This window comes from Miniopterus schreibersii, assembly GCF_964146895.1.
Source record: "Miniopterus schreibersii genome assembly, chromosome: 7".
Taxonomy (NCBI): domain Eukaryota; kingdom Metazoa; phylum Chordata; class Mammalia; order Chiroptera; family Miniopteridae; genus Miniopterus; species Miniopterus schreibersii.
This window is the reverse complement of record NC_138108.1, coordinates 40,114,110-40,620,541: the sequence shown is the minus strand read 5'-3', so window position 1 is coordinate 40,620,541 and position 506,432 is coordinate 40,114,110. Positions and strand designations below refer to the sequence as shown.

Sequence of the window (506,432 nt, the reverse complement as noted above, 5' to 3'; positions counted from 1 at the left end):
CCCTCCAGGTGATTCTGAGAACCACTATGCTATCTATGCAAAAGGAATTCTGGTGTTGAATATTTTAGTATGTGTGAAAACTGTCAGTATTATCATTATCATCATTATTATTATTATTTTAATTGATTCCGGAGAGAGAGAGGTCAATGTGAGAGAGAAGCATTGATCGGTTACCTCCTGCACCCTCCCTGACCTGGCTCAAACCAGAAACCTGGGTATGTGCCCTGACCGGAAATCGAACCCGCAACCGTTGGGTGCACAAGATGACACTCCAACCAACTGAGCCACAGTAGCCAGGGCAAAAACGCTCATTTTTTTAAAAAGGGTTTTTTGGTGTGTGTTTTTTAAACACAGCTATTTGTGATCTATGTGATAGTCTGAAGGAGTATACATTTTATGTCAATGGTTCATCGTAGCATAAATAGCCCTAAGAAGTGGGTTACATGGCATGTGAACTGTCTCTCAATAAAGCTATTTAAAAGAGAAAATAAGACAGTGTTTTTCTGTGATTCTCCTTGAAGGTGCCGTCTAAGGCTTGGTTTTATTTTGTTTTTTTCTCTAAGGCAGAGAGGCTTCTTTCCCTTTCATTCTCTCCTTCAACAAGCATCTACTGAACCCAGTGCTGTGCCAGGTACTCTGCTGAGGGACAGGGCGTTATAGATGGATAAAATGCAATTGCTTCCCTCAACAGTGCCATAGCATAATGGGGGAAAAGACAAAGGGATCACAGTGTAGTACTCAAAGCATAAACTGGAGGTGAGTGAATGCAATGTGGCGCCAAAACTGATTATTACTGGAGGGCTTATTGGAATTGGGGACACTGTGCTGAATTTTAACGACTGAGGTTAAATGAGATGGGAGCAAGTCTCAGAGAAATCAAAAACACAACTCACACGATCACCAGTAAATAGCTGCAAACACTAAGGCAGAGCAAGGGGTTCATGGTGGCAGGGACCTGCCTGCGAGACTTCTCACCACTGCTGTCTCCATCAATACTTCTGTGAATGTACACAAAGAAAGTGTGGTGAAGTCGCTACAACTAGAAAAACAACCCTAAGAAGAGCCAGGTTATGAAATTTGAAAGTCTAGAGCAAGCAAATAAAAGAAAGAATTTTGCCTAAAACCATTGCTCACATTTATGTATAACTAGACTGCTAAAGGCAATGCTCAGAGGCTCTTTTGAATAGAATTGTAAGCTAAATATAACTACCCAGTCATTTGTGGATAAACTGAAATGAGCTATCTTGGGAAAGTATAGAAATGTCACTATTCTTTATCCACAAATTCCACCTTGGACGTGGGGCTTTGAAGCAGATATTTCATGCTGCTTGAAAAATTTTTAATGTTAGTGTTCTAATCCACATTATTATTCTAAAAGTCAGAATCTCAGGAATGTTGTGCCTTTCAAATGTAACTGTCTCCTGTAGCACTTTGTATCTATGCGACAAATTAACTTTAAAGAAAGTGTAATGTAATGAATAGATTTTTTCAAGTTGTTTGACAGAGATTTCATAAGTAACAAGAACAGAAGATTTCATAAGTAACAAGAACAGAAGATTTTTCCATAGAAATAGAATAGAAATTTATTATCAAAATAAACAGTGAACATATCTTCCTATTATTTGAATAATACATGCTAAAAGAAGAAATTAAGTTCAATAAAAGTCTATTAATCGAGACAATGATAAAACAAAAATTTGGCTACCTCTACATTAACATTGTATATAAAATAAGAATTTGCTGGTACTTAATATAAGTAAGGTTTCTAGAGTAATACTCTTTAAAATCACAAATTATATTTTTCTCTATGTTACCCTTGGGGCTTTCCTATTATAAAATATTGGTGAGTGTCATGATATACTAAAAAGAATGCAGGCATTGAAACCAGATAATCTAGACTTGAGTTCTGGCATTACCACCTACTAGCTATGTAATTTGGATCAATTTATTTGTCTTGGCCTCAGTTTCCCGATCCTACCACCATTTCTTCACAAAGGTTTTGTGAGGATTAGCAAAAATGATGTACGCAGCAGCAAGCAGGCACCTGGCACAGGATGCGACCATCCTACGGATGTTACTAGCTCTCTCCCCTTACAGTCTCCCAAACAACCAAACCTTAGTAGCTTAACATGATACTTGAGTATTTCTAGCATTTCTCTGGGCTATCTGGGTAGTTTTTCTTCAAGTGGTATCAGTTAGGCACTGAGATTGCTAGAAGATCCCAAATAGCCCCACTCCTTTGGCCGGCACTGGGTGCTAGTCAGCCGGGGTTGCTGGTTAGGCCACCTCGGTTCTTCTTCACTTTGCCTTTCCATGAGGCTCAGGCATCTCGCAGGTGGTGGCTGGGTTCAAAGAGGGAGCATTTCAGGAGCAATAGGAAGTGGAAGCTGCCAGTTCTCTTAGGGTCTAGGTCCGGAAGACCTAGAGGGTCACTTTGTCCACATTCTATCCATCACAGCCAGTCTGGAGCCCAGGAAAGGGAAAAGCTCCATGCCTTAATGTGAATAGTGGCACTTGTATACAAGGAGAAGGATTGGAGGGACGATCTTCGGAGACTAGCTACTAGATCCGCCGTCTGGCCACAATTCACATCCTTCCCACATGCAAAATATACCCACTCCTCCAAACCCCTAAAAGTCTCATACTTTTATGGCATCAGGTTAAAGTCTAGGATCTTGTCAGCTACATAGTGTCCAAGAGCAGCAGGAGCACTTCCGTTATGGTCTCCCAGGTGCAGCAGCTTGGTTGCAAAGTCCTGTGAACGAAAAAGACTATCTGCCCCACATGCATCCAACACAGTGGTGAAAAGGGACGGGATTAGCACAATAAACACTCCAAAAAGAGTAGGGGTCCACTGGGTGGTGGTAATGCGAGGCACATAGTAATCATCAGAACATGTAATTTCAAATTAGGCCAAGCACACATGATCATTTTTCTACAACACTGAGATCAGAGAATGTCCCTTGATAAAGGCCTAGTTCTACTTGGTGAGCGTACTTCTCTCAGATTCCCTAGGCCCTTGGCTCCACCCTCTGAGTCATTTGTTTTTCATAAGAAATGGGCTATGTTTACAACTGAGTAGCTTTCTAGGTTACTTATTGCCCAGGGGATGTTGGGTGTCCTGAGGCCTCTGTCATTTTTAAACTCTCTCTGTCCTTTCAGGCCACGCTTTTATAAATTCTAAAAAAAAACACCAAAAACGAAACAAACTTCGTGGGCTTCCAGTATATCAAATTATAATCTGCATTAGGTAAAAACCACACCCACAAATCTGAGACAGACCCCCCTCCCTTGGATTTGCAGTCAGGTGCTGTGGGATAACGCCCTTAAATTCTCAGAAGCCCTTTAGCTTAGCAAAAAAAAAAAAAAAAAATTCAAGAGGTGTGCACTTAAAATTCTTAGAAGCCCTATCATGGAGCTGGCAGTACCTTGGATTTGATCTTTGCCAGCAAAGTCCTGGCTTGGACTCTTTACTCACATTTCATCATAAGCAGCTAAAAGAAACCAGTTGCCACTTGCAACATTCTGCTTGCAGATCTCCTTAGCCATATTCACAAGTGCATTAAATATGTTTTCTATCTTGCCTATTACCACAGTCAACAGGGTTGCCAAATTTTCCACCACTACACAGCAAAGGTTGCCTTTTCTCCAGCAGTCAATAACAGTTTTATCCCAGTCCGTCCACCTTCCTTTACAGATTCTCAAGGCCCTTCTAGCCTCTGCCCTCCAGCTGGTCCCAAAGCCAATGCCACATGTTTTTAGGTTTTTGTTTCAATGCACCACACTTTCAGATTCCAATTTCTTTCTTTGTTATCTAAAAAACATTCTAAAGCTTAGTGACTTAAAATGATTGCAGTCATAGCAGTTGGGCCTGGAACATGAAAATGTTTACTCACATGTCTGGCCCAGTGTTCCTCCTTGTAACCTTTCTTCATATGACATCTCATCTTCCAGGGTCACTCCATGTGGCCTCTCTGGACTACCAGCATGGTATCCTGGACTTCTTACTTGATGGCTCAAGTTGCAAGAGGTGATGAGCCAGCCTTCTAAGGCCTGGACTTGGAATTCCCAGAAGGCTGCTTCTGTTGAGTTCTTTCTAGCAAAGCAAGCCACAAGACCAGCTCAGATTGAAGGAGAGGGGAAATAAACTCCACATTATGGACTGAATGTTTGTGTTGAAATCTAATCCCTAATGTCATGATATTAGGGGGCAGGGCCTTTGGGAGATAACTAGGTCATGAGTATGGAGCCCTTATGAATTGATTTAGGGCCCTTGTAGGAAGAAGACAGAGAGCTAGCTACTCTCTCTTTTTGCCATGTGAGGATACAAGAAGTAGGCTATCTATAGTCCAGAGGGCTGTCACCAGAACCCGAACATGCTGGCACCTTAATTTTGGACTTCCAGTCTCTAGAACTGTGAGAATGAATTTCTCTTGTTTAAGCCACCTAGTTTATGTAGTTTTGTTACAGCAGCTCAAGCTGACTGAGACACTCCACCTCTAAATATGAAGAATAAAATGGGCATTCATGGAGGGGAGGAATTGTTTGTTCCTCTGCGTAGGGTGAAAGGGCCAATTTTAACCCTCAATTTTACCACAACTGTTAAGTCTAGAGCTCCCTTATTTGTAGTAAATTGGAGGAAGTCTGGGTACTGACTCCTCTCTTCTTAAGTGTCGGTGCACTTAAGTGTGGGGTCAGATATCTGCCTAGACTGAGTACTGTTGGTCTCAACCACAAACTCTGTTCCATCCATTAGGCTACATCTTTGCTAATTTGAGTTGGAAATAATTTAGATGAATGGGATGTGGCGTTGTTGAGAGCTTCATGAATAGCATTTTGTAGATGTATTTTTATTCTGCAGACAATGTTGAAGGCATTCAGATTGGGACTGGGTGGGTGATAAAATGGACTCTGCCATGTTTCAGAAAAATGAGGCAGCATCAAAGAAAAGGACAGTCTGGGTATGTGCGCAGGTGGGAAGGGCAGCTAGGTTGCCTGCCCAGCCCACATGCTTAGATAATAATCTACCTCAAACATTACGAACAGTCATGTAAAAGTGTTATGCCTGCAGAGAACAATTAACTAATTTCTGAGTTGTTCTCATGTTAGCTTTCAATTTTAATGTCTCTGTTTATGTTCCAAATGACGATTTGTTGAAATCACCCTGTAAACACATTCATACGTTTCTTGATGGCATCGGCTGGGCTGGCTCTAGGTGCAGCTTTATTTACGACCTGGCTGCACATTCTGCTTCCTGCTGGGACGTGTGGGGAAATAGCCTCTCAACTTAAGGGCAAGTGAAGGTTCAGTCTCTGCTTCACTCCCTGGTATGACTCCCATTTTCTTAACTGGATCCCACTGACTCCGGGCTGGACATGGCAGGAACTTATTTCATGACAGAGTCAGGGCGTCTTTGCAGCCCGCTCTCCCTTCGTATTGATTTTCTATTTCATTAACCTCATTGTATATTTCTTCTGCTGAAAACCATCAATAGGCAAGCTATAAATAAAACCAAGAAAAAAATAAAACGAGGGCATGTGTGTGTGTGTGTGTGTGTGTGTGTGTGTGTGTGTGTTTGTGTGTTTAAAACATTTTTTAAAAAATATTTTTATTGATTTCAGAGAGAGGAAGGGAGAGGGGGAGAGAGAGAGAGAAACATTAATGATGAGAGAGTCATTGATTGGCTGCCTCCTGCACGCCCCCTGCTGGGGATGGAGCCCTGACTGGTAATCTAACCACGATCTCCTGGATCCTAGGTGGGTGCTCAACCACTGAGCCACACCGGCCGGGCTGTGTGTGTGTGTGTGTGTGTGTGTGTGTGTGTGTGTTTTAAGCAATACATACATATTATAGAAGTTTTATGAAATGTAGACAGGTATAAAAGGAAGAAGAAAACCCTTCTTCTAAGCCAAATTGACGACATCTCCTTTAACCCAATCACCTACTTTGCTTACACTGCAAAATATCTCAACCAATTACCATTTGACTAGTTCTCCTAAAGCAGTATAAGAGAATTTGTCAAGTAGTATAATACTTATTACTGGTCATTTCCAATCCTGGCTGTTTGGACCCAGGTTTACCATTAAGGGTTTGGCCTGTTTAGTGAAACTTATCAAACAATGGGCATAAATAAGAAATGTATAATGTATGTAGAAATCTTAAATTCATTTAAAGAAGAAATATGACCAACTGATTAAATGATAAGTTTGACCTCATTTTTTAAAAAATCTTAAATCAGATAACTTTATAGCTTAGGGTGATAGACAAATATAACAAGGCAAAAAATATCAGCTTTGGGGGCATTAAATTGAACTAAATTCTTTATTTCTATGTAGCATGCCCAATGGTCATATAAGCCTTACTTTAATCTCAAGTAGCTTTATTTACTTTATTTTTATTGAAATATAATTCAAGTTCCATAAAATTCACCTTTTAAGATGTTTTTTGCAACTCTCACCACTATCTAATTCTAGAATATTTCCGTTACCCCAAAGAGAAAACTTATACCCATTAGCAGTCATTCCCCATGCTCAGCCTCCCAGCCCTTAGAAACCACTAATATTCCTTCTGTCTCTACAGATTTGCCCATTCTGGACATTTCAAATAAACAGGATCATATAATATGTGGCTTTTTGTGTCTGGCTTCTTTCACTTAGCATAATGTTTTCAAGGTCCATCCGTGCTGTAGCAGGTATCAGTACTTTGTTTCTTTTCACTGAAATGATATTCAGTTATATGAATAGTACCACATTTTATTTATGCACTCATCAGTTAATAGTCAATTGGGTTATTTTCACTTCTTAGCTGTTATGAGGAATGCTATGAACATTTGTGTAGAGCTTTATTCACTTTAAACTAAAGATGCCTGTAGAATATCCTAAATAAACAAGGTGAATGTTTTCTCTCTTTTTAGTTCTTATTTTAATATTAGAAACAGTTTTTTGGAAAAGAAAACTGTCTACTAGAAAACTGATTTCTGGAGGGAGAAATTAGGGCAATAATGAACAGTTAGATAAAGTGTAGTGTGAACTTAGAAATTACAGGTCCACTTTGCTAATCAAACTCATAACCCCAGGAGGATGACAAGAACATAAAAGAGAATTCAAGCTGTTTCTCAAGGATAGGGGGGGATTTATAGAACAAAACTTACATAAAAGTTCTCTGGTTTCAAGATTTACAGGAAGTATAACCAAATAAAATGCCTTATTATGAAGATTTAGACAAAGAATTCTTTCTAGCTAGTTATTTAACGTTGCAGAGTGCTTACCTCTCCTGTCCTGGTTCTTGTTTTGAGGGTGTTTTTGTTTTTACATATAATTAATGGTCCCCAGATGTACTTGCTTTTTAGAGCTCTATCTTTTTACTTTCATCTTCCTGAGGGAACAGAGGTTTCCAATATTTCCCCAAGCCCGAAGTTGAAAAAAGACCAAGTAATAGAGCCATGTTGACATCATTTTAAGGAAATTTCCCCTTTTGGTCTAGTATCAAACCCTCCTGTGTAATCTCAGCACATTATCTGCACATATGAACACTGACTTTAGGACCTGGTCATTACTGACACTGCTCCTCCTCTGAAATCTTTCATCAGAAACCTCACTGTGTGCCCATTTTCTATGTTCTTGCATCTCTCGGGCCCTGGCATTAAACCTGCTCTTCAGCCTTATTCCTACCTGCAGGGTCTCAGTTTGTCAGACTTCCAGCGCCTCCTGGTTCCTCTCCTTCCCCCTGCCTGGGTCCCAAAATGCCAGCCACTCTCTCACCAGCCTCCTGAATCCCCTCCGCCCGGAGCCTGGGCCTCACCGACCCTGTCACGCCGTGGGCTGTCCCAGAGGAAGTCAACCGAGCTCGTTCTGTTCCATGTTCTTCCCTGGCCTCTCCGCACTCCTGCGAGAGCCTCGCCTCACTGGGGCTTCAACGTGGCTCAGGAATCGGTCTGTTTCTTTCCCGTTCACACCGGCTGCTCTAAGCCTTTACCGTTCTCCTCAAGTCCCAGGTTTTATTCACCGTTCTGTCGGCAGAGGCAAACACAAACACAAAAACAGGTATCTTAAGTGAGTTTTAAGCACAGTGGTAAAGGACATGAGGAATTTTTACATAGGAAACAGGTCGTTGTAGAGAGCTGCTTTTTTAAAAAAACACCCCAGAATAAAGAGTAGTCCTTTAAAGCGTGCAATACTTCACAGCCTTTGCCAGACCAGCTGGAGTTCTTACAAGACTGCAAAAGGCATTGTCCTTTAAAGGTAGCACTTTCTGCAGTCACGATGGACACAGAATCTGGCTGCATGCTCTCCGAGGTCAGGGGACTAGAGAAAAAGGAGCAGTGACATGTGTCTGTAGCCTCACTCATGAGAGCCGGGAAGAGCATCTTGGGCAGGCAGGCAGACAACGGAGAGATGACAGGAAGGTCCCCTCTATCTTGATGAAGGAATCGGAGAACCGTGCGCTTGCCACCCAGTTTGAGATGGGCGTCATCTCCCCAAGGCTTTGCTTCAAGCACTTTTTGGGGTGATCGTATGGGTATCCAGCTTTCTTATGTCTCAGTTCTAACATTTTTAAGGAAATAAGAATTTGGTACACACTTCAGCTGCAGAATTTAAGGGCAGAAATGGTATTCTGTAGGTAGAAAATAACACCTCGAAAAATCTGGTCTGAAAAAAACAAACCAAAAAGACAGTCCAGGGAATTGTGGAGTAAGAGTTGCCATGGATAATAATGGATGAGAGACTCCACTCTCATTTTCATTGCTTCAAAAAGTTCTGCAGCAATAAAGGAAGACAGTCCCATTTCTTGGCCAATAGCTTCCTTACTTATTAAGTCACTGTCCTCAACTTCTGGCAAAAATCACAGTCTAGATCTAATCTGGTTCAGTTTGCACTAGCCCTATTTTCTCGTCTATTTCCAACTGTACTTTCTCCATCTCCCACCCTATATAAACTGCAATGTCAGATAACTATAGAAGAGGACAGTGACTTGAACAATAGGGGATGTCATGGGCAAGACATGGGACAGCCTCCCTATTGCTCCGGGACTTTCTTAGAGCAATGGAAATGAGATTGCAGGACAGCACTCCTTCCTTTGAGGTTGTGAGTATCCAATTTCTCCCTTTCCCATCCTCTCAGACTCACCCGCCATCAAGATCCCTCATCTCAGGTGCTGTGAATTTCCACTTAACCCCTAATTACCAGGGGCCTAAGAGCTAATTTTTAGGTGTGAGAAAAGGGAGGCTATCTGGGCAGAGGAGCCAAACTGGTACGACCAACCAGTCCCCCAGGTGATCGGACGTCCTGCACATTTTCTATCCTGTTGGTCATTTCATGTTGTGCCTGTGGAAAAGACCCTGGACTTCAAACCTGGGGTTAAAGTTCAGGTTTGCTGTGCTCCACTCTTCCCGTGCATCCCCCTAGCTGCTACCTGCAGGAGGTTCCTGGTGGTGAGGAAGAGCAGTCTCACATCTGTGCTGCTCACCTCCTTATTCTGACCTTCAAATGAGGTGATAAATGTGAAAGCTCTCTGTGAACTCTCAACCATTACACAAATATTAATAGTCATTTTTGTTGTGATTGTTCTAACATTTTGGATGCAGTTTCTTCATTCATTCATTTATTTATTGATTCAACAACTTTGGAGGTACAGAGGTAAATAAATAAGTAAATACATAATAATAGGCACCATTTTTTTGCTTTTACTTTGTCCAAAAAAAAACCCTGTTTAAATACTTTACACAATTTAACTCCTTGTCACAAGAATTCTGTGAGGTAGGTATTGTCATCCCTATTTGCAAATGAGGAACTTGCAGCTCTTATATAGCCCAGGTCTTATAGCTTTTAGATAGCAGAGCTGGTTCTCAGTCCAGACCTTTTAAAAAATATTTCTTTTTACTCTAGTAAAATACACATAGCATAAAATTTATCATTTTTACCATTTCTAAATGTATATTTCTGTGGCATTTATTACATTCCCATTGGTGGGCAACCATCACCACCATTCATGTCTGGGACTCTTTCATCTTCCCAGACTGAAATCTGTGCCCATTTAGCACTAATTCCCCCTTCTCCCTTCCTCCCTGTCCCAGAAACCACTATTCTACTTTCTGTCTCTATAAATTTGACTATTCTAGATACCTCATGTAAGTAGAATCCTATAATACTTGTCCTTTTATATCTGCCTTATTTCAATTAACATGTTTTCAAAATTCATCCACGTTGTAGCATGTAGCAGAATTTCATGCTTCTAAAAGACTGAATAATATGTCATTGTATGTATACCATATTTTGTTTATCCATTCCTTGCTTGATGGACATTCAGCCAGCTCTTTTGAGCGACAAACCTCTTACCCACTAAGCCAAGCCTAATTGTTATTCTAATAGTTATTATGCTGTCAAAATATATGAAAAGCCAAACTGTTGCCCTTAGAATTTTACTCTGGATGATTCATTTAATTTCCCTAGCATTAAATGTAATAGGATTTCCTCCCTAATATAATAGTACTAATTCAGATTATCAAGAAAAATATACATATATCTGGATGAATTGTGTCATTCTAAAATTAGAATTTATTTTGGAGAATTACTTTTCTCATTTCAAAGTTAAAAATCTATTCTTTTAACTTTTAGCAGAAATGGCAATTTTGATTTGGAAGACATCTGACGGCATCATCTGAAAAATTGCACATTGGCTTTTCAGAAATAAGTCTTAATGCTTTTTAAACAGCTGAATTGAGATATAATGACATACAATAAACTACACATATTTAAAATATATAACTTGACAAGTTTCTATCGGTATATACCCATTCATTGTTTTATGTGCGTATATCTAAACATTCCAGCACCAATTGGTTGGAAAAATGATCCTTTTCCCACTGAATTGCCTTTATACGTCTGTCCAAAAATCAGCTGTCATATATATGTGGGCCTGTTTCTGCTCTCTCTATTCTGTTTCGTTGGTCTGTGTGTCTATCTTTGTGCCAGTACTCCTCACTGTCTTGATTACGGCAGCCTTATAAAGTCTTGAAATTGGATAGAGTAAGTCCTCCAACTTTATTCCTTTTTTTGGTTGTTTTAGCTCTTCTAGGTTTTTTGCTTTTCCATATGAACTTTAGAATCAGTTTGTCGATTTCTATAAAACAGCCTGCTGAGTTTTTTATTGAGATTGCCTTGAATCTATAGATCAATTTGAGTAGAACTGAGATCTTCAACCCCATGAACAGAATTTAGCTGTCCTTTTATTTAGGTCTTCTTTAATTTCTCTTAGCACTGTCATATAGCTTCTTGGTCTTGCATGCCTTTAGCCAGAAAAGTATTTTATATTTTTGATGCTATTGTAAATATCTTTTAATAAAGAAATTGGATCTTTAAATTGTATTAATTCATTTTAAACTATAGAATATGTGAGTATACTAGAGTATGGCTGTCTGTTTTGAGTGTCAAAATGTTTTAATGTCAGGCATCTGTAAAAGTTGCCATGCTTCCGGTTCTGTTTCTCATTGACAAGGAATAGAAAAAGTCTTGGTGGGAAGGCTGCATCCCAACAGTAAGGATTTCACTCCTTATTAATAGTAACTCCTTCCCAATTACATACAAAGAAAACATGCTTTTCTCTCTCTAACTTTCTAACTAAGAAAGTCATGAAAAATACATATTCCAGTTGGAAATTTGAAGCCAAGTTCTGTTTTTCTGGTGAATGAAAACATTTCCAGCTTTCCGCTACAATCCTGGAAGGTGCTTAACAAATATTTGTTTTGAAGGAATGAATAGTTAACATATGGGGCACAGAGGCTCTCTGGGAAGATGCCTTCTGCAGTTGAAGGAGTCAGGATCTTTCATCTAACCCTGCCTGAGTTTTATAATTTTACTCACTTTATTTGTTCTCACTACTTTGTATTTATTTCAAAAAACTTCTAAAATGAGACACACTTGAGGATGCTTAAATGTGGCTAGGAAGGAGCCAGTAGAGGTGGGTTGGTAAAACAGGGAAATGCAGTAATAGTTTGAGTTCTCTGGGAACTCAGAAGAGGACAGGATGCGGGGTGCAGATGGAGGGGTTGGTCTTACACAGGAGGCGTGTGAATGTCTCTTTCGCTGAAGTTGGAGGAATGGAGGTTATAGACGCAGTGTAGGCTGTAGGTGTGTCGCCAAGACATCGAGGGAGTGCTGGTCTAACTGTGTCTGCTTCCTCTGAGGGCCAGGGCAGAGTGGTAGGAAGGGGAACGGGAGGTTTGGTAGCAAGGGCCAGGTAAAGAAAGATAGAATCCTATTCTAGATCACCTTCTAGTAATGATATCTTTAGACTACAAAATTATTGTTTTCTTCCTCCCACCCCCACTCCCCAACAACTCCACTCCAAACTTTTGCCAGACTTTCCTAGCACTGTGAAGGACCCAGTGGTGAGTGAAACAAAACGCTTACCTTTTAAGAAAAAAAATCTCCACATGTATTAAGCATTGTGATTATTTTGATGATTTATAGTTAAGTTGTGAGGTCATAAAAATTAAGAGGTTATTGAGAATCATTTTTGTTGCTATGATTTTAAGCATAAATCAATATAATAATTTCATTAGTAGTTTAAAATTTTAATATTACTTTCTATCATAATCTTTAACACTTTGAAACACAAAGATGAGAAATGGTTTTGTTATCTAGACTCTGTTGTTGGCCATAAAATTATTTTTATTTCATCTATTCTAAGATACATACTTTTTCACATTTTAATATCCCAGAAATTAAAAACTATTTTACAATTGATAGCATCTTCTGATTATAATTAGAAGCATGTTTTTAAAAAAAAAAAAAAAAAATCAAGTAAAGGTGCTCCTTATGACTGACGGCATCATAAATGGCCTTTCTTTCTCTCCACCTCCCTAACTCCTTGCTAAGATGGACAAGAAAAAGAATTTTCTTGATGCATTCACTCTCTTTGAGGGAAAGATGGTTAAGAATGTTACTTATCCTAAAAGTATTTACATTGTAAAATATATAGTTGAAATAAGAGAATGAATCTATTCTATGAGAATAAAGGATATTTCTATGGGCAAAGACTTTTGGGAACCTGCTGATCTACCGTGTTGGCAACTATCTGCATCTCTGAGATGGCTCTGTCTTCACCTCCCAAAACTTAGATAAACTTGTGAACAAAATGAGATCTAGGCTTTTGCCTGTAGAATTATCCTAACTAAAACTCCAAGATTCCCTGGGGAGTGCAGGTTTTGTGCCCGCTGTGTCCACCAAAGAGAAGATAATTGTTTATATGGTCCTGTTTGAGAAGTTGTTAGTCCCCAAAATATCTTCTCATCAGGATAGACCCTTCTTTTTTCAGACACTCCAATACAGGAATTTGGAAGAGGTTCAGCTCAGGAACTCTTTTTTTTTTTTTTTTAAATATATCTTTATTGATTTCAGAGAGAGAGAGAGAGAGAAACATCAATGATGATACAGTCGCCATTGATTGGCTGCCTCCTCTATGCCCCTGACCGGGGATTGAGCCCCAACTCAGCATATTTTTAAATGACTACAGTACAAATATTGTCTCCTTTGGCAGTGCAGAGAGCAAAGCTTTGTAAAAGGGCCCCTTAGTTTAAGTTCCCCAGAAATATCTGTAACTTTCCATCCATCTTTTGGGGGGAGACTGACAAAGAACCCAACCCCACAAAGGCTGTTTTGTGCCAGATATACTTGCTTTTCTAATTGTGGGTAGGAATTGAACCTCCCCATTCCCCTCTTTCCCTTGCAAACAGGCTTTGGCTCAGCTAATGGTTTAAAAAACTTAACAACCTGCAATCATAAATGTTGTAGAGCTACAGGAAGAGAGAAAAAGCTTGAAGTGAGTGTTATTTTCTCTGTGTGGTACCACATAGCAATGGAAATGCCAAGTGGAATTGCCTCAACTACATTGCTACACAGTCCCTGGATCCATCCACCTGGGGGTCAGTACTCCATCAAACTAACGGGGATATGATAATTTGCCTTTTAATAACAAATCCTTCATTTTACAAAAATTAGGCTTGCATAGTAACACACTTAAAATATTTATTTTAAAATTCGAGCCTGCCAGGCGTGGCTCAGTGGTTGAGCATCGACCTAGGATCCAGGAGATCGCAGTTCGGTTCCCAGTCAGGGCACATTCCCCGGGTTGCAGGCTCGATCCCCAGTCAGGGGTGTGCAACAGGCAGCCAATCAATGACTCTCTCGTCATTGATGTTTCTATCTCTCTCTCCCTCTCCCTTCCTCTCTCTGAAATCAATAAAGACATATTTTAAAAAAACAACAAAAAACTTGATTTGCAAGGATGCATGAGAGATACGTCTGCAGGACTCTAGGAGCCTGTCAAAGTTCTACAGCTTCCAAAAGCACCTAGTTTACAACCAGCAAGTAGTTTAAGCACTAGAAGCATTGGGTTGATTCCAGGGCTGCCTTAGCTGACAATCTGAAGGGAAATTTAATGCAATACAAGACGGGATCAAATTCTGATCTTTCTTTGAATGCCTGTTGTTTGTTTTATCAAAGATGTTCGATATGGACATAGTGCAGACTATTGAGACTCAATAAAATCTTTTCTTCACTTTCTTTTACCTCATCTGCAGACTGTTAACATTTTCTTTTATTTCAACGCTAATGTTTTTCTTTTACATTGGAGATTTTAGCACTGATGTTGTAATTGCTTATCACACAGCTGGCCCTGTTATGATGTTCTTGTGAATGTCCCTTCATTTTCCTGACGGTCCTGTGATCCAATCTACAATCCATTTAAAAACAAAACATTCATGTACCATTTTATGCCCTGGTTCTTTTGGAGTTCCATTTCAACTTCATTAATATTGAGGCTGCCTGTCTCCTGGCTTATTTCAGAAGATTCTTTGACATTAATCTTCAGAATTCACTGTGATTTGTTGCTGTTTTGTGCATCAGACCCACTACAGCTTATCTCCTACTAATTTTGTTTTTCTTTATTTTTACATGTCTGCTATGACTGTTCTCCTAGTTGTACTGCTAGTGTGTGTCAGGCCCTTTATGGAATCTGGTTTCGCCTCTGCCTTTCACTGTGATTTTCCATCATTAGGGGCCTCTTGAATAAAAATGTAGCCCTTGTTCCTGACAGAGTCCATGTTCCTTTTCTTTTCTTTCTGTGTGATTTTCCATCATTATGGTTCTTAAATTTCTTGAACAATGATATATACTATGAAGAAGCAGTAATGGCTTCGTCAATGTTTCCTAAAGTATATCTGCGGCTTTTAGAGCACACACTGCCACAGCGGAATCCTTACGATGTATGTAAAAGAATTTTTTTAATGGATTTTGTGGTCTGTCAGTGACAATGCTGTGATGCATTAATTCACACTCTTGCTTAAAGCATATGCTTGTTGGAACGTCGGTTCCATGGCAGCCAGGTTGGAGAAAAGCCTTAGGTCTGAATGTCTTTGAGGAAAATACTTGCATTGCTGTATCTACTTTTATTTCTCTAACATTTTCAAAGGCAGCCAATATTTCCTGGACAAGGAATACTAAGTCAGAAATTGCACTAATTTCAAAAATGAGGTAGATGAAGCCACACTTTACTCATCTGAGATAGTCTGTCTGCTAGAATGAGTAATTTCATTGACCATTTCTGAATAAAATAGCTGCATGTTCTAGTTACAAATAGTTGAGGGAGCGTTATGGGTGATAGAGGAACAGGACTGAAACTTAACAGCTACAATTGACTAAAGCCAACTTAATAGATACCATGAAATAAGAGGGTAAAACTAAACATATTGGCTGTCCAATCATTGCTACAAAAATGTGGAGAAACGGTAATGCTAAAATAAGATAAAATATCGTGTTCGCTATGCCTGCTTCGTGTTCAGGATGCCAGTTAGAGTCACATATCAGTCTCCATGGGGGATGCTGAAAACCCGAGGATTTTCAAGTCCTTATATGAAATGTCATAGTATTTGCATGTAACCTACACACATGCTCCCATATACTTTAAATAATCTCTGGATTAGTTATAATACCCAATGCAATGTAAATGCTATGTAAATAGTTGTTAGACTGTATTGTTTAGGGAATAATGATGTGAGAAAAATCTGTACATGTTTAGTACAGATGCCACCACTATAGGCCCAACTACCTTGTACACATCAGCAATAACGTATATATACATTTTTTCAATCCATGGTTGGTTGAATCCACAAATGTGTAACCCGTGGATATAGAGGGTTGACTGTACCAACTGAGAAATTCCAAGTCAGCTCAGGCAGTTTGCTCTTTAAAAATGCCCTGTAAGAAACTACCAAAACCTCTAGTCAGCTGGTTTTTCAAAAGAGAGCTTTACAAATCTATGATCCTCAAATAATTTCAAAGTAAAACAAAAGAGATTTAGTGATCTCCCTTGGATAAAAACCAGTGTAACTTGAACATGAACCTAGAAATCAGAAATTCTGTTTTCAGTTTATTGTTAATACTATATTTCATTAGAATTATATCAGTTCCTTTATCAATACTTTCTAAATTTTTAAATAACAGCAAAAGTTTCTAGAAAATGAAATAGCTATCCACATTCAAAAGAACGAGATTGGAACCCATCTCACATGATATTAAAAAATTAATGAAAAATGGATCCTAAGATCTAAATGCAAAAGCTAAAATTATGAAACTCTTAGAAGAAAACATAGGGGTAAATCATGACCTTTGATTAAGCAGTGGTTTATTAGATATAACACATAAAGCACAAGTAACCAAAGAAAAAAATAGATAAATTAGACATCACCAAAATTAAAAATGGTCATGCTTCAAAGGACACTATCAAGAAAATAAAAAGACAGCCTATAGAAAAGGAGAAAGTATTTGCAAGTCATATATGTAATAAGGGTCTAGTATCCAGGATACATAAAGAACTTGGATAGCTCAATAATAAAAAGACAACCTAATTTTTTAAATGGGCAAAGGATTTGAATAGACCTTTCTCCAAAGAAGATATACAAATGACCAATAAGCACATGAGCAATGCTCACTCAACATCACTAGTCATTAGGGAAATGCAAATTCAAATCACAATGAGTTACAACTTCACACCCAAGAAGATGGTTATAATGAAAAAGATGGATAATAACAAGTGTTAACAAGGATGTAGAGGATTGGAACTCTCATGCATTGATGATGAGAATGTAAAATAGTGCAGCCACTTTGGAAAACAACCTGGCAATTCCTCAAATAGTTAAACCTAGTTTCCATATCACCCAGCAATTCCACTCCTAGGTATACACTTAAGAGAACTGAAAAGATTATTTTCACACAAAAACTTGTACACAAATGCTCATAACAGCATTATTTGTAATAGCCAGAAAGTAGAAACAACTCAAATGTTCATCAACTGATGAATGTATAAACAAAATGTGGGATATCCATGCAATGGACTATTACTCAGCCATAAAAAGAAGTGAAGTACTGATTCATGCCAAAACATTCATGAACCTTGAAAACATTATGCTACTTAAAAGAAGGGAGGCACAGAAGGCCACATATTATATGGTTTCATTTATATAATATCCAGAATAGGAAAATCCGCCAAGACAGAAAGTAGGTTAGTGGTTGCCAGGGGCTGGGGACACAGGAATGGGAAGTTACTGCTAATGGGTACAGGGTTTCTTTTTTGGAGGGATAAAAATGTTTCCTAATTACACAGTGGTGATGATCACACACAATCGTGTGAATATAATAACGTCCACTGAATTGTACGCTTTAGAAAAATGAACTTTATAATTTTTTCTTTGATTTTCGTTTTTGAATTTGTTATAAATTTTCTTTTTAAGAGGAATAACAATAAGAAGGAAAAGGAGAAGAAGTGTCTTTATCAAGCAGAGTATTATGAGAACTGAAATGCTTTATTAATATCAATAACATGGATTTTTAACTTAAGCGTTGAATAGAGGTGATTGTTTATACCTGGAAAAAAGTAACAAAATTGGACACTGAGTGGAAATCAATATTTGAAAGCTACATTTAAATTGCCCCATGATGACAAGACTGGAAATAATTCAATTTTCAAACATTCTATGTTAAACATTACACTTTTGACATTTCATCAGGATATTTTGATATGTAGACCTTAATCTCTTTTCCAACAGGATCCATAACTTGGTTCACCTTGGAACTCACTTTTCAAGTAATATATATGCAATAAATGTTTTTGGAGTTCTAAGTGTTGACATAGTTATTAGCTCATGCACATAATATTGAGCTCCAACCATCACTGAAAGCAAGAAATTCTGGGAAAAGAAATTTTCACTTCTTAGAGTATACATATCCTAGAATATAATGATGCTGCAATAGCATTTGATGTTGAAATATATCTCAGTTAAATAAAAAGAAAATCACTAAATTCTAATAAGATATGAACAAAGATGTTCCTGAAATAATCATACTCATAACTCATTTTTTGAGAATTATTGGATCCAAATTATGTCATAAATCAGGCATAAGGAATCAAAAAGTGGTAAATGCTCCCAGCTCATGATGCTCCTTTGAAGTCCCCAGGAATGCTCTCAATTCAATGTTACATTCCTCTCTTCCTGCTCCCAATAGACAAGGCCATCAAATTAGCAGTTCAATTCCTGGTGAGCAGCTGAATTCTAGGGTTACCATCTGGATTCGTGGCTCTTGGCACAAGGTACAGATTCCTGGTGGAAGTATATCCAGTGATCCCAGCGGTTTGCTTCCCATCATGACAATCTCCTTACTGTGTCCCACCGCTGAATACGAGAGCCTGAAAGTGAGTTCCATGTTGCACTGTCAACCTTTCCACCCTTTTTGTTTCCATTATGGCTAATGGATCGTCTTCCAGCCAACACAGACTTGTTCCTTGAGGGGGCAACGTATGCCGAGAGTCTGAACACTACAGCCATTTACACGACACTGGTCTTTTCGTCTGTCACAACATAGGCTGCAGGAAGCCATCAACAAATAGCTATTCTGTGCAACATTTTTAAAGGGGACAGGATAGTTGGGTTCAACTTCCAAGTATTTAGCCAAACTAATTTGTAGTATTCACCATCATCAAATGGATCTTCTGGAATCACGTGTCTCCTGGATACAATCTTTGTGACAGCAGAAATAGGGAATGTGCGGGGAGCAATATATTTTTATTATTCTTTAAAAGAAAAGGCCTGCTGGGATAATAAGGGCTGTGGAACAGCTGTTTTCTCCCCAGTTTTACACATGAAAGAATCCTATATGTAAAACACCTGTAGAGCATGGGTTATCTAATATGTTAGTCCACTGGCCAGTATATTGCTTACCCCATCATAAGCCCAAGCAAACATTTATAATAAATGAAAGTCTACCATTTGCAGACTGAACACCTCTGGACACATTTGATAGCCCTGAAAATCTTGCCTCTTTGTTCTTTGATGCTGCTCATGGAGAATGAATTCATTCTCTCCAACCAATAGAATGAAGTCAGGTTGGGAACATGTTCAGGTTAGTGTATCCTGTTCTTCACAGAAATGTCCAGGATACAAGAAATATTTTTTTTTAACCGCTTAAGAATATAGGTGGTTTTACCTGGACCAGGGAAGACTAACTCTCCCTGCAAGGGACTTAACCCAGAAGCAAAGCACCTACTGAAAAAGCACGGAGAGAAAGATAAGCCAGCCTTCCCCAAGGAGGCCCCAGGTCATTTTACTCTTTCCGCTGCGTGAGTGAGAAGTACCAAAAAGGAGTAAAATACCTGTTTTATTTTATTTTATTTTTTTAAAATATCTGTTTTAAATAAAGATCCATGTCAGCTCATTGTATGAAAGTAAAGAGAAAAAAAAATGCATCTTTAGTCACAGTGACCCTGCCCACAGGTAATTGGGGCCTAATGAGTTTCTTGAAATCTGATAAGAGTATCAACCCCCCCCTTTCTGGGCTCTTGGTCCCAGATTGGCTTTGGCTGGCACAGCCCCCACTTGCATGCCTTGCTCCTGCTCAGTCTGAGTTAGTTGGTGAGCTAGACACTTAGCAGTCGGTCTTGCCTAAGCAAAAGGGGCAGCCACCAACGCCGGGACTGCCAGAATTCTGGGTCCCCGAGGGACGTGGGCCCAACGCCAAACCAGTGCCATCAGCCACTTTGCCTCTTGAGTTCTGCCTTTTCCTAATCCCTAGAGACAGAAGGCAAGTTTCCTCTCTGGTTTCAAAATTCCTTGGAGGAATTTTAGCTAGTTACCTCTTTCACATTGATGAAGATGAGGCTTTGCCCTTGGCCCTTTATCTCAATCCCTTTGGGGATTTCTTTTTAAAGATAACATTGGTTAATAACATTATGTAGGTTTCACCCGCACAACATAATTCGATATTGTACACACTACAGTATGCTCACTACCGAAAGTCTAGTTCCTTCCTTCACCATATATTTGACCCCCTTTACTCCTTTTGCCCTCCTGTCACCCCCTCTGGCACCCATCAGTTTGTGGCCTGTTTCTGAGTTTGTTTGTTCATTTGTTTCTCTTTTGTCTTATATCCCACAGATGAATAAAACCATATAGTTTTTGTTCTTTTACTTATTTCACTTAGCATAATACTCTCAAGATTCATCCATGCTTGTCCTAAATGGCAGTATTTCATGTATTTTTTATGGCTGAGTAGTATTCCATGATTTTATATATATGGAATACTACATGGAGATATATACATATATATCTCTAATCATCTGTCTATGGACACTTAAGCTGTTTCCATACCCTGGCTATTGTAAATAATGCTGCATTGAACATGGGGGTGCATATATCTTTTTTAGTGTTTTCATTTTCTTGGGATAAATATCCAGAAATGGAATTGCTAGATGATATGATATTTCTTAATTTTTTGAGGAATCTTCATATTGTTTTTCATAGTGGCTGCACCAATTTATATTCCCACAGCAGTGCATGATAGTTCCTTTTGGGACTTTTAAAGTCCTTTTGCTGCTGAATTGTGGAGGCTTTTAAGGAACATTTGCTTTTTTAGCAATTCCATTCATCTTACTGCTCATAGCATGTGTTCCATCTTATGTCAGCATTCCACCAGGGACAAGCAGAATTTCCATCTCTTCAAGTTCAAAAGTTATGCCTCTATGCTGGATCTTCCACTCAGTTGCTGGTTTTTGTCATTTGGAAACCTCAATGTGGCTGGCAAAGATGAAAGGCAAGTTCTAAACACAATGATCTCACCTTTATCTACTCTATTAGGTCTGCGCATTACCCAGAATCTCTTGAATGACTCATCTCATTTAATAATAATGACAATTTTCTCTCTAAAGGCAGCGGAGCGTGGCAAGAGGGTAACTTTATCACATATACTGATGAAGAAAATTTGGCAATATCAGGAAGACCATCATATCATAATGGAAACTGGAAAATAGGGTGGCATTAAGCAACGGACAAAACCTAAGGTCTTTGAAATTGTGCTGGAGCTCAATCTCTTTCCAAAAAAATATAGTCAGACATCATATCAAAATTCTTGAATCACAAATGAAGACTTAACAAAATCTATAAGGTAGCAGAGCTCTCCAAAAACAGCACCCTGCCCTGGACATGTGCGTGACATCAGGATAACCAGCTAGCTCCTCTACATATGAGGAGCCAAAGTGGAGGTGTGGGATGATTACAGCCAGAAGAATTGCTGGGAGGACATGTACTGACATCCAGCTTTAAACAATGTGGCATCTCAATGGAATGTTGAAGAAAATCAATAACAGCTCTTAGCAAGAAAAGATTTTGAGTAGAGGAGGAATTTTAAAGGACAGAGTTACAAACAGTAATAAGGACTATGAATGGTGGTGGCTGCCATACATTTTGAAAGAACATGTGAGCCATATGTGGTAAGAAATGCTTTGGAGCACTGCTGTTAGAGAGAATAGTCACTAGCTTTGGCATAACTAGTTAGTGATTGGTCCTGTTCAGGAGACTTCCCCACCCCCCTCTTTCCACCCCAAAAACACAACAGCACTGAGCAGCAATGGTTTGTGTTTCACTAGGAGTTTCATGATTCTTAAGTTGGAAGCAAAGTGATAAAATTTGCAAGGATATTATATAAACCATTGGGTTGGTCTAATTTGAAGGACCAGAGCACAACAGTCTTTTGAATTATTTCTTCATTAGCTGTATCTCATTTAATAGTTGTGGAAGATTATATTGTTATTTTTAATTATTCACTTTCACTTCCTAGAGGAAAATTATGTATCCTACACATTTCCATGTGACTTGGGGTCCCTTCCTATAGAAGTGCACACCTCCCCATTACATTAACATTAGGTTTAATCGTGTGATTTGCCTTAGCCAATGAAATGTGAGGGATGGCCCACATGTACCATCTCTACAGAAGCTTGAGAGCCATTACCTGGTTCAGCCATTACACTCTTCCCTGAGTCACAATAATCAGTGTCTTAAACAGGTGTTGCTCCTTCAGCCTGGATATTGAAATGAACACACATTGAGCAGAGCCACAGTTAACATGTCCCACAAGTGAGAAATAAAGCTTGGTTGTTGTAAGCCATTGAGATTGTGCATGGTTCTTATTGCAACATAAACAAGCAAAAGCTCTTTCATAAAATAACCACACAAATTAGCACTGTAGTTATCCACTAATAGTGTTTATCAACTATGCAATATACGTGCTCCAGATGAAGTGTTGGAGTCCAAATATCTTAGATAAAAGCATGTCTCACAAAGAAATGTAATTGATACTCATCTTAATTTTCTACTTACAACTTTTTCACTTATTTGGAAGGTTGATAACAGGTTGTAAAGTATAATATATCCAGCTTCTCAAGTTCATTAAAAAGATTTTCATTTTACTCAGTCAAATTAAGACTCTTATCAGTTGTATTTTATCTCGGGAACCTAATTCTTACCATTTCTAGGCTTGATGGTTTTAAAAAATATATGTCTTTATTGATTTCAGAGAAAGGAAGTGAGAGGGAGAGAGAGAGAAACATCAATGATGAGAGAGTCATTGGTCAGCTGCCTCCTGCACACCCGGTACTGGGGGTTGAGCCTGCAACCCAGGCATGCACCCTGACCGGGAATCAAACCAAGGTCTCCTGGATCATTGGTCAATGCTCAACCACTGAGCCACTCCAGCCAGGCTAGGCTTAATTGACATATTTAAGGGTTAAACACTGCAGCCTCAATTTTTGAAGAAATTATTTCAAGTTCTGTACCTACACAGGGTCAAAATGATTGGTCACATCAATGAAAATATTAGGCAAATAAGTTGTTTGATGCAATGTTGGCATAAAGTGAGTCCCAATGACTGGTAGATGAGGCACATTCCTTATTTATGGCTTTGGTCTTGTATTTAGAAATACCTTCGCCTCCCTGTGATTATAAAGGCATTTACCATTTTTTTCTGGGTTCTCATATTGGGGGACAATTAAAAGGACTTCGGGAAGCACACCCAGGCCTTTTCTAGAAGGTGGCTATCTGCCAGTCAGCTTCACTTGGGGCAGCAGCACCACTCAGCCGGATTGGGCTCTGCCATCTGAGCGCTGCAGTAGCCATGACCTTCTGGCTTGAGGAAGAAGGCCAGCTGGCCAGTCTGTTCCCTGCCACGTACCCTAAAAGGGAACCTTCCTGAATGCCTGTTCCCCAATCCCAAACTACCTGAAGTCACACCTACCCACAAAGCCTGCTGTAGTGGCGTCTTGGGGACCCCTTGGGGGGGATGTTCAAAAGGAGAATCAGTGGCTTACATCATTTCTTATAAAACCCATACTGAGCGCTTGCACGAATCAGTCTCTACCTTCATTCCTTTTCTTTTCTTTAGGAAAGAAAGTACTGGCTTATACTTACCAAATTGGAGAGCTTGACACAGCCTCTGCGCCAGACAGGTTTTCTAATACCTTACTTCTACTGAGCGTAACATAATATTCAGTGGCAGACAGAGCTCCTGGACAACCCCCCTTAGCCTGCCCTCCAAGCAAACCAGCCTGCGTGCCCCTGTGGGCACACATTTCACTTCTACATATGTTTATTATGTAGAAGTTACATTATTTTTGTTATTGTTGTTCAAACCATCAATTAGCTTTTAAAAAATTGAAATAGTAAGAAAAAATCTTGCACATTTACCTACATAGTTGCCCTTTTCAACGCTTCTTATTCCTGTCGGTAGGTCCACATTTCCAACTGAGAATATTTTCTTCTGCTTAAAAGATTTCCTTTAACATTTTTTTAATGTGGATATGCTGATGGTGAACTCTCTCAGCTTTTTAATGTCAGCAAAGGTCTTTATTTTGCCTTCATTTAAAAGAGACTTTTAGTATAATATATTTATGATAGCTTTTTTATTTTCAGTACTTTAAAGATGTTGCTTCACTGTTGTTTTTTTGCTTGCATTAAATCTGACAAGGGATGTTACTCCGTCATTATCTTTGACGCAACCAAGTTCTCCTTTTCTCCAAACTCAAGAGGTAAAATACTTTGAAGGCTAGATGTTTGGTTTGTTGGGGTGCTCTGAGGGGAAACCTCACTAAGGTGTCCCTTGAAAAGTCTCATCCTTATTGCAGCAGACAGATTACAAAAATGGCCCCAATTCTTCTCTTCCCAGCATCCCTGCCTCTTAGGACTTGACTTTGCAATTTCTCCCATCTAGGGGTGGGATCTGTTCCCCTACCTTTGTATCTCTACTGGCCCTGTTACTTGCTTACCCAGTAGAATGCTGGTGACTTTGAGGATGACTCTGTCTGCCTGTCTGCTGTACTGAAACTCTGCCACCCTGTGTCGTTCTAAGCTAGTTATTTAATTTCTCTGTTTCCTCCTATGTCATATGAAGCTATTGGATGATTTCTCAGATCTCTTCTATCCTATGTCAGTTTTGCATACAAATGTTTCTCTTAAGAAATTTTGTTCTCACTCATTAAACACTTGTTTCATGTCCATTACTTGCCAGGCATTTTACAAGTCACTGAAGATACAGCAGTGACTATTGAGACACGATCTTTGCCCTCACATTAATAATAATAACAGAAATGATGGCAAGCATATTATTAGCAATAACTGATGCCATACTGCATTATAGGTTCTGAAACACTGTCACAGGCATTTTTACGTTTGACCTTCACTGCAATGCTGTTAACTGATTAGGACAAATTGTTATCTGCATTTTACATATGAAGAAACTGAAACTCAAAAATACTAAGTGACTTGGCCAAGACTACAAGGAACTCATGTTGTCACTTAGGATTTAGAAATTTTGATCCTAATGATTAAAAAAATATATTATAAAATGTTTCAAACATACCAAAAAATAATAGTATGGTAAATCCCATATACCCATAACCCAAAATTTAAAATTATCAAAATTTTGACCCTATTAGATAGGATGTGCTTTTTGCCTACAATGTCTCATCCTCCTTTTTCCTTATTTATAGAATTTTTAGCTAGAAACATGGCCACGAAGAATAAAGACTGTTATGTCCTAGGCTTTCTTGCATCTGGGTGTGACCATATGAGTAAATTCTACTATTTGAGATGTCAAATGTTGAGTTTAGCTCCTGGGAAGTGTTCTTAAGGGGTGAGGATATGTTTTCTTTGCCTTTTCTTCAATCTGCTGACTAGTATGTAGAATCAGTAGCTAGAACTTAAGCATCTTGGCCCATGATGTTGTGTACTAAAGAAAGCAGGTGAGACATCACAAGAGAAAAAGTCAGATCCACGATGATTATGGACCCACCATATCAGTTTAGGATTAAGCTTCTATTTTCTAAACTTTAAGTCAATGTTATTTATCTCGGTTTCTGGTTGTTTTGATACATGTAGCCAAATGAATCTTAACTTATACACATTTCTCTATACTTCTTCCACCATCCCTCAATTATGGTGGAGCTAGGCACACAGAAAAATGGGTTAGCTAATGCCTCCTCATTTAACATAACTATTAACTGAGATGTATTCCATTAACTTAATTTTTTTTAAACAGTGCTTTAATTCCTTTTTTAGAAATTTGTTTTATTTTATTGATGAGAGAGAGAGATTTGTTGTTTCACTTATTTATGTATTCATTGGTTGATTCTTGTATGTGCCCTGACCAGGATTGAACCCACAACTTTGTGTATCAGGATGACGCTCTATCCAACTGAGCTAGTCAGCTAGGGCAACTTAATGTTTTAAAAATGACAAATTGTAAATTTTCAAAACTCCTTTCCCTTAGGTCTGTCCCTATTGTTTAATCAATATCTTTTCTGCTTTCTTAATTGATAAGCTCCCCAAATGTACCAATTCTTTGGTTCTTAAAAGAGGCATTTTGTTCATAAAGTTTGCAAAAAAGATTTGGAGAATGGTGGGAAAAGCCTGAACTTTTGAATGTGTAACAAGCTTTGGATACTGAAATCAAGAGAGCCCGTGACCTGTCTCAGATCTCAGAAAATGCATCACTGATTTCAGAGCCAGTCTGGTGAGCCACAGTGAGCTGTCACTGTTGATGTAGCCCTTATCAGGAGATCACAGTATATATACAGAAGTTCAAATATTGTCAACAGTTCTACATTTAAAAGATTTCTTATGTAATTTAACAACTGGTAAATCAACCCCTGATGACATAGTGAAATAAGACCAAGATACTAAAGCATTTAAACATGGGTTTTTAATTTGTTAACCAAACATTAGGACATTTTCTCAGTCTCTTTTCATATTAAAAAAAAGAAAATAAAAGAGAAAGTAAAAAAGAAAAAGACTAATGTTTCTTTCAAAGATGCAGGCTGATTTCTAATATTCCAAACTTTTGTATTGTGTAAGCAAATAGAAGCTAATAAAACAGAAAGCACAACTGAGAGACTGAGAATCATTTATTCTTTTATCAGTAATTCTCTATTAAAGCAGTCTACCAAATTTTATTTTTAAAAGATGTGAGTGATCAAGTTACTAGACCAATGCCCTCACTGTAGCATTTTGAGCCAAAATGGAAACTACTATAGGTATTGACATTCTGGACTTGCTGCTGTTCATCTGCTGGTGAGAAGTTTAAGAATTGTAATGCACTTGCTAAATTGTGCACATGAGAGCAAAATGCTAATCAAAACACTGCAAATTTTACACTTCCAAGGAACTAGTGGAAAATAATTTCAAATAATAAAAGCACAGGGGATATGTAAAATCCTGCTTTAAATCCCAGTCTTTGAGGAAAAACTAATTTTTAACTGCAACAGACAGTAAAAATTAGCTCTCAGATGTCAGCTTTCTGCATTCGGTTAGGAAGCTCCCTTCACATGTATACGTGTATATTATTGCAGACAGTATTTTCCAAAGGGAGCTGAAGTAGTATCTCATATACTAAGTGCTCTGTTTACAATGTGACCTTAACACTCCTCTCATGGAGAGGTAGCCTTTATCTTCTTTCCCCTCCAGTATGGGCAAACATTTATGACTGCTCCAACCTAGAAGGAAAAATGATGCTATGTGAATTTTGAGGCCAAATCACAAAAATGCCATGTGTTTCATCTTGCTCTTTTCTGATACTCACTCTAGGAATTCACTTGCATGCTGTGAGGAAGTCCATACTAGCCCTTGCAGAGTGACCACTTGGAAAGACCACATAAAGATGCCCTACCTGCCCGGCTGGGCGTGGTTCAGTGGTTGAGCGTCGACCTAGGATCCAGGCGATCGGGGTTCGATTCCGGGTCAGGGCACATGCCCAGGTTGCGGGCTGCAGCCGACCAATGACTCTTTCATCATTGATGTTTCTATCTCTCTCTCGCCCCGTCCTTTCCTCTCTCTGAAATCAATAAAGATATATTTAAAAAAAAAAAAATGCCCTACCTGATGGCCAGTATCAACTGCCAAGGCTCATCCAGATGATTCCAGCCCCCAATCATTGAGTCACCTCCAGTCCCTGAGTCTTTCCAGCTGAGGTTTCAGTTATGGTGGATCAGAGAGAAGTCATCCTTACTCACAGTACTCTATCTGAATTCCTGATGGGCTGGGTAGGGGAGAAATGAGGAGATGTTGGTCAAAAGTTACAAACTTCCAGCACTGACTGAGTGGCTCAGCTGATTGGAGTGTCATCCTATACACTAAAATGCTGTAGGTTTGATTCTGGTCAGGGCACATATCTAGGTTGCAGGTTTGATCCCTGGTCAGGGCGTGTACAGGAGGCAACTGATCAATGTTTCTCTCTCACATTGATGTTTGTCTCTCTGCCTTCTTCTCTCTAAACCAATAAAAACATATCCTCAGGTGAGGATTTTAAAAAAAGGTACAAACTTCCAGTCATAAGATGAATAAGTTCTGGGGATCTAATAAGGTACAGCATAGTGACTATAAACAGTACTGTATTGTATACTTGAAGGTTGCTAAAAGAGTACATTTTAAATGTTTTTACCACCACAACAAAAATGGTAATTATAGGAGGGGATGGATGTGTTAACTAAACTTATTGTGGTAATTGTTTCACTATATATATATATATATATATATATATATATATATATATACCAAATCAACATATATATCTTACATTTACACAATGTTACATGTCAAATATCTCACAAAAGCTAGGAAAAAAAGAAGCAGTAGATACCTTTAAAGGTTCAAGGAGTTAAGACAAAGCCCTAACTGATATTGTTAGTCTTGTTCTCCTTATCCCCTTTTTTTTCCTTTTGACAATGCGTATATATTGTTAAAATTTTTTTGTTGCTCAAAGTTAGTTTACCATACAGTAATAACATTTTCTGCAAATAGAATTGACATTCTCTCTTTTTCTAGTTCTCACCCTAGCTCAAAGTCTAATTTCTCCAGCCAAAATATTTTACCTAGGAATGAGTTCCAGTTAAGATGGCGGTGCAGGTATATGCAGTACTTGAATCCTCCCACAACCACATCAAAATTACAATTAAATTACAGAATAACCATCATTCAGAACCACCTGAAATTTAGCTGAACAGAAGTCCTATAACTAAGTATATAAAGAAGCAGCCACATCCAGACTGGTAGGAGGGGCAGAGATGAGGAACAGGTTGGTCCCACACCCATATGTAGCAGTAAAAAATCAGGTGGGATAGCTGGGCTGTGGAGGTCTCCCATGAGGATCGAGAGGTCCCAGCCCAGGGCAGGACACAGGTGGTGGCTGACCTTGGCCTGTACCTCCCAGGAGGTCCCAGAGCCAGCACAGCCAGTGGACAGCTTTAAAACACCACCCAACCACCTCCACAAGTGACACACTGAAGGGGCAGCTCAGCAGACACCAGAGCCCTGCAGAAGTAAGTCCTGCTCCTTGAGGTCTGCCCCTCCATAACTGATCCTCCATGGTGGGAGCAGCCAGTTCTCTCAGTCTATTAGCCTGGGTGCAAATTCCTCCCATTGAGGTCCCAACAGCAATCAAGGCTCAACTACAACAGGAGGATGCACATAGCCCATGTGGGAGGGGCACACCTGCAGTGCACAGTTTGCAGGTTATCAGGGAGGCTGTGTCACTGGATCCTTCAGGACACCTACTACATAAGGCCACTCTATCCAGCTCTGACACATAGCAGCTCTGCCTAATAGGTAGAAACAAATATAGAGAGGCAGCCAAAATGATGAGACAAAGAAATAAGTCCCAAATGGAGGAACAGAACAAAACTCAAAAAAGAACTAGACAAAATAGAGACAAGCAATCTACAAAATGCAGAGTTCAAAATACTGGTTGTAAGGATGCTCAATGAACTTAGGGGAAGGGTAGATGAACTTAGTGAGAACTTTAACAAAGAGACAGGAAACATGAAAACAGATATAAAAAACATGAAGAACAAGTTAGAAATGAATAATACATTAACTGAAATGAAGAGTACATTAAAGGGAATCAACAGTGGAGTAGATGAAGCAGAGGGTCAAATCAGAAATTTGGAAAATAAGAAAGCAGAATACACTCAATCAGAACAGCAAAAAGAAGAAAGAATCCAAGAAAATGAGGATAGTTTATCGAGCCTCTGAAACAACTTCAATCACACCAACATTAGCATCATAGGGGTGTGGAAGGAGAAGAGAGAGAGCAAGGAATTGAAAACTTCTGTGAAAAAATAATGACAAACTTTTCCTAACCTGGTGAAAGAAATAGACATACAAGTCTAGGAAGTCCAGAGAGTCCCAAGCAAGATGAACCCAAAGAGGCTTACACCAAGACACATCATTTAAAATACCAAAGGCTAAGGACAAAAAGAAAATTTTAAAAACAACAAGGGAAACGCAGTTAGCTATCCACAAGGGAGCTCCCATAAGACTGACAAGAAATATTCAAAGTGATGAAAAGCAAGGACCTACAACCAAGATTAGTCTACCCATCAAAGCTATTATTTAGAATTGAAGGACAACTGAAGAGCTTCCCAGACAAGAAAAAGTTAAGAGTTCATCACCACCAAACCAATATTACAAGAAACGGTAAAGGGTCTTCTTTAAAGAAGAAGAAGAAAAAGAGGTCAAAAATATGAATAATAAGATGACAGTAGATACATATCTATCAACAATTACTTTAAATGAAAATGAATTAAGTGACCAAATCAAAAGACGTGTGCCGGCTGAACAGATAACAAACAAGACCCTTACATATGCTGCCTTTGAGATACTTCAGGTCAAAAGACACACACAGACTGAAAGCAAAGGGATGGAAAAAAATATTTCATGAAAATGGAAACAAACAAACAAAAGCTGGGGTAGCAATTTTTATACCAGACAAAATAGACTTTAAAACAAAGGCTGTATAACATGAGACAAAGAAGGACCCAGCAATTCCACTTCTGAGTATTTATCTGAAAAAACGCTAAATTGAAAAGACATATGCATCCATATGTTCATTGCAACATTATTTACAATAGCCAAGATATGCAAACAACCTAAGTGTCCATCAACAGATGAATGAATAAAGAAGCAGCGCATATATACAATGGACCATGACTCAGCCATAAGAGAATGAAATCTTGTCATCTGCAACAACTTGGATGGACATAGAGGGTATTGTGCTGAGTGAAATAAGCCAGACAGAGGAAGACAAATGCCATATGATTTCACTTTTATGTGGAATCTAAAAAACAAAATAAACAAACAAGCAGAACAGAAACACACTTATAGATACAGAGAACATTTTGATGGTTCCCAGAGGGGAGGAATGGTGGGAGGATGGGTGAAAAACATGAAGGGATTAAGAAGTACAAAGTGTTAGGTACAGAATAGTCATGGGGATGTAAAGCACAGCCTAGGAGATATAGTCAACAATATTGTATAACTATGTATGGTGTCAGATGGGTGCTAGATTTATCAGGGTGATCACTTAGTAAGTTATGTCATGTCTAATCATTGGGCTGTGCACCTAAACCTAATATAATATTGTATGTCAACTGTAATTGGAAAATAAAAAATTATTTGAAGTCAAGAAATTTTTAATCTAGGTAGGACAATCTAAAATAAAATTGAAGGACTGGGACCTTCCTTTTGTTGAGCCAATATATTGCAAAGGAGGACTTCCTGTACCAGAATTCCTGTTTGTTTTTTGTTTGTCTGTCTGTTTGTTTGTTTGGTCTTCTGCAGAATAACAAAATAATCCCCCAGGAGACTCATAAAAGGAGGCGTCTTACCAATAGAAGCAGAACCGCCCAGTACTTCCTTTACTACCTTTTGATTTACCTACACCATAGCCCCAGATCTTGAAACCAACCCTCCTTCTATTCAAGAGAAAGGATTTGGATATTTGTAATTTTGTAAAATCAGGTTTTGGGTTTTGGGGTGTGTGTGTGTGTGTGTGTGTGTGTGTGTGTGTGTGTGTGTGTGTGTGTGTGTTTAGAACTAGGTGCATAAAAAGCATGATTGTGAAATAAATTTTATTTAGAAGCAAGTGAATATTCTCACAAATGTTCAGAGTCTAGTTGCTCAAAAAAACCATAATGCACTTTTTCCCTTGCTGGTTCTTCTCCACTTCACTTCCTTGAAATACTAACAAGTGATTTATCAAATGTATAAAACTCAGCTCCGTGTACATCACCCCCTTATTCCCTTATCTCACTAACTAGCATCATTGCCATCCTTGGCAACTGCACATCTATCAGGTGTTCCCAGAAAGATTCCATTGTAGACTACTGGCTCTTCTACTCATTTTTTTCCTCTTGCTGTCCTTAGGGCCTGAGCTAATGGTCTTTGCCTCCCCCCCCCTTGTTTTTCAATAAATGAAGCCTGTAGGCTTGTTTTAGTGTATCTTCTTACCTATAAGCTCCACTGGCAGGTTAAGGCCCTTGCACGGTATCCAGTGATAGACACTGAATCCCAACCTTACTAGTATTTGCTCCTTGGAGGTGAAAAAATAAATGTTTTATAAAGCTCAAATTGGCCTTATCAAACAAAACATCTGCTAGATCAGTGAATGACTGGTGACAGCAGGAGACAGCAGTGCTGGCCTCTCCAATAGAAGTCACTGCAGTTAATGGAAGCTATTATGGGAAAATTCTGGCAAGAAGTTTTCGTTTTCTTTTTTTTTTCCCCCTTCTTCCAGACAGCTAAAAAAAATTTTAAAGAAAAAATGTATTCAGTTGCTAAGGTAACTGTGGTTTCAAAACTACCATAACAAAAGCCAGATATCACATATCAAACTACTAAATTGTTCATTTGACTGGTATTTTAAAATAACTACGTAAAAGAGATGTTTTCGCTTTATCTAGTGATAGAGGACAGAGGGAGGGGGGGAAAGAGTAGGAAAATCAAGGAAGACGAGAGAAAATGAAACTGGTAGATTCGTTTAAGAAATGTTTTTGCTTTGCTAAATATTTGTTGGAAATAAAAACCCCTTCACCAGTTATAGATACATTTGCATGCAAAAATTTAGTCAGATTCAAAACATAAGGAGGATCCTGGGTTATCCTGTTTTCAATTTCTCTTCCCACATTTCAAACCCTGCCTGCATCTTAAGTGAATGGCTTTCTGCAGGCACTTGGTAAAGGAACTAGTTACTGAGGGGAGTCATGCATGTTCTGAGATCTTTTATGAGTGATTGTGTTTTTCCTGTGTCTTGCTTTTCATCACTTGACTTAAAGGGAGTATAACAAAGCCATTAAGCACTTGGATTCTGTAGTCAGACACAGCTAGGGCTGTAGTCAGACAGAGCCAGGGCCGAATTCCTTTTCTATCTCTTACTAAATTCCTTTAACATCTCTGCGCCTGCTTCTTCATTACCAAAAGGATATTAGCACAAATGACTTGGTTAATTTAATAAATAAACTGCAAGGAAAGAAAAAGAGGGACAGGGGCCTATAGATTAAAAGAGACTTGAGAGACTAAATATGTGAATATTGCTTAGAGCTGATGGGGGGGAGCAATTGTCAAAAATCATTTATGAGATAAGTGGGGAGAGATGTTTGGTGATACTAAGAAGTTATTTCAAATGAGTTTAGGTATGATTATAACATGCTATTGTGGTTTGGGTTTTTTAAAAGAGTTATTGTCTTTTGACATTTTGATACTTACTGGAATATTCACAAGGAAAATGCTACAATGTCCAAGATCTGCTTCAAAACGAGGGAGGAGGAAATGGGTGGGGTAGAGATTAAACAAGTTTGGCTATGCGTTGCATTGACCGTTAGTGATGATGGGTGATGAATGTAGAGGAGTTCATTATAGTAGTCTCCATTTTTAAATATATAATTGAGATTTCCCATAACAAAAGTTTAAAAAGAGAGATGGCAGTAATAGTCACCTGATAAGGTAATTGGGTGGATTAAATGAGATGTTGTGTGTAAAGCACTTGGCCTGCCATATACTAAGTGCTCAGTAAATTTTAGCTATTCCTGTTAGAGAAAACACCTCTTCTTTACCGTGGGTAGGTCAGTGAAAACCAGACCATGAAACCTGTTGCTGACTGGAGCAGATAACCTTACCCCTCCCCAAAGAGGCAGCTGTCATGACATTTATCTTATCCAACCTAATTTTGTACTCGGCCCTGTGCTTTACACTTACACACTAAAATTCTGTCTTGTAATAGCTGATTTTTGTCTTTTCCATGTAAGTTTTAGGCAGGGATGCTATTTCAGTGGTAAACGAAAGGCAAGAACTTTTTAATAGTTCATCTATTAAGTTTTGAGCACATTACTATGAATTTCCTTATATAGTTTTATTTAATCTTTATAACAACCCTTCAAAGTTGAAGTTATTAGCTTCATATTAGAGAGGAAGAAACTTAGAAGTTTCCTGGCCCACCCAATATCACACATTAACCGGTGAACCCTAACTCACTCTCAGCTCCTGAACCCCCAAAGGGTTTGAGCCCACCCAGGAGCCCTGGCCTTCAGCCCCCTTGCCTTTCTTTCCCTTGTCCTAGCTTAAAAAAAAACACAACCCAGAGAAAGTTAAGTTGACATCCTCAATCAAATGTCTGAAACCACATTTATCTGTCCTTTGGACTGACTGGCAGGATAGTTTGCAGCAGGGTGGTAAAGATCTGTATTATAGCTGATAAGGAGAGTCACAGGCTTGGGTGGTAGCAGAGGAGAGACTCAGGAAGGAGTAATAGAAAGAAAAAGGTTTTCGGGGTTGCATTGACATTTGTGTTTAATTTTCCTCTTGTTCAAAATGCTATTCAACTTTTAAGTGGAGAAAGCAGAGATACCTTATACCAGAACTGTTCAATTCCAAAAATTAAAAACAGCCAGCTGCCATTCAATACTGCGGGACCTAATGCAAGCACCAGCTGTAGTTTCGTTCGGTGGTTGCACCGACACCCTAAACTTGCAAATGATGAGTTGACTTTAGAATCCAGTTTATTTAAATTGGGACAATTCCACGCAAGGCGGGTATCTGATTACAACTGGAGTTATTGGTTGTTTATAACGAACATTCTCGGGAGTGGAGCAGAGAAAGGGAAACTCCTAGACACCAAGTGCCCAAGGAGAAAGTGTTAGTGCCTCGCGCTGGAGGGTCAGCTCCTTGGGCCTCACTTCAGGGCGTGTCGGGAGGGACCGAGTTATTTTAGCAGCCTCCGGGAAGAATCCCAACAGACCCGGCCCCTGCCGAGGCCCAGAGGCCCTTACTGCGAGGTCACAGCAGCCGCCCAGCTGTTGGAAGGAGCCGACACCCCCCTTGCCAGAGCGGACTGCCCCCTCCCCTGGCCTGCCCACCCCTGCAGCGAATCCCCATCCTCTCCCTCCGGTTGGGCTAAGGTTCTCTTTTAGAAATAGCGGCTTCAGAAGAAGCGCAAATAGCCCGTTCTCTGGGCGCCCAAGCCGTGGCTTTCTCCGGAGTTCCCGCGGGACCAGGAAACCCGCAACTCCCAGCAGCCAGGAAAAAAAGAGGGAGCCCGCGTGCGCCAGCCTGGGCGCCCGCAGCGCAGCAGCCCGCCCCCCGGCCCGCCCTCGGCCTTCTTCCCGCTCCAGGGCCTGCCCAGTCGGGAGCCGCAGCCTTTCCAGAGGCAGATTTGGAGGGGAGGCGCCCGGCGCGGTACCGAACCGCTTGGGGGGCAGGGAGTCCCCAGTCCAGCCTCGGGCTCCCTTGCCAGGCGCTCGGTGTCGCAGCCGCCAAGTCCTTTTCTTCCCGGAGGGAACCGGCCCTCGGTCCCTTGGAGGGTGGAGATTCCTCTCGTTCCCTCCTCCTGCTCCCCCGGGTCCGAGAAGAGATGTGGGATTAGGGTGGAGTGAATATCCCGCGTGCTCTGTAATTACGCACACGCTGAAATCTTCACCGTTGACTTAAGTTACTTGGCACTGCGAGGGCTGGGACCCTTCGTATTGATTAAACGCAGCCTCTATTTACCTAAACAATAAATGCAGAGATTAGCAACGTTCACTTGATCACCATAATGGGATTGACAATTAAGGGGCAATGCATCCCAGATGTAGCCCAGCCTGCGGAAGGTGGGCCGGCAGCAGGCTTCTCCGAGACTGGCGGCCGGGGCTGCGCCCGCGGAGGTGCCGAGAGGGGCGCCGAGCCCGAGGCGGTGCCTGGGAGCCGCAGGGGCGGAGGGAGGGCAGCCGGCCACCGGGCCCGCGAGGCGCGCAGCTGCCTGGGGGGGGGGCGCACATCCCGCTCCCAGGGTGGCATCTGCAGCGCCGAGTCCGCCTCCCCGCGGCGCTGTCACCTGCCTTAAGGCCTCTTGCGTGCTGCTGCCTGGCCGGGAAGGAGGACGGACCCTTGGCGCGAACACGAGTGGGTGTGTCCGTGTCATCGGCGTGCGTTCTGCGGGCGGCCGCGGGAGGGGAGAGGCGCACGTGTCTAAGGCGCGCCGAGCCGCCCGCTGCCCTTGTGTACACCCAGCTCTCCAAACTTCTAGAAGCGAGTCAGGGTGGTGGCGTCAGTCTGGCCTCGAGGTGAGGGCGAGCGTGACCAGAGGCTAGCCCGAGCAGGGCTGGGCTCCAGAGTGGCCGCCATCCAGAAAGCGAGGCAGTGTCGACCCAGGACAGGCCTGCTCCCAGGGATGTCACAGGGGCGCCTGGGGTCCTTGGAGTAAATTTTACAACCGATTTTCTCTCTCAGTCTCTCACTGAACTGCAGGGCCCTGCGATGAAGTCCTAGGAAGGAAGGGACTGAAAGGAACTAACTCAGAAAAAAACTTAGGAGAATAAGATATGGGGTAAAAAAAAAAAAATAAATGGATCAATGAGAGCAGCTGCTGATGGTAGGAGAGGTGTGTGTGAAATCACGATCCACCTGAGTTTCCAAACCCTGGGGCCCCAGTGCCTTCTGGCTGGAAAGACGCAGGCAGCAACTCTCCCAGTGCACGTGGCTCTGGGCTTTCCCGCTCGTCCCTGTGCCTCGGCACCGACGCGGAATGCTTTCCGCTCCACTGTAGACACAAACAAAAGGACTTGTCCCAGGCGCCCAGAGCAAGCCAGGGCGAAGCTCTTTCCCGCCAAAGCACCGAGGCCGGGAACAAGCTGCGCCTGCCCAGGCTCTGGGCGCGGGAGCCCGGGAGGCTTGCGTGGTAAGAGGGTCTAGAGGCCCGGAGGGGGGGGGGGAGAAGGCTGGGAAAGGAGCCGGCGGAGGAAGGGGAAGAACCCGCAGGGGCGGAGTCGGACGCGTGGTGCCTTGACGACCCCCGCCCCCTCGGTTCCCCGGGTCCTCAGGCCCGCAGCCCGTCCCCTCTCGGAGCCGACGGCAGACTGGGGGAGCGGGAGGTAAGACAAAGGGCGTTCTCCCTCGCTGGGAAGTGTGAAGTGCGTCTGTCCTGTCCTTGCAGGCTCTGGAAAAACTGGCAGGAATTTCCCTGTCGTGAGAGGACCGACGGGTGTCTGCCGCGGAGACAACTACAAACAGACTTCGCGCGGGGAAGGAGGGCGGGAGGAGGCGGTGGCGGGGCCGGCTTTGATCGCTCGCTTCAGCTCTGTTGTAATTTCGTCTTCGCCAGATAGATTAGCTGAAATAGCCCCAGCGAGGAGTTCCGTGCGGCGGAGTCCCCTCCCTCTCCGCCCACCGCCGACCCTCCCCTCGGGTCTCGTGCGCGCGGGGCGCTGGGCCGCGGCTCCTCCCCGAGGCGCGCCGGAAATGTAAAGGGCTAATGGCTCTGCGTTCCTTCCATAATTAGGAGGCCACACAGCTCTCCAACACTCCGTTAAACAAATGTGGAAGTCATCCTCCCCCTCTCCCGCGACGGACCCGGGGAAGGAAGACAGCTGGGACCCCAGCGAGAGGTGTCCTCCCCTAGGGGAGGGGCGTCGCTGCGACCTCGCCCCACCCCCACCCCACCCCTCCCCTCCCCTCCCCTCCCCTCCCCTCCCCTCCCCTCCCCTCCCCTCCCCTCCCCTCCCCTCCCCTCCCCTCCCCCGCGGCTCCTCGGGCCTCGGTCTTCGCAAGCTCTTCCTTTGCAAAAAGAGAAAGGGGCAAAGAATGTGCATCTCGCCACCCACCGGACGAGCCAGGCGAGCCTGTGTCCTTGCTTGAAAAGTTTCCTAAATAAATCGCTCTGGTGGCTCTAAGCAGCGACGAGCAGGGGCTGGGCCCAGGTCTCCTCCGAAGCAGTGCGATGGAGGTAAAGGATAGCGAGGCGCCCTCCCTCCACTCTTCTTTTTCTCCCCGCTGTAAATCAGTCATATAAATCATTCGCATTGTTTAAGGTACATTGATCAATCTAATGGCTTGTAATAGGCTCCTAATTGCCACTTGCAGAGTTCTGCAGGCTCCTGTTTGAACGGGGAAGGTTCTCGATTCCAGCAAAGTCCACCTTAATCTTGAGACTGGATGATTACAGACCCAGGAGAGACCACCATGGCCAGGTCGCTGTGGTCTCAATGCCTCAGGAGAGGGAGGAAAGGGGGCTTACTGGGGATATTTGCTATTCTTTTTCTCTTTTTTTCTTTTTAAATCTCACTTCCAAATCAGTAATTCATTAATGAGCAAAGCCCAGACTGTGATTTATTTGTTATTGTAGACTGAGGCTGATTTCATTTATGTCAGAGAAGAGATCTTTCCTATTTGTACCCCCTGTGTCTGTATGTACGGGAAAACCTCCCTTAGCCACAAACCAGTATGCTCCCAGGAATACTTTCTCTATTTATTTACTGATTTCTAACACGGCAACATCAGGAGTTGTGATAGGAAATAATATGGGGGGGGGGGGGCATGTTAAAAGGAAGGAATTAAAAAACAAACTTTCTCCAATATGGAGTCCTGGAGATAGGCTTAAGCTTATGTGTAACATCTTGCAGTTACTGTGCCTCCTCCAAGCCTGGATGGAGCAGGAAGAGTTGGAAGTCTCCTCAGTGGCTGCCTGTGAAAGGGTAAAACTGAGGGAACTGGTACCCTGGCTGGGAGAAGCTGGCTAGTGACTGAATCCTCTGGCCTTTGGCTGCGGAGTTGTGTGTGTGTGTGTGTGTGTGTGTGTGTGTGTGTGTTTCTTTTTAAATATATTGGCTCAGGGTCTATGTGAAAAGAGTGCTTTAATGTCTCCAAAGATGGTTCCACTAGAGTTGGCTTAGACAACAAATGTGCCTCATCTGGGTTGAAATGCTCTAAAAAAGAAGAAAGCCAACACTGAATGTCACATTTGCTTAGGTCTAAGACCCTTGTGTGGTAGTTGATGAGGGAGGGAGGGAGGTAAAACCCCAAGCTGAATAGGCCCCCCATAGTTTCCAAGTAATGCAGTAAACAAATCTATGATGCTTGTTGAATAATCTTCCAATAATTGCAGTCATTAAAATCATCACACAATCTACAGTCACCTTCCTTCCTTTGACACACCAGAGTCTTCCCTTTAATTGTCAATGCATTTTTGGCTCAGATAAACAGATCAAGGCAGGCTTAAAATATATGGCCTAGATACATCTAACCGAAGAAAATTAGTTCTGTAGCAAATGTCTGGAGTGTACTTAATAGACTAGGGGTTTTCCATTTCTCCAGGAGACCTTACAGACAAGATGGAGTTGCATCTTCTGCCACCTCTAAATAGCTGTAGTACTTCTGAGATGGAGAGAAGATGAAAGTTCCATTGGCCTATTGAGCCTTTCTGGCTCTTTTATTTGCAAGGGTTGGGCTGGAATGAGGGTGTTCTAGAAGAAATATTAAATGAAAGCTCCATGGAAGTTGTGGGAGTTCCTCAATTTTCAATTAATTTTCTCCATCTATTTGATCTCAAGGCTGGTGCTTTTTAAAATCGAGTATGTGTTAACTATAAAAGATTCCCTTCTAATCAAAAGCTGCATTTCATTTGCACCCACAACGGGCAAACTCCAACTGTGGGAAGGACTCGCAGGTACTCAACAGGCACTCTGGTCTGGACCTCTTCCTGCGCCCCCCTTCATGGCAGGTGACTATGGTACACAGGGCAGCTTCCCTTCCTCTTCTTCCTCTCCTTCAGCTCAAGTTATTACTGTATCCCCCCGACTCCCACACCGTGCTAACCTGATAATCGTTGCTCTAGCGTAGGTCATGCGAATGAAAAGCATAATTAATGGCACAAATGATTCAAAAAGGGAGCCCTGTGAGTTAGCAAATAAATAAATACAGACAAGCAGGAGAACAGGTCAGATATAAGCTTTCTACAGGTTCCTCTCCCTTGCCTCTCCCCTCTTTCTGCCCCCGAGCATCCTGGCACTGATGGCCGGCTTGGGCACCTGATAGGAGAGCCCAGGCGAGAACCTTCGGTTCCTCCTTCCCCGACGCCCCCCCTCCGGCTCACGCGCTCAAGTCGCCCCAACTCTACCTCACCCCGCCCCCATGCTGTATATCCGCCGCCAGCTCTGCTACTGGCCAAAGCCTCGGGGAGACTGGGCGGCCACCTAATAGTTCAAGTTTTTCAGGAGATAACTGGTCCTCCCCGACCGCACCCCGCCTCCTATGCATCCGCGAGGAGCCCCCCCCCCCCCCCCCCCCGTGGCGTAGGAGCTCCAGTCTTTGGGATCAGCGCTAAGCACGGAGCTGTTTCCCCGGCGTTGCCTCCTAGACGCAGCAACTTGAGCAGTTGCTCTAGACCAAAGCTCTCGGTAGAGAAAAGATGGGGGAAACAATATTTGTTCAAAGGAAGTGAACTCTTCCCTTTAATTACCCTATTCTTCTTTATTAGGATTCCCATTGAAATTTTTTGTTTTTGCAAAAAAAAAAAATTATGTTGATTTAACCATAGTGTATTTATGATGTAAATATATTCCAAGATGAAAACGTCACGGATCAATCGTAAAGGACCCGGATACATAATTTTTTAAAATCAGTTTCAGTGTATATGAGGTTCTCACCCCACTTTCGCTGCTCAGTCAGATTTGTTTATGCAGAATCGACATTTAATAGTGCTAATTGCACTCCAGTTAAATTGCCCTGATTGCAGAAAGGGAAGCAATTTTCGTGCTCTCTGTCTGGGTTTGGAAGAAATTGTTTTATATTCACCTCTTTATAAAGAAGTGGAGATAAGGCACCGGGGCCTTTGCACAAATTGCACTTAGGGGCTGACTGGCAGCATTCAGGCGCTATAATAGAGCATTATTTGGCCGTTTTGAATAATGTAAAGCGTTTGCTGAAAGCTATTCTCCTGAAAATTGCTTTAACTTTTAAAAAGGGTGATGATTCACTCCAAACCAGGCCTTTGTTACATTGTCATTATTTCCCCAAATGTTTTAACAGTCAGCTCAACACTTTAGCATAACACATTGATCTTTGTTTAAATACTAGATTTTTAGAGGATGGAAAAAATCTGTCACACACACACACAAAAACTGGACTTCTTCAGGAGGATTTCCGCGGGGGCCCACCTTAGATGCGCAGTGGCTGGGGTGTTTGCCCGCATGGGTTTGGAAGATTTCCCTAACTTCTGAGGTCCCGACGCCTGTAACTAAAGGAACATCCCAGGGCCCACGGAGGGCGCCTGACAGCTGGAGCTGCAGTGAAAACCGCGGGAGGGGAGGGGGAGGGGCGGCGAGGGGGAGGGGCGGCGAGCGGGGCGCCCAGAGCCCGAGGTGCCAGCGTGGACGGCTTTAAACGGTTGATTAGAGGATGTCTCCAGCGCTAAGTGGCTTTTCGGATTGTCTTGTTTCTTACTTCGTCAGGTTTCCGTACCGAGAGGGTGTATTGGCGGGGGGGAGAGGGGGAAGGAGGACACCTCGGCGCTTTTCCTCCCGGGACGGCGCTGGGTGAGTGGGAACGCCTCGCCGCCGCTTAACAACCCCTCTATTAGAAAATCCACGCGGAGGCTCTGCAGGGAGCCGGGCACCGTCTCCCCTTCCAGGGCAGAAGTCACCTGTTGGGAACGGCTCCCGGGTCCTCCTGCCGGGCTTTCTGGCTCTTCCAGGCTGCCCGGACTCCCCCTCAACCCTCCCCCCCCCCCCCGAGTGTCCTCCCCGCCCGAGGCTTTTCACACCTGCCCCCGCCCCCCCGCGGATTTACACCCCAATCCCTCAGCGCACAGCGCTTCGCTACAGCCACGCGAGTCTCCTCGCCCTCGGGACTCTCCTTTCTCTTTTTCCGTCATCCTTTCCTCGGTTCTTTCTCCACCTTAAACCAAAGGGGAGGAGAATGCATTCTGAGCGAAGGGATTCTAAAGAAAAGCGAAGAAAACAGCCCCCACCGCCCTCCCCACCCACGGAGCGCACCGGGGCGCACGCAGGCTCCATCTTGGGCCGAGGGAAGAGCCAGGCGGCTGCGTTTCGGGCCGGGAGACGCTGCGGAGAGGGGAGGACGCGCAGCCCCGCGTCCCGCTCGCCGGCTGCTCCTCAGCAGCTCGCCTCTCGCACCCAACCCCTTGAGGCTGGCGGTTTGAAGGGTCTTTTCAATGGTAGGATGTGGGTTTGGAGGCGAATGCGGCGCCTTAAAACCAGTACCCAGGTCTGTCCGAGGGCGCTGGTATTTTGGTTCAAAGGCAGCTGCTGGTGGCCCCGAACAAGGGGAAGAAAGGAAGACCCTGGAAGGAGACAGGCTCAGCGGCGGCCGGGGGACCCCATGGGGACGCGCGGTTTGAGGACACCTCTTCTTACATGGACGAGATCCGGAGAGGACTTCAGGGTGCTCCCAAGCCTGCGAAATGCCGAGGCGCCCACGTCCGGCCTCGTCCCCCGCATTCGCGGGTGGAGGTCCCTGAGAGGGGCTCCTTAAAAGCACGTCCACCAAAGCAAGGCGCTGGAGCGGGGCGTGGGGTGGCACCCCCTCTCCGCAGGGCGCCCCTTCCCCGCAGAGGAGCATCTAGGCCCAGGACGTGGGCAGTGGGAGTGGGTTGGAGCTGGGACGAGAAAACTCGACTCTAGGCTGAAACGTGACACGCGCATCTTCACCGCATTAAACAAACAGCCGAGCAAACTGAGGCTTCGGCGGGGGCGGCGGTGGGGGGCGGACGCGGCTCGCGCCGGCCTCTTTCCAAAGTTGTTAAAACGTGAAAATCAGCAGCTCGGTGCAGCGTGTTGTATGAGCTGAGGCCTCCCACCCGCGCGCAGCCCCCAGCGAAGCCCGGCGGGTCATCAGGCACGTCCCACTGTTCAGTCCCATTTGACAACTGGGTTAGCCTGGTATCTAGGCGCTTGGCGAAGCGCTACAAAGGGTGCCCTCAATTACCACCAGAAGCTTCTGGTGTGAGTGGCACTTGCATTACTCCCCGGGTCAAAGGCCAGAGCGACAATTAGGAAGTCACTTAGACCGCTGGGGGAAAAGGCGGGATGCCGCAGGCTCCGGGCCTCCCAAGCCTGCGGGTGTAGACTTGGACCGAGAGTCCTCCTCTCCCCTCGGAGGAACTGTCCCCTCGCGTCCTCTCCTCAGTGGGACTCAGTAAAACTGAATCCAGTGGGAATGCGGAACTGGGCAGGAGACAAACGACAATGTTAAAGTCGCGAGCGATAGTGAGCGATGGATCCCGGCTGAAGTTGTGCTCCGAGGGCGAAGCCGGGACACACAGCGAGCGCTGACATTTGCGTCTCCGCTCGGGCCTCGCTGGTGCGGCCTCCGCCTCGGCGCCTCCTCCCCTCCCGCTTCCTTTCCCACAGCGGGGAGTGGAGTCTGACTGCCAGTTCTAACTCGCATCGTCTCGGGGTGCTTCGGGGGGCTTGTGGCTCGGCCTCAACGGTCCTTAAACCCGGCTTGTTGCGCGCGTGTAAATTTTTAATTGCCCTGTAATCTCTTCAGTCCCCAGCCCGCGACCCCCCTCCCCGCCAGCCGCCTTGACTGGCACGCGCCGGGAGCCCGGGCTCGGGCCGGTCTGCGCGTCTGATTGGCTGCGGGGCAGCTCCCGTCTGCTCTGCCTGCGCCCTCATTGGGCGAGAGGCGCAGCCAGCGGCACTTCAAAGCGGGTGCTCCTCGCACTTAGGCTGAGTTTAGCCGGCGGGATCCCGGAGTCCGCTCGGCGCGAGCACGGGGACGCGGGAGCTGCGCGGGACCCGAGCAGTTCTGCCCAGCAGCCGCCAGGCTCAGCCCCGCTCCCGGCCCCGCCGCGCAGCCCAGGGACCTGCTATGGCCACGTCTATACTCGGGGTAAGTCGGCAGTGCGGCAACGCATTCGCTTGTTTAAACTGGAGTAATTTTTCGTTATGGCTTCTCCGGATCTGCGGCTCCGGAGAAACTGTTGCTGCCGGACTGTAGCTTCAACTTCTTTCAGCACTTTCCACATCTTAGGGACCGATTCTTTCCGAGTTATTGGCACCTAGGGGGTGCCTTGGTAAGAGAGTAATTTGTTAAGCAAGTCCTTTTAAATTTGGCTTTTAAGAAAACCTAGAGGTTTCTTTTCTTCCCTCGGTGATTTATACCCCCCCCCCCCCGCGCTTCGGGATTGTTGCAATTATGCGACAGTGGTGTTTCCAGAAAACAGCCTTGATAGGTTTGCAGTTCCTGTAGTCACGTTAACAAACATTTACACGTCTGCGGCTCTCCAGTTCGCTTGGGACTCAAATCCATCGCTGGGTTACTTCTCCATGAATTTTTGTTTTCATAATCGGGTTTTGGGGTGAATAAACATTGAACACAACATTTTCCACTAAAAAAGAAAAGCCAAGTAGCAGCTGCCCTCGGTGCAGTGCCCGAGCTCCCCGCCCCCGGGCCTCCGTGTCGGCCCTTCGCCCTCGCCCGGAGTTTGCTGCGGTTGTGTTTACCTCCCTGCTTCACCCCCGAGGGCGGTCGGGGGGCGTCCGTGAAGGAACGGGCTTGCGGCGAGCCGGAGGCGAGCAACCAGAGTCTGATTCTGGGCCGGGGTTGCAGCGACTAAGGCGGGGAGAACCGAGACATCTTTCATTTGTAGCCCCAACGAAAAACAACTTTCCAGCTCCGGGCCCGTCGCCCCCTGTGGTCGCCGGTGCCCCGCGCGGGCCGCGGCGCGTCCTCGGTGAGCGCGAGGGGAGCAGGCACGAGCCGGGGAGCCACGACCCCCCGGGACCGCCGCGGGGCGATTAGGCTGCTCACGGGTGCACTTTGTGTCTCCCTCCCACTTCTTCCTGCCCTCCTCCTCCTTGCTCCCTCCCCTCAACCCCCGCTTTAGGAAGAGCCTCGCTTCGGAACGACCCCCTTGGCCATGCTGGCGGCGACCTGCAACAAGATCGGCAACACGAGCCCGCTGACGACGCTGCCGGAGTCGAGTGCCTTCGCCAAAGGCGGCTTCCACCCCTGGAAGCGCTCCGGGTCCAGCTGCAACCTCGGGTCCAGCCTCTCGGGCTTCGCCGTGGCCACCGGCGGCCGCGGCTCGGGCGGCCTGGCGGGCGGCTCGGGCGCCGCCAACAGCGCCTTCTGCCTGGCCTCCACGTCCCCCACGTCGTCCGCCTTCAGCAGCGACTACGGCGGCCTCTTTTCCAACTCGGCGGCGGCGGCGGCGGCGGCGGCCGGGGTGTCCCCGCAGGAGGCAGGAGGCCAGTCGGCCTTCATCTCCAAGGTGCACACCACGGCGGCCGACGGCCTGTACCCGCGCGTGGGCATGGCTCACCCCTACGAGTCGTGGTACAAGTCGGGCTTCCACTCGACACTGGCGGCGGGCGAGGTGACCAACGGCGCGGCGTCGTCGTGGTGGGACGTGCACAGCAGCCCGGGCTCGTGGCTGGAGGTGCAGAACCCCGCTGGGGGGCTCCAGAGCTCGCTGCACTCGGGCGCCCCCCAGGCCTCGCTGCACTCGCAGCTCGGCACCTACAACCCCGACTTCAGCTCGCTCACGCACTCGGCCTTCAGCTCCACCGGCCTCGGCTCCTCGGCCGCCGCCGCCTCGCACTTGCTCTCCACCAGCCAGCACCTGCTGGCGCAGGACGGCTTCAAGCCGGTGCTTCCTTCCTACTCGGACTCCAGCGCCGCCGTGGCAGCCGCCGCCGCCAGCGCCATGATCTCGGGGGCCGCGGCTGCAGCCGCCGGGGGGAGCTCGGCGCGCTCCGCCCGCCGCTACTCGGGCCGCGCCACCTGCGACTGCCCCAACTGCCAGGAGGCCGAGCGGCTGGGCCCGGCGGGGGCGAGCCTGCGGCGCAAGGGCCTGCACAGCTGCCACATCCCGGGCTGCGGCAAGGTGTACGGCAAGACGTCGCACCTGAAGGCGCACCTGCGCTGGCACACGGGCGAGCGGCCCTTCGTGTGCAACTGGCTCTTCTGCGGCAAGCGCTTCACGCGCTCGGACGAGCTGCAGCGGCACCTGCGGACTCACACGGGCGAGAAGCGCTTCGCCTGTCCCGTGTGCAACAAGCGCTTCATGCGCAGCGACCACCTGAGCAAACACATTAAGACGCACAACGGGGGCGGCGGGGGCAAAAAGGGCAGCGACAGTGACACGGACGCCAGCAACCTGGAGACGCCCCGCTCGGAGTCCCCCGACCTCATCCTGCACGACTCCGGCGTCAGTGCCGCCCGGGCAGCGGCGGCGGCCGCAGCGGTGGCAGCGGCCTCGGCGGGAGGCAAGGAAGCCGCGTCTGGCCCCGGCGACTCTTAGAGGTCTGGCGAGAGGCGCCAGCGAGCGAGCAGAGACGCCGGGAGCAAGTGAGAGGTTCAGAGGGCGAGCGAGCGAGGGACGGACGGCAGGGGCTCGGCTGACGCTCGGGGCCAGCGCGAGGTGGAGCCCGCCGGGTCCCCGGCCGCTCTTCGCCGGCCGCGCCGGGAGCGCCCCTTTGCTGTCCGAGCCCACCTGGGAATTGAACGCGTGGTCCAGGAACAAAAGCGAACCATCCTCTGATACCAACATCACTTAAAAACTGCACACACGTACATACACACACACACCGGAGACCTACGACCAAAAGCGCGCACACTCGCGCACACACACACCACGCGCAAAAACTTCTCGAGCGAAGAGCAATACACAGAAACGCCCTCTCCTCCACCGCCCACCCCCTCCGCCGCCCTTCTCTTTCCTTTCTCCAAAAACAAGCCACCACCCTGCAAAGGACTGTCAGAACATTTGAAAACAAACGGGACCTATAAAAAAAAAAAAAGACCCTTTGTGTGGATTATATTATATATAAAATGCTCCAAGTCCTGCTTGATATCTACTTACAATGAGACTTTTTTCCCTAAAAAAGGAAGCATCATAAAAGGCTTAAGGTGAGAAATTAAACTGGAAGTCTAGTGACAGCTCTGTATTTCATAACATCTGTATAAATAGGGGTCAAAAGATTGTGTTCTCTCTTATTTTCTTGTAAATGTTCATTCGAATAGAGGGTTTTTGTTTTTGTTTTTGTTTTTTTGGTGAATTCCTGAAATTCAGGGAGTTTTTTCTTTAATTTTCTGATGCACTTTGTGAAAGTCAGTATATATGTAAAAGATATTTAAAATGTTGAGTTATCATTTCACTCACAAACACGTAAGTTAAGGTCATTTAAAGAAATTAAATGCGTTTATCTGTATGAAGAAAATCTTGACATCATATTTTCATTTTGGTATTAAAGGACTCTGAACAATACACTTCATTTTTAAAACCCTGTTCCTCAATAACCTTTATGTGGGTTGACTTTTTCGGTTGGGAAAAAAAAATTCCCTTAATGTTAGTTTTAGGTAATGTAAGGTTCATGTAAGTTATAAAAGCCATAAACATATGTTTTTGAGGAGTCAAAATTATTTATTTGTATATTAACAGCGTAAATTAAATTGGGTTATAAGAATGTGTAGTTGTATTACTTAATGGGAGAGTTCTCAAAAGGTGACATTTTAAAACTCTGGAGCACCAAAAAAAAGCAAAAGTCTTTGGCAGTTTTAACTGGGAAGGTGCTTACACCTCCCGGAGGGGGTCAGAAAAAACTCCAATGGATTTTGTTTGTTTTTTAAAAGCAATTTATAAACAATCTGAAAGGGGAAAGCTTTTTAAAAGAAGTCTTCTTTCCCAAGGCTCTCTACGTTGGGAGGCGACTCAAGGGAATAAATCGCTGGAGTCAATACTCCGGAAAAGACATTTCATGCCTAAATGAAAATCTTGTTAAATGTTATTAATTTTGACTTAGAGCACACAGCAGCCCCCTGTGCCTTGTATTCCCTTATTAGGGATTCATGTCTTATCAAATATCTAATTAATCTCCTAGACATCATTTGTTCTGGCCAACTTTATCTCAGCTGGTCCACGGGGAAAACTCCAAATATTCTCCGTGACAAAGCTCCCTTGAAGATCTTTTTAATTGTCTAAATTAACTGCACCAAATTTGCATGTCAAACGGTAAAGGGCAACCTGAGATAAAATGTAAACGTTTTAAAAGCCCCCAAACTAAGCACTTGATTCGATAACTAGTCTTTTTAATGTTATGGAAGACAACTGCTCCTTTCCTTTTCAAAGACGGCTGATCTATGCAAATAGTGAATTGGAAATGCCTAGGTCCCCGCGCCGTCAAATGGCCCTCGCAGGTTATTTGAATATCAGTGGCGCTGCCTCTGAAAAGGTTCAAGGATGCTCTCTGACTTCTTTGTGATTACTCAGTGCGGCGTCTTATTCTGAAGAAAAAAACCTCAGGAATAATTAAAGGCTGGGATCAGGCCTGGGAACACATTTGGGACAGGAATCTCATTTAGACAGTCTCTTTCAAAATAAGGCACAGTTAAATTGACCAGAAGGCAATTATTGAAATGAAAATTATTTTCACTCTCTTTGTCTTCTGACCACCAACTTAACAGCCCCAGTTTAAAAGAGAGGGAGAAGAGAGGGAGAGACGAAAAGAAAATTAGTAAATGAGATAATTTCACAATTCGAAAAAAATGTTAATTTAGAAAATAAAAATGCGTATTTACAGAATAAAATATTTCTAAAAGGCTCCCCACACAATAGGCAATACAAGCAAAGTCAGCCTCAGTGGAAAAGAAAATTTGATTCCTGTCCATCTTGGGAACTTGAATGAGGTTTTTGATTTTTAGGAAAGAAAAAATAAATTATTGTTATTAACAAGCAACAAAATGTTTTCTCGGAAACTGCTCTGAAAAGCCAAGTAACAAAGTAGCGATAAAACAGATCAAAGGTCCTCAGAGGGGCGTTTGCAGCGCGAGGTTCGGTGGCTTCCTCCCGCTGCGCCTTGCGGTCCCCGCAGCCTCGGGTGCCCTGCTCTTCTTCCTCGAGGTTTTTTCTTTGCTTTGGCTATTTTCTCTCCCAGATCAAACAGTTCGTAACTGGGACCTCCCATCCCACCCCCCACTCCCCGCGCGCCTTTTGGTTGAGGTCTGGTCTTCTGGAGGGACTGGCAGGGGTGCGTTTGCTCGGGGGGGGTTTGGGCCGAAGCTCTGGACGCCCAGAGGGTGCCCGGCACGTTTGGGGTGCGGGCCAGCGGCGCAGAGGTGAGGGTGCGGCGGGTTTTCCCGAGGGGCGAGGGCGCCCGGGCGCCTGTCCTCGGCAGCTTTGTTTCTCGTGGATAATAACGGCAGATCAAAGGGCCTGGCGGCGCAGGTCCCGCCGGCCGCGCCTCGCTCCGCAGCCCAGTGATCAAGGCCTCTGCGCGCTGCCTGCCCCGCGGGTCAGAGGACGTCCATCACCGCGGCTCCGGGGACCTCGGGCGGCGGCGGGGCCCGCGCGTCCGGCCGGGAGACCCGCGCGCAGGGGACCTCAACCTGGTGGGAGTGGAGTTCTTGCCTCCCGGCCGAACCCAACAAGTGAAAACAGACCCCAGCCCTCCTACCGAAGCCCCCCAGCGCTGGGGGCCCCGTGGGGGCGTTGGGGAACTTTCACCTGGGCGGGTGGACACCCGCAGAGGCCGAGCGACTTGTTGAGAGCGTGAGTGGGAGGAGAGGGCCCACGAGAGACGACTTAGGTCTCCACCTGAGGAGGGGCAAGTCTTCCCAGGGCCACCTCGGGCTCCAGCGGCCTGGGCGCTCGGGCTCCGCGCCGGGAGGAGCGGGAGGCCGCGGCCGAGGGTCGGGGCTCCGACGGGGCTGCTCCTGGAGGCGGTGTGGGGCGGGGGCGCAGCCCGGACCCTGGGTCCCACTCAGGCCCGGGGGAGGGGATGTGCGATTTCGTTTCAGCGGGTTTCTCCCAGCCTTTCCAGCTCTGCAGCTCCCTGCGCAGTAGAGGAATGAAGACCAAGTTTTCCCCCGCCCTGCGCCTACCCTAGGCCCAGTCTATACCCTCCCCCGGCGGGTTATTTTTCTTTTCTTTTCTTTTCTGGCCTTACTTTTCCTCCTTTGGAATGAATTGGGTCCCACCTGATGAGGAAAGGGAAAAAAAAGAAAAGAAAGATTTTCTTTCCTCAAGGAGGAAAAGCAACATTATTTTGATGAGATTAGATTGTGCACCTGAACGGCCTGTCTGGACATTCCGTCAAATCGTTACAAGTCGCGTAAAATTGAATTTCTTTTTATTCAGATGGAAACTTTATTTATTTTAACTCTAATCTTATTTACATCTATTATCTGTATTCACCACGGCTCTCTCCCACTACAAAAATGCAGATGAAGTAAATCTCACATAAATCCCGCCCATTTGTGTAATTGGTACACTAAGTGTTTATTTTAAGTGAGAATAATTTAGCTACAAATTTTCTTAAGGAATAACATTCTTAACACATTAAAAAAACTGAAAACTCTGATTTGCTTTTATGTTTGACAGTCGTTCTTGATTCCCCGCAGAGGAGCGCGGCGAGTGCGGCTCGCGGGCGCCATCTAGGGGCCCGGGCGCTGCAGGCCGCGCGGCCCGCCTCGCCCGCCGCCGCCGGTGCCCGGAGGCCCGCGTTCGCCGCCAGCCGCAACCCAGCAAAGCAAGAAAAGAAAAGCGAGTTTTCGTGCTGGGGGATGAGGTGGGATGAGAGTGGGGAAAGGGGAGAGCCCCGCTACTGGGGGGCACGGCTTAGCAATGTCCAGTTCACAGCTCCAAGAGAAGGAGGTATTTTCTGAAACGTGCTAACTGAAAATCCAAACAAAGTAAACAAAATAACGCCCTGCTTGGCCCTAGTCTTGGAATTGTTGCGTTTAATATTCCTCTCGAGGCAACTTCAGGGTCTTCCGACTCCGAGGTGAGCGCGCTGGGTGCTGTCGGCGGCGACCTGGACCCCGGGCTGGGCACCAGGGTGGGCGCAGCCCTTCGCGCTCTTCGCCCAATGACCCCAGACCCGAGGGCTCCGGGTCCGCAGGGCCCGGGGGCAGTATCCGGGCCGACCGGACCCAAGTTGATTAAACCGGGCAACCAGACCGTCCGACACCCCAGGTTCCCCTTTGGAGGGGAGCGAGGGACCTGCACCTGGGGCGGGCCGGCCGGAGCAGCCCTGCCCGGGGGCGTCCTCCCGGCGGCTGTTCCACCTGAGTCGAGTGCGGGGGGCTGCTGGGCAGACCCGGGCCCCGAGGGGCGCGCGGGGCGCGTAGAGCGCGTAAAGCCAGAAGCCCCCGAAACCCCTCGCCCCAGCCCCTCGGGAAGGGTCCTCACTTCCTGCCGGTGCACACTGACCCCCTTTGTCCCACCTTTTCTCTTTGAAACTCAAATCTAAAATCGGGTCACCGTTGGGGGCGTCGACCAATTTTCTCTCCTTTGGGAGCATCGCCCTCCCCCAGCCACCCCTTCCCCCGCTCTTCCTGGCCCCCCACCCCACCCCCACCTTCAGACTTCACGCTGCGGCTTTCTCTTCCCCTTTCCGGTCCCCCACCACCCCGCGCGTTTATTGCATTTTGCTCGGAAAAGCTGCACCTCCAGGTCCCGCGCCCGAGGCCGCGGAGGCGCCGTGGACCGCAGCAGCCGGAGCGCCCGGCTCGGGTCTCACGCCCGGGACTCAGCCACCTTTACAGCGGACGCCTCGGCTGGATTTGTAGTTGCTGTTTTAATACAAACCCCGCCGCACTGCCTGTTTCCAAGATGTGCTAATTACTACTTGGATAGCAGGGCGCAAAGTCCTTGTCCATTTCCCGGCACAAAGTAGGTTGCTAGAAAATTTGAAATTGCCTTTCAGCCTAAAGCTGCCTTACCTGAATGTCATAATTACAGTAATTATGTACATCCAAATTACATGCTAATTAAATTAGAATCAAATCGTTCTAAATCGAAATCAAATGAGGTAGTGAAGAATTAATCAATGACAACATAAATAGAGAGCTTCCTTCAGAGATATTTATTGTAACGATCCAAGGAGGAATTTGATCTGAAAAAGTCACCTGTTTATTTACTTTCAAATTAGTAATCAGTTATTATCCCTTCTCCATAATTTTAACCGTTCAGTGTTATTTACCCCCCACCCTTTCCAGACGCAAGAGTTTATAGAAATATGAACGAGGTACACGCATACAGACTGCCTACCCGCTGTATTACGGATATAAATGTATCCAGTGTGTTTGCAACTCCTGTTAAGGGTCAGGCTTCAGGATGTCCGTGGGGACACATTCTTCCAGCGCCTGTTCTCAGGGATCCGGGAAATTAAAGGACCTAAGTTTTTAGATTTTCCAACACCCTCGCACTCTCGTTCTTTGGAAATTCATACCAGGGATTTTGCATTGTTTTGCAAACGTCTCTTTCGGGGTAATTCATATCTAAAAGAAGTGCGAAGTGATAGGGTGCCTCCCCCAGTCCCTTTTCTGCTTGCAGATTGCTGGAGAGAGTTGACATTTTCCTTTTTGCTCCAGGAGCGTGATTAGCAGCGGCGTCCTGAGGCTCCCTCTTCACCTGTGGAGCCCGAGCGACGAGAGAAATTCGCTCGCTTTCCCGACGACCGAAGGCGAGTCCGCCCTCCGACCCGCGCAGGGGCAACGCGCCGAGGCCCAACGAGCTCAGGCGGGAACTGGGGGCCGGGGCGTGCGGCCGCCGCGGTGCCCCGCTGCCCTGGGCGCAGCTGCGGTGGCCCGCAGCCTGGCGGGGTGGCCGGGGAATTTCTTCTGGGGAGGCCACCGGCGTGGGGCGTGGGGGAACCGTTGCTGAGAGCTAAACCGACCCTTTCCCTTTACACTTTGCGGGTGGGGAGTCAAGCGGCCGCCTTGCGCATGAGGCGCATCCTCCTGGGGGATGCGCCCCCTAATTCTCAGCCTTCCCATTTGGATTTGGGTTCCTAAGATTCCCAGCAGCTGCTCTGGAAGTCAAGTGCTGTAGTACGCAGGGCTAGCGTCGCCTCTGGGGATGGGATCACTCTAGCACCTACACCAGCCCCTTTCTGGCTTCCTTTGGGTTTAGGGAGAGGTCCTTGGGAGCCCCGATTCCGCCAGCGACGGAGCCCCCGCACCTCTGCTTCTGCCCACCCCCTCGGGACGGCCCTCGAGTCGAAGACACTGGCTCACCGGCCGTAGGGGCCGGAGCGTGCGCGCCTTCCCATTACAGTGCCCGCAGCTCCCGCGTTTCACCCCGCAGCTGGCTTCATTATTACTGGTACACTCTGAGGGTGGTGGTAAGTGTGGCGTGAAGGGAGAGAGGGGGAAGGGGATGAGGATCTGTTTCCTCTCCGTCAGCAGGACCCGGGCTCAGGGACCTCATCTGGAGAGCTCTCAGCTGTCATCGGATTTCCCAAACCTTAGAGTTCCCGGTCGTTTTTGTTCCTCACAACTCTTTAAAGGATTTCTCCTTTTTGATCCAATAAACAGTCCCAAGGCCTGCAGCTATTGCATGCCTTTCTCTCTTTTCAAGAAGTGGTAACTACCAAAGTTTCCTTTTCAGAAAACCTAAATAAGGTTTCTAAATATCCTTCAGCTACTCAAGTTAAAATGTAGCTTTCTTCCTGATCTTTAAGCGCAGGGTATGGAGGAAGCCGCTTCCACCAGCTTCTTGGCCCAGTCAGTGGTCATTAGGTAAGGTGAGTGAAATGGCTCAGGTGGATTTTGGAAATCTTTGAGCTTCAATGCTAAAGTATATTAAATGCTTGGTGATTAAAACTGGAAAACGCTGTGCTCCCAGCAGAGTCTACTGATCTGATTCACTATCAGCTAGGGGTCTCAGGGAAGAACAGCAAGATAGGTCTCTCCAAGCCTGTCAGAGAAAAAGCTTTTTACAGATTAAAACTGTATGATACAAAACAGGATCTCCATTTCACATCGCAAGGTAAGCAGACCTGCTGCTTTGCTGCAGCAAACACTTACTTTGGCACATTTATTAAATGAAATTATGACTAACCACATAACATTCAGATAAGCAAACAAGTCCTAATCCTGTAACCTGATCCATCTTGGCCATTTGTAAATCAACAGCACCTCCTACAGGAATTAATTTGCTAGTATTAAATTATGTTAAATATTAGGCCAGGGTAAAGGGGAGTGCCCCCAAAATGTCTAAGTCTGCCAGTGTTTCCAGGGCCCAGGACAAATAAACGTCACTAGGCACACCCAGATTTCTTTAAAAGAATTTCCCTATTGAGGCTAAGAATGACAAACATCATACTTTTCCTGTGGTTTTTCTAAAAAATGTCACCGTTGAGGACTTTTGTTCTTGAATATTTATTATACTTGAAGGATTCCTTTTTGGCTTTTAGTATTAGGCTCCCTACACATACAACTAGACATCCCTTTTATTATGAAGTTTCTACCCGGTTTCTACCTTGTATTTCAAAAGCAAAAGTAGAATTGAGATGTCCAACATTTTTATTTTAAAAATCACTTTCAGTTCCTTTAACCCATATCATTACAGTATGCAGAATAAGGTGAGCCTCTTTAAAGATCTTATCATGATATGTGAAAATGCCTTCCTTCAGTTTTTCAGTTTGAAAGGTTGATATGCTAACCCCTTGGGGCTGTCTAGCACCCTTGGGTGACCAAGGCTAAAAGCCAAACAGCAAATCAGTATCTTCCATAAATACATGGGAATTTTCTTACCCTTGGATGGGTAAGTTGATAGCACTGTAGATTTTTAAAAAATTCCTATGGCCACATAAAATTAAAAGAGGACCAACCACACTTTTGTGAAAGTCAAATCAAAAAAGTGTAAAAAATAATGTATTTCTTCAATTCATTTTAAATTACATGATGCATTTCAACATTTCTCTTCATGAACACTGAATTTGTTCAGAAAGCCTTTAAGGAAGTAGATACTGCATAGGTTTTGACATTATAAAAATTATAAAGTCTAAAAAGGCATGAGAAAATAATTAGTGCAACACTAATGAACTCAAGATGTAAATCAGCAGTCTTTATCATTTTCAAATGCATGCTTTCTTTTTTTAAATGAAGGAAAGAGATCTTTTAGGAGCACTGTAAGTTATTAAAGAATACTGTAGATGGAGTTCAAGTTTTCCCCACCAACTCCAAAAAATCTAAAAAATCAAAGGGTTGCTTACACCTTTAGTTAGTTGCTTCTAAATCAGAGGACATTTGTGTGTTCTTATACAAGACAAAGAACATGTGTATCAGACTACATGGAGTGGTTTTATCTATCTCTTCTTTTAAACTTATTTACTTCTTATAGAATTTACAAAATTATGACGGCTAACCCTCAAAACCGTCTACTCAGTATTTGCATTATATTACACAACAGATTTTTTTAAAAATGTGGAACCCTGATAAAAATACTTGTGCCAATGATGTTTATATATTTTTTAAAACTGCATGTTACTTGTAATTTGTACTAGATTTTTCCTATAGTTTCCCTTTACCAGATCCTTTGAAACACAGTAAATTTTGCAGCTAAGTTTAAATACGCCTTATATACCAGTACTCATAAAACATATCTGAATAGTTTACATTGGTCCATTTGTGACATTACATAAATACTTAACCTTTAGAAGTCAGTTCTTTAATAGCTGTATGCCAGCAGTAGAAAGACCATCTGTGCTAGGTAGAATAATGGTCCCTTAAAGATAAACACATCCTAATCCCTCAAAACTGTGAATATGTTAAGTTACATGGCAAAGGGGAATTAAAGGTTGCAAATTAGGTGATTTTAAAACAGGATGATTCTCCTGGTTGGCTCATTATAATCACAACGGTCCTTAAAAGTAGAACAGGGGCCCAGCTGGCATGGTTCAGCAGTTGAGCATCAACCTAGGATCCAGGAGATTGCGGTTGATTCCTGGTCAGGGCACATGCCCAGGTTGTGGGTTCGATCCCCAGCAGGGGGCAGGTAGGAGGCAGCTGATCAATATTACTCTCTCATCATAGATGTTTTTCTCTCTTTCCCTTTACTTTCCTCTCTCTCTGAAATCAGTAAAAACATATTTAAAAAAAAAAATGAGAAGAGGGGCCCTGGTCTGTGCAGCTCTGTGGTTAGAGCATGAGCCCGCAAACGGAAGGGTTGTGGGTTCAATTCCCTGTCAAGGGCACGCACCTGGGTTGCAGGTTTGATCTTAGGCTCCCGTTGGGGCACGTGCAGGAGGGAACCAATCGATGTGTCTATCTCACATGGATGTCTCTCTCTCTCTCTCCCCCTCCCTGCCACTGTTTCTAAAAATCAAAGGGAAAGAATATCCTCCGGTGAGGATTAAGGGAAAAAAAAGTAGAAGAGGGATGCAGAATGTCAAAGTGTCAAGTGATTGATTAGACATGGGGCTTGCCTTGCCTGTTACCTCTGAAGGTGGAAGAAGGGGCCAGGAGCTGAGGAATGCAGGCAGCCTCTGGAAGCTGGAATAGGTGAGCAAACAGGTTTTTCCATTAGGGCCTCCAGAAAGAACCAACCCTGCTGACACCTTTATGTTACCCCAGTGAGACCCATTTCAGACTTCTGATCTTCAGAACTGTAGAATATTTTTGCTGTGGTTTTAACTTTGAGGTAATTTGCTATGGCAGCGTAGAAAATTAATGTATCATCCAAATATAAATAGCTTACTCTGGGTAACAAAGCACCTGAAGGGAGTTTAAAAGTTTTAAAGAAATACTGATCAACCCATTATTTAATTCATACTAGCAAATTTCAATAATGTTTACACTTTGCTTCTAGATTTAAATTAAAAAATTAAATTATACCCATTCAATTGTACTGTATTTTTTTAATGATGTTTCAGAACAAAGAAAATGTCACGGAGTTACATGAGTTTTTTCATCTGGTATAGAGGGCGCAAGAAACACTTATCAACAGAAAATATTTTTACAGCTCCAACATAGATTTCTTACAAATATTTGTAAAGTTCATTCTTATGAGATTCATGTAGTTTTGTACTTGATATGACAGTTTAGAGAGATGGAAAATTAAAATACAGCTTTTTTATTAGAAAGACAATAGTACATATTAGCCCTTGCTAAAAGGATTTGATAAGCAAGTGAGGATATTTTTATTCCCAGCTAATTGTCACATGCAGTCTCTATTCTCTCTCCTCCTTCATTCTCTGCGTCACTCTAGTATTCCTATCTCCTGAGTTCTCTCTGTGTAGTTTTCTTCCTCTGTATATATCTGTGCCATGGCTTCTGGTGTCACTTCTTTTATTCCGTTCTTCACTGGGACTTCGCTGTGGCAGTTTTCTTATTTCCCTTTGCTTATAACTACTGTGACTTCTGCTCCGGCTTCTCCTGCTCCTGTCCCCTCTGCTCCGGCTTCTCCTGCTCCTGTCCTCTCTGCTCCGGCTTCTCCTGCTCCTGTCCCCTCTGCTCCGGCTCCTCCTGCTCCTGTCCTCTCTGCTCCGGCTCCTCCTGCTCCTGTCCTCTCTGCTCCGGCTCCTCCTGCTCCTCTCCTCTCTGCTCCGGCTCCTGCTGCTCCTCTCATTTCTTTCAGATCCTCTCTTCTCTGGGCTGTGGTTATGGCTTCTGGACTTGCTGTCAAAATCACAATGGCTCCATTTGCTAGTCCCTCTAGAACTCTCTTGTTTTAAAAATCCAGGCTCTTCCTTGGCTTTTTCCTTGTTACAATGATTGCTAGAAAGTTCTTCATAAAGTTTTCTCTTCTTAGACTTGTCCTTTTCTTCTATATCACTGTTCTTATTCCTTGAACATTTGTTTTTCTTTCTTTTCTTCTTTTGTATTTTTTTTTCTTTGTTGTCACTCTCACTGCTGCTTTCTGAAGTCTCACTAGAGGAGGAAGAGGAGGAGGAGGAGGAGGAGGAGGAAGAGGAGGAAGATTTATTTTTATGTTTTTTGTGTTTACTTCTGCTCTTCTGAAGCTTTTTCTTTTTTCTACCTTTTTTCTTTTTCTTTTTTTCCTTCTCAAGTCGATCCAATTTCCTGTTATTGGGAAAAACAGTAACAGACTAAAAATAGTCCTTTTATTGACAAAATTTTGAGTAGACAATATATTTTCTTAGAACCTATTGAAGGTGGTATTCAAATATAAACACATACTTTATTAAATGATAAATCATTTTCTTCCTCTTAAATTATCCAAGTCACATACACATTAAGTTTAAATAAAAAATTAAATGCATTAAGCCAATTCTTTCACTGTACTTTGCTCAATAGTAACGACTATTAAAAAAAAATTCTTACTGAATCAGAATTTGAAATGATATAGCACTTTAATGGTCATCCTGACCTAAAGAAGGTTTATAACACTTAAATATATAACTATAATCAGATGAAAAATTAATTTTTTATGTATGTACTATTTTAAACTCTGGAAATATTAATCAATATTACATTATCAAAATTAAAGTGCATAGTCTCCAGAAATTGTGAATAAGAATACACTTTACATATTTTATACTGTTTTTTGGTTATATAAAATAAAATGATCACATACTGGTTTTCAACAATTGTTTAGATTTATAATAATTAGAATTAAGGCATTCTGAATTTCTAGAGAGCACTTTGCATTCTCAGAGTAACCTGTTTATATGTTTGAGCTACTATGAAATACAAAATGCCTTTCATGGGGTCTGTCCAGCCATTCTCAAAACTCCACATACCGAAACGTCATGAGCTCCCTCTATTGGACTCAGCAGACATTTCTTGGCTTCTTTAATCCAGAGGTAGTATGTTTAACAAGATTCATATTTACCTTAAACTTAAGCATTTTTCAGCATCTCTCATGAAATTTTCCGAAGTATAAAAAGAGCAATACATGGCCCAAAATATTTCCTAAGAATAAACTGTAAGGATATATACAAATCAATTATAACAAGTAAAACCTACAAATAAATCTATTTCCAAATTAAATGTTCTGAAAAGTGCCATGTTTTTTTGTGTGGTATAATCTGAGTATAATCTTAGATTCACTTTCATATTACTGAGAGCAAGATAAAACTGGATTACTAGAGCTGAAGAATAAACATGATACATGGTTTAAGTTTCAGTACCTTCATAAGTTCTTAGGATCAGAGTTGACTATGATACTAAGATGAAACACACACAAAAATGTAATTAAACCCATTAAAAATATTCTTTTTCATTACCTGAGAAGTTTCTGTTTTTGTTTGGTTGTTAGTGACTTTAAAAATTCGACTTCTGGGTCTTCTTCACCCTCACTTGCAACATATTCCTGAGTCAACAAAGACCATTAAATTGCTAAATTGTAAGACAAGTTAGTTATCAGGAAAGAAAACATTTACAAATAAGACATTTTGTACTGGAGACATACTGTAGATGAGTGTGACATTCTGGATTGGAAAGGGGGGGTAAATTAAGGAGTATCATTACACACTAAGAGATTAAGATGACAGCTTTGCCAGCATTAAGAAACTTTAATCAGAAACAGTATGATAGAGAAACATAGATAAAACGTTTCTATCTCTTGAGTTTGAGTGTAAATACCTGAGGGTTTAAATGTTTTATTTTAAATTTAATGAACTATTAAACAAGAAGATCATTAACTTTTGGAAAAGAGGAAAACATCCACAATTTTACCTTTATAATTTCAACAGTACATCACCAAATATAAGATTAGCAAATACATACCAAATATATCAAACAGTACAAATATATGATTGTATAGGTCATACGAACAATTCCTAGTAATGTTTGAAAAGTAATGTGCCTCTTTTCAGAGCAGCACAAGTTTATGCCAGTGGGATTCTGGGTTTTAGTCTCAGCTTTAGTCTCAAAATAGCCGCATGACCTTAGGGAAATCACTTAACTTCTTTGGGCTCCAATTTCCTCATTAAATAAAATAAATGGTCTGCATTAGGATATCTACAACCCTTTAAACTCAACCATTTTCTGGATCTATGTACAGTTAAATAAATTAATGTTTAAAATATTTTCTATAATTTTCAAAGGTTTTCTTTTATACATTTCTCTCCATTGGTTCTATTTATGTCACTTCAGGGGTAAGTTAGGAGGAAGAAACTTATATATTTCATCCACATAAACCCAGAGGAGCAGTTTCATTTATTAAAATATAGGTTTAAAAACAATTTCTCATTTAAGTTAAAATAATAAAGCAAAAATCAAAATACATTTAGGCATTTTCTTCGCTCTATCTTGCTTTCCTATGGATATATGCATATTGGAAAACATTAAGTAGCAATTCACAAGCAATCACATTTAGATTTATAGACATTTTCAGCTTACTGATAAAAAGATCATTACCTGTGATGGATCATTTGCGGTCAAGTTTCTCCCCAGTACATTTCGTTTCAGTGCAAACCCACTGTTTCTCATCTCCGCTATTAGCTCCGAGGGGTGCATCGATGGCCCTGTTCACAAAAATCACAGTTTGAATGTATCATTTATATCCCTCTACCTTTTTCGGACTCCACAGTAGGAATGCAGTTGAAGCTTTGTTAAGTAAAATCACAGCTAAATCAACTCAATAATCTTCTGCTGAGCAAATAATCAGATATGATTTTCTAAAACAGCAGTCTGGAGATTCAGAATAGAAAATAATTGCATTTTTCTTTACATGCTAGGGGATTCTCTTCTTATGTAACTTTGTCATATTGAAAAAGATACACTTAGATGTTATCTGTTTGGCAGTTTTTAGTATAAAATCAAAGCAAAATGATAAAACTAACTATTAAACTTTTAATAGTTATTATCTCAGTAAGAATTCAATTTAAAAGACATTTTTAAAGATACATGAGCAATTTATTATTCTAGTTTCCAATTAATAATTCCTCACCCTTATTTATCAACTATGAATACTGAGTACACTGCCATGTGGTTGCTAATTATCAACAAAACACACACATGCACGCACGCGCTACAGGTATGGTTTCTGTAAGTACTTCAGTTAATTTTGTGCATGCGTGTTATACACACCTCCAGAGTTTCAAATTTCTAGGTATTAGAGTGATGTTGGTGACAAGCAATTTTAGGCTGGCTATAGGTTTGTATGTGTTATATTTTTCACAAGCTGCTATTCTCACTTTGCAAAATACCAAACTGAAAAGTGAGCTGCGTTTTGGTTACATAATATGTACTAAAAATAAATAATATGGAATAAAGATAGATATAATTCAAAAACAAAAACTGTTAAACTTCTGAGCCCTTCCCTCAAACATTAGGTTTACATAAGGCAGGAGAGACTCTTTCCTCTTTCTTTCTTTCCTCTTTCTTTCATTCTGTTTTCCCTGCAGGTAGCAAATAATAACAGTTCATGAGAGCTACTAAAGTTTCTGGCCTAAATCATCTACACTGGCTTAAATGAACTACACTGGGCAATGTATCTGGAGTACAAGGAAGAATAAGACAATTCCTGCCAACAAGAAAGTCATAAGGAAGGTGGGGGATAAATATTCAGAAACTGATTCTCTAGTCTACGTACTTCTTCTTTCTTTTTATTGCTTTATTGAATGTTCACCTATATGTTACCACAGAAAACAAAAGGCAATAAAATTCAAATCTGCCCACTTGTCAGTAGCATCTTTGGTAAAAGTTTGGTCAAAGAGTACAGGTGTAGGTTAGTATCTTTTACTGGACTCTATGTTCTTTTACTACTCTATTCATACTACCAAGAACAGCTGAAAGCTGGCTCCAGGTATTAGGCAGATAATAGTGGAAAAAATGCTTATTACTGGAGGATGGGAAGTTATTAGTAATGTGATGCTTTAATTTACTGGGGAAAAAAGCCTTAGTTGAAAACAAAACAAAACAAAACATCATAAAGTAGCATCTGATTTCATTAATATTAATATTTTATTTTAAAACAATATAGAATTTTTTATTTTTTATTTTATACAAGATATAATTCCTATGGATTACTTTAATAACCTTTAAATTAATTATTCAATTTGATAATAAAACCTTAAATAAAAGTTGAATTTTAAATATTAATACTGGTTGCCACCAAATGGCATAAAAGTGCTAATATAATTAATAGCTTTAAATTAATCAGATAATGTTCACTTTGGTAGCTTCTCAAATTTCACATGTAAAAACACAATTTTATAATGCAGAAAATGTCTTTTCTGAAGTGTCAAAACTACATTTCATTGTCAACAACTGTTTTAGATGTCAAATGAATTCAGAAAGCAAACATGCTTAGAATTAGGATAGAAGCCACTCCAGTAAAGGGCCAAAGAACATGACCATTATGACTAGAGGTTACTAATTTCATCAAAAGATGGGTGATTTTAACAAGATGTTTTAGAAAACATGCTTTTTTACTTTTTTTGTTTACTTTTTTGTCTTTTTCAATCTTTTTTCTTTTTATATTTTCATTACTTCAAGAAAGTGATCTTTCCCCAGTCTGACAGAGCGTATACAGATTATGAGAAACATTCCTCTTCTGGCATTTATATTTTTCCAAAATCTCAACTGAACTCAGTGTAGTACACACGCTTAGCATACACTTCCATACTGTAAGACTCTAAATGCAGTGCTTAGTGAAATACCTGATAAATAGTAGTCAATAAATAGTAACTGTTATTTTTGCCAGTAGCTAGAAAACTTTTATGATTATCTTATGATATATTCGTAATTTAAAAATACTTTTAGTAGTAACATTTTTCAAAATCCTGTCTTATTCACATATATATTTTTGTTGTCAAATTTTCTGGGTTTGGTTTGAAAGATGGGACAAGTCAGATTTAATTAAGCTATATTAAGTAAGATGTCTTTATACTTTCATGTTACTGTGACAGAGGCTAGGTAAATTGATAGAAATGACTGTGAGAACTCAAAATTTAGTTGATATAATATGTTATACAGATATATTGAAAAAAGATTTTACAAATATGTTTAAATGCAAAATCACTACTCTTTTAAAAAAAGATTTTATTGATTTTTAGAGAGAGAGAGAAGGGAAACGGAGAGAGAGAAACATCGAATGGCTGCCTCGTGCACACACTCTCCCAGGGATCGAGCCCCAAACCTGGGCATATGTCTTGACCAGGAACTGAACCAGCAAGCTTTCAGTACATGGGACGATGCCCAACCAACTGAGCCACACCGGCCAGGGCCAAAATCACTACTTTACATAGTACCTCAATACTTTAAATTACAGAGTAGGGGCTCAGGAATGTTTGGTTTTAAATTTGCTATGGAAGAATTATTCTAGGTAATCCAATGTTTCAACCTACAAAACCAAGTCCACTGAAGAAACTGTTTTCAACGTTCATTAATTTTGCAAACTTTCTTTGCTGTGATACGGGTAAGCAACCAAGTACTGATTGTGACTGTGGCATTCAGTTCTGATTAGACCCAGACTATTTTCTACTAGAAAAATACCATGAAGTCAGTGTCTCAGGAGAAAAAAATTCTCCAAAAGGTGAATTATGTTGTACAAAATTATGTTTGTAAAGGGTTTAATCTATTTGTTGAGAGCATTCACTTTTCTAGAACTAGGCAAAAACAATGGAAAGTAAAAAAATGTTCTGTAGTAAAATAGGTATTTTATCAGAGAATAATATGGGAAGTTCTGGCCATTAAGCCATACCACTGACTTCACAATTAGAAGACAGCAGTCCTAGGTTACTGGCACAGGAAAAAGACTAATGCTAAAAGCAAAGACACTTTATGTCTCACTGCTAGCACTAGGACAGATGTATCTGCCATTCAAATTTCATCATTCCCTTCAAATAAAGAATTACCTCCTACAATTTTATGGTATTCAGTGAGAGAGGAGAAGGCACTAGTTATGGTTAGGTAAGACTGTATTAGAAATGCCTTTCCTTCCTTTACCCAAATTTAAAACATTAATTTAATTTACAGGATGTTGTTTGCTGAAAATGGCTATTCCTAAAATAAATATAGTTTTGTTTGCTATTATAGTGGTGACCAATTGTTTTCTTTCATTGTGTGTGTGTGTGTGTGTGTGTGTGTGTGTGTAATAACTTTCTATTATGGAAAATTTCCAACCTGGAGAGAGTAATGTAATGAACCTTACGTACTCATCGAATAGCTTCAACAATTATCACTATTTTGCTGTTCCTGTTTTATCTATTAACTCCAACTTTTTGTTTCTTTTTTGATAGAGTATTTTAAATAAGTCTCAGATATATAAATCACTAACAAGTAAGGACTATTTCTTAAAAATAAAACCCCAACACTTTCATTACACTTCCGATAAAGTTTTAAAATATCATCCAATATCCAGTCAACATTCAGATTTCCCTCATCTCAAAAGTATCATTTTATAATTGTTTGTTCAGATTAGAACCCAAACAAGGTCCACATATTGTATTTTTTTCATGTATCTCTTAAGTCTCTCTTTTTTTATTGATGTATAACTGACACATACCTTGTCTCTTTTAATATTAAAAAAATTTAGCGACCTCTCCCCCGTTACTACTATTCATTTACTGAAGAAGCTCACTCAGTTATTTGTCCTGTAGAATTTCCCACATTCTGAAGTGACATCATTTAATATTTTCTTCTAGCCCTTGTATTTCCTGTAAATTTGTGGTTAGATCTAGAGGCTTATTATTAAATCATTTTGGTACTTTACACCACATATTCTGGGGGAATATATGGAAAGCCATCTGATGTTTGAATTCAGGAAATGATACCTAAAAACACACACATTTCTGGCTAATGAACCAGACTAAGGAAAAAAGGCCAAGACTTCAACCTGATGTGTTCCTGCTTTCACCATGTATTTACTATAGTCATAGCAACAGTGGTATAACCTTAAAAATAGGTGTGTTTTAAAAGTAACCCATCAACATTATCACAAATAAAATATATTATGATTCTTATTTCTATGAAAGTACAGCCTTCTTCCCTAAAGTTAAACTGACTATATCTAGTGAAAAAGCCACTCTTGTCTCTAAATGTAAAAAGGACACTTAGAGACACTAGTTTTAGTACATGATCAAGCAAGAGATCTGTGCCTAGAGGCAATTAGCAAGAATTATCTTACACTTATACTGGATTCCTAATATTACCTAACCTTTTTGCTTTAAAGAAAGCTTATAGGAAGTTATCTTTAAAAAGACTGAAAAGGGGGGCACAGTAGGAACATGCAGCACAAGTCCCAGGGAAAAAGTGAACAAAGCTATTAATAAAGTGTGTGGGTGATTTTTATTTATATAGATGAGAATGTTTTATGTATGATTTTCTAAAGGTTATGCAAGAACCAACTGTACTGAATTGTAATAAAACTGCTCCATACTGGGAATTTTCCTGACACACTGCCAGTTCATTTTAGTGGAGGCTGGAAACAATAGGGTTTCTTATTGCCCTCATCCCAAGTTCATACTGAAGACAGCTAATTTGATCTCTATTAAAATACAGAATATAAAGAAAAAAACATTTCATTTAGTCTATATGTCTGGAAAATACACAAAAGTAAGGAAAGATAAAACTTCCCTTATTGTATGCTAATAGAAAAAACTGTTTCTTGCTTTACAGAATCAATGCAGTTAAAGATACATGATTTATATTTGATTATGTCCTCAAATTTACAATTTCAACTTCATTTATATGCAAATATTTTAGTGATGATACATCCAGCTATAAGAAAGTGAATTCATAGTCCTAGAGGACTAAGAAAAATCATTTGTTATATGACAGAAGGACACTAGACTTTGGGTGGTGAGCACACAATGCAATATACAGATGATGTATTACAGAATTGTACATGTGAAACTTATATAATATTAAATGATGTCACCCCAATGAATTTAATCAAAAATCATTTGTGCTGTGCCTGGCTGGTGTGGCTCAGTGGTTGATCGTAGACACATGAACCAGGAGGTCAGGACCTGTGCCCAGGTTTCGAGCTCGATCCCCAGTAGGGGGCATGCAGGAGGCAGCTGATCAATGACTCACTCATTGATGTTTCTATCTCTCCCTCTCTCTTCCTCTCTCTAAAATCAATAAAAACATATTAAAAAAAATCATTTGTGTTGTGATGAACATGAAGTATTAGATGTTTAGCACTATGTTTTAGATAAGTTATGAGAATGAGTGCTCTGGAAAAGTTATGCATCTACAAACCTCGAAAACATTATATCGAGTCACAGAAGCCAGATTCAAAAGAATAGATACTGTATGCTTTCATTTATATGAAGTTCATTAACAGGTAAAACTAATACATGGGATTAGAAAGTAGAATAGTGGTTGTGGGTACAGGGGGCCAACTGGGAAGGGACAAAGGATATTTTCTTTCCTTTTTTATTTTACTTTAATTAATTTTAAAAATGTTTTTTATTGATTTTTTTTAGAGACAGCGGAAGGGAGAGGGAGGGAGGGAAGGAGGGAAGGAGGAACACTGATGTGAGAGAGAAACATCGATCAGTTGCCTCCTGTACGTATCCCAACTGGGGACTGAACCCACAACCTGGGCATTCCCTGACCAAGAATCCAACTGGCAGCCTTTCAGTGCATGGGAGGATGCTCAACCAACTGAGCGACACCGAACAGGGCCAGAGGGTATGTTCTAGGGTGACTGCAATGCTCTACACTCCATATCTTGTCAGAGACATTGGTTACATTGGGTGCATACATTTGTCAAACTCAAACTCTACATTTAAGACCAGTGTGTTTTACTTTTTTAAAAAAAAGTTACACATGATATTTTAAACCAATCAACAATTACTATGTTACTATAGAGTCGCACTACATTTCTATATTATATCTCTACCTATGGAGAGAGCCCTGCATAGGGAATTTTAACTTATTTATCCCTAGTGTATAACACAGAAAGTGATTTTAAAAATCAGTATGCATTACTGAGGGCTTACTATTGTATCTCACTAGGTACTTGATAGTTAATAGAGAACTTGGTTTCTGCCTTTAAGCTTATAATCTTTTGGGGAAAATTAGTTTATATGAAAGAACAGTTAAAATATAAACTGTAAATTTGTGTTATAAGATATATTCAGAAAAGATGATAAACAGTGATGTTTAGAATAGTTATTAGCAAAGCCTTTCTATTTAGTCACTCACTAAGCTATTATTTACTAAGCATGTAGACTGTGCAAGTCATTGGGGATGCAAAAAAAAAAAAGATACAGTCTCTATCTCAGGAAAGCTTATACTTGCCAGGAAAGAACTAGAAACTGAGTTTGATTTTCAAACTCTCATAGGATTTAGGAAAAGGTAAAAAGTAGGGCACTCTAAGTGCATGTTAACTTCATTAGTTTGATTTGAGTAGAATTAATATTTACCCGGTAGACTACATTTCATTCATTCTCCTTTTTCTAGGTAATCACTAGCTAATTTCCTTTACTTGAAGTTTGCAGACCTTGAGTAGATGGAATGATGCTAATAGGAAGTCATATAAAAGAGAGTTGTGACGTGATCTGAGAATCATAATATCCCTTTGAGATTGTGGGAGGTGTAGCCTATACTAGTCCCACACATGCCTTCAACACAGAGCAGTCATTTACTGATAGAACAGGATTGCAATTAATTCCATTGCTAATGTGAATGGAATTTCAAGGCATAGCCACTCTAACAACAAATTTAATCACTGAATTATAATAGTGCTTATAAATAGTTCAAAATGACTTAACCATTGGTAATCACTTCAAATAAAATAGTCAAAATATAAAGTACTAATCAAGAGCATCATTTTGACCTTTGAAGCGCTGTGACTTAATAAGTTTTCTGAATAATCTCTTTAATAGGTCAAAATCTTTTCTGTTAATTAGCTTCCTCAAGCATTAAAAAAAAAAAAAAAAAAATTTGGTTCCTGACTGATAACTACATGCTATAAAGGACAGAAACGGTGCCCAACTTCACTTTGTTGCTGTGAAGTCAATCCTTTATTTATTAGTTTTAATATCTGCTTGTTTTAGGAGCTTAGCTTTAATGAGATTCTGGTAACACAAATACTTTTTCTGCAGTAGAATTACATTGGAGGACTTAAAAAAAACTGTCATCAGATGCAGGGCTTTCTAGTAGTTCTGCTGGTAGGATTCAACTTCTTCAAGGAGTTGCATAAGGGAAATTCATAACAGATTCAGGGGGATGTGCCAGAGGGCAACTGAGTTTATCATCTTTCTTTCTACAGAAAATGCCTCCAGCATGCTCCAATGTGTCTTGCTAGCAAAGCTTATGATGAGACAAATATTTTGTTAAATTTCCCAAACATGTTCTTAAGTAACAAAAATGCCTTCAACATGAAAGGCTGCTGAAAAGACAGAGGAGCAGCATGTGGGAGCTCTGTTGCAGAATACTATCAGTTCTATAGCTTAGTGTAAAATTCTTCTACAAAAATTAAGTCAAGAGTTAGGAAAAATTACACAAAGAAAAGAACACTGATATGCTCACAAATCTTTGCAACAAGTATAAAATAATACTTTCCTCAATTTAAGCTATTTATTAATTTTCATATTGTTTAAACACACTAAAAGTTATGGTATCAACAAGACTGGATAGAGACACTTGAAACATTAAGTACCTATCATCACTTTAGCCATTTGTGGTATTGCTGAATCTCACAATGAGGCATTATAAAGAAAAAAGACATATTGCCCTGGCCAGGTGGCTCAGTTAGTTGGAGCTTTGTCCTATGCACCAAAAGGTGGTGGGGTCTATTCCCAGTCAGGACATATACTCAGGTTGTGGGTTTGATCCCTGGTCAGGGCGCATATGGGGGGGGGGGGGAAGGCAACTGATCAATGTTTCTCTTTCACACTGATGTCTCTCTCTCTCCCTTCCTCTCTCTCTAAAAAATCAATAAAAATAAAATCCTCAGGTAAGGATGAAAGAAAGAAAAAAAGAGAGAGAGAGAGAGAGAGAGAGAAAGAATATTGTACATGTCAAGAATATTCAGTGACATTATTTAGAATTTGAAATTTACTTTCCAAAAAAATGTGAAAATTTTCCTATTACCATATTGAGACATTTCCAAATATTTAAAAAATTATAGCTAAATTTTAAAAAAATAGCAAAGTAATTTTAAATATATAGAAAATTAGGCCTGAAAAACCAAAAGTCAAATAATTAGTACAAAGTGAAACTAATGTTAACAAATTTGAACTCAATGTTTATTCACTTTTATGCTGCTTTTATAATTTCTGGGTTTTGGTCCAATACAGAGAGTAGTTGAAAGTCCTTCCATCCTCATGATAAGAAAAAAGCTAAAAATACTGAAAAATCAACAAATCTTAGATCTATCACAGAATTGAGGTCACAGAATTACCACTTCCAAAATGGGAGACAGGCGACAGAGAATCAGTTTACCAGAACCAGAAACCACCAATGGAGACAGCTAAAGGATAACTGACTATTGGTGGAGATTGAGCAAGAATTAGCTTGAGAGATAAAAACTCCTGGGGTCCAAACTTTGTAAGTTTTACTTCCAGGAGCCCCATCTGGTTCTCACTATGAACATCAAAGAATAATCCCTTTGTACTTCTCTTTCAACAGTGGGAAGGGAAAAGTAACCATTTTGAAATATGCCCACAGCATTCTGTTTCCTGAACAAATGCTTACCCTTAGGGGAAGCTATTTTACTAGAGCCTAACCTACATGGGAAAAAAAGCTGAGAAATGGGGGTGAAAAGCTGAGGAGCACTTATGACAGTTACAACTCAGGGGAATAGGCTCACTAAAAGAGTGAGAACTAGCCCTGGCTGGAATGGCTCAGTAGGTTGGAGTGTTGTTCCATACACTGAAATGTGGTAGGTTCTATTCCTGGTCAGGGCACATACACAGGTTGAGGGTGTGATCCCTGGTCAGGGTGTGTACAGGAAGCAGCCAATCGATGTTTCTCTCTCTCTCTGTTTCTCTCAAAATCAATAAAAGCATATCCTTGGGTAAGGATTGGAAAAAAAAAAAGAGACCTAGGCACAGGATTATAGAATGCTTCTCCTCCCTTCATATCTTACAACCACATCAATAGCACTTCTGTATAACAAGGGATTACAACTGAATAAAGGTTCAGAATCTATTAAAGAAGGAGTCTCTAGGGAAACCCAAAAGATTATAGGAAAGACAAAAACAAAGACACTTGAGGAAATTTTAGCCTCTGACATCTATAGCTACAACAAACAGTAAACCTAACCTAACTCCTAGCCAGGTAAACATACAATCTCACACTAAAGGTAGATATATCTCAGTTCTGTCTACCTGATACATCATATCTGGCTTTCAACAAAATTTTGCAAGTATACTAAAAGGCAAAACCACAGTCTGGAGAGACAAAGCAATCATCAGAATCAAATAGCATGACAGAGATTCTGAATTATCATATCGGGAATTTAAAATAACTAAGGTTACATAGATACTAAAATCCTCACTAAAATACTACCAAACCGGATCCAGCAATACATTAAAAAGATCATACATCATGACCAAGTGGGATTTATTCCAGGGATGCAAGGCTGGTACAACATCCACAAATCAATAAATGTGATACATCACATAAACAAAATGAAGGACAAAAATCATATGATCATACCAATAGACACAGAAAAAGCATTTGACAAAATCCAGAACCCATTTCTGATAAAAACTCTCAGCAAAGTGGGAATAAAGGGATCATACCTCAACATAATAAAGGCCATATACGACAGACCTACAGCCAACATCATACTCAATGGGCAAAAACTAAAACCATTTCCATTAAAAACTGGAACAAGACAGGGAAGTCCACTTTCACCACTCTTATTCAACATAGTAGTGGAAGTCCTCGCCATAGCCATCAGACAGGAAGAAAACATAAAAGGTATCCAAATTGGAAAGGAGGAAGTAAAACTGTCATTATTTGCAGATGACATGATACTGTACATAAAAAACCCTAAAGACTCCATCAAAGTACTACTAGATTTGATAAACGAATTTGGCAAGGTAGCTGGATACAAAATCAACATCTGGAAATCAATGGCATTCTTATACACCAACAATGAACTTTCAGAGAGAGAAACTAAAAAAGCAGTACCATTTACCATTGCAACTAAAAAAATAAGATACCTAGGAATAAACTTAACCAAGGATGTAAAAGACCTGTACTCAGAAAACTACGTGACACTGAAAAAAGAAATAGAGGAAGATTTAAACAAGTGGGAGAAGATAACATGCTCATGGATTGGAAGAATTAATATCATTAAAATGTCTATACTACCCAAAGCAATTTATAAATTTAATGCAATTCCTATGAAAATACCAATAACATATTTCACAGACCTAGAACAAACATTTTGAAAATTTATATGGAACCAAAAAAGACCCCGAATAGCTGCAGGTATCTTGAGAAAAAAGAACAGAGTGGGAGGGATCACATTACCAGACTTCAACCTATATTACAAAGCCACTGTAATCAAAACAGCCTGGTATTGGTACAACAACAGGCATATAGATCAATGGAACAGAACAGAGACCCCAGAAATAGACCCATACCATTATGGTCAGTTAATATTTGACAAAGGAGGCAAGAGTATCCAATGGAGTAAGGACAGTCCTTTCAGTAAGTGGTGCTGGGAAAATTGGACAGATACATGCAAAAGAATGAAACTCGACCACCAACTTTCACCATACACAAAAATAAACTCAAAATGGAGAAAAGACTTAAATGTAAGTCACGAAACCATAAAAATCCTGGAAGAAAACATAGATAGTAAAGTCACAGACATTCCACATAGTGGACTTTTCACTGATACATCTCCTAGGGCAAGAGAAACAAAAGAAAAAATAAACATGGGACTACATCAAACTAAAAAGCTTCTGCACAGCAAAAGAAAACAGCCTCAAAATACAAAAGAACCCCACGGTCTGGGAAAACATATTTGCCAAGGATGAATCTGATAAAGGGCTAATTTCCAAAGTGTACAAAGAACTCATAGCATTCAGCAAGAGGAAGATAAACAACCCAATTAAGAAATGGGCAAACGACTTAAATAGACACTTCTCCAAAGAGGACACACGGATGGCCAAGAGACACATGAGAAAATGCTCGACGTCGCTAATCATCAGAGAGATGCAAATTAAAACCAAAATGAGGTATCACTTCACACCTGTCAGAATGGCTGCCATCAACAAATCAACAAACGACATGTGATGGCGAGGGTGTGGGGAAAGGGGAACCCTAGTACACTGCTGGTGGGAATGCAGACTGGTGCAGCCACTATGGAAAATAGTAATGGAGGTTCCTCAAAAAATTAAAAATGGAGCTGCCGTTTGACCCAGTGATTCCACTCCTAGGAATGTATCCTAAGAATCCTGAAACATTCATCAGAAAGGATATATGTACCCCGATGTTCATAGCAGCACAGTTTATAATAGCTAAGATCTGGAAACAGCCCAAGTGCCCATCAGTAGATGAATGGATAAAAAAGCTGTGGGACATTTACATCATGGAATACTATGCAGCTGTAAAGAAGAAGAATCTCATACCCTTTGGGACAGTATGGATGGACCTGGAGAATATTATGCTAAGTGAAATAAGCCAGGCAGTGAAAGACAAATATCACATGATCTCGCTTATACATGGAATCTAAAGAACTTAATAAACTGATGAACAGAATAGATTCAATGACATGGAAGCATAGATGAGACTGATGAATGTCAGAGGGATGGAGGAGGGAGGGTGGATGGAGGGGGAGAGAGTAACCAAAGAATTTATATGCATGTATACACAACCCAAGGACACGGACAATGGTGGGGAGAGGGACTGGGGAGGGGGAAGGAACGGGGTAGAACGGGTCACTGGGGAGAAAAAGGGGCATCTGTAATATTTTAAACAAAAATAAAATTTAAAAACAAACAAACAACAAAATCTTAAGACACAAATGACTACTCATTGTCACTTGCAGTATAAGTAGATCAAAAAAATAAAATAAAATAACTAAGGTTAATATGCTAAGGGTTTTAATGAAAAAAAGTGGACAACATGCAACAACAGATAGATAATGTAAGCAGAGAGACGAGAACTCTAAGAAAGAATCTAAAGGGAATGCTAGAAATAAAAAACACTAATAGAAATGAAGAATGCCTTTGATGAGCTCATCAGTAGACTGGACATGGCTGAAAAAAGAATCAGTGAGCTTTAAGATATGTGAATAGAAAATTTCCCAAACTGAAAAGCAAAGGGAAAGAAAATGGGGGGGGGGGGAGGGGTAAGGAAACCAGAATATCCAAGAACTGTGGGACAATTATAAAAGGTATAACATATGTATACCAGGAATACCAGAAGGAGGAGAAAAGAACACAAGAAATATTTGAAATAATAATGGCTGAGATTTCTCAAAACTAATGATAAACACCACAGATCCAGGAAGCTCAGAGAACACCAAGCAGGGAAATAGAAAGAAAATCTACACCTAGGGACAGCATATTCCAACTGCAGAAAATCAAAGATGAAGAGAAAATCTTAAAAAATGCCAGAGGGGGGGAATCCATTACCTAGAGAAGAACAAGGATAAGATTACATCAGACTTCTCTTAAACCATGCAAGCAAGAGGAAAGTGAAATATTTAAACTGTTGAAAGAAACCCCCACCCCACCAACACAGAATTTTATATCCAGTGAAATTATCCTTCAAAAGTGAAGGAGAAATAAAAACTTCCTCAGACAAACAAAAATTGAGGAATCTGTCACCAGTAAACCTGTCTTATAAGAAATATTGACAGAAGTTCTTCAGTGAAAAGGGAAACGATGTAGATCAGAAACTCAGATCTAACCATGCTAACAGAAATAAAACAAAACTGGAGTATCTATAATAATTTCAGACAAAGCAGATTTCAGACCAAGGAAGTTTTATCAAGGGTAAAGAGAGCCAATTACGTAATGAAAAGGGATTCATTCTCCAAGAAGATATAACCATCTCATATGTATATGCATACAAAAACAGTGGATCTAAATATGTGAAGCAAAAAGTAATAGAAATGTTTTCAGAAACAGACAAATACACTATTATAGCTGAGACTTCAATGCCCCTCTAACAGAAATGGACAGATCCAGCAGGCAGAAAATCAACAGGATATAGTTAACTAAATGGCACCATTCATCAGCTGGATCTAGTTGACATTTATAGGATACTTCATCCAGCAACAGCATAATACATTCTTCTTAAGCTCATATTCACCAAGATAGACCACATTCTGGGCCATATAAAACACACTTTAACAAATGTAAAAGAACAGAAATCACACAATGAATGGTCACAGACCAAAAATGGAATTAAATTAGAAATAAGAGATAGATATCCAGAAAAATCCTAAAATATTTGGAGATTAAACAACATGCTTCTAAATAATATGGATTGAAGAAGTCTTAAAAGAAATTTTAAAATATTTTAAATTAAGTGAAAATGAAAATACAACTGCTGTGTAATAAAAAATTTGGCTGGCCTGTGCCCCCAGTTCCTGAACCTCTAAATCCTCAAAATTTCCTAAGTGACAGGAGTATCTTTGTAATTCATGGTGGGATCTAATAGTTTATGTTAATGAGGTAACTCATGATGAGCCCCAGATAGGGTATACTATGGAGATTACTAAGAATGGGACTGGCCATACCAGAAAGACCAGCCATGTGATTAGAGGGTTGGGCCTTGAGCCACATGACATCAGCCTGACCTCTGGCAAAGGGACAGAGACTAGGGATTGAGTTCAACCACATGAGTAATGATTTCATCATTTCTGCCTATATAATTAAACCCTAATAAAAGGGACAGCCTGAATGAGATTCCCTGGTTAACAATAAATACTCTGTGCATATTGTTGTTGCACATCAATGTGCAAGAAGGGTGACACATCCAGACTCCATGGGGAGAAAGAGAATGCTGGAAAGTGCGTATTTTGGTGGTGTGGTGGGGGGAGCAATACAATTTTAATTGTGTTAAAATATAAAATTTAAAGGCAAAGAAAGAGATAGTAAAACCACTTTCTTTACTACATATTGTATGATTCCATTTATATAAAATGTCCTGAATGGGTAATCTAAAAAAGAAAAAGCAGGAAGCAGAGTTGTGGTTGCCTAGGGTTGGGGGAGACTGGGAGCTGAATAGTGAAGGCTGAGGAGTGTGGAATTCCCTTTTGGGGTAATGAAAATGTTCTAAAACTGACTGTGGTGATGAATGTACAATTCTATGAATATACAAATTCAAAGCCATTGAATTCAAAGCCACTGAATCGTACACTTTAAGTGGGTGAACTGTATGGTATAAATTTTAGTCAATAAAGCTATTTATTTATTTAAAATGTGTTTTTACTGATTCCAGAGAAAGGAAGGGAGAGGGAGAGAGAAAGAAACATTAATCAGCTGCCTCCTGTATGCCCCCTGCTGGAGATCGAGCTCAAAACCCAGGCATGTGCCCCAAACAGGGAATAGAACTGGCAACTTCCTGGTGCATGGGATGACACTCAACCTACCGAGCCAAACTGGCCGGGCTCAATACACCTATTTAAAAGAAACACTTGCTCAAGAAAATAAAAAGACAGGTCACAGACTGGGGGAAAATATTTGCATAAGACATATCTGATTGCTAACCAAAATACACAAATAACTCTTAGACCTCAACAATACGAAAACAAACAATCCAACTTAAAAAATGGTCCAATGGCCTTAACAGTTTCTTATAAAACTAAACATACTCTTAACACACTACCCAGCAATCTCACTAACTGGTATTAACCCAAAGGAGCTGAAAACTTACATCTACACGATAACTGCATATGGGTGTTTATAGCAGCTTTATTCATAACTGCCAAAACTTGAAAGTAACCAAGATGCTCTTCAGTAGATGAATAATTCAATAAGCAGTGGTACATCCAGACAATGAAATTCATCACTGAGAAGAAATGAGCTATCAAGCCATGAAAAGACATGGAGGAAATTTAAATGTGTATTGCTAAGTGAAAGAAGCCAATATGAAAAGGCTACATACTCCATGATTCCAACTATATGACCTTTAGGAAAAGGCAAAACTGTGGAGACAGTAAAAAGATCAATTGTTTCAGGAGCTAGAGGTGAGGGAGGGATAAACAGGCAGAGCATAGAGGATTTTTAGGGCAGTGAAACCTATATGGTACTATAATGGTGGGTACATGTCATCATACATTTGTCCAAAGCCATAACACCAAGAGTGAGTCCTTAGGTAGACTATATGGACTTTGGGTGATAATAATTTGTCAGTGTAGGTTCATCAATTGTAACAAGATGTCACTCTTGTCAGAGATGATGATAATGAGGGCAGCTATGCATTTGTGGGGGCAGGTGTATATGGGAAATCTCTGTATTTTTTTCTCAATATTGCTGTGAACCTAAAACTGCTCTAAAAAAAAAAGTCTACTAAGAAAAAACACAAATAAGACTAAAACAAACAAACAAAAAGATTAAGTAGAGGCACACACATATATGTAACTATGAAATCTACGAAGAAAGCCAAAAACACAAACAACCCCTCTCCCCAAAGAAACCCAGTTGCTTTGTTGAAAACCCCACTGCAGGTTAATAAATGTTCCATTTCAATATACATTAAAAACATGAGTGACAAATGCTAACAGTCTATGATAAGAATAAGAGTCATAGAGTATAGATAAAAGCCAGGTGGGCAGGCCATTTAATTATATTGTAATATAAAAATGTTTAATATAAATTCAGTCACCACTGAAGCTTGCAAGTTTTACATATAATTTGGATGTATCTAGAATGGATGAAAACTTAAAAAGTTAAGATGATCTTATCAGTAGAAAAGATACTGTAAACCAGCTTAGCCAAAAGAAGCATTTTGATTGCCTAATTTAACTTTGTAAAGGAGAAGTAAATCTTATAGCTGGTCTCTGTAAACCTCACAGCTGGAACATTCTAACAGCACCTTGCAGTTTCCAGTGATCAAAGTAAGTTACTTTATATACTAAACTAAGAATTTCATAATAGAAATAATGCAACACCAGGGGGTATGGTTATCATGAAATAATTACACTCCTGGGAGATTACAGGCACAAGGCTATATACCCCAGGGGTGTGATTATCCCATGATAACCACATCCACTGAAATTGCCTTATTGCAAAAATAATCTCTATTCACTGGTGAGACATTTTTCAATAGGTGATTTTTTTAAATGAAAAGAGTTTTTAGCTTGAATCAGCAAGTGGATTAGGAAATTGGGCAGTTTGTTTTCCATTGCATTCAAATTCAGAATACAACATCATTATTATTTGCTTTCCTATTTGATATAGTAGAGATTTTGTTTTTGAGAATCCTTTAAGAGTTTCTATTAGTGCTAGTTAAGTGGTCCAGCTAAATTCAGGTCAAAATTTAAAGGCATTAATGGAGCAATACAATTTTAAATAATTTATTTCTATGTATAATTTTTAATTCTTCTAAAAGAATATTCATTTAAAATGATAAATATACAACCACTATTAATATTTTGGGCTATCTCCTTCCAGGCATTTTTCTAAACGTATCTGTCTATATGTTTACCTAAAGATATAAAACCGCTGTGGCTCAGCAATTGAGCATCTATCTATGATCCAGGAGATCACGGTTTGACTCCTGGTCAGGGCACATGCCCGAATTGCGGGCTCCAGCCCCAGCACGGGGTGTGCAGGAGGAGGCAGCCGATCAATAACTCTCTCATCACTGATGTTTCTACCTCTCCTTCTCCCTTCCACTCTCTGAAATCAATAAAATATATTTTTTTAAAAAGATATAAAAAGAAATATGAGTGGAATCCGTATAACTACTTTGTTTTATAAGCTGTTTTCCTTTGACCAAATGTTATAAACAACATCCATATTATTAAGCAGTCTTCGAATCATTTTTAATGGCTGCATAGTATAGTATTCCATTGGTAATAGCCCAGAATTACTCACTTAATATCTTTTCATTAAGTATTTATTTAGGTTCTCTCTCTTACTATATTTTGCAATAAAATCTTTGAAGATATCCACGATTATTCTTTTAGAATAAATTCATGACTGTGTAATATTAGTAAAACATAATTTAAATAAATAAACAAACAAAGGTACTATTTCCCAAATATTCAATTGTTCTTATATACAGCTGAAGCTGATGGCTCTCCACCTTGATGGTACATCAGAAATATGTGGTACATCATCTTATGTGGTATCATAGATGATAAAAGTTACTGACTTATTTTTATCATAATTTTATCAAAGAGTTCAGTGCTTTGAGATATTCTTAGATAAGGTATTTACCAGTACTTGTTTGCACACTTTCACCCTCCAGAGAGGATAAGCAGGTTGCTTAAAGTTACATGGCTACTAAGCGGCAGAGCAGGGGTTTCCAAATCAGGCATTTACTAGCTCCATCGCTCCACAGCCTGTGCTCTTAGCAACTAAGTACACTGCCTCTCTGAATTTATGGCTTCCTCTGGGTGGAAGGTTGCTTCTTCTGCCTAAGATGCCGAATGCTTTTCTGCCAGATCCTGCACAGCTGCATCTATCCTGTCATTTAGAGGTTGCAGTTTAACATCACTTCCTCAGAGGGGCCCTTCCTGACCACTTAATCAAAAGTTACTCCCCATTCAGTTCTTATCACAGTATCCAATTTAATTTTATCATAGAACTTATAAATACCTAGTATTTTCTTATTTATCAGTTTATTTTATGTCATTTCCAATACAGTGAAAGCAAGGACCTTTTCTGTCTTGATATTGCATTCCTACAGCCTAGAAAAATGCCTGGCACACAGTAAGTGCTCCATAAATAATTGCTGAATAGGTGAGTTTATTTTATCCTTACTGATGAACGTTTAGGGTTGTTTCTAATATTTCACCTCTATAAAACTTTGGGCATCTACCTTATCATTTTCTTATTATAAATTCCTGGAAGTTGAATTTCTAGATAAAAGGATTTGCATGGTTTCAAGGCTTTTGATACATATCATCAAGTGACTTCTGAACGGCTGCTCCAATTTATCAAGTGGATTAAAACATTAATTTTACCACACTTGCTCCAACACTGGGTGTACAGTTCTTTTAAATCTACCAAATTTGATGGGCAAAAAGATAATATATTTTTTATATATATCAACATTCTTTCACCACTGAGCAGTTTTCCCTTACTTAAAATGTGGCTTTTATCTTTTTTAGAGCAATAAGGACTTTTAAAAACTCAATTATAATATTTTATCTGTGTACTTCCTCTACCCATCTGACATCCATAACGCCATTAAAGAAACAGTGTCAAACCTGATACTGGATCTAATTTCTAAACTCCTAATACGAGAACTGGCATCTTGAATCCTAAAGCCTGCATTTGGCTTACTGGAAGGAAGCAGGATCTCTAGCTATACAATAGAGGCTGAAGGTCATAAGCTGACTGAGGGAGAACCCTGGGCTCAGAGGTGGCAGTGGAAGCCACAGGGAGTATAAGGAGGTGTATCAGAGGCCTAGATGAGCTGAGGATGGGGCTTCATGCCCAGAGCATTTGCTTCAATAGAGCAGCTCTGTCTTTGTATGTTCTATATACTTGGTTTCACCTAAGGTATCTTTTTAAGGAAAAAAAAAAGAAAAAAAAGGTTTTAGAGCTACTTAAAAAATACTGAAAATCTCTTGAGTTATACTATCAAATCCTTATTTTAAAATGGAGTGTTGAAAAGTGAAATGACTTGTGTAACGTTATAGGGTTAAGCAGGTTATTTCTATTATAATTTATTGGGGGTTATGGTTGGATTAGTGTGGCTGTCTTAATAATAATCTAACAAGGCACTGATAAATTTAAGACTTCTCAGTTGTAATATTTTTTTATAAAAAGAACCCAAATAACACAAAAAGAATTAGACCAATCTTTCGTAAGTATGCAATAATATGCAGGAAGGTAAATAATTTTCAAGTAAAAACCAATTTTAACATAGTTAACATATTTTTAAACTCAGTTTTGATTTTATCTCTAAACTAAAAACAGGTGATTGCTGAGGCTTCTCGACCACTGTACTTTTACAATTCAGGAGGACATAAATATGAGAAATAACTATTTCTTCCTGCTATTTTGAGGTTACTAACCTAATAAACTATGTTTAATATGTCTTTCATAGGGGCCGTTGGCTAGAAACGTTAAATTTAATTCTTATATACTGCCTTTCAAAACATAGGATCAGAGTTTTCCACTGACCATCATATTTTAGGAATGTGCCTTAGTCCAAAAAACTCAACCCAACCAAAACAAAACAAAGCAATACCCAGAGAGATTAAAGAAAACTATTATTTTACTTTTCCTTATTTGTCCTCAATATACATTCTAAAACAAACACATAAATCATGTCTAGTGCCTACCTGAGCCATCAGTGGGAACTGAGCTTGCATTGATTCCAGAAAGACCAAACAAAGGACATTCTCGATCTGTGTTGACATGACCCCATTTGTGACATTTAATGCACCTCACATTTCGAACCTGAGAAATAGTGAACATTATTGTTGCTGTTAAAATAGTAAGAATCTAACCAATGTTCAACTCCCTATTCCTCGGTAGAGTTTAAGTTAAATTATTCTAATTTTTAAAAGATCTTGCAAGGAAGAGACTTCATAACTGTATTTTGTAATTTAATACAAATATTAAAATCTTTTACTACAAATTTTGCCTAAAAGCTAAGGTAAATTCTATTTCTTTTTGATTGATATTTTGTGGCAATGAAACAATGTCATCCAAAAAGAAATGGTAAAATTCCAAAAAATAATTGTGTCATGGCTTATTCTTAAATTCTCTAATTTAAAAAAGTTAATCTTTTAAAGTTTCAATTTCCTGCACCAGGGGTTGGCAAACTTTTTGTAAAGAGCCAGATAGTAAATATTTTAGGCTTTATGGGCCAGAGGTCTCTGTTGTAACTATTCAACTCTGCCATTGTAGCAGGAAAGCAGCCACAGACAATACGTAAATGAGTAAGCATGGCAACGTTCCAAAAAATGTTATTTATAACAAGGACTTGGCCCTTTGACGATAGCTTGTCCCAGTTTAAAACAAGTAGTTTTGCATCTTTTCTGGACCTTGAGCTAGTTCTCCAAATTCCTTGAAAACTGCAGAGACCGTTATCTTTATAACCCTCAATACACAACTTTAATTTCTATCTTTCATTAGTCTATTAAATTTAATGTTTTCCCCCCTAGTCCTTCTATTATCTGATACAGACAGACACCAAAGAGCCCCCTTTCAGCTTAAATACCTTTTGGGCAACGATATAAAGATTTATTAAGTAAAAATCATTACTACAGAGTAAAACATGTGTTACTTGCCTGAATACCAAAGGGCTGATCTCGGATGTTCATGTCATCTTTGGCATATCTATTGAGGAGAGAAAAATGTATAAACACAATATTAAGAGTAATTTAATAAACAGTTATTTTGAAAAATAGTTTTATAGTTCTAAGTATATTACAAAATGCATAACTGTAATAAATATATAGAACTATAAAATCTATTCAGTATTTCCAAACACCATTTAGTTATTAAGTGTCCAGTCTAATGATCTGCAATTTAAAAAGTAAAAAAATAAAAAATACAGATTAGGCAAATTAATTGCATAAGACAAATCACTGAAAATACCTTTTCATATTAGATGCCTTCTTTAGTGAAAGAAAAGACAACACAAAATGGGATATCAGATAAGTTTAATGATAGATGCTTTATCTTAAAGGAAAACCAGTTCTTACTTTTCTCGTGGGGCTCCTTTCTGCCATTCAAATTTGTATTCAGTCTCTCCTTCTGTTTCTTCTTTCTAAAAACATTCATTAAAAAGTTTTTCAATTTCTTCATAAAATTACAACCTGTTGCAAGTAAATTCAAACATAGAAAATAGTACTTTACCTCTTTATTTTCTTGATTGCATATCAAAATATGGGGGGAAAAAGGTAGATCAAGTTAAAAACTTCATAAGTCTATCATATACTATACTATGATATCATGATATTTAATTGTAATATGTAAGAATTTATCAGTTTGACATTTTTCTTCTTTCAGAAGATAAAATTCAAATCACTGAAGGATTAAATGTGATATTAAATAAGAGATCATATTTAATAAGCATGTAATTCCTAATAGTTAAAACTTTTATACTTTTCAATGACAGTGAATATTATGCTTTGTATTTACAAGTACATTTAGTAAGAAGGACTAAAAATATATACATAAATTATAAAAGAATAAATGCACTTCTGCTGATGTTGAGATTTTTTTCTCTCCAAAGGACAAGTCATGAAATATAACTAGGTTAGACAAATATTTTTAGTATTTATTCTACTGATTCCAGCATTTTCAAAAATTATTTTTACAGCATAATAGCAATTTTAAAAGATAAAGAGGAACTTACAAAAAAGCCTGTCATAACAGTTCTCAAACTTTAGTTGCAAACAAATCAAAAACTTAAAAAAGAAATGAGGTGAGTACCCTTTTTAGCTCCTGGTGGGGCCTCATACATGAAATTAAGGCCATTCTTTACCCGTTCATCTCCCATAAGCAATCTAAATAAAATAAGACATAAGGTTAACAATTTTATGTAGGAGAAAAACATTACAGAATAACTATCTCCCAACCTCTAAAAACCCTAAGGGAATTAAGATATTTTTTTAGAGATAAAGTTTCAAAACTTTACTCCACTCATTAGATGAAATCTGAAATATCTATGAGTCCACACTGACAGAAATAAATGACTAAATAAATACCAAAATGAGAGAAAGAGAAAATTTTTCTTTCCAGAGGAATTCAAATTTAAAAATGTAGCAGGAGAGAATAGAAACGAAATAGAAAATCATCGTTAGAAAACCACAGTAATAATTGATGCAGGCAAGATCCACCAATGAGCGCTAAAACTAAGGGAAAAAGTTCTAGGAGAAACAGGATATTTGCATAGCTTCAAATATTTATTAATTACCAAGGGAAAAAAGTCTTCTTTAAAGATAAAGAGTAAACACACTATGATCTGCGGCAAACTTACTTTTCTACCTACACTATCTCTTAATGAGTCTAGCTCAATTTTTGACTGTTTCCTAGATACCCTCTCTACTTTCCCACCGTACTGATCTTTAATCAGCTTTTACTACATGTAAATCAGGGTTTCTCAGAGGTGGTGCTATAGACATTTTGGATTACATAACTCTTTGTTGTGTGGGGCTGTTGTAAGCTGCATTGTAAGCTGTTTTTTAGCATCCCTAGTCTCCACCTACTAGATGCTGGTAGCACTCAACCCGAGTTGTGACAATTAAAAATGTGTTCAAACACTGCCACAGGTCCCCTGGGGGCAATAATGGCTCTCAGTTGAGAACCACTCATCTAAATCCTTATCATTCTTTATAGTTCAGCTTAAATGTCACCACTTTCCTGAAGTCTTACCTTGTTATTCCAAATGGCATTACTGTGTCCTATATTAGCATGCTATAGTTTTTAAAGCATTGTGTTTTTAAAATCTCAGTTGTGATATACAGCCTTGAAAACTACATCTCTACATCCATCTGTCTATCTCCATCCTTTTACAGGATTTTTTTGAGGGTAGAAACTATGTTATCACATGTTTATAGGCACCTAAACCATTTGTTGTCTTGCATGAAGTAGGTACTTAATAAAAGTTAACCAGATTAAATAAAAATAGTGAGAATGGTACTTAACTGAACTAAAAGCTTTATTTCTTTAATTTTGCTCTCAATATACTATATTTTAAAGAGAGTATTTAGTAGTAATAGTTTAGCATTACTTTGCTTAAGCTCTGTATTTTGATAAAAAACAGGACTGAGTAGAAGTGAGAGCATGGTCCATGTAACTAAAGCACCACTATTCGCCTGCTTGATTAACCAAGAGAAATCAGCTTTAGAGTCAGACTTGCTAATACATATATAAAATGACAATAGCTAAAGGGTAGGTACTTTACTAGAACAAACCAAGGAAGAACTCTAGCTAGGATCCTGCCATTAACAGAAAAATGACAAGCAGGTCAAGTAGAGACACTTTACCTCTTGAAGCTGTCCTGTGACTCTTTTCATTTCAGTGTATTTTAAAGAAATATTTTTGTGAGGTCTCAGTAGTTTGAGTGTAGACTTTTGTTCTTCTAACCTTTGTCTAAGTTGGGACTTGATCATAGGCTGTATATAGAGTCACATCAATATATTTTATATGAATTATGGGTAAGTGGCCATCTACAAATGTAACAGTAAAGATAGTTCTCAGGGAATAGAATCATATCACTAAGACATTCAATTTAAAAAGGCAAATTTAATATAAGATTCAGTAAGGGATCATTCTTATGCAATTGACTGTTCTAAAATCACCAGCATAGCCCTGGCTGGGTGGCTCAGTTGGTTGGAGCGTTGCCCCTTACACCAAAAGGCTGTCGGTTCGATTCCTGGTCAGGGCACATACCTAGGTTGTGGGTTCAATCTCCAGTTGGGGCGTGTATGGGAAATTGAATGATGTTTCTCTCTCACATCAACATTTCTCTCCCCCCCATCCTCCCTTCCTCTCTCTTTAAAAATCAATAAAAACGTATCCTCAGGCAAGCATTTAAGAAAATAATAAAATAAAATAAAAATTAAATAAATAAATAAGATAAAATCACCAGCATAGTGGAATTTCTTACCTATTATCATATGATTCTTGTTCTTTAAGATATTGTTGCATTAATTCTTCTTGTTTCTTCTTATCATATGATATTTTTTGTTCTGCCATCCATACCTAAATAAAGTAAAAAATTTAAGTTAAATAGGAAGTTTGCTTTTTTTAATAATAAAATATGAAATGCTATATTGTACATAGCATTTCAATACAATATAGTAAACTATATCGTATATAGTTTACAACATAATCTGTTTTGGTCATAGTGACACCATCACAAAATAACAGCTGCAAGGTCTGATCTGTGCCTTTGTACAAGTCCTTAAGTCCAACCATTCAAAAGAGCTACTCTTTCAAGCAAAAATGTCAAACTTGAGAATCACTCTGAGCACTTGTGATTCAATAGCTTTTTGTACTTGGTCCCCGTGTTATTTCAGAGAGAACAACCATCTCTCTACATGTAATATGTCTAGGCTAGAAAACACACAGGGTACAACTAGTAGGGTTAAACAATGCCCATGGGTGCCAATGGGGGTCACCGACACACCAAGAGAGGAGAAATGGACGACAAGGAAGAGGAAAAAAAAGGAAATGAAACGAAAAGTAGTTGTAGAAAAAAGGGGAGAGACAAGAGAGGAAACAAAGAGATAAGAGAGAGGCGCATCAGATATCTTAAAGGCACCAACACTACAAGCTGAATGTGTCCCTATGTGAAATCCTCAAAACCACAAAAGCAGTGAAGGTAAAAAACCCTCACAACTTATGCAAGGGAATTTTTTTAAAATATGTCTTTATTGATTTCAGAGAGAGGAAAGGAGAGGGAAAGAGACAGAAACATCAATGATGAGAGAGTCATTGATTGGCTGCCCCCTGCATGCCCCTGACTGGGGATCAAGCCCATAACCGGGTATGTGCCCTGACCAGGAATCCAACCTTGATCTCCCAGATCCTAGGTTGATGCTCAACTGCTGAGCCACGCCCGGTTGGGCTATGCAAGGGTATTTAATCATGTTACTTCCAAGTCCAAAAGGTACCAATGCTCTCCTACCACCTTTAGAATAAAGGACAAAGTGTCTGACAACCATTCAACAAAAACAACAAGTCAAAACTTTTTCTCCAAACATGCTAAGTTTTAAGAAAGTAAATTCGAGAACAAAAACTTACATTGATAAAACTATAATTATCAACTGGGTGAAGGAAGATGAGTGTGGGGAGGAGGATGTGGGACAAGATTGCCATTATTCAATTTCAGAAGCAAGAAAAAAGGTAGTTATTAGTATTTTAGTGGTGCTGAGATAGGAAGGTTCTATGGGGACACAGCTTGAGATGTGAACTAGAAAGATTAACATAGAGATAAAAGCAAAAATTGAAATGAAAAGAGAACCCTTCAAGGACAGAATATACCAGAAATTTTTGGTGTAAGTTCCTGAAAGTTTCTTCCACTGACTTCAAACTTACCAATGTAATGTTACAGTAGAAGAAAAACCTACACTTGGAATAGGCAGTAAAAAGGCACATGTTTGGAATTTTCACTGTAGCTCAAAACACAAACAGTTACAACAGAGAAATGCCTGGCAGAATAACATATTAATAACAGCCTAACGAGTAACATATTACTTCTAACATAATAACTACCATTTATTTGCTTTAGATTTCACAGTTATTTTACTTGTCTTAATTGCTCAAGAGCTTAAATACATACTGAGTATTCATTATGGACTGGAATAAAAAGTAATAAAGCATATTCCTACAGAACCTGCAAACAGAAAATCATACTAACTTTTCTGTAATTTTAAGCTCTGCATAATAAAAAAGAAAATATGTGAATTATATGAATAAAGTTTGATATTTGGATAACAGAAATATGTACAAGATAACGAAATAGAACAAGATAGTGAAAACTTTAGGGAGCAGGAAGGAAGGCTGGCACATTATAATGGAATGCTTTACAGCAACTTTTGGTTTTAAAAAGTTATTTATTTTTTAAAATTAAGAAACTATATTCACAGGTAGACAATGTTATCCATTTCTTGTATATCTATGTCCTTCCAAAGATGTTCTAATGCACAAATACATAAAAGAATACACAGGGTGGGGCAAAGTAGGTTTACAGTTGTGAGTATGCAAAACAAAGAGTTTATTCTTGCATTATTAATTGTATTATTTTCCATACAAAGAACTGTAAAACTACTTTTGCCTCATCCTGTGTATATAAAACAAACATACATACATAGTCTTTTTTTAAATCCTCACCTGAAGATATGTTTATTGGTTTAAGAAACAGGTGAAGAGAGAGAGAAAGAGAGGGAGAAACATCAATGTGAGAGAGAAACATTGATTGGTTGTTTCCCAAATACACGCCAACCAGGGATTGAACCCACAACCTAGGCATGTACCCTGACTGGGAATTGAACCCACAACCTTTCAGTGTACAGGACAATGCTCAACCAACTGAGAACACCAGCTAGGGCCACACATATTCTTTTCATAAATGGTAACATATACTGTGTACACACACATTCATATACATACAGAGAATATGTATAAAATAAAATTCTCTATCACGGAGATCATTCCAAGATCAGTAAACAAAGAGCCTTCTTGTATTTTGGCAGGGGGGCAGAGAGCTGATTATCATTCTATTGTGGGGCTATAACATCATTTATTTAACCAATCTCTTGCTGTACTAATGGGCATTTAAGAAATTTCCAATCTTTTGCTATTAAAAACTGTGTTCCAATAAACAACCCTGTGCACAAGTAACTTCATACATGTTAAACAGGATCAAAATTTTACCAAGGAAAAAACAGGGTAAGATATTACTGACAGAGACAACAACTCAGACAAAGGCCCAAAGATGTAAAACTGGAATTAAGTAGTCTGATATTACTGTAATATAAAATCTGAGGTGGGAGAATGGCAATAGGGGGTGAAGAAGGAAAAATAAACTGGAGGCAGATTACTTGTACTTAATTATGTAGCATTTTAATAAGGAGTGGGGCGAGATCAGACTTTTGCTTTAAAAAGAGAAACAACAAAAAAAAAAAAAAAGAGAAACAACCCAAACATTTATTGATTGATGAGTGGACAAATAAAATGTGCTATATCCACACAATCAAATATTCAGGAATAAAAAGGAATGCAATACTAATACATTCTACAACATGGATAAACTTTGAAAACATGCTAAATGAAAAAAGCCAGTATTTCGCAAAAGACCACATATTTCATATTTACATGAGATGTCCAGAATAGGCAAGTCCACAGAAACAGAAAGCAGATTAGTGGTTGCCTACAGCTGGAAAGGAGGCAAGGTTAAGGAGAAATGGAGAGAAACTGCTAACAGATATGAGTTTTGTGGGGGAGGGTGACAGAAATATTTAAAAATTGTTTGTGGTAATGATTGCATAAATTCATAATTAAGGACCCCTGAACTGTGCGCATTGAATGGGTGACTTTATGGTATGTAAATTATATCTCAGTAAAAGCTGCAAAATAAAATAGTTATTCTGACAACTAGGAAGAGAACAGATTTGAAAGGGGTCAAGACTGGAGGCAGAAAAACCAGTTAGGAAACATAAAAGTCCAGGTGAGAGATAATGAGGGTCTAAGCTAAGATACAGGCAGTAGTGACAAAGAGGAGAGAGATTAGAAAGATATTTGGTAGGTAAGACCAATAAATTTTACTTGCTGACTAGATAAAGGGGTGTTGGGAAAGGGATGAATCTTGAATCTCTGGCATTGGTGACTGCGTGAAGGGTTGTGTTACTACCTTTATTTCCTACTCGTATGATATAGGAAGTATAAAAAGAAGAGCAAATTTTGGATGAAAGATAAATTCTATTTCAGATATGTCGAGTTTGAGATGCCTATAGGATCTCAAGATGAAATTGTGAAGTATATAGTTGTTTTGAGGTGCCTTGAGCTAGGGGGAGAGACCTGGGCTGTTGATTTGAGGGTCATGAGTGAAGCGAGGGTAGTTAAAACTATGAAACTGGATGTGATTGCTTGGATGTGATTGCTTGGGAAAGCATACGGAGTAAGCAAGGCATAGGCCAAGAATGAAACTCTAGGTAACACATGTATTTTGGGAGCAGGCTAAGAATAAGTTTGTGTGTAGGGGCAATTAACATTTTACTGAGCTCCCTCTCTGTGGTGGGCACAGTGCTCCGTGGTACTTTGTTTCAAAGCCTTTATCTAAAGTTTAGAATTATTCTAAACCATCTTATTTAATCCTCATAACAATTTCACAAGTCAAGGCAATTGACATGATCATTCTGAATTTATAGATTAGGAGACTGGGATGAGGGAAGTATTTTGTGCAAGGTGTCAGGGCTAAAAGTGACTGTGCTGTAATACCTAGAATCTAGGTCTGATTCCAATGCTCAGCCTCTTCCTACTTCACTTCTGCTTTCCACTGCTGGATTACCGAGCACGGTTTTTCCTTACTGCACCTAGTAGACACGGTCAAGCCAAAACGGAACGAGGTCCTCAGAGAGATGCTACATTATCGGGTAGGATAAAAAGAGGACGCAAGGGGGTGGCTTTATTTCTGTTTTAAGATCTACCTTAAATAAATAGGAAGGTTTCTTTGTAGAGAATAGCGGCACTCCGAAGCCGTGATCTCTGGGATTCGATCTTACGGATTTACATCCTCGCTGACAGAACAGACCTGGGCCGCCTAAACGTCGCGGGTCATCTTTGTCAGAGTTCCCCAGAGGGGAAGAACGGGCGAGAACACCAGGGCTTTAGGCCTGGAGAATAGGCGACTGTCCCAAGGATTTCAGAGACACCACCACTCTCATTTCCAGCACCCTGCGGGAACCCAGTGCACGGGCCAGCACCCTCCCCGGCTCTCCTTACTCACTTTTTTGATATTGGATTTGGAGGCGGGATGAAAGTCCTTCTTGCACATGAAATTGGCGAAGGATTTCCCCATCTTGGAGGATGAGTTGGAGAACGCAGCCGCTAGATCTGAGAGCAACCTCGTAAACAAACTCTGCCGCCTAACCGGAAGTGCGCCTCCTGTGGCGGTGGGGACTTCCGGGGTCAAAGGTGACAGCTTCCGGCCTCTGCAGAACCACAGTTCGCCCCTTTCCCTGTTCAGTTTGGGTTGCGCGGAGGCCGGGTGAGGGGCGTGCACCGGGGAGGGCCGTGCGCAGTCGAGGTAGGAAGTAGGCAGACGGCGGGGGCTGCGGGTCGGTGCTGCGCCCGCTGCAGTTTCAACGCCCCCAGTGGGGTGGGAGTGCGGCTGGGCAGCGGCTCTTACGCTAGAGGTGTTTGAAGTTCAAATCCTTTACCCTGTGAACTCGGACTCGAGTTACCTAAACTTTTCTGCACCGATTTTCTCATCTGTGTTATGAAAGTAATAATTCTCTCAACATGTAGCACGCTCGTGAGGATGTTTCTGAAAGCAGTTGCTGACTAAAGCATATAAAATAGAACGTTAACTCTACAGGAGCGAGGACTGTCTTTGTTACCAGTTGTGCGGTGCCTAGTGCAGAAAGATGTTCAATAGACATTTGTTGAATGATAAAATACACACTGGGTGTTGGTAAAGGCTCTCAGGGCCTTTCCTCCGAAATGGGCTAGGTGCTTTCCTAACTAGGCTGCATGCTTCCTTAGCTTCCCGTACAACCCATTGGAGAGCTCATCTCCTAGTGCAGCTTGATGGCCCTGGGACTACAGGGTTTTGAGGGGACATGACTGTTATAGGGGATCCACCAGCCAACTTCTTTTGCGGTTGTGGGTGTGATGCCTTTTGTGAGAAATTTACTCGTCTGCCAAATGATGATAACAGCTTTTATTTAAGTGTCTTCTGCGTTATATGCACTGTGCAAAACACTTTACACAATGTCTTACTAAATTCTCATAACAGCTCTATGAGATATTTACCAATGAGTCAGGAGGCTAGAGATTAAATAAGCTGCTTTGGAACACAAATAGAAGGAGATCCAAGAAATAAAGGTTGAAATACATACCAAAAAGAACAGAAGCAATTGTGACCACTCTCTTTCCATCACTGAGGAAAAGAGAAAAACTCAGGAGTTTCAGGTTGAAGTTGTTTCATATTTGAATAATTTAATTTTCTTTTTAATGAAACATTAGACTTAAATTTTGTTTTAAAAATGTTTTCATAAAGCCATTTTAAGGTTTGGGTATTATACAATAAAGGAAAGAAGGAAAATATAAAACAATGTGTTCATTTTGGAAGCAAAGTAAAAACTATGAGACGCTTAAGTGTTCTACTAAAATTTAGGATTTAAGATTTTTCTGAATTACAAATGAAGACATAATCTTGATTTTAAATTCCGCAATGGGGGTTTACAAGTTATGGGCGTGAACTTCATCCCGGAAATATAAACAATTTGAAATTTTGTGGACATCTTTTTGTATTTGTCTGATTCAGTGGGTATGTTTCAAAATATCAGCCTTATCAATATAATCTGTGTGTATCCTTCTCCAGCTCAAAGGAGACCCCTTCCTCCTTTCTTTGAAGAAATAGTCTGTACACAATACTGAGACTTTTCAATAAGTTCCCGTGATGAGAATACAAAGATTAATAAGACGTACTCTCAGCCCTCAAGGATCTCATAGTCCAGTAAGGAAACTCATATATGTACATAAATATAGTAAAATATGGACTTTACAACAGTAGGACTAGGTATAGGGATTCTCAAATAAATAGTCAAAGGTGACTCATGGAAGACTTCAGGAGAAAAAGATCTTAGAGGGTAAATTTGACAGATTAGAAGAAAGTACTTGTCATTGCCATTTTTTTACTGATTCTTCTACTACAAGATTCATTCCTAAGTCATTTTCTTACGGATTTTTGTACTACAGTACATGAAGTTTAAAACTTCAACAAACAGCTTTTATTAGATACGGCAATAATATCTCTTGGTGATTAAGTAAGTCTTTTTGTTTTATATATACTTAAAATGCTTTTCTTTTTTATTTTGAATATTCTATATGATTTTCAGTTTAAAAATATGGAACCTTGTTCCTGTGACACTTTCGTGGCATTACCTCCAGCAGCAATTGAAAATAGGATTATTTTTGGAAAAAATTCAGATAGACTCTGTGATGAAGTACAAGAGGTAGTTTATTTTCCTGCTGCAGTTCACGATAACCTGAGAGGACATCTTAAGGTAGGTGAACTACATATTTTGTTACCAATGTGTTTCTTTAAAAATACCATAAACAGTTGTTTCTGTCATTAGCTAGCTATTTGGCAGGTACTATAGAAGTTAAAAATTCAAGAATTTAAATTTGAAAAAGAATTTGAATCAAAAGTAGACTTGCTGATCTTTCGTGATATGGAGGAAGCTGAAATAACAATAATATTAATTGTTAATTCTTTGATCAAGTGTTTGAATGCTTGCTATATGTGAGCTGTTAAATAGGTCAGGGATTTAAAACCTGCTGTCAAGCTTAGAATTAGTAGAAGAATCGGGTGCATATACAGCTAACCCCACTATAAAGTGTGATGGTCTAAAAGTGAAATTTAAGAGCAGCAAGCTGTGACAGCAATGGAGAAGGAACAATTAATTCAGACTAGGGATGAAGGAAGGCTTCTCCAGGAGTTGGGGTTTCAGCTGGAGTTTCAGCTGGAATTTGATGGACAAAAAGGATTCTGATTGGTGTAGAGTAGGAAAAATCATTCCAGATTCCGGAATAACAGTTTTATTATCTGGGAATAAAATTTTTATTGAGACCAGTGATAACATTATCAACATGAATTTTATGTAGTCATTTGGTAGAATACACATTAATTGATTCTTTAAAATTTTGTATTAACAATCCATTTAGCATAGAACTTAAAGTTTTACATTGTGCTTAAATTGCTACCATATTTTTTATATTTCATTGATATTCTAAATACTAAAATATTTTAAATGCTACATGTATTCTGTACACTAGGCCAGTTTTTTGTTTGCTGTTACTATTTAATCATCTTGGGTCCATTTCCACTCTTGTCTCTTTAGAATGTAAACTGGTGGTTCCCATTCTTTTCACTGCTGCAGATGGATGGGCTTCTATGGCAATACCCTGTGTATAAGGGCTACCATATAGGAATTATATCCCTAACCAAGAAATACTAGAATTAAGATTGAGAACTGCTTCCTTAAGCTTCAACTCACATATATCTTCCTTTACAAAATGTATTAAGTTTTCACAATTAGAAACCATCTCTCTCCTGTGCTTCTGTTAGCCCCTCATCTTCATTTTCCTTCATGGCCCCCTATATGTTGTTGTGTCTTAGTTAATGTACAAATCTTAGTTTCTTGAAAGTGAGATTTGTACCTGATTCATCTCTTAGCAGAGTGCTTTATAATAGGAGATGCTCAGCAAATATTTGAATGAATAAATGCTTCAGGGTCACTTCTGAATATGTTTATGGGTAATGCCTTTATTATTGAAAAATTCGACTTAGTTATACTTCATTTATCTCTTTCATAATGGTCATGTTTTCTGATTGATTTTTAAGATTCTGGACTTGGACAACTTTTATTTTTTGGTTTTATGGTTGTTAATATGACTTTCTTTACAGTGTACTTACATAGAAATTGATCAAGTTCCTGAAACTTATGCTGTTGTTCTCAGTCGCCCAGCTTGGTTATGGGGAGCAGAAATGGGAGCCAATGAACATGGAGTTTGTATTGGGAATGAAGCTGTTTGGGGAAGAGAAGAAGTTTGTGATGAAGAGGCGCTACTGGGCATGGACCTTGTCAGGTTATTTTTCTGTTTTATTTTTTTTGCACTATAGAACTTGTCTAAGTTTTAAATTTTGGTGTAACTCTTACATATTTTATTTTTATTTTTTATTTTTTTGGACTTTGATACTTTATAGTATGTGTCAAAAATGCTTTAAAGTACTGGCATGCAGTGTAAAGACTCTCAAATATCATTAATTGGGAAAGACTAAGAGTTGATAATCATGATTCATTGGAAGTACCTAACATATTTTATCAGACCATAACTAATTCTTACAGTAACCTCATGGGTATATGTTATTATCCTCATTTTACAGATGAGATTCCTGAGGGTCAGAGGTAAAGTAACTTGCCAATAAATTACGAAGTTCGAATTCGAACATTGATCTATTTCACTCCAAAATCTTTGTTTTTAATTCCAAACTGACTTCGGGAGGAATAGTTTCAAAGTTGGATTTCAGTTTATCTGTTAACTTGAAGGAATTTTTACTTTAAATATAAATACAAAATCTCATGTACATGAAATTATTTAAGCAAAATAATGGAAATTTATTTTAATCTGAGAACTATATTATTTTTATTTTAGACTTGGCCTTGAAAGAGCTGATACAGCTGAAAAAGCCCTCGATGTCATTGTTGATTTATTAGAGAAATATGGCCAGGGTGGAAATTGTTCTGAGGGTGGTATGGCATTTAGCTATCACAACAGTTTCCTGATAGCTGATAGGAATGAAGCCTGGATTCTGGAAACAGCAGGGAAGTACTGGGCAGCAGAAAAAGTACAAGGTATGGACAACTTTTCATCATTTGTTTTATATTAATAAATACTCCCTTGATTGCAGACATTGCATTTAATAGTCTTTCAAGATTTATAATTCAGTGCAATAAAGGGTTTAACTACAGGGGAAATGAAAAGACTTTAAAGTACAATGGACGAGCACTATAGAGGGCTTTCTTGAAGAGGAGAAAAAGGCAGTGTTATCTCTTTTTCATGTATGTAATGTAAATTTTAAATAATGTGTATATATTTTCTATACAGTAGCTCTTGGCTGTTTTATAGTGCTTTTCCACTTTTTAATAACCCCATACCATTTCTTTCTCCTTTAACTTTGGGCTGAACTCCAAAATTTCATCATTATGGGTAAGGTAGTGAAAAAGGAGAGTGGGGAAGGGGTGGGGATGGATGTCTGTGGGTTAGTGGCTGGAAAGAATATGTTGATACAATAGTAAAGCATTAAAAAATTGGTATTATGGTAAAATAACACAATTGTTTTAGAATGCCTTGCTTTGTTTTCCATAGTTTCTTTGTGATCATTTATTCCTCTCATTTTTCAAGTGAGAAAATCCAGGTATGTGAAGTGAATTACTCAAGGCAGTGACTGAAAGACTTGGAATTTAAATCTTTCCATCCTGACTCTAAACAATGTTCTTTCATTAGAGTACAGACAGTCTTGTGCTCAAGCATGATCACATGCTTCTTGTGTACTTACCTCCTGGATCTCATGGTTTTACAAGGGAGATAAGGTACACATGTGAAAATATTAAATGGTGCATGAATGATATAGACACATAGGTGTTGTAAACATTTAGAAAAAGTAAAAGTCATTGTGAGCCAGAGGAGTTCAAAAAGGCTTCATGAAGGTAGCCTTGAGCTTTGGAGGATTTGGATGTTATTTGTCACAAAAGGTTGTTGTCCTAATGAACGTTTTATATTTTGCATGTATGTTTACTATACAACAGTAAAAAAAAGTACATATAATTGAATTTAGACTGTTTTTCTTATTGTGATAATTAGTCTGATTGTACCATTAAACACTTTTTATTTTATTAAATATGCCACTCTCAAGAAAAAAATGAATAAATGTATTCTTTTGAAAAAGATAGGCCCAGCTAGCCATCCAATGTGAACACAATCATAGAGTCTAATTATCCAGCTGTAGATTAATTTTGCCAACTGGTTTCTCTTCCTTACTAAATGATCCCAAGAACTAAAGAGTTAAACTGTAGGGAATTAACTATAGATGGAAGATTCCTCTCTTCTGTGTTTGTTGTATCATGACTTGTCTAGTTTTTGTCGTAAGAATACCTCAAGTGTGACTGCATTAATTGATTTCTACTTGGCAGACTGTCATTCTAAACCTATCTTAAAACATTATCAATTTTCATTTATCATGATATATTTCATTTATTATGATATCTTTAGCACAGGCTTTTATTGTTTCTTCTATTTTATAGTTTAGTTGAACATTTTGTTTGTAACTTAGTGCCATGATATTTTTGAAGGCCTTATATTTCTGTTCTAAACTTATTTATGACTATTTTAAAAAACTAATTCATACAAAAGACTAATATCTGAAATATATAAAGAATTCCCAAAACCCAACAGTAAAAGACCAACCCAGTTAGAAAAATGGACAAAAGACCTAAAGAGACATTTCATCTAAAGGGATATTCAGATGTCAAAAAAGTACATGAAATGATGTTCAACATCATTAACCATTAGGGAAAGGCAAACTAAATCACAATGAGGTATCACTATACCTCTATCAGAATGGCTGGAATTAAAAATGACACCACCAAATGCTAGTGAGAATGTGGAGACTGGATCTCTAATACATTGCTAGTAAGAACGTACAGGTGCTCTGCATAACAGTTTGGCAGTTTTTAAAAAAAATCTAAACATGAAACTACCATAAAACCTAGCAATTGCAGTATTGTGCATTTGTCCCAGAGAAGTAAAAACTTATATTCACACAAGAACCTGTACATGAATATTTATAGCAGCTTTTCCCATGACAGCCCAAAACAGATGTCCTTTAACTTGTGAATGGCTAAACAAACTGACATACATACATACTATAGAATACTACTCAGCAATAAGAAGGAATGAACTGTTGATACATGTAATAACCTGAATGAATCTTTAGAGAATTATACTGAATGAAAAAAGCCAAAAGGTTATATACCGGATGATTCTATTTATATAACATTCTTAAATGACAGTTGTAGAAATGGATAACAGATTAGTGGTTGCCTGGGGTTAACGAGGGGCTAGGGGTGGGAGACAAGTGTGGCCATAAAAGGGCAACTTGAGTGATCCCTTTGGTGATGAAATATTCTATATCTTGACAATATTAATACCAGTATTTTGGTTGTGATATTATACAAGATGTTACCAGTGAGGGGAACTGGGTAAAGTATACACAGGATCTGTCTATTACTTCTTACAACTGCATGTGAATCTATATTGCAAAATAAAAAGTTTAATTTAAAAAGTAATTTATCTTTTTGAATATATAGTAAATGCATATGGTGCAAAATTTAGAAGTCTGTATCTACATTTAAATAGTGATTAAGAATCATAAAGTACAGATAGCTACACTATGTTAAATATCACTTTTCTTCTCCCTTCACCTCTTCTTCTTTGAAAATAGAGGGAGTTCGTAATATTTCTAATCAGCTTTCTATAACGACCAAGATTGATCGGGAGCACCCAGACATGAGAAACTATGCTAAGCAGAAAGGTTGGTGGGATGGTAAAAAGGAGTTTGATTTTGCGGCAACATACTCTTACATTGACACAACCAAGATGACGATTTCACCAGGCAGATACTGTGAAGGCCACAAACTTCTGAATAAACACAAAGGTAATTTTATCATTTAAATTATATCAAAATGAAAAGTTATATTTTGTGTAGATATAATATGGGTATGATAAAATATGTTTTTGAGGAATTATTCTTAGTAAAGATGTAGTTTTTTAAAGATTTTTTAAATTGTTTTTTAGAGAGAGAGGAAGGGAGAGGGAGAGAGAGAGAGAGAAACATCCATGTGAGAGCAAAACATCAATCAGTTGCCTCCTGCACACCCCCTACCAGGGATCGAGTCTCCAGCCCAGGCATGTGCCTGACTGGGAATCGAACCTGCAACCTTTCGGTGCCTGGGATGACACCCAGCCAAATGAGGGACACCAGCCAGGGCAGAAGTAACTCTTGATTTAGCAATTTAATTGTTTGTACTCAACCTGCAAACTTTGTACCCTGGTCAGCAGCTCAAATTTCAGTTCAGTTCTTTTGTCTTTAGCTGATGTGCCCAACACAAATCAGATGGAGATTTGGGCAGAGTTTTCTACACAGAATTCTTTAACTCTCACCTTTATGGTATTCCCCCTTCACCTCCTATGCCTGTGGTTGGCTTCTAATTCTTCAGGCCAGAAAGACTAAGTGTTTTACAGCTACCTGCCCAGCATTGCACAGCATTGGGCTTCCCACAGGCTAACGCTGTAACAGAAAAAGAAACTTTCCCTGTGCATTTTCCCATCTTCCAAATGTCACCTCCTGTCTAGAATTTTTCTGCTTTTGTTCTCTCTGAAGAGACTTCAGGTAGTTGTTTTCTGCATTTCATTCTGAGTTTATAGTCATTTGAGGGAGGATTGTTCTGAGAGGAGCTTACTCAACCAAATTAAAGCAGAACTCTTTCCCATGTTATTTAATATTCTATGACATCATTTTACTTGTAAAAATATATTCACATGATTCAAAATTTAGAGGTACGTAAGAGTACACAGTGAAGTCTCTCCTACCTACCCTGTCCCTAGATACTCAGTTCTTTTCCCCAGAGGCAGTTCCATAGTATTCTTCCAGAGATGAGGTACTCTTAATGAAACAAATATGTATGTGTATTCTTTTCCTTCTCAATTTTTTTACACAGTAGCATGCTGTACACTTCTATGCACATAACTTTTCTTTAGCAATATATAATGTAGATTACTGTATTTTAATACAGAACTTTCTTAGTTTTTAGACAGATGAATAGTGTTGTATTATTTTGATATCTTATCTCCATATGGTTGTATTTTAACCATTATTGTAAAGATTGATTTTATAAACCATACTTTAGTTAACAGAGTTCCTGTTGTTTAGGTTGTTTTTCGTTTTTCATTATTGAAATTTATAGCTTACATATAATGCCTCACATCCATGATTATTATCCTAGAATAAGATTCTAGAAATAGAATGTGGGGTCAGAGCTTACGCATGCATGTTTTAAGGCTTTCAAAACACATTGCCAGAATGACCACCAGAAAAGTTCCATCAATTTAAATTTCCACCAGCAATATTTAAGTGTTCATTTTATAATATACTTATCAATATGGAATATTATTTTTGTTTAACCTTGATAATTTTGTAGAAAGAAATGGCATGCTTTTGTTTAAAAATATATTTCTCTTTTTAGCAAGATTAGACATTTTTGTACTTACTGAAACTTTGTAATTTTTAAATAAATTGCCTGTTTATTAATATATGTTTTCCCATTTTTATATTCAGTTACTAACTCTTAAAAATAATTTATATGTGGGTGGGTGGATGGGGAGAGATTAACCTAAGAATTTATATGCATATATGCATAACCCATGGACACCGACAATAGTGTGGTGAAGGCCTGGGGGGGGGGGGAGGCCGGTGCAGGGTGGAGGGGATCAACGGGGGAACAAAAAGGGGACATCTGTAATACTTTCAACAATAAAGAGAAATTAAAACATAAAAATAAAAACAACAATACATAAAGTGGAGAGGAAAATGTCAAGAATCCTAACTAAGGTTGCCCTAGCCAGTTTGCTCAGTGGTTAGAGCATTGGCCTATGGACTGAGGGTCATGGGCTCGATTCTGGCCAGGGGTACATACCTTGGTTGCAGGCTTGATCCCTCTGCCTTGGTCGGGGCTTGTGTGGGGGACAACCAGTCGATGTGGCTCTCTCATCAATCTTTCTCTCTCTCGCTCTCTCTTTCCCATCCACTCTCTGAAAAGCAGTGGAAAAAATATCCCCTGGTGAGAAAAAAAAAGCTAAAAAAAAAATAAAGAATCCTAAGGTTTATGGTAATTAAACAAAAGGAAGAAAAAATAGAAAAAAAATTACAAATTATTCAGTCACTGCATCATAATAATTGATTCTGTTTTAACTACAAAAAACTGAATAATATGTTTGAAATGCATATATGATTATAGTAATAGGTGCACCTGACATGAAACTTATTTTTTCCTTCCAAGTTTGAAGTACAGTTCATCCAGCTTTCTGTGCTTTGCCAAAAGAATAAATATCTCTCCTGTACTTTTATAGAAAATTGTCTACTAGTACATTATGGTTAATTTTTTCCTATGATTTTTCTAGATGGAAGAGCTTACCAACTATCCCTCTCTGATAGCTATTAACTGTGCTGCATGAATATCCAAATTGTATCTGTATTCACTCATGTATTTTAAATAACTAGTTTAAATTGCAATAAAATTGCACCCCGTGTTTCTCATTCATTTGAGTGAACCCCGCCACTGAAGTCCCAGTACTTATTCAGTGCTTGCTAGTGGATTACTGATAGCTACCCTACTCAAGTGATCATGTAAATCCTCCTTTCATTTTGAGAATTGTAGGTTTTGAATGCAGAAAACATTTTCATAATACCTATATTACCGCAGCGTAATGGTTCTGACACTGTTTTCATTAAAACTTGCCACTTATAGGAATTTAGATTTGAATCATTTTAAAATCTCACTAGGTGCAGCAGCTATGTGTGTAATAGGTGCCAATGGTAGGCTTTTGCTTTATTGTTTAGTTTTTAATATTAAGACTTGTTTTCATATGTATCTTTTCCCCCTCCTGTATTTTTTCAAATTTAAAAGAAAGATATTGCTCCTGTAACAAGTTGTTTATAAATTATTTTTCTTGAATTTGAAATCATAGCTGTACTATGGGGAAACTAAAAATTTTCTGTTAACATAAAACAGTTGGCCCTGGCCGGTGTGGCTCAGTTGGTTGGAGCACTGTCCTGTACATCAGAAGGTGGCAGGTTAGATTCCTGGTCAGGGCACATACCCAGGTTGCAGGTTCAATCCCCAGTCAGGGTGCCTGCAGGAGGCAACAGATAGATGTTTCTCTGCCACATCCATGTTTCTCTCTTCCTCCCTTCCTCTCTCTGAGATCAGTAAAAAACAAACATCATACATTAGCTTAATGGACACACACTTTCAAATTGGTATGTTTTGTATGTTCAAGAAAATTAGATAAACAGGCGGAGAAATTTATCAGAGAACCAAACTCTGTAAAAGAGAACCAAATGGAAATAATAGAACTATAAAATTATAATAACTGAAATTAAGAACTCAGTATGTTGGTTTAACAACAAATTAGACTTAACAGAAGAAAAAAATAGTACACTGGAAGATCAGTAGAAAAGATCCTGATGAAGACAGAGATATAAAAGTTTGGAAAATACAGATAAGGGTGTGAGAGGCATATGGGTCTCAGTGAAAAGGTTTCACATATGTGTAGTTGAACGTCCCAGCAGGAAAGGTAAGAGAAAATATGGAGGGGCAAAAACAATATTTGAAGAGATATTGGCTAAGAATTTCAGTCTAGTGAGAGGTGTGTCAATTTTATTGATCTCTTCAAAGAACCAGATTTTTGTTTCATTGATTCTTCTCTATTTCTTTCTTTAAAAAAAAAAAAAAGTCTTTATTGATTTTAGAGCAAGGAAGGGAGAGGGAGAGAGAGAGGGAAACATGAATGATGAGAGAGTCATTGATTGGCTGCCTCCTGCACGCCCCCACTGGGGATCAAGCCCACAACCCGGGCATGTGCCCTGACTGGGACCGAACTGCAATCTCCTGGATCCTAGGTCGATGCTCAGTCACTGAGCCGCGCCTGCCCTTTCAATTTCATTGGTGTGTGTTTTTATTTTTATTATTTCCTTCCTTCTGCTTGCTTTGGGTTTATTTTGCTCTTTTTCTAGTTTATTAAGGTGAAGCTTAAATTACTGATTTCCACATTGGCTTTTAAGTTTTTCTCTGGATTTTTTTTTTGTGTGTGTGTGTAGTAATGTGAATGGGGTATTTTTCTATGAAATTTGCTAATTTGTTGTTTTTGATTTATAAGAAAACTTCAGTGTTTTCATTTACATAATGGAACACCTTGTTGATATCCTATTGTGGTAGTTTTAAAATCTATTCTCTTGGGTTTTTCAAGTAGGTAATTATATGTCAGTGGTCCCATTTTAATTTTCTAGTAGAATTATACTTTTAGAAATATAAACTTTGTACAAACTTAAATTAGGCCAGACAAGAAAAGTGGGGAGATGTACTTTCTTAAAAATTGAAGTCATTTTATTCATATTTCAGCTGGTTAATGGAGCAAAGATTGTAGAAAACTGTGATAAATGAAAGGAGGGATGTCCATTTTTTCTGAGTTTTCAGTCTGATGCCCCAAAGTTACAAGCATTGCCTAGGGAAGAAAACGTAGTCTTAAACATAAAGAATAATCACTGATGAACTGTCTGTTTATGACATTAGTCCTTATTAAAATGTCTTTCCCTACTGAATACTACCTTTCTTCTGCTTTACTGGCAGCATTTTTATTGCTCAGTCTCTTAATGATTACTCAACAACACAATACACAACACAAAATAGAATGTAAACTGAAAGTCTTGTAAAATATGGAAGATTTCAAGAAGCCCATGAAAGTAATTTTGGATAACTGCTAAGTCAAATACAAAGCCATTGACAAAAAATGAGGCAGAGAAGTATACTTATTAAGAATTGAAGAAAAAGCTGAGTACAATAACATGGCAAGTGCTTCAAAAGAAAATGATGTGAATATTAATGGATTAAGGACCTGAGAAACTAGATAAAGTCCTCAAATATTTTTGCAAACATTATGTTTAAGATTCTGTTGCAGTAGTTAAATAAAGTAACATTCTCTTACCATTTTATTGGGAAAATTGCACTTGATTCTTTCTTTGTTTTATGTATTAACGTAGTAGAATTTTAACCTAAGTATTGTTAACTATAAGCTTATATAAATTTATTTTTGTAATATTTTTGTTTCATTTTAAAGACTATCCTTTTCCTCCACTATTTGCCATGAAATTTTGATTCTCATTTTAAATGTGTTGCTTTAAATGGCTATCTTCAAAGGAAAGTTTTAAAATGTATTCTGAAACTCTTGAGGAAAAATTCTTTTTGAATTGTTAACTGTGCTTACCTCAGCTGAAATTGGATCAGGAGACTTTCACTTCTTTATATTCACAAATCTACAAATCTGTGTCTATATCTATCAGTATCTCTGTCGTGTTATCTGTCTTTCTCTTCATTGCCTAGAACAGTTTCTGGCATTAAAAATGTGCTCAATAAATATCTGTTGACTTAATGAGAAGTAAACAGAGAAAAAGCCCACTCTTGTATTTAAAGAATTTATAACCTAATGGCAGAGCTAGGACCAATATAGACAAAAGATCAAGGAATGCCTATAGATGGAGTCATTTCAGTTAAGCTTAGTAGTAAGTTTGCATTTGAAGGAGTTTTAATTTGATTCAGGAGGAATTGACATGTGAGAAGATGATGTTTTTGCTACTTTTGGAGGACTGTAGTGTGTGGGGTTAAGATTATTCATTTTATCATGATGTAGTTAGATCCCAGACTACATCTTTGACTATAGATATGTATAGGAAGGAGCAGAGCTGCCTGAAAGCATGCTAGGCTTTTAAAATTTTTTGATGGAAATGCCTTCCAGATACAGACTTCTGAGGCTCTTCTGTAACCATGGACATGTTGTGTTTGCTAAAGAAATAAAATAGATTTTTTTCTTAAAAAAAAAAAAATCTTAAAATATCAAACTTTACATGAGAGCAGAAAACAGAATATAATACTCTCTATTTTATCACATACAATGGACATTTAAACTTTTATAGCCTAGTATAATTATGCACATACAAATTCCATTAACCAATAATGTCTTTCACATGTCTCCATTCCTACTCAGACTACAATTCACACTTTTCCTATAAGAGTATTAATTTTAGGCACAGAAATTATTACAGAAAAAAATAATTTGTCATTTTGTAAAGAACATCTTGAATAATAGTATTGGAAACTAAGCACAGTATTCTCTTAATAGTTGGTTTTCAGAATGGATAGACTCAGATAACATTGATATCATCAGTTCATTGCTAACTAAATGCACCTTAAATTTTTTGTAAGGTCAATGAGATTGAATGTAATTTTGCATTATTGATTCCTTCTTAGGCAGTTACATAGATTTTTGTACTTGCTCTAATGGTTTTGAGACTATATATATTTTTAAAAATATCTTTCTTGCAACAGTGGAATGAGTCTAACAGTTGTGATACAAAGTTTGTTTATAGTCAATCTCTTAATTTATACCTAGACCAATATCTCATTTTATATGTTATCAGTAGAGAAAGCAGTTCATATTTGCAGGATACCAACTTGCAAATTTATGCATATTTGATGGTTTTAAAAATTATTTCCCTAGGAAACATAACTTTTGAAACAATGATGGAAATTCTCCGAGATAAACCAAGTGGCATTAATATGGAGGGAGAATTCCTGACCACTGCAAGCATGGTTTCTATTTTACCTCAAGACCCCAGCCTTCCTTGTATTCACTTCTTTACTGGGACTCCTGATCCTGAGAGGTAAAGTCACAAGATACTATAAACCAGCAAGGGGTTAAGGGGTAGTGTAGAGTCTTTAGTCTTTTAATGATTTTGTCAGTTTTTGTTGTTGCTGTTGTTACACAAATACACAAATAATTTTTGGATGCATTTTCTGTTCAGGTTTTCGTCCACCATTTTCATATGTGCAAAATTGCCAAAACTATTCTCATTTTTGTTGGAAGAAATATTAATAGTTTCTTGTATGCAGTCATCCCTACATTTTCTTTCCCCAAGCACACTTAGCATTGTCAAGAAAAGAGTGTAGAGAGGTTTTCTTATGCAGACTTCAGTATTATAATATTGGATGATTAATCAGAATTAATAAAAAGAGTAAATGATGTCGTGTGCCAGATTTAGATGGCTGCTTATGCATTCACATCTAGAAAATACATCCATGTAAAACTTAAAATATCAATAGTTCAAGTTTGTTAGGATTTATATAGACTATCTTGACTTAAGTCATTAGTATCTGTCACAAAACTTAATGCACATTACATTTAGAAATGATCTTATATTCACTATCTTTCAGTGTTATAGTCTTTCATATTATTGAAGGTATTTTCAAGAAAAGCCTGTGAACCTCTTATTAATACTGCTGCTGATTTTCTTCCAAAATCTTAATCCTCAATATGTAACAATGAGAATTATTCTTAACCTCTAAGGAATGATAATTTCACTTGACACTGTTTATATGACAGGCCTTTTGTTAAGTTCGTGGGAATACAAGGCTAACTGAAGCGTGGTCTGCTGCCCCAAAGGAGATCCCAGTATACCAGGGAAGACAGGCATGGCTATAACTAGTATGACGGGAACACATTAGTATGTAACAAATTAATAGAAACTTATAACTAGAGGAAACCTTACAAGATTTAGAATAATGTTGAATATTTTTATATCTCCACATGGCAATTTAATAAAAGGCTTTTTCTTCTAGATCTGTTTTTAAGCCTTTCATATTTGTGCCGAATATTTCACAACTATTGGACACCAGTTCACCAACATTTGAACTTGAAGATCCTGTTAAAAAGAAGCCACATTTCAAGATTAAGCCTGACAGAAGACACCCACTCTACCAAGAGCATCAACAGGCATTGGAAGTAATAGATAATAAGGAGGTATGATTAGACTATATTCTGTTTTATCATTAAGAGTAGTTTAAAATGTGAATCAATCCATATTTTGAATTTTAGTTTTCTTTCCCTTTTTCATATACAAATAGGTTTAAAAATAGTTTAGGTGCTTGGACTATGGTAGAGCTCTATTATTTTTTATCTTTGGTTAAAAATAATGGTTAAGAATATGTTGTGAATCTTTGAGAGAGATGTAGTATATTAAACATAGTCTCAGTAGCTATGTGTTATTGAGCACTTATGCAACAAGCACCATGGTACTATTACATGGAGTATTTCATTGAACCTTCACAACCTCTTTATGAGGTAGGTACTGTTATTATCTCCATTTTACTGATCAGGAATGAAAGACTTGGAGAGTTTAGGTAGCTTGCTAGTATATATCTCACACCCAAAATTACAATGCCACTAGAGGGCAGTTAACCAGTTTCTTACATAATGTTCTTAAGCAAACAGCCTCAGATTAATTTTAATTGAAAGTGCTTTAGGACCTCATTGATTAAAATAATAATAGAGTTGGAGCTTTTTTAAAAAATGATAAATGCTTATTATTTTAAAATGTAAGCATCATAGAAAAGTATAGAATATTAACATATCACCCAGAATCTTATATCCAGAAATAAGCAGATGTACTGGGGGGGGGGGGGGAGCAGCTAGATGGATATACAAATAATTTTATAATATCTATACCTCTTCTGCCCTCTTCTCTCTTCCTTGGAGATTAAAAAAATAGAAGGAAATGGAAGGGCTACCTAAAGGTTTTAATAGAACCATCAACTGATTCTCTGCAGTGAAGGAAAATATTGGCCATTTTATACATTTTCTCACCTGTTCCTACCAACTCCTCATTTTTATTGCCTATAATTCCTTTTACTTCATCCAAGTAGATGCATTTATATTCTCTCTACATTAAATGAATTAAGTGCTTGTTCCTCTGGGTGACTATTTACTTTTGTCTGTAGTATGTTTGCAGAGTTGCCATGCCTTCTCCCACCCCCATCTTGCTTATGCTTAAAGCAGAGGGCTCTGTCCATACTCTTATTTGCTATGAATTCTTGACACTACTCTTGCTTTACCTGGGTGCAGTTTGTTTTCACTTCTGACCTACAGTGTAAATACTTTTTTGTAGCCTGGTGGTGAGAGGCAAGCGTTTTGTTCTAGGAGTCCACTGTGTGCTGATGGGAGCCCACAGTCCACTGGGCCAGAGGTATCACCCACTGGCTTGGTTTATCCTCGATTCAACACAGTGCTGTGAAATATGATGAGGCCTCTGGTTTTTCCTGCCTCTGCTCTAGTTCCTCAGTGATATGTTTCAAGAGCGCCTGCTCTGGAGGGATTTCCCCTCACGCCTCCTCCCTGAGCAGCCTCCCCACTGCCCAAATTGCTTGTTAGTTCTCAAGAGTTGTCAGCTTCCTTTCCCCCTCAATACTGCTTCTGGGAGGTGAGTTTGGTAGACTTATTAAATGTTTGTTAAACTAAATTAAATTGCTGATTGACATTTTCCTAAGTAATACTGAAGTAAAATTTTAAAAGCTTTTACTATTTTAGGCTTTATTTCATGGGTATGAAATATTGATTGACAACACATAGTAGTGGAAACACAATGGAATTTGAGGGTAGAAGTGACAAAGTGTTGGGTTCTAGTCCTGGCTCTGAAAATAACTACTTTTGTGTCTTAAGGAGAGTCAGTCTTACTTGCAGTTTTAATTTACATTTCTTGATTACTAATGAAGTTGAAAATTTCCTATGTTTATTGGCCATTAGTATTTCCTCTTAAGAGACTTGCCTATTCTTTTCCTTAGCTAATTTTTCAATTGATTCTTGGTTGTTTTTGTCTTCTGAGTCAAAGAGGCAAACTATGTGAATAGTAAGTCTTTGTTATATTTCAAAATTTTAATCTCTATTTATTGTTTGACTTTTTTGTGAAAAATTGTAAATTTTGTCAATTATACTTGTTAGTTTTTTCCTTGAAAGTATCTCGACTTCAGGCTTCAAAAGGCCTGCCTCACCTGAAGATAATTATAACTTCTGTATATTCTTCAAAAAAATATTTAGTTCTTTAATTCATCTGGAATTTATTTTTGCATATGCTATAAAGTAGGGATTCTAACTTTGTTTTCCAAAGAGGTGACCAATTATTTTAATACCATTTATAGGCAAATGTATTTTTTTCTTCACTAATATGAAATGAAATTTCTTCAGAAAAAAATTGCATACAGTTTTATATTGAAGTCCATGTTAAGGTTAAGAATCTTTGTTTTGTGGTATTCTACCCCATAATGGTTCAAATTTTTAAAATTATGCTCAGTTTATAGTAACTTTCCTTTTAGTTGCTCCTTCCCTTGAATATTATTGTTATATTTCCTTTGTGTAATCTGATAATATTATTTTTAAATATAGAAGATCCAAATTTATAAAAATAACTCAGCCTCAATTTTCAGCAGCATTCCCATATAAGTAATACCAGATTTTCAACTGTCCTATTATTTGTCTTTTAGGTTTCTTGCTTATAGACTAATCTTACATAATTATCCTTGTCTTTTCTACTAAAACTAACTAACAATTTGGAGTTAATAAATTAACTCAATCTTAGAGCAATGATTTTTTCCGAAAGAATTTTATTCCTTCTATATCTAAAGAATAGGAAGAGGGGAACCAAACCAGAAGTAGAAACCAGGATGAACAAACCTTGTCTGGAGAGGTTGGTCAGACTTGTGAGTGTGTGTGTTTATTTATTTTTATTTTTAATTGTTCAGGAAAAAGCCAAAACAATGTTGGACAACATGAGGAAACTGGAGAAAGAACTATTCAAAGAGATGGAATCAATCCTTCAAAACAAGCATCTAGATGTGGATAAAATTGTTAATCTTTTTCCTCAGTGTACTAAAGATGAAATTCGAATTTATAAGTCAAATATTAGTTCGTAACAGTTATATAAATGGTCAGCAGTCTTCTTCAAAGTCAGAATCAGTCACCTTAGTAAATGACATAAACATAGTGTGAGCAGATATTATTCTTTAGTATCATTCAAGTGATAGCTTACCTATTAAAACTGCATATACTTGCTGAAATATAGAGAAAGAAAATAACATTGAAATTAGACACATACATCATGGGATAGCCAGCTGTTACATCAGGTACTGACCTGTGTTGGTTTTTTTTGTAGCTACAATAACTTTTTACAAATCACATATTTAATTCTGCATAAAGCATGAAACACTAAAATAATGCATGGATTTATGTTTATTATAATTATATATTGCCCTCTCAATTACCAGAAAGAAAATATTTCTTTAGTAATGAAAAATATTGTGTCACATAGTGAGTTTTTTTGTGCTTTAGGCAACTATTAACGAGCTCTAACTAAGTGTTCAGATTTACATATTAAGTCTTATTATAGTGTATTCATTCTGCAAATGTACTTTTATTAAACTCAAATATGCTCTATGTCAAGACTTGGATGACCAGTGGGGCCTTTAGCTCTAATTATCTAGCATTTTTTTGGCCATACCCCTTTGTAGGCTTTTATGTTAATATTTTTAGAAGAGCTTGTCTGGGAAATTAGGAAATGGGATAGGGAACCAAGACCTTAGGAGATACCATTCCTGTGTCTCAAATTTCTCTCATCTTTTACTTCTGTTCACTTAGTGAAAACAGGAATAGGAAGGAGATAGTAAGAATGAAATAGAATTATTAGTGTATTATGAACATTAAGAACATTTTGATGTATAATGTATCGTGAACATTAAAAATGAATAATAATTTCTGCTCAAAGTTTATAAAACTTTGTTAAATTATATTGAGATTACCAAGAAAGACTCAAAGTTGCAAATATAAACAAAAGAAAAATCCAACTCAAAATAACATATATATTTATTGGTTTCTAGAAATGTCCATGTTAGGTATTTGATTACATCATATTTATTAGTCACTATCATTGCAACTAGGATTATTACTAAAGTAGTGGATATATTTTAAAAGTACCCAGGAAATTGTTTTTTTAAAGTTCTCTCATAAAAACCATAATCTTCCTGATTTTGCTCTTGTTTAATACAGGGCTGCCATTAAAAAAAGAAAAGATAGCTGTGTCAAGTTCTCAGTTAATTCTGTTTGTCTTAACATGTGATTCAGTAATAGGTTCTCCCTAAATCATGAAGACTGTTGGCCAAACTCCATATACCTCCCCCCTTTTAATATACCTCCCTCTTTTTTAATACATGAGGAACTAAGGGTAAGCAATTCATTGATTTATCCAGGGACACATACTTGAGTCTTATTCCTCTAAGGCCAGCTCATTTTCACTTTCTCTTTCGACACCGCCTGAGACCAAACTAGCACCATCTTTCACCTAGACAACTGCAGTTAACTGTTCTACACCCTTATTTCTTCTTTATTTCCATCCACATGAATCACTGCAGCCAGAGTGATCTATTAAAACTGTAAATTTAATCATGAATTTCCCTCCTAAAACTTAAAAAAAAAAACCACCTTAATTTTTAGAGCAGTTTTAGGTTTAGAGCAAAACTAAGCAGAAAGTACAGAGCTCCTGTATCCCCCGGTCCCATTCCCTCCTACCACCCCACTATCAGCATCCCACACCAGAGTGTACGATTGTTACAACTGATGGACCTACATTGACACATTATCACCCCAAAGCCATAGTTTACATTAGGGTTCACTCATTGTACTTTCTGTGGGTTTGGACAAATGTGTAATGACACGTATCCACAATTACAGTATCACACAGAGCAGCTTCCCTGCTCTAAAACCCTCTGTGCTCCACCTCTTCCTCCCTCCCTCCCCTTAACCCCTGGCAACCACCGACCTTTTTATTGTCTCCAGTTTTGCCTTTTCCAGAATATCATAGAGTCATACAGCATCTCTAGCCTGCCTGCCAGTCTTTATTGTTTTTCAATCCTCACCTGAGGACATGCTTAGAAGAAGGGAGACACACACACACAGCGAGAGAGGGAGAGAGAGAGAGAGAGAGAGAGAGAGAGAGAGAGGGAGAGAGAGAGAAACATCGATGTGAGAAACATTGATTTGTTGCCTTCTGTACATGCCCCAACCAGGGAATGAACGTGAAACCCAGAGGTGTGCCCTGACTGGAATCGTTTGGTGCACAGGATGCTGCTCAGCCCACTGAGCCACTCTGGCCAGGCTGCCTACCAGTCTTGATGTGGCTCCTGTTTTAAATCCCTAGTTATAGGACTTCCATTCAGCTAGATTTCAGGCGGTTCAGGCGGTTGTTTTGTAGTTTAGTTGCAATTCTGACGTGGTTGTGGGAGGGTTCTAGTACCACGTTTACCTAAGCTGCCATCTTCACCAGAAGCCACCAATGTTTTTGAAAATTTCTGCTATGCTGTTTTTCAGTTACCTGAACGTGTCCAGTTTCTATATCATGTCTGCACTCTCTGCTGGCACATTCATTTTATTTGCTCCTTTTTATATAAGTAGTTCTTTTTATCCTTAGAGTTTTGCTGAAACATGACTTCCTCAAGGAAGTTTTCTGCACATCACCTGGTCAAGTGTCTTATTACACATGCTCAGAGCCACGTGATCCTGATCACAAGTGTTACTATATATGTTGAACATCTGTCTCTCATAGTAGAATAGAAGCTTTATGAGGACAGGAACCATATTTTTCCCCATAGTTGCACGCTCAGTGTTCAACACTGTGTCTGTACAAGCTCAATAAGTATTTTGTTAAATGAACATTCAAGTACTGATGGAAAGAATTCATACAGTCCTCATCTGTAAAGTTAAGAAAATTAGGTAGACAATCACTCTGTACAACTTGATAGCCTTTGATAAGCCTCAGGTCAACCTGTTGCCTTTTTCCATATTCAGAATAGGAATAAGGAGGCCCCTGCAAAAGGCAAGGATTATTATAAGGACATGCAAATTAATTTATTAAACAGCTTAGGACACTTTCATTCTGTAAATCCAGTATGGTATTTGGGCTTTGTTACTTAAGTGGGTAAGTAATGCCTTGTGGTATATTTTAGAAAATTTAAGATTTTCTTAAATTTCATGTGTTTCTTAAAATATATAGTAGCTAAAATTAAGCTTTTTGGGGGGTCTTCCCTTAAATGATGTTTATTATTTACAATTATGTAATAAATCAAGGAAATAATCTAATAAACTGAGTAACTTAGAGAAAGCTAGTTTGATCTTTGATGAAAGCATTAATTTATATATTAATCTTCAACCAAAAATTTTGCCTTAGAAATAAGTATGCAGGGCTAGGATTTCATAAATTTAGTGCCTACTTAAAAAATTTGCCAGAAACAGGTTCTACAGAGTGAACGTTTTCTCTTTTTAATTAATTACTTCAGGCTTTTATCATACCACTTGTAGAAAATTATCATTCTATCTTTTCCTGAAGAATGGTGATAACATTTCTGATCATGAACTGTGTTTCCAACCACCATTCATCACTTGCCTACCTATGTCCAGTGTCTAAATTAATATAGTATTTTACATAATGTGAAATTTGAAGGGACAAAACCTAAGAGCTATATTCTGCTGCATAGAAAACAAACATGCTAAATAATAGTTTCACATTTTTCTTGCTTTTAGAAACTTACTAATCATTAATCACTATTCTGAAAATGCCAAGCACACTTTACCTTATTTTAAAAACATGGATGTTTAAGCACAAGCTAGTCATGGAACTGCTCACTGAGAACAAAGAAAATAATGATCATGCTGAAGATTAGTACACAAGTGGCAGATTTTTATCAAAATTGTATCAGCTGTGACCCTGCATATTAAAAATTATGAAATATGTGAAAAGGACCCTAATTTCAAATTGAGTAAATAAAAAGTGTTTACTGAGTGCACAGCGGAGCAAGGCCCTGTGTATAGGTCCCACGGGTCACAAAGAATAGAACAATCTCAGGAGACCCTTTAAGAAAACATTAAAAACTTATAGAAAAGACCTTGATGATGGCTTCTGCATTATTCAGATTACTCAAAGAAAAGACATTGGCAATGCAAGTTAAAATAGATATTTTATTGAGAAACTTGCTTTGTCAGTGACAGAGTAAAAGTTACAAATATTTTCATTTAATAAAATTAGCATATCCTTAATCCTAAAAACATCTCTTAAAAGTCTTCATTTTCAGAAACTGCAGATCATTTTGACCCCGTTTTCTTTTTTTTCTTTTAATGTCTCCCATGGAAAAGATGCTGCTGATTCCCTTCGTGCAAATAACAGAACATGTATAGTATGACTTGTTCACAAACACAACGAATTCTCCACTTGAGTTTGAGTTGCCTGCATGCATGTGAATTAATATCTCTATTGCTGTGGCTATAAAAGTCTCCTGGCACAACAATGAGGTTTTATGCTATTTCCTGAGCATTCTGAGAGTTACATTGTGGTCATATTAAAAAAAAAAAAAGTTCTGCAGCAAGACAGTTCTTCTAAAAAAATCCCCATTGTCTAATCATAATTTAAAATGGGTATAGGTTAATACTACACACTAAAGTATAATTTACAGGCATACCTTGTTTTACTGAGCATCGCTTTATTGCACTTCACAAATACTGAGTTTTTTACAAATTGAAGGTAAGAGCCTCCACCAGCGAAAAGTTTATGACTGGCTGAAGGCTCAGATAATGGTTAGCATTTCATAGCAGTAATTTTTTTTTTTTTAAGATGTTACTGACTTTAGAGAAGGGGGGGGGGAGAGAGAGAGAGAGAAACATCCATGTGAAAGTGATACATTGATTGGCTGCCTCCTGCATGTCCCCTCCTGGGGATCGAACCTGCAACCTTTCAGTGCACAGGATGATGCCCAACTGTTAGGAGCCGGTGATGTGTCTGGACATGGTCCACATCACCTGAGGGTCTGAAGTTCCCTTGAGGGGGTTTGCTATCCGAGATAAGGAAATACCAAGGTCTGGGCTCACGCAGGAAGCAGGATGTTTACTCTGAAAGAGTGTTGAAGGAACTGCTTTGTATCAGGCTCACCTCATTATCAATTGTCACTTATTATATAAAAAAGGCATTGAAGCCATTTGGGGCTGTGCCTTGTCAAGGACAGTCCTCCTGATCCCATAACTTTGTCTCTTTCATTCCCACCTCTCGACCTCAGGTTTGTTCATTTCTCAGGCTGTTCCTGACACCCAACCAACTGAACCACACCAGCCAGGGTGCAATAAAGTATTTTTTAATTAAGATATGTGCATTGTTTTTCAGACATAATGATATTGCATACTTAACAGACTATAATATAGGGTAAACATAATTTTTATATACAGAGGGAAACCAAAATTTTGTGTGACTCACTTTACTATGGTATTTTCTTTATTGTAGTGGTTTGGAACCAAACCCACAGTATCTCCAAGGTATGCCTGTACTTGTTAAATACATTAGCTTCCATGCAGGTTTTAAAAAATTACATATTAAATGACTTAACTCTATAAATTATTCTCTAAATGGCTTTTCTGTATGAGACACTAAAAGTATGAGATAAATAAATATTTAAAACATGTTTTAAATAAGTTAAACCAAAACTGTCAGTAAGTAGAGGCTCAAAGGTCATGGGGATAGATCTCTCTTTCATTTACTGAAGAACATAAAGCCTATCTGAGGGTAACATTTAGTAATTTTCAAATTTATTCATTTTTATACATGGACACAAAGAAGACTAAATTTTAAATGTAAGAGTAGGGTGTTAGGCTTAGAATTTGAAAATCCTGGCTTGAAGTACATAGTTTTTTCTTCTTTTTAACTGCAAGGAGTAAGGTAATAGGATTATCCTTCTGCATGGTGATGCTTTGTGCAAACACCAGAAGTAATACATCACATGGCAGTAATTTTGTTGATAAAATTTAAATGAATCTGCCCAAATTATTTTTAGCACAAAAGTTAAAGATTAAACTATACTTCTGTTGGTGGATTTTGTAGATGGTAAGATTAATGGAAGTTCTTACTCCCCTCCTAATGGCACAGATTAGTACTTTCAATAGCAAAGCAAGAAAAGATGAACCTTAAAAATAGCGTTCCCAGTTTTCAGTGAGTACTATTTGTCAAGGAAATGGGGAAAAAGAATAAGAATGCCTCTTATTCAAATAAGTAAAATTCTTTTTTAGGAGGTGCTATCAAGAAGTTCAAAGTTGTCATAATTTAAGGTCCATTTCCTACTGTCAATATACCTGCCAAATTTGGCAATTTAAAGGAATAGTAAATTGGATGCTGATTTTGAAATACAGCAAACAACTGCAGGAAGCAATGTTTTAAAATGTTGGCATAATTAGTTTTAAATAATTATTTAACAATTAGTAATTATTATATTGATTCAGAACTTTAACTTACTATTTTATTTTTCCTAAGTCAGTTTCCTGTGTGTTTTACTTACACATAAAATCACAGAATGTTAGCAAGGGGTGGGAACACATCAAATTTTACAGAAGAAGCACCTGAGGGTCAGAGAGGTTGTGATTTGCCCAAGGTCACACAGCTAAGTAACAGATCTGGGGCTAGAATATGACTTCATGTGGGGTTCTCCTTCATAATTTAGGTCTTAGGAGACAGGGATGAGTGTTCAATTTCTTTATATCTTTCCTGCTGTGGAGTGGTTGCATCAATAGCAGGAGGACTCTGTTCAGGACTCTTTTGAAGAAATCTGTAAAACAAGTACTCATCCCGAAATTCATAGTCATTGGTGATATGTTGGATGACTCCCCCCTGCACCAGTCTATCTCCATATATCACAGCTTCACCACGGTCGGAGGCGAGGCCAACTTCAATTAGCCAGTTCACCAGGTCACAGCCACAGAAGGTCCCAGCAGAAGTCTTTGCACCACACCTGTATGTCAAAGGAATGATTCACCCATATGTCCTGTAAATCTGGTATCAGCACTGCATGATAGAGGACAAGCAAGGAAAAATAGGAGACAGGGAGGGACAGCATGATAATTAAAAGTGTGGCAGGAATGAACTGTTGTGAATATAAAGGGTCTAACTCACCTGACCCTAGAAAGACCCACTGGAGACAAAGAACTATGCCAATAACCCCTGTGAAAACAGAAGTGCTTAAACCAAAAATCCCACTCACGTAATGTAAACTCATCTACAAAGAAATATTCTTTTTATAGTAGAGGGCTTCCTATGATCAGATACATTCTGTAGGCAGCTGAACATTATATATTTTGTAAATTGTATTCGTAGTTATAAGTAATCTGTCTCAGGAACATTAAATGATACTTTTTACAAGCTCTTAAGAAGGACAATTTTAACTAAACTACTCAAATCAAACTTTATGTTTTCTGCTTATCACAGTGCCCATGAATAGCCTTTCTTCTTGCCCTTAGCAGCCGAGACAATCTTACTGATGATACGTCAGCAATTTGCTGCACTAGGAAGTGAGGGAAGAATAAGTGAGATCTGTCTTATTACAAATCTAAGGTATTTAAAATGTACTTTGATTATGAATCTACTTGATTATTTAAGTTTTCTTCCTAACGCAAATGTGGGGTGCCTCAAGTATAAACAAATAAACAAGGGAAAGAGAAGTGGAAAAAAAACCCCAAATGAATTCTGTACATTTTCATACAAATATGCAATAGGCAGCATGAATCTGTTCAGAAGCATCAGTCAACCTGTAAAACCCAAAGTGCTTGGCAGTAGGAAATAGTGGGTGAAAATCAAGATGAAATGAAAAATAGGTGACAAAAATTTTAAAACATTTAACCACAAATGAATATACATCAGATTTTCATGTAAAAATTAGAAAAGAGGTTAATATACATGAAAAATGTTCTCAAGTACATAAAATCACAACATGTTAACATCAGTATTTTACTTACTAATAAGATAACTTATGCTTTGTAACTACAAACATCACTTTCAACAGAACCCTGAATATTACAACCTGAGCCTTCCTGCTTGCTGGTTTTTAATTTATAGCACAACATCTTCTCTAAATAATATTTGCTTCCTGATGACTGACTGCCAGGCAGCTACAACCGCAGCTCACGGAACTGCCCCGAGAGGCAGCAGTGTGCTGCTGTGCAGGCTGCAGGGCAGTGCCGCCACCAGCCAGCGCCCGCGCGCCACCTGGGACCGAGGCCGCCCGGCAGCCCCGCCGCCGGCGAGAGCTGTGCTTCCTGATGCTTGGCAACCACAGTGGGCCTGATGGAGCTGACTGGGAGCTCCCTTTTGTGATTTTAAAAAGCTGTTTTTTGATATAATTGTATTTGGCCCTTTCAGGGTGGGACACTAACTTTTATTCATAGTTTACCATTTCCAGAAACTGGACTAGGCCATCATATGGGTTTTGTCGTCTAACTTCAACAACCCAGAGACCCAGCATCTATTTTAAAGAAGAGAAAAACTAAGATTTGGAGACATGAACTTGCCCAGTGTCACACAGCTGATAAGTGGCATATCTAGGAGTTGAGTTCTAGTATTAGTCCCCCCCAGTGAGCCCCCTTTCCACTAGCTTTACCAGGCTACCTTCTGGTTATTATAAGATACAGTGGCATAATAACATGGAAGTCAATCATCCTAAATGGTAATTTTCATAAATTTTCAGTTATAGGCATAAAAGTATTTGGTTCTTTATGGTTTGGTGTGTTTTTTTCTTTTATGACAACTGAAAATCTTGGTAACATTTGTTTTTTGATTTCCTGCTGCATACTCTGTATCTTGAGGACTAGAAGAATACATATTATATCACAGACTGAAGGTTAGTACTTGAGGTAAAAAATAAGCAGCAGAATTCATTTTCCCCCCCAGTTTTCAGTTTAAGTTTATTAAAAGTAAGCACTGAAAGGAGATATGCAATTACTCCATCACACAAGGCACGTTTCAAGAGCTCAATAGCCACAAGTGGCTTAGTGGCTACACTGGAAAGCTCAGATCAAGGTCAAGAGTGGTTTTTGTTGTCCTCCAAATGCTAATTTAAACTGTGGTGCAAACGCTAAAAAATTATTTTACATTCTGCAAAAGAGAATTCTGAAATTAGATGAGAATGAAAAATTTTTAGTCTAATTCTTTTTGGGGGGTATCTTTGTACTTTTAGTTTTGCTGTGAAACTAAAACTGCTTTTTAAAAAGGAAAGCCTTTTTATTTTTCAATTAAAGTTTACATTCAATATTATATTAGTTTCAAGTGTACAGCATAGTGGTTAGACGATCGTATACTTTACAAAGTGATTGCCCCAATATTTCAATACCCACCTGGCACCATACATGGTTATTACAATATTACTGAATATATTCTCTATGTTGTACTTTATATCCCTGTGACTTTTTTGTAACTGCCAATTTGTATTTCTTAATTCCTTCACCTTTTTTACCCAGTCCCCCAATCACCCTCACCTCTGACAACTATCAGTCTGTTCTCTGCATCTATGAGTCTGCCTTTATTTTATTTTGTTCTTTAGATTCCAATATAATTAAAATCATATGGTATTTGGCTTTCTCTGTCTGACTTATTTCACCCTCTAGGTCCAACCAGACTATCGCAAGTGTTAAAATTTCATTCTTTTTTTATGGCCGAATAATAAATATATAGGTACCACCACTTTTTTATCCATTCATTTATTGATGGGCACTTGGGTTGCTTCCATATCTTGGCTACTGTAAATATCAATCAGAATTTATTAAGAGACAGAAATTTCATTTCACTTGCTTGACAATATCTTTAGTAATTTGAAATAACATACCACTAGGAGATGGGGAACACAAAATAATTCCTAATTCCAATGTATCTCAAAGTTTTGTGAGACACTAGTGCTCAACATGAAGTGAATGTTAATAATTGGCTACATTTTAGTTGTTTCTTAAGTTTTCAGATTTTATATGGAAATCAAAAGTTATATACATTTTAAATTATAAAAATCAAAGTGTTAATGGCTCTTATATATGCTGTTTCTTAAACTATAAACTGACCCATAGCTATTTTAACTTTTGCATATATATGTGATATTAAAAAGAATAATCATGTAGTCACAACCACATTACTTACCCTGTTACAAACCAAAATTATCACCTAAAATATGATATCTGGACCTATACTTACCTTCTTTCTTTGACTATGTTTCGGATACAGAGGTCACGGTGATAATGTATAAATTGTTGACAGGTCATTTTTATTTCCTCAGGAACAGGAGAATCCCTGTTTTCTGTTGTTTCTTTATTCCATAGAAATTCAAGTCTGAAAACCAAAATTTAAGGAGGCTGTTTTTAAGGAAAGAAAAGCACCGAGAGAGAACCCATCCTGCTTATTACCCCATCAACATGGCTGTTCCACAGCTGTCATTTACCAAAGCTGTCACCCTCAACACTGAGAGAGACATCATTAGTGTCTGAAGCAGAAACATACTTAGGCTGCATACGATTTCCTATTCAAAGCAGAATGGGATGGTAGTGAGGTGGGGTGTGGCGGGGTATTTTATAAAATTGTTCTGGACATTTTATAAAAAACCCTCCAGACATGTTTGACCCATTTCAGTTTCTACCATAAATGCAGTTTCTTATTCTACATTCTATTGTTTGAAATGCAAAAATAACTGACAGAGATTAATTATTTCATTTAATCATTTTCCAGTTTCAGTACCCAACAGGCACATAATGGGATCTGGAGTTCAGAACAGTTCTGTTTCTGCAGCCCAAACAATAAATCTGTTGACTATTTTAATTGATCAACATTATGAAGCTAGTAATTAAGCTCAGTGACTTCTCTATTATGCTTTTCTTCCCCATGACAGGATTAAGACCCTAGCAACTTAACATCTTAATAATAATGATGATGTTGATGATGAAAAAGAAGGAGAAATAAGAAGGAACAGTTACCAATTACTGGGCACTTTTTATATTATTAGTAGGAGAAATTACATTAGCACTTCTAGTTTCTACTAATTCTGACTGAAGACAAATGAAGTACAAGGCTTTGTAATCCCCCCACCCCACCTATTTCTCCCACCCCCAAGTTGGAGTATTACCACTTCATTATTTTTCATAAATTCCCGATCTGAATTCAAAGCAATTCTTCACCAAGCTAATGAAAGCTCAAACATTTAGAAAGACTTGAGTTTTCTATAAATTGTTAGTTTGATACAGAAATCCTGTTGCCAAAGGAGAAAGGTAATCAAATATAAACCTTTGGGGGCACATTACCTATTCCATTGCTAACTATATTTTCAAGTTTGATTTTACTTTATGTAGTTAATAGCACAGAGAGAAGCCAGCATCCATCATTTCTGGTTAAAATGCAAATTACAATGTTGAATTGATAACAGTTCTAATATCTTCTCTGCAATTATTTACAACAAATATGCAAATCAACAGATAACCTTTCTGTGGTGTTTGTTTACCCTTCCTGTGGTCTCCCAGCAGTTAGTTACTAAAGACTTAAAAATATCAGTATCTTAATGGAATGGCTTTGTCATTACCTTTATGTCAGGGTAGGTAGCTAGATATTAATAAAGGAAGGGAGCAAAGGGAGTCCGATATTAAGAAGCCTAATCAACTGGGGAGCTGAACTGGACGCTGAGCCTGCTTCGCCAGGAAGCTGCAGCCTTCAGAGGCTCCCCAGGGGACCACTGCATGGCAGGGGCAGGGGCAGGGGCAGGGGCAGGGGCAGGGGCAGGGGCAGGGGCAGGGGCAGGGGCAGGGGCAGGGGCAGGGGCAGGGGCAGGGGCAGGGGCAGGAAGCATTGTCAGCGGTCATTACTCGAGGAGGAATAAACAGCAGGAGAAATTACCCTGCTGGGCGCCTGCCCAGGGGGCAGGTGCTTGTGCTGTGAGGCATGCGCAGTAGGAGCCAAGATGGCATCACAGGGGGCGGAGCCTAGCCTGGGACAGGGACCGGATTGGGTAAGGGGCGGAGAGCCCTGAAAGAGCTAGGGAATGGATTGGTTAGGGAGACGCACCAGCAGGACCCCTGAAAGAGTAGGAAGTTGATTGGTTACTTAAAAAAGCACCTAGTCCTTCCCAAGCCCAAGGTAATATAATCAATCGGCTTAACGAGAGCGCTCCCTCCCTCCCTCCCTGTCTGTCTGTCTGTCACTGGGCCCCTCGTCTGCTGGGCCTCTCCCCACGGCAGCCGCGTGGCCCTGGCCGCAGCCGGGCCCAGCGCACCCGCAGCGCTGCCGACGCGACGCCCGCCTGAGCGGAGCCGGGCCAGGCAGCTGCGCTGGGGCGACGGGCACAGGCTGAACTGGGATCGCTTGGATACGGGCTGAAGCAACGGCGCAGAATTTCTGGACACTGGTCTTCGCTCTGGGTTTGATGAAGACAAGGCTGGACTTCTTTAACAGCAGGGTGGCGCTGAGCCCCAGACCGCCCTTTGATTTTGCTTCTACAGGAAACCTTGCCGCTGAACCTGTCCCCCAAGCATGCGTCCCTGGAGTGCTTTCCCTGCGACGCCACGAAAAGGCCTCATGCGCACCGGCGGCATCTACAGATATAGATTTTTTTCAAATAAATTTACCTTCTTTTGAAAGGTCGTATGATTAAATGTTTGTCTAATCCAAAGATGCCAAAGGAAATAAATCCCTATGGAAGAAAAAAAAGATTTTATGAATACAATAAAATCTCAAGACAGAGAAATTATGGAAGCCACCAAATTTAGTGCTTAGGGAAGAAAACCTGTATGATTAAAGCAACATTTTAAATAGAACACACAGGCAGGCCTTCTAAAATTTAGTGCCTGGAGGCAAGTATGATCCTTGGCTGCCTCCTTCCAATCATCTGTGCTACTAGTTATAACGGGCGATATAAACCAGTGCTGCGCAACCACATGAGCGAGTTGGCTTACTGACGAAAACGAAAACATTTAGGGCTATATGTCTTTGTTTTTCTCTTTTTAAAAATAAAATAAAATATTTCACATTGTGCTTAAGAATTTCCTTATTATTTTTCTGTTAAAACGTCAGAAATTACAGAATTTAGAAGTGCCATAGTATCTGAATAGATCAGGGCGACGAGGGAGCCAGGCGGTTGGAAACTGCCATTTGTCAGGCACAGTGGGATAAGAATCTAGTGCGGGGGGTGGGAGGTGGGATGGAGAATGCAATAGGAAGGACCTACCGTTCTTACCCCGAACTATAAATAACCAGAAGGCAATGATCTGACTACAACACCTCAATACATCCCCAAGAGAAAAATGGGATGTAGGGGGTGTGTGGAGGGCGAGAGGTTGTGGTATCTCTCTCCCTCCTTTGCAGCACTTGAGCCATAGCTGTGGGGGCAGCATTTCAAACAACATTCCTGGCATTTGTGTATGTATGTGAAGCTTTCTCAGCCCCAGTCCTGGGATGGCTCAGCTTGGAGTTGCCTTTAAAAAGGCAAAATGCTGAGTGAGGCTGTGATTTTTTCCACCTAGTTATTTTATAGTTCTTGCGTACAAAATCTGATCTTAGCATCCCAAACTGAGGTGGGCATCAAGTAGCCCTTGGGATGCTCATGTCTAGTTGTAATAAACTGATTGAGGTCACTTGTCTACCTAGACATGGCATTTTTGTTCCCACAATAATGGTGAAACAAGCTCAAAATTATTTTTTAGAAAAATTAATGTTAGGGAAAAACTTGCAGGGACATCTACTGATAAATGTTAACTAACTCACATAGCCAATTATTTTAGATTTAATAGGTAAACCTAATAATTTCAAACAGTACTTTTTTCAACCCAATACTCAATCTGGGAACTAATATTCTCTAATTAAAAAGTAAGGGATTGATACAGGATCAAATTTTGAAATTTGCACATAAAAGACATTTTTCCAGTAAGCAAAATGCCATTTGTCCTTAAATATTCATTTTAATAGTGGCATTAAGACAACAGCACTAGTTTATTAGCTCTTCATAGAATTTTAGTTTCTAATTTTTAAACTAGGGAAGATAATGTCTACTTTGCAGGTATTGTGATATTTAAATGAGATAGTTAATATAAAATGCTTAACAATGGGTATTGCATTGTATCCTCTCAAGGCATGTAACTACTATTGATACCTGGCCAAAGTTTACTTATACACCAATTTATAATTTTTAGAAAAGATTTAAATACCTATTGTCCAAGAAATATCAAAATGTAAATGAAATAATGTAAACCAATTTAAGTGGCTAAACAAAAGGCTTAGAGAAGGTAAGTCATTTTCCCAAAGTAACTTATTAAGACCACAACAAAGTTTAAAAAGTGCTTGGAACATCTTGTCGCTGCTTACATTACCATTCTTTATCTCAAAACCAAAGCAAAAAACGATTTGGTATTTCTGACTACAACACTCAGTGTGCATTCTGATGACTTTAACCAATATAATAATTCATCTCTACTAGAGGCAGGCAGCAGCTGTCAGCTGTCATGCATACCAGCAGCTGGCAAACAAACTAAACCCTTTTGATTTAAAAGAAAAAAACATCCGGCTCCCCACCCCGACCCCCACCCCAATCAACCCATCCAGGCAAACAAAAACCCCTTGAAGTTCTCAGTAAATAAATACCTGGCCAAAGTTAAACACAGCACAGAAAAACTGTAACTCAACATACAGTCTTCCAGGCTCCTGGTTGAACAGCCACCATAAACAACTAGAAAGATTCTGTAAAGGAAGGAGAAAATAGTATTTTTAAATGAAAAAAGCTAATCATTTCTCTCTATCTAGAATACGTAACAGTCACTTAATAATTAGAGAGAAAAAGACTAATGGGAAAAACACCAAGAGAATATAGAGGCTTTGTCTTTCGAACAAGAGGTTTCAACCTCTGCTCTTGACAGATGTCACTCAAACAGCATCTATTCTGATCAGATTTGAAGCAAGAAGACATGAGCCATAATACAGAAGCTTACATAATATATCAGGACTGCCGACTAGTCTAAGACAGGACTGATTTTAAAATTAGTTCTACACAATGGAAACAATCACATCACTAAGCAACAATTCTTGGCAGCATTTCTTTTGATTTTTGTTCTTATACAGTGCTGGCTGATATCATTCTGTGTAATGAGCATCCCAGTGTAAAAAGGGTAAGAGAGTTTCCTCATAGGCTATATGGTCCATTTTCCTACCTTTAGACAAGTTACACTTGAACCATCTCCGAGAATTATATAAAAATAATTGACAATTCACAAAAGAGGACATAAAGCAATTTAAAAACCCTTTAGTAGTAAAAAAAAAAAAATGCATTTAAAAATAAACTACTATATTTTACTTACAAAATTATCAAATTAAAAAATTTATAATAGTCAATGTTGGTGAGAATACTTTACAAACCTATACTACTCCTTTGGAAAACAATAAAATGCATCCAAAGGCACAGAAATATTTATACTCTTCGATCCAGGTTTCTCAACTTTAAGAATCTATCATAAACAAATAGACTGCACGGAGATGTTTATCAGAGCATTTTAAAAGACTAGGAAGGATCCATAAGGAATTGGTTGAGTTAATTATAACATATCCCCTCTATGGTTTATTGAGGAGCCATTTAAAGTAATGGTTATGAGCAATATGAAAATGCTTGACATAGTGACAAAGCAGGATATAAATTTGCATGTATGATTAGAACCATGAAAAATGTATTAAAAAATAGAAGACAGTAGTATGATAGATATTTTTCTTCTTTTCTCTATTTTGTAAGTATCTATTATATGAAGTAGTTATTTTCATAATTTAAACTTATTTTTTAAAGTTATTTATCTGAGGAATATCTTCTGAGAGACCACATAGGCATTTATCCACTGAGGTCCGTCAAGGAACACACTAGGAATAAGTGGCCTGCACACATCACAGAGATACCTCGTCTTACAAATTCTAGGTTCAGAGTATAGAATGAGTGATTCTGAGCAAAATAGGTCTTGGAGCATTTAAGCAACAGAGTAATGTGAATTATTCATTCTTCTTTCCCCAAAAACATTTAGCTCAACATTAGGATTCAGATGGCCTAGCTGCCACCCCCCTGGGAAGTAGGAACTAAGTTTCTCCCAGATGCCTGAATAAAACCTTTGCCAAACACTTAAAGAAGTGGTTCCAAAACAAAATGAGAAGAAACATTTACAGCAAACAGTCCGATAATGAGGAGTAAACACAGCAACACATGTCGAGTCAGTTGCTGGTCTCCACTCTGTAGATACTGCTCTTCTTCCTGGACTAATATGCAGCTCTGGGAGTTACAGCGGCTCTCACAATAATCATCTATAAAACAGTAAATACAACAATCTGTAATCAGAGCTTTTTATTTGAATGCATTTTAAATTCATAATGACTTCCTAAGCAAAACACCACATATGCACATTCAGCTCAGAATCAGTATATTATTTTAGATAAAATCTGAGGAAGGCTCCTTATGTTGTTTCAAGAGAGTTCTACTTGTAGGGTGTTTTTATCTGAAAAAATAGGAGTAGTATGCAATACTCCCCTTCTACACTGTTCAACAATGGGATACACACACACACACACACACACACACACACACGAATTCAAGTTTCATCTGAAATAAATCTACATATTGGTCATGAATACTCTATCTGGCTAACTGTAAACCAAATTTACTACTACCACTTGCCTTTCATTGAGGAGTTTAAAATTTGCCTCAGGAATGATGTTTAAGGAACCAAATAAAAAAATCATACATTTTATTCACACATGGAACCAAATCAAATCACAGGCATGACTCTAAAATAGAGGTGAGAGGCCTTTCCCAAGCAACTTCTGTTTCCCTACCTCAGATCCACTATATATGGCATCAAAAGCAGGAGAAAATATTTTTACAAAAATATATGCCTAACATACAGTCTTGTTTCAAAAAGTCAATGACTAAAACACAGTTTTATGACTCTTACACTCAAGATAACAAAAAATTTATTTCCTAAGGACACTTTTTAGAAAAAGACATATGTTCCCAGAGCTTTAAACATGGTCTAACATAATAGCTGATGGCATGGGGGAAAGTCTGCAATGTTGCTAAGTAAAAAGAAAGCAGGCTGCCAAACTATCTCTGCAGAATTTCTCTGTAGTATGATCCTGTTTTAATAAAAATTATTGGTGTATGTATTGATGTAGAAAAATTCTACAGTATATATAATAATAACCTGGCCTTAAAATATGTACAAATATTTTAAAAATGTATAAAAAAATTTCAGTACCTTTCTTATACATTGCAATATTTATTTTGCCTTTGTGCTGTGCCTGCTTTTGGGGATGAGGAATTAATTATATTATTAAACTCTAAAATTTCTCATTCGTCCATGGTTTGATTTCCTTTAGACTTTATTTTAGACTTAGGAATGATACTAAATTGTGTCAGCAGATGAAGCCCATTTATGATGACTCCCATTCTATATAGTGTTCATTTCTAGTCAGCAAATGAGAGCCAAATATAAACCCTGCCTGAATAATAACTACTACAGCTACTATTATGTTTAGTGAGCATTTACTTTGTATACCATTCACTTTGCTAAGTGATTTGCATACATTATTTCTTATAATTCTTACATTTGTTATATAAAAACATAATGCCTTTGGCAACAACAGTTGATGTACGCTTCATTATAGAGACTTTTTGCGGTTTCCCTTTCAAGTTTGATTATAAATTAGTATAACCAACTAAATTGTAACTTCACATAGTATGTTATAAATAATTGTTTTAAATACTTTGAAATCCAGACCACAAATGTGATTCAGTCTTAGTCTGTATGCCAAAAGGTTATTACTTTTAAAGATTTCTCTTTTTATAAAAAAGGGTATATTTTAAGTATATGGATTCAAAATGTAATTAAGCCCTAATTAATTAGTCTGGCCCTGAGGAAGGAGAGAGGGGGAAGTCTCAGCTATTAAAGCAAGAAAAAAGGCCAAAAAATTAATGGTGCTTAAATTAAACTTCTCGGAACTAACACTTGGGTTGAACTTATTGGAAAAACTGATGTGAGTGTGTGTCTAATACTACTTATTACTACATTATAAGAACTTTATTTTTTTAATTGAGTATTCTATCTATGCATGATTATACTATTAGCACTTTCCTCCATCTTATTTGAGAACGCATATTCTTATTTTATTTTTATTTATTGATTTTAGAGAGAGAGAAACATCAATTTGTTGTTCCACTTATTTATGCATTCAATGGTTGATTCTTGTTTGTGCACCGATCAGGGATTGAATCCACAGCCTTGGCATATCAGGATGACATTCTAACTAACTGAGCTACCTGGCCAACAGGAGAACACAGATTCTTAAACAGTATAGTTTTTATAACAATTCTATATACAGTTCTTTTAAGGCATAAGATAAGGAAACTTCTGATCCTTAGGTCCATCCTCATAGCCCAGAGGTACTTACTTTTCTCAAAAGAAGGAGTCACCGGTCCACTGGAGCTTATGTTTGTTTCTGGCTCTATGGATGAGCAGCATAATTCACCATTTCCCATGGAGCATGAGCAGCACCCTACATGGATAAAATAGCATGTAAGGACAGAGCCCAATCACAACAGAAATAGATAACTTCAAAGATGCCAAACAGAACAGACCAAAACCAAAAAAGATTAGTCATCCTTTGACTCCACAAACTCTCTAAGCAAAAATGTAACATCATTTATACTTCCTAGCACAATATTTTGCCTGTGAAATCTCCACATGCACCAATGAATCCAAAATGTATACTTCACTGCTGAGTTCCCTTCATGAATTAAAGCGAACCCCGCAACAAACGTTAACACTTATTAACAAAGTCACTTAGGATCATATTTTTGCTTATACCAAGGATTGCTAAACATTTTTTATAAAGGAGCCAGATGGTAAATATTTTGCAGACCACTGGGTCTCCCTCTGTTCAATGACTAAACTCTACCAAAAGAGCATGAAAGCAGTCATAGACACATAAATGAATGAGCATGGCTATGTTTCAATAAAACATTATGGACACTGAAATTAAATTTCATGTAACTTACAAGTGTCATAAAATAGTTGTCTTTAAAAAATTTTTCTTCAATCCTTAAAAAATGTACAAACTATTCTTAGCTCTTGGGCCATACAAAACAGGTGACTGACCAGACTTGGCCTGTAGACTGCAATGTGCCAACTCCTGACTTATACTATTAACCGTGTTTCAGTCACGCCTCCTTTAGCATTCTATTGATAGTGCTTGCCTGATAAAAGTTGTTAAATTAACAAATTTAGGTGCTTAGTTTGCTAAAAGGGCCTTCCTTCAGTTGTTACTTTTTTCTAATACTTTTCGGTTTGAGGAAGTTTTAGGATTTAACAAAAGATTATCCTCACAAAAGATTTATAAACAATCTAATGAATGAACTTGCAATCTTTCTATTATCAATGATCATTCAAGTTCCTCATATGACAAATACCTGTGATATTCAAGATAGCTCAAGGAAGTTCCCTTAAACAAAACATTTAGGACATATGCTATACAGGCATATAAAGAGTTTCTTTATATTTAAGGATCATACTTGTTTCCGGGATAGAACTTGTAAAAGGTTCAGGTTCACTTATTGGCACTGGACTCTCCTCAAAAGCAGTGTTTTCAGGCTCTGCTGCTTTGTGGTTCTGAGGCTGACTGAAACCTTCATAGGTTCCTTGGGTGGTGCGGTTCATGCACATGAGTGATATGCTGGCTATCACAATGCTGCAGAACAGGGTGACTGATGTGGTGATCATCTGCCAAAAAGACATTAAGTCACTTTTTACAATTCCATCTTGATAATCATAGCAGAATAGGTTAAGGGTACTTTTTGATGGAAAATGCAATATCTTCATAGCTTAAATGCTCTAGAACAGTGGCTCTTAAAAAAGAGGAAGAGTATGGAAGAGATGTAAGTTACTTGTAGAAAATTAGAGTTTGCTGTAATCATGTAAGATTTCTAGATGCTTCTTTCACTCTACATTCATGCCACTGGTTTCTTCCACAGGTGATTTAAAGAATTGCTTACACACCCTCTCTTCAAAGTTTTTGCTTGTTTTAATACATAGTTTAAGCACATTTCAACTAGAGGCTTTGTTATGGTAATAATACCCAAAATAAATAATCATAGCTAATATTTACTGAGTATTAACTATATGGCAGCACTAGTTTGAGTCCTTTATATGTATAATCTTACTTATTATCACAACAACCCAACAAAATTCAAAATTACAAAACAAAACAAAAAAACATAGGAAATCAAAGTCATTTGAGGAGATTTTTATAAAAATCCATCTATGGGCCCTACCCCCTGGAGAATTTCCAATTCAGCAGGTCTCACAGGTCTCCTTCTCTATAGCTTTTCAAGCACACTTTCTCGCAGATACTTTTTGTTCTGAAATTTATATTTATTGTAGGATTGAAAGTCAAGAACTTGGCTTTTATTATTACTGCTAACTCACTAAATGACTTCAAATTAATCACTCTTTCCTCTAGTAGAGTAAACATAATTCATAAGTGTTTAAGAGGACTCAATAAATTTCAAACATTTGAAATCTGCAGTTAAAAACAAACTTAGACACGTAAAATCTTTACCACATTTTGAGGTGTGACTTAAAGTGATACAGGATCACCAGAGTGATATGCGGTAAGTTGGAATAGATTTTCAAAATTAATTTTAATGTAAATATAACAAAACACATGAACAAGCTAAAAAGAGATGTTCTCAAGAACAGAACTGTCAATAAACTCTTCTCACCTGCTCTTTTCCATAAAAGAAGGCTGAGTCAATGCTATCTCCATTATGTTTTCCAGTCATCAAAAGAACACCAACAAGGAGAGCAGGAATTCTGGAATAACAGGGTTTAGAGAGAAAGAGAATGCATAGTAACTATTGACAAGAAGAATATTCTGAGATGTTCTAAATTAAATCAAAGTAGATGGAGAGCGAGAAGACAGAACTGTTCATCTATTAATGGCAACAAAGGACTGCTCACATTCCTGTATATCTGTTGGAACTTCGGATGGATTTCCAGGTGGCTATTTCCACAGGTTATTTTTCAGCCAGGCCCCATCAGACTCCCGGAGTGTCTGCTTTTTAATGTTTACACGTGGGCTTTCTGGACTGCGCTCACAGCCGATCCACAGGCGCGCATGTTTCTTTTTGTGGATCTGCGACTATCCCAGAGCTGGCTCGCTTCGCCTTCTCCCACCCCTTTGCCTGTAGCTCATGTCAATGGTTTCGGCATCTACATCTTTCTTCCCCTTTCCCTTACCTAATGTATAAAAACATTTGCAAACTGCGAGATGATGGACATGCTGCCTTTCCTACCTGGCCAGGCAGCTGGTAGTTTAGAATCCCTTTTGCTAGCAATGGCCTAATAAGCCCTTTCTTTTAAAAATACTTTCAGCCATGGAAGCGTCTTATTGTTTAACGCTGTATATATAGAAACATGTAAGCAAACAGGAAACTACCAACTTACCCCCAGCCACATATTATGATGATTCCAACAGGAATTTGTACCTCCTCTTTCCTTTTCAGAAGAAACAAAGAAATTGCTAGAAGGCCTAAGAACAAGAAATAGAGGTGGAAAGGTACATAATTACTCTTGGTGTTGATAGGACTTCATGGAATTTTATGTAACCAAGCTCCTTTCAGCAGCCGTCTGCAGTGTCTGTCCTAGAATTTACTCCTTCTAAGTAAACACCACCCCCAATATTTTGAAGCAAGATTTCTTACTTCAAAATCATTTGTGTTTTCCCTTCTATATTGTGTCTTTACTCAAATCTTCTTGTTTTATACATGAGGATTTTTTCAAAAGCCCCAAATCATCTCATTCTTTTGACTATGTGTTTGGAATCTATGTATATTTTAAAAAAGGAACTTTTAAAAAGTGGCTACAGAACAATTTTAAGAATAAAAACACTCCCATTCTATTGATGCTAAGAAAGTACCAGCAATTCTTATACAGGTTTTGTTTTTAGAAAATCCTCCAAGTCTAAATGTTGGATCTTATATACAAATATAATATGAACTTAATACAAAAACAAATGTTTTAAAATTCTTTAGCTCTCCTTATACCGTATATCCAATTATTTATACAAAGTATTTCTTATTTAACAAATTCGACATAGGTAAAGAATCTTAGAACTTTAGGGTTGGAAGGGACGGCTGTTTTAAATTAACACCTTCGTTTTACAGACACAGAAACAAGGGTTTGCCCAAGCCACATAGCCAGCAGAGGGCAGAGCAGGACTGGAAAGCCAGCCATCTGATCTGCAAGTCCAACTCTTTTTTTCTTTTTTTAAATATATCTTTATTGATGAGAGAGGAAGGGAGAGGGAGAGATTGATAGAAACATCAATGATGAGAGGGTCATTGATCGGCTGCCTCCTGCACGCCCCTGACTGGGGATCGAGCCCGCAACCTGGGCATGTGCCCTGACCGGGAATCGAACCCCGATCTCCTGGATCCTAGGTCGATGCTCAACTGCTGAGCCATGCCCGGCCGGGCTGCAAGTCCAACTCTTATCAGTGTTTCTAAAACTCAGATCCAAGAACCCTGATGGTCCTAAGACATATTTGTCAGGATCTGAACATTTCTGAGAAATTTTAAGTCCTTTTGGTGGTATTTTCAATGATAATCACCTAAATGCCCATCTTATAACCAAAGTACAATCTTATGATTTTAGGGCTTACATTTGGTTTTATATTCAGTTTGAGCCAAGTGAAGGCCAAATGCTACCACAACACATGGTCCAAACAAAGGCTCTGTGGTCGTTTGAAGAGAAAAAACAATGAGAAAACCCGATCATAAACCCACACATGGAAACAAAGGCAGGCCAAACTAGAAAAACCCAAAAAACCCTAACCAGAGAAGTGAGTTTCATTTTACTTTTCCATCTATGATTCAGATTAGCAAAACAAGACCCTTTGTCATGTCAATAAATGTTGGTAATTAGAATTATTGAGTTTATAGTTTTGTTTGAATCTCACCTATGAATTTGCTTTGGTTTTAAAGTTGTATATTATCTGTTTATAAGGAATTCATACCTACACTTAAGGTTGTACAGATTAAGTAACCCTGTGCTAGAAATAATGTAAATCAACACCAAGATCCTTGAGAATTATTTTTCTTTACAGGGGACCACACATTACTCAAGTTCCAGAGATACTATGATACCACTGCTCTTCTCTAAATACATTTGTACACTCTATAGTTTCAGGCTCAAAGGGCCAGGGACAGGAGTAACCAATCACAAAAGTGTGCCAACTATGTTATAGTACCGAGGGCACTCTTTAAAGTCCTGATGTTCATGATTTCTTCCTTGTGAAGAGACTGATAGAGGAACAGGTCCAATCTAGCCCTGGATCTCTCACTGACAAAGCTTTGATAGCTCCTGCCTGAATCAGCTAAACTTTTTGGGCCTTATTTCCCTCATTTGCAAAATGAAAGATTTAAACCAGACCAATGTTTCCAAAACTGTAGAGACAACAGGTGGCACAAGGGTGAAATTTTTTGACTAGTTATGTATTTATTTTAACATGTGCTTCAAAAAATTTTAACTATTACATGAAAACTGGGATTTTACTGATATAAGGCTCAATTTTTTAAAGTAAAAAAAGCGAGTCAATTTTAAGGAAAAAACAAGGACATGTGGTATGTAGATATGGCAAAAATCGTGAGGATCATATGCAAATGAGGAAAACTTAAAATGGCTGAATAGTGTGATTTAAAATGACACTTTAGGTCTAAAATTCTATTATATCAGAATAATCTCAAGGTTAAAGGGCCCCTTCATCAAGGTCAGGGAATTCAGAACATTTTTGGATAGATTTTGGTATGCATGCTTGAAGAGTGTTTCAGGGAGACTTGTGGCTTTTTGATACGTTGATCTACTAGCTGCTTTCTTATTCTTATTATAAATTTAGCCTTAATAAACCCAAGTATTAGAGATCAAGTTGGTTTATCTGTATTTGGAAATAAAGTCTTTAAGCTATTTTAACTTGATATCTCATGAAATCTCTTACGCTATGCAAGATGTACTTGCCTTTAAAAAGCTCAAACCTTCTCTTCGCACTGAATTTTTCATTGTGTAATTCCTCACCACATTGTTGTGTCACTTCAAAAGGCCATTGACTTAGATTGGGCCCTGCTTTTGATCCTGAAGGCATGAAATCAAAGGCCAGTTCCTCATAGCCACTTCCTGACAGCTGCCTCCGAACAGTGACTCTCACCAGCCCTACCATTCTACAATTTCCTTTTATGTGCCATTTTATAGCTTCACATTTGTGGTATGAATACAAAACAGTCAGATAGAATGTTTCACAAACATACCAGAATGCACCCAAATAAATATTATACTTTAAAATGGCAATGTGCGAAACCATTTTGAATATTCTTTTCGGGGCCAGTAAAAATGAGAAATAGTGTTTCTTACTGGGTACTCTTTTATTTCCATACCCTCTTACTGCTTACTTTTCTTGTTCTCATATTACCGTTTTTCCTTCTATTTAATAATATAGTTCTATTTGTCACGTGCCTATCATTTATTTACCAGGCATAAATACCCATAGTTCATTTAATTCTCAAAATAACTCTGTAAGATGTGATGACCCAGTATTACAGATGAGGAAATGGAGACTGCAAAAGTGAAGTCCTTTGCTTAAATCAGAGCCAGAATTTTTCATTCAGTTCAGCTGGACTTTAATAATGAGCTCTGGGACGCAACTTACATGCCTCATTCCTCTGCCCATTCGCTACTTTCTCCACCTGCCTCCAGGGCCTGCCCTCCTGGTGTCTCCAAAGGAGAGCTGTGCCGACTGTGGCCTAGAGCCAAAGACCCTGAGGAAAAGGCCCATGTGAGGGGAAACTGCCCAAACCCAGGAAGAAATCGAGTACACCAGTAAACAGAACTCAGCTTTGCAGACCGCCTACGTTAGTAGGTGTAACTGCCTGAGAGAATGCCTTAACCCTGTACTAGGAGACTTCAGATAGATCACTAGAAGCTGAGGGCTTCTAGTGACGGAAAGAGGGACAGAGCTAAATTTCCATTCATGATCCAACTTACCTGTCCATAGGTAGGTGCTATAGAGGGAGCTGTACAATAGAACAAACACCAGAATTTGTCCAATAAAATTTTTTTCTTTAACAAAATTCCATATTATCATTCCAGCACAGACAATAGACTGAATAAAAAAAAAAAATGAAAAAACAGTCATATTCATATGAGTCATGTTCATGTTTTATTCACAACAAATATAATTATTTAGTTTAAATTATTGCTGAATAATTATCAACTATTGCACAGTTATACTAAAATTTCACCTTTTATGGTAAAAAAATCCTTCTTATACAGAGTCTTTAACAATGTACATATTCAATGAAAACAGATGACAACATTATAAATACTAACTTATATTTAGTAATAGTTTGCATAAAAAATGCTAACTTTTCCATTATAATTAGAGACATTCAAAGACTTAACTAGAAAAATAAGACTGTGAGGGTTCAATTTTTAATCATTCAATTACTTCTATTAAAAATGCAAAATTATCATCAAATGACATTATTAAGCTCAACTTTATACAGTTCAAGACCCATTGCAATATTTAATAAATTAGGCATAAATTAATTGTAATCAAATTGTAATTGATTGCATTTGGTAAAAAACATTTTTGACTTTATAAGTAGAAAGACACAGAGAATCTTCTCCTCTATAGTTGTATAAAATGAGAAAACAATAGTTCTAAATATCTACAGGTTCACTAACCTGAGCGATGAGTAAATTAGTTGTAAGCATATGAGGAAGCTGTTTATATTTCTTATTCAAAAGAATAATAGCCAGAGACCAGATCTTGAAGACAAAAGGTTCAAAAGTTATTCAGGTTTCTTAATCTCGATAATTACTTATAGAATGCATTAATTAGCCTCTTTAAAGAATCTACTTTATCCCGGTTCAGAAAGAAATTGCAATATCTTATTTGTTTTAATCTGTCTAGTTCCCCAAAGGGTATTAAATTACTATATCCAAAGTAAAATAAAAAGCATGGAGAGATCCTATCATAAATTAACTGTCTTTAAGAATTAGTGCCTTGACCAGACACTAATTTCCCCTACCTTTGGTGGCTGGGGTGGGACACAAATTCCAACTATTCAGGAAAAGACCTTTAGAGGGAGATGCAGCTACAATGCACTAAGCTCTCCCTCTTTGATCCCACCATATTGACTCACATGGTATCTAAATTCCAGGCTATCTTACTTCAAACAATTCACATTGCCTACCTTAAGATTAATCGTCTTGCATTCCTGATATTGAAAAGGATTGGGTTGCTATTCTACCTACACAGTGGCCAGTCAAGTATGCTGGTTGATATCCTTCTTTCTGCTCCCTTCATTATCAATCAGAACATATTGTCTCTCTCCCCTAATTGCCCTCTTACCAATGGGCATAGATTTTAAGAATATGTAACAGAAGTGAAATTTCCTAAAAATTACATTTATTACACATTTATTTGTTGCCAATATACATATTCATCTCCACCTCCTTTTCTTTAACAATAAAAGTTATCTTTTTTTTTTTTTTTTTTTTAGCCAAAATACTGCTTGAATTCAATAGGCAACTTGATTTATAAAATACTCTAGTTGTCAAATGTTTAAGTATTTAACTTGAGCTAGATATATCCAAAAAGTTTCACTAACATTAAATGGGTGGTTGGATGTGATCCCAAGAATCCCTCAACCCCATGATTCTACAACAACTAGTATTTGTTTAGTGATTCACCAGGTACAGAAGGCTTTTCCCATATATTGTATCATGTGATCCTTAACCCAAGGAAATAAGTAAAATTATTATGTCTATTTTATAGCTGAGAAAACTGAAGCTTAGAGAACTGAAGGTAACTCCACAGAGACGTACAGCTAGTTTGTGATAGGGCCAGAGTCAAATCCAGGTCTGACTGAATCTCAAGCCTTGTCTGCTATACAACTCTAACTCCAGTTAGAAAGACAAATCTCAGGAGGCTGATATTATATTTTATGGGTAGGCTTTAGCATTCTCCATTGCCTACGAAATTAGATTTTAAAATCCCAAACTTTCTGTTACCAAGCTATTTGCAAACTCATTCTGTGGTTTTCATTCATTTTTACATTGAACCATACTTACCAAGGAGACTAGGCTGATAATACTTATATCAAAACTAACATTCTGGATGGCATATGCCAATGGCTTAGGGTCCATGGAGGGAAAGGTCAGTAACCAGGCAGAAATGTACATGATTGGCGCAGACACAAATGTGCTTATTACCATCCCTGAGGTTATCTGCAAAAATCAAATCAAATTGAAGAAAGGGTGACAGTCCCACTTAAACTTTAAATAAACAGGAAGGCATTCTAAAATAAAAGCAAGAGTCAATAAAAAGACATCACAGAATTCAGCATTTTATCTAATACCATATTCCCCCTTTCTGAGAGTTGTTAAACGAAACAGTTAAGTTCCCTTAGCTCCATTTCTAATCTAAGCTTAACTTATATTTGCACATAACGAATAGTAGCCATCCCAGGTCTACTGATGGTTATCTTCTAGGTTCTAGGAAGTAAACCATATTAGTGATCTAATTAAACTGATGACCAGTTTCCTTCCATGCTGGTTCATAAAATATATGGAAAAAAAAAGCAATTCAAAAAGAGAAAAATTACTATGCAAATTTTTTTACCAATTCAGAATGGAACTGACCTTTGTTAAACAATTTAGTACCTTCATGTTATATTTCAAAAACATTTACTCTAGCCCCGGGAGGGTGGCTCAGTTGGTTGGAGCGTCGTCCTGTACAGCAAAAGGTTGGGGGTTTGAATTCCAATTGGGGCACATACCCGGGTTGCTGGCTCGATCCCTGGTTGGGGTGCATCTGGGGGCAAGCGATAGATGTTTCTCTCTCTCTCCCTCTCCTTTCCTCTTTTTCTCAAATCAATAAAAACATACCCTTAGGGGAAGATAAAACCAAAACCAAAACATTTACTCTAGTGCTGTAGATCACATCTACAACATGCTTAGACACTGATAATAATTTGGTCTTAATTGATTTTAGTTAATTACTGCAGTTGATTATGTGGTGTTTTGAATCTGGTAGTTGATTTATCAATGGAGTGAAACAGAATGTTTTCCCTCCAAAATTTCAAAAGTTACCCTTCCATAAATAACCTTTGGGCTTAAGTATAAGTACAGCAATAAAATACTTGAAATTAAAAAAGGTGAATGAAAAATGTCCTGGCTGAATAAAGACCCCAGATTAAATACCTATTTTTACACGATGTTACATGATTCCTCCTTATATACCGTGAAGTAACTTACAGATATCAAATTCTCATTAAAAAAATGCTGATTTCTGTGTTTTGAAAATTCATTTTCTACTAACCACACAAACAATCAAACTTAGAAAGTAGTATATACGTACAATCTCTACTTCCATGTTGAACTGTGTTGCAAAGATAGCCACTCCTGGTGCTACAGGAAAGACACCATACAAAAATGCATAATTTGATAAACTTGTATGGTTTACTGCACTGTCGCCCTTGTCCAAGACTTCCACCATCTCTCTGCACAGAAGTGGCAGCACCAGGCTGAAGAAACAAGAAATGCATCATAACTTCACATCCAAGCACGCTGGCCCCCAAGGGTAAACTGCTCTAGTAAACTTGGCATTAGGCTATTCTTCTTCCCAGAATACATGCACGCATGGGTGCTCTGTATGCCTACCTGTGGGCATTTTAAGAATCCAACTTAGAGCCATTTTAAGTGTAACAATATTCTAAAAATACTTCAAACATCAGGAATTAGGAGGAAGAAAATCAGACTTTTTCGTTCTACAATAATTGTCTTGCAAAAAATTTATAAAAGTTGTAATAATAGCTGCTGTTTAGTTTCCTTTATTAGATCATTGAAATGTTAAAAGAAAAAGATTGACAATCTGAGTAAACTTTTTCAAAGAAAATTACTAAACCCCTTTTTGAAAAACAAAGCTGATCTTTATTATGACTAGGGGTTCAGATTGTTAAGGTAATGATACCAATGCTGCTCAATTAGGTTCTCAAAACCAGTAGAAAAATAGGTATATTACAATTAGCTCTTCATCTTTGGAAAGACAAGAAGGTTTAGTAAAGGAATGAAAACAATTTAAATAGAGCAGAAAATTAGTAATATCCAGACCTGGTTAAGAGTCAATTATTAAACAAATCCTTCAGAATTCCATAGAAAGAGCATTATCAACAGTAGCTGAGCTAATAGAGCTTTCCTTTAAAAAGAACAAGATCCAAGTTGATGATATTGTCACAGCAGCACCTAGAGAGATGCGCCAGGATTGAGTAAAATGGAGTAAAGAACTAATCTTTGGTGTATTTTTTTAATTAAAAAAATAGATGAAAATATTAAATAGGGATCAAAGACCCAGAAAAAAAAGACGTTAAAAAATGAGAATATTTAAATTCTACCTATAAGCTGATGATACCATTACTGTTACATTCATGTTTATTACTGTGCCAATACTAATTAATACTTTATTTTTGAGGAGCATAATACCACCATAAATAATATTAAAAATTTATATTTGTTTGTATTATCTTGAAAATATGGATATTATTTTATATTGCAATGGTCTCATAAATTTAACTGTCAATACAAGAGCTGAACTCAGTAGTTAAGAATGCCCCAAATACCTTGGGAAAATCTTGCAGTAAAATCAGTGTCACCTGCACCATGAAGTATAACTCCATGGCTAAGGAGCTAAGTAAGCTGAAGAACTATTAGCTAAGGGGCTGATAACTTTTTATTTGACAGGCTAGGATCAGATGATTGGTAATCACTCATAGTGACTTACTTATATTTAGAAATTTCAACCACCCTCAGAATTACAAAATATTTTCCCCAAATTCAAGATAAAAAGTTTATATTAAAAATTATTGTTTTTATCATGACTAAGATGCTGTTTTGACTTTAGGATTTTAGCAAATTTAGAAAACTCAGAAATCCTGCAAAATTCCTTAAAAAATATTATTGAGCCCTGGCTCAGTGTGTTTCAGTGGTTAGTGTTGGCCCATGCACTGACGGGTCGTGGATTCAATTCCCGGTCAAGGGCACATGCCTGGGTTGCAGGTTCGATCCCCGGCCCTGGTTGGGGCACGTGTGGGAGGCAACCAATCTATGTGTCTCTCCCACATCCATGCTTCTCTCTCTCTCCTCCACTCTCTCTGGGAAAATCAATGGAAAAAGTATCCTCAGGTGAGGATTAACAACCAACAGGAACAACAACAAAAAATACATATATATATATTATTGAACTGGGACATTAGGAGACATCAAGTAAAATTATATAAAAGCTGAAGAAAAACCAACAGTCTTTTTCCTCCAGCAGTAAAATGGAAAGGATAACCTACATGGAATAAGGAAATGACTTTTCACAATACACCAGTATCACAGTTTCCTTTAAATCCCAATTATTTGGTTAGGAGGGATTATCATTATCAGACTATTTGAAGGAGAAAATAGTTGCAGCCATATCCCAATGAACTGGCTAAATAAGACTTTCACAAAATATAAGTCCCAAATTAAATGAGTGAAACTTACAGTTTAGCTGTGATGAGAAGAGTTAGTGCAACAAATGCTGACTTCTTCAGTTTCTTTATTTTTCCTACCATTGTAAGACCAAGATAAAATAGAGCTGATCCAGAAAAAGAATTTGCAAGTCCATCAAGAAAGTTTTCCATATATTCGGGCACCTTTTGATCCAGAATAAAATTGAAGGCAATGCCAATGAAGACCATAAATACTATTGGGTTCTGTAATACTCGCAGAAATCCAAGTCCCACAATTTTTGCTTTGCTTTGAGAAGCATTTTGACTGTCTTTCCACTTCTGGATTTCACAGAAAATGAACCCTATAGGGTTTAACATCATAAGGGATACTGGTGCCACCAAGTAAATATACTGGAGATATTCTGGGTATGTAGTTTGATACAAAGCTTCAACTGCAAAACAAGAATCAAAATCTATTTTAAAATGATCACCACAGAAACATGTTAATAGATTATTTATAGAACGTTTTCTGTGTGTAATTACACCATATTGTAAATTAAATCTAAATAGTACAGGAGGAGCATATAAGCCTTGTTTTTTGCTTACTAAAAGAACATTTTAGTAGGAAAGCTGAAAAAAGAAAAATATACTATGTTAAATAATATTTAGCTTATAATATGATAATGAACTTTTACTAATTATTTTTAGTAATACTAAATTTTACTTAGTAGAGGCTTAGACTAGTCACAATAAAATGAAGAATTGTAGAATTCTTAAAAGAAATAATTCAAAGTAAACTTATTTTAACAAAACGTTTAAGTAGTAATAACAAGGGGGCTGGCTGTTGGCTCCCTTGAGACAGAAGTTTCACTGGAGCAGTGAGGCAGAAGTCAGGGTACCGAGGACTGAGGAGCAAGTTGGAGACAGCAAACCCAAAAACGAACATTGAAGTGATTGAGTCCCAGCTATACAGGAGAGGTGAAGATGGGAGACGATTGACAGAAAAGAGACTCGACTTTCCTACAAAATCTGAGTGCAGCTGGAAGCTTAGGAGTTCAAAGTAAGTCAGAGATTAATCTACTGAATTTAATATTTCCCAGATGAGTAGGTCCAGGAGAGCCTAGGATGGCCATGTTAGTTGGCGGCAGAAATGGAGTAGAGAAAAACATCACTGAGAACTAAGGAACTAAGAAGCCAGAGAAAGTGATGGGTAGGTCACATGGATGCTAAAGTCAAACAAGACAATGGCAAAACTTGGGAGCAGAGAAGGTAACAGTGCGCCAGATAGTCACGTCTTCAATCAACGAGGAGGAATTACTAGAAAGAGGTCAGCAGATGACAGCAATGAGGCTGAGCATGAACCTCAAAGAGGCAGTTTTCATGAAAGAGCAAATAGTAATGATCTCGCAGCAGCACAAGGTGGCTATGAGGACGCCAGTCCCATCTGCCATTGCTCATGGAGCGTGCCGAGAAAACGGGCAGCCTCCATGTGAGGGGCATGGGCGGGATGCATGGCTGTCGGGAGGGCCCGGGAAGAGGCTGAGGGATTCGGGATGGAAACGTGGATGAGCAGTGTTTGGGAGGGGAGTACAGTGGAGCCATGTAATGCACATTTAACTAACACAAACTCAACTACCCTCTCTAAGGAATACAAAAGCTTGTTTTCTTTTCAATAAAGCAAGTCCCCCAATACAAATTACTTCACTTGCTATTCACTGAAGAACAACAACGCTAGAGAAAGAAGTCAGGCCGTGTTAGACTTAGGAGAAATGGTACAATCTACATAAAGTATGTGTGCTATATTTTGTAGGTGACTGAAGGGGTTTTTCAAGGGTTCAACTGTACATGACGACTTTAGAACCTAACCACTACATAAGTTAAGTTTCCTTAGAATGGGTACTTGAGTTGGATCAGACTTTTAGCAGTTTCTTGGGGGAAGTGAGGGTTGGTGACCTGGTCATGGCTTGTTCGTCAGCTTAGAGCCTTGAAGTAAGCAAACTGGTCTTTAAGCACATTTTTGGCAATGAGTTCTGATATTATTCAACTTAATATATAAAGGCTTATGCATAAGTGATTTGAGGTTAAGAAAGATAAAAGAACAGCCACAATCACTCACAATGAGAAAGGCAATCATGTGAAGAAATGTAAAAGATTAGCTTTCTCAATTTACATTAAGATAAAGTGACACAGGTAGGAAAATATATTTGTTTGCTTACTCAGGACATATAAGTTCCGTTAATGTGATGCACAAGTTCCATTAAAGTTGTGAAACTAGATTATATAACCTGTAGAAGTTTACCTTGTTCTCATTAGCTAAAAACCACTCTCTTATAAGATTCAATTCCCTTCCTTTTAGTTAAGCACATACAGAGGTCTATAGTATCTCTGAAATGAAGCAGTGGTTAAACAAAACATTTGATTACATAAAATTTCACAAATTCTTTCCTATTTCCAAACCAGATATACTAGCTCAACAACTCTTAGTGGTTTTCTTTCACGTTTCATAAGGTTTTATCTTTTAAGTAAAAAAAGCAGCACTTTCTCCCTTGCTCAGTTGGTTGGAGCATTGCATGGTACACCAAAAGGTTGCGGGTTCAATTCTAGTCAAGGTACATACGGGAGGCAACCAATGATGTTTCTCTCTTTTTCTCTCTCCCTACCTCTCTCTCTCAAATCAATTTTTAAAACACATACATCTTTGGGTGAGGATTTTTTTTTTTTTAAAGCAGCACTTTTGATAATGATTTCTAGGCAGCTACACTTTTTCTGATCAGAGATTGTATCTTTAAAAGAAAGGCATCCATACCTGCCCACCACTCAATTTTAAAAATACAAAATATTTTGGAAAAGCCTTGTTTTTTTCAATCTGAGCACAAGAGTTTTCCCAAGTGACCAAGATAAAATGCATAAACTCTGACAATTTACAGCCCACAAAGTCCTTTAAGTTAATGCCTTTTCCCAGAATTTACTTTCCTGGCACACTAGCATTTAATTGCTTTAAAGCTCAATACAAATTTGAACAACAGGTTTTATTATTTATGGCAAGCCAATCACCAAGTATTTCTCCTTTTTCAGGTTTTGTATTTTATACTCCTCTTGATTCCTACTACTACCACTGATCAAAAATTTCAAAACTTAATTTGTTTCCAACCAATATCCTTTCAGTTTTTCTTGGCCACCCCCTTCATCCATTTTACTCACTGCTGACAATATCATCTAAATCTTGACTTTCAAAAAATAAGATTTTCCCATAGCTCTCATTGCCTACAAGAACAGCTATAAAACCTTTCTTTTGACATTCACAGTCCAGTCTCCAGAACTGGCCCCTATTTACCCAGCTCACCTCTCTGGGAATACTCAGTTATTCCTTAGTGCAAAGCCTCCATCAGCCAGTTTAACATCATAGTTACACCAGACAAATACCAGGTTCATAACTAATTCTACATACTGACCATCAATCCCCAACTTCTGGAAATCTCTCCTTTCTTATCTAACTCTTGCCTACTGTTTTAGGCCTGTCTGAGGTACTGCGTCTTCCACCAAGTGGTCAACCTATATCATGGATAGCTTCTTCTCTGGATGGCTTTGGTAACTTGTTTCATATTAGTGCCACCTCAATTAATACTAAATTCCTTGGAGGAGTCATTTTATAACCCTTAGACCCCAGCACAGCACTGAGCAAATCTGAAAATAGTTGCTAAATGGAATTAATACATCAATTAATATCCATGGTTTCAGACAGAGTAAAAATGTATTTTGTAACACACAGTGATTTATATCTAATTGTTGTTCGTTAACCCATTTTGTTTTTATATCCAAATTTTTTTTTCATATTCTGAATATTTATAAAGCAGGTTATTATTGGGGTATTTTAAGTCAGTTGAACAGGTATTTGAAAGCAAAAAATATATAGTCTAGTGGGACATCAAAAAATCAGGAATAAATAAATACTTGTTAAGTTACTAGAAGACTATGGTTAAACATGGAAATTTCAGTTCATTTGTGCCATTCGTTTACATAATTATTTAAAATTATGTCTTTATAAATTGGTAGTGCTATTCTTTTGTTACCAATCTGAAGATGGTTTTTCAAATCTGAAAAAAAATGTATATGAAAGCAGTGACCCATACTAACAAATTAGATTTATAATCATTATATCAACTATTAAGTTCTAATTAACCAATACCTAGAAATAAGGCTCTTAGAGGGGTGGGGAAAATCCCACTATGAGGAATTATTATATAGCTTTGAAGAACTAAGAGACAAAATTAGCCACCCACTGTGGCTCCTATTTTAATTCTGGCAGGTTTTCAATCCCTAACAAATAACAAAGATCCAGACAAGATCATTCTATTATTTAATGGCATATAGTTAAATGCTTCATTTCCTTTTGTTTACAGCTCAAGCACTAGGGCATAATTATGATTAGTCAGGGCACTTATGCTATCAGCATTGTTTCAGGAGTAAATTATAGGATTTAACTATGCTCTATTAGTATCTTTTAATGACCTACGCAGGGAATCATTCTGATGTGCTGAAATCAGCATTTCACCTTAGTTTCTTCTCATACTCAGATTTCTTTAAGTACTTTTGAAAAGAAGTGTTCTTTAAGCCCTGGCTGGTGTGGGGCTCTGTTGGAGCATCGTCCTGGACACCAAAAGGTGGTGGATTTGATTCCCGGTCAGGGCAACCTAGGTTGGAGGTTCCAGATCCATGTTTCTCTCTCACATTGATGTTTCTCTCTCTCCCTCTGTCTCTTTCCCTTCCTCTAAAATCAAAAGGGAAAAAAGAATTGTTCTTAGAAAACAGTTTCTTTTTCAGCCTGTAATAAGGCACTGTAGTTTTCTGTCACTTGAAAACAGATACATCATTTTAATGTAGTTTCACAGACTGTTATAATTGTCACAGTACAGAGAAAAAGGAATCATGACTGTCCCTTTTCTTTATTCGTTATCTGCCTTCTGAGTCACCTGTAAAATGATGTTGTGAAACAAATGCAGTCTTCAAAAGGACATTTCTTATAAGCTATGATATTTGTGAACAGGAGAGTGGGAATTCCTGGGAAGGGCCATGTAACAAACTGCAAGGGTCTTCTCTCTAGAGACACAGTCTTCTCTGTTCACACTGAACGAGGCCAGAAGGCAGATGGGCCTGGACAGCAACAGTAAATCACCTCACTGGAGCAGATACCTGGCCCAGCGGCTCTATCACACCCGCCAATCTACAGGCATATGAAAAAGCACTTCTGTCTATACTACTGGATTCTGGTACAGTTACTGTCTATAATCTAATGTTACAAAAGCTCATATTATTTGTGATTTAAAAATTTAAAACACACACAAACGTAACAACTCAAAATCTATAAGCATGTTCATGCTGGGAACATGATTATTACCAGATTCATTGATTTAATGTGGGAAATAAGAAAAGCAGTGATGAATACGGCTGACTATGTTTTTTAGTTGGAGATTCTGCCTCAATATGAAAAATGGTAAACTCATTTAATAGGTCTTTTTCCACTACTACTCATTTTATGAAAAATTTTTAGATTAATGTAAAGATAATAAAATGTTGATTCCCTGTGAAAGGAATGTATTACAAGGGTTAGTTGGGTCTTTTGAAGATTAAATGGGCATGTTATATAACTGTGTGGTATAAGAGAATGCCCAGGATTTGGAACCAGACGACCTAGGCTTGGGTCTCAGGCACCTGTAAGCTATCTAACCTGGGAAAAGGCAATTAAATCTCTGTAAACTTGTCTCCTTATTTAAAAATGAGGATAGTAATATCTGCCCCACCTCAAATGAGGTAAAGTAAATAAGAAAGAATTCTGTAAACTATAAAGTTACAAATGTTCTATTTAGTTATGGGCTTAGTAGTCTATAAAAGCATGAAACTATATACTTAATAGTTTATGTCTAAATTAAGATACAGCAATATTTATTAATACTATGGTACTGAGCCACTTCTTAGGTCCTTATACCATAAATACCTTAATGAATTTACATTATTAATGCAGCTCTGAAGACATGGATAAACACATTAACTCCTTGCTTTTATTTCCAAAGTCTTTATTTACTTATTTAAAATATATCTTTATTGATTTCAGAGAGAGGAAAGGAGAAGGAGAGAGAGAGATAGAAACATCAATGATGAGAGAGTCATTGGAGATCTAGCCGGCAACGCCGGCATGTGCCCTGACCGGGAATCGAACCCTGATCTCCTGGATCCTAGGTCGACGCTCAACCACTGAGCCATGCCCGGCCGGGCTATTTCCAAAGTCTTTATTTAAATGCTTGGCTCATTCTTAATTTTAGAATTCAATAACCTTAAAGGAAAACCTATCTAGTTTCTGACTATTTATAGCTCAGTTATCTAACAGCCTAGTTTCTCCTCTCAAAAACCTCCTGCTTTACTTACAGTTATTTGATTTTTAAGGTATATATCTGTTTCTGATGAAAGAGCTGGAGGAGGGCCCAAGGAGGAGAAAGAAGAAAAGTATAGTCCACCAAAATCCTTTCGGTGCCAGTGGTAAGATAATCTAGGGAGAGGGTGTTAACACCACTGGATAAGAAATCTGAAAGTTAATGGTAGATTTCAATTGTCCACTTTATTAAGTTTTTTTCAGTCTCTACTCAGAGGATATATCATCAGAAAGGCCTTTACTGAGCCCCTATCTCAAGTAGCACCTTCTCATTCTTTTCCCTCTATACTGCTTTACTTATTTTTATGGCCCTTGATATTACTTGATATTATTTTAACTTTAATTTCAAATGAAAATTCAATATGTACAAGAATGTTGTTCATAGGCGTATTCCCAGGAACTAGCACAGTCACTGGTACATAACAAGTCCCTATGAATGAACGAACAAATGAATGACTAGGTCTGTAATATTCAGGTCCTTACTTTATGAGACATGATCAAAGCACAATATAAACTTTAAATTAAAAATAAAAATATAAACAAGTAGTTACTAAATGTATATTTTCTTAGTGGCAGAATGTTTTGGAGAAAAATGATGTTTCAAGATGTCTCAACATCCCAAACTGGTATGTTTACTGTTTCATCAGGAAAACATATGCTCATAGAAACATATAATTAGGCTGCTTAAAGAGGTGGAAAGGTGAAAAAGCCCTCACCATTTCTGTTTTTAAACAAGAAATTAACTTCAACTTAAGTACATTGACATTTTGAACAATAAACTCAAAAATGAGCTTTAATGTAAAGTAACATATATTCTGTATGGTAAGAAAAATAAGGGATGAAAAATAGTCACTCATAAAATTCCACTGCTAACTTTTATTTTTTTAATCTTCATCTGAGGATATTTTTTCCATCGCTTTTCAGAGAGAGTGGGATGGAGGGAAAGAGAGAGACAGAGAGAGAAAAAAACATCGATATGAGAGAGACACATCGATTAGTTGCCTCCCTGGCTGGAATCAAACCCAGGACCCTTCAGTCCATGGCTGACGCTCTAACCACTGAGCAACACCAGCTAGGGGTCCACTGCTAACATTTAATAATGACTTTTTATACAGACATATGCCTATTTTTTTTTTACATAATTTAAATCAGAATCTGACCTCTTCTGGAAATTAAATTTCTTTCATATGTGATTATTGAGAAGAAAAACAATACGATTAGAAAGAAAAATCACAAAATTTATTTCGACATAACCATTTGTTTTAGATATACCTTTCAAGGAGCCTCAAACTCTGAAGTTAAGGAAAAATATAATTCATCCTAATTTAAGACATATTTAAGAAAAAAAGTATGAAAGATTTCTTGAGACATAAGAGTAAGTATCACTAACAGATGCTTAGATAAATTTAAAGGCTTAAATTTTGGTACCCTGTAAAACACTTGAATTTTTCAAAAACTTGAAAAATAAAAAATAACTTACCTATAGGATATCCCAATGCAAAGTCATTACTTTGTGTAGCAAAAATAGGGAAAAGTCCAGCTTTGCTAAACCGACTATCAGGATTGGCAACTAATAAGGTTAATACACATACAGTGAAAAATACAGAAGCTTTGGCAATTAAGATGCTATATAGGAAAGACCAATCCACATTGGAAAAATTAAGTACAACCATGTTTTTGAATAATAAAGCTGGAAGTGCAAATCTGGAGACAAAATTTCCCAGTCCTTTGGCCTGTGTTGATGTTATGACATTGGCCCTTCCTGCTATATAGCCACAAAAGACTATGCCAAAGCATTCTAGTAAGGCTGGAAAAAGCCTTGTTATTGACATTGAAGGTAGGTCATCAGTGGAATTAAATCCATGCATAACTGTTGAGGACAAATTCTTGGTCATATTGACTGCAATGGTTAAGTTCTTGGCAGGTAAATCAGGAAAAAAGTTCATTTTCTTTCACCCTCCAACTCCAACCAGATCTCTGGAAAGGAGGAAGAAAGATTCAGTGTGACAATTAGTAGGAAAAATCTAGTTGAAAGGATACATTGGCAAACCTAAACAAAAGTTAAATATAATTTTGGAAGCATATTAAGAGAGAGAATGAAACAAAAAATGATGGCATCCCACCAACTTACTTTTAGTTCCTTTTACACCAGCCATACATATTGTCCTTATTGAATGTCCCAGTCCCTCTGTGCTACATGGACTTTGCACATACAGTTAACTCTAAAATGTTTTCTTCTCTACTCACCCACCACTCCCTACATAATAACACCTACTCATCCTCCACATTATATAGTTCAGGATCACTTTTTAAAATTTAAATAATTTATCTTTATTGTTGAAAGTATTACAAATGTTCCCCTTTGCAGGATCGCTTTTATAAGGTAAGGCTTCTCTGACCCCACAGCAAGGCCAGGAGTCTTTCTCAGAATCATGTTCCTTACCTTTAGGCCACTTTTCTCATTTTATAATTATATTATGCATTGGAGTGGCTATTTGTTTTATGTGTATCTCCTTTACTAGACTTTAAGTGCCACAGAAACAGAGTCTGTGCATGTTTTTGCTTACTGTTGTGTCCCTAACACCTAAACAGTGCACAGGCACACAGGAGACTCCATATGTGAATATTTATATCACCTTTTAGTGAATCAATGTTCTCTTTTAGAAACTATCTAGTTTATGGACAGAAATCTCTCTCTCTCTCTTTTTTTTGAATAATAAAGTATTCTAAGTTTTTCACTACAGCAACAGGCCCAAGACCACACAATGTTCTAAAATGTTCTAAAGCTGTTCATAAAATGTTAAGGAACACAATATGTGTTGCAAAATGTTCTAAAGATGTTCAGAAAATGCTAAAGCAAGGAAAAGTTCTTTATGTTAATATTACAATACTTACTAGACTCCCCTCTTGCTGCCAGGGACACATGAACGTGAAGTTTAGACAACTGCAGCTCATCAGCTCTTACTAGTAACTTGAAATTAACATGGCAACAACTGCCAATTTATAAGTAATTATTCTGAGTTAATCATCTAAAGTGACCTTATATAAAGAAGAAAGTAAAAAGCTCATTCCTGAAACTTACAATGCCCAGGTTAAGTCTTAGTCCTCAAATGTCCAGGTCACATTAAAAAGACTCAGGTGGCAGGCCAGAGACCAGCAACAATTGATACTCAGGGGTGTGAACGAGATAATTTTCTTTGTGCTACCCTGGTATAAATGGAACCATTTAAAAACTTACATTTAATCTAGATCAGAACAAGTACTTTTCTACTAGGATTAGACAGGAGTGGTCAATATACACAAAATCTACAATATTTACATACCTGAAGTTTAGTAAGTAAGCGTCAAATTATATCCTGGGAAAATTACTGGTTGGTACAGGTACCCATAGTTGAAGTAGGAGCTGTCAAACAAACAAAGGTGTTAAACTTTTAGAGCCCTTAAAAGTCAGTGCTAAAGAATAAGGTGATAAACTAGCTCAGTCTTCTGTTATTTTTTCCAAAGTTCCCTATACATATTTCTTTGCCTGGAGTATTAATAACTGATACTGCTCATTACCCCTTATTTGTACCAGATTCGCATTACCAATGTATTCCAATATTTTTTAAATCACGAGTTTTAACTACTCTAATGGTTGTTCAGTGAAAAGAGTCAAAAAGACCTGAACCCAATTTTGGGCCTTATCTCTTATCAACTTTTTGGGCAAATTACCTAGCCTCTCAGACCCCTACCTTCCTCAACTATAAAATTAAGAGTAAAAATCTCCTTAGAATATTGTGACTGGAAATTTTATACTAAGCTTATCACAGTAGTTATCACAAAGTAGGATGTCAAGAAATGGTAGCTTTGACCCAGTGATCCCACTTGTGGGAATATATTTTAAGATTCCTGAAACACCAATCAGAAAGAATATATGCACCCCTATGCTCATAGCAGTGTTATTTACAATAGCAAATATTTGAAAACAGCCCAAGTGTCCATCAGTAGAGGAGTGGATACAAAAGCTGTGGGACATTTACACAATGGAATACTACGGAGCTATAAAAAAAAAAAAAAGGAACTCTTCTTACCTTTTGTGACAGCATAGGTGGACCTGGAGATTATTATAAGTGAAATAAGCCAGATAGAGAAAGACAAATACCATATGATCTCACTTATATGCGGAATCTAATGAGCAAAATAAACTGATGAACAAAATAGAACCAGAGGCATGGATACATGGAACAGACTGACAGAGGTCAGAGGTCAGAAGTCAGAGGAAAGAGGGATAGGGGGACTGAATGAAAGAAGGTGAAGAGATTAGCCAAAGAACATATATGCATAGTCCATGGACACAGACAATAGTGTGAAGGCCTGGGAAGGGGGTGCAGGGGCTGGACGGAGGTGGGAAAAGGTGGGGAAAATGGAGGACATCTGTAATAGTGTCAATAATAAATTTAAAAAAAAAAGGTAGCAATTGCTATTAGGAGTTTTAGCCCTAATAATAAAAAGAATGACAAATTAAATATAATTCATTGTCCTAGGCCAGTTCTTCAAACAATATTTGGTATTGAAGGTCTTTCACCTAAAATAGAGGGACAGGATGGGTCATAAGTTTATCTGTTTTTATTTATACCAAACAATGAAAAGGAATTCAATTTAATTTAGTTTGATCTTAAATAGTTGTTAGTAGGGAAGGGAGAGCTCGTCATTTTTCTCAAGGTGATGGTCAAATAGTTGTAGTAATGCCCAGGTTTAACTTTCAGTTAGTTGAAAATTAAAGAGAAAAACTGAAAAGTAATTTGCCCCTCTCCATGAGGTTTCTTTTAATGTTCCTCAACATTATAAAAGGAATACCTACTAGTTTAGGGAAAGTGAAAATAACCAAAAAGGACATATAAGGCTTTATCTTATCTTAATCTCCTCCCCCACCCCTGGCCCATGGGGGGAAAATATGTTTTCTAAAACATTCTTTTAAAATAAACCGGAACTGCAATAATGGAAGTTTTTTAAAAAGTTACATCCAGTCTTTTCATCTCACTGAAACAAAGCTTGTTACGAACAAACAAGCTGATCTGTCAGTAAAAGAACACACTAACCACTCACTGGGGCAGGGAGTGACCAAATGCTATATACAAACCACTTCAGGATACTTCATATTTTGTTTAGATAACATCAGAAAACCACTAAAATTGTCATTGATATTATTAAGTAAAAACGGAGAAGAGGGTTCTGATTAACTTCAAAGAGCACACTTTAAACTCTTAGGCTGTCTATTTCTCAAACACCCCAAATCCTTTACCCATGGGAAAAGCCTAACACAGTGTGGTACTATGAAAGCACTCCTCATCAACAGTCACACCACCCACCCACTCCCACCTACTTGTAGGGGACCAAATGTCCTCCCTAGAAACCCAGCGTGGGGAGCACTGCGCACTGCTCTTCCCTTATCGTCAGGGGTGGTAGACTTTGGCCCTCGGAGAGAAGGGTGTGGGGTGTCGCTAACCATATAGGCCGCCCAGAGTACAGCTACCACCCAGTGCCTAGGCAGGCAGCAGTGGAAGTGGAAAGGCAGCTTGGGTCTGTGGCTGGGATAAAAAGTTGGTCCTTCAGCTTCCCCGGGGCATGCGAGTCACAGCCTCATAGTGCCTGACATGCTCTAAAAAGGGGTAAGGGGGAAAATTGGGGGCAACTCTCCAAGTACATGGGCAGAAGCTCTCAGGAGGGCAGATACTGGGGGCACCCTTGGGATAAAGGGAAGAGCCTGAGAATGACAGAGTGGAATGAAGTGCTCCTCAAACTAGGGAATGGCAATTCTGTCTCCGGAGGGGACAAGCAAACCGCCCCCTCCCCTACCAAAGCCTTCCCGGGTGGCCCTACACGTCCTAAGGGTGGGCACTGCGGGGCAGAGGCGGGCAGGCGCAGGCGGTGGGCTGCGGGCCTAGGAGCCAAGGGCTGGGCGCTGCCCACCTACTCAGGTCCGGGGGGCGGGAGCAGCGGGGGCGCATCTCACCTGCTACGTCTGCAGCCCCGGGGCCGCGAGAAGAAGGGAGTCGATGCTCGCAGTGGGCCAAGCAGAGAGGAAATCACCGTCATCTCCCACCCACGGCGCCTCTCGCAGAGAGCGGCCAGCTGCCAGCTGCCAACTGCAGGAGCTCAGTCACGTTCCACGAAAGTGAGATACAGAGAAAAGCCGTGGCGGGGTCAGCTCCGCCCAGCGCCCGCCCTGGGGCCCGGCCCCGCTCTCAGGCCCCGCCCGGCGCCCCGAGCCTCCCAGCCGCACAGCCTCCGGGCCCGCCCCCAGGCCCAGCCCGGCGCCCCGAGCCTCCCAGCCGCCCAGCCTCCGGGCCCGCCCCCAGGCCCCGCCCGGCGCCCCGAGCCTCCCAGCCGCACAGCCTCCGGGCCCGCCCTCAGGCCCCGCCCCGCCCCGCCCCAGGCCCCGCCCCGCCCCGAGCCTCCCAGCCGCACAGCCTCCGGGCCGGCCCCCAGGCCCCGCCCCTCCCCGCCCCCGGCCCCGCCCCGCCCCCAGGCCCCGCCCCGCGCCCCGAGCCTCCCAGCCGCGCAGCCTCCGCGCCCGCCCTCACGCTCCGCCCCGCCCTCAGGCCCCGCCCCGCCTCAGGCCCCGCCCCGCGCCCCGAGCCTCCCAGCCGCACAGCCTCCGCGCCCGCCCTCACGCTCCGCCCCCGCCGCCGGGACGCCGGGGCGCTGGGAACCCGGCCCCGCCCCCGGCCCAGGCCCCGCCCCCGGTCCAGGCCCAGGCTCGGGACTCGGGCGGCGGGACTGCGGGCCGGTTGGCTCCTGCAAGATGGCGGCCGCAGTCGGTAATTCTAGTCTCGTTTTTCCTACACTCGGCTGCACTGGCCTTTCGTCTTTCCCCCTAACCCCAGCTTCGTGCGGTCCGCCAGTTCCTCTCTTAGTTAACCTGGTCCTGTTTATAGCACAGAGTTTAAACGCAAGGATTTAAGAGTCAGACCTGAGTCAGAATCCCGCCTTCCACATTCCGAAGGCAATGTGACCTTGACTTTCCTAAACCAGAGACTGCAATGTCCGTGAAGCTTTAGCACTGTGCTTGATGTAGAATAAGCTCCCAGGCCCTGACTGTTTGTGTTGATGTTGTGGGGGAAACGACACGCATATCCCCTGGGCCTACCAAGAGGACACTGGTGGTATGGGTGGGAAATTTCCAGAGCTGCTTGAAATGAAGGGGCCCCATATAGTGCAGGTCCTTCAATAATGCCTTTTCTTTCACGTAGTGTGTTATAGCCTTGATGAAAGGCTAAGAATTAAACTCTTGCTTATATTAATTTGTCTGTGGTAAAATTGTTCTTGTTACATGTCTCCTTGCAGTTTCCAAGAACCTATCTAGACTGTTGTGAGGACTTACTGTATAGAGCTCCGTGTTGAAACCAGAAGGAATCCTGTATTTAAATTAGTCTTCTGGAATTAAAATTATTTCAAACTTAAAAATATTTATAACCTGATCCCACTTAATACCTACCTCCATCTGTCCTTTGTGAAGCCTCTAGTTTGCTTTGCATTTTTAACTTTCTTGTCTCGCAACTTCAGTGTCTTCCTATCATCTTGGTGGTTTTAGTGTAAAGATACAAGAATATAACTTGACAAATCACAGTAAACTAAGGGTTGATTAAAGTGTCGTGGGCAGCGGGAATGGCCCCAGGTGTTAGACTGGTGGGGTCAGACCAAACCTGGGTTCAGCAGCCTCAGTACTTGAGTTCTGGCTGGGAAAGAATTCCAGAGCCAAGACTCCAACTATGAGAGAACATTTATCTATAAAATCACAGAGGTAGAAGAAGTAATTTGTAGAAGAAACAGGCCTAGTGAACAAGTTATAGCGGCAAGAGACGGGCCCTTGGAGCTTGGGAGTGAGGAGGGTAGTGGTAAAGCACCTGGGGTAAGGGGGAGAGGGAAGGGAAAGGCATAGGGGTGTTCCTGGGGAGGGAGAGCAACTGGGTCCTCCATCCTAAGGGTTTTAAGGGTGAAGTTTTTAGGGAAGGTCCCAGGGAAAGATTTCAATAGAATATTCAGCAGTTTCCAGGTGTGTTCTTTCAGGATTGTGGTCTCTATTGCTTGGCCAGCACCAGGTCAGGGGGTCATTATTCAGTGCAGTTTGTCCTGAGGTCAGCCATGGCATTGTCTATCTTGCTTTGCTGCTTTTCTGGGCTTGGAACTGAAATACAACTGAGGCCTAGACTTACCTATAAGGAGGAAAGGTCAAGGGGTCCAAACCACATGACCAGCGATATGCTAGGGAAGGGAAGGTCACCCTGGGGACGAGTTCCCACAATACAATTGTCCTTTTATAGGCACCCAGGGCTGTCTGCCCTGGTGACCTTCTGTACCTGGCCTGCTGTCCTTGCTGTGCTCATGTCTGTCTAACTGCCTACCATAAAAGGATCTGAAAATTAGGCAAGAGAAAAATGGTAAGAAACGGAAACTATAGAAAAGTCATGCATCCTGCTCCTGTTCTCATTTCAGCTTTGTTCTCAATTATTAAAAAGAAAATCACAGGCCCAAAATGGAGTCATTTATGCTAGGCCACATCACTAAACTAGGGCTAATACCATAATTGCAGTTTCAGTTTCTAATTTTTTTAACTATTGTGAATGTAATAAATAATTATAAAATACAGGAAGGGGCAAAAGTAGGTTTATAAATGTATGAAAAATAATACAAAAGTTAAATAATAATACAAGAATAAACTCTGTGTTTGACATACAACTGTAAACCTATTTTGCTCCACCCTATATTCAGATAATACAGAAAGGAATGAAGAAAGTGAAAATCAACACTTACTGATAACGTTTTACTATATGTATCATTTTTTCTATGTATATATAGACTAAGAAAAATAGCATCATAAATAGACATGATTTTTAGCAACATTTTTTCATTAATATATAATTAACTTTTATCCATAAATATAGGTCTATATCATAATTTTTAGTACCTATCAAGTATTCTCTATTGAAATTTGAGGATAACCTTATTTGAAAAAGTAGGAACTCTAAGCCATTCATAAAGTCTAATAAAAGATGAGTAAATAAGAGGAAGATAAAGTAGTAAAAGTGATTAATTTAAAATTTTTTATTTGACTATGTCTAAGGCTTGCTTTGGCAGCATATATATACTTAAATTGAATAGGTCTAATATAATTTCAAATTTCTTTAAGTTACTTAGTTTCTTTAAACTCCTATCCCCTTCCCAACAGAACCAATTTCTCTTTAGGAAACCATATACATTTAGAGAAGTTGACTTCACTCTGCCTTCAGAGGTGATATAACCTAGGTAGCCAGTCAGTACATTCCATCCCTTTGGACTCAAAGACTGAGTCAGGGTGGGCATAAGCTCTAAGGCAGTTTGATACAATGACTCTTAGGACTTTTGCTGAGAATGCTGAGATTCTCTTTCCTTTTGGGCAAGAGGAAGATGCTGGGCGCCATCCTGGGACCATGAGAGTAACCAGTCTTAGAATGATGCAGACACCGAGAAAGGCATGGCAGAGAGAAGGAAATAAATGGATCCTGGATGACAAATTGAGTTGTAGAATCAAGCCTCACCTGAATCCAGTCTGCCTGTGGACTTCTCATTCATGTGAGCCAATTTTTTAAAAAACTTTTATGAGTTTATATGAGTCAAACTGACAACAATTGCTGAGAAGCAAAATCTCAACAGATTGAGAAAATGCTCCAGAGCTTTTTACAACTTATTTTATACATTAGAATAAAAGGAAGAGACTAAGGAGGGTTACCTGAAATCCACTGGTGGTAGATTAAAGAGGTGGCAGGAAGCAAAGGGGGAGGGGAATCTGTGATTAGATAAAAAGTAAACTGGAGAGACACCGACTTCTTTTACATTGGTGGGTATAGGATAGTTAACATTTACAACATATAGATGGTATGTAAGAAACAAGATAATAATGAAGGGTTCTGTGTTATGGTGCTATGGTTGTGCCTTGAGAGGTCTGGAATAAGAGATTACTCTGATATTTCAAAGATATGTTGTGTTAGATGCCAAAAGACAATAGACAGTCTCAGTTAAGGTCAAGATTGATTTTTGTTAAGGAAGCTGCAGCCCTAGGACTTGACTAACACCATGACTTGATTTTAGTTTGGAATTTTTATGTTCTGACTATCCTATGTGGTTACTTTCAGTCTCTGAGTTTGTAAGGCCTGCCATGCTCTTATCAAAAGACATATAGATGATGAATGGGTAACAAAACATGCTCTGTACAAGAGACTCACTTCAGATCGAAAGACACACACAGACTGAAAGTAAAGGGATGGAAAAAGATATTTTATGAAAATGGAAACAACAACAAAAAAAGCTGGGATAGCAATATATATACAAGACAAAACAGACTTTATAATAAAGGCTATATAACAAAAGACAAAGAAGGACCCAGCAAAACCACTTCTGGGTATTTGAAGAAACCCAAAACACTAAATGGAAAAGACATATAATCCATATATGTTAATCGCAGCATTATTTACAATAGCCAACATGGAAGCAACCTAAGTGTCCATCAATAGATGAGTGGATAAAGAAGAAATGCATATATACAATGGAATATGACTCAGCTATAAAAGAATAAAATCTAGTTACCTTCAGCACCATGGATGGACCTAGAGGGTATTGTGCTGAGTGAAAAAAATCAGACAGAGGACGACAAATGCCATATGTGAAGTTATATGTGGAATCGAAAAAAAAAAATGAACATACAGAACAGAAACAGATTCATAGATACAGAAAACATTTTGACAGTTGCCAGGTGGGAGGAGGAGTTGGGGAACTGGCTGAAAAAGGTGAGGGGATTAAGAAGTACAAATTGGTAGTTACAGAATGATTATTTTGATATAAAGTACAGCATAGGGAATATAGTCAACAATATTGTAATAACTATTGTCAGATGGTACTAGATTTATTGGGATGATCATTTAGCAAGTTATATAATGTTTAACCACTGAGTTATACACCTGAAACTAATATAATATTGTATGTCAAGTGTAATTGAAAAATAAAATTATTTAGCCCGGCCGGGCGTGGCTCAGCGGTTGAGCGTGGACCTAGGATCCAGGCGATCAGGGTTCGATTCCTGGTCAGGGCACATGCCCGGGTTGTGGGCTCGATCAATGACTCTCTCATCATTGATATTTCTATCTCTCTCTCTCCCTCTCCTTCCCTCTCTCTGAAATCAATAAAGATATATTTAAAAAAAAAAAAAGAAAAAATTATTTAAAGTAAAAAAATGAAGATGTTAAGCAGAAAAACAATGAAGCCAGAATTAGATTATGAAACTGAAAGTTAAATCAATGACTTTGATAAGATAGCTTGCAGAAACAACAGAATAGAAGCATGATGACTTTGGTGGCCCATCCAGTTTGTTTCAGGATGGATATAGCTTCTTACTACTTGTGGTTTCATTTTGGCCACATTTTTTTTTTTTTTAAATGTAGACAACAGGAACACGAAAAACAAACAAAATACTCCCATTTTTGCTACTAGTTTGTTTACTTAAAAATGTGTTCAGACACAAGTTTATGTAATAGGAAATCTTTAAACAAAGAATCTTCTAAATGTGGAGAATTTTGTAATTTGAACAATCTCTAAGAAGAGAAACTGTAAAACTAGCCAACTTTGTAAACTATAAAGAGGAAGTGGAGAAAGCCCCAGATTTAATTTTGACTTTGGAGTAAGATTTTAGCTGATTCTAGTTAAAACACGGGTGGAAAAACAACAACACATGGGTGGAACTTTTGAGTAAATAGCTAGCTCAAAATAAGCTATTACATCCTCTGCATAACAATCAACCACAGACCTCAGAAGCATTCTTCCAGTAGAGGATATATTTCAGAAGTTCCAATCTCCTTCCCTCCTTGAAGGGGCAGGCACTATATCAATTTCCATAGTATCTTTAGTACCTGGAACAGTGCTTGGCACATAGTAGTCACTTCATAAATATTTGTTGACCTACTAATTCTTGGAATGCCAGCTAAACAAGTTTGTGAAGTTTCTATATTTAAAGAATCACTTAAAATGGAAACACCTGCTCTTTTTTTAGTCTGCTTCTTCAAATAACAAATATAACTGACCAGGAAGTATCAGAATGCTAGTCTATATGGCAGCAGAAAAATCAGATTGATTTTTGTGACTGACAAAGGCTGAAACAGAGTAAATCATGGAGGAATCATCATTGGTTGTGACATAGACTAAATATGATAAATAGTGTCCCAATAATTAATTCCACAAATATTTAAATGCTCCTAAAATTCTAAAAGTTATTTAGACTTTCCTGTTACCCTAACTTCCATGCAAGCTTTCCCTGAACCATTCCAAAAAGTTGAAACACGAAAGAGAACTTAAGAATTGGGAAGTACAAGAGCATTTGTCAGACCAAGTCAGAAAGAGGCCTGGACACTAGGTTTTAACATGGTTGTTCTTGAAGAATATTATTATTATTATTATTATTTTGTTAATCCCCATCCGAGGATATTTTTCCATTGATTTCTTAGAGAGAGTGGAAGGGAGGGGAGAGAGAGAGAAAGACACCGATGTGAGAGAGAGACACATCTATTGGTTGCCTCCTGCACATGCCCCGACCGGGGCCTGGGATCGAGCCTGCAACCAAGGTACGTGCCCTTGACTGGAATCGAACCCTTGACCCATCATTCTGCGGGCTGACCCTCTAAGCACTCAGCCAAACAGGCTAGGGCGAGAATATAATTTTTAAAAATACAGACATCAGGGTCCAAGTCAGAATTACTAAATCAACATCACTGGGATTGTATTTTTCCCCCCCAGATTCTGTAGATAATTTTAATGCAAATTCCCAGGTAAGAGCTGCTCTAGGGAATAAACCAGAAATTATACATCTGTTTCAAGGGCAGGCAGGAATATTGCCTTAGAGGAAGGTAGAACATTTTTTCATTTTTCTAGAGTCTCGGTGTTCTGTGGAGAGAAATGTCTTCTCATTATAGGAAAAAGGGCACACTGAGTCCGGCAACTTCCTTCAGAAATCCATTTCAATAGCTGTTTTCCTATCAGGACAGCCTTCCTCATGTGAAACCTGTTTCTTTTTGGTTTTCCCTTTATGGAGAAAACCAAACCAAAACAAAGCTGATCACTCTATTTATTTCATATATATATGAATACCATGTCTTCACTATAGTGCCATTATCAAATCACAGTCAGAAAGTTCATGTTATGGGTGAAGCTGGATGAAGTAATTTTCTTACACATTCAACAACTAAGCCAGTACAGTTACTGTATTGTGGATTATGTAGCAAACCCCAGTGCACTCATTTCACCATCTCTTAAAGCTTCAGCTTTTGAGAAACAATCAAGTTCCTCTTTCTTCAGAGATATTATTTCCTAAGAAATGATTTTTTATTAATCTTTTCCTTTATAGTTTATGCATTTGGTGTCTTTTAAAAAAAATCATCTTCTGCATCAAGGTCATAATGATATTCACCCATACTTTTTTCTAAAAGTTAAATGTCTTTTAACATTGTTATTCTTTGCACCATTTTTCAAATTCTTGTATGTTATTAGAGCCCCACTCTAGATTCAAAGTGTAGAAAGTTCCTGTCCAACACGGAGAATACTTCTGTAGCTCCTGCTACCAAGTCTAAATAAAAAATTCTCAATGCAGAATAAAGTAAAATAAGACTATATGAAGAGGTAAAAATCTATGAAATGTCAAAGAAGATAGCAGAGCAGTATCAGCTAATGGAAATATAAATTATCTTAAAGTGAATGTATATTTCCCCTAGAGATACTGAAACAGTAAGGCCTTAAGCCTTGGAAAGAGTGAGCAAGTGCAGGACTTGTGGACTAATGACTGGTAATCATGCTGTTGGTATGCTTAGCGCATGCCTGTCAAATGTCTAGGAGAGAGATACTTATCATATGTTTGTCAAATGTCTAGCAGGACCTTTAAGATGCCCTTGAATAAAAGTCATTTTACAGCTCCATGTCAAGTCTAATAAAAAACCAACCACCTCAAAGAAAGTAATCTTTTGATAAAATTCCTAGGTGTCCCATCTCTGAACCCCTGCTCTGGCCTCCCATACCCACCTACTTCCTTAGGTCCTTGGCTCAACTATGGAACTGGGCTCCAGCTGTACTGCTTTATGAATGTCTATTATCTACTGTCTTCTGCCTGTCTTGAGGTTTGAGTCTGACACTCAGCTTTGCCTATGTGTGTTGACTTGGCTCACTTGTGCACTCTAGTCTGTCTAATCAGAATCATAGGGCCTCCATGTAGGATCCTAATACCACCTCAAGCTGATGAGAATAAGTTCCCAGCCATAACTTTCCAGCTGTTAACTGGTAGGGTGCAATTACTTGCACTTGCAAAGCCAAACCTTAAGGATGCTCTCCATATGCTCAAATGGTCCAATTGACCATCGTCCCAGCAAAGGATGTATTTCTGTCAACATAAAATAATCTATTTTCAAAGGTATGATTTCTGTTAGGCTATCCTGGGCTTCATGAATAGCTCCACCCTTTGTGGAAAGACCTATTTTCCTCCCACCAAGTAAATCTGATAGTTGAGTGGGCTCAAGGGATGATTCTGGCCCTCACCGGTAATAGCTTTCCCTGCTGTCTACTATAAGGTTACTGCTGTCACTGTAGATTAGTCTTGGATAGGATGGGCCTCTGGATGTGAGTCAGAACTGGTAAGGTCAGTTTAGCTGCCTTGGCTGGCCCTTTCCTTTCTCATTACTTTCCGTTCTTTCCTGCAAGTCTGCCTTCTCAGTAAAAAGGCACAGCCTGGCATTCTTTCATTTCTGCCACTTATAAATTCTTTCCACCCTAGATAACCCCAAAATCTGAGGCCTTGCCATTTTAGATGCCCCACAAATCCCCTTTTCTCCTACAATCATTGCCTATGGACTCTCATCTGTGCGATGTAATGCCCCCATTGGTTAGCATTCTAAAATGGAAGCAGGGTTTGTGCCTGGGGAGCTCTCAGGCCACATATAGATCTTATCTGTCACCAAAGTCCCTGCAGCAGCCTAGCTTCAAGAATTATAGACCTGAAGTTCTCTTCCATTTTCTTTACAGTCCCAGGTGAGCTATTACCACAACTCCACCCACCCCTGAGTTAGTTTCTCTATAAGCCTCACAAGGTATTCCAAAGTCACTTAGAGTTTACAGCTCTATCCTGGGCATGCAAACTAGATCACTTAGGAGTGGCACCATGAGGGATATCCTTAGTAGCTCTCCCTATGCCAGGAACCAGCATGTACCCATGACCAAAGTGAGGCTTAACATGAGTAGACCTTCTGCCTCCCCAGCACTTTCCCAACTCTGGTAGACAGGCATTCACTGAGACTCCCTGGGTGATGTTCCTCCTGAGAGGAACCTGGCCTTACCATAACCTTTTATGTACAATTCAGAATCAGTGAACCCTTGGTAGGCGTTTTGGGTCCTGCACTATTTGCGTCCTACACCATAATATGCATGTTGTATTAGTTTCCTATTATTGCTATAACACATTATCATACACTTAGTGGCTTAAAACAACACAGACTTACTATCTTACAGTTTTGGAGATCAGAAGTCCAAAATCTTTACTTGCTTAAAGTCAAGGCATCAGCAGGCTGGTTCCTTCTGGAGGATCTAGGGAAGAACCTGTGCCCTTGCCTTTTCCAGGTTCTAGAGGTTACCCACATTCCTTGGCTTGTGACTCCCTTCTACCATATTCAGAACCAGCAATGTTTCATCTCCCTCTGACCACAGTTTGGAAAGATCCTCCACTTTTAAAGACTCATATGATTAGATTGGGTCTTCACTTAGTCACATTTGCTTTGTGTACTTTTTCCCAGCCCCTTTTGTCATGTAAGATACATGTTAATAGGTTCTGTGGTTTAGGGCATGGATTGTAGAGGCCACCATTCAGCCTACCACACATATTTTCATAGGAACACCAACAAACCAGATTATTCACAAACTAAATTAATGCCATACTATAAAAGCATAATTGCCCTTAGTGTATATCTTCCCATCTAGATTAAAAACCCCTATTTTTGGTCCCTAGCATTTACCTTACTGCCCTGCACATAGTCAGTACTCGATAAGGCTTTATTTATAAAAATAAAGATGCTTGATTTGGGGGGAGGGGACACAAGTTCTGTCTTTGTGTGCCTTGAGGATGAGGAAGGTTCATGGTAGCAGAAAAGTGAATACAGCATGCAGTCAGTTGTCAGAGTTATCATTGGACAAGCTGATCTGATTGGGGAAGATACCTGTTAGAGGAGACAATGAACCAATATGCTGAAGTTAGCAAATTGATGGAGTAAGAGGGAAATCTGGAGATTTTGTGGCCAAAGTGCTGAGAGAGCAAGTGTGCCACTAAAGCCAACCTGGAGTTCACTGATTTCTGTGCTCACATCTCTTTCCTGAATCTGACTCCTCCCAATCTTGGCCCTGAAGTGGCAGATATATGCACAGACTCCAAAGCCAGACTGCCTGGGTCAGACCCTGCTTGGTGTTTTCTGAGCTTCCTGGATCTGCAGTTTGGTATCTTACATTAATTTGGAGAAATTCCTAGTCATTATTTCAAATATTTCTCCTGTTCATTTTTTCTTTCTTCTCCTTCTGGCATTCCCATTATGTATATGTTACATATTATAATTGTTACACCATTCTTGGATATTCTGTTCTGTTTTTATCAGTCTTTTTTTCTCTTGACTTTTCAGTTTGGGAGGTTTATATTGGGATATCCTCAAGCTCAGAGATGTTTTTTTATCTGTGTCTTTTGTACTAATAAGTCCATCAAAGGCTTTCTTCATTTCTGTTACAGTCTTATCGCTAGCATTTCTTGTTGGCTCTTTCTTAGAGTTTCCATCTCTCTGTTTATATTGCCCATCTGTTCTTGAATGCTGTCTATTTTAACCAGTAAAGCCCTTAGCATATTAATGATAGTTGTTTTTAATTCATGGTCTGATCATTCCAACATCCCTGCCATATCTGAGTCTGGTTTTGAGGCTTGCTCCATCTCTTCCACCTGTGATTTTTTGCTCTTTAGTATATCTTGTAATTTTTTTCTTGGTAGCGGGGCACGATGTGCTGGGTATAAGGAATTGCTGTAAATAGATCTTTAGTAATATGATGGTAAGGTAAATGGGAAAGGAATATCTATAATCCTATAACTAGGGCTCAGTCTTATAGTGTGCCTGTGCCTCTGGATTGAACTTCACAAGTGCTTCTCAGTCCCTCATCTCCCATACCCTTGGGTGGAACAGGATGACTGGAGGAGCCTGGGGGTGGGTATTTCCCTTGCCCAGGCCAATTAGGCTCTGATAAAACTCCATCAAGTTAGGCTTTGGTTAATTAGTTTCTCTTGCAGGAAGACTTCGTTAAGAACAGAATGCTCTAGTGTATTTCAGCATTTAAATTTTCCCTTCCCCCTGCCAGAAGGATATGTGTGAATATTTTCAGTATTCACTGTGAGAATCTTGTGGATATCCAGGCGGTAAAACTCACAAATATGTGGGGTCTGCAATGACTAGGTCCTCCTGGGGTTTTTAACTATCAGAGTTGTCCACACAGAGCCCCCAGCAATTCATCAATTACAGTTCAGGTTTCCTTCTCTGGTGCTGGTTCCTAGGGAAGCTGCTCATCCTGTAAATTGTGATTCTCTGTATTTGTCTATTGGTGTCTCCAACTTTGGGAGCATCATTTTGCCCTATGACCCCACTTGTCTTGCGGATCTAAGAGGAGTAGTTTATTTTTCAATTTGTTCAGCTTTTTGCTTGTTGTTAGGATGGAGTAGCAGTTTCTAAGTTTCTTACATGCCCTACCAGAAAACAGAAGTCTCTTATTTATCTTTCATCACTGAAATATAAAAAGACTCAGTAATGCTGTGTGAATCTTTGCTAGGTCTCTTTCTTCCAGCAATTCTCATCTCTTTCCTTTATTTACTCTATTATTTCATGAGGCTCCCAGAAACTATACATGTCAGTGGACTACATGTTATGTTGAGAGAATGTTCCATAGCCAAAAATATGAAAATAAAAATAGCTGGAATGGCTTGATCAGTCCTACCCTTTCTAATAAGAGTTTCCCAATCTGTCACCTAGTATCCCTGTCCCTCTTCCTTTTGGTTTTTTAATCTGATCTCTCTTCCAATTCTAAAACGTAACCCAAAAGTTCTCACTAGTTTATCTTTTTTTTTTTTTACAAATGTTTACTTTTTTTCTTTTCACCATACTTATGGTTTGGCACCCTGTTTCATAAAACCTGGCTTTTGTGGCGAGTACTTTATATGTTTTAAGTATTTGTTACTTTACATTTTTTATTGCTAGAGTGATATCATCTGTTGGACTATGATTGGTCTGAGGCTTCATATATAAGTCTCTTTCATCTTTAACCTTTCAGTTCTCTTGATTTGAGAGAGAGAGGGACAGAGAGAGAGAATGAAACCAATGTGAGAGAGAAACATCAATCGGTTGCCTCCCGAAGGCACCCCAACCGGGTACTGAATTTCTTCTATTTTTTTATTTTTTTAAAAAAATGCATTTTGATTTTTGAAAGTATTACAGATGTCCCTCTTTCCCCCCCGCCATTGACCCTCTTTCTATGCACCACTCCTCCTCCAGGCCTTCACCATACTATTGTCTCTGTCCCTGGGTTATGCATATCTGCAGATAAGTCCACACACCAATGTTTAGATGTTTAAATCAGATGATCTTGCTCTCCTACTTAAAATTCTCCACTTTCATGACATATCTTAGATTAGAAGTTGTGATCTGTTTCTGCCTAAATATCCCCATTCATCCCCCTTCACTTGTCAGTAGTCACTCAGCTCTGGGTTCTCTCAGTTCCCTCTGCATGGAATGTTCTTCCCCCAGGTCACCAATGTCTGGCTCCTTCTCATTGTTAAGTCTCAGTTCTCGCTTCCTTGCGTGACCACCCATCCTATTCTGCTTCCCCACTTCCTGTATGCCACTCTAGATCACATCATTCGGTTTCAGTTCTCAACAGAATATGTCTTGTTTAACGGTTTAACTGTTTTTCCTCTAAATCCAAGCTCTGTGAACCTACCTAATTTGTTCGCTGTAGTATTGTTAGCCCCTAGAACAATGTCCAGTGAGTAAGAGGTATTCTATAGCTCTTTGTGGAATAAATAACCAAAACCATTTATAGATTTATTTTCTTTTGAAATTGAAAAAGAGAACTTTCATTCACTCTCATAAAAATTCATTTACTAAGCATCTACTTTCATGGTATTACCACTTAGGGTTTTGCACAAAGAAACTGTTTTTAGTGATTATATTAGTTTTCTAGGGCTGTCATAACAAATAACCACAAAATGAATGGCTTAAAACAACAGAAATTTATTCTCTCACCATTTAGGAGGCCAGAAGTCCAAAATCAAATGTTAGCAGGGTGGACTACTTCTGGAGACTCTGAGGGAGAAACCATTCCATGCCTCACTCCCAGCAGTCCTTGGCACACTGTGACCCGTTGATATGTCACTCCAATCTCTGCCTCCATCTTTGCATCACCTTCTTTGTGTCCTCTTCTGTCTCTTATAAGGATACATACTCTCATTGTATTTAGAGCCCACCCTAAATCCGTAAGATCTCATCTTGATTTTTAACTAACTAAATCTGCAGTGACCCTACTTCCAAATAAGGTCACGTTCTGAGGTTCTGCTTGGACATGAATTTTGGGGGGCCACTATTCAACCCATTACAGGGGTTTGCAACATAACACAGAAACTAACAATCTATTCTTGCTGTAGTGTAATGACATGGATTGTTTTTTGGCGACCAGCAACCATTCCTCCCTCCCCAGGAACACCCCAATTTCCTGTTGGGGAATTACCTCTTCAACTGTAGGCAGTCTTGATGGAGATGTAAACTAATACCCACTATTCCATTGTAACCCAAGGCAAGACAACTGGATTCTGGGATATTTTATTTTTCCAAATTTATATTTCTTTATATTTTGGCAATCTTTCAAGATATAGCTTTCACTCCATGCTGGATTTCCTGTGATTTTGGTGCCAGAAATCTGTGAAAGCACAGAACACATTAAACAACCTGGACTGTGGAACTTTTCATCTTGAGCAGAGACACGCAGGATGGGAAATAAAGGGAGGGCACTTTGACACCACCTATAAGTTCTTCATGCTGCCTGCACTCCAAGAGCTGTCCTCATTCCTGTCTTACGTCCAGGCCTGGCCTCTAGCCTCCTGTCTATCCCCTGAGTTCCTGGCTAGCATTCTGTTAAAGTCCCTTTTGCTTAGGTTAGCCAGAATCTACTCCTGTCATTCTCAACAAAAGAAACTCAACTGGTAGTCTGGGATCCAAGATTTTTTCAATATTGGCGCAGTTTTGCACACTTAGCTCTGAGTTCTGACATGCTGAGTTTACTACTGCAGGAGATATTACCTTCAAAATGTCAATTTTATCCAAAACGTACAAATTAGTGCAATTACAATACAGCATATTAGCAGTATTATTAATTTATTTATAACCCATCTTGTTCCAAAAGGATTTCATTGTGTTAAATTATCCCACAAAGATACAGCAAAAAAAACCCCCAAAAAACATTTAAAATAAGAAATGAAAATGAGACAAAGGGAGAATAAGGGTAGAAAAGTAAGATGGAGCCACAAGTGAACCTGATCCATAAAATGGTTACTCCGAAGGCCTAGACAATGGGTAGAGGAAAGATGCAACAATGTGAAGGGTTCACAGGCTACGGTTGTTGCCATGGTATTTGGCAATAATACTTTCTACTTGAGATAGACCTTCTCAACCTGCATTTCTGTTAAAAGAGCTTGTAATCTTTACAGCAAAGTGGGACCATGAGATAATAAAGCAACTTGCTACATAGGAGGAACTGCCTAACCAAATAACAGAAAAGACAATACATTTGCTTGAAGTCATTATGTTATCACTTAGGTAAGAAAACCCTAAGACATCTGCTTTAAATTTCTTCAAAAACCCCCACTTTAGCTGTAGTACCGTATTTTAAATTAATGGTAACTCATTTTGCTTTACACAATAGATTGACTTGGAAAACTAATTTTATAATCTATTTTTATAAATCAAAATATTTTAAATAGAATAGAGGAACTGACTATTTAAAAAGAACACTTACAGTCAATTCTTTTCCAAATCAAACATTACTTTCTTATTTGTTATTTTAGTGATGTGGAGTTTTCAATATAGAAAACTATATGGTTCCCCTCATGCAGTTTTTATAAAGGAAGCAAAGCCCAGATTTTAAACGCAAGCGCTGCTTAAGGATATTGCTCATGCACAGTAAGATGGGAAACATAATCATAAGATACTGATCTTCATTATTGTAATGAAGATTTTCCCATTTTAATATTTATTGCATTTTTCCCCCTACCAAGCTTTTCCAAAAAGGATCTGAGGCAACTATTGAATACATCACAAGTGCCACCTAGAGCTTTCTTTGAAAATAGCATTTTTATTTTCAGGAAGAACAAAATAGCATATTGACCTAGGATCCAGGAGATCGAGGTTCAATTCCCGGTCAGGGCACATGCCCGGGTTGCGGGCTTGATCCCCAGTAGGGGACGTGCAGGAGGCAGCTGATCAGTGACTCTCTCATCATTGATGTTTCTATCTCTCTCCCTCTCTCTGAAATCAATAAAGATATATTTAAAAAAAACAAAAAACCCCAGCATATACAAGGTCCATTGTCCTAGGGCAGAACTTGTTTAAATAGCTCTGCTTCCTAAAAAAGTCTGTTTATTTTCAGTTAAAAAGGATTTGAAATAAGAATTTGGAATTAAGTTTACCAACTTTGGGCAGATCTCCCAGTACTGCCTGGTTTTAATTCTACATAGATATAGATGGAGTTAAGTAAAGCACATTAAAGAAAGGAAAAATCAAGATGTTTCATTAAAGAAGTAACAGCAGTATTTTAAAAAAGTATTTTCATTGAACTCCCAATGGGAGCTGACATCTCACAAAAGCTCTAATAACATTATCAATTATTTATGCCCCAAGTCACTGTTCTTCCGAGTTTTCTTACCGTTAAGGCACTGACACATGGTTTTTATCACCATCATCATCACCACTACCTCTACCGCCCACAGTCTCAATCACGGCAGAGCTCAGTGGCTGTTGTTGTAGGACCTCGTGCTGGTGTCAAGGAAACAAGCACAGGCTTTAGCATCTACCATCAAGGAGATGAGTATGGACTTTGAGAAAAAGGAGAAAAGGGAGGAGGGAGGAGGGAGGAAGGAATGGAAGTGCGTCACAATAAAACAGCAATACTAGATAAAAAACCATCACCGTTTTTCCAGTTCACTGACCAGAAAACATTAGGGCCACGCCCACGCCTCTGTCCAGCCCTGGTACCTGGCGTGGAGTCCTGTCTGGGAACGCCTTTCTGTTGTTCTCTCTCTTCTTTCTCTATTGTCTGTTTAATTCCTTCACCTTATGTCTGAAAAATTGCAGCAGACTTACCCTTCAGCTTCCTGCCTCTTCTGCCAGGCTAACATCACCGAAATGCTGCCTTTAACTTTTCTTTCTCTTCCTCAAGAACTAGTTAGGGCTCTCTTGTGCTTATCAGACCATGGGCACAAATCTCTGAGCCTTGCTTTGAAGGCTTTCTGTAATTTGCGCGGACTTGATCCCTTCGTTTGATGGGCCACTACACTCCAACACCAAATTTTCATCCGTGAAGGGCAGAGCTCTCTATACTTTGAACCAAGGGGCACACTGTTCTCTCATTTCCTTTTAAAAATTGTGTGGGTTTTCTGGTATTTCTATTTACTTTTTTTTTGGTCTGTTGTGCCATTTGCCTTTATGATTATAACAGTTTCAGCTTTTTCCCAGATATTTCATTATCTTAGTTACTCTATCACTTATTCCCATTCCCCTCCTCCGCACACTGTTTTTTCTGGCACCCTCCCCCGTGGACATCACATTCTTCTCCAGTCTCTCGTCCTGCTCCACAGCAAGTTGTATTTGAACTTCCCTTTCTTGCTCTGATAGTTTGTTTCACTGTTTCCTGAGTCACTGGTCTTCACCTCTCATTTCTCCTTTGTTTTACTGCAGAATATTTTCAGGTAACCTCACCAAAATGAACATGTAGGAGGCAAATGTTCCAAGTCTTTGCGTGTCCGATAGATCTTCATTCCACTGTCACACTTAATTGTGTTTGTCTGGGTACCACATTCTAGTTTATAATCATGTCGCCAAGGAACTTATTCCCTCATGCTTTAGTACCTGTGCTTGCTGATGAAAAGTCTGATGTCAGTCTGCCTCCTGTTCTTTTGTAATGTGGAACATAAATTATTCCGATTTCATCACTATCAGGTCAAATCCTAACAATCCATTTTTTAAAAAATTTAAAGCTGGGTCCCATAGATCTGCTTTCTGCTTTTAATGCTAACTAATGAGATTTCAGAGCATGGTTTGGAAAAATACAGAACTTTAAATGAACAGAGAAAGTCTAATAAAGAGATGAAAAAGTTTTCTTCTTTACTGAAGCTACAAAAGGAGACGTCCTTTCTCACCTTAAAACTTGGTCAGGGGATCCAGATCCGATGAGGTAAGGTCTTACATTGAACTCTCACAGGGACACCGGTTTTGTTTCCTATGCAATATGAAGATTTGTGCAAATATTCACAACTGCTACCAGCTCATTCTTTCTCTCTAATATAAACCTAACACTGGAATTATTATCTGAACAAAGGAGTCTTGTAGATGCTAGAGATTTTGGAAATCGTTGCCATGTTATGTGAACATAACCTTCAATGACACCTGTAATTCTATCTTCTTGTTAAGACTTGTTAAGACAGTCTTATTTGTTACCCTGGTGATAATGTTGTAATGGACACCTAGCGGTATAAATATTATCAGAGTTGCTCTGTCAAATTAGAAAAGGATCTTTGGTTCTCTCCTGTTTGCATAATGAACAAATAAAAGTCTACTCTTCTAGAGTCCTTCAGACAGCAAAAGAGTTCAAGTCTTGTTCTATTTATATTTCTACATGGATATCCAGTTGCTTTAGCAACGTGGACCACAGTGACAATTTCATTTCTCAAATCAAAAGTTGGTTTTATAAGATATTTCATTTCTAATACCTGAGTGCTATTCAAAACATGTTACCATTTCAGTATAATCTGCAACATGGATCATTTCAATGTCCTTCAGAAACTTTGGGAGGGGAGAGGAATATTTGTTAACAATATAAAAAGGCAAAGTGGCAATTTCCTTAATTACATAAAAGTTTATTCCCGACCTCCAGACACATACCAAGGTCCAGGAAGACAATATCTCAGAGCCTTCTCCTAAATATGGTGAAAATCTTTTTACCAAAACCAAAACTATTTTCTATATTACCATAGTATTAAATTTTTACTAAATCTATTGTTGTATAGAGTAATCAGTTCTAGGACATAGAACAGTAGGAAAATAATACTGTGGAAAAGAAGCTTTCCTCAGATCCATATGAACCTCTGAATTATCCTTGAAAGTGATCAAATAGGTAATAGATAAATGGGACAAAATAGAGTCCAGAAATAGGCCTACTCAGAGGATCACTGGATTTATCACAAGGGTGTCAGTGAAATTCATGGGGTAAGGGAGGGCTTTTCAATATATGGTACTGGCTCAAAGGATATTTGCTTTTTAAAATTGGATCAGTATTATCAAATTATTCACCAGAAAGCTTATACTAATTTATACTTTCACCAGCATCACTGAAAAGCACATTGTGGTCTGTTCATATGAATGTTCAAGGATGTTTGTAAAGAATGGATGTTATGTTTATTGAACACAAAGTCACATTTCTATGTGTGTATATAATGTAATGCCTTTATTATTCAAGCAACAGGCATTTACTGAATGCTTCCTACGTTCTAGGTACTGCTCTAGGCCCTGGGGATTTGGCTAAAGTCAAAGTGGCTACTTTCTTAGAACTTATATTCATATGGGGGTAGACAGATAATAAATAGATAGAAAAATAACATAATGTTATAGGGTTCTAAGTCGTGTGAGGGAAAAACCCAGTAGGGTAAAGTGTTAGAGAGAAACTAGTGGTTATGGCTCTAGTGCAGATAGGAAAGTCAGAGACGGCCTTCGTGCAGAGGTCACCTGCATGATGAGGAGGGAGCTGAACAAAGTTTGAGGGAAGGTGCGTGTCCCAGGCAGAAGCTCCAGGAGTATGAAGACCTTGGGCTAGGTGTGGCAGAGACTCAGAGAGGCCAGTGCGGTTCAAGAGCGTAGGAGAGATGCTCAGAGAGGTAGACTGGGGCTAGATCAGGTGGGCTTTGTTAGCCATAGCAAGACACTTAGATTCTATTCCAATGTAATGGGATACCATTGAAGGGTCTTCAGCATTGATGTGACATGATCTGATTTATACTTATAAAAGATTAATTTAAATTGCTGTGGGGAAATGAATTGGAGGGGGAAGAAAGGAAGCAAAAAGACCTTCAGTAGCTTGGACTAGGTGGTAGTTGGGGAAGGTATGAAACATGACCAAAATTGGGACATATCTGGATGATATAACAGGACTTGCTGATAGTTTGGCTATCAGGAGTGGGGTGGGGCTAAGTGAAAGAGAGGAATCAAAGATGACTCCTAGATTTGGGGCCTAAACAATTGGATCAGTGTTAGTGCCACCATCTGAGATAGAGATGACGGGGGAGGAAGCCAGTGGGGGGCAATGGAAGAAAATTGGAGTGTATAAGTAGAATAACCCAACGTCCATGAAGAGATGAATGGGTAAACAAAATGAAGTATATCCATACAATGAAATTGTATTCAGCTACAAAAAGGAATGACATACTGATACATGCTACAACATGGCCAAACCTTAAAAAACATTATGCTAAGTGAAAGGAGTCAGACACAAAAGGCCACATACTGTATGATCCTACTTATATAAAATATCCAGAGTAAGCAAATCTATAGAGTCAGAAAGTAGATTAGTGTTTGCTGGCGGCTCAGGGTGGGGAGAGGAAATGGGGAATGACTTTGATGGAGCTTTCCATCAGGGATGATGAAAAAGCTCTGGAGCTAGACAGTAGAGATGGTTGCATAACATTATGAATGTACTACATGCCATGGAATTACACACTTTAAAATGGTTACCGTGGTAAATGTTATATGTATTTTACTACAATAAAAAATCTGAGACAACAAAAATTTTGGAATGTATGTAGGTAAACTTGAGTTTAGTTTGGGACATATTAAATTTGAGGTGCCTATTAGACATTCAAGTAGAGCTGGATGGAGGAATCTGAAGATCAGGGGAAAATTCAGGACTGGGGAAATAAATCCAGGAGTCATCACAGTAGGTATGGCATTTAAAGACTGAGGAGGACTGGGCAGAGAGAAAAGAAAGAGAAGACTGAGCCCTGGACTAATGGGATACTGTGAGATCAGGAACAGGAGGAACCAGCAGAGCAGAGTGGGCACGCTGGCCCCACAAAGCAGTAGGAAAGTCAGGAAGGTACAGCATCTCTGGGGCCCAGGAAGAGAGCGTCTTGGGGACAAGGGGTGACAAACACATCAGTTGCTGCTGAAAGATGGAGTAAGATGAAGACAGTTCTGTTCTGTGTGATGGAGGTCCCTGTGCTCTTTACAGAGCTGCTCCTGATGGCTAAATGCATTATTGTAGTAAAAAATGCTTGCTTAAAAAAAAATTTTTTTTTTTTGCATCTATCAATTTCTGAAACATGTATTAAAAATTTCCACCATCATAGATTGTAGATTGAACAATTTTAATTTCTTCTTGTATTTCTAATGTCTTTTGCTCTTTAAATAGTTAAGTTCTGTATTAAGTGAATAAAGGTTCTTTTTTTTATTGATTTCAGAGAGAGGAGGGGAGAGGAAGAGAAAGATAGAAACATCAATGATGAGAGAGTCATTGATCAGTGGCCTCCTGCACGCCCCCTACTGGGAATCAAGTCTGAAACCCAGGCGTGTGCCCTGACTGAAAATGGAACTGTGACCTCCTGATTCACAGGTTCATGCTCAACCACTGAGCCACGCCAGCCGGGCTGAATAAAGGTTGTTGCCTCTCATGTATTGTTAGTGAATTGTGATGTTTTTCATTTGGAAATAGCATTTTATCCCTTTAATGTTTTAGATGTCTCCTTTTTAAATGGCATATAGCTGGATATATGTATTGTTTTTACTACAAGTCAAAGCTCATTTCTTTTAAGGGAACTTAACTCATTCACATTTTTATTGTTAATATATTTAAACATATTTGTGTTATGTTATCTTGGTTTATATTTTCCGTTGTGGTTGCTTTTTTTGCTGTTTCTTCTTTCTCCTTTTCTTGCCTTTTGTTAGATTGATTGGATTTTCTTTGTTCCATTTGTTTTCCTTTAAGGTTGGCAAAGTTATATATTCAGTTTCAGTTATTTAGATGGTTAACTTAAAATTTGAACTCTCATGGTTATACTTGGGTTTTTTTTTAATCAGCATCTAGAGTTAATCCATCTTTATCTATTCTCCTTAAACAAGAAATTTATATTCTCTCACTTCCTCCTTCAGCCACACTATCTCTACAAGTGTAAGCAACTTTAACAAATTAGTTTTATTCTAGTTACGTAATACTATTTGTTTTTTTTCTGACTTACCTTTTTAATTTTTATCCAACATTATTTTTCTTTGGATTACTTTTTGTCATTATTATTTTGCTCAAGTGCATTTTTTAAATTGAATTTAGTGGGGTGACATTGGTTTGCAAAACCATACAGGTATTAAGTGTACAAGTCAACAAAACATCATCTGCACATTACACTGTGTGCGCATTGCCCCAATGTCCCCATTCCCCCACTTTTGCCCACTTCCACCTAGCGCCCCCCATTCTCTCTGGCTATCACCACATTGTTGTCTGTGTGGAGAACATATTTGTCAATGATACATCTGATCAGGGGTTAATTTCCAAAATATATAAAGAACTTTTTCAACTCAACACCAGGAAGACAACCCAATAAAAAATGGGCAAATGAATAGACACCTCTCCAAAGAGGACATACAGGCAGCCAATAAACATATGAAAAAATGCTCAACATCACTAATCATCAGAGAGATGCAAATTAAAACCACAATGAGGTATCACCCCATGCTTGCCAGAATGGCTCCATCAACAAATCAACAAACAGTGAATGTTGGTGAGGGTGTGGAGAAAGGGGAACCCTAGTGCACTCTTGGTGGGAACGAAGACTGGGGCAGCCACTGTGGAAAACAGTATGGTGGTTCCTCAAAAAATTAAAAATGGGGCTGCCTTTTGACCCAGTGATCCTACTTTTGGGAATATATCCTAAGAAACACAAAACACTAATTCAAAAGAATACATACACCCCTATGTTCATTGCAGCGTTATTTATAACAGCCAAGACACGGAAACAGCCCAAGTGCCCATCAGTAGTAGATGAGTGGATAAAAAAGCTGTGGGACATTTACACAATGGAGTGCTATGCAGCTTGAAAAAGGAGTACCCTTTGTGACATCGTGGATGGACCTGGAGAGTATTATGCTAAGTGAAATAAGCCATGCAGAGAAAGACAAATACCATATGATCTCATTTATATGTGGAATCTAAAGAACAAAATAAACTGACAAACAACTGAGAGAGGCATGGACACATGGAACAGACTGACAGCTGTCAGCGGGTTGGGGGGATAGGGGACTGGAGGAAAGAAGCTGAAGGGATTCAGGAAGTGCATTTTTGAGTCCTGTAATTATTTTAGAGATAGTGTGTTTGTGGCAAAACTTCTGAGTCATGTTATGTTAAAAAATGTTTCTAATTTGCTGTCACACATGAATGTAAGTTTACCTTCATATAAATTTCTAGATTCAAAATCATTTCCCTTCAGAATTTTGAAGCTATTGCAGCACTGCTGATGAGAAGTCTGATGCTAATCCACTTCTTGTTCCTTTGTAGATTTGATTCATGTGGAATTTTTCAGAATCATGTTCTTTATCTGTGGGTTTCTTAAATTTCACCGGGATTCGTCAGTGGGCCCTTTCAATCTATAAGTTGTGCTTTCGTCAGCTCAGGGAAATTTTTTTCATTTTTTTCCCTTGACGATTTCTCCTTTTATTGTTTCTGTACTTTCTTTCTGGAGATTCTATTATATGGATTTCAGATCATCTTGGTAGGTTTCCATATTGCTTAAATTCTCTCTGATATTTTACATTTACTTTGTCCTTTTTATTTCAAATTTTGGGAGAGTTATCTTTATCTTTGGATTACTAATGTGACTTTCAGTTGTATAGGTTCCACTGCTTGCTTATTCATCCATTCATTCATCCATTCAACAATTGTTTAGTGACTTCCTAGGATGTACCACGCATTTTAAATGCTGAGATGCAGGGGTGAATTAAGTCCTCTTACTGGATTTTTATTTTCCAGTAACTCTTACTCTCTGAATGCTCTTATTGTATGTAGGCAAAATATTCTCAAACATCCTCCAATGTACTAAATAGACTCTTTTTTTTTTTTTTTTTTTGGTCTAAAATGAACATTTTATTCTGATCTCTTCTTCCAGGTCAAGTCTATTTGTTCCTTTTTGTCTACTTGACTCCCATGCTGTTGTTTTTTAATTTCTGGAGATCCTGGGTTACTTTTTACTTTTTAAGTGAAGAGCTAGGTTGATTATTGTAGGTCAGTGGCATGGGTTTTATCTGTGTCTGTGTGGGTGTGCTAACTGACAGACATCTCCCCTGAATGCAAGATCTAAGTTCTGCGTAGGTGGGTGGAGAATGTCGCAGGAAGCATTTACTTAAAGATGAGAGGGTATGGAGTAGGTAGGCAGGTAGGACATTTTAAAAAAAACCACAAAACTTTAACTTTTTTGTGTGTGTATGTGTTTTTTATTTGATTTCAGAGAGAGAAGGGGAGAGGGAGACAGAGAGAGAAACATCAGTGATGAGCGAGTCATTGATCGGCTGCCTCCTGCATGCCCCCTGTTGGGAATCCAGCCCATAACCTGGGCATGTGCCCTGACTGGGAATTGAACCATGACCTCCTGGTTCATGGGTTGACGCTCAACCACTGGGCCACACTGGCTGGCCAGGTAAGGCATTTTGTATCATTTAATATATCTTTATTGACTTCAGAGAGAGGAAAGGAGAGGGAGAGAGAGATAGAAACATCAATGATGAGAGAGTCATTGATTGGCCGCCTCCTGCATGCCCCCTACTGGGGATCGAGCCTGCAACCCGGGCATGTGCCCCAACCAGGAATCGAACCCTGATAGCCTGGATCCCAGGTTGACTCTCAACCGCTGAGCCACGCTCGGCTGGGCTCAGCCAGAATTCTTGACTATAAGTAACAGAAACTGGGTCTGGCTAATTAATACAGAAAAATAATTTATCAGCAGGCTATTGTGTGGCTCACAGAACTGATCAGAAAATCAGGCTTGGAAAACCAGCAGGAACCAAGTGGTCCACTGCCAAGGATACTCTGTAGAAATAGCTTGGTTAGGTCATTGGTTAGCCTTTGTGGGTGTCTCTCCACATTCAGGTCCTGGGTGGAATAGCCAACACTCCAATTGCCAAACCAGGAAGCAGGCTTATATGCCAGGCACCCATATGTAGTAGGCAGAAAAAATAGCCTCAAAGATGCTCATGTCCTAATCCCTGAAACCTATAAACCTGCTCCCTCACATGGCAAAAGAGACTTTGCAAATGTGATTAAGTTAAACAATTTGAGAAAAGTGAGTATCCTACATTATCTAGGTGCACTCTATTACAGGATTCCTTAAAAGTAGAGAAGCTTTCTTAGCTGTGATGAAAGGGAGATATGACTATGCAAGAAGGGTCAGAGAGATGTAATGTTACTGTCACTGAGGATGGAGGAATATGGTGTCCACAAGAGCTGGGAAATTCAAAGAACAAATTCTTCTGTAGTCTCCAGAAAGGAATGCTGACTCCTTGGTTTTAGCCCCAGACTTCTGACCTACAGAACCATAGAATAATAAATTTGTGTTGTTTAAAGCCACTAACTTTGGGGAAATTTGTTATGGCAGCAACAGAAAACCAATATACCACACATTTATTAGTATTTACCTGCCATGGTGCTAAGGCAAGGAAGCTTTCACTCTGGTGGCAGACTGTACATTTTCTTCTTTGCAGAGCTACCTATCATCTCCTAACAATTCCTCCTGTGTAACCTCCCAATTCCCACCTCCACTCCTGTCTCCCCTCCCCAGGCCAAAGACTACTGATGTTATCTTTCTGCCAGTTTAGGGTCAGGGGAAGCTCAATGGGCCCCATGTTCTGGATACAGTTCTTTAATAAATTACCCTGATGGTTGATTCAGAGGCTTCTGCTGTATTATTGCAAATGTCTGAGTTTGGAATTTCTCTGGATTTGCTCTTATCTTTTCATTATTTTAATCATCTATTTGGTTTATTTTCTGTAGTCAGTTTTGGGATGTGATTTTTTTCTTCACTTTTGTCAATGGTGATTTCATTTAACTCTATCTTCCAGATATTTCAAAATTTTCTGACAATTGTGGCCTTTCCTGTTTACCAGTGCTGCTTGGATTTCTTCTTTAAGAACAACTTTCCACCTGTCAGCATATGAAAATCTGGGTGAAGGGGACATGGTTCTGTTATTTGGACTGTATGTTCTATGCCTGGGATTCAGACAGAATTCAAAGGACTAAAAAGTTCCCTGAAGAGTAGGCTGTGTGAGCCATGTGGGCCATTGTCTCAGAGCCGGCAATGGGAGAAATGCAAGTTAATGGTGCATTAGCTCTAGGGCCATCCAGGAGCAAGCAGATGGAACACCTGCTTGGGAGGATCCAGTGGACATCAGGGATGCCCCTGAACAGGAAAAAACAGAGCTGTGTTCAAGCCTCAATTTTGCCCCCTGCCAACTATGTAACTTTAGGCAAGGTTAGCCCCTGTGAGGTTCAGTTTCTCCACTTGTAAAATGGGGATAACACCATCTATCAGATAGGGCTACTGCAAAGATTAAACGAGATAATACTGGTAAAATGCTTAACATAGGCTTGGTATACTATAATATTGAATATTTACTGAGTGCATTTACATGGATTAATCTTGTTTAATCCTGATTATTAAGTCTATTACACAGATCAGGAAACTGAGGAAGAGAGACTTTAAGTAAGCGGCTTAAGGCTGTGATCATTAAGTGGCAGAGCAGGGATTTCAACCTGGGCCGTTTGGCTCTGTCATCTCTGCACACACACAATGCTATAGATTAACTCATGGGTGAGGGCTATGGGGCTGACTGCTCTTCTCTGGCTTTTAGATTTTTCTGTGCAGTTTTGAGGCAGGGAGACAGATTAATTTTAGTAATTGGGAAGAGACTGAGTTAGCAAAAGGGGACTAAGTTACCCCAGTAATAGGCAAGCTGGAGCTAGCAGATCATTGTAGGTTATTGTTTAGTATCTGTTGGCTTGTTTGCTTTTATTATGTGTTTATTTTATGAAGGTAAAATTTGCATAACAGTAAAGTACACATATCTTAAGTGTACACCTCAGTGAATTTCCACACGTTTATACCCGTGTAATCACCATCCAGATCAAGATATAGAAAGTTTCTAGCCCCCGAGAAGGCCCCCTTGTGCCCACCCCCCCAGGTCAATACCTGGCCAAGGGTAACTGCTGTACTATGATGACTAACCTCTGTCATCATAGGTGAGTTTAGTCTGTCTTGACTTCATATAAATGGAACATACAGTTTGTGCTCTTTCATGTCTGGTTTCTTTTACTTTGTATTTTATTTTGATAAAGAACCGGATGCTTTGCAGGCCATGAATCTGTGAGCAGATGACCACAGTGTGTGAGCAGGTAGCCCGCATCTCCCAGTGTAACGCCTAAGGGCTCTGTACACAAGGGCAGCTCTTTGCGATCTTGCGCAGCTGTGGGGGGTGGGGAAGAGGAAAAACCTGCCTGGGCAGGGCTGCCATCTGCTGACACCCTGCGAAGGCTCTCAGGACTCGGGGGTAAACACTGCTGCTACGCGGTAGCTGTGAAGTGAATGGTAGGTAGTTCCTTTTATTTCTGCGGTTCCCTGTGAGTCAGGTTTTAAGATGAGACAACTGCGTAACTTGCTTGAGGGTGGCACCTTCTTTGCCCTCCTGCAATTGTGGCGCAGTGGAAAACACTGAATTGCTCTGTACACTTGGGTGCAGCCTCTGGGGAATGTATCTTCCCAGGATAGAGGCACATCTGCCTTCCCTGGGAAACACTGCCTTCCATTGCCTCCCTTTTGGGGATAATTCTAGCTTTTTTTCTGGAAGAGCCAAGAACTCTCAAAATCCTGGTTGGGGCTTTTTCCAGAGCAGCTTCTGAAACACAAAGAAACTCTTTTTTTTGTTTGTTTGTTTAATATATCTTTATTGATTTCAGAGAGAGGAGAGGAGAGGGAAAGAGAGAGATAGAAACATCAATGATGAGAGAGTCATTGATCGAGCCCGCAACCCGGGCATGTGCCCTGACCAGGAATCGAACCCTGAACTCCTGGATCCTAGGTCGACGCTCAACCACTGAGCCACGCCCGGCCGGGCCACGAAGAAGCTCTTAAACCTCTTACTCCTGAGTGCAAGAAGGCCCCATGCCTTAGAACAAAAAGCCAAGTTTCCTTCTAGGGAGGAAGAAAGGAGAAAATCACCCTTCCCTTCTGTCAAATAAGCCTCCAATAGAAATAGGAACAGGGCACAAGCGACTGTGTCTGTGACCTACCCTGTACTCCTAGGTTCCTCATCCCCGCTCTGGGATCACCACAGGGAAACCTGGCAGAGTCACAGGACAGTCCTCTTGGCCCCAGTTCTTCAACTACAAAATGGCGCTGATGCCAACCTTACCAGGGCATTGTCATTAGTAAATGAAATGAGCTATTTGTAAAACTTGATACTAGGGTTCGAATACGTGTATTTTCTTCTCTTTTTTTCCTACAGGAGGAACCACCTGCTTGTGTGGAAGTCTGAGTATCTGAACGGGGTGGCCCAGATTACAGGGCCCCGAGAACAGAGAAGTGATGCATTTTGCCAGGTAGGTGCAGCAGGCTGGGGCCCCCGGAGACTTTTCTGCCCTTCTCTTTATAGCGCCGAGCAGGTGGTTGGCATGACTTGGCAGGTACTGGGAGGTACCTGCGCGCTCAGTAGTGCGCAAACCTGACCGACCATTAGAATTACATGGAGAGTTTAAAAACGTTTCTACCCTAGCCCCTTACTTTCTCTACCCTGAATAATAATAAGACTCAGTAGGGATGGGGGAGATGAAAATACTTATTTAAAAAAATCTTCAGGTGATTCTGATGACCGGTAGGTTTAGAGACTAAAGCACAGGTGCGCACAGACACAGCTCAGAGCTACGCCCAGAGCCAACACGGTTTCCCAGGCACGAGCCTGAGGGAGCCCCCTGGCTGCCCAGGGTGAGTGCTGCCTCTCTAACAGCTCGCTGCAAAACAAATGCTGAATGCTATTTTGGCTTTTTGCCTTTTTTCATAAAAGTGAAAATCCTCTTCAGATTTCTTCCTGTTAGCAAAAACTGGTACTAATGTAGGTCTTTTGTAAAAGCAAAGCAATGTAACCTGAACTTTTGAAAAGTGGGGGACACCTGTATGATTTCCTTTAGGACCTTAATGTCTTTGCTGGGAAATTCCCATCCGAATTTCCCCCCGGCCTCTTGTCACTGTTTCATCCTGATAAAAGTGAGAACCAAACTAGTGTCTCGAGCTAGTTTCCAAATGACTCAAGTAGAGGTCTAGGAGATGCTTGGCATATTCAGGAAAATACCTAGATGTATCAGAGGTATCGTTTCAATACCTCATTGCAGGCCATCCTCATAGATCTTTTGCACACAGTCTGGAGCTTGAAGAGTGTCTTCATCATGCATGTTTTTTGAGAAAAGTTGAATACTGTCTGTCTGTGCTGGTGTGTGTGTATGTGTGTGGCTTTTTTTGGGGGGGTGTGTGGAATAATGAAGTCATAATGGAGGAAAACTGGCTTACTTCTGTCGAGAGGTTTGATTTTTGTTTTTTGCTGTGAAATGACACTTTTTTGCTGTCAAATGAAATTGTTAGACTTTGCTTGCTTATTATAAAAAGCAAACAAAGTCTAACAATTGAGTTTCTTGGTTCTAAATACACCAGGTTTAAACCTTCTCAAAATAAACAGAGCTTTACCAGAAGTGAATAAATGACTGCAAGTCTTCATATCCTGTCATTCCTCCCACATTGACCCCTCCAATCCCACTAGATTATTTTTGAGGTATTTGCAGTAAATTTCAGATGTCATATCATTTCTGCTATAAATATATCAGCACGTATCTCTAAAATATAAGGACTCCTTTAAAAAACATAAGCACATATTTGGATTCAGTAACTCTAGCAAAATGAAGAGGTGTATTCTCAAAAACAAAACAAAATATAACCACATTACTCCTAAAAATTTCGATAAAAATTCCTTAATATCATCAAATATTTTTTCCATTGTTTCTGAATTTTGCTGATTACTTCCTTCTGGTGTTGTTGAACAAGATCCTCTGTTCCCTGTACTTCCTGTAAGCTGAATGCTAGATCTAGAGGTTTAAACTGATTTGGTTTGTTTTTTGGCAAGAACACTTTGTAGGTCGCATTGTACAATTCCATAGGAAGGCAAATGACGTTAGCAGGCACTAATTACCATTGCTGAAAGGTTTTCTTCTTCATTTCTGACCACCCCTCAACCCAGCCATCAAGGTACCCCCCCTCCCAGACACACCTCACTCATACCCTCTCCTTTGTACTGTTTTAACTGACTAGAAAATGGTTACTTGATTGTAAGCTTGTTTCAAAGGCATAATTTCCTCAGAAAATAATCAGAAGGCTCCATTAACCTTCAGCATATGTAAATGGAATTTTTGTCAATTCATACCTATGGTAACATTGTTGGTTATCTATTCAAATGCCATCCCTCCCACCCTTTTAATGTGCTAGCATAGCCCACCTCCCACTTAAGAGGCTGACCAGCTCTTTCCTTTTCAAATCCTGACTGGTTTGGGGGAAACTCTTTCCTTCTTAGTGAAGTTGTTCTCAGCTCTTTGACTTTAGATAATGTATGAGATTATTATTTGAGCTTCAGTGGCCGTCTTCTGGCCACAGGGGCAAGCTTGAGGATTAACACCAGTGTGCTCAGGATGATGGGTTGGAAATGTGGGAAGAGTCCAGGTCCTCAGCAAGTCCCTGAGCCACTGAAATAGCCAAATCTGCAGATGCCATACCTCCAGACTTATTACGTGAGATTATACATTCAATCCACTTTTAGTTGATCATTTGCAGCTATAAACAACCTAACCAGCATACCAGGTATAGTCAAATAAATCTCTGAGCCACTATTCTTAATATTTAAAGCCTGATATAGAGAATAAAACCTATAGACCTTCACCTTGAGTTTCCCACAAAATCAGTCTTTCTTATCCACTCTAATAGAGCTAAAATGATATGGATAGCACAAAATATTGAATCATCAAGATTAACTTATTCTGATGGCATATTTTTAACAATATCGGCTTTTGATAAGATACAAGTTGAAAAAGCATACAGCAACTTAAAAGTGGAAGTGGAGGCCTACAGACCTCTATGATGGCGACAGGAACTGGAGTTAAAATATTTTCCAAGGATCATTCTCCAAGCACATAATGAAGAGCTGACTTTGAGTGTTGGCAACAAAGGGAAGCGTTTCTCCTATCCCACTATGCAGGACATAATGTTCTTATTAAGTAGGGGAATTAGAATTTCTGAATCTCCTCCTTTGCAACAAAACAATTCCCAGGTTTTAAACTGAATGCACAAGATTGACAGGCAGAATGATGAGGATTGAATTTAAAAACAGTTTGATGTTTGAAATCTGGTGAAGAAGCAGCTGAAGAACTGAGAAAGTAAAGGATAGCTGACGACCTGTCCTGTACTTGCTCCTGCTTTTGCTATTTTTCATTTATTGAGATATAATTGACATACAACGTTACGCTTCTGCTTCTTGTATTTTGCATTCCCAGACTGTGTTGTTTGGAAGCAAAGCTTCATTGTGTTTTTGTTTTGTTTTTTTGTCAGTAGACTACACCTTTATCCTTGCAGGGACAGTGACGACAGCAAGCGGTTCCAGGAAACCCTCCTTAACAAACCTTCTCTTTGTGTTGTGTGAGGAAGCTCTGGCCCATACATGGATGACATCAGGAGGCTTCCCACCCACCCCTCTGGATCTCTCAATGTACAGAGACTCATTGTTAATGTCTTTCACCCCAAAGCTACTGGTTCTTGCTGGCTTTTCTCACTGTGAAGATGGGGATCATGCATCCCAGATTAAAAAAAAAAAAAAAGCCGTTTGATACCATGTATCAGGTCATCTGCCCTGGTGTCTGATTGGGAAAATATGATCACCTTAAGTATGGCACAACCCTGTGCAGCTTCTCTGCCTGCTTGGAGGTTTTCCCCTACACATCTCATTGTTTTGGGTATTTCTTTAGGTGGTATCCCTTCTCCTTTGTCTAGTAAGCAAAATTTCCCCTGTGTCTTCAGTAGAAATACCCTCTTTTCAGGGATCCTGCCTAGAAGTGATTTCAACATAGTCAAGACTAAAATTAGCCCTGGCTGGTGTGGCTCAGTTGGTTGGTGTGTCTTCCCATGCACTGGAAGGTTGTGGATTCAATCCCTGGTCAGGGCACATACCTAGGTTGTGGGCACATATCCAGTTGGGGTGTGTATGGGAGGCAATCGATTGATGTATCTCTCCCACACTTATGTTTCTCTCTCTCTCTCTTCTCCTCCTCTCTTCTCTCTTCTCTCTTCTCTCTTCTCTCTTCTCTCTTCTCTCTTCTCTCTTTCTCTCCCTTCCTCCCTCTCTGAAATCAACAATAATAATAAAAATTAGACAAAGTAAGGCAGGAGCCTATCTCCCTATGAAAAGCTACCTGATCAAATTCTGAGTAAGTTAAATGTCCATTGTTACAATACAGTTCAAAGCCTTTAAAAATGCATAAGGTGATGCATTTGAACTGGTGAAATAAGTTATTTTGGAAAATCACTGAAGGGAAGAAGAAAGGGAAGGTAAGGGTTCAGCTTTGGAGATCAGATTAGAGCAGAGAGCAACCTTCAAACTCACTTGGGGCAGAATTGCTGTCAACAGGATGTATGTCAGTCAGTGGGGTCACCATTTGCTCTGACACTGTGGTTGGCGAACATACCAGAATCTCTGTTGTTTTCCAGGTCCTGAATGCAGTGAGACACACACACCAAAGGTGCTTAGGAGATAGTTGCTGACCTACAATGACAAGTAACTTTTATTGTATTTACCATGTTTGCCACATGAGATAAATATATTGCTATCATCTTTCTGGTTCAGAGAATCAAAGAATGCTTGAAATGCCATGAAGAATGTTTATACTTGAAGATAGTTTTTCAGGGGAGTAGAGCTTTGATTTTCCAGATTTTTTTTTTACCTGACCATGAAGCAAGAATATTAAGAATAAAATTTAGGAGAGGGCAGACAATCCTTGGGTGTAAGGAGACTGGTAATGGCTAGGGACAGCTGAATAAATAACATATATTTATCTGACTCCCTGGGCCTTTACCCAAGCCTTTTTACAACTACCAGGTGTTTTATAGACATATTTTTCTATGAAGTAGTCAAACTGTAAACAGTGAATCCTGACTGTCACGTCTTAAAAGAGAGAGAGAGGGAGGGAGGGAGGAGCACCACCATCGTTTTCCTAATGGAAATGTCTTTTGTCTCTGTCCCTAGAAGCTCAGAACTAGGGGTGTGAGGGCAGATCTTGAGGCTGTGAGCTGTCACATGGCCTTTGCTCTGCTTTCAGCCCCCCCTGACTGTGGGCTGTGTCGGTCTGCTCGCCTATGTAACCGTGGTGCTCGGATAGGAATGCCTCTACCCACTGTGCCCCAAGCACAGTCCCACAGTGTTTTGTACAGTAGTTCCCCGGGATCCTCAGTTTTGCTTCCCAAGGTTTCAGTTACCTGCAGTCCACTGCAGTCCACAAATATTAAAGGGAAAATTCCCGAAATAAGCAATTTGTAAGTTTTAAACTGTGTGGGGAAGTCTGATGCCGTCCCGCTCTATCCCGAGTCATCTTGTCTGTCGACTCAACACTGTACGTACAGTACAATAAGCTATTCTGAGAGACCATATGTACATAACTTTTATTACAGTATATGGTTATAACTGTTCTATTTTATTATTGGCGATTGTTGTTAATCTGTTACTGTGCCTAAGTTATAAATTAAACTTTATCATAGGTATAGGAAAAAACATAGTGTATACAGGATTTGGTACTATCCGTGGTTTCAGGCATCCACTGGGGGTCTTAGGACATATCCCACCTGGAAAAGGGGGAACCACTTACTGTACACAGAATGGTGGTGCTCAGCAAATGTTCGTTGGGTAGATAAACTATCATGTATTGTTAAGCAATATTTGTGAATAGTGTAGTTTCTTCATGTTCGTAAGTTCCTTGGGCCAAGGATTAAATCTTATGTACCCAAATATCTCTTAGTATACAAATGTGTGCACTCAGTAAGTGTTTGTGTCTCACTGAGCGGAGGAGAGGCTACATCACGAATACCATGGGGAGCCTGCGTTACTAACCTTCATGCCCATATCACCAGCAGTGCCTATTTAGCAAGAGAAATGTTTTCCCCCTTCCTTTCAAGGTCTCAAAAAGAAAAAAAAATCATAGTAAGTGTTAGAAAAGGGCATGAAAGAATTATTTAGGGTCAACCTTTTTATTTTATAAATAAAAAAAATTGGATCTAGAGAGAGACAGTGACTTCCCCAAGAAAAAATTTGAGTGTCCTTTAAAGTCATTTTTCTCTTCCTGAAATATTTTAAAATTTTACCCAAAATATCCTCCTTTCACGGCTATATATATATCTGTCCTCAAATAGTTGTTATAATCAATTACTCCTTAAGAAAACTCTTAAAGCTTTTAGCTAGTTATTTCCCATATGACACATTTCAGGAGTTAAGTAACAAGTTCTCACCGAGACATCAAGATAAAATATATGACAAACCAAAGAGAGGAGTCATAAAAGGTTAGAAAACTTCAAAGGGATTATCCAAAAAGTGGTAACATGACTCAGATCCTTTGCCTCCTACATTCAAGGCAAAAAGATGTTGGGGCCCTGAGGGGGCTTAATAAGTAGCACCTGTCTTCCCCACCCAGGTTCTGAAAAAACGGAGAAATAAAACGAAAGGTAGACGATGAAGGCCAAAATGTCACCTTCATTACTGAAAAGGGCCGAGCTGGAAGGCAGGCCTCAGTGTAGCAGCCAAGTGGGGCTGTTGAGGGAACCCCGGGTTTAGGCTGACCTGAGCAGAACAGGTATGTGCCTGAGGGCAGGACCACTACCAAGAGGAAGGAGGGAGGCCAGGCTAAGCTTTCCCAGCGAGTGAATAGTGATAGTAAGTGGTGCGAGGAAGAGCCCAGAGTGTTACAGCTGGTTCAGGACTCTCCACAGTAGGGACAGCCATCCCATAACAAAAAGGGGGGTTGAAGATTTTGAGGGAAGGTTTGCAAAAAGGGTTTCTCTGGAGGAGAACAGTCCGAAAGACCCTCCCACCCCAAAGTTTCATTCCCATTGAAAAGGCTTCATTCAGAAAGCTTTACATACATCTCCTGAGGCTTGGAGGATGCCTGTGGAGGATGCTGAGGGCTGGTGTTTACTTCCCACCTGGAAATTTTAAAAGAAAAGACAATTCCAATAGTAGGAGTGAAGGAGAGGTGGCTGGACTGGGTTGGCCAGGGTTGGGAGGGAGGGAGAGGGGAGAGGAAGGGGAGGGGAGGGGAGGGAGAGAGAGAGAGAGAGAGAGAGAGAGAGAGAGAGAGAGAGAGAGAGAGAGAGAGAGAGAGAGAGAGAGGGAGGGAGACAGAAACTTAGCTCCTGTCCTACAGGGCCACCTAGAGGAGCTCTTAGGCTTCTGCAAGGAGAAGCTGGAGTTTTGATGTAGAGCTGAGGCATTTTAGGTGATTAAGGGAACTTCAGGTGAGAGGCCCCCTACATGACGAACAGGTGGCTTTCAATATCGTAGCTTAGCCCAGAAAGAGAGACGACACCTAATGAGACAAGCAGCCAGTGAACTTTTTCTCTCTTCCCCCTCTAATTCTCTTCCCTCTTCCTGCTTTGACTCTGGAACAAACCATGGTTAGTGAAATGGGGTCGGGCAGTTGGGAACACGAGGTAGAGGAAAGGAAAAGATAGACTCTGCCCCCTTCCCTGGTTTCTCAGCTGCAGAAGCACCCAGATGGGTGAAGGGGAGACTTTTACCTTTAAATCTGATTCCAAGAATTGATTATTTTTACAAGATTGGGTATTCTGACTCTTTATTTGAAACTGTATTGGAGACTTAAAATGTCTGAAGGACCTTTTTATTTTATTTATTTTAAAAATTGATTTTAGAGAGAGAGGAAGAGAGGGAGGGAGGGAGGGAAAGAGAGAAACATCCATGTGAGAAACATTTATCAGTTGCCTCCCACACGCATCCCCACTGGGAATCAATCCGGAAACTTGGGCAAGTGCCCTGACTGGGAATCTAACCCGCCACCCTTCGGTGAACGGGTCGACACTCCAGCCAAGCCACGCTGGCCAGGGCTGTAGAACCTTTTTATTATTTAAGAATATTTCAAAACAAGTCCTAGGATTAAGGAGATTTTCATCCAGTGGCGGGGTAAGGACTTTCTCCCACTGAGTAATTTTAAAAGAAACATCATAAACAAGGTTGCTTTCTGAATTGAATAGGTTTTCTTCACATCGAGCAGCCCATTGACTTTGTTTGGTTGGTTATTATTTCTGACGCCCACCAATGTGGGATGTTTTGGTGGCGTCCTTACATTTACTGAGCGTGCTGCCTAGACCAGTATTTGGGTCACTGAGAAAACTGGAGACGCCAGCCGGCCAAGGGCCGAATCCCACTGATGGATTTGCTGTTTCCCCAGGTAGCATGGCGCACAGCAGCTCCGGGGCTATTCCTCCAGCAAGTTATGCACTCCCGAAGGGAAATGATAAATGCGTCCTACTCAGTGACAGTGAGCTTCCTGTGATCTCCTCCCAAAGCACTCTCCTAGCAAATGGCACTGCCATTGGACCTGCTGGTGAGTAAACTGAATGAAATATGTTAAAAGGCCCCATCTAATCCTGCCCAAGCCTGGCAGAGGAGGCCAACTGGAGTTTTCATTAGCGTCTCCCAACACCCTTTGTTGTTTGATCAGCATAGTTTCCCCTGTAAGACATTAACAATCCCCAAGACTGCTTTAAGAAGTTTCTTTATTATAAGTGATTGAAAACTGCCAATCACAAATCTGGCAATCCCTTCTCATGAGCTTAAAGACTGTTCTGATTACAATAATTACTTTTTTATGAATATCCTACCTAGAGAGTAACAATTTTACTTTGTCAGACTATACCACACAAAGATGCATCAATTTCATCTGCAATGAAAAATAGGGCCTAATAGCACAGTTATATTTATATGATAGTCAAACATCAAGATGCAACGTAAGTACTTGAACTGAAAGAATTCTAATCATTATTTAACCTTGAGATGATGATTAAGGGTGAAGGCTTGTCAGCTTTCATGAATTGTTTTTTCATGATTTGGCTGTTTTGATTTGATTTTTAAAACTCCATAATTAACACTTATTAACATGTGGGTCTCCCCTCCCCCCATGATATGTGGACAAGCCAAAAACAACAAGAAAAGATTAATAGATATAATAATGGTCAAAGAGAGATTATTAGGTAATTATAAGACATAATTATGTTTCAAGTACAACAGTGCCATGCCCACTGATTTTCTACTTTAATCAGCTAAGTTTCTTCAACCATGATGCAAAGAATGGACACAGTATTTAGGTCTGATCCTATAAGTACATATTGGTTTAATGCAAAGAAAACTGTTCCATTCCTACAGATAGTAATCAGGGTCCAAGTGTGGTCTGAGAACCAGCAGCATCAAGCGTCACCTAGAAGGTGCAAATTGTCAGACTTGCTAAATCAGAATCTCTAGCAGGGGAGCACAGGACTCTCTTACCAAGCCTCCCGGTGATTCTCTGAGGTGTGAGAACCACTGCTTTAGCACCTTGTAACTATTTCCATTGGCTACAGTGAGACATTGGCAAGTATGGAGGCTGCAGTCGCAGCCACACTGTAAGCGTTCCCTGTTAACTGCAGGGCTGTGCCTTCCAGGGGAGCCTTTTGGTCAAGTCCTTGAGTCCAAGGGTTCCTCTCAAATCAATTTTCTTTTCTCTTTAAATCTCCTGAGCTCACAAGCCATAGTTTCTTCCCATTAACAGTCACATTTTAGTTCATCCGCCCTGGTAGAGGGATGTTTATGATACTCTTTATAATGGTCAAAACATTTACACCAGCCTGAATCCCTCCTGCTCTTTCCCGTTACAGCCATTTCCTTGAAGTCATCTTGAGTTGCTTAAAAATGTTTAACATCCAACATGATGCTCTTCTGTATTTCTTTATGGCAGAACTATGATCTTTTGATAGCCCTGCGAGCCAAGATTACTTACCAGGACTCACCAGAAAATGGTATGGAGAGAGACCACATTGTAAGCACACCTAATTCAAGATAACACAGTAGAACACACACTGAACAGAGAGCTGAAGCTCACTGGCCTGGACTGTGCAGTGTTGTCATTACACAATTTTTCTTTGGCTGAGAGGGTAAGGTAGCTCTTAGCATGAAAGAAATGTATCACAGAGTTTGCTAATAGACTATTAGATAGATAAATAGACATAGAGATAATTTTTTAGGGAAAGTATTTTAGAGACAAATAACATTCTAATGAATCAGCACGCATGGGGCAGTGTTAAATGGAGTCAGTGGGTGTGATGAAAAGTAAATGCCATCTTGTGATTTAATCTTCATGTTGTTTCATATAGTCTACATATAAATATATTCTTTTAAAAGGCCCAAATGCAAGGCATACATTTAGAACAGTGGGTCTGGATCCTGAATGTGCAGCAGAATGACCTTTAAGCTTGTTAAAAATATAAATTCCCTGGATTCCAAGAAATGTTATATTGGCGGGTCCAAGGTGGAGCCCAGGTCTGTTTTTAACAAGCATTCCAGGTGATTCTGGCGCAGGTGGTCCTTACCTTTCATTCTGAGAAACACTGCGAGACTGATTCAGGAAGAGGAAAATGCGTGAGTATGAGATGGGAAAGCTCAGCCAATTTCACAGGAACTGTACCTGCTTTGGATCCTTGTAATACATTATGTCAAGCTTTTGAATAGCACATATATTCTGCCTAGTTCTAGAGTTATTTGTGTATTTGCCTCAGTCTCCCCAAAGACTATAAGCTCCCGGCAACACAGGAATTATGTGGTGTACTGACCTTTGTATATTCAGCAGGGCTTACCCTGGGCCTTCACAGTATTGAGAAAGTGCTCAGTAATATCTGTCAAATTAATGAAGGCAATAAGGGTAAAAATGCAATTTGAAGAGTGTGATTAAAACAGTCAGAGAGAGTTTAGTTTTGGCCCCTTTCACCCACTGGCTGTGAGACCTTAGAGTCTCATCTCTCAGTGTGAGTCCAGCATTTGTAACATAGGAGATAAGTTTCTTCCTCTTTCACACGGCTGCAGTGGGGTAAAAATGAGGCAATGCATGTGAAAACACTTAAAAATTGTAGAGCCACTTCAATTGTTTTTTAATATGACTGTCTTTTTGCTGTAACCCCATTTCTCCTGTGAATGAGTGCTGGGTTGTATGACTGAGGCAAAGAACACAAACTTTACTTCTGGCCATTATGGAAAAGCAAATCCTATCATTTGAAATTTAAAAGAACCACAGGACTTTTCCAACTTCAAGGAGAGTGAACAATAAATTAAATACTAAAAATTTATAGTATGAATGGAAGAAATATCCCACAGATAACGAAGAGAGATACACAGGGGAGCAAATTAACTATTCGCATTGCAGTTTGACTCTGAGATGGGGACTTTCAGAAGTCTGCAGGTGTTTAATGAAATGACGGCTGAATTTTAGTGGCTCCCTTGAGATCGCTTAAAATGTAGTAGGTGTCTGATAAGGTGAGCTGAGAAGTGCAGGTATATAACATTGCTTTAAAAACCTCAAGGTAGGAATTACGACCACCTCTCAAGCTGTAAAGAACCGAAGAACTGAAAGACATTAGATCACTTACAAGAGGCAACATGTCCAGGTTGGTAAATGCTGGTGGGGGACTAGAGCCAGTCTGCAGCTCAGTGAGAAAAATAAAGACAACATGCTGTGAGTTTCCCAGGAAACTGCATGTGTTCAGTTGAGCCTACTGTGTTTAAGAGTAGGTCTTTCCTTGTTTTGGCTTATTAAATATCCTTGCTTTTATGAAATGTCAATATATATTTTAACTGGCAAATAAAAAGTTGACAGTGATATTATGACTCTCCATTCAAATTTATTTACTCAGCCTTGAATTTCAATTCTGGATCCATTCAAGGCAAGTGGCTTACGGCAAATTTCTAATCCACTTAGGCTTCGATTTCTCCCTGTGTAAAGTCACAAAGATTAACAATAACATATGCAATAATATGTGCAAAGACCTTAGCACAATTTGTAGTACATTGTAGGTGATCAGTAATTGGTGGTGGTCAGATGAAGAATAAAGACAGTATGTTAGTGTTGTCATCTACAGAAGTAAATTAGAGTGTTGATGGTATAAAATTGTGTTTTCACTACTGAATTTGATGTTTTTCTATTTATTCCGTAGTGGCCCCATTTGGAACCTATCCATGCCTTTGTTCCAAGAGTAATACCGGGGCAGTTTCCCTTTCATGCATTTAGACAACCCAAGAGCCTTGTGCCAGTCCTTAGGAACATTCCAGAATCAGTGGGGGTTGTGCCTACTGGCTGAAGCTCTTGTTGGATCTAGAATTTAAACATATACCATTGGTTCTAGGACTAGTACTTCCCTGTTGCATAATGTGTATCTTTGTATCTCTAATGCTTAAGTCATAATCAGTGTTTGCTGATGATTTGAATGAATAAATGTAAAATGAACCTCAGGGAGTACAGTAGCTCCATAGCATTAAGGTTTTCCCAATCATCTGCTGCATTTTGTTTCAGGGACCTACCAGAAATAGATAGCCTTCTAATAGGTGACCTTTAACTTAATAACTTGCTAAGAAAGACAGCAAACAGGAAAAAAGTGGGAGTTCCTCATTACTAAAACACATTTATGTGAAGTCCATGATGGATATCCCAGGTGTTCTGGCAGGCATCTTCCTAGTCAAGATTTAAGCCAAATTTCAGCTCATTGTTTAATAGCATCCAGACTTGTTTTCCTAAGAATTCTAAGAATTCTGTAATTGAATTGTATCAGACTCCTTTGAATGCATTGAAAATGTTTTCCTAAATATGGCCTAGGTTCCATGGACGAAGGATTAGGAAGTGGAATGGAACTACCTTTCACTGAGTGCCTGACATACGCCAGATCTTTTGTATATTCATTTAAGCTTTGTAGCCATTTTGCAGCTGAGCAAAGCAGAGCTCAGGGGCTGAAAGAGCTTTCCTGTGGCCTCACAGGGAGCGAGCGGCGGGCCAGGACGCGGGCCAGGCTGTGTCCAGGGCTCCCTCCGACTCTGCAGCTCGTCCTTTACCCTTTCCTTTCCAGCAAAAGTGAGACACTTGAAAACGACTTTAGCAAGAGGTAGGAAGGACTGCAAAGAACTGAGTGTGGTGTGGTGAAAAGTCATACTGTGGCTTGTCTGTCAGCAGTGTGTAGTTTCGGACCTCAGGTCACCCGACGGGAAGGCCTCAGAGCTGGAGTAGAGGACCTGGAGTGGGGCGGCCGCGGGGCAGCCCCGGGTCATACCCGCTGCGCCAGGGCAGCTGTTACCAAGGCCACGTCCACTTTACAGAGCTCCCTGTGGACCGCACATTCTACGGCTTCCCTATGTATAAGGTTCTTTCCAGCTCTCAGTTTCTGTGATTTCAAGTTGAATCTAATAATTTGTTTGACAGCTGAAGCAACGTGAATTTTCATTGCCTAGGCCTGTGAGGTGTAAGGGGCTGACAGCACGTGAGGTGACCTTTGCCTGGAGGTTGCTTTGCATTTCTGATAGGGACATTTTTTCTGCTCTTCCTGCTTTCCTTTAAAAGTACACTAGTAAATCCCCTTCTAGTCAACTTGGTTCCAGTTAATCTGAGATCATTATATAAGTATTTGTTTCCAGTTCATACTAATAGTGGCTACCACTTATCGAGCATTTAGCGAAGCCAGGCTGTGCGCATTATCTCACTTAATGTAATTAGTAATGCTATAAGATAGCTCACTTTCTACCTAAGGGTGAAAGTGACTTGCAAGTAAGAGATGGGTGCATTGAGATATGTACCCAGGCGCGCACACGCATACACAACTGGTAAGTTTAAAAATGACTAGGCCTCCTAAATTCCCAGTGGCCTTTTTTATATTTATCAGTGTCACTACTAGTCTTTGTAATTTCATCTTCCATTGCTTCCACCATCCATCTTTTTTTTCTTTTTTTTAAATCCCCACCTGAGGATATTTTTTCCATTGCTTTTCAGAGAGAATGGAAGGGAGAGAGAGAGGGAAACATCAATATGACAGAGACACATCGACTCATTGCCTCCTGCATGCGACCCGACTGGGGCCAGGACTGAGCCTGCAACCAAGGTACGTGCCCCTTGGCTGGAGTTGAACCTGGGACCCTTCAGTCCACGGGTCGAGCCTCTAACCACTGAGCAACCGGCCAGGGCCTACCATCCATCTTTACCTTCGAGTAGAAGCATCTGCCTCAAATAAACAGACAAGAGATTTTGCTGAAGAGATGGGTTCCCAGGAAAAGCACACAAGGTGGATATGATGGACATTTACTTATTTATAGAGACCTTTTCCCCTTCTTCTTTTTGAGAAAGTCTTTCTTTACCAGAGTAGAAAACAGGCACTTCCTTTTTCGTTTACATTTACATAGACAATACTTAATAAAAACCACCAGTTGACACACATATCATTCTGCTTTTATTTATTGTCTGGCTGACTTACAAAGACACAGATGTCTTGGATAGACTCTGTCCCACCATTTAAACTGTCCTGATGACATAGATATCAAAATGTGCATGTTTACATAGTGCAGTGGTATGAAAAACATTTTTTTTTCTTTCCTACCTTTATAGTCCCTGACTATAAACAGGGAAAATTAATTTCATGCCAAAAATTTTTGGGCACTTTAACAATCATCCCATTTGGGTTACTAAGATAACAAAATTGGTATTACAAGTTAAAATATAAAGGCCTAACAGTTTTTACAAATATGCAAATAATCTGCTACTTAGACATAAAAAGTCAATTTCTTTTAAATCACAAAGTAAGGCACCATTGGATTAAACATTTTTCTCAGCTTTTACTAAATAAAATGCATAGTGAAATAAATACTGAACACTGAATTTTAATACTGTAATACATTTCAATACAAAATGATATGTGAATGTTAAAATACTGTATTGCATCTTGAATACATTTACCTGGAAATTTTATGTGAAAAAAACCACACATAGTAAGTAAGCTCTGATTTCAGGGAAGAAAATTATTCATTTTTGTGATTTACCATAGTTGAAAATTTTAGCATAGAACTTACTCAAAATGTTGGATGCAATTAGGTTGCTAACTTTCAAAGCAAGAGTGTATTAATGAAACATTCACTTCAAAAACACATTCTAAAACATCTCTGTCCTGGGTGAATAGCAACTTTGAGTTGTGACCCTGTTTCAGACTTTAGGATGGTACCTGCAAAGTTGGGATATACAAGGAAAATGGCCATTCTTACTTCCCCGTACAAAATTCAGACCCCCTTTTTTGGGTCAGACTTTTTCTGCCCTATTTGCTAGCAAGGCCTCTTTTCTGAAGTGGGTCTTAGGCTTTCTCATAGAACTTTTAATCAACTGTCAATTAAGGAATGATAGCTGATCAAAGAATCTCAAATAAAACGATGCTGCTATATTACCAAAATATGAGCAATAAAATTTTTTTTGGAAAATACTTTGCCAAGCTTGCTATACCTTTATATTTCTTGATTCTTTGGGTAAAGGACCCCAAGTGCCTGAAAGACAAATGAATGGTAGAGGAGGGGGGACCCCAAGTTCTCTAATGTACTAAGCCCAGGACTTTGGCAAGAAAAGTTATAAAAATACAATATATTCAAATGGGCAAAATCACAATTTATTAGACATACCATTTATTAGAACTCTAAGTTCTTTTGCTTTTGTATAAGTGAAACAATAATTTCTTCTATAAATAGGAATGCTTTAAAAATTTTCTTTGGATTGATTTCTTGTTAGCATCTCCCAGTAATACATGAACAATACACTGAAACTGTGATGCAAAGTTTAGGTAGATATACATACACATTTGTAACCATGTGCTTTTAAAAAATAAGTAATGGTCATTTCAAACATAATCAACTGTATAAAATATCTAAATGGAATTTTTCCCCCAACTCTATTGCTAGATTTAAAAGTCCCAGTAAAGTCTGTAAACAAAATCATACAAAAAAAGGCAAGGCTGGCTCTCCCCTGTGGTCCTTTCGTGAGCTTTATTTGCATAGATCCAAGGCAAATGATTCTCCTGGGTAGTTTCAAAACAAATTCCCTCCAATGTCCAGTAGCAATCTCTTTCTCTCAAACCCATAAGCATCAGATTTAGATTTTTAGAGTTTTTCCCATTAACCCAAATCTGATCCCTTCTTCTGAGTTCTGATTTGCTACCTTCCCGACTTGCCCTCCCTCCCACGACTGAGCCGACAAGCCTCCCCGCCCTGAGGAGCAAGCTGGAAGGCCACCTCCAATGCGCAAGGCAGAAGTCCGGCTGACAAGGCACAAGTCCAGAAGTCAAGTTGAGCTTGGCCAGCTGGCTCTGAGCCAGGAAGCCCCAACAGGCGTTCAGTTTCTTTGCAATGGCTTTAAATTCCACGGGACTGTGAACCCTATTAGAGCAATTTCGGAGCTTGGTGCTGTAAAATAACACTTGTATACAGAGATTAAGGGAAGAGGGAAAGTAAGGGAGCAAAATCTAAGGTCAAGCTGTCTGCCAGACAAGGCATTGGGTCCTAACTTTATTTTTAGTTACCTCTTGAATTGCTAAAGCTCATCATGCATTTTTTTTTGTTTTTTAAACAAGAGATTTTTGCACCAGCCTCTGTCTTCTAGACCTGCACTGTCCAGTATGGTAGCCACCAGCCACATGTGGCCACTGAGCCCTTGAAATGTGACTTGTCCAGATAGAGATGTGCTTTAAGTGTAAAACACAAAACCAGATTTTGAAGACTTAGTATAAAAAAAAAAGAAAAAAAAAAGAGAAAAATAATTAATTGTTATTTTAATTGCTAGTCAAAATGATATTTTGGATAAAAATATATTAAAATTAATTTCGCCTATTTCTTTTTCATTTTTAATGTGGCTACTAGAAATATTTAAATTGCATACATGGCTCACACTATATTTCTATTGGACAGCTCTGTCCTAGAGCCTACCTCAGACTGCCAAAGATTATAATCTGTGACCACAAAAATTTCATGTGAGCCCTCGCTCAGCAACTTGCTTAGGTGGTCTGTGGTTCATGGAATCAGATAGGAGACCAAGCACGCAAAAAAGGCATGGAGCAAGCAGCTCTCAGGGACTTTAATATCATCTGTAGCAAATATGCAGTGAATGTTTGAGTTTGGTTGGTTGAAAGCTGGGACAAAGTTCATCTCTGCCACCTGCCATAAAAGCCAGTCAACCCCAAGCAGTCAACACTGGTGGGCTGTAGCTGAAGCAAGCAATAACTTTGAGAATATACACAGAATAAAAATCTAGGTGCATTTCTTTATCGGATTCCCACCCTGCACACACATATTCCCACGGCACCCTCCCTCCCTCCCTACTCCCAATATGAAGGGGACAAGGGAAGACAAGGGGAGGAGAGTGTCCGACTCTTGATAGCAACCACAGAAGTAGCTCTTGGGCGTGGATGGAGAAGAGCAGGCAAGGATCACCTCGGGATGGGGGGAAGGGGTGGGGCACCCCTTTCTCTTCGATTGGATCCACCTGGATGAAAAAACAGACAAAACATAAATTTTTGTTAGAAAGCTTATGTTCTCACTGTAGAAACTCAAGGATGTTTGCAAAGGTACCCTAACCCGAGACCCTATGGCCAAGGCTGGAAATAACTGGACACGTGGATGAGAAGTGGGGCGGGGGAGCAGCAAGTAAGGGTCTGAGCAAACATCAGAGGGGGGCCCACCTGGCTCCTGAGTACGTGCGTGAAGTTAAAAAAATTGCTTTTCTTATCTCAAACATAGTATGTGTTTATTATAGGTCTAGAAAAAATAGATTAGTAAAAACAAGACAAAAAAGTCACCCATGCTTACACCACCCAGAGATAACCGAAACATTGTATTTTCTATATATAAACAGTTCCCTTTTGTGTTCCAAAATTGGATCATACATAGTCATTTTGAACATCTTTCAAAGTTATTGCTCTTTACACATAATTATTAACGACACACTGTGTTCTATTATATAGGTATACTATAGGTTATTCATCTAATCCCTTTTGGATGAGCATTTAGGCGTCTTCTAATTTCTAACCAATGTGTTTTTTATAGTAGCCATCCTAATGGGTGTGAAGTGGTATTTTGTGGTTTTATTTGTATTTCCCTAATGATTAGTGATGCTGAACATCTTTTCATGTGATTATTGACCATCTGTACATCTTCTTCAGAGAAATGTCTGTTCAAGTATTCAACCCATTTAAAAACGGGTTGTTTGGTTTTTTGTTGCTGAACTGTAGGAATTCTTTATATATTCTGGATATTAATTCTTTACCATATACATGATTTGTAAATATTCTGTACTATTTCAGGGGTTGCCTTTTCATTCTGTTGAAAGTGTTCTTTTAAAAACTATGCATATTTGTAAGCTGTCCAGGTTTAAAATCCACTCACAATTTTTGAAATTCATTTGTCTCACGCACATTTTTCTGAGGATCTTACCATTCACTGTTAGGCACAGAGCCAGGTGCTCAGATGCTTAAGCATGTCTACCAGGGGTATGTGACAACTGAGTATGCCTGTTGTGGCCACTGCTCTGAGAGTCGGGTGGGCTGGCACCAACAGATTCCTCAGCAGGCATCTTGACAGCGACCCTAGTAGCCCACTTAGGGATTTCTGAGATAGAACCGAATCTCTGAGCAAGGAGAGGAGTCAGAGGAAAACACTGGCATCTTATTATCTTGCCTGTTCCTCTTACCATCCCCACCAAGTCTTTCCTTGGGCAGGCATCTGAGGAAAGACTTATCTGGATATAAACCAGACATCTGTCATGGGGCCTTGACTATCAACTGCCATCCCACAAAACAAGAGCTGGCCTTGTGCAGAGCTTGAATTAGGTGGCATTGCTCAGGGCTGTCCGGTGCCCTACCAGACTTTGGGCCTGGGGGCCAAGGAAGCAGGAGCAGAATAAAACCATTTGCTAGTATTTTGAGTATTTTTTTGAGAGATGTTCCATTATCATATAAAATATTAAAATTCACAATGCTAGAAATTTAAAGTCAATCTACAAAAACAGGTTTTTTTGGGGGGGGGGCAGTGGAAATTAATTCACCAATTTAAGAAATAGTTTTAAGTGTATACCATGTTTCAGGCTCTGTGCCACTCAAAGAAGATGCACTAGTGAGCAGGACATAGTTCCAGTCTTCAAATTTCATAAAGTCTTAAAGACAGGAGGATGGGGCAGGGAATGTGTTCAGTTATTAAATTAAAAATCTAGAGGGGCTGGGGAAGATGGCTGTTACTACCGTAAGTATGTATCTACAGGGGCAGTTATCTGACATGCTCAAATGCTTTTTCTCCACACACTGCTGCCTTGGGGTTTGGTTCTGAAGCTAAGGTTTTTATAAGTCTGAGTCTCATCAATGATACAGGCAAATTTCACCCTCATTCTTTCTCAGTTCTATACATTTATTATTGTGAAATATTCGTTTTTCTGTTTCCTCTTCTTGTTCACACACTTTTCTCCAATAGTGGAAAAGTGATCCACTTCTTACGGTAGCATTACATGTATTATTAGCAAGAAACCAGAAACAACCTGTGTTCAATAATGGTAAACTAAGTTATTATATGCTGACTCAATGGAAATAAGTATAATAAAAACCGTGTGATAAAACAGGGAAGTGTTTACTAAGCAATGTTATATAAACCCCACCACCAACAAAACTGTATTCTCTAATTATATCCATATAAATTAATCAGAATTAGATGAGAATCTGGTAAAATGAAAATACCTGTTATGTGGAGAGATTATGGGTACACTTAAAATTTTTATATAATGCTCTGTAAAGCTATAGTTATAATATATTTCAAAGATCAAGGCAGTTACAGTACGTTTTCTTTTTAGATTTCTTTTTTTAAATTTATCTTTTTTTAAAATTTTATTTTTGTTTAAAATATTACAGATGTCTCTTTTTCTCCCCAATGACCCATTCTACCCTGTCTCCTCCCCCTCCCCACTCTCTCTCTCCACGTTTTTGTTTTAATTAAATAAGACATTTTGCCCGTCTCAAAACTAATAGGACTGGAAAGAAGATCGCTCTATTTGTGCCATCTTAGGAAGATCAAAATGGGGGACGATTATCTAAACAAGCAAAATAATACCATTTGATCTACTAGCAACCCAAAAGTATTTTGGGCTTTTAATGACACATTAAAATAATTGTTTCTCATATGCATTCTGGGTTAGCTCCATTTTCCTCCTCGTGTGTGGAAGGGGAATTTACCTGAATTGAGGTGGCTTCAAACCCAGAAGTAACTTCCCTGAGGTCTCCTCACTCTAGGCAAGAGCCTGGGTTTCCTATACACCCCTCAGTTGTATATAACCCAGGCTATTCAAGTAGGAAGCTACCAAAAGCCCTTGCAGAAATACTCACTCCGGCTTTCACTTCTTGCCAATTTACTGGGATAACTTTTGGTTGTTGGCACATATGGCTCTGGAGGTGGCAAATCAGAAATAGGATGGAAGTGGAATCTGCTTTCCCATTCATCTGAGGGAGAGAAACAAACAGTATCTTCAGTAACAGACAATCTGCTGTGAAGACACAGAATGAACTAGAACTGTAAAGATCACTTCTAGTTTAATGTCTAGAAATTCAGAGAAAAGCTGGAAGCGCTAGGAATGTCACTGATATCACACATCAATAAAATATATGGGTCTCCCAATCAAACCAAAGCCAGATTCAAGTGACTTTAACTAGAGTGACGAGGCCCCAGCCAGTCCCGCTCGGGGCTAAGTCTTGGGACACCTTTCTTAATTATTTCTCCCATCAGTGGAAGGAGTACCTGGAACCCTCGAATAACAGAGGCAGAGGTAAGCTGCCTAATATCTGCAGGCCGCTGGGCCTCTAAGCTACAGCAAACTGTTTAGAAAGGCAGGTAATAAGAAGGCAAGCTACAAAAATGGTGCTTTTCAGAATTTTGGTATCTTTGGAAAGTTAACTAAAATGAGACTCAACCAAGGAACAGAGAAACATGATCTGCTGTTTTAGAAAGTGGAGGAGGAGGGTCACTGTTTTTAATTTGAAATCATGGTGGGCCCTAAGATGGTTAGATCAGCAATTTTCAACTGGCGCTCCCCAAGAATGTTTAAAACATGCCATACCGGACTGTTTAGTCAGGGGCACTGACCTCTTTTCCCTTGGCCTGTCAAGTAAAAATATGACAGCAGCCAGCAAACAGCAGCCATCGGTGTGAGTGAATGAATCAAATTAGTGGTTTTTCTGGTCAGATCGGCAAGAAATATATTTTTTAGTGTGCCACAGAATTTTAGCAATTAGTGTATGTGCCATGGGTGAAAAAGGTTGAAAATCGCTCGGTCAGACAGAGCAGTGCAGTGTGATAACACTGAGTCACGCAAACAAGGAGTGTTAATGCAAACATACGAGCACAAACCAGTTTCCCACTCAGCCGCCGCTCTATAGCTCGTGCATTTCCACGGAGCCGGGACCACACTCACCTTCACATGAAGAGTCTTGGAAGCCGTTTCTGATTGATGCTGATGGAGGAGGCGGGGGAGGCGCCCCGGCGCCAGGCCTGTCTGGAGGAAGGGGAGGCCGGGGCCCACTCCTGAAACTGTCTACTCCTCTGGACGGCAACTGTGGGGTGGCAGGCAGGGCCCGAGAGGTGCTGCCATTTCTGTTTATTGGAGGAGGTGGTGGGAGAGGGCCTGGGGCAAAAGAAAAGACGACATTTAGGGTGATGTTGTACATCCTACATTACTATTATCATGGCCATCACCAACGTGCAATTATTGAGTGCCTGATGGATACATGCCCTTTTACTAGAGAACATGGAAAAATGGTGGCGACTCCCTAGGAGATTTAGCCAAGAAAGGAGTAGGAACATACAAACTCAGAAATGCACATTCGTACACACACATGTGAAACGAGTGCATACTGAGAGCTAAGTGGCTGTTCTGGCTTTGAGTTAGTAGAGATTGGAGATGATACAGTTAAGTTCAGAACAGGTGATAATCTGTTTATACTGACAATTTCATACATACTTAAAACACATTTTAGTATCCTTTTAAATAGCTATTGAGCTAATTACTGCGGTATGATACTTATTAAATAAATGCTGTTTATAAAAATAAGTTTTTAAGAAGAATAAGATAGTTATGAAGTTATTCTAGATCTTCAGAGGGATTAAGTTCTTTAAATGCACAGTATTATTGCTAATTCCATAGGCACACAATCTATTTCAAGACAGGAGTGGGGTGAGGAAACTCAATGTTAGTCATCCTGAGAACAGTAGAAGTTCCCTCTTGGTTCTTCCTCTTTCGGGAGTTGATTAACACAGGGAGTGACACAGCTCGTTGATGTGCGTGGCTGTAAATGCTGGTGCAGGACTGGGACCCTGAGCAGGCTGCTTACCCTACCTACACAAGAGCACCAAATAGTCACCTTTTCCACAGCACTATTTCCAGGAATACTTAGTCAAAAAGCAAATAAAAAGTACTACGTAAGTATTCAAAACCATTTCTTTAAAAAAAATGCAGTAGTATGGTATAATAAAAAATGTTTAAGTTCCTAGAAAATAATTCAAAGTAAATTCTCTTGGATAAAACAAAGGAACCTGTCTTGCTTTTCCCATCCTCCAAATGCAGAGGCTATTTGGGTTGTGAGTAAAATAGAAACAAAAAAGAAGGAACTTAAGCATTTCCGCGTGTAAACCAAAATGGCCTTGGTAATTCCTGATCTTCAGCAGTGTGCTCCACTTGCCAGATGCTGACATTTTATGTAACACAATGTCTTGTAGTGCTATAAGTACAAACATCTCTTGTTAACTGCAGGTCCAGAATCCAACTGGAGGACCTTTCCAAAGAATGACTCTCCCATCGAAGATTTCCCTGCTTGGAAGTCTTGGCTCAGACACTTGATGAAGGCAGGAGGCATGCCCTGCCCCGGTTGGTCTCTCAAGGTGTCTTCAGTTCCTCACCTGGGGGGGTTTATTTATTGCCCCATCAGCTTGTCATTGCTGGAGTTCTAGTCTGTAGGAATAAATTTATTGCGCTAAAGAGTGTCTAACATGCTGTGGGCTTAACTTCACTGGTACTACCAGCACATAACTGTCACTCAGTGCCAACTAGACTTCCAATATCATTGGGCCTGGTACTACGTAACTTGATCAACTTAATCTCTCTCTCTTTAAGTGAATGTTCATGTTCTTACTCTCCAACCTTCTAGCCCCCTGCTCCAAACCTGGGCAAGCAAAATAGAGAACACTTCTATTTCCCACTGGCAGCATAGTAATAAAAATGATCATTTATATTGGGAAATAAGATAACCACTATACACACTTACTCATTTGATTTTTATAACAGCCCTGATAGGTATAGAGACAGCAGATGAGGCCTCAGAGGTATTGGAAAGTTAAAAAGACCAAGTCAGGAGGCTAATGAGAAGAACCAGGATTTGACTACAAATCTGTCAAATTTGAAAGGCCATTCTCCTAACAATGAAGCTAAGCCACCTCTACAAATCTAGGTGGCCCTTGATAACCTCACATAAGTTCCGTGTGGGAATGTAAATTGGTAGGAATTTTCTAAAGGCCATTTTGGCAGTACGTATGAAATCCAGTTTTTTTGTGCACACCCACTGACCTAGAAATTCCACTTCTAGAAATTCAAAGGAAATACGTAGAGATGTACACAAATATTTGGCTACAAGAATATATTCCTCCATTATCTGCAACAGCAAAAATCTGGAGATGACCTATATGAACAAGTGAGGGATTAAATAATCAAGGTATTTTGTAGGATTTAATATTATGAGATATTGTTAAATAAAAAGCAAATTAATACCAAATAATATATGTAGTGTGATACTAATTTTGTAAACATGTATATATATGCATTTTCAAAAGACTGAAAGAATATATAAAAATGTTATCAGTGATTATTTCTGGATGGTGGGGATAGGATTATAGATGTTTTTATTTTCTTCATACTTTTCTGTATTGTCTATAATATGTATGACTTACGTAATAGAAAGGAACAATAAATATTATAATTATATGTCACTGCCTACCCTACTTTGGGGAAGTTTTAATCTGTTGATTCATCCATTTGGTAGAGCCATGCAAACAGCTCCTCAAACACTGTGAGGGAAAATACATAGCTTTTGGAGAAAAAGACAACATTGCATTTCATTCATCTCACTACCTATTCTTGTTAATTCACTGAAGAATATCTGAGATGCCACAATGTCTAGGGACTGGATTGAATGGATTAGTACTTTTTATATTTGTAGCCACTCTCCATGGCAGGGCAGTTTGAAGGAGTGCTTCTCAAATTTTTCTGCACATTACAATCACTGGGATATTACGGCCCCATCTGCAAGCCAGACCAACAAAACCAGAAACTCTGGGGAGGGGGCCTAGGCACCGTGGTTTTTAAAGCTCGCCAGGTGATTCCAGTATGTGGTCAAGTTTGGGAACCACCGGTTTAAAGGATGATATTTACTAGGTTCCTGAGGTCACAGGGTCAAAGATCAGTTAACTTCACAGAGAGAAAAAAATGTCCCATTTCCAAACATCTTGTGTATATAAGGTTACATTTTAAAAGTAGACAGTTGCTCTGACTCCATCAATAACCTACGTAAAACAAAAAAGCACCTATTAAAATCAGAGAGAGTACGAACCCTGGGGAATCCTCATATTTCACTTCATACTCTGAAAGCTATTTCCCGATTCAAGTTTCTCAGCCCTGGGTGGGGGCCACAGATGTGCTTCAGCGGGCCCTACAATCCATGAAATAGCGTGTGTATCTCGAGTTTATGCTTATGAGCATTTTTGTGAAGAGAAGGCCTGCACCTCCATCTGACCCTCCGAGGGATCTATGTGCCAGAGATGTCAGCAAACAGCCAAGCGGCTCTAACATTTATCTTTCATCAGCAGGGAAGGGGCCCGAAAGCTCGACAAAGAGACAAGTGCAGGGGAAGTTCATTAGTTCTTAAATAATTGCCCTTCTTGTCGGAATGGGCCCTCCTGCAGGAGATGGGGGCTTCGCTCCCCAATGAGGACATCTGAAATCACTTTGGGGAGGCGGGCTTGTGAATGGCAGAGGGAAGACGAACGCTCTAGCCTCTTCCTTATCAGCTGGCTTGTGATCACTTAACTTTACTGGGCACTCAGTCGTCTCATGTCTAAAACACGGCAGAAGGCTCAGCCCCCTTTCCGCGGTTTACAGGAGGCCAAGATGAAGTCCTAGCAGGCGTCACTGAGCGGACGAAAGCGGCCGGCCTTCGCTTAGGCTCCTGCCGGCCTCTGCTCAGCGCGTGGTCACCGTGCGTCTGGGCAGGCGCGGGTCAGGGGCCCACTCGCCCCACGTCTTGCCATACCTGATCTGCCCGGTGGGTCCCTCACGGGAGGAGGGGGCCTCTCGCTGGGCGGGGGAGGGAGCGGGCCCGAGCGTCCGGGTGAAGGCAGGGGAGGTGCGGGCGACGAGAGGGACAGGTTGCGCTGCGGGAGGCGCGGGATCTCGTCCCCGCCGGAGCCCGGCGGGTGGGGCGGGCCGGGCCGGCTGGGCGGCGGCGGCGGGCCCTGCGGCGCGGGGGCGGGCCGCGGGGTGGCGGGCACCGGGGGCTTGCTGTTCTGCGGGGGCGGCGGCGGGACGGCCTCCCTGTGGATGGAGGGCCTGCTGCCCATCGGGGGCGGCGGCGGCGGCGGCTTGTCCTCCAGGGCCCTGCCCGGGGTGGGCGGCAGGGGCGGCCGGCTGGAGGCCGCGGGGGTCTGGCGGACGGAGCCTCCTCCGAAAGCAGCACCTCGGTTTCCCGGGAAGGGCGGAGGAGTCGGCCCGGGGCCAGGCTGCCTGGGGACCCCGAACACTGGCGGGGCCCCCCGGTTGTGCAGGCTCGACTGGACGGGTCTTGGCGTGTTCGGCACGGGCGGGGGCACGCCGTCGGGCTTGGCGCCCACGTCGGGCCTCGGCGGCGGCATTCGGTTGCGCTGGGGCTCCGGGGGGCCGCTTCTGTGGCCCGGGGAGGGCACCGGGAAGCGCCCCGGGCCGCTGGGGGGCGAGAACGGCTTGGCAGATGTGGCTCTTCCTCCCGGTGGCAAAATCGGGGGCCGGCTTCCTCCAGCATCTGAAGAAAAGGGGGGGGGGATTCAGTTCGAAAATTAGGAACCTTAAAAGAAACCAGTGACCTAGAGTATATCCCCAGCTCCTGGAAGCCCTTTGCTAGATGCTATAAAATACAGGTCACTGCTATTTCTGTAAACCAGGGTTTGTGTGGTCTTTCCTGGAGGAAGGGCAGCGGATCGCGGCCTCTGTTTGCCTCGAGTCTGAGGTTCTACAGCCTGTCAGCTCTCCAAAGGATTTTGGAGCCATCTCCTGGCCTTATGCACGGACAGGAACCAAGATGAAGCTGGAAAGAGTTCTGGAGAGATCCCTGTTCATCACGAGAGGGCAAGACCAGGACAGTTGTGCCACATGGGACTCCTGCTAATGACTTTCTTTTCTCCCCATCCCCATCCCTGTCCCCCTGCCCTTGTACCTCTTAGGCTTAAAAAAATAGCCATTTATCCCAGTATAAATCTTCACATGGGAGGGATTACCTAGTCTCTTTGAAGAGAAATTCCCAAGAGAAGGTAGAAAAATATAATGGCAGAGTTATGATTGAAATAAGAAGGAACTAAGAAAGGAAAAAACCCGTTAAAGTTTAATTGAAAGAGTCGATAACCAGTGGATGGTCTTAATCTGCAAAGAAGTAAAAGACTACATGACTTTCCCCCACTGGGTCAACTTCCACTTCAACACTGGCAGGGCAGGAAAACCCTATTACAGAATTAATATTAAACTGCTTTGGTTCAACGAAGAGAAGAACTAAAGGGGAACCAAGGTTACAGAAAAATTCAGCCCCCGCCCCCCAGAATCTCCTGGAACCCAAGATAATTTTCAAAAAATGGTTACTCTGAAAACTTCTACCAGTTACCATTATCTAGTTAATGTACTAAATCTTTACTGAGCACCTGCTATATGTTGGCCATTTTTCTAGATGCTAGAGACAGAGGCCTAAACAAAACTGAAAAGATCCTCTCTCTTATAGTTTACATTCTTTTTGGGGAGATAACAAACCAGCAAACATATAAATATTCTCAGCATATTACAAGTGCTAAAAAGAAGCTAAAGTAGGCTGATGACATGAAGAGTGCCTGGGGATGACGACATAGATGGAGTGGCTCTTCTAAGGGTGTGACATCCGAGCTGAGTCCAGCCGCGGAAAGATGCAGAGTAGCAGTTGAGGCCACAGACCAGCAGGGGCAAAGGCCCTGAGGTGGGAATGAGCTTCAAATGAAAAACCAAACAAACTGAAAACCGAGGCCTGTGTACCTGGGGTACAGTGAGCATGGAGGGAAAAAGAACCCTAAGAAATGGAGCCTGAGTAGCCATCAGGGGTCTGGTCATAAAGAGCCTCATAGGTGAAAAGTTCAGATTTTATCCAAGGCACAATGACAGACACTTGGATGGGTTTATACAATGGAGTAATGTGAACTCTGAATTTTTTTTTTTTACTTTAGTACTAGAAAAAAGATTTAGTGTCCTTGACTGTGTGGTATATTTTTATGTCCCCAAGTTGTAATAAGTTATATCTTCCAAGTGCAGATTAAAGCCGCAGTTACTACATAACGTGGACAGGCTCCATTACGTGGATAGTATACTGTGAACACATATATTTCCGGCACACCATTTTATGCACCAGTTTAAATTCCACCTTTATTTTATTTTTTTACTTCCAGTTGTCTTTTGCCTTAATTTCTTCACTTTTTGTTGAAGTACTAAATGTATGCATTTGTCAGCTGCCTCAAATCTTCTTGGTGGGTTTTAAATAAATAAATTTAAATTTAAATGCAGTTCTGGCAAGATAGAATCTCTCACATTATTGAGTCTCTTTCTAGATTTTGACCATCTAATGCTAAAACAGCTAACCCAGAGGGCTCAGTGACTTTATCTTCATATTGATGTGAACATTTCATACTTTTCCCAGTGGGCAGTTTAAAAGATCACAGAATTAGAAATAAAATTATTCTAACAATAAACATGAATAAAGAAAGTTCTATGGGACAATTTCCTGAACTTCGCAATTGTCAGGAGTGCCTCATGCACTCTGCAAGGTTTTTTACTTAGGCACAACCAGCTCAACTTTCCCCTCTGCCAGCAGGTTCACAGACAGTCCTGTAGGACTCATTTCCTTGGCTCCCTGAAGAAAAGACTTTGAATTGCTAACCCTGAAATGCCAAATGTCTGTCATGCAAAACAACTTTTTAGATCAAGTGAGATATGTAAGTCTATTCCATATGACATGCTCCACAGTGTGTGTGAAAAGTGGCTCACAATTATTTACTATACTAGACAGCTGGGTCAGGCTACCACCCAAAGAAATTGAATTTGCCAGGTCACCAGGCAGTTTCCAGGGGTGGCAAGTTTCATTTGTTCCTTTCTTTTCTTCCCACTCTAGCTCACCCTTCAGAAAAGTACAAAAAAGCATAAGTTACCCCAAGGACACCTGATAAATATAGAACAGCTCAGTGGAGCTGTCTGATACCGATTTAATAATAATTTTTAAAAAGATGCTAAATAGAGTCTCTTATAAAAGTATTAACATTTCAAGCAATCGGAAATGTTTTGAAGGGCGTGGTGCCTTAGAGGGGATGCCACATGTCCAAACCACCAAACTCTGGTCTTCAGTTACCGAGAGAGAAGGAAACTTACCATTATCCCTGTTGGCTGTGGATCTCAGCTTCGGCATTCCAGCCTGGAACAGCCCCCCCAAACCGGGTGGTCCACCCCCTCCAAAACTGCCGCCACCGCCGCCACCACCACCACCTCCACTGCCACCTCCTCCGCCAAATCCGCCGCCTCCACCAAAGCCACCACCGCCACCAGCTCCGGGGCCTTTAGGTTCTGCAGAGGAGGAAACACAATCGTTACACAGGTTTGAAAACACTACCAGCCTACCAGCCCGAGTAAACAATAACAGTAAAACCTGGGCCCCTGGTAGGCAACTGGGATCTGATTAAAATGTAGGATGTAAGGATTCACCCGCCCTCGTCAGAAAAGGAGGGATCTTCCCACTCCCGGCCTGTCACAGGCCCCGGGTGGAAGAATCAATGGTAGGTGGTGCCTTGCCCCCAGACCCCCGCTTGGCCAGCTGCCCCATATGAGTGAGTATCTACTTGACAAATGAAAGGATCTCCAAACAAATTCTCAAGGGAGGGAGAGATGCAGTAACAGGGGAGAAGAAGGAAAGAGTAAAAACAAAAAGAATAAAATAAAATATATCATAATTTTATTCCTTGGAAACATCTACTGTTTTGGTATATTTTTCTCTGCCAGTATCTTTTCACTTTTATATTTTTTCTTAAAATTAAGGCCAAAATTCACTGGATAGTTTTTCACCCTTTTTATTTACCTAACACTTTATTGTTAGCATTTCCAATGTCATTAAATATTCTTTAAAAGCACGAGTTTAAAGGACTGCACTGTGTTTCAGAGCATGAATGTGTTGTAACTTATGTAACCATCTACTTATTTGATGGCCTTGTAGGTTGATTCCAATTTTTTAAGATCATTAAGCCCAATGGTAGGCTTTCACATTTTAAAGATTCTTTGCAATTTGAGACAGTGCAAATATTTTGTTTTATTTTGCATTTATTTCCAAAAAGTTCTGAAAGCTTTTGAAATGGGCAGAGAAAGAAAGGAAGAAGAAAGAAAAAGATGACCAAGTCTAGCCTTCTGTGTTATTTCCCATTGTCTTTGAACTATTTCACAACTCTGTAAATTGTAAAAAAAAAAAAAATAATAATACAAATGGTATTTGTCCATAGAAAGACAAATTGGTTGTGTTCAGTGGAACGCAACTGATATTAGCCCATTTTGCACCTATCTGTAAATTCATTTCAGCACTTACCTGCCTGTATATGTATGGTACTTTGAATTCTCCTTTGAATTGATAACATCATACTAACAGCATCATCTCATTAATTAATTAGCAAAATAAAATAAAATAATCTATTAATAATTTATTATATATATTTTATGAGGTTAAGCACTGTTTAAAGTTCTATTCTTGGAAAACCTTGTTCAGTCTTTGATGAGTATTACATGAGATCTACACTGGAGACCTGACACACTTTATAAAATTTAGACTTTATGGAAACATGGTTTATTTTCTATTTCTTCTGATTTATTCAGTAAAGTTTTGTAGTTTTCTTGATACAGGTCACACAGGCTTCTTAGGGTTACTTTGAATACATTTTTGTTGGTTAAAATTGTAAAAGGGATGCTTTTTTCTACTAAATTTTGTGATTGGTTATTATTAGCATCAGAACATTTCATTTGATATCTAATAAACCACTTTAAGGCCTTTTTAACTTATTTTTATTTTATTTTTTAAAAATATATCTTTATTGATTTCAGAGAGAGGAAGGGAGAGGGAGAGAGAGACAGAAACATCAATGATGAGAGAGTCATTGATCGGCTGCCTCCTGCACGCCCCTGATGGGGGATGGAGCCCACAACCCAGGCATGTGCCCTGACCAGGAATCCAACTGCAATCTCTTGGATCCTAGGTCGATGCTCAACTGCTGAGCCATGCCCAGCCGGGCTTTGCGATCTTTTTTAAATTAAAATTTACAAAAAATTATTATCTTGGATTTTCTAGTAGACATATGGTTGCAAATAATAAAGGTTTTGCCCCCTCTTTTCTAATAGTTGTGTATCTTATTTCTGTTTTATATAACTTCGATGACTGAACTTCCATAACGATGTAAATTATTAATGTTGCTAAAGAAAAACATTTTGATTTTAATGAAAATGTCTCTAATATTTCAAAGTTATATGGTTTTTCTTATTTGATATGAGTTTATAGACATTCTAGCATCAAAAATGAGATAGACCCTGGTTTTGGTGAATTATTCTTTTAATGTACATATTGAGTTATATTTTTTGTTCTTTTTAGTTAGTACCCTCTCTTATAGTAGGGTTTCTTACCCTTGGAACAACTGACATTTGGGTCAGATAGCTCTCTTGTGGGTGGCTGTCTTGTTCCCTGTAGAATGTTTACAGCATCCCTGACCTCCACCCACTAGATGTCAGTAGGAGCCCCTCCCTTACCATTTTAGCTGTGACAACTAAAATGCTTCAACATTGCCACAGGTTCCCTGGAACACTGACATATAAGCTTTCTTTTTGTTTCTATATGGTCTTTGTCAAATTGTGATATTAGGATTATGCCAGTCTCATTACACCTGTCAGATAGCTTTCCATCTCTTCCTGTGTTTGGGAATGAATAATTTATGCAGCATTTGAATTAGCTGTTTCTTAAAATCTGAAAGAAGTTACTGATAAAATCATCTGGCTCTAAAGGTTTTTAGAGGGAAAGTAATTTGATAAAGTTTTCAACCTTTTCCTTGCTCATTGAGGCTTCATGAGTAAATTTTAGTACACTGATACTTTTCTTACAAAATTAATTTCTTTAAGATTTCAAAATGATTTGGCATATAACTTCATCATAGCATCCTTAATTTTTAAAAATCTGCTTTGAATCTCTTATCTGCTTCTTGAGTTCTATTATTATTCATCTGTTTTCTTCTTTCTGGATTAGATTTATCATGTCTTTGTTAGCTCTGTATCTTTCCTAGGTGGAGAGCTTTCCAGATACTTATGAGAGCTCTGATAGAAGAAATTTGAAATTTTACTGATTTTAATAATTGTCAATAATGTTAATGCCCTTGTTATTCAAGCATTATTCATTAATGAATCATGCATTTTGGAATATTGCATTTACATAGGACACCTTTAAACGGTATTAAATATTCAAAGAGATCAATGTCCTATCAGACATCATCCATTAGTACGTCTTTCAGTAGAGAAGCTAAAGCAGATGAAGGTATTTAATTGGCACAGGTCACTTTGTTAGTAATTAAATTGCAGGACAAGGCTGCCTTAAGAGTTATAACATGCATAACCATGGTAACAATTTGATATAGAGCCCAGGGAGGTTTCACCTGCAAACAAATACAAAACCATAGATGGACTGTGTCACTTGCAAAGAGCTTGTGACAACAGTCTTGGTGTCCAATTAATTGCATGGATAACAAGGACATACATTGGAACATGCATTTGTGTCCACCAAGCTAAGTGAGCAGCTGGAAGGGAGAAGAGCTAACATTTATTTCCACTTAATGGGAGGAGAAGTGGACCTTGATGAATATAATAAGTTTCCACTAGTGGATTCAGAACTAGGCCCCAGACTGTCCAGTCTCCTTTAATATCTGGGGAACTCACATCCACCTCTCGGAGCCTAGCCTCCCGCTCATGGTGGAAAGAACCACCGGGCTCTGTCCTAGAGGTTGGCTATTTGTGGAGCTCCTCTGTCCCCATACCCAGGCATCATGACTTGATGGTTAGACTACGGCTCTCCTTATGGAAGTGACTGTGCTGGGATTCCCCTTGGGAGAACCTTGTGACATGGGTCAGCAGGACTAAGGGATTAGTGATTATACACTAACCACAGCAGTTCTGACCTTGAGGTCAAACTGTATCAAGAGTCAAGGACCTCATAGTTCCCTCTGAGGTGCGGTGTGTTCTTACTTGAGCCACCTGGCCCAGAAACAGAACAACATCCAAAGGCCTTTGTCTTGGTCTTGCTCTTCCCCATTTGCCTCCCACGCAATGTCCTCATCGAACCCTGGTCCTCCTTCTCTTATTAGGCACTTTCCCTAGGAATTCTTCCAAGGTCCTCTCATCCTCCACTTGGCTAAACCCTGCATCAGTGCTCACTTGTCTGTTCCCTACTGAGTCCGAATGGGATCTGTGGTCTAGGGTGGATTCTGGAGACATGTGGCTGGCAATGGAAACATCTAGGAATGGGAGGAGATAGTCTCGAGGCCTGATTATTAACTCTCCGTAGATTGTAGTTATGTGTAATAGTTTATTCTGTTGTAAATGTTAATAAGTCGTCCTGTGTGGTGGGTACTTGTTTGCTTATACACACCATGCCTTGTTCTAGAAAGGTTTTCAGACTTACAGTGGGTAGATAAGCAAAGTTGTGATCTCATTTCCTTTCTCCAAGCTCCTAATAATTCTATCTTACACTTGAATTTCACATTGCCGACAACACAAAACACTTTACAATAATTGTCTCATTTATGCTCACAATGAATTTGTGAGGAGAGTAGAATAGGTATTATCTCCACTTAACAAATGAAGATAATAGGCTTGGAGATGTAAATGATGGATGTGCCAGGCCTCAAAACCACATCCTTTGATTCCAAGGCTAGGGCTCTTTCCCTGTTTCATGCTGCCTTTTGATCTGTGGTGCAAGGAGCAGAGAGTTAATTTCCAGAAAGTGTTTGAATAATTCAGAGAATCACTGCTGTGTGTGTCTAAGACAAAGAATTATTATACTGGCTTCCTGCAGCATTAGAGGGAACCCAAGCCGAACCCGTGGCCTACAATGAGTGATAACAGTCCCTTATTCTGCTAGCTTTGCAGCTGTTGTTAACCAAAAAAAAAGTTTGGTTTTTTTTTTTTTTTTTGGTTGGAAGGGTAGGGTTGATTGTTAGGCCATAAACCATTTATCTCCTTCACTTACTGTCCAGTATCGGTGCACTTCTGTCATTGGTGACGGTCTTCTTTAGTTTCTTCCCTTTGTTGATGTCAGAGAGGAGAGCATTTCTCCCAGCCTGCTCCGACTTATTCAAGGCAGGCTTTTCTATATTGGCCTGAAAGGAAACCATGCAAAGTTGTATTCATTTCTTGAATGAAAACGAAGTACTACAGCACTCAGTGGGGACAGCGAGAGTATTGGAAGCTTGTGACTAAGGTTGTTGGTGCTAGGTTGTAAATTCTCCACAAGTTTTAGACCCAGTATCAGTCTTTTTAAGACCCGGACATTTGGGAACAGATGCAGAAATAAATTACATTTATTTTTAATGCAGGTAGAGTCAGTTCCTGATAAAAGTCCGAAAATTCAGTCTTGCAGGAACCAGCAAAGCCAGGGTTGGATGGCTAGAAGTCTGGGAGACTCTGCAGGATACTATGAGGCTTCGTTCTCTAGAATGTGTCCTGAAGAACAGCTGCTTCTTATCTTTTAGAACTAGCCTGGGGCAAGGGGAAAACTCTTTCTAGCAAAACAGGTCTCCTGCATTATTTTTTTAATCCACCAATGTTTGAGAAAAATAATTCCCTCCATTTATATTGCCAAAGTTTTTTTCCTTTTTAAGGGAGATTTGAGGTATAATTTGCACATAGTAAAATCACCCTTTAAATGTACAGTTCTGCGAATTTTGACAAACGTATATAATTATGTAGCCACCACCACAAGCAAGGTATGTGACATTTCCATTATGCCCAAAACTCCCGCATGTCCCTCTGGCTTGAGATGTTTCTCTGAAAGCTTAGTTCACAGAGATTGGAGAGCCAAGAAAAGTGCTACTTTAAAATATTTGAGTATTTTCTATTCTTTCAAGATTCCTGGGAGAGATCCTTACTATGAAATTGGGCTCTTGCTTATTCGGGATTATTGTAGGGAGTGGGGACACTAAGAGCCCAGCATACGAACTTGGAAGTTGGCGTGTACCTATGTCTGTCACACGTGGAAACTGGTTTGTATTAAAATAAACACATGACCATTAAAATAAAACACAAATTAAGGGATGTACTACCCAGCAATGGTATACAACCTACATTCTGGGGGAAATATAATCTGCTATGTTAGCCAGATCAGAGCTTTTCAAACTTATCTTAAAACAACAGGCAAAACACTATCAAGTTGCTGTACGTGTTTCTAAATGCTTACTCTCAATTTCTGTGCTTATCTCCTTGGGGATTCTAACCAGCAGTTGGAGGACCATACCTTAAATAGCAATGAGCTAATTAATGGTCTATTCTTCTGACTAGGCTCCAATTGTAGATGGGCTACAGAAATGTGTTCCATGGAAGCCTGGGCAAGACTTTTTCTCTTTGAGCCTCAATTCCCCAAAAGAAAAATGAAGGACCCATCCCTGGGAGGCTCTTTAGCAATGAAGGCTTCCATGCTGGGGGAGGCCTTTGTGATGGGGCTTGGCTGGGAGCCTCTGCATCACCAGAGGGGGGGCTGCCAGCTTCCTGGAAAAGGGGGCACTAACTTGTAAGGACGGGTCTACCAAGGACCAGGAGGAGCCCCGAGAAGAAATTCCTTTGGAAAGTGGACATCTAAACATAAGAATAGACTTAAGGGGGGATGTGAGTGTATGAGGGAGACTTGGGGTAATGGTGGGAGTGGGGGATATTTGTCAAAAACAGAGAGTGGGCAAAAAGAGGGCAAAAGGCAGAGAAAAAGAAAGGAGTGAGTCTGGAGGACACTTGAATGGATGCATATTCCGACAGAGACCTGGGTTTCTGGACTGTCCTACCCAGAAGTTAAAGGCTAGAAGTCGGGCCCATTTGAGTGGAAACAGTGCAGAACAGACTTGGGAACCTGTCTTGGGCCAGCAGATGGGAGTGAATAGGACGCTCCCCTTGCTGGACCCGGCAAAGGAAACCTAACTGCCCCACGTCCCACAAGGGTACAGTGCATTGCATGGGGCCTTAGACAGAAACCCCTGCGTGTTGCCTTCGCCACATCTCAGGTCCTGGCTTACTCCGGCACCTGGAAAGCTCACTGTGTCATATTTAAGCCGGAGTGCAAAGACATGTAAAACAAACACGCGGGGCCAGGTTCGACTTCATTTGGCTGCTTCATGTGTGGATCACAGAGGGCGAAAAGCCACTTACCACAGCAAACGTGGGCGGTGGCGGGGGTGCTGGAGGGGGAGGGACGGGCATCTTGGCCAGTTAAGTTTTCAACAGTCTTGCTGATAAATCTGTAGAAACAAAACATGGTCATGTATTAGATTTCTTAGTAATACTCTGTCCTCCTCTTCCCCGTTTCCCACCGAAGTGACAGCTACTCACACAGCCCAACTTTTGTAAGAGGTGAAATTACCTTAATGACGTTGCTAAGATGGGACTGTTCCAGAAGGGCCCTAGCAGCGAGGTTTCTAGGCCTAAGTGCCTGAAGAGACTGGAAGCAAAATCCAGCACCTCATACCGCTCGATTGCACCAGCCACCTAAGCAGGTGGCGGGACGACTCGTGCGGGGCCCCTGGCCCGCAGCCCGGGTAGCTGGAAAGTTGTCACGATACTGCTGGAAATGTACCCCGGCAAAGTCACGTGTTCAAGTGGCTTCTCTTCCTCAGTCATTTCATGACAGAATCCCTTCTTGCTGTCCCAGCCCCTCAGTCCCATGGCCGGCTGTGCTTTTTTCAGTGCACACTGTAGGAGTGCACAGACGAAGCTATTGCTGCTCTTGCCCTCACAGCTCTTAGTCCCCGGGGAAAGGGGACGGTGATAGGTAAGGTGGGCAGCTGAGACGAGGGAAGAGGGGCTCCGTTCCTATCTTTGTGCTCCTAGGCATTTCCCTGTAGGATCTAAGTGGAAAAAACAAGGGGAGGGGGAAGACAAGGTCTTAAACCTATGACCCCTGGGCTGTTCAGTAGAAATGGGCTTCATCAGGAAAGCTTTGCGCATAGTGTGACTGCCCAGGGAACAAAGGAAGGCCAGGCTCTGCGGCTGGGTGGAGAGTGCAGGACCACCCTGGTGGGTAGCAGCTGCGAAGGGGGCAACGGGCAAACATTGGGGGCTGGAGAAACAGCAGTGAGGAAGCCCTGGGAGTTACAGCAGCCACAAATCCCATCTCCCTTTCCCTCCATCCTCAGGGTCCCATCCCTGGGTCTCATCCCACTAGGTCCCAGCCCCGGCAGTGCCTCACTTGCTTTCTTACCCTAAGTAATCCCAACTTTTCCCACCCAGTCCTTGCCTCTGCTCTAAGTGGAGTCGCCAGTCAGCAGCATGGGCATTACCCAAAGCTCCTAGAAACATCACATCTCAGCCCCTGCCCCACAACTGAATTTGCTTCAGCATTTGAACAAGGTTTAAGAAGGTTGTTTGCAGAGTTTGGGCTTTAAACCAGTGGGCAGCCTGGGACCCTGAGCACCCGAGTTAACACTGTTTCTATGGAACTTGTGTCCCCAGTTTCAAACAGCAGAATTCTCTTTCTTTTATTCTCAATAGTCTCTTAATTGCAGAAAACAATTTCTTAGAATTTAAATTGATTTCAACCACTAAAAATTAACATGGAAAACTTGCACCTTGAAACAAACACATTCTATTGAAGCACCAATTTTCAACTGGTGTGCTGCAAGAATGTTTAAAACATGCAATACCTGACTATTTAGTCAGGGGCACTGACCTCTTTCCCCTTAGATTGTCAAATAAAAAAATGACAGCAGCCAACAAACAATAGCCATCAGGTGTGAATGAATCAATATTGTACCTATTTTTTTTGTCAGATCAGCAAAGAATATATTTTTTGGTGTGCCGCAGAATTTTAGTAATTAGTTTATGTGCCACGAGATGAAAAAGATTGAAAGTCGCTATGTTTAAGTATTGCTAGGTGGCTTGCTTTCTGTGCACGAAACGGAAAGGAAGAGCTAAAAGGACGTGGCCAGACTTGTCAAAGCTGCTGGAAGACAGGAATAAGGACAGTTTGGATAGTTCTATTCTGAGAGGGAATCTAGAAAAGAAAAATTTAAAAACTCCACGCAGCTCTCATTTATTGAGTCAACTGGATCCGGGGCGTGTTACTTACACCGTCTCTAACTTTTACAGACTGCAAAGTAGCATGATTCTGGTAGCTTTTCACAGGACACTGAGAGGCAGAGAAATGAAGGAACTCACTAAAGACCCACGCAATTTGTTCAAATCAAGTCCTTTCAACCCCTGCTCTTCTTAGATAAGCATTTTTAGGCAGGTAAAGGCCTAGCTAACTAGTGCTACCACTCACATGTTAACTGTCAGAGTCTGTTTTTTGATAGGAGACTGTCTCAGACAAGGGTTCTTTGAAAACGTGTTCCTTAATTTAGTTTTCTGCATGACACCAATTAGGTAGCGGGAGAGGAGGGACTAAGTGGGCAGTGTTAGCAGGGTTGGCGCCTGTGTTAGGTCTGGAAAGGGGGTTCTCCAGCTGCAGGAGACACCTTCGGAGGCAGCAGAGTCAGACATGTCCTGGGACCAGGAGGAAGGACAGGGATCTGAAGTTCGATTCCGGTCTAGCTGACTGTGAAAGAAGCTGCAGCCTAAGCAACGGTGTTACCAGCTGGAGAAAGTGGCTCAATAAGGAGGCGGTGGGGCCGGCACCATCCCGAGGCCTGAGAGACGGGCTCCGTGGAATAGATCGGCCATGTGCTTGGTGGATGAAATGCCTCTCAACACGCGACTTTATTGTGTCAGATCCCATGTTCACCAGCTAACCTGTCACCTGTTATCCTAATACTGAGAAGGATGGATTCTGGTCAACCACCAGGAACCTCTTATGGGTTTGGTTCTTATGAGTCAGTCTCTGGTTGCAAAGATCAAATTGAACTTCTGTCCTGCACATCTTAGGGGCCAGACTGTGGTATAGGAACCCTTTCAGGAGACCACCACCCTGCAAGTCCTCTTTCATTATTTTATAATTTTCTGTTGTTGCTGTTGTGGTTCTGACTGCACTGACTTATAAAGAAACCCCTGGACCACAGAGGCTCTGCCTACCCCCTTCCCCTCCTGGCCACCTCAGATACACAACAGGAAGAGAGAGATCTGCAGGAGGTGTTCTCGCCTTTCCCGGGGTGATGCAGCCCTGAGTACACTGACCAGCATGGGGGGTTAGGGGCGCTGGCCCCACACAGTTGAGAATCTGTACATAACTTCTGACTCCCCCAAAACTGAACTGCAAATAGCCTACTGTTGACCAGAAGCTTTACTGATAACAGTCAATTAACGCATATTTTGTATACTATTGTATTACATGCTGTATTCTTACAATAAAGTAAGCTAGAGAAAAGAAAATGTTATTAAGGAAATCATAAGGAAGAGAAAATACTTTCACAGTATTTATTGGGAAAAAAAAAAAAAGCATGTACGTGGATCAGCGCAGTCCAAACCCAGGTTGTTCAATGGTCAACTCTAGTCTGCTCTCTCCGCTGCGGCTGCTTTCCCTGCCCCCAATTTCTCACTGTCCTCCAGATAAACCACTCCCATGGCCTCCTCAATGCTGACAGGCGATTACAGGGGCTTCCATGTCCTCTGCTCCTTCCTAGCTGAACAGCTGCTTGTCTGGATTGTCCAGGTTTGTAAGAATCCCCAGACTAAGTCCTGCTACCTCACCACATGGGTCAAAGACCAATCTCATGTCTCCCGTGCTGGGCCCACACCAGGCCCACTTCTTGGCTCTCTTCCCACCAGACTGTGACCTCCACCAGGTCTCCCTAATACCTGGCACAAAGTAGGGTTCTCATTAAATATGTGTTGAGTGGAAGAGCCAGTTGTCACACAAATAAGCCATGTGTTGGCCATTGGAAGGGCTGCCAGCATCAGCCCTGGTACATTCTGAGGTTTGGGCAAAGAATTGGCCCTGTGTCAGAGAGGCTTGCTAGCATTAAGTACAAACTTGCTTTCCTGGCAGGTCCTGACTTTGCCAGTGGAGCAGAACCCAAGGCCTTAGGAGAGGCCTCGCTACCTCATCTCATGAAGTAAATAGCCCATATCAGAACCAGAACTGGGCCTTACTAAAGGGCCTCAAAAGCAGCCTGGATCCTAAGGGACCAGGCATTCCTGACCTGGATCCTTACACCCATAGGGTCTGTGGATCAAATACAGGGGTTCACAAACTTGGATGGAAAAAAGGACATATTTACTTCCCCTCAGCTTTAACAAAAAATTAGCATTTCCTTCCATTATGAATGTAAGCCACAAATCACAGTACCTGAAACTTTTTCACCAACAGATTTTTACATCATATTACAATAGTTGCAGATCTCCCTTGAAATTATGGCACTGTTTAGATGTGTTGTTAGATCATGCAAATATTTCAATATAACTAGTTTCCTTAGTAATCGTCTGTATTTTGTTTTATGCATTTACCAACAGTCCAAGAAGGAGTCCTTTGGGCTTTACCAGACCCTAGTGTGGTCTATGGAATGAAATGGGTCAGAATCCCTGTGAGAACATGAGACCTGGGTCAGGAGAATATGATTTTGAATCTTTGCTCTGCTGCCTAATAACCTGAGATAAGAATCTAACCTGCCTGAGCCTCCCTTTCCCATCTGTTAAATGGGGTTACTGGAAGGATGAGATGAAATGGTGCACGGCAAGCTCAGCACAGCTGGTAGAGGAAGCAATCGATAGGTCTAGATCTGTCTTCCTTGAGGGAGAGCACGAGTCCTGCTGATGTGAGTGCTGCTTGAGCACCTGGCAGAAGAGGGACCAAGCTGGGGACTTGGCTGAGGCCTTGCTTTGCCCAGAATCCTGTGTGGGAAGAGCTGCATGGGGTGGGAATGAGGCAGCCTGAAGACTTGACCTTGTTACATGTGGTTCCTCCCTTGGAAGATGGAAACAGGGCAGGAAAGGCAGCCTTGTCCTGGGGCTAGGAGGGGCCCTCAAACAAGGGAAAGGACCAGGGCAGGGTTCCTGCAGTGGGGGCTCTCTCTGGCATCAGAATCAGCCATGTGCTCTTTGAGGTCACTGTGTCCTGCCTTCCACCGCAGTGAGGCTCCCTAAAGTTGGAGGATCACTGACCTACCCATTGGCTGATCCTTGCCCACCACCCTACCCCCACCCCAGGCATTAAATTTTTAAGAACATACACTTTTGAGAATTTAGTTTAAAGAATCATTTCACTGTTTAAATAACTGATCACAGGGGGGAAAGCCAGATTTTTCTAAAGCCTTGTGTGTTGAATTTTATGTGCACAAAGAAAACCACAGGGATGGAAAAAGCTCTTTTGTTTTCATGTACAGTGTTACAGGTCGAATCGTGTCCCTCCCAAATTCTTATGTTGAAGCCTCAATCCCTAGTACTTCAGAATGTGATTCTTTTTGGAGATAAGATCTCTGGGGAGGTGATTAGATTAAGATAAGACCATTAGGGCAGGCCCTAATCCAATATGATTGTGGTCCTTATGAGAAGAGGAAGAGATACCAGGGATGCTTGAGCATAAAGAAAAGGCCATGTGAGGATGCAGGGAGAAGGTGGCAAAGAGAGTCTTGGGAAAAACCAAACCTGCTGACACCTTATCTTGGACTTCTAGCCTCCGGAACTGTGAGATAATAAAATTCTGTTGTATGAGCCACCCAATCTGAGGTTTTGCTACGGCAGCCCTAGCAAACTAATAAGCACAGTTTTAACAATATTTTGGAATATTTCCAATATATCCATTTTGGAAATAATAATTTACAAAATAACGACTTTTTAATAAAATATCCATCCATTGATTTCTTACCTCAATCTCTGAATTGTCATACATTAAAGATATATAAAAAAATCATCCTGCCCAGCTGGGCGTGGCTCAGCGGTTGAGCATTGACCTAGGATCCAGGAGATCGGGGTTCGATTCCCGGTCAGGGCATATGCCCGGGTTGCGGGCTGCAGCAGATCAATGACTCTCTCATCATTGATGTTTCTATCTCTCTCCCTCCCTCTCACTTCCTCTCTCTGAAATCAATAAAGATATATTAAATAAAAAAATCATCCAGAGCTCTAGGGAATGTGAGTGATTGCAAAAGTTTTATTTAATAATTGAATACATCATTAAAAAATCATGAAATTTTAGGTGAAAAACGAGGTGAGGGGAGGGATCTACCAATAAACCTATTATAAAAGGATTGGTTCTATGGGTTGAGAGAACAGAGCAGAATATTTTACATAAATGACTTAAAAATTCACTAGTTGCTTCTTCTTTGTTGCCTGCACACATGCATGCACATGTACACACAACATGCATCAATATTTAGAAGTCATGGAATTGCCTAGTTCTGTGAAAGAAATGGTTGGTTTTGTTTGTTTCACTATAATGCCATTAGGTCAACATCATGGATTAACACTCACACTAGACAGCATCATACATTGGCCCTAGAACAACCAGGGCATCTTGTGGCCCAGAGCCAGTTCCTAAATATGTAACATTGGTTATGAGGAACACTTGTGAGAAAGACTCCTCACCCTATAACAGATATATTCTCCCCAAGACATGGCCAACTAGAGGCTCAAGCACAGCCCACAGTTCAGTCCAGGAAACTTATGGTTTCTTCTTCAATGTGCTCATCTAAGAAAGCAGAATTATTTCTAAGTGTAAAATGATCCACCATCTTAAGATCAAGAGAATTACCTAGTTATTTAAATAAACTGTTTCTTAGTTTCTCAGAGCCAACTTTAAATTTATTCTAGATCATGCAGTGTGAGGCCCATGCTACAGAATGACATGAAGAGGGGAGAGATTTCCCATACTGTCTAATGAAAACATCTGATGATCCTCAGAAGGCTGCCTCTAATCTTGAGTGTGTGTGTGTGTGTGTGTGTGTGTGTGTGTGTGTGTGGAGGGGGTAGGGGTGGGGTGTTGCTGAATCAGCTGAGTTCTATTAGACAATAAGAAGCAGGCTTATCCAGTTATGTTTTATCAACATTTTGGACTATTCAAAAATATAAAGTATTTTGCTATATAAATCTTGCCAAGAGTCACCATTAAATACTATCCTACAAATGGAAGAAAATTAAACATTTCTTCCCAAAAAGGTTGACTCAGTTGAGGAGTATTTTATTCGCTCTGTGTGTGTGTGGGGGGGGGAGGGTAGCTACAATAGACATAATACAACTGGAGAGATTCAATGGTCCAAATGCTCTCTTGCCCTCATTACTTTTTATTCTGTACCTTATTTGTATTTCCATTCATTTATATTTTACTTTATATATAATGTTATTTTTAAAAAAAATAATGTTTCTATTGATGTCCAAGAGAAGAGAAAGGGAGAGAGATAGAAACATGGATGATGAGTCATTGGTCGGCTGCTTCCTGCACGCCCCCTACTGGGGATCGAGCCCGCAACCTGGGCCTGTGCCCTGAGCGGGAATCGAACCGCTGTCTCCTGGATCCTAGGTCGATGCTCAATCGCTGAGCCATGCCGGTCAGGCTATAATATTCTTAAACCATTTTTATGTATGTATTTCTCATGTGCTCTTGGCTTCTTCAGTTTGAATTTTTCTTGAGATATTTTTGCTTCCAAAAGTAGCATTTATTCATTTAGAAAACAATAGACAACACAAAAATACACAAAGATGAAAATAAAACACAACAGTGGTATTTAACCACTGAAGGAAGCATTTGATAATTAAATTTTAGGTGAAAAGGTTTGGGGTTAATAATGCCCAGATAATTCTTGTTAACATTTTGATGTATATCCTTCTAGCTTATAAATACGCAGACAGACACACACATACACAATTGTTTGACCAATAATAACTAACAGAAGGAAATTTATAATACATATAACTCAATAGTGTTTTAATAAGAGAAGGCTCTTAAATTTATATTAACTTATCACAACCATAAAAAAAGATTCCAGAGGCATTCATTATAAAGGCAATGAATCCACTCCAAGTTACACTGGAAAAGTAAAGTCATTTAGCCAACTCAAATTGCTGCTAAAATGTAAAAAGCCCGTAGTTTTGGGATTCCTACTCAATTATTCTTGATTCTATTCCCTCCACGATGCAAACTTAGTGGGATGTGTTTAAGATCTGAAAACCATTAGTACAAATTAAGATGAAGTTGGCTTTGTTCGTCAACTTCCTGTAAAAATGCTCAACAGGAAAATTGATGCTCACAGCAAACCACAGCCATCCTGTTTCTTTAGCACAATCTTTTCACAGCTGCAGTTGCCTGTAGTTTCTATTTTATGATACCAGCAACCTCTTTGGGCCCCAACCCTCACCCCCGCCAGCCCAGCATGTCCTTTGGCCATGTTAGACAATTTAACATCTTTGCACAAAATTTGTTTCTATTATTGTTACTGTTCCTCTTCTGGGGCCCAGCTCAGAGGGCTGCAGGCAATGAGGCAATCAACTCGAGAGGGAAGAGAAAAGGCGCAGGCTGAGAGGAAGCAGCGGGTAGAGACGGGCAGCAGGGCTCCTTTGCGAGCAGAGAGCCAGCCTCCACTAGTTAGCGGTCACTGTTACTCTCAGCCTGGGCTGGACAGGGGACACAGGCTCTGTACACGGAGCTCGTTTCTCCAAATGTACTTGCCCCTTTCTCAGCTGAGCAGGATTGAAGATGACAGCTTAGTTAATTCTGCTGACAGGCTGTCTTCCCAGTAGTAAGGGTTTGCTTCTCAGCTCTACTTAGAGGGTCCTTGGCTATTTTAGAAATACTTCTTTTAGAACTCATTTAGATAAAGAGGTGATTAATTTGGGGAGGTGGGAAAGGCATTTTTCAGAGAAGACATTTGGAAACATCTACAATGTCATTACAATTAGTATGACCAACACCAACTCAATTTTACTGTAAGAGTAACTGCTAGGGAAATAAAGGCTGCTATGAAGTAAAATTATTGTTTTAATCTTCTGTCATATGTTTAATTTAAAAACTAATGCAAATACACAGACACCAAACCTTTTCAAAAGTGAGAAAATGAAGTCGAATGACCCACCTACTTCTTGTTGTTTAACTGTGAGAAAGAGAAGGGAAACCCTTTTCTACTTTATCCATAACTAAAAAGTATAGATTTCCCCCCACTACATCCCATCTCTGCCAAGCATTCTCTTTAAGGGCCTCAAATCTCAAAGCTAGTTTTCCTAAATCCTCAGCACCACATTTAGTTTTATCACAGAATTAAGACCTACCCCTACTCCCCAATACACACACACACGCGCACACATTCACACACATGCATGCACTTACACACTCTTACAAACACTCATGCACACATTCACACATGCATGCACTTACACACTCACTCATGCACACATGCACACACATGCATACATTCACACACATATGCATGCACTTACACACACATCCACATCCACATACATGCATGCATTCACACACACATGCACACACATGCATGCACACACACTAACACACACAGTGCATGTATGTCAACATACTTGATGTGTTTTATTCATTTTATTGTTGAAAGTGGAGCCTTTTTTTTTCCTGAGGATGTTTCTTTTTCAAAGAGTTTTTTTTTTTTTTTTAAAAAGTGGAGCCTTCTTGTATAAGTTAGAAGTGTTACCAAACTTACTTCTGCAAAGGTCAAAAGACTTAGAAAGGAAAATGTCTTACTTGCTTTAAAGCTATTTACTGTTGCTGTGACATTTAAAACAAAGCATTTGTATAATCCCAGACTCCCAGGACTGGAAAAGGTCATCTCATTGTCTCTAAACTGCATTTAGGAAAAAATCTCTTGAAATTACAGAGCAAGACCTCCACACTTAGTTGTTAGGTGGCCTTGGGCAATTACTTAGACTCTCTAAGTCCAGTTCCCCCAATAAAATGGGGAAAGTGGTGCCTATTAAATAGGGTTATTAAATAAGGCAAGTGCTTAATAACTTTAGCCATTAAAAAAATAATAATAATAAGCGAAAGTAAAGAGCCTAACACATAGTAAGGGCTCAATAAATGTTACTGTCTTCCTCCCTATTTTACAATGAGAAAGAAAACACAAGCTGATTGAACTCTTCTTACTCCACATGTCCACACCCCTGCAGACCTCTGCATGACAAGTGAATGGTGAAGGGAGGGGTATATAAAGTGCACTTTAAATTTCTTGAAAAAGCATATTAATTAGGGCATTCCTTATTCTAGTATTTTTTTCAGTTTTAATTTTCAGAAGTGAGGGTTGCAAAATACAGACAGAGGTATTTATGACAGGGAGGGCAAATGCTCTTTCCAACAAGTAAATGTATGAAAATTTGGTAAAACAAAAATGAGTCAAACTGTAAGCAGCCAGAAACTTCCAAAGTAAATGACGTGTTCATGAAATGTTAAGCAAGCCTTCAAAAGGGCATCAAACTTAAAAGGCCCAGGAATTAGCTAGTACATTTCCTCTTACACTTTAGCATAGGTTGGGGAACCTCCTTCCTATAGGCCAGATCTAGCATTGATATCATCAGTGATCAGGGTGAAATTGCTGCTGGGTCCCAGGGATGATATTCAGCATGGGGATTTCTCTAAGCATTGCAATTTATTCACAATATGTGTAATCCTTAAAAAGCTTAGATATTAGAGTAATTGAAGAGCTGTGAACAATTGACCCATGAGTGAACTTTTCAAAGAGCATCAGAAAACCTGACAGTGATTTTAAGTAAATCATTTAAACCTCTTTAGACTATGAAAGGAAGAGTTTTAACAAGATGATGTTCCAGTTCAGAAGCAACATAACTTTATGAAGTTAACATATAATATGTAAGACCCACAATCCAAGTGAATAGTAAGGGTATTTTCCACAAGAATTAACCTCAAAACCTTTCCCAGGCTTCTCATTGTCTTCTCTTTCTCTCTATCCAGCTGTTCTATTTTTCTTGGCTTTTTCGTCACTTTACCACTTCTCCATTTCCTGCTGTATGCCCCTGAATTATTTAAAAGAACATGTACTTATTGACTAAACTGGCATGTGCCCTCTTAATGTTTTAAAGCTTTATTTTATATTTTTTCATGAGGGGGTGGGGAGCAATATAAATGTCCAGTTGCTTTTTCATATATGCCCCAGAGAAAAAAAAACTTTTTTGATACAAAAATAATTTCCTTAATCCTGCTCTGTAGGTCTCTGAGCACATGGCTTGAAATTTTAAAACTACAGTATTTTATGCCAAAATGTTAATCGTATTCAATGTAAATAGTGCTAACGAATGCTACAGAATTTGACTAGAAATGGTGGTTGTGCATTGCACTGTTAGGATGTTGAACACAATGGCTGTAAAGAGAAACTGTCTTCTTAAGGGGCTGCTTAGAAATGGTTTAGTTTAGGATTTGAACCCACTAACATGTCTGTAGCAACAGAATGGCGGCAGGTTAGGTCCCTGGTGCTTTCCTTCGAAGCTTCCATTGACTCCCTTTACCTTAAAAGCATCTGCTGTTCCTGACCAAGTGCGTGGACGAACAGAAGATTCAAAGGCAACCGTGGGGACGACGGCACCGTAACGGAAAGGTGGCGCTTCCTGACTGACATAAGCCCCATTTCAAGCGGGGGAAAGTCCTGTGGACCCAAACTGTCCGGGGGTCAGGACAAGTCCCACTGATAACCTTGCTTACATCCTGGCTCCAAACACAGCTTATGCATCACCTGCAATCACCACTGTGGTGAAACGGCCTCTGTGCAGCAGCAATAGGCCACATGGCCCTCTACTGAAAAATTACACTTTATCTCGACGTGCGACAGCCCACTAAAAGCCATTTGGTTCTTCCCGCTAGCTGATAAAGGAAATACATTTAGATATAATTTTTCTTACCGTCAATGGATACTGTAGGAAGGCATGACCAGGGACACAGGCAGACACAGAGCAAGCGAAGCATGAGCCCAGAGAGAAAACTGTCCCTGAGAAAGGCATCATCTTCTAACGCAAGTGTGGGGTGGATTTGGGACAGCCATTTTGGACACGCTCTGGCCCCCGGGTCAATGTGACATACTGAGTCAGAGGCAGGCGTTCCTCTGCGGTTATTCACTTCCTGTGTGATTAATTTCTTGTTTGTTCCTTCCTCCTTTGCTGCAGAAAAAGAAACTAGATTGGTTTTACTTAAGAAGCAAGCAAAAAAAAAAAAACACACACACACAAAAAAACACCCAAACTAAACTAAAAAAAAAAAAAAAAAAAAGAAATGTTTCTTCTTCCCACAAGTTGTAACATACCTGTTTGGCAGAGCGACAGGAGGAGGTGAGAACCTCCATCCGGTCAACAGCCCAACTTTATTCTAGATCCCTCCACAAAGATAATTGTTCACGGAACCAGGGAGTCCTTCAGGAAAATTCCACTTGAGAGTATCACTCTCGATATGAACTATGCCACTTAGTATTAAGGAAAAGAGTCACTTAAGAATTAAAAGCTCTCAAATACACTAATAACGAGGACAGATGATTCTTCCTCATCCCCAGAGCGTTCAAGTGTATAGGACGAAAGTCACAGATGCAGGTGAGGAGAGCTGGTCAGGTGCCTGAAAGCGAACGAGGTTTGAAATGTGACTCTGGTGATTTATCCAAGTCGGGATAAATGATACACATCTCGGGTCACATGGAGATCCAGAGCTTTCTATGCCAGAATGTTTTGTTTCTGTCCTTCATATTTAATAGGGTAACAATAGCTCTCTCAGGAGATGCTGGACAAAAGCACAGAGATAATGAACATAGAAGGAAAGTCAGGTTTCTCATTAAAGGGCTCTAAGAGGTGGATGGGCAGTGGAATATAGATACAAAATATTATACCAAAGCCTCGAGTATGTTCAAATAATCTGAAAACGCTCAAAAAATTTTTTTCTAGATCCATCCGAAAGTCACATACCATGTAAGTCTGTAAAACACTATCAGTTGAAAGAATGAAAAACAAGAGGCATATTTCAGTAACTAACTTTGCTGTAAAATTAAACTTTGGGTCTTGATTTTGCTGGGCTCTGAGGAAAATGGCATGAAAAGACAAGTTGCCTAATATTCCCTTACCTGTAAAATGACAGGACTGGGTAGACCAATGGTTGTCAATTCAGGAGGCTGTTGGAAATGTGTGGAGGCATTTTTAGTTGGGGGGAGGGGGGAGTGGGTTGGAATGGTGTGGGGAGGGGCCTGTAGGATTCCTGGGCAGAGCCAGGAATGCAAAAGTGCCCTATAATGCTTAGGACAGTCTCACTCAAAATACCGAAAGTGCTCCTACTGAGGAGTATTAGGATAGTTGATGTCTAAGGTTCTTTCAAACTCTAAATTCCTTGAGATGTGAGTCTAGCTGCACGAGCAGAGTTATCATGATGCCAGGCGTGGCAGAATTCCTGGACATAGAGCATTGAAGGATTAGGGACTGAGGGTCCTCTACTTTGCCTGGAGCCTCTTCAAGGCAGGACTGCACCCCCTCTGCCTAACATAGGGTCTGGAGTTCAAGGGAAACTCAATGTATGAATAACACATGCAGGCGTGGGGCTGGACAGAGGTGGAAGCCTGCAGCTATCATCTCCTTCCCCCTCTACTAACCTCAGGAAAACAGAAAACTTGATGAACTACCAAGTAAATGCCTCAGTGAATCTATGGGGAAGTCTAACTATAGTTGGGTCTAAAAAGAGAACATGGGCAATATGATGATTTCTCTATGTGTTTTCAGAATTATTTTTAAGTGAGCACCCCAAACACACACACACACACACACACACACACACACACACACACACACACACAGTGTGCATACAGTTGTTCATGGCTATTCCTATCCAGCAGGGACAGCTCAATTGGAAGGGAGTATGTCACTGAGAAGACTGGGGCCTCTGAGGCATGCAAGGGAGTAGTTGTCTAGAGTTTGGGTCTATTTCATCTTCAATGAAAACTTGTAAATACAATAATGTTGGACACATTTATGAGGTGGCTGCCATGCCCCACAGGACCTAAATCTGATATGTTCCTCCTCTGCTTAAAAACCTCCAGTGGCTTCTCATTTCACTTAAAACATCCAAACTCTCCACCTAGATTCACAAAGACCCACCATATCTGGCCCCTCCCTAGTCCTTTGACCTCCTCCTAAGTAACCTCCCTCTTGCTAATTTATCTTCTACCCTTTTCTGTTCCTCAGAGACCCCAAGATACAAGCTCATTTGCATCTGGGGGGCCTCACACTTTTAAGCTCTCTCAGCAGGTACACTCATCGCCTGGTTCCTTGTCATTCTTCAGCCCTCAGCAAAAATGCCCTTATTCTGACCATCTCGGCTCCCGTTTTCTTTCATGCACAGTACATGTCATCACTTGACATTTTAAAGTTTATTTAATGGTTTATTTACTTGTACGTCTCTCTCCCTCCACTGGAATTCAAGCTCCATGAGAGCAGGGACCTTCTTTCCTGCTATCGCCTCAGCATCTAGACCAGTCTGATACCTGGTAGGTGCTCAATTAATATTGTTTGTTGAATTAAAAAAAAAAAAATCAATAACTCCTAAAAATTCTGCCAAAACATAACATTCCCTTGACAGCTTAAGACTGTTCCCTCTGGCACCGTGAATAAGGAATGCCAAAGCTAGACTTGAACCTTCTTGAGAAGACTTAGATTAATGGGAACTTTTCCAGGAGGAGGACGTCAGGGGTCAGCAGGTCAGCCCTCCGGCCCACGGGGGGCTTGGCAGCCTTAGGCAGTGCAGGTGGCTTATGTCATTGAGCAGTGGCAGAGAAAAATGGGTTACGAAAGTTGAAAACAAATAATCCAATCAGAAAAAAACGGGGGGGGGCACAATAAAAAATAAAGGAAATAAGTCAGGAAAAGATGGAGGTGAGGGCAGGATGATGTGGGGAGCAGGGGGGAGTTCCCACCACACCACCGGCCCCAGGGGCCTGGGAGGTCGCGCTCTGCAAAGGGTGACGGACACACAGGCGTTGGACATGAAAGTGCTTTCTGCCCTTCCCCCGTGATGAGGTGTTCCCAGGTCAGCGTCAACTTCTTAACACAGGGAATTTTAAGGCTGACCCAGACTACAGAGGTCACTTAAAGATGAGGAAATGGGGGCCCAGAGAGACACAGTGCCCCGCCATGTCACACTGCAGGCAGCAGCGGAGCTGGGCCGGGAGCCTGGCCTCCCGCTCCATGCTCCCAGTGCCATTACTGCCTTAGGCCTCACTTTAAGTTCAGAAGGAGGCTTTCACTTAATTCTTTTCTATAAGCATAAGAAGAAGCAGAAGGAAGAGGTAAAAAGAGGCAGGAGAAGGGGGTAGGGAGAGGGCTGTGATGTGGAGGAGAGACGCCGAGAGCAATATCTGTATTGATTGCTGGTGGGACTGTTATAATAACCAAAGGCCAAAGAGAAGTGGATTGAGAGCTCGAGGCAAATAAAGACAACCACAATTCTGGACTCCGACGAGAATTTAATTGTGCACATCCCCACTCAACGCATAGATCAGCCTTAGCTTAATGATGGACTAAAACAATAACCAATAGGCTCTCGAACCAATCAGGCAAAGAATCCTCCATATTAATCCACAGAAATAAAAAACAACAACACAAGAGCAAACGGAAGATTATAAAACAGCCTTGGGTCTTGGAAACATCAGTCTTGCAAAGCAGTAAAGAATCAATCACAGCCCATGACCCTCCTGTGGTGACCCCAAATCAACAGAGACTGAATCAGGGCAGCAGCGACATGTATAAAACATGAGCAGGGCTTTTTGTTTTGTTTTTTATAATTCCGGTTTTTCAAGTTGTGTTTCCATGACTACCTATTGTAGTGTGGTATTTGCCCTAGTAGTGGAAAGATGCTTTAGAATATTGTATACCCTCAATTCTAACACCTTCATTTGCAGAATGCCTCCCTTAGAGCTTTTCAGGGGGGGATGACAAACAATACCAGATTAAATGTATGCGTTTATTGTAAGAAGAATTCTACTTTCAAATATTAAAATAGGGGAATTACGTGATTTAAAAGAAACAAAGGAATTTCCCTCTTCCCCATAAAATTATCAGTGCACTTACATAGAAGGTTGATCATTTAAAAGTAACCTCAAAGACAGGAATTAAAAACAAGTTTTGTACTATTCTATGCCCTGTTAATATAAATTAGAATAATCTTACTTGGGGGAAATTTTGGAATATATTTCTTTATGTTGGCAGCTCAGCATCCATTTACCCCACTTACAATGATGACCTTCCGTTTTTGTTTGGAGAATCTCTCCCTCACTCTCAGACCGTGTGGGTCCAGAGGCATTCACTCCCACTCCAGACACAAGAGCAGGGCCTTGCATTCATTTGGTTCCAAAGATGTTTTTGGTGATGGTCTGTGACTTCATCAGAACCAAGGGAACTTGTAGCCAGAGGTGAAGGTTCCTCCCACAGGATGAGTCCGGGGTTAAATATGGGAGATGTAGGAAATGGCCACACTCAACTTTTGACCACATGGGGTCTGAAACTGAGAACAACAAAGAGGGGACTTGGGGGTGGAGAAAAACCAGCTACTGATGTTGGTTGAATCCATCTATACCTGAGGCTAGCCCTATTTCTGGACTTTTAATTTACACTAGCAAAGAGATTCTCTATTTTGCTTAAGCTAGTGTTGTCACATTTTCTATTACTGGCAATACAATTATTCTTAAGTGATATAGGAATCGATACTAAAAGTGAGTATTAGATGTGACTAACCCTAAAATGTGCAGTGGCTGTACCATTACAGGATTCGGAGAAAAAATTAGAATGTGGGATTGTGCTGGCCATTTCTTACAGCCTTCAGTAGGATCCTCAGGAAAGACATGAAGCTGAAACGGACTGGAAGCAGAGGGAACAAAATGCAGCTTTGTTAATACAGACTTTTTCCCCGTATGACCTGCAACCAAGATGGTTGAGAATCAAATAATGTGGAGCCTTGTGGATTGGAAAACCCGAATTCTCCACGTTACGCTAACGTTAGGTAGAGTAGGATCAGAAGGTAAGAACCATATCGGGAAATAATTTTAGCAGAAGCCCAGTTCTCCACGGTCCCTACAAAGATATTCTGTATGTTCTCTAGTCTGAGCAAAAGGCCAGTTACTTTCATTGGGATATACTGGGATCCACCTCAGGAGCAAGGAGTAAGCTGTCAGTGGTTCCACCACCTTAGGCCACTATCAGAGACCAAGATAGAGGCCATAAAATTAGGACATGGAGGATGGCTCGTTTGCTAGAAGCCAGAAGGACCCAGGCCTGGTTTGACATTCAAAGACTTTGACTCAACAGATTCTTGAGTTTTGAAGACTAATCCACAGAGTTCAGGGATTGGATACTACAGGATGAAACCCAAGACTTGTTAAGAAACAGTTGATGATTGCTCAAACCCTAAGGCAATCCCAAGATCCCTGAAGCCAGAACAGGAAGTGGGCTATAGAGCAGGAGGAGCCCTGCTCTTAGCCATGGTTCTGGAAGATAACAGATAAGAGCCATCCTTGCCAAGGGCAGACGCAGGAGAGCCAGTGGCTGACCAAAGTGCTCACGCACTGCACAGGTGGAATTAATTTGTTCAGTGGGTTATAAAATCTGCTAGAGACTGGTGACCAATGTCTCATTCTCTCCTTTCCCAAATGGAAATTTAATCATAAAATTCCTCTGCTGTTCTCCTGCTGCATACTGGGTGTTAGACTTAGAATTTAACCATTTGGATACAAGAGACACTATTATGTCCAGCGCTGACAACAAGACTGTGGAGAATTTGGACGTGGCGCTGGACCTGGACCTGAATTAGCTGACTCTCTTTGAGAGGAGGGTGAGTAAAATGTATTATGTGGGCGCATTTTTGAAACTGTATTATGGGAAGATGTGTGTGTGTGTGGATGTTGGACAGGTAAGGAGAGTACACTTGTTGGTTTCCGGCTGCACAGCATCCATTCCCTTGAATTACAGTAATAACCTCAGATTTTGGGAGAGAGAATCACTGATCTCCTACTCTTTTGCTCTTCTGACTTCAGTTGGCCTAGCAATACCCTGATTCCAAGAATGGAAGGTGACCAGCCCTGGCCAGCTAGGGCCTGTGGTTCCCTGGCTACAGTGATTGGTTCAGAGATGAACATGTGACTGCGTCTGTACCAAGGAGATGCAATGAGACTTTCTGTAAGACATGTGGGGCTGGGATAGTGGCGTTACAGCCACATTGTGAGCATACGGAGGCTGAGAATAAAGCCAGTACAGTAAAAGTGCTGCCAGGGTGCCCGAGACTCAAAAGGTGCAGCAATCAGATGCAACGTGGTATTTAGATCCTGATACAAACAAAAAAATATGAGACAACCAGAAATTTGAATAATGATCGATATTTAATAATATTAAGATTATTGCTAAATTTTAGGTGTGATGTTATTGAGATTAAGTTTTTTACAAACAATTCTTAAATTTTTAGATACATACTGAAATATTTATGGAGGGAATGATATGTCTGGGTTTGCTCCAAAGTAAAGTGGAAAGTGGGGAAAATGGGTAGGGGTACAAATAAAACAAAATTGGCCTGAGATGACCATCACTGAAGCTTGGTGAAGGGTACATGGCAGTTCATGGCAATGTTCTGACTACTTTTCATGTACATTTGAAATGTTTCCATAATAGAAAGCTTAAAAAATAAAATAAAAAATGACTTGTGGCTCACTCCCTTCTTTATCCACTAGAGGCTGTTAAAGAGGTTTGCTCACTCTATTATATATGTGCTCAGACCTGGGAGCTAAGTTACCTTTTACTTCTCAAAATGATCTCTTTGGCTCATAGATGAAATGGGACAGAGGCTGAGGGCTCCTCTACAACGGTTCAGAACTCAAATCCTTCTTCCCCACAAAAGCACTAAACTTTCAAAATCTGAAATCCTCTTAATGGCAACAAAAGAGCAAAACTCAGAATTCCAACCAAAGTACAAAAGAAAACAACCAACCCTTCAACTAGATTAGCACTGTATAGTAGAAATACAATGAGTCATGCGTGCAGGTCTATATTTTCTACTAGCTACATTAAAAAGAGTAAAAAAATAAAATTATAATAATATATTTTATTTTCTACACTATATATATTTTTGTTAATCCTCACCTGAGGATATTTTTCCTTTCAGAGAGAGTGAAAGGGAGGGAGAGGAGAAGGGGGGAGAGAGAGAAACACCAGTGTGAGAGAGACACACTGATTAGTTACCTCCTGCAAGTGTCCCAACTGGGTCTGGGGAACAAACCTGCAAACGTGTCCTTGACCAGGAATCGAACCTGCGACCCTCCAGCATGTGGGCCAGCGCTCTGTTTAGCTACACTGGCCAGGGCTATTACACTATGTATTTGAAAAATATTATCCTTACATGTACTCACAATAAGAAACTTATTAATTAAGTTTTTAATTAATTAATTAAGGTATTCTGCATTCTTTTTTTCCACACTAACTTTTCAAAACCAGATATGTATTTTACTACCGGTAACATTTCAAACACTCACGAGCCACTCTTACTCATCCTCTTTCCTGGCAGAAGACCCAGGTGACACTTAACAGACCACCAATGTCAGTTCTGGGAATGTCTTGGGTCACCTGGGGCTGCCAAGTGCCCCCTCAGGGCTACAGCTTCAGGGCTAAGAAGAGTTTATCCTGCCTGAAGCCATCTCATTGACCAGGCATTCTTGGATTTGTGGTCAATAGCATTATAGATCAAAATTGGCATCTCCTTCCTGGACTCTTATTGCCGACAGCCCTAGTATAGGACTTGAACCCTCAGAGAGATACTGTATGTAATACCCTCAAATTGGGGGCTCAGAAGAGATTCGTAGACTCAGAAGGCTCAGCGGAAAGCCACTGTACAGTAAGTAAGATCTAAAGTCCTTGCTGTGACTAGCAAGAACCCCAGCATCTGACACTCCCTTCTCAGCCTCTCCTCCGTGGACCTTTCCTACCTCTCTCCCATCCCCGTCTTGGAGGTTTTGGGCCGACACTTTTCTCCTGGTTAGTGCCTTGCTCCCCTTGCTCCATTCGTTTCTGCTCTTCCCACTCGAGAGGGAGCTCCACGAGCGCAGAGCATTTGTCTTGTTCTCTGCTACCTCCCCAGCTGCTTAGATCAGTAACTGACATATCACAGGGGCTTGAAAAATATTTGTAAATGGATTTTAAAACTTCCAGCTCCGAGTTTAGTTCATCCTTCACGCGACCTAGGGCTGTGGCTAGGCTGCCGCGCTCCTGGCTCTGGCAGGGGGGTGCCGAGTGGAGCAGAGGCGGGCTGCGTTTGCTCCTGCAGGGACCTGGGAGGCTCTTGCTTGTCCTGATGTGGCCTGACTCAGGCCGGCCATGGGAGAAGACACCATGGGGACCTGCCAACACATTTAATGACTCTCTTTTTCAAACAGGGCTATTTGCCAGTGTCAAGGATATGACAGGGTCTCTTAATTTAATTAAAAGGCAAAAATTTCCCAGTCGGTCACCAACATCCAATACTAGTGGCACCCAGGGGAAAACCCATGTGAAATAGAGAGAGAAGTTTCTTATAACTCAAGGGGCAAACTGGTGGAAAGCCCCGCTTTCACATCCTGCCATGTATATACCTGTGGGCACTCACACGGAGAAGCTGCTGGCATGCAGATGGCTGTGTGTCCCTTTTGGTTCCTGATCATTAGGTATGAAGCAGGACGGGGTCTTTACAATTACCTCTGCGGTGGGGACAATAGCCATATTGTTCCCTGTTCAGACTTCTCTCTAGGTCTATGGTTACACTGTGTCTCCCGCTGGACAGAACCATGTGCACATGAAAGCAGTTCTCTGGGCTACTCAGGAAACAAGGGTCTCTACAGCTCTGCACCTTTGGGCCTGACATCACCCATCTGAACACTGCAGGAAGGGCTCAGTGGCCCGAGACTTCCCCTGGGACCCCCACTGCATAGCAGCCAGGCCTGGCCGGTGCAGCTGCTACCTAGGAGAGACCAACCCAACCACTCTGCATGTGGACAGGAAATGGGGCATTTGTGGGTATCACAACAATGGGGGCCCTCCTGGGATTCAGACCTGGGGACCAGGGTTGCTAGACCACATGGAATGTACCACACTGCCCAGCTAGGTAAAGTTTTCCCACATGACCTTCAAAGGTCCTGCTGCACCTTGATGTAGGTGGAAAAGCTGTTTATAAAGTCATCTCAGCTTAGATATTATCTCCATTTTTCATATAAACTCAAAGTAATTATTGCACTGTTGTATTAGTTCCTGAATTTTCCAGTAATACAACTGTCATATAAATGAAATACTATGTTTTGCTCAGATTTTTACCAAGAGTTGTTCGCCCTCGTCTGGAAAATCATGTGCCCAAAGACATGACCACTTGAGGTAAGAGTCTCTAACTCTTACTCAGGTTAGTCCGAAGTTACAGCTGTCCCATTTATGGTGATTATAGGTGTAGATGCAAAGACCTGGCCATTTCATTTTGTTTGCTAATAAGTTGTACCTGATCACTTCCAAATTGAAGTTATTTTATAATAAATTATGTTCCTCTTATTTCTCTTTTTAATTACTGATAAAAATTACATGTATTTTGGAGGAAATTGTGTGTAAGATCAGGTTATTTCATCAGTGAAGGTTCACTAAAGCTTGTGAAGGGGACATTAAAAAATATTGTTATTAAAGTGGGCACGGGGTCAGGCAAAGCTGAGAGCTACTGCTTCCAAAGCCTGGCAGATGTTTGCATGTCCCTGGGCTCCATTTAAAGTCATGAATGGACTCTGATGTCTCTGTTTACCCAGCCTGCGAGCGGAGACCACAACAGCTGCTCTCCTACAATCCTGGGAGGGAACCTTGTCGCACTTTATTTCCAAATGGTCACAGATGCGAGAGGTGTTCCTTCCTCCTGTTTCCTCGCAGGCCCTGCTTTTCTCAGTGGCTTGCCCCAGACATAATTTGTTCTACTTCAGATTCTGACTTTGCTACTCCAAGAACTTTCTGCCTCTCATTTGGCTGCTCTGAAAACAGACGGTTGGAAAAACACTACCAGGTCGTTTCTAAAGGGATGGCGACCCTTCCAGCCACAGGAAGGACAACGGAAAGGGCTTCTTCCTGGGCCAAATGCACATACGTTGTTTCCTCATCTCCAAACAGGGTGCAGGGGGAACAGGATCAGAAATGTGTGATCACAGGGTGATCAGCTCCAGCATTTTGTGTATGTTTTGTTTTTGTTTTCTGGGTGTGTGTTTTTCGTTCTGGGGATTTTTTTTTTCCTTAATGCTGACTTTCCCTGCTCTGTGGAAGGTGCTTCATTCAGTCCCGGAACATTTCATTCGGTTTCAGAGCCATTCCAACAGAATGATCAGTTGGTGGCTCACGTAAAAGCAACTCCATGACTACATTTATATATTGACTAATTTGAGAGTAGCCAACCACAAAGATTTGAGGTGTGAAAACCACATGTGGTTTATGTTTTGTAGGATGCCCTCAGGAAGATAGTTAAAAAACCCCAACTAAATGGTCTCTCTCTCCATCATTAAAAAACAAAAAAACAACAACAAACAAAAAACCACTAAGCAATAATTAAACAGAACCCAACCCAGGTGTTCCTCTTGGCTTTTGGGTGACAGTTGTGTCCTAGCAAAGCAAATAAGTAGCTGTCTGAGTGCTGTGGGCAAAGGTCAAGAATACCCTGTTAGCATGACCTCTACTTTGGCCAACATCCCTTCCCACCCCTGACCACGGCCCCTTTCCATCACCAAAGCTGCCTCCTCCCATAAGAGCTTCTTCAACTCAAGGCTCAGCCATCGATGCCTTCCTTGGCCCCACACTCAGCCTCTCAGCCCTCTTCTCCAGCCGAAAAGAAAAATGCACAAAGAAAGTTACTTTCTAGTAATGAAGATATTTTCTGTGATCTTTTTACCTGCTCACACTATGTGTGTGTCTGACTACATGGCTAACCAGCAAGCAGGGACACTGTTAAGCATAGCGGTCATTCAACACGTACTGTTTCAGATGCTGGGGACACTGCAGTGACTAAACAGATACAATTCTCTGCCCTCATGGAGCTTACATTCATTTCTGAGTTAATGTTAAAATAAAAAAAGAAGACCAACCTTGAAAGTTCCCTGAGCAGACAAAACCAGTTAAGCCATACAAGCAAAGCTTAATTTAGCTTATTTTTTTAAGACTAACTTGACCTGGGGCATTTCTTGCTTATATGTCTCTGGAAATCATAAGCAAAACTTGAACTGTTTCCCAAGGCTGTTAGAAGGTAACCCCTGACCAATGCCCTGTGATTTAAACAAATTCTGATATCATAACCAATCACGGTGAAGATAAGCAGTCACTGCTTTCTGACTCTATGAGCTGCTTTATCACAATATGCCATGAGCCTCACTCCATGTTTTGGTTTGAGTGCTCCCAGTTTGCAAACTGCCTTTTTGGTGCGTGCACAATAAGCTTTTACTAATGACTACTTTGGTGATTCACTGGTTTTACTTCTGTTATTTCTGCACATTTGACAATGTGATGGAAGGAACATGGATTTATCCCTGTTTTGTGCAGTGCAGGTGCTCATGTTCTCAGCTCACCTGATCTTACGCAGAGTCGCTTCGCAAATCTCTGCCAGAAGAGGGGCCAGTTCAGGCCGGAGCTAATGCGAATGAGAAGTGCTCCACTGCCCTTGGAGGGTAGTCATTTCTGAGAACCAGTCCATACAAATATGCCTGAAAGTTTGCTGACAGGCCAGCTCACAAGTCTATTTAATATGCAATGTGACTAAACTGAAACTCCAGTTCCAAGGACAGCCAAAGGGGAGGCAGAGGTGGGGGAGGGAAGAGAGGTTCATGACTCTCTGGCGTGTTCCAGCCCCCAGCCTATGGTTCCTCTCCAAAGCCAGCCCTTGACCCCACTCGGGACCCTAAGGGGAGCCTGTCCCAAAGTACTTCTTACCATAGGTCATAATGCCCTTCCCCAGGATAATATGTAGGGAAGAAATCAAGTTGTTGCCTTTTATTTTTAAAGAGAGAGCAGTTGTTAACCCGAATGATATTGAATCAGTGGTCTTTTTCTTGAGATAAAAGAAGACATTTGGTTGGAAGGAGACACTACATAGTAGAGTCACATTGTCTAGGGTTAAGTTCCTTAAGTTTCTCCCACATTTTATAGTTAAGGTCCTTCAAATAAAAAATATTTTTTATTAAAATTCATACATGAAAAAGTTTGGAAAATATAAGCAATATAATTTTTTAAAATTGATTTTTAGAGAGAGAAGGGAGAGAAACATCAATGGAGCTCGCAACCCCCCGACATGTGCCCTGACTAGGGAATCGAACTGGTGACCTTTCCATGCACAGGAAGACGCTCCATTAACTGAGCCTCACTGGCCAGGGCAAGAGCTGGACTTTTCTTCAGTGCACTAGGGAAATGTCTAAAAGCTCTCTGAAGTGGTCTCAACCAACTAGGAAATGGAAGACAGAGCTTATTTTCAAGGCTGCTTTTTTTTTTTCACTGATTGAGGAATGAAGAGAGACACAGTACTGGTCCGTGAATGTTTTCAGAGGTGGCATATATTGAACTGAGAGAAAACAGGCCTTGAGGCAAGATCTGATTTCTCTGAGCAAGTGAGGAAACAAAACCACATTCCTATCATTATGCCCAAGTTCAGCCACAAGATGATGGCACTCTGATGTGAAAGACAGCAGTGCCAAGAATCAAATGAAGCTTCAGCAAAATTGGATGCCACACAAAAAACACATTCAGGATCCAACTCTCGTTGGCAGGGAACTCATGGAAAACCAATGTGAAGATCACCAATGCAAAATTTTATTTTCCAAAGGACAGAGGCTTCTGTGCACAGGACGTTCTTTCTATCCAGACTTGCTCCTAGTGCAGAAACGTGGAGGTACATTTCTGATCACTCTTCACTAGAGGTGTCACTGAATTCTCTTCAACCTCTAACTGCACAAATTTAGACCTAAGGTTTTCTTCTCTTGCTCTCCTCAACCTTGTATCTTGAAAATATAGATGAGAGTTTCTCAAAAATGCTGAGAGATACCCAAAGGTGAGGTATCTCAAAATCTTTATAGGCATGAGCAACATGCAGAAGTGTGAGCAATGGGGAACAACAGAAATGCATTCCGTTCATTAAAGATGACTATCTGTGATGTGTCTATCATCAGTCTTAAAATGCAGCTTTAAAAAAAGTTTTAAAATTATAATACATTCTAAAATGCCCCCAAACAATGCAAAAGACAGTGTACGATATATTATTTAGGGAAGTAACTGGTACCTATTACCACTTCGCTAAGATTTGGGCTCTTACAAAAATAAAGTCCATGAAAGGAATGGATAAATCAACTCAGTGGTGAATTTCTTTAAATGTAACTCCTACCCCCCAACCCTTTCTCCACAAGAAAAAGCAATTATATATTTTTTTAATGTAAAATCAGAATGTGGTAAAAGTCAAATCAGGGTTTTTTAAATGCATAGATCTGGGAGTATAAAAATCACTATAAATGTATTATGGTTATATATTTTAATCTCTAGTTTTATTTTCTTTAGCATATATATAAAAGTACTTAAAATTTAGAATTTACTCTTGAGATACTATAAAATATTACTATCTTCGTGACAAAAGAAATTCATGAATTTATGGAAAAGGGAATAATATTTATAAAATGTGTTAGTAAAAGCACTGTATATGTTTGTACATCAACATGTAAAACTATTCAAAGGTCATTGATAAAAATATTTAAACTATAATAAAAGGAAAGTTAAGAATGGTTTTATTTTTATTGTAATAAAATAAGTATAATTAAAAATAACATGGTTTTTTTTTTAAGAAAAAGGATGGCTTTACTTAAACTTGCATTTTCTAAAATTTAACAGGACCAAAGAATCTGGAAGTACCAAAAGTTAAGTAGAAATCCACATTCAAAAGAGTTCCATGGAATTCTCAGAAACAGAGAGCAGGCAAAGGGTCATCTGAGGACTTTATTTCAGCCTAAACTTTGAGTATCACTCAAATGGGGGAGCCAATCCCTGATATTAACAAAATACAGTTTTCTGCTGCTAAGCTCAGATGACCTCCTGCTCTACCTGCCAAAATCAGTGGATGAGAAATCATTTCATGAAGTCATGCACAGACATGAAGCACACCAGTAAAAGTTTGCTGCCATCCCTCCATCAACACTTTGCTTGGCTAGGCTGGTGGCCAGCAGGAATCTCTCTCTCTGCAAAACTATTCAAAGTAATGACTTGGAGGAAGTGGTGTGCTGATACTATGAAAAAAAACACCCCTCAAACACAAAGATAGTTCAAAAAGCATCTGTATATGGCTCAGAGGAAACAAAGAGCTCAGCTAATTTAACTCCAAATAAACCCAAGAGACCGGTTTACCTTGGCCATAGCTACACACATGTGCAGGAAACTGAAGGACAGCAATTGTCCAGTGATTTTATTCTGTGCCAAAGGGGATAAAAGGGAAGAATTATCCATGTGGGGTCAGGAAGAAGAGAAGATACCCCACCCCACATGGCTTCTGAGAGAGAATTACAAAGATGTAAGAGGATTTCATACCTTTCCAAGACACAGGTGGACCCTGGACAGCTGCTGAAATGGCAAGTCTGGGGTCCTTTCCTGAAGCCACTAGTGGACCAGAAGCTAATCTTGAGCCTCTAACACATGGTCTCTCCATTGCTGAAGCCTTTCCATGGGTCTTCCTTCAACAATGTTGTCCTTACAGAGCTAAGAAAGGATCAGGGCATCTAAAACTGTTGTTTCATTTATCAACCCTGGGCTGAAATACATTTTACAATATTTAAAATGACCAATACTGAATTTTCAACTTTTGAACATTTAAAAATATTCTTCAAATTAAATGAACACATCAGCAACAAGGATCATGTTATATTTGGCTTTGAAAACCATTTGGAGTTTTCTGAAAATGCAGCTGCTTTTCAGAGAGAACAGGTGGAGATTGCTACCCACATTTAAAAAGGTCCTTATTTTTATTTTCAAATAATTTTTATTTGAGATCATTAGATGTGTCAGCACTAGTCTTTAAATTGTTTTTTTCAATCCTGGGCTTGTATTGCAATTTTGCCATCTTTATTGCTAACAGGGTTAAAGAGGCTCAAAAGGCCCTTTGGTTTTGATCATTTGAGGAAATTCATCTCATAGCTGAAGACCATTTTATTTTATTATTTTATTTTATTTTTCTGTGAGAGGAAGGCAAGAAAGAATGATTAACCTTTAATATCAGCAACGTGTGACACTGACCTTCCACTGGAAAGTGAGATTTTTTCAGTTCAAAACATTTAGTGTCCAGATCACATGTGGGGACAATTAAAGTGTTTTAGATGCTGCTTTCCCTTCCTCAAGTAGTGGCCATAATATTCAAGCTGGGCACAGGAAGCAGAGATTTCTGTCTCAGCTAAGGAGACGGCTCAGAGGGCAGCTCCAAGCTCTGCAGCCCATAAAACCCAACACAACCTTCCGGGCTGCTCTGGAAAAAACACATTGAGTAATAAGGGATAGAATGGTTTCTGTTCAATGTTTCCAGTGCTATTTTCTGGCCAGAAGAAATGCCAAATCACAGGCATCTGGGAAAAAGAGATGGCCCAGAAAGAACAACAATCTGACATAGCACTAACCCCCTAAAGGTCCATCTACCCATTCCCTGCTGCCTTCTTCATGCTGAGTTATAAGCTTTCCAGCAAACAGCCGTTTCTTTCAGACTTGACTCCAGTGCTCAGGTGGTCTTAAAGTGGCAATGGCCAACTTCCAGGGAGTGAAATGTCGTTTTGATCACAGTGAAAACACAGGGAGTGGTGAGAAGATGTGGGTCCATGACAGTGACAGTGAAAGGGATATGGTCTATGAGAACGCGCACCATGTGATGCTAATGTTCTCCAAAAGAGCTTGCCCAAAGGTATGGCTCAGGCAGCTCTAGAAAACAGTTAGCCCCCTGGCATGTCTACGCGTAGTTTATACATTATACTGTGTTTTCTTGCCTGGTCCATGGATGGAAAGAATCGAGTAAGATACCAGAAAGTAGACAAGCGGCAGCGTGGACTGATGCAAAGGTGGAAAGGGCATGGCCTAGAAAGGGCAGAGGTTCAGAAAAGGCCTCTGAGGTTTCGTTTCGTTGCCACAGCTCTTAGTCACATAATTTCCTTTGTGGATCTTACCAGAAACTAATGGGCCTTAGAAGATGAATTGGTATGCTAGTTGGAAAATGTCAAAAGTCATCTTGTCTCTTCAACAGTGTTAAGTTTGTTTTTTACCCTTTTTTATTCTATGAGTCCTCTTTTCAGAATAATTTAAGATCCCGTAGTTACAAGAGCTCCCTCGGTACCTACATTCCCCTTCTGAGATCAACTGCAGCTGGACCCACCCTAGCCTCGGCCAATGGACAAGAGCAGGCCGCCGGCCCAAGGGTGGCCAGTCGTCAGGCTAGAGGGCAGCCTGTGAGCCGGCCAGGCACAAGAAACTGCTCAAACAAGGGAGTCCCATTCCTCCTTGTCTCAGAAGCATGAAGTAGGAAGCATGGAGGTGAGCAGCCCGTTAATTACACCAGAGAAATGAGAGGAAAGGAACAGCTAAGCCAGTTAATTGGTGGACATAAGACAGGATGATCCATCTCCTGGGACTCAGGGAAAGTCATGGTTTTTCAGGCACCTAAACTGAATCCTAGTTTTGAATAATTCTAATGTGTTAATATTAACAATAACAACAATAATAATAGATAACATTTGTTATACCCTTACCATGTGCTAAAAAGCATTCTAGGCACTTTTACAAGTATTAATTAATTCAATTTTCACAATAACTCCGTGAGGCAGATGGTGGTGGTGGTGGTGGCACTGATGAACAGAGAAGTAGCCTGATCAATGCTGCACAGCCCATAGGTGGCAGAGACACAATCTGAAGCCAAATGGCCTTGCTCCAGAGATCATACTTCCAACCATTAGATGCCTCCCTGTGGGGATAGTCCTGGATTTGCTGTCTCTTTTATTGTCCATCTTTATGATAAAGCCCCTTTACCAAGGGGGCCTGACAGAGAGTCCATTTCTTGCTCCCCTATTGCCTCAGAATCAGCATTTTTCTTGGTTCTACTCATTAGGAATCTTAGTAACTTAAGTATATATTTACTAATTCAAGAACTATTTAATGCTTACTGTGTACCAGGAACTACTAGGAGCTTTGAAAGCTAAAGACAAATCAGCCCCAGTTTGGCTCACAGGAACCTTCTACTTAGGTCACACTGCCATGACCTTATGCATGATATATATTATATCGTATCTTTATACATATCATGTCCTATTTTTGCATAACATATTGTGTCCTGAGCTCATTGCTAAAATAATGTCTAAAAAGCACATTTTTAAAAAATCACCATAACAAAAATAGACCAGGTGAAGGTGGCTTCCTCGAAGGTCTTCTTCCCTAGGATTCTGGGTCAGAGCCAAGGGGTGGCAACAAGTTATGCTCAGGCTGACTTGGAACAGCTCTGAAGGAGTAGGTGCCTACAGGCGGTGCCGCGGTGTCTCCCCCCGACACCGAAGAGCAGCACTGAGCTCTGGCCTCTCAGAAGTATGAACCACAGCCTCTCCCTCTGTTCTACAGTAGCTCACTGCCAGCCACTTGTTCACAACACCCCAGCTACTGAATAGGTATTTATATGTGTCTGTGGCACTCTCAAGACGGGTGGTCCCAGATGCCAGGTGTCACATCTTATCTTCCACCCCTGCAGCACCCAGCTCACTTCTTTGCATTTGACAGGCCTTTAATACATTTTATTTATTTATTAATCTATTTTTATTATTAAAGCATAGTTCATATATATCATAATAGTTTCAGATATACAACATAGTGATTTGACATTTAAATACTTTATGAAGTAATCACCACTGTAAGTCTAGTAACTGTCACCTTACAAAGTTATGATTGCTTATATTTCCTATGCTTTAAATTACACATCCCCATGACCTATTTATTTTATAACTAGAAGTCTGTACCTCTTAATCCTCTCCACCTTTTTCACTCTTTCCTCCACCGCTTCCCCCCCTGGCAACCATCAGGTAGTCCTCCGTATCTATGAGTGTCTTTTGTTTTGTTTGTTTCATTTTTCAGATTCCACATATAAATGAAATCTTACCGTCTTTGTCTCTGTCTGACTCATTCCACTTAGCGTAATACCCTCTAGGTCTCTCTGTGTTACAAATGGCAAGATGCAATCCTTTTTTATGACTAATATTCCATTATATATATGAACCACAGCTTTTTTATCTACTAATCTATTGGTGAGCACTTGGGCTGCTTCCATAGCTAGGCTATCGTAAATAATGCTACAATGAACATGGTGGGGAGTGCATATATATTTGAATTAGTGTTTCTGTTTTCTTCAGATAAATGCCCAGAAATAAAATTGCTGGGTCATATGGTAGTTCTATTTGTAATTTTTGGAGGAACCACCATAGTGTTTTCCAGAGTGGCTTCACTAATTTATTTAGGGAGCACAAAGGCTCCCTTTTTCCCACACCCTTGCCAATAGTTATTTGTTGTCTTTTTTACAATAGCCATTCTGACAGGTGTGAGCACATTTTAAATGATTGTTTTTCCGAATTATGACAATAGCATAAGTTTCTTGTGGAAAATGATGAACACAAGTTTAAAGAAGATAAATAACCTATAATCTGACTGGGTTGAAATACACATTGTTGACTTTTTGGAATACTTCCTTCTATCTTTATATACAGAGAATGTTTTAGAATTAGGATTACAATGCATGCAGTTTTGAACCCAGTTTTTGTTATCCTTTCATGCCACTAAATATTCTTTGAAAACATGATTTTCTACACCAAAATTTATTTAACATTTCTGTATTGCTGGTCATTTATTTAGCTCTTACTTTGCTTTTATAAATATCCTAACATCAATATCCTTACACACAAATTCTTATGCTCAGTTGGGATTATGCTATAGAATAAATTATAGAAACAGAAGTATTAGATCAAAGGGATTCAACAATTGATACATAGTACTTCCTCTGGCATCACAAAATAATGCTCCATTCACCATACTCTTGCCAACACTGAATATTATAGTTTTAGAAAATCTTTATCTTAATTTGATTTCTTCAATGGTCAGAACAGAGCATATCTTTCAATTCATGCTCCTAAATAAAATTCCACAAGGGCCACTTACAAACAACAGTGAAACAAGCCTATCGTCAGCAGTCCCCAACTGCAAGCCCTCAGAGCCTTAGAATGCTTACAATTTCAGTCATGGAGATTCCTCTAGAGACCACTGAGCAAACTGTTTCAGTAACCAAAGCTCAGAGGGGTTAAGTGGCCTGGGTAATATATTCGAGTTAGAACTAGACTCCAGTTGTCTTGCCCGGTGAGTCAGTTTAGGACAGGTTAACAACCTAATGGAAGCAACAACCACTGTCATCAGAGTGAAAATATAAAGAAAAAGAGAGCATAAGACTATATTTGAAAAAGAAACCATCATTGTTCTAAAACTGATTTTTATCTTCATGACATGAAGTCACAGTAAATTGTTTGACAGACAAAAGCAAAACTCAATCCAAGTACTATTCTTAAGATCCCTCCTTAAATCTACAACAATTTTTTCCCTGGAACTATTAAAACATTCAGCACTGATCTATTATCCTCTCATCCAGCCAACATTTACTAAAAATATACTGTGACTAGGAGCTGTGTTGGGGGAAGGGGGGGGTAGCAGGGGGAAGGGTGCCAAGGTAGGAAATAAGGGATTTGTTCTTGGGAGGGGATGGGCAGGAAGATGTGAGAGCAAATAAGAATATTGCATGTGACTGGGTGGTGATGGGTGCACAAGGCGCTGTGGGACTGGTGGAGCAATGGATGTGGAAGGCTTCACAGAGGAGCTGCCGCATGAGCTGCGCCTGTGCCTGAAAGCAGTCTACTGGGCAGAAGAGGGAGAAAGCATCCCAGGCAGTGAGAGAGCAAGATGGATATCAGCTGTGGCTGAAACGTGGCCTAGGGAGATGAGCTCTGGTGGGAGACGAGGCTGGAAGGGTATTCCGAGGTCAGCAGTACTCAGGAACTTGGACTTTTGCCTGGAGGTGTTGGGGCCCCACGGGATGTTTAAGCTGTGGTGCCATGGTCCCATTTGTGCTTTATCAAGCTCACTCTGATGGCAGCAAGGGGAAGGACCGAAGACTTTGAAGGCAAGAGACTTATCTGTGTCAGTTTAGCCGACAGGCTTTGAAGGTCTAAACTGGGGAAGAGGCAGAGGAAATATGAAAGAGAAGATGGATTTGAGCAATATTTAATAGGAAGAAATAAGACACAGAGATTGATTAGACATGGGTGGCATTAATGAGATGGGGAAGGAAGGAGGAGGTCCAGCTTTTGGTGGGAAGGGATTTGCACATATTGAACTTGAGATCTGGCAAGACATCAGGTATATTCAAAAAGCAAATGAAAATACAAATTTGGATGATCAAACAGAGTCTATGACTTCTGTTGGTGATGTTGTCACAGTGCAGATATTACTGCAGTTTGTTGGCTACATTCATAATTGAAGGAAATGCAATGAAAATAAAGATGTTAGTGAAGATAAAGATGTATTATTTTCCTCATCTAGCTCACACAGTTCAGGTTAAAAAACCCCATGTTAAAGGACTCAGCATATCTTTACTTGCACCATCTAAAAATCAGTTTAATGCTTTGCGGATGGGCACAAAGACTCTTCACATACCCCTGAAATCCACCATGTGTGGGCATTTACTGTGTTTGTGAAAGATTCCATTTTTTAAAAAAAATTGTAGCATGGCTAGTCCAGCTCAGAAATAAATCGACTTTGAAAACTGTTCCCACAGCTGCAAAAAGCAAATGTTTGGCACTAACAAATCAGGATTAGTAGAGCTCAGCTTATAATGCACCTTTCACCTCCTCTGAGCAGGGAGTCACCAACTGATCTATGGAAGCAAACAAGCCATGTTTCGAAGTAGTAACCATTTTTCTAATGACAGGTAGGACTGGAGTAGAAAGCAAGTAGAGAGATGTATTCCTACAAAATTCAATCTTTTTCAACTTGGGCCCGATGAAAACATGAATCAAAAGTATGTTTCCTGGGCCGTGCTTGACCTCTGCTTATTACCTTTCCAGTTACAACCACTGTAGGTATTTCCTTCCTAGATAGTGAAGAACAGCCTGGGAGGCTATCAACAGGCCCCTATCAGAACCAGTGAACTTGCAATGCAATTATGGGTTTAAATTTTGCCCTCCTGGACCCCAGTCAGGATTTGTCATCACTTGCTCACAGAAATGCTTTCAGTGTTCCATTTTATTGAGGGTGGGACAGGGTTATATTCAAAATATTTAACAACCAATAAGACCTACAGGCACTAACCAATCAGAACAATGTCTGATGCTGGAGCTGGGCCCTGGGGCACCCCACATTTTTGCAGGCACTAATCCTTAGTTGTTTGAATTATGAGAGGTCTTCCGGGTCCTGGGAATGCATTTGGGTGACTGAGATCGGTGATGATTCAACAACGAGTTTTGAAGCATCTCAATACTTTTGTAACCAGCAAGGTTATAGTCACCACGCAAACAGACTGTCAACTGCTGAGGTGAGGGCTGCTCCTCCCAAGGGCCCCCATGGAGGGTTATTGAGGCGGGAGCTGACCCTGTCGCCCTTTGGCACTCTGTCTAGCTTGTACTGTGGGGAAAGAGCCCAGCCCTCCCTCCTGAGCCTTGAGCTGAGGTCAGTGCCTCCAGGTCCTGAACCACTTCCAAGGCTCTCAGAACTCCCCACTCAGGTCTCCTAGGGGATAGCGGGCTATAGCCTCCTGGTTCCCAGGCGCCTTCTCTGAGCGGCCTGGCCAGCTGCTGCCAATTGGCACCAACAGACTTCTGTGCGAGAGATGGTTGGTGTTTCCTTGAGGGTTTGACGGAGGGGCAGGTTTTCAGTCATAGGTGTCATACCACCCAAGTAGCACCACCATTCTATGGGGCAGAGGCCAAAAAGAGACTTTTTTGACAAACCCTCTCATTTCAAGGATTGATTTAGCAACTACCTGAAATTTCTGACTGGAGCCCATGTTTCAGGTTTATAATAAAAGATTCTGTATTGCCTCTTGGTCTACATGATTTAACTGACACGCTCTAGTTGGTTTTACTTTGCTCCATGCTTCTGGGAAGTAGAGTAGGTCAGGTTTTGGATACAGAGAGTTCCGAGTCTGAGTTCTGGCCCTGCACTGTGGTCCAGTCCCTTCATCCCTCTGAGGCAATGTCCACGTCTGTAAACGGGGTGCATACGGTAGGCCGGTTGAGATAAAGACAAATTTGACAGATGCTCTTCTTATAAACTGAGCATAAGATTGAGACTAAAAACTTTTAGTCTCTGTTTGGGGTAGGAACTGCCAGTGTTATTCCAGTGTACCAACTGAACATTTGAAAAAATAAAACTTACTTTTACCCACTTTGCTAAACATTTTTTTTCTTAAAATAAGAATCACCGAATCACTGGGGCTCAAGCAGTGAAAGTCAAGGCCTAAAACAAAAATCCTCACCCTTCTGCCTTTGTTTACCCAAGTGAACACTGTCTCTCTGACTTCAGTCCCAGAAATCAAGCGTGAATAAGTCCTCGTGCCGAGTCCCATTGCATGTTTCTGATGGGAGTTTTACAAGCTACAGCTGCATTCAGGGATAATACTAAACCATTAACACACTAAGAAAGATTAACTTCTTCTAGGACTCTAACGCCTATATTTAGACATGTATGTGCAGCTGCCTGCTCACTATTTCCACGTGATGTCTAAGAGATGCCTCAGACTCGCCACATCCCGAGCTAAGCTCCATGGATCGCTCCTCCATCTCCACTCGCTCTCCCCACAGCCTTCCCACCTCAGTTTGATGGCATTTCCATTTTGCCTTTGCTTAGGCCAGAATCCTTGGAGTATCCCTTGACTCCCCTCTTCCTTTTATTATTGTTCAAGCCAACAGTTCATTTTGTTGATTCTACCCTCAAAATAACCAGACTATTTACTCACCACCTCTAGTGCTGCCAGCTGGTCCGAGGCACCATCAGCTCTCCCGGGAATACTGCATCAGCCTCCTAACTGGTCTCTCTCTTCTCTTTCTCTCCTGCAGTTTATTCTCAATACAATAGCCAGAAAGATCCTTTAAGTCTAAGGCCAGGTTATCAGCTCTCCTTTGCTCAGTGTCCTCCCTAAGCTCCCTCTCACTCTGCGGGACAGAGTCCTGAGGAGAAACCAGATGGCGGCGTAGGTCACAGCTGCGCCCGCCGCCTCCCGCAACCACATCAAAATTACAACTAAAATACAGAACCACCAGCACTCAGGGCCCCCTGAAACCTGGCTGAACAGAAGCCCTACAACCAGGGAACTGAAGGAGCATCGAGACGGGTAGGAGGGGCAGAGATGCGGGCAGATCGGGGCTGAACCCCGGAGACGCGGCCGCGGGCCCACACCCGGTGTTGCGGGTTAAACCCGGGAGGGAATCTCAGAGTGGAGGTTTCCCGGAGGAGGGAGGGGTCCCAGCCCCACAGCAGGCCCCCAGCCCAGGGCTCCAGGGCCGGGAAGAAACGTCCCCACAACTCTGGGCTGTGAAAACCAGTGGGGACTGTCTCTGAGGGTTGCCAAGTCCCAAACAAGAGGAACCCAAAGAGGCCCACAGCAAGACATATAATTAAAATGCCAAAGGTTAAAGACAAAGAGAGAATCTTAAAAGCAGCAAGAGAAAAGCAGTTAGTTACCTACAAGGGAGCACCCACACACTGTCAGCTGATTTCTCAATAGAAACCTTGCAGGCCAGAAGGGAGTGGCAAGAAATATTCAAAGTGATGAAAAACATGGAACTACAACCAAGATTGCTCTGCCCAGCAAAGCTATCATTTAGAATTGAAGGTCAGATAAAGAGCTTCTCAGATAAGAAAAAGCTAAAGGAGTTCATCACCACCAGACCAGCACTACAGGAAAAGTTGAAGGGTCTTCTCTAAGAAGAAGCTAATGAACAAAAGAATCTGACGAACTAAATAGACCCAGAGACACTGACGCATGCAACAGGCGATCATATTTCAGAGGAAAGAGGGAAGGGGGGTGGAAGGTGGGAAGAGATTAACCAAAGAAGTTATATGCATATATGCATAACCCATGGACACAATAACGGGTGAAGGCCTGGGGAGGGGGTGGGAGCAAAGTGGAGGGGATCAATTGGGGGGGAAAATGGGACACCTGTAATACTCTCAATAATAAAGGTAATTAAATAAATAAATAAATAAATAAATAAACGAAAGTCAGAGTCCTACCATGGCCTACAAGGCCCTCAGGATCCGGCCTCCTCACTTACTCTGCCCTGGTCACAATGACTCCTTGTTACTCCTTAACTATTCCAGGCACGCTCCTGCCTCAAGGCCCTCGTGTTTCCCCAGTTATCTGCAAGGAGAATTCTCTCACCTTTTCCAAGTCTTCATTCAAATGCCACCCTCTCCACAGCAGCACCCTCCTAACTCCCACTTAAACCCACACACCCACCACTGTACTCCAGCTCTTCCTTACCCTGCTGTACCTATTGTTCCACAGTACTTACTACTTTCTAACCTTGTAACACACTACATAACATACTATTTTATTAGGGTTGTTGTTATTCTACAGTCCTCCTACTAAAATGTAAGCGCCACATAGAAGGTACTCAATAAATATTTCTGAATTAAGAGAAAATGCCCCCCCCCAAAAAACCCCCCACATAAAACATCCATTGTCCCAAAAGGGCCTTGTCATGTCCAAAAGTAGGACCCATTTTAAGTGATATAAAAGTATTATATCATTTTCTTCTTTTTGTGGAATTTCGAAGAGGAGTGACAAAGAAGTAGGACTGACATTGAGGAGAGGACGCTTTTTGCCCAGAAAAGACACCTTAAGAGTGGCATTACCAGGGAGAGGTAGATCACCACACTTCCAGCACAGGGACTTTGTCAGAGGTCCTAAAACCTCCCCTTTATCTAGGAGCCAGAGGGATCAGACTCAGAATGACTGATCCACATGACAAATTCACAAGAGGCTGCTAGGCACACAAAAATTCACAAATGTCATTTCTAGTGATCATGTCCATTGTCCAGAATATACTCTTCTGAGATAATGGTACCCAAGAAGCTGACTTAGTGTTCAGAAGGTGGTTCAGGGATCTTGGAATCACAGCTAAGGATGGATAAGTCTCTTGAGGGCCACCTAATGTGGACCATGATGAGCCCTGGTCTTCCCCATACTTCACAAAGGACAACCCCTCTCAATGCATATTCATATCCATGAGATTCAGGGTCTCTCTTCCTGGCCAACCCTAGACAGCCACTGGGAAGTTTTCCTTTCTGAGCTGTCCTCTTCTTTGTTCCATGGGGACTCACCATTCACTGCATACAAACTTTCTCCAGGTAGGATGGATTAGGTGTCTAGTTCTAATATAGGGGTGGGGCAAAAGTAGGTTTACAGTTGTGAGAGTTTATTCTTGTATTATCGTTTATTAATTATTGCCCATACAAACAACTGTAAACCTATATTTGCCCATACCTGTATTATACCCATATGGCTGTGCTGTCTTCCAAGAATTGAGTAGAGGTCACTTACCTGGAATTTTGGGAGTTCATAAACTCCTCAGTCTCTTGGTCTACTCCCATTAGGCATGGATCTAGCCTCCGTAGATACCTGAGGGGCACCTATGTCTAGATTCCAAGTCCTTGGGACCCCTCAACACTGGAGCTGGTGACCCATGCTGGAGTCAGAAGCCTTGGTCTACACCTACTACTCTCACTAATTAGTTATTTTGACCAAGATAAGTCACCTAACCTTTCTGAGCCTCAGTTTCCAAATCTAAAAATGATGGGGCTTAAACCCCTCAAGGTCCCTTCTATTTCTAAAAATTCCAGGATTCCATTTTTTACCTACCTCTTTAAGTTTTACATAATGACAACAGCATCTGAGAGCTTCTTTCCTAAACTTTTCCCAAAGCCAGATGTTCCTGGCACCAAAGTAGGAGAAAAAAATATTTTTTGAATAACCTAACATTTTTGTCCTTTAGAGCAAACTATCCTCTGGCCTTTTCAATTCCCTTTTCCCTACTGCTCCTCTTTATGAATCCTTAAAAGAAGTTTTAAAAAGTAAACTGTCTACCCTTCCTGATTCTTCAGGATCTATTTTACAACATCATTTCCCCCCCAAGTTATTTTTCCTACATAAAACTTCTCAAACATTTTTATATGGGTAATCTTGTTCATCGGCCTTGATTTGTCCATTTTGCAAGAAAGGTTATTTAATGCTTGGGAGAAGAGGAACAAAGAGTTTAGAGACAGGGTTGGCTGAGGAAGCATGCTGTCCAAGCAGAGAATTAGGATCCAAATTTTCAAGAGGTGATGGGCACGAAATGACCGCAGTGAGACTTAAGAGCAGAAAGAAGAGAAAATACAGGGGGAGTAAGAGGAAAAGTGAAGGCACATGTTGTTTGCTCTGAAAGAGGTTTTAGGCGAAGCACTGGTGGCAGTTCATCAAGAATGTTCATTTAGTTAAAAGACTTCTAGAACTGGGACTTTCGTAAGAAGTCCCACTGCAGTGAGAAGGCGGAGTTGGAACACCAGCTCCCTTTAACAGCTCTCTCCATGCAGCCTTCTGCGTAGCAAGCTGCTGAGGTATTGGGCGGCAGCCCCTCTATTGGTCCCACACCCAGTTTTCAGGGGTCAGGATCATTCTACAGGTCTCTAAAGCCTTTAAGAAGACCAAATCTTTCCATATCTGTCCTGGAAATCAAAGAAGATGCTCTAATCAAAGAAGATGCTCCAATCACCACTTAATAAGTCAGTGATTTACTGAAAGAATAGAAATTCACAGGCAAACCCACCATATGAATCTAGAGGTATAATATATACATAACCTCCTACTCTGATAGCAGCATATTCCAAGTAATGGTAGGTTCCAGGATATTATCTAATGAACTTAATTGAGGAGACATGTGCCCTAAAGAATTTTTCCCTATTAGAAGACATATATAACATATTATATATATATTGGTGTGTGTACACATGCATGTGTGTGCAAACATGTATCCTACTATAAAAAAAAGACTGTTTTTAAGACACACAGGATTATAAACCAATACAATGAGCGGACTTAAAATATGACATATTATTAAAACCAGGCACAAACAAAAGTAGAAAGGAAGCCTAATTCTTCAGAAAGTATCAAAACAGGCATGCTGGTAGGTAGCTAGCTAGTTAGACAGTCTCAAAGCAGTAACTTCTAATTAGTATTGAGAAATGACAGTGTGAGTGGCATATCAATACCTCCTGGTGGAACTGACACAGGATGTCACATAAGCTAGGAATAGGCGCCTCTTAGATTCAGTTTGTTGCACCATAGCAGGGTTCCCCTTTAAAGACTCACCTTTTCCCAGTCATGCTTTTCTCTGTCCTTTCATAAACAAACAAACAAAAACAAACAAATGCAACTGTTCATGTCATTTTGTGATGCCCCCTTTTTTTGTGAGGGGAGACACTAAGAGGCTTTTTTGGGAAACAACGAATTTCTGAAGAAATGGAGGGTAATTGAAATGGCAGAGGAAAAAACCAATCAGGCATAAGGCAGTCCCTTCCCTGGAAGTGTAACAGCATCAAAAAATATAAATGAGCATTAATAATATTTTATTTAGAAGACAGCACCTCCATCAAAAGAAGAACTGCACTGCGCTGTGTCAAACTTCCATCATACCTTCCCCACAATTGCCTTGCGGAAAATCTGTAATCTAAACAAATACCACGCCCCACCTGCAGGAGCCTCGCTGTCCTTGCTCCTCTTCCTGGGCAACAGCCTAAGTCCTCTTCCTCCCACTGCTCAGCAGTAAATTATAATATTTGTCTGAGGCCTTTGCAAAGGAAAATGGTAACGATCTGAGCTACCTTCAAGTCTGTGGGTTTGGAGGGAGGGTGGTCTGAGGAGACATAATTACTGGATGATTCTGAGAAAGTATGTTTATTCCTGTATGGAGTCTGGTTTTAGTCAACAGAATCCAGAGTAAGGCTTTTTCCTGAAGTTTATGTAACCAAAAAAGTATAAATCATAGAAAGAATAAAAAAAGTTACCCCAAACTCTCTTCTCTTCCCTTTCTTTTCCTTTCCTTTACCTTTGTAAGCTCTGGAAAACTGAACTGCTTATAAGGTGAAAATGACTGAGACTGTGTAGCATTTCAGAGTCAAGATAAAAATATATTGTTGAAAAAAATCACATTATTGACACTCATGATCTTTGCCAAGGCTGTAAACCATAGGAGGCAACTGGTTCATAGCAGATGATGTGAACGTTAGAACCTGAACATTCACTACTTTATTTATTTATTTTTTTAAATCCTCACCCAAGGATATTTTTTCCATTGCTTTTTAGAAAGAGTGGAAGGGAGAGAGAGAGAAAGAAACATCAGAGAGAAACACCAATGTGAGAGAGACATTATCAATTGGTTGCCTCCTGCATGTGCCCTGACCGGGGCTGGGTATTGAGCCTGCAACTGAGGTACATGCCCTTGGGCAAAATCGAACACAGGACCCTTCAGTCCACAGACCTATGCTCTAACCACTGAGCAAAACCAGCTAGGGCTGAACATTCAAAACTTTTAAAAAATTTATGATTCCCTAATATCTAGAATAAAGAACTCCTATAACTCAACAAAAAAACAAATAGCCGCATTTAAAAATGGACAAGAGACTTGAACAGACATTTCTCTAAAGAAGATATACAAATGGCCAACAAGCACATAAAAAGATGTTCAACATCACTAATTGTTAGGGAAATGCAGATGAAAATGAGATATCATCTTACATCCATTAGGATGGCTACTACGAAACAACAAAATAACAAGTATTGTTCAGGATGTGGAGAAATTAGAACCCTTAGGCACTGTTGGTAGGAATGTAAAACAGTACAGCTGCTATGGGAAACAGTATAGTAGTTCCTCAAAAAAATTAAAAATAGAATCCCCATATGATCTAGAAATTCAACTTCTGGGTACATACCCAAAAGAATAAAGCAGGGTGGCAAGGAGATATTTGTATGCCCATGTTCACAGCAGCCTTATTCACAATAGCCAAAGGTAACTATGACTCAAATGTCATCCACAGGTAAATGGGTAAAGAAAATGTGGTATACACATGTAATGGAATATTATTCAGCCCTGAAGAGGGAGGAAATTCCAACATGCTACAACATGGGTGAACCCTGAGGACATTATGCTAAGTGAAATAAAGCAGTTATAAGAAGACAAATACTATACAGGGGTGGGGCAAAAAAAGGTTCACAGTTGTTCCTATGGAAAATAATATAATAATTAATAAATAACACAAGAATAAACTCTGTATTTTGCATAATCACGATTGTAAGCTTACTTTTGCCCACCTCTTATGATTCTACTCAAATGAGGTACTTAAAATAGTCAAACTCATAAACAGAAAGTACAGTGTGGTTGCCAGGGCCTGGAGGAAGAGGAAAGGAAGAGTTGTTGAATGGCTATAGTTTCCATTTAGCAAGATGGAAAAGTTCTGGAGATTGGTTGTACAACAATGTGAGTGTATTTAACACTACTGGACTACACACTTAATGGCTAAGATGGTCAATTTTATGTTATGTGTATTTTATCACAATTTTAAAAAACAAACTATGACTCCCAGTATGTCCCAGTATGATGGTGGTGACAACTGTAACACCTTCCACATGCCCAGGAACTTCTCTCTGAGAAGCCCAGAGAGCCAGGCCTCCAGACATGCTGGTGTCAGCTCAAAAAGATGACCCAGGATGAATGAGTGTCCAGGTTGCACTCATCAGAGTATTATTTTCTTTTTTCCCTACCAGCATGAATGTCTGAAGCCCAGGCCACCCAAACATTGGTGGGTGCTGACTCTGGGGTTCTGGGGAGAAGAGGCTGTCTGTATGTCAGGGTCCAGGAGAAGAGGGATTTGTGAAGTTAGCCTCCTTCTTTCCTCTTACTTAGAGAATTCACTAACATGCCCCATAAAATTCACCATTTTGTCTCCAGCTAAAAGGTGACCATTTATCTTTCTAGATTTTTTAAAAAATATATCTTTATTAATTTCAGAGAGAGGAAAGGAGAGGGAGAGAGAGAGAGAGAGAGAGAAACATCAATGATGAGAGAGTCACTGATTGGCGGCTTAGCCCGCAACCCGGGCATGTGCCCTGACCGGGAATTGAACCCCGATCGCCTGGATCCTAGGTTGACGCTCAACCGCTGAGCCACGCCCGGCCGGGCTCTTTCTAGATTTTGACTTTCAAACTGAACTCAGTGTTTAACTTGGAAGTAATTCCTGTCTAAAAATTACATGCGAGATTAATATTCCAGTTGCTCTCTGCCATCCAACATGATCTACTGCCTTCTGCCATTCCCTGTCTTTTTTTTTTTGAACCACTTCCAGGTTTGGGAATCAGAAGTGTTGTATAATAACGACACTCTATAGACCTTTTTTTCTTGCATCTCAAACACAAAGGAACACATTGAAGGTGGGAAGCTAAAGAAGAGGGTGTGAAATGGCCCCAAGAGAACAGATGCCCCCAGATGAAATGAGAACAGTTTCTGGAAGGATGCATTTACCAAAAAACCGTCAAATCGATCTGGAAAGTATTCTAAGAAAATAGAAAACCTTCTTCTACTATGAGCAGCAGATTAGCAAAATACAAAAGTTCCTGAACAACAAAGCTCTAGGATCAAGGAAAAAAGCAAAACAAAACCGAAAGAGGCGCTCCTTCTAGGGATGACCAGCCACCTCTGAGCTGTAAGCCTTTCTGACGCTCAGGGGTGCTCCTGGTGCCCTGTGCAAGAGACCTGCCCACTGCCGTCCCCTGTGTTTCCTCCAGGCATTTATTTGCTCAAAAGGCTCCAAATACCAAAAAATTCCAATCTCCCCTCCCCCCTCCTGCCCCCATGGGAATGTGGGCCAGGGCAGGGTTTCTGAAACCACGTGGGCTGCGATCCCCAACTTGGAATCCTCCTCGTTCTGTCTGCTTCCTCTCCATTTTCTTACACAACATGGTAGTAAAAAATGAAAAATGTGGCAATCTGAGGTCAGAGTAAACAAGGATTTCTCTCTTTCAGCACTGTCCTGATTATTATGCACGACTGGGGTGTAAACACCCTGCGAGTGCTCTTACCCCTCGCCCCTCTGTCCTCGTTTCCCAGGGCTGACACTGAAATGCTCTGGAGTGAGCAGATGAAGCGAGAAGCTACCAGTCCTGGTCTCTTCATTCCTCTCCCTGCCGCTATCAACACATGCACAGAGCCACGGAAGAAATCTACGTTTTCAAAAAATGCCCAGAAAAGAGCTCAGCAACCTCTCTGGCTAAGCTTGTTCTAGCCCTTAATTAACAGTCCAAGAATGTAGTAGCCTTCTTCTAACTCAAATTTAAGACATTTTCCTTCTTCACAGAGGTCAGAAAGCAGCAGGTCTTTGTGGAGGGACCTTTTATTGACTCGAAGTTCTTTATTCAACTGTCCCTTGTGGCCACAGGATGAATAATCTTGGGCCTTCAGCTGTTTCTGGGCTCTACCTTCCAGCCTTTCACTAGGTCTCTGGCTGTTCTCTAGACTCTTCAAATCTCCCTTTATATGGGAAGCTCCGGCTGAGGGCGCAGCTCCAGGGACAGCCAGAGCTCAGGACTTCAGGCCCGGCTGGGCGCCTCCTCACCCTGCGGGGACTTCCTCAGCTCTCAGGCAAGCTGCCCCTGCCTCCTCTCTGCTCACCGTGGATGTTAGTAAGCGAAGGGAAGGAAAAAGGGAAGAACGGGGCGGAAAAAATAGAAAAGGGAACTTAAGAATTTATAAAGATATGAGAAATTACTTTAACATATTTTAAGCCAAAACATGTTTTACCAGATAAAAAGTGCACAAAAACAAGCCCTTGCAGACAGCCTCGCAGCAGGTTCTTACCCACAATATCCCTGTATTTCTACCGCCCTTTGAACACCCTGGGTCCACCTGCAAACACGAGCTGATGTGTCCCCTTTCAGATTTGTGCTCATGGGTGAACGGGAGGAGAGGCTTAGCTGAATTCTGCGAAGTAAGTTATTTAATGCACATCTGAAGGTTTGTTTCTTTAAGGCCTAGTTCTAAACCGGGAAGTAAGAGATTCTTATTTCATTTTCACAATAATGGCTGGATGTGTGCTCCTCGAACAATGCCAGCTATGCCCTGGCTCTTACCTTCAAAGCCAGAGCAATTACCTCACATAACAAAAATAAAGACAGTTAAGGAAAGAGAACCACTTAGGCGTTTTAGAATGGCTATGAAAGGTTTTTCGGGGGTAAAAAAAAAAAAAAAAAAAAAGCACTAACCTGTGTCTTTTTAATCGGCAGAAAACGACCCAGTTCTCAAGTTCCCCAGCTGTCTTCGGCCAGTTTCCTGTGAGCGCTGCCTGCGACACTGTACTTCCTCACTGCACCTTCTCTGACTCGCCTCTCTGCGGCGGAGCCATGTGATAATAGCCCCTGGCTGCTTGCTCCACACTGGCTACCGCGGCTAGAGAAAGGTGGTTTCAGGCATCCCCAGGGCACAGGTGGGGGCTCAGCCAGGGACCGAGGCAGGGGCGAGCAACGTCTGGACTCCTACACTTGTGACTCCACAATGAGGGAGCGGGGAAAGGGAGAGAGAGACTCTTGAGCTTCAGGGTCCCCCTTCCTGGGGTCGACAAGGCAGCTGAGAAGGGGCAGGCCGGCTCAGCCGAGCGGGGTGCTCTCCTGTCATGGGTCAAGGCCTGTGCTGCCACCCTCGGGTGGGTGAGGAAGGGCGGCCTTGGCACTGCACCCAGGATGCACTCTGGAGGGCGCCACCACAAAGGAGCACCCAGGACTCAGCTGGCATTTCTGGATCCTGCAGCAACACCCTGAATTTCCTGGGACAGTCTCAAGTTCACATCCAGTCTATTCAGCCCTGCTGTTAGACAGTGTGCCCTAATTCTTGGTTCAGCAAACAAAGTGACCATACTCTCTGCCTCCGGGGGCTAAATAACTGGCAGACATTTCCCTCCTGCTGGTCTCAAAATATGCCAGCCTTTTGGTTTCCCCTCAAAGAGCTGACATCAACATCTCCTTCCTGTGGGATGGTGGTGGGTTCCTGGTGGCATGTGAGCCTGGCCCTGGGGGGCCCTGACGCTGGCCTGGCAAGAGCTCCAGAGGGGAGTGCCTGGAGGTGCTCCTCAGAGTCCCCAACAAGGGGCAGACTGGAGGAGAGCTGAGGCAGGACCAAGCACAAAGCCCAGGCCTGCCATTTCTAGTTTCCTTGCTTCTGTGTTCAGTGCCCTCCTCTTTCCTTGTAAAATTTCTCCAGCTCTCTGGAGGTCCAAACACACTGGAATTGGTGGATGTAGGAAGTGGTGTGTGGGAGTCAAACGATGCCCTGCACCAGGGGAATATATGCAATTTGTACAACTTGACTCAGTGTAGAAACCCCAAAGCTGTTTCTATTTGGCTTCCCTGGCATAATTTTTTTCCCCCAAATGCTTTTCAAGGGACTTTTTGTTTGTTTTTTTAGAAAGGTAACTGTAGACAAGTTCACTGTTCCAAGTCTTGAAAATATCACCCTGTAATTCCCCAATGAAGTTTTCCATGTGAGAACATCGGGTAAGAAAATGAGTCCTGAGAGTCAGAACTTTGGACAACAGTAAAACCCTGAAGTCTCACCACATGATTGCATTTCTGGCTTTGAAAACATGTATAACTGTTTTACCATTCTGACAACTGATGGCTGGTTTTCTGATCGAACTGTACAGTTAGATTAGCCAATTGAGTCAAGATGGATATAAGCATGGCATAGGAGTAATGGGAAAATTTTGCCATCTTGAAAAAAACAAAGTACTACAAGGATGATAAATAATAATGGCTCCATTTGAATGTATTTAGAAGTGTCACATTCTGGGTGAAGCTGCCAGTTCCATTTTTCAACTAAGCAGTTACATATGTTCTACTTAAGCCATGCTCTGTGGAATTTTTAAAGGTCTTAACAAAATGCTTTATAACTTTCCCTTGAAATCCTTCACCAGGTGTCCTGTCCATGAGGTCCTTCTTCTTCTTCTTCTTTTTTTTTTTTCTTCTGTTTAGGCATTTAAAAAATTTTAAAAGACTTTATTTTTTAGAACAGTTTCAGATTTATAGAAAAATTAAGATTAGAGTTCTCTCCCTTGATGCACAGTCTCCCCACTATTAAAGTCTTACCTTTAGAATGATATATGAGTAAATAAACCAATATTGATAGATTATTACGAACTACCTATAGTTACTTTAGATTTTTCTGAGTTTTTCCCTAATGTCTTTTTTCTGTCCCCAGATCCCATCCAGGACATCACATTACACTTAGTCATCATGTCGCCTTAGGTTCCTTTGGATTATGACAGTTTCTTAGACTTCCCTTGTTTTGATCACCTGGACAGTTTTGAGTACTCGCCAGGCATTTTGTAGACTGTCCCACAATTGGGATTTGTCTCCTGATGTTTGTCTTATGATAAGACTGGAGTTATGGGTTATTTGGAGTAAGACCACAGAGGTAAAGTGCCATTTTGATCACATATCAAGCATATATATCGCCAACATAATTAAATACTGTTGATGTTGGCCTTATCGCCCGAGGTAGTGTCAGGTTTCTCCACTGTAAACTTGTCCCCACGCCTTTCCATACTGCATACTTTGGAAGGAAAACCCTGAGTACCTACATAAATTATTTGAAATTTTCCTGCATGGAAGATTTGTCTCTTTTACCTACATACTAATTTAGTCAATCTTTTATTTATAGCAGTAGGGCCTCATGGGTATTTATTTTATATTTTGGGTTATAATTCAACACTACTTTATTTTGTTGCTCAAATTGTTCCACCTTTGGCCATAGGGAGCTCTCTCAGTTGGTTCCTGGGATCCTCTGACATACTTCTATCAATTTGATTTTTTGCTTTTTGTTTGTGAGCACTTATGTTCTGGCACTACAAGACGCTCCAGGCTCACTGTGCACAGTACCTCCCCAGCTGTCTATGATTTTTTCTGTCTTCACAAGAGAATGAAAGAAAACAAACCTAGGGGCCTGAGAAATTTTTTATTTGCCTTTAATTTTCATTAGTTCTGCCACATGTATTAGTAAAAAAAAAAAAAAAAAATTGTTGCTTTCATAAAACACCAATACCAGCTGAGTGAAATTCCAAGATGCATCTTTGTGTTGGTAGTGTTTTTTTCCCTTCATATTTTAACATTCCTGGAATCAAAGTATACATTTAAAATCATGTCTTCTCTCTCCCCCCGCCCCCCCTTATCTGTCATTAATGTGATGGTACACCTTACAGCTGATAGTGTCTTGGGAAGGGAGACAGAGCAGTCAATTAGTTCTTGTTTGGACCAGAGATATCATTTCACTACTTTCACTGATTTCCCCACCCTATGAACACATATTTTGATTAAAATGGCTTGATGTGTAGCATCTACATACATTAAAATTACCCATGATTCCTACCTCCTCCCAGACCTATTATCTACCTTTACCTCAAACCACAAATTCTCAAGTCCTAAGTGTAGAAAAGGGGTGGGGTGGGGTGGGGTGGGGGGGTTAAATTCTTTTCATTTTTTTCTGTGTTTACTATCTGACTCCTTTTATGTTTACCTTTTCAAGATCTCACGAATCCATCATCATGCCTGAGGAGGTGAATGCTGACACAGAAGGGTTACCAGAATGATGTTTCCCTCCTGTTAATGAACAGTAAAAGCATTTACAGACCAGGAAGGACTCTTTGATCCCGCCTTCCCTACTCAGAGAAGCCAACTGACTGTCAATTGGCAGAACTGGCCATTCCTTTCTCTGTGGCCAGATCTTCTCTCCAGCTCATGAACCACTGCTGCTTTGGGAGTATCATGTTTTATAGAAATTTTCTTTTAACAGACAGAATCTTGTGCAACCATTCACCATGGGTGTGTCTCAGTGACTGACAAAATGCCCAATCCTTTCCTCCAGGTAGGCAGAACTTGGCTACTCTAAACACTATTCTCTGTCTCACTCCTGTGTGAAATGTACTAAGCTTCTGATAGTGCCCTAATCATCTCACAAACATCCAGAAGAGACGGGAGATGCTGCACTAAGCTAAATGTTTTACATATATACTTTCATTTAATTCTCACTGTAATCCTGGGAGGCAGGTACTGTGATCCCCACTTTACAGAAAAGGTAACCAAGTTAGAGAGGCTAAGTAACCTATCCAGGGCCCCTTGATAAGGTTGAAGCCAACATGTAAGCTCAGCTCTGCCTGACACCAGACACACAGAGCCTAATGCTGCTCTTTGTGGTTCACATATAACTCACAAACAGGAACTTTATTGCATGTAGTCCTATTCTGTGATTATTTTCTGCACATGCTTTTCACCTCAACCAAACCTAAGTGGCAATTAAGGACAGGAATAGCTTCTTTTATGCCATTAACTCAGCTTTCCAACCTCATTCCAGCAGCTCATAAACCTTGCTCTTTCACCTTACTGCCAATCTTTCTAATTTTTCTAATAATTAATTTACATTTATTATTTCCCTCCATGTACTTTGTCTTATTTTGTTTTCATTTATTAGCTTCTTAACTTATAAACTTACTGTTTCTTTTCAGTCCTCTTAAATAAAAGCCTTAACTTTTTATCTAAGTGTATTTTTAGTCCTATCCCACACATTTCAAAGCATTATATTCTCATTTTTAATTTTCAAATAGTCTATAATTTCAGTAGTGATTTCCTATTTGACCCAAGAACTATTTAAAAGGGTACTATTTTAGTTTTGAAGCTTGGATGGAGGTGGGAGTAGGAGCCATCTTCTGTTAATTTTCAATGCTATGTTACTGTCACAAGTGACCAGTATGTCCACTTTTTAGTTAATTGTGAAGTTTCTTTATGTTCTAGTCTTTCATCAACTTTTGTAAATGCTCCATGGTTTTTTTTAAAAAAAGTGTGTATTTCCTATTTGTTAGGTTAGGTAAATAACAAAAACAGTGTTACTCAGATCTTCTGTTCCTACTTATTTTTGTCTATTTGATCAAATTCTGAAAGCATTTTTGTCAGTCTCCCACTATGATTATGGAAAACTTTGTGTTTTTAAATTATCCAGTGCTACGATGTTCAGTGCATGAAGCTTCATTATTATTGAATCTCCTTGTCTGACCTCTCCCTTATTCTTTTGTGTCTTATTCAATATTTCTTTTTACATTTAACCCCACACTTTTTAATATGAATATTATCATCCTATTTTTGTTTTGTTAGTTAGCATTCACCAACCTATCCTTTCTATTCTTCCTTTCTAATTTCGGTGTACATATGACTCTTGAAGACAGCATATAGCTAGATTATCTTTTTAATCAATCTTTTTAGTCACCAATTTTATCAGAGGAGTTTAACCTAGTCACATCTATTGTTATATGTTTACCTTATTCTTTCCATTTTATCAGATGTATTCTATTACATTGCTTTGTTCCTGTTTTTCCCCCTTTTCTTGACTTCTACTGATTGACCATGCTTCTATTATTGCAGTACCCTCTACCCCGATTGTGTGTGTGTATTTTAATATGGAATGGTTCAGAAATCCTACCTATACTTTTTTCTAAAGATCAAATACATGTGACGTTTCTTGGTGAATATCAGACAACTACATAGTAAGACCCTGCTAATTGGTAAGATCAGCCCATTGTTTTGGTAAATTTAATGCTAGATTCATGTTAATAACAATAATAAATTGTGTGTTGAGGGGGATGACATTACACAGGCATCAGAAACCCTTCTAAAAGAATATGCTGCCAGGTCTCCATCCACTTCTCTCACTTTTTCCTAGGTGGAGGACTGGCTATAGCTCTCACAAATCATGTGGGTATGCGTAGGGTAGAGGGACAGCCAAGAACCCAGTGACCAGGAACATCCTGGGGAACATTTGTGGAAATTTTGGCCTCTAAGACATGCAGGCAATCTGGAGATCTGTAGCAGTGTCTGCAGAAGGGAGGATGGCAAGGTGGATTTCCTGCTTTCTTACTTCTAGTCATTGGAAGTCATCGTCAGCTAAGGAATCTATTCTAGAATTAGGTAAGAAGCTTCACTGTAAGATCATAAGAATGTAAACATATCCTCTAAAGAGTTGAGGAATTCAAAGAAGAAAAATGATGTTAGATTTGCTCAGAGACTAGAATGCTCAGCTTCCTACTGCATAGTTATGAAAGCACAGGAATCAACAAGAACCCACATTTTTTTGCCCCCCAAAAAAGGTAGTTTCCACCTTTCTAAAGCTTTCATATCAGTGCATGGTGATGTGGGAAATTCTGGCCATAAAAATACCCAACCAGGTATTTTTTGTGCATGTTTTAATATGTGTATGTGTTTGAATGGAGGCTAACATTAAAATTCCATATTTAATTTTTCATGGAGAATCACAGGGTAGTGGGAAGGAAGGAACAGGGATAAAGGTGTACCAAATGTTTGAAGACCTGCCAGTTAATTTCAATGTCCTGGACTAAGATCCTGGCTTGGACCACAAAGAAGTGATACACTACCTTCAAAGAGTGTTTCTGTTCTAATATAATATTTTAAAAAGTTAATTTAGCTGCATAAACATTTTATGAATTAAATATTATTTTTAACCATTCTCATAATATAAAGGGGAAGACTAAGGTTCTAAGAGTTGAAGAGATTTGTTCAAAGTAAGTAAGTGATAGAACTGGGATTTAAACCTCAAGCTTCTGAGTACAAGTCTGGTGTCATTTCCAGTATACACAAAACCTGCCTCCTTGTTGCTCTGTCTCTTGGAGAGACTTAGACCCACGCGCACCATGTGCATGTTGTGCAGGGAGGAACTGTAGGGAGGCCCGCCCTTGGCAGTCAATGCTTCACAATGTAGGTCAAACAGTCCAGTCATACCCCAGAGCAACTGTTTCTACACGAATCCTGGAGGATCTGGAAGCATTATGTCATGTCAAAGGCTTTCCTCATTAGCTATCATGCAAAAAGGCACCATGCGTAGCTATTTGAGGCCTTGGAGCAGCCAAAAGGAAGATGAAAGGTCAAGAAAGTTCTCGTGCTGATGCACTGCATTCTGGGACACTTGTTTATGCCATTGAAATGTAATCTAAGCCAGAATCATCAAGCTTCTGGCCAGCTATCTTCAAAGGCAGGGTCCTAGCAGAGTCATTCTTCTTTGGCATACTACAGGGCCTGATGCCAACAACCAAACTGGCCCTTTCCAGTATCATGCCATTGAATTCCAAGTAACTAGGCCCCTCACTTATCTTTGTTGTTGATCAAAACACTGAAAGGATATGGCAAATTTCCTTGTTCATAAAAAGACTGGATAAAGGCACATAAAGAAAGCTTTGCCATTAATCCAGTGTGAGTTTTAAGAAGCCTCGTAAATAAAGAACTCTGGAGGTGGTAGACAGTACTAAGAACCAAGACAGTCTCACACATTTGTTGCTCCTTTCTGTTAGGTTCAATAGAGAACAGAAGAATAGAAATTAATGTAAATAATTCCAAAGCGTACACAGGGTGCTGGGAGAGTATGAAGATTTGTGGCTCTGATTCAGAATTTATGTTTTCCTCACACACATGCATAACATGGAACCAAGAGAACACCTAATTAACTGCCTATATTTGCACTGTCTTCCTACTCAGATGCATCCTCTCTTCCATATTTAAGAGCACATAGATTAGGACAGAATTGGTAAATAAGCTACATCACTCCTAAAAGGAAGGCTTCTGGAATCAAACTACTTCGGTTCAAATAACAAATCCATTACTTACTAGTTGCAGTGAATTACTTTATTCTTTTGGGTCCCAGTTTTCTCATCTGTAACATGGGCATAATTTTATGAGTATTGTATGTGATGGTGCATTCAAAGAGCTTAGCCAGTGCAATGCATAAATGGTGGCTACTGTTACTGTTAGTACGTGCAAATTTTATTATTGGGAAATTCTATATTAGAATTTCTCACAAGAAGCACAGAGCCGAGCAATGAGCTTTATTTCTGAGGGTGCTATGCCTGAAGGAAATAAAGGATATTCAGGAATCAGGGTAAGTGGAGCTACAGGTCCTCCAGTCGCCCAAGAGAGGCGCAGTCCGTTTAGGAAGTAGAACAGGAAATCCATATGGGCACTTTCAGCCTGAAGGTGGTATAGCATTTATGCTTCTAAATTTGAAAGAGTTGGATGTATGTGTGTCTGATCAAAAATAAGGAGGAAAATGAAATGTGAATTATACCTTCATAATTTTTTTTAATGAGGAAAGCTTCACGGCCAGCGGAACACTATGTGCATGAGAAAGACAAAGAGAGGGTTAGCAGTGGCCACTAGTATAGGTAGAGGAATAGATGGCTACACAGAATTTTGGAGAAGCTGTTCATGTGGTGTGAAGTATAAAACCTTTAAGCTGTGCCTTTTAGAAAAACTTAAAGAGATATGTTCTTCAAGGCTTTCTAGCTTCTTCAAGGCTTTCTGGCTTTCATTTTCTTTGAGTGAGACTCCAAGCAGAATCTGGACCATCTTGGGATTTATTCAGGTTACAATCAGAGTGTGGATCATATCCAGTTGAGCAACATCAAACCCAGCCACATGTGTTTATCACATATTTTCTGGATTATGATTTGGATTTTGAAGTGCCCGTAGACAGGCTGAATCACACGATTCTGTAAATGAGGTAAACTTTCAAAAGATAAACATCTCTCAAGGTTGTATTAACTACTCACAGTCATCCTGAATGGATAACACTACCTTTTGTATATCAGCATCCATTATTTTCTTTGCCTTCAAGCGACTTCTAGAAATAAAGCTGGTGCTCTGGGAGGTACCTGAAATAAAACTAGGTGCTATTTACTAAATTACTGCTGCATATCTCTCAGTGACATAGTTATAGCATTGAAAGCAACATAATATCCACCAATTAACTTCCAAGGACAAATTTATGTACAAAAATGATTGAACATGTCTGAATTTAGTAACATAAGTGTGATTATTGAAATATGTTTCCTGAAAATTTTATATAAACTGCACTTTGACCTTGAGGCACTATGGATCATTAACAACAGTGACAGAAGTGGAGGCAGCACAGGAGTAAATGAAATATTATGATGAGCTGATTATGGTTTTTGTTTTTAATAAATTATATTTTCCCTTTTTAGAAAATTACCACCATGAACTATAATATTCATCAAGGCATGCTGAAATTTTTAGTAACTAGACTTTATAGGTGTGAAGCTTTCCTAAGCAATAAGGAATATGCAGGGGGGGAAGATAAGTTATGGTAAGTAGTATGCTACTAAATGTATAACTAAATGCATAAATTCAGCTTAAAAATTCATATAGCTTGATTCAAGACAAGGACATAAGGTTATAAGACCAAAACCAAACAAAGCAAAGCAACATCACTACCATGCTGGGTTGTTGTTAACAATGAAACCCCTCACTCTATCCAAATTTTTTAAAAATAAAAATCTAGGAATCTCCAACCAAACAGTGCAAACTGTGGACTGACACTCTTTGGGATTCCATCTCTCATCTGTGCGGTTGCATAACAGGCTTATTTTATTTACATCAATCCAACTCTTTATGCTTGAAGAAGAAAGAGACATAGAAAATAATTTAAAGTGGCAGCCACTTCACCTGCCATCCTGCACAATGATTGTGCCCCACAGTATCCTGAGATGACAGACATAAATCTGCGGTCATCACAAGCATGCCACACCCGGAGTGATTCCAGTCTTTAAAAACACACATTTCTCAAATGCCAGGGCCCATGAATGGCAGCCAGCCACTTCATCTGGAGGTCAAGCAAGGAAATAGCCATCAAGAGTAATTCTGAATAGATGCAGTTTCTACCTCACCTACAACAGAAAGCCCTAACTTCCCACTGCACTGGACCAGACCACTCTCTATCTCAACTTGGTTCCTCCTGTCCTGGCAACAGTAGCTCAGAAACTCTGCTGTTGCAGTGACTTTAAGGCTCAGTTATAAAGCAGCTTCCCTCCGGGCAGCCCCTCCCCCCATATTCTCCTTCTACCAAGTTGATGAAGTAAAGATTTGAGACAGATTTTTGTTTTGAGCAGAACCCCTTTACTGTCGTCCAGCACCTGTGACAGTTCCACGTCTCTCTAACGGGGGCAGGAGGTTTGGAGCATAACTGGCCCTTTCAAAGGGAAAGGGGGTAGGCTCACCCGGAGACGAGCATCTTCACATGCGAGGATGTGCCACTAGAACCACCAGGCCCACCCTGCAGTCTGCTTTATCAGCCCTTAAAAAATCTCTGGAACAACATGTAGCCAAACAAATAAATTACTTTCCATCTCTCAGCACATCTCTAAAGTAAAGACTGACACTTATGGCAAGAAGCACCTCAGAGAGAAGTGGTTTGTCTCCTGCAATGCAATCCTGGCCTTGGTTCAGGGCCCAGCCTCTCCCTTCCAGACCCCCCAGGTAAAGCCAGGCCCCTCACTCCACCACCAGTGGTCTACCACACCACTCCCATCCCTGTCTGTCTCCTCCTGGGAGGGTGAAAGGACCTTGGCACCTTGCAGGTGTCGGCTGAATGAAAGATTACTGCCTCCCAACAACAAAGAACAGGAGACTTCCTCATTCTTAAATCCACAGTCCAGTTCACCAGTTTTGTAAATGGTCTGCTCTGTGTAGGCACAAAGTATAAGAGCTTCAAAATAAAAATGCTGATTTGGATTCTAAATTAACCTGTTGATTAATTTATAGATTTTAAGGTCAAAACTGTGTATAAAACTCCCTCTGTCCCTCCTTCTACAGTCTCCTGTATACAGAGGGTTTCCTGGACTTCCTGCTTTCACTGAATCATAATGCCACGCAACTGCTCTTCTCAAAAAGGATGAACTCTCTTCAGCTTTTCAGTTTTCCTTTTAGGATTAAACATAAATAGTACCTCCTGACAATATTTTTAAGATAGAAGGTCTTAGACAAAGAGAAAGCACGCGATCTATCCCCTGTCATACCTGTGCTAGGGATCTCTGTTCTGGTCCAACATGCCCGTGGCTCTCTTCTGAAGGATATGAAGTGAGAAAGAAATGCCCAAATGCCGCTGAGAACTCTTGTGTGATGGACACACAACTTGGATGAAACCAACACCATGGCGAACTTATGTGTACAGAGACGGCCTAATTGACTGGCATCACATGTGCTGTGGACTGGCTACTGGAACATGACTTTTGATTGATAGGGGTCTGACATTCTATGTTGCTGGCTGGATGAAAAGGCAGCCTTGGAAAGAATAAAGATTTCTCCACACCGCCTCTCAGAAGAGATCCGCCCTGTGATCTGCCACACCCTGATTTTCAAAATTCAGACTGAATTATCTGTTCATAAAAAGACCATTAAACTGATTCCAAATGGAAGTTGTAAGACTGTTATTACAGTTCAGCTGCTTCTAAAGCACTAGTTACCTCAGGCCCTAAGGGCCCAATCTTCCTGCATATGCTCATATTACTTTGTAAATGCTCTTAAGAGCATGAACTATTAACATTATCCATTAACCTAAAATAATTATTGCATTACATTTATGTGTATCAACTGTATTATCTTCTTTAAAAAAAACAACCCTAAGTGCTTTTTAATGCATTGTGTAATTCATAATCAAGGAAAACTTATTTCTACTTTAGAGGTGGTGATATGGAGTTACTGCAATATGAAAAATAACAGTGACACACCCTTCTAAGCAAACTATAAAATTTCGGAAGAGCTTGGTTTGTGGCCTTTCACCATGGGTCTCAGTTCAGTAAGTATCTGTCAACTGATTAGCTAACTTCCCATATCTATCTTGTATGGAAAAAAACCTAACAGTAATATGGCATATTTTGATGGGACCAGGTGGTTTGTACAGTCAAGATCTTATAAATATGTGTCATACGGTGACAACCCAAGATATAAAGCCAGGCAACCTTGTTGGGTGAGTGCTCCAGTTATCTATTGCTGCATAACCAACAACCCCAAAACTTAGCTGCATAAAACAACCATTTCATTTTCCTCATAGATTATGTGGGTCAGGAATTCAGAAATGTCACAGTTCTTCTCTGTTCCATAACATATGTGGTCTGAGCTGAAATAATTGGAAAACTGGGGCTAGAATACTAGGGCTGGAGAACCCACTTCCAAGACGGTTTCTTCCATTTATGTGTCTGGTGCAAGGCTGTGAAGACTAAAAGATGGGCTCAACCAAGATAGCCCACCAGGGCACTTACAAGTGGGCTTCCCAGCACCTAGCTGGACTTCTTACTTGGTGGATCAAAACTCCAAAAGCAAGTGTTCCTAAGGAACAAGGCAGAAGTATGGTCTTTTGTGACCTAGCCTTAGAAGTCACTAAAGTCAGCTTCTGATTAGAAGTTGTCTCTCTTGATCAAAGTATTGACAAGCCCCTCTCCCCAACCAGGTTCAAAGAAAAGAGACACAGACCCACCTCTTATTAGCAGAAGTGTCAATATATTTGCAGCCATGTTTTCAAACACTAACAGTGAGACTTCAGTTTCCTGTGGTTGGTGCACCAACAATTTTAACTTTTATTGATATGTATATGTGTTTACAGAATATCAACCATAAATGGCTGCAATTATATTTCTAGATGATCAGATTCTGAATTGTGGTAGTTTATAGTTCCGATATAATGGCTACATGGGTATTAAGATAAATATTAATTTGAAATAAGAACAAAGTAAACAACTGGCAGAAGATCTATTGGCATGTTTGGCCTTTAATTTTATCAGAATTATTCAGCTGGGGGGGAAAATGATTTTTTTCCCTCCTATCTCCATTAAGGTTATCAGATGCCCCAAGTTAATTAAAATATTTCAGGAGCACCCTGGCTAGGTAGCTCAGTTGGTCAGAATGTCATCTCGATATGCCAAGGTTGTGGGTTCGATCCCCGGTCAGGGCACATTCAAGAATCAACCAATGAATACATAAATAAATGAAACAACAAATAATGTTTCTCTCTCTCTCTCTCTTTCTGTCTCTCTCTCTCTCCCTTCCTTTCTCTCTAAAATCAATCAACAGTTGTTTTTTTTAAAAGGAAAAAGAAAGGAGGTAGAAAAACACTTATTAAAAAGAAACATTTCAGGAGCTAGGAAACTTAGAGGAAAACAATTTAACTTTATAGAATTATTCAGCTTGAGGTGGCAAACTCAAACTCCTTTCAGAGCCAGGCAGGTAGAGAAATAAAAGCAGGCTGGGGTAAACCAATGGAAATATTGAAGACTGAGGTTAACTGGAGCACCTTAAGCCTTTGCCTTAAGGTATTTGAACTCAATTATTTTTTAAAATACTGCATTTTCCAGAATTGGCTCTTAAACCACAGCTAATGATCGTTGATTTAGATTAGGTGGCAGGTATTTCCTAGGTTTATGGTTTTCTGCCTAGTTATATTGGTCCATTTTGCACTGCTCTGAGATGGGAAAATAAGCACTCAATATATAATTCTGTAGCTAATAATAAGCATTTATTGAGCATTTATTATGTTCCTGACACTGAGCTAAGCTATTGATATTTGTATCTTATTTAATGCTCAACAATAAAGAAATTGAGCTTCAGGGAGGCCAACTAATGACAAAGGTGATAAAGTTAGAATGGGTTCACACCTAGACAGGTTTGACCTGTGGTCTTAGCCACTGGGTGTTATAATATGGTGCTTTTGGTGAATGTGGCTTCCTAAACCATAGGTGAGTGGCCCCCAAGAAAAGAGGGATGCCTTTGTTGACATTTCTTCAGTTGTAATCCATCCAGCTGCCCTAATTTTGGAATAGAAATGGGAGTTTACCCAAGGCAGTGAATATGCATGAACAGTACCTCTTACCCAGGAATCCTGGAAGTTTAAGACTATATAAGAAACAGCAGTCACTGTACCCCTGTGGCCTGACAAAGTTTCTCTGGACACTTGAAAAGAGAACTCTAGGCTCAGCTTTCTAGGAGATGGGCTGTGGTCCCACCACTGATCTCCTGATAGAAAACAATACCACCTACCAGCAAGGCACTACCCACGGACATGGCATTACGCAAGTCACAATTTCTGTGCTCGACAACTTTTCTTGGCAGACCGACCACGTTATGATTTTCCCTTTAAAAACCTGTTTTGAAAAATCCCCTTTAAAAAAAAATCGTCCTCTATTTCTTGAAGAGAAAATTCAAATAGAGTTCTCATACATCAAACATATGACAGAGGCAGTTTTTAATCATTTAAATTATTTATCCTTCATTGTTTAATGCTTTACACCATCCCTCGATGCATAATTTATTATACCATTTATGTTTATTAAAAATTGATCATGGGGACCTGCTCTCTCTCCATTCTCTCAGGCTATCGATATTTCTCTGTCACATCACTTGGAAACAGACAACAATTCTTTAAAAAATTCTCTTTAACAGTTTGTATGTCCCTTTCTTTTCTTAGGGTTACTTTTCTTTGACAAAAGGACTAGAGGTTACCTTAATGTATTAACGGTTCATTTCCTTTTTTATATAACAAGAAAGCTATCTAAAAGCCCACCAAGGCTTTCAGTGGGGGAGGCTTATTTTATGAATGCAAATGTAAATAGGAGGCACAGAAAAACAACTATAGAATCTTCCATGACCAAGGCCATAGCCTGTGGAGCCATCTCTTTCTCTTTGCCTTTTCTCTGTTGTTCCTTTTCTCTCCTCAGATGGATGCCTTGTTTTCCTTGCCTTTATCATGTCTTCAGTTGCTTCTTAACTTTCTTAACTAGCTTAGTTGTTTTTCCCCCCTTCTTTTTCCAATTTCCCCCCAAATACCCTTGCCTTTGCACTTCTCAACCCTGTGGCCTGAGTTGCTCTCTGCAAGCCACGGACCCCAAATCCTATAACTTTCCATTACCAGTGTCTCCAACCCACTGCCCTCGAAGTGAATGGTCCAAGATGACATCCCTGGACACTCCTGCCTCAGACCTGGTCACTCTCTTTTCCATGGGAGGACAGGGGAGAAGCAGTAAGGAACAATGTGTGAGAGAGACATGTGGAAGTTAAGCAGAAGCTAAGAAGCACCCACTGATCTCACAACGTAATAGTTGGAAAAACATTTGCATTGGACTAAAACCCAAAGGAATCAGACTTGGTACATTCCAGTTGGCTCTCCTTGGCGCTTCCAGCCTACTCCGATGGGATCTAACCCTGCCTTTCTTCCAGGGTTTCCTACTGGAGTGGATGAGACCATCACTAGCTGCCCAAGCCAAGAACCTGAGGGTCACCCTTACCTCTTCCCTCTCTCACACACACAGAACAAATCAATCAATCACCAAGATTTGTAGATTCTATTTTGTAGTATCTTTGGAATCTATCCCCTGTGCTCCAAACCCTTGGCCTTCCACTACTCTCCCTTGCCTAAACAGTTTCCTGGAGGTCTCCAGGCCCAGGTCCCTTCATTCACAGTCTGCTGGATCTGTGATCTCTCTGAAAGGTAGATCTGCTTAAAATTTCTTCCCATTATGACTGAGGTCAAGTCTAATCTTAACATGGCTTACCAGGCCCTCAATATGTGATGAGGAGCCTGCTTAACTCTCTGGCCTTCTATTTTGCAGACCTTTGCTGTTACTCTTCCTCTACCCCCACCAAACAACTCACACAGCCCTACTCTCTACACTCAAATCTCTAGCCACACAGAACTTCTTCCAGTTCCACAGAAGGGCGATGTTTTCTCTTGGCTTTTGGCCTGTGAGCATGCTGGGGTTTTTTGCTAGCAACCCTCTTTGCCCATCTCCATGGGATGGCTCCTCTGTTCTTCCATGAAGTCCAGGCATGCTCCCAGGGCAATAGCACTCCTCTCAGTGCCACACACATCACCCTGCATAGTAATTTTCTGATTCCTGACTTCCTGTGCTCCCCCAGACTATAAACTCCGTAAGGGCAGGGACGATGCACTGTGTTCACCATTGGATGCTCAATGCCTGGCACATGACATGCACTTCATAAGTATCATTTGATTGGAGATGACTGTGGGGCAGTCTGTTCCATGGTGGCCTCCAATAAAGCATGCCTCCTGGTATTCATACCTTGTAGAGCCCCCTCCCCTTGAGTTGGGCTGTTCCTATGACTTGCTTTAACCAAAAGAAAGCTACAGAAGTGACAACCTGCTAGTTCTGTGCCTGAGCCTTAAGAAGGCCTGGTGGCTTCTGCTTTTGTGATCCTAACCACCGTGTACAAAGTCCAGTGACCCTGCAAAAGAGACCATATGGAAAGACCACATGGCGAGGCCACTTGGACAGTGAGAGGTCCTGACACTACATGGTGAAAAAAAGAAGCTCAGTCATCCCTGATTCCCAGCTATGTTCTGTCCCAGCTAACCTGCCATCTGAGTGCAATCACAGTCTGGTTAAAGCAAGAACAGCAAAAGAACTGCATAGCTGAGCCCAACCAGCCCAGATTGCAGGCTCATGAGCAATTAAATGTCTTAAGCCACTAAGTTTTGGGTTCATCTGTTACATAGTAACATTTAGCTAATAAACTAAATATATGAATAAAAGGGAATACAAAATTATTTCAAAGGATAAATTTCATGCAAAGACAAGTCCATGTTTCTAACAGGCAAATCCAAGAAAACAGCAACAGAATAGAGACACTCATACCACCAGCTTCATTTATAATACAGCACAACATTCCTCTGCCATTTTCTTTGGTTCTAAGACATTTTCCAATGAAAAGATTTTCCTACTTTTTTTTTTTTTTTAAAGGATTCCTGGTCTGACATTAAAGTTAAGGAATCCAACCAAGTCTGCTATGTGAATATTACCACACAAATGGAAACTAGCCTCTGGCCAACCCATCCTCATGTTCCACTTCCTCTTGTTCACCAGCAGTGTAGACCCACAGCTGCGGTGAGGGCAGGGGGGCTGCTCTGTTCAGGGAGATGAACTGGGGGGCTTCTGGCTTAGTTGGACTGAGCATCAAATGTTCAGTTCTGTGCAAAAAGGCACCTTAAGAACAGAATGGCCAAGTCTGACTAGTAAACTAAAATGACTAGTAGAAATAAACAACTACCCATGCCTCAGCCCAGGCATCCAATCAATCACACAGACACACACACACACATATACAATATCGATGTTCCATGGAGAGAGCTGACGCACACTGTTACAGGATCCAGGATATGGCTAGACTATTTTAAAAACCCATGCACACTTGCAGAATGAGGAGAAAGGCTGCTAAATTTATAGTGGCTTGTGGAACGTTGGCTTGCTGCTTCCAGTAACTGCTGCTCTTTCAGCAAGGAAAAGAATCATTATGTAAGAACTATGGTCTAAGCAAAGTATCTGTCTTTTGTAAAAATCAAAAAACAGAATGCCAAGAATATTTGTTAACAGTTTATACTGGACTAATGTTTTCAATTTTCTGAATGATCCCTTATAAGTAAAATTATCAGTGTATTTTTTGGAATATATCATGTCTTCTAAAACTATCTCCAATTAATAAATCTTATGTGATGGAGATTAAAGTAAAGAGCGGATTTAGGAAAAACCTGGAGTCATGAAGGCTGCATGTTTGGAAAGAGAAGAATCAGTTCCCAGTGTTTGCAAAGCTCCAGACACCAAGCGAGAGAAACAGAACCTTAAGCATACACGTCAAAGACCTGTCAGTTGGTGAAACTGAGCATGAACTCCTTTTAAACTTCTGACAGAGAGCAAACGCTAGACTTAAAAAATGGGAAATAGTTCCCATTCATTTTTTTTCTTCCCTAGATAAGGGTGCTCTTTGAATAGATGCCACTTGGCTGCTCCCTGGGACACAGTAACCCCAGAGACAACGGAAAACTTGTTCTCTAACTTTTCTTCTTCTTTAGAGTCACTGATGGAGGCATAACTGTGCTTTGACAATGGGGAGAGGTCAGGATACACAGACAAGCACTCCACGTTTACCTTCTAGGGAAGAGAAAAGGCTGGCATAACAGCAAGAGGTTTTCAGAAGCAACCTGGGAGATTATCTTGGTGAAGCCAATTATCTCAGACACAAGGAAATAAAGGGCACTGTGCTTTGTAGGGGGAAGGGGATTCATGCTCCTACGTGCCAGTCACTAGGTGGGGCCTTTTACCACAGTTTTATTTGGTAGGTATTTAACAAGTGTTTATTGGGTGGGTGGATGAATAATGAAGGCAGGAAAGTAATATCCAGAAAAGAGACAGGATTCTGGTAATGTTATAGGCAGGATTCGCAAGGTGGGAAAACAGGGTGGAGAGAGTCATAACTAGGCCTCAGGGGTTAGGGGAGAGAGGGGAGGAGGTAGGTAACGCTCCTAGCAGACACCTTGTTCATGCAACTGACACAAGTCCCACAATGGTTTGACCAAGTGGCTTAGAATCACAGTGAGGTTCATTAAATTCAACAAGTTCATGCAGAAAGAAACTGCAGAATCCTCTACCCTTAAAATGGGTAAACGAGTGTGAGGCACCTTGGAAAAGTGTAGGGCTGCTCCAACCATGTTCCATCGGGGGGGGGGGGAATGGGGGTTTTACAGAACCCCTCACAGAGCACTACAAAAGGCGGGTACACCCTACTTTACCCGGGAAAGCTTTGCTTCTGTTTAAAAAATTAGTTCTCTGCTTAAAAAACACAAACAAACCGAAAACTACCTGCTCAGCACAAAGACTATTGGAAAAGAATCCCGCAGACGTGAAGCTGAGCTTCAGCCCCACGGTTAACTAGCTGTGTGTCCTCTCACATCATTTCATCTCCTTCTGTCTCTGTTTCAGTACCTGGAATATGAAGATAAGGCCCCCCTTACCTGGCCACATTGAGGATCTAATGAGGTAAACTGTGCGAAAACACTTGGAAATTATGTCATGGATACAGGTTTTAACTATAAAAGGTACATTTTTTTAAAGAAATTTCTCAATAAATCAACAGGGATTTTCAAAGGAGGCTGTTTTCTGTTTCTTATGTACATATCAACAAAATCCATGGCTGTCTCAGAGGAAAGGCATTATTTAAAGAAGATACTTAGTGCTCAGCACAATTTCACAGATACCCCAAAAGCAGGTGAGATAAGGCGCTCTTGCTGGCACTCTGAAAGTCGACCTCTGGGGTCTGGCATATGCTGGTAGAAGAGCTGCTAAACACAGGAAATGGATTAAAAACTCCAAATTCCATGCTCCGGGCTTGAGAGTGAGGGTGTAGACTGTAGCTTGTGTCAGAAAGGCAGACATGGGACCAGAGTTTTAGAACTGGAAGGGACTTCCAGATTCTCAACCTCTATTTCACCCATGAGAACATTGAGAACTCAGGATGGGAGGTGATTCATCCAAGGTCACATTAACAACTGTGGGACTCCACTGTACACCCAGCACTTTTCCACTGCAAGAAGTTGACTATAGGCAGACTATAAAACCTAATTCCCATTAATCAAGAATCTGTGTAGAGTTAGCTCAACTTCCCCATAACCCCCTTGAACATACTCTGTCTTCAGAAGGCATTCAGAGCAGTGGCATTTCTCCCATGGCCTGCGGGTAGGGTGAACCACATCCTGGTTTGCCCAGGACAGTCCCTATTTATGCCTGTTGTCCCAGCATAATTATTAATAGTGCTCCCCTGCCTCTCACAAATGTCTGGATTTGGATGGAAAATTATAAAGCACTCATTGTGCTTCTCTGAGAGGAATTGGGAGACCTAGGATAGAACTGCTCCCCGAGAGCTTGGTGTGATGGTTTGGGAACAAGAGAGATGTGATAACTGTCTTCAAATATTTATAGGTCTGGCCTGTATTAATTAGATCAGACCATCCTGTGGCTACGAGGATCAGAACATGAACCACAATGTTAGAACCACGGGGGTGGAATTCTCCAGTACAAAGAAGGGTACTCTAAATGGTTTCTTGAGCCAGCCTATCTGGGTTCAAATACTGGTTCTGCCATTTACTAGCTCTGTGACCTTAAGCAGGCTGCCCACCTAACCCTTTTGTGCTTATGTCTTCACTGCTAAAATACAAATAATAAAAGGAGATCCAGGTGCATAGAAAGTATTCCATAACCTCTTGCTCCTGCTATTATTACTGTCATTTGGTAGATGGTAGATGTTCCCAGGATAGAGGTTCTCACATGTGGACTAGAGGATTGTGGGGCTTGTCCTGAGGAGGACAGTCAGCACGTGCGTAGCTGATTTTGGAGAGGGCATCTTAACTTGGTGTACTGAATGGGTCTACTCACTGCTTGAGGCAGCCAGGCCCCTGATGAAGGCTGTACTCTGGGCTGAGCAATCTGGAGAAGAACTTGGTTCAGGATGGTTAAGGGTGGGAAAACAGCTATGCTACAGTAGAATATAGTGACTTAGAACTTGGGGCTATCAGACGGCCTGCTTTGAATCCTGGCTCAACCACTTTCTAGCTGGGGACTCTGGACAAGTCACTTAGCCTCTTTGTGCCTCACTTTCCTACACTGTAAAGTAGGGATAATGACAGTGCCAGTCTCATAGAGGAGTAATGCACAGAGCAAGTGCCTGAAGAACATCGTTACTGGGATGATGGTACCCAATCACTGAAGCTTACAGCTGGAGAGCACCTGAACGGAGGTGGGAACTGAAGTCAGGAGGGAGGAGTCTGCCCAAAACCTCACAGCCTAGTAAGCACCTGGTTCTCTTCTTTGTCTAGTGCTGCAGTCCAGCTCGGGGCACAGGGATTCACCCAGCCTTTGAACCCCTGGGCCCGGTTGGTGCTGGGGCTGTGTAAGTGGCGGACCTGAACTCAGCAGGCGGAATGGGAGGGCCAGGCCGCTGCAGGCAGAGCTGGAGGCAACCTGATGGGAAGAGCAGGAATGAGTGAGCTAGGGAGCGAGGTATGAGCTCAGAGCCAGGCAGAGGTGGATCGGAAGCAAGAGTGATTTTATTGGAACACACATCTGATGATATCCACTGGCTAGAACACGATTAGAATAAAGTCCTTACAGAGCACTGGGCCCTGGCCTACATCTGTAACTTGTCCTTCACCCCTCTCCCCACAGCCACACTCTCCCTCTTTCTTTTCTTGGACTTGTCCAGGTAATTCTCACCTCAGGACCTTTGCATTTGACGTTTCCTTTGCCTGACACACGTCCTCCCTAGATATTCAAGTCTGGCTCCTTGTCATTTATAACTCAACTCTCATAAGCTTTCCTTGACTGCTGTATCTCAAGTAGTATCCTCATCATTCGTGTCCCATCGTCCGTCAACCCTTTTCTTAGCCTTTTCACAATTAGCTATCTAAGTTATTAATCCCGGTATTACTTGATTCAGTGTGAATTAACTTACCAAACCGTTATTTGTTTCCTTGTTTACTGTCTAGAACACAAGCAACTCTCACTAGTGAGCACTTAAGTGTTTGCTGAGCGAACAGAAGGAGCGAGAGCAGGCGGCAGAGGCCTGAGCTGTGGCGGTGACTGCCTTGGGAGGCTCAAGCTGACCGGTCAGTGGGAGCCTGGTGTCTGCGCGGTGTGGCTGCAGCTGCACTAGAGACCAGGGGCAGGATACGCGGCCTGCCCTGCAGAGGAAGGAGAGGCCCTGGAGAGAAAGAACAGCTGGAGTGACAGGGCTTCGTCTCAGCAGAGCAGGGAGCTGCACTGCCCTGGCTGGCACAGAGCACCTAACCGGGCCCCAAGTTAATACTGTATATACCCATGGCAGGAACAGGCCTGCACTCAGCAACTCTTTTCTGGGGTTGGTATTTCAGACTGTTAGCCCCTTGCAGATTGGAGGGAGGTCAGCAGAACTTTCTTTGATGAGTGTAGAGAATCTAACAGAGTTCTACAGAGATGGGACTTACAATAAACATTCCTGATTATGGTTCTAGAGAGTGCCAAAGTTTAGCTGCTTTAAAATAGATCAGAAACCATCAGAGGAAAATCTGTATATGGAATTACAACCATATCCACCACCAAGGGGAGCTCATCTGAATGTCCTGAAAGAGGGCAACCGGACATGTGAGGTTCCGACAGCATTTCTATCTTTACGTTGTTTGATTTCCAGCCCTCGACGGCAGCAACCCCAAATGAATCAAACCAGAATTGTAAACATGTTCTCTCTGAGGGGAATAAGAGGGCCTCTTTGACCAGAAGGCTCTGCACCGGAGACCCAGCAACAAAACAAAAAAAGAATGTGGTTCCTGCTCAGCATCCTTGGGCATTTATCAGCCTCCCGTCTTGATTTTGAGAGATTTTTTCCCCAGAAAGTATTTGGAAGACATACCCCGGATCTATGAGAACATTGATAAAACAGTTTTAATAAGCATTGGTTAATGTTTATAGGTCTTTAATTACTCAGATTTCATTTCTGGGAAGAATATTTCTGCTTTACAAATTAATTTTTAAGTTTTAATGTCAGTGGGGGATTAGGCAGCAGAGAAGTCAGAGACTAACTGAAAGGGGGGGAAAAAGCATTTCTCTATACACATGCCCTTCTCGGCGACCCCCTTTCCCAGAAATGAAGGTCAGGAGTGGAGAGATAGAGGGGAGCCAAGGCCACAGGTGAGGCCTGTGAATAAGGCTGTGCTCTAGAGAAAGGCACTCTCCTGACCCGAGTGTCAGAGCAAATGCCTCCAGGTTACAAGGTGATGGCTCAACTGCTACCAAAACTCCTGAGGAGTTCAGAAGAGGAATGGGAGTAAAGGGTTAACCTGGCAGAGAAGGAACTAATAAAACATTTTCCCCTTCGAAGCCTTTGGCTAATGGTTCCCAATTCAACTTTCAACTGAAGGCAGCCATTAACAGTCCTCATTTTAACAGACCAGAGAGAAAGATTACAATAAATGCAGGAACAAAACTCAGGAATTCATGTTTTCCCCCAGCCCCAGGCTTAAGGCTTCCGGGGGAGAAACGCAGAGTGGCCTTTGGCCTCAGCGGAGAGGCAGCGAGCTCAACACTCGTTTTGTTTTTAGCAGAATTTCACCTGTGAAATACCCCTAACCCACCTGCACGCCCGAGACAGCATGGAAAGGTGAACTGCGCAGGGGATTCCAGATACGAAAGTGCACGGTGGTAAGGAAACACATGCCGTTTTTTGTCTTTTTCCACTTTCCACCACTGAGCTGTTTGGTTGAGCTCAGCAGCACAAGTGCCTTGGGTAATCTAGAAATTGCTTCCATATGTGGGCACAGGAAAGAATGTGCTCATTGGCTGCCTGAGAAAGAAGCTCTGGGCAGCCTCTCCTTTCTGCCAGACAATGTTTCTCAGGATGAAGAGAGCTGCAGGGTGTCTGAGCTGAGGGAGATCACAGGGAGCATCTCCAAGCTCCCGGATTTACAGATGAGGTTACACAGTGACAAAGCTGCAGCTAGAGCCTGGGGCTCCCTGCCTGCCTTGCTTATTTTGAATGCTCTTTGGCATTTATTTATTTTTAATTAATTTTTTTATTGTTGACACTATTATAGATGTCCTCCACTTCCCCCCACCTTTGCTCACTAGATTTGGTCTTATCCAAGAGTGTTCTTTATCGTAAATAGGTGTAAATAACTAAACAAATTATTAAACACAGACAGAATTGCCTAGGTGGGCCTACCATCCAATGAAGCCCCTCACACAGCCAAGGTACCAAGGCCCATGTCCAGGCCTCAGAGCCAAGGGGCTACCTGTTCTTTGTGGCTGGATCCCAGGGGATCTTGTGAAGAGTGTACGTTATCCTCAGTTCCCAGTGGGTCCCTAGCCATTTTCTTCAGGGTCAGGTCATGTCAAACTTGAACAAATGTCTGAAGTGCACAACAATCATCTAGAGGTTAAATGTGTCCACTTTTAGGGATGTCTCCTTAGTACAAGTTCTTGAAGTGACGTGACCTTCTCATTTGTAAGGAAACCATCCTATTTTTCTCTAGTTACATACTGTCTTTCCTTCTCCTCTTTGCAAACGCTAGCTTCCCCTACTCTCCCTCCCCACCCCCAAATTACTTGAAAGAAGGACCTGTAGCTAATCTAGTTTAGTAGCAGGATGGTAAGTTGGGATCTGGAACAACAGACCTAGGACTGAAGGCCAGCACTTGGGGCCAGACACTTACAGGAAACCCGGCTCAGGGGTGCAGGGGGGCTCCTTTCACTCTGCACTGGGACCCATGCCAGGTCGCCATGGCCCCAGACCACTTCAGCCTCAATGCTCCATTAGTGCAGGGTTGGCCCAGAGCTTGAAACAAAGGCTCCATTTAGGATCCAACAGAGAGTGGTCTGCAAGCACCCTCCTGTCTGGAGAACTATCCCAACCCCAAACTTGGGTGATTTAAGCCTGAATCACATCATCTTGAACTGCCTGAGCTGGGTGGGTAAACTGAGGGCAGTTTCAGATGCGCAGGGTGGAAAGTCAGAATGCACGCTCGTGTTCCCCACTCGGCCAGGGACAGATCACCCCACACCACCCACACTTCTCATTTCCAAGCAAAGTGCCCAAGCAACTTGTCCCCAGGCTCACTTACTGGTCAAACCTGGCACACCTCAACTATTTTTAAGGCCTGCTTTGCATAGGACCTGAAACCCAGATGGGGTTTAGCAGTTCTGCTATATAACCCGAACTTTTGGGGTCTTTCTTATCTGTCTTGTCACTTCTTACGCTACATTATAAATCAAGTTGTTAAAGTGCCCTTCAAAAAGTGTTCTATTAATATTACCATAGATCATTAGGATCCTTACTATTGTAGTTGTATTAATCAGATAACATGGTCTTTCAATAAGTACTTATTGAATATTATATATGAGACAGAGAACTAGGGATGTAACACTGAACATAACCTTAGGCCATGGTGCCTCCTTTTAGGGACCTCAGAGGACCTCAGGTTCTCTGTCATTCTGTTTATGTTTCCATTTCACTATAAACCATATTGGATGGAATTATTGCACACTCGTTCGACTGTGAGCACCCCTGCACTATGAGTGGGCCTGTGTCTTATTTGTGCCCAGACAATGCATCATGGACACTCAAATATTTTCTGTATGAGCAGAATTAAAGCTGAGCCTCCTACTCCCTTCATCGGCCATGACCTCTGCTCCCTTCCTTGGGCCTCCATCACCATCCCTACCCCACCAACTTTTAGTCATGGGATGAGTGAAGAAAACTTCTTCTAGACCCATGAACCCTGTGTTACTGGATCTCCTTCTGCAGAAGCCTGACAGAGCTACAAGGAGACTGGTTTCTACACGTTTGACACATTTCTATTATAATTAGTAGTTTCAAACTGCAAGTTGCCTATTTGCTAACAGTCAAATCAGTTTAGTGGGTTAAAAACATATTGCATTTGGTAAAAATGGAAATTGTTTTAGAAAACTTTTGGTTCTATTATCTATCTCTCTATACTGGATGTCACTGAAAATTGTATTTCTATGGGTCACAGTCAAAAAAGGTTTCAAAACACTGGTTTAGACAATGCTTCTTTACTCACTGTTCAGAGATTCCTTTTCAAATATTGCCCAGATGCCATCTCTCCTCCACACCTGTCATTCAAGTGTAGGAAACGGGCTCTACTCTGAGCATACTTGTTTTTGTTGTTTTAACTCTAAACCACTTGTAGCCTCTGAAAGTTAAATTTTCTCTCTTAAAAATATTTTGACTCTAGAAAGAACTGAAGGGACCCACTACCCTTTGTTTTCCCAGACCCCAGAATCCACAGGGCAAGCTTGGTTCCTCTATACAGGACTGAGTTTATTGGTGCAGTTCTTCCGCCTTGGGTCCTTCTGATGTACTTCATGGGGGGAAAAGAAGGAACTCACTGTGTTAACTTATGCAACAAGGTTAATTGCAGCACACCCTGCCCTCTAGTTCCTCCAAAAAAGCAGGCTATTGCTGGTTTCTGAGAGTTCATAAGTTTCCACTGCCCCTGAGACAGTAAGTTCAGGAGAAGGTGGGGCCCGTTTGCACCAGCCCAGTGCTTGACCACTCAGAGAGAGTCGAGCCACTCCCTGTACCATCCAAGCTTAAGAAGGAGGCGAGCAGCAATGAGTCAGAAGCCTGCCTGTGCCAAGGAAGTATCACAGGAGGCTGGCTGACACTAGAACAGCACGCTCAAAACTGTCACCAAAACTGTCATTCTAATCAAGCACAAGGCAGGGAGACCATGGACTTGGGAATCAGAAACTTCTAAATTTGAATCCCAGCTCTGCCTCAGGTTTTTTGTTTAATTCTAGAAGGGTTCCAGGTCACATCAGAAAAAGAGATCCTCTTGCCTCTGACCAAGAACAATGACCTGTGGTTTTGAGGTTGGAAAGGCCCCATGGGATTGGCCAACAGCGCGTCTTCCCGGATCAGATCAGCCCTAAAAACGGAGCTGGTTTTGTTCTACCTTCTGCTCTCCCGAGAGCTTTTTCATTTTGTCTGTCCCTAGGCTTGAAAAGATGGTCATATAAACTGCCAGAGGAGAAATCACCGTGGGGCTGACACTACTGTGGGGCCTGAAGGGTGGGAAGGAATAAAGCACCTCACCCCCTTGGTGGCCCACAAAGGAGGATGCTGTGGGTGCTGATGAAGGTGTCTGCAGGGTTGTGGATAAAGGCCCTCAAGTTTCTTCTCTGCCCTCACAGTTTCAATACCCACCTCCCCAAACGCTCTTGCTGTGGGTGGGATCACTCAAGACCAGGGCTGAAATCAGTCCCAGCCAACAATACTCTACAGCCTGCTTTGAGTCTCCTTTGAGGCAGCATAGCCCAGAGGTGGGAAAACAGCTCTGAATGCCTTTCTAGCCCTCAGTTTCTGTCTTTTTCTGATAAAAAGCTGAATTCTTCTCTATTCTGGCTTGTGGGGACTCCCAGGTCACTGTTCTTCAGGTACAAGGTTACCTGTAGTTGCCTTGTCAGCAGAAATGTTTGTGTTGACCCAGATGAGACCTGTGTTGACCCCAGACACCCGCAGTCCTGCCCCGGTGGCTGGTGAAGCAGAGCTCCCCGGGGAGGCCTCTGCAGGCTGCCTGGGCCTCTTCCAGGAAGGGTTTAACCTGCTCCATCCCAGCAGTCCAGCCAGAGCCCTGCAGCTTGCAGCCCTTTGGATGCCAATATGGCCAGAGCCTGGCCAAGGTCTGGCTGCCTGACAATTACTCTCAGCAGCAGGGTTTTGAGTTTCTTTATGGAAAGGAAGTGACCATTTCCCCCTCCGCCTGATCCCCCTCACTGAACTCTGCTATAAACAGAGTTAGTTTGATTGCTTCACCTCCAAAGCAAGTGACTTCAGCAGAGGGTACTGGGAACAGGTATCTGCTGTCCTACTTGAGACTGTAAAAAGAAAACAGAGGCTCAGCACTGCCAACTCCATGGGGGCAGCAGCCATGAACACATGGTCTTCTTGCCTGGGCTTACTGTGTGATGTCTGGGAAGGTGGTGTCCAGCTGTACCTCTCACATCTGTGAGGTAATGTTCACCTGGTCCTGCCCAGCAAAGAAACAGACCACTCTAGCCCTAGCCGGTGTTGCTCAGTGGTTACAGTGTTGGCCCGCGGACTGAAGGGTCTTGGGTTCGATTCCAGTCAAGAGTATGTATCTTGGTTGCAGGCTCGTTCCCCGGCTCCAGTCAGGGTGTTTGCGGGAGGAAACCAATTGATGTATCTCTCTCCTATCAATGTTTCTTTCTCCCTTCCTCCCTTCCACTCTCTCTGAAAAGCAATGGAAAAAATATCCTTGGGTAAGGATTTAAAAAATAATAATAATAAAATTAAAAAAGAAAAGAAAAAAAGAAACAGGTCATTCTAAGCTTCACCTGTAGTTTAATAAGGAAGACATTTATAGCCCTGGCCGGTGTGGCCCAGTGGTTAGAGCACTGGCCCTCGCACTGAAGGGTCTTGGGTTCGGTTTCCGGTCAAGGGCACGTTCCTGGGTTGCAGGTTTGATCCCAGGTTCTGGTTGGGGCTCGTGCAGGAGGCAACCAATCAGTGTATCTCCCTCACATCGATGTTTCTCTCTTTCTGTCTCTCTCTCTCCCCCTCCCTCCATCCCTTCCACTGTCTAAAAAAATCAATGGAAAAAATATCCTTGGGTGAAAATTTGCAACAAAAGAAAGGCATTTACATAATATTTTATGTAATCTCAAGCAGGGGAAAGAGAATGGACTGGAACTCAGGAGGCCTGGGCTCTTGTCTCAACTCTGCTACCAAACAGCCACTGGCCTTGGGAAAGTCGTCTGACGTCTCTGTGATTCTGTTTCTTCGCCTGTGAAATGGAGGCCAGGCAAAATTATCTCCATTTTCACTTTGCTTTTCAACTCTAAGGTTCTGAGATTTTATGAAAGGTTCTACATTTTATAGTTGAGTATTACAGTCTTTACCCCACTGGCAGAACATAACTTATGTTATTCATTTATTCTTGAGAACATAATGTGATACTAGTCACTGACACCAGTCAATCAAGCAGCATTTGTGACACTCTAGAAAAATTTTATTCCTCACTAGAGATTGCTGAAGTCTTGGGGGTCATTTAGAATGTATGTCTGTGATGGGTGTCAGGTGTTAAAGTGGGTGGTTAAGATGTAAAGAGCAGGCCCTTCTGCTGATGGGTCAGGAGTTGGTGTTGATTGTTTCTGGCTGTCCTTTCCGCAGTGCGTTGGTGATCTTAACCCAGAATCATGCAGGGAAACAGAGGAACAGAAAATCTACGTTACTTCCCAGATCATAGTATTAGCGGTCAGGTATCTACTAGAGAGGGAGGCGGGTACATCAGGGTTCAGAGTGGGTTCTGAAGCCACCAGGCCTGGACTGAGTCTCGACTCTGCAAAGTCAGCTGCATGAACTTGGGCAAGGTGACTAACACAAATTCCTCATCCCTAGATAATAGAGCCTGCCTCATACAGTTAAATGGATTCAGTGATTTTATTTTGAGCATTTAAAACATTCCATGGTATGTAGTAAGCAATCTATGTTAGATGATATTATTACCTGTCCAAAAATGATTATTGGAAGTGGGGACTTCATTCCTGACTTCTGTGAGCAAGCATAAAAAGAGCAGACACCCTCTTATTTCTGTTTCCTAATAAGTTCTTTCTAAAGGCAGAGCACAGTTTAGTCCTGTTCACAAGTTTCCCTGCACTTCCAGCCTCCCCTCTCCAGCAACTTCATCAGGCCAGGGAGCTCCTTACCCCTGCAGAGGAAGTTTAGGAACCCAGTCCCTTCACCCCCTGCCTCCCCATCCCACTGTGGGGCTTCTCCCTGTAGCTCAGGACCACACTGTTCTTTCCCTTGCTGTCACTGCTGACCTCTGCACTCTCTCCATTACCAGGACCCTCCTCCCTGTTCCTCTCCCACCCCATGTTGCTGGGGCCAGAGCTGACAGGGAGTACAGGGGAAGTTTCTACCGGACTGCATCCTCTCTTGGGCATCTGCATTTTCTCCTTGACTCCAAATGGCGGTTGGGCTCTCTTGGGCACCAATCCTGAGATTCAGCTTCCCAGGCAGACAAGTGTGTCTAACTTCTCTATAAAGCAGAAAGTCCATAGGGGCACCATTGACCAGTGTGTTGGTCCAGGATCTATGTACAGCTGGAGGTCCTGTAATATTAACACCAATCTCGAGAAGCAAGAGCAATGCACAATTTCTTGGATGCCATCCAAAATGGTTGGCCTCTGAGCCAAAACAACAATGTATTGTTTCTCAGACCAGAAGTAAGCAATACAACCAAGAGCCTCAACCAGCACCGGTCACAACCACCAATCAACAGTCACGGCAGAACTCCCAAGAGAAAGCCCCATTGATATTTTTATCCACTCCCAGGAATCACCACCATCAGAGTGAACATTCCCCAAAGCATGCACCTACAGTCACCTGTATATGGTGTGGTGTCGGAGACTGTACATAGAGCCCTGTAGTCAGTAATGACCTCTGCCGTCTAAGAAACTGCAAAGGCTGATGAATATAAAAGTACAGCAATATATGTAATTTCCCCATGAAGTTTGGAATTGGTACTTCCTGGTTATATCTGAAGTGCTCTTCAAAAGGGGTTAGCCAGCACTGGCCAGTGTGCCCAGTGGTTAGAGCATCAGCCCACACACCTAAGGGTCTAGGGTTCAATTTCCGGTCAAGGGCACGTACCTGGGTTGTGGGCTCGCTCCCCACCCCAAGTTGGTGCTCGTGTGGGAAGCAACCAGTTGATGTGTCTCTCTCACATCAATGTTTCTCTCTCTCCTCCCCCTTCCACTCTCTTTGAGAAGCAATGGAAAAAATATCTTCATGTGAGGATTAACAAAAAAATAAGAATAAAAAAATAAAAGGGGTTAGCTAATGATGTGTGTGTGTGCGCACAGGTGCTCCTATGTGTGGTAGATGGTAAGGACGGGTGGTTTCAGGTTGTGAGCATATGTGCACTAATACAGAATAAGGGTGAATACAATCGGGGTGTGTATGCATATAGTGAAGTAGTGAGATTTCACTATATGTAAATGAAACAAGATCTGCAAACAGACCTGGACTCATCTGGCTCATATCCCACTCCCACAAATAACATCACAAAGAAAATCTCAGGGTAATTGTTAATGTTCTTTCTTCAGCAAGCATACAGGGAGATTAAAATATAAATGAAGAACTGGATGAGCGTGCTGAAATATAATTTTGCATTTATATATTACACATAACACACGCATACTAGTTTAGCTAAATGAGAAATGTGATAGACATATACTCCTCTCCCTTATTTACCAAATACTTAGTCAAAAAATGGGCAAAGTAACATTTCAGACTCATCATATTTCTACTGGTAAGTTAACATGTTAACAGTTATATTGTCTAGACAGTGCCTTGTTTGGAGATGCTACATCTGTCCCATCACAGGCATTGCTAGCCTCAATCCTTTCCCCATTCTTACAGAATTTTGCATACTGTTAATTATTGTCAAGGTCATATGACCACTTGGCAACAAAGCTGGGATTAGAACACAAGTGTTGAACTAGTCTACGGCTCTTACCACATCACCACTCTACCTTTAGCAGATTCAGTGCAAAAGGAATTAAGTAAATGTTGGTATCAGACCTAGTTGATATCAGGTCTTATCCTCCAAGGGGCTTAATTTTCAAAAGCGTACACTCTCCCTGAGGACTGATGGACTCTGAGGGGCAGAGTAAAAGTGAAGGCAGGCCAGAGGGGTCATCTGCACTCAGGCACCAGCATACAGCGCCCCAAGAAGATGAGTCTGCAAATTCCAGTGCCAAAACTGTGGTATACAACAAGAGGAGAGCTGCCAATTCCCCCTGGCACCTTTCCCTCACTGTGTCACTCATGGGATAAAACCTAATGCAGCTTCCTACCAAGGTTAGCTCCACATCAGGCCAACCCGGAGCCCAGTCTAGCCTTAGGACTCTGACTAGTTGGGGCCAGTGAACTTCTGGCCTTGAGAGTGACCTGTGTTTTTAAGTGGTAGAGAGTTGGGGTTCCTCAAGCCTGTGCTACACATGGAGAGTCGAGGTCTGAAGACTGTCCCGCCTTCATCAGCCCTCAGGTGTCTCTGTACTGCAGTCTTCATTAAGACTGACTACAACAACCAGATGAACAGGGCCGCGTTCTGTGAACTCACTCCGCTCTCATGGACTTTTGGGTTTTGCACAAGAACACGCATTCTGGCTACGTTATGTCAGGACTTCGGCTTCCATCTCACTTGGGAATGTGTGTCTTCTCCCCGATTTAGTGTGGCTCCCTCTGGCCAGACACGTCAGTTTGCCTGTCTGGTCTGTGACGCTTTCCCAGCACGGGGCCCTTGGCTTGTCCCAGCCTGTGCAGTTTGGCAGAATGTACGCACTTATCTGTCAGGGGACACTGATCTGGCCAATTCAGCCTCATTCAGGAGACCCAGGCCTCAGAGGATACAACTCTCCTGGGTTCTTTTTTTGAACAGGATGTCCCTTTATGAAGCTTCCTAGCCCTTAAAACACTAACACTAAAAATCGAGTTACACTTCATTGTGGCAGATATCAAGGACTCACAGGGTTTCTTAATTTTCAGTCCCAACCTCTGCTGCCCAGACACAATCTTTTCGCCATCTGTGTCAGGTTAGTTACAAAGCACGGTTATTATTCTAGGCTACACAATGTTGGCCCGACCTATCCAAATACAAGAAATTTTGCTGATTGATTTAGTTATTTTGTTCATATAAACGAATCCAGTTGTACAGCTGTTTCTGATTAGCCGATGCACTGCTGGAGTTATATACAAATAATTTTATAATGAACTCAGCAACTACAAGGACAGGAGAAATGGAATCTAGTCTCACCTCCCAGAAAAACAAGCAGAAGCAACAACGGCAGGGGCTTTCGACAACGCTCCAGGTTTGAACTCCTATCTGCTGTGATTCACTTTTTCCTCTTGATGTAATTCAGCATAACTTATAACTAATGCTCTCAAAGAATCTCTGTCTTCAGATTTTTGGATTCAAGAGGGAGACCCAGCTAGCTTTGCAAGCTTAAAATGCCTTTAAAATGCCCCATCTTTGTATGTTATAAGTTCCTGTTTTTCCCATTAAAACATTTATATTTCCTGAGACCATGTCTTAAATAGTACACTTTTAGAAGAAAAAAATTAGGATTGAAAGGTCTATATTTACTTTATTATAAACAGAAATCAAATGTTTTGTTTCATTTCAATATAGAATGATTAAGCTCAGTGAGCTTAGGCTCAAGTTTTCTTCTCCAGTTCTGTAAGACAAATCCTATACACATTAGAAAATTCAGGAAAAGACAGGGCATGGATAATTCAAATGAGTGGATGAAAAAAAGAAAAGGTAAAGATAGTGACAAGTGTTCCCTAAAGAAATAATTTGGAACAAAACAGGAAAAAGAAATTAGAAAGTTCATACTTCTAAAATGAATTATGCTGGCAAGAATGTGGGAAAACAGATATTTTCAAATTGAACTAAGAACTACTATAACTTTTGGAAAGTAATACCACTTTGGGGACTCTGACAGAGAAATGAAAGCTTCTGTATGTTAGCAGGGTCAAACTCACACACAAGTGTACTCAGAGAACTGTTGCAGTAGCACAAAACTTGAAACAATCTGGCTAATTAAGCAGCCATGATATAAATGAATTTTTTAATTTGGAGAGGATGTCTATAATGTTTTGTTATATTAAAAAAAAAAAATCTCATGGATATCAAAAAGGTATCTGCACCCTGATGTTTATTGTGGCATTATTCACAAGAGCCAAGATATGGAACCAACCCAAATGTCCATCAACAGATGAATGGATAAAGAAGACGTGGTGTATATACACAATGAAATATTATTCAACCAAGAGAAAAAAGGAAATCCTGTCATTTGTGACAACATGGGTGGCTCTTGAGGGCATTAACCTAAGTGAAATAAATGAGACAGAAAAAAACAAATACTGTATGATCTCACCTAAATGTGAAACTAAAAAAGCTCAACTCATAGAAACAGAGAGTAGAATGGTGGTTACCAGGGGCTGGGAGGTTGGGGAATTAGAGAGATGCTGGTCGAAGGGTACAAACTTGCATTTAGAAGGTGAATAAGCTCTAGGGATCTAACGCACAGCATTGTGATTAGAGTTAACAACACTGTATTATATTATATACTTGAAAGTTGCTAAGAGACTATATCTTAAGTGTTCTCACCATAAAAAAGAAATGATAGTTACATGACATGAAGGGTGCTAGCTTATGCTATGGTGGTAACCACATTGTAATATAAAAGCATATCAAATCAACTCATTGTACATCTTAAACTTACACAATGTTACATGTCAGTTATATCTCAGTAAAAATATATTGTAGCCTGATGTGTATCATGTTTTTATTTCTAATAGGAAAAACTATACATGTGCATATATATTTGTATATAGTTATATAAGCAAAGAGAAAGTTGAGGAAGTATCCTGATAATATTGATTGCCTCAAGGGGTTAGAATTTGAGAAACATAGGAGAAAAATTATTAACTTTTTCTTTATATACTTCTTTCCTTTTTGTCTTATTTATATCAAGCATATAATACTTCTGTAATCTGAACAAAATAAAAACTACAATTTAATTTTTAAAAAGTCACATTTTCAGCAAAAACAAGGAAGCAAAGACCGGATTACCAAGACTCAGCACCTGGCCTGGTGGTAAACACAAAAATGTCCTCCTAGCTCTAGGAGACTTGCTGCATCGTTATAGCAGAGTATAAATGATGTATACAAAAACTCTGTACAGAAAGGAATGTTATGGGTAAAATAATTCCATAATACCCCCCAGCATAGTCCTTAACCTACTGAGATTTTTTTCTTTACTTCTTCCAGCCCTGGCAGTGTGGCTCAGTTGGTAGGAGCATGTGCCCAAGGGGTGCAGGTTTGATTTCCGGTCAGGGCACATATCCAGGTTGCCAGTTCGATCCCCAGTTGGGGCACATATGGGAGGCAATTGATGTTTCTCTTACATCAATGTTCCTCTCTCTAATCAATAAACACATATCCTCAGGTGAGGATTAAAAAGAAGGGAAAACGATGAAAAAGATCGGGGGTGGAGATTATGATGTTCAGTTAATAAGGTTCTGTAAAATATCACTCAAGTAAACCCCAGTTTTAATTTTTTCTTTCATTGTCCTCTATCCAGCTTATTCCCAACAACACTCAAACATGGTTGAGTGGCTCCACACAAGTTTAACAACAATCTAGTTTTTTAATGTCTCAAACAAAATGTGAGACTTAAAACAGTGCTAAAACACTAGGGTAAAGAACAGTGTGGAATTTTACCTACAAAACCTGAGATTATTTAAACTGACACTTTGGGTTATTTCTTAAACCATGCAGGGCAATGAAATTCTGGCTCTATTAGATAAAAATAGGCATTGCTAAAGTAAATTGCTTTACTAATTTTTAAAAGATTTTCAAGGCCTTCAAGTACTTTGCCTTTTTCTAGACTCTCAAAAATCAAATTAGAAACTTCAGTATCATATGAAAACTTGTCTTAGTGTCCCTCAGCCTGCTTTCTGAGATTGGGAAAGACAACTGGATTAGTCTTCCTCTAGTCTCCCTCCCCACCCCTTTCTCAATCCATCACTGTGGTCCTTCCTGGAAGTCCGTGTCCCGTCACCCCCCCCCCCCCCCCAGCACTTACATGTGCTGCTTACGGGATGTGAGCCTGTTAACAGTCCATTTTTTCCTCTTATATCTCAGGCAGATCTGACTGTTTCCATTATTTAAATGTCCATCCCCATAACACAAGACTATTGCGGTTAAGAAACTAATCTCACTGTTTACATTCTCAGGGAAAAAAAAAAGCAGCTATGGTACATATTTCCTCAAGATCTTCTCCAAGGTGCCCTGACCAGCCTGGCTTGGTTGAGTGTCCTCCTGTGCATCCAAAGGTTGCCGGTTCGATTCCCGGTCAGGGCACATGCCTGGGTTTCGGGCTCCATCCCTGGTAGGGGGCGTGCAAGATGTTTCACTCATATTTTTCACTCTCACATCAACGTTTCTCTCTCTCTCTCTCCCTCTAAAAATCAATAAAAAATCTTTTAAAAAAAGAAAAGATCGTCTCCAAGGTCTGAAGGTTCTCTGCTTTCAAAATCTATTCTGATGGTGTGGGGGGGGGGGGGAGTCTCAGGATTTCCTGAAATATCATTTGATAATATGTTCGACACTTCAGCATTGCATCACTCTTAAGATGTGGTCAGATTTCTCTCTTGGTCCCTCCCAGGCCTAAATTCTTCTGTGAATAAATAAAATTTCCTGCGTATGTCTATAGAAAAATGCTTGGGAGGTTTCAGAAAAGGGCTGAGGAGACACACAGTGGTTGAAAAGCATGAAATTCAACCAACTGCCCATTTGATCTGTGGATGCCAACGAAATGACTATCTTTATTCTGTCACTGAATTGGTTGGCTGTTTGATGTGACTGAATGGATTGTTTGGGAATCATTAGCAAGAGCTAACAGGTGAGCTGATGGTCACTGAACTGGCAGTGCCAACTCTAATGGGTGACTGTGAACAACCGATAATGCACCAGTTACATATATCCATCCGTTCAGCGGGATGCGATACAGCTGTTAAGCATACAGTAGCAGTGTGTTACAGTGAGGTAAGGTGTACACATCATGTATATTTAAAGTAATCAAGTATTGCTTATGAGAGAAAAAGTATACTTAAATAATGTAATATGTATTTAAATAAGATAAGCATATATAGATATATATTTAAATGGAGTACATATTGCCTATATAAGAAAAACAGAAAATATATAAAAATAAACTTTTATTTTAAGTTGTAAAGGACCCCTCTGTCCCAGGAAACTATTTGGCTCTGAATTTTCCATTTTATTCACCATTTCTTTTCTCCTGCAGACACCTCTTACCTGAGAGAACTAATTATCTCGCCAATACAAAGGAGTCTATGGCAGTTTAGGGGGAAGCTAGTGTCCTTCAATTTTGCTTAAACTTCTTTCTCAGGTTGTGTATTGCCTCTTAGCATGCCCCCTCCCCCAAAAAGATGGAAAGCCAATGGATGGAAGAGTCCCAACCCTCACTTAGGCGTAAATGAACCAGATACAGGCATTAGACAGGAAATGTCATTTCTTAGGTTCTACAATAATAATTCCTACCCTTTCCACAAGAACTCAAGATCCTATTCTCTGATTATTAGGATTATTATTATTGTTGAATTTGGAAGAATAAAAATAAACAGCATTTAAAGCTAATGTCATATGTTCCATATCAATCATCAAGAAGGACCACTCTTAGGATTAAATTTGTTCCTAGCATCTTCAGAAACCAGACACTCTTCTGTAAAACATCAAGATCCACTTTGCCTTTGTCAAAAATTCACTCATCTCAGATCTTACAACCAGAGTGGCAGAAGTAAACTGCCATTCAATGAACACTGAGACCCTACTATACATAAATCCATTTTTGCAGGAATATAAAAATGATTTTTTTAAGTTATTGCTTTGAGAGAGTTTATAAACTCATGAGGGAGAAGAGACACACAAGTGATTCCAGACAGAGTGGATTCCAAGTCACAGGTGAGGACCAAACAAACAGCTATGGGAATTTACTAGAAGAGATAGGAACCAACTCATGGAGAAGAGAGCATTTCAGCTCTCTTAAGAAGCATGTCTTGTATGGAGGTTCCTCAAAAACTTGAAAATGGAGCTGCCTTTTGACCCAGTGATTTTACTCCTAGGAATGTATCCTAAGAATCCTGAAACATTAATCAGAAAGAATATATGCACCCCGATGTTCATAGCAGCGCAATTTACAATAGCTAAGATCTGGAAACAGCCCAAGTGCCCATCAGTAGATAAGTGGATAAAAAAGCTGTGGGACGTTCACACCATGGAATACTACACAGCTGTAAAGAAGAAGAATTTCGTACTCTTTGGGACAGTATGGATGGACCTGGAGAATATTATGCTAAGTGAAATAAGCCAGGCGGAGAAAGACAAACATCATATGATCTTACTTATACGTGGAATCTAAAGAACTTAATAAACTGATGAACAGAATAGATTCAATGACATGGAAGCATAGATCAGACTGACGAATGTCAGAGGGATGGAGGAGGGCGGGTGGGTGGAGGGGGAGAGAGTAACCAAAGAATTTATATGCATATATGCACAACCCAAGGACACGGACAATGGTGGGGAGAGGGACTGGGGAGGGGGATGGGACGGAGTGGAACGGGTCATTGGGGAGAAAAAGGGACATCTGTAATATTTTAAACAAAAATAAAATTAAAAAAAGAAAAGAAGCATGTCTTTACAATGGGAACTATGTTGAAATGAAGCTACTAAACTAATGAAATTTGTAGGTGAGTGTGTCAGCAAAGCCTATTACTTTTCTTCTCAAAAAAGTACTTGTGGCCAATTTAAAGAATCTATAGGAGTCAACGTCAAGTGAAAAGAAGTGACAGTGTGGGGAGAAGAAATGGCAATGCAAAGGCACACAGACTGGAATGGGAAAGAGCCCCCTATATGAAGAGCAGTATGCAATACCCTGAAGGTGAAATGAAGGGTTAAAAGTGCACAGTTTGGCCCAGCCGGTGTCGCTCAGTGGTTGAGCACCAACCTATGAACCAGGAGGTCAGGGTTTGCTTCCCAGTCAAGGCATATGCCTGGGTTTCAGGCTTGAATCCCAGTAGGGGGTGTGCAGGAGGCAGCCAATCAATGACTCTCTAATCATTGATGTTTCTATCTTTCTCTCTTCCTCTCTCTGAAATCAATAAAAATATATTTAAAATAAAATAAAATAAAAGTGCAGAGTTTGGGATCCGTCTGCTCCAGGTTTGAATACCAGCTCTGTCACTAGCTGTGTAACCTTGGACAAGTGACCTAACTTCCCTTAGCCTCAGGTGCCACATATATAAGCAGAACCTACCTCACAGGGTTGTGTGACTATAAATGATTCAGTTAAATGACAAATAGTAAGTAGTAGGAAAAAAGGGAAAGTGGATGGAAAGAAATGAAAGGGAGACTTTTTAAAAGTCTGGGCCAGATCATAGAAAGCTTTGAAAATCTAATTCACTTAAATTAATACAACTAAGAGAGATAAAAGGAAATTAAAAAGAAGAAATTAAGTTACATTGGAAAGTGGCTTATTAGTTGGGAAAAAATATATCCACAGTCAGCAATGCTAAAATGTCCAACTTGTATAACATCTTAGCAACATGTTCTTACAATATGAACCATGTTTACTGAAGCTTCTAAACTAACGAAAATTGTAGGTAATTGTGTGAGCTATTTATTTTAGCTATATTTTTCTTTTATTAAGGTTTAGCAGTCAATTTATAACTAACATGAAGACTAATAATGAGTATGCTTCCATCAATCAAAGTTCCCTGACCTCTGACCACAAGAGAATACAAAAGCAGTGGTAAGTCCACCCCATGGGCGTAGGCGCTATCTCTGTGACCAAAGCAGTTTGGCCTGGGGCGGGCAGTCCCACTGGTCACCCCATATTGGCAATGGCCACTGCATGATGGCCACAATGTGTTATCCTGGCACTGCCTGATGCCAAAGGGCCAGGAAAGTAGCACGTCTTTGGTTTCCAGCCTTTTTTCTGCCCTGATAATCTCAGCAGGGTAGGCTCCACTGGGTAAGCAGATGCCACAGGCAGGGAGCCCCCAAAACTGAGATTCTGTTCTGTGAGATTCCTTCTGCTAGCTGTTAAGAGAATACACAAGGTGACTGGTGTGAAGCTCTCAATAAACTACAGACAGACAGCCATGGGATTGTTAAAAAATGCTAATTTATATAAAAAGCAGTTCCTGTCTTTATGATCTTTTTGTATTTCCATGTGGAAAGAGGAATATCTACACTGCTTTGTACATACTAACACTGATGCGAGTAATAACAACCCACAAATACTGAGCAGCAGCACTGACCTGGGTATCTACTAAGTGAGCCACATCTGTGACTTCATCCCATGCTCAGAACAAGGTAGGTTTTCAAGGTAAAGCAATAGAGGTCGCAGAACTTGTAAACAGAGCTAGGACTGTCAATGAGCAAGATCTGTTTGAATTCCTGGCCCATGCTTTAACCTTTAGGGAACTCTGCCCTTGGCAGCACCTCAGCATCCCCTGGGGGCTTTCAAAACCTAGATTCCTGGGCCTCACCCCAGACTAACAGAATCAAACCTTTATAAGCATGTAGTCACGCCCATGGCTAAAGACCAGCATACTTCAATACTAGTTAAAGCGTGTTAGGCAGAAGAGCATTACTCAACTAATTGAAGGTATTCTGGGGCCTTTCATGAGCCTAGAGTTTTTATTATTCCAAAGTACACAAGAGCCAGAGTTAATGATTGTGACAAATGTTGGGCTGGGCAACACAATGAGTCCGAGTGAGGAAGCGTTCACTTGCCACAGGGAGGCGCGGCCTGAACTCACAGCAACTAACGCAGTGAAGGCGAAGCACTACGCGCACCGACCTATTCATCTCCCGCTGCCTTGCACACAGAAGACACTTAATAAATACTTGTTAAATGGGCCAGCAAATGAGTGAAGGCCTGACTCCCTCCACTTGGATGTAATTTCACTCTCCTCTGAATTCCCTGTATTTGATCTGTACCGTTTGTTTTTTTAACCTTATTTACTACACTCTGTCTTGCATTCCTGCTGTTTGAAAGCATGTCTCATTTCTACCAGAAGGTAAGCATTCAGGGGAAAACGTCATCGCCTTCTGAACTAGGTCTCCCCCTTGCTCCTAGAGCTGGGGGCAGCAGTGGCCCCTAGCAGGGACTCTCAATGCTAGATGAGTATCTGGCTTGCTTCCAACTGTGACCTCATTCACCTATGTGGGTACCGGCTATTCACGAGGAACAAGCCTTCCTAACCTTCCAGCAGCAGAGCACATCGGTGGATTGCTGGGACACAGTGGCAGAGAGAGGCCTCTGCATGGAAATCATTAGGAATTTGGTAGACCTCGCGGGAGGGCAGGCTTCAGGAAGACCATGGCTCTGGGAGATAGAATCCCAAATATCAGGTGCTTAAAAGTGAAGGCGTTATAGCAACAGGTAAAAGACACTTTTGTTTGGTTATGTCCTTCTGCTGTGCATTGTAGAAACTATGCGTGTTCCTAAAATTACAACCTGAAATATCAAAGACAGTGGCGCAGATCCAGTAACGAATACGTCCCACAAAAGGGGCTCATCCCGGGCTAGAGCACCTGAGACAGTAAATTTAAAAGATAAAGTCATACAACCTTCTCTTGGCTGCCCCATCCAACTTTAAGGTCTTTATCCCTCTGTGTCTTGGTTCTACACACTGCATGGTGTCTGGATAGCCCCCTAATGCCATGTGCTGCGCTGCTTTTAGCGATTTCACACCCCATTTTCACAGTAGACCCTCGTTCCTTATGATGGAGAAAAAGTGAAGATCACCAACCCCATTTCTTGGATGAGATAAGTGAGGCTCAAGTTGCATAATATAACCAAGGGTACCAGAAGGTGGCTGAGCACACAGTAGACACTTACTTTGTGGAAGGAACATACAAAATAATGGAAGTAATCTCAAATCTCGTCTCTAAATGTCCCAGAATGTGATCATACCTGGCCGACAAATCTCTTTCTTCTACATCACAAAAACCTAAGAGTTTATGTGCTTCTCAGGGAGCCAAAATGATGACAGATGTTAGGTAGGTCTCGAGGAAAAATATGATGTCATTAAAATGTTTTAAAAACATCTGCAGAGTCTACTCCGCACACTTTCATTCAACAGGTAATGAATGGACTTCTTCAGGTGGTGGGGGATTTGGTCCCTGAGAAACTCAAGCTTGTGGGGATGACAGGCAGGTAAAGATACACAGCAAAAGTAGAAGGCTGCGTTTTGAGCACTGAAAGGAAGAATTAAGATGAAAAAGTGCTAACGTGGGGTTCTTTCTTTTTAAAATATGTTTTATTGATTTTAGAAAGAGAGCGGAAGGGAGAGGGAGAGAGAGAGAAACATCGATGTGACAGAGAAACATCCCTGGGTTGCCTCCCACAGGCACCTGGACCAGGGATCCGACCTTCAACCGGGCGTGTGCCCTGAGCCCGAATGGAGCCCGCGACCTGCGGTGCCCCGGACAGCGCGCAACCAACTGGGCCCCACGGGCCAGGGCGATGTGCGGTTCTTTCACCTCAAGAAGTAAAAATGTGATTTATAAAAAGTGAAATAGAAAATTTCTTTAAGTTATTTTATCCATTATAGAAAAAGGCATTTTTGAAAAGGAAAAAGGTGCCAATGACTCAAAATGAAGCTGCAGTGTTGTTTGAAATTGCCTTTGAAAACTGGCAAAAGAAAACCCACCCAGGGCGGGCCTCCGTCCTCGGGCTGCGCGGCTGCACCGCCGGGAGGCTGGGGTTACACGCGGTCAGCCTGGGGCTGGGATCCGGGGACTATCCAGGGGACAACCGGGACACACAGTTTTCAGAAAAAGGTATGGAGTCCGCCCAATCACTGCGGACAGCCCGAGAGGCTTCCTGGACGACCGCGATAAGGCCGGAGGCGCGGCCCAGGACGGCGCATTCCCCCGGGGCCGGCAGCGCCAGCGACCTAGGCGCTGAGCTCCTCCCGGAGGCGCGTCCTTTGTTAATCTCCAGCAGGTCACCGTCTAACCGCCCCCGAAGGTCTGCCCCCACCCGCACCCCGCGGCGGGGCAGCCGGTTTCTCTTACCCTTCAACTTTCTTTAACTGTTCTTTTAAATAAAAAGAAGACAGACAGACAGAAAGACTGGGGGGAAGGGAAAGGAAGGGAGGGAGAGGGGAGGGGGAACGAGAGAAAGAAAGAAATTAAGAAAATTATGTTAATAGAAAAAAAAAGTAGGGAAAGCGAGGCTGCAGCGAAGCCGCCCGGAAAGTTCGGGAGAGGCCGGGAGGAAAGCGCCGCCCGGGGCTGGAAGTGCCTCTGAGGTCAACGCGCACATCGAGCGCGCGTCCGCGCCGACCGCAGAGCCAGCAGCGCCCGGGACGCCGGCGGAGGCTGGCTGGGGACACCGAGCTGCGGGGTGGGCATGGTTCCCAGCGAAAGGGGTGAGGCGGTTCCACGGCATGAACTGGCCCCGGGATGCCCGAAAGTCTCCATCGGCCCGAGCCGGGGTGTAGACGCGGCCCTACCGCATTCCCGCGAAACCCCCGTCGCGGGTAACCACGGCGCCAACGGGTCCCGAGTTCGCCCGGACGGCCCCGGGGTCCACAGAGCCCAGGAACGCGCCCAGCCCGGGAGGCGCCCGCGCCTGGAGCCCGCTCTCCAAGGCCCCTTCCTTCCCTTCCCTTCCCATCGGCCGGACGGGCAGGACGCGCGGGCCGCGGGGCCCGGAGACGCGCCCCTCCCGAGGCCGCGCCCGCGCCCGCGCCCCCCGCCCGCGGCGGAGGCAGCCCGGGCAGCCCCAGCCACCCCGACGGCCCCGGCTGCCCCCGCCGCCCCCCCGCCCGCGCCCCCCAGTGCCCAGCCGCGCGCCGAACTCCGTCCCTCCCGGCGTCCCGGGCAGCCGCGGGGGTCTCCCGTGTCGCTCCCCTGAGCCCCCGCGACTCGGCGGAGCCCGAGGTGGCGGCGGCACATCCCTTACCGCGCAGCGACTCCGGGCGGCTCCGGGGCCCCGCAGCGCGCCGGGCATTTTTTTCTGGGAAACTTCTCCCTGGTCTGCAGGGCTGCGCCGCCGGGCAGGAAAAGCGCTCGGCACCGGGAGGCTGCGATCATCCGGGAACTTCACGGAGATGTAAACCCTGCCCCCTCGGCTCCCGGTCCCCCACCCCACCCCCGCCCTGCGGCCCGGCCACATGTGGACGCGCCGCGAGGCCGCCGCGGGCCCTGGGCCCTCGCCTCCGGGCGCCGCGCCAGCCCGGCTGGGGTCTGAGGCTCCGCGCCCCAGGGCTCGGACCCTCGGAGGAGCGTGGCGGGCCCGAGATGCGCTAGGCCGGGGGCGAGCGCGTGGTTACATTCCGCCCCGGCGCAGGGGGGACGCGCGGCTTTGGCACAGGAGAGGGGAGCCGGAGGGGGCGTCCAGCCCACCGCCCTCTCCCCCGAAGAATGCATCCTTCCCAGCTCCCCGCTGCTGGGGCTCCCCTCCCACACCCGGCGGGAAAGGGTTTTCCCATCGCCTTCTCCTGGAGAGGGTCCAGCTTCGACATACCTTAAATTCAAATTGATGTTTTAAAATGAATTTTAAAATGGAGTGGAACCCACTGTTAACTTAAAAAAAGTAAGAGGCAACAGGCATTTATTTGAGATCCAAAAGAAGAGCTATTTGGGAAACAGTGATTCAGGTAGAAACAAACCCAGTGTTTCCACTAGGGGGTGAAGGCAGGGGGTTTTGTGAGAAAGGGGAATAATTACCTGAATAGAAGGAAGGAACGTCTATTGGTGTTAATAAGTTAAGGAAAGAATTTCAATAGATGCAAATAGGCTTATTCTTTAGCTTTACATGGTGATGATAATTCTAAAGAATGACTTTAATTTTCAGTCTGCTTTTCTGTTAGCTTTGGCTAACAGTGTTGGTTTGGCCTAAAGGTTATTTTGCCAATTTGAACATTGCAAAGGTTTGAAGTATAATAATGGGTAAGGCAGTTCCTCTGGGGTAGCAGCTCCCACTCCATTTTGAGGTGGGTCCATTTATATTATTTTTCACATTTCTCCCATTTGATCAAGATCTTTCCTTGAAAGCATCACTGACCAACCATTGGAATGCAACATTGATCAATTTTGAAAAGTATTATTGGTCCTACATTGCTGGGAAGGCTCATTCCTGTTTTGTCATGACTTGCGTAGGAAGAAAGATGTTTCCTTGGGAGCCTTAGGGCACATTTGAGCAACAAGAATGCCAGAACAGCCCTGTTGGGTGGCTCTCAGTTGGTTGGAACGTCACACCAAAAGTTTCCGGAGTCAATTCCTGGTCAGGGCATATGGGCTTTATTGTCATGAACTTTTAAGGGCAAACATCTTCTGCAGTTTCTTGAGGTTTCTCACATGAGGTCCCATAAGCCTTAGTAATCATCTGAAAATGTTGAGCAACTATTATCTGAGTGGCGTCTTTATAAGCTATGCAAAACCAACAAAGTTTTATAACAGCAAAAATGTCTATAATAACAAACAAAATGGTAAGTCCAATTTGGAGAATAGATGTGAACCAGAAGGCAATACCTGAGGACAGCCAGCTGAGGATATCAAAGAACTATGGGTATCAGTGGGCACTGTAGTTAATCATTTGGTTTGTGCCCAGATTTTATCTAGTTGCATTTGTACTTTACCAGAGGCATTTTACCCAAGTAGAATAAGAGATAGTAACAACAGAGTAAAGCCCACCTTCATCAGCAATGCTATGGTCTAATACAACTTGCCCAGGGAATCTAAAGATTTTTTCTTGGGTGACTATTGCTTTGGTGGTAGATCCAACAGTTTCTTCTAAGGTTTTGATAGTTCCTAATCATGCATTCATTGCAACATCTGCCCAAGGGAAAAGTATTCTTTCACATCTGACCTTTGTGGGGGTTGACGTCACCAGGAATTGAACACCCTTAGTTATGTGTGGACCGAGTTGCATGTTTTGACCTGTGAAATGGGTTTAAAGACGATGCCCAGTGGTGAGTTATCTTTCCAGGTAGAAATTTTTTGGGAAAAGGAAACAATAACTATTATTGTGAGTGCTTAGGCTCTCATATTATTTGTGAGATAGTAAGGAACTAAAATAAGAAAAAAAGAAAAGAAAACAGAAAGAAAGGTTTAAATTATACAAGCCTAGTCCAGAATGTTGGGTTAACTGTCCACAACAGATGCTGTCTGATTCACTTCCCGGTAATTTTTAATTTTAATTTAATTGATTTTGCAGGCAAATACGGGAAGTTAAACAATTGTAAGCAAAATTTAGCTCCTTTAATATTAAGAAGACTCAATTTACCTAAGTAATAAAAAAATCTGATGATAAAGAGCACAGGAAATTCTTTCAATAAAAGACAAAATTTCTGATTTTTTTTATAATCTCTTATTAAGAGCATATCAGGGGGTGGAGGTGGCAGAGGGTATGGGGGAATAAATGGCAATGGAATAAATAAATAATAAAAAAAAATTTTAAGTCAAGTACTGCAAATGTTTTCAATGAAGAAATAGAAATTTGGTTCTGGAACTGCAAAGATAAAAAAAAAAAAGCATGTCAATAGTACAGGAAAACATCTTTTTAGCAGATTAAGAAAACATTTAGTTTCATATAAGTATTGATATTAAAGCTTATTCTAAGTTCATTTAATCTCATTCAGCCTGATTACACATAAAATTTCCTTTCTCAAGATTCCTTTTTAGAAGCCCTTTTACAACTTTCCGTGTCCAGTTTAGTTTGTCTCTTATTCTCTTACCCATTTGGAAATAACCGACTTATTTTTTTTAAAAAAAAACATTTTCTTTTAAATTCCCTCAAAAAAAAAAAAAAAGTATCTTCATATCTTATACCATCTGTTGAGGCAGGATATTAAGAAGACAGAGAAATTCCTTGACAAGTGGAATAAGGGAAACGGAGACAAAATACTTAGACAAGGCCAAATAATTTGAGCAATTTACAGCCAGCTAATAAATCACAAGGTTATATCTTCTCTAACCAAGTACACTTAGGAGCAAATGGTTCACACATTCCAGACTGTCCCAGGGCAGACTGGCCTTGGTCCCAGTCCCCCTTCACTAACATTCTTTAAAACTAACTAGAAAATAACCCTGGCCCCTTTACACACATTTTGATGAATCAACATATCCAAAGGCACACCTGAAAAGCTAATGGATAGTCTGTTAAGACTCTCCCCTGAGACCTCCTCTAGAATTCCAGCCTGCCAAGGAAAGATAAAAAAGCCTCAGGACAAAAGATCCACAGAGGGCTCTCCCCGGGGGAGCACGCCCTCACCTTTCCCTTCCTCCACAGGCATGCACCTCCTAAACTCCAGGGGTCCCCAGGAGACTTGCTGTCGGGAGCAGTGGGCAGCAGCATCTCGACCAGGCGAAGCCCCGGAACCTGTCTCCAAAGCCTCCTTTCCTCTGACTTGCTTCTTCTGCCTTAAGCCCTCCCTTGGTTTTACTGTCCCCAGGTTTAATAAACAGACTCTCAAAAGCCACCTGGACTCGTCGTGTGAAATCTTTCCTACACAAAGTCAAGAACCCACACACTACTGGCGGGCCCTAGGCAGACTAACCCCGGGCCCAGATACAGTCCAGTAACAGTATTACCAAGAACATTATTTTTCTTTCATCTTATTTAGAATTTTTAACCCTTAGAAACCTTAATTTCTAGTGAAAACTAAAAACTAAACAATTATGAATAGTCATATCATCATTCTATAGATTGACAAACCCACAAATACATTTCACAACCTCTACAAACATAGGCTCTTTTACTAGAAACATATTTCATATGCTTTCTCAACAAAGCACAAGATGTATTTATTAACAGATCCAAACTTATCTTTCAGTTTCTCTGTAATAAGAATCCCAAAATAGGTAAACTTAGACTTATTTAGCAATTAATGTTTCAAATTTATTTCTTATTTGGACGTGATCTAAATATCCAATAAATGTTTATTATTTAGCTAGCAAAATTTTAAAGCTTCTGTTTTCCCAACAGATTTTGGGAAACTATTTTTTTAAAATATATCTTTATTGATTTCAGAGAGAGGAAAGGAGAGGGAGAGAGAGAGAGAGCAACATCAGTGATGAGAGAGTCATTGATGGGCTGCCTCCTGCACGCCCCCGACTGGGGATCGAGCCCACAACCCGGGCATGTGCCCTGACCAGGAATCGAACCCCAATCGCCTGGATCCTAGGTCGACGCTCAACAGCTGAGCCACGCTGTTGGAATAAAATCCTTTTATTCCACTTACATCTATTTAATTCATTAGTTCTTAACAATTAGATTTAGATTAATTATAAAAATTTCATCAGACTGAGTTATTTTTCTTGCTGACAAATTTGTAAGCCTAGGTAGAATAAAAGTATTCTACTTAATACTGATAACTTGGTGGTGGTGGCGGGAACGGCCCCAGGTGTTAGACTGGTGGGGTCAGACCGGACCTGGGTTCAGCAACCTCAGTACTTGAGTTCTGCCTAGGAAAGAATTCAGAGGCCAAGACTCAAACTATGAGAGAACATTTATTTGCAAAGTCACAGAGGTAGAAGAAGTAATTTGTAGAAGAAATGGGCTTAGGAAGCAAGTTATAGAGGTAAAGGAAGGGCCCTTGGAGCTTGAGAGTGAGGAAGGAAAAGGTAATGTACCTGGAGGTAGGGGGAGGGGAAAGGCGAAGACTTGCTCCTGGCTCCTGGGAGGGAGAGCATGCTGGGTCCAGGGTCCTAAGGGTTTTAAGCATGGAGATTTTAGGGGAGGCCCCAGGGGATGGTCTCAATAGAATATTCAGCAGCTTCCCAGGCAAGTCTTTTAAGAATCAGGGTCTCCACTGATTGATTGGTTGGTGCCAGGGTGGGGGTCATTATTCAATGCAGTTGGTCCTGAGGTCAGCCGTGGAGTCGCTCTTCTGGTTTTGCTGCTTTTCTGAGCCTGGAACTGAAATACAACTGAGGCCTAGATGTTATCTCTAGGGAGTTAAGGTCAGGGGGTCTAAACCGAATGACCAATGATATGAAAGGAAAGGGGTTCAACTGTATGACCCAGTATATGCTAGGGGAGGAAAGGTCACCCTGGGGGTGAGGTCCCACCCTACAATTGTCCATTGCTAGACACCTGGGGCTTTCCACCCTGGTGACCTTCTGTAACTGGCCGATCGTCCTTGCTCTGCTCATTAGTTCTAACTGCCTACCATAACTCTAAAAACATGTCTGGCCCTGGCAGAGTGGCTCAGTTGGTTGGAGCACCATCCTGGGCACCAAAAAGTTGTGGGTTCGATCCCCAGTTAGTAACCAATAGATGTTTCTCTCTCTCTCCCCCTTCCTCTCTCTCTAAAAAAAAAAAAAAATCAATAAATATATATCCTTGAGTGAGGATTAAAACGTAAATAAGTAAGTAAATACATGTAATATCATTTCTAGTAATATTCCCTGGAGATAGACATACAGATATATAGACAGACTCAACCAGAGACTGGCCAGTGTGGCTCAGTTGTTGAGGCATTGGCCCCTGCACCAGTAGGTTGCTAGTTCGATTCCTGGTCAAGGGCAAATGCCCAGGTTGTGGGATTGATCTCCGAAAGGGGGCGCACAGGAGGCAACCGATCGACTATGTGCTCTCACATCAATGTTTCTCTCTCTCTCTCTCTCCCTCTCCCTTTCTCTCTCTCTAAAAATAAATAAACTATTAAAAAATTTCAGCCATGAGAAAGGTACAATAATGCAAAACCCACTAGTTTATAGTAGTCATTATAAGTTAAATTTAATCGTTTGGATGGCAAGGCTTTTACTGTTTTTAGAGAAAAGTTTTAAGGTTTATATTTGTCTTTGACAAACAATATTTAAGGAGGGGCATGAGGGTGGGAAGGCAGGGGAGGGGGCTGCTTAGGCAAAGGGAACCTTTTCTGCCACTTGTGTTTTTAAAAGTTCTCTCCTAAATATTTCCCCCCTTTGGTTTGGTCAGTCACAAGCAGTTGTGAACTGTGTTTACATTCCTGATTTTCCTCAGGAGGGCCTGGAGAGTTGCTGAGGAAACCTTAAAAATTTTTCAATCAGACTTTTAATTCTACAAATTTCTGATCATGGAATTATTAAATTATTTACCTTGTCAGGTCTCAGGTGGAACAAACAGTAAATGTTTTTGACAGCAAAACAGTTCCATGGACCCAAGAGTATGTGAAGGTTACAACCTCCCAGAGTCATTCCTTTGATAGCTAAAAGAAAGAACTGACAGCCTGCATGTCCCGAAGCAAGCAGAAAGCTACGTCAAGCCCTTAGAACACAAAAGACAGCAATAGCTATTCCCCGGAGAGAAAGGGTAAATAAACCAGTTGGTCTTAGAGTCTTTTGTTTTAGGTTCCTCTCATAGCTTCAATTTTTCATTAGCTTTTTATAGGAGACTTGCTCGTAAGTGCCTAAGTTAAAATTACCTGCTCAGTTGACCAAGGTTTCTTTTGGGATCTTTTTAGAGCTGTTTTTCAAGTCATTTTGTATTTTAGAAGCTTCTACATATCAATCAAAGAATGCATTCCATTGTGCCCAACATATTTGAAATTCTTTATTTAAGGGAAGGCCATTGAGGTGGACTTAAAACAAAGGTTTTCCTAAATTATTTTTGCTAAGTTGGTCCATTTTATTTAAAAAGTCACAATAGGAGAGACCAAAATGTTTGTATATGTAACTTGCTAAGTTCCCAAGGAAGGAACTTTTGGGGAAATTTTAGAGGGTGAATGTCCTTGTTAAAGACAAATTCCCTGAAAGTTTTTATGGCTGAACAAAAAGTCAAAAGAATATTAATCTAAAGCCACAGGTAGCTTAACTGCACATACACTTTCTGGATGGCAGGAATCAAAAGGGAATTTTTAGGATAAAAGTAAAATTCCGTGTTTGTGTGTTTGTTTTTTAATTACATGCACATCAACAGCTTTAGCTAACTAAGCCTTGGGGTTTTTGGAGCCATACAAAGACCTAAGAGGGATGTACCATGGGGTTGGGGAGTGTGTGCACTTTTTAAAATTCTCATTGCATGTAATTTTTGGTGACGTTGTCATTTTTCTTGAGGTTTCTGATGTCAATCTAACCTGTTCTGTGACCAGCTTATCCTATCACAGGAGCCTTTGCTTGAGTGGCAAGTGTCCTAATGACTCTTAAATGCTTGATCCATGCCCATCAATTTATGGCATTGGCTTCCAAATTTCCCTTACACTGGCTTTTACCTCATGTGCATGTAATCCACAGTAAAGCTTGCTTACACAGAGCCAGCCTGATGAGTTCTGCAAGCATGTCAGTTTGCAAGGGCTGACCAGGATAATAGATTTATAGGATTTATGCCTGTGTCTTCCCCTATGAAATCTCTTTCTTATGACAAGAATACAACAGACAGAGAGAGGTAAGGAAACAAAAGCAAAAATACACCCAACAAAATGAGTACTTACCCAAAAGGGAAACAATTCCTGCGAATTGTTCACCCCACCCAGGGAACTTTTTACAAGCAAGAGAGCCGTGAAAAGTCCCTCCTGAAAAAAAAAAAGATTCTCATGCAGTAGCAAGCTCTGAGTTGCTCACATCCCAGGAAACATTCACCAGGTGAAAGAGTTTTACCTGAGGGACAATATCCCTCATGCAGTAGCAAACTCCTGTGGCAGTGTGCTGGCACCAGGACAGTCATCCCTGGGGCAGTCACCCTCCTGAGGGGAAACCCATTCCAATCCCAAATAAAGGCACCAACCTCAGTAAAAAAGGAGGGAGGATGGATTTCAAGAGGGCTTAATGGTTGGGAACGCTACAGTTTGTGGAAGCAGTGATTGCAAAAAAGGCTCTGCGGGTACTGTACCTGGTTCCAGGGATGCTGGTCCATGAAGGTGAGGCCTCTTTAGGTCCCACTTCTGACACCAGATATGTTAATGTAAAAATAAAAGGCCAAAGTGAAAGTCAACAAGCATTTCTTTGAGATCCATAAGACTAGCTCTTCATGAAGCACTGTTTCAGGCAGAAACCTAAATAGTTTTCTGGTTCACGGGGTGAAGGCAAGGGTTTTTTGTTTTGTTGTTTTTATGAGAAAGGAACAGGAAATAATTACATAAGTAGAAGGAAGGCTTTTCTAGTGGTGTTAATAAGTCAAGGAAGAAATTTCTATAGTTGCAAATAAGCTGAGTTATTCTTTAGCTATACATGGTGATGCTAATTCTAAAGAATTTCTTTAGTTTTCAGTCTGGTAGTCAGAATGTCTTCTTTCCTGTTAGCTTTGCAAATAGTTGTTTGGAATACAGTGTTGGTTTGGCTCAGTCCAAGGTTATTGTGCCCAGTTTAAACATTCCAAAAGTTTGAGGAGCAAGGCAGCTCCTCTGTGATGGCAGTTCTGACTCCCTTTTGAAGTGGCTCCATTTATATTTCACACCACAGAAGCCCAGGGACTACTACAGTGTTCCTTTTCCTGTAAAAAGATGCAAGTTTTCCCCACAAAGAGGTTGGGATTCTTTGAGTAATTTGTAGTTTGCTACAAGTGGAAATAGATTTATTGTCAGCCACCCCACATATTCAAATATGCTAGCATCAACAGCAAACATTTGGAGAAAGCTGAGGCTCTACTCCATTGCTAGAGCTAACTGTTATTACCGGGCTCTGACCAGCTCTGAAAGCCTCCATCTCCTGGCCACAAAGTAAAATTAACACTCACGAAGATAACACGGCTATTAGAATATGTGCGTTTGAAAAGAACAACAAATTATGATCAGTATAATAACCATTTAATCATCTTATTTAAATATCTAGGCTGTGTGTCCCTTTGAATAAAAGCAGAAAAGGAGGGACTATTTGCACTTCAGAATTGATGTCCTAGGCAGAGGAGGTTGTTCATCCTTGACTTCAGGCTAGCTCTGTTCCGACAGCATTTCCAAGTGCACACTTGCACCTTGACATGCTCTTAACAGATGCAATAACCTTTCTGGGAAAGAGATTTAGTAGGGTGGATAAACTCTTCTCAATGACAGACAAACTTTCGTCCCTAAATGTACCTATCTTTTAAAGGTTCTATATATGTTTACCTTTTTAAACCATTTCCATGCTACTGTGCACATGTTATGTTTTTCTATAAAATGTAAACAAGTTATTTTGTATACCAATTTTTTTATTATTTCAAACTTGAAAATAAATCAATAGCGCTTATCATAGTGTGGCATGTAAGTTAAGCCCAGGAGCTTCCTGCTTTCCTTACTAGCTCTCTAAGCCTCAGTTTTTGCTTCAGTCAAATAAAGATATCAATAGTTCTTACCAGCTAGGATTATAGTAAGGATTAAATGTGATAATCCCTCTCAAGATGAGCATAGTAGTGGCCCACAGGTAGAACAGGAATCTTTAAGTATCTTTGATTCCCCAAAGTTCAGCAGAGCTCCTGGCACCTTTTAAAGAATTGATTAAATATTTGTTGGGATAAGAATTCTCTTCAGTTTCCCTGGCTGGTGTGGCTCAGTTGGCTGAGCGTTATCCCATGCACTGAGAGGTCACCGGTCCAATTTCCGGTCAGGCCATATGCCCGGGTTGCGGGCTAGATCCCTGGTAGGGGACATACAGGAGGCAGCTTATCAATGATTCTCTCTCTCCCTAAAAATCAATAAAATATATTTTTTTTAAAAAAATTCTCTTTAGTTTATGTTTTTCAAGAATCCACGTAAATTTTTATATTAGTATACATAAAAAAAAATTAGGATGGTAAAATACATGCCTCTCCCATCATCTCATCATTGCAAGCCAAAAAATAAAAGATATTCTGAAGAGTCCACTGTTTTAAATCACCCATAGGGCCAGTCATCAGTTGTCCAGAATGCCCCTTGCTCTCTCTCCTTAGACCCAACACTTCTGTCCAATAAGGTCAAAACCTGAATAGGATTTTATCAGTGATCATTTTCTGGTTTCAAGAAGTGGGCTGTGGTTATCTACGATATTATCATTTGGGGAAGCTGAGTGAAGGGTACATAGAAACATTTTTTGCTCTTTTTGCAACTTAATTGTAAGTTTGAAATAATTTTGAGCTGAAAAAGTTTTTTTTAAAAAAAGATCAAAGCCTAAAAATCTACAACAGATACCTCCTTCTTTTGGGTTAGGTATCTGTTATACCCTAATTATTATACCAAAATTAAACCTTAAAATGAAGATACTGAATGAAGGTGGTAGCAGGCAAAAGTATTATGCTAAATCTTTGCAGTTGTGTACACTTTGATATGAATGAGTTAACAGGGAAATGGCTTCTTGCATGCTGATTGAAGACAAAGATAGGCTAGCAATGTTATAATGATCTTGGGAAAGCGGGAGTAGGGAGGGGGATAGAAGGACATTTCAATTGGCAAAATTAAGATAAATTTATCAGAGCATGATATTATTAAATACACAGGATGTCCCCAAAAAATGTATACACATTTTAGCAGCTGATAGTTCAATTTTGAAAATGAAATGTATTTTAATAAACGCTGCCTTTATAATTATTCAAAGTGTGTGTATACATTTTTTGGGACACCCTATATATTTGCTTATTTCATAGCTACCATTTTGGGACTTATCCTGACCTCTAAACTAGCCTTACGGTACCTTAGAACTCCCCTCTTACAATAACTACTTGTTTATTTATTGGAATTACTTGTAAAATGCCTGTCTTGTCCCATAGACAGTAGCCAAAATTTTGTGGGAGGGACATGCAAAAGGAACTGCCTTCCTGGTTCACCATAGTATTCCCAGCACCTGGCACATTCTTAGTATTCATTACTACTAAATGAATGAATGCTAAGCACTAAGCTAGGTCCATTTACATATAGTATCTCATGTAATTCTCACAGTAATCACTTCTCGGCCTTTTGGCTAAGATCAAGTATAATTCTCACAGCAACTTTGTGAAATAGATATTTGCCACCATTTTACAGATGAGGAAACTGTGACTTGAAGAGCTAAGGTAACCTGCCCAAGATCACTCAGTTTGTGAACTTCAGAATCCAGATTATTTTACACTAATACCCTTACTCTAACTACTGTGCGTATACTGTCTCTTGACTTCCTATTTGTTCCACATTGAGCTTTTGCTGGTGTGAATGACCTGAATTGACTAGCATCCAGATTCCTTGGTGCCAAATAGCAAAAGGAGAAAATGTTATATATATCTTGGTAGAGAATTTTTGGGGTTCAGGTAGATTTGGTTAAAGGCTTGAGTAATTTGGGTGCTTTCTTCTGAATTAACATAGGGAGGAAACGGAACACAATGTGGGATAAGAGCACCATGCTCCGCCGGGGATGGTTCAGAGAATCAGGGTGTTTTGGGGAGAAAGGTGTCTGGCCAGCTGGCCGGCTGCTTTGTACCCAATGGGTGGTCGACATATTTAAGAGATTTACCTGTCTCCAGAACTATCCTACCATAGATATCAAGGTTTATCTTTCCATTTCCCTAAATATAAAACTATGTCATTCTATTTCATAACTACATAGTCTTTCACTGTGTGATGTGTTATAATTCAAACCAATTCTTATGTACCTATGTATTTCTGTAAGTTAGTATGCCGGAAATAGAATTGCAGAGAAGGGTTTAACCTTTTGATAGATTCTGCCAAATTGCTCTCTAAAATGATAATACCAATTTAGACTTCCAATGACAGTATAGGAATGGAAATCGCTAGTCTTTTCATTTAAATGCCCTTCGTACGCTGTAAGTGTCAGGGTTAAGTACATGGATTCTCAGTCTGGTTGTCTGGCTACCAGTTTTGGCTCTTTGATTTCCCAACTGCATGACTTAAGGAAGGTGGCTAAGCCTTAGTTTCTGTATCTCTAAAATGAGGATGTGGGGCTGGGTGAAAAAGGTGAAGGGATTAAGCAAAAAAACCCCAAACACCCCCAAAACGGAAAACAAAACAACTCGTAGAGACAGCATGGTGATTCCCAGAGGGAAAGGGGCTGGGGAGGCAGGAGAGAGCGAAGGGGGACAAATGGTGACGGAAGGAGACTGGACTTGGCGTGGTGAACACACACTACAATATACAGAGGATGTGTTGTAGAATTGTACACCTAAAACCCATATAATTTCATTAACCCAAATTCAATGAAAAGGTAAAATAAACAAATAATTATATAAAGTTAGGATGATAATGACATTTCTTTGTATAGTTATCAGTTGCTGTGTAACAAGTTACTCCAAAACTTAGTGACTTAAAACACACATTTATTATCTCATAATTTCTGTGGGTTAGGATGGGTGTAGCTTAGCTGGATGTGTTTGGCTCAGTGTCTCTGACGAGGCTGCGGTCATGGTGTAAGCCTGGGCTGCAGTCGCCTCAAGGCTCCACTAGAGGAGGGTTTGCTTTTGAGGTCACTCACAGGGCTGTTGGCTGTCTTCAATCCCCTCTGCCTCTTGGCTGGAGACATCAATTTATTGCCATGTGGGTGTCTTCACAGGACAGCCCACAACATGATCACTATTTTCCCTCCAAGTGAGCAAGATGGAAGCTTAATCTTGAAAGTGACGTCCCTCTCTCTGCTGTATTCTAGTTATTAGAAACAAGTCACTAAATCCAGCCCATCCTTAGGGTGAGGGTGTTACACAGGGTGTGAATATCAGCAGGAAGGGTCATTGGGGTCATCTTAGAGGCTGCCTACCACACTCCTTACGAAGATGCTGTGGGATTAAAGTGAGTTAACGCATGTAAAATAATATACACGGTGTCTGACTTTTAGTAAGAAAAGTTAATTATTATTACTGCTGTTATCACCACACCCATTTTCCTGTTTGACTCAATATCACATCGAGAACCAAAGAATGAGATTTTCACCAAAGCTGCTATTTGGACAGTATAGCAGGCAGTTCCTATCAGGAGGCACATCTTTTCAAGTGAGGTAATACAGGAAAGCTTAAAGGAATAGTTTGCAAAGGCATTTAGGAGCAGGGACCTAATACAGAAAATCTCCAGGGCTGAAAGCCCTGGGTGCCTAGCAACTGGAAAACAAGGACTGGCCCCAGGGTAACTCCTCCACCCTTAGCATATGCCTGGTCATGTGGTAGATCCCCTTAGAGGAGGAACAAGAACAAGGGGTGAAGAGTGGCCTCATTCAACTCCCATGTGGGCCCTTGCACAACCCCTCCCTAAGCATTAACCCCTAGGGATAACATCTAGGCCTTAATTGTGTTTCAGCTCCAGGCCCAGAAAAGCAGCAAAACTAGACAAGCAGAGCCATGGCTGACATCAGGACCAGCTGCATTGATGAATGACCCCCTGCACCAGCCAATCAGGGAAGAACTGGACCCCGAAAGGACACACCTGGAAAGCTGATGAATATTCTGTTGAGATCCTCCCCTGGGACCTCATCTAAAATCCCCACCCTTAAAAGCCCTCAAGAGGAGGGCCCCGCATGCTCTCCCTCCCTGGAGCACGGGGCACCTTTCCCCTCCCTCCCCTTTCAGGCCTGTTACCTTTACCCTTTTTCCTCCCAGGCACCAAGGGCCCTTCTTTTACTGTAACTTGTTTCCTGGCCCCATTTCTCCTCCAGCTCACTTCTTCTACCTCTGTGACTGTCTAAATAAACTTTCTCTTATAGTTTGAATCTTGGCTCTGAGTTCTTTCTTAGCCAGAACTCAGGTACCGAGGTTGCTGAACTGCGGTCCAGTCTGGCTCCACCTGTCTAACACCTGGGGCTGTTTTCTCTGCCGCCAACAGAATGATGCCAAGTGGGGCAAGACTAGAGGAATAAATGCCCTGACTTTCCTCCTCTCCTGCCAGTTTCACTCATCACGTGAGCCTAGCCAGGAGCCAAAGAACAATGAAACCCACCAGACTGTCTGTGGTATGGGTCAGCCCCCGAGGACTAAAGCGAATGAAAAATGTCCTGCAGGTTTGGACATTTGTCCAATGTGCAAGCATGGTCAGGGCACTTGCCTGGGTTTTGGATTTGATCCCCAGTTGGGGCGCATATGTGGAGCAACGGATCAATGTTTCTCTCTCTCTCCCACTCTCTCTCAAATCAGTAAAAACATATCCTCAGGTGAGGGTTAAAAAAAAACTGTCCAGCATGGGCAGGCACAGCTATTCACTGATGGGATATTTCCTGGGGACACGACACCATGGTCCCTTCACATAAAAGGAACTGAAAGGCAGTTAATCCTAATTTCCAGCACAGGGGTTGGGGAGGGCTGGTGACAGGAGCACAATTCCCGAGTAGTTGATAGTGCCTCTATAGGGGCTTCCATTTGGGCCAGTGATGGAGGAGCAGGGATTTAAACTCACAGCTGGCAGGTGGCTCCAGAGTAAGTGCCTCAGGAAGCAAATGTGGGCTGCAGGTTTTATTTATCTGGGGAATGGACTAAGGACACAAAAGGGGTTTGTGCTGCTCGCTCAGTCTGATGACTCTGACATGATCAAACTTTGCTTCTTTGGCCAGGTGCCAGTGCAGGTACCTGCGAAGACCTTAGGGGATTCCAAAGCCACAAGGTTTCCAGACGTCATTCTCCTCCCATAACAGGGTCCAGGAGCCTCACTTCAGTGAGACAAGGCAGTGCTGCTGGAGGAGAGAAACCTCAATACCATAACCAGGAAACGGGGTGAACCCAGGACTCGGGTGGGCCTTTCCCTTCCCAGTCTCTGCATTCGCAGGAAGTCCCTGTGGAAGCCTGGGTGTGTTTGCACAGTTGTTTCCAGGCTTCAAGCCGGCTGAAGTGGAGGACACTGGCAGGGGGCAGGGAACGCAGAATTTTAATATAGTTATTGTGGCAAATTTACACTGATTTTTTTTTAAATGCTTTATGAAGATGCTATTAAGCATCATGGATCTGAAAGACAACACTTTAAAAAGTGATGGGGGCACTTGCTAAAATATCCCAAGAATGTTTTGAAGAATGATAATGTGTGGCGAATCCAGAGAGTGATGAACTCACCCTTCTACAATAAGGTTTGAAAAATTAAAAAAGTAAAATACATAGTAAAATGTAAAACATCAAAATTATAATAATAAAATTATTAAACACTAGACAGATGGGAGTGGCTATGGAAATCTATGATTTTCAAAGATTTGTTATCTGTGTAAATGCCATAAAGATGTTACTAAACTTAAAGATTTTTTAAACTTTAAATGTATATAATTCTTCTTTTTCAAAAAAGGCAAGTGTTCTAACTTTGCTATTCTCTTCTGTGATGATAATAGTGGTTAGCAGTGTGCTAATTTTAAAAAACTTAATTGAACATATCCAGTATAGTCCTCTTATAAAAAATACTGTTTTTACTCTTTTTTTTTTTTTGTATGTCTTATTGATTTTAGAGAGAGAGGAAGGAAGAGTGTGAGAGAGAGAAACATCCATTTGTCATCTCCCATATGCACCCCAACTGGGGATCAAACCCACAACTCGGGTATGTGCCCTGACAGGGAATCAAACCCATGACCTTTTGGTGTACAGGCCGAGGCTCCAACCAACTGAGCCACATCAGCCAGGGCAGAAAGAATACTTTCATTGCATTTTTAAAGTGAGAGTAAAAGTTTTTTTACCATTAATAAATAAAACACTTTGTAAAATATTGTTTACCTTTAGCTCATCGGCTTTAATTTATATTTTTGTGTATGTTTAATAATGTTCATAATGGATTATTGCAGTTATACATGATTATAATCTATAAGCAAATCAATTATAAATCTATTGGGGGGGCATCGTCAAACGTTTTCATTGATACTGTGCACATTCAAGATATTTGGAGCTTCCGGGGCCAATGCTTCCCCGTGAAGAAAGTAAACTTTGTTGGGCTCAGTGACTCCCTTGGAAGGCGGTGCTGGACGACCAAGTACCAAGTTGCCTTTCTGGGGTGGAAGCAGCACCGGCCACAGTTCTGAAGCCGAGGAAGCCGGAGCGGCAGTGTGGTCAGGGACAGAGGGCCTTGGTTTATGCGGACAGCGTAAAAGAACTGGAATATTCATGGCCTGACCTAGTGACAGGCAGGCCTGGGCGGCAGGCCTGGGGCACCGGAAGAGCCAGCTCCTCGGGCAGGAGGGAAGACCAGACCACCTTCAACAGGCTCTTAATAAACAAGGTGAGTAACGGTGGGCCCGGGGAGGCCAGCACAGCTCTAAAATGGATAGATTTCCTAAGAAGGCTCAGCTCCTGCGACACCGTGGGGCTTGTCAATACTGTTGCTCTCCAGGTTCCCATCAAGGGTCACTGGGTGACCACCCGCCACGGGCTGGCCTGAGGAGTGGACTCAGGGGTTTGAGGCCCCTGGGGCTGTGAGGCCGGGGGCCTGTGGGCCGGCAGGCCAGCCAGGCTCGGGGCTGCCTGCGAGGAGGAAGGCTCCGGAGTACTCATGGGGGGGGGGGGGGGGAACTAGGAAGGAAGCGGCCACTCCCTGGCCTGTGCGGAGAGAGCACTCCTGGGGCACCCACCATCCACCAATTAGAGGAAACCCCAAATGTGGCCTGTCCCTAGCCCCCGAGTTCCTCCGAGAAGCTGCCCGTCGGGTGCAGCGGTGGTTTCACACCTCTGGACGCAGAGCAGCCACAGGAGAGCAGGCAGGGCACCGCTGCCCGATGGAGGGGCAGCAGCGGCTGCGGGGGCGCTCGGTGTCTGCCCACCCTTGGCCTTCCCAAATGCTACCCGAGGCACGATTTGGGAAACACTGGAGGAGCGAGTCCAAGCCCCTTGAGGCGGCATTCGGGGACTCCCTTGGCATTACCCCTACTTTAATCTCCTGTCTTCTCTTTGGCCGCTCCTTGCTCTGCGTTTTATGCCCAGAGCTTAGAACTGCTTGGGCACATCTGCGCTGTCTCATGCCTCCGTGCTTTTGCTTATGCAGTTCCTTCTGCTTGGAATGCCTTTCCACCTAATACCTGTGACTCCTTTTCAGAATTCACCCTTGATAGCATCTCCTCCCATAAGTCCTCTGGGCTGCCCTAGTGTAAGGCCTGGAGGTGCCCACCTCTGAGAAGTTACCTCTCCGCTGAAATTCTGTCTGTTACCCTCCCTCACCTGTGAATTCCCGAAGGGTGGGAATCTTCTGAATCTGAGTTCTTTATTCCCATTCCAATTCCCATGCAATTGTTTACATATCATCAGTCATCAGTTTAGAATGCAAAGAATCCTTTCTGGAAACCAAGTTTGAGAAAAGGAGAGAGGAATGCACAGTAAAGAAGGGAGGGGCACAATACCTGAGAGGAGAGGGGACGACGGGGAAATAACTTAGCCCAAGGATTTTTGCCTAGAGACACTGCAAGTTCACATGAGGTCTTGGGCCTGACGCACCTGGCACCGCTGTGGCTGATTGAATTCGTGATAAGTAGCTCTGGGAAGAGGCACTTTGGTCTGCAGTACATGGGCCTTTCAGAAGCTCTGGAGGCTTCTGATTACTTGCCTGAGAAGCTGCAGGCCTCTGGGGACTCTAACCAGAGTAATGGACTTTGCAAAGGGAGACAGCTGAGCTAGGAAAGTTAGTTCAAGTCCCTGGGGGATGATGATGGGTTGGTTAAGGACGCCTTCAGATCTGCCTGAAGGAAGAAATCTTACTGGAATCAGTTGTTCATGGTTAGGGGTGGGAGGGATGGAAAAGGCATGGGATTTTTTTTATCATGAGAACCAGATGGTTTCCAGGCCTGGCTCTAAAACGTTGAACACGCTCCACCTTGGTGGTGTCCACATTCAGAGTAAGTTAGCAAGGCTCCCACCTCCTCCTTCACAGCATGTTGCCACTTGTTGGCTTTGTGACTTTGTACACGTTCTTTAAACTCTCTAGGCCTCAGTTTCCTCATGTGTAAAATGGGGACATTGTCTCCTACTTCATTTAATTAAGGAGATAATCCACGGAAAGTACTTAGTACAGGGTCTGATGTATAGTAAGTGCTTAATAAAATTTAGCTAAAATGATGACTGCTGACACCCTGAGCCATTAGGAAAAGCTTAACAGAGCATTAAAAAGGCAGTCAAACTATCCAGAGACATAAAGCCTTGTTCCTCAGAATGTGACCCGTGGGCCAGCAGCTTTGGTATCTGTGGGCACGTGTTAGTGGGCTCAAATGCCTCTTGCTGTCCAAACACCAGGTGCAGGCACTCCCTCAGTTAGAACCCTTATCCGCAAAGGAGGGGGGGAGGCAGGCTGAGCCAGGTGAGTGAACCAGCCGCCCCCTCCCCAGGTGATTCACCGGATTCTCCACTAGGCCCTAAGCCCCAGGATGGTTACCCCTCCAATCTAGCTCACCAGCAAGTTTGTAGAGTGTCTAGTGTTCTGCCTGCCACATCCTGAGTGCATATTCTAGGTGTACTGTGTGGACAGATAAAGGACAGATGAATACTGTGGTTACAGACACGATGACCAAAGGGGAAGCCCTTCCCTGTCCTCTCTCTGTCCTGGGCCCAAGAGACTGTGCCGCTAGGACTGAAGGAAAGACAACTGTGCTGTTCCCACATCACTGCTGCCTTTAACACCCTGTTCTCACAGTTCCTCTTGGTGGCTCTGGTGTCACCACAAGAAGCATGTTCTCCTAAGGTATGAGCAGTCTCCCCAAACCCCAGCTGGGTTCTTTCTGCGAGGTTAGCAGACAACCCTTCATCTACTTCAGCTAAATTGGGGAGGGGGATCCCATTGCTTGGAGAAGAATCTTGTGCACAGTTTTGACTTCAAGTCCAGAAGGAAGGGAGCGACTCTTCAAGGGGCTGAGTCCCTGTGCAAGTCGGGGACTTCTGTTGGCACCGTGTCCACGGCCTCCCTCCGCAGAGGGGCAGGGTCCAGGCTGAGCAGGGCTCTGTCCGCCAGGCCTGCTTCCTTGCTTCCTGTAGGACTTGACGCTAATTATTTATGCCTCCTGAAAATCGATCGCCTCGTCTGCAAAATGAAGATAATAAAACCTCCTGCTTAGGGTTATCATGGGGATTAAAATTAAAATGGAAGATGCATAAGTACCCAAAGTGGGCCACTTGAGAGCGTGAACGGGGTGCCATCCATCATTACACCGGGACCTCTGGCACGACCGAGGCGACCCTGACAGAGTGGCACATATGGTCTCCCTAATTAAAGGGCACATGCTAGGTGCTCCACGAGTGATAGTATCATTTTTATTGTTACATCTGCTTAACACAGGGTTGCCAGTTTTAGCAAAGAAGGTTGTCTGAAATATTGCACGGAATGTACTTATACTAAAAAATTATTTGTTGTTTATCTGAAATTCAAATTTAACTGGATATACTATATCTGGCAACTCTGTTTAAGAACATTGGGTCACCGGAAGTTAAATTATAAATGGAAAACTCTGTTACAACTAATGGCACTAAAGAGAATGCCTCCTATAAACAAACTGCTGCACTGGAATGTTTCTCCCCAGTAGTCACGGGGGTTATTTTGAAGTTGGCCTTAGGAGAAGGGGGGGACAGAGGAGTGAGTGAGGGTGAGAGAGGGTGGTGGGAAGGGGGGCAGAGCCCCGGGAACCCAGAGGGAAAGGCAGATCTGCTCAGGAACAAAGGAACACACCTAGACCCTTTCAGGGCCTGGAGGTTTGCTGAAGAGATTAAGGACAGCCTGGTCCCCTCGGGGAAAGATGAAGAGATTAGAAAGCTAAGAGTCTGGGTGAGGGGTTGCATTTTCAATGCCCTGAAGGTACAACTGAGAGCCTTTCCCCATCCTAAGGAGTCCAGAGAGGGAGGGAGAAAAAAGTCAACCTCAGCCCTTCCCAGAATGAGATGGCTTCCTTGCGTGGACATGATCAGGTAGGACAGGCTGTTTGAAAGGCTTTTGTAAAAGCAAAGCTGGAGACCACCACCCATTCCTACTCTGTGCTGTTTCCCTCGTGGTCAGGAGAGGAGTAATCTGCTCCCAGCAAGTGGGGTCGATTCCTTTGTCCCTCTTTCCCCACCCTCCCCAAGGCCATCCCGCAAACTCCCCTCCTGCCCAGACAACCAAACCCCATACTGGGGCCAAGAAACTGGAGAGTGGAGGGTAGGCGAGAGGGCACACACCTGACACCCGGCCTCCACCCTCGCTTGGGTTTTGGCATCAGTTGGTTTCCATGCTAAGCTTCTGTTCCCCAGGAACATGATTTCTTAATCATTACCACACACTACAAGGCACACTGAGTGAGGGAATTATCACATGAGAAGAAACTTGAACCCGACAGGAAAAGCGAGCAGAGACAGGTGTCAGGGGTGAGCCTTCGTGTCTACCCTCCACTTTCTTTCTCCGATTTCTTGATCCAAGTGTGTGGTCTAGAACTTGAGTTAAATGTATTCAATAAAAATACTTTATTCTGAGATTATGACCTTCCTACTTTTTGGTGTTAAAATGTCCTGTGTTTTTTTTTTTTCATAAATGAAGGTCATAATAAATGATAATTTTTTTAAAAAGGGCAACTTCATGTTAGTACCTGAAAAATGTTTTAAAAAATATTTAACATGAGCCCTGGCTGGGCGTTGGTTGAGCGTCATCTCGTGCACCAAAAGGTTGCTGGTTCTATTACCGGTCAGGGCACATACCTCGGTTGTGGGCTCAATCCCTGGTCAGGGCACGTACAGGAGGCAACTCATTGATGTTTCTCTCTCACACAATGTTTCTCTCTCTCCCTTCCTCTCTCTAAAATCAATAAACATATCCTCGTGTGGATATATATATATATATATATATATATATATATATATATATATCCCCAGATCTGTGAAGAACTGGTTTAGAAGCACCTTGGCCGCCCAGGTGGCTTGGGCAGAGCGAGCTTCACATTCAGGCATGTGACCTGGAGCCCGCAGGAAGCACCCCTGCAACCCATTGCCCTTTACCAACCCTCAGGAACTGGATGGAGCAAACTCTTTCTGACACAATGGAATCTCAGATAAAATCAATCTTATCTTTCATGGGTGGCCCTGTTGTACCACAGGAATTGATGAGACAAATTCAACACGCATTCTGGCAGCTTCACAATAGCAGCCACATACTCCATTTCTGAGAGTTATGTGTACAAAGCTGCTGAAATACACTTCTCTATAGCTCTGGAGCCCTGTTGCTTTCTGTTTTGGTTTAATTAAATTAAATTGAAAAAAATTGCGTTTGGATACCAACTGGACCTTGCAGCATGAGGGGCCGTGGGAAAACTAAGAGTGGATCAGATGTGGCTGCTGCCTTCCCAGAAGTTACAATCTAGTTGGGCAATGAGACAAGAAAATGACTGATAGCCAAGAAGGTGGAGATGACTCAGTCTCTGGGGCTGGGGGAGGGAGAAAGGAGACAGTTCAGAGGAGGCAAGGTCACAGTTGATAGGGGACCAGGAAAAACATTCTGAGAAAGGTGGCATTTAGATGGACCAGGCCTTGTGAGCAATTGGCACCCAGGAAGTGCTCAATAAGTGTTTGAGGAATTAATTAAATAAGTATTAATGGCAATGCATGTTCCAGTTAAAATAAAAAGTTAACTACGATGCTTCTCTTAGACTGAAGGCCTTTGGGGAAAGCTCTTAATTAAAGCCAGTTTCATGTGTATTAAGGGCTGCTTTCCCACATTTTAATTCAATGGTTGCAGTACTTACTTTCCAGCACAAGAGGGAGCTGCTGCCCAGTTTACTTAAAACAATTTCTTTAGGTTTGCCAGTTTCTTCCCAAATTAACTATAGTATATTGTGCATTTTAAGCACCTTCCCCCCAAAAAACCCACGAACTAAAAATGTCCTGTCACAATACAATAAAATTATTATCTGTGGTGCATTGTTTTCTAAAAGGAACTTCTAAGTTACATGATTAGTAGGAGAAAAAAGGTAACATTTAAAATGTTTTATAAATGGATACCCTAGACCAGGCTGGAGGGTTCTTCAGAGCCCTAAATAAACTCAGGGTTTCCCAGTGTTGGAAGTTCTACTTATAAAAATGCTCCAGAGCCTCATAAATAGGCAACAAATCTGAGATAACAGCAGTTTCTAAGTGCCCGAGGTTTCCTGAGGGTCAAAGTCTAGCTGAGATGTTGACTGAGTTCGGGCTTCAAACTTAGGATGTGCAGTTTCTTTTACGAATTAATGGACTAGGAAGTAGCTAAAATTCAGGTTCCTAAAAACCTGAACACAGAACTTAGGGGGAAATTTAGTAAGTAATTATATGATTTTAAGGGATTTCTTGCTTTGCTAAAGGTTTCCCCACAGATTTTTCCCCATAGCAAGCTCCCAAGTAACTGTACATTTTTAAAAACTTGAGTTACCAAAATCAAATCCACACACCATTTCCATCAAATAGAGTGTGTACTGTTGTCTAAAACAGTGTATAAATCATTTAAGTGTGGGAGGTGGTATTATTAAGGTAAGCAGTGATCAATGTGCTTTTAGCTACCTGAGAATAATAGAAAAGCTTTTAAAGTGAAAGAACATTTGCCTCATTTGTGACCAAATTCAACCTATGTTAAGAATCTGAATTTTATCTTAAAGAGAGTAAACAATTCCTTTGGTCTTCCTAGAACTATTTCAGTATTTATGATTCTTTTTGTAACTAAGCCCCAGCTTTCTGCCATCACCAGGCCGACTCTCCCAAGTCTGAACGCCCGTGTTTGTGTATCACCTTTTACCTTCCTGTTGTCTCACACTACTCACTTTTGGAGGCTGAAGACCAGGCCTTCTGGACTTCTGCGTCACCAACAGAGCCTAGCCTAGAGCCAGCAGTAGACAGTTCTTTCATGTTTAGAACCAATAATAGCCAAGGGTGACTGATAAATATGGGAGGAAGAAAACAGGCTCTTCATGCTTAAGGGTTATATGTTTGCTCGTTTTTGGTTGGTTGGTGTTAAATCCTAATGCTCTGGTCAAGAGGGCGCAGGAGTGGTGAGGAACACGGACTGAGGGAGTCTTGGGTTCAAATCCCATCCCTGCACTTCTAGCTGTGTGATCGTGGGCAAGATTCCTGTCCTTTCCATGACTCAGTTTCTTTATAGGTAACAGGATAATGATGCTGATAAAACTTACCATGTTGGATTTATACTCAAAACAGTGTCTGGCACCTAGTAAATACTATCAATTATTATAAAGTAGAATAATTATATTTAGGGTGATATAGTCAAAATGTACTTTGATTCATTAGAAACTAAATTAAGCTTTCAGGAAATATAACTGAGATGGGTTGATGGAAATGTACTGGAATTATATAGTGATGATGGTTACACTGCCTCGTGAATATATTAACAACCACTGAATCGTGCACTTTCAAATGGTGAATTTCATGGTTTGTGAATATCTTAAAAAAAATGAACGGAGAAAAATTCAATAAATGTTTGTGGACACAATAGGTACTCAACTCTCTCGTGGGCTTGGTGGAGAATATAAAGCAATTGAGGATATAAACTTTGCCCCGGAGGGTTTTATTTAAGGAGCAGAGTGTTGGCTACTTTCCCAGTGCCCTGGAGAAGATGTCACCATCAGCATTTTTACTCTGAGACTCAGAAGGGTTGAGTAACTTGCCCAAGATCCCACAGGAAGTACCGATAGCAAGACCCCGACTTCCTTTTTCAGGTAGGGACAATCTCATTGAAGACAGGAGGTTGACATCCATAAAGTAATCTGTGAAGCAGACATCACAGGTCATCAGGCCCAAGGTATGTGATAAGGAAACCGAAGAGCCTGGCCACGGGCAGCCAGCGGCGCAGGCCTCCGAGAGGGGCCTTCACCAGGGGGAAGGTCCTAGCGATGCAGGTCAGCTGCGGGGCGAGTGGCTGTCCTTAGAGATGTGTGCGAAGTGCCCACAGACTTGCTCTTCCTAGAATTATGCACATTCCCAGGTTGTAAACATGAACAGGCAGAGATGTATAAGGAACTCATATTGACGCAGCTGAGGCCATCGGCATTTGACCACTGTACCAAGGCAGGATGTTAATTAGAGAACGAGGGGACTCGCAGGACAATTTGCGTTGCCTAACCATTTGTTCACTTCTCTCTTAATTTCTTCAACATATTTTTAAGCTCCTACCTAATTCCTGAGAATATAAACAAATAAAATCCAATCTTTGTCCTTTGGGAAGATTCTAAGTTGGGAGTTCAAATCAGACAGGTACACAAGAAAATACTATGAAGTGATAAGTGGCATGTGGTGGAAGGCTATAGAAAGGAGAATGGAAACATAGGCTTAAAACATGTTCAAAAAATAAAGATTGTTTAAGAAGTTTCTTTTTCTAGCTAAAAAGTTAACTCCTACTAAAAGCATCTTAGCAGGGCCTTCAGTGGCTGATGGAAAGTGGGGAAAGATTTGGGGAAGAGGTGCCCCAGGGGCTGGGAAGAGACAGGGAGACCCTCACTCTGCTCCCTGCTCTACCCTCATTACAGGCTCCCTGGGTGGTGGGTACACCACTTGCCCCAAAGTAATTTAAACTTGAGTGGGACAGTTTCCCTGTCTATTCTTCCAAGCTGGCTTTCTAAGGGGAAATATGTTGGGGCTTGGTTCTAGGAGGGAGCTAGACCCCGAACAGACGTTTGCCGAGAGAGTGATAGGAATATTCCACCAAGGGGAAACTATTTTCTCTATCAGTGCCCCATTTTCAACCAATTCTCACCCAGGGAACAATTTTAAGGATAAGCAAGAAGCAGGTTGTGATTTAAAAAGCCCAGCCGGCGTGGCTCAGCGGTTGAGCATCGACCTATAATCCAGGAGATCGCGGTTCAATTCCCAGTCGGGGCACATGCCCGGGTTGCGGGCTCGATCCCAGCAGGGGGCGTGCAGGAGGCAGCCGATCAATGACTCTCACCAGTGATGTTTCTCTCTCTCTCTCTCCCTCTCACTTCCTCTCTCTGAAATCAATAAAGATATATTTTTTTAAAAATAAAAAGTAAAAAAGTAAAAACATAACACTTTTGCCCTGGCCCATGTGGTTCAGTGGTTAGAGTGTCAGCCCGCACACCCAAGGGTTTCGGGTTCAATTGGTCAAGGGCATGTACCTGGGTTGCAGGTTGGATCCCTGGCCCAGTCGGGGTGGGTATAGGGGGGGCAGCCAATCTTTGTGCCTCTCGCACATCGATGTCTCTCTCCCACCGCCTTCCACTCGCTCTAAAAATGCAATGGGAAAAATATCCTTGGGTGGGGATTAACCAAAAAATAAATAAAAATAATAAAAATAATAAGTACATAAATAAATAACAACACTTTTTATTGTGGTGAAATATTCATAACACAAAATTCATCACTTTAACCATCTCTCGGCATACGTTCAGCGGCATTAAGTACACTGATGAGGCCATGCAACCCTGGCCTCATTTCCAGAACGTTTTCATCACCCCAAACTGAAACTCCCCCCGTTAAGCAGTAACTCACCCTTTCCGCTAACCCTGGTAGTCACTATGCTAGTTTCTATCTCAGTGAATGTTCCTATTCTAGGTGCCTCATGTGAGTGGAATCATACAATATTTGTCCTTTTGTGTGTGGTGTATTTCATTTAGTATGTTTTCATGGTTGACCAATCTTATAACATGTATCAGAATTTCATTGCTCTTTAAGGCAGAATAATAGTCCATGGCACGCATATACCATATTTTGCTTATCCACGGAGGGACACTGGGTCGTGTCCACCTTTTGGCTCTTGTGAATAATGCTGCTGTGAACACTGGGCAGACAAGTATCTGTTCAAGTCCCTGCTTTCAGTTCTTTAGGGAGCGGAATTGCTGGCTCACATGAGAATTCTATGGTTAGTTTTTTGAGGAGCCACCAAACTGTTTCCTCTTCAGTTTACTCTAAAATGAATGTACTCAGTCCTGCCATGGATATGTGATAGGGACCCCCATGGAGAAGCAGACTGAGACCAACTGGGTTCAGTCAGGCGGCCCAGCAGGGCGTTTTCCTGCTCTCCCCTGGTACTGATGTGGGGCAGATGTGTTCTGGTGATCTGAGGCCAGGGCTGCACATTTTCTAGTTCTGGGTGAATTACACGGTGGCTAGAAGGTTACTATGGAGAAAAAGAATATTCTCCACACAATAAGAACCGCAAAAAGGCAGGACGTTTCATTGGGAAGGCAGAAAGATGGTTGACACTAACACTGAAGATCCCAAGGTACTGACCAGAGTTACAGAAGGGTCCAGATCGAGCCACGGATGGCCAGGAGAGCAAGGAGCAGAAGAACTGACCCAGTCTGGAGCTGCTTGGAACCCAGATTTGGTCTGGGTTCAAATCCCAGTTCTTCTCATTTAGGCAATGAGAACACTCCTCAACTTCAGTTTTCTCATTTGTATGAGAGCCATGAGGATGAAATAAATCATGTATGTGAGATGATTCCCTCATGCCTGGCCCTTCCACCCAATACAAATCCTGAGCATCAAACCCAAGTGCTGCCTTAGACTGGCAAACATCCCTCACCTTCCAATTCTAGACATTTATTTTGGGGGTTTGGTGCAATTTGCATTTTAGCAGCCTTTCTACTGCCTTCTTTTTCTCCAAATCAAATGCTTTGTCTTTCTGGGACTGGTAAATCGGGTTTTCCTAGCAGGCAAAAACCTGGCTTAAAAAAATAAAAATAGAAAAACCAACAGAAAAACCTCAGCTATTCTGGGCAAAACTCTCCCAGACACCACTGGGAATGGATACTTCTTTTAGAGATCCTGTTTCATTGACTAAAAACTGTTCATTCTCCAGACCGACAGAGAATGAAGGGGGAAGCCATGTGGAAACACTTTGAAGCCATAACCTCACGTAAATGTAAATTATTATCATTAACCATAAATACAGAAAGTTAAATGTTTGATAAGTGAGCTTATATCCAAGCGGACAAGTCTTCCCGTTTGCCCACCTTTCTCTGCTCCGCCCGATGCTGAGCGGAGCTCGGCTCACCCTTGCTGATTTAATTCAATGAGCCGACCTGCAAACACAGCCAGGGTTCCGATGATACAGACCAGCATGAAGACTCCAAGGAGAATGTGGTCCATCACCATGGCAACATACTTCCATTCCTCAGCCGCCTGGGAGAGAGGAAAGTGTCAGAATCTCCTAAGGTGGTCATTCGGCCCACAATGCATGCTATGCATCTTCTACAGCCATTTAATGTGTAGATGGAGGAGACCTCAGCATCCGTTGGCTGGCATTATGATCTTTATTTTTTGAACAGATTATTCACAATGATGACTTACTAAGGTGGCCTAGAGGCAGTCACCAGGCTTAGCTTAGGTCAGTAGCTGCCTTTGAAACCCCAACCTGCCCATCAAGCCAAGCCCGTCCATCTGCGCTCAAGCACTTGATTATTTAAACCCAGAGGTGTGGGTTTTCAAGCACGAAGCTTACGTTGTTGGACTCCTGGTCTGACTTCATGGTCTCTGCGATGTACTTGACGCCCTCAATGGCACTTTTCACCTCGGGGTGTTTGATCAGGGGCGAGTGGAAGCCCATGGGTGGAGGCCCTGGCTTCCCAGAAATGTCAGAAATATCAATGTCTTCCGTAAAAATCTTTTTGTCTTGTTTTTCTCTGGATGGTCTTTTCATTGTGGAGAAGAACATAAGATTTGGGATAGTGTCGATAAAAACCTAACATGAAAAAGAAATCCATTTATGAAAATAATGGCCACCAGGGCAAGCATCCAACTCTGACTTTGAATCAGCAATGTAACTTTAGGCAAGTCATTCAGTTTCTCTGGGCCTCAGCCTCCTTTTTTTTTTTTTTTAAGAATATCTTTATTGATTTCAGGGAGAGGGAGAGAGAGATAGAAACATCGATGATGAGCAAATTGTCCTCGATCAGCTGCCTCCTGTATGCCCCCGACTGGGGATCGAGCCTGCAACCTGGGCATGTGCCCTAACTGGGAATTGGACCCCCAACTCCGGGATCCTAGGGGCCTCAGCCTCTTTGTACTTAAAACGAAAGGACTCTACATCTCAAAGAGTCCTTCATACAAACAGCCTGCAGCCTGTGAAATTACTATGGTTAACATTGACGAGGCTGTCATGTGAGCATTTCGCCACTGGAGGGAGCCTCTGCGCAGCTGTGGAACCAATGAGGCTCAGCTTCTGGATCCCCGGCAGGGACCTGCTTCTTTCAAGGCCATGTGTTCTCGTGATCATATATTTAAAGAAAGGGTCCCTCAGGCTAAAAATATATAAGGTCCTGCCCCACAAAACAGCTAGACTATTTTCTTTTGTTTCTTGTTTGAAAAAATGCAACATAGGTATTGTCAGGAGTCACTTAACAGTCTTAATAGAAACAGGGACTGTTTCTTCTCCAAAAAATACATTGTGAGCAGTTGTTTCTCTGTCAATTCATGACAAATCTTTTGAATTTTACACACTGGTCATTTGTGTCTCTGTGAAGTTTTATTTTAAAAAACTGACATATTTGAAATGTTAACACATTTTAAATTTCAAAAATGTAAATATGTGAGACCAAGTTCCCCATTAAAACTCACTTTTTGACAATCTCTCACCAAGCCTCCCCTCCACCTTTAGCTCTTATTCTCTGCTGATGATTCTACCAGCAAAAAATAAGCAATCTGTTCACAAATTGGAAGATGTACAAACAGAAATCTCAGCATTTGAGTAAAAAAAACAGTGACTTATTTATCTTCTCTAATCAAAGAGATTCTTTAAGCTTGAATTAGGGGTGAGCTTTGTTAACTCTCTTTTCTTCTCTTTCTGGGGAAGCTACATGAGTTCTTTATCTCTAGAAAGAGACTCCAGAATGTTCCCTAGAGCCTAGAAAGGACTTTCAGTTCTGAGTACTCACAGGGGCGAGCCAGATCCACTGGCCACCGGGAGGCAGGGGGCGGGGAACCCTGTAGATGACCCCGAGGGGACACTGCCCTGAGCAGACCTTGCAGGGGCCTCGCTCACTCACCTTCCGCACCCACTCCGGCATGACATGGGTGCTGGGGGAGCGGTGGTGTGTGTTGATGACGATGACAGTGATAATGATGGATGCGATGACAAACACCATGGTGAAGAGCATGTATTTCCCAATCAAGGGCACAGCACTGGAGGTGGAAGGGATCAGCTCCACGATGACCAGCAGGAACACGGTTAAGGAGAGCAGGACAGAGATGCTCAGGGTCATTTTCTCTCCTGGACAAAATGAAGATGAAACACAGCAACCCTCCTGTTATGGCCTGAATTGTTGCTCCTCAAATCTATACGTTGAAGCCCTAAGCCTCAGCACCTCAGCGACTGTGTTTGGAGGATAGTACCTTTAAAGAGGTAATTAAATTAAAATGAGGTCTCAGGGTGGGCCCTCATCCAATATGACTGGTGTCCTCGTAAGAAGAGAAGATGAGGACACAGATACACACAGAGAAGAAAGACCACGTAAAGACACGAGGAGAGGACCGCCATCTAGGAGACAGGCCGCAGAGGACACCAACCTGCTGATACCTTGATCTCAGACTTCCAGCTTCCAGACTATGAGATGATAAATTTCTGTTTTTGAAGCTACACAGTCCGTGTCCTTTGCTATGGCTGCCCTTGAAGACCAAGACACCACTGAAACCCCCCGGGTGAGAGGAATGTGACAGGCATTTCCCAAAGCATCATTCTGGGGACATTTTGGGGCAGAATCTCCTATGAGACCTTGGCACCTTGACTCTGCTGACAGTGGTAGGTGTTTTCTTTAGAGAAAATGACTACTTCATTTCATGCCCCAGAATTCCCTTTCTTGGTGGAGCCCAGGGAACCAAGTGACACCAAGCTGGGTGGCACACTAGACCCCGTGTGGCAGTTTTTCCATCTGAGCAGAATGTCATAATAAACCTCACATAACTGAACCTCGGCCTGGCCTGCTTGTTAGCCTGCAGAGGGCTGGGCAGTCCAGAGGTACATGTATAATTTTCTCATTATGGGAGAAAGCTTTACGACCCAAGCTGAGAAAACAGAGTCAATGACTTCACACCACTTACTTTCATCTAAAGAGGATGATCGTTTTTTGTTTAGTTTTTCATATTAAGGGACCAGGGAGTCCCCTGCCCCACCTCCTTTCTCCAGGCCCTACAATTTCAGGGTGAACAAGTCCCGGTTGCAGTCTTCGTTAGGCAGGTGGGGCAAACAAGAAGGGCAGGGCTGAAGGGCATCGGGATGATTTTGTGAGGAGTGACCCCCTTAGATGCAGTAGAGAGCCACTGGGAGGGACTTCCCTCTGGCTGGTCTTGCTGTGTGTGTCCTGGGAAACCCTTGTGTTACCCTGCTTTCCAGTATGGAGCTTCCCGCCCCCCACCCCCTACACACTGGATGCTTCCAGAAGCTAGGAGCATATACAGGATACAGATCAGGTGCAAACAAGAAATTTCCAGTTCTACCTAGTGGGTAGAACTCTACTCAGAGAGGAGAAAAGCCTTTAAAAGTGAAAAAGACAAAATTGTAAACATGAAATACTGATCGAGTTACATCACATTTCTTGATTAACAATAGTGATAATAATAATAGCTACCATTCATCAGGCATCTCAGTGTTTAAATACTTTCCAAGCATAAATCATTGAACGTGTATAGAAATTATGATTAGTTTCTGTATTGCCCGACTTAGTGTTTTCTCCCTTCACTTTAAGAAGTTTCATTTGATTAAAAAGTTGAAAAAATACTTATTCGTGATCATCTGTTTAAAAACAAGTACAATCACTAGAACGTCCATTCCGTGGGAGTGAATTCTGCCCTGTTTTCCACTGTATTCCTGCCACGTCACAGTTGCTCAGCAAGTGCTTATGTTGCCTGAGGGAATGAACGCATAGTGGTTTTATTCCTTGTGGGAGAGTTGGGTTTAGACTTTGTGAGTTTTCTTCTTATCATTTTGATAAAATTGAGTCATGAGTTTGAGGACTGTCTGTACCATCTTCCCCCTGCCCCCCTGCCGGCCGTAACTCCAGCAGTGCCTGGCTGGCAGGCATGTATAGGCCCTTTTCCTGTTGTTTTTGGTGAGATTGTCACTCGCGTGCTGACTCAGTGGGGGTAAGCTGTCTGGGCTGACCTGTGAGGGGGCACTGCCACTTGGGAAGTGTGGTCTTGTGCATAAAGACGCTGCCATCTGGAAAACAGACACGGAAAAGCCGTTTTCAAGTGGCCAGGGGTGAGTAAAAGAGGCAAGACCTGGGCTGGTCAGTACAGAGCTGGTGACTGCATAGGGCAAGGGGCAAGGAGGAGTGTCCGTGACCCACGCCTTACCCAGCACGCTCCGGGGCACACAGGAGGAATTGGTGGTTATTCACATTAACTACACTGAGCGACGCATGTGCATCCTCAGGGTCACGTTCAGCTCTCTGCCTGCTCTGTGGGCTCCAGCTGGGAGCTCCATCCACAGGGCCTTTCGCCCCCGCACACGGCCTCTCGGTAAGCGCGCCCCCCCGGGGATGACGGTTTGGGTCTGGCTCCTGTCCGGGTTGATTAGCCTACAGTTATTTCTGGCTTTTCCCAAAATAGCAGCACAGGCTCCGTTAGCACGAGCAGTCAGAGCCGTGGCAAGGACACCCACCTGAGTCGGTGGGCAGGTAGAACACCAGGCCGGTCAGGAAGGAGAAGAGCAGGCAGGGGATGATGACGTTGACGATGAAGTAGAGGGGCAGGCGCTGCATGACGAAGTGGTAGGTGATGTCCAGGTAGGGGGTGGCGGGGCAGCAGGCGTAGAACACCCAGTGCTTCCAGCCCCGGGACTCCTTGATCACCCACTCCCCGCTCTCCATGAAGCTGCTCAGGTCTGGCTTGTCGCTTTCCTGAGATGAAAGGAAACTTTGAAAACCCAACCGCATCGCCCGGAGGAGGGGTGGGGTTTCCTGGTCGCCTGTGACACGGCCACAGGTTCCAGGGCTGTCACATACCCCGGTGGGACCCTGGGCCACTTCCACTGCTGGATCTCAGGTTCCCTTCCTGTAAAACAAGGGTCTGAACAAGGGGATTCTCCACATCGGCTATACATTCAAGTCACCTATGAGCCTTAAAATAAGTGGGTGCCCTGGCCCCACCCCAAATGGATTAAATCCAAATTCTTGGGACTTTATTTTAGCTCCCAGGTAATTCTCATGTACAAGCGCACCAGGAACCTTACCGACTAGTTGAAAACCATCGAACTAGATGATCCCCCCACGTTCCCAATGGTGTTGAGAGCCCATGATCATGAAGGGGCAGAGTTGAAGACCTGAGTCACACTTTGCCTGAATCCAGCCTCAGTACATGAGGTCACCACCTACCGGGTTGATGACCACCACAGAGCCATCGTAGGTCCAGGTGCCCAGCTTCATGCTGCAGTTCTGCTCATCAAAGGGAAAGTGGGTGACGATGATCTCGCAGTAGCTTTTGAAGATGGCCGGAGGTGTCCACGTGATGTGGCCAGTGTGGTCCAGGAGCACTTTGGTGAACTTGACAATGGCAAAGTCACCATCTGCACTACGGTGGGACAAAGGGGGAGACAGCTGGTAATTACTCAGGTGCTAATTATAGAAGCTTTCTTTCAGGCAGTGTCGCTTCTTACCTGCGTCAATGTTCCCCAAATTTGACAATAAGAATCACTGGGGTGCGTGTTAAAATATAGATTCCTGAGCACCATCTAAGCACTGAATCAGTTTTAAAGAAATATCAGGTAACACTGATCCACTGCATCCCAGATCCTTTTCTTCCCAGAGCTTTGTAGTATTTGTGAGAATTTCCATCTATCCCCTCCCTATATACTTAGAAAGTTAGCTGGGAAAAACCTAGGAATTTTAAATAAATACGTCCGTGGCTCATTACTATGACAAACAGGTTAAGGAAGGTGTCCATTACCTTTTTGAGAACTATTTCAGACTCAGTGGGGTGGGATCACAACTCAGATGCCTCCAGGGTCAGGCAGGGGAGGGAGGAGGAGGGGGTGAGGCTGTGGTGAAGGGACAGCCCCTCTCTCCTCTGAGGAAGGTGCCACTCAGCTCTGCCTGTGGTGTCCCGGTGGGAGCAAAGGCCCAGTGTTGCCAGGTATTTGGATTTTTCCTCAGAAGCTAAAAATCTGCATTTTTAAACCTAAAGTTTCCATATTTTTGAATGTTAGAGTTTTCTAGAGAGGCTAAAAACCCAGATTTTGATGTAATATTTCCAAATTTTCAAATGTTGGCACTAATTTCTTATTTTAAAATATCCAGCATGGAAGATATTAAAAATAACAAAAGGCCATTTCTGCAGGCCTTGCTCGGTGAGCAGTCGCTTGTCCTGCACACAGCCTGTGTCCCAGGCCTTATCCAAAGGGAGGGCAAGGTGTGAAACAGGTGGGTGGGGTCTGCCTCGGTGGGCTTTCAGGGACGCACAGCGTATCTATTGGTGCCTCACTCCATAAGCCAGGAGATTTTCTTCCCATTGAACTGTCCTCAGGATGGAGGTGGGGCTCTATCCAGAAAACTTGGTGCTATTGGGCCTGATCAAGGAGCAGGGGGCCACAGGGTCCTCTAAGGCTCTCCCTATAAGCTGGTCAGACTCGGTTCTCCCCCCACCAGATGTCCCTGAACATGCTTGTCAAAGGACCAGAGGAGCTAATTGTTTTGCTCACATTCTTACTGGAAGAGAAACTTATCTAACACAAGACACTTCGCCCTATTAGCATAATGGTCTGAAAAGTTTACACAAATGACTGGATAATCTGGCTCAAGCTTGAATCCCAGTTACAAATGGAAAATATGTAAGTAGAAAATCGAAGTAGGGGCGATCGGCCATACAAGGCATCATTTCCGCTCACTAGCCGTGGCCACCTTCCCTGGCCAGTCTGCTAGCACACAGCCTGCAGGCCCAACATGCTGTGGAACGTCAGGCACAAATCCTCCAGGCCAGTGTTGAATGCCCCATGCCCGGGAAGGGTGCACTTTGAAATGCACATTCCCTGGCAAATGAAAGATGCATGAAAGTGAGCATGTCATTAAAGCAGAGTGTCTTGAATCACATTATAATTTCATGACACGCAGTCTGTCCTGGAGCCCATGGGTGGGCTGCAACACAGGCACCCCGAGGCCATCGGCAGCATGGTGTCTTGGGATGCCATGAGGGCTCCACGAATAACAACCCCGGGAGTTCCAGGCCTAATGGTGGGAAGGGCATTTAATTCCCAGGAAGGCAATTATAGGAAGGTTGGTTTCCTTGGATAGTTGCCATACACCCTTCAGGAGCTCCCAGGGATTAAATGTCCCCCACCCACAGCCCTGATTCAATTTGGCTCTGATAATTGTTTTTCTTCATAACATGAGACGCCATATGGCACCCTAGCATGTCAACTTGGCTCTTGGTTCCCGAAGCATACCGAGAAGAGAGTCCCTTCTGTTAGGGCACTGGGGCTCCCCCTCCCCCAGGAATGCCCTCCCCAGCCTGTCGGTTTTGCTTACTTGTTATAGAGAACTAAGTCTGGGCGCCAGATCTTTTCGGAGGGAATGTGAATTTTTTTCACGCCGCCATAGTCTTCTGGATTCCATTTTAGGTTGTAATCCACCCATTGCTAGAAATGAAGACTCTTAGCTGGTTAGAAAGCTAAAAACAGTTTTTAAAACAATCTAGAGTTATCAAGAGCTGTTGGGTAGGATAACTCAGGTAGCGACAGAAACTATGTTATAGTAAGAAAGGTTTGCTTCAGAATTCAGCTTTCCCTTCTGTTAGCAACACCAGCAAACACACACCGACTGGCTACATGCAGGCACTGTGCTAAGCATGTGACCGATATTGACTGTTTAGTTCTCACAACAATCCCGTGAGGTAAGAGTGATCGTTGACCCCATTTTACAGACGGGAAAGTAGAGGTACCTCCAAGTTTCACCACTAGGTGGTGGCAGATCTGTCACGCCACACTGCCGCCCAGGAAAGGAGAATGACCCTATTGTGACCATTTTCCTCAAGCAGGCAGCATCATGTTTTGAAAGTAGATTTTTTCCCTACATTGTAAAAGTAATATATGCCCAATGAAGCAAATCTGGGTAACACAATGTTATGGATTGAATTGTGCCTCCCCAAAATCCACATGTTGAAGTTTTAACCCCTGGTACTGCAGAATATGAACTTATTAGAAGACAGGGTCTTTACAGAGGCAATTAAGTCAAAATGAGGTCATTAAGGTGGCCCTAACCCAATATGAATGGTGTCCTTATAAGAAGGGGACATTTGAGACCGATACATATTCAGGAAGAATGCCATGTGAACATGAAGATGGAGAGAGGCCTGAAGCAGATTCTCCCTCACAGCCCTCAGGAGAAACCCTTTCCATCGACATCTTGACTTTGGACTTTGGCCTCAATCTCTGTTGTTTGAGCCACCCAGTATGCAGCTTTGTTAGGGCAGCCCTAGCAAATTAACACACAGAAAAAGCACAACATCAAAAACAAACACACACCAATTAATATGATCCATAATCCGACTGCCCCCAAATATTTACTTGAACATTTTGGTATATATCCCTTTTACCCAAATTGATTTACTGTGGGCCCAGGTTAAATTTCAGGGTGGATACAAACAACACAAATGCAATTGTGTAGCTGAATTACCTGTTTGAGTCGAACATTAGTTGTCACGATCTGATTTACTTCATCCTGAAAAAAGACAAGAGCCCATCATTAGGGGGCAGAGGGGGGACAAGGGGAGAATGCTCCAGAGTGAGAGGTGTGGGTGCAGTGGGGAGCCCAGGACACTCTGGTCTCACCACATTGATGAGCTGTATCAGCTGCAGGCCCACGGTGACCTCCACGGCTTTGCGGTGGTCTTCCACTGGTCGCACCACTCTGTTGTATTGTTCAAATAGCTTTGCCACCAGACGGGTCTCATGTTCAGAGCCTAGAACGAGGCCAGCTGAGGAAGCAAATGATGACATGCATGCTGTTAGATTCTGCTCCCTACTTCATGTACACTAACACGAGTAACTGAGGTGTGACCAGTTTACAGAAGGCACGAGGGACCCCTTGTTGAAGGGCTCCCAAATGCGTCTAGTGTTGCCTAAAGTCTTTTCCAAGCACAGCTGCCGGTGTGGTCCCTTCTCAGTGTGGGGGGGAGGAGGTGCCAGATTATCATGACACTTATAACTCTAGACAGATCACATTCCTTAATACAACTTCTGGCTGAATCATGTTTGCCAGGAACATCTATAGACAAGAAGAAAGGTCCCCACAAAAGCCTGTCTCAGTATTTCAGAGCCTGGTCATGGTGTAATGAAATCTCGGGATTGGCTGGCCTCAGATGCTAGGGACAGCCAAAAATTAATGGTGGTTCACACCCATTAGGATGGCCATAATTAGCAAAGTTGAAAATGGAAAATGTTGGTGATGCTGTGCAGAAACAGGAACCCTTAGATGCTGCTGCTGAGGATGTAAAAGGGCGCAGTCACTGTGGAAAACATTTTGGTGGTTACTCACGCAAGTTAGATACAGTTAGCGTACGACCTACCAATTCCACTTCTGGGTATATCCCAAAAGAATTGTTCACACAAAAACTAGTACCTGAATGTTCATAACAGCACTCTATATAATAGCTCAAAGATGGAAACAACCCAAATGTCCATCACCAGGTAAATGGATGAACAAATTGTGGTATAACCACACAGTGGAATATTATTCAGCCAAAAAAAGGGAATAAAGTATTGATACATGTTACAGCATGGATTAACCTTGAAAATATTATGCTATGTGAAAGAAATCAGACACAAAAAGCACATATTGTATGATTCCATTTATATGAAATGTCCAGGATAGGTTAATCCATAGAGACAGGGAGCAGACTAACAGTGCTCAGGGACTGGGGGGACAGGGGCATGGGAGTGACTGCTAATGGGTACAGAGTTTCCTTTTGGAGTGACAAAAAGTTCTGAAACCAGATACTGGTGATGGCTGCATAACATTTTAAATGTACTTAATTCCACCAATTAGTTCACTTTAAAATGGTAATTTTATGTAAAGTGCATTTTACCATGGTAAATTTTATATCATGTGTATTTTACTATAATTTAAAAAAAAATCACTGCTGGTGGGTACATGTGCCAGTGAAGTTGTTAAGACAGAGTGAAAACTCTGTGCTTTGCTAGCCCAGGTTTGGGGCTCTGACTTGGAGCATAAGTGACTCCTAAGAATCTTTACTGAGTTTTCTTTCAGGATGAAGAGCCGTATCATCAGCACTCTCAGGACTCACAGCCCTTTCATGGCCAACGTCAGGTGGTCCTCACCGGCCTCTGACAGGCAGGCTGGCATTTCACCTGAGACCCCGAGAGGCTGGCGGACCTGTGCAGGGTGGTGCGGCTAGGCCAGAGCTGGGGTTAGAGCCTGTCGCTCTGCCTCGTGCTCCTGCACCAACTCTTACTATCAGGAGTGTGCTGTGGGCTGTCTCGGAGACTGCACAACATTGTCCCGATGAGAAAAAGGCCTCCGGATTCCAGCGAGTGCCTTGCGAGGAATCTTTGTAACTCAAGCCTTGCGTGGATTGGGGATTGCCTGCTCAGGGCCGCGAGAGGAAGCAGACACACGATCCGTTTGCCTTGATTCATGTAACCAGATCTCCCCTTTCCGCAGCTTGTTGCCCAAACCCCCACACCTTCTGCCTGGGCCAAGGCAACTTTAAAAATGGAATGAAAGAGACGCTCTCTTTTCCCCGGTAGTGTTAACCTACTACCTCTCAGACTGGTTATTACTTTTTCTGTATTATTTTTCTCCGTGGATCTTAAGATTGAAAAAGTTTGTCAGCAAAATAATTATAAAGTAAAATGTAATTACTTTTTCTATTTTTATTAATGAAAATAACTGACATATCCAACTTCTGTGCCACTCTTCTACACGCTTTGTATACACTAACTTTTTCTAGCTTCATCACGGGGTGTGGTAGGTACTAATTTTACAGATGAGGAAACAGAGCCACAGAGAGGTTAAGTACTTGCCTAGATTTCAAAAGGGGTGGAGCCGGTATTCAAACCCAAAGCCCTGCTCTTGGCCACTTTTTCTCATCCAGAACTTTGGATCAGCTTGAAAGAGCCAAAGTTGTGCAATAAGTTGAAACATTTTTATCCCCATAAAAGTGTTCTGTAATTTGTCTTTAGAGCTTTATTAAAGACCTTGTCTTTGCATTAACTGATTAAATCCTTCTAACAGTCCTACGAGGGAAGTCTTTACCCCTGTTTTAAAAATGAGAAAATTGAGGTTAGACAGTTTGAGCAGTGTTCATGGTTCCCAGCTAGTTAGAGGCGGGACTGTGAATGGGGCATCTGGCACTAGCTCCCACTCTTCACCATCCCCCTACAGGCACCTGCCTCAATTCCATCTCTTCATTATGACCTCCCTGGACTCCATGTGGGGAACCCCTGACCTGGCTTGCCTCTTCTACTTTCCCAAGTTTTCTGAATCCAAAAGGGTCCACGCAGAGCTTTCACATGGCGTGTCCCCAAACCACCTGCACTGGAGGACGCTTCAAGGGAACTCTGCCCAGAGAGACCCAGTGTTTGTAGTCACCCCGTTTAGCCCCTGGGAGCCGGCAATCCTCTGTCCCCCATGCCTGTCTATCCCGGGCCCTGCTCAGCCCAGGGGGGAGGGGACTGCCATAGGTCACCGAGTGCCTTGGCTACTGAATGTGAAGCTGTTCCTTTGGCATTGTCCTGGGCTGCTTATTTTCAAGCGATAGTTTATTCCGGCGTGACAGGAAGAACATACTAAAAAGCAACAGATAAAGCAGATGGTCAGCGTTCTGTAGCAGGAAAACTACGCAGGCCAACCCTGGGCCCGCTGGGAGACAGGCGCGGTCAGCCTCCCGCCTCGCCAACACCCAGGGCCCTTCCGCAATGAATTTCTCAGGCATTTCCGAGGGGGCTCCATTTCTCAGATTAGGTTCATTAGTACTCTGTCCTTTCTTTCCTCCTCGAAGCACGGCAGAGTGATAGAAAACTTACAGGGCCTGCGGCAGAATCTATAATCCTGTTCCTAACTCCTGCGTGGTCTGGAGAATGGGACCAACTCCTCACCGAGTCAGTGAATCACAGTAAATACTTTCCTTAAAAGGCAGGGTGTAAATTAATACTCACCCAGTCGAACAAATAACTAGTGTCAAAGCCTCCTTTTTGGGCAAAATCATCCTTATTCAGATGGCGGTAACCTTAATTTGTTCATCAAATACTCGTGCATTTGCAAAGCGTTGTGTCAGAGCTTTGAGATGCATTCAGCGCTGCATCTGACATTAATCCTGCCTTCCTACCCTCGTGGAGACGGACAGTTGTCGCTTACATAAGTAACTGTGAACAAGGTGGAAAGCAATATGCTGTAAGAGAGGTGGCAATAAGGTAGCTGGGATTCTTGAGACAGAAGAGAGGAAAGGTTGTAATACAAAATGCTTTGTAAATAGAACAAAGATCGTTATGTGTTAAGCTAATTCAGGAAAATGTGTCCCTGATATGAATGAAAATTTTGCCCACAAAGAACTGATTCTTAGTAGGGGAACCCAACTACTATTTCAAAGTGTTCTGTTGTACATACTGGCCCGATTTGTGTTTTTATGCCCACCGGATTGGACAAAGGAGTTCTGTACTGTTACTAGTCACCTTGGGTGATGCCTATCTCAGCCTGGTGCCGAGTTATTTTGCCACCTTTGGCAATTTCAGGCTGGTTTCTGACTGTGCACAGAACAAACGGAGTCTCCACATGAGCATATTCCAAGGTTTATAAATTAAGTGGCTTTGGGCAGGTCAGTTCATGTCTTTCAGCCTCAGTTTCCCTATAATACAAAATTGAAGATGTTGAAATGCCTCATTAGCTCTATATTCACCCATGTAAATCAACACTAGCAAAGTCTAGGATTGATCTAATACATATCACATACCTTTTAAACATGCATTTTTGGAGGTTTTTGGTGTCCTAAGAGATCTCCTAAGGATTTTTATACATAAGCATATCACTTAGGAATTTTCACTGTGTGTGGTGTTTGCACACACACACACTCACACACCACCACCACCACCACCACCACCACCACCACCACCAGGCCAGCTTTGGTTGGATCAAACCCAAATCCCACAGGATAGAATTTATCTGAATTTACTAGAGGTCAGGCTATTTCCCTCAACTCTGCTATTGAAAAACATTATTAATAAAGCTCTTTACTCTTTTGCCCAGAAAGCCTGTGTTATCAGAGCAATACTAGAGAGGAGAAATCACAGAATGTCAGCTGCCTGCTCTCTCACTTGGGATGATATCACCAGTAAACCTTTATGTGAAGCAACCAGCAAACTTCTGCCTTCCTCTACCGGAAGTTTGGGATTCAGATAGCGTTGCAGCTGACGTGCTGTGACACATTCCAGAGCCGAATACAGGCCAAGGGCTGTGCAGGGTTTCATGGTTTCAAGTCAAACCCAAACCTGCATATAGTAACGTACTTCAAAAAATAAAGGAGGCAAGAATGCGTTCATATAAACTTTTTTTTTTTTAACTTCAGAAGTTTAAAAAGTTACAAAATATTTCATCTCACAGAGAGAATTTAATTACAGTTATGAATGGGTCTCTCTCTCCAGGCACCTGGAGCTGTCAATCAATCCTCTTCATTTCCAGAATTCTCCAGGAGCGATCAAAGGGCTTGTTAACCTATTGTTTGCCTTTGTAAGACGTAGCTCTTAAGTCTTTGTGGTTGTTCAAATGTGAAAGCTGCTCTGGAAGGGAGAAGTGGCCCTGAATCTGATCATGGGAGTGCGTCGGAGGCCAGGCTCTGATGGAGGGAAAGACCTGCATGTCTACTCTGTAGCCTTTGACCAAGCAACTCCTAGTTTAATCGGATTAACACAAACTAAAACTCTTTATCCACAAACCCAATCGAGCCAACATTGGTGAGAAACGGACAGTGGTCTTGGGCTGCTGAGGCCTGCCATTCCGTGTTCCCACTAAAGAAGCAAGACTCTGGTATGGGGGCATCTAGTGCTTCAGCCTCAAAGAAGAGTCCCCAACACCGGCACTTACCTGAGCACAGGCCAAGGAGCAGGAGGAGCAGCCGGGGTTCCATGGGCTGTGGGCACTGGTGTGGACTGGTGGCAGACTGGTGGGTGACCTGTGCTGCTCGCGGGCGCTCTGGCGGGACACTTGGCTGCTAGAGGGTTTGGACAGCGAGTCGGCTCGATGGGGGTATTGTTTTACACCACCTGTTGTGGCAGGGACAGCTGGGCTGCCCAGAGCCCTGGAGCCCAGGGAGTCGCTGAGCGCCTTACGTGTTACAGAGTGCCTCGCTTTACACAACTGCTGTACCCTTGGCAAGATGAGTGTGAACTGCATTGTGTTTTGAATGCACCACAAGTCAGATCTTAATGAAAACAAAAAACTTACAGTAGGGAAAGACTTATTCTGAATGGTGAGCAACCCTCCCCCTCTTGTGAAAACCAGAACCTCAGCTCTGTGGATTGATTTGATTAGGGTCACTGGCCTGAGTAGGCAGTCAGCTCTGTGTCTGACACAGATCATCCTGAATCACAGACGTGCACACAGGAAAACTCATTTGCTCCAGTTCCCTCCAGGCTCTCAGCCTGGGGCTCTGGTGACAACATGAATTTGAGAAGAGCGTGGTTGGTACTGAATCTGCTGTTGGAGAGCCAGGTTTGATTGGATTTGGTTTTTAACAAAGAAGGCTTCTTCCATAAAATTGGTTTTCCTGGCTTCCTGGGTGGCTGTTCCAGCCCCTCTCTCTGCGACAGGCAATCCCAGGGCGGGCCATTAGCTGGAGCAAACTGCCCACCCCACATACTGTTATTCAAGTGAGCAGTAATTAATGGCAAAGGGTCCCGCTGCTTAAGCTGTTGTTCCAGATTCCTACTTTTTTCCATCCAGTCCTCTGCCTACTCTCACTCAGGGAACCAAAGAGCAGAGAGTTTCAGCTTTTCAATTCCTTTGTTTTTAAAAAAACCCCTAAAAGCCAGCAGTTAGTAATTGCTCAGCCTGAGAGGTGTTTTTACCGAAACAGGGAGGAGCGCTATGTAAGCTTACCCTGCTTGTCCCCTTTCCACCTCAGAGAAGGGCCCCCCAAAACAAGTCAGGTGAGGAAGGTCCTTCACCTCAAGCCCCAATTCTGACAAGTCCACTATAATTAAGGGAAGGACTTGGAGGGTGGAGGAGAGAGCTGAAAGTTCACATTTATAATTTTTCTGTTTGTAATCGTCCATTAACAAAAGTGGTTGTCTCCCTTCAACATAGCCTGGCACTGTGACCGCTTAACAGGAGCTATCCCACCCCCCACACACCTTCCCCGTTCATCTAGATGGACCCATGGGACGGACTTCTAGAAAATAAAATGTGAGAAGAAATTTGATGAGATCACAAACCTCCCACTGGAGCTATTCATGCTCTTCTCGTCTTCTGACTGCTGGGAACGGACGTGACCCCCAGGGTAACCCTGGAAACCACGTGTTGAAGGGGGCTTCGCTTTTGACATCCCGGATCTTGAGTGACTTCATGGAGGAGGGCACCCCGTTGTCCCGGTCCCCAGCCAGCTCTCCACGAATGAGAACAAAACTTTTATTGTGTTAAGCCGTTCACATTCTTGGGTTTCTTTGTTCGGCAGCTGATGCTATCATTATTAATACAAAATTGACTCCCTTGCATTGGGGTCCTGTGGGTAAGAACCAACCCTAAAATATGTAGCACTGCAGAGGGAGGCAAGAAAATGGGCATTGGAGGCTGAGAAGATGAAGACTCGTGTTATATAATAGTGGATTATTTTATAATATTGTTCCTTAATTACTTAGTGAGCAAAGGGTTACTGAGCCCGTGGCTCCAGGAGAAGAGGTCAGAAAATCCAAAGTTAGTGCTCGCTGATCTTTACTGGCTTTGGTTAGCGAGTAGGTACAAGGAAGAGTGAAACTCAAGAAAGAACTGGCTGGCTTAAGAGCAGAAATGAAAAGGGATATGATGATGAATCTAGAAATCTGGAGCCTTCTGTTTTGAGCCCCAGAGAATAAGTGATAACACAGGAAAAAGGCTTCAAGGAACAAAAGCCCCATTAAGAATTCTCATTCAACAGATAGTTTCACCACTGCAGCAAAGGCCAGTTTAAGGGCACTTTCTTCACACTTAAGCCCATTTTTTTCTAGATGGCTTCAAGATGGTTGCCATCAAGTTGAAGGAGAGGCATAGGGGTTGCAATGCAAGCAGTTAATCAAGCTTGAGAATTATGACCAGGAAAGAACCCTATGTGTGCACACGGGCACATGGAAATGACTGCAAGCACTTTAGAAACTTGCTAAGTATTTGAAGGAATTGTATTGCCAGAGAGTTCATGAACCTGGACTACAAATGCTTCATGCCCTAAAACAGTTCTTGGGTACCCCAAACATGCATGGGCAGAAATCAAGCCACAACCTCTGCACGGATTCCCAAGAGGGCACCCTCTGCATTGTCACTGCAGGCGTGGCCGTGGAGGCGAATGGAAAAGGAAGAGCCCCCCAGGGGCATAGCCAGGAGCCACTGGAGCCACAAGGGGTGTCCTCCCAGAGAGCAAAACCAGAGTCTAATCAAGGAATCGCTGCAGATCCTCTCTGTGTCCACCACGTCCCCATGGGTCACCTCTGCTTGGAGAACCCTGCTTACTGCCCATACCTGCAGCCCTCTGCCTGAGGGTATTTTTTTTTTTTTTTTAAATATATCTTTATTGATTTCAGAGAGAGGAGAGGAGAGGGAAAGAGAGAGATAGAAACATCAATGATGAGAGAGTCATTGACCGAGCCCACAACCCGGGCATGTGCCCTGACCGGGAATCGAACCCCGATCGCCTGGATCCTAGGTCAATGCCCAACCGCTGAGCCACACCCGGCCGGGCCTGAGGGTATTTTTTCTTTCTGGCTGTAGGAACACTTGAGACGAGCTGGAAGCTCAAGAGAGCGAATGTCCCCAGAAATGGCCCTCAGCCACTGTGGGAGAGAAAATGCCCCAGCTTCCTCTCCCTTGTAATGGGGTAACTGAGGCATACTCTCTGCAGAACATTTGTGGGACTGAGTCCCTGTTGCCTGTGGCGGAAATGACTGGACACCCTCCCTTTATTGGCTTCCTTCCACCGCCTCTGCCTCACTTTCCCCATCCCGCCGCCTCTCACATACACTCTGCACAGGGTCTGCTTCTGGGGAACTCAGATCGAGACAATTTCCTGCACCGTCCAGGCAGGGGGTCCTCACAGCGATGCAAATGGGTGCCCTTTCCTCATTTCTAGTGTCTTACTAATTCTCCTTTGGAGGTGAAAAGTAGACTAAGAAAACTATTAAACTTACTCGGAAGCAAAGCTTTTTCTTCCCCATTAAGAAGCTTACTATTCAAGTAATTTAAATTTACTATAAAAAATTTAAAAACAGATGGCCAAAAAAAAAGTTTACCCACTGTCCTTCTACCTAGAAATATCCATGGTTAATAGGTTATTTTATATCCATTTAGACCCTTTCCATGTATGTATGTATACATGTATATATGCATTTTACTATCCCAAATCCCTGTTTCACATTACTTAAAGTCAAAAGATTTCCTTTTTTAGGTTTTTGTGGATTACCTACTGCTAAGGAAATGCTATTTATAGGAGATTAATCTTTTTACAGCTTTGTTGAGGTATCATTGACAAATAAAATTTTAAGATTTTGAAGTATACAATGTGATGTTTAATATATGCATACATTGTGAAAAGATTCCCCCCATGCTTTCACTTATTAAACATTTTTTTCATTGAGCATTGCTATGTGCCAAGCATAGATCTAGGCATTTGGGATGCATCAGTAAACAGAACTAAGATTTTTAAATGTTCCTCAGGAAAAATGCATTCTAGTTGGAGAAAATAAATGGACAAATTATATATATACAAATTATATATATATATAGTTAATAAGAAAATTGTTTAGTATTTTATTGGGTGAAAAATGCTATGAAAAAAGAAAAAGCAGAGCAGGTAAGGGGGACCAGGACAGTGGGAGAGGGGTCAGTTCCATTGAGAAGGAGGCATCTGAACAAAGACTTGAAGGAGGTGCAGAGATCTGTGGGGTGAGCATTCCAGGCAGAGTGAACAACGGGAAAAGTCCTGAAGGGGAACGGGCCTCGTGTGCTCAGGACATAGCAAGGAAGCCAGCCAGGCCCAAGCGGAGTGAGTGATGGGGAGACGTTTAGAAGATGAGGTGAGGGAGCAGCCAGGGCAGGAGGGCGTGCACACCTGGTAGGCCTTACCCTGTGTGAGGGGGGACGCCTCCGTGGGGTTGGAGCAGAGGAGTGACGTGATCTGACATGTTGTAAAAGGACAGCTCAGACTCCGGTGGTGAGAAGAGGCTGGAAGGGAGAGAAGTCAGGTGCTGCTCAGTAATCCAGGCGGTCGATGGTGGTGGACTGGACCAGAGTGTTTGCAGTGAGGGCGAGAAGCAGTTGGATTTGGGAATATATTCCGACCCTAGGCTAACAGCATTTTCTGAAGGATTGGATCTGGGTGCGAGAAAGAAAGGATAATGATTAAAGAGGGTTTCTGGGTTTTGGCCTGAGTATCAGGGAAGATTTAGGTGCCAAACGTGAATGAAGCAGGGTTAATGGGCGGGGCGGGGCGTGGGTTCTGTGCGGGACGTGATGAGTCTGCGGGTCTGTTTGCTATCTGAGCAGATGGTTGCATGTATGAGTCAGGAGTTTAGGGGAAAGATGCGGGCTGGGGTGGATGGTGCTGAAGGCCAAGGCTGGGTAAGGTCAAAGGCATGAGCAGAGGCTGAGGAGAGGAGAGAACTAACACGAAAACACTGGGAAGAAGGGGGAGAGGCAGGAGGCGCAGGGGAGGGTGGGCGCCGGCAGCCAGCTGGAGTCCTGCTAGGAGCCGGGACGGTCCGCTGTTACAGCTTCTAATGGGGCCCGGGAGATGACAGAAGGGACTGTGGGCTTAGCACTGCGAAGGCCGCTGGTGACCTTGACATGTACAAATCCTTCCTGTAGTAGGTTTAAGAGGGGAAAAGTCAGAGGGGCTTTACTGCAAAGGATATGAAGAAATGAGGTGACAGTGGGTGGGGAAGTAGGGTCAATAGAAGTTAACTGAAGTTTTTGTTTTCTGCCTTTTTCAAATGGAAGAAATAACAGCATATTTGCATGATGATTATAATAATCAACAGTAACAATAAAACATTGACTGTGTAGCAGGGATCCGAAAGAAATACTCATGAAATGTCTTCATAAATGGGATTTACTATAATACTTTCCTATAACTTGCAAAATATATAATAAATATTTCCCTAGTCAAATAATGTGCCTCTACATTTTCATTTTTAGTGGCTGCAGAATATTCTGTTTTTTGAGTGGACCATAATTTGTTTAACTAATGCTTCATTACTGGACATTTGAATGTTCCCTTTTTTTTTTTTTTGCTTTTATAAACAATCACGCAGTAGATATCCTTATACATATAAACCAGCCCAGTTTTGTGACTGCTCCCTTCAGTAAGCTCCTAAAAGTGCAAGTCGTGGGTCAGAGAATGAAAGCCTTTTAAATCATTTTAATGCACATCAAATAGCCCAGACCACCATTTCAGAATGGATCAAACTCGTTTAGGCCAACCCTTATCGCAATTATATTTTCCCCGTAATACATAGCGCAGTTGTGCACTGCTGCATTTGTGTGATTGTGTGCTTATTGTCTCTCCCCCTAGATGTAAACCAGGGACTGCAGAGATGGCACCTGCTTTTGCTCACTGCTGTCTCCTCAGCTTTGGGGCCTGGGCCTGTCATACAGCAGGCATTCAGTCATTTATTGTTTATGACTAAATGGATGAACGAAAAGCTTAATTCAAAGAACAAGGTAGACGATCACGCTGGATAGTGTCATTTGGGGATTAATGAGGTGTGACTGTCAATCACTGGACAGTGCCTTGCAGGGTACCTGGTACATAGCTTCAAAAGTGTTTGTAACTGATTAAGTATATAATACATGAATGAAGTGTATTGCTTTTATAACAGTCCTCCTCCTTGTGTGGCTTAATTAATGAAATCATTGTGAGTCCTCCCAAGGTCACTCCTTTGGAGAAAATACTCCGTCTGAGTCTATATTTTGATGCAACTACCTACCCCTTGCCAAACCCTCCAGCTTCCAGTCTGAGCACTTTCTCCCAGTGGCCAGCAGGTGGCAACAGATGGTTATTAAAGTAGCTGAGGAGCCTCAGAGGCCCTGGGCATGGGGTGCCTCTAGGGATGTGCACCTCCTAATGTTCCCAGGGCCTGTCAGGGCTCTGTCCACCTGAAAAAGCCCTGCAGGCCAGCCAGTGGGTTTTTTCCTGGGAGGCAGGCTGCTCAGGGTCGTGCCCAGGGTCCCCAGGAGCAGTGGTCTCTCCTCAGAAGAGTAGAGAAACGGGGGTCAGCTTACAGCCCCTGAGAGAGCCCGACTCTGCTTTTGCATTTGCAGGGTTTACAGTTCCGAGGGACTCCAGAGCAGACAGCTCAAGAGCCAGATGAAACTCATCTGAACATCTGGGCTTCCTCAGGCTCTGCGATCTTATCCATCACACCAGCTGACCTGCCTCTGTCACTGTCTCATTCCTTCTGAAATGGTCAGCTTGCTTTGTTTCTTCTTTTTTTTTTTTCAGCCTAAGCTTAGTACCTTGCAGTTCAGGCTGATAGTCTAATAGGAATTATTGGATCTGTAATCACTGGATTACATAAAGGCTTCTGATCACATACAAAACAGGTTGCTGTCCACTCCTGGGTCCTCTCCATGTTGGTGCTGTTGTGTTTCCCCCCCCCCCCAGGGCAGTGATAGATTTGTCCCATGTGGCTTTATTGCCTTCTTTGTTCCCTTGAGATAAAGGGTCAGGAGGAAGTCACCATTTGCTCCAGTCCCTCTGTCCACCACTCACTGTCACTGCAGCCCAGTGGGGTGGGCGCTGCAGCAATGTGTCGAAGCTCAGTAGGTCATAAGTAGCAGAGCTTACCTCGGCAGCAATTCAGTATTTCTAATTCCAAATATGGTGCTGTGTTCACTACACCAAAGATCCAAACTGCACTCCTAGAAGCCCCTCAGAGAGGCCCCAGAGGAGGGAAGGTAGAATGGGGACATGTGGCCTAAAGGATGTGCTTCCTGCCTCCCACCCTCACTTCATATAGAGCAACTGCATTTTGATTAAAAAAAAAATAAAGATCTCTCTCTATATATATATGTAAAGTGAAAGATTTTATATATAGATATATATAATGAGAGAAAAAATTCTGAGAATCCTCTCACCGGATGCATGGTTTCAGGTCCCTTCTGCCACCGCGGACTTGGGGCAGAACTGAGTGTGAACTGTGATCTCAGGCTCGGCAAAGCTGACAGGAAGCGAAAGCCAGGCCTTGGCCCCGCAGCTCCAGGCTCTAACCACTTGATTAACTCAGGAAATGCTTTGAGGCAAAGCCCTTCTGCAGCCAGCTCCTCGGCCTCTCTGGACGGATGGGAATCGGGCAAGTGGAGCCCTGCAGACCCGGGCGCCCCACTGCTTCCTCGGCCGCCGGCCCAGGGCGGTTGGAACTTTCTCGGTCCTGCCCAGTCTGGATAACACAATCTGGAGGACAACTGTGAAGCCTGGGAGGCCACGCTGAGTGACCGAGGAGAAGCTGGGACTGAGGCGAGAGGAGGGAGTGGAGACGGAAGAGCCTTGGGCCTGGTCTCTGGAGCCCTGGGGGGAGCAGAGGAGAGAGCCCGGAGCGGAGAAACAGAAGCCCAAGAGCACTTTTAAGGAGCTTTGCTGGATGTTTCAAACACACTCCCACCTTTGGCACTTTCTCAAGAGACAGAATAGATTTGATTGGTTCCTAATTAGATTTTTCTGCAGGTCTGGGCCAGTGCCAGGACCGGGCCAGGTAGGGCCCAAGGTTTGTGCTGGGGACAGAAACTTCAGCCTTTGCTGTGACTGGCAGAGTGGAAATCATGGATCCCTTTCAGCTTCCCTTTTGTCTGCTGCTTGAGTTGCTCTGAGAGGTGCTGCTAAACATTATAACTCAGTTGTGTTCCTTAATTAACTCTCAATTAGCCTTAACTTGGACCAAGAATATTGTACTGTTGACATGGGGATAGAAATTATAAAAAATAAAATAAAGAACTCACTTCAGAAAAAAACTTGCACTAATATAGTATTTTAAAATATCAATCTCAGCAAAGATTGTTAATTTAAAATTTATGTTTGTTTTTAAATTATGTTTCTCAGAGCAACAACTGCATTGGTAAAGAGGTTATTTAAATATTATTTTTTCACCTCTCCTGCATTTTTCACAATGGAATTGGTTTTATCTTTCAGTAGATTACTTGCCTGGGTACAAGAAATGCAGTGAAATCTGCAGCTGTCGGGAGCCTTAAAGCCTCTTGTCTAGCTGAACAGTTACACAGTGAAAATGATGAGCAGTAATCCATTCACCTAAAAACCTGCCAAAGAGAAAAGCTTGTCAGGGCTCCCAGAGTATTATAAAGCAGACAGTACAACAAATTAAAATATATTGTTGGAATTTTTTAATCGAGTCTCCCCTCTCCCCTCCCCTGGCCTCTAAGACAATGGTGCTAGTTGTCCCCTAACCATTGGTGCATTATTCTAACAAAGACTCACACATCCCTTTGGCTAAAAAGTGGCCAAGTTTTAAAAAGCTAGTAATATTAGGGCCAGCCCTTGGTCTTTTCCAAAGCGAGTAAAGCCTTCTGAATACTTTTGGGTGAAAATCTGGCCAAGATCAAAGCAGATTCAGTGAGGGTTTCAGATACATCAGTAGAATATCCTGTGAGGATTCTGCTCATGAGACTAATCCAAGGATGCTCTAGTTTAGGCCCAAAACCTATAAAGTCATAGGAGCACAAGAGGGTTTCTTCAGGGACAGCCTGCAGCATGCACCACACATTTGCCAAGCGCAGTGATCAGCTTGAATCTTGCCTACAGTCTCATTTTCATCATTTTCTCAAGTACTATGTAATTTGGTCTCGGGACCACTTGGCTAATTACAGATTACAAAGATGGGTCTTGTATGTTACTGCACAACCAACAGAGTTACTTAGCAGTTCATTGTAGAGAGATGTATTTACATATTTATGGAGATTTACCATCTCCTTTTGTCATAGATGCCTCACAACAAATTAAGGAGCATGTCAGCTCCATAATTACCTAGCTAGACGTTTTAAGATTAGCCAGCCAAGACTTCTATTCAAGTACTACTTCATTAGTCTTACTAATTATAAGTACATTAGCCTATTTGGCCACCATAGGTACTATTTAAGTTGCCAGCATGCACGTGTCTCTTCTTTATGCCCTGACTTGATGCATCAATGGTACTAACTTAGTTTTGTCACAGCCCCGGGCATGTTGGCAGTCCTCCGGGTGTCTGGAGCTCCTGGATAGACAGGTATATTGGCCTGGAGCTCTGATCTCACTTGAAGACTAGGAGAAAAAAATTTAATCAATTTAATCTTTTATTTAATGTGCTGCCAAGTCTTTATTTAATATGCTGTGAAGCAAGCAAAATTATGCATTAACTATATTATGACTAAAAACCAAATGTTGATTTATACTTACAGTGATAGACTAACAACTTGTAGACCAAGAAGTGTGTCTGTTTAGCTGTTAGAGTTCCAGCCAGAAACCAACGCATGACGCTGAGGAAAAAATATGACATTTGTTCTGAGAGAGTGATGGGACATAGCCCCACCTGGTCCTCCAGGTGAGGCTGCCCAAAGCCTTCTGCTCCCATCTCCTGTCAAATTCCCCTGTCATTGGACAGGAACTCCAAGGACTATTGGGAGGAAAGGAAACCTCCAACCCAAGGGAGCAGGACCCATCTGTTAGGTGAGATCCTAAAAAACCTGGACCAGCTGAGTGTGGACAGAGCCATAAGGATGTTTCCTCTAACCTCAGCTAAGCCTGTGCTGGGCAGAATCCCTGAGGCACAGTGACATCCTCTAAGAACTGTCCCCTTTACTCTCTCAGACCTTGCCATGATGCCTCCCAACTCTTGGTGCTCAAGTATCTACCTTTGATGGGGACAAATCTGCAGCACCCCTTAATGGTATTTCCTACCCCTCACCAGCCTGTCCACTGTGTGCAACACAGCCTTGCTCAGGTCCAGTGCTAGCCTGCAAGAGAGTTCCCGCCCTTGACCCTGGTCCAGGTGGTTCACTCCTACGACTACAGACTGGGTTCAACCAAAGAAGAGTTTAAAGCTAGATTTTTCTGGGAAAATAAATACAAATGCAAGATTCACATGAATGTCTAAGATTCGAGGTGCTGTTTGTGGACTCTGTGAGCAATCCCTGGGCCCCTGGGGGACCTATTCATCTTCCTCTGCTCCCCCAGCAGGCACGTTTGAGAAGTGAAACTCTGAGGTTCATTCCTGCAAAACAGAGACAGCCCACATGTGAAGTTCTGTGCCAAAATTGTAGACAATGCTCTTCAGAGGGTTCGTGCCCTGCTGGAATCAGGGGAAATTCCATACAGTCCTATACATCCTGCCTGTAACTGTGCGAGGCCTTTACCCTCTCCTCCCAATCTGTACAAAATGTCAGAGGAATAAAAGCAGCCCCCTTTCTTACTGGGCTGGCAATATGGTTGTGTCAGTTTTTTTCTGTAAAATTGTTTTCAGAAGTATTTGAAGTTGTTTTGGTGAAACTGAACTTTATGTTGACTGCTTTTCATTTCCAGCAAGATACAGCCAGCTTGGCTGGTGCAGGGAGCCTGAACTCAGAGAGCAGAAGGTAGGGCCCAGGGGCCATTTTTTTAAAAAATTTATTTTGGAGAGAGGGAGGAAAGGAAGGAGGGGGAGAGAGAGAGAGAGAGGGAGAGAGAGGGAAACACTGATTTGTTGTTTCACTTTATTTCTGCATTCAATGGTTGCTTCTTGTATGTGCCCTGACTGGGAATTGAACCCGCAACCTTGGCGAATCAGGACGATGCTCTAACCAACTGAGCTACCCAGCCAGGGCCAGGGCCAGGGCCCACTTGGACTTCTTTGTGGTGACTTGCACAGCAGCACACACAGCCTCGGCTCCAGCCTCTTATGGGGGAAATGACAGAAACTCAGGGAGTCCAGGCAGGCAGGAGAAGCCTTTCTGAGCATGAGGCTGTCAGTGGGTAGAGAGGTCTGAGGATGACCAGGGCCTCTGTCCTGGACAAACCACTGCTGTCGCATGACCTGGCCTTTTCCTCCTTCCTCCTGCCTGAGGCCTTTCAGGATACATTTGGGTGGGAAGAAATGCCCCATCGAAGTCACTAGTTGGAGATCTGAATGTGATAGTCTTTGGTTACAGCCAGACCAGTTCCAGGCCCAATTTCAATTAATTCTCGATTACGGTGGAAGGGTCTGACCGCTCTCAGCGAGCCCCTCATGCTCTGCCTCTTAAAAATATACTTTTCTGGAGACTAATCTTTGACGTCTGTTTCCAAGAGAAGAATAATTAACAAATTTGGAGAATCGTGCGTCTGGGTTTGCTTGTGTTCCAGAGGCTGCTCAGCATGTTGGTTAACACTTATCGGAACTGTCACCTTCAGAACGTGTTTCCAGGGTCTGGCTCTGTGACAAGCACATGGGACAGGATGTGTATTTCCCTTTCTGCCCTAAACCGTAGCTCTCTCTAGTACCATGTGCATGAAGGCTGAAACTCTGCAGGTGGAAATTCATCCTTGAGGTGGAGAAAGATCAGCTGCCTCCTACCATATGGCTTAGGAAGGGCAAAGAAGAGTTGGAGGAGCCGAGCTAAGAAAACCAGGGAAATGGGCTGGGCTAATTCTAAGGAGGAACCACAGACAGGTTCTGGGAATGAGAGGTTTTTGTCAGAGACCCAAGAGAGACACCCCAGGGAGCTTCCTGGGAGTGTGACCTGAATCGTTCCACGAGGCCTAGTATCAGGGAGAAAGAGCCACGCTTTCGAGGATGAGAGGCTGAAGGCAAACCTGCTGCCTGTGGGGTGGATATGGTGATGTGGGGTGGGGGTGGGGAGCTGCAGAGAGAAAGCAAACTGGGATTAAGGTGAAAACTCAGCAAGCCAGGCAGTGCCGTGCTCTTCAAGGACCCCTGACTATCCCCGTATTTACTATCTCCTGAAATTTTTAAAAAAGTCAATTTCACTACCCCAAAGTTAGCTTGGCATATTCATGGCCTGCCTTTATGCTCTCTGGATTTGCCTTTTCAAAGCCAGGCTCTTCTCCAAAAATCCACCCTGGCAGGAGATGAAGGGAGGGCCCCATGGTCTCCAGCTAATGATAAAATTTCTCAGTGCAGCTTTCCCAGCACCACCCAGAGATAAGCCAGAATTAGCAATCTGGCTTGATCAACCACAGCACACTGTCCCACAAAGGCCGGGCACCTTGTCTGGGGAACAGCCCTGTCCTCAGCCGGCAGGACTCACATGCCCTGGCGTGGGCAGGTGGTGCTGGTACAACAGTCCCGGTCTCCTCTCTACTGCTGCCTGCAGGCTTGTCCACACCGCAACTGGAGCCCTCCCTGCGTCCCCAGAGCCACAGCCCGGCCCCTTGCCCTAGTGACGGTGCCGTGGTTAGGTTATTTCGACATATTCATCCCCAGCATGTCTAGATGAAAGGCAGGAAATGTGCAATTTCAGTTCCCATAGCAGGAGTGGTTGGACCACATTGTATCCCATTTATAGGATGGTCATGGGATCCTGAAAGCAAACAGGGCAGCCGACCTCAGGCCCAGGCTGGTCTGGCAGGGCTCGTGTGGGTGCTGCCCACTGTACAGAGAACCCTGCTCACCACGGACTGACCACAGCCTCGCTCACTCCCACCACTGCTTGTGACTGAAGCCACCTCTTCTGAAGGTCACTCTCCCTGGGGCTCCCCACTGCCCAGAGGGAGCCGCATGCCCCATGGAGAGCCCACTTCCTCCAAGCCACTCCCAGGCCCTGGGGGCCTGTTTCTGAGCCAGTAATGTGGAGCTTTCCACATCCATTTCCCTGTGAACAGGAAGCGACTCCAGGTCCTTGGGGCAGAGGTTTGGAAACCCCCAGTATTCTAAAAATGTGGCCGAAGTTGACCCATCAAGACCCTAAGGGGGGGAAAAAAGCCAAGGCCTTGCTGTTTCCCTGAGCAACGGCCAGCCCTTCCTGTGGCCTCCACAGCCAGCCAGCTGATCCTTCTATAAACAACCATCTTCTCCATGAGACTAAGTAAGCATCACTTCCACCCACACTCAGGATGTTAAAGCATTTGAAGACCGGTTTGTTCTGGACCAGAGAAAAACCCTGCAGGAAGAATTCCATTCCTCTCCCCCCAGGTGTGTGCCATGTGGCTGTGTGGAGGGCAGTGGAGCCAGTAAGTGTCCATTTCCTGGCTCTGGTGCAGTTTAGCCAAATCCTGGGTCACTAGGCCACAGGAAGAGCATTTGTGCATTTCATTGTCTTGAGGGTGATTTTTAAAGTGGCTCTAACGCACCTGATCGAATTCAGATGTGTTCCATGGGAAGCAGGTGAACCAAAGGTGCAGGGATGCTGGCTCTCACGGCACCGGGTAGAGCTCAACTGCTTGTTTAACAGCAGCCACAGAGACAGGAACTTGGGGACCATAATGTCCTTTCGTGCCTTTGTCTGGGGCAGTTCATTAAGGTAGGGACCACTTCAGCACTGACAGGACAACCCTTTTCTGTGTGTTCCAGGAGAAAGTAATTGACTACAAAAGCTTTTTCCAATGTCACCACTGCCAGATACAAACCCAATTAGCAGCAGAGTTAACTCAGATGAATCCTGGGAACATGGAAATAGCACATTTTACAGCTAATCAGACCCGGAAAATGGTGACATATCTGGATGTCACCAGAAAGGTGGGATCCCAGGGACTGTGGGGGACTGGCATCTCAAGGAGCCCACATGTTCTGCTGATCTCAGAGCCCCCCTTGGTGGGTGAATTACATGGTCTTCCAGGACGAACAATTAGACACCGGCTTCTCTCTGCTTGAGGCCTCTGGGCTGGGAGCATCACAGTTTTGTGTTGAGGCCAGAGATGTTCAAAGGGACACGTCCAGGTCTTAATTCAAGTACCGCCCCTTGGTCCCCTCCACAACGTCCTCCCACACATCTGACTGGATTTAGAAACCCTTTGTTTCTTGTTATTTGACCCTTCCCCCAAGGACTTAAGGAATCCAATGTTCTGACTCTCCTGAGAGCAGAAGCAAACCGGTCATTTCAAGAGCACGGAGGGATGTGCTGCCCACCTATACCTTAGTTTAAATATTTAATGCTGCCAGGCGGGTGCTGAAAGCATGTGCAGAGAGAAAACTACCAGTGCAAACAGGCAAACACAAAAGGAAATGCTTGCCTCATTTTCAAATGCGTATTTTGATGGGATTGTGGTGATTATTAATCACTGAAGAGTGAACGGGAATGCTGGCAGAGGTACTCCACCTTCTGGGCACCTAGTTTTTATGAATCAAAGTTCCACTTAGAAATAACCTTGTGACTAGAGCAGCTGGGCTTGAATCGTACGGTCAGAAGCCATGCAGGAAGGAGGCTGGCATGGAGGCTTCTCAGGACATCACATGTTACTACAAGGCTACAGGTGTCCTCAACTGCCCATAGGACATGTTACCCCTCAATCTTTGCAACTGACTAGTAGGAAAGCCCAGCCATGGGGTGGAGGAAGCCCAGCTATCTGGGCAGGGTTGCGGGGCTGCTGCCAGGTCTAAAGGCATTTCTCCCTTCTATTTGACATGTGGGGTGCTCCGCAGGCAGAACACATTTGGTGGAAAGCAGTAAGGTGGAAATTTCTGGAATCAGAGCCCAGCGGCCTGGGGAGTCTGCTGGAGCTCTCACCTATAAACCACACTGCTGATTGAAAAAGAAAAGGAGCCTGGCCGGGCGTGGCTCAGTGGCTGAGCGTCGACCTGGGATCCAGGTGATCGGGGTTCAATTCCCGGTCAGGGCACATGCCCGGGTTGCGGGCTCGATCAGTGACTCTCTCATCATTGCTGTTTCTATCTCTCTCCCTCTCCTTTCCTCTCTCTGAAATCAATAAAGATATACTTAAAAAAAGAAAAAAAAGAAAAGGAGTGTGTTGAGTGGCTATGGGGTGTCTCAGAATGAAGGGAGGGCTGGAGAACAAGCTGGGGAAACAGAGGCATGCATGGGTGGAGCCACAGCCAGGCCTACAGGCAGTCACACCAGAGCCCCAGTCCTGCAGGGACTCTGCACCCCCTGCTGGTGACCACTGGGCATCACAGCTCTTCCAGGTACTGGGGCTGCTGGACCTGGCCACTGTGGCCATAGCAACTGCCTTGGGGTCCTGCAGACACAGGACCCCACCCCTCTGCCACAGTTCTTCTAGGTTCCTGCCTCACCATGCCACAGCTCTGGCTCCACCCTGAGGTCCAGGGGGCGCCTAAATGGTCAAGACCGACCACCTGCCTGTGCCCCACCGCAAGGGGATAAACACCCATATGCGTGAGTTTTAATGCCAGTTCTCCCGATTTCTACCAGGGAAACTACTGATTGCTCTTTAATTGTCGATGAGCTTTCATGAGGATGAAAGGAGACAACATCTTGATCCTCGGAGGTTCTCTGATCCTGTCCCTCTACCCACCCAGTCACCTTGTGTCCAAGCCTGATAGTCCACTTGGTGCCATTTTATCTCTCTCCTCAGTGCCTCCACAGTGAGAGGGGGGATATGGGGCAACATCGAATATGCCTTTGCCCTGGAGAAAGTTGCCAGGGGCCAGTGGAACTCAGGGGCAACTATAACTATTACTCAGAGATATTGTGGGTCAGGCTCCAGGCCACCATCATAAAGTGAGTATCACAATAAAGCAAGTCACAATCTTTCTGCTGGTGGAGGGTCTTGCCTTCAATTTGTAAACATCGCAATACCTGTGAAGCTCAATAAAGTGAAGCTCAGTAAAACAAGGTGTGCCTGTAGCGAATGAGGCAAAGCAGAGCACTGGTTAGAAAATGCTAAGCACCTGTCAAAATTCTCAGTCCCAATATATGAAACAGACTTCATCTGGGGCTCAAAGCTCCCATGGGGAGTGGGAGAGCCTCCATGAGCAAGGAGACAACCTTTCTGGTGTAGGATGGAGGGGTAGAAGCCAGAACTCCTCCCCCAACAAGGTAGGAAGGGAAAGGAGTGGGCTGGAGAACACTGGGAGGTTTTGAAAGATTAAAACAAGACTTCTGTTTATCTTATCCCCAGCTTCTGCAGCCAGTCTGCAGTTGGGATAAATTCGGCACAGAAGGAAAACTTTCCTCCTCTCTCCTTCCGTTTTAGGTGAGAGGAGGAGGTGGCATGGGGGATAGAAAAAGATCTCGCAAGCTCACCAGCTGGTGCTGTGGCTAGGCTGAACAGAGCGAGAGAGCTCTGCGCTCCCACAGAGAGGGGCTGGGACAGGAATGGAGGGGGACCCTCTCTTTTCTCCCTTCCCCCAACTCCTTGGACTCCAGTTGGTCTCAGGCATGGAGGGAGTGGGTGGCCCCTACACAGTATGCTCCAAGGGTCCCCACAGCTGGCATGCCCCAAGCAGAGCCCCAGTAGTCAGGCTCAGGGCAGTAGCTTGGGGGGGAGGCATGTTTTTGGAATACAGCCTTGCTTTCAGAAGGACCAGCTGAAATGCAGTCCTATTACCTGGGAACAGTAATGTATGGACAGCTGAGTCCCCTCCACAGAGCTGGCCATTGGATGACTGAGGATGGGCTATGGGACAGTTCTGAGGATGAGAGCTGGTGATAGTTTGATGTGATGGAAGGGGCATGGGGAGGGCCTTCAGTGGTGTGTGTTCTGTGTGTGGGGCTCACATGAGGCTCTTGGATAACAAGGAGCCCCAGGGAGATTGGGATGAGTGAGGAGGGAGGGATTGGGTCTGGGACTAATCAACACAGGGCCTCAGGACCACATCGACGCAGTCAGCCTTTCTGTAGCATGGAGAAGAAGCCGAGAAGCATGGGGCCTGGCTTTCCCAAGCTCTGTTAAAGCCTCTCAGGAGACCCTGGGTTCGACAACAGGTCCAGACAACTCCTGGGCTGAGTGTTGGCCGTGGAGATGGTGGTGGGAGCACAGAGGCCAATGCACTTCGTAGGGGAGAAGTGGCTCCCCAGCTGGTTCTGGGAACAGACAGAAGAATTTTATTTACTGTTTCTGCTTCCTAAATGGTTTGTTTTAAAATTTCATTCGGAAAAACAAGATGGTGGCGTAGGTAACAGCTGTACCCGCCGCCTCCCGCAGCCACATCAAAATTACAACTAAAACACAGAACCACCGTCACTCAGAGCCTCCTGAGATCTGGCTGCACAGAAGCCCCACAACCAGGGACCTGAAGGAGCATCAAGGCCGGGAGGAGGGGCGGAGACTCGGGCGGATCGGGGCTGGATGGTGGAGGCTCGGCCGCCGCGCCACACCCAGTGCCGCGGGTTAAACCCGGGAGGACATCTCCGCGGGGGAGGTTTCCTGGAGGGAGGGGTCCCAGCCCCACATCGGGCTCCCAACCCAAGGCTCCAGGCCCAGAAGAGATGACCCCAGAACTTCGGGCTGTGAAAACCAGCAGGGACTGTGGCTGAGGGTCGCGGAGGCTGCGGGAGCCCCAGCAGCTCCTCTTAAAGGGCCCGGCACGGACTCACTCGGACGCTCCCTCTGAGCCCAGCGCCGGGCAGCAGCCTGAAAGGACCTGGGACCCTCGGGGAGGAACTAACCTGCCTGAGATCTGGGCAAGAGGTGGAGGGGCGGCTTCCTCCCAGGCAGAAGGGCTGGCAGAGGCCATTGTTCCTCCCGTGATTCCCGGAGGCCCCGCCTCTCCCTACCTGCAGCTCATCCAGGCCATTTCCAGTGGCTTTTCTGTGCCAGTGGCCTCTTGAGCCTTATGCTTAGGACTTTCCTAAAATCTCTCAAACAAGCAGCAGTGTGCCCCATAACTCTTGATAAGTGTCCCCAGGCCTGGCACTAGTGGCAGCCTGCACCGGTTCATAGCTTGGCCTCTCCTGGACACCTCCAAGCCTAGCACAAGTAGCAGCCAACTACAGTTTGCTGAGTAGCTCATGCTGGGTGGCCCTGGGCAAGGCACTGGCACAGGCTGACTTTGCACCTCCCAGGAGGCCCCAGAGACAGTGCACCTGGTGGTCAGACTCAACCATGCTGGATTACAACCCCACCACATCCACGAGTGACACACTCAAGGGGCGCACTTGGTGAACACCAAAGCCCCACTGAAGTAAATCCTGATCCATAGGGGTGTCTCCAGTACAGCAGCTCTCTGGCTGTAGTTGCAGCTGGTCCTCACAGCTGACTGGCCTGGGGGTCAATTCCTCCTAGTGATGCCAACAGCAACCAAGGCTCAACTACAACAGGACAGTCCACACAGCCCACACAGGGGAGCACATGGAAGGCCCAGCTCAGGAGACGGGGGAGGCTGAGCCACTGGATCCTATAGGACACCTACTACACAAAGCCACTCTACAAATTCCAGGAGACATAGCAGCTCTACCTAATACATAGAAACAAACACCTGGAAGCAGCCAAAATGTGGAGGCAAAGAAACATGTCACAAAGGAAAGAACAGAACAAATCTCTAGGAGAGGAACTAAATGAAATAGATCCAAGCAAGCTAACAGATATAAAGTTCAGAATTTTGTTTATAAGGATGCTCAACCATATTAGTAAGAGTATTATGAAAACAACTGAGAAAATCAATGACATAATAAAGTACCAATTTGAAATGAAGGCTACATGAACTGAAATGAAGAATAATTTACAGGGAATCAACAGTAGAGGACGCTGAGAATCAGATCAGCAATTTGGAAAATGAGGAAACAAAAAACACCCAACCAGAAGAGCAAAAAGAAAAAAGAATCCACAAATATGAAGATAGTATAAGGAGCCTCTGGGACAATTTCAAGAGGCCCAATATTCATATTATTGGGGTGCTAGAAGGGGAAGAAAGAGAGCAAGAAATTGAAAATCTATTTGAAAAAATAATTACAGAAAACTTCCCCTACCTGGGGAAAGAAATAGACTTACAAGTCCAGGAAGCACAGAGGGTCCCAAACAAGAGGAACCCAAAGAAGCCCACAGCAAGACACATCATAATTAAAATGCCAAAGGTTAAAGACAAAGAGAATCTTAAAAGCAGCAAGAGAAAAGCAGTTAGTTACCTACAAGGGAGCACCCATACGACTGTCAGCTGATTTCTCAACAGAAACCTTGTAGGCCAGAAGGGAGTGGCAAGAAATATTCAAAGTGATGAAAAACATGGAACTACAACCAAGATTGCTCTACCCAGCAAAGCTATCATTTAGAACTGAAGGTCAGATAAAGAGCTTCTCAGATAAGAAAAAGCTAAAGGAGTTCATCACCACCAGACCAGCACTACAGGAAAAGTTGAAGGGTCTTCTTTAAGAAGAAGCTAATGAACAAAAGAGTCTGACGAACTAAACTGATCCAGAGACATTGACACATGCAACAGGCGATCATATTTCAGAGGAAAGAGGCAAGGGGGGGTGGAGGGTGGGAAGAGATTAACCGAAGAAGTTATATGCATATAAGCATAACCCATGGACACAGTCAATAACGGGGTGAAGGCCTGGGGAGGGGGTGGGAGCAAAGTGGAGGGGGCTCATTGGGGGGGGGGGGAATGGGACACCTGTAATACTCTCAACAATAAAGAAAAAAAATTAAAATAAATAAAATTTGGTTCAAGGTCCTGTAGTGATGGAAACAAGATACTGTGTCTCAACCTTTGGTTTGTCTTGTGCTTTTAGGCACCATACCAGGGGGCTGCCACATCTGGTCTGGGTGGACAGTCACCAAAGACCATCACTTTGAGCTGCAGTGTCTGTGCTCTGAGAGCATTAATAGAGGTTTTTGTCCCAATAAGATTCTAATTACAGTGATAGTTACTATTTAAAAATTGTTGGTCTTTTCTGTGGATTGAGTGATGCAGATCTATAGACTGCTTAAGGCCATACATACTGGTCAGGTTCGGCTTTGTTTGGCTTCAAGTGCATATTTGTTTGTGGCCAAGCTGAGAAAAAATGCTGCCACCTACCATTTGACAAGTGAAGGCTGGTCCAATTTTTCTTTTGTCTCCTTATTGGAAAGTATGAGCTTGGTAATTATTGAGCTCTATGTGGGTGAGTCATTTGAGTTGGCCCAGCCTAGGACCCGGAGCCCAGCATTGCCAGAGTGTGCTTGGCCACTGTGCAGTATGAACAGCTAAGAGGGAGCCATGGGATGTGGCGAGAGTGGTGCGTTGCCGTGCTTTTCTGATAAAGACATTACTAATAAATGAGGACTACACTGTATATGTACATATATGCAGATGTGTTGATAGCAATCTTCTGGTGGTGGGATGCAGATGAATTTTATTTTCTGTGACTTCCAGATTTCTGCACTGAGAATATACTACTCTTGTAATTAGAAGAAGAAATCAACAAATATTTGTTTGTAAAGAGAATACACTTTTATTTTCAAATTACATTGGACAGTAGGAATTTCCTAAAATTAAGGTATAACTTTGTCCATCTACCCATCCATCCACCCATCCATCCACCTTCTTATCCTTCCATCCATCCTTCCATCTGTATATTTGCACAGAAGGATATCTGGAATGATGGTCACCAAAAGTGTGTGATGGTTATTTCTGGGTGGTGAGATTTCAAATGCCTTTGTGTTCTTCTCTGTACTTAGCTCCATTGTTTGAAGTTTGTAGTAATGAGGCACGTTTTTAAAAAGAGTAGTAGGGATCTCTGCTCTATTCCAGGGGTGGCCCCAGTCACAGAGCCCGAATGAGCACTCCCAGCTGGCAAGATCAAGCAAGAGTGACCTCAGGGCCCTGCTCCGCCCCCTGCTGGGTTACACTGAGGCTGAGTGCTGAGGCCCTGCTCAGGGCAGGTGTGCAGCTCAGCGGGGAGCAGAGAGGGAGTTTATAGGTGACACCTGGGCTCTGTTGAAACCCACAGCCAGCAACATCCTGAGCCTTTGATGTCCATTTTATAACTGGCTGGCTGGGGCTCTGCAGTTCACAGCTCCAGGGCAACAGTGACAAGCCCCTGGGTCCCTGCTGCCCCTAAGATTTTTATCCCTGCACCCTATCTCTTCCACCCCTGCCACCCCAAAACTGGGGTAGGGGCTCCTGTGGAAGGATCTCCAAGTGTCCTTGGGTTTGAGGGTTGCTAAGGTCAAGGATGTGTCTGTTGAAGAAAAAAGTGAAATGTAGTAGAGGGATCTTCCAGCCTCTGCACCTAGAAACAGCCTCTTCTGGTACTTACAGGCTTCCTTCATTGCAGGGGCCTCAGGCAGATCTTTGTCCAAGTCTCTAACCAGGATCATAAATCAGTGTGCTCTTATAGTTCTATTGTGAGCTTAGCCTTGCACCAGGTACTGGTGGGGCAAAACATTAGAAATAACAGTGAAAACACTGGGCCAGACTAGAGAGACTCCAGGGCTGGGGAAGGTCTTAGGAGAAGGAGCTTTGTGAAGGCTTGTGTGGTGCGGTTCTGCTTCTGCTGTTCCTGGGAGGGAGGGGTTGGCTGGAGACAGAAGCAGGCTTGGGGCATGGGAAAGGGCATTGTGATAAAGGAAAGGATGGTGTGGATGGTGGCAGGAAATCATGGAGTGTTGGGGGAGGGCAAAGAGGTCGGCCTGACCAGATGCCCAGGTCCCCGTGGGTGAGTAGTGAAAACGGAGAATTGCTGGATCGGCAGAGTGGCTCAGGAGGGTTTGGAAAACCAAGATGAGTGCCCCCCTAACCTCCCCCTCCACTACCACCTTGTTGCTAGTCTAGGCCTATCAGTCAATCAGTAGATCAATCTGCTGCCCCCAAACACATTATAGCCTGAACAGTCAATAGAGGACAATTGAACTAAGAAGACATGTAGAAACCCTCAGAGAAACATAGGTGAGTGAATGTGTTAGGTGAAAGAATGTGTCTGTAGAGGCTCGCTGTGGAAAACAGCACGAGGGTTCTTCAGAAAAATCAACATGGAATTACCATATGGTCCGGCAATTCCACTTCTGGGTGTTTGTCCCATAGAATTGAAAATATGGATGCAAACAGATATTTGCACACCCATGTTGTTAGCAGCATTATTTGCAAGAGCCGAAAGGTGAAAACAACCCACGGGTCCCTCAGTAGATGAATGGATAAATCAACTGTGATATATACGTACAACGGAATTATTCTTCAGCCTTTAAAAGGAAGGAAGTACTGAGACATGCTGTGAAGTACTGAGACACGCTACAACATGTATGAACCTTGATCACATTGTGTTAAATGAAACAAGGCAGACACAAAAGGACAAGTACTGTGTGACTCCATTTAAATGAAGTACTCAGAATAGGCACATGCATAGGATGGAAAGTAGGACAGTGGTTACCGGGAATGGGGGGTCATTGTTTAACGGATATGGGGTTTCTGTTCGCCACGATGAAAAAGTTCTAGCAATAGAGTGGTGATGGCTGCACAGCCTTGTGAAGGCACTTAATGCCGCTGACTGGCATGCTTCAAAATAGTAAGTTTTATTATATATATTTTACTACACACCGGGGAAAAAGTCCAAAGCGCTATTGTGGATTGAATATGTCCCCCAGATTTCATGTGTTTAAAATCCTAACCCCCAAAGTAAAGGTATTAGGAGGTGGGGCCTAGGGAAGGCAGTGAGGTCGTAAGGACAGAGCCTTCGTGGCTGGGAGCAGAGCTCTTACAGATGAGAGAACCTGCTTCCTCTCTCTGCCACGGGAGGAGACAGGCAGGTGGCCATCTGCAAACCGGCAAGCAGGCTGCTCACCAGACACCAGAGCTGCCGGCATTTCCATCTTGGACTTCCAGCCTCCAGAAACGTGAGAATTAAATGTTTGTTGTTTGAGCCACCCAGTCTATGAAAATTTGTTTTAGCAGCTCCAAACTGACTAAGCCTCAAAAATGTCTTCCTGCTTATTGAGCTAGAGGAGAGAGGGCTGTGAAGTCATTTACTGGGTACCAGGAAAGATAGAACACAAGGTAAAATGTCCTCGTTGAAGGTTGAAGGAGAAGAAAATGCTGCCCGTGGCCTCTCCCTGGAGCTCCTCCTATGTTGGCCCCGTGCAGCCTCAGAGACGCCCCCAGTGACTTGGGTAGACCTGGCTGCTGCTTGAAAAGTAGCCCCACCCTTCCTACACTCAAGCTTTAAACAAAGCTGGGACCCACATACCCTCCAAGGTGTTGTCCCCTAGAAAACTATCTTCTGTATGAAATTACAATTCTTTTCTGTATGAGCCCACACTGGATGCTATTTGAAAAAGGAAATGAATTTAAAAACTAAAGATGCTGCAGTATGTTTACATACACATGATGGGAAATTTGCTTCTCAAACAGCTTGAGCAGAAAACCTCACATTCCCATGGCAACCAGATTCCACTGTGACCATGCATCTCTCTGAGGTCACCCACTTATTTCTAAGCCTCAGCTCTTCAGCCCTTCCCAGAAAACCCATGGAGCCCAGATGATTCCACTGTGTGGTAGCTCGATGGCTCCAGGATTGACAGCTGAGGGCTCTGTTCTAGTCTGTAAGGAACTTTCTGGAGACCCATCTAACCTGGGGCAGGGGGCCAGCTCTTCCTGGAAGTCACTGAGAGGCAGGGGACTATGGGCAAGTCATCATCCTGGGAAATGCAGGACCCCTGAGGCCTTCTCAGGGGTTCGAAGTGATGGGATGAATGGATGGGATTCGAAAGTTATGAGCACTGACCAGAAATTCAGCCACTTGGTAATTGCAAGAACTCACTTAAGAAATTAGATCCTTAATCTTTATTCCCTTGAACAGATATCAAGACTCTCTTACAGTTTCCATGTAATCCTCCCCTTGGATCTTTCAGGACAAGTACTTCTTTCAAAAGTATGTTCTCAGCACCATTTTCATATCCCATTTAGAGATGGCTGACCTGTGACAAGGCCACCTTCACTGCCCCGAGGGAGTGGCTGCAGGCCCACCTTTCCCAGCAGTCACCTTCCCCTGCTGATACATAGAGAGCTTTGCAGGGCGTTGGGAGCAGAAAAGAAAGCTTGCAATTTTGCTGTTTCAGGGCCCTGAGCCATGAGCTGGGCAGCATTCTCTTCATTTCTCCTGCAATGCAGTTTTTATAATTAGAAAGTGTTGTTTTAAAATTCCAGGCCTGAAGTCTTTTTTCCCATAACATTGCAGAAAGCCACAGGCACTCTGGGAGTGTAGTATGTTTGTCCTTGGGATTATGTTTGATCAGGCCAGGCTTTTGGCACAAGGAAAACATACATGAAAGAAAGCAGCTATCCATGTTGTGGGTGGATAACAGAGGTGTTTTTCCCCTTTACCCCTTTTCCTTGCTCTTGAGCAGATACAAAGTGGAGGAGGGGGAAGTGTTTCCTAACTGGCTGTTCCTCTGCATCTTGGGCTAAAGCTGAACTGGGTCAATCCTCCTCTGGATCACCCCCCAGGCTTCTCAACACCCACTGAGGGCAATGCAGGGCCATTTGGCATCTACTCCTTGTGAGAAATCCCCAGCTCCCTCAGAATGACCTTCCACCTAACTCTGCTTCCCCCATCATAAAGTTGGAAAAAGAAGAAAGAACAGAGTGGTTCTGGTGTGTAAGCAAGAAAACAAATTTTTGGTATAACCTCAAATCAGCTCAGTAGACCTGGAGCACCATGGATTTTGCAGGATGAAGACCTCTGGCTGACCTCTGCAGATGGACAGCTACACAATCCAAGATGCAAGCAGTAAGCCAGAGAAGTAGCATGGAGGAGAGGGAGAGTAATTAATATTAATGCAATTAATATTAATGTTGATTAATTTTTAATGAGGACACGTCAAGGAATGCACTGGCAAAATGCTCTTTGGTAATTTGAATAACCTTGACTTTTGTGAGGTCAATTCTTCCCTTTGCCCGGTCACCTATTTCACAGACAATGCACTAGATCCTGAAATTCTCTGATAATTAATTTCTCCCAGATCTGGGACAAAACAGGGTGTTTCCAGAATGAGAGCCACAGGGAAGTTAGCCGGCCTGACCGATGTCTCCCATCTCTAAGAAGGCCTTGGAGGGCCGAGATGGGGATTTCCTCTGACCTGTCAGGAGTGCGACCAGGAATAGGAACTGTTGCCTGGGGAGCATCACTGAGGCTCGTTGTTGCAAAGCGCGGTCCTGGGCTGTGAGCACCTGGCCGGGGGCCTTGGGAATGCGGGGCAAGAGGGCGTCCTAACGCCTCCTGCTGTCAGTGGACAGGCGCCCTGCTTGGCGGTGCCTCAGGGACTGGCCTTCTGTAGACAGACTGGTAGATTCCAATAAACACTCCCTCATTAATCACGTAGGAACCATTAAAATGTGGAAACTCCCCTCCTCAGGGCAGCCGGCCCAGCACAGAGGCTCGGGCAGGGGGTGAGAGCACTTGCAGTGGAGAAGCCTGGAGCCTGCCCACTCACCGTTAGCTCCAGGATGTCAGAGTGACACTTCATGTGCCAGCAGTCCTTCAGGGCTCATCAACCATTCATGGCTTTAATGTTTTAAAAACTGGTGCTAAGGGGGACATTTTTCTTAAAGGAGTTAGTTTGCAGAAAATCAAGGCTTCCCTTGAACAGGTTGCCAGTTTGTTTAATCTTGTAAAGTTCTTTTCAATGCAGAACTTTCCAGAAGCTTTAGTGTGCTAACACGATCGCAATCTTCATAAAGGTGAAGTTGGTGTATAGTGTTTCCCAAGCTTATGTAACTTGAGAGCCCTTTGTTCTTGAAATAACTCCCAATAATACACGGAGCTCCCCAAGGTATTATGAGACAGTCTGCTAATAACACAATCTAAGTAGATTAGAACTCAGAGCAGCAAGGGAGAGCGCTACGGCTGGGTGAGGTGTGGTGTGGACCTGCAGCTGCTTCTGTTCCTAGACCTGCTGCATCCCATACATTTTGGTATGTTGTATTTCCACTTTTATTTGTCTCAGGGCGTTAAATTTCTCTTTTGAGTTCTTTGACCCACTGGTTGTTTGGTAGCGTGTTGTTTAATCTCCACAGATTTGTGAATTTTCATTTTTGTCTTATAATTGACTTCGAGTTCCATACCATTGTGGTTGGAAAAGATGCTCGCTATGATTTCAACCTTCTTGAGTTTATTGACTTGTTTTGTGGCCTAACATGACTTATCCTGGAGGATGTGCGTGTGTGCTCAAGAACGTGCACTCTGTTGATGGGGTGAAATGTCCTGTACGGGCAGGCAGACCTTGCAGATATTGCAGGCTCCGTTCCAGACCACCACAATAACGTGAGTGGAATCTTTTTGCCGGTGGAAGGTCTTGCCTTCAATTTGTAAAAAATGCAACATCTGTGAAGCACAGTAAAGCGAAACACAATAAAATGAGGTGTGCCTATAGATGCCTGGTAAGTCCCTCTGGTCTAACCTGTTGTTTAGAGCCAACGTTTCCTTACCGATTTTCCATCCAGCTGATCTGCCCATTTGTGAAAGTGGGGTAGTAAAGTCCAATACTATTATTTTATTGTTATTTCTTCCTTTAGGTCTGTTAATATTTGCTTTATATATTTGGTGCTCCTACACTGGGTGCATAAATATTTACAAAAGTTATATTCTTTCATGAGATTGACCCCTTTATCACTCCATGACACCCACCCTTGTCTCTCGCTATAGTCTTCGTGTTAAAGCCTGTTTTGTCTGATGTAAGTATAGCTATCCCAGTTTTCTTTTCGTTACCATTTGCATGGCATATCTTTTCTGTCCCTTCACTTTCAGTCTGTGTATCCTCACATCTGAAATGAATCTCTTGTAGGCAGTACATAGATGGGTCTTATTTTTTTATCCATCCAGCCACTCTGTGTCTTTTGGAGAATTTAGTCCATTGCATTTAAAGTAATTATCGATGTGTGTACTTACTGAAATTTTTTATTATATATTTAAATTTATCTTTATTGTTGAAAGTATTAGATATCCCCCTTTTCTTATTGCAGTTTTAATTGTGTTCTGGCTGTTTTGTAGTTCCTCTGTTCCTTCTCTTGCTCTCTTCCATTGCGATTTTGTGATTTTCTTAGATTCCTCTCTTTCTCTTTTCTGTATCGACTATAGATTTTGCTTTGTCATTAGCATGAGGCTTACATAAAACCACCAGCAACAGTTTAAGATATGAATTTAAGCTTGAACATATTCTGGAAGCCCCACATTTTTATTCCACTCCCTGCAGCCCACATTTTATGTTTTTGATGTTACCATGTTCCTAGAATCTTGTGACACTGATGTTGAACTTAACCTCTGTATACCCACGTCGTCAGTCTCTCACATAGTTTGGCTATAACTTTAAAAATACTTGAGCAAATTATTCCAGTTATGGGTTTTCTTTGGTAAGAAGAAAAACTACCTTAGGAATTGTCCACTCATATGGAGAAGCACCCCAGTATCAGGCCAGGCCTTGCTTTTTTCGCATGGACCAGCCCCGGCTTGTGCCCAAGTTGTACTGTAAACACACTGAAGGGAACTCACTGGTCTGAGCTTGAAAACCAGAAGATTTTTATGTTTTCAGACCATCCCACATTTACCTCTAGGAAGTCCTTTTTGCTAATTTCCTTCAATGAGTCATTTTGATCTCTAAGCGTTACTTCCTCTGCTTTTTGTGTTACCACAGTGACATGGGCAGTCAAGCAGTTATGTTTCGTAACTACCAAGAACAATCCCTAGATTTTTCAGCTTCACATGCTGGTGTTTCCTGCTACAATGTAATTGTGGCTGAATCTGAACAATAATAAAACCCCCAACACTTCCACATGTTCACCAGAGCTCCAAAAACTAGGTACACAACACGGGGCTTATACTTCGTGTGTTGTTTTGTGCTATTCGATGGAAAAAGCAATGGAAAACATTTACATTGTGAGCTATATAATGACTGAAAAGCTGTATTAAAATATCATCTCTTCAGTGGAGAAGAATAAAACTCATAAATAAGGCTTTGCCTTACACTACATGGTGATGAATAAATCATAATTTTTAACTTGGTTCTCTCTTGACTTTTGGTTTTAATCTGTGAAACAGCAATTGATGCAAGATCCCTGTGTGATCTGCATGTCTAGTGAAATATATATTTTTTAATATATATCTTTATTGATTTCAGAGAGAGGAAGGGAGAGACAGACATCAATGATGAGTCATTGATCAGCTGTCTCCTGCATGCCCCCCACGGGAGATCGAGCACAAAACCCGGACATGTGCCCTAACCGGGGATCTAGTGAAATAATTTTACTTTAAAAATTACTTAAGCATTTGCTGAGAAGTCCCAATGACTTTAGCAAGGCAGACAAATGTGTTAAAACCAACAAATGTTTGAATCTATGATAAAAGTATTAATACAACCTCCATCAATAAAATTGCTAATTGTTCTTTGGTGGGTTAGTTATAACCTAATTCCTTGACTATACAAAACCAGGGAAAAATAACTACTCCCCCCCCCATCATTACTATTTAAGATACGTAAAGATTGTCAGTCTGTTTTAGATAAGTGGTGAGACTCTGAGCTGTCAGGTTGAGACCATTTCTTGATCCAGAATGACACCAAGTGTGCATGGCACTGGCCAGAATGAGACAGGTGCACCTGGCTGCAATGGACTGGTGGCGGCGCTGCCCAGCTTCCTGTGAAGGAGGCAAATTAGGGGCTAGTGAACCCGTGGTTGAGGATGACGTGGCAGGGCTCCTTCATTCTCTCATGTCCCATTTCAGATCTTTCGATGCTTCCAAATAAGCTCACACTGGGCATGTGTGAAGTCATTTTCATGTCACATCTCCTTATTGGTGAAATAAATGTTTACAGTCAATTAAAAGTATCAAATGTAATTCTAAGAGTGTGGCTTCATGTGCTCACAGTTCCTCAAAGAAAGGCAAGTACATCCATGCTGTTGTCTTTTAGTTTTCGGTTGTCGTCCAGGGCTGAGGCCCCTAAGAAATAAAATGATGAGAAAAAGGAGAAATTTCGTTTGACCAGGCCAGATGGACCAGTCAGTTCCTTGAGAACTGGAGCTGGTCTTGTTCCCAGGCTTAGCACAGCGCCTGGCCGGCAGGGAGCAGGCAGGAAATCGGTGTGGCATGGAGTGCGGACACGCCCAGGGACGCGGGTCTGGGCTTGGAGACAGGCTGCAAGTGAGAACTAGTTCTCTACAAATTAGGAAGTGGACAGGTCCCTCCTCATGCTGCCACGTTCTCCTACATCCCGCCAAACGCACACCAGGGAGGGTCGGAACCGCCCAGATGTTCAGTGGAAATGAGATGTAAGGATCACTATGATGTCAGCCCATAAAAGGCAATGCCTTTCACTTAACACTAATAGGCAAATGTGAATGCTGTATTGTTACAGGCAAATCATGTTATAGAGATGCTTGAAGAGTCCATAGGAAGTTAGCTTCCCGAGGACTAGAATGTACAGTTGGGAGAAGGGTTTTGGGTATCCTGCTTTTCCAATGTGCATTAAAAAAACCTTTTTGCTCTTTAAATGGACTTACCAATATACCTAACCAGCACTGGGGTTGAAAACTCTAAAATATTTTGTTAAAATGAAGTGTTGGAACCCTGAACCTAATTCATCCAGAGGCCTTCTACTTGAGCTCATCAAGTAACCCAAAACATTTTGAGAAATATCCGTTCTTCCACTCAGTTCAGGAAGAATGACTTCCTCTGTCAGCTGGTATAACTGACTGGCATTAAAACCTAACAGAAATGTACAGAAGGGGAAATCTTTGAATTCTTAATAATTTCTTTAAAACTACAGGCAGAACACTGGGAAGACAGGGACTTGACATTCAGGGCAGAGCGCCTGCAGAGCTGCGAGTCTGAGTCTGCGGGGGCTCACGGAGAGCTGTGCTGGTCCCGCCTTCTGATCCTGGTGGAAACAAACAGAAACCTCTGCGGCCTCATTGAAAGGTCATGATTTCAGAAATCTCCCATTAGTCACAGAAAGACACGTATAAAAGACTCAGCTAGTTAGTAAGAGCCTCCCTGAGTGACTAGGAACTGTTTCTTCATTCCAAGGAGTGTCACCCAGCAGCCCAGGAGCGCTCACAAAGGACACAGCTGTAAGCTATCTGCACATCCTGAGGGGATGAAGCACACATCCATCAGTTTAAAATCACACCAGAGGGAAAGGGGGCTGGGGGGGGCCAGGAGGGAAAGGGGGGATAAATGGTGAGGGAAGGAGTCTTCACTTGGGGTGGTGAACACACACTACAATATACAGATGATGTATTATAGAATTGTACACCTGAAACCTGTATCATTTTATTAACCAGCATCACCCAATAAATTCAATAAAAATTTAGAAAAATACCCAGTTCATATTAAAAAACTATACCTACCAAGTGTCCTTGTTCACAGACCTGATAAACTGTAATCCGTCTAGATACATACTCAAGATATTATCTGAACATCTGCCTAATATTTGCTCTTATCAGGCATTGCTTCTGCTCCGGTATACCTCTAATCCCAGTAAGTGCCTACTCCAGAGTCAACCACATCTGTTCCTCTTAGGAAAAAACCAAGGTGATTACACTCTAATAAAGTGTATTTCTTTACAAATTTCTTTACTGAACTTCTCCTTTAAAAGGAGACTTTGTTCAAACAGAACTTCGTGCAAAAAGAACTTCAGCCATGAGCACATAGAATTCACTTGGTTTACCTAACCCAGGGACAGAGTCATGTTGTCAGATTTCTCTGACAAATGTATTTCCTGAGTCAAAAGCTCTGCCTCAGTGTACAGTGTCTTTCAGTGGCCTCCATCTTAAAGAAAATCTCCGTATTTGGTTCATCTGTGCACCCGATGTTGCTTGGTGCGATGTCATTCACAGGAGACTGTGGCTAAGAAGGTGGCTAGGATAAACTACCTCCTGAATAACCAGTTTTCTGAATATAAACATTAAAACATACTACTTAATCCCTACTATAGCTTAGGGGCAAAAATATGGGAAAACTCGCCATTTCTGTCAGTTTCCATTCTCTTTGAGATCGTCTTCAAAGTATCAAGGACTGAAATGGCAAAATGGAAATGTTTTGTATTATCTTTTTACTTTTTAAAGCAGGGCAGAATTGTAGTTCTGAAAGGGCACATGCTCAGTCCACAGACAGGGAAACAGAGTCTGGAGGGTCATTTGCTCAAAGCCACATGGGCGGCTAGTGACAGGATGAGGCCCATTCCCTGGGTTTCTGCAGCCCACTCTTGCCCAGCTGTCAGTTGCTATCTGGGACTCATCTCAGGCAGCGCTGTCAGTTCAGCTGCATGTCAACACCATCATATCCAACAAACCAAGTGTTTAGAAAGTCACTTTTTTTTTTTTTAAAGTATATCTTTATTGATTTCAGAAAGGAAGAGAGAGGGAGAGAAACATCAGTGATGAGACAGTCATTGATCGGCTGCCTCCTGCATGCCCCTGACTGGGGATCGAGCCCACAACCCGGGCATGTGCCCTGACCGGGAATCGAACCATAATCTTCTGGATCCGAGGTCGATGCTCAACCACTGAGCCACGCCCAGCTGGGCAAAAAGTCACTCTTTTTAGTTAAGACTTTTTTCTTCTTCTGATGGTTCTAGAAGGAACTCCTGCTGGTGCCCCCACCCCACAAGTCAAGAAAATACTCTAGATTTCTGTCATATGCAAGAAGAAAAACAAACCCAATGAATGGGTGTTCCTATTCTAAGCAGATTTGAATTATTATTTTAGGAATTCAACACAAAACTTTCAATAGTAAACAAAAGAGGTGAGAGGGATTGCTCAGTGTTACCTAAATGGCTGAACACATTTTTCTAAATATTTTCAATCATGGGGAAAAAAGCAAGCTATCAATATTTTTAATTTCAAAAAACCAAATTTAATAAGTTAATAAATGCATGCCAGATAAAACCACAAAATTACAACTAAAACCCAATAATAATTTAACAGAAAATGTTCTGCATTGGATTTTTTTATTGGTGCGGATCATTTACTAAAGTAACAAATCTGAAAACATTTTGCTTTTTTGCTGGAAAGCACTATGTTAGAGAGGAACTAAGAGAACCCAGGAATAAAGCACTGGAGAAAAGTAGGCATATGTGATAGTCTATGGCAATGCAGCGGCCACAGGTGCTGTGTCATCCACTGATGTGCATGTCTACGTAAGCGTCAGAAACCAATGACATAGAACCCAAGTGAAGTCACGACAGATTCACTCTGCGAACATGCCAAATTACAACCACAGACTACCCAGGACGAAGAGCGGTGCAGGCTGCTGTCTCCTTTGTATGGACTCCCTTGCCAAATGGGGCTAATCATGCAATAGCCTGAGTTTCTCTTAACATGATAAACACCCAGGGTTACTAGGACTGGAAAGCGCGTGATCAGTTTTACAAGGACAGCTCAGCGGTGCTACAAAAACGGAAAGTTCCTTCATTTTAAACTGGTTATATGCCCAAACTTCTAACCAAGGAATAATTCAGCTATAAGAGCCAATTAAATTACTATAAAACATTCCTTCATCTGTAAAACATTTCTTTTCCCCCTCAAACTAAAAACCTAAAATAAGATGTCTTCATTTTTGATAAGCAGCTCTACCACCAGTCTCTGATATCGTATATCATTCAGTGCAGCCATTGCGTCTAGTTCTGGAGATCTCATAAGGGTTGGGCCGAAAACAATCCCGAGGTTTTCTGCATTCATAAGATTCTCCTTTTCATGGAGGGTCACTCTGAAAAATACAAGTAAAGGAGTATGACTTTGTGTAAGCCATGTAGTTCTGCCTTGTGCATTGGCACTAAAACAAAAACAAGATTTGTGTGGGTTCAGTTCTATTTGTGGATTCTCTGGCCACAGCCTAGAGCTGCAGGGGTATGTCTGCAAATAGCAGAGAAGGAACTGGGTCTTCTTGATTGTTCCATCAGCCCTCCCTTCCTCCCTTCACTTGGCTATCTTGTTTCCTACAGATTATTTTTGCAAGTGTCTAGGGAGAAAGTGGTAGTGACATTAATAGGAAATGGCCCAGGGTAAGCAACCTTGTGAGAGAGAGTAAGTGTTTATATTCTTTTACTGCTACAGAGAAGTCACAGAGACTATGATTTGAGAGTTATTTCTTTGTTTTAGTGTGGAGTACTTAACTGCATCCAGATAACAAGCAAACTTGAATTTACAAGTGAAGTTGTAAGCAAATAAAAGTTTTAACTCACGGTGCTTTTAAAGAGGAGAAACATGTAAATATTAAAAGCGCCATGAATTAAATATTCATTTCTGGGTAACTCATGTCTAAAGGCATACAAGATAGATGTCAAGTTCTGATCTTTTTTGTTGTTGATTGGTCTTATAGTTCAAAACCCTAAAACCACTAAATCTTGGTCCTATAATTTTAAAAACATTGCTTCAACTGGTGGAGATGGAGGGTGACTGAACAGGGAAATGAAGCTACATCACCATCAATCACTTTAAACCATTAAACCAGAGTAACAAAATATTTTATTTTCCATTCCTCCCTTTACCCCTTACTTGATTCCATCATTTTTTACAGCAGTTTTTAGTGTTGGCAACATCAGTCCTATCACCAAGTCTGAAGTGCCGGTTTTGGAGCAGGAAGGAGCCTGCTTGCAGGTTGCTTTGCTCTCTATTGTGCTAATGCTCATGTCCCCACAGCTGCAGCAATCTTGTCCCTTTTCACAGAAAGTAATGCATGTCCTTGGCAGAATATTAGTACTTCTAACATATTTGCCAACCGATGCTAGAATTGTAAATACGTTTATGTCTGAATCAAGTGTGTGTTCAGTATTGCAGTGCAGAATATTTTTAGCATTCCTTCTCAACTTGTGCAATTTTGCACAAGACAACATAACCATGCATTTATTTATTCACTCAATGGATCATTTGTCCTTTCTTTCACCTTTGGTTTCATTTCATTTCATTCTTAAATTCTGGATGCAGTAAAGTATAAGCGTCACAGTCTGCTACTTGCCTCTTCAGGTGCGCCATGAGGTACCGGAGGGTTTCGCAGTGGGCGGGCGGCAGCAGCTTCAGTGCTTCATGAAGGGTTTCTAATTGCTCGTCAGGATCCATAATTTCTAAGGGAGCAAGTTGAACACCAAGGAGAAAAACTTATAGGCGACTAGTACAAGTGGTTCATTTAATTCCACTGTGCTGGTCTTTTAAAAATGTAAGAAATGCTTTCTCACAGATCCTTGCCCTCAGCCTTGGAAAATATTTTAAGGCTCAAGCCTCAGATTTCCAAAGGCTTAGTTTCAATGTGGCAATACTATGGGCTTTTGGGGAGAGCACCCATTTTCTTCACTTGAATGTCTTGAGTCTGATAACTATGGAAATTGGCTATTAGAAACATAGGATGTAACTACACAAAATTCAGACACGTATGTATATACCTTGATTTAGGCAAATTTTTCTTAGGATGTGCTTTCAAGAGCTCTCTGAGGGGTGGGTGAGGGGGCTTGCTGCTTTTTGGATAAGTCTGTTTCAGACACCAATCTCAGAAGGATGACAAATAGTTTGGAAGGACAAAGGGGAGATTTGCCGCAGCCACCCAGGTGGGTGTGGGCAAAGCAGCTGAGGTAATTTGGGGGTGTGGGGCAAAAGGCCTTGAAATCCAGCAAGCAGGGCTTGGATTTTTCTTCTAAGTAGATGAGGCAGTGTGTAGAGTTCAGAACGTGGGTTTTAATCACTGCTGTGTTCTCTGCTAATATTTAGATGCCCTTCCAAGTTTCAGTTTTATCCCAAGCAACATGGGGACAGGAGCACCATCTAGTTGAGCCCCGGTGTTGTCCTGGGGCCAGAGCAAACTGCAGACTGACCGAATAGCCCTCAGTGAAGTGTGTGTCCAGTGCTTTCCACATTAGTGCCAATCAGGCTTATCTCTGTGGGAGGAAACGCCTGCCCCACGAAACAAGAACCTCGGCAATAAATCCATCCCCAAATGAGAGGAGTTAAATTCCCAGGGGAGAGATCTAGAGCCTTTCAGGCTCATAACAAGCAAATCTGTAAAAATCAGGGCAATTCTCATGGCTATTCTCGACATGAGGGCTGAGCTGACCCAGGAGAAATCAAGGCTCCATGGGACTAACCACAAAAATTCTCAACAAAAGCTCTAACGGGAAAACTAACAATTAAAACAAGGAAAGTTTGTGCTTCATGAAATTTCAAAGTCAAGAAGCAAATCAGTGTTACTAAGGAAATAATGTTATTATTTAAAGATAAAGATGGTAATGCTGACAGTTAAAATCTGTTCAGAATTCCCTTTAAAAAAATGGAGCAGGAATTGCAGGTATGACTTTTTTTTTTTTTGCTAAAAGAATTAGCAAATGAGCCTTTGCTTTTCCTCATTCTCATCTTAACTTAAAAAAGAACAACCTGACATAAAGCAGCGCTCCTGAAAGCAGGATCTGCGGGCCAGTGTTGGCTTACACACTGTTGATGGTCCATCACAGGGTTAAGTATGGAAACTGAGAGTAAGAATTTAGAAACTTTTAGTGAAATCTGACAGTAATTTTTACGCTTGCTGTACCTAACAACAAAATTGCTGATCTTTTTAAATTTTATTTTTCCAGTTTTTAATTTTATTTTACAAGGTGTTGGTCCACATCGAAGGAGCGCTGGCAGCAGCCTGCCTTTGGAGAATGGGGGCCAGCACGTTACAGAGTTCTGGTGGTAGAGGTCGCAAGTGACTTATGCTAGAGAGGGGCTCGAAATTCCTGTGGGCACCTTAACCACGCAGAGGGTGAGGAGGAAACAGTTCATTAAATGCACTCAAGATGCTCAGCGGAAAACGAGGAGAAGCGATTACCCAGGAGAGGCAGCTTGCCAGGCCCCCGGGCCGTGCCCGCTTACTTACTGGCAGACTCTATAAACTTTGGGTAGGCGTCGTACGTGATGAGTGGGATGGGCAAGTCCCTGAAGTAGAGTTTCAGCGCACCAGTGATGATGTTGATGTCTTCATACACGTTCACAGAAATATCTGCTTTCTCACCATCTTTGAAGGATGTTAAAAGAAAGAAAAGGAAATATTTGGAGCCACAGCACTGTTTTTATAAATGACATTTCTGTATACTGTTTTTAAAGATAAGCAATGCTTAAGTTTTTAACATCAAATTCAGTGTGCTAAGTGATATAAATTATTGATATGCTGTGAAAAGCAGACTCTATTTTTTTGAATTTTCTATCCTGAAGTTATTTTTCCATGTTATTTACAGAGGGGGAATTCAGAAGAGGATTGGGGTCAACAGAAATATTTTTGTATTTCATGGCTACTTGAGAATTCCTAGGGGGATAATATGAATTTTTTTTTTTCCTTTTTAAAGCAAACATAGAGAATGCAAAAAATAAGAGGCACGCTCAACTTACGAAGACCCCCTTGCCCCAAAGGCCTTTATTCTTTGTGCTTTTGCACCACCCCAGGCTCCCACACATAATGTTTGGATCTTGCCTGAGTCCTGTGGGTAGAGGAGGTGGTGAGAAGTAAAAGAGGGAAATAAACCAAAAAAATAAACCAAACCAAAACCTTATAGTGTTGAAATAACAAGAGGAGAAGGAATTACAAATGGGAGGCCACATTTCAGAGGTGCTGGGCCCCGAGACTCTCAAGCAGAGCTACCTTCCTTTAGAGTGGCCTCTCCCACTCCCCTGTGCACTCAGTACTTTACTTGGTTAAAATACCTGGATTTTAATCTACTGAAGATTTAATTAGCATCTACTCCGAGCTAGATCTTATGCTACATTTCTTTTGTTCCATTTGGTTGAAAGACTTCTATGGACTCAACAGCAGCCTCTTCACCAGACACCTATTAGAGCGGCTACAATCTAGAACTGATAACACCAAAGGCCGGCAAGGCTGCGGAGCGACAGCAGCTCTCCCTGCTGATGAGAGCGCAGAATGGAATAGTCGCTCTGGAAGAGAGGAAGTTTCTTCCTAAGCTAAACATGCTCTTACCATAGAATCCAGCAACAGTGCTCCTAGCTATTTACCCAACGGAGCTGAAAACTATGTCCGCCCAAAAACCGGACACAAAGGTTTATAGCAGCTTCACAACTGTCAAAAAACTGGAAGCAACCAAGATGTCCTTCAAGAAGTGAATAAACTGAGGTGCACACAGACAATGGAATATTATTTAGTCATAAAGAGAAATGAGCTATCATGTGAAGAAAGACACAGAACTTTACAGTAAAACAGTAAAAGCAGTCAGTCTGAAAAGGCTCCTGTGATTCCAACTATATGACATTCTGGGAAAGGCAAAACTAGAGTCAGTGAGATCAGTGGCTGCAGGGGCCTAGGGCAGGAAGGAGGGGTGAAGTGGCAGAGCGCAGGGGATTTTACGGTAGCGAAGGTTCTGTGTGATACTGTCAGGACGACACGTGACTTTACACGTCTGTCAAAACCCACAGAACTGCACGCCTTAATAAGTGAACCCTAATGTAAACTACTGACTCTAGTTAATAATAATGTATCAATACTGGTTCATAAACTCTAACAAATGTACTGTACTAATGTAAGATGTCAACAGGGGAAGCTGTGGGCTGGAGCATGAGAGGAGGAATTACGTGGGAAATCTCTGAACTTTCTGTTCAATTTTTTGGGCAAACCTAAAGCTACTCTAACGGTTTTTTTGTTGTGTTTTTTTTTGCAGCCTCTTTTAAAATGCAAATACCTTGGCCTATTAGACACTCACATTCAAGTGTGAATTACATAATCAGTGCCCATCTTTCACACTGGGGTTGAAATCAAATGCAGTGACAGTACAAGTTGGGATAGAGTGCCTTCTGGAAGGAAAAGGTAATATAGTTCAGCTACCTGGCAGTGTTAAACAGAATCTGGAGGCTGGCCTGAGAATCTTCTACCATTCAGATAATTCTTTCTATGGTAAAATATTTTGTTCATTACATCTCAGTCCACTCTCCTTTCACTTACTCCTTCTGAGCCACAGTACCTTTTAGTGTCTTGACAAGGTCAGCCTCAGGGCCTCTGCACAGATTGCTCTGTTGTCAGGGCCTTTATATATCCTGGTCTTTGTTACAACCAATATACAGCCAGCTCCTATTCATCCTTTGAACTCTAGCATAGATGCATAAATATTTCTTCTTTGGGAAAGCCTGTTATGATCTCCAGCATCCTCCCCACCTCCAACCCTAACAGGCTAGGTTAAGTTCCCCAGTTAGTAATATTTTTCTTTATAGCATCTATTAAAATAAAATCAGTAACCATTGTGTGATTATTTAATGTGAGCAGTCCATGAGTTCAAGGACCAAGTAAGTATACATGGTTAATTGCTGTATCTAAAGTAAAGAACACAGCAGCTGTAACATAAATGTTTCTGAGTTAATGAATCATTGGAGAGTAGATTTTAAAAAGCTAGGAGCCAGGTCCTGGCCAGCATGGCTCAGTGGTTAGAGCACTGGCCTGTGCACCGGAGGGTCACAGGTTCCATTCCCAGTCAAGGGCACGTCGTACCTGGGCTGCAGGTTTGATCCTGGCCCTGGTCAGGGCTCATGCAGGAGGCAACCAATCGATGTGTATCTCTCACATCAATGTTTCGCTCCCTCTCCCTCCTCCTCCTCCTCCCTTCCAACCTCTCAAAAAATCAATGGAAAAAATATTCTTGGGTGAGGGTTAACAAAATAAAGAAAATAAAAAATAAAAAAGCTAGGAGACTAAACTATTAACACTCTGGGACTTGCTAGGCATATTATTCTTAAACTGATTCGTTTAAAACCTGCTTTTTGAAAAGAATCTTATATATTCTCTTCTATGTACTTTGAAGTAATATAAATGCGTTCTGTAATTTGATTTCTAGATACTACATTCTAAGTAGGGCTCTGATGCAGCAGCACAGACTGTAATGTCCTTTGTCCCCTGACTGCTTTATTACTTTCGGCCCCTGACTCTTCAGACTGGGGCTCTCCGGGGGGGGAGGCTCAAGGGTTTTTACTTGCTCTAACCTTCCCAGGGGCCTCTCACTGTACTGGGTACATAAATATTTGCCGTTCTGCCCGGATACAACGTGGCAAGGCTCTAATGACACATGCTGACCTTGGAGTAGTCAGTGTTCCATTCAGTGACTATCTCCTGAGTGAGCGAAGATTTTCCAAATTCTGCCTTTTTACTTTGACACTAGAATTGAATGAGTTCATGCTAGCATTCTATGGATCCTGCCTTTTTTCCCCATGGATCTCATTATTTCAAGGTTAATAAGCCTCCCAGAAGTGATCATCTGGATCCAAGGGTTGGCTATATGGAGCCAAGGTAAGCTCTTCAAGATTTTTCAAATCTATTATTAGTGTTTTCAGGGTGCAAAAAGATTGTCTTGTATTTTTAATGAGAAAACTGCTGCCACTTAGTTGCTTTCTGGGCCCCATGGACACATTCAGTTTCTTTGTCAGTGTGAGTTGTTTGGGAGAACCCTGGCCAGTGACTGGGAATGGACATGCTCAGTTGCTACCTTCTGGAGGGAAAAAAAAAGCCTCTTTAACCTTCATTTAGGCATTGATTCGGGACTATTCTTGATGCTTATTTGGATTTAATATACCATTACCTCCCCTCAACATCTTTGATTTTATCAAATACTTGGGCTGGCCTAGATGTCCTATCAGGTTGGTAATAATAATTTATTTTTGTCATCTGCCTCTGTTGGCCTTACGAGCTTTGTGATGGCAGCGGAGTGTAATGGAACTAGAAATATATACTTGCAAAACACAGAGGCTCTTTCTGTTTCATTTCCTGCATTCAAGGTGACAGGTCTTCTTTGGTACCACCTTATTCCAGTACTTAAAGACAAAACGGAGAACCACAGGGACAAATCTAAACTTAGTGTTAAAGACAATAAGCCCACTGAGCTCTCCTTTGGCTGGGCCCCTCCTCCCACAGCAGGATGGGTCCTGTGCCAGAAGGTCCTCAGCTCCTCAGCTTCTAGTCCTAACACAAGAGTCAGGACCTGGGTCTCCACTCAGTCAAAGGTGGTGATAAGGGTGCATGGACGACAGGCAGTTAGATGGGTCACTCAAACCTGGCAAATCTGAGATCTGCAATGACTCAGAGCCCCCTACTCCCATTTCCTCTGTTTTTTTTGTAAACTGAATTGCTCTGCATATATTTTGGTTAACATAGACCAGCCTTGGATATTCAAATATAGGTACAATAGTTAAATTTTATGCTTCTTTCTCACCTTGAAATTTAACAGTTTAATACTTACAACTGATAAAATAATTTAAAAAAGCATAAGCTAAGTCTTTTTATTTGGTACAACAGGCATCAATAGTTTAGAAAAATAATGCAAATAATAACATAAGGCGCTGTGCCTTTTTGGCAGAGTCTAACTGCCCTGAGTTAAGGATATGCTAAAGAACATACCTCTGTCAAAAGCCATCTTGACGTCTTCAATGAGGTCACTAAATCCTGACACTCGGTACAGTCCTTCAGAATTAAGACCTGCAAAAATAAAGCAAGGGGCTAATTAGTCTCCTCGGAATTGTGCCTTTTCTTCAACTTTTAACTTCTTGCCATACTTCAGACTGGGGAAGTAACGTGTCAGAAAGAATGACAAATTATACATGTTTAGAAACCTCTTCACACTTTTCTCCTAAAATAAACCATTTCACTCACAGTTCTTTAACTCTGACCTGCTGCCACCTGGATATTTGTGAGCTGGCTCATCATTTTGTCTAATTAGATCGAAGATGTTAAGTCTTAAGGGAAATAATTCATCACCCCAATTATACCATAAATTCTTTTACATAACAGAAGACTGAGGTAAACTATATTAATAGTCCTGTAGCAATTTTTCCCTAGGGTGCAGCTCTGGTTTTTGGCCTAGGATAGTTTTAATAGAGCATCACACCCTTGCTTCTTAGAACCAAGAAAAAAATATAAAAATGGAAAAATGAATTGGTATCTACATGTCAACGTTTAAACATGGAAACATCCCCATAAATATACTTTTACGCATACTTCCTATAACTGGTTAAATGTACCTAAATGTACCTAGAAATCGAGCTCTTTCATTATTTGTTAAATTAACTCATTTCAAACTTTCAGATCATTTGCCATCTGAAATTATTTCCTCTAAACTTTCAAAGACAACTGGGTTGTGCACTGAGGACACAAACAGCACCCGGACACGCACTCGTGAGCGGCGCTCTGAGCGCACTGGCGCCTCACCTCTGGACTCGATCTCCCTGATGCACATGTCCACCACCATCGGCCGCTTGGTGATGTGAGCTTTCACCAGGGTGGTGAGGTCACAGCTATACACCTTCTTGACATGTTTCAAGTCTGGCTTACAGTCATTTGGGACCATCTTGGAACACTGCTTATGAACATTCAAACCACAATCTAAAACGAGAATGAAGAAAGAAAAAAATCATGATTGTTTTAGAGTTTTGAGCAATCTGGACTTTTTATTTTAGCAAAAGACACTCCAGCTTGAATTAGGTTTAAAAGGGGACGAGCTTCCAGCAGCTCCTATTCTTCCCATCTCTTCTTCTGCAAAATTTTTTCGGTTTTGAGTCAAAAGAGCAAACTTCTAGCTTAGGCTTCATCATTTACTTCCTGCATGATCTCAGGAAAATAACCACCCAAACCAAAACAAACCAAATTAATAAGTGCTTAATTAAATGTCTACAAAATGTAATATTATGCCAATCAGCCAACTAAAATTTTATCTATTTAAAGTTACATAAAAATATACTTAATGTGGGATATAAATGCATCTTAATAGCTAAAAATAGATCTAGTTATTTGTTACTATTATCTCCAGCTTACTAATGCCAAACACTATTCCAAGTGCTTTACATTTATTATTTCATTTAAACTCACAAAACTCTATGAAATGAGTACTATTATTCTCATTTTATAAACCTAACAAAACCAAGCATATGAGTGTTAAGTAATTTACCCAAGGTCGTGCGTTGACCAAGTAGGGAGCTGAGATTCAAGCCTACAGCGATTTTCAGGTCTGTGATTATAACACTTATACCATATTGCCTCTACTGAAATTATTCCTTTGCTTTGTAATTTTACTGGGTTATAACTTCTAAGATGCTAGAACCCAAATATTTTCTAGGTAATATTTCTTTTCAACAAGAAATAAGGAACAGAGAGGAATACAAATATTTCATTAAATTAGACTAAAGAGTGATAGACCATAGCTGAATAGTTTAAAATAAATGTCATCTTTATGTTTTCAAAACATAACCTGTGTGTTCTTAAGTTCACGAAAACTTGATGCTGACGTCTCGTAAATCTGATCCCAGTGGGGTATGCACAGTTTCTAACCAGGTCTTAATAAACCATTTAAGAAAACCACTGATATTCACACAATGCCGTGACAACTGTCTGTGGTCGTTGGCCAAGCTTCAGTTTTGCTTGCTGTTCTGGCAGAAAGGGGAGCATAACACTGACCTCACAGAACTGTTATGAGAATTAACAAACCAATGCACTCAAGGTGCTTTGCATATTATAACTGTTAGACAAATGCTGGTGATCTTCATTATTATGACTTTCAGTAACGCTGCAACCTAGTTATATACGGCAGTAACAATGAACAGAGACAAGGAAAATTAGCCAAGACATATAATGGAATTGTTCTTTCACTAAATATATAGACACTGCCAACTTCAAATAAGAACTTGAGGCCTGTGGTGACTCTAAGGGAGGAATTCACATGCACTGAGCACTTCCATGTGCAGAGGCCAGGTGCAGAGGGAAGCGGAGCCTGTGCACACGTGTGTAAGTGGACAGCACTGGAGATGGCTCGGCCAGTGCTAACAGTACCCAAACATTAACACTGCTAAAGAACAGCTGCTGCTTTGAACACATCAAGGCTTCCAGAGCAAAGAGCTTGATCTGTACCACCTGAAGAAACGATGCTACACCATTCTGCAGAGTTAAATAACGTCCTAATGAATACATAATCGAAACCCCAAATTCCTCTTCAGACCTTTATTAGATACAGATAAGATTTCTGATTCAATCATAAGGCAAATCAATGGCAAAATGTCCACTTAAAGTTTCCCCTGAACACTTTAATGTTTTGTATAACTTCCGTAACTTAGAGTTAGATCTAGACTCTATTAGCTGAGCAATTTTGAATGTTATATATAATAGGAATAACGGTTATATAAAATAGAAACGGCAGTGCTTATCCATTATTAGATCAATTGTTCTCTATTGGGTTCGCCTAAGGCTTCAATATTAATGCATGTGAAGTGCTTCCACGTAAGTAAATCCTAAGTATTTACCGTGACTATGCTGTTATTTATGAAACATTTGGAGAAGCCCCTCCTACGCGGTGTCCAGGGCTGTTGGACGGCGTTGTCATAACCAGCTTACAGTCAGAAGCCAAGTTGAACTCCAGGCCCATCCTGTTTGTCAAGTGCGAAGCCGAGGCCCTGAAAAGGACTTGGGTGCCTGGGGTTACGGACGCTTCCTCACCCACACTGTTCTTAAAACACTTCATTGGCATGAAAGGCTCTACCCAGACCACTGCTGCGCACCCACTGGGGAGGGGTAGCAATGTGGCTTTTTCATGGTGTTCATGTGGAGAACGGTAGGTAAGGCCACAAGATTTCTGTCCGACTAAATTGTGCTTTTCCCAGGGCTTTGGCTAGGATGAGCAGGCTTTCCTTGGGATTATTTTTTGTTTGTGCCTGTTGGCATTAATTGGTTGTGAGTGTCTCTAGTGCCCAGGCTGGAATACACAGGAGGTTAAGAAAACAAAACAAATCCCAAAACACCATGAGGCAACTCGCGCCTGGGTTCCCTGAGTCCTGAAGTCTCTAGTCAGCCTGCCTTCTTTTCTCCAACTTTCAGAGTCCTCTAATAGTTGATATATATATTTTGTCCAGGGAATTTTGTTGTTATTATTATTATTATTAAACATATCTTTATTGATTTCAGAGAGAGGAAAGAAGGGGAAGAGAGAGAGATAGAAACATCAATGATGAGAGTCACTGATTGGCTGCCTAGCTCGCAACCCGGGCATGTGCCCTGACCAGGAATCGAACCCTGATCTCCTGGATCCTAGGTCGATGCTCAACCGCTGAGCCACGCCTGGGCTGTTGTTATTATTGTGAGGGGAAAAAACAAACATATTTATTCATCATGTCCAGAAATGGACATAGTATTTTCAAAGTCAGCAGAGGTTCATAATCTAATAATGTTGATGTGCCTCACACTTTTAAAGTGTGTTCACAGAAGTCACAGATCCAGCTGGGAAGGGTTGTTGGGAACAACCTATCCAAGTGTCATTTCACAAAGACAATAAAGAGTTACTCAGCCACAAGCAGTGGAACTGAGCTTTAAGCTTGGCTTCCTGACTCCAGGCCTGTGCTCTCCCCACCGAGTGATACGCCACTTTCACTGGCAGTGCACCATGTGCTCCGAGTTACTGCTTTCAGCATTGAAGGTGAACTTGCTGTTCTTAACTTCCTGTTCAAAAATGTATATTGTACCCATTATTTGTATATATACTTGAGTTTAAAAGACACTGCTATATTTTACTATTTTATATATATGTATATATAAATGCCTGATTTGGCAAAGACTTTTAAAAAGCAGTGGTAAAACCTATCCAATATATTCTTGCTTTGTCATAGTCTTTTCCTTTGCATAAACTCTAAATGGAAATACAGTAGGAAGCAAAATAGTAAATTTTGATGCAGCCACATAATATCAAAACATCTGAATGGCACTAATGGTCTGATATTAATTTTTTTCCTTTGAATGTTTGAAGCTATCTCCCATTTTAAACATCAGCAGAGTCCCAAGATTTCTCTCCGGATGGGCTGCCCTTTTCCCAGGGCTTTAGCTAGGAAGAGTAAGCTTTTCCTGGGATTATTTTTTGCCAGTGCTTGTTGGCATTTATAGGTTGTTGGCTTTTCTGTTGCCCACACAATTCTTCTCTAATACCCCAATAATTTGTGACTCAGTGAAAACTGGATAAAGTAATGGCCAAGCTTAGATTTAGGTATTTAAGGGAGAGGAAAGAGGTTTTTAAACTAATATTCTTTCTTCCATTTGAATAAAATTAAACTATGAAATAATATATTGTGCTCAATTTTATAAATAAATGTCAAAGGCCAAATTTTGGCAGGATTGAATAAGAAGTCCTTCAGAAGACCAAAAGATTGGGCAAGGTCATTGAAATAAAGCATCTTTATACCCTTAAGGTCACAGTGCAATATACCAGCTCTGAGCTTGTTCTGAAAATTGCTGCTTCAAGGACTAGCAGTATATCAGTATTTCAGTTTGCCATTAAGACTTTATTTGGTTTTCATACTTATTTATTGAAGTCATATAACTCTTATATAGTTCCATTTCTCCCAGGGAAGATCTATACTATAAATGAAAAAATAAGTCCATAAAAGATCATTTCATTTGTTGCATCTTTTGGTTTGGTAGGTTATTTTTATGTTACAATTAAACCACATTTCCCCCTCCCAATTATTCAAGTTAATAAGCATAAAATAAACATATGAAAGGAAGAATAAAAAATTCAAATCACATTTTATTTTGTCCTTTATTAATAAACTATTGGTATTGCTTAGACTACTAACTTTAGGTTACTCAGATTTTCTAGGGCTTGATTTCTCTAAAAAATATAATTTCTGCTTTATACCTAGCAAGCACAGAATTCTGCTTTTTGAAATAAACAGCTGATATTACTTACACTCTATTGATAGGATTAAAGGGTAATGTTAATGTGCTTTGAAAGTAAAGATAATATTCATTCTTTTCTATGAGTGTTCATATTTTAAATAATTGCAAATAAAAGTTCTATTTTTAAAGATATTTCTTAGTTGTCTTCCCCATCTACCCTCCATCCAGGAAAAATGGGAATAATCTATTTCTAATATGTATCAGAAGTCACATAAGAAGGATTAAGACAAATACCTCGTTCTTTGCGATATTTATGAAATTACTACTTTTAATTGAAAGGGGCTACATAAAAGTTTTAAGCAAGTCCAGCCATTTTCTTTTGAGCTTACAGAACAAATATAATTTTTTAGGTACAGTTAATCAGAGCAATAGTTACAATAAACGACATTACTTCCCCTCCTTTCTTTTACCTAGAAGTTCAATGCTTGTCTATTTGAAGCAATAAAACATTTTATTATTAGGAAAAAACAGCTGTTATTGCCTTTTGGGGGCTGGTAGTAATGATAATACACTGAAAAAATGAAGTCAATTTAACAAATAACCAATACTAAGTTGATATGTCTGATTTACAACAAAATTATCTAGCTAATTTCTTAGAATATTCTGGTGAGGCTGAAATGAAAGCAATTCAGGAATGCTTTCATAGTCTTTTTGGTGGCAGGGATGTTTGGCCATCTCAATGATTATATAATAATAGATTACTTTAACCTATGAGCGTGCATTTCATAAAGAAGGGAAAAGTGGTTTGGGAAACTATCTGAGCAATGACGATCCTCTGAACTTTACTTCTAAAGGCTACCTATTTCATCATAAATATTTGAGGAGGAGGAGCAACACTCCCAAGCTGCAGTGAGATGCTCTCCTGTAACATCATTTTACTCACTATAAAGAATGTAAGGGACACGGCAGAGGAGAGTTTAACACCTGCTGCGGAACCCTGTGCTGAGGGGCTTTGAAAAGATCGTGTCTGTAATGACCGGTGTTCTCTTGATTCCCCTGCTGCCCCTCACTTGTCCCCGTCGGCTGTGCAGCGCGTAGCAGCAAGTCTGGAGTTTTGATAGTTGACCGGCTATTAGGGGGATTCAGTCTGGTTCCTACGGCAACTTTGCCAGTCCAGTGACTGCAACACCACCCAACATTTTATTTAATGTTAAAAAAAGGGGGGGGGTTGATGGGATACAAACTTGCTGCTTTTGGCCAACACTCCTTTAAAAATTCCTGACAAGCTCTGCCTTGGTGGATTTTGAAAAAAGAAACCAGAACAAAGCAAGCTGTCTTAGGGATCAAAGGCAGATAAACACATCTCTTTTCTGACAGGCAGTAAGCCTGCCATTTTTCTTTGGAAGTAGTATCTTTAATGTTCAGTAGCCAGTGCATTAGTTTCCTATTGCTGCTGTAACAAATTACCACAAATTTAGTGGCTTAAAACAACATGGGTTTTATCATCTTACAGTTCTGGAGGTCAGAAGTCCAAAATCAGTTTCACTGGGCTGAAAGCAAGTTGTTGGAGGGCTTGTGTTCCTTCTGGAAGCTCCAGGGGAGAATCTGTTTCTTTCCTTTGCCTTTTCCAGATTCTAGAGGCTGCCTGCATTCCTTGGCTGGTGGCCTTACTTCTCCCATCTTTAGAGCCAGAGGCATAGCTCATCTCTCTTTTCTGACCTCTGCTTCTGTCCTTCCATCTTTTCTCTGACTCTGCCTCTCTACTTCTCTCCTATAATGACCTTCATGATAGTGATTACACCGGGCCCACCTGACAATCCTGAGACTCTCCCATCTCAAAATCCTTAACTTCATCACAGAGTCCCTTTTGCCACAAAAAATAACATATTCACAGGTTCTAAGGATTAGGATATAGAAATCTTTGGGGAGCCATTGTTCAGCCTACCAGTTCTCTTTCTCTCTCTGTCTCTCTTTCTAAAGCCTTAATTCTTTGCATTCTGTATGAGATAAAGTGGATGGCTCAAAGGTCAGGATGAGCCACTTCATATCTGAGAATCCCACTGTCAATCCAAATGTAATTAGTTGCCATAAAAAACAGAACTAATTGAAATCCCAACCTTCCACATTTTAAAAAACGAGCTGACTTGTTCTTATATTACACATCAATATGGTTCAAATCACACAGAATGATGCTTTTAAGGACAAGATGTAACATAAAATGAAAAATCTCAAGGCTTTTCTTTCAGTCCCTGCCCTTTGCTCATACCAAGAGGTGAGGGCTATTAATGCAGGTGGCTGGGGACGGACTGAGTCATTTTCTCTCTCCTTTTCTTCGTATTATGACTATCGTAAGTGTCCCAAGCATTTCTTTCAAACATGATTTGGGAATGTAGCATATTGCTAAAGATTATTCAGATGTGTTGTACCTGTTCTCATAAGCTGACTCAGAATTCTTTTGCAGTGGCCTTCACTCTTTCAAAAAGTAAACGATACACACTCTAGTAAAAGGAAAGCTTTTAAATTAGTTACAATCTTAAAGTGTTTAAGAAACCGCTGCAGAGTCTCAGCTGGTCAAGACTGTGTCATAAGGGCAACCCAGGCTTATTGAGCCCATCACTCCTTAAGCAGGTGGAAAGAATATTCCATTTGCCTTTGAAAAACTACAACAATGTTGATGGTCTAACACCATCACTTCATCAACACTTTACGTTCCACTGTGTTCCCCCTGCAGGTTCAAAAGCTCACAAACAGCTTTCCCAGTGACCGTTCCTCATCCTGACTCTGGGTAACCACCGGCCAGAATGATAACACTGTTTTTCTTGACTCGCTGAGCAGAGACTTGCAATGGGGCTGTTGTCCCTCTAGGACAACGGAGGAGTTAGACTGGACCTGAGCTGAGGCTCTCCTTAGTGGACACCTCTGCACAGGTCAAAGTCAACACGTGGACCTCCCTGCAGCAGGCCCTTGAATGGATTTGGCTAGTGATGTGTGCCTGGAACTTCACTGTGCCTTAATACTACAGGAATAAGAACTGAAAGAAGGGTGATTTGGAACATTTACATGCAATGCATATCACACCTTGTTGTTTAACGAAAATGCAATTTAGAAATAAGAAGAATCAGACTCTAGGAGTTTCTACATATAATGGAGAACAAAAGATTCCATTAAAAATCATGCTACAAAAGAAATGTGGGTTTTTACAGTGACAGATTTGACAGAATTACTATAGTTGCTACCTTGAAATACTTTATTCTTAGTATACATTTTTAATGTTAATCTTCATGCTAAACGACATGTAAGAAGGCATTTTTCAGTTTTACAATTTAAATAGCAGAAAGAAACTTCTATGTCCAAACACTATGTATTTAAAATTTAAGTGGTTATCTTTAAGCTTATGCCAGAATTTAGAGTAGTTTGAATAAATGGCCAGTACTCTGTATAGTAGTTATAGACCAATGAATTTCATGTGATGTGAATAACTACTTATTTCACAAAGCATTTCAACAAATCCCTGAGTTGGTTATTTCTTTATGTGTAAATCTTCAAAGTTTCTAAATTTAAATCTAAAAATACTATGGTCATACTTTATAAAAAAGATCTGGCATATTCAAAATTTCAAAGTGTCACAAATAAAATACTAGTGACTAAGTGGTTTTTTCAGATTTGGTAACCCTCTTTGAAGATAAATTCACAGATTTTTAAAGCTTCATCTCCATTTCACAAAAATTTAGCAATGACAATCCAGCTTAAAAAGTTATCTTTAAAATTCAGTTTCCAAGGCAACAATCATAGGTTCCTGTATACTGCTTTTTTAAAAAAATCATTTTTATAAATTTAGTTCCTGCAACATCAAAGTCAACAGTTAAATATAACTGCCTTACTTTTATCTCCTTTTATCAGGCTTTTTGAACAAGCTGACTTCTCTCTTCCTAATGGACTAACACCAGATCCCTAGTCTGCTGTTCATTAAGTACAAGGTTAAGGGCAGATAAAACATCAATTTCCAAAGTGGTGGCCTAAAAATACAGACTACTGCATGTGTGTGAAGAGCAAGCCAGGACCCAGCCCAGTGTGCATAACAGCAAATCTCCTTAAGCCTACTTCACAGCTTACTCAATGCAGTGAGAGGGAAGAGCTCTTACCTGCACATTTCACTCCCTGAGCAATGAGACCCCACATGAAGTTGGCACAGTACTCACACCAGTGTGGCCCTCTGAACGTATGGACCTGAAAAAGAGTAGTGACAAAGTGGCCAGAGGGAAATGCACGGGTGAGAAGGTTGTTTCCCTTCAAGTGCTAATACACATATGAGTCAGTTAGTCCTGAAGAGGTATGTTACGGTTACGTTCGGCAAAACCTTAATTGAGTCGAACTGACAAGCAGTTAAAATTGCTTAGAGTTTGATTTCCTCTGTTTTAGAAATGGTGGTAAATCAAACCAATATTCTGCAATTTACTTTTGAAAATAACTCCTACGCTGGAGTTTTGCAACTTTCCCTTTAGCTGTACACAGCCTCACCTGTGTGCTATACAAACACTGGCATTTTCTGAGCTCTGTGGCATGAAGGGGGGGAGGGGCAGGTAGAGCACGTGAAGGATTTTGCTGGATGATCCACCTTCAGTCGTCTGTGACCACTGTCGGCCACAGAGGTTGAAGGTGATACTTAGTGACTGGTCACAACTGAATCATCAAAAAGGGCCAATTTCTGCTCAAAACTATTTGATGCTTATAATGTCAGCAAAGAGCATGAGTATATTTTAGAAACCACAGTTAGCAGGAACCCTGATTAGCACAGGAATTAGTAATCGGTCCAGCTCGTAAAGGTTACACTGCATTTGACTCCTTTGTCCCCAAGGAAGGAACCCGAAGAAGAAAGGGTCCCAGAGCGAAGATACCTATAAACTTTTATGTACAGGGAAGGAAAAGCATTCTACCTGAGCTCAGGTCAAAAGTACTGGTAACACAGGAAAGTAATGAATCCAAACCCCAAACATTAGAGTAGGAAAAAAATGAATATTCCAAGATTTCTGAGCAAATACTGGCTGAAAATGCACTCCAGAAATAAGTAAAAAGACAAGAGAGAGGGAACAGGAAGCCACTGAGCTGTATCAAATTACATTTACTTGAGATAATTTCTTATATATATGATTTCCTCCTGCAGAAAACAGTAATACAAGAGAGTATCAGAGTGTGACGATTTGATTCCAACATAAATATCTGTTGAAACAGTCATTGCAAATAATGAAATTCACAGCTAAAATTGTCATTTTTACTACTGTTCTATTTATGTATAAAATAGGTCTTAGAAACCAAGGAAATTATTTTTAAGAGATATATAATTTTATTTATATGAAACTCATTTCTTCAAACTTAAGATGCTACCGAATATAAGACACTAAACGTAAGACACATAGAGGCAAAACTAGGTTTACAGCAATTAATAAATAATACAAGAATAAACTGTTTCAAGTACTTGCAACTGCAAAGCTACTTTTGCCCCGCCCTGTATATTCCATTTTGAAAAACCATGCCAATTAAATTATGACAAGCCACTGACTGTAAGATAAGTGCCAATTTCAGAGATGTTAAAAGGAAACAAGAGTACGTATTAGAATGAATGGAACATGGTGTATCAGAATTCAAACTACTACTATTAGAAAAATATCCATGTACGGCTGTATTGGGTAACTCTGGTTATTGTCACGTGAGCATACTAAACATCGTGCTGATTTTGGAAAGAAGGCCATAATCCCGATTATGTCTTTTATGGAAAAGCATCAGAAATGCAGACACAGTTGCCTCTGGATTGCTAACAATGTTCAGAGTCTGTAAACTGAAAGTATGCCCTGGAGTTCCTGAAGCAGAGCCCAAAATCAACATGCAGCTAGACCGTGATGTCTCTGTGGTGGCCCGTGTTCCTGAGAGAATGACACTGGATAAACTATGCACTCCTTCTTCGATCTGAGGAGAGTGAGTGACAGGCAGCAGTGACTCACAAAAAAGGGGAGAGAGTGACATACACGAACAGCTACAGAACGGTGAAGTTATTTTTAGGGAGTCTCCAGGATACAAACTGGCCACTAGGTTGCCGGACTTCAGGACAGTCCAGTCTCACTTAACTTGGTACAGTTAATAAAAAGCGACTGAAGTGTGGAAGAGGTCCCAGTTTTGTAGGTGCCAGTCTTTTCATGTCAAAGGGTCTTCATGTTACACTGGGAGCACAGAAGTAGAGTAGGTCATGTGAAATTACTTTATAAAGGGTTCTCGCAAATAGCACCTAGTATTGAGATGCTATAATAGAACTAATTATCTTCCTTGCCTTCACAAAAGTAGTAGTGAATGTGGCGTTTTGCAAATCTTGGGACATTTCTTCATATTACACATGCTGAAGAAAGGGGTTAACTGTCCAAGCAGGCCCAATGTTCTCTAATTAAAGGATCACACAGTTATCTCAGAAAGCGATCTTTAGGAAATTATTTACATATTTCCTTTGTGGACAGCTTTTAATAAAGGCATCCTGAGCAATTTGGGGCTGGTTTTTGTTGTTTTTAATTTTGCCTTGTTTTTTTTAAGCCGTTTGGAAAGTTGCTTATATAGCTCTCCAAGAAACTGTTCTAGGAATTGGCACCGAAATACCAGAAGCTTATAAAACTTCTATTTGTATAACAGGGTTTACCTGAATTCCCTTTCAAATTTTTATATCTAAAATTTATATTTCTTAAATTTTGTTTTGTGACCTCTATGGCTCTACAACTCTGGATTGCATTTGTAAAAAACTGAGTTTTGCAGCCTTTTTCTCCTTTTTATTCCCCTAGAGGTCATAAAAACAGACTTCGTTCATTAATTATTTTTATTATTCATAAACACTTATTAAGTGATGACATATACAAAGATAAAAAGGATACTGGCCAAGGAATGCACTGTAGGTCGCTCCCATTAAATACACTGTGAAAATGCTCCACGGAGAGCGTCTGCCAAGTGTGAGGGCAGCTGGGGGAGGGGCCCTGCCCAGGCCTCAGGGATGAGCGGGGCCAGGCAGGTGGCCCACAGGGTGTGCATGTGCAGGGCGCATAGGACAGGCTGTAACAAGGAAATCCAAGGCAGGGTGGGGGCATGACAGGCACGGCCGGCGAGAGGCAGGCGAGGCCTCTCCACGCTACGAGGGCACACTGTCTACTGAGCGATGTGAGGCCGCTGAGGATTTTTAAGGAGAGTGACACATTGATGGAGAAGAAAAGGCTGGAAGCAGACAGACTAGGTAGGGTGCTATGGCAGTGGTCCAGGCAACAGATGACATGGTCTGAACTAGGCAGTGGTGAAGAGAAAGGGATAACTCTGGTTCCTGAGGCTGCGGAATCAGCAAGGTCTGCAGATGGGAAGCACCCGGGCTAACTGCTGGGTTTCAGGCTTGGTGACTGCAGGATGACATTAGCATAAGGAACAAAGCAGAGGAATAGGTTTGGGAGGAAAACAATGGGAGAGAAGGGAATGGCTAATTGAAATTTTTTGGGAAAGAGGGAACTCACTCATGGAGTACGGTTTCTGAAGGCGGCAAATGGAGATGGGATCCAGGGTAGAGGGATAAGCTCTGAGGCAGAGGAAAGTTAGCTCTGCCCTTCTCTGAGCTAGAAAGAATAAGCGGGAGGAGGGGGGCTGTGCAGGAGTGCTGGGGCCTGGAGGCCAGGGAGCTAAGAACTCCTAGCCTGTAGTCTCCGTGCCTTAGGACATCAGTTTGGGTACTAAGCAAATGAGGAGTTTGGGCAAAGTGGGGAATAGGAACTGGAATGTGCCAGAAATTCAGAGAAAGGCTGCTGGACTTGGAAGCAGGTTTCTTTCCTGAATGGCACCAAGTCATACTGTAAAAGTGTCAAGTGCATTAAAGGAAAATGACAGATCCTTTTTTTAAAAGGGTGATTGTGCTAAATTTGAGCTTTAAATGTTTTACTCTGCATGCAGTTTTACATAACCAGTGATGTTTATATCATGTATTTTACCAACTCAGAAAAAGATATCTTAAAAAATCAACTGGACAAATTATACAATGTAGAACAACTCTTCGCTTGTACTGCTGTCTAGCACGATGCCAACAGGATGCTATTCCTGCAGACAAGGCTCTAGGACACTGCCACCTGCCGAAAACTTTGTTGACTCTTCATGGTTGTATTCTGATTACCTGTCTTAAAATGACTAAATCAGAATGTAACGGGCATTCAAAATATAATAAAAGATCAGAAGTTGCACCTTCGGGATTCTTTCTGCTTAGGAGGACACTAAGAAAGAACCAGGGTGGCATCTGGGAGAAAGGGGGTCTGGAGTGGTCTCGAGGGGTCCAGGGGCTCAGGCCAAAGCCTTTGATTATAAGAGGGAGACTTTTGCTTGGATGCCCCGTAATGCAATAGACAGCCTTTAGTGATCTGCAGCTGGTCAGCATTCAGGGAATCAAATTATTGATGTCGTCACAACAGACACAACCAACAGACACTCATTGAGTGATATTTTCCATGTGTCATTTATAATAGGGTTTTTATTCTAAATGGCCCCAGACATGTGTTCTCATGAGTTCTTAGTTTTCCTGTCTCTTCCTCTCCAAGGCTGTCAGCTCTTTCCCCTCCTTCCTCAGCCCCTTCTCTCTTTTCCAGTTGTGGATTCTTAGATGTGAATGACAATATCTGTAAGAGAACTTGGCTAGCACTGGACGTAAATCAAGAAAATGTGTCATCTGTATTTCTCTTGAAGGCTTTTTTTAAAAAAACTTAATTTTTATTGTTGACACTATTAGAGATGCCCCTCCATTTTCCCGTCTGCCCACCTCCCCCCAGCTCCCGCCCCCCCTTCCCTCTGGCCATCACCACACTGCTGTCTGCGGCTATGGGTTACGCATACATGTTCTTTGGCTAATCCCTTCACCTTCTTTCATCCTGTCCCCTTACCACCTCCCCTCTAACAGCTGTCAGTCTCATGCCTCTGTTTCTGTTTTGTTGATCAATTTGTTGATTAGATTCCACATATAAGTGAGATCTTATTTTAAACAAAGAAAACCTTTTGGCTTCTTGCCTCTGTTTCTTATAGTTGAGGTTGATGGGCATAGTCTTGCAATGAATGAGGTGTTAGTGCCATCTTACTTTATTCTATGACATCCACTAGTCTTTGTTAATGTTTCTCACAAGGAGGAGCTGCCTCTGTTTACTGTATAGCCTTAATAAGATACACTGGCTTTACAAGGTGGAAAACATTGATTCCTTTAGAAACACCACCACTTCTTCCTTAGAGTTGTTTAAAGAAATCACTTGGTCAATTTACTAAAAAAAGATTTCTTTGGGGAGGGTGTTTGGATAAGATCCAAAAGTACAATCAGCTTCAGCATAAAACATTATCAGTGAGTTCAGGGATGCTTCTGAGCAAAGCAACCTTGTAAGTTGGCCACAGACATCTTTTCTAGGCCACCTCCAAAGGTTTTGGTGCATCTTGACAAATGAAAGTAACAGAGTACATGGCATGAATTAAACCTTCATGAACAAAGGGCATAGGAGCTGGTTTTAAAGCCCTCTTCTCCTCTGCAACTGGACTACTGAGGGGCCTGGGTGGCTCAGGCCAAGGGTGTGTGTCTCCTGGGTACTAACCTAAGTAAACAACGAAGCCATTCTCAACTGGACCTATTGTTATACCAACCAAAACCCTGGCTTCTGCTTCTCATAATGTTCCTGACATTCACATCTCCAGTCTGAATGTCAGCGATAGAGCCGAGAATGTATGCATGCCATGGAAAGAGAAAAAGAAATCAGCCCATCTTCATCACTCCTTCCAAGCCATATCACTACCTCTAGAAACAAGCATGAACACAAACAGCCGCAGAGACCGCCTGCACGCACAGCCTGCTGCAAATGCAAGCGAGGTCGGAGGTGACAGAACATTAGGGGAAGTGAAATTTTGCTGGGGAAGGTGGGATGACATTTCAGCTGCCGCTCTTCATTTGTGAGGCTCTGATGAGTCAGTTCTCCAGCACGGTATTGGGTGATGAAGGCAGAGAACAGATGATCAAAACCAAAACGAAAGAAATGTAGGTAGGCAGACAGGTGGGCAGGAAAGGCATTTCCCCCTTTCTTCCATTTCTATCTTTAGGGCAACCAGAACGTACTCTTTTAAGTAGCCAATTTTAGTCTCACCAAGATGGCTTAATTTTGATCCAAAGGATTTGGAATTTAGAATTTTGATCCTAATTTTGTCACTTCAGTTAAAGTATTTTGATTATACTATTAAGCCATGAGAAGAGAATGCATAGCATTGGCTATGATCATTAGCAACAAATACAAAATTGTGTAGGAATTCTCTGAAACAGGTGGGGAGGGGGCACTTTTAAAATAGGAGTGTCTTTAGTATCAAGGCAATACCTCCTTGTTATTTAGTCAAATCTAGTCAGAACTACTAGTGGTCTTAATTCCTGAGGGAAAAGCTATTACAGTGCGGTTTGGATATGGTTAAGCCACAGGCACTGACATCCTGCTGGTCATTCCAACTCCTTCGGTCCTGATGGATGCAGGAAAGGCAGAAGGAAGGCACCAGGTACTTGCTGAAACAAGGCTTCAAGCAATGCTTGGAGCTGGTGAGTGCCAGGACTAGGAGGAGCAGCACACCCACGGGCCAACAGCAGTGAGAATGGGGGAGGCTCTGTGCTCAGAGGATGGGCGGCTGGAAGGGGGCCAGGTGCTAAGAGCTTCTACAACTAGAAGCTGCCCCCGCTCATTGCGCAGGGGGGTTCATGGGGGCTCTGTAAGGTACCGCCACACAAGTAGTTAACACAGTCAGAAGTGTCATTTTGAAAAAGATGACACATGACAGAAAATCAGCAATGTAATGTTTCAAGAGTGAGAAAACTGTTCAAAATCAAGGTAGATGCCATAAAAGCCTGCTAGACATACATTGGTCGTACCACAAATAAATGATATTCCCTTAAACAGGGGAAATAACTACAGGAAAAAATGGATAGAACATGGTCAGACTATAACAAGACTAGCCTTACTCTGCTAGTAGGGCAACTACCTGGGCAACATAGTAATTTAGTTCTGGTCCCACATAAGTAACATTATAAAAAGGTTTTTTGATTGGTGTAAAAAACAGTACCTAAAGTAAACATGTAAAGAATACGTAATTATCAATTCCACTCAGACAACCCATTTATTGTAATTCTAGATTTAAATTTTCTCATAGCTTCCTTGAGGATATACCTATCCCCTCCTAACCTGCCCCCTCAAATCAACCCTATCCCTGTGAGGGAGAAATATCTCTAAAATGACAGCTGAGTGGCTGTGGTGCAGACATGTGAACTTGCTACAACACCCCGTTTCTGGTGCCAACGTTCTATTGTACATGCAAGAGTGGCCCCTGCCTAATGGGCCCTGCAGGTTACAGGTACAGAATTTAGTATACTTCCACTCTCCCAACCACATATTTTATGCTATTGCTATCATACATTTTACTTGTAGAACTATAAAATATATCATTATTTTTGCTTTAAACAATTATCCTTTAATGGCACTAGAATGAAGAAAAAACAATTTTTACACTTACCCACATCTTCACCATTTCTGGCTTTTTTATTCTTTTGTATAGATCTAAATTTCCATCTGGTATTATTTTTCTCTGTCTAAAGAACTTCCTTTAATATTCTAGTAGTACAGGTCTCATGGTGATAGGTTTATAGCTTTTCTTTGTTTAAGAAACCAGTATTTTTACTTTGTTTTCATTATTAAAAGATATTTTTGCTGGATATAGAAATCTAGGTTGGTAGTTTTTTGTTGTTGACTACTTTAAAGATGTCACTCCATTGTTCTGCACAGTTTCTGATGAAAATTCTGCTATCATTATTTATCTGTATGTAATATGTATCCTCCTCTCCCCCACTTTTTAAAGGTATGTAGGAGTACCAGTGACAAAGGAAAATAATTTGTTTCTTCTGCTGACTTATTTTTCCTACACTGAAGTAATTTTTAAAGATGTTAATAAAGAAAACAAGTATAAAAGTAATTTCTCGTCTTTAAAAAATGGTACACTGTAGCCCTAGCCATTGTGGCTCAGTGGTTAGAGTGTCGTACTGAGGACTGAAGGGTCCCGGTCTGATTCTGGCCAAGGGCACGGACCTCGGTTGCAGGCTCGGTCCCGACCTGGTGGGGGCAAGTGCGGGAGGCAACCAGGCGATGTGTCTCTCTCACATCGATGTTTCTCTCTCTGTCTCTCCCTTCCACTCTCTCTGAAAAGCAACAGAGAAAGTATCCTCAGGTAAGGATAAAAAAAAAAAAATTGTACACAGTATTCTTGTGTGTGTGTACGCATATTTAATATCCTATAAAACTATAAATCCATTAAGAAGCTGAAATGTGAAAATAAAATTCAAGAGAAACCTGACACACGCTTAATTTCTAGATCCTAGAAAACGTCCTCTGTACACCTTGTTACCATACGCGAGGGATGAGCAACTTCACTTTTCAGGCTGAGGCAAAGTACCACTTTAGGAAGAACACTTTTTCCCCCATATCCTGGTTTCCCTCCGTCTCTCTGTGGCTGCTCTCACAATTTTCTCTTTAGCACTAGTTTTTAACAATTTGATTATGTACCATGGTGTTGTGTTCTTCATATTTTTTCTATTTGAAGTTCACTGCACTTCTTGTATCTGTGGTTTTCAGCAAATTTACAAAATTTTGGTCATTATACAATCATGCACCTCATAAAGACATTTCTATCAATGACGAACTGTGTAGAAGACGGTGGTCCTATAAGATTATAATGGACTATAAGCAAAAGTTTGTTTTCAATATTGAAAAAAAGGCTGAACCCAACTACAGTGTTCCATTTACTGCTAGCTTGGGGTGCTTTAAATACATGAGGCAGCTCAGCGTTACTGTGCACCTGCCTTGCACCTGCCTATGCGTGTGCACATCAGCACACACTTGTGCTCACAAACTCTCTTTTCTCAGTTTCTCTTTGTCTCTCTTGACCCCCAGCCCTGTTCCTCCCTTTCCCTCTCTCTTTTACCTCTCCAGGTCTCTTTTGATCTCTGCTCTCCCTTCCTCTTTCCCTCCTCCTGACATCTACTCTCCAAAGGCACTTCCCTCCACAGCCCTCCCCCTGACTCCCCAATGTGTGAACACACTCTCTTTTATATACTGTATTTTTACGGTACCTTTTCTATGTTTAGATGTATTTAGATACACAAAAATTATTATTCTGTTACAATTGCCTAAGGTATCCAGTACAGTAACATGCTGTACAGGTTTGTAGCCTTAGGAGCAATAAGCTATATATACCATAGAGTGTAGGTGTGTAGTAGGCTATACCATCTAGGTACGTGTAAATGCACTCTGTGATACTTGCACAAAAATGAAATTGCCTAATGATGCATTTCTCAGAATGTATCCCCATTGTTAAGCGAACCATGACTGTACCTTCAAATAATTGTTCTGTCCCCTGGCCCCCCATCACTGTTCCTTTTGACTCCAATTACACTTAAGTTTGATTGCTTGATATTGTCCCACTGATCACTGATGCTGTGCTCTTTTTTAAAAAATTCTTTCTGTCCTTCATTTTGGATATTTGCTATTGCCATGTCTGCCACCTCACTAATCTTTTCTTCTGTGGTGCCTAACATGCTGTTAGTAAGACCCAGTGTATTTTTCATTTTATGTGTATTTTTCATCTCTGGCGATTTCATCTGCATCATTTTAAATAGCTTCTATTTCTTTCCTCACTGCCGCCTTTGGTCTACTGCTAATTTAGTCATGCTACTAAGATGCCCCTCTAAGACCTCTAAACAATGCCTCATGTATTACCATGTCTTTCCACTCCTACTGGTGGGAAAACTATTCTCTAGTCCTGGGTGAATTTCAGTAATTGTTCAGCCTATTGCTTTCTGATGGTTTTCCAATAATTTGCTCTCATGAATATGTAGGTAAGTATTCAAAGACTACAGAAGACTCTTATACAGATCTCCAGAGCTTTTTCTGTGTATGGCTCTGTCCCCCCAGGTACTCTGTCTCATAAATTTTAGCTACTTTGCCTCGCCAAATCTCCGTATCCTCAACTTAGCTAGACCACTGGTTTTTTTTCTGATCCCCCCTCCATTTTGTCGAGGCCTGGAAACTCTTCAGGCAGTAAGCAAGAGCAATCTTAAGACTCATCTTGTTTGTGATCCTTCTTTCAGGTATGTTCAATGTCTAACTATTGTTTTATATGCTTTTTCTGGTTTGCTAGCTGTTTAAGATGGGAAGGTGCAGTATATCTATTTCCTCCATTGAGGCCCAAAGTGGAAGTTCAGATTATATTCTTGTTTCTAAAACTAATCTTTTATGTGAGCTTGAACCTTTGATTTCTCTAGGCTTCAGTTTCTACATGTGTAAAATAATGTTAATCAGCAATTCTCAGTGTCCCTTATCTAAGCTGAATGGCTTTAGAATCCTTGTCACTGTGCTCTACAAGAACATCTCTCCCAGCAAAGTGTTATGTTAACGTATTCAGTAGGTTGTATACTAGGATCTTGTAACTGGTTATTTCACTTGTCAGTTAATGTAGTGGGCATTTCTTATTTTTTAGCCACACAGAATAAGCGTCTTATACTTGGACAACAGTCCTCAGTCTATGTGAACTGTATGGAACTGGCCCTATCCCCAGCTCCGGGGGAGAGTATGTGATCTAGATTTAAGTCAATAAGCACATTTTCTTCCCCTGAAACCAAAGCTACTGGTTCAGAGAAGGGCATATAAAATACTTGGGGGAATGCCTGCCAGGCCCAGACCCTCTGCTCAAACAGTCTCTTATTATAGCTGACTAGAATCTGAGAATATATAGAGCTGGAGCCTCTACCAGCCATCTTGTCACCAGTAGGAGCCTAAAAATGAAGACAGAGCTTGGACAGAGTTCTGATGGCATTATGAAGCTCTGGGTCAACACCACACTTTTCCTACTTATGTGAGCCAATAATTTCCTTTTTTGCCTTAGAGACCATGGGTTGAGTTTGCAGACACTTGAAATGGAAAGTCTCCTATCTGTTCCATCAAATGGTAAATACCAGTCATGGGTTCCAAATGGATTTTTAAGAAAGACACACTGAAGCAATGTCATAGAATTTTGGAGTAATGATATTTTCCCTTCCTTTTCTAGCTTTCCTATTTTGCAACCAGAAGAATCTTAAGATAATTTAACAAGAGTAAACCTGGAAAAAAAACTATTGGTGTTTATCAAAAAAATAATTTGGCCCTTGTTGGTGTTGCTCAGTGGTTAGAGCATTGGCCAGTGTACCGGTATACAGAGAGTTCACGGGTTCAATTCCCCATCAAGGGCACATACCTGGGTTGTAGGTTCAATCCCCAGCCCCAGTCAGGACAAGTGTGGGAGGCAACCAATTGAAGTGTCTCTCACATTGATGTTTCTCTCCCCCCTCCCCCAACTCTCTCTAAAAATCAGTGGAAAAAATATCCTCGGGTGAGGGTTAACCAACAAAAAGAAAAGGAAAATAATTTGCAGTGATCTCCCAGATACCAGCATTACTGTGGTAAAATATTTAAGAAAGAAAAGCCAATATTTGCGTGTATTCTCTTTACTTAAACTATCTTTCTTAGACTTGCATTCCACTTCCTCTGTTGTAGACTCATGTCTCTCTTCCCTCTGCCCTTCGGGCTCTTTGGGGAAGGCGATGGCATTTTTGTGTCAGGTACTATACTATACGAATAATGAATGCTGCCTAATGATGACAGTAAGTGCACTGAGAGAGGGAACTTGACAGTACAGACAGTAACTGAGGTAAATACTATGACGTGCATAGTTTTTAGGCACATCCTTTGACAATCTCACTGAACTCACAGCAGGCCTCCCTCCTAAGTAAGACTCTTTCCTCTGAGGAATGTTGACATAGTGGGTCACAAAGATGAAGTATGACAGCATAATTTGTCAAACAAGGTTTTGAAAAATAGAGATATCAAGTATTACATATGTATTTCTCCCATTAATTTACAGAATAAGCCGGGTAGAATTAAGACAATGCTCCGCCCGGCCCGCGCGGCTCAGCGGCTGAGCGTCGACCTAGGATCCAGCAGATCGGGTTCGATTCCCGGTCAGGGCACATGCCCGGGTGGTGGGCTCGCTCCCCAGCAGGGGGCGTGCAGGAGGCAGCCGATCAATGACTCTCCCATCATTGATGTTTCTATCTCTCTCCCTTTGTCTCTCTGAAATCAATAAAGACATACTAAAAAAAAAAAGACTTAATTCTCAGATAAATCTGGAAGGGGAGAACGGACATATGATACAAGTGATTATAAAAGTTGCCTTTAAAGTACCAGCATGTCCCAAATGTAAGGGAAAAAAAAAATCCCTGAGGATTAGATTATTGTGTTGACACATAAACTAAAGTATTACGAGAACAGAATTTTGGAAGAAGTGACTTTCTAAAAGTGTGTGTTGTTCCTGTGGGTTTATATCCCTAACATGTCATTGTGTCAGAAGTCACAGGCCAGGCTGCTTCCCTACTTTGGTAGAAATTTTAGGGATACCAAGTCTTCTAAAACATTAAGTCAGCAGGATGGCTATCCACGCTGGAAAGAATGAATGCCACATTACCTGCGGTCGCCTGCCAGAGGGCCTCAAATGAAGATATTGCCTGGGAATGAAAGACTCAGGGTAGGTTCTGGTGACAGCACCAGGGTCTTCCTTAGGTGTTTAAGTGTGGCAACCCTGCATCTTAATTTCAAAGGCTGGCCTGAGATTTGGTTGTTTTTTTGGGGGGTTGTTTTTAATTACTTGGTTTTTAATTACATAAAAGAAACAGTACACTTATGTTCCACTAACAGCCTCTTGTTGAGAAAGACAAATTTGTAAATCTCTCCCCAAATTTAAACTACTCTCTAATTTTTTAAGTTTGTTTTTTAATTCCACAAAAGAAATAGGACACACAATAAATTCCACTAACAGCCTCCAAGAAAGCTAGACAAACTTCCAAATCTCTCACCAAACTTTAAAGCAAAAACAGACATGTGGGCTCCATGTAATGATAAATCTTCAGCCCAGCAAAGGAAACAATCAGCAGACTTAAAAGGCACCCCTATTGCTGGATCACAAGGTAGCTTTATTTTTAATTTTCTGAGGAACCTCCATACCGTTTTTCGTAATTGCTGTAACCAACTTACATTTGCACCAACAGTACTCAAGGGTTCCCCGTTCCGCCACACCCTCTTCAACACTTGGTATCTTGTCTTTTGCTGGTAGCCACTCTAACAGGTGTGAGGCTGATGAGTGACGGTGGGCACCTTTTCATATTCCTACTGGCCACTGTATAATCTTCTTTTGAGAAATGTCTATTCAGGTCCTTTGACCATTTTAAAATTGGGTTATCTGGATTTTTGCTATTGAGTTGTATGAGTTCCTTATATATTTTGGACATTAACCCCTTATCAAATACATGGTTTGCATATATTTTCTCCTATTCCATAGGCTGCCTTTTCACTGTGTTGTTTCCTTTGCTGTGCAGAAGCTTTTTAGTTTAATGTAGTCCCACTTGTCTTTTTTTGCTTTTGCTGCCTGTGCTTTGGTGTCATCCAAAAACCCACTGCCCCAGACCAACGTCAAGAAGTTTTCTTCCTATGTTTTTGTCTAGTTGTTTTTTTAATTTATGTTGTTGTTCCAGGGCTTATATTTAAGTCTTTAATCTGTTTGAGTTGATTTTTGTATATGTTGTGAGATAAGGGACCAATTTCATTCTTTTACATATGGATATTCAGTTTTTCCAACATCATTTATTGAGAAGACTATTGTTTCCCCATTTGCTGTTACTGGCACCCTTGTTGAAGGTCAGCTGACCGTAGATGAATGGATTTTTTCTGGGCTTTCTGTTCTGTTCCATTAGTCTATATGTCTGTTTTAATACTGTTCTGATTACTATAGCTTTGTAATATATTTTGAAATCAGGAAGTGTGCTGTCTCCAGCTTTGTTCTTATTGCTGAAGATTGCTTTGGTCTTTATACGGGCCTTAATAGAATTTTAATAATGGATAACAATATATTAACAAATTGAATACTTCTCATTATAATTCAATCAGAGAATTTTAGAGCTATAAGAAAACTTATAGATCACATAGTTTAAGTTTCAAGCTATATCTATTTATTTGCCGGTTCATTTTGTATTAATTCTCATATGTGAATTGAATGAAGACCATAGAGCTTGAATTTGTCTGTATCCTCAGAAGAAAAGAAAAGAGCACTTTCAGCAGGAGTGCTGGTGATTCCTACCCTTCAGTTTTTCAAAACACACGATGTCTGGTCTGTTGGCCGGGACTGACAGATTCACTATTATTGCTTTATCCCAGTAGGTCTTGAATCAGTAATTTTACTACATATTACAAGGTTCATGTCAGTGTTTTAAATGCAGCATCAATTCACATTTTGGGATTCGCTGCTTGCATATTATCTTGGCAACATTAAATCTATTAATATAATATGTTACATCTTCCATTTATATGTGGAATGCAAGTATCTGAAACTCTAAAACCAACCAGTCACTACTTCAAGACTAACTTTAAAAAGATTAAGTATTCACTTACTAAACTCATATTTTAAAGTATCTACTCACTGAACTTAATGTTGTTTTCTTTTTAATTGTTTAATTTGCCTAAGTAGCCAGGTTTCTGCAATCTTGATTTTATTTTATAGAGCTATCTGAATTAAACATACCAAATGAAACACTGAACAGTTTTATTTGGAGGGAGTAAAAGAGATACAGAGGATTTCACTATATTCTGTGGTGCAGGAAAATGCAACTGTTCTTATATAACTAACTCTGCCTGGGAGCTTAAGAAAGAAACTAGAGCTTTTTTTGGCCCCCACAATCATGCCAGGGTTCTCAACTGCATCATGACCTCTGTAACTGGGCAAGAAAAAGAGTCTTGGTATGGATTCAGAAACATTATCCATTTAGGGGTAATTTGTAGTAACAAAAATAGTGAATACCATGTACCTACATATACCTGGAACTCAATTTTTCTGATGTGGAACCAGAGGTTTAGAGAGATGAAGCAATCTGCCAAAGTCATACAAATAATAAGCAAGCTCCTGAGGGCAAGGGCGGGGGCAGTTATCATTCTGCCCAGAGAGCCTCAGATGTGGGTGCACTCACTGCTGATGGGGTGCCTGCATCTTACTTTTAATATCAGAGGTTTTTTTGTTTAAAGTCTGCTCCAGAAATGAGCTCGCTTGCTCGCTCTTTCTTGTGTCAGGATGGGGGCAGTTCTTAAAATGAGAGGCTGATCCAGGAGAGGTTGATCCAGGAGACAGTTAAAATTATTTCCTCTCTAAGTTATGTTGACAACTTACAGGTTAATCATTTTTTTAAAAAAGTGGTACATTTATTTTTAAAATGATAACCCCCCAAAAGAGACAATGATCTTTCTTGCAGTCAATTCTTTATCAAATCCTTATGAAACAACAGAAAAAAAAAGACCACGTTACATAACACAGCAAAATGGGAAGCATTCTTGTTTAATTTCTTTCCCCTTCCTTAAAAACAAAACAAAACAAAACAAAAAATCTTAAAAACAAACACCTGTCTGGAAGTAGGCCCAGCTGATTTTTTATTTAGTTTTTGGCTTTCACCTTGGTGAATGCTTTCACCAAGGTATAGGACACTCTTGGCTTCCCTCTCTGGAAAAAGGTTTGGCAGCTGTTCAACACCACAGAGCAACGTTACATAACAAGGCAGTTCAAGGAGCAAAAAGAAAACCACACTGAAACGAGGCTTTGGTGAGTGGGCTAGCGGTTAGGCAGAATACACTTTACCAACATAGAAAACAGTCAATGGCAAGGCCACGTGAACCCTTATTATGTAAATGCCCAGGGTTTTTCCCACAATAAATCTCTGAACAGTATACACTTACATATCACAGCAGTGACCTTCTAAGTGAACATCTGTGTGGGAGAAAACTGCTTCAGCCACAGAGTCTAAATTCTTTCGGGAATGTTCTTGGAAGCCAAGTATAACCCCCCCCCTTTTCTTTTTTCATAATGCCACCCTACAGAAACATATTTTAAATAACAAAGAGTAATTTCAATGGAAAGAGTCAAGTTCTGAGGCTTCTGACCTATTAGCAACTCTAAAAAATATGTAATGCAACTCACTAACACAAGCTCTTTCCTGAGCATAGTATGCTCAAGCTGGTTTTAATTTTTTAGTTCCAGAGAAGGAAGCAGACTTCTACTTTTTAATGTGCTTTTTTTTTTTTTTAAAAAAAGACAAGTATCTTTAAAACAGTTTGGGTACCAAGCAAAGAGTCACAACTGGTCCCAGGGTCAGCACTTTCTGGCTGTACAAAATTTCCTCATTAAAGCCATGTGCTAAATTAAAATGGAGAAATTACTTGAACTACAATCAAAAGATAGAGAATATATGCTTGTCTATGCAAATCCTTGGAAAGACCTACTCTCTGCCGTTAACCAATACTGACAGAAAGCATGTACAGTGAACCTGACTTAGCACTAAAATGGCATCTTAATAGGTCAGTCTGTTCCTGATGAACACACCAGAGGGTGTATCTTTAGCAATATATTTTAAAACCTCAGCTATTTCTAAGCAGTATGCTTAGTTTCTTGCTTAGGAACCTTAATGGCTATTTCTGTGACTTAACAAGCACATAAACTTTGTATTTGCAAAAGGACTTATTTGGGATCATTTTCCTCATAAAAATCCTGTAAGACCAAGTTGTATATTGTGCAAGAAGCTGAGGCTTAGTAACCTGCATGTGTTGTTGAGGTTCATAAACGGACAATGTAGTTGAGGCTTAATACACATAGTAAATGGTCTCAGTGTCACTTTAAATCAAAGGTACCAGCTGAAAGGTGAGGCCTTAAGATTAAAGAGGGAGAAGAAAATGCTATTTCGTTTATTTTGAAATATTAACATCTTTACACAGCCCATACATTGTGGAATTTATCTTTCATCCCCAAATGATCTGAATATCATAATCTATTCCTCACTATGAAAAAAACAGAGCATATTGGGAGCTTTGTATTTAGCATTTGAGTAAAATTAATGCTGCTGCTAAAAATAAGGATGAATGGCAAATTTGGAATTAAATTTCCAACTACAGAGCCTGGTGCATTCTATCTGTTGAATGAATGTTGAATAAGTTAATAAACAAATGTAAGAACAGGGTTTCAAGCTTTACCATCTTTTGAAACCAGATACCTCCAATGTCAAAACTAATGACATTGACCCTAAACTAAAATTATTCATGTTTCAAGAACTTCCTCATAAAGTTGTTTAACTATTGGGAAGTTACTATAGAAATGCCAGAGCATCCACTCACCCATTAAGTGTAACTGGGTCTCATGCATGGCCTCACATTATATGTTCTTTGAATTAGGTTGCAAAGGACTGAACTTCAAGGCCTTATATCATGCTAAAAATACAGACAAGATCTACACACAGCTTGAGTCAACACTACACATCATTTTGATGAAAGATGATTAAAGTATAGTTGGTAAAAACACATTAACACAGTAATTCAGAACTACATACACACAAGGTGGAAGCAAATACTCAGAAACTGAAGAGAAGCTGCTGGTGTGAGCGGCCGCAGCATTCCCACGGCAGGCAGTCTCCTTTCATCATGGCCAATTCACTAACGGGGGAGGAAGACAGAAACTATGGGAACGCAGACCATCTGCTCCATCCAGATGCAACAGCACAGGACTCTTATAGCCAAAGCTTTTTACCGAAAAGGAACAGAGATAAGATCTAATCCTCTCACAAAACACCCGAAAAAAGACAGACATATTTGCATCACAAATAAAAATAACGCCAAAATCATTAAATGAGACCTTTCAAGTATCAGTCAATACTTTTACTACTAAAATACACAGATTAAACAGAATACTAAATCAGCATTAGAGAAAGGGGTTGGATTCTATTAGCTTTATTCTGCTTAAAAGCATGCTTAAAACATCTTCATTCCTTAAATAGCAAGAACATTTTAGTCCGGTCATCCTAGTTTTAAAAAGACATCAGCAGATATTCCTTAATATTGTGTATTTCAAGTAATGTACATTTCCTTTCTTACAAGAAAAGGTTAAAAAAATATTCTTACCTTGAAATTGTGAACCTTTTCATATTTTGGAATTTGCTCGTTTTCTTTCAGAGTTGCTCTTCTAACAAGTGATGTCAACTGCGAATAAGCAAAGAGTTTCAGAGGTTGCCAGATTGTCACAGACGACTTTTGAGAACCCAGTTTCATTCCCAAGGCTGCTATCAATAAATCTTGCTGACGGCCCTCTTGTTTTGATTTGCGAGCTGCAGCTCTATTACTTTTCCTACTCGACCGAGACTCTTTGGATGGCATTTTTGGAATTCACAGGAAAAAAATAAAACCTATATTGATCTATGTCTGCCGATGAACTCTATTCAGCTAACAAATGAGCATTCTGCCAGCACACAGAACCCTAACCTACAGAGAGCTGCCGAGGAGCATCGCAGAGGTGGGGGATGATGAAGCACTTCTTAAAAAGAGGTCGGCTAACCAGAAAAATTCTTCCTTCTTCCTTTTTTTTAAAGGGCTCTATATTTAAGCTTCTGAAAACTTGAGTCTGAACAGAAATAAAGAGTCGGTGCTAACATACAAAACATTTAGCATCTCTCTGTTCCTTTTTAAAAGCCATCCAATTTTGACAAATGACACATTTCTAAAAGCCTTCTTCGCTACTGAATATATTAACGTCCATTCTGAATGAAAGATGCCTACATACTGCCTGCAACCAGCTTCTAGCAACAGATACCCGGTGCAGCCCTGGCGGGTGGGGGGAGGGCCCTGACAGGAGGCCGGTGGGACTGGGCTCCGTAAGAAAGGAGAGAGCCAATGAGAGGCGAGCGACAGTATTTAAGTACCGTGTTCCTCAACTCTGTCTCGGTTTCTCCTCCTCTCACGTAAGATTTTCTTGCTGGCTCAAGGAAAAAAAACCCACAGCGGGAAGACAATGAGCAATGACTGAGTCATGCATCATTACAAAATGGAATATATTGTTTTCTATTAAAAGCAAAGGAAAATTAACATGCAGCACCAGGTTTTAAAAAGAATGCACCACTGCCAGGTAAATGACGAAAGGCTGATCTACACCCTTCTTTGTGCATATGGACTGAGGTTAGTTAACTAAAAGCAAATTTTATGAAAGATAAGTAAAAGCTGATAAGTATTTTGATGAACAAGAAAAGGAATTTAACTAGGTATCTCTATTTTCATGTAAAACAAGGAGCATGCATGTAATACTGCTAACACCCCGAAGTGGTCAGTTTTGTATCCCTATTATGAGTTGTTCTGTTGTTGGTCTATACTTAAAGAGATCTAACCATATTTTAATCCTTAGTCCCAATGTTCATCACTCAGAGCTTGAGGCCAGGTCATAACAGGAGCCAGTTGGGAATAATTCATGTACACAGGTCCCAAATATAGCATAACTGTGCTTACAGGAAGGACCCTTGGATGTTTGCTGATGCAGAAAGAGGGGTGCTGGGGTGCTCATGGATTAGAAGAATTAATATTGTTAAAATGCCCATACTACCCAGAGCAATCAATAGATTCAATGCAATCCCTATCAAAATACCAACGACATTGTTCACAGAATTAGAACAAACAATCCTAAAATTTATATGGAACCACAACAGACCCTGAATAGCCAAAGCAACCTTGAGAAAGAAGAACAAAACTGGAGGCACCATGCTCCCTGACTTTAATCTATACTCCAAAGCTACAGTAATAAAAGCAGTATGGTACTGGTACAAAAAGAGATAAGAAGGTCAATGAAACAGAACAGAGAACCTAGAAATAAACCCATGCTTATATGGTCAATTAATCTATAACAAAGGAGGCAAGAATATACAATGGGGAAAAGACAGTTTCTTTAGTAAATGGTAATGGGAAAACTGGACAGGTACATGCAAAAAAAAAATTAGACCACTTTCTTACACCATATACAAAAATAACCTCAACATGGATTAAAGATTTAAATCTAAGACCTGAAACCATAAAACTCCTACACACACACACACACACACACACACACACACACACACAGAGTAAACTCTTTGATACTGGTCTTAGTGATATTTTTTGACTATATCTCCTCGGGCTAAGGCAACAAAAGCAAAAGTAAATGACACTACATCTGACTAAAAAGCTTCTGTGCAGTGAAAGAAACCATCAACAACATGAAAAGGTAACCTACTGAATGAGAGAAGATAATGACAAATATTTCCAATAAGGGGTTAATAGCCAAAACATATTTAAATATCCATAAAATTCAACATCAAAAAACCAATCCAATTAAAAAATGGGCAGAGGACCTGAAAAGACATTTCTCCAAAGACAAACAGATAGCCAATAGACACACATGAAAAGATGTTCAATATCACTAATCAATAGGAAAATGCAAATCAAAACAACAATGAGCTACCACCTCACACGTTAGAATGGCTATTATCAAAAGACAACAAATAAAGTGTTGGCGAGGATGTGGAGAAACGGGAACTCTGTACTGTTGGTGGGATTGTAAACTAGTGCAACCACTATGGAAAACAGTATAGAGAGTCCTCAAAAAATTAAAAACAGAACTACCATACGACCCAGCAATTCTACTTCTGGGTAGTTATCTGAAGAAAATGAAAATAATTCGAAAAGACAGTATGTACCTCTATGTTCATTGCAGCATTGTTTACAATAGCTAAGAATAAAACGGTTTATTCTTTTAAAAACATTTCTAAGTAGCCAAGATATGGAAGCAACCTAGGTGTCCACTGATAGATAAATGGATAAAGAAGATTTTGGGGTGTGTATATGTATGTATGTGTATATGTATGTATATGTATATGTATGATGGAATATTGCTCAGCCATAAAAAAGAATGCAATTGTACCATTTGAGACAATATGGATGGCCCTAGAGAGTATTATGTTAAGTGAAATAAGTCAGACAGACAAGACAAATACTGTATGATTTCACTTATATGTGGAATCTAAAAAACAAAACAAATGAACAAACAAAACGAAACAGAAACAAATGCATAGATACAGAGAAGAAACTGATGTTTGCCAAAAGGGAGAGTGGTGGGAAGATGGACAGAAAAGGGGAAGGAGATTAAATAGGAAAAACTTCTAGTTATAAAGTAAGTCATGGAGATATAATGTACAGCATAGGAAATATCGTAATAACTATGTATGGTATTAGATGATTACCAGACTTATTGTGATTATTTCATGAGGTGTATAAATGTTGAATCACTATTGTATATCTAAAACTAATATAAATTGTTATGTCCACTATAATTAAAAATAAATTTAAGAATTAAAACTAAATCATTAAAAATATTTTGGAAATATATATATTTTTTTAAAGAAAGGGGGTGGCTGGGTAATAGACACAAATCCACTCCATTTAAGAGTAATACCTATACTTTTTACTAAGGTGCTATAAGAACCTTGTTTTCTCATACTGGTTCCCTAAACATCTCCCATCAGTTTCCTCATACTATAGTAATTAAGTTTAACCCATTATGATTCTAATATAACACTGTATTTAAAAAAGCTAAAACTCTATATTTAAATGGATTCAGTCCATTTGCTTAGTGCAATTTATCTCAGATTTCATAATCTGTAGGGGGTATGAGCTCAATGCATATTCTCGTTTAATTAGGGCATGAAGTGGTCCTCAAACCATGCTAAGTATTGGAAATATTGAGTGAATAATTTTCTCAATATCTCCTAATTTTTTTTTATTTACTTGAGTATATAGTCCCTTCTTTTAAAACGGCTTATTCTTTTAAAAACATTTCTAAGTAACTAAAGGCAGAAGTTAATATTTACATCTATGGATATTTTATTCTATATTTATATACTCCTATGTAATTAATATGAGACAAAAAATTCCGAGAGGAAATACAATGGAAAGAATTTTCCTGGCCTAACCTAAATTACTCTTCAGCTTAGACCTAGATGCTCACGTGATGACTAAAAATAAAAAGGCCAACTGACTCTTTGGTCATGTACAACCTAAAGAGAAGTTACCCAATTCTCAGTAGGCATCAGATAAAAACAGACGCCAAAGGCAAATTTAACAGTAATTTTTTTCCGCAATGTTTAACACAACATTTAAGTTACTAAGTTAAAGAAAGCAATCACTCATATAACCCAGGTAGCTTTCTACTTTTTTTTCCTGAGTATTTCTGATCCAGGGCCTTTATTATAGGTCACCCTGAGTATTTCAGCTGTAGTAACTAAAATTCAAACGAAGCATACAAGTATTAGTGGTAGTCACCCAGAAAAATTCATGGTTGGGTAAAAGTGAACATTTGTTATTGAGAGGCAAAGTCTACGGTAGGCTCTGCAGAGTCACACTGTCCCTCCTGAACACTTTTTGTACCTTATCAAGAAATACTGGATTAACTACAACTTGGGCAGTTACCTAGGGTAGTAAGGAGGTAAGAGAACAGCTCAGGTAAAAAAAAAAAGCTCAGCTACCCTCAAATGGGGGGGTTTGGTCACCATTATGCCTTCAATAACTGCAACTACATTTCTGCACTGATTTTGCTGAAGAGCTCTCAAGTCATAAGTGCTCACTCTAAAATTCAGAACCAATATTAATGTTCTGATGTTCCAGACAAATGCATACCACTCATCCATATATATGTGTTAGAGAGTTATAGCACCTATTAATTACGGTTGTCATTTATTGATTATTAAGTCCTTATGGCCCAGGAACCCAGTTAAACACTTTACATAGACAGTCCCATTAAATCCACACAAAAATGCCTAGGAGGCATATATTTTATCATTTTATAGTTGAAAGAACCGAGGCCTCCAGTTCCCCAAACTGCACAGCTAGCAGGCGGTGGGTAGGAGTTGGGCTCTTGAACACTATGCTATCCACCTAAATGAGGCCACTGGATGAAGTCTGAGGGTAGTTGTTTTCTTCTCTCTGATCTATTCAAGGTAGTTTCTCTAGTTATTTTCTTTTCCATTTTGAGGAGTAGCAATAGACTGTAAGACAGAGCAAGCAATGAGTAACAGTGGATGGTAAGAAAAGTGACAGTAACTGAGACCTGTAGATCTCTAGTTTAGCAGACAGTACATGCAGTAGACCATGCAGTCCTCTAAGCTCCATGCAAACACCCCCTCTCCATGAAGCCTTTGATGACTTGCACCAATCAGAGGTGACACTGCTATACAGCATGGTTTACATCAAGATAATGACATTAAAAAAATAACTGCATCTGGGCATTTTCTAAAATAAACTTTTCATAATATGTCTACAGTATTTTATTTCATGAAATTTCTTTTAGTTCAAAGAATCCTAATGAAATTAAGAGAAAACATTAATAACCTCTAACTTGAATGCTCTCCTTCACATGAGATAATTAGATTCATATATATACCGTGTCCCATATGGAACTCGACATCTGAAGAGCAATTTGAGGCATCTGGACCAGGCCCACAAATAATCAGAACATTAGAAAAGAAGACACAGGAAGGCAGGCTGCAATCAACTTCCTGTGAGGAGGAAGAGAAGATGAAAGGCGAACTCAGTGACATTAATACAGACAGGGATCCACCCCGCTGTTCTCCTCCACAAAGGGTAGGTTAATGGGAGATCACTTCAAAAGCAACTGAAGATCTTAAGTTGATAAAGTGAAATGTTATTTAAGGCTATCTGGCCAGCTTAGGCTAGTATTTCACTACCCTTTCTTGGGGACACCAAAATGTCCCCAAGAGCAACCCACAGTGAACAGGGTATGCAGGGGCCCGGGGTGGCTCCCTAAGCTCCCCACAATATACCTATACATAAAAATGTTTAATACAAAATGTGTTCAATCAATTACTGAGTAAAACTGATGCTCTAGGAAGATGTGTCATCTTTATCTTTAGGTTCAGCATATCCTTGCTGGGGAGCAGGAAATGCATAATCTAGATTCCACAGAGCAGGCTTGGGTGACCTTGAGGGAGACCTTCCAGCCCTTCCAGCAGTAGGCCTGATTCTATCACATACTGCACAGCCAGAAATAATCTGTGAGGTAACTGCCTTAATAATACTGTTCTACCCCCACTTCACCAGAACCTTACTATATTCTTCTTCCCATTTGGTTAAAAAAATTACAGGCCCAGCACTTACACTGCCCCCAAATCAGTAGCACTTGTGTAGAATTTTAGATTCTACAAAGCTCTTTGTCACTATATCACCCCATTCCTGCTTTTCAGAATAAAGATTCAGCAATGCTATGGCATTTGCTCAGAGGAAGATAAATAGTTAAGCAAAGAAGCCATGATGGAAACCTGGCCCCCTGACTGCACACCCTATCCTCTATCCACTCCTCTGTGCTTCCCTCGACTTGGCATATGATCACTCAACATGTGGCAAGACTGACTCCTGCCTTACGTAAGAACGAGGGCCACAAAGACCCATGTCCATCAGTCAGCAGAAACATTTACAGCTGACAATGACCACCCCCCAATTCAGTTCTAAGCATGACAAATGGTTTACAGTATACAGAGAAGTCAGCCTTAGTAATTAATTTCTGGCATTTTCAAAAGCCTTTTTCATGATTTTGATGGTGGTGGGTAAAGTAATATGTTGGCTCATGCTTAGATACATGCAGATCCTTTGTCAACCGACTACCAGGGCTTTAAGGAGAGCTACTGAGCTGCGTGCCTTTTTTGTTTTTGTGCTGGTTTTTCCTGTTCCTTAAATAAAAACAAATCAACAAAACTACCCTCCAAACCAAGGAATTGAGAGAGTAGTAGTCTCTTGAGCAACTAATTAGGCTGTCTTTAGAAACAGGTAATTAAGCTTTCCATTAAAATTAAAATTCACCAAACAGACATACATAATTTACAAGGTGAAAAGCCACTCCAATCTCATGAGTAAACAATTAACTAAGTCTTATATTTATAACAGAGATTCCAGAATGGCGAATGCGGGAGTAATTACATAATTAAGATATATTTTATCTTTAAAGTAATATAGTACAAAAAAATAAGGATTTGGGGTTCTAAAAATGTGGCACGAGAAAGTATAAATACTCACAAATTCACTAAAAGAAAATAAAGCCCTGCTGGTGTGGCTCAATGGTTAAACATCAACCTATGAACTAAGAGGTCACAGTTCGATTCCCGATCAGGACCCATGCCCAGATTGTGGGCTTGATCCCCAGTAGGGGGCGTGCAGGAGTCAGCCGATCAATGACTCTCTCATCACTGATGTTTCTCTCTCTCCCTCTCCCTTCCTCTCTCTGAAGTCAATAAAAACATATTTTTTGAAAAAAAGAAAATACAGAAATCGTTAAAGTATATACATATGCTCCTTGACTTACAATGGGGTTATGTCCTGATAAACCCATCATAAATTGAAAATATTATAAACTGAAATGCTTTTAGTATATGTAACCTACCGAACATCATAGCTTGCCTAGTCTACCTTAAATGTGCTCGGAATACTTAAGTTAGCCTACGGTTGGGCAAAATAATACAACACAAAGCCTATTTTATAAGAAAGTGTTGACTATCTCATGTAATTTATTGAACACTGTACTGAAAGTGAAAATCAGAGTGGTTGAATGGGTATCACTTTTGTACCATCATAAGGTGAAAAACTGGTTAAGTAAAATCATAGTAAGTTGGGGACCATCTGTAAGGCTCTCCTAAATAGTCTTCATTCAATAAATATTTTATTCAGTATCTACCATGTTCTAGGCATTAGTGAAATTGTGGCAAATAGAGAACAGTACCCTATGCTATTTTCACAAGGACCAGATATTAAACACATATATATTTAATGATTAATTATATTTGAGATAAGTATTAGATGGGTAATGGATTTTTTCAATCCTATTATAACCCCAATAGTCACATTTTCTAACAAAGGTTAAATTTATTCATGAAATCTATTTCCATGCCTCCTTCCAAGCGCTTCCTCCTCTCGTGGTCCTTCTGAGACTGTAACAGGTGACTCCTACACATCTCTCCACTCCAGATCTCTCTCTCCTTCCAGTATGGAGGTGTCTTCAGAAGCCTTCAAAATGCCCAAAGCACAGGGTAGTGTGCTGAAAAAATGCAGACGGGGAACTGCTGTTTATAAACCATCCTCCTTAATCTGCTTAACCACCCTTTCCATAAAGAGCTAAAACAATTTAAAAAATTTTAATTGAAGCTGTATTATCTACAGTTAAGTGGTTAAAAGACTATCTGTAAAAGAGTACCACCTCCACTTACTAGTTATGGGGTCTTAGAAAAAGTCTGTTTGTTCACCTGTAAATTGGAATGATGATGGTACCTACATGAAAGGGTGGCTGGGAGGAAGAGATAACACACACAGAATGCACGAAGTGTCTATAAAGCATATAGTTTCAATACCTAGCATGCACGGACACTGCTATCATTAGCATATCAGCCTTATCGCCTAACACAAAGCAGATGCTAAGTCTTGAAAGGACAAGCATCCCAGTCCATAGCACATTTGTAAGCCTCACTGAATTCTCCACACATAGATAAATGCCCTTCTGAATGAGTCCAGCCTCCTGCCCTAAAAATACTATCAGCATAGATTTAATGCCAAGAAAATGGCCATTTTCTTATAATGACCATTCTTTAAAGTATCTTATAGATCAGTTTTTTAAAAAGTAATGGTTGGCCAGTGGTGCAAGGAAGAAGTGCATTTTAAATACTGTTTCCTCACTTGATAGCCAAATGTATGCAACTATGAACTGAAACATGTTAGAGAGAAAATCTGTGACAACATAGGTATCTTAGCAACATATTTGACTAAAGGATGAAACTGAATTGAAAACATTTGTTCTGTTAAGAAAACAGGTGCCACCTGAAAGATAAAGGATGCTGGGCTTTATAAACTGCAGTTTTCAATTCTAAAGATTGTTGAATCACTGTGGTTTAAATTAATGCCCAGGACCAAAACAACCACTACTGGAGGAATAGTGCAAAGTGCCATGAAAACTTATAGATGAATAAAAACCTGTAATGATGAGTTGCAAGAAAATGTTAGAAGGAAAGGGGATTTGGGCAGAATCTGCCATTAGTAAACCTAATTTCAAGTTTGATGTTTTTTCTTCCTAAGAACTCCAACCCATAACTTGCTATAAAATTGCAAGATAAAACTATTTTCAAATGCATGTCTTAATAAGGAAGACATTAAAATAAGAAGTTTGATGTTAAAAAAATAACTTGCCTAAAATATCTCCTCCTGCAAGATCAGCTGTAGATTTAACTGGATGCTTTCATTATGTGTTTCTCTGTTAGAAATATCAAACTAAGACATCAGTTAAATAATGTTTTTTTGTTGTTTCCATTTTTAGAAGAAGCCAGTCTTTGATACACAAAATCTAGAACTTAAAGCATTATTTTATACCAATGGTGCTGATTTTAATAAACGATAGCCTACTAAATTAGCTAATGTGGGTCACGCATTTCAACAGTTTTCCCCCTAACTCTGTCACCTCTGTTCTTTTCTGCTGTAGATTATGTTAAATTTAGAGTTTTACACCTCCACATCTGAGAAACTCTCCAAAAGAGAAAGAGCCTCATACCAAATGATGTAATAGGTATCTGGGTTGCTTTTAGGGATGGTTTTCTTGAGGAAAAATATTGAGTTGCTAGATGACCTAGCTGCTTTTTTCCATGGAATATCATTTTTTTACTTGGAAGAACGACTAACATAAATTTTGGTTACTCAGACTTGGCATTTTCTAAAAAATGAAAAAAGTGAGCCTACCATCTTACAAAAAACAACTGACAGTCAATGATAAAATTCAAACTTTGAAGTGAAAATAAGAATTTTGGATATTTGTATCTGCCACACTGAACTTGAAAGGTTCCCACTACTAAAATGACTTTTCTGATGAGATCAAATTATATTAAAAATGTAATATTGTGATATCCTATAAGGGAATGTGTCAATGTTTAAAAACCTATATAACTCAGTGAACCAATATTTTCCAAATGACCAATGCATGATGTTACAGACCATGCATAGTTGAAAGATTCATTCAGAGTTCAAAACAGACCAGAGGATTTTAGTGTAACAGAATTAAGAACTGCTAATTGATAGGGTTTCAGATTCTACATTGCAAGTAACCTTTAGAAAACTACCACTTATCTAGTTTTGGTGTGATATCAAAGAGAAATATCCACAATTATCTGAAAATGCTATTGAAATAGTCCTCTCTTTTCCAAATGCATATTTGTATGAGGTCAAATTTTCTTCACATACTTCAACCAAATTAACATATCACCACAGATCAAAGGCAAAAGCATTTATGAGAACTGTTTTAGCAGTAAGACATACTTAAAGAGATTTACAGAAATGTAAAAAATGCCACTCTTCTAACCGAATTTGTTTCATAAAATATTATCTTAATAATAATATTATATTAACATGTAATGGGTTTATTCTTTTAAAAAATGAATTAATATTTTAAAGAATCTGTTTTAATTTCTAATATAGTATATATCAATAAATATAACCCACATAAATAAAATCTCTTTGAGGTCTTCAACAATATTTAAAGTGTCAGTTAAGGGCTTCTGAGTCTACAAAGTTTGAGAATCACTGATCTAACCCATTAGTTGTAACATTTACTGTGCCACAGGACCCCCCCTCCCCCGTGTGTGTATTTGTCTTTCTATATACACACACACGTATATAGAAAGACAAATATATTAATATATGTCTGGGCCTCATGTTGATTTTACTGAATGGAAATTTCTGCAGGTGTCTCTACTGTATATAAAGCTTCACTGGTGAGAACACTGATCCAATTTGGCTCTTCAATCAAAAATTACTTTTGACTGCATATTTTAGAACTTCACAAAAGTTTATTTACATTGTTACTTTTTTCATTTTCTTCACTATTTTATTTCTCAAAAGTAGTATCAGTAGTATCTTTTTTCTTTTATTGCTATAAATGCAAATCTTTATTCATGTTATTGGCTTCCCTGCTTCTGAGAGATATCATGGAAAATGACAAACTGTTAAACTATTAAAACACTGAAAGGGTTTTGTTGTTTGCTTCATTTCTCTTTTTTTGCTTCTAAATGATAAGAAACTCACTACAATAAGTTTTACTTATAGTCTCTACAGTATTGATTTGAAAAACACTTCAAGTGCCTTAAAAAAAATCTTGTTTATTTAGGAGATGACTGTCAATTCAGAGGTCTTTTGTCAGTTTAAAGAGCTAAGTAAGCTTCAACTTTGACAGTGAAATGCTAATAAGCACTTAGACTGAACGGATGGAAACCTGAAGATGTCAACCTGAATTTAAGTCAACTGCTGAAAGTGTAAAAGTGTGCTGACTTATCTTAAATATAATACATGTGACATGCTTTATTATATTATAAATCTTAGTTACCATTATTCTAATACATAGATGAATTATGTTAATTATTCAACTGGGTTCAATTATAAACACTTTAAAGAAATTTATCCAGATCTCACTCTAAGTATACTGCTATTTAAATTCGCATGTTGAATTAAATTACTGACAGCTCTGCACAGTTATATAATTTACACTATCATGTAATTACAAATCCTTTCTCATTTTTGTTGTTTTATTGTGAAAGGAACAAACCATTTGAATTTGAACATTTCTGTGGTACTTAAAGGTAAAGAAGGGAGGGTTGCACTTAACACAGTAGCCATTAGAGAATGAAGTTACAGCATCACGAAAAATTTTGTGTTTCTTTTTTTAATATTAAAAAATCCAATCATCATAGGTTTTCTAATTCTGTAAAGTGGAACCTTTTTATGCTTTTAGCATTTAATAAGACTTTATTTAAACAACTGAACAGGAGAGCTGCAGTTCTAGGGTGACAGCCCCCATCTGAGCCATGCTGCAACTTCCTTAGGACAAGTTCCAGAATGTTCTGACATCTCCCTTTGGAGTAATCTAATTACTCAAAATACAGTGATTCATTTAGGCTACATACTAACACAGTCTACTGTTTAGTTTTTACAATGACACCAAGGGGCATTTGGTAATAGGGTCTGGCTGTCCTCTGATTTCATTTTTAAAAATAAAGGTGCACTATTAAAACACCCCCCAAGAATCCCTTGATAGCTCACCATAAACCTATCACCTCCAAAGATACCCGTATTATAATACCTATCCTCAAAAGTATGCTATAAAGAGTAAAGCAGGTAATGTGGTAAAGTACCTAGTATATTTTCTAACATATGGAGGCCTAATAATTGTTAGTTATTTTTGTTATTATTCTTAGTTTTATAACCTTGAGCAATGTACCCTGGGAAGCTAGAAGAGACCTTCAATTTTCTGAGGCCAAAGAAAATTATGTGACTGGCTCAAAGACACAATCCTAGTCAGAGCAGAGCCAAGCCTATACTTAAATCTGCATGTTCTCAGCCTGTTCTACCTCTTAGAAGAGTACGTTCTCAGAGTACAGAATCTTACGTCTGAAAACCTCTTGAGGGTTAACAAAGACAACTTATGGGTAGTGACTCGTGACAGCTAGAAGGGACCTGAATGTCATCTATGAAAGCTGAGTCCTTCATTTTACAGCCTAGGTCCAGCAAGGTTAATGGCATGTTAACAATGATATCAAGTCACAAGACAAGGATCCAGAACTGTTCCAAGAAGATGCCCAATGAAAAAACTAGTTGTTTTAGGGGAGGGAGGGGTGTGGGAATGGTTGGCTAAACAGGAGATCATGAGTTAATAAGAGCTCCTTTTGAAGTGCTCCTATTTGAGGAGTCAAGTGGACCTTTGTGGAAAACACATCTCAAAAAAATAAGGAATTAAGAGAGAAAAGGAATAGCATAGAAAGCATTTGAACCAGATGCTGTGGACTGCTCCAAAGCTATGACCAAACACTAGCATATAGGACTACAGACAGAATTCCCTTTGAGTCTTAACACAAGATCGAATGTTAAAGATCCAATGCTATTTAAGTATTGTCATAGAGAGAGAAAATATTCAACTTAAAAGTTAAGAATATTTTTATATGAAACTAAAAGTGAAATATTAAAAACACTTGTTTATAATCCAATATCACTATGAATTTAAACCATATATATGTATATAAAATGAAACAAAATCAACCCCTTCGCAGTAACTATGGATGCTGCTTCTAAATAAAAGCATCTGCTACACACAGAGAACATAGTCAATAACATTGGAATAACTATGTATGGAAATATCAGGGGGAACACTTTGTGAAGTATATGATTGTCTAACCACCATGCTGTACACCCGAAATACAAAATAATATTTAATGCTAACTGTAATTGAAAAATAAAATTTAAAAAAGCATCTGTCATATTCATTAATTAAGCAAAGGCATGGGTGGCCTTTATCTACAAGAAACAAAGGGTATTCACTATTCACATTGAAATAATTGGTAATTACAATGTTATGTCCAAATGATACCAAATAGTTCTGTTTTAAATAATGGTTTCAGCTAAGTGCCCCTGTGCACCCTGCAGATGGAAATTATGGAAATCCTTTACCCTCAAAAAGCTTCATTAATTCAGAACTGAGTAATTCTAAAGGGTACACAAGCTTGGCTATGATTACATATTAAGCTAATGTATAACTTTCTCTATTCAACAAATTCAGAAATGTTTCTCTCATGTAAAAGCTTTGTAGATTTTAAAGATATAGATTATTCCAAGAAAAACAACTGTATATGCTTTTAATTTATCCCTGAAGTTAATGAACTTATAAACTTAAATTTTTGGTTATCCTTATTGCTAAAGAAATATTGATTTTTACAGCATTAACTATCCTGGAAACAAATCTTTTACTTGAAGGGGAAAAAGCCATTTTGCAAGAATAAACAAAATTTTGAATTTAGAAAGTCTATTAAAATGACTCGAGTAATCTGAACTAAGCAAAAAAAAAAAGTTTTAACTTAATGTTTTTTTAAAACTACTACTTAGGGAAGCTATATAATAATGACATGAGCAGCAGGCAGGAGAGCACTGATTACCGGTCATTAAGAATAAGACTGCACTACAAAATGAGCTTCTCTAGGTATACTCCTGTTTTTTCACCATTGAAAATAATAAGGAAAATTTTTAAGTTTCTTTTTAATATTCTGGGTATATTTAGCTTGATAAGAAGATCCATGGTTGTCTTGTCCAGTACTGGACACAGTAGCCCGAATCAGTTACTCCCTAAATATTTATAGAATAAACAAATAAATAATATTGGCTAAATAGCTGCTGTATACAAACACAATGTATTATACAGCTATTTAAAATAAAGCAGAAATATATTTATTCACATGGAAAGATTTTTTTATAACCTAATAGTAAAGCAAATTATAAAGTAGTTTATATAGAAGAAATGTGTTCCCTCTTTCTCTCTCTCTCTCTCCGGAAGGATAAACAACAGAGTATTATTGGTTATGTTATCCATCAAAAGTGAGATTTATGTGATTTTTTATCTTCTTACTGTTTTTCACTGCTTTATTATTTTTGTAAGCAGTGAACATGAATTACTTGTACAGTAAAGATATGAAAGTTTAAAATAATCTATATACAGGAAGACTAGAAAGAAACCAATCCAGCAAAAAGTTAACATATATAGGGTTTCCCAAAAAATGTATATATACACTTTGAATAATTATAAAGGCAGTGTTTATTAAAATACATTTCATTTTCAAAATTGAGCTATCAGCTGTTAAAGTGTATATACATTTTTGGGGGACACCCTGTAGTTGTCTTTGGATGGTGGGCCTATGACTAATTCCCTCTCTTCTTTCTTTTTTTACTTCATATTTTAAAAATTATTTATGAAGAACATGTATTTCTTTAAGATTAGGAAAAAACTTTCTTGAATTCATTAATTAAACACATCAACACATGATTCATTTTTTACCTGTAAGAGCAGTGTTAGGTAACGTGATGGGACTTGTTCACAAGTATCACTTATCTATATTGGCCTAACGTGGGCATCTAGATAGTGTAGATAAAGCATTTCTACAATTCTCTACCACTTGCACAGTCTGGTACTCTCCTCTCTGCACCACTACTTCCAGTCATCCCAGCCTCAAGGAATTTGGCCAACGAACTATGCAGAGCTCCAAAAGCGGGTCATATGAAGAGAGTTTTGAGCCTGAGGCGTGCTTGCTTAGAGAGCAGTTCCAGATCACTAGAAGGCCTACTCTAGTCAAGGTGCACTGAAGTAATTAGTAATTAATTACTAAATTACTAAAATTAATATGCAAATGAGTTAATCTAGTTTTAAGAAATTAGGAGGAAGTCAAGGTTCTGCCTGTATTAACATTTCCCTCATTCACTCACATTCCAAAAGGTTTTATGAGGGAGAAAGGAGAAAAGTTATAACCATTTCTCTAGGAATTGTATACAACCCCTGGTCCACCCGTGGGAGCTTGTGACACAGAGAATGGCATTCTTCATCTGGAACTGGGGAAAGGGGAACTCTAGTCTACAGGACTCGAGTGGGTTGCATCTGCACACTTTCAAGGGAGAGAAATCTAAATGTCTTATTGAGCTCAATGAGGCGGAAAAGAAATTCTTTAGCGGTGTTCCATAGGGAATTCTGGAATCCTGCCACAGCCACAAGGAAAGCCTTTTCCCACCTGAACAGACTATGAAGGGGAAGCAAAATAGTAGTTTTTCTCATTGTGATACTTGGTACCGTGTGGTACAGTTCACACTCAGAGAACAGGGACACTAATTTCCCATCAGCTGTGACCATGATTAACACCTGCTGTGGAACCTATTCTATGCCGAGAGGAATGGCCCAGGGACAGCCAGTGATTAGAGGAGAGCTGGCCCGGTCTCGCTTGCAGAGTGCTCCTGGCTCAGGTCCAAGACCCCAGCAGAGCAGAGAAGCTCCTCCCCATCCTTAAGAATCCTCTCGCACCGTGTACCAAACTCACTGAGGTCGTTACTGAGGATTAAATAGTGTGCAGGCCATAAGGACAGGACTGAAATCTTCAACAAGTCACAGTGCCTTGCAATCACTGCTGCACACCAATAATTCCTTTGTTGCTCATTGTTCCCTAAAAAAATATGACCTGAGAAATTCTACATCTAAAATCAGAAAAGGAAAGTATTTCAAGATAATAAGGCGATGTTTTTATAATACATAAAAAGATAAAAGATAAAGGTAAGATAGCACATAAATGTGGGAAACTAAAACATTAAATACGATGTCACCTGTCACATCAACACTTAAAAAAAATCTCCAGTTGAGTAAACCCTTTCCTTCTTTTGCCTTTATATCATCACACTTTATTTTCTGAAGTCTTTAATGAGCTGTCTATATAAACAAATTCGTCTTATTACTCAGAACTCATACTGGAACTTAAGAGCACAACAGAAAAAACACACATAGACCAATATATATTTATAACTGACCGTGTAGGCCTTTTTTTTTAAAACTCTACTTGATTTCTTAAGAAGGGTGCTTACAGAGGACAAACCCACTATTAGAAGTTCTGTATGGAAGGTGTAGTCTTTCTGGTAAATTATTAAATTGGCTTTTTAATGCAAATAATTGCCCCTGGGCATATGTGGCAGTTCTCTAAGTGCCTGTTCACTCTGACCAATTAAATTTGACTATAGGACAAAGAGATGATGTTGGTAAGGCTGGTCTAGGAAAGAGAGCAGAGCAGTTTGGGGAGGAGCACGGAGGGACAGGAGAGGCTCCGCAGGCTGGGAAGTCAAACACAGTTTTCCGCAGCCTGCTTCATGCCACCCACTCCTCTGTTATTGTTACTTTTATAATGGGTAAGTTTAAGTATGTGCTTCTTGCCGATTTCTACACAAGATTATATAGATACAGAAAATGTGCTACTTATTTTTTCAGCAAAGTAAAAACGTTTAGCAGATCTGCTTCGTGAGAGAGAGACAATCAGCAGACCAAACTGCCTGTGCTCCTTTCGCTATTTCAGGGGACGGAGACTCCTGGCACTTACGGAGGGACTGAAAGAGTTCCAGCAGTATGGCAGTTTTTGATGGGGCCCCAGTTACACTTCAACTTCAAATTTCACTAAGCTTTTCAACACATATGCAATCTGGTGACCCCTAAAGATGTCTTTAAAAAATGGGATTTAAATGTAAAAGAAATTCCTTAAAAATATATTAATATGACAATATGCCGAGTATTGCATTCATTTCAAACTTCCAGGGAAAGAAAAAAATACACACACAGCCACATACAGGTTATTTCGTTTGGTGAAGCTCCATAAAACCAACCAATTGGTTTTCTACACCCTTGCAATCACAGGTCATCCTCACATGAAAGAGAGGTTTTGTGCTGGGACGACTACATCCAGAAGTAAAGAGGTTCTGGCTAGATTCAGAGATCTGACCCACAGTATAATTTCTGAAATGCAAATTTTATATCTTTTATTTGACAGTTTATATTGTTAACAGTTGTATGAGACATTTTTAAAGCATGATTTTGTAAAATTATCATAAAAACTATTGCATTCAGCCATTGGTCCAGTATCTGTTGAACCAAACATATTATATTCATTACTTGGAAGAAAAACTGTTTAAATACAGTTCTAAAAGTAACTAATAAAAGCTAGGCTCTTGGCCAGCCTGTGCTGCTAAAGTTAAACTATTTTAGAAGCACAGGAGTCTGATTTTTCAACATGCTACAACTTTAAGATTAAATGTCTCTCAACATTTTTTGATTTTTTAAATGTTTCTAATTGGCATTTCAAGCAGAGGAAGCAACTTAAATTGTAAATGAGAAAATGACATAGACATCACTTGGGGGGAAAAATTTCCCCCTCACAATAGGCCCCAGGTTTCCTAGGAACAACTACAAATCTTCAGGGTTCACTTCCTGTGGCAAAAAAACCTTTATGGCATAAAACCATCTTGCCAACCTTCCACAAAAGCTCAGATGCCCAATTACATCTAAAGACTGAATATATATATATATATATATATATATATATATATATATATATATAAGGAATTCTCATCCTTCAATTTTAGAACAAGGAAAGACCTTAAGAGGTCATCTGGTTAAAAATTTCCCAAAGTGGGTTTCAGGAAACATTACTTTTCTAAAATGTTCTGAATGGAGGCAAACGACTCAGGAAGCCCAGGAGCACTCCTGGAGAGTCATAGTGCATCTTAGGTTATTAACAAAGCCAAGAAGCCTACAGAAAAGAAATAGGTTTTTTTAAAAACAGAGATTTAATTTTGTTGAACCTATTTGAGCACAGAACTCCTTTTTCCCCCAGTAAGTATTTAATAAAATCCTGTAAAACTAATATATATATATATTTAATTTATCTTTATTGTTGAAAGTATTACAGATATCCCCTTTTTTCCCCATTGATCCCCTCCACCCTGCATCCCCCCACCTCCAGGCCTTCCCCATACCAATGTCTGTGTCCATGGGTTATGCATATAAACATGTAAGTTCTTTGATTAATCTCTTCCCATCCACTCCCCCACCCCCAACTTCCCTCTGACATCCCTCAGCCTGTTCCATGCTTCTATGTCTCTGGATCTATTTTGTTTATCAGTTTATTTTGTTTATTATAGTCCACATATCAGTGAGATCATATGGTACCTGTCTTTCTCTGACTGGCTTATTTCACTTAGCAAAATACTCTCCAGTTCCATACCAATCAGAAAGAACTTATGCACCCCTATGTTCATAGCAGTACAATTTACAATAGCTAAGATCTGGAAACAGCCAAAGTGCTCATCAGTAGATGAGTGGATAAAAAAGCTGTGGGACATTCACACCATGCAATACTATGCAGCTGCAAAAAAATTAATATTTTGTAGAAAACCTCTTGTCTTATATATGAGGAAACTGAAGTCCAGACAGGCTAGGAGATTATCCCAAGGTCACAGAGTTAATAGGTGGATAAGCTAAAAACATTTCTCCTTTCAGTACCACGCTTCAGTGCTCTTTCTAGTCCTGTGTCATCTCTCTCCTACACCACTTGCAGTCCTTGAGGTATCATACACTATAACAGCAACGCTGGAGATCATCTAGTCCAAAGTCCTCCTATGAAAGGTGCAGAAATACTGTCTCACAGAAGTAAAGCACTGTGCCCAAACTGACACACTAGTTCAATTCCTAGAACTAGAACCCAGCTCTTAATTCCAATACCAGTGTCCTTTCTGCCATGGCATACTAACTCCTGCAAAACAATACTTTTTACCTCTAAGGAAAAGGAGTGATGAACAGGAAGAGCTTCAGCTATTTAGGACCCAGTAAAATATTTATTAAGCTATACTTGAGTCAATAGGTATTTTAAATCAGTTAAACATGATTGTCTTTACTTACAAATGTCATCCACTGTGACAGGGAATCAATGTTTCAAGCTGTTCAACAGGTCATCATCCCTGTCCTGTTGGATGACACCTGTAAATAAAATAAATCTATTTTTGAGTAAGTAGATTTTAAGTCAACTAGACTTAAGATGCATGCAGTTTAAAGCAAAGAGTAATTTTTAAAATGATTCTTAATTACGTACTGCTGGATAGAGATATTTTCCAGTGCCAACTGTTTCACTCTATGTAGCTATCACTGGCCATCAGCATGAGAAAATCCAGGTTATATGACATGTAATATTGCCAGAATGCATTGGGAATCATGGATTCTAGAGCTAAAAGGGTCCTCTAGGCATTATCTACCTCAGGCTCTTGCCTCTTGTGAATATTATTTTTACTTTGTAGGAGGGATCACCCAGGTCCCAGGAAGTTAATGTTATATAGCTAAGTGTCTTTAGCTTAAGTTTCTTGTTGAGGAAAAGTATATAGAGAACACATCTGCGAAGGTTATCATTAGGCTGATCAACTTTGAAAGACTCACATGTACATATTTTTAAATATCTCACAAATGTTGACTTAGAATATTCAAGCACATCTGCATAAGATGTAATTATCAGTTTTAGATATTTAAATATAAGCATTATTGAAAAATGTCATGAATGGAAAAAACCCAAAGTGAGAAAATGGGAACTAGAGAGTGAAAAGAACATTAAATACAGCATGCACTTAGGATTCTAAATTCTGGTTACTTCCAAAAAAGATTTATGGTTCCGAACAAATGAGTATATGAAAAGCCATTTTCTACAAATTTTCTATAGTCTATAATTTAAGATGCTGCTTTCTCTGTAGCCACAAAATGCTACTCTAAGTAAGACCTGCCAGAAACTAAAATTTGGACTGAACAATGAACATTTAAAATTTCCATTCTGTACCTGAATACTCCAAGATAACTGGAGTATTTTAGGAGTATGCTGCCTTGAGGTGATATAGTTGTTACAACAACATTATCACCAAATTCATATTGAGTGCTTACTATGTGCCTAGCATTGAGTGATTGTTTTACACATACTATCTTATTCTATCAATCCTTACAACTTGATAATTATTACAATTTTACGTATAAGCACATCAAAGCACAGAAAACTTAAGTAACTTGCTAAGGTTCCCTCAGCTGGGAAAATGGAAAGATCTGTGCACAAATCTATTTTGTGACAGAATCCAAGCTCAAACCACTACACACTACTGCATTTCTTTAATATAGCAACTGAAGATTCTAAAAAATATAATAAATTAACATGATTCCAATAAAAATACATAAAATTCCACCAACTAAATCCCACTCAATAGAAAACATCAGGAAATTCACTCTTTTTCTTGGGGTGGAGGGGAGAGCAGGGACATTTTCAAAGTAAAATAATCTTAGTGCAAGGAATTAAAAGCTCTGATGTTAACCTTAAGTATGTTATAATTAAAAATGACAAATGAAAACTTAAATTCTCTTATAATTAATAAAAGCAAATCTTCCTGATTCAATTACTTCCTAATAGTCCACAATGAAATACATCCTCCTGATTATCAAAACAGTGTGTTATTGATAAACTGAATTTAATAATATTTTTAAAAATACGAACATATATCACATTTTATAAATATCAGAGCTATTCCTATGGGGAATTATCTTTAAAGGAAACAAAAAATAACCAACCTCTTACGTAATCTAGCAAGCTTTTCTTCGCCATAAATTATGCTTCTGAACTGAACCCCTTAACTTTTTTACCAGGGAGTTTTCCCAACGTATTTTTAAAACTGTGAAAATGGTAAAACAGGAAATAATCAGGAACACAAAAATACACCTGACATATTTTAACTAAGTAAGAATTAGATATATGCAAAGCTCAGGACCACTGACACTAGACATTAAGGAAAACACGTATCCTTTTCAAAGCGCTGTGGAGAAGTCAGTCTCTGCTGGCAATCATGACTTTCTTATAAGGACCCCAAAGAGAAGAAGATACAGTGTGGTTTCATGGTAGCTTACCCTTTTTTCTGATACCCCATCCTGGCCTGTAGAATCTTTATCATCATGTGTCTCTTTCAGGACTGGCATATGTTTTTGGTATGCTGGCTCTCTGTTTAAGGTTGTGTATCCTATGTGCTCATATATTGGGTTTATCGTCATCTTGGCAATGTATTCTGCTGCCTTGGTTTCAATATAGAGAGTAATCAATCCATCAGTCACCAGATCGTGGATGGACTCAAAGCGCTTCTCCCCAACGAAGTGCTTTCCATCGTAGTAGAGCCTGAAGTTTCTGGTTTGACTTCCAAATCTGCCTCAATGAAATGGGAAAGATGTTTTTAGGAAAAGTAAGCAAGTGAATTCTTTCTGAAAGAAAAAAACAACAACCATTGGTCTGTGTGTCTTTGTTTGTTAAATAAACTGTGGCTAATCTCTATGAATCATCTAGAATATAGAAAATTAAACTTTTGAACACAAAGAGTGAACTTGCAACAACTAGGGATAGCACGTCTGCCCTAGAAGGAAAAACTTGTTCTTATTTATCTTTTAAGCCACTTCATTATGCCTATAGGGAAAAAAGGGGGGAAATAAACCTACTATCCTATTAGAACACACTTTATATTCAATTGGCCAACTCTGCAATATATGAAATTTCTATATTAACATGTTCTCTTCAAGTTGATCAATAAAAATATTCAATGCACTTTAGACACCAGCATTACTGTCTTCTAATGGGAAAGCTCCATTTAGAGCTCATCTGAGCGTGACGTCAGCCTTCATTTAAAGTAGAACTGATTCCAGAACCTATGTCAAACAGTGGGGCAGGATGGCAAGAGGAACATACTTTAGCTATTTCTAGCCAAAGGTCAATGACTCGCTCCTCCATTTTACACAGTCATTTTTCTGTGTTTGCTTGTTGAGTCTGGGCATGAAACATCTGCAATATATATGGCAAATAAGTCATAAACTACTGGACTCTTGAAATTCCATTCTCACTTTTGAGTTATGTTTTAATGACATACTTTAAAATCTGGAAGAGAATGGTTTAGTTTTATGATAATTTCAGTCTTTTGCTTCCTGCAGCAAACCTCAGAAATGGATCCAAGTTGGCACGACTAACACCAGTGTCCTTGCAAGACAAAGACAAGAACGTGCACTGACTTTAATAAAAGCTGACGCCAAAAGGCACCAAGGACTAGCATTGTGGTCTCTGAAATGTAGCCTTGAGTGTACATAATTAAAAAGGAAAAAAATCATAAAGAATATATTTAATTTCACTGTTAAAAATACACAGAACAAAGGCAAACTAAAATACTAAAATAATACCCTGTTTAATACTAAAATAAAGTATTTAAATAGAACCTTGAACTTATGCAAAACAGTCCTCTAGTATAGATTTTATTCCTGAAGGAAAGGCGTCAGAAACTTAAGATTTTACTTTTAATGTGTCCTTTAAAAAGTTAAAGCATCATGTTTTATAATGTCCTGAGGTATTAGGACACATACCTAATGTAGTTCAAATTAGAATTTAATAATTATTTAATCTAAAACCCAACATTCTATCCATGCTGGTCATTTCTCTAAAATAAAATTTATTCACTTTTTGGTTCTTTAGAAGCAATTAAATTTGATTCACACGCAAGTGTACGATCCACATAATTCCACTTTCCCATTCTCCATTTTCCTCTAATGTTAAAGATGTGTTTCTCCCAAGTAAATTGTCATTATAATGTAAGTCTAAAAAATTAGAAGGTAAAATTTCTACTCCAAAGTTAAATATAAAAGTTTTTTTCAGTTTAATATGCTGCTTTATTATTTCCTCTTTGCATTATCTGTTATCGAGAAATCAACATAGAAAGCCACTTGATAGTTTTTATAAGTTCTTACAACAATAAATATAACATTGTTTAACACGAAGTCCCTCCATATTTCAGATGGATTCAGGGGCATTTCAATGAGGGATTATGCCATTTTACTCCTGCAGGGACTTATGTTTTTACAATTTCCACAATGGGCATAGCACTTACAGGCTATCCAATCAATGGCGGTCGGCACTTATCACTCAACTGTCTTCTGAAATCTGAGAGGTATGGGAGCATAGGGCAGAAGGGAAACCGGCTCTGAACTGGCCTCACCTGGGCTGGGATGGTTAGGCTGAAAGAGTAGAAGTCTGGGTTAGACTTCCTGGTACTTAACAATGGGGCTATTTCTAATCTGTCCAAGGAGAGGGTTTCCTGTCTACCTCTAGATTATTGGGTGAAAGAGACTAAGTTTCACTTTTTCTCACAGTGACTTCAAGAGACCCTATGCACGATTCCCAATTCCTCCTCAGCTCTCGGGCCAATCAAACTTCCAGTCTAAAGGGAGCTGATGAGATAACTAAAATAACTTACAATATAGGTTGATTAAAACTTAACATCAAAGGATAACAATATGAATTTCCACTTTGGAATTATAATTTTTTAAGGAAAAATTGTATTACTTTTACCAAAGGAACTGTACCCTTTCTTTGCCTACTCTGTACTGTCCTCTCTTCTGCTCTGGAAGTTACATAAAGAACAGCATAACAGGACAGACCCACAGGGATTTCTCTCCTTCCCTGATGTGAAAGGCATGATAAAAAAATCTTTGAGCGAGGTGGTAAATGGGTATGTCTATTCTACAAAGAGGAGCCATAAAAGGGAGATATAAAATCTAAAGGCAAAGAAAGAATCCTTTCTTACAAAAGTTTACCACTCAAAGACTGTCATTTATTCAACAAACAGTTAATAAGACACCAGGAACGATGTTAAATATTAGATAGTACATAATAAAGTTCCTGTTTCCTTGATAATCTCAATGGGAAATAGAAAAACATAAAAGCGAGTCAATACAAAGACAAGAAGAAATGCTGAATTTTAAAAAGTTCATCTTTGATTTCTAAAAAGTGATTTTAAAAAGTGTATAACTTTGTGCTTATATAGAAAAGTTATATTTCTATACAGTGATTCATAAAACCAAGTGAACCCAGTATCTCCCTCACTGTGAAAACCAAGAAACTCACTGCTTAGTAAGATCTCAGCATGCAACCCCCGCAGCTTACATAAGATCTCAGAGCTGCTGCATATGTCCAAATATAAAAGCCCCCTTGCAGTCTTGAAATAGGGTTTGGCCAGAGGCAGGCAAGTCCTGGGTTCAATGGAAAACCCTGGGCTTTGGCATCAGACAGGTTAATTTTAAATCCTGAACCTGCCACTTCTTAGCTGGGTGACTTTGGGGAAATCATTCTTCAGATTCCACATCTTGAAAATAGGAGTAGTATCACTCTACCCCACATGGTTGTGAGGACTGCACTGAATATTTAAGTCAAAGCTAAGTATCTAGTAGGTTCAATGAGTGGTGGTTCTTTCTCCTCTGTTAGCTTAGCCACTGCAGACAGGGACAGAAAGAGTTAGCAAACAATAAAGTAAAGGAGAAAAGACACTCAGTAAATACGTATTGAGGGGGTTCAATAAATAACTGGTAACACTGGTTGTCCAGGAACACCTCTGCACCGAGTAATTTTACAGTAAGAAACAGGCAAGGAAGAGCTCTGTGAGCTTTCCTTCCGGGGCCCTGAGTAAGGGCTACTTCGTTGAACAGAGTGGACTACAACAGAGCGCAAAGGCGGCAGGAGAGAAGCAAGCAGGGCTGACCACTGTGCCCGGAGAGTTAGGTCTCTGAATTTAAAGGACAAAGGTCAGTAAATATACCGAAAGGGGGACGTGTTATATGGTCTAGTGATGACTGCTGATTCTAAACTGCAGAGTACTGATCTGTACAAACTGTTAAAGCTAAACCATTTTCTCCACTTTTATAAGAAAAATTTCATTTTTTCTTATATTTATCATCTGCCTCTGCCCTTTCTTTTAAATAGCTGTTTATTCTTTGGTGAACATGTTTGACACTGTACAGGCCCAACTCTCACCCAGACAGAGTTCAACAGTATGGGCCACAGTTAACAAACAGAATAGAGAGACCGTGATAGTCTGCTTTGAACTGCTGCTGCTGCACATAATTACCACTTTCTAGAAAGAATGTCTTTTCTCCAGCGTTCCAGGTTTTGGTTTTCATGTTTTAAAAAAATGTTTAATGCTGTGCCCAGCTGCATTCAGATGAATTTCAAAATACATAATTCTAACATCAGCTTTAAAAAGTGAACAAAGCCCTTAATACCATCCTTTCTATTTTTTAGCAAGTAAATCATACTCACAAGAAATTTGTTCTAGGGGTACAAAGTGATGAAATATGTATAAAAAATAGCCTTTGAGATTATACTTCACTTTTTTTTAAAAGCAAGAATTAGTTCTGATTTGGGCGAAAGTATTTGGAAGTATCTCTTCAAAGGAAAGCTCCAAGCTAACAGATGTTTTCTGTTAACAAACAAAATAAAACATATACAACACACTTGTCTAAGTTAACAATAAAATGTTAGAACTATTTCCAGAAACCAACATACAATTATTTATAATATATATTTGTGTATTGTTTATCAGAGTCAAAGAAGCTAATCTAATGGTGAAATACAAGTATCTCATAAATTCATTTAATCATAAACATACCCTTAGAAGAAAGGTTAAAACTGAGAAAAGAATATGATGAGGCATTCACTTAAACACCAGAAAATGAATTTGGATGGACTAGGGAGGGTTAAGGAGAGAACACAGCTAAATATAATTTTAAAATATTTTCTACATCTAAAACTGTTACTAGGATACATTTGTCTATATTGCTATATAATTTTGGATGGTAAAGTGGGCAAAAGTATTACAATATGTGAACTCATGACGGATAGTTCCTGGGTAGGATAAATCATCTCAGGAAAGAAACAAACCCATGTGCCTAACTAAACCTCCAAAGCAGCACCAGGTGGCTCTGGAACTGGAAATGATACAGGATTAGCTGAAGGTCTGTTTAAGAAACAGTTAGAGCCCAGCCGGCATGGCTCAGTGGTTGAGCATCGACCTATGAACCAGGAGGTCACCGTTAGTTCAATCCCCAGTGGGGGGGTGCAGGAAGCAGCCGATCAATGGCTCTTTCTCATCACTGATGTTTCTCTCTCTCTCTCTCTCTCTCTCTCCCCCTCAACCTCTCTGAAATCAATAAAATAAAAAAAAGGCATCAGCAGTTAGATATTTCCCCCACCCTCCCCATCCTGTCCCCAGTGCAACCCCTTCCCCACTCTGATGGAAGACTTAAGTTCTGTTTTCTACATAGGATAAAATAAGGAGAGCTGAACTGAGGAACACCGGAAAGAGTTGAAGGCAGAGGTATAATCCTAAAAATTAAGTGGAAGTTTTAAATGCTGAAGACTGAGACCTCCATCTCTCTTCCCCACCAAGTTCTCAGAAGGTTTGTATTTTTCCTGATAAGAGAGTGAAAGATTCTTCTCTGGGAAATCTGATCAGCCCAACTGAAAAGGCTTGAGAATAGAGACATTACATGATACTTGGCAGGCTTCTCTCAAGCTCTCAGAACTACTGGTGAGCTTTTTAGTGCCAAATGAATTTAAATATGAGCCATAAGCCAAGGACGACTTGACATCCAAGAAACATCTCCCTCATGAAGGACACAGAGAATGAAAGCAAGCTAAAGGAAACAAACCATGCAAGGAGATGAAAAATGAAAAATCTTAAAAGAATAAATAAAAAATAAACTTGAGAAAATACTGAAGAGAAAAAAAACAAAAGGATGAAAAATGAGAAAAAAATAAGATAATTAATCCAGGAAGTCCAATATCTAAATCAGGGGTGGGGAACATCTGGCCTGCAGGCTGTATATGGCCCACGAAATCATTTGGTTTGGCCCTGCCAAGACAACTGCAGGCGCAACTCAAAATTCAATAAATGTAGGAGCTTTTTTCACAGCTAATCTTTAACTTGATAATTTTGTATGGCCTATGACTGATGTTATAAATATCCAAATAGCCCTTGGCAGAAAAAAGGTTCCCCACTCCTAATCTAAATAATAGGAGTTCTAGAAAGAAAGAACAGAGAAAATAGAAGGGGAAGAAACCAAAGAGATAATTCAAGAAAACTTACCATAACTGAAGAACACTAGCTTACGCAATAAACAAAAATATGCCCACATCAAGAGGGTAAACATAAATCAGTAGTCCAGTAAATGCAAATCAAATCCTCAGAATGGCAACATTTAACAAGTCTGACAATACCAAGCAGTAGCAAGAATATCTAATATAATCAACACCTGGCATGTTGCTTAACAAAGGTTTTATATTATTTAGTAACCCAAAAAGCCTGGGTGATAGGCCAGTGATTATGTGCACTAGGACAAAACACACACACACAGTAAGCAGCAATGTTCAAAATGCCCAAAGCTAGAAACCACATAAATTCCCAGTTAAAAAAAACACCTGTGTTATACATACTGTGTTGGTTATTTTTATATGTCAACTTGGAGTGTGTTTTCAGATGAGATTAACATTCAAATCAGTGAACTCTGGGTAAAGCAGATGCTCTCCCTAATTGGGTGGATCTCATCCAGTCAGTCAAAGGCTATTTCTAAATAGAACAAAAAGACTGACTTCACTGAGCAAGAAGGAATTATCCAGCAGACCACCTTTGGATTTTATATGCACCATTGGCTCCCCTGGGTCTCAAGTCTGCCAGCTCACTACACTATAGATTTGGACTTGCCAGTCTCCACAGTCATGTGACCCAATTCCTTATAATAAATCCCTTTCCAGATGTGTGTGTGTATGCATGTACATATATACTCACACATATACATACAAACATATACACACACACATCCTATTGGTTCTGTTTCTCTAGAGAACCCTAATACAACGAAATACTATACAGCCAGGAAAAGATACATTCAACAACATGGATGAATTTTTAAAATGTTGAGGAAAAAAGAACAAGTCACAAAAGTATATATACAATGTAGTTCAAATATATAAAGCCTAAAGGGAGCAAAATTCAACTGCATTAGAAGAATGTATATATGTGTAGTAAGACTATAAAGAAAACATTTAAAAGATAACTATAAAGTGAGTAGAGTGGTTAAATATAATATGGAAGGTAGAGATAGTGATAAGGGAAACATGGGGAATTTCTAACTACTATTATATTTTGATGTAGTAGGGATTATATACATTTACATATATTTAAATGTAATACATTTAAAAAATATGTATGTTTTATTTTACAATAACTTTGTTTAAAAAGAAAAAAGAATGTACAATCCAAAGGACAGTCAACAATCTTGGTCTGTAAGAAAAGCAATAGGAAACAGAGTCCCTACAAGTGTGTTACACTATAAAACTTAAGAATATAAATTTGTTTTTAAAAGAAGAATATAAATTTAGTAATGTCTGTTGGAAATTCAGGCCCCTGGGTCCCACCCCAGACCTTCAGGTTCACAATCTGCCTTGCTAACAAGATCCCGAGGTGATTTCTATGTGGTTTAAAGTTTGAGAAATAGCATCTAATCTGATCCCCTCACATTATAGATTCAGTAAAATAGATAGGCTAAACAAAAGAAAATAAAAAACCCCAATCCATCGTTTAAAGTAAATTGGTGGTGGTTCTCCACTGGTAAGTACTGCTTTATGGTCCTCCCTGGAAGCCTCCCAGCCCACCCTGAGTTCATGCGCACCGTTCTCCCAGGCATCCCTCAGCACTGCCAATTCAACAGGTCCCCAGCCAGACTTACCAACCCTCTCGGCTCTCCTTCCCCTCAGGAAACCATTCCTTTACCACCACCCACACACTCATCCATGCTGAACTTTCACAATTATCTGAGTCTTCAATCTCCCTTTACATTTAAACTTTTATTTACTGATTGATCTTTCTGACTCTGCAAACTCCACCCGTCCTGCCTACTTACGTTGGCGTATATTCCAACAGAGAGCCTATGACATCTATGAAAATAAAAACACCTAACTCATGGATAGATTTCTAAGTAAGCTTTAAAACCTGGCAACCCTTGGGAAAAATTCTGAAAGAGGAGTTCATCTGTAGCTTGCAGAATGACCGCAACTGAAAGCAGAAGCAGAGCCAAAAGCTAACACAATTGTCTGAAACCAGCAGATGGGCAGCAGGAGGAGGGAGGAACGCTCACCCAGAACAATGACAAGAGCCATAGGGCAGCTATTTTAGCTTGGGGATAACCTGAGATATTCCTAAGAGATCTGTTCTACTAGACTCAGGGAAGACAGGACAGTTTAAGGAGGGGTGGAAGGAAGGACAAACCAGAAGGAACATTCAGTATATTTGATAAGGGTCATGCTTATGAAACATATATAAGAGCATGATGGAGAAATAGGAAGTCCCCGTCCCTGTTCCCCTCAAAGACACTGAATTAACAATCTATGGGCCAAAATTCCTGTATGAGATCTCCAGAAACCACTTAAGACATTGTAGTGCCCAAGGAAAGCACGAAGCCAAGAACAAGTACACTGAAATAGAAGAGCTGTTTCATTTTATCCATGATTGCCCTTTCCCCAAGTCAGCACAGCTCAGCTTGGTTTGTGGCTTCTCTCTGGGTACTGGAGGAAGGAGCAGGGAGAGCACTGGAACATGTGTCTAACATCTGGCTTTGCAAGGGCTGCCCGAGGGACTGGTCACTGTCTTGCCTATTTTAGAGTTCTAATGGAACTGGCAGAGTTTGGGGGCTGGAAGCAAGGGAAAGCAGAGGCAGCCTGCAGCAGCATCAGAGCGCCTGTGGTGTCTCGGAAAGAGGTTGGCATGATTTGGTGCAATCAGAAGAAGGTGCCCAACTTGTCACTTCTCCCTCATGAGGGAGGGAGAGGAATGGAACATGTGTCCAGCTTTTCAGAGAGCTGCCCAGGGACCGGTATGTGTTTTGCTGGATCTAGGGAGCTTATAGGGAGCTGGCATACTTTGGATGTCTGAGGGCTACTGAGAAAAAGGGGAGCAGGGAAGCTTGCTCCTTATAGCACCAGAGAACCTGCAGTACCACAGACACGAGATAGTGTAAGAGATTACGACAAACTGACAACCTCTCTAATTGGTAAACCACACACACAAACCCAGAGAAATCACATAACACCCCGCAAAATGTGTCAGAGGCCCCTCAATTCTTTACTTGGGCTGATTGGTGAAGGTCTTCCTCTGTGAAAAGCCAGTCTATAAAAACTTGGAGAAGTGGCTGTTTTTAAAAATGCATAAAACTCAGAAATAAAATTAAAATAAAATAAAATAAAATAATAAAATAAAATCGCCTGGCCAGTGTGGTCAGCAGTTGAGCATCGACCTATGATCCAGGAGATGGAGGTTTGATTCTCAGTGAGGGCACACGCCCAGGTTGCAGGTTCAACCCCCAATGGGGGCGTGCAGGAGGCAGCAGATCAATGACTCTCATCATTGGTATTTCTCTCTCTCCCTTTCTCCCTCTCCCTCCTTCTCTCTGAAACCAATAAAAGACATATTTTTAAAACTTTAAAAATTAATTAAAATAATAAAATAAAATAAATCACATGAAGAGCCAGGGAAACATGGCCCAATCAATGGAACAAAAATAAATCTCCAGAGATCAACCCCAAAGGAACAAAGATTAATTACCTGACAAAAAATTCAAAATAGTTTTCTTAGAGAGTCTCTGATCTAAACAGAGCACAGATAGACAACTAAATGAAATGAAATCAGGACAACGATGCATGAACAAAGCAAGAGAATCAACAAAGAGACAAAGTATAAAAAAAGAACAAAATGAATTTTGAAGCTAATTAATACAATAATTAGAAATATTCAACATCAGACTTGATCAAGCAGAAGACTCAGCAAAATCAAAGGCAAGGCATTTGAAATTATTGAGAAAGAACCACAAAAAAAAAAAAAAAGATTGAGGAAAAGTGGAACTCCTGAGGGACTTAGGGCAGCACAGAGGAAGGGACAGAGGGAGAATCTGAAGAAACAATGACTGAAAACGTCCCAAATCAGAGGAAAGAGACAGACACCCAAATTCAGGAAGTTCAAAGAACTCCGACAAGGTCAGTGAAAGGGCTCATACTGGGACACAGAAACAAACTGTCAAAAGTCAGACAGAGAAAGAATCCTCAGAACAGCTGGGAGAAATGACGTCTGTACAGCGGAGCTCCCATAACTACTCTTTCCTCAGCAAATCCAGCACAGCTCTGCATACAAGACAACAGAGGTTATCATCCATAACATGTGGCAACTGGAAAAATTATCCCTATCCATGGCAGAGGATTCGGAAATCTGAAAAATTCTACTATAATTATTCATTTTATATACATATATATATGAAAAGTTTCCATTTTCCCCTCAGCTCAACTCACAGAAATTATTTTTACTGACAAGAGGAGAATTGGAGACTTAGTAACATTTTTAATTAGTAGAGGACAGACATGAGTGTGATTGAATCTAGACACTGAAACATGTCTGGTACAAGGGAAAATAAAAGACTTCACCAATTAACTAAAAATAACACCTATTCTGGACTCTAAAGTCACATCTATGAACGCTTACATGACATTAATAAGGTCTTCAACTATTTTTGGCTTCAATATTTTTTATTCATATCAGTTGAAAAATGAAAAGTCACAAAGGCCAAATCTAAAATTAGTAAGAAAAAAAACACTCTTTACAAAGAGCCTGGTTTACATTCCTCAGGTAGAATTAAATACTGCTACATAAGTCATTAACTTCTCTATGTATCCAGTATGATGAAGATTAAGCTTGTAAAAGAGGAAACCACAAACCTCTTTTCTTCACATCTTCAAAATTCATATATGTTGTTCAAATGTCAGACTTAACTAGTTAAACTCTAATGTATATCATCAACCATATATATAGGGTGTCCCCCCAAAATGTATATACACACTTTGAATAATTATAAAGACAGTATTTATTAAAATACATTTCATTTTCAAAATTGAGCTGTCAGCTGTCAAAGTGTGTATACATTTTTTGGGACACCCTGTATAATATAGAACTGCCATATAATGTATAAATTATACTTTTATATAAAATATTGACATTCAAATCATATATATACTTTAGTAAAATAGCTTATAAATAAATATGAAAAATAGAGGAGGGAGGAGTGAAGCAAAAAAAGAGAGAAGTTCCTTTTCCCATTTTCTATTGCTATATTCTGGCAAATCTAAAATTGGTGTGTTCCGAAATTCTGAAATCTGTGCGTTCTGGGAAAATCTGACTAGAAAAAGCTGTATAATTATTTGGAACCTCATGGCCTTTCTTATTCAAAATGGGTGTTCTAGTTTCTGAAATCCACTGAAATTTAAAGGAAAAGATAATTTTTTCCTGAAATAAGCAATATCTTAATCACTTTGTATACTGACTGCATTTTTTTATTTTGTACATTATACTCTGAGTGAAAAATCATTCATTCTTCTGTATTTTAATAGGACAGAAGCCTATCCTTCAGCCACTGGCAGCATAAATGACAAAAGACTGATATGTGCCTTAGGATTATGACAAGATTATCTTCAGAGGAAGAGATCTGTGCCTGCATGTTTGTGTGTGTGGTGTATGAGAGATGTCTATACATATACAATCTAAACGTATTTATTCCACACATTTCTAAGATACGCTAGTTCTATCGGGAGGATAAGTTAAAAAACTGAAAGACTTCAAAGTTTAGCTCCCTGGGATAAAAGCATCCCTTGAGAAGTTTCGTCAACCTGTCCAGTGGCTAGATGAAATACAGATCTGTACTTTTATTTTGGAAACAAACACATCACTTGATAAAAAAAAAACAAAAAACACAAAAAGTAACTACAATGGAACTAAAAGCTTGCTAAACAAAAAGAGCTCTGACAAACTAGAGAGAACAGGCTCCTCTGAACTGATCACAATTTACTCTCTTCTGGGACTAGGAAGAAAAAGACGTGTGTGGTAAGGGGGGGGGGCAGGGAAGAAGAACCAGCTTTTAGTATTTCCCAAAATGAATGACCTACCTCTAAATAAGACAAAATATGACGAAACAAATATTACATTCCTTGAATTTATACAAGATTTTCCTTTATACAGCCATACTTCCTGTCCCCTGCCCTCCACAGGGCTTGCCTCAGTTTTAACTCTACATTATGTGGGACAATCTCATTAAAGTCTAATCCTCTCACTCCCTGATGGCCAGGGATTTGACTCCCTTGTTCATCCTTGTATCCCCAGCACCCAGAAGAGTATCATAATTTTTTTAGTACACTTGATCTTAGTCAAAAGGCAGAGAAACCATTTTTATAATTTTTTTTAAACAAAGGAAAAAGACCTGGCTAGTGTGGCTCAGTTGGCTGGACCATTGTCCTGTACAACAAAATGTGGCGGGTCCTGGTCCATGTTTCTCTCTCCCCCTCCCTTCCCCCATTTTCCCCTCCCTCCCTTTTTCCCTTCCTTCCTCTCTCTGAGATCAAATTTTTAAAAAAGGAACAACATTGCCGGGCCGGAAGTGGCTCAGCGGTTGAGAGTCGACCTAGGATCCAGGTGATCAGGGTTCGATTCCCGGTCAGGGCACATGCCCGGGTTGCGGGCTGCAGCCAATCAATGACTCTCTCATCATTGATGCTTCTATCTCTCTCTCTCCCTCTCCCTTCCTCTCTCTGAAATCAATAAAGACATATTAAAAAAATAAAAAATAAAATAAAAAAGGAACAACAAAAAATACCTTTGTTTAAATGCCAAAAATATTATTTATTTTTGGGCCAGTGATACTATAGGTAATATTTTTCTTTTCCTACATTTCTGCATTTTACCGTTTCTACACTGCACATTCTAATAAAAAACAAGTTTATGATAGACCTAAATTTAAATAATATAAGTGAAAACCAGAGTTTTTAAAAATTGGGAGGTAAAGCTTGACTTTATGAAGAATTAATTCAAATAGCAAACTTCTCACATATTTATTGACATGGAAAATATTCATGGTATATAGCTAATTAAAAAATACCATGAATTTCTCCAGTTTTGACCATATGATTAGTATTGTGAAAAACATGACTGTACTTTTTTTTTTTAAAGTATACCATGAAAAGTATACTTGGTTTGGAACCATGTGTTTAACCCAGGAAAGTACTAAGAGTTTCATACACTACAATTCTTACAGTGCTTATCTCTCAATAGTAGAATTAAAGGTGATTTTTTTTTTTTTTGCTTTTCCTTTAGCTTTTCTACATTTTAAATGTTTTCTGTATTGTATATATGTTAGGAAAAAACTAAATAATCTTTTAAAACAGCTATGAACTCTTGCACATTTACAACATGTTTCCATTTGTGACCACTTTCAGAAACACATCTTTGTTTTCAAGGGAAGCCTTATATTAAACCATCCACTCCCTACTGTGTCGTATCAATTACTTTCAACAGTTTATTTTATTACAGCATACTTGACCTGACAGTCTCATATAAACTGGAATCATTATACCAATATTTTTTAAAAGCTTATGGAGCTGATAACATGGTATTACCTTTGCAAGTAAGTTATGCTATTCTTTTCATCAATCCCAATCCCAATATTGCACGACTACTAAATTCTATTGTCACCATGTGTGCTATTCACGCACTCTCATATCCAGAGAATTTCCCAAAAGGTAATTCATAATCTTAACTAAGAGAAGCAGAAAACCATTTTAAAAAATTATTCCACAGAACATTATTTTCCACTTATTCCATTCCAAATAGCACAACAAGAAGGTTTCAGGAAATGAAAGGAAACCATGGTAACCAACTAAACCTATCCTGAGCTATCAGATCAAAAGAACACACAGTACATTACCTGTCAACGCCTACCAGCAGCATAATCCTTCCCCAGACCCTTTTGATCCTTCTGCCTAAACATGAAAAAACCTTTCAACCAATGTTCATATTTTTAAAATGTGGAAGCCCCTTTACCAATACACTGTAATTCTCTGACTTTACCCAGGAACTCTTTGGCTGAGTTCACTTTAAAAGTCAACCAAATATTCTGAGATTCAACGAAAAATTATTGGGTTTTTTTTTTCAGTCATTAGCAAAATTACATTTTTTATTTCAATGCATTTTATTGTTTTCTAATATAGTAGCAATAGTTTCTTCATGCTAAATTTTCAGAGCAATAAAGATCAAATAACATTCTCACAGGAATTCTTTACTTAACAAAATCTTACCAGCATTCTAAACTCAAAGCCACAATAAATCACAATTGCACTTATATCATAGAGGAGCCGCATTTTATCATCTTGTTGTACATTCTATCACCAATCATCGACCCCCATCATAGGACCTGAAGCTAAGCTTACAGGATGTATTGCTGGTGGAACTATAAAATGGTAAAATCACTTTGGAAAAAAATTTGGCAGTTCTTCAAAATGTCAAACATAAAGTTACAATATGATTCAGCAATTTCGCTCCTAGGTATATATACAAGAGAAATAAAAATGTATGTCCACATAAAAACCTGTGAGTAGGATTATTCATAATAGCATCATTATTCATAATAGCCAAAAAGTGGAAACAATCTAAATGTCCATCAACCAATAAATGGATAAACAAAATGTGGTATACATGCAAACACTGGAGCATTATTTATATATTCCTTAATAAAAAGGAATAAAGTAGTGATACATTCAGCAACACAAATGAACCTTAAAAACATACTAAGGGAAAGGAGGCAGTCACAAAAGAACACATTATATATAGATGATTCCATTTATTTGAAATATCCAGGATGCATAGCTCTATAGAGACAAAAGTAGGCTAATGGTTCCCTGAGGCCAGGAGGGTCAGGAGAAATGGGAAGTGACTGCAAATGGGTATGGAGTTTCCTTTTAGGGTGATTACATGTTCTAAAATGGATTTTGTTGCATAACTTTCTGAATGCACTAAAAACCACTGAATTGTACAGTTTAAAGGGATAAATTGGTATGTTATTTATAACTAAATAATTTTTTTGTGTGTTTAAAAAAAAAAAAAAGAGTAAGAGACCATAACATGCAAAGGCCAAGCCTGCAAATAAAGTTAGAAAAAAAATTGCAATTTTTTAAAACATAAAAATGGTGCTTGGTTGCCACAGGTAGATGTTTTAGAACACTCTTTAGCCAGGAAGTAAATCTTTTTTGGTTCAGGAAAAAAAATCAGAAAAGAAGAAAAAGAATCGGTGAGGCAATCAGCCCTTAAATTTTATCTATCAATTTAACACTTTAGTGAGAAGGCCTTTAGGCTTATTTATCAAAAAGAGGTATAAAAGAAAGAGAAAAAATGGGAAAGATGTCTCTCTTAACTTACCAAACAGAAGAAACCTGGTAGATTTTTTCCCTTCTTTCCCCCCCTCAACTTCCAGTATTTAATTCTCATTTGTTAACTGAAAATGAGAAATAACTCAAAGGTTCTTAATACTCAACCTATACATTTTTTCTCTCCCTATAGACAGACCACATGGGAAGCCTTTAATTAGAAGGTTGCTTGGTGAGCGTGAAGTCCAGAGAAAGAGGAACTGAGTAAATCAAATGTTTAATGGAATATTTCTCAAAGTGTGATTTTGGGAAATGCAGTACAGTTATATTAACAATACTCATATGGTTCCTTGTATTCATCTCCACACTGGAAATAGCACTGCCAGTGTTGGTGTAGGCTCTGCTCTCCCACAGACCCTGGACTCTAGAACACTGTTCTCTATGACTTCCTTTTCTATTGCCCCCAAGCATGATCAATTCTTCTGAACAATTATTTAAATTCATTAATACATCCCACTTAGAGTCAAATCTTCAGAGATAATACCTCCTATATCTCTGAAGATTTGACTGTATCCATCCCCCCACCCCCAACTCCAATCTTCTTCCTTCTTTTAAAACAAGAAAAGAAAACCAGAACTTGTTTGGTCATCCAGACTTCCTCCCAAAGTCTCATCTTCCAGTAGAAGCTGACCCCATCTCCAGGTCCAGGGCCCTCCAATATTGGTTGGACAAGCAATCAGTACATGCATTTCCCTGTAGACTGTTATTGGCCGAGGGCTGGGAAAGGCCCGATCAACCCAGACGGAAGAATGCACGGGGCAGAGAGAGAACAGGCTCAGAGACAAGGAAGCACACAGCTCTGACCGCCTGCCAGCCACTCTGACCGCAAGGACCATCAGCCTGAGACTGCAGCGGGTGCTGAGTGGCCAGAAATGGAAAGAAGATCACAAGTGCTCAGTAACATCACTGGGATACTGATGTATTTCTGAATTTCTCATTATGTGAGATATTACCTAAATAATTTGTTGTTTAAGCAGGTAGAGTTTGCATATTTTGAGTATCAGATAACACCTGCAGCTGAAGCATCTAAATAGATAATTGATTCTTCAAAGCAGAATACTACTAATGAAAGACTCTTAAAAGGTCTCATTTTACAAGAGGCAACTAAAACTCAGGTTAAATATACACAGTAAGGTCAGACAAATAAAAGCATTGTATAATTATTCAATGAATTATTATATAGCAGTGAAAATGAATAAATTATAGCCATCTTCTACAGTAAGGATATATCTCAGGAACATAATGTTGAGTGGGGAAAAATCAATACATTCTACATGTTCTATTTATTTTAAGTTCAAAGCAAGCAAATCAAAACAATGTACTGTGTAGGGATACAAACATGTTATAAATTTATAAAGGCAGGCAGGGGACTGATAATCAGGATAAGGCTGCCAATGTGAGGAACAGGAGGAAGCAGGTGGAAAAAGGGGAGGGAAACACAGTGCACAGGAGATTCCAAGGCAATGGCTGTTTCTTAAGATACACGCTGAGCACCCAACAGTTATAGGATCATATTTAATAATTTATATATTTCTTGTAAGTTATTCTTTTGTATATACTTAACATTTAATAAAAGATCATAGAAAACATGCACTAGTTCTATCCCTTTTCATTTGTCACTCCACATGTACAACAGTAAACGTAATAATTTTTTCTTCTAGTGAGAAAAATTACATGATGACAAAATACATTTTTAAAGGATTAATTTTAAAACTATAAAAATCATAAAAAATGTTCTCTTTTTTTATTGATTGACTTCAGAGAGAGGAAGGGACAGGGAGAGAGAGAGAGAAACATCAGTGATGAGAGAGAGTCATTGATTGGCTGCCTCCTACAAGCCCCCTAACTGGGCACCGAGCCCACAACCTGGGCATGTGCCCTGACTGAGAACTGAACCATGACCTCCTGGTTCATGGGTTGACACTCAACCACTGAGCCATGCTGGCCGGGCAAAAATGTTTTCAATCAAACTTCTTAAATTATCTTAAGTTTACACATAACTGATACTGATAGTATCTCACTAAACTATAGCTAATCCAAATGTCAAAAACATACAGAAAATCCCAAAGTCACTTTGAAACATCTAATTCTTCATGAGGTATTATCTGATGCCTGGTCTAGCATGTTCAATTACACACTCCAACCATGTGGATGCCTATCCATATGCTTCCTTTCACTGAGCAACAGTCATTTTTCCTGAACCAAGGGGTCAACATGGGCAAAGGCAGAAATGCCAGACAAGGCCTGGCCTGAAATCTAGGCTGAGATGGAATATGGAAGAAGATGGTGCTGAAGAGGAGAGTAGAATGTCACCTGCAGAATACCTTCCATGTCATGGAATGAGAATCTCTTTTCTGACTGCAGACAATTGGTACTGTGACAGCACATATACATCACATACTCCCCTAAGTAATACCTTACATGGTCACAAAGATCATCATTGAAGGATTAGGCCTCCACAAGTATGGGGGAGATGTCAATGATGAAAGAAGGTGTAATCTTTAAAACCTTGTGCTCTACTCAACACTACAACCTCGCTGATCACTGCATTAGATTTTATGATTGATTGATTGATTGACATTTATGATACTGTGGAAGATATATTGGAGGGACAAGGCTGGATACAGGAAGATTTCTTAGGCAGTTACTGAATTAGTCAAGGAAGTGGCTTGCAGTTGAAAAGGAGGGGAAACTTTGAGAAAAACTTAAGATATAAAAGATTGTTAGGTCTGGTTGTGTGAGATAAGCAAGAATAAAAAGTCCTCACTCTTAGACAACACAGGTGCATGAAGCATGAGAGAGAGCGAGGGTATGAGAATGAGGAAGACCTTGGGGGGTTTGGGTGCTACTTTTTTCCAAACTAAATCCTGGCCCTACTGTGTCTGCTGGTGTCATTAAGTGAAAACTGCCTGATATCGTGTTATGAGAGGCAATGTGGTTCAATGAAGATACGAAAACTGCAATGAGGCAAGACTGAGTTCAAATTCCAGTTTGTAACTTACTATGTGGTCTCGCGGGGAGGGAAGAAGACAGCAACAAAGGGGGAAGGAAGAGCGCTGTGCAGGTTTCTCTCCCGCCTCTCACGGTAGCTCCTTTCCTTATTCTGACCCGCTAGCCTTTACATCAAGGCTTATCTACCCCAGACATTCAAATGACCAGAGTTTTTGGAAATGTGATGTTGTAGAATCCTAAAATTATAAAATGTTAGTAGAAAAATGAAGAAACTGACTTTAAGGAGTTCTGTGGTTGGTCTCAAATCAGTCTTCTAGTTCATTCAGTGGCAAAATAAATAGGTATTTGAATTCCCAGCCCAGATTTTTTTCCCTGTATGCTACAATCTAAACCTGAAAAACAACCCAGTTAAATAATTAAAGGGGGACTTGTACTTCATAATTTGCCATAAAAAGCAAATTTCCATGAAATCCTATAAAAAGCTGTTTTCCAAGTATGCAATTAATTTGGCATTCGGTATGAAATAAGACTGAATTATATTATTCTTTCTCTCAGAAAGATGAATATTAAATCTGGCAGGTGGGACTGAGAGCAGTCCCTGCTCACTCACATAGGCATCAGTGAGTGAAGAAGTTAGACAGGGTCATATTAGAGTCCTGAACAACCACCTCACCTTTCTACTCTTTGTGGCCAAAAAAAGAAACATTTCTTTGACCTCTTTCTTGGGAAGTTTCTATTTTTAAGGCTTTTCCAAAGAATGGATGAACAAATGAAGAGATGGACAAAGACAACGGATAATTATTCCAGGCCTCTGGAGAGGCAGCAATGTAGACTGATTAAGAAGAGCACAGGCTCTGAAGCCAGAGTGTCTGGGTTCAAATACCAGCTACACGAATTATTAAATGTATAACCTTGGCCAAGTCACTCAACCTCTACTGCTTCTGTTTCCTTATCTGTAAAGTGGAGAAGGAAACAGTCCACAGATCCTAGAGTTGTGAAGATTAAATGAGGTTAGAGGCCTGTCATCAGGTAAGCCCAAAGGATAAACACATCACTGTTCTGTTATTATTGCAGGGCTAATGAAAATATCTGTTTCTGGGCACAGTACTGTAAGTTAAGAACAGCCAAAACACTAGGCAAAGTTCCGCTGATAGGAAAAAGCTGAGAGCTCCCAAGAAAAACTGCTTCAACCAAAAGCCAACCAAAGAGAAATGACACTGGCTTTAATTTTATGAGCTACAAAGATCTTTTCTCTCAGTTCTCTTTCTCATTCAAGAAATAGATGGGAGCTGACACAGCAGGACAGATGGGAAAGAACACAGGATGAAATACAAGAAAGCAGCTACGATAAAAATGCTCTAAGAGTTCTTCAATTCTTAATCAGGGAGTGCTACCATTCATGAGGAATTTTTTAAGGGTCTCGAAGCTATTAAAATGGTAATTAGGTCCCAAGAAAACAAGAACCAATTCAATTACATACTGGATGCTTTTAAAATTTAAAGCCCTCTATGAAGAGGGCTTTAAATGAAGCATAGTTATAATTACAGGTCCATGACCAACCTTAGAGCCAAAGTGTAGGTCCCTGGCTGACGCTGGCTCTCCCGGATGAGATAGCTCCCCTCAGCCACACTTAGGAGCTGGTCCGCTGCTTCTCGGGAGATCATGCCATGAAACCTGAGAAACGAAGTCAATTCAGAAACTGCACGCCTTCCACCTTTTTCAATAAAACAAGACAAAACAAACCCCACCTTTCCTGTTGTTTTCTAGACAGTGCTCCCATATAATCAAAGGGAGCAGTTAAGTTTAACTATGCTAGTGTTTTTCCAGGCCTGGGCCCCTGGCCAGCTTCTCTGTGGTGATAAAAACTGCACCAAAGTCACTACCCAATCCATTTAACAATCACAAAATCAAAATTCACATCCATCAAAAGGAAGACCAACCGCCTCTCGAGAGGACAATGCCCTTCTTATGTAGCTGGTCTGACCATATGGACATGCTGAAAAATATACAGAAATGTGTCCCATTTCCTTTCTTCATACTAATAACATTGCTCCAAAATTTTGGCTCACAGTCTATGTTGGCACTTTTCCAGGACCCTGGGTTGCCCTTAATTGGCATGATTGTCCAATAATGTGCATAATCTGCATCACTGGGCACTCAAGGCAAGCAGTGAACCGTAACACTTGCTTTCACTCCCTGCTAAAACCCATTTTTGATTAAAGAAGAAAAAAGGAGGGAGGAAAACACTCAACACAAACACAGTAGATTCTTCTGTAACACTCAGGCCTAAAACACTGAAAAAGAAAAGGTATGTCAGTGGTGACTGATGATTAATATTAAAAATATAAAACTACCTTACATTTGTATGGGGACTTACAATTTACAGAGAACTTACACATAACACGATGTCCTTTTAGTAACTCAAAAATAATAGAATGGAGTGATTGCTCTAGTGAACCTTTGCTGCTTTTACTGGTAAAATAAAACAATAGTCTCTTAAATTTGGAATATTATTATTAAAAGACCCTGAAATGGTACCTTAATAATTTAGAAACCTTACTAGGGTGCAAGCGACAACTTTTGGGGAGTTTTTCCTCAGGGAAATAGTCAGTCTCAATTTAAGTTAAGACTGTTCATGGTAGGTATGTTCAAATCATGACAATTAGAACAGCTAGGCTTAGCAATGGCCTGGAATTTCTAATCTTCACAAATTCCTCAGTCTTTCAGAACCAGGTCCACCCCGACTCTGCTGGAGCAAGATGATGATAACCTATCCCCTACCATTAGATTAGCCTATCGATATATTAAGTTTACCTGCCATCAATTAATAAAGTTAGTAAAATTTAATATCTGTTTTAAAAAACTCAATTTAAAGAAGAATGCCATTCAAAAAAGCAAATTTTGTAACAAAAATTGACAAAGGTATTTTAAAAATCTTAAAACTATTCATAACAGTTGACCCAAAATTTCCAACCCATAAAAAAAAAAATAAAAAAATTTCCAACCCATAAAAAAGCTCTATGCAGTAAGATGTTTCTTATGTTGTGGCCTTTAATAGTACAGTCATGCACTGCTTAATGACGGGATGCATTCTGAAAGCTGCATCATTAGGCGATTTCATCTTAGAGTGCACTTACACAAACCTAGACAGAATAGCCTACTACACACCTAGGCTATATGGTATACCACTTTGTGTATGTGATCTGTCACTGACTGAAACATCACTATGCAGCACATGACTGCAGTGTTTAAATGCAACCTAAATGCCAAAAGCAGACAAATGAATCAATTATGGTATAACCATAAAGAACACCAGTGGCATCCCCAAACTCGAAAGTGTCGTGTTCTCTTCACAAGAGTATTGAAAACTTAAACAGAATTTTAAATAATTTTTAAATATTTGCTATATACATTATCTGATATATTAAGTCTTGAAAAACAAATTATTTTATTTGGGGAATGATGAGATTATAGGTGATTTTTATACTTTTCCCCAAACGGCTATATTTCCTTTTTCTAATAGTCAGAAAAATTAAGGACTTTAAAAGTGATTATAACATTTTTCATAAAATATAAAAATGTTCATTATTAATAGTAAGTGAAAAAATAAGGCTACAAAAATAAGTATATCTCTAATTTGTAAAAACAGTTCAAAAAATAGATCTTTAGAAGGTAATACTTCAAACTGTTTACATTAGTTATTTCTGGGTAGCATGAATTTACTTACAGAAAATTTGGAAAAATAACAAAACAAAAAGTATAAATACAGACTAACCCACCCATACTCCAACACACATGTGTACATATATCTATATGCTTAATATATACATGTACACACAGATATATGTGTGTGTGTATATATATATTTTTCCCCTCATATACATCTAGGACTATTTATTTATTTGTATAGCTTGTATCTTTATTTTAACATTATTGCATACATTTCCCCATGCTATTTTCTTCTCTACACTTATCTTTATTTTCTGGTTTTTACCAACTGGAATAATTACATTTGTAATCAGAAAATAATTTCAGTCATCCAAACTTGAATACCTCCTTCATTTTTACTAAAAGCGTCCATTTACCTGTCTCTTTTACATACGCCAGTCTATAAAATGTTTTCTGATAATCCATACTTACTCTCTTCCATAATACTTTGGTCTGTTTTCTACCTATTGAGAAAGAAAAAAAGATATTTGTGATAATTCAAATGTTCAGAACATTATTCAACATTTTGTGTATGTGACAAACTAAAGCATATACTAAGAAAAAGAAAAATCAGAGTCTGGATTTCCAGTTCTACCAGTCGATTAATGGTGCCATTTGGACTGGTCACTTACTTATAAAACACTTTGTCTATAAAAAGAGTTGGACTAAATTATCTTTCATTTCTAGGATTTTATAAATCTGAAAAAAATATTTACATCACTTTATCCAAAAATAAAATAAGACATCTAGAAACGTAATACCACCATTTGTCATAAGATATTGTGACTTTCTCTCTCATCTTTTTCCTGATACTCCACATTCCCCCTTCTGTTAGTATCTCAATATAATCCTGCCCCCTTTTGTTCTCCCACCAACCTGTACCCTCAGCACAGTTCATCTCCTCTAGCTTTTCATGGCAGGGATGTTGGCTGTATGTAGATAAAGAAAGGCCCTGCAGAAAAGATTCTAAGATATCTGTACTGGGGTAGACTGAAAGAGTATTTTCTGGTTCACTTAAGAAACATTTACTGGGGGTGGTGAAGGAGGTGGAGATCCAACAGTACATTAAAAAGATTGTGTACCATGATCAAGTGGTATTTATTCTGGGAATGCAAAGTTGGTACAATATCCACAAATCAATAAATGTGTTACACTACATAAACAAAATGAAAGATAAAAACCACATGATAATAATATCAACAGATGTACAGATGTACAGAGAGAATTTAATAAAATCCAGCACCCATTTATAATAAAACTCTAAGCAAAGTGGGAATACAAGGAACATACTTCAACATAATAAAGGCCATATATGACAAACCAGTATTTTGCCTCTAAAATGTCCATCTTCCACACTGCAGCCTGAATGTGCTTTCTAAGCCTACAGCTTTACCCACATCGCCTAGAAAAACACCACCACAATTCTAACAAAGATGAGGAGCTGTTCTCAAAAATCGATCCAGCTCCCTGCAACAGCAACTCCAAAAATGTGTCACAGAGAGTAGAGATGGTTTTATGTGTTTAAAAAGTTCTAACTACTTTCCCATTTCAAGGTTCCATGTTTAAGGATGACCAAATACCAAACTGGTTTGACTTACATGTAGTGGTATGAATCAACTAAAGATACGGAACTATTTTGATATCTATATTTAAGTATATATCTATCTCAAATACTTATGTAATTTATACCTGTGTCTGTCTCCACACACACACACACACACACACACACACACACACACAACCTAATTCAACCAGGTGCTTGATATAAAATAACAAAATCACTTTTGACATAATTAAAAATGGCATAAGTAATTTTATATTTATTATGTACAGCATTTCACTGAATTATATATTTATACATATTTATGATGACACAGAGTTGTACACATTTTATAGGTGATAAGGGATTTTCAAGGTAATTCTGATTATGTAAGACTTTCACTTTACCGTGCTAACTTCAGAATTTACCATAAGCTACAACTGCATCACGTAACAGCATCATTAAGAATTTTCCCGCCTTTAAGTATTTGCGTGGTTCTAAGCCATGCCTAAAACAGTTAGTTGTGGACCTAGACATATTCCGCTTTAAAAAGGATTATTTATATTTAAAATTTCAAAATTTTCTGTTAATAATAGCCCTTAAAAAATCTTCTGTTTTGGCATTCACAATGGCAACTGGCAAAATTTGCTGAAATTAGAAAAAAATGCATTAGTTACCATTTCATTTTCTGTCAAATTATGTTACTTCTTACTGTTAGATATATTATGTTTTAGAGTTCTGCCTCTAATAAATTATGATTTAACAGTTGAATAATTCAGTTTTTAAAATAAGGTACTATTCATCTTGGTCTCAAGAATACTACAGAAATTCAGTTGAGCATGGAGTTTACTACCAGAACTAAGGGCTTAGACCAAAAGAGGTGGTCACATACATGGCTAGTCTCTATATGCATGTTCCTTTTGAGTGCGGCTTAGTCCCTCAGCCCCTGAATATACGATCTGTGATACAATGCTATGGATGGAGAAAATGGAACGGAATGTGTACATGCAAATGACCAAGGTCAGTTCTCCCTTTCCTGACTGTCGTCGGAAAATACTCTTAAAGACAAAGTCAATGGATCCATTTCTATAATATAATTAGTGCCCACAGATAACTTTTATTTCAAACAACCATCAACTTACCTATTCATTAATTTTTCTATTTTGCTCTCTTGTATCAGTGGTAATTGAATCTCGCTGGCATTTTCCCTTTAAAACACAGTGTCCACCAAGTGCTTAATGTCCCAAAACCTCAGTTAAATATATGAGGTTGAACATCTAGTGGTTCTGCAGTACGTCTTTATTGGTAGTGTTCACCATTCCCAAGCACCTTCAATTTTTCCAAACCAAAACTTGTAAGACTGTAATGATCGTTCTCCAAAAAGCATTTTTAGGTTAGTTCTACCTTATTCTAATTAATCCTTTATTTTAATTTACAATGGATTTCCAGGTTATTTGATTGTTTTATAGTGATTTAACCTGATTGAATATTGCTCAAAATAAGTAGACTGTGAGCAATAGTGGCTTATAAATACTTTCAATATCTACATTTACAAATCTAATCATTAGAACGATATTGAGTGTATGCCATTTTTAAAAAAGGCCATTTAGGGGTTTTTTCCAATACTCTACTACAAATAGTACTACAGTGAAAAACTTTAACATATGTTACTCCATATTTGTACAGGTAATTCATCAGGGTAAATCCCCATACCTTGGACAAGTGGGCCAAAAATGCGATATAATTTTATTAGACATTACAAAATTATCATAGGATTGCAGCATGACACATTCCCATGAGCAATATATAAGTGTCTGTGTCCTCACAGGCTTACCAACTACGTATACTCTAAGCTTCTGAACTTCTGCCAGTCCAAAAGGTGAGGGTGGTCTATGTATTTTAATTTGCATTTCTCTTATTATTAATGAAACTGAGCATCTTTTCCTATATATTGTCATATGTCCTATTTTTCTGGTGAACTGTATGTCTTTGCTTACTTCTTACATCATGATTTAGATCTTTTTAATGGAAAAATTACTCCAATGATACTTCCATAATGCCTTCAAACTTTGTTTTAAAAAGCAAAGAATAAAACAAAAAATGGAAGAAGAATGTATGAACGAAAAAGATTACCATCACTTAAATCTATACTGTCATATTCTATACTGTGTTCCCAGACAGTCCACCTAAACAGTGACAGCTATTTCAAGTGAGAAGAATGTTAAGAAAATGCATTCAGGTTACAATTTTACGATGTCAACTACTATAAACGGTTAATCCCACAAATAACCAAGCCATTGAAGAAGGTCAAAGTTTGGGAAACAAATAATTGAGAGACATTTCATTGTAATAGTTTCATTACACCCACCTCATTAGTACAGGTTATTCTTCGAGGATGAGGGGCTTCCTGTTGTAGCTGATATACTGCGAGAAGGTAGAAAGTAAAAATGTCAGTTTCTCTTATGTAGAACTTCTGAATGCGTATATTAGGAATCACAAACTGACTGTATTTTTATGTTCACAAGAAAACTGTGGTACAGTCCTATTTTTTATGAACAAAGCAAAGAAAGCAAACCAATCTCTAAATTTAGTGAAAGCCCAGGAACAAACATAAGTAGAAAAGTCATAATCCACAAAATTGTTTTTCTACCTTATAACAAATCAGTACAGCATACTTGGCTCTGTTCTCCATAATCTGGTCATTTATTTTCCCAGTTTTTTTGTGGCTATATTACATAAAGCTTCTCTTTGATACAAACCAATAATGGTTATATATTTTTAAATACATTATTAAGTGTCAAACTTGAAACTAAAAATTAGAATTTAATGGCTAGATACACTGTTTTTCTCCCCTATTTATATTGTGAACATCTATCTTCAAAGATAATCTCCCTGTAAAACAAAATTTCTAAGCCAAAGTTACTGCCACTTAATGTGGGCAAATAAAGCGAAAAGAAAAAAAATTCAGGCACTGAAATAATTTGCCAAAGAGAGGATAATTTTTAGATTATTTAAAAATGGATCAGTGAAAATTATACCAATACCATACCTTCTAGACTCTTTGGCTTTTTGATTGGAAATGGGGAAAAAATGAATAGAATTTGTGGTTATTACAGAAAGTATGTTCATGTATGTCTAAATTTATCTCTAGGAGGGAATTTGTTTTCTATTTCAACATGCATAATCACATATAAGTGAATTTAAGTTAACGCTATATTTAAATACATACATGTTTTCACCGTAACATCAAACTACCCAGACATCTGGTATTGTCAGATAATAAATAACTCAGATTTTAACTGGATATCATTATATAGGCTCCACCTCTGATTGTATTCATTCATATGTAGCACAGGAACATATATAAATACATACAATTAAACTATATATATGCACATATATAGCTATACTATATATATATATATGTATGTGTGTGTATCGATATACATACAACACATATACTGAAAATAGACATATATCACTGTTCTGTATTGCTAGGTAAAGGCAATAGAGCACTGCATCTAAGAATGTGAACTCCTGAACCAGACCATCTGGGGTTTGTCTGAACACTGGGCTCAGACACTAACACTGCATTCTGAGCTTCCATTTTCCTCATTTGTAAAATGGGGATAAAAATAGTTTCTACTTCATAGAATACTGAAAGGATTAAATAACTTACTATATGTAAAAGACAAAATAGTCCTTGGCACAAAATAAACACTCAATAAAGATTAGTTATGATTATATGTAGGTGAGTGATATTAATACAAAAAATTCTTTACTATTTGATCACCAGAATGCATCTTGAGTTAGTTCACCCAAACAATACTATGGTAAGGCTATAACTGAAAAGGCACAGAGAAGATACAACTTTGCTGCTTAAAAGTCAAAAAATAAACAAAGCCCTTCCTCCTTTAGTAATGTTTGAAATTCTACTGATAGAAATGTATTCTTTTGCTATTTCTTCCTGGTTGCAAAAATCCCTGAGAAAGACAGCACATTAAAACAGTTTTAGATACCTATATTTTACTGTCAGTTTTTCAAAAATATTCCTGTGAATATATTTTTATGGGTTAAAAAGATTAAATGAAGAGAGGAATTCTGAGGTGGGGAAGGGAACAGAGAGAGTGCTGAAACCAAATCTGCCTGGCCCTGAGAGTAGAGCACGCGTGGATCGGCAGAGATACTTATAACTCGCCATTCCCGAGAGAAGCCAAAACATGACGGCACAAAAGGGAGGATTCTTCAGCCCGTTCCTCCACATTGGTAACTATAACTCTAAGATGTGAAAATTCAGTTCACATTTCTGTTTTGACCAGTAATTCTCAAGAGATTGGTTGTTTTCCTTTGTTAAAAAAATGCTTTGGAAAGTACTGCAACCTATGGAAACTCAATTATAAGAAATGAATGGTAGTAAAGAAGGACATTAGAAATTATTAGACAAAGTAAAAATAGTGATTTTAATTCAAAGAACAAATACTTTAGTATCTGGTTATCATCAGAAATATTTACCTATTCAGTTAGCAAACATTAAAAGATAAGCCAGTATGAAAAAAAAGTGACAATATTGTCAGATGAGAATGTCAATCTTCATTTTTATTAGTTTTAAAGGTTATAGTCACATTCATGGAGAAAATCAGTTTTTAGACAAATGCCTCCTCACTGGCTACCTATGGTTAGACTATCCTTAAGAATCGTTTTAAATAAATAAGTTATTTATTTGGATACTGTATGACCGAATATAACATGATTTCAGGGAACACATATCAAAAGGGCCATTTAAAAACTATACAAGTAATAAAGACTAATTCAGGCCCTTCTAAATTTAGAATTTTTGGCAATTTAAACTAAAACTCAGATGAAATTTAAATTGCACAATCATTGACTGATTCACCAAAAATAGCTAAATTATTAAGTGAGAAGATATATGATTAAAGTACTTACCATTTTGCAACCACCTTAGAACTGTCAATGCTTATACTTATTAATGAATTTCTCAGTATCTACAGGCAATACATTTTCAATCAAGCTCCAAGATCACAAGTTGGTAACTTGAGGTCAAAATCAGCTCACATGTGTTTGGTTTAAATTTCTTTTTAACATTTAAAAATTAAGAGCTTTAACATCAACAATAAAAGCAAAAGAGAATTCCAGCTTTCTCTTTAAGAATTTTAGGTGAATGACCACAATATATGGGAGCTAATTATGGGCCACTCCCTACAGACAGGGCGTTCGTGCTCTTTTCTCACAGTCCCCACTTGGCTCACTTGCCTCACTTACTACATGTTAGGTCCCTGGTTTAATTCAAGCAATATCTATCAAAAAGCAATAAAATTTTATTTATTTAAAGAGAGTCCTCAACTTAGACTTCTTGCTAATTCTATTTTCTCATTTGTTTGTGTTTGTAAGGCTTTAAAATTACATTTTCACAAGCTTAACTGAACCAAAACTGGGAAAAAGAACAGAGGCATGGGTAAAATAAGATCCTTACAGAATCACAGTGAAAATGTTTCTGATAGAATCTCACTGTGAAAAGCTATAGAGATCCCGCCATGCTAAACACAGAAAACAAAACAAAACACCTTAATAAGCTGTAATTTTTAACATTAAAATTTAACTGTCACTTTTAGTTTTACAGATGTAATACAGACTAGAAGTTAACAATCAAAACATTTTGAGTAGTTTTTGTTTTGCCTTTACCTCCTAACATGGACTAATATAACTCATTTTTTAAAAATCTCAATCCATTTAGATTTTATTACCATTTTGAAAAATTTTTAATGACAAAATTTAATTTACATCACAGAGGAAATGATGAATGCATATGGTTAGTCAGTCCCAAATACTGTCATAGAATTTATTGTCAATTATCAACTCTAAACAAGGTATGTGCAGGTCTGACCTCAGAATTAAACAAAATGTCATGGCTCAATAAGGGTACTGGCCAGGGCGTACAACTCCAGTTACTTAAAATTCCAGTCTCAGTTAATGAAGTAAGGATGTCATGGGCTTGTCAGTCTTTAAAATTTTTCTTATTAAAACACACAGAGGCCTGGGCAGATGAGCTTAAGATACTATTAAATATCTTACTGGAGATGATTTACAGTTGGCTGAATAAAACCTGTAAAATTGTCTGATAGTAGCAAAAACAAAACAAATAAAAAGCAAATTAAAAAAATCAACCTAAATCATAATTTTTTTCTAGGATGAGAATTTTGACAAACACATTGAACAATCTGTATAATCATCATAACGATTACTTCTGTGTTAAAATGCAATCTTTATCTGTTTTCTTATTATTTAAAATTTGTACATATTCAAATTCTTGGAAGACATCATAATTTTATAAGAAAAATTCAAATGACCAATTTTTAAAATGGCCTTTTCCACATGGGCTTAACACAGTTTAATCATAAAATTTCCTTCAAGTGGAATGAAGTTTTTTTCATTTGATGGTCAGCAGATAATCTATTCTAATAGTTTCCTCCCTGTTTCTATTAAAATGATGGGGGGGGGGGGAGCTCAGGCATTGAAGTCACTAAAAGAAACCATAAAACTCAGTAGCAGTATTCTCACCAAAAAAAAAAAATACGCCATTTTTAAAGACAAATGGTAGCCATGGTAGGACATATGAAGATACAGAAAACACTGCATATACTACATTTAGTAATCGATATTCCTTAGGTGGAGCAAAATCACCACCATGATTCAGTAACGGTCTGAGGCTTCATAAATGCTCTTAACATAAAAAATGTGTAAGGCACAAGTCAGAGCAAAGGAAACAAAGATAAACTGAAAACCAAAAAATGCAGAAATTTTTCAACAGGCTTCCTGCCAATGAGATTATAAGACAAAATTTTTAAGAGGTTAAAGAATATTATACATTTTTATACATTTTTTGAACTATACTCTCCAGAAACAAAAGGCACCAGCGGGGGTGGGGGAAAATGCATCTATGGCAATATTTTCAGAAACTGTTCACATTTTGCTTACTATAATTAGCCCAAAGTAACAACCCATTAAAATAAAACTTTCTGTTGTTCTGGGAACATAAAACCTACAAGAATCTGAACTGCTGCTCCTTCAGTCAGCAAGTTTCAGAAACATACCAATATTAAAATTTAGAGTAATTCAACATCTCTGAAATGTTAATAATCTATATTTAAAATACAGGTTTCTTAGGCTGCTTACTCAACTCTATAGAAACAAACAAAAGCTTACAGTACTGGCTTTTACAATAGTGCAATCAATAATTTTTTAAAAACTACTCTGTTTATATTTAACCTTACTTCCACTTTTTAAAAATCTACATCTTTTTCTTGATGAAATAATATTCTCTAGGAAACAAGAAAAAGAAAATAAAAGACTAATAACCTAGACTCTTTTGAAGAAATCTGTATTCTACTGCAAAGTTTAAAGAACAATACAGAATCCAAATGCCTCTCCCTTTATATTTGGAAAGACAATTTCTAAAAAAGAAGACTACTTTTCTTTGCTGCTTTTTACCCATTCTTTTTATCAAGATAGCCTCCTGACTTAACATCATTAATAGATTCTTCATATAAAGAATCAGGATCTGAGAATAAATAATTAAATTGCTTGAATTCTTAGCTAGCTTCTCCGTGCATTAGTTTTATCAGCCATTGTCAACAAGCAGTCTCAAGTTCCAGGACAGCCCATGCAAGCTCAGAAGGATGAGATGCATTCCACACGTACAGACCATATACAGACCTTGTGGAAACACTCCTGTTTCCCCCAAATTACTTCATGCTATTCTGGAATGCTGCTGTGAATTAATTTTCAATAATAGGTATAAAATGGAATGACTCCTTATCTAATGATCCTAATATTTTTGTATTATTTATAAAGCACTATAACCCACACAATTCAAAGTTATTTGTATACTTACAGTAAGATTTCCAAACAGGAGGCCTATATTCATCTGTATCTGAAAAGAATAAACATCAAATTAACATTACTGAACATTTACATTTAAAATGAGAAGTTCTAATCATTAATTAATTTAATATATACTCATGGAGGTCTATTTGTCCTAGGCATTCTACTAGGCACTAACGGGCATTCAAAGGTTTTTTAAGTCTTGGTCCTCACTTTCTTGGAGTACAGTTTCAATGATGTTCAAAGACAATTACTGTATTTAACTACTTATCACATAAAAAATAAGATTAATTTTTACTGCTGGCACTTATTTCTTACGATTACTGAGATGATAATGGTCAAAAATGTCTTTGCTTCTTTGGGCTTAATTCTATGATTATTTCACTGAAAGATCCCTGAACTCACTGGCAGTTTTCTTTTTCAGTCAAATTGACCAGATAACAATTTTAATCCTCAGAAATGTATTTCTATATTCCCCTCATCACATTTGGGGAATTCCAGTATAACCGGTTTTATAAACATCAGGGGAGGAGAGCAGCAGCAAGGTACAAATCTTAGTCCGCACACATCCTGGCCAATGAAAGCTGGGACATGAGAAACATTTCCATGGAAGACAGTGTATCCAGGGAGCCACAAGACCATGAGGTGAACATCTGCTCTTCAAGTCCATTTCCCCTCCCTCTGCTTGAGTGCAGATGCAGGAGACAGTGTGAAGAGACGGTGGGAAGAGATGGAAATACAAACACATGGGAGGGATGGGGAATTAGAGGAGAGGGGCCTGTTTGGTCTGGTTTCTCATCAGTAAAGCATCGCTGAGGAGTAACATAGCCAGTCATAAACTCTGCCTGCAAGGCCACGTAGCCAAACTAGCAGACACAGCATTTTGGTGTGGGAAGGTGTGGCCAGCCACATCGCTTGGCTCTGCTAGCATCCAACACGAATCCATTAAGAAATCTGATGCTGAAAATCTTGGTCTCCAAGAAGGCAAGACAATTCCTGGAAAGTTTCTAGAGAAGTCTGAATCTAGCATATGCAGCTAAAGTAAATATGCTCAGTCTCAAAACATTGAGCACTCAACTCCCAACCTTTAAATGCAATCTGATACCTCATCTATGATGTGTGATCATAAACCACACAAATACTTTGAGTCACTGGGCAACAGCAAGACTACTTAATGGGCAAAAGAACACAAAAGGGAAAGTGTAAGTCATGCAGAAGTTGCTTGGCACCGAGCAGAAGTGTTCAAATGTTTTCTTAAAGAATAGAAGATTACATGAATAAATGAATACAGATAAAGTAATGCAGCAAATACAGTTGACTCTTATTACTCACAGTAGTTATGTTCTATAAAGTCACCTCAAACACTGACTGACTAAATACTGAACCACTGCTCCTAGAAGAAACATAAGGTTAGGTTCCTGTGTGCCTCTGGCCATCCTTTCATCAACCGAACAATACATAACTGTATTTTTGTGTGTTTCTGTTTAAAAATACCTCATTTAGTATATACTGTTGATTCATTAACACTGAACTCACAGCCAACAGCATTATAACTCATGCCTCAATGAAGCTTATCTAACACATTTATTTTCTCCATAAGATACATCTCAGAGGGAACTTTGGCAGTATGCGTGGGGCCATTTTAAACAGCAAAATCACCAATCAAACCCCCACAAAATGCAAAAAATGAGGCACTAAATAGACTATGAAGATGACACTTGTTTACAGTATGAGAGTTAAAACAAAGACGACAGAGGGTCACCTCGTTTGACCTCAGCTGGGAATATGCAGATCATACAACTCAAATATTTGTCACTTTGCGATCATTGGCAAATGACCATGAAAATGTCACAGGTATTTATTTTAGGATTACAAATAAATGCTAGCAAATCTGCAAATACAGAATCATGAATAATGAGGATTAACTACACACGAAAGAGCAATTATTTAAGAAAAAAGCCAACTCAGGTGAATCGGCTTAGTAATGACATAAAATTAGAATGAAATATGACCTACGTGCAGTGATATACACATATATATACATATTTACTCTGCTAGGGTGTGGGGGAGGTTTAATTATATTGACATTTGTCTTAATAAGTAAATTATAGTTAATTCAGTTATATATTTTTAATACTAAAAGTTTTGCCTGTGAGCATTCAAGTAATTTACAATTTCATTGATGACATATGAATGCTATCCTAACCTGGTTCAGGGATTAACAGGAGAACACACATTCACTCCCTCGGCAATTGCCTGTATTCCATGTGTGTCTTAGCCCCCTTTCCAGGGTGTGATCAGCATAAGCTGCAGTGACCAGGCACCTCCTAACCCACCATGCAGAAGACACCAATGTGTGACCAGGAACGGGAAGGGCACTCAACCAGGCTGGGGCCCAGAGTAAAGAATTTAACCTTACCCTAAGAGGTCTGGTTTTGCCCTCAGCTCCTAAGAGGTAATTTTATTTGCTTGTGAGCCTCAGGCTGGCCAGAGAACAGCAATGTGACTTACAGTGGGGCTTTGGGTCACAAGGTATCAGCCGACCTAGAGAGTGAGATTAACCACTGTGGACAATCAATCAACCATGTGTACATAATAAAGCCCCAATAAGAGCTCAAGGCTTGGGAGTTTCCTTGGTTTGAAATACTCCATGTGTCCAATTCTATAACATCATCTATATATTGTATTGTGTGTTCACCACCCCAAGCCAAGTCTCCTTCCATTCCCCTTACCCTTTCCTCTCCCCCACCCCTTTCCCGCTAGTAATCACCATAATGTTGTCTATAAGGTTGTTGTTGGTTTTTGCTTAATCGCTTCACCTTTTTCAGGCCCTAAAACCCATATAATTTTATTAACCGATGTTGCCCAAAAAATGTCAATGAAAAACCTACTCCACGTGTACTGTCACACATCAGTGCTGGAAGCATATGTACCTGACTTCACGGAGAGAGAACAAGGGGAGCTTTGAGTGTTGTACTTCTCCTGGACCCTGCCTTGTGTGCTTCTTCCTTTGGCTCATCTCAACCTGTATCCTTTCCCTGTAATAAATCATGACTGTCAGTGTAATGTTCAATGAATTCTGTTAGTTCTTTCAGCAAATTATAAACCTGAGGGTGCTTTGGGGGACACCCCTCCAACTTGCAGATGGTGTGAGAAGTGAGGGAAGTCTTTGGGACTGTGCCCCCTAACTCTGTAGTTGGCCCTGACTCCTTGCAAACCCTGTATCTATGAACACTGAGGGCCTCCTGCAGATTGCTTTGACTCTGGCAAAGGTAAGCAAGAAAGAGGCTCGTATTCAAAGTCCTGTCTCTGAGGAACTGTGTATCTAGTCCTAGACTGGACTTTATTAGAAGAACCACCATCTTTACTTGCCGTGTGACTTTAGGAAATTTGCTACTTCTCTGAATCTTAATTTTTTTATAAAACATAATAGCAATATCTAAAATGGGAACAGAGGCAACACATTTGTTGTGAGGACTGAATTAGGTATCATACTGAAAGTGCCTTTTACTTAGGACACCTTTAGAAAATGAGTACCCTCTCCTGCCTCACCAAAAATGAGTGTAAAAACACAATGATGTTACTGTATAAGCCTGAAGTCACTGTCAATGACTTCAGCCGTGCATCTTACTATTTTGCTCTTCCCCATACACCTACTCTACTACACAGGTGTTCTTCCTTGTACACCTACTCTGTTACAGAAGTGTTACTCAAGGAGCTACAGATCACAATTATGTGGCCAAATAAAATGAGTATTTAGCAAATAACCAAGAACTATCAGAAGAAAAGTTGAGTTTCCTTTAGTGTTAAAACAATCCTAATTATGTGACATTTAAGAGCACAGTTTGACTCCTAGTAATCATTTTTTGCTGATGGGAGTGTAAACTCGCATAACCTCTCTGGAGAGCAATTGGTGATACATAAGACTTTAAAAGTGTATAACAGGCATCTGTTAAGGCAGAGCTTAAGTGAGATGCTCTTGAAATTTAAAAATTGTGAGTCTTTCTTACATTCAATGGTAGAGACCTTAGGTCACCTTAGTGTGGATCTTCCCGTTGATCAAGCTAGGCAAAGGGCAGGCACCGCTGTTAGGTACCTGGGAAAGGGCCCAGTGGAAGGGGAAGCTGGATGGCTTGGAAAAGCATGTCTCAACCTCTTAATATGCAGAATTAGTTGCTAGAGGCAGAGAGACCAATTTTCCTGTACCCTAAATCCTTCTGTTAGGGAAGAAACAATATCCCAATCATTGATTCCTCAGATCCAAAGTTAGGGAGTTCTGTCAGAAGAAACTCAGCCCAAACCAAGTTCTACTGGCAAGAAAAGGCAGACACACTCCTGCAATAAAACGGCCTTGAAGACTAATTAATTGCAACTAGTGATCTAGGGTCACACAAGGGCTTATAGGTTTTTTAAGGACAGATTCTGGCCCTGCATGAGGCGGATGCCAGAAAGGTCTCTGACCTCGGCTTCCCTGGGACACTGAATTGTTGAGTACACTGTGTAAGAGTGCGAACTAACTGCAATCATGACCTCCAACTGGGGTCGCTACTGTGCCCTGGGCCACATCTAACCAGAAACATCGTCCTAGCAGCAGTCAGACAAGCAACTATCAACAAACAACATGGGCTGGTCTTTAACACTGACCAGAACATGATAAAGAGAAGATGAATAGTGTATGTTACACTGTTCTCTTTCTGGTGCTGGGAAGAGGATGGGCCACTTCGGGACAAAGTAAGCCTCCTGGGGTTCAAACCTGGAAAAGGAGGCTGTCTAAAGAGGAAGATACTGAATTTCCTACTAATTGGAGCACTAATTAAAAAAATATGGTGCATAGTTGGCCCCTGAATTTACATAATAGGCCAGTTCCTTCTGCATATCTTCTTGGCCCTGCAGTTCTATCTCCAGGAAGTTACAGTAAAATAATTAAGAATGTTAAGAAAATACTGTTGCAATATTACATTTAAAACTAAAAAACTGAATCCAACCTAAATGCCCAACAATAGAACAACTTGTAATGTGTGAGAAAGTCTGTTCTCTTAAGTCTTTTAAACAAGTGGCTCTTAAACTTTATTTAAAAAACCTGGATTACAAAGAGCTTTCAGTATCTATCAATATTAGCCATGTTAGAAATTTAAACCGAGGCCCAGCCGGGTGTGGCTCAGCGGTTGAGTGTCGACCTAGAATCCAGACGACCGGGGTTCAATTGCCAGTCAGGACACATGCCCGGGTTGTGGGTTCGATCAACGAGTCTATCATCATTGGTGTTTCTGTCTCTCTCTCTCCCTCTCCTTTCCTCTCTCTGAAATCAATAAAGATATATTTTTAAAAAAACAAAAGAAATTTAAACTGAGAACTCAAGTTATTTAATAACTTATTTAAAAAATAATAAACCCATTGTATCTTAACATAACACTGTTATAAGAAAATAACTTTATTTTTCAAAACAAAAATGTGTTTTACATTTGGCAAATCTCTTTAATGTCTGTTGTAACTGAAGATACCAAGATTCTCATATCTGCTTCTGTATTTAATATGTTGCAATAACACCCGCCATGTATTCTAGAAAATTAAACTAGACACTTGTGAAAGAATAACAGTGAAAAGGCAAATAATGTCCTATTATTATTAAAATAGTTTGACTTTGTGGAAACAACAAATCCAGGGACTCCTAGGGGGTCTTTCATTTATCTCTTGTCCCTGTTCTAACTGAACCTACTGAATGGCAAGCACTCATTATGGAAAAGACAATAGTTTCTTAAATTTTTCACTCAGTTTTGTGTAATTGCTAGAACTGTGAGGCAAAGAAATCTTTTATATTTTTATTTTTATAAAAAATAACTCCAATTTTTTCTTGCTTTTATAAACTCAAAGATACAGATTTTAAGCAAGACTTAGTATTAAAGATTTTTGCCTATAATTTCCTTTTGTACTCCTTTTTTTCTCTAAATCTTAGCATTTTCAGGACATTCATTTTTCCTTTAAATATTAAAAATCTCAAGATATTTATCTGTACCTTTAGGCAATAATTTTACAAACCTTAGTAAAATATATCTAGGGTATCTTTGATATTATATAATATAGTATAATTTATAATATTAAAGCTATTTGGGAGGTAAAGTGTTCATTTATTGACTGATAAGATTAAATGTATGTATAAATACCCTAATGTTCTGAACTTTTAGATTAACTTAAAACATTTTATGACTGAGTAAATCTTGATGCTCTCTCCAAGTAGAACCTGTTTATAACCAGTATAACTATGGATGTCACTGAAAATGACTGACCTTTGAAACTAAAGGAAGTTTCTTGTTTTCATAGTTTTTTGTATCATTACATAGTTACATCTTATAAATTTTTGGTTTAGAACAATATTCTGGTAAAGTTTAAACCTGCTTAACTTTTTATTTAAAAAAATAAATAGTTCATTCCAGAAAAGACTAGAATGTTAAATTTAAGCTATTTGTTGTTTTAGGCTCAAACCAAAAAGGCTTTTATAACTCTTTAACAATATGATAGATTTTCTCAAAAAGGCCTGTGTTGCATTTTAAATGTGGTTTACGCTAATGACACAGGAACACTGAAAAACCATGTGACTAATGTTTTACAGCACGTTTGTTTCAGATTGCCTCTGATTTGAAAATTAACAATTTTGATTTCTGAAAAAAAGAATGGTATTTATTGACAGAAAGAGCATTTCTTTCCTTCAAATGAAGACTCACCTTTCAACTAACTGGCAAAAGATTCCCTGTCCTGCTTTAATCAGAAAATGCAAGGCAGAAATGATTAATCCCCACCTGTTGCTTTTCTGTTTCTGTACCAAATTTGGCATACCAAAATAATGACATGCTTGTGACCACAAAAATCTATTTCACTACAAAGTAACCCGTTAAAAGAACAAGGGCATAAAATTCACAATAAATACCAAACAATTACTATTTTTTAATATTTGAAAGAGTCACAAAGAAAATAATCAAACTTTTTACTCTAAAAGAAATGTATTTCTTGGAACATAAAAATTCACAGCAAAAGTTAAAATGCTCATAATAACATATACAATTCTAAAGGATGAAACAAATAAAAATAGCTTTGCTAGGTTTCTAGATACCTCATATCCTGACTAAACTTCTTTCCTAGAAAATGATCCAAAACGTGGAAAAGCAAGCATTTCAACTAAGATAATTAAAATTCACTATGCAAAGTCATGGCCAAATCAGGTCAGTAAAATTTACCCTTAGAAGGAAAAGTCATTTAAAATGGTTCCAAGCTGAAAACTGATGTGTCATGATACAATTCTGACAGAAATAAACTATTTTTAAAACCAAAGATAATTGTTTTTAATTCTTTGGAGAATAATGACCCAGAACTGTTGTATACGGAAAAAAACTTTTGAGACTGTGCAAATACAGTGCTCACAGGTAACTCCTTCAAAGATCTCCAAAACAAATCTTCTGCAAATGCAGTGCTCAACTCTTTGCCATGGCCCCTTGCTTTGGACAACAAAGCCTTCTAAATGTAATGTGAACCAAACTTGGAAACCTCTCCTTTTTAAAACTCAAGCTTGGCTTTTAATAAAGACCTAACAGTGTTTCCTCTAACCAGCTTGGCAGACCTAGCAAGCAAACTACACAAACAAAATCCTCTTGCTTATTCCAATCTTTTCACTGTACCCCTGGAAACAAAAAGCTATACACTGGAACTTATTCAACTCAATTAAAAGGTAAGGGTTATTTCCAACCTACTACTTCTATTTTCTTTTAAAAAAATTTTTTTTTCTTTTAAATTTTTTAAATTAGTTTATATTCAATATTACTTTGTATTAGTTTCAGGTGTTCAGCATACTGGTTAGACAATCACATACTTTACAAAGTGTTCCCCCTGATATTTCCAGTACCCAACTGGCACCAAACATAGTTATTACAATATTATTTACTCTATTTCCTATGCTGTACTTTAATTCCCCATGACTATTTTGTAGCTACCAATCTCTTCTCAATCCCTTCACCTTTTTCACCCAATTCCCCAAGTCCTCTCCCCTCTCTGGCAACCACCAATCTGTTTTCTGTATCTATGAGTCTGTTTCTGTTTGTTTATATTGTTCTTTAGACTCCACATATAGGTGAAATCCTATGATGTTTCTCTTTCTCTGTCTGACTTATTTCACTTAACATATCCTTTAGTTCCATCCCTGCTATTGCAAATGGTAAAATTTTATTCTTTTTTATGGCCATTTATTATTCATATTTTTTTCCTTCTTCTTAAAGAAGACCCTTTAACATTTCTTATAATACTGGTTTGGTGGTGATGAACTTCTTTAGCATTTTCTTGTCTGGGAAGCTTTTTACCTGTCCTTCGATTCTAAATGATAGTTTTGCTGGGTAAAGTAATCTTGGTTGACAGTCCTTGCTTTTCATTACTTTGAATATTTCATGTCAATCCCTTCTGGCCTGCAAAGTTTCTGCTGAGAAATCAGCTGACAGTCTTATCTAATCTATTTCTTCTTCTAGACAAGTCACATCAGAGGCTTTTTTCTTTAAAGGATTTGACAATTTCTGATAATATTTATCCTAACACGCTGGCATATTAACAGTAAGTCCTCAGATAGGCTCACTTAACCACAACTTTTCTAACAGAGAACTTCTAGAAGAGATTTATTTAGCTCCTGCCAAGCCTCTCAACAACATCTCAACATTTCCAAATGGCTTCCATTTGAATTTTGTTAGTTAGGTAAAAATAAAAATTCATCTTAATAATATGATGCATTTTCTAAGACCCTCTACCACAAAAAATAGAATACACAATCACAACAATGGCAGTTGATTTCTCCGCATCTCAAATGTCTAAAATTAAACTCAATAAATCAAATTGTTATGAAGGTCTTACATTTCATCCTTAAAAGTATATACCATATAGTATATACACTTCACCACACACACACACAAAGAATATATCTGATAAATACTTTTCCCAAATGCAGCAATTTAGACTTTTAACCATCCAGAGCACTTGAAATTACAGATATAAAAATGTAACCGTATAGAATTTTTACTTTTTATAAATATGAGTCCTGGAAAATAATCAACTAAAACTATACTTTCAGTGTCCTACTCAGCTGTCAACAATGCCCTCACCACCTTCAATAGACACAGTATATATATATCCTCCTTGTTCTTTTCTTGAAGGAAAGCTGTAAACAATGTTTTTCTCCTTGTTATTATTCATCCTTTGGGAGAAAGTATCACTAACCCACGAATTTCTCATACACTAACACAGTTCTGTAGCAGTGATTCACTTGGATCCTTGCCCTTGGCAAAGGAATCTATCACCATATTCTCAGGCTTAGGAGTATGCAATAGAATATGTTTATTAGAATGTGCATTATATTTTTGACACAGATTCATAGAATAGTTGGGATTTCCCAATGATGACAGTCGATAAACCATTTTGTCAGCAAGCATTAAAACAACAACCATTCAAAGTCTTGCCTTACATCATCAGTGTTTTCAAGCTTTATCAAGAGGACAGGTACCCAGAATATAGGATATATTAACCCGTTAATGAAACTCCATGGAGAAAAAGAGAGATAATGCTCCTTTTACTAATATAATATAGTTGGCTCTTTGTATTTGTGGGTTCTGCATTTGTAGATTCAACCAACTGTGGATCTAGAATATCTTTTAAATGTTATGTTGTTGCTGACATGTACTATGTAGTTAGGCCTCAGATAATTGCTCTGTACTAAACATGTGCAGACTTTTTTCGTCATTATTCCCAAAACCATAGAGTGTAACAACGATGTACACAGCATTTACATTGTACTACATTATAATCTAGAGATGTCAAAGCATACGGGAGTATGTGCACAGGTTATATGCAAATCTTATGCCATTTTACATAAGGGAATTGAGCATCCCCAGATTTTGGCATCTGGAGGGGTGGGGGGGGGGTCCTAGAAACAATCCCCAAAGGATGTTGAGGGATGACTGTACTTTGACATCACAGATAACTGAGATGGGAAAGATCACAACATTCTTCATCTTACCATGATAACTTCCTAAAGCACTTCTTTTAAACTGGACTTGTCTCGGAAAACCAATCAGTCACTTAAAAAAAAAGTGGATTTTGAAGAACACAGAGAAGTTTGCTTTAGATTACCAAATGTGGAACCAAATGTGGAGCCAAATGTGGAATAGGGCAGCTCACAGCTGTAGGAAAGAAAGTGGAATCAGAGAAGTAATACTGTGTCAACCACAAATGAGCACAGTTGGATAATTCTAAGCACATGCTAACTGTCCCAAGGTATAATAAAATGCTCAGCATGTTTTAATTAACTGCTTTGACTGCACACATGACAGTATAGGCTGCCAAAATGCAAAACTTCTCTGGAAATGAGAACTTGTGTTCCAAATTGATAGGTACCTATTTTTCCTCCTTTGAAAGAAGAGCCCAGGGCACGAAAGAGCTGGGGTTGTGGTCTCTCTTGCCGACAGTTGTATTCAATAAGGCCTAAAATGAACATGTGTATGAGACTTATTTGTCTTAAAGAACTTCCTGCAGTCTGGGGACATGAGCGGCAGCTAACTGAAAGTAAAAGAGTAACAGAGTCCCACCTTTCCTTAATTTAAAAACTCAAATGCTTTACAAAGTGAAGGTATTTTTGTAATTCATTTTGCAGCAAACTCTGGTCTGACCTAAATCCGAAACTATTTTTAAATTCTTTATAACTCACTTGATGGCAGAAACCTCACCTGAACAGATGAGAGAATATTTACAGTCTTTATTTATTCCACAGAGTGTAACTGTTCATTTGTTTCACTGCAGAAATATTAATGTGTAATTAGAGTGATGTCTCAGACTACTGGGATATTATAAAATATACTCTATATATGAGAAACATATTACCTTTCTAAAATCTAAAATATTCTGAATTGTAACACACATCTGTTACCAAGGGTTGTGCACAAGGGATTACAGACCTAATATGTTATTAATACTTACAGCTAGTATGTTAAAACATAAGTCAGAACATGACACTCTTCTGCCACATCCTCTCCAATGGCTTCCTCTGCCACTCAGAATAAAAGCCAAACTCTTTATAACTGCCTACAGTACAGCTATTCAAAGAGGACCACAACATTGACAGCACTTGGTAATTTGTCAGAAATACAAAATTGCAGGACTGAATGTCCATCTACGAATCAGCATCTGCATTTTCACAAGGTTCCTGGGTGATGGGTATGTGCCTGCTTTTTCAGGGGCGCTGACCTACAGGACCTTAGATGGCTGTCCTTCTCACTTTGCTGAGTTTATCGCCTACTTCCCTCCCATTCACTGACTTTTCTCCAGTCTCCTTGATTTCCTTGCCATTCATCAAATATACGAGGAACACCTCCACCTAGCTGCTCCCTTGGACTGGAATATTCATCCTCCAGGTATCTCTGTGAGCTGCTCCCTCATGTCCTTCAGTTCTTTACTCAAAAGTCACTTTCTCTAAACTGATGGTTGCCAGATGGAAGCAGTTTGGGGAAAAAGGGTGAAGGGATTACACAGTACAAATTAGTAGTTACAAAACTGTCACAGGGCTGTAAAGTACAGCAGAGAGAATATAGTCTACAATATTGTAATAACTACGTATGGTGTCAAGTGGGTACTAGGCTTATCGCAGGGATCACTTCATACATTATATAAATGTCTAACTACTACACTGTATACCTAAAACTAATATAATATTGAATGTCAAATGTAATTGAAAAATTTAAAAATTAAATTAAAAAGTCATCTCAGTGAGGCCCTCCCTGACAATTCAGATCCCCTCTGTTCTCAGTTATTGTTGCAGTTTTCTCTTTAGCACTTACCTCTAAAATACCAACATTTTACCAACTTATGTTGTTTTTGTCTCTTCCCACTAGAATGTAAACTTCATGAGGGCTTACAGTTTTGAGTACGAGAAACATAAAAGTTTATTCTTATATTATTATTAATTATTGTATTCTTTTCCATAGAATTGTAAACCTACTTTTGTCCAACCCTAAATAAAGCCAACTGACTTGGAGATTGAAGAAAAACAATCTAAGGCAGTTCATGTGAGAAGAAAAGCAAGACAACTTCTCAGATGCAGAATGCAGATGTCTTAGGAAGTAATTCAAGTGCAGCTAACGAGTACAACTACCACTAGACTGAAAAATGGACAATAAAAGCCCTGAGATGTCTATTTAGCTTCAAGACCCAAGGATAGTAGAAACAAGCTGATATCCTTATGGCCAGGTTCATTCATGATGCTACTAAAGTCTTCTTGCTACTGTTGGTTTCCTTGTAGCTCAAGCGTGAGTATAATCTTTAAGGAAATATTTAGGATAATCTCTGGCTCCCATGTCCAAAGAGAGTTTCCATTTCACTAAATCTATCAACTCCAAGAAGGCCCGCTTTCCAAGGCCCACAACAGTAGGGTGGTATCCTGAGGCTTCATCGTCCTGATGGGATTAGTAACAGGAAGGTAACTTACCACATGCACTTTATGAAGGAGTCCTACAAGGTCAAGGGCAGTAATCCCTTCCCAACTTCTAATTTCCCTAGTTAAAATTCCTGCTAGAATATGCAAACAACTTCCTACAATCCTGAAGTTTTCCACATCCTCTAATATTTACACCATGAATCACTTCTGCTAGGGATGCGCACAAAATGAGCAACCTAGGACGACCTAGGATGCGAGAGAGGAGCGTGGTGAAGGGAGTGGCAGAGCAGCCACCACCGTTTCAGCAGCTCTCAGACAAACCATGGAAGGCAGGGCGAAGGAAGCAAGTGAAATCCCGGGGCTGCTCACTCTGTCGGGAGGGAGGGGGGCCGTAAATGCAGGCTGGTGCTCACCTACGTCTAATGTGTTCAGAGTTGAGACTGCGAGAAGGTTTGAAAAATTCTGACTCAGCTATGTGTATAGAAGACCAAAAATCGAAAAATATAACCTCTTGCTATGCATAATACTGGCAGCAATGGGAAAAAAACGAATTTATAAACATATTCTCAAAATTCTGGGTGAAGAAGGTCCTGAATGTTCCTGGTATATGAAGAATGATAACAACAACTGCTATTTTCTCTCTCTCTTCATTTAATGTCAGTGAATATACAAGGAACATTAGGAGGGCTCTCAGAGCTTCATTAGTGATCCAGGATTACCCTAACACTATTTTCTGCCTTGGAACCCTTTCGTGCCTCAACCACAAATTCTTCTACATGGGTCATCAAACTAAGAGTCTAAGGTCAGAAAGAGAATGCTGGATAGTGGCTATGCCCTCTGGTATTCCCAGAGTCGAGTGGGCTGCTGTCCAGTCATCATGTCTCCTTCCTGCACAGCCCACGCTTCAACATATGGTGCACAGAACTATAGTGACTCAGCACTTTGCTAGATCATAAAACAGAAAACATGCATATGAAACCCAGTTATTCAAATTTAGATTGCACAGAGCACTGTGGTCTTCTTGCGTGACAGCAATGGGCGAACTTAGGCTGCTCAAAGGCTGGTCACAAAACACATTTTCTTAGGAAAAGCAGAAACCTGGAGCAGAAGATGACAATATATCCATCAGGTTCAGGAAAATAATGACTGAAACAATGTTCTGGGATGTCTCTATGAACACATCAAACAAGCAAAAGAACAAAGCTGCCTGAGCGATCACCCCTGGGTGCTTAGGAAGAAGAGGAATTACATACTGACCACCAGGCTGACTGAATTTCAGTGCTGACTAGGACCTGCCTCACTCTGTGCTACTAGCTTTGATGCCAGGGTAGCGGTTACAAGTGTGGGCTCTGGGGGTTTGGAAACCTGACTTTACTAGAACTTACTAATTTTGAGTCTGACCGTGGGAAGTCAACAGGACAAATGGATATTAGCTGTTATTATTATTTTTAGCAAAAAAAGTGTTTTTTTTAAACTTGATTCTTGAGTTACCTGATATTAAGGAAATTTCTCCGGAAAGAAGTATAGCTATCACTAGTAAGATTTTCAGTATTCAGAACATGTAAGATGCCAGAGCCTACGCCATTACAGAATAACATTCCTTTGGTCATTCTTCAGTGAGCATTTCCTACGTTACTGAACACTTTCTATAGCACGAATGGCAAACTGTTTAACAAAAAGTGTCATTTGATGTGGAGCCAAGGTTGTCCAATTTGATTCTAGCTAATATCAATCCGTTATGATTTCAGCCCCATGCACATGACAGTTATATATATGGCATATATATGACAATACATATGTTTGTATACTGACAATTATACATATATACACATACTATATATAATCAAGCATGGGGCACAGTGGGAAAAGTTACTGGTTAAAGCTTTATGAAGAAATGTGAAGTGTACAGCAGTACAAGGGAACTCTTATACAAGCATAGCTAGAACTCAATTCCTACCAGCTCTAATGGGAAATGAGGACTACCACGTAAACAGAATACTTAGAAGTTTCTCAAGATACAGTAGCCCAAAGCTTTATGAAGAAATGTGAAGTGTACAGCAGTACAAGGGAACTCTTATACAAGCATAGCTAGAACTCAATTCCTACCAGCTCTAATGGGAAATGAGGACTACCACGTAAACAGAATACTTAGAAGTTTCTCAAGATACAGTAGCCCCCCTTTATCTATGGGGGGTACATTTCGAGACCCCCAGTGAATGCCTGAAACTGGGGATAGTATCAAACCCTAATATACACTGGTTTTTTTCCTATACATACATACCTACGATAGTTTAATTTATAAATTAGGCACATTAAGAGATTAACAATTATAAAATAGAACAATTATAACAATATACTGTAATAAAAGTTATGTGAGTGTGGCATTATTAAGTAAAATAAGGGTCACTTGAACACAAGCACTACTATACAGTGACAGTTGGTCTGGTAACTGGGATGGCTACTAAGTGACTAAGGGGTGGGTAGAATGTACACTGTGATGAACTGGACAAAGGGATGACCCACATCCCGCGTGGGAGGGAGAGAGACAACTCAAGATTTCATCATGCCACTCAGACTAATGAGCAATTTAAAACTTAGGAACTGCTTATTTCTGAAATTTTTCATTTATTATTTTTGGACCTCAGATGACCATGGGTAAAAAAACGGGGAAAGGGGGATACTGTACCACACTTTAAAGAATTGTCTAAATGTCCTTATTTAATAGATATCACTTGTTTTTTCCCCTAACTCTACTTCAGGACTCGGAAAGAATACTGTGCCAATGCCCAACATACCTCACACATGAAACACTATTGTCCAATAGGTTTACCAAAATGAAAAGGTAAATAATGTTTGTTTTTAAATATTTAAGTAGTCTTCTTTTGTTTAAGACTTGATGCAGCTTTCTAACAAGCAACATTATTTGTTATTCGGAAAACACTGAGTGATTTATGCCACGCAGCTGTGAGCAAGCATGCTGCTGAGAATACTATCTACATGCTTTACTGGACCAACATTGTTAGAATGCCCTCAAGGATGCCGAAAACTACAGATTGGAAAACAAAAGGTCCTTCATTGGAAAATGAAAACAGACTTAATCTGATTCCAACCAACATCAAGCACAAAGACAGCAATTTCCATGTAACTTTATCAGTCTATGAGAAAGAATTATTTGTAGTAAGGTATTTAAAATTCTTATATTATCATAATAAAAATAAATGAATTTTTACAGTTCACAAGTGATAATGAAATCAAATTCGGTTTTCTCATAAACTTAAATATTTGGTATACTTTTGAAAGTCAATGCAAATATGTTAGTAGGAAATGTTTTCCCAACAACAATGAAATGCTCAAATATAAAGGGAAAGCAATATAATTTAGTAGAATTTGATTCTACTAAAGACTCTGATATAAAAAAGCATTTAATCACCACTGCTAAAAAAAGCTGTTAAAAAAAAAGCACAGGCAAATTTAATGTACCGTGTTAGATGTCAGGATAGTGATAAGCTTCAGGGAGGCAGAAAAAGATAAAGATTAGGAGGAGTTCCAAAGAAGGCTATTTAGGATGCTGATAATGTTCTATTTCTTGACCTGAGTAGTAGCTACATAGGTGTGTTCGTTTTGTAATAATTCGTCAAGCTATGACTTCTGTATTTTACTTATTTATTTACTTATTTGTGTATTTTACTCAAATAGGCTAAGCGTTGTGTTTCTTTCAGTATGTATGTTACACTTTAAAAATGAAAAGAAAATCCCTTGGGGAATAAATAAACATGGCTCCTTACAGTTCCACTATTGTTAGGATACATCACCAGTTCTACTGATCAAGTGTAAGGAGGGTAAATGACTATTCAAATAGTGCTTGTAATGGGCCAAACAATCTCAGGGAGGCCTCATGCACATTTAACACGCCATGGCTAGAGAGTAGAAGAAGTGAGTACAATTTATCTGTGCCTCGACTCCAGCTTTGGAACTCATGCAATCAGAAAAAAGTCAACCAACTGAAAAGACAAATCCTTTCCTGGACAATTACATACATGTCTACATTTCTAAAGATGTGAAGAAAAAGACCCACAAAGGAAAAGATTCACCCAAAACACTTCAGTTTCAGAAGCTTTTGGAATTTAATTCTAGAAAACAAACAAAACAAAAAAACTGAAAATGGGCCCACTTGAAACCATAATTTCCATTTACCAATCCAAAAACGATCAAAGCCCCTTCAAAATAAAATCCTAAAGTCTCAGTCTGCAAAGATGCCAATGGATGAATCAGCCCTGTGTGCTGCGTGTACATCCCCAACGTCTGCTCCCATGTTACATTTATTTGACGCATGTTTCTCCAGAAGTTTCTTAGCTCAGAAACTAATTTAGCTTAAATTCTATGTTTACATAAATTTAATGAAAATTACTGAACTTTAAAGAGATTGTTTTATAAGCCTTTTTAAAGGAGATCCTGTGCAAAATGGTCTGATGAAAATGAGAGCAACCTGAAACCCAACACAAACCCTTGATGTAGGAAAGGGCAAGCTAACAAAGGAATGGCTTCAGTGTGCAGTCCACCCACAGGACACACATATCATGCAAGCACAGCCAGTCCATACTAAAATTGTTTTTAAAAAGAAACCTTTCACAATTCTGCCTTCATATATACGATAATTTCTTCACAAACCTTCATAAGAATGGTGAAAACAATGACTACTTTCACAAACATCTAAAATATTTGGTTATAAGCTTCAATTTAGATTTTTCAAGTCTGAGTCCATTTTCAAAAGAAAGTTTCTTTTGCTCTTCTTATTCGATTCTATGCCTTTCATTCTACTGTTTGGCCACTTGTATGAGGAGGTTGAGAAAAATCCGACCTATGGAATGCTATAGACCTAAACCTAATTTGCTCTAAATTTTACTGGATATACTTTCTTAGTTCATTCTTTTATGAATATAGCTCTTTTCACTGAAATTATGAGCAGGATTTCACAAAACAATAGACAAATATAAAACTTCCCTTACCAACCTCAATGTACTTTCCATAAGTTCCTTCCCAGACAACAGTGTTAATGTAAAGAGTAAACATGTAAAACAGTATTAATGAAACACTAAATATCCAGAGGTAAAAACGAAGCCTAATGTAATCCGTATTATGACTGGGTAAATTCCTGCTGCCCTTCACTACTGTTCCACTTATTAAATCCCACTCATAATTAGAAATTATGTTTTTAAATAGAAAGCAGAAATACTTTAGAACAATTACTAATGGCCAGGTCCTTATAAATGTCAATATTTTAAGATATACCGAAACTATGCATATAGGCCACATGTTCATAAATCATATATATTCTTTAAAGACAAGTGTTTAAAGGCAAATGGAATGAATGGAGGTAGTCCTCAGTATTAAACAGACCCCAGTTTTTTCAAAATAACCTTAAAATCTTCAATAAAGATTCACAGCTCCTATACTAAAAATGAGCACTTTTCAAAATGTTAAACTGAACCTCATCAATTTTAAGGAGTCAAGCTTTCTGGACATCTTTAATATTATTTAAAATACATAAATATTTAGATGTTCCTTCTCAAATTATCAAATTTCCTTAAACTAAGGAAAAACAGAGGAAATAGGTTAGCAAGTGCCATCTTGTGGATTCCCTAGAAAATGTTTTCCCTCAGTACAGTTCCAGAGCTAAATCATTATAAATATTCAATACAATATTCTCCATATTCAAAATGTTACTTTAATTTAAATCAAAGTATTCACCAAAGGCTAGTTTTCAAGGGTCCAAATACCAATAGCCACAATGAAGTGCATTTGTGGATCTGAGGTAAGATTCCTCTCCTAGAGCACTTTGAAGTATTTATAGCCAAACCATCACATTTAACCTTTATAACATCCTTAGGAGTTAGGTTGGAGAGATATATTATACAATAATGAAGCTTGAGAATTTTATTTACCAAAGGAATTAAAAAAGCATCTACTCAGTGAAGAAGTTAGAATGATTCTAATTTTGTAGTGTAGAAAAGTCACAGAATATTGCCTTAAAAAATAGAGGCCTTTTGTTGTTTATAAAACCTAAATTAAAAAAACTCATCAAGAACTCTAAAATTCAGTGGAACTAATAAATAGATACATCCATAGATCCGTGTGTGTGTGTGTGTGCGTGCACACATCTTATAAGCAAAAGTTTACAAATTGAGTTAGGAGTTAAGGTATATAGTATATGAAGATGAAAAAACAACAACAAATAAAAGACTAATAGAAAAGAAAATACCCCAGAGTCATGGTCATGACTCTCTATAGACTTTAAAAATAGCATGATTTTATTTTTCATATAATATTGAAGAAATATTAATATTCTAATTTACATAGTGGCCTGAAGTTGCCTCACCTACCAGCCAAAAGATATATCTTCTTTGGCCCACACAGTGCTTTTAAAGACCCAAAATAATTACCAGCATTCAAAATTAGGAAATTCCTCAACACTCCCTTTTGTCTATGTTACTTACCTGCTCAGCATAGGCATCCAAGTTGTGGCCCTTGGTTTACATTTTTTTTAACTTCCCTAATTTTCTCTTCAGGGTTCTTTCTCCTGGTACCCTTTTCTTTTTTTTGGGGGGGGGGATGCTTAACGGCAACCAAGCTCATGTCTTATAATTTCAGGGAGCAATGCTAACTGCTTGAGGATACTTCCCCAATTTTCTACTTAAGGGTGCTTCATCCAAATTCTGCTACTGGTTGATGATACAGCAATGCCTGATGGAGGTTTACAAAACATTATTTTTAAATCTATGTTCTGAGGTGCAAAAGTCTGAGAAACTTTCTGCTTTGTAAAGGGAAACCCAAGCCTACCACTGGTTGGAAGAATGAGGAAGATTTGTGTTATGGTTTGACATTCACTTTACGAAAGGGGAAAAAAAGACAAAATATTTGGGGGGGAGACGAGGGAGAACATTACTGTGTCGAAGTCTAAATTGGTTTAAGATCTGATGGCATTTTAAGTTTCTATAACCTCCCACATCTGTTTTAATAAAATTACCCCATAGCATACCATTCTGCTAGTGTTGCTAATGATTTTTTTCATATTAGAGTTTTAAAAGTGATTATTTACAACATAACTACCCTAATATATTTAGTTGCCTGGCGATGGTATGACAGACAATATTTCTACAGCATCTTTCTTAGGGAATCTTTCTATAATAAGGCGTTGGAAAATAAAATGTGAAGCCTATTAAACTTCATCTTTGGTTTGAGTTCTTAAAAAAGAGAAAGTATATAAAGTGACAACAAAAAGTGTTAGGTGCACCAGTTCATCCATGCTTTTGGCATTAACAATGTATTTTAATAATTAGGAAAAAGTTTCAGATAGTTGTAATTTTAAAAACTAGATCTGAAATACAGAACATGAGAGTTTGAGAGTTTAAAATGGTAGATTTCATTCATTTCAGTTTATATTACCAATTCTAAGTCTGCCTTAAAATCATAAGTTTGAAAAAGTGCTTCTCAATATTTATTATTTAAAGCTGCTGCATTTTTCTCAATAAAAAATTTAGATAAAACTTACCTACTATAAATTCCTGGTCTCTAAATCTAGGGATTATTAAATGAATTTTAATAATATTTCCATATGCCTTCCGTTTAAATTTTAAAAATTATACCTTGCCATCTAGTTATGGCAACTAAAAATACATAAAAGCAACATATTAGAACTGCATATTTATTTTAAATGTAACCTTACTAATGGAAAAAATTACCTTGAGACAGATTTAATACTGATACACTTAACATACATTAATTTTCCTTTTTCCCCTTGTAATGGAAAATAGCTTATTATAAGACCTGAAAATATTGGACATTTTCTATTGAGACTTTTATCAACTTTCATTAAATTAAAATTATTTCAAAAAGTTGCTTTGAAATTTTCAAATACCTCTATTTTCCCTAAGGTCAACTATTGTAGTTGAAAAACAAGATGAAAGGAGAAAAGTTTTGATTAGCTTAAGCTGAATGAGGTCTCACACCAAAGGAACAAGTCCTGAGACCTGTTTGTGCAATCACGGCTCCTTCCCTCCCATCCTTCCTGAAGCGTGTGTGTGTGTGTGTGTGTGTGTGTGTGTGTGTGCACGAGAGAGAGAGAGAGAGAGAGAGAGAGAGAGAGAGAGAGAGAGAGAGAGAGAGAGAGAGAGAGAGAGAGAGAGAGAGAGAGAGAGAGAGAGAAAGAAATACTAAAAGAGAGCAAGAGCTCCTCTATCTGGAGAGACTTAAGAACAGCAGATGGGGGAAAGGGGCTTCTATCTCCCCAGAGAACTACAGAGCCATCTGTCTGGAAAATTCAGGATGACAGGATTCTAAGTATTCTGCAAGTGTCCTTACTTGCAAAGCCTCGTTTGTTTCCGCCTTCCTTTTTAGTGCATCACTCATCCATCGTGTTCCTTTTTCTTGTTCTTTTGAAATAATATCCTTTTAACTTCAACTAAGAGTGACCTGACAAGTTGAGAATCATTTCTTATTCAGTGAATATAACCTAAAATCTCTAGTTAACTTTTAAACATTATGATGAAGGGAAAAAAAAACCCAAAACATGAATTGTACTTTGTATTTTTATGGCTCTCAACTTTACATATTTTTCACACAGATATGAGATAACACCCAAATCTGAGAATATTAACAAGTGCCATCCAAATACTTAAATAGGTAGCATCACCAAAAACAACTTATAGGAGTTGCAAAGTCAATTTCATCAAATTTTTTTCTCCATGAAATGAAATATTATTAGCAATACATGAAATGACCTATAAGCCACTGGCTTCATCTTTCTTTTAGGGTTTCACCATATTCTGGAAAACAATCTTTTGACATGAGCTATTTGGGCCTTAGTGACTTTAAAAACACTTAATAAGACAGTTTTTAAATTGAAGAATAATATGCCAACATCCTATGAACTTGCCTAACCCACCAAGCCCTGAAAGGGAGCTGGAATAAGAAAGGACTGCCCTTCACCATCTCCCTGCTAATGGTCTGAAAAAGTCTAAAAGAACAGAGTACAGGTATCAAAAGACACACCCAACATTTTCCTTACCTATGGTGCAGTCTCACAAGAAGTCTGTTTCCAGGTGAGTGCTGGGCATGCAGCAATTTGAAGAGACCAGCCAATCAGCCTGGATTAACAAGCCATGTTTGCAGATACTGCTTAGTGTCCCTTCTCTGCTTTGAAAGTTGAAAGGACCAAGGGGCTTTTCACAGAATATAAAGCAGTATAAATACAACCAGAATTTCAGCAGAAATTTTTGAAAAAAGTCAAGTGGGCAAAAGCAACAAATCCCAAAGTAAATGATATATCTGCCCTAGACATGCATCAATATTGCAGGAATATATGTATTTCTTCCTTTAAAGAATGAAAATAAGATCATTAGGCAACAAAAACAATATATGAGAGATTTTGAGACATGTTTACTATTATCTTGATTAAAACATTATAAAGTTATAAAAAATTAAAGAATGCTTTATATTTCTGTCCTGGGAATTGTTAAGCTACAGAAGTTCTGTGGTTTGAGAACTATTTTACTCACTTAAATATTTTTTGAGTACCTACTATGTGTGAAGCACTGTGCCTAGTACAGTAAGGAGTACAGAAATGAGAAAGAATGACTCTACATCATGAAGATACATAACTACTTTAAAAGGAACACGCTGGCCCGGCCGGGCGTGGCTCGGCGGTTGAGCGTCAACCTAGGATCCAGGCGACCGGGGTTTGATTCCCGGTCAGGGCACATGCCCAGGTTGCGGGCTCGATCAATGACTCTCTCATCATTGATGTTTCTATCTCTCTCTCCCTCTCCTTTCCTCTCTCTGAAATCAATAAAGATATATTTAAAAATAAAAAATAAAAAAAATAAAAGGAACACACTGACATCCTTTAAAAGGATGTCAAGGGAGATTCGCAGATAAAATGATATAGAATTCAGAAGATGAAGAGCTTCCTTTTGGATGGGTGGCAGGGGCAGGGCGGCGGGTAGGAGTGGTATGGATTTCACTACTGAAAAAAAGGGCAGAGCAAGAGTTGGAAATAAAGAGAAAGAAAAAGACATGGAAGCTATTGCAAAGACCAAGCTGCCAGAGTTCCTTAGCAGCTGGCTGGGTATTAGAGGCAGGGGAAGAGAGGATGGGAGAATGCAAGCTAAGGACTGGGGGCTGGGGGCACATGGAGTCTGAAGCGTCTGCAGGAAATCCTGATGGAGATTTGGAGGGTGTGGAAGGGCAAGGCCGGAGATGGAGACTTGGGAATCATCCACACAGAGTTCACTTTGAAAGCCCATATATTCCCAAGTGAGAGAGGGAGGTCTGTTCTTGAAAAAGCACTGACATTTGAAACCATCTTGAATAACGTTTTCCTTGTTGTTTTAACAAGTGTCAAAACATTTTTTTCTTTCACAGTTGCCCACCTTTCTTTCCACTAGAGCCCGAGGACATTCCCAAATGCCTCCTACATAATTATGATAGAGCACGGTGGCTGGAAGAGATGGTGTGGACGGGGTTCAGGGGCAGGCCTGCAGGAAGTGGGCATATCACATGCTCTCAGTAAGCCTCTGGTGAGAGGAGAGCCCCCAGCAGCTCATGATGGTGCTCATGGTGCTCGGGAGGTTCCAAAGTTGAGGAAAGGCTGTCTCACACAGAACAGGAAAGCAAGGCTGTAGCCTAAGGGAAGTGATCCAGAGGAGAGGAAGAAACTAATGATACAAGACAGAGAAACACCAATTCCCATGCTTATTGCTTTCCATCCTCTTGCATTGTATCTTTCCGTAAACCACCTCAAATTCTTTCTTGAGCAATGAAAGGTATTAATAAGTAAAAAATTTCTTTTATCCATTTAAAAATGTGAATGATTAAACTGCTGTTTACATCTGCTCTCCTAATAAACATGAAAACTAATAGGGAATGTTCATGTAATACACAAATTTATTACTATGAGAGAAATATTATGTTGTTTTTATTTTCAGACCTCTAGAAGGTTAAGTTAGCCATTTTCATATTGAATTCCTGTTCAATCTGATTATCTTGCCTACTGTGAGGGTAAAACATGAACAAACCAAGCTAATTTATGTGCGATTCCTTTGTACCACTAAAATGAAAAGGAACAATAGTTTAATGAAGTGGAATTTGTTATCTAATTATGTCAAATAATTTACAAACATCTGCTGGTGGTTAGTAATGCTACAGTTAAACCTCAAAGAATCTGCTCCCAGAGAGATTTCCATTTTATTCAAGCCTTTGTGAGCTTCCAGTTGGGGAATCCATATCAGAGTATGGAACCAAGGGATGAATATAATGACACATTTACTGAATTAAAAAAAAAAAAGATAAACAAATTAACAAAAAATAATGAAAAATAAAAGGAGTGTACCATGTGTTAGAGGTGGGTCAGGTACAGAAACTCAGGTGCTAAAACTCACCAGGGCAGGGAGCCCTTGATGCTGAGGGGTGAAACTGGGAAAACAAGAACCTTGTCCCCAGGGTAACCTATCCTCCCCTAGCATGTCCCTAGTCATGTGGTTTGGGCCCCCTGGGCGGTTCCTCCCTAAAGATAACGTCTAGGCCTCAGTGGTATTTCAGCTCCAGGCCCAGGTATGCAGCCAAACCAGACAAGTGGCATCATGCCTGATCAGGACCAGATACACTGACTAATGACCCCTGCCCTGGCACCCACCAATCAATGGAGACCAAGATCCTGAAAGAGTACACCTGGAAAGCTGATGAGTATTCTATTAAGACTCTCCCCGGAGACCTCCCCTGAGATTCCTGCCCGTAAGAAAGAGATAAATACGCTCAGAACAAAGGACCTAGTGAGTGCTCCCCACCAAGGGAATACACCAGCACTATCTCCACCCCTCTAAAACTTGCAAGCAGGGGAGCGGCAGCTCTCCCAGGCTTACCCCCTGAACCTTTCCTCAAGGCCCCCTTCTCTGACTTCTCAGTGAGCCAAACCAGCCGAGCCTAGGTTCTCCCATTGCTTCTTCTATGCTCTTTCTTGTTTCACAGTCCCAAGTATATTTTTCTGCCATCATGGACTCAATACTGTTTGGCTCAGTGCTGTATAGCCCTCGCCTTTGGATATCCCCATTTCCTTGAAATAAATTTAATATTTCTTTATTCACCTGTCTGAGATGGCTATTTAGCCTGTCCATGTACCACCACCCTTTCATCTTTCAATATGAATCTGGGCCTTAAAATTAATTCCCTGGCTGGTGTTGCTCAGTGGTTAGAGTGTCAGCCTGCAGACCAAAGGGTCATGGGTTCCATTCCTGGTCAAGGGCACGTACCAGGGTTGCAGGTTAGATCCCTGGCTTGGGGCATGTGCAGGAGGCGATCAATCAATGTTTCTCTCTCACATCAATGTCTCTCTCTCCCTCCCTTCCTCCCATCTACTCTCTCTAAAAAAATCAATGGAAAATTTATCCTCAGGTGAGGATTAATAAAATTTTTTTTTAAATTAACTCCCAAATTTAAGAAATACAGTGGACTATTGTAATGTATAACATTCATTCAAACATTTAATGAGTAGCTGGTATGCATCAGACATTGGCAGTTTTTATTTTATTTTATTTTAAAGTTTCTTTATCTTTATTGTTGAAAATATTACAGATGTCCCCTTTTTATCCCCATTGATCCCCTCCACCCAACATCCATCCCACCCCCAGGCTTTTCCCATACCAATGTCTGTGCCCATTTATTACGCTTATAGACATACATATAAATTCTTTGATTAATCTCTCCCCACCCACTGCTCCCCCCATCTTCCCTCTGAGATCCATCAGTCTGTTCCATGCTTCTATGTTTCTGGATCCATTTTGTTGATCAGTTTATTTTGTTTATTATATTCCACATGTAAGTGCAATCATGTGGTACTTGTCTTTCTCTGACTGGCTTATTTCACTTAGCATAATACGTTCTAGTTCTCTCCATGCTGTCCCAAAGGATAAAAGATCCTTCTTCTTTACAGCTGCATAGTATTCCATGGTGTGAAAGTCCCACAGCTTTTTTATCCACTCATCTATTGATGGGCACCTGGGCTGTTTCCAGATCTTAGCTATTGTAAATTGCGCTGCTATGAACATAGGGGTGCATAAGTTCTTTGCGATTGGTGTTTTGGGTTTCTTAGGATATATTTCTAGAAGTGGGATCACTGGGTCAAATGGGAGGTCAATTTTTAATCTTTTGAGGAAACTCCATACTGCTTTCCATAGTGGCTGCACCAGTCTGCATTCCCACCAGCAGTATACGAGGGTTCCCTTTTCTCCACACCCTCGCCAGCACTTGTAGTTCATTGACTTGTTGATGGTGCCATTCTGACAGGCGTGAAGTGACACCTCATTGTGGTTTTAATTTGCTTCTCTCTGATGATTAGCAACACTGAGCATTTTTTCATAGTTTCTTAGCCATTTGTACGTCCACTCTAAAGAAGTGTCTATTTAGGTCCTTTGCCCATTTTTCAATTAGATTGTCTTCCTTTTGTTAAGCTGTATAAGCACCTTATACTTTTTGGATATTAATCCTTTATCAGATATGTCATTGGCAAACATATTCTCCCATACAGTGGGCTCCCTTTTAGTTTTGTTGATGCTTTCTTTTGTTGTGCAGCTTTTTATTTTGATGCAGTCCCATTTGTTTATTTTCTCATTTGTTTCTCTTGGCCTAGGCGATGTATCAGCAAACATATTGCTATGAGAGATGTCCAAGATTTTGCTGCCTATGTTTTCTTCTAGGATTTTTATGGTTTCAGGTCTTACATTTAAGTCTTTTATCCATTTTGAATTATGTGTATGGTGTAAGTTAGTGGTCTAATTTCATTTTTTGGCATGTACCTGTCCAGCTTTCCCAACACCATTATTTGAAGAGATTGTCTTTATTCCATTGTATGTTCTTGCCTCCTTTGTCAAATATTAATTGACCATAATGGCATGGGTCAATTTCTGGGTTCTTTGTTCTGTTCCACTGATCTATATGTCTGTTCTTGTGCCAGTACCAGGCTGTTTTGATTATAGTGGCTTTGTAGTATAACTTGATATCTGGTATTGTGATCCTTCTAACTTTGTTCTTCTTTCTCAAGATTGCCATGGCTATTGGGGTGTTTTTTGGTTCCATATAAATTTTTGAAGTGTTTGTTCTAGATCTGTGAAATGTGCTGTTGGTATTTTAATAGGGATTGCGCTGAATTTATAGATTGCTTTGGGTAGTATGGACATTTTAATGATGTTAATTCTTCCAACCCTGAACATGGTATATTTTTCCATTTGTTTATATCTTCCTCTATTTCTTTTTTCAGTGTCCCGTAGTTTTCCGAGTAAAGGTCTTTTATATCTTTGGTTAAGTTTATTCCTAGGTATCTTATTTTTTTAGTTGCAATGGTAAATGGGGTTTTTTTTTAGTTCCTCTTTCTGAGAGTTCATTATTGGTGTATAAAAATGCCTTCGGTTTCTGGGTGTCAATTTTGTATCCTGCTACCTTGCTGAATTCACTTATTAAATCTAGTAGATTTTTGGCGGAGTCTTTAGGATTTTCTATGTACAGTATCATGTCATCTGCAAATAATGGCAGTTTTGTTTCCTCCTTTCTAATTTGGATGTCTTCTATGTTTTCTTCTTGTCTGATCGCTGTTGTGGGTAGGACTTCCAGTACTACGTTGAATAAGAGTGGTGAAAGTGGACACCCCTGTCTTGTTCCTTTTCTTAGGGGAAATGGTTTTAGTTTTTGCCCATTGAGTTTGATGTTGGCTGTAGGTTTGTCATATATGGCCTTTATTATGTTCAGGTATAATCGCTCTATTCCCACTTTGCTGAGAGTTTTTATCAAAAATGGGTGTAGAATTTTGTTGAATGCTTTTTCTGCATCTATTGATATGATCACGTGATTTTTGTCTTTCAGTTTGTTTACGTGATGTATCACGTTTATTGATTTGCGAATATTGTACCAGCCTTGCATCCCTGAAATAAATACCACTTGGTCATGGTGTATGATCTTTTTAATATATTGCTGGATCCGATTTGCTAATATTTTGTTGAGGATTTTAGCATCTATGTTCATCAGGAATATTGGACTGTAATTCTCTTTCTTTGCAATGTCTTTATCTGGTTTTGGAATTAGGCTAATGCTGGCCTCGTAAAAAGAGTTTGGAAGTGTTCCTTCCTCTTGGATTTTTAAAAATAGTTTGAGGATAGGTGTTAATTCTTCTTTGAATGTTTGGTAAAACTACACTATGAAGCAATCTGGGCCAGTACTTTTGTGCGCTGGGAGCCCTTTGATTACTGCTTCAACTTCATCAGCAGTTATTGGCCTATTTAGGCTTTCTGACTGTTCCTGAGTTCTGGAAGGTTGTATTTTTCTAGGAATTTATCCATTTCATCCAGGTTTTCCAGCTTGGTGGCATATAGTTGTTCATAGTATTTTCTTACAATCCTTTGTATTTCTCTTGGGTCGTTATTTCACTTCTTTCATTTCTGATTTTGTTTATTTGGGTCCTCTCTCTTTGTTTCTTGATTAGTCTGGCTGACACTGGCAGTTTTTAAATATACAAAGACATCTATGGCTTTCCCATTAGAGAACTTGACCTAATGGGGAAGACAGGAGAATATAAACTAACCATTAAATCACCACGTGAGAAATGGCAGTGCAGAGATGTGTACAGGGCATTAGGGATGCAGAAAAGGCATAACTCACAAAGACCACTTAGAAGAGATGACTACTTAAGCTGAGGTTTGCCAAGATGTGTAGTGGTGAGTGAGGGCAAAGAGGGCTTGGGAAATGATGGTGTCAGAGGCACACTGAGTACAATCTCTTCTGGACACTTAGAGGTAGTTCAGTATGGCTAAAGTATAGGTGCTGAGGAGGAGAGGGTAAGAGATGAGGACAGTCAGGTAAGCAGGAGTCCTATCTTGACAGCCTTACATGCAAGCTGGGGACTGACTGGAGGATTTTAAAGTAGGGAAGTGAACTGTTAGACAAGCCAATTTCTAAGAGGCAGGTTTAAGTTTCCAATTATGAACTCTAACATAATAAACAAGAATAACCCAAAATAATAGAGGAAAAAAGATAAATGAAAGCAAATATTTAAACTGAGTCAATGTTATTCATAGGCTAAGTATATAGAGTGATAGTCCCTTGTTGTATGTTCATTCATTCATTCATTCATTCACTCAATAAACTTGGACTGAGCACCCATGATGTGCCAGACATTGAGCACATAGTTCTTGATGTATTTTAAGAGGGCAGGGCTAGATCTGATTACATTCTGGATTACCTACTAAAGGAAAGTAAGCATTGCCTGTTAGCCAGTGTATTTTTCACATTTTCAGAGTGCAGCAGAAAGTATCAAGTGTCCAGCACTATCAGAAGTGTATCTGGTCTACACTGTATATCCCTGAACTATGTCCCCACCAGAGCATTCTCAGACAAAGTCTACAATGGCACATGGCATGTATTGAGCCACACACATAAACAGAAATATTGCAGAACTACTTTTTCAAGTCAGTCAACAGACTTGTGTAATGAAGGAATGAAGAAACTCTGCTGGTATCTTGGATCTTTGCTAATATTTATAATAACAATTAGTGACAATATTAGCTACTATGTATCTTCAATCACTGTATTAAAGACCTTAATATACATTTCTTTATCTCATTTATTTCTGTGGGCATGGGAGAAGAGAATTAATAACCCCTGTTTACATATGAGGAAAACAAGACTGGAACGTATAGCTGACACTTGGCAGGGGAAGGATTATTTAATTCCACATGCTATGGAAACATCCTCCACGAGCTTCCCATCTCACTCAGTGAGGTAAGGACTCACCTGAAGTCCTTACCATGGTTTATAGGGCCCTACATAATCTGTGACCACAATATTCCTCATCCCCAGGTAGCTCTCCGTCCTCGCCTCCTACTACTTTCCCCTGCTTACTCCACTCCAACGACGTTACTCTTCTTTCTAGTCTCAAAACTGCCCAGCACATCCCTGTGTCAAAGCCTGTTCCATGAGGTGACTCCCCCATTTCACATGACTCACTCCCCCACTTCCTTCAAGTCTCTGCTCAGAATCCACCTTAGCTGTGAGGTCATCCCTGAATGCTCTGCCACAGAGCTAGCCGCATCCCCCTCAGCCTGCTTGGTTTTCTTCATAGCACTAGCCACCTGGCACATTATACATTTTTTTAATCATCTGTCACCCTCCACTGTAAACATAAGTTCCTTGAACACAGAAACTAATATATACCTGGCCCCTAAAATTCACTGAACAGATCAGTAAACAAATCACAAAGTAGAAAAACACATACCAAGCCTCAGAGCTACTCTTCAGAAAAAAATTATGAATTAATTTACACTACTTCCTTCTCTCACTCTATGGTTCATCCACTCCTTCCCTCAATCCCAAATGTGCTGTGCTTTTATACTGTTTTGTGCTTATATACTGTGCTTTTATACCCACTACGGTCCCTTTTAGCAATGCCCCAACCTCTAAATAAATACTTTTGCCACTTTCTTTTGTCTTATGGTGTAGCTCTGAGTCAGAATGCTTGCCCTGTCTTACTACTTTAAGATCTTCAGGCCATAAATTAAAATCATTCTTTCATACTATATGAAGATAAGTATATATATTTAGCACGTTATTCCTCATAGGTAACACGCTAAAGATCATGCTTTAATTTTAATATAATGTGTACAATTCACTCACCAGGGAAGGCCTGCAGGGGAAATAGTTTAGTTAGACAAATGTTTACATATCACTCAAATGGACATCCATACGACTCGCCTGTCACCTGTCCTACCTCGCGAAAGTCACTTCAAATCCCAAAATTATCTCTGACAAACTAATTTCACTGCCATTAAGGAGCTGAAAAACAACAACAAAGTTCTATGTAACGGCACACATGCTATACAGGCTGAAGATATGCGCTAATGGCAGAAATGGGAAAACCAGGAAAGACTAGCAGTTTAAAGAGGACCATTCGGTTTTTGAAATGTCAGACGTTTGTGGTCATAAAAATCAATCAAAGCAGAGAGATATTTCGTGGACTACATCCTTTATCTGCTTGCTTTACACCATGAAATATATGGTGCAATGAAATCCACAGGTAAAAGGAGAGTGGAAAGGGAAAGGAACAACCTTCAGGGCAGCTGGATAAAACACAATGCGATGGCGCCTTGCCACGCCACTCAGCAGCTGGCGGCCCGCTTGGCCTGACTCGCCTTCCCTCCTCCCACAATTACTCAACTGTCCGAATTAACTCTTCCAAGAAGTGCTTAATTTCCTAAGTTTAAAACAATTCAAAACAGGGAGAGGCATTTTTAACCTATCGATTTTTACTTTTGTTTTTTGTTCCTTGGGAAATAAAAAGGAAAAATCTTTCTAAAACCATGAAAAGTCCTAAAGGTCCCCGGATATGAAACCACTCTTTTAAAAATAGTACTTTCTGTTTTTCACAAAGTGAAGTTTCCTTCTGGTCAATCTGTTCCCTGCCCCCACACTCTCGTGATTTTTCTTAATTAGTAACAGCTTATATTCAGATATAATTCACATACCATAAAACTTACCCTTTTAAAGTATACAATGTAGTGGTTTTAGTATATTCACAAGTACTCAATCTGTTTTTAAAAATAAGGAGCCAAATCAGAAATGTGTATTTGTAACTTTATTTTCTCAGACTTTTCGATGTAAAATATGGTCACGCCATCCTGTTTTCCTAGTCTCCTCCTATTCTGTTCTTTTAGGATAGTAGAATTATATTAATAAATAAAAATAAAAATTTATGGGAATCATTTTCTACTTAATGACTTACAGGTGGTAATTTGGTTGTAATGCCAGGCTCCAGGACTTATCTTACGCTGTGTTTGCACATCAAGTTCAATAACTTCATTTAGTTTTATATACTGCAGACAAATAATAGAGTTTTTTAAAGGTGCTGTTATTGATACTTCACATAAGATTGAGAAAACATCAACTACCCATATCAAAGGGTATTATTACTAGAGGGACTTTGAGAAAAGCTACACACACCCCAACCTCAGCAAGGAACTCTTTGGCATGGCTGTTCTCAAGGTGATAGTAACTACTCATTCTGAGGTGTAACTTATTATACAAATGTCATTCCTTCAGAACTATATTATATGACATACAAAGCATGACCAAACAATATTTTTCTGCCTATTTCCCTTACGACTGCTGAAACATGCATTCTCAATGGGTGGTAACAATGCCCTCAAGGTTTGAGCAAAGGCTGACTTTTCAGAATCAAAATAACTTACTCCTTTTAACATAAAGTAGATATACATACAGTCTGTATACAGATAATATATCTCTTTATTATATTAAAGTTTATTATATTATAAGGAAAGAAGGTTTAAAAGGCATCTTATGGAGAGTGATTTTTTTTTTTTAAATATATCTTTATTGATTTCAGAGAGAGGAAGGGAGAGGGAGAGACAGAGATAGAAACATCAACGATGAGAGAGTCATTGATCGAGCCTGCAACCTGGACATGTGCCCTGACCGGGAATCGAACCCCGATCGCCTGGATCCTAGGTCCACGCTCAACCGCTGAGCCACGCCCGCCCGGGCTGGAGAGTGATTTTTTTAAAGAAAAGGTTGAGCCCGGCCGGGCTGGAGAGTGATTTTTTTTTAAAAAAAGGTTGAGAACTACTGATGTACAAGAAACTTTTCTTGACAAATGTCAAATTTTTATAATTACATACATCACTATCTTCTATCTTCAAAGACTAGGCTGCTATAGGATGGTTATTTGCAGAGACAGATGTGAGTCAAAAAACTGCGTCGCCAACATTTCTTGTACACAGATGGTAACTATGGGAATTACAGCAACTATAATTCTTCTATCTCTTACATAGGACCAAATCTCCAAACATTAAAAGAAAACCTTTAAAGCTGAAATATTAAGTTTTGACACCAGTAAAAGAAGGAATATGCACAAGTACTTAAATAAGAGTGGTGATTTTAACGATGGCTGAAAAGATGAGACATTCTAGGAAAGTAGCTGGGCTCTCATCATTGGACCACCCTGCTGCTTAGGTAACGCCCTCCCATCCTCTTTGATGAGCAACATCTGAAAAATAAAACTATCAGCAGAGAATATATTTAAGTGGGAATTTCCTATAAAATTAGTATGAGAAGTGATCTATGGCAGCGATGACGGTGACTATATGGTAATGAGAGAAAAATGAAGAAGGGAGAGGGGTCAACCCCAGGGTGAATTCTACCCACACAGAGAAGAGAGTTATTCAGGTTCTGCCAGCCTAGCTGAACTGTAACTGAGCTACCAATCTCATGATTTGGCCTGGGCTGTATACCACAGCTCCACTTAGTTATAAATGACAGAAATTCCTGCCAAGAGATGACCTGAAGGATGCTTTTTCACCTAGCTCTGTCAACTAGGGCTCCATTGGTGTGGCCAATCAGGATGTTCTGTCAGGTACACCAGCTAAAAAGTCTTAAATATGATGATCTGAGACTTTCCTTCAAGCCCAGCAATTATTAGAGAAGTTCTAACAAAGCCTATATAGAATTAGGTGGTTAGGCCTAAGAGCTGGAAGGTAATATCTAAGACAGGGACCATGTCCCTTGCAGACCACTACAGATGTTTGTTGAACGAATAAGCAAGGTGAGTGAGCAGTGTATGAACTACATTTGGATAATTTTTTTGATATGCGGATTTAAATATTATCTACAATGCTGATGATTGAGGGGTGGGTTTATTTGAAAAGTGAATAAAAATTCTGAAAATTCCTAAACCTTCAAATAAGCCTATAAAGTCAGGAAAGACTGGTTCTTCTATCACAGAATAAAGCAGAAGTGTGCATTAAAAATATCCTTTCACACATCATGGAGGTGATTAGTAGTGTACACGAGATAAGAGATTCTTCACTCTTTAATTTAACTTGATAATTCCTTTACTGAGGTCCTACAACATGCTTATGGGGAAAAAAATTAATGTATATAAATGTAAAATTATAGTAGATAATTTTAGAAGCTCTCATTTTTAAAAATGAAGCTAACTTTCATTAACTTCCTATAAAAAGAACACTCTTTACAATTATAAAAAACCTGGATGGCAATGTAAAACACAGAGCAATAACACTAGATTCTATTGCTAGCTGCTATGCACTGAATTGTATCCCCCCACAAATTCCTATGTTGAGGCCCTAACCCTCAATGTCATAGTATTTGGACATGGGTCCTTTGGGAGGTAGGTAGGATTAGATGAGGTAATGAGGGTGGGGTCCTCACGATGAGATTAGTGCCCTTCTGAAAAGAGATCAGAGAGCTTGCTTTCGATTTCTCTCTCTCTCCACCATGAGAGACCAAGGCTGTTGCCTTGGTCTTGGACTTCCCAGCCTCCCAAACTGTGAGAAATAAATGTCTATTGTGGCCCGGCAGGGCGTGGCTCAGCGGTTGAGCGTCGACCTGGGATCCAGGCCATCAGGGTTCGATTCCCGGTCAGGGCACATGCCCAAGTTGCGGGCTCGATCAATGACTCTCTCATCATTGATGTTTCTATCTCTCTCTTTCCCTCTCCTTTCCTCTCTCTGAAATCAATAAAGATATATTTTTAAAAAAGAAGAAAGAAAAAAGAAATAAATGTCTACTGTGTAAGCCACCCAATCTATGGTATTTTACTAAAGCAATCCAAGCAGACTGGCCTAACCAACTAACACAGAGATGATACACAAAACAGGGCCCTTGACAATGGTTACTTTAGGGGGGCTCAGGGAGAAATCTATTGAGATCTGACTTTGAAGACTGAGAAGTCACATTTGTCTAGTTTCTTGTTCCTACCTTCTCTTCACCACCAACTCACAGAACCTTATTATCTCATTGCTCCTCTTGTAAATTGGTCATTAAGAGTAAATATGAAGGGACAGGAGGTATTTCTGACTAAGACCAACTAGTTAAATAGTTTTACTATCTAAAATAAAGTCCATTTCTTCTAACCCTTGAGGGCTGCTCCTAACATATAAAAAGCTACTTTGAATTGGACAAGTTTGAGGAAATCCAGTACCTATCTTTAATACAATGGTTCTTAAACTCAAGTGTGCATAAGAATCACAGGGGGAGGCCCTTTAAAATCGTCCCCCCCCCCAAAGGCAGATGCTGCCTGTCTTTTGGCAAAGGAATCAACATTTTTAACAGACATCTCAAATGACTGATGAGTGGAGTGCAACCACACTTTTGAGAGCAGCTGCTGCTCTATCATTACTGAAAAAAATAGCCTCTGCACACAGGTGTACTTTGCTTTATAACCGAAATGTTTTTAAAAATTGTAACCAAATTGGATTTTGTAAACTAAATTATATTTTCTCACAAGATAACTTTAAAATTTTAAAGATACTTTATTCACTTTGAGGGGTGGGATGGCTGCTTATAACTTTTTCTAAAGGTCAAATTCCATGTTCTTTCTTCATCTCCACTCAGCAGGTAAAGATTTTGCAATTTAGGAATCCCTTAAAGAGCCTTATCACATACTCCTCAATTTATCTGTTTTACTCATCAAGAATGTGACTACTCTAAAAGTGGTTAACTTGTAAACATAACCTTTAAAAACAAACCTTGAAAATGTAGACTATCTCTTAGGAAGGACAATAAATTTAGTCAGAAACAGTTTTAAAGAGAAATCTACTTGTGGAAACCTTACTGCTATGTAATAGCTCCAACAGTGTAAGATAAATGCTTCTTCAAAGGAAAATAACTATGGGTAAAGCCTTCCATCATTTTTAACTTTGTATAAAAAAATCCACACTTAAGGAAAATGGGTCTAAGTAATGCAGATTAGATACAATGTATTGGGAAAACAGTGAGATTTTTATTCTTTCAGAGAAAGAAAAAACATTTTTTAAAGCACCTATCCAGAAAAAAACACCAAATAAGAAACGTCATTTCTAGTAATGTGGGTATTTTGACAAAGCAAACATAGCCCCAGGCTGAACTCTGGCAAACTTATGTTCTAGGCTCAGTTTTGCCACAAAAGGGCCATATAACCTTGATAAAACCTCTCTGGGTCTAAATTTAATTTATAAAATAAGGTGGTTAAATAAAAGTAACTCTTTGATTCCAGCAGATTAATTTGCTCTTAAGTATTTACATCAAGAGGCATTTGTGGTATGTGATGCTTGATCAAATGACATTATTAAAACGTAAATGGAAACTTGATATTGTGAGTAACTTACTAAGACTGTCCTTGTAGCTATCAGTTACATATCACTGTACTTTGTTTCTTTAAAAAACGGAATACTTTGAACACGCAAATTTTCACATACTGTAATGTACTGAGTTTTCTGAGAGCAAGGTACATATAGATGTACCATAATCTGTTTCTGTAAAAGGAATATCTTTTCAGCCCTTCTTTCCAACCCATTGTCATTTCTGACTCTAGAAAAACAAACACCTTTTAGTCTTAACCACTGAAACAATAGGGTTGCAGTAATTACATCACAGAAATAACATTTCTTTCCTGAAACACTCAAAAATAATCTCCTGAGATTACTTACTCCAATAACCAACTTTCTTCTGTCTGTCATATATTAGAGCAAACATTTTCAATTTTACAAATATTAAGTTCACCACCTACTCCAGTTTCCAATAGAATATACAGAGTCCAAACCGCCCCCCCCCCCCAAATCCAACAGGAATCAACACATGCATTTGGCAATTCCAGAGAGGATGGGATGCACAGACATCTTGTTCAAAATAAATAAACTTTCCAGGATCTTTATTTGCCGACTAGAGAAACGTAGGTCGGGAAACAACCAGCCAACTTTGCTCCCAAGTTGGCATCTCGGAGAATCCTCCGTTTACAGAACACCCAGGACCTCGGAGCCTCCCATCCCAGAACTGGCCAGGGGAGCACACGCCCATCGGCCCTACCCGGAGAGGAAACAATGGGAGAGGAGCGAGGGAGCGAGGGACCGAGCCCCGCGCCCCGGGCGCCCAACGCCCCGGCCCCGGCCCCGGCCGGCGGCGGGCACCGCGCGAGGCGCCCGCGCCCGGGGCGCCCCCGGTCCCCGCCCGGAGCTGCGGGGCGCGGCCCACCTGCGGCGGCGCGGGCGAGGGGCTGCACTTACCGAACAGGGTCAGGGCCATTGTAAAGGCGCTCGCCGAGTGCTCGCTGCGCCCGCCGGTCCACGCGCTCCTCCCAGGCCGGCCGGAGGTCACCGCACGCACCCGCGGCGCTCACACCTCGGCGGGAGGCGGGAGGCGGGAGGCGGGAGGCGGAGGGGCGTGGTGGGCGCCGGCGCGCGGGGAGGCTGCAGGCCGGGACGCGGGGGGCCGCTCCAAGAAAAAGTTATTTACGCGTTACGGTCAGACGCACCCGGCTAAGGGGAGACCCGCTAGCCCTCGGCGGACCCGCACTTGTCGCTGCCACCGGTGCGCAACGCGGAGCGCGCGCGGCGGCGGTACCTGCGGGGCGGGGTGGCTTGGCGTCGGCGCGGGGCCGGCGGAGAGGCGGCGTCGCAGTGGCTGCGGCGGCGGGGAGAGGAGCAGCCTCGCGGAGCCCCCGGCGGGGCCGCTCACTCCGCATCCCGCGGCCTGGCAGACGCCATCTTGCGATAGCGTCTCCCCCTGGATCCGCCGCCGCGCCTCCCCCCGCCCCTCGGCCGGCAGAGCCGCGTGCGTTCCCTTGGCAACGGGCGCGCGCGGGGTCGGGGGCGCGCTCCCCTCCTGCCCCGGGCCGGCGAGCGGCCTCGGGGCGTCTGGCTGCGGGGGCGTGTTAGCTGAAATCCCAGGTCTTTTTCTTGGATGCGATTTGGGGCGAAGAGAGGGGAAAAGCCGAGCAGTTACTCGAAAGAGGAAGATGCTCCGTGAATACAGGGGCCCGGCCAGGGTCATCTGGGGCTGGGGTCGTTTGAGGACCTCGCTCCCCTGGCGCCGGGGGTTTAGCGGAGAGTCGGGCCTGTGACCTGAAGCTGCGGGGCTCGGGACGGGAGCCTGGGGCCTGAAGACAGAGGCACCGAATGTCGCTTTCCTTTCCATTTGGATTTAGGAGCCACTAGGAGTAGTTCTGATCAGATTGTCATATGTGAGGAAACAGGAGTCGGTTACAGAGCGTCGGGGATTACCTAAAATAGTTGCAAGGTCAATGTTTAAGCCTAATTTTCTTCCTTTTACTTTAGACCGCTTTGATATTGTCTCAGGAAAAATCAACATTTCTCACTAATTGGCACTTCTCCTTTAGCACAAAAGATTGTTCCCCTGAGCTTCTGCATTTATCTGAGAATCACCGGCAACACCATTCTTTCTGTGATGTTCTCTGCTGGCCTCTGTCTCTGCTTTAATTAAGGAGAAGCCATGTAAGGCCTTGAGATTATCAGCTAAAAGATGTTCTTGAAAGCTCGGTTATGATTTTTTTTGTAGTTTTCATTTAATGTATTCAAAAATCCAGTATTCTCTAGTTGCTATATTTGTTCCCCGTTTTAAAAATTCCTCCTTTTTTCTTGTGTGTCTGCTTAGGGATTTGATACTCTTTCTGCATCTAATCATGTAGATTTTCTCTTTGATTTTTATTTTTTTCCTACGTGCATCTTTCCTCTTTCAGCCCCTCAGATTCCCTAATGTCTTTTTCTTCTTCTAATTTTCAACTAATTCTTTTAAGAATGTTATATAAAGAGCTTGTTCAAATAGAACCACAGTTAATTTATCATTTCACAGCTGACTCAAATATCAGAAGAAAAAGAAAAGCAGGTTGGAAGGAGGAGCCAAGCCTTTTGTTTCATGTCAGTTAACTCAAGGAAAAAAAAAATCGTAAAATAATTCAACATGAATGGGCAAATGTGTAAGATGCTACATGTTTGAAATTTTCTGATATAGTAAAATGGTTCTCCTTTAGCCACTACTATCAAAATAAATCTTGAAATCCCCCAAATTTTAAATCTTTAATGAAAAGGACTCCTGATTTTGAACAGCCTTTCTGCTCATGAAACATCACAAAAGCACAGTTCATGAAGATAAATGAGAAACTCCAGAAGGCTTTGTGGGACAGATATTATAACCATGTAAAGATTGCTGCCAGTCTGCTCTGCAACCAGATAAATCAGAAACTAAACCCTTTACTGTCTCAACTGGTGTTCTTCAACCAAAGATGGTTGAAGGGACCCCATTTCCCTTTGAGGCGCTAATAAAAATATTGTACATACATAGACTCACCAAAAATTTTTCACACAATTTGAAGGGGATTATGGACTATTCCGGGGACCTTAGTTTATCCCTCAGTAGATACCCTTTGTAATCTCAAAGTTTTGCCTTTATAATTAAAAATTTTAAAGACTTCTCCTTTCACATAAAAGCATGGAATTCTCAAGAAGGGACCAAACTACCCTAATTTACAGATAAGGAAACTGAGGGTCCAGCAATCAAAAGATTTTCCCAAATGTTTATACCTATTTAGTGGCAAAATTAATAGGAAAATCTTAGGCATCTGTTGCTCTCCCTGACCACCTCCCCCAGTCTCCATTCCTCACCAATTTAGAGGGGCCATGGTTTAAATTTAAAAAGAAAAATGTGTTTAGTATTAGCAGCAGAATAGCAAGGGGGTTATTTAGCTCTCAGCCATTTTTGTATGCTTGGGTCTTATAGTTTGGGAAGCTGAACTTTGTGCCAGTCTTTATTCACAGGCTCCTCTGCTCAGAACGACGTGTCCAGTCAGGCTAAGAGAAGAAGCTGCTTTTCTCCCTCTTTGTTAAGCTCTCTCATAAAGAGGTCCCAGAGCATCAAGGTTTTGGTGCTACAGCTCCAAAGCTACTGCTCAGCTTGCTGGTAATTCCTTCTCTCTGCCCCTTGGGGTTACCCTGGAGGGGAGTCAGGGGAGTTAACAGCCCTGTGCTCAGCTTCACCCCCATGGTACCAGGCTCTGGTTACCAGAGCAGCTTTGCACTCACTTAGTTGTGGCCAAATACAGCTGAATCCTAGTGACAGACTCAGCTTAGGCCCGGTGGGGCCCTTCTTCCCCTCCCCCTGTCCTATGAGTCCCACGCCCAAAACGCAGCGGCGCGGGCATCCCGGCAGATGTTTTCAGGAGACTATTTGAAACAATAGGCTGAATGTTGCCATGTTTTCCTTTTCAAGCACCTAGTTTTCCTAAAGTGGTTCCTTTCTACGGATTGATTTCCTAATGGTTTGATGCTCTAACAAAATGCTTTCTATACTTGATCAGAGTGCTGTGTCTTGAAAATAGTATTTGTTTTATAATGTTGTATTATCTGATGAAAAACAGAGTGTTTCTTTTCTCACTTAGGTGGAAATAAAGCAGTAGCCTTCTGGCTACAGATTCAATGTGAGGAAGGGCGCTAACCACTTGGGGGTGATTATCATGGGTGGTGCCTTAGGTTGTTTATTAAATAGGGCAAAGAATGAATTGATTTTTCAAAACATTTATTTTTCATTCAAAGATTTAATTTTGTGCTTGACACGCAGGCACCTAGAAGAGCCAGATTTGTTTGCTCTGTGTCTGTTAAATTTTTAGACAAATGTTTTACTCCTTCTGGTTCTATCATCCTCATTTATAAAATGAAGGGATGGGACTAAGTTATCTCTAATGTCCCTTTTACATCTAGCTGTCATTCTGTGATATTTTAAAATATTTAAATTAACTGGATTATGGGTAAGTCAAGGCATTTCTATTTGACTCTTCAATATATTTAAAGTGGTAGTTTATCTAGTAAGCCTGAGTCAGACCTTAGTTTCATAAATACCTAGTGTAGTAAGGAAGTCATGTTTTATTAAAACATTGATACTGCAATTTCGTCTACAGTATCTTATACTAACATTTTATTTATTGTATAGATAGCAACCCTTTTTTTCAGGTTTAACAAGATCAAAATTTAAAGTATGCACTAAAAAAATCCATTTCAAATTTACTGAAATGGATTTTCATTTTTAAGTTTTGTTGACTAAACAGAACTTTAAAAACCCTTTAAATTTTTTTTCTACATTTCAAACTAACGATTTATCACAAGTGTTTTGTGTTTTCTTTGTGTTACTCCTTTCGATTCGTTCCCATTGGTAAATATTGATTTGTTCCTCAGTTTTGAATGAAGTAGAAATTAATGAGGTGATTTCTGCCTCACAATAACAAGTTAAAATTATAGCACTCTATCATGTCAACATAGCTTTGAACATTAGCAATACCAGTACTCCTAGCGCAGTTCCCAAAATAGGGCAGAAGTTTGCTGCTGAAGAAAAAAAATTACAAAGCATATTTCTGCTAATGTGATAGAAACATTTTCTATTCCCCAGTTATGCTGATTAAAGTTTAAATTATTTATTTAAAATATTCACAATATGCGACATTCTCTTTAGCCTATATTTACATTACCAGTTGAAGTATTCATGTCCATAATGTGAATTTGTTTAGATTTGGTTTGTTTTTAATAACGTTTTCCTCAAACACTTAATCCAGATGAGCCTTCCCCACTCTTTTATCTGAGGCTTCCTTAATTAATACTGTAGCTGATAGTTGCATGGTATTCCATGATTTATAAATAGCACTTTCACAGGGCAAAGCCATATACATACAGGTATTGGAGGCATTTGTCTTAAAGATTTAGACCACAGAAAGCAAAAAGAATATTTATGTCATAAAGTAGAAAATTGGCCTTTATGTTCAAATAATTCAAGGTAATGTTTAGGAGACCTACTTGTGTTCTGTTGACCACAAGAGGGTGCCTAAATTATATCCATGGGCGTAATCTTGGGTCTTAGAAATGAAATAAACTTTGAAAAATACCTAAGAATCCTTAAGAATTGAAAGCCTTCTCAGTTCCCCTACACAGTGCAGGAAAGAATCCCACTAAATTTATGCTGAAAGGGGAGATGACTATTGACTGGTCAGGCACAGATTTGGAATTGCGTATTACTGAGAAATTGCATTATGCTAAGCAGGGCTTGCTCAGTCCTTATATCGCTTCCAAAGGGAAAAGAAACTGCTTGTAAAAGGGGTGTGTGTGTGTGTGTGTGTGTGTGTGTGTGGAGGTGTGTGGAGGGGGGTAAGGGATTTGAATTCAAAAGCAGAATAAAAAGGTTTTCAATCCCTGACTCAGAATAATAGATTTCTTGTTAATTTCTCAGCTTGAAGAGGAAATTTTAGTCCAATAGGTGATGGAACCACAGGTGTTACTACAAACCCTAGGTTAGAGTCCTCTAAAAGCCACAGGTCCTGTTTTTCTAATTTTATGATATAATTTATTTTGACATATTAAAATGACCTTTGGTTTAGAGTGGCTAAGAAAAAAGAAAGGGTAAAAAGGCCTGTCTTTAATTTGTTTTGAATACATGTTTAAAAGAAAACTTTATTTCCTAGTAAATAGCATAGCAGATCTTTTAGAAATTTTATAGGCTTAAAATACATTTTCAAATACACATTAGATAAAATACAGAGATTATGGCTGCTCTTAAGTTTGTGTTCTGCCCTACAATCATGTTATAGTTCTCTAAGCTAGCATTTCCATTTGTGTGTGTTTCTGAGGTCATCAGGCATAACTAATGCACAGTGTAGCTAAATGTCTATTTGACTTGAGCAGTTGGATTTCTGCCAGATTTTGTTTTCAAGGGGCTATAAGGAGATTTGGCTACAAATCAAATCTCCCTAACATGGCCATGGTTTTTCTGTTTAATGTGGGTGTCCATGATAAGATGACTTACTCAAGTTAATTACATTGTGAGTTATAAATCAGCAAAATAGCTATGAACTCTGGGCAAGAATTACACAATCTCTAATTAAATAACAGAGCTGAAAAAGACAAAAGTATATTTCTATGCTTAAAATCACAATCTAGGCTCAAACCTTGTCTACCCCTGTGATGGATTTTTCATAAAGTTCCTTTGTATACTGCAGTAAAATAGATCGTGTATCAGACATTTAGGACAAGGCACCAATTGGAATTCATCCATCCATCCTTCATCCAATTACAAATATTAACTGAGCACGTGTGTTATACCAGGCATTGTGCTAGATCCTGGCAAAGGACTCAAAGATGAATCAAACATGTATCCAGATCTTTAAAAATTTGCAGCCCCTGGGGATAAGACTTAGAAACGGCCCAATGACAAAGGCCCCAAGAGGGGCAGAGATGAGATATTGTGGAACTTCAGAGGAGAGAAACAGAATGGGCATTCAACAAATACGGTTTTTCTTCCTTTCTCCGTGAGGGTGATCATCCTCAGTAGTCAGTAAAAGCCAATTTTCTCTGAAGTTGGGGACCCAGGTTTTGTGCCAAGTCCTCTCCTTACTATACAATGTCTTCTCAAACATACTTGCCTCCCAGACTATCACCAACACAACCTGTAGGAAACAAAATTTGTAATCAATGTTTTTGTAAAGTGTGTTTGTCTACTATGCAATGCCAATTAAACAGGTGGATTATTTTCATTAAATCAGCCATTTGTTTTGTCATATTTTTCTGTTTCAAAATAATTTAAATCTCTATCAAAATATATCATTGACTTAACATCAAGAAATATTTTTTCTATGTTTTAGGATTTCCTGTTGAACCTCAACTGAGAGCCCCAGTCTGGTTGTGTGTGATGAACCAGTAGGTTTTATAGGAGCAAACTTACATACACAATATTCAGGGGTGGGTAAATGTGAATTATGTTAGTAAGTGGCTACTAATGATAGAGCTTATAAGATGAATATATCCCAGGAACCCAAATGGCCTATTCTCTGCATAGAGTGGCATTCTAGGAAAGAGTCCATTTGGCAAAAGTGATTAAAAGGAATTGTAGTCTTTACTTGCATTTCACAATGAATATTGTAGGGTATCCACTGTATTCCACACAGGAACTCTTTTTAAAATTTTGTTTTTCTGCCCATCTGGCATGGCTCAGCGGTTGAGCATCAACCTTTGATCCAGGAGATCGCGCTTCAATTCCCGCCAGGGCACATGCCTGAGTTGAGGGCTTGATCCCCAGCGGGGGGCATGCAGGAGGCAGCCGATCAATGACTCTCTCTCATCATTGATGTTTCTATCTCTCCCTCTCTCTGAAATCAATAAAGATATATTTTTAAAATATATATATAAATATATATTTTTAATTTCCTTTTTCTGTCATACCCTACAGCTGTTCTGGAGCAGAGCACCCCCAGACCTCCCAGATTCTCTCCCACTCTTCAGCTTACATGGCCGCCTATTATACAGGTTGGTCTCTGGTTTCTGTGTACTTTCCTTAACCTTCATTTAGTACCTAAATTCTTCACTGTACAGGGGATCCAGGAACAGGCCCAGCAAGTAAGAATCTTCCTCCCCATCCTCCTGCCTCTCAGTTCTAATCTTTCTCTGCCCATTACCTTAATTCTGCACCTTAAAAAGTGTGTGGGGGGGAGGGGGGAATCTGGCCTTTTCATTAGAAGATGAGATGGTAAGAAAGATCACCAACATAAAATTCTAATAAATTTTGTCCCAGCTTAAAATGAGTGCCAGGAACCACTGTAAAATCCTTTGCATAAAATTTCTCATTTGAACCTCACAGCAAACTGGTGGGGTAGATCTTGGAATCTAGGACTTTCGACTCCCAACTCCAGTGGTTGGTTAACTAAAGCATACCACCTTTCTTTATAAAAAGGTCTAGCCACAGACAAAGTTTTATCATTGGCATATTCATATACATTGATATAGTTTGTTCAGTGAGGACCCTTTATTGTAAAAGCCCAATATCAAGAAACAAATATTTTGCTATTAAAAAATTGAGTTTAGAGTTGGTGTTCTAATTTGAACCCAGTTTAGAAATTAAACATTTGCTGCCTTGGCAAAGCATTTATTGATGATGACAATGTACCAGGAGCTCAGACATGCGAAGAGAAAATCTAATTAATATAGCAAACAACATCTATATCCAAAATATCTACTATGAACTCAGTATTTTGCAAAGCGCTTTGATAAAAATCTTATATGTGTGTTTTGGGCAGACATAATGAAAGAAACATTATATAATTGGAATGGGGTTAAATTTTGTAAATTCTGGGGGAGAGTTAACCTGCAGTTCTTGCCCTCAAATCTCTTTGGATAATGGTGACTGGTGGGAGGCAGCTGGTAAGCGGTAGAGAGAGGAAGGGGAAGAAGGGAAAGGGGTCCTTAGAACCTGCCTGTCACTGGACTATCAGTGCCACCAGAATGCCCAGACATGGCCCACCCAGAACTTACAAGGGGTCAAAAGATAATAGGCTCCTCAGCACATGAATGCCAGGATGGAATTTATTTTATTGACAAGATTTTAAAATTCCAATCTGGGTGGAATGAACAGCTTCCTGTTGAGTATTGTGTCCATGAGTGACTTCATTAACACTCCTTGTTTTCTGGGCTGGGTTAGCCTGATTCATAGGCCTCGAAAATGCCACGAGTGACGAATGCCTCTGGAGCTGTGAAGGGAAGCCGCTGTCTTAGGGTATGTCTTCCTGCGTTTCCTGCGCTTCCTCTGAGGCACAAAGAAAGTAGAGAAAGATAACTTCCTGAGACGGTGAAAGCCAGTGCGAGGCCTAACAGAAGGGAGAAAACACCCAGAGTGAGAAAAGGCTCTCTATCCATCCTC

The 506,432-nt window shown here is 40.5% G+C and overlaps 7 protein-coding genes and 1 long non-coding RNA gene across 28 annotated transcripts; 3 read left to right on the top strand and 5 right to left on the bottom strand.

Annotated features, from left to right (window-relative positions):
• Positions 1-43,640: 43,640 nt before the first annotated feature.
• On the top strand, positions 43,641-47,377 carry SP9 (Sp9 transcription factor). The gene is made up of 2 exons (XM_081141649.1): positions 43,641-43,801; positions 44,799-47,377. The coding sequence occupies exons 1-2, from the start codon at positions 43,781-43,783 to the stop codon at positions 46,215-46,217; spliced, it is 1,440 nt and encodes a 479-aa protein (XP_080997775.1). The 5' UTR covers positions 43,641-43,780; the 3' UTR covers positions 46,218-47,377.
• Positions 47,378-56,753: 9,376 nt separating this feature from the next.
• On the bottom strand, positions 56,754-89,302 carry CIRSR (corepressor of RBPJ and splicing regulator). 2 transcript variants are annotated; one of them, XM_081142618.1, is made up of 10 exons: positions 89,135-89,290; positions 84,293-84,387; positions 82,114-82,187; positions 81,535-81,545; positions 81,381-81,445; positions 80,964-81,012; positions 80,010-80,127; positions 60,026-60,132; positions 58,891-58,976; positions 56,782-57,724 (listed from the first exon to the last, which is right to left on the bottom strand). In XM_081142618.1, exons 1-10 carry the CDS (start codon positions 89,204-89,206, stop codon positions 56,872-56,874), a joined length of 1,530 nt encoding a protein of 509 aa, XP_080998744.1. In that variant the 5' UTR covers positions 89,207-89,290; the 3' UTR covers positions 56,782-56,871. The 2 variants fall into 2 exon arrangements, with proteins under 2 accessions (XP_080998743.1, XP_080998744.1); XM_081142617.1 differs by lacking the exon at positions 81,535-81,545 and having other exon boundaries at positions 56,754-57,724; positions 89,135-89,302.
• Positions 89,303-89,312: 10 nt separating this feature from the next.
• On the top strand, positions 89,313-109,092 carry SCRN3 (secernin 3). Of its 5 annotated transcripts, none has more exons than XM_081142616.1 (8): positions 89,313-89,434; positions 91,251-91,418; positions 92,875-93,003; positions 93,571-93,770; positions 96,419-96,631; positions 103,306-103,468; positions 104,424-104,604; positions 107,376-109,092. In XM_081142616.1, exons 3-8 carry the CDS (start codon positions 92,903-92,905, stop codon positions 107,544-107,546), a joined length of 1,029 nt encoding a protein of 342 aa, XP_080998742.1. In that variant the 5' UTR covers positions 89,313-89,434; positions 91,251-91,418; positions 92,875-92,902; the 3' UTR covers positions 107,547-109,092. The 5 variants fall into 5 exon arrangements, with proteins under 5 accessions (XP_080998742.1, XP_080998739.1, XP_080998740.1 ...); XM_081142613.1 differs by having other exon boundaries at positions 92,822-93,003; XM_081142614.1 differs by having other exon boundaries at positions 89,333-89,395; positions 92,822-93,003.
• On the bottom strand, positions 101,115-150,728 carry GPR155 (G protein-coupled receptor 155). Of its 3 annotated transcripts, none has more exons than XM_081142611.1 (17): positions 150,461-150,728; positions 147,792-147,871; positions 145,949-146,445; positions 138,097-138,496; positions 135,932-136,097; positions 134,644-134,799; positions 133,252-133,335; positions 132,550-132,667; positions 128,962-129,046; positions 128,238-128,328; positions 127,029-127,236; positions 125,909-126,013; positions 123,630-123,766; positions 122,078-122,173; positions 120,070-120,134; positions 117,629-117,793; positions 101,115-101,256 (listed from the first exon to the last, which is right to left on the bottom strand). In XM_081142611.1, the coding sequence occupies exons 3-16, from the start codon at positions 146,412-146,414 to the stop codon at positions 117,655-117,657; spliced, it is 2,316 nt and encodes a 771-aa protein (XP_080998737.1). In that variant the 5' UTR covers positions 146,415-146,445; positions 147,792-147,871; positions 150,461-150,728; the 3' UTR covers positions 101,115-101,256; positions 117,629-117,654. The 3 variants fall into 3 exon arrangements, with proteins under 3 accessions (XP_080998737.1, XP_080998736.1, XP_080998735.1); XM_081142610.1 differs by lacking the exon at positions 101,115-101,256 and adding an exon at positions 111,618-114,493 and having other exon boundaries at positions 117,659-117,793; XM_081142609.1 differs by lacking the exon at positions 101,115-101,256 and adding an exon at positions 111,618-114,440 and having other exon boundaries at positions 117,659-117,793.
• A 469-nt stretch (positions 150,729-151,197) lies between these two features.
• Positions 151,198-192,442, top strand: LOC308560004. Its single transcript, XR_013999239.1, has 4 exons — positions 151,198-151,268; positions 178,371-178,468; positions 186,401-186,552; positions 192,001-192,442. It is a non-coding gene; the product is annotated as an uncharacterized lncRNA (long non-coding RNA).
• Positions 192,432-300,572, bottom strand: WIPF1 (WAS/WASL interacting protein family member 1). 5 transcript variants are annotated; one of them, XM_081143440.1, is made up of 10 exons: positions 300,424-300,572; positions 257,861-258,044; positions 225,364-225,618; positions 213,778-213,866; positions 211,616-211,745; positions 206,731-206,922; positions 203,360-204,103; positions 199,477-199,686; positions 198,395-198,508; positions 192,432-195,516 (listed from the first exon to the last, which is right to left on the bottom strand). In XM_081143440.1, the coding sequence occupies exons 4-10, from the start codon at positions 213,826-213,828 to the stop codon at positions 195,461-195,463; spliced, it is 1,497 nt and encodes a 498-aa protein (XP_080999566.1). In that variant the 5' UTR covers positions 213,829-213,866; positions 225,364-225,618; positions 257,861-258,044; positions 300,424-300,572; the 3' UTR covers positions 192,432-195,460. The 5 variants fall into 5 exon arrangements, with proteins under 5 accessions (XP_080999566.1, XP_080999564.1, XP_080999568.1 ...); XM_081143438.1 differs by lacking the exon at positions 257,861-258,044; XM_081143442.1 differs by lacking the exons at positions 225,364-225,618; positions 257,861-258,044 and adding an exon at positions 213,989-214,472.
• A 24,921-nt stretch (positions 300,573-325,493) lies between these two features.
• CHRNA1 (cholinergic receptor nicotinic alpha 1 subunit) lies at positions 325,494-341,317 on the bottom strand. The gene is made up of 9 exons (XM_081143437.1): positions 341,214-341,317; positions 335,948-336,093; positions 335,793-335,837; positions 334,647-334,756; positions 332,502-332,697; positions 331,790-332,027; positions 329,178-329,401; positions 327,635-327,874; positions 325,494-327,315 (listed from the first exon to the last, which is right to left on the bottom strand). The coding sequence occupies exons 1-9, from the start codon at positions 341,254-341,256 to the stop codon at positions 327,184-327,186; spliced, it is 1,374 nt and encodes a 457-aa protein (XP_080999563.1). The 5' UTR covers positions 341,257-341,317; the 3' UTR covers positions 325,494-327,183.
• A 31,661-nt stretch (positions 341,318-372,978) lies between these two features.
• On the bottom strand, positions 372,979-498,502 carry CHN1 (chimerin 1). Of its 10 annotated transcripts, XM_081143286.1 has the most exons (15): positions 497,978-498,484; positions 464,359-464,463; positions 462,758-462,818; positions 461,436-461,474; positions 455,895-455,950; positions 452,419-452,450; positions 449,839-449,952; positions 430,092-430,380; positions 408,851-408,928; positions 390,881-390,965; positions 382,299-382,472; positions 381,492-381,569; positions 376,986-377,123; positions 375,102-375,207; positions 372,979-373,853 (listed from the first exon to the last, which is right to left on the bottom strand). In XM_081143286.1, the coding sequence occupies exons 7-15, from the start codon at positions 449,940-449,942 to the stop codon at positions 373,682-373,684; spliced, it is 1,224 nt and encodes a 407-aa protein (XP_080999412.1). In that variant the 5' UTR covers positions 449,943-449,952; positions 452,419-452,450; positions 455,895-455,950; positions 461,436-461,474; positions 462,758-462,818; positions 464,359-464,463; positions 497,978-498,484; the 3' UTR covers positions 372,979-373,681. The 10 variants fall into 10 exon arrangements, with proteins under 10 accessions (XP_080999412.1, XP_080999411.1, XP_080999410.1 ...); XM_081143285.1 differs by lacking the exon at positions 462,758-462,818 and having other exon boundaries at positions 497,978-498,502; XM_081143284.1 differs by lacking the exons at positions 462,758-462,818; positions 464,359-464,463 and having other exon boundaries at positions 497,978-498,185; positions 498,315-498,463.
• Between the last annotated feature and the right edge of the window lie 7,930 nt (positions 498,503-506,432).

Bases quoted from the DNA above. Each gene is read 5' to 3' on its own strand.
- SP9 (XM_081141649.1), top strand. From the start codon at position 43,781: ATGGCCACGTCTATACTCGGG. The intron at 43,802-44,798 runs GTAAGTCGGCAG...CCCCCGCTTTAG, and splicing joins TGGCCACGTCTATACTCGGG to GAAGAGCCTCGCTTCGGAAC.
- CIRSR (XM_081142618.1), bottom strand. From the start codon at position 89,206: ATGGGGAAATCCTTCGCCAATTTCATGTGCAAGAAGGACTTTCATCCC. The intron at 82,188-84,292 runs GTAAGAAATTCC...TATTTTATTTAG, and splicing joins CAAGAATCATATGATAATAG to ATTGCTTATGGGAGATGAAC. The intron at 57,725-58,890 runs GTAATGAAAAAG...TCCCAATAACAG, and splicing joins CAAAAACAGAAACTTCTCAG to GAAATTGGATCGACTTGAGA.
- SCRN3 (XM_081142612.1), top strand. From the start codon at position 90,812: ATGAGAATACAAAGATTAATAAGACGTACTCTCAGCCCTCAAGGATCT. The intron at 90,869-91,250 runs GTAAGGAAACTC...TATGATTTTCAG, and splicing joins CTCAAGGATCTCATAGTCCA to TTTAAAAATATGGAACCTTG. The intron at 93,004-93,570 runs GTTATTTTTCTG...TTTTTATTTTAG, and splicing joins CTGGGCATGGACCTTGTCAG to ACTTGGCCTTGAAAGAGCTG.
- GPR155 (XM_081142609.1), bottom strand. From the start codon at position 146,414: ATGAACTTTTTTCCTGATTTACCTGCCAAGAACTTAACCATTGCAGTC. The intron at 136,098-138,096 runs GTAAGTTTCACT...TTGTTTCTTCAG, and splicing joins CTTCTCATCACAGCTAAACT to CCTGGTGCTGCCACTTCTGT. The intron at 126,014-127,028 runs GTATGATCCTTA...TTATCCATGTAG, and splicing joins AAGTTCTATCCCGGAAACAA to GGTGCTGCTCATGCTCCATG.
- WIPF1 (XM_081143440.1), bottom strand. From the start codon at position 213,828: ATGCCCGTCCCTCCCCCTCCAGCACCCCCGCCACCGCCCACGTTTGCT. The intron at 211,746-213,777 runs GTAAGTGGCTTT...GTTTCCTTTCAG, and splicing joins CACCGCCCACGTTTGCTGTG to GCCAATATAGAAAAGCCTGC. The intron at 195,517-198,394 runs GTGAGTATTTCT...TTTTTCATCCAG, and splicing joins GGCAAGAAGTGAAAGCCGGA to GTGGATCCAATCGAAGAGAA.
- CHRNA1 (XM_081143437.1), bottom strand. From the start codon at position 341,256: ATGGAACCCCGGCTGCTCCTCCTGCTCCTTGGCCTGTGCTCAG. The intron at 336,094-341,213 runs GTAAGTGCCGGT...TTGCTTCCTCAG, and splicing joins GCTCCTTGGCCTGTGCTCAG to CTGGCCTCGTTCTAGGCTCT. The intron at 335,838-335,947 runs GTGAGACCAGAG...GTCTTTTTTCAG, and splicing joins TGATACAGCTCATCAATGTG to GATGAAGTAAATCAGATCGT.
- CHN1 (XM_081143282.1), bottom strand. The intron at 430,381-449,838 runs GTTGGTCATGGA...TCATTGAGGCAG, and splicing joins ACCTACACTTTGGCTCTAAG to ATTTGGAAGTCAAACCAGAA. The intron at 381,570-382,298 runs GTGAGGCGCCAG...TTATTTTTGCAG, and splicing joins CAGGGAGATCGAGTCCAGAG to GTCTTAATTCTGAAGGACTG.